Source organism: Lissotriton vulgaris, chromosome 2_1 (assembly GCF_964263255.1).
Source record: "Lissotriton vulgaris chromosome 2_1, aLisVul1.2, whole genome shotgun sequence".
In the NCBI taxonomy this organism is placed as follows: domain Eukaryota; kingdom Metazoa; phylum Chordata; class Amphibia; order Caudata; family Salamandridae; genus Lissotriton; species Lissotriton vulgaris.
Genome location: NC_141687.1, coordinates 50,862,967 through 51,439,682, shown reverse-complemented (window position 1 = coordinate 51,439,682; position 576,716 = coordinate 50,862,967). Strand labels below are relative to the sequence as shown.

General features: G+C 46.5%; 1 protein-coding gene across 1 annotated transcript; it reads right to left on the bottom strand.

The window, feature by feature from the left end:
* Positions 1–106,092: 106,092 nt before the first annotated feature.
* Positions 106,093–570,565, bottom strand: CFAP65 (cilia and flagella associated protein 65). The gene is made up of 32 exons (XM_086954439.1): positions 570,458–570,565; positions 535,319–535,403; positions 484,920–485,107; positions 484,167–484,269; positions 483,048–483,214; positions 473,385–473,584; positions 471,664–471,803; positions 433,840–434,062; positions 426,252–426,517; positions 404,246–404,461; positions 391,384–391,746; positions 373,982–374,119; positions 369,242–369,487; positions 367,163–367,387; positions 322,251–322,403; positions 273,044–273,209; positions 260,850–260,978; positions 253,291–253,516; positions 239,056–239,184; positions 236,203–236,379; positions 231,372–231,438; positions 230,893–231,003; positions 224,768–224,959; positions 197,248–197,409; positions 196,738–196,881; positions 195,156–195,272; positions 166,404–166,541; positions 154,637–154,702; positions 131,578–131,792; positions 110,299–110,439; positions 108,824–109,207; positions 106,093–106,475 (listed from the first exon to the last, which is right to left on the bottom strand). The coding sequence occupies exons 1-32, from the start codon at positions 570,547–570,549 to the stop codon at positions 106,337–106,339; spliced, it is 5,508 nt and encodes a 1,835-aa protein (XP_086810565.1). The 5' UTR covers positions 570,550–570,565; the 3' UTR covers positions 106,093–106,336.
* Between the last annotated feature and the right edge of the window lie 6,151 nt (positions 570,566–576,716).

Below are 576,716 nucleotides of genomic sequence, written 5' to 3'. Positions count from 1 at the left end.
TGTGTTTCATTGGATGTGTGCTTCAAGTAGCTGCTTTACACACAAGCCCCTGGCTGCCTTACTGCTCCTGCCATGCTACCCCCATAAGAGCTGGTAACCCCAGGTCTCACATTGGTGGCTGAGCGGTGGGATCCAGGACCTGTAGCTACTTAACACCCTCCAGTGGAACAGGGTGTGCTGCAATTAATTGGACACCTGTTGTGCTGCAAGCAAACCCAATTGCTCACCACTGTCTAGCCTGCAACAAAGTGTGTTGAACCAGGATTGTTGCCCGCATCCTAGCATTTTTCTTCCAGGACATCTAGGTCCTCACCTGACAAAATGGAGTTCCAGCTGGATGACCTCGATAAATACACAGTAGTGCAGTTAAGGGCGTTTTGTCAGGGGATGGGGTGCCTGTGGGGACGAGAGCTGTTAAAGAAGAGCTCCGTGCCGCCTTGAGGGCATGGGTAAGGGCCCACCCAGAAGAGGAGGAAGAGGATGGGGAACAGGTCACACATGGGGAGGCGGACACTCAGGAAGACCCAGGCCTACTCAACATTGACATTTCAGACAATGTATTGCCAGGAAGACGTTCCGGGGCGGGGAGTAGTGTATCTAGGGGGAGTGCATCGTCGCAGGAGTATGAGGACAGGAGGGAGGAGAGGCAATTGAGGTGGGAACTTGCCAAGTTAGAGCACGAGAGGGAAAGAGAAAGGTTAGCAATGGAGGAAAGGAAGCTGGTGCACGAGCTTCAGCTCAAGGAAATGGAGCTGAGAGCATTACAGTTGGGTGCGCTAGGGAGTCCTAATGGTGGCAGCGTACCAGGGGCTCAGCAGGAGCCCAGATTCTGGTTACCCAAGGAGGTGAAAGCGAGCTACACCAAGGGCGATGACATTGCCAGGTGGTTGGAGGTGTATGAAGTGGCCTTGACTGCCCATGGGGTGCCTGAGAAACATTGGGGAGGTGGTTTGTACCGGTATATACCTCCTGACGTAAGGGACACCTCCTGTATTTGGAAAAGGCAGACCAGTTTAGGTACACCCCCATGAAGGAGGCACTTATCAAACATTTTGGCCTCAACCCTGAAAGATATCGCCAGAGGTTTCGTGGCAGCCATAAGCTGTCCACACAGAATTGGGTGGATTTTTTTTAGTATGCCCGTAAGGCTCTGGATGGTTGGGTGCGTGGCAGCGAGGTGCAAGATTTTGAGGGTCTGCATAACCTTGTTTTGAGAGAGCACCTCTTGGATAAGTGTTTTCCGGAGTTACGCCAACATCTGGTGGACCGCAAGCTTACTGATCCCCATGAGCTTGCGAAGGAGGCGGATACTTGGGTTAGCACCCAGGTGTCACACAAGGGCCCCGGGGGAGATGGCCCGAAAGGCGGACAGGGCGCCCCTCAGAAGAAACAGGGTGGAGATAAAAGACCGGAGTTCTCACGAGGCCCACAAACTAGACAGTTTGGGAAAGGAGTAGGTACCCCACCTCAGAGGAATTCCCCAAAACCCACTTACCCTGACAAGAGTCAGCAGCCAAAAGTGGTCCGGTGCTATGAATGCGGAGAGGTCGGACACTACAAGAGAGATGCCCAGTGTCGCAAATGAACCCCAGCCCCCACTGGTGGCAAGAGTCCCGATGTGGCTAGTGTAGCGCTTGGGTTGGAGCTGCCCCTAGATAGGGAAGGGGAGTGGACAGGCCTGACCCTGGTTTCACTCGGGGATAGAGAGATGGTCCAAGTGACGCCCTTACCATCGAATACTGCTAAGTACCAGCAGAGGGTGAAAGTCAATGGGGAGGAGGTGGACGCTCTGAGGGACACAGGAGCCAGCATGACCACTGTAGTGAGGCGGCTGGTGTCCCCTGAGCAGGTTGTTCCTGATGTGCACCATCCGGCCGTGTTGGCTGACGGCAGTCTGAGCTACTATCCGGTGGCTCAAGTTCCCTTTGAATGGGGAGGAGTGTCAGGCCCGTTGAGAGTTGCGATCAGCCCTGGCTTGCCTGTGGACTGTCTGCTCGGTAATGACCTCAAACATACCGCCTGGAAGGAAGTGGAGTTTAAGGCCCACACTGAGATGCGGGGATTACCAGGGTGGACTTGCGTAGTCACGCGGTCCATGGCTGCCCGGCAAGAAGCCCAACTGACTGTCGGTCCAGAGGAGAGTGTTGTGGAGGACACACCCCGTGCGATAGATGGGGAGCCCGCGGTGGAAACCCCGGAGTCCGTGGAGGTGGATGTCGTTCCCGTGGGGGACCTGCCGACCCCTGCCGAGTGGCATGTGGAAGGAGGGCCCACCCGGGAGAAATTCTGTCGGGCGCAGAAGGAGTGCCCCACGCTTGAAGGCATGCGGCAACAGGCCAAAGCCCAAGCGTTGAATAAGGAGACCGGCAACTATCTTGTGTATTGGGAGGATGGCCTCCTGTACAGCGAGCCAAGGGTTCCGGTGCATGGATCATCGAGGGCCTTAGTGGTCCCCCAGTGCTACCGAGCCTTTTTGATGGAATTAGCGCGTGAAATACCCTTAGCTGGACACCTGGGCCAGGACAAGACCTTTGCAAGGCTCGTCCCACATTTTTATTGGCCTAGGATGAGGGTTGCCTCTGACACCTACTGCAAGACCTGCAAGACTTGCCAGGCCAGTGGCAAGACGGGGACCAAATTGAAGGCCCTGTTGGAACCGCTCCCAGTGGTCGGAACCCCTTTTGAGCGGGTCGGTATTGACATAGTTGGGCCATTGGACCCTCCGACTTCTGCGGGGCATCAGTTAATCTTGGTATTGGTAGACCACGCCACACGGTACCCGGAGGCCATCCCTCTGAGGACCGTTACTGCACCTTTGGTGGCGCGGGCCCTGATGGGGATATTTACCCGAGTGGGATTCCCCAAGGTCGTGGTGTCGGACAGAGGTACAAATTTTATGTCGGCCTACATGCAAGCCATGTGGAAGGAGTGCGGAGTGACCTATCGGTTCTCCACTCCTAACCACCCCCAGACTAACGGGCTCGTAGAGCGCTTCAACAAGACCTTGAAGGGGATGATCCAGAGTCTGTCAGAAGACCTGAGGTGGAAATGGGACATCCTCCTCCCTTGCTTGCTGTTCTCGTACCCGCGAGTTACCCCAGAAGGGAGTCGGGTTCAGCCCCTTTGAACTTCTCTATGGCCATCCCGTTAGGGGACCCCTCAGTCTGGTCAGAGAGGGGTGGGAGAAGACTTCGCAGAAGCTTCCCTGTGATGTTGTCAGCTATATGCTGGCATTCCGCAGCCAAATGGCCAAGCTGTGGAAAGACGCCTCAGACAACTTAGAGGCTAGTCAAGCCGTCATGAAGGAGTGGTATGACCGCAACGCCCGGACAGAAGAGTTCGACGTTGGACAGAAGGTGTGGGTCATGGAGCCTGGGGAGCTTAGTGCCCTCCAGGACCTGTGGACTGGTCCGTACGAAATTGTGGAGCATCGAGGCCAGACCACCTACCTAGTTGACTTGAAGACCCCCCGTCAACCCCATCGGGTGCTCCACGTCAACCGCCTGAAGCCTCACCATGAGCGATCAGAGCTGGCTCTCCTCATGGTGACGGATGGGAGCGAGGAGGAGGAAAGTGAGCCTCTTCCTGACCTTCTAGCGGCTCAGAAAAAGGATGGTTCAGTGGAGGGAGTTGTCCTCTCCCCATCCTTGACCCGAGAACAACAGAGGGACTGCCGCCAGGTGTTGGCGCAGCACGCCTCATTGTTCTCCCTCATACCTGGAATTACACATCTGTGTACCCATGACGTGGACACAGGGGATAGTCCGCCCGTGAAAAACAAGTCTTACCGGCTGTCCGACAAGGTAAAGAACAGTATCCAGAGTGAGGTGACCAAGATGCTGGAGTTGGGTGTGATCGAACCCTCCAGCAGCCCGTGGGCTAGTCCGGTTATGCTGGTGCCGGAAGCGGCTCCACCGGGCACCACACCAGAACTTCGGTTCTGTGTGGATTATCGGGGGTTGAACTCTGTCACCAAGACAGATGCTCACCCGATACCACAGGCAGACGAGCTCATTGACCGTCTGGGAGCAGCCAAGTACCTCAGCACCATCGACTTGACATCAGGGTACTGGCAGATTGCCATGGCCGATGGAGCATGGGAGAAGACAGCATTCTCCACCCCTGAGGGCCACTTCCAATTTCGAGTGATGCCCTTCGGGCTCAAGAATGCTCCGGCCACCTTCCAGTGGTTGGTGAATCAGGTGCTATCTGGCCTGGAGTCCTTCTCAGCGGCGTACCTGGATGACATAGCTGTCTTCAGTAGCACCTGGGAGGACCATCTGCAACATCTCCAGGAGGTGCTGCAGGCTTTTCAACGTGCTGGCTTGACCATTAAGGCTAGCAAGTGCCAGATTGGACAGGGTTCTGTCGTGTACCTGGGACACTAGGTGGGCGGAGGTAAGGTGCAACCCCTCCAGGCCAAAATTGAGACCATCATGGCCTGGGAGCCCCCCAAAACTCAGACTGAGGTCCGAGATTTTCTCGGCCTTACTGGTTACTACCGCAGGTTCGTCAAGGGTTATGGCACCATCATGGCCCCCTTGACAGAGTTAACGTCCAAGAAGCAGCCACGCAAGGTCATCTGGACGGCTGCTTGCCAGGAGGCATTTGACACACTGAAGCGCGCAATGTGTACCGCTCCGGTGTTGACCACTCCGGACTTCCAGAAAGAATTCATCGTGCAGACAGATGCCTCAGAGCATGTCGTAGGCGCCGTGCTATCGCAACTCAACAATGATGGCCAAGACCAACCTGTGGCCTTCATCTCCCGAAGACTCCTCCCTCGGGAACAGTGATGGAGTACCACCGAGCGAGAAGCCTTCGCTGTGGTCTGGGCTTTGAAGAAGTTGAGGCCATACCTTTTTGGCTCTCACTTCCTGGTTCAAACCGACCACCGACCCCTTCGCTGGCTCATGCAGATGAGAGGCGAAAACCCCAAGTTGCTAAGGTGGTCCATTTCCCTACAGGGGATGGACTTTAGGGTGGAACATCGGCCTGGAGCTGAGCACGCCAATGCTGACGGTCTCTCCCGGTTTTTCCGCCTTAGTGACGAGAACTCCCTAGAGGTTGGGTAGCTCTCCCCACTTTCAGCTGGGGGGGACGCATGTTAGACCTGTCAGCTCTGGGGTGGTCTTTCCTGTGACTTTTTGCCCTTGCCTCATTTTTCACACCTACTTTTTGTTGGCTTTAGGACTCTGGGCACCCTCTCATTGCTAATCAATGCCAAGGTGCAGGTGCTCTCTTCCCCCAAGATGGCTGCCACTGACCCCTGCTACTGCAGCGTGGTTTGAATAGGTGCACTCTAGTAGCCAGGAGCTGGCTGGAACCCTTAGATAATGTTGCCATACCAGCCTGCCAGCCTGCCCATAGCTAGAATGAGGGAAACTCCTGGAACCTTCCAGAATAGGCACCAACTGACACCAACTGCCACTGCCAACTGTCAACTGACACTATATAAGGAAAAGGAGGGAAACCTTCTAGTCAGTTGGGGCATCACTGAACTGGGAGACCCACGCTGGAGTTTAGGCGGGAGGGTTTAGTCAGGGGCTTATGCAGCTGAGAGTGACAGGATTGAGGTGCTGCCTCTTAAGTTGAATGAGGTACCCTAGCACTGATCCCCCTGATCTGACCCGCGTCAGGAAACCCAGGAACCATCTTCAGTGGCCAGAAGGAGTGTCCACCATCAACTCACCCCCCCTACAGTAACATCAGCAACAAAAGGGCCAAGAAGACGGAACAGCTGACAAGAAGACTGTTGAGGATCAACCAGGTATTGGACAGATTGTCCTGCGCAAGCCCCTTGAAAGCGCCATAGACTGAACTCATTAAGCGCTGCATTCTGGACCCCTCAACACCGCTGTATTGTGTGCTACCAGCGCTCTGCAGTAATTGCCCCTCAAGCGCTGTGAAGCTAAAAGCCCTGAAGCGCTTCGTCTTGACTGAACTCTACAAGCGCTCTGCCGTAATTGCCCCCTAAAGCGCTGTGAAAAGAAAGACCTGAAGCGCTTCGTCTTGACTGAACTCTACAAGCGCTCCGCAGTAATTGCCCCCTAAAGTGCTGTGAAGCTAAAGCCCTGAAGCGCTTTGTCTCGACTGTGATCTCCACAAAGCGCTCTGCAGGAATCGTACCTATCGCGCTGTGAAGCTAATGCCCTGAAGCGCTGTGAATTGACTGTGATTTCCACGAAGCGCTCTGTAGTAATTGCCCCTCAAGCGCTGGGTTGCAAGTGCTCCTAACGCGCTCTGAAGTGACTGAATGTGAGGCGCACTGTAACGATTGTGCCTGAAGCGTTCTAACGTTATTGAGCTGGAAGCGCTCTGAAGGGACTGATCGTGAGGCATTGTGGTGATTGTGCCTGAAGCGTTCTACGTACCTATCCCTGAAGCTCAGTGAAGTAATTAACTCTGAGGTGTTTGACGTCATTGTCTCAACGCGCCCTGAGGTGACAGAGATCGTAAGGCGCGTTGGAGTTGTGGTGCGGAAACGTCCCAAAGCAGCTGTGACGTAGGCCGCGCTAGGCCTGAGGCGCTCCTGCCTGAGTCACGTGACGGGTTTGGAAACGCGGGCCCTCAGGGACCAAGCCTCTACTGGAGCCGCGAGTGAACAGTGACCTGAGCTGAGTTCTTTGCCCCCAGCCCCCCACAGCTTGTGTTACCTCGTGACCGGCGCTGGTGCTCTGCAGTACTTCTCCTGCACCGCACTCGGACCAGCGAGGCCTTGAGACGACGCAAGGGCCCCAGCGGGCCGAAGAGGAAGGTAAACCCGGAGGAGGAGGGCGGAAGGCCAGGAAGGCCTCGCATCCGACCCTCTCCTCGGGAGTAGTGAGACTGGGCCCCGTTGGCCCCTAGAAAGCTTAAACACTGAGTGGTCTGCTTAGTCCAGTTCGAGACACTGTTAATGCGTGTCAGACCTCATTTGAAATGCTCAGTGAAATGTTATTTAAACGCGTGATATGCTCATTGCAAATGCTTAACTGCACTGTTATTTAAACGCGTGATATGCTCATTGCAAATGCTTAACTGCACTGTTATTTAAACGCGTGATATGCTCCTTGCAAATGCTCAACCGCAATGTTATTTAGACGCGTGATATGCTCATTTGAGATTCCCAGTTGAAAGTGCTTATTTAATATGTCTATTTAAAACGCATAATTTATGCTGATTTAAAATGCCTATTTGAAATGCTTTATTTAATTGCATAATGAGATGCCTATTTGAAATGCTTTATTGAACTGCATAGTGAAATGCTTACCCGAAATATGGATTAAATAATCCTAAAGCTTAGATATACGATCTTGATTCTTTTAAATACAACTACTGGTGTGGTCTCCATTATTGCGCCACTGTGTGTTTCATTGGATGTGTGCTTCAAGTAGCTGCTTTACACACAAGCCCCTGGCTGCCTTACTGCTCGTGCCATGCTACCCCCATAAGAGCTGGTAACCCCAGGTCTCACAAAAGACCTCATGGAGATACAATTAATGGAACAGTTTTGTACCTTGAAATGACTATACAATATATTTAATGAGCGGTTAAAGGATGCCTGTTCTTGATGGGTATTTTATTCAAACATCTGAAGTCTATGCAGGGGCACAATACAGTGAATTCATTGGGTACAAAAAATAGGGAAGCTTCTGCAGGTGAAGAAGACTGAGTAATATGCCCATTTTAAATATTTTCTTCAAAATATTGGCTCAATATTTCCTTTTTAAACTCAGAAAGAGAGTAAAATCACACAAAGGGAATAATGGTCCCAGTCTCAAGAAGGATGACACAGGCAAATTCTCAGTGAGGAGGTAGAGAAGCCTTTACTTTAAAGAGATCTGAAATTTCTTGGTAATGTGCTGGGATGCCCTGCATGACATGAATGGCACAATGGTTGACTATAATAGTCTTGGGGGCATAGTAATCCTCCATAGTATAACAACATTGATGACAAACGTGAGAGGAAAGAGAAAGAGTCCTTATTCCTCCGGTTAATATTTGGGTGGTATCAAACTAGCCAAGGGATCCCTAATATCATGACATGATTAGGTGAGGTAATGAGGTTAAAAGCGAGCACCTCTTGATGTCTCCCAAAAGAATAGCTTCATAGGACTGTTCTCCTCCAATGGGGTACCATCTGGCATGTGCACTTGCTTAAGAGCTACTTTGGAAATTTTAAATCCATTTCTCACGTGCCCAATTCACATCAATATATAACCCACTTGCTCTGCTATCCTGCAGTGCCAATACCTTTTCAGTCTTTTCATTAGAAAGTTCCAACTGCATTGGTAAAAGAAAAATATAGATTCACAATTCCATTTAGGTACATGTTGGAGGATTACCAGACTTTCCCATCCTCTCCCCTTTTAAAGAGGATGGGGAGTGGTGTTTCCCAAAGCCTTCTGGGGGCGAATTGGGCAGGCACGAATCATATGTCCCGGAGATCCACAATACATGCGGAGTCCTATCTTCATGGATTTTCTCTCTCAGTATTTGAAAGTGTTTCCAGAGCAAGCCCAATTTGCATTGATTCTTTCCTGGGGGGCGTAGATGACTCAGTAGGAGAAACCTTCATTCTTTGGGTTGATGTTCAAGTACTTCCCTGAGGCTGTTGATTTTGGGGTCGGAGTCTTTTAGATAATCATTTATATAGGAGGTGTTCATTCAATAATGCATGATCCATTAATGTTGACATTGTCTCAGCACAAGCAGCGTGCACTAGCTCATCTTTTGTCTCCTCCCTAAGACGCAGCGAAAAAAGGGTGACAAGGGTCCACTCTTCCCAAGAAGTTTCTGCTGCCAACTAGCAGAAGCGGGTGATATAGGTTAAAACATCTCGGTTGCCTGGCTGGATATTGCACAGGGCTTCTTCAGCTGAACACTCTAATCCAGGTCTCTCTAGCACAGAGGTCTTCAATCTGTGGGGCGTGACCCCCAGGGGGGTCGTGGAGTCCTTGGAAGGGGGTCGCAGATTCTGCCAGGGGCATGCAATTCCTGGCGTTGGGCTGATCGAGGGTGCTCATGGAGGAGGCCGAGGTGTGAAAAACATCAAAGACTCCTTAACAAGTAGAAGGTCTTTTAAAAACCTGTCAAGTACTCGGGTGTGTGGCTGTGTGTGTGTCCCTGAAACTGTTTCAGTCGGGCTCACACACACAAGCTGGGGGAGGGGGGAAAGTGGGTGGGGGTGGGGGTGGGGTCTGGGGGAGCAGGCTGTAGTGTAGCCCTTTGAGTTCAATGGATGTTGTGCACCTGGAGCTGTGGGTCCCGTGACACGTCCCGCCCCCAGCAGGGAGGCAAAGAGATGCCCTCCCATGAGCGGGAAAGAAGGAAGAAGACACAGAGATACTGACCCCCCTCCATTCCCTCCCCCCCATGAGAGAGGCACAGAAAAGGTGGGTGGATGAATGATGGGTGGGTGGATGGATGTAAGGATGAAGGATGGATGGATATGTGAAAAGGTGGGTGGATGAATGATGAGTGGATGGATGGATGACAGGGTGGATGGATGGAAGGATGAAAGGGTGGATGGATGGAAGGATGAAAGGATGGATGGATGAAAGGGTGGATGGATGGATGAAAGGGTGGAAGGGTAGACGGATGTATGGATGGATAAAAGGTTGCGTGGATGAATGATGGATGGATATATGTGTAAAAAGATGAGTGGATGAATGATGGGTGGATGGATGAAGGATAGATGTATGGATGGGAGGATGAAAGGGTGAATGGCAGGCCCGGACTGGCCGTTGAGGACACTGGGCAATCCCCCGGTGGGCCGCATGGTTGGGGGCCGGTTTTGGGTCCCTGGGGCCGTTTTTGTTACAGGGCCGTTATGCTGCAAAAACGGCCCTGTAACAAAAGCGGCCGAAAACCGGCCCTGTCACAGAGTGCGGTCACACCTCTCCTCCCGGAGGGGGAGAGGGGGGCCGGTCGAGTACTTTGCCAGGGCCGGTTCTGGTTCCCAGTCCGGCCCTGGTGGATGGATGGATGTATGGATGGATAAAAGGTTGCATGGATGAATGATGGATGGATGTGTGAAAAGGTGGGTGGATGAATGATGGGTGGATGGATGGATGGGTGGATGGGTAAAGGATGGATGTATGGATGGAAGGATGCAAGGGTGGATGGATGAAGGATGGATGTATGGATGGAAGGATGAAAGGGTGGATGGGAGAAGGATAGATGGATGAAGGATAGATGTATGGATGTAAGGATGAAAGGGTGGACGGATGAAGGATGGATGGATGAAAGGGATGAATGGATGAAAAGGTGGATGGATGGAAGGATGAAAAGGTGGACGGATGAAGGATGTATGGAAGAAAGGGTGGATGGATGTATGGATGGATAAAAGGTTGCATGGATGAATGATGCATGGATGGATGTGTGAAAAGGTGGGGGGTGAATGATGGGTGGATGGATGGATGGATGAAAGGGTGGATGGATGTATGCATGAAAGGGTGGATGGAGGAAGGATGGATGGGAGGATGAAAGGGTGGATGGATGTATGGATGGATAAAGGGTTGCATGGATGAATGATGGATGGATGTGTGAAAAGGTGGGTGGATGAATGATGGGTGGATGGATGGAAGGGTGGATGGGTAAAGGATAGATGTATGGATGGAAGGATGAAAGGGTGGATGGATGAAGGATAGATGGGTGAAGGAAAGATGTAAGGATGAAAGGGTGGATGGATGGAAGGATGAAAGGGTGGATGGATGGAAGGATGAAAGGGTGGACGGATGAAGGATGGATGAAAGGGTGGATGAATGTATGGATGGATAAAAGGTTGCATGGATGAATGATGGATGGATGATGGGTGGATGGATGGATGGATGGGTGGATGGATAAAGGATGGATGTATGGATGGAAGGATGAAACGGTGGATGTATGGATGGAAGGATGGATGCAAGGATGAAAGGATGGATGGATGTGTGAAAGTGTGGGTGGATGAATGATGGATGGATGTGATGAGGTCTAACAGGCGCATATATGGTTGTCAAAAGTTGATGATGAGGAGTACCAGTTTCTAGAAACTTTTGTAGGAAGGGGGTCCTTAAGCCTAAAAAGGTTTTACAAGGGGGTCTCGGCATCAAAACGTTTGAAGACCTCTGCTCTAGCATGAGCTTAAATGTTTTTATGAAGGCAGCAAAATCAGAAAGATTTGGATCTTATGAGGCTACTAGAGGGGTCGCCCAGGCTAGTGCCCGTCCAGACAGGGCACTGATGAGATAACCTACTCTGGCTCAATCTAGAGTAAATTGGGAAGTACAAAAACAAAGAACACAGTCAAAATATCCAAAAATGCTTTTCACTTGTTTGGGTCCGTGAATAAGGTGACAGTTACTAGAACGTCGGTACGTGAAAGGATCCTACGGTTAGCGCTTAAAGATGCACCATGTTATCATTCCATAGTTTTTGCAGTTCTTGTGCTTGTTGTTGGACTGTCTGAAGCAAGGATTGCAATGGATCTACCTGTTCAGATTGCCTCAAGTCTTGTGCAGGCTTTATACTGTGCTGACTTGCACTGGAAGTTGGGCATTGCAATCTGTCAGACCTGATAGGTAAGGAACTTCTGATCAAAGACCTGGGATGGTGTGATGAACTTAAAGTCCAATTCATTTTTTTTACAAATCTTTTTATTATTTTACAACATGAAAGTACATTTTCTATTGATCATTTTGAGTAGTCGTTCAATGTTCCATCGCATTAGTTGAGGAGAAAGTGGTTACAATCATAATATGCCTATACCTCGCTCTCCAACGTGCTGCATTTCCATTCCCATTGATGGAGATATACACAGGTTGCCATGGTGTACATTCAATTTGCCCCATTTCCTATCCCATTTCCTCCGACATCCTCGTGATTTAAATACTTCCTTTTCTGCAATCATACACTTTTCAAAATCTTTTATCCACAATCGGGGAGAAGGCTCACCTGCCCCCCCCCCCCCCAACCACCCCCCACCACATCCCTTCGCAATCTCACGCTTGACAAGGGTGTAGCCCAGTGTGGTCAGTTGTTGTTCCACCTCAGAGTCCAATTCTTAACTCTCTTTGTCAGCCAGAGATATGGGCTAGTTCTCCCAGTAGGCACAATGCCACCGATTTGTTTAGAGCCCAAACAGATAATGCCTCCCCGAAGAAGCCCCAAGAGGAAAATCCCAAAAGGGAAAATACATCTCGAATGGGACCATGTGACAAGGGCAGAGACAAGGAACTTGGAGGATAGGTACGGTACATAGGGATACCGCCAGGGATGAAGGAAGATACTAACAGAGGATATAGGGCCAGTCAGGAGTGAGGAACCAGCAGAATGTAGGAACCAAAAGGAGCAAGAAAATAGCTGAGAAGGGGCAAAGAATACACAGGAGCAAGGAATCAGAACCATAGGAGCAAAGAACTTTTGCAACCCAGGGAAAAAATGAGAAACCCAGCCCATATATACTGACCAGGAACATGCATCAGAAAATTGCTGCGTTCATCTTGGATTGGAAAAAATCCTATAGAACCTAAGGAGCGCTCTCCATATAGCTTTGGGGAAAACTATACCAAGAGTTCCTTCCCATGAATTCTTGGACGAAGGAAGTCTATGATGTCCACCATCATGACCCCCAAGGAGAGGACTGCTAGTGGCCAGACCGGCAAACCAGCCACCATGAAGGAAAGGCCTTCTGCCCTACAGGTAAGAGGTTCTTGTGTCCCGCTCAATACAGCAGGATGCGAGGAAAGCCTTTTGGCCATGCGGAGACCACGAAGAGGCCTGAGATGTAACAGCCACATCAGCACAACTTGGATTCAACATCCACAGGGGAAAACCAAGATCCTGAAGCCTATCGCAGGCAGCACAACTGCAGTCCCTCCTGCAGCTGATGAAGTGAAAGTGGTCGAGGCCTACACCTACCTGGGCAGTGTCATAGACAAGCAGGGCAGCACCGACGCAGATGTCGAGGCAAGAATTGGCAAAGTGAGGGCTGCCTTCATTCAGCTAAAGAAGATCTGAAGCTCCAAGGGCCTAGCACTGCAAACCAAGATCGGGCTTTATAACACCAACGTAAAATCGGTATAGAGCAGAAACTTGGAGGACAACAGTGACCACCAACAATATACAGACCTTCATCAACACCTGTCTGAAGACTATCCTCCAAATTCACTGCCAAACACCATCAGCAACAATGACCTATGACAGCAGACTTTACAACTCCCTGCTCATGAAGAAATCATGAACAGATGCTGGGACTGGATAGGTCACACCCTCTGCAAGCCCACATGGAACACCACTAGACAAGCCCTAAGCTTGATCCTAAAGGAAAAGAGGAAAGCCAAGAAACACCTGGTGCTGAGACCCGGAGGTTGACTGCAGGGAGATGGTTTACACCTGAAGTCGGATTGAAAGAAAATCCAAAGACAGAGGACCGCTGAGTCCTAGTTGATGGTCTATACCCCAGTAGGGGCAGCAGGCATTAGTAAGTCTAGAATTCTCCCCATGCCTGCAGCAAGCCTGTCTCACCTGGCTGATGAAGCCACAGAATGCTCCAACAAATCAACCACTCACTCCTCCAACGACTAAATATCATCGAATACCTCTGTTGTCCCCTTCTGTTACCAGGCTCCAAAGCTGCAGCCGCTATGAACGTGATTAAGTGTCAGCGATGTCATACTTGTTCCCAGTACATCTTGTCCTAAAGAGTCTGTTAAAGTGCGAACCTCCAAACATAAATGTCTGCAGCAGTCAAAGGATCATCAGGCCTCTTGCACAGATCAATTACCCTTTGTTATCAATAGTAAACATTACTTTCCTATTAATAAACTCAGCTCCACATCAACACAACGGCAAGAATTCAATAAACTCAATGCACTGCCCTTGCTTCAACCATGCTCCGCGCACCACCTTCTACCACAGAAAAGGCCAAACACCAGTGACGCTGACGAATCTGAAAAGTTCTGATCAGGCCAACTTGTCTCCTGCTCATTGAAATACCTCTAAAACGCTGCTGACATTTAGCAAAAAATGCTGGCCTGCAAGAAGATCCACCCTCACAGCTACAGTAATTGGTACCTTGTGATGTGATTAGGCGTGTTCCTCACATGGCCAAACCCAACCTCCTGCATAACATTCTGCGTCTCTAACCACCCTACATGCAAAATTCAGGTGTCAACCACAGCTGAACCCTGCGCAGCCACAGGCCTCCTCTAACAAAACCACAATCTCCTGCGTTTCCTCTTTTGGCAACCTTGCTTGCCTCTGTACAGAGTCCAATTCAATCCTAAGGACACCCATGACTGTCCCAGGGCCTTCTGCCCCTTCAGTTACTATTGCCACCATAAACCCCACTGCCAACTCTTTGGAATTGTCCATAACCTCCTTCCAATCACCTCAGCAAGAACTCATGTTGTAAGCTGCTCTAAGAAAGTCTATTGTAGAAAAGTGCAGAAACAGTCAAATAACGTACATGAAAACAAACAACCATGCGTAAGACCCTATTTACAAACACTGCTAAATAAAACTGCGTACCCAACAATGAGAACTCTGCATTAGGCTCCAGAAGAATCCAAAAAGCAGGGCTTAATGTCCCATTTCGTTGATCCCGCCCCCTACTATATTTCATCATTAGGTGTATTGCATCATCCACAGTCCTTAAGAACAATGAAACCATTGACTGCAACCCCTTTGGGCATGATAGATGATTACATAAACCTACATCCCTACTAGATCTCTCCGGTCTGCTTCAGCCTATTTGGTTGTCGTTCCTAAGATTCGGAGAAAGCGAATGGGTGGCAGCTCTTTTGGCTTTATGGCATCCAAGTTGTGGAATGATCTGCCACTGTCGCTCAGATGCTTAGGAGACCTTCCTTCTTTTAAAAAAGAACTAAAAACTCACCTGTTCCCTAGGATAGTGTAGTTTGCTGATATTGTATTGACTGTGTTTCAGGATTCGTTAGATCACAGCACCAGGATGCCCGTTGGGTGACAGAAGCGCTTTACAAGTGTGTTATACATACATACAATAGTCTCCCTGTTTTTCCTTGTGTCCCATGCATGGTTCTTTCTTGCGAACCATGCAGAAATCCTACAACGGCCAGTCAAAGAAAGGTCCACCAAGTCCACCTGCCTGTATCTCTTTCAGCACCTTTTCTGTCTCAGAATCAAGTTTGTCAGCTTACTTTATACGTGCAGCCCAAAGCTGACATTGAGTTTCTTGGTACCCCAACCGTAATGCATCCCGAAAACCCCCATTCCAGCTTACAAGCTGCCTCCCTGTGAGGATAACGTGCAAGCCAGGTCAACATCCTGTCCATCCTAGCGGAGTAGGGACCTTTAGCTGGAGGCTGCGCTCCATAGCCTCTTGTCCGAGATACCCTTCACTGTTCCCCCCTCCCCCCCTCCGAGGCCTGCGCATAAGATCACATAAGAGGGCGCCTGTGTCCGCAGGTAGAACACTCATGCATGGAACAGCAGAACTGGTGTACACAGATCACTCTGATGTATCCCCAATGAGTACCCCTTGTCTCAACCATCTGTCCTGTTTCGGACCCCACCACCAATGGGAGGGGTGGCAAGAAATGGGCAATATTGAGTCGGCAAACCACCTGCAGGCGGCGCTGGAGTCAGGGTGCGAGTTGTAGGCATCATCTATTGAATCCAGAGCTGTGAGTTAGCGCTGGGACGCCTACGGGTAGCCATGCGCTATACATGCCAAATACATACATACATACACTTCCCTCAAGGTTTTTCCCTATTGACATTAATGAACGGTGAATTCCTCACCATGTCTGAACCACACTATGCCACTGGTGCATCTCATCACATCGATGCGCTAAAAGCCTCCGGCATATCAGCGTAACGCTTGCAGATACACTTGCAGAAATGAAAAACATGGATGTCAAAGAATCCATGTTTACTGGTACCCTTGGGCATCTAGCCCTCTCCCACTCCTATTATGATCCTTCTACCACCTCAATTTCTGCACAATCATTTCTGAACATCCACGAATTCTCCTCTTAATATCTTCTCTTTCATAGAATTAGAAAACAAGCCCCTAGAGACAAGGGGGAGATTTACCAAATCTCCACGCAATGCAGCGCTGCCCCCCCCACAAGGCTGTGCTGCGCGACAGGGAAGGAGCCGGAGAGCGTCATGTCTTCAAAGATATGGCTCTCTCCTCCCCTTTCCCTTGCGCCTGCGCTGATTACATCTGCAGTGCGCCACGCACCACCTTAGTGCCATAGCGCTAGTGTGTGTGTGTATGAGTGTTGCATAGTTTTTGCACAGGAAGGGTACCCTTCCTGTACAGAATACTATGCCTAGACATGAGGGAAAGCTTTTCCCACTTTGTATGCGTGCTGCGCAGTGCAGCACGCATGCAAAGTTGAAAAACAAAGGAGAATTGAAAGGATTTCTCCTTCCTTGCGCCTAGTTTAAAAGGGCGCAGTTTTCTCACGCTAAACACAATCTACTGTACTTATTAAATTGGGTTTAGCGTGAGAAACCTAAAGTGGATGCATGGGAACGCCCTTGCTCCACCCTTGGTACGCCCATGCGCTTCTTCGCATTACTTGTACTTTATTTCCATTAAATTAGGAAAAAAGATTTTGCACCGTTTTGCTTTACTTTTGGGACACATCGGACCCGGCTTTAGCGCTAGTGGCGCCCGGTGCCAAAATCATTTTTGGCGCTCCCACTACCCACGAATTCCCGCACTAATGTTGTGTCCTGCGTTCTGTTGTCACCTTTTTATATTTTATGTATGAACTGTTTTTAACTGTACTGATTATGATTTAAATATTTTGTTTATTTATGGTAATTATCATGTGTTATGTCATTTTCATTGTATCATATAGTTTCAACGTGTTGTAGTTACTATATGATTTTTATCTATGCAAATTAAATATATTTTTAATATATAATCACAGATCATTGTTCCTCTCTCTGTATAGTCTGGACAAATTGTTCACTAACTCCTGCTGACGGCCTAGGTTATTTTTCTCATACTGCGGGACACGTTCTACTGTCTCGACAGACACAGAGTTAGTAGCCATTCCCCTATGGGAGTGGGCACACTTGCACCCCCACACAAATCCCTCACAGGCATCACGAGTGACGTGAGCCTGTCAATAAAAAGGCCCGGTGCACGTGCTTGTGGCCAGTTGATTAACCAGAGCCACTGTGTCTGTGTTAGTCATTCATTATCATGTGGGCCTAGAGCCCCCAACACAACATTTGGCAGCGAGCAGGTCTGACCCCACGCAAACCGTGGCTGCTGCTTGAATGTGTCTTGGTGGGGAGATGAGTTGCCTGAACAGGTGGCAGCCCCGCACCCTCAGCAGCCTGTGACGCTGACCGGCCCTGAGGTAGGTGACCAAAGACTGCACGTCCCAGCACAGCAGCCCCACCATGCCGACGACAACCTGCAGGACACCCTGCATGCCCTTGAGGGGCTATGTCCCATCAGCGCCTCTGCGACACATAATAATAATACTGATATTTGTAGAGCGCGAACAGCTACCTCACGAGGAGGTGTCCCGGTGCTAGATGAGCAGTTAAGCAGAGCGAATGGCAGAAGGGAGGCTAGATTTTCTGCGTAAAGAGCCAGGTCTTTAGTTGCTTCTTGAATCCAGATTCTGTCATGGTGATGGAGCAAGGATTCGCACGTAAAGCGCCTTGCTCACATACAAGAACCTCGCCTAAATGTATAATCATATTAATCCAGTTGTTCGCCATTTATTAAGCGTTTTTCCAAACACGCGGGTGTCCCCAGGATGCTTGCCTGTATGTCTTTCCCATACTAACGAAGCTTGCACTAAAGAAACGGCTGCTTCGCTGAAGTTCAGTCTGCGCATGCGTCGGTCATACCCATGTGATGTGACGCACTTGCATTCTGGAGGGAGTCTATTGCACATGCGCACTGCTGCAAACATGGCCGCTTGTCTTTCACCACGCTCTGTGCTTGCTACAGCTGCTTCAGCCTATCTGTCTTTTCGCACTAAACAGTAATGCTATAGTCATTATAAAGTAAGGGATGTTTAGAATTTCATCATGGTATACAGTGTGATCATTTTATATGTGATTTTAATTTGTTCTCGCTTACTTTTCATGTACCGCGTCTCTGGGGCTGGGAAATTCGAGAGTGGAGCCATACTTGAGGCTCTGCTGGGCTCCGACATGTGACCAGGGAAAAACTCTACTGCGCAGAAGCTGAAACAAGCCAGCTGGCTCCTGAAGCACAATGCGCCTGAGAAACTCTCTGGGAAGAACAAATCTCACCTTGGAAGAAGCAATACTGCTGCTACCTATTATGAACTTTACTGTACTGCTGTATGCTTATGCATGGGAACGTGAACCCAAAGGGCGGGTAGGAAAATTTTAATATTTAGGATGGGAAAGTCGAATTCTAGGAGGTGGTAATGACCGCACCACCTCTCCTGACCAATCATAATGTGGGAAACTGTCACTTGCAACATTAGTGGGTGGTCTGAGGGACCCCAAAACAGTATAACTGCCCTAGTTTAGCTTAGGAAAATTGTCCGACTTGTCCGAGTAGCAGACCTGTCACTGACCCTACGAACTCTATAGGTGCTCAATCTAGAGTGCTGCGGAGCACTCTGTCCATACTTTCCACAAACTCCTAAGGGGTGGAAATAATCCTAAGTGCTGGTGAAGCACTTTGCTGGGAAATTCGAAAACCCAATCGGGGTTGCTGGCGGATTACTTGCAGGAGAGGGGTAACGCAGGCGTTGCTGTCCGAAGCTGTGGGTGTTGGCCGTACCCTGGGAGGCCCAGTCTTGACCCAAACCTGAGGGGTATCCTGCCCTGACTATCCTTGGGCTGTGTCTACTCGCATTCTGGGAGTCCAAAATCCTTGAGGGTCCTTGTCCCCGTCTTTTCCAAACTGACCCGTGGCCAGGGTTAGTTCTCACTCCTAATTAGGTAAATATGAACTGTGGGTTTGCGTCTTTTCCATAGTCTTCTCTCACTTCAGTGGCAGATTGGATGGAGGAAGGTAGGGCGTTCCACAGTTTCGCCGTGCCAACAGAGAAGGACCTGCCACCAAGTCAAACTTTTCTGACTCGTGGTACGAGTAGCTGAAGCAGGGAATTAGATCGCAGGCGCCTCTCCTGATGGTAACGGGGGAGTCCGAGTTTTAGATAATTAGGGGAAGTCCCCAATAGAGCTCTGAAGGTCAAGGTCAAGGCTTTGAATTTTATTCTGCTTGCCACTGGGAGCCAGTGCAGTTCCCGCAGATGCGGAGAGACACGCTGTCTAAAAGGGATGTGCTTTATCAGTCTCGCAGCACGATCTGTAAGCGTTGAACAAGATATTTTGGTAAGCCAAGATAGAGGCCGTTCGCGTAATCCAGTATAGATGTAACGGTCGCATGGACTACCAATTTGCGACACTCTTTTGGTAAAAGAGAAAGAAACTTGCGGAGATTCCTAAGTTTGTGAAGACACCCATTGTGACCTGCTGTATATGGGAAGAAAAGGAGAGACTCTCGTCCCATCTTACCCCCAAATTCTTAGCATTGGTACTGGGGGACGGTGGCGGCCTATTTCAGGTGGCCACCACAGGTCCGAAGGGGGACGAGTATTTTTACCAAAGAATACCACCTCAGTTTTACCTGCATTCAGTTTTAGTTTATTGGCATTCATCCAGCAGGCAACATCTCAAAGGCAACCCCTCATTTTACTAAAAGCAGCCTCTGACACTTCCGAATAGGGAAAGACTAATTTCGTATCATCTGCATATGAAATCGCCTTGACCCCCCATTTGGCAATCAAGGTAAAGAGTGGGGCTAAATAAACATTAAAAAGTAAAGGGTTGAGTGCCGACCCCTGAGGAACGCCACACCAGAGGCGTTTAGGTTTAGAGGAGAAGGTGCCCAAGGCCACTTTCTAGGAGCGGTCTGTGAGATAAGAGTGGAGCCATCCCAATGCCCTGTCCTCCAGACCAATGTCCTCCAACCGTTGCAGCAATCTGCCATGATCCACCGTATCAAACGCGGCTGATAGATCCAGGAGCACCAGCATAGCTGATGCTCCTGAATCTAAGGACCACCTAATCGATTCAGCCACCTCAATGAGGGCGGTCTCAGTGCTGAAACCCGATCTAAAACCTGACTGCGTTTCATGCAGAATCCCTTTTTCCTCAATGAAGCTGTTCAGTTGACGTTGTATCAGTTTTTCGAGCATTTTGCATGGGGCTGCTAGTAGGGAGATCGGGCGGAGATTACTTAGGTCATCAGGGGCAACATGGGGCTTCTTTTTCAGAGGAAGAAGTGTGGCATGTTTCCAACACTCAGGGAACACCCCTGTTGCAATGGACGTATTCCAAATATGTAGGAGTGGTAATGCAATTGAGTCCGACATCATATTCCAAAGCTTGGGCGGGCAGGGGTCATCCAGGGCCCCTGATAATGTCGCTTATAATGTCACTTATAATGTCGACCCTGTGGCAAGGCCACTGACGCAAGTAAGAAGAAGTGGGCAGTAAACAGACCCACAGGCAAGTGTCCGATAGACAGTGCCCGCGACTAGAACAAGATGCCGCAAGTTGCACCTGCTATGCACGACCCCACCATCATCCAGGGAGACTCTGCCCGCAGCAGTGAGAGACTGCATGGCGCCGGTCGTGCTTGCGTGGGCCACAGATGCTGCCAGCCTAAGGAATGCCTCCAGATAGCGCCCGCCACACATGAAGGTAAAAAGGGAACACATGCTCACCACTGCACCTCAACTCGCACTGACATATGGTTCCACAGCGCTCACAGGACAGCAAGGCCTGTAGCCAGAGGACGGCTGCCGTGGCAGGGTGGGAAGATGCCGACAGCGACTCCTGTTGGCAGCCCAGGGAACCGCATCAACGCGGCACAGGGGCCCGAGCTTACTTCCGCAGCACGAGTAAGCACCGGGAGTGGGTTATAAAGCCCAACACACCCCCGTCATCTCCTGGCTCTGAGAAAAGGGCATCTGATGCACGAACAGCGACTCCTCATCCAGTGGTTTGACTTGCTGCCAGCAAAGAAAGTGCCACATCTCCGTGGGCAAGGGACACACCGCTAAGAGCCCCAGGGCATGCCCCCAGTAAATAATAATAATAATAATGCATCTTATAGAGCGCACAGCTACCCCCAACGGGAGTGTCCCAGCGCTATGCGGAGAAGATGGAGAGACTGATTCGGCACTGTGGGGCCTGCGCGAGTCTACGGGAGACTAAAGAGCCATGTTTTCAGTAACTTGCGAAAGCAAGGCTCCGATGAGGCCTTCCTGATTTGTAGGGGAAGGGAATTCCAGAGGATAGCTACTTTGACCGAGAATGAGCATCCGCCCAGTCTGGCCTTGGCAAAACGAGGGGTGACAAGAAGTTCTTGATGATTTGACCTTAGATTTCTTGTTTGGTGTGATTTTTTTATTCTTTTCCTACAGTAACGGTGGCCGGTGCCATTTATTGCTCTGTAAGCAAGGGTGAGTGCCTTGAATTATGTTTGTTTTCTTACTGGTAACCAGTGAAGGCTGCGTAGATGAGATGAGATGTGATGTCGTAGGGGGATATTTCTTATAATTATTATTATTATTATGTTTCTTATATAGCGCCAGAATCGACCCCCGAAGGGGTATCTCTGCGCTTGCCTTGGGAACCCGTCCTGGCTTTTCCCTGTGAGATAGCCCCTAACGGGCATCCCCAAGGTGAAAGCCAGGCATCCCGCCGCAGGGGGCCGTTGTGGAGATTAAGCAAGCTTAATGCCCAGAGTTGTAGAGTGTGAACCCATGATTAGATCAGGCACCGAAGCGAGAATTATCGAGTCCGTGGACATTTGAGCTCAAGACCCTGCCGCGTCAGGAATTGAACCCTGGTCCCGGGTCTGACCTCTGCTTCAGGGTCTGCCTGCTCTAACCAGTGAGCCACACTTCTCCACTATAAGCCTTGCAGTTTCGTTCTGTATTATTTGCAGCTTTCTGAACAGATAGGCTGGTAGGCCCAAATAGAGACCATTAGCATAGTCTAGTTGGGATGTCACTAGTGCGTGAACAATAGTTTTTCTGAACTACATAGGTAGTAGGTGGAGGAATTTCGGCAGTGCCTTTAGTTTCCAGAAACATGTAGAGGAAACATGTCCTATCTGGGTTTTGCAGGACAACGTATTGTCGATTTTAAATCCCAGATCCCTAGCTGATGAGACAGGGCAAGGGGGTGGATTAAGCACTTAAGGCCACCCAAGGTCAGTTCGAGTGGGTGAAGGTTGATTAAAAAACAATAGTTCAGTTTTATCGGCGTTAAGCCGCAAGCAGTTGGTCTTCATCCAGATGGAGATATTTGTCAGACAATGTTGAAATTTGGTGAAAGCTGCCTCTGAATGGTCTTTAAAACAGAACATCAGCAGTGTGTCATTAGCGTATGAAATGACACTGACGTCGTATTGCTCGATAAGTGAGGCCAGGGGGGCAAGGTAGATGTTAAAAAGGGTGGGGCTGAGGGTCGAACCGCTGGGGGACTCCGCAGATCAGAGGGCGGGGTGATGAAACATACGGTTACAGCCTTATTCTTTAGACTTGTCCCTCAAGGAAGGAGTGAAACCAAGCTAACACTGTCCCCAAAATCCCTAGTTGCCCGAGTCTATCGAGAAGAATCTTATGTGACACCGTGTCAAATGCTACTGACAGGTCAAGCAGCACCAGCATTGCAGAGCAGCCTTTGTCTAGGGTTTCTCGAATAGTTTCTGTGACTTCTAAAAGTGCAGTCTAAGTGCTGTAACCAGCTCTGAATCCGGACTGCTTATCATGCAGAAGCTTCTTGGTTTCCAGGAAGTTAGATAGCCATTTTTGTACCTCCTTCCCAAGAACCTTGGCCGGGGCTGGCAGTATGGAAATGGGTCTATCATTTTTTAGAATGGCTGGGTCTGCATTTTCTTTTTTGAGGATGGGTTGTATGAGAGCTGTTTTCCACCCGGATGGATAAATGCCCGTATTTAATGAAGCATTCCATAGCACGTTTAGTGCGGGGTTAATCAGGTGGGCCAGTATTTTAAAGAATCTAGCCGGGAGGAGATCCAAGGGGGAGTCGGATTTAATTTTTTGCAATAGATTAAGCGAGTTTTCGGGTCCGAATGGGCTAAAAACCGACCAGGTTTCTGTATGTGAGGACCGAGGTGTCATAGGGATCTCATTCTTAGTAAATGAGGTGTAGAGATCACGCGCAGCGGTCGCGCCGAAGGTGCGCCAAAGGTAAGCCCGTCTGCGCCCGTCCGAGCCTGGACCACGCCCAGCGCCAAACCCCCTGGCCCTCACAATACCCACTCCTCCCGCATAACATATAATGCTGCTACTCTCCTTGCCCTTAACCCCGAACATACACCACAATGCTTCGAAGCTGTCCCGGGACGTACCCACGGTCCTTTCGCCTGCCACTCCTGCAAATTCACCTGCATCAATAACAATACCACATACACCGAATCCAATCACATCTCCGAATCTAACTACCTGAAGTGCATCCTGCTGAACACCCGCTCGGTCCACAGACACGCAACCGAACTCTGGGACCTACTCGACACTGCGTCACCGGACGTCGCCTTCCTTACAGAAACCTGGATGAACGCATCATCAACACCCGACATCGCCATAGCCATCCCGGACACTTACAAGATCATCCGAAAAGACCGCACCAACCAAACAGGAGGAGGCATAGCCATCGCCCATAAGAACACCATCAAAATCACGACCAGCTTCGACGACAACCTTGCAACCGCCGAACACCTCCACTTCCAGATCCACACCGACCCTAGGACCACACTTAGAGGCACCCTCATCTACAGGCCCCCAGGAACCCGCAAACATTTCAGCGAAGACATCACTGACTTCATTAGCCCACATGCCCTCGCCTCCGAGAACTACATTCTACTGGGAGACCTCAACTTCCACCTGGAAAAGAAAAACGACATCAACACCACCACCCTCCTTGACAACCTGGCAAATCTCGGACTCAAACAACTAGTTGACACCCCCACCCATATAGCCGGACATACACTCGACCCAATCTTCACCTCCAGCAAATACATTTCCATCGATCGCACCACAGCTCTCCATTGGACGGGCCACAGTTGCGTTCACTTCAGTTACAAAACCACCTCGACCCACAACCCCCCACAACCTATTCCTCGAAGAAACTGGAACAAAGTCACCACTGACCAACTCCTCTCATCGCTCAACCAAAACCCACCGCCCTCTCATCGGACCCAAACCAAGCCGCCACCAAACTCAAACAATGGATCACTCACAGCGCTGATGAATTAGCACCCTTGAAAAACCATCACACCAAACAGGACAGTAAAAAGGCCCCCTGGTTCAACGATGACCTAAAGAAATCCAAGAAGCTATGCCGCACTCTCGAGAAAACATGGAGAAAGAACCCAACCACCGACAACATGACCACCTTCAAGGCAGCCACCCGCAAACACCACCAACTGATTCGATCCACCAAGAAATCAGCATTCAAAAATCGACTCGACAACAACGCCCATAACAGCAAGGAACTATTCAACATATTCAAAGAATTTACCAACCCCACCACAGCCTCAAACGACATCACTCCCACCCAAGACCTTTGCGATTCGTTATCCTCCTTCTTCTACAACAAAAGTGCCGACATACATAACAGCTTCGAGAACATCTCCAACGAACAATCCTCTCCACCCCCCTCCGAACCTAAACCGCCCTCTAACTACCTCAGCACCTGGAACCCAATCACCACCGAAGACACCATCCGCCTTATGAACTCCATCCACTCTGGCTCGCCAACCGACCCCTGTCCCCACCACATCTTCAACAAAGCAGACTCCATCATCGCACCCCATCTCCGTGAGATCATCAACTGCTCCTTCAACTCTGCTACCTTCCCAGAAAGCTGGAAACACGCCGAAGTCAGCGCCCTCCTGAAGAAACCCACAGCAGACCCCTCTGAACTTAAAAACTACCGCCCCATCTCCCTCCTCCCATTCCCTGCCAAAGTCATTGAGAAAGCCGTCAATAGCCAACTCGCCGCCTTCCTTGAATCCAACAACTCCCTCGATCCCTCACAGTCCGGCTTTCAAGCCAAACACAGCACCGAGACCGCCCTCATCACAGCCACAGACGACATCCGAACACTACTGGACAGCGGAGAAACAGTGGCCCTCATTCTACTCGACCTCTCCGCCGCCTTCGACACAGTCTGTGACAGCACTCTCATTCAACGCCTCAGCAACATCGGCATACAGGGAAAAGCCTTGGAATGGATCACCTCGTTCCTATCTGGGAGAACTCAGAGAGTCCGACTTCCCCCATTCAAATCAGAGGCCACCGAAGTCATCTGCGGTGTACCACAAGGATCATCACTCAGTCCCACCCTCTTCAATGTTTACATGAGTCCACTCGCATCCATCGCGCGCCAACACAACCTTAACATCATCTCCTACGCTGACGACACCCAGCTGATCCTTTCCCTCACCAAAGACCCTAACACCGCCAAAACCAATCTTCACGAAGGCATGAAAGAAGTAGCTGAATGGATGAAAAACAGCCGCCTAAAACTTAACTCAGACAAAACGGAGGTGCTCATCCTAGGATCATCCCCCACTGCTTGGGACGACTCATGGTGGCCTTCGGCTCTAGGCACAGCACCCATACCCACAGACCACGCACGCAACCTTGGCTTCATCCTAGACTCCTCACTCTCGATGACCAGACAAGTCAACGCCTTCTCATCCTCCTACTTCAACGTACTTCGTATGCTCAAAAAAATCTTCTGGTGGATCCCCCCGAGACAAGAAAAACTGTCACCCACGCACTGGTCACGAGTCGTCTGGACTACGGAAACACCCTCTACGCCGGAATCACAACCAAACTACAGAAAAAACTCCAACGCATCCAAAACGCATCAGCGAGACTCATTTTAGACATCCCTCGCCAAGATCACATCACTGGCCACCTGAAAGACCTTCACTGGCTCCCCGTCAACAAAAGAATAACGTTCCGTCGCCTCACCCACGCACACAAGGCCCTCTACAAACTAGGACCCGAATGCCTCAACACCCGGCTGTCCTTCTACACTCCCTCCCGCCAACTCAGATCCGCCAATCAAGCCCTCGCCGCAGTTCCGCGTATCCAAAGATCCACCATGGGAGGCAGATCCTTCTCCTACCTGTCGACTAAGACCTGGAACTCACTCCCCACTCACCTCCGCCTTACACAGAACCACCTCTCCTTCAGAAAAGAACTTAAAACCTGGCTATTCGATAAATAATGAACCCCCTCCCCAAGCGCCTTGAGACCCTCCGGGTGAGTAGTGCGCTATATAAATTCCTGAACTTGAACTTGAACAGAGAATCTCCGACGGGGTAATATTACTTTTCATAGTCTCAGGTTTCATAAAGCTTTGGACAATTTTAAAAACTTCTTTAGTAGAATTATTTGATGTTTTAATTTGATTAGCTATATGATTTATTTATTGCATTATGTTTTAATTTATGAAATTGGTTCACTGCTTTCCTGTATATATTTTTCGTTTCGATACTGTAGATTTTACGCCATGTCCGCTCAAGTCTTTTACAGCAGCTTTTTTTCTGTTTGTAGTTCTTGCATGAAACAAGGTGCGGAGGGTTTATGCCTGGCAGATTTCTTGGCTTTCAAGGGGGCAATCGAGTCCAAAGCAGAATGACCCAGTGATTGAAGTTTACCACATCACTGTTAGGTACACCCATGAGTAATAGTGGCGTGTTATGTAGTGCAGAGCCAATCGTTTCAAGGTTGACTTTCCGCCAATTTCTTCGGACTTCATACTTATTATCTCTTTTGTCTAGGTTTGTGGCGAAGCTAAAATTGAATGGAACCAGATGGTGATCAGACCATGTCAGCGGGATGGATTTCGCTGCCAAAAGGGTAGGGATGTTCGTGAAAATGAGATTTAGTATATGCCCAGCTATATGTGTGGGGGTCGTGACCAATTGGTTAAGATTTAATCCTTAGAGGGAGTCGACTAGTTGGGAGGCTAGGGGGCCTTGTGCATTGTCTATATGGGTGTTAAAGTCCCTTAAGACCAGATAGTTTGTAAATTTAAAAGAGTGGTCAGCTATCAATTTGCATATATTCCATAACTCAATAGGTTTGGAGTCGGGTGATCTGTAAATCAGTATTCGTGCAATAATTAGTGTGGGGTTAATGGTAACCTTAAAAGACATAGCTTCCAACCGATCTTTGGTCTCTATCCTTTGGTGTGATATTTAGCAGTCCTTTTTTTTTTCTTTTTTTTTGAAAACTTTTTATTGAGAAAAAATCGGGGCATTGTAAAATCACATGGCATCTACATTTATCACTGCGTATCAAAATAAATGTCAGTAACACTATACACATTATTAATACATGTTGCATTATATATGTTACTGTTGGCATATTGCTGAACCCCACCTCCCCACCCTCCCCCTCACTCAGACATGTCGTCCATTTCCTGTATGGGAGGGTCCACAGACATAGCCCCTGGATTTGTTCCATGCTCCTCACACCTTCTCTCATTTGCGGGTGATCCTCGGTGAGTGTGTACCACCCTTTCCGCCATCATAGCCTCGTCCATATCTTTGCACCAGTCTCTGAGCGTCAGCGACTCCCCAGACCCGCATTGCCTGGCAGCATTACGTTTGGCAAACATCATCCCCAACGTTACCCAATCTTGAGCTGGGCGGGAAAGATCATTCGGTTCCCACAGATTTAGGAGACAACGCCCCGGTTCCGGTACAAGTGACACCTCCACAACCTGCGACATTGTTCTCATCACTTGGACCCAGTAAGCTGCAATTTGGGGGCACTGCTATATGGTGTGAAAAAGGTCCCCTCCTTCCCGCATTCTCTTAAGCAAAACTGATGTGTGGCCCTCCCTATTGTATTGAGGGTCACTCTGGTGTAGTATGTATGGTGAAGTATCTTTAACTGCACTAAACAAAGCCTTGATGGTATGGCTACTTCCCGTGGGGACGACAGTGCTGTTTGCCAATCTGCATCGTCGATATCTCCCAAGTCAGTGGACCATTTGTGTCTAAGTGGCAGCATCGGGTCAGGCATGTTGTTGATTAGCTTGCGATAGGTGAAGGAAGTAGCCTTTTTGGGCATGTATTCAGTCAGCAGCCTGTCCTATAAGGGGGTGGGCTCTAGTATGTCGTTACCATGCGTGAGAAACGAATGTAATGCATGCCTAATTTGCATGTATCTAAACATCTTAGTGGGTGCTAGCTCATACTGGATCCTAAGCTGTTCAAACGAAACCATTTCACCCCTCTTCCATAAATCCCCCACCATGGAAATACCTATCAGGTCCCATGCCTGGAATTCCTTACTGTTTTTAAGCCATCTAAGCTGCTGTGTGGACCAGAGTGGTGTAATCTGGGTGATAATACCCTTGCATTTTAGTCTAACCTGCGCCGCATACCAAATGTGGACTGTGTGTGCCATCGGTCCAATGAGGGAGGATGATCTACTTTTATCGTATATTACAGACATGATTCCTGCGTCTCCCAGACCCTGTCTGTCCGTCTGGAATGCTGGCTCTGTCTGAGGTGTATGTATCCATTGATTGATTATTTTTAACTGGGCTGCCCAATAGTACAACTTTATATTTGGAAGGGCTATTTCGCCGTCACACCAGCTCCTTACCAATTTTCCCTGTGCTATGCGCTCTGGTTTGTGTCCCCAGAGTAGACTGGAAACAGCCGCTGCTATCATTTTGAAATATTTTAGTGGCACAATAAATAGAGTGTTTATGCCTGGCAGATTTCATGGCTTTCAATTTGCCTTAGTGCTCCAGCACTAATGCAAATAACAATGGGGACAGTGGACAGCCTTGGTGTGTGCCATGTGAGAGTGGAAAGTCCTTTAGATATATCTTGTGACCAGGCACGGCCCGTGCCGGGCGTTATACTGGGGCGGTGACGTCAGGCAGGGGAGGGCCAGGGTGGGGGGTTGTAAAATGCGGGATACGGACCATTAGAGGTAAGTACCGATAAAAATAAATAAAACGAATTTCGTTGCCCACGCTGCATCACATTTGGCGATGCAGCGTCGGCAACGAAATTCGTTTTTTTCCTGGTACTTACCTCTAATGGTCCATATCCCACATTTTACAACCCCCCAACCTGAACCTCCCCTGCCTGACGTCACCGCCCCAGTATAACGCCCGTTACGGGCCATGCCTGCTTGTGACGGGTCATTGAAACCAATGGGGTAAACCCAATCAATCAATAGGACCTGGGTAAATGTATATATATAAAGAAAGTGGTCCTAGACACAATTTTATAAAAGACAATACAAATGATATGAGTATTACTTATTCATAGTCAACAAAAAGTCAGACTTAATCTGCACAAACGAACAACCGGAGATGTATTCTTAGCTAATTCAGCTGGAAAAGCAATGAACCCAACACAACAGTATCAAGACAAATTATACTGTAGTTTATTTACATATTCATAAAACATTGTTTCAACAAGAGGAAAAAAGGAAAGTTTGGTGCTCAAGTGATGAGAAGAAAAAGGTTGTAAGCAAAGGTTTATAATAATTCAGTGCAACAAAGGAAATATTTTTACATTGCACATATAAAGCCTACCCATACACAGTATATATACACTATTATACAGGGGGACAGGGAAGGGCTGGTGTAGGCTTTGAGAAATAAAATGGGGGATCGTCGACGTTTCGACCCTGGCGCAATAAGGGAAGATCACGACCTCTGCTGCGGGTCTTCTTCAGGACAGTGGGGGGACGGGGGATGGGAAAGCACCTGAAAGGGTAAGTATAAATACATTTTACAATTTATTTGGAAGGGATTCCAGTATTAAAGAATTAAAAAGGGAATGTTGGGTACATTACCACGAAAGACTTGGAAGGTGTAGCAAGGCCAGATCAGTTGGGCAGTACACCTATGAGGGGTAAGAACAAACGGGGAGACTGTTAGCCCATCTCCAAGGCACAGTCATCCCACAACCAAAATACCAACCAAGAGGTGTGCAGCCCGGTTAAGACTCACCTCTGACTCCGAGTTCAGTTGATGAACGGTTGGTATACAACCAGTAGTTGATATCAATAGTGCTACAGGAGGGAGAGAGGATTCAATCAGTCCCATGGTACTACGTGGTGACCAGCAAGCAATTCTCATAAATACAAAAAACTCACCCTAGTCCGGTAAAGCAGTGAGCAATGTACCGGTTGCTGTAGGCGAGGAGGACATAGTTATGGTTCAGGTGGACCTGTGTTTAAAGCAAACGATCAGGTAAGGGTCCGAAGTTTGAAATTACCGCCATTAGTGAAGCATAGTTATAAACAAGGCGGCGGTGGATGCCAAAAGTAATCAATTGTATAAAACGAGCATCCGCCTTTAATCACTGACCAACTAATGTCAGGATAAAGGTTACAGAAATTACCAGTGAAACATAGTTATAAACAAGGCGGCGGTGGATGCCAAAAGTAATCGAATGTATAAAACGAGCATCCGCCTTTAATCACTGACCAACTAATGTCAGGATAAAGGTTACAGAAATTACCTTATATTCCTTTGTAAGTCCCTGTAAATCGTAATAGACGGCCGTAAATTTTAAGTTTTAAGTTAGACAACTAAGGGCTCAGTCCGGCGGCTTCCGTCTCGCACATCCAGGATAAACCACGTGATCGGGCACCGCCAATCACAGTTGTTAATGTCTAAAAGCTCATGAAGCTCGACGAAGGACTCCAAAGTGATGGAGGTAAACAAGGGACTAGGTTCGTTGGGACTACAAGTAAGAATAAAAAAAGAAAGGACTAGGTGCGTTTAAAAACGATGTTGGTGCAAGGGGAATGGTGCCGAGCCAAGTATCGCACCAGAACTCCCTATTGCTTCAAATTTAAAACCCAAAGGTGCAAAGGAACATATTCTGATTTAGCATGTATCATGGGTGAACGCTAATACATTTTAGCAACGATTTCATAGACATGTCATAAATTACAAAAAAGAGTGAATGACAATTTTGATAACGGAAATACAGTAATTTACATAGTACCACAATACAAACAATCACAAGCCACAATATGTGTCGGTAGCAAATAAATGGGGCAAAAAGGCTATTACTGTCTGAAAGAACCTAGTGACAATAGATTGCATACACAATGGGTGAGGGACTAGACCAATACAGCATAGCTCAGAACCCCCTCAGAGGAAACCACAATGTAAACAAAGGTCAGCCAATTGGTAATAATGCCATTTGCCTCATTACCTCCTCTTGCTCATTCAGACCCCTATTAACAGTATCGAAGAAATGCATCCATCTGCATTCACGGATGTTGATGGACTGTGCCAAGTTGCCTCCCCTAGGGTTGGGGTTGACTTTTTCAATTACACACCATCTTAAGCTTTCGGGGGTGTGATTAAATTTGACAAAATGGTCGACAAGGGGGGCTCCCTGCACTTTGCACCGAACCCTACTGCAGTGTTGCAGGATGCGGGTCTTCACCTTCTGAATAGTCTGCCCTATGTACATAAAGCCACAGGGGCAAAAGATGGCATATATTACCCCCATGGTATTACAATTGGTGTGATTTTTTAGGGTGTAGGTATAGTCATTATAAGTGCATTCCTTGATTTCCTTGATTTCCTTGATTTCCATGGCCATAGCACAGGCCTTACAGGATCCACACTTAAAATGGCCTACTACAGTAGCTAGTTTCGCCCCAAACTTGGCAGTGATCTACATGGATCATTTTGAACACAATTGGGTCCTCTGTGACAACAACCCACATAGAGGGAATATCACTCTATGGCGTCATTATATCGACGACGTCCTGCTCATGTGGAAGGGCTCAAAGAATGATCTACTAATTTTTCATAATTGGCTAAACGGGAGAGATGCAAAGTGCAGGGAGCCCCCCTTGTCGACCATTTTGTCAAATTTAATCACAGCCCCGAAAGCTTAAGATGGTGTGTAATTGAAAAAGTCAACCCCAACCCTAGGGGAGGCAACTTGGCACAGTCCATCAACATCCGTGAATGCAGATGGATGCATTTCTTCGATACTGTTAATAGGGGTCTGAATGAGCAAGAGGAGGTAATGAGGCAAATGGCATTATTACCAATTGGCTGACCTTTGTTTACATTGTGGTTTCCTCTGAGAGGTTCTGAGCTATGCTGTATTGGTCTAGTCCCTCACCCATTGTGTATGCAATCTATTGTCACTAGGTTCTTTCAGACAGTAATAGCCTTTTTGCCCCATTTATTTGCTACCGACACATATTGTGTCTTGTGATTGTTTGTATTGTTGTACTATGTAAATTACTGTATTTCCGTTATCAAAATTGTCATTCACTCTTTTTTGTAATTTATGACATGTCTATGAAATCGTTGCTAAAATGTATTAGCGTTCACCCATGATACATGCTAAATCAGAATATGTTCCTTTGCACCTTTGGGTTTTAAATTTGAAGCAATAGGAAGTTCTGGTGCGATACTTGGCTCGGCACCATTCCCCTTGCACCAACATCGTTTTTAAACGCACCTAGTCCGTTCTTTTTTTATTCCTACTTGTAGTCCCAACGAACCTAGTCCCTTGTTTACCTCCATCACTTTGGAGTCCTTCGTCGAGCTTCATGAGCTTTTAGACATTAACAACTGTGATTGGCGGTGCCCGATCACGTGGTTTATCCTGGATGTGCGAGACGGAAGCCGCCGGACTGAGCCCTTAGTTGTCTAACTTAAAACTTAAAATTTACGGCCGTCTATTACGATTTACAGGGACTTACATAGGAATATAAGGTAATTTCTGTAACCTTTATCCTGACATTAGTTAGTCAGTGATTAAAGGCGGATGCTCGTTTTATACATTCGATTACTTTTGGCATCCACCGCCGCCTTGTTTATAACTATGCTTCACTGGTAATTTCTGTAACCTTTATCCTGACATTAGTTGGTCAGTGATTAAAGGCGGATGCTCGTTTTATACAATTGATTACTTTTGGCATCCACCGCCGCCTTGTTTATAACTATGCTTCACTAATGGCGGTAATTTCAAACTTTGGACCCTTACCTGATCGTTTGCTTTAAACACAGGTCCACCTGAACCATAACTACGTCCTCCTCGCCTACAGCAACCGGTACATTGCTCACTGCTTTACCGGACTAGGGTGAGTTTTTTGTATTTATGAGAATTGCTTGCTGGTCACCACGTAGTACCATGGGACTGATTGAATCCTCTCTCCCTCCTGTAGCACTATTGATATCGACTACTCGTTGTATACCAACCGTTCATCAACTGAACTCGGAGTCAGAGGTGAGTCTTAACCGGGCTGCACACCTCTTGGTTGGTATTTTGGTTGTGGGATGACTGTGCCTTGGAGATGGGCTAACAGTCTCCCCGTTTGTTCTTACCCCTCATAGGTGTACTGCCCAACTGATCTGGCCTTGCTACACCTTCCAAGTCTTTCGTGGTAATGTACCCAACATTCCCTTTTTAATTCTTTAATACTGGAATCCCTTCCAAATAAATTGTAAAATGTATTTATACTTACCCTTTCAGGTGCTTTCCCGTCCCCCGTCCCCCCACTGTCCTGAAGAAGACCCGCAGCAGAGGTCGTGATCTTCCCTTATTGCGCCAGGGTCGAAACGTCAACGATCCCCCATTTTATTTCTCAAAGCCTACACCAGCCCTTCCCTGTCCCCCTGTATAATAGTGTATATATACTGTGTATGGGTAGGCTTTATATGTGCAATGTAAAAATATATCCTTTGTTGCACTGAATTATTATAAACCTTTGCTTACAACCTTTTTCTTCTCATCACTTGAGCACCAAACTTTCCTTTTTTCCTCTTGTTGAAACAATTTTTTATGAATATGTAAATAAACTACAGTATAATTTGTCTTGATACTGTTGTGTTGGGTTCATTGCTTTTCCAGCTGAATTAGCTAAGAATACATCTCCAGTTGTTCGTTTGTGCAGATTAAGTCTGACTTTTTGTTGACTATGAATAAGTAATACTCATATCATTTGTATTGTCTTTTATAAAATTGTGTCTAGGACCACTTTCTTTATATATATGCTTGTGACAGGTAGCCTGCAGCTGTGCTCTAACCGCTTCATGCTGGTGTTCCCTAAGTTCGCACTGTTTAAGGAGCAAGGCCTATGATGTCGCTGGGGAGGGATTTTCCGCATGCCGATCAGTAGCCTCGGAGAGGTCGGATTCTATGGAATCCAACTCTTCATGCGCGGCATGTCTATGACCTTTTAAAGATGCTAGCCTGCCCACGCACTACCGTTTTGTACGCTTCCCACAGAGTACTGGGGGATTGCACCGATGACACATTCTCTTGGAAGTAATGTCTTGTGACTGCAGTGATGTCTTTCAGTATCTTGGGGACATGTAAGTATCCAGGGTAGATGGGGTAGATGCGCCGTCTTACCTTAGTATGTGTTGTGTATGTCAGGCAGATGGGCGAATGGTCAGAAAGGCCTTGGGGACGAATCTCAATGTCTGTCAAATTGGGAAAGCTTTCAGCGGAGATTAGGAAGTAGTCTATGCGGGAGACGCTATTATGTACGCCTGACTGGAAAGTGTGGTTCTGTGAGGTGGGGTGTCGATAGCTCCATGCATCTGTGAGGCCCAGGGCGTCTATAAATCTCCCCATGCGGGAACTGCTCGCCATGTCTACCCTGGGGGGTTAATGGTCCATGGTTCCATCCACCACTGTATTAAAATTACCCCCCATGAGCAGCTCCCCTTCTGGAAAACCCAGTATGAATGCGCTAAGCGCCGGGAAGGCCACAGCCTGGAGGGCTCGGGGAATGTTCACCGATACTATGTTAAAGCGCCTCCCCTCACACTGACATACAATGGCTGCAAATCGACCCTGGCCACATGTCAGAGTTTGGTGTATGATCAACGGGAATTGTTTACGCACCAAAATACCCGCACCCCTGGAACCAGACAAGAACTCAGAGTGCACTACCATTTTAAATCCCCAACGATCCCTGGCCCTACAAGCTGAGCCCATCAAGTGCGTCTCCTGTAACAGGGCCACTGCCGGCGCACATCTCCTTAAATATTGCAACTCCAGGCTCCTTTTTATCTTATCTACCAGCCCATGCACATTCCATGTGATCAATGACAAGGGAGTTATTGGGTACTTCGGGGGGGGGGGGGGGGGGGGGGGGGTCACGCGAACCAACCTCTGAGTGTGTTGCCATTTTTCCTTATGCCATAGGTAGTGTAGTACTTCAAACAATCATCAATGCAATATGCCCAAAAAGCTGTAGCAATTATACATTCTGTTGCTCTCGCCCTTTTGAAAGAAACATCAAACCACAAATCAACTCTCAGCAACTGCCCCCCCCCCCACCCTTTTTCCTGCCTACCTGCTCGACGGATTCATAACTACCCGCCACCCCAACAAAGCAGAGCGCTTATTACCCTTTCCCAGTTCCAAACGACGGAGGTAAGAGAAAACTACCTCTGCCCCCCAGAGATCCCCTCCCCTGAATCCTTATAAACCTGTTGCCCCTTCTCTGTTTTTGTCCAAGGAACCAAAAGAACTGGCCGTTGAAAGGGCACAATAGTACCATCATGGTGGGCCACACCACCCATTTACAACAAAGAGTACATGTTGAGGAGCAGAGTAGAGTATTAGTGCCATAGTCTTCTCTGCTGGGAACATCTCAAAGATACCATGGATGCAAGTACGATTATGAAGTATTGCAGTGGCAATACCGTTGCACTTTATGCCTGTTTGCCACTCAGCAATATGCGCCATGTCCAAGCTGTGTGTTCATTCTTGCTCCATTCCCGTCTGGCGGTCGCCGCGCTGTGCTTCAAGAACTCCTGTGCGTCCTGTCCGTGTGGCTTTGCGCCAGCCGTCCAGCCAGTCCTGCACCTCTTCAGGCGTCAAAAAGAACCACGCTTTACCTTCGGCTTCAACTCGCAATTTGGCGGGGAACCGCATGGAGTACTTAATTTCCAGTTTTCGGAGAGCCTTTTTGACGTCGAGAAATCCTCTGCGTTGTTTCGTGACTGTTGCAGTGTAGTCCGGTAAAATTGTGATAGTGGCATTGTCTATTTGGATCGGAGGAGCTTTACGGGCAGCCTGCAGGATCGCATCCCTGTCTCTAAAATTTAAGCAGCAGTCTCCCACTCACGGAGCTATGCAATGTATGAGACCTGTGACAAATAAAATCTGTTTTAAAAAAATGTATATTTCGTCGACATGCCTGGGAAGTGACCTGAAATTTATCAGGCAGGATCTGGCAGATATATTGGTCAAGTTTCTGTTTGTTATTGAGTTTGAGGTAGCGATCATTTCCAGGGATTTACATCTTTTGCCTAAGTCATCGCTAAAAGTAAAGGTGCAGTCTTCACAGTGAGGGATCTGGCCACCAGAATTGTAAATCAGTGTGGAGGGATTTATACGAGTGGAGTTAATACAGCCTTTGAACCTATATGCCAGAATTTGTTCCCTCGTTAGGGCTAGTCTTGCATCTGGATGCAGATGGACAGCAAGGCTGGCGCTGGACGTGGGCTGGACGCGGACGGGCGCAGACTGGCTTTGCCTTTGGCGCGCCAGCGGTGCACCAGCGGCATGCCCGCTGCGCGCGTTCGCTGCGCGCCCGCGGGCCCATGTGATAATGAAGGGGAATCTAGAAGTGATTCCGCCCCTTCCCCGCCCAATAGTAGCAGCTGACTGACGGGAGAATTTGGCCCCGCCCTCCACTCAAACGGCTCCTGCCACGGTGGACCGCGGCTGTGGGCAAAGTCCCAATGAAGGAAAAGTGCAAATAAGCAAGTTGGGAGGTAGGGGGGATTAAAAAGGGTTTCAAAACTGAGCGCTGTTAAGAACAATGAGGGACACAGTGTACGCAGCGTTCAGCGTGGGCGGCAATATAGTGACTGACTATCTCTCCTCGTAAATGCATCCGCACCGGCAGCGCCCGTGTGGGTGGGAAGACTGTGCCTGCCCACAAGCAGCCCCTTTCAGAGCCGCGGCCCAGCAACTCTAGTTCACCGGGCAGCAAGGCAGACAAATAGGCCCACAGCGAGAGCAAGGTTGCGGGACCCCCAAAAAAGACCCACAGCGCCACCTGGTGGTTGCAGTACCACACTGCACCCGGAACTGCCAAATGAACCGTGGCAGAAAGAGACTGCGAGACAGGCAGCCAGGGCTGGTGCCGAGTGTACCACACGTCCCAAGTGACAGGAGGCCAATGCGGTAGACCAGAAGAAGGCTAACAGGCGCACCACAGGCCTTGTGTGGGCCATCCTTCAGTGGCTGAAAGGAAATGGGGAGAGACTGCTGGAGGGGTGCCAAGAAGCCCAGTGAGGCACTAGCCCAGAGAAGCCCAAAACAACACTGCTAGCACAGTGTGCACCCATGCGCAAGGCCACTGCAAGAGGGTAGACCAAAATACACATTTTTTAACCTACACCGCAACTGAGTTGATACACTTACATGGCAACTGGTCCATCTGCGCTGGTGCCAGGGCTCATGCAAAGAAAACAGGGATCCTAACCCACAGAGACTCCTTCCCAGAGCTTCCTGCTCCACCTACTGGTCAGGAATCTCTTGTCGCTCAGAAGGGCCTACCTGAATCTAACACCTCTGAGTGACAGGAAGCAGGGACTCTTGTAATTAACTACTTAAACACCCGTTCTATGGTGAGACATCAACTCAAAATCTTCCAGCTCATTACCTCTGACAAACCCGACATACATCTGTTGTCTGAAACCTGGCTCACTAGAGAGTCCGGCCCCGATATCCTCGCAGCAGTTCCCAATGGCTATTATATACTTCCGGCCAATGGGCCCCCGGGCAAGCTCGGGGTGGGGTCGCAGCTATTATCCATCAAAAACTCAGGTTCTCCTCATTAGGGATCGCAGGTATACCCTCGGTCGACAGCCTCAACTTGAAATTTGAATCACCCCAATCCCCTTTGTCTGTGCTCTATTCTACCGACCTCCTCTCCACATGCCCTCATTTCCCCAATGGCTTGGCGAAATGATATCCCAACAAGTTATTAACCCCTCCAGAATCATCATAATTGGAGATTTTAATTATTGGCCACCTGATGTACAGGAGAGTGCCAGCTCCATAGAATTCACGGATCTCCTGTCAGGAATGAACTGCATCCAACATGTGCACGATGCCACCCATATAAAGGGACATATTCTGGACCAAGTCTGGACCTCCAGATTGGAAATTTCACAACCATTAATATCCCCATACACATGGTCAGACCATTACCTTATCTCATTCACCATGGCCTGTGCCCCCTGACCAAACCCTCCCTGATGGGCAGCTAGAAACTGGAATCGAGCCAACATTGGCGATTTCTGTGCACTACTAAATGTCAGCTTACTAACTGAACAGGTTTCCCTTTGCAATCAGGTATCGAGCATCAAGCTATGGCTTGAATCAGCTAGTGATAGCATTGCCCCCTTTAAGAGAACTAAACTCAAGCACCCCAACGGTGCTCAACGCTGGTTTTCCAACAAGCTGAAACAAAAATAACTTGCCCTTAGGCAAGCTGAGCATAGCTGGAGACGGGACTACGTCTCAGATAAAAAAGCCATCTATGTAACCCTAGTAAAAGACTATAAAAACTCCATCCTACAGACTAAGGCAGCCTATTTCTCTTCAAAAATTATGAACTCAGCTACTAAGACCAAAGATATCTTTTCTATAGTCGACAAGCTTGCACAACCAGATACGGTGACACCTGTCCCCTCACAATCACTATGTGACTCCCTTAGCTCTTACTTCATCAAGAAAATTGCCACCATTAAAGCTAGTATTCCTACTCCCACACCTTGGACTGCCTCCCCTTTCACATGCAAAGATTTGCTTGGATTGGACCAAATCCCCCTGATTTCTAGGGAAGAGTTTCTAGTCTTACTCAAAAAAGTCGGCTCAGGTTCTCCTACAGACTGCTACCCTCCTTATATCTTACAGGAGGCTTTCCTCACCTGTCCAGACCCGCCCCTCTCACTGCTGAACAACTCTCTCAAACCTGGCATGGTCCCAGACACCTTTAAAAATGCTGACATTGTCTCAATCCTAAAGAAACCCAACTCTGACCCCTTGGTCCTGAGTAATTTCCGCCCCATTTCCTTACTCCCCTACCGAAGTAAGATCTTAGAGGCCCACGTAGCGAACTGTCTTAGCTCATTTAACGAGCACTCTCAGTTCCTCGACCCTCAGCAGGCAGGATTTAGACCAGCACACTCCACAGTGTCAGTCATCCTAGCAGTCATGGACGAGCTCAGGAGAGGGGCAGAGAAAAACATCACCCAGGCCCTGGTCATTTTGGATCTATCAGCCGCGCTGGACACGGTCGATTATGATCTCCTGATCGATCGTGTCAGCAATGCTGGTATCCAGGGTCCGGCTCTGAAGTGGACCTCCTCCTTACTTTGGAACCGATTTCAGGCAGTCCGCCTCGCCAACTTCTCGGCCAAGAAAGTGAAGTTGACCTGTGGGGTTCCCCAGGGTTCTTCCGTCTCTGCCCTCCTGTTTAACCTGTAAATGCTACCTTTGATATGGTCTTTACGCTAAAGAAGAGTTGTTACTTTCAACTATGCTGACGACCTCCAGCTGGAGTTCGAAATTGACTTCTCTAACACTTCTGCATCCAACTTTCAATCCACCATGAGCTTTATTAGCGAATGGATGTACGCTAACCAATTGAAACTTAACCCTGACAAAACTGAGCGGATACTAACTGGTGGTACTGCCAACCCTTGGAACTCTCATTTCTGGCCCCCCCTCCTAGGCAGTCCTCCACGCCCAGTAGAATCTGTAAAAAGTCTATAGGTTATAATAAGTAAAGATTTATCTATGAAACCCCAGATGAGTGCGGTGGTCTCTGCCTGCTTCTTCCACCTACACAGAATCCGTAAGATCTGCAGATTTATGACTACCGAGGCCTTGACCTTAGTCATCTTGGCCTTAGTTATCTCTCTAATTGATTATGCCAACTCACTTTATGTTAAAATGAATGTGATGGTGTGCACTCCTCGCTTTTCAAAATAATCCGTAGTCCATGTGTTTAAACATCCTTGACCTTTTGCGTGCAACCTGGGTTTCGCCTTGCCATCGCGCAATTTAGTCAAAATCCAATAGTGGGGAACGCAGCAGTTACGTTACACACCCTGGTGCACAGCATTTTATTTAAAGGATACTAGATCCCCCTTAAGTTCATCCGTTTTTTTCTAGTACTGATTTGTCCAACTTTTCTTTGACATATTCTTTACAATATTTCCATCCGTTCCACATATCCATCAAATAACGTGTTTTTTGAAACTTTCAATATTCACAGGTGCCCATCCAAGCTTCCTTGTAAATATGATTCATACACGAAAAAGTAGTTCTCAGCAGCATTTTTTATTTTGTACCCAATGCATTTCGAGCAATTCCTTGCGCTTCGTCAGTACTGGAAAAAAACGGATGAACTTAAGGGGGATCTAGTATCCTTTAAATAAAATGCTGTGCACCAGGGTGTGGAACGTAACTGCTGCATTCCCCACTATTGGATTTTGACTAAATTGCGCGATGGCAAGGCGAAACCCAGGTTGCACGCAAAAGGTCAAGGATGTTTAAACACATGGACTACGGATTATTTTGAAAAGCGAGGAGTGCACACCATCACATTCATTTTCACATTGAACTGCCACATTGGTGATGCACCTGAGGATGAATTGAATGTATGTAAGGAAATGCCGTCTGAAAAATGCCACACTATCGGAACAGCGAGTTCTCGGAAGCACTTTCAAAAGGGGACTTTAAAGCATCGAGACAGCTAGTTTAATATTTAATAATTAAAGTTTGAGCCACTTCACACATATGTGATAAACGATTGATGTACGGTTCGTGTGCATAAAGTTAATATTGCAATCTAGATGCATTATGGGATTGTGAGTCGGGAAGGTAGACCATGGTATATCACAGGTGGTTAATTGACCGCACGAATGAGGGAGGAGCTTAAGTATTTGATAAAGCGAGTAGCGCCATTGGAAAACACCTGAGAGTTTAAGAGAGAAACCCGGATTTTAGCTGATGAGGATACGCAAGCAGGTACGCATGACGCTTAGAGTGATGCAGTAAACCCTAGCAACGTAGAATATAGCTTCAGCTTAAAAATTTAAATTGACAAAGCCATTGACTTATGTGAACGTAGAAATAAGGCATATGTGAGGAAATAAGAAAAGTAATAGGATTCAAAGGCGCTTGAATAGTTGCGTAGCGGCGGTAAAACACTGTGAGAGTAATAGAAAGCGAATGTATCTGGATGTAATCTAAGTATGCAATGAAACTGTTCTGATCACCATGTTTGTATGAAATTTAGTGAAGAGGTTGACGAGGTGTCTATTATTAATGTGAATTTCATGATGCTGTTTTACAGCCACCCCTGACGAAGAGCAAGGAATTGATCGAAATGCATTGGGTACAAAATAAAAAATGCTGCTGAGAACTACTTTTTCGTGTATGAATCATATTTACAAGGAAGCTTGGATGGGCACCTGTGAATATTGAAAGTTTCAAAAAACACGTTATTTGATGGATATGTGGAACGGATGGAAATAGTGTAAAGAATATGTCAAAGAAAAGTTGGACAAATCAGTACTAGAAAAAAACGGATGAACTTAAGGGGGATCTAGTATCCTTTAAATAAAATGCTGTGCACCAGGGTGTGGAACGTAACTGCTGCGTTCCCCACTATTGGATTTTAACTCACTTTATGTTGGCATCCCGGTATACCAACTTCACCGTTTGCAGCTGGTACAAAACCAAGCAGATAGGCTAATTTTCCATCAACCCAAACACCAACATGTCCACCCTTTGATGAAGAGCCTCCACTGGCTTCCAGTGGCCAAACGCTGTGCGTTCAAGCTTGGCTGCACCATCTTTAAAGCACCCGCCGGGAACGGCCCAGCATTCATCTCCTCAAGGATCCATCACTATGCCTCTTCTCGTGAACTGCGCTCCTCACATCTGAACCTGCTTACCACCCCCACTTTCAAACGTAAAAAACATGGCAGCCTCAGATTTTCATTCCTGGCTAACCCTGGGCGAAGGACTTCGCTGCGCCCACGAAGTGGGCGTAGTGTTGCCTACTTCGCCCTTTGCAAAGTAGGCGAAGCAGGCAACACTACCCCCACTCCTTGGGCGTATCGAAATTTCCCGCCACCTGCCTCCCTTCCGCCCTCCCGAACATCGCTAATTTTATTAAATGGGCACATCAAAATAAATAAAATGCACTTACCTTGTCCGCGGCGTCCCGGGGCTCCCTCTGCTCGTTCACGCCGCCATCTGCTAACCAATGCGCATGCGCGGGCGACCGCGCATGCACATTTCTCGCGAGAAATGTGTCATCACCCACCATCGCCCAGATTCACCACACAGCTGGCAATGCCATCATGCCAGTCCTCATCAAATGCGTCAACCAACACCATCTCAAATGCAAATGGAGTGGAGTTCTACACTGTTACCAAACGTGCTGATCAGCAAAACCCTGCGACAGCGAGAGCATGTCCTGACCAAGACTAACACACCCTTGAGGTTTGTGCGAGCGATTGGGTACCGGTTCCTAGGTGGTCCTGCAGCTGCCCCCAGTCGGCACACACGCAGCCCCAGCCCAGTCTACAAGCAGTGCCGTGGCAAACCCAACGAAGGTCCTCCCCAGGTGGGAGAGTTGGAAGAGATATTGCCTTAACGACAGGTCACAGGATACGGCACAATAGTGCAACAGAGACTTCAGGCGATCCTGCAACACCTCTGTGAACTCTCACCAGTGACTCCAACCATGCCATTGACGCACCCTATGTACCCAACTGTTATTACTCAACACCGACCATCACCGACATCAACAAAGTGGAACGATGCAGGACTGGAAGACTTGTCACCATCAGTGAACTGTCGGCACACAGCGGACGTCCCCGAGCCAGCGATTGTGTCCTGAACCATTCAGGTTAAACAACGAGTGCCCGCTAAGAAGGTTATGCTGCTGGCAGAGCCACCTGCCCCTGGCTGACGTCTTCCTGCCACCTGACTCAGAACACGGAAGGACCCTGTTGGTGTTTGTTTTGTCCCTACAGGTTGGACTATGATTGGTTTTGTTTTCATTCAAATTTGGGAGGAATGTTGTGTCCTGCGAGACACGTTCTAGTGTCTCGACAGACACAGAGTTAGTAGCCACTCCCCTATGGGAGTGGGAACACTTGCACCCCCACACAAATCCATCACAGGCATCACGAGTGACGTCAGCCTGTCAATAAAAGGGCCAGGGTGCACGTAGGGGCCAGGGTGCACGTGCTCGTGGCCAGTGGATTAAACAGAGCCACTGTGTCTTCGTCAGTCATTGATTAGCATGTGGGCCTAGGGCCCCCAACACAACAACTACTACTGGGCAAAAGTGCCCCTCATCTCTCTAATCTTACGTTTTTGCTAAACGCAGCGCTCCCCTACCTGAGGTCAGTGCCCCTTCCAGGGCAGTGCCCAGAGCGGCTGCACCAGTCACACTGCCCTAAACTGGCCCTGGTGACGCACATACAGCACAAAATCTTAGTAAATCTACCCCAAAGCTCAAGCCACGTTCCAAACTGGCCTTCATTTGCAGTCCATCGTTGCATCATTCTTCTCCCGTTACAAATGCACACTGCATGCAGAAATGGATCTATTACTGAACCTAACGTTTCAGGGCTCCTACTGATATGAAAGGTAGGCTTTCTGTGGGGCTCACAGCTCTTCTGAGCCCTTCTATTTTAAATACATCTAATATAACAGCAACAACTTTGAGGTCACACACATACAAACCCTTAGACACATAAAGTGCCTGAGCCCACAAAGCTGTCACACGTCTATTGGGAAATCTCTGATTCACACCCCCGGATGGAAATGACTGAGCTGCGCCCCGGCGCAGTCGAAGGAACAAGTAATTCAAAATTTGCTAACATTCGTGACAAGAATTTTCAATTCTATTAAGGACTAGGAGGCGAGGATTATGCTTAGTCTCATTTCTTTACTGACACATAGCAGCCAATCACATTACAGTAAAGAAAAAACAGAAAATACGTCACCCATGAACCCAGGGCAACCATAGAGTACACCCATAGTATATAAACAGTCTCAGAGGTAACCACTTCCTCTTTCTTTGTCCAAATCCAGTAGGAAGAACCAATTAAACATCAGAAACCACGGAGAACATCATCCGAAAGGACCAAAATCCGAACGTGGAGGAGGAGGAACTTCCAAAAGCCACAGGAACAGAAGCAGGCCAACGAGGAGTAGAAACTCGCAGCAGAACTTCCACAAGGGCGGAGCCGGAGGAACCTCACTTGGGATCAGAGCCTGAAAAGAGACACAAAGCCGTAATACACATCCTGTGTAATCATGAGCAAACAAAGGGTGGGTAGAGAAAAAATCAAAGCATTCAGTACATTTCATCAGGAAAGATCTATGAAGCATTGCATAGTAACAATATAATAGATACATGCATATACAACGGGTGGGATAATCCTCGCCTCCTAGTCCTTAATAGAATTGAAAATTCTTGTCACGAATGTTAGCAAATTTTGAATTCTATTTCAGGACAGGAGGCTCCGATTATGCTTGTTTAAAGCTCATCCACCACAACAGAAGCAACAGTAGGAACAGGCTTGAAATAAAATGTCTTAAACACTGAATCTGAGGACCAATCAGCAGCTTTCATAATGTCACATAAAGAGACCCCCAATGAAAAAGCCTTAGAGGCCATGGCTCCCCGAGCCGAGTGAGCACCAAAAACAGAAACATCAATGCCCGCTTCCTCCATAAGCCATCTTACCCAACGGGCCAAAGTGGCTGGAGCAACGGGACGAAAGGGTTTTTGCAAAGCAATCAACAATTGACCCTGCATATCAGATCGATGAAGAGAAGTACTCACCTCATACTCCTTAAGGCATTGAACTACACAAAGGTTAGGTCGAGCCGGAAAAGAAGGATACGAAATGACCTCCGTGTTAGTTTTTGTGCGCCGGGAAAGGCGAAAGGAAACACCCTCAGGCGTGAAACTACGACCCGCTAGATCTAGAGCGCGGACGTCAGAAATGCGTTTGCAGGAAAGCAAACACAGTAACATAGTAAGCTTGGCTGAAAGTTGCTTACGAGATAATAAGGAATTAACCGGCCAAGCCTCCAGAAAACGTAGTACCACAGAAACGTCCCATAGGGAAACATATCTAGGCTTAGGAGGAGTAGCCATACGAATACCTTTCAGAATTTTGGCTACGAGAGGATGTACCCCAACTGGCTTGCCATCGATAGGAAGATGACCCGCCGAAATGGCGGAACGGAAATTGTTGACTGTGCAATAAGCCAAACCCAAAGAGGAGGACAGAGAGGACAAAAAATTGCATATCAAAGAGATATCAGCCGATGTGGGATCAACTTGCCGTTGAGCACACCAATCACTCCAACGCTTCCAGGAACTTCTGTAGCGCTTGTGAGTGTTAGGGGCCCAGGCATTGCTGAGGAATCTGGCAGCGTCCTCAGAAAGGCCTGGCACCGTCCAACGTTCCCCGAAATTCGCCACGCCAGGAGAAGGAGGGAGCCGGACTGAACCAGGGGATGCGGATTCTGCAATGGATCTAGAAGGAGATTCGCCCTCTGAGGAAGAAGAAAGGGCAGGTCGCATGCCATCTCCAGAAGAACAGGGAACCATGGCTGAGCCCTCCAGAGAGGGGCAATCAGAATCAATTCCGCCTGAAAGCGCGTCACGTAGGCCAGAACCCTCGGGAGCATCATAAATGGGGGAAACGCATAACAGAGGGATGTCGGCCACGTCTGGAGGAAAGCATCGGTGGCTAGAGCCTCCGGATCCGGTCGCCAGCTGAAGAACTGGGGAAGTTGGGCGTTGAGCCGGGACGCAAAGAGGTCGATCAGACACGGACCCCAGTTGCGAAGCAGTTGGCGAAACACCCTGGGGTGGAGTCTCCAGTCGCTGAAGTCCCTCAGATGTCTGGAGTTCCAGTCCGCCACTAGATTGCGAGACCCGGGAAGGCACTCTGCAATAACAGTGATCTTGTGTTGGAGGCAATAATGCCAGAACTCCTTGGCAATCTCTGCCAACAATCGCGACCGAGTTCCCCCCAGCTTGTTGATGTAACGCACTGCGGAGACATTGTCCATCCGGAGAAGGATGCAGCAGTGGGATTGAAGAGGCGACAGGCATTTGATCGCAAATGACCCCGCCAGCAACTCCAAACAGTTGATGTGGAGTGAAAGTTCCCGCGGAGACCACCGTCCCCCCGTCGAGACCGGACCGCACCGGGCTCCCCATCCCCAACGACTGGCATCCGATTCGATCACAATCTCCGGAGAGGAGCCGAAGAGGGCCCTGCCGTTCCAGGCCTCCATGTGATCCAACCACCATTGCATCTCCAGTCTGGCCTCCTCCGAGAGAGGAATCAAATCGGAATACCGGAGGCCACGCTGAAGATGCTGAATCTTCAGACGTTGAAGGGCCCGATAATGTAGCGGTGCCGGAAATATTGCCTGCAGGGAAGACGCCAAAAGCCCGACTACTCGTGCTAACAACCTCAATGACACAGTCGGACTCGAGATAATGGAATTCAATTCCTTCTTGATATAGCGAATCTTCTGCTGGGGCAGCAGCAGCTGACAAGTGATGGAGTTGACTCTGAACCCCAAGAAATCGATGACCTGAGAAGGATGAAGAACAGATTTGGGAACATTCACCAGAAATCCGAGGGACTGGAGAAGGTCTGTGGTCCAGTCCAGATGAGTCATTAGTCGGACCGGACAATCCGCCAGAAGGAGATGTCGTCCAAATAAATGATCAAACGAACCCCACGACTGCGGAGCGATTCCACTACAGGACGTAACAGTTTCGTGAAGCACCACGGTGCCGACGAAAGGCCGAAGGGAAGGACTTGGTATTGATACCAAGTCCCCTGCCACTGAAACTGCAGAAAACGGCGATGGGGATGGAAGATCGGGACCGAAAGGTAAGCATCTTTGAGGTCCAGACGAACCATCCAATCCCGTTCCCTCAAGAGGTCTCTCAACAGATGGATACCCTCCATCTTGAAGTGTCTGTAAACTACCCCCGCATTGAAGTCCTTCAGATTGAGGACCAACCGTGAACCTCCTCCCTTCTTGTCCACCAGAAAAATCGAGCTGGCAAATCCCTGCGGATGGCGGACTGTCGGCACAATGGCCCCCTTCAATACCAGAGACTTGAGTTCCTCTGTGATGAACTCCTGACTTTCCTTTGAGAAGTGAAGAGGGAAGGGAGGACGAGATTGGTGAATGGGATGATAGAATTCTATTTTGAATCCCTGAACCGTTTCCAGCACCCAAGCATCGCCTGAGATTGCGCGCCAATTGGCTAGAAAATGGCGAATCCTGCCCCCCAGAACAACACTGCATGCAGGAAGAAGTCTCACCTGAAGCGGCGGAATCTTGACGTCCGCCGGAGTAGCCACCTGAACCTCCTTTCTTGAACTGCCCACGTCCTTTCCTGGAAGGGTAGAAGTTAGACCGCTGGGCATAACTGGAATCCTGTTGGCCTCCCTTATGGGACTGGTACCCACGTTGAGTGGATTGGTATTGACCACGGCCGGACGAGCGTCCCCAGTTTCGTCCGGCCTTGTTAAAAACCGGACGCATGGCCCGTTTTAAAGTGGCCTGTGCCTTATCAATACTACTAAAAGTGCTGACAAAATGGGTGAGCTCCTTCAAAAAGGATTGACCAAAAAGAAGACCCTGAGCAGCAGCCCCTGCCTCCGAGGAAGAAAGTTCAGACAATTTCGGGTCCAGTTTCAGAAGAATAGAACGCCGACGTTCACTTGAGAGGGCACAGTTGGCGTTCCCTAAAAAGCAGACGGCTCGCTGTGCCCACTGAATGAGCTCGTCAGGATCGACAGTGGAAGACGCTTCTTTGGCACGGAAGCCTAGATCCAACATTTTTGTGATAGGACCAAAGAGGTCCAAAACTTTATCCTGACAAGCCCGCCAGGAACGGTCCAGACCCTTTTTGGGGTCCTTTGAAAATTTTGTCATGTACGTTAAAATGGTAGGGTCGACCTCCGGCGTGTCCGCCAGGTTGTCCGCCAAATCTGGCCGCGGACACTCTGAGCGAAGACGCGCTCGTACATCTTTATCAAAAGGGTGCCTGATATACCAGGAAGCCAGGCAGAAGAATTCGGGTGCACAATATCCTCGGGCTCAAAAGTTAAAACAGGAGGCCGAGAGGAGGCGTCCACAAAATGCTCTTTGCATTTACGTTTTTTGGGAGGAGGAGGCAAAACCTCCGACGAGGAGGAGGAAGCATCATGGTCATCGCTCTCTACCAGAACAGGGACAGCCTTGGATTTAGAGGACAATGACTGAGCCAACTTCCGAAAGTCCGAAGAATGGGGATTACCAGGAGATGAGGACTTCATGGAGGGAAGCCAACCTTGCTGTTGCGCATATTGCGTCAAATGGCGCTTCAGAGGTGTAATGGCGCGAGCCATTGCCCTGTTCATAGAGAGTTGTACCCCTTTGTCCAGTGCCTCAACCAGGTCCTGCTCAAAAAAGTCAGACCCCTCCTCCTCAAAGTCACCTTCCTCCTCGAAATGATAGGAGCCACTCATGATACACTGGTAGTGTGGTAAATCAGCCCACCAGGTGACAAGGAATCTGGTATGTCAGTGACACAGTCTGAGGGAGTGAAAAACCTCACAGTCAGCAAGTTAAGCAGGAAAAACTGCGTAGAACACAAGATATAGAGCGTGGAGGGAGGCTTGCCGACCAAAAAATAACCACTCTAGGCAAAGCCTATGCAAATTCACAACCGGGACCTTTTTCCAAGCTCCGGCGTCGAAACGGGACTAGCTGACAGGCAGTGGGCGTATACGTCAACAGACGCGTTCAAGAGCCGGCGCTGTGTTGACAGAAAACACAGCTGCGCGAGGAAAAGCCCTTAGGGACAAAGGTCGCGCATGCGCAGACACACGGCTCGCCCGACAGCCAAGGAGCCTGCTCGCGCTGAACGTGCGCGAGGCAGGACAGTCCCCAACTCCCTCCACCAAAATACGGGACAAACGGCAGCAAGTGCCCGACCCCGGGAGGTGACACACGCTCCCACCGACGCGCCGGCCGAGGAAATGTTAGACGACCAAGACGGCAGCAAGAGCGCGAAATAAGCGCCAAAGCAATAGCACACAGCGCGCACAAAGCGGTATGAATTTAAACATACAATACAATATAAGCAGTAATAGAATAACAAGTTTGCACTTAACTGGCTGCGGAGCAGCAAAGAAAGAGGAAGTGGTTACCTCTGAGACTGTTTATATACTATGGGTGTACTCTATGGTTGCCCTGGGTTCATGGGTGACGTATTTTCTGTTTTTTCTTTACTGTAATGTGATTGGCTGCTATGTGTCAGTAAAGAAATGAGACTAAGCATAATCGGAGCCTCCTGTCCTGAAATAGAATTGAGCACAAGAGTCACGTTCAACTTCCAGTACTGATCAAGCGAAGCGTTAGAAACTCGCTCCAAATTACAACATTAGTTAACGAGCGCCATCTGGTGGATGGAAAGCAGAATATGTAATGTGCAAGAATGTGCAAGAATAGATGGCTTATTTTTTTTCTCTCGAGTTATTTCACTTGAAGGCACAATATGCACCGGCATAAAACCAATGATCTCACAGAAAGAGCCGTGCCCAAGTTTTTTCTCACACCGCGTCGAGTTCTCTGGGCACCACGGCTGCAAAGGTACAACTCCCAGCCAAGAGTGTAGGAAACAATAGAGTTCTGGGACGGGTGAGTGAAAGAAACTGAGTTACTGGATTAGGGGGTAACACACTACTCATGCTGCAGCTATAAATCTCTGTTAGGGCGATGTCACTAGCAACACTACATTACCCTTCGCTCCACCATCTAGTAGCTATGGCACAGAGCAGTCAGGCTTAACTCAGAAGCAATGTGTAAAGTTTTTGTGCAACACTTCAAACAGTAATAATGTAAAATCACCACAAGAGAAAGATCCCACCCCAGATTAGAAAAATAGAGTCAATTTCAATAAATGATTGAAGACTAAAACAACAAAAATCCAATCAGTAGAACCGTAGATACGGAATTTGAGAGATTTAAGTGAAAATGGTGCATAAAAGCACAAAGTACCAACTGTTTATCTGGTTGTGCCAGACTGAGACAAAGTTGCAAGTTCAGGCCGACCACGATGGAGCGCAGGCCGGCTTCAGGGACCTAGTTAGGCCCACTGACCAGGAGATCCATAAATCCTGTTTACGGACGGTGTGAGGTCCAACGTCAAGGATGCGAGGTCCTGGAATGAACGTGCGTCGCACAGCATCAGTTTTGGGGAGCAGCGAGGCCGCGATATGCAGCCCTGCATCATCGTCAAGGGTGCCGCCAACAAGGGGATTGTGATACGAACAGGGCCGGACTGGGAACCAGAACCGGCCCTGGCAAAGTGCTCGGCCGGCCCCCTCCCCCCCTCCGGGAGGAGGGGGAGGTGTGGCCGCGCTCTGTGCCAGGGCCGGTTTTCTGCCGTTTTTGTTACAGGGCCGTTTTTGCAGCATAACGGCCCTGTAACAAAAACGGCCCCCAGGGGGCCAAAACCGGCCCCCAACCATGCGGCCCACCGGGGGATTGCCCGGTGCCCGCAACGGCCAGTCCGGGCCTGGATACGAAGCCCTTCGTCAAGAATACATTGCGCACCATCTGGTTCTGAAGAGTTGCTGATCTTACGATGTGGAGTCCTGCATCGTTGTCGAGGCTGCAGTCAATGTGGGGCTGGGGATGCGAAGACCAGTGTTAAGGAAGATTCACGCAGATGCAGTTCTGATGAGGCTGTAATGAGGACTTTTTAGCCGAGGTGGCGTCGCACAGCAGTTCTGATGCAGACTTTCCAGGATGTAATGTGTCAAGCTGCATCAGTTCTGCTGGGGCCACAGTTAGGCCGGCAGAGCACCTTTAGGTCCAGATTCAAGGCTCCAGGACCAAGGGTCCAGGACCAAGGGTCCAGTTCTGGGGTGGCACCACTTGGGGACAAGACTCACAGCTGACCGAGTCCAAGTGCTGGGATCACGATGATTGAAGCTTGTTCTGCCCCTGAGGCTTCAGATCAGTCGGCCAGCCAACTAGCCCTTGCAGTCACTCTTGTGGTCCTGGGTTCAAGATGCATGTCCATTCTTTCTCACTCAGTCAGCAGGGCAGGACAGCAGAGGGCTGCCCTTCATGCAGCAATGAAGCACACCAGTCCTTCTGAGTCTTCCACAGGTCAAAATGTGTCCTGAAGAGCTGGGACTAAGGGTCAAATATTTAAACCTGATGCCCCCTTTGAAGTAAAAGAAAGTTCTGTAGGTTTCCACCCCAGAGGTGTTTGGAATTTTTTGTCTCCCTGCCCTGACCCGGATTGTCTGGAGCCACCAAAGACTAGTGCCAAGCCCTTTGTAAGTGTGCTCAGGAAGAGCTTTTGTGATGTGCAAATTTAGTAGGTGACAGCTCTTCCCCTCCTCAAGTCAGAGATGGCCCCTTATGCCAACACCCATGGCCCTTTGTCTCACTGTCTGGGAGCAATACACATAGACCAACTGCTAGTTACACCTAGTGATGTGGCTCAAGGAGAGGCTGCAGGCACCAAATGGTCAGGACAAGAAAACGCCAACTTTCTAAAAGTGCCATTTACTGAGCTATCCCTCGGGTGCCCATAAAACCTGCAGAATAATAAACAATGGATGTTCGACTGGGGGGAGATGTTATCAGAGGGGCAGTTCGCCAGATTTCTAGACCAGTTATTGGGAATTGGGAAAGTTACTAGTCTGTAGAATGTGTCAGTTCGAAAATGGGTCAAGAGCATACGGGTATAGGGGGAAGGTTCTATGGTTCAGTACCTTTGCATCCCTTCACTATTAGTGATCCCTTGATGTTCTGCAACCATACTTTTGCACATTCCTACAGAACGCCTTTGACTGTCTAGGTGCCGTAACACCATTTTTCTTAAAGTGACTCTGGGCATGGTATTCATATTTTCTGGATTGCTGAAAAGTTCTGGGTGCCCAATGTCGTTCAGCATATTTCTAACGTATTTTAGCCACCTGATGTTATCGGCCAAACCAAGACAGTCCCTTATGACTTCCCTATTCAAACTGGTTTCCTGTTTTGCCCAAACATTGATCCACTAACTTGGGCCTACTTAATTCGGCTAAGATTAGGCGGGCAAGGTGGAGAGGTAGGACACTATCTAATGGGGCAGCGCACCTATGGAATAGACTACCTCTGGCCATGAGATTCCAAGCCGACAGAAAGGTGTTAGGAACGACTTGAAGACGCTCTTTTTTTATGTCATCTAAGCTGTTGAAACTGCAGTTTCTGGATCTTTTCAAATACATCAGCGCCAAGACGCCACTGAAATCGAGCGCTTTACAAACTTTTTATCCTATCCTCTGGGGTAAGCAATTTCTGCTATCACACACCATTCTTTGGAGTAAGTCTTGTCTGCTACCACAGACCATCCTCCGGAGTAGGCCTTGGCTGCTACCGCACAACATTGTTTGGAGTAAGTATTGGCTGCTACCACACACCATCCTTTGGAGTAAGTCTTGTCTGCTACCAGACACCATCCTCTGGAGTAAACAATATATGCTACCACACTCCATCCTCTGGAGTAAGTCTTGTCTGCTACCACACACCCCCCTCTCCGTTGTAAGCCTTGGCTGCTACAACACCCCCCTCTCCGTAGTAAGCCTTGTCGCTACTACACACCATCCTCCGGAGTAAGCCTTGTCTGCTACTACACACCATCATCTGGAGTAAGCCTTGTCTGCTACCACATACCATCCTCTGGAGTCAACCTTTGCTGCTACCACACACCATCCTGTGGAGTAAACAATATCTGCTACCACACTCCATCCTCTGGAGTAAGTCTTGTCTGCTACCACACACCCCCCTCTCCGTTGTAAGACTTGGCTGCTACAACACCCCCTCTCATTAGTAAGCCTTGCCGCTACCACACACCATCCTCCGGAGTAAGCCTTGTCTGCTACCACACACCATCCTTCGGAGTAAGCCTTGTCTGCTACCACACACCATCCTCCGGAGTAAGCCTTGTCTGCTACCACACACCATCCTCTGGAGTAAGCCTTGTCTGCTACCACAAACCATCCTCCGGAGTAACCCTTGCTGCTACCACACACCATCCTCTGGAGTAAGCATTGTCTGCTACCACACACCATCCTCTGGAGTAAGCCTTGTCTGCTACCACACACCATACTTTGGAGTAAGCCTTGCTGCTACCACATACCATCCTCCGGAGTAAGCCTTGCTGCTACCACACACCATCCTCTGCAGTAACCCTTGCTGCTACCACATACCATCCTCCGGAGTAAGCCTTGCTGCTACCACACACCATCCTCCGGAGTAAGCCTTGTCTGCTACCACAAACCATCCTCCGGAGTAAGCCTCGTCTGCTACTACATACCATCCTCTGGAGTAAGCCTTGCTGCTACCACACACCATCCTCTGCAGTAAGCCCTGGCTGCTACCACACACCATCCTCTGGAGTAAACCTTGGCTGCTACCACACTCCATCCTCCGGAGTAAGCCTTGGCTGCTACCACATACCATCCTCTGGAGTAAGCCTTGGCTGCTACCACACTCCATCCTCCGGAGAAAGCCTTGGCTGCTACCACACACCATCCTCTGGAGTAAACCTTGGCTGCTACCACACACCATCCTTTAGAGTAAGCCTTGTCTGCTACCACACACCATCCTCTGGAGTAAACCTTGGCTGCTACCACACACCATCCTCTGGAGTAAACCTTGGCTGCTACCACACACCATCCTTTGGAGTAAACCTTGGCTGCTACCACACACCATCCTCCGGAGTAAGCCTTGGCTGCTACCACACACCATCCTCTGGAGTAAACCTTGGCTGCTACTACACACCATCCTCTGGAGTAAGCCTTGCTGCTACCACATACCATCCTCTGGAGTAAGCCTTGGCTGCTACCACACTCCATCCTCCGGAGTAAGACTTGTCTGCTACCACACACCATCCTTTGGAGTAAGCCTTGTCTGCTACCACATACCATCCTCTGGAGTAAACTTTTGCTGCTACCACACACCATCCTTTGTTGTAAGCCTTGGCTGCTACCACATACCATCCTTTGGAGTAAGCCTAGGCTGCTACCACACACCATCCTTTGGAGTAAGTCTTGGCTGCTACCACACACCATCCTTTGGAGTAAGTCTTGTCTGCTACCACACACCATCCTCTGGAGTAAACAATATCTGCTACCACACTCCATCCTCTGGAGTAAGTATTGTCTGCTACCACACCCCCCCCCCCCCCTCTCCGTTGTAAGCCTTGGCTGCTACAACACCCCCCTCTCCGTAGTAAGCCTTGCCGCTACCACACACCATCCTCCGGAGTAAACCTTGTCTGCTACCACACACCATCCTCTGGAGTAAGCCTTCTCCTCTACCACACACCATCCTCCGAAGTAAGCCTTGGCTGCTACCACACACCATCCTCTGCAGTAAGCCTTGCTGCTACCACATACCATCCTCTGGAGTAAACCTTGTATGCTACCACACACCATCCTCCAGAGTAAGCCTTGTCTGCTACCACACACCATCCTCCGGAGTAAGCCTTGTCCGCTACCACACACCATCCTCTGCAGTAAACCTTGGCTGCTACCACACACCACCTCTGGAGTAAACCTTGTCTGCTACCATACACCATCATCTGGAGTAAGTCTTGTCTGCTACCACACACCCCCCTCTCCGTTGTAAGCCTTGGCTGCTACAACACCCCCCTCTCCGTAGTAAGCCTTGCCGCTGCCACACACCATCCTCCAGAGTAAGCCTAGTCTGCTACCACACACCATCCTCCAGAGTAAGCCTTGTCTGCTACCACACACCATCCTCTGGAGTAAGCCTTGCCTCTACCATACATCATCCTCCGGAGTAAGCTTTGCCTCTTCCATACACCATCTTCTGGGAAAAGCCTTGTCTGCTACCACACACCCCCCTCTCCGTTGTAAGCCTTGGCTGCTACAACACCCCCCTCTCCGTAGTAAGCCTTGCCGCTACCACACACCATCCTCTGGAGTAAGCCTTGTCTGCTACCACACACTATCCTCCGGAGTAAGCCTTGTCTGCTACCACACACCATCCTATGGAGTAAGCCTTGTCTGCTACCACACACCATCCTCTGGAGTAAGCCTTGTCTGCTACCACACACCATCCTCCGGAGTAAGCCTTGTCTGCTACCACACACCATCCTCTGGAGTAAGCCTTGTCTGCTACCACACACCATCATCTGGAGTATGCCTTGTCTGCTACCACACACCCCCCTCTCCGTAGTAAGCCTTGGCTGCTACAACACCCCCCTTTCCGTAGTAAGCCTTGCTGCTACCACACTCCATCCTCTGGAGTAAGCCTTGGCTGCTACCACACTCCATCCTCCAGAGTAAGCCTTGTCTGCTACCACATACCATCCTCTGGAGTAAACCTTGTCTGCTACCACACACCATCCTCTGGAGTAAGTCTTGTCTGCTACCGCACACCATCCTTTGGAGTATGCCTTGTCTGCTACCACACACCATCCTCTGGAGTAAGCCTTGTCTGCTACCACACACCATCCTCTGGAGTAAGCCTTGTCTGCTACCACACACCATCCTCTGGAGTAAGCCTTGTCTGCTACCACACACCATCCTCTGGAGTAAGCCTTGTCTGCTTCCACACAACATCCTCTGGAGTAAGCCTTGTCTGCTACCACACACCATCCTCTGGAGTAAGCCTTGTCTGCTACCACACACCATCCTCTGGAGTAAGCCTTGCTGCTACCACACACCATACTTTGGGGTAAGCCTTGCTGCTACCACATACCATCCTCCGGAGTAAGCCTTGCTGCTACCACACACCATCCTCTGCAGTAACCCTTGCTGCTACCACATACCATCCTCCTGAGTAACCCTTGCTGCTACCACACACCATCCTCCGGAGTAAGCCTTGTCTGCTACCACACACCATCCTCTGGAGTAAGCCTAGTCTGCTACCACACACCATCATCTGGAGTATGCCTTGTCTGCTACCACACACCCCCCTTTCCGTAGTAAGCCTTGCTGCTACCACACTCCATCCTCTGGAGTAAGCCTTGTCTGCTACCACACTCCATCCTCTGGAGTAAGCCTTGTCTGCTACCACACACCATCATCTGGAGTATGCCTTGTCTGCTACCACACACCCCCCTTTCCGTAGTAAGCCTTGCTGCTACCACACTCCATCCTTTGGAGTAAGCCTTGGCTGCTACCACACACCATCCTTTGGAGTAAGCCTTGGCTGCTACCACACACCATCCTCCGAAGTAAGCCTTGGCTGCTACCACACACCATCCTCTGGAGTAAGCCTTGTCTGCTACCACACTCCATCCTTTGGAGTAAGCCTTGTCTGCTACCACACTCCATCCTTTGGAGTAAGCCTTGCTGCTACCACACACCATCCTTTGGAGTAAGCCTTGTCTGCTACCACATACCATCCTCTGGAGTAAACCTTGGCTGCTACCACACACCATCCTCCGGAGTAAGCCTTGCCGCTACCACACACCATCCTCCGGAGTAAACCTTGGCTGCTACCACACACCATCCTCGGGAGTAAGCCTTGGCTGCTACCACACACCATCCTCCGGAGTAAGCTATGCCGCTACCACACACCATCCTTTGGAGTAACCCTTGGCTGCTACCACACACCATCCTTTGGAGTAAGCCTTGCTGCTACCACACACCATACTTTGGAGTAAGCCTTTTCTGCTACCACACACCATCATCTGGAGTAAGCCTTGTCTGCTACCACACACCATCATCTGGAGTAAGCCTTGTCTGCTACTACACACCATCCTCTGGAGTAAGCCTTGCTGCTACCACACACCATACTTTGGAGGAAGCCTTGCTGCTACCACATACCATCCTCCGGAGTAAGCCTTGCTGCTACCACACACCATCCTCTGCAGTAACCCTTGCTGCTACCACATACCATCCTCCGGAGTAAGCCTTGCTGCTACCACACACCATCCTCCGGAGTAAGCCTTGTCTGCTACCACAAACCATCCTCCGGAGTAAGCCTCGTCTGCTACCACATACCATCCTCTGGAGTAAGCCTTGCTGCTACCACACACCATCCTCTGCAGTAAGCCCTGGCTGCTACCACACACCATCCTCTGGAGTAAACCTTGGCTGCTACCACACTCCATCCTCCGGAGTAAGCCTTGGCTGCTACCACATACCATCCTCTGGAGTAAGCCTTGGCTGCTACCACACTCCATCCTCCGGAGTAAGCCTTGGCTGCTACCACACACCATCCTCTGGAGTAAACCTTGGCTGCTACCACACACCATCCTTTAGAGTAAGACTTGTCTGCTACCACACACCATCCTTTGGAGTAAACCTTGGCTGCTACCACACACCATCCTCCGGAGTAAGCCTTGGCTGCTACCACACACCATCCTCTGGAGTAAACCTTGGCTGCTACTACACACCATCCTCTGGAGTAAGCCTTGCTGCTACCACATACCATCCTCTGGAGTAAGCCTTGGCTGCTACCACACTCCATCCTCCGGAGTAAGCCTTGGCTGCTACCACACACCATCCTCTGGAGTAAACCTTGGCTGCTACCACACACCATCCTCTGGAGTAAACCTTGGCTGCTACCACACACCATCCTTTAGAGTAAGACTTGTCTGCTACCACACACCATCCTTTGGAGTAAGCCTTGTCTGCTACCACATACCATCCTCTGGAGTAAACTTTTGCTGCTACCACACACCATCCTTTGTTGTAAGCCTTGGCTGCTACCACATACCATCCTTTGGAGTAAGCCTTGGCTGCTACCACACACCATCCTTTGGAGTAAGTCTTGGCTGCTACCACACACCATCCTTTGGAGTAAGTCTTGTCTGCTACCACACACCATCCTCTGGAGTAAACAATATCTGCTACCACACTCCATCCTCTGGAGTAAGTATTGTCTGCTACCACACACCCCCCTCTCCGTTGTAAGCCTTGGCTGCTACAACACCCCCCTCTCCGTAGTAAGCCTTGCCGCTACCACACACCATCCTCCGGAGTAAACCTTGTCTGCTACCACACACCATCCTCTGGAGTAAGCCTTCTCCTCTACCACACACCATCCTGCGAAGTAAGCCTTGGCTGCTACCACACACCATCCTCTGCAGTAAGCCTTGCTGCTACCACACACCATCCTCCAGAGTAAGCCTTGTCTGCTACCACACACCATCCTCCGGAGTAAGCCTTGTCCGCTACCACACACCATCCTCTGCAGTAAACCTTGGCTGCTACCACACACCACCTCTGGAGTAAACCTTGTCTGCTACCATACACCATCATCTGGAGTAAGTCTTGCCTGCTACCACACACCCCCCTCTCCGTTGTAAGCCTTGGCTGCTACAACACCCCCCTCTCCGTAGTAAGCCTTGCCGCTACCACACACCATCCTCCAGAGTAAGCCTTGTCTGCTACCACACACCATCCTCCAGAGTAAGCCTTGTCTGCTACCACACACCATCCTCTGGAGTAAGCCTTGTCTGCTACCACACACCATCCTCCGGAGTAAGCCTTGTCTGCTACCACACACCATCCTCTGGAGTAAGCCTTTTCTGCTACCACACACCATCCTCTGGAGTAAGCCTTGTCTGCTACCACACACCATCCTCCAGAGTAAGCCTTGTCTGCTACCACACACCATCCTCTGGAGTAAGCCTTGTCTGCTACTACACACCATCATCTGGAGTAAGCCTTGTCTGCTACCACACACCATCCTCTGGAGTAAGCCTTGTCTGCTACCACACACCATCATCTGGAGTATGCCTTGTCTGCTACCACACACCCCCCTCTCCGTAGTAAGCCTTGGCTGCTACAACACCCCCCTTTCCGTAGTAAGCCTTGCTGCTACCACACTCCATCCTCTGGAGTAAGCCTTGGCTGCTACCACACTCCATCCTACGGAGTAAGCCTTGTCTGCTACCACATACCATCCTCTGGAGTAAACCTTGTCTGCTACCACACACCATCCTCTGGAGTAAGTCTTGTCTGCTACCACACACCCCCCTCTCCGTAGTAAGCCTTGCTACTACCACACACCATCCTTTGGAGTATGCCTTGTCTGCTACCACACACCATCCTCTGGAGTAAGCCTTGTCTGCTACCACACACCATCCTCTGGAGTAAGCCTTGCTGCTACCACACACCATACTTTGGAGTAAGCCTTGCTGCTACCACATACCATCCTCCGGAGTAAGCCTTGCTGCTACCTCACACCATCCTCTGCAGTAACCCTTGCTGCTACCACATACCATCCTCCGGAGTAACCCTTGCTGCTACCACACACCATCCTTTGGAGTAACCCTTGGCTGCTACCACACACCATCTTTTGGAGTAAGCCTTGGCTGCTACCACACACCATCCTTTGGAGTAAGCCTTTTCTGCTACCACACACCATCATCTGGAGTAAGCCTTGTCTGCTACCACACACCATCCTCCGGAGTAAGCCTTGCTGCTACCACATACCATCCTCCGGAGTAAGCCATGCTGCTACCACACACCATCCTCTGCAGTAACCCTTGCTGCTACCACACACCATCCACCGGAGTAAGCCTTGTCTGCTACCACACACCATCCTTTGGAGTAAGCCTTGTCTGCTACCACACACCATCATCTGGAGTAAGCCTTGTCTGCTACCACACTCCATCCTTTGGAGTAAGCCTTGTCTGCTACCACATACCATCCTCTGGAGTAAGCCTTGCTGCTACCACACACCATCATCTGGAGTAAGCCTTGTCTGCTACCACACACCATCATCTGGAGTAAGCCTTGTCTGCTACCACACACCATCCTCTGGAGTAAGCCTTGCTGCTACCACACACCATCCTCTGGAGTAAGCCTTGTCTGCTACCACACACCATCCTCCGGAGTAAGCCTTGCTACTACCACACACCATCCTCCGGAGTAAGCCTTGCCGCTACCACACTCCATCCTCTGGCGTAAGCCTTGTCTGCTACCACACTCCATCCTCTGGAGTAAGCCTTGTCTGCTACCACACTCCATCCTCTGGAGTAAGCCTTGTCTGCTACCACACACCATCCTCTGGAGTAAGCCTTGCCGCTACCACACTCCATCCTCTGGAGTAAGCCTTGTCTGCTACCACACTCCATCCTCTGGAGTAAGCCTTGTCTGCTACCACACTCCATCCTCTGGAGTAAGCCTTGTCTGCTACCACACTCCATCCTCCTGAGTAAGCCTTGTCTGCTACCACACTCCATCCTCTGGAGTAAGCCTTGTCTGCTACCACACACCATCCTCCGGAGTAAGCCTTGTCTGCTGCCACACTCCATCCTCCGGAGTAAGCCTTGTCTGCTACCACACACCATCCTCCGGAGTAAGCCTTGTCTGCTACCACACTCCATCCTCCGGAGTAAGCCTTGTCTGCTACCACACACCATCCTCCGGAGTAAGCCTTGTCTGCTACCACACTCCATCCTCCCGAGTAAGCCTTGTCTGCTACCACACTCCATCCTCCGGAGTAAGCCTTGTCTGCTACCACACACCATCCTCTGGAGTAAGCCTTGTCTGCTACCACACTCCATCCTCCCGAGTAAGCCTTGTCTGCTACCACACACCATCCTCCGGAGTAAGCCTTGTCTGCTACCACACTCCATCCTCCAGAGTAAGCCTTGTCTGCTACCACACACCATCCTCCGGAGTAAGCCTTGTCTGCTACCACACACCATCCTCCCGAGTAAGCCTTGTCTGCTACCACACTCCATCCTCCGGAGTAAGCCTTGTCTGCTACCACACACCATCCTCTGGAGTAAGCCTTGTCTGCTACCACACACCATCCTCCCGAGTAAGCCTTGTCTGCTACCACACACCATCCTCCGGAGTAAGCCTTGTCTGCTACCACACTCCATCCTCCAGAGTAAGCCTTGTCTGCTACCACACTCCATCCTCCGGAGTAAGCCTTGTCTGCTACCACACACCATCCTCCAGAGTAAGCCTTGTCTGCTACCACACTCCATCCTCCAGAGTAAGCCTTGTCTGCTACCACACACCATCCTCTGGAGTAAGCCTTGTCTGCTACCACACACCATCCTCCAGAGTAAGCCTTGTCTGCTACCACACACCATCCTCCGGAGTAAGCCTTGTCTGCTACCACACACCATCCTCCAGAGTAAGCCTTGTCTGCTACCACACTCCATCCTCCAGAGTAAGCCTTGTCTGCTACCACACACCATTCTCTGGAGTAAGTCTTGTCTGCTACCACACTCCATCCTCCGGAGTAAGCCTTGTCTGCTACCACACTCCATCCTCCAGAGTAAGCCTTGTCTGCTACCACACTCCATCCTCTGGAGTAAGCCTTGTCTGCTACCACACTCCATCCTCCAGAGTAAGCCTTGTCTGCTACCACACTCCATCCTCTGGAGTAAGCCTTGTCTGCTACCACACTCCATCCTCCAGAGTAAGCCTTGTCTGCTACCACACACCATCCTCCGGAGTAAGCCTTGTCTGCTACCACACACCATCCTCCCGAGTAAGCCTTGTCTGCTACCACACTCCATCCTCCGGAGTAAGCCTTGTCTGCTACCACACACCATCCTCTGGAGTAAGCCTTGTCTGCTACCACACTCCATCCTCCCGAGTAAGCCTTGTCTGCTACCACACACCATCCTCCGGAGTAAGCCTTGTCTGCTACCACACTCCATCCTCCAGAGTAAGCCTTGTCTGCTACCACACTCCATCCTCCGGAGTAAGCCTTGTCTGCTACCACACACCATCCTCCAGAGTAAGCCTTGTCTGCTACCACACACCATCCTCCGGAGTAAGCCTTGTCTGCTACCACACTCCATCCTCCAGAGTAAGCCTTGTCTGCTACCACACACCATTCTCTGGAGTAAGTCTTGTCTGCTACCACACTCCATCCTCTGGAGTAAGCCTTGTCTGCTACCACACTCCATCCTCCAGAGTAAGCCTTGTCTGCTACCACACTCCATCCTCCGGAGTAAGCCTTGTCTGCTACCACACACCATCCTCCAGAGTAAGCCTTGTCTGCTACCACACTCCATCCTCTGGAGTAAGCCTTGTCTGCTACCACACTCAATCCTCCAGAGTAAGCCTTGTCTGCTACCACACACCATTCTCTGGAGTAAGCCTTGTCTGCTACCACACACCATCCTCCCGAGTAAGCCTTGTCTGCTACCAGGTCAAGTCAAGTCAAGTCAGAGGATTTATATAGCGCACTACATACCCGGAGGGTTTCAAGGCGCTTAGGAAGGGGAGGAGAATTACTTGTCAAATATCCAAGTTTTAAGTTGCTTTCTGAATGCTAGGTGGTTCTGGGTAAGGCGAAGGTAAGCGGGGAGAGAGTTCCATGTCTTAGCAGCCAGGTATGAAAAGGATCTGCCTCCCATAGTGGTCTTGTTGATGCGAGGTACAGTGGCGAGGGCTTGGTTGGAAGAACGTAGTTGGCCGGAGTAAGCCTTGTCTGCTACCACACACCAACCTCTGGAGTAAGCCTTGTCTGCTACCACACTCCATCCTCTGGAGTAAGCCTTGTCTGCTACCACACTCCATCCTCCGGAGTAAGCCTTGTCTGCTACCACACACCAACCTCTGGAGTAAGCTTTGTCTGCTACCACACTCCATCCTCTGGAGTAAGCCTTGTCTGCTACCACACTCCATCCTCTGGAGTAAGCCTTGTCTGCTACCACACTCCATCCTCCAGAGTAAGCCTTGTCTGCTACCACACACCATCCTCCCGAGTAAGCCTTGTCTGCTACCACACTCCATCCTCCGGAGTAAGCCGTGTCTGCTACCACACACCAACCTCTGGAGTAAGCCTTGTCTGCTACCACACTCCATCCTCTGGAGTAAGCCTTGTCTGCTACCACACTCCATCCTCTGGAGTAAGCCTTGTCTGCTACCACACTCCATCCTCCAGAGTAAGCCTTGTCTGCTACCACACACCATCCTCTGGAGTAAGCCTTGTCTGCTATCACACACCATCCTCCGGAGTAAGCCTTGTCTGCTATCACACACCATCCTCCGGAGTAAGCCTTGTCTGCTACCACACTCCATCCTCTGGAGTAAGCCTTGTCTGCTACCACACTCCATCCTCTGGAGTAAGCCTTGTCTGCTACCACACTCCATCCTCCAGAGTAAGCCTTGTCTGCTACCACACACCATCCTCTGGAGTAAGCCTTGTCTGCTATCACACACCATCCTCCGGAGTAAGCCTTGTCTGCTATCACACACCATCCTCCGGAGTAAGCCTTGCTGCTACCACACACCATCCTCTGGAGTAAGCCTTGTCTGCTACCACACTCCATCCTCTGGAGTAAGCCTTGTCTGCTACCACACTCCATCCTCCAGAGTAAGCCTGGTCTGCTACCACACTCCATCCTCTGGAGTAAGCCTTGTCTGCTACCACACTCCATCCTCCAGAGTAAGCCTTGCTGCTACCACACACCATCCTCTGGAGTAAGCCTTGTCTGCTACCACACACCATCCTCTGGAGTAAGCCTTGCTGCTACCACACACCATCCTCTGGAGTAAGCCTTGTCTGCTACCACACACCATCCTCCGGAGTAAGCCTTGCTGCTACCACACACCATCCTCTGGAGTAAGCCTTGCTGCTACCACACACCATCCTCTGGAGTAAGCCTTGCTGCTACCACACTCCATCCTCCGGAGTAAGCCTTGTCTGCTACCACACACCATCCTCTGGAGTAAGCCTTGTCTGCTACCACACACCATCCTCTGGAGTAAGCCTTGCTGCTACCACACACCATCCTCTGGAGTAAGCCTTGCTGCTACCACACACCATCCTCTGGAGTAAGCCTTGCTGCTACCACACTCCATCCTCCGGAGTAAGCCTTGTCTGCTACCACACACCATCCTCTGGAGTTAGCCTTGCTGCTACCACACACATCCTCTGGAGTAAGCCTTGCCGCTACCACACACCATCCTCTGGAGTAAGCCTTGCTGCTACCACATACCATCCTCTGGAGTAAGCCTCGCCCTTAACACATTAACAAATCTAAGACATGAGAGGGCAACTTCGATATTAAATTATCTTCTCCTGTATAAATGCTGTTTGGTCCTTGGATAAGATACTGGTGGTCAGGAGTCAGTCCACAATCATTTGTCGAACTGGGAAATGCCCGTAAAGCAAGCGCGCATTGGGTGTCGAGCGAGTATCCAGCACCCTGAAAACGATTGGAATAAGAGGATTGTGTGCACTTCAGTTTTGCCATTGAAATTTGAACAATAATGATTGCCCTGATGAAGTCCCAAAATAGGGTCGAATCGCGTTGACTGGGGCATTTGCTTCAGACCTAGAGCCTTATCATGGAGGAATCTCAAGATGAAAGAAGAAAGAAGTTGGACCTTTCCTGGGCTGGGACTTTTGTTTATTTCGCAAACTGATTGTGGAAGGACCCTGATCATCAGTATGGGATTCATGGATGAACTTGCGTTCAAATATGAGGAGATATGTTACTGTTGAAGTTGACCCCCCCCATGTCTTAGATTTGTTAATGTTGAGTGACTTGAGGTTTGATGGCAGTGGGACCTCGGGGGGCTGCAGTTTGTGAATCATTGATGTGGCATAGACCTGTGCGGTACAGGGGCCACAGCTGCCTCTGAGCATCACTAACTGCTGTCTCCTGCCACACACCATCCTTCTGGGTAAGTGCCCACTGCTACCACAGACCACCCTCAGAGCAAGCCTCGATGGAATGCCTTCACTGCCCCTCGAGCACCAAGGCATAAAGAGGAGGTTCCTGGGGTTCCATTGAGTTTGCAGGAACACCTGCGTCCTCAGATTGTAGGGACAAGCATGGACGTCCTTTAGGGGACCCCTGGCATGCCCCATGTGACCCCTGGCACTGGCTTTGCTACTCCTGGCGTCAGGAGCGGCAAAGTCAGTGCCAGGCCCGAAGCAGCTGGTGCTTATGGAAGTCAGTTGGGGCTTCTCTCTCTTTTTGTGTCAATTGTTTATTATATTTATAGTGAATAATATGAGATTATTCACACTTACTTTAATCAAAATGGACTACAAACAGCTAGAATATGACTCCCCTGTCAGTTGAGGTGAGTAAAACACTGCTAAATGTATGTTGTGTAGTTTCCAAATCTCCATGACTTTCTTTTATTGTAATGTTTATTTGCAAAAAAATAGTTTTCCTCTCTTACATTATAGTTTCTGCATTCTGTGATTTATTAAACCTCTTCCAGATATACCAGTTTTAATTGTATTTACACTTATCGTCTCCTTGTATTTAAAAAGTGATTCATGTGACTATGTACTATTAATTTGAACTTTGTATTGCGTTTTGTATTGCCCTTAATAAACTTAATTCGGAACTTTAAAAATGTACGTGAAGGCCGTGAAAGGGGTTGTGCGTCCTGCTGTTAACCCACTGGCCCGTCTTTGGAAGGGGTGAGTGCGGCTTGTGTTTCCCGCTCCTGAGACTGTGGCTGGTGATGGATACTTTGCTGGGTGAATGGAAAGAAACAGCTGTTCCCCAGAGCTTGGGCGGGGTGTGGCCAGTGCTTAATTTGTCAAATAATAAGTGCCGGGGTCGTGACCAGGAGGTCGCTGCAGCATAAACCACCCATTGTCCCCGTCATCGCTACCAAAGCGGAACCAAAACTGCTACGAACCCTCTCTCTCGACTGCAAATGCGACAGTTTCAGATTATTCCAGGGCCCCAAAGCTGAAATATTGACTGGGGGGGGGGGGCATTTAGTAATTTGGAATGCATACTGTATTCATAAACCGTAATGTTGCTCATCTCTCAAAACCGGAAACCAATTAAGCACTGGAAACCAATTAGGCATCGGAAACCAATTAAGTGCAGGTGCCGTGCCACGTACCGGAAACCACCGGCTCAAAATAAGCACAGGGTGTGACCCATGTGCGGCTGTGTTCGACTTGATATGGAAGTGGAAGCTGAGGCCCGAGTGGATGCAGCGCCTGCTTGTTCTCTGTCCACCTGTGTGTGTCTGGATTCCGGGAGTTGTTTGTTTCTGTGGAGTAGACAGGTACTTTAGAGTGTATTGGGCACCCACGTCCACGGCTGTGTTTGGGTGGGGGGGTGCTGTGCTGTGCTGAGAGTACTACGGTTCATGCCCAGTCATTAGCAGCCGTCATAGCTAATTGATCCCAAACCGGGCTTTAATCCCTCATTAATGCTCAACGCCTGGGTAGGGCCGTGTTCTTCTGCTCCCACCCTGCCGCCTTGAGACCCCCACCGAGCCGAGTCCATGGCAATGCCCCACCCCTAAATCTGCCCCTTTAGGAGGTAGGGGCTGCAATTTACGCACCTCTTGAAATATCACTATTGTGGTGTGTGTGTTTTTTTTTTTATCCAACGGTTCCAGACGGGTGCATTTGTCACACTTGTATCTTTGCCCTCAGCTTCTGTCTGGAAGCGCCCCATCCTGCACCCACCCCACAGGCCAGTCCCTCACTCGTGGCCGCACTGCGAGGGACAGGCGGGGGCAGGGGTCACAAGGGCCGACAGGGGGCGCCACAGCCCGGGGAACAGATCACACGCGAGAGACGAGGTGAGGAGAGAAAGAGAGGCATGGGCCAAGGGATTGACAGAAAGATGGGCAGACGGGGATACGTGGGGGCTGAGCAGCAGAGGCTGTGGCGGGGGTCAGCCTGCAGTGAAAGGGCTGGTGGAAGCGGGGCGCGTTAAGGCATGGGCAATTACCACCCCCGCCTCCTCCACCTTCCAAAGGGCCCCCTCTTATGGACTCTCTGTTTCTGTTTGCAAACGTTTGTTCTCTCTGCCGCCCGCTACACCCGTCTCTGCTCATCGGGGTCAGTTTAAGGAGTTAGGGCCCGGGCAAATGCATTTTCCCCCCTATAACCAGGTATATTGTGTTTTAATGTATTTGCAAAGCCAAAGGTACCCATCATAATTATAATATAGACGAGATATATTTCAACTGGTTGTAAGTGACCTCCATTCCCGACAGTTGGTTGCGCTGTACAGGCCGGAATTAGAATAACATGGGTAATAAACGCCCCCTTCTCGGGACTACTCGACGGGATTTACATGTTTAGCACACATCCCAAGACACTTCCATTTATTTTCCGTGATAATATATTTCTTGGCTGTTTATTGACGCTGTATGTGGTGAGATTTAACGCAACGCATCACCCGTGTCAAATGTTAGCCCAGTCCCAGTGTTTCCTTTGTATTCTGGGACATCCCAGTATTTAAATACAGAAACGTAGACTGGCGCAGCACCTCACGCAGGTCAGAGCAGGGGAACGCTAAATGCTGTGTTTCATACATTGGTGTTTACAATATAGCATTAGCTCACCCCCACTCAACAAGCTCTGAGTGACAGAATTGTTTGGGGTTTGGGTGTAATAATTGGGCCTCATGGCTGGAAAAGAATACGAATTTCCCATGATAATTTCCCGCAAAAAAAAATTGTGCCATTAACTCCTTTTAGGTCTCGACTATGCTACGCTGAACACCCTGTGATTCTGGGAAAATCACTTAAACACACCCCGTGCCTAACAAAGATGAATGTGTGTCCTCGTGTGACGCAACTGGTGCTCGTGTAAAACTTAGTTTAAAAAAAAAATCTGTTCTATGTCGAGATGTATCTGTTAAGTGCGCAGCTGCTCCTTGAGGCCAGATCTGCGCTAGATCAAATATTTAGGGGCAGATTTATGTTGGACTTGCGCCACTTTGCGTCACGCAACGGCGGCGTAAACGTGGTGCATCCCTGCGACCCATTTACAACGTTACGCATCTAGGCAGATGCGTTGCGTTGTAAAGCCCTGCGCCACATGATGTAGGCATTCCGGCGCAGGCGGGGGCAGGGATCACAAGGGCCGACAGGGGGCGCCACAGCCCGGGGAACAGATCACACGCGAGAGACGAGGTGAGGAGAGAAAGAGAGGCATGGGCCAAGGGATTGACAGAAAGATGGGCAGACGGGGATACGTGGGGGCTGAGCAGGAGAGGCTGTGGCGGGGGACAGCCTGCAGTGAAAGGGCTGGTGGAAGCGGGGCGCGTTAAGGCATGGGCAATTACCACCACCCCCCCCCCCCCCCACCTTCCAGAGGGCCCCCTCTTATGGACTCTCTGTTTCTGTTTGCAAACGTTTGTTCTCTCTGCCGCCCGCTACACCCGTCTCTGCTCATCTGGGTCAGTTTAAGGAGTTAGGGCCCGGGCAAATGCATTTTTCCCCCTATAACCAGGTATATTGTGTTTTAATGTATTTGCAAAGCCAAAGGTACCCATCATAATTATAATATAGACGAGATATATTTCAACTGGTTGTAAGTGACCTCCATTCCCGACAGTTGGTTGCGCTGTACAGGCCGGAATTAGAATAACATGGGTAATAAACGCCCCCTTCTCGGGACTACTCGACGGGATTTACATGTTTAGCACACATCCCAAGACACTTCCATTTATTTTCCGTGATAATATATTTCTTGGCTGTTTATTGACGCTGTATGTGGTGAGATTTAACGCAACGCATCACCCGTGTCAAATGTTAGCCCAGTCCCAGTGTTTCCTTTGTATTCTGGGACATCCCAGTATTTAAATACAGAAACGTAGACTGGCGCAGCACCTCACGCAGGTCAGAGCAGGGGAACGCTAAATGCTGTGTTTCATACATTGGTGTTTACAATATAGCATTAGCTCACCCCCACTCAACAAGCTCTGAGTGACAGAATTGTTTGGGGTTTGGGTGTAATAATTGGGCCTCATGGCTGGAAAATAATACGAATTTCCCATGATAATTTCCCGCAAAAAAAAATTGTGCCATTAACTCCTTTTAGGTCTCGACTATGCTACGCTGAACACCCTGTGATTCTGGGAAAATCACTTAAACACACCCCGTGCCTAACAAAGATGAATGTGTGTCCTCGTGTGACGCAACTGGTGCTCGTGTAAAACTTAGTTTAAAAAAAAAATCTGTTCTATGTCGAGATGTATCTGTTCAGTGCGCAGCTGCTCCTTGAGGCCAGATCTGCGCTAGATCAAATATTTAGGGGCAGATTTATGTTGGACTTGCGCCACTTTGCGTCACGCAACGGCGGCGTAAACGTGGTGCATCCCTGCGACCCATTTACAACGTGACGCATCTAGGCAGATGCGTCGCGTTGTAAAGCCCTGCGCCACATGATGTAGGCATTCCGGCGCAGGGTGGGCGTTCCGGCGCAGGTGCGCCTCGCAAAAATGGCTGAGTGAAATCTACAAGATTTCACTCAGTCACTTTTAGGCCAATGCTGCGTCAAAACCCTGCGCCTGCTTGAAGCAGGCATAAGGCTTGACGCAGCATTGGACAGATAGGGCACCCCCGAGCCTTGCTGGAGCTGCGTCGTGCTCGCGACGCAACTCCAGCAATGCGCCAACTTTACGGCACAGATGCGTCACGCATCTGTGCCGTTTTTGCACCATGGTGCGCCGCATTGAAAATGCGGCGCACCATGGGTGGCGGAGCTGCGGCGCACAATAACTGGCGCATCCCTGGGGATGCGCCAGTTATTGTAAATCTGCCCCTTAGAACGCATCCTGAATGTGACGTCAGCATTATTGTGGCTCGAGAAGGGGCTCTGATCTCAGGGCGTGGTCGTATGCGTGGTTTTATTATTGGTCGCTGAGCCCGTCTCCTGGTTATTTTCGTTCTGCTGCAAGTTTCTAATGCGCTTGTGGTGGGGCCGATGCCGTCTGCTTCACGAGGACTGTAGAATCTCGAATTCTGATCGTATTTGGCGCACCTGCTGGCATGGTGCCAGTGCTTAATTTGTGCCGGTGCTTTCCGGTGCTTAGCACCGGCACTTAATTATCAGGGCCGGGTCTATGCATCTGTTGCACGTCACACATTTGGTGTTTTTTAAAATGTACTGTACTGTGACTGCACTCTGCTGATTGCGTTGAAACTGCCTACGCCAGGGTGCTAGCTCACGCTCGGTGCCTCTGACACCTGTGTGTGCGCCGGCTCTGCAGCTGCTGTGCTCCCCACAGACTTAAGTTGCCAGCATGCGGCTCACAAACAGTTAAAGATCCTCAGCTCTGGGTGAATCGAGTGCTACAATGTTAAGATTATATCTGCCCTGGGCTTGCCTGCGGTGAAATTCGCGCCTGTGATTCACTGACTCACTGCCCAATACCGAGACCCCGGGTCGGTCCTTGGCCTGAGCAGGTCATTGCATTAATGGCTGTGGCGCCGTGGGGGGCATGTGACCTGGTCACCTCACGTTGTGGAACAGTTAACAGGAAGGAAGTCGTCGGTCAGAAGCGGCGGGAGTCCGATCGGTGCCGTGCCTGGAGGATGAGATCGAGAGGAGACACTTGTCTCTAATTCCTTTCTGCAGAGGCACCGCCACCGGCTACCTTCCTATTCCAAATTAAATATTGAGTTTCAAGAAGGCTTTACAAAGTAGCTGTATAAACTAGCACCAAACCTGCTTTCATTATCGGGTCCCATTAGGTTCCACGTTAAGCACTGTTGGTTGGGGAGGATCCGGTTCCGGTGGGCCCAGGCTGTAGCAGGAATTTTCAATTTCCTGCCCGCCAGCCGGGCCCCAAGGCACCCAGGAATTACTTGCTGACTGTTCTGCTGTGTGCCCTGCTGCATGGCCGAGAAAAGGAGGAAGCCGGTGTTCGAGAACATATCAACTCTGCTCACCTCCTCTTGACCTTGCCATGTGCTGTTGCTGTGTCCTGTCCAGGTAGAGCCCAACTTCTGCCCCGGACTCGCCACTAACAGGATGAGTCTCACAGTGGGAGCAGGTGCACAGGTTGAGGCAGTGCAGCACGGCACGCTCTGTCTCTGAAGAAGAGACAGGCAAGCAATCTCCACGGCGCACAACAGCTTCTCTCGGTGGCTCCTTCTATCAAGAGACTTAGTAAGTCACATTTTAATATAATTTACTCCTGTCATTTAAAATGCTTGTTACGAGAATGGCAAGGGGCCTCCAGCATAGCATAGCGCCTTGCAAATGGCACACTCAAGTTGTCCGTGCCGTAAATACTGGGTCATCTAAGGCGGGAGTTTTGTCTAATCAAACTTGCAGTTGTTATGCTGATTTATTAGTTCGAAGGGTTTAATATCCTTCCTTGACAGTAGGAAGCATCTGGTTTTATTTTTGCAACACTAAGAGACTTACTAAGTGAAAGTCACAGATAAGTAGGGTGATTAAAGTTCCCGCTGGATAGAGGTCATACTATTCTCTACTTGCAGTTTTCACTCTAACAAGTGCAAATGGTTAATATGCTTGCTATAAAGAAAGTCTACCAGCATATTACAGAACTGTATTGTATGTGGTTTGCCAAGCGGGTTACTGCTTTTGTCACAGATTTCCCTTTGATACTTGTGGTTCAGCCTCACTTGGAGGTGAGGTTGCGGTGGAGGGTGCTGATTATTTAGAAATAAAAAAATAGCTTTAAAAGCACTTGCTGCAGAGTGTTACTTTCATGTTGTACAAATGAGTGTGTTTTCTGATATTTGACTGTTTCCATGGACTTCATTGCAGGATTTTGGTTGCAAGAAAGTGTCACTTTAAGTGTCACGCAGTTAGTCACTGAATGTCTAAAAAATTCACTGAATCAATTAAATTGCCACGCATAAGCAATCTCAAACATTAGCAGCTGTGCTTTAATGGGTGTAATTTCTGATATTTATATATTCCCCTTGACTTCATTGCTTGCAAGAAAGTGTCACTCATATTTGTGGAAATGTCACTCATAATTACACTGAAATTATGAAAATGTCACACATAGCAATCTGAAACTTTGGCAGCTATGATTATAATGGAAAATCATTTTTAAACACCATCCAGAAAGTTCTGTTACCTTGGTTTAATCTTTGTTCCAAAATATTCTAGAAACATCTTTAACCTTCCAGAAAGGTCTAGAACCTTTCTTCAGTTTTCCATCCAAGATGAAAGAGCATCCTGTTTCAGCTCTACATATACAGCTTTAGAACAGCTTCTCCTTGCACCGCAATCAAGTCCAAGTGCTGTGCTGAACAGTTTCCCCGTCTTATTCCATAGTTCCAGAGCTTCGGTGCCGTGTTGGAAATGGTTTTGTCCAGTTCACTGATTACCTTAGTCCACCCTGAACTACTTTCTTGCCAGTAGTGACAGAATTTAGATTACTAAGGTAGGAATTCAAATCGGGTATTACATGTGACTTTCAGCCGAGCCAGTTGAAGATGTGGGTGGAGCCAGGGAAAGAAGTGGGTGGAGACAGGGGAATTGGGTGTGGCCTCCCACAAAAATGTGAGCACCTGCACTTCATATTTTACAAATTAAGCACTGCATGGTGCAAATGGTAACAGCAAAGAAGTTACCATTTCACGTTTTTTTCCATGTTCCGCGCTCGATCATCTCCCCAGAGATGAGAAGAGCGTTTCATTTGCAATTTTATGCGCACGCCCTGTTCAGGGTTTGTTTATTTGTATATGCATATTTACACGTCATATTTGGAATCCTAAGCATTGCTAATGCAATCATGTAATTTTATATAACATTGTTTAAAACCTTTACGGCCTCGCTGTGCTTTGCAGCCTGTGACAGACACAACCTCTATTGTGAAAGTTGCTGCAGTTATTGTGGTGGTGCAGAAAAGAGGGGCAATCAATCAGTACATTTACCTGCAAGGGTTTCAAGGCGCTGAGGGTGGGTTGGGGGGGAGGGGGTGCTGCTACTGCTCGAAAAGCCAGGTCTAGGTGGGTGGGGAGGGAGTTCCAGGTGTTGGCTGCGAGGTAGGAGAAAGATCTGCCGCCTGTTGTTCTTCTGGTGCTTGGTACGGTGGCGAGGGCGAAGCTGGCTGAGCGGAGTTGGCGAGTCGGGGAGTAGAACGAGAGGCGTTTGAGGTATTTGGGTCCGGCCTTGTTGAGCGCTTTGTGGGCGTGGATGAGGAGCTTGAAGGTGATCCTCTTGCTGACGGGGAGCCAGTGCAGGTCTCTCAGGTGGGTGGTGATGTGGCTGTGGCAGGGGATGTCCAGGATGAGGCGTGCGGACGCATTCTGTATTCGCTGGAGTCTTTTCTGTAGCTTGGCTGTTGTCCCTGTATAGAGTGCGTTGCCATAGTCGAGCCGGCTTGTGACGAGGGCTTGGGTGACAGTCCTTCTTGTTTCCGTGGGGATCCATTTGAAGATCTTTCGTCGCATGCGGAGGGTGTTGAAGCAGGAGGAGGAGATGGCGTTGACTTGCTTGGTCATAGTGAGCGATGAGTCCAGGACGAACCCAAGGTTGCGTGCATGGTTGGTGGGAGTTGGTGCTGTGCCCAGGGCGGCGGGCCACCAGGAGTCGTTCCAGGTGGAGGTGGATGGTCCAAGGATGAGGACCTCCGTCTTATCTGTGTTCAGTTTCAGGCAGCTGTTCTTCATCCATTCGGCGACGGCCCTCATCCCTTCTTGGAAGTTGGATTTGGCGGTGACTGGGTCTTTGGTCAGGGAGCGGATTAGCTGGGTGTCGTCGGTGTAGGAGATGTTGAGGTCGTGTGCGTGGACGATGTCGGCGAGGGGGCTCATGTAGATGTTGAAGAGCGTCGGGCTGAGTGATGAGCCTTGGGGTACGCCGCAGATGATCTTGGTGTCCTCTGAGTGGAACGGGGGTAGGCGGACTCTCTGGGTTCTGTCAGTGAGGAAGGTGGAGATCCAGTCCAGGGCCTTTCACTGGATCCCTGTGTTGTGGAGATGTGTTTTTAGGGTACGGTGACAGACCGTGTCGAAGGCAGCTGAGAGGTCTAGGAGGATGAGGGCTGCGGTTTCTCCATTGTCGAGCAGGGTTCGGATGTCCTCGGTGGCGGCGATGTAATGTATGAGTACTTGTTAAGCGCAGCGGTCACCCAAAGGGTATCCTGGCGCTGAGATTAGATGAAATACACTACATTGCTCTTGGAAAGAGGTGGGTCTTGAGATCCTTCTTAAAAGAAGTCAGATCTTGCCTACTCTTCAGTGCCAGAGGTAAGGTGATCCATAATTTGGCGGCCGTGAAACTGAAGGCACGACCACCCATCCTCACTCTGTTAATCCTGGGGACCGTCACCAGGAACGCTGAAGAAGATCTCAAGGGTCTAGCAGCTTGATAACAGGAGAAAAGATTTTGGAGCAGCATTGGTCCCAGTCCGTGCAAAGCCCTAAAAACAAGGCACAAGGCCTTAAAAGCAATCCGCTGCTGGACAGGTAGCCAGTGGAGATCAGATAGTGCTGCAGATGACGATGCAGAACGTGGGCGAGATAAAGCTAATTTGGCTGCCATATTTTGAATCCTCTGCAGCTTTAGTATCAGGATCTTAGGAGCTCCCAGAAGCAGTGCGTTACAGTAGTCTAGCCTACTGAGAATGGAACAACGCACCACTTCTGCTATGGCTCCTAGGGGAAGTAGCAGCAAGATTTTTTGTAAGGCTCGAAGCAAGCCCATACAAGTCGCCGCAGTCCTGTTAACAGAGGCGTTGAGCTGCAGGCTAGGCTCAAACATGACCCCTAAATTGCGGGCCGACTCGGCGGCAGTCACCGTGCCCAAAATAGAGGCTGGCCAGAAGTCATCCGGCAACGGGCGGGGGAGTCGATCCAAGGAGCAGTGAAGAACCTCAGTTTTTGACCCGTTGAATTGAAGCGAGTTAACTCGCAGCCATTCTGCTGTTGCTGACATGCACCGGTGAAAGGTGTCCCTCGAGACTGTCTCTTTACCCTCAAATGAAACAAGCATTTGCAATGCAATAGGTCTCGTATTAGGAAAGTTTGAGCTATTGGTATTGTAAATGCCAAATCTTTTATTTACTTGCCGGTAGGGGTTTGATCTAAATACCCTACGGTTCATTGCTGGGTAAAAGTGAGACAGATCCCGGGTTTGAATCCCAGAAATCCCTCCAAGTGGATTCCACCCACAAATGTCTCACAATACGTCTATCTCTGAAATTTATGATTATACAATCCCCAGGTGAATCTTTATAGGTATGTCCAATCCAGGCCACTCTACGAACATTTATGATTTCTGCTCGAAGATGTCCTGGAAGCGGTCTGTGTGTATTTTGCCAGTGTACCACCTTGTTTTTTAAAATTGCAAAAGATTCCTCTCTATTGTTCTGTAGTTCTGGGACGCCCATAAGTACCACAGTGTAAGGCATTGACTCAGGTGGTAAGTCTATGCGTGGTTGTCTAGCCCTCGGGATGTCAATACTCTTTTTTGGTGTTCCTCTTACAGGGTTTAACCCTGTTTTATCTGTTAGTACCTGCCTTTCCACCGTTTTATTGGGGTCTTTATTAGATGCCTGCGCTCTGTTATCTAGGGGTATAAGTTGCTGTCTTGGACGCTTTCCCCCTTCTTTTGCAGTATTAGATGTTTTTTGGGGAGATTTAGGGGCGGTGATAGCTATGGGAGGGGCTGGTACATCCCCATCCGAATCCCTCCCATTGAGCTGTTTCAGCAAATCCAAATTACCCAGAACCAATTTTTCTAGGGACTCTATTTTATTTGTCAAAGTTTTTGTTCTTTCCAGCAGTGGTAAGATTAAAGATCTCAGCATCTGCTCGAAATAAATCATGAAAGCTATGGGGTTAGGTGGTAGAGTTTCCGGATCAACCGTGACACTATCAGTGCCACTATTGATCTCAGACGTAGATGGATAACCCTTACTCGCTTCCCCGTGTTGTCCATGAGTGACAAAGGCTAATTTTTGCTGTTTAAGTCTAACTTTACCCACTCCACTGGTTAACTTTTCCATAGGATTAGTTTTTCCTTGAATACTTTTCTGACCCCTTTCTCTTTGAGGGGGGCTCTCAATGCGCAGTCCTACCGATATGTTGGAATTCGTCAATGAAGAGGCTCCCGGGCCCTCTAGATCAATAACATCGTCATTAATAATAGAGGACTCCCCGATGTAGGGGGTGGTAGTAATGAAGGTGTTGATGACAACCTAGTAGCCGAGGGGGAGATTAGCGAGGGTGTACATGGTAATTGAGGGATACAATGGGTATCTGCGGGCCTAGGGAATGCTACAAAGGAATCCATGAGCATTGAGTCTGAAATATTTGCCAGTGTTACAGAGGTGTTAGTAGTTAGAGAAGGTAAACCCATGTTAGGGGGCAGCAAAAGCAGTGTCTCAGTTCTCTCAATAGCAGTGACGACCACCCCTATGGTCTTCTGCAACATCCTATCTATTGCAGTTAGGGTTGGCAAAGGAGTGGTGGTACATTGTTTCCGTCTGGAGGTGGAACGTGCAGTCATAGGAGTATTCTTGCCCATATTTCACTGAATAACGCACAATGAGTAAATAAATGTACCTTAAGTGCCCAGCGTACATCCAAATCAGTCCTGTGTTTATATACTGGAACCAAGAGACTGGGCCCAGCCCAGCCATGATCTGCCACAGACAGCCCCGCCCTTGTCCCGGGCTTCTCCCGGGACGCTCCCGCGACGCGGGGTATGGTGGCGCAATTTGAGCGCCTCCTGGCGCCCTTGCCCCGGTCGCGGCTTCCGGTCGCACAGGCTGGTGGGAGTTGTGGTTCCCTGGTCCGGCCCCGTCCTCCACACAGCAGCCGCACTTAGATTAAACAAGTGTGCGGCAGCGGGAGGGCGCCGGTAATGCAGCAAAGGTATCCGTCGGCTGGCCAAAGTTACATGCAGTTCAAGAAGATTCCCCGCTCCACCGGGTATGGTGGCGCAATTTGAGCGCCTCCTGGCGCGCTTCCCCGGGTCGCGGCTTCCGGCCGCACAGGCTGGTGGGAGTTGTGGTTCCCTGGTCCGGCCCCGTCCTCCACACAGCAGCCGCACTTAGATTAAACAAGTGTGCGGCGGCGGGAGGGCGCCAGTAATGCAGCATAGGTATCCGTCGGCTGGCCAAAGTTACATGCAGTTCAGGCAGATTCCCCCTTTATTTACTTAATTTCCAGGCTTCAGAATATTCTCGATCTAAGAAGGCAACCCCGCTAGTGCAGCATTTCCGGCACCCCCGCCGACGCACCGTGTGTCACGTGACCCAACCCTCCGGCCTGCATGGGGTCTGATGAAACCGGAAGTGGTGTTCGCCTCTTCGCCATTAAATTTAGGAAAACCTGCTGCAGTGTGTAAACTTCCACGTTCAACTCGTTGGCTTGGCTACTCAGGGATGTCATATAATGCACCCAGGCCTATTTTTTTTCTATAATCAAAATAGGCGCCTCAGACTTGTGACTTTCACTGTACGTTAAACAACGCAAAATCTGAGCACAAACGCTTCAAAAAAAGAATGTGCCAAGGATGTTCGACAGAAACAATGTTGGGAATGCCGGTCGTGATCGAACCAGCGGCGTTTTTTTTAAATCTGCAATGAACATTGGTACTGTTACTCTCCTAGATTCAGAAAAGAATCCCTACGATTTAGGTATATAAAAATAATTTAAAAAAAAATTCTTGTTTTTTTCGCTAATCTCCTGCGGAAGTATGTTTAATGCTCGTCAAATATTGGTTTGTACATTTTAGGAATAGAGTAGAGACATGCAATTTGAATCATTTGGACAGCTGTATCTAAGCTTTATAGTGCATTTTAAAATGTGATTCTATCTGTCACGGTTCTTGATTTATAGTATAAAATGTGCGCTCCATTGTGGATGCAAACTAGATGCAAATTTACTAAAATACAAAAATAAATTTGTACCTCTTAACAATGGACTAGAATCATGAAAGTTGGCACCAGTAGGCGTATGGAACTCAGCTTTATTGAAATGGAAGTGGAACCTGCGGTCCGAGTGGATGCAGCGCCTGCTTGTTCTCTGTCCACCTGTGTGTCTGGATTCCGGGAGTTGTTTGTTTCTGTGGAGTAGACGGGTACTTTAGAGTGTATTCGGCACCCATTATGTGAACGTTCAGGGCTGTGTTTGGGTGGGGGGTGCTGTGCTGAATGTCCATGGCTGTGTTCCCAGCTGCAGCCACTCTGAAAGTCCATTTTCTGAACTTTTTATCTGTCTGTGCCAGCGCCCCTACTAACACGCCGACTCTTGTCAGGTGGCGGGTGCAACGGGGGTTAGGTGGAGTTTTGAAGTTGCTTAGTGAATGCACGTACAAAATCGCAGAGTGGTTGGTGATCAGCGCTATCAGCTCTTGCTGTCTGTGCGGTCAGATATATATTCTCCCGACCAGCTGTGTTCGCATCCTGCTGTCTGTGTCGACTGTGTGAGTGAATCCTGCAGTTTTGGTTGGACCCTTTGTTTCTCTACTGCATGCTGGAATGTTTGCACCCTGGTTTGCGTGCTAGGCACAACACACCTTATGCGCTATGTGCAGAGCACCCGACACTGTGCCAAGTCTGTGCATCCTGCACTTTATATCGGGCTGTAACTGTACCCTGTAGTGTGTAAAAGGCGGTGTGTTTTCAAAACGCACTCTGTACTGTGCTGTTCTGCATAAGGTTTTGAGCTGTGTGTGCACTCCATGTGTGTTGAATTGTTGATCTGTTTGTGTGAATTGTGCCATGCTTACTGAGTAGTATGAGCTTAGCCTAGGCTGTGTTTGTCCTACATCCTGTACAGGGGTATGTGTACGTCACATGCGCTGTTCTAAGCTGTTTGTGCGTAATGCACTCTATGGTGGTCGGTATATTCTACTGCATTCTATGCTTTGCTGTATAGTACATTTATATCGTGGGTGCTTTGCTGGTCCCATACACCCTCCTGTCTGAAATGAGCTGTGGGGGCGGTGGGGGGGGGGGGGCACTGTGTGCTGTTAGCAGAGCATGTGAGCCTTGCAGGGGCTGTATCTGCACAGTGCTATGTATGCGTGTATCACACACTGTTTTTTGGTATGTGTGCTCTTGGCATTCGGCTGTGTGCGTATGGTGCATGCACTCTGCGTGCACCCTGCACTGTTCACTAGACTGTGTATGTATCTTGCCCTGTAGAGTGCTCCAGGCAGAGGCGCAATCTTTAGGCAATAGGTAGAGTGGAGCTGCAGGGGCTCTTAGAAGGGGCAAAACAACCATGCCTCATTAACATGCAAATGGTCTTAAAGGCCAGCTGAAGCTCCGTGAGTTCAATGGGCGTTGCGTGCCTGGATCCATGCATGCATCGTGGACCAAGTACTGGGCTGAGTGTGCATCATGCATTGTGTGAAGGACTGCATGTGCACCCAGGCTCTGTTTATCGGACTGTATGTGTATCCTGCACTCGACAGTGGTCTGTGAGTGAACCGTGCACTCAGTATTGGGATGTGTGTATTATGCACTGGACAGTGGGTGCGTCATGCACTTTGTAGCAGTTCAGCCCGCACTCCATACCTGGCTAGACGAGTGCGGCTCGGGGGTCAGTCTCTCTGCCAGGAGGCGTGCACAGGGGTTCCTAGAAAGAGCAGCTAGTTTGTGACACTAGCGCGTGTGAGGGAAGGGGCCCTTCCCTAACATTTTACTTCAGGGCGCTACATAGGACACAGACTTTTTTTGGGCGTACAGTGAATAGGGGGAGTCTCGGGCTTGTATGGTGGCGGCGATGGGATCGACAGTCTTCAATATTTTTACCTGAGGTGCGCGTGTAAGTATGTTTGACAGTCTGTAGGCGATTTATGCTACAAAACATCGTCTCTAAAACAATCTGAGGTAATTCAGCGACCGAAAATGTCCAGTATTCGGCATTTTCCGGCCGCAACATTTTCGTGCGTATTCGGGTTAGACATGACTCTGCTCGATGCATGCTTTTGTTTTGTGAAAGCCACAACCCTTGCTGCAATCAGTGCCCCCGGGGCCCCTGCTCCATTTACTGCACAGTTGTGACTGCTGCCAGGCTACCCGCCCCCAGATCTTCAGAGTTTGGCACAGAGATGTGAGGTGATAATTCAAAAGCCGACGCTTCGAGGCGAGATGTAGCCGCGGATGAGATCCCTCCGAAGCCCGGACTCCGTGCAGGTGGTTCGGGCACTAGCGCGCAGCGGCGGGGGGGACCTGCGAGTACGGCCTCTTCTAGGGGGTCAAAGGGTTCAGGGGCGTGCTTGAAGTGTAACGCACGCAAAACAAACCTCTGTGACGTGGTACTCACTTACCACAGCCAGCCCCCCTTAAGGGAGGCGTCCTATACATCCTTTTTTTTTCCTGGTGACACTTTGGCTCGCGCCAAAGCAAGTTCCAGCTCTGTTCACCTCATGTGTTGCCGGTGGGGGCCACCGAGGGGAATGGCGAGTGTGGGGGTCTCTCGACAATTTGAAGTATCAATCTATCGTGTGTCACAGCAGCACAAATGTCCGCCTTCTGACATCTCGCCCTGGCAGTGCAAGTCCAATGTCAGCTGCTGCCAAGCCCTGTGACCTGGCTATGTGATTAGAACAAAAAATGTTCAGCAATGAATACTTTTATCGCTCCACTGCGTTTAGACATGAGCCTCGCCTGGAATACTGTAATGTTTCATATTTTTGATGTCAGGTGTTTGCAAATGAATCTGTTACCGAGGCCCAGCACCAGTAGCTTACCAAGGGTCTGTAAAATTTACACCTTTTGATGTTACTCACAATTTAAAATGCACAATAAAGCCGAGATAGAAATGCCCATGTCAGACTTTCATGCTTCTAGCTTCTTTTTAAAGGGTACAAATGTGTTGTTGACTTTATAGTACATTCGCATCTATCTTGAGGCCAGAATGCAGCGCACATTTTATACTATAAATCAAGAACCGTGATAAATAGAATCACAATTTAAAATGCACAATAAAGCGGAGTTCCATACCCCTACAGGAGCCAACTTTCATGATTCTACCTCATTGTTAAGAGGTACGAATTTATTTAACTTTTAGTACATTTGCATCAATTTTCATCCACAAAAAGCACACATTTTATACTATAAATCAAGAACCGTGATGGATAGAATCGCAATTTAAAATCCATAATAAAGCTGAGATACAGCTGTCCAAGTGATCTAAATCTGATGTCGGTACCATATTCCTAAGATGTACAAATCAATATCTGAATTTCAAAGTCACAATACAATAACCGTGATAGCTAGAAAAATAATTCAAAGTGTCTAATGTTTGGCATATCAATTTGACTCTGCCTACCTAATTTCTGAGCTTCTAGCATATTTTGTGGCTGTGCTACAACTGTTAGCTTGTTTAAGGCAATATTGCTTTCATAATTCAAGGGGGTGTGTCTACTGGCTTCTGCTGCTGACCTTCCCTCAGCCAAGTGTGAAGTTCTTGCCTTTCAGGGATAAATATCCCGATCTGCCATTAAGATAAAGTCAAAGTTGGTGCTGGCATCAGCATAGCCACCAGACATGAGGGTTAACCAATGAAATCTTTCCAAGCAATGTTCTCCCTCCTGAAGGTCTGTATAAATAGCAGGATTATTTCCCACTAAAAACCAGTAGTTGAGCAGCTCTTCCAGTAGAGGTGTATACAGGAGTACAGAACAGTTTATTGCTTCTCAGAACTCTTTCTGCTTTTTAAACTGGTTTCACCTGTAAGGTAAGTCTAAATGTATGTGTTGTCTTTGCAATTGTTGATATTGTAATGCTTTCACTCAATGTTTGTTGTTTGGTCATTTACATTAGTAACCAATTAATTTTTGAATCTGTAGTTAATTTGCCTTTTTAGCAATGACGACATCCATGTACATTTTACATCATACATCATGACCCACAGTAGATAGAGAATTAATTTAAAGTGCATATTATTGATTGGCGTGGTCTGCATACCCCATTGTGCCAAGTTTCATGCATTTGGCTCAAAGCTAAGTGGGCCACCATTAATTTTGAATCTGTAGTCCTTTTTCTATTTTTGCTGCAACTATATATTGCCAGCCAATCAATGAGTAGTATACGCTTTAAACCACAAATCAGAAACCGTGACAGAATCACAATTTTAAAATGGAATAAATTGGTGATGGGCTGTTCAATGATCCCAACTGTCATGCTTCTAGCCTATTCCCAAGAGGTACGAATTTATTTTTGAATTTATAGTTATTTTGCCATTTAGCCACTGGTCAATCGGAGTGCAGCACACATTTCACACTAACTCAGGACCCATTATAGATCGAATCGCAATTTAAAATGCACTATAATGATGATGTGAAAATGCTCAATGGTGCAAACTCTCATGCTTCTAGCCCTTTTCTAAGAGGAGCAAATATATTTTAGAATTTAGTTATTTTGCCATTTAGCCTCTGGTTAATTAGAGTGGAGTGCACATTTCACACTATAACTCAAAAACCGTTACAGATGGAATCACAATGTAAAGTGCTCACTTCTGATTTTAATCTGCTCAATGGTGCCAACTTTAATACTTCTAGAATATTGTTAAGAGGTACGAATTTATTGTTGAATTTATATTTATTTTGCCATTTAGCCTCTGCTCTATAAGAGTGCAGCACACATTTAACACTATAACCCAGGAACCGTAATAGATGGATTTACAAATTAAAATACACCTTAATCATGGGATAAGGCTGTCCATATATGCCATGTGTCATGCCTCTAGCTCATTCCTAAAGTATTCAAATTAATTTTTGAATTTATAGTTATTTTGTCAATTCAATTCAATTCAATTCAGTTATTTTGTCATTTAACCTCTGGTCAATCAGAGTGGAGTACACAGTTCACACTAACTCAAAAACCGTTAGATTGAATCGCAATGTAAAGTGCTCAATGTGGAGGCACAGCTGCTCAAATGTGACAATTTTCATGCTTCTAGACTATTTGTAAGAGGTACAAATTTATTTATATTTTGCCATTTAGCCTCTAGTCATAAGAGTGTAGCACACAATTAACACTAACTCAGGAACTGTGATAGATTGCATCACAATTTAAATTGCACAATAATGCTCAACTAGAGATGCCAACATGTTTCACACTTTATGCTTCTAGCTTATTCTTAAAGAGTACAAATTTATTGTTGACTTTATAGTACTTTTGTACCAATCTTGCAGCCAGAGTGCAGCGCACATTTCACTCTAAAAAACAAGAACCGTGATATAGAATCACAATTAAAAATGCATAATAATGCTTAGATACATCTGCCCACATCCTCTAAGTTCCATGTACCTAACCTATTCTTAAGATGTACAAATTATTATTTGAATTTCAAAGTCACAATACAATAACCGTGATAGCTATAAAAAGAATTTAAAGTACCTAATGTTTGCAAGAATAATTTGACTCTGCCTACCTATTTTCTGAGCTTCTAGCATATGTTGTGGCTATGCTACAACTGTTAGCTTGTTTACGGGAATTTTGTTGTCAAAATGTAAGGGGTGTGTCTACAGGTTGTTGTTGCTGTAAAGTGCATCTTATTGTTTGGCATGGTCTGCATACCCTATTGTTCCAAGTTTCATTCCTTTTGCTGAAATCTAAGTGGGCCACCATGAATTTTGAAACTGTAGTAGTTTTTAATTTTTCACTGCAACTATATATTTCTATCCAATTAATGAGCAGCGTGCGCTTTAAACTACAAATCAAAATAATGCTGAGATAAAGCTGCTCAATGCTTCTAACGGTCATGATTCTAGTTTATTTCTAACGGGTATGAACTTATTTTTGAATTTATAGTTATTTTGCCATTTTGCTTTTTGTCAATCAGAGCGCAGTGCACATTTCACACTATAACTCAGGACCCGTAATAGATCGAATCACACTTTAAAATGCACTATAATGCTGATGTAAAGATGCCCGATGGTTCCAACTCTCGTGCTTGTAGCCCTTTTTTAAGAGGAGAAAATCCATTTTTGAATTTATAGTTATTTTGCCATTTAGCCTCTGTTCAATCAGAAAGCCGTGCACATTTCACATTATAACTCAGGAACCGTTACAGATAGAATCACAATGTAAAGTGCTCAATAATACCAAGGTAAAACTGCTCAATGGTGCTAACTTTCCTGCTTCTAGACTATTTTTAAGAGGTACGAATTTAGTGTTGAATTTAGTTATTTTGCTATTTGGCCTCTAGTCATTCAGAGTGCAGCACACATTTAACACTAACTCGTGAACCATAATAGATAGATTCACAAATTAAAATACACAGTAATTCCGGGATAAGGTTGTCTAGATATGCCATGTTTCATGCATCTAGCTCATTCTTAAAGTATTCAAATGTATTGTTACATTCACAGTACATTTGACATCTATCGTTTTACACTATAATTCAAGATCCGTGATAGAATCACAATTTAAAATGCAAGATAATGCTGAGATACTGCTGCCCACATGTTGCAAATTGCATCCCTCTAACATATTCCTGAGTTTAATAGTTCATTGTTTGTTTATCTGCTAAGTGGTGTGAAATAATATTTTAATTTTTAGTTCATAATCTTTTTAGCTGCGTTCAATCAAAGTACAGTGCACATTTTACAGCATAAATCAGGAACTATGGGTGACAGAAGCACAATTTAACATGCACAATATCGCTGGGAGTAGGGTGCCTACATGTGCTAATTGACAGCATTTGGTTGATTTTTAATTGGGACAAAATACTACTTAATTATAGTTTGTATGGCTTTAAAGGACCAGTCCACCAGTCTTCATACATTTGGCATACAGCTAAGGTGGTCCGCTTCCATGCCTATGCCATATTTTCTGGACTTAATACAACTTTTAGTTGTTTAATGCAATATTTATTTTACATGTACAAGGAGAGTGTTTGCAGGTGGCTGCTTGACCTAAATGAGGCCTACCTTTCCTTCAGCCAGGTGCAAACTGCCTGTCATGTTAAGTCCTGAACACCCTGAGCTGAAGGATTAAGATAAGGTCACACTTGATGCTTACAATGACCTAGCCATCAGAGAGCCAGATCATATCCAAAGTTCAACCTGCCTGTAAACAATTAAATTTTTTACAGCTATATGGTTTTCCTTAATCCCTTTTATATCTCTTTCATTATTTCTATGTGTTTATACATAGTGTTTAACTTTTAATAGCAATATATTGAATGTCATTAGGTTTAAAAAGAAAAGTGCTATTCTAAATGTGCAACTTTCTTTTATCTTCCTAGCAAAGTCAATCGCATTCCTCTTGTTTGCATGAAATGTTTTAAAAACAGTGTGCAGTTGCCACTTCACTTGTCTAGAGTTTGCATGACGGGAAGCACTCCTGAAGAGATCATAAAAACAGTCAAAGAAGCTAGAGCATCCATGATTGACCATCTTGCTAAGGGAGGGATCTACAATTATGAGAATCTCAAGCTTATCATTGAAGTGGCCCTGATACCTGTCATCAAAATGTTGTAAACAAATGGTTGTTTCATTATTGGAAAGCCTGTTGATCCAGTTATAGAGCAAGCAAACAATCTTTTGGTAATTATTGTTAGTTTGCTATAATTGTTAACTCTTTAAACATTATCAATTGTTATATATCCTCTATTTCACTAACAGTTGATTTTAATTCTTGGGAGAGTCTCCATTCTCTCCATGCATATTGTTGCAACCTTGTAAGGAAACTTTTTATTACCTTGTATATTTGTCCACTCCATTTTTAAGGCTCAAATATAACCCTTCCTTTTTAGACTTCCTGTGACATCAGAACAAGAAATGGATACTGACCTTCAGATAGACGAGGAAGAAGGAGCTGAGAGAGAATCTGAATGATATAAACCGTAAGTTTAAATAACCACTATCTGTTTTCATCACATGCATCTTGGTTAAGTATTTATTCTTAAACAGTTTGTTTTCTAAAATGTTTCACCATTCAATTCAACAGTCCGAGAGGAATATCATGGCAGACATCCATACGCTAGAAGCTTTATGACATGGGACTTTACAGGAAGCATTCCTTGGATTGTAAACTTTTAGTTGGTTTCCGCAACTATTTGAAAGAGGATCTCTCAGTCTACAACTTCAAGCAAGAGGTAATGCAAAAAGGCTCTTTCTACTATAGCTGTTTCTACTGCTAATACTATTAATCATGATTTTCAGCAAATTATATAATAACTGTTATCTGTATTTGTTTTAATTAAAGCTGGAACATGTAGCAAGATTCTTATTTTTCTACAATCCTGGAGCACCAACTACAGATTTCATTAAGAACACCCCTCGGACATGCAAGTCTTTCAATCTTCTAAAAACATCAGGCATGGCCCAGCAGACAGTTGTAAACTACATGAAAAATCTAAAGCGTTTCATCCATTATCTTACTGTTGCTACAGATTTAAGAGTGAAAATGACCTATATACAGCCGCTCAGAATTTTCTGTGTAATGAAGGATATGCAGAAAAAAATGAGTAGAGGCGTTTCTAAAGAAATGACACACAGAATTTGATTTATGATTTGTTAAGTACAATAGCCATCAGATGAAAATAAACAGTAACATTTCCTATAATTGTAGATTTAAATTTTCTCTCTGACACTTACTATGACTTTCCAAATAAGTACATGGAGTTTACTGCAGAGAAAATTACCCCTGGAAACTGCTTACATATCTTGGTGAAAGCAAAGGAGAAATTCCTTCAAGTCATCGTAAAACTCCAAGCAGAAAATCTCTGTAAAGGATACGTTGCTGGTATTATACTACTTAGAGGCATTATTGCTCCTAAAACATGTACAGAGACTTGAGGTTGTGAAGAATTTTCAGGTATGTAAACAAAATAAAAACCATTATTAGGATCCATCAATGTAGCATCCGAGCCTTCCTTCTTCCTCTGAATGACCATGCTCAATGTTTAATTTTTGTATCTCTTAAAAGAAGGACTCTTTTTTAAAGAATTATAAACATTATGTAATTATTATAAAGATCTCACAATTTTGCAGGTTAATGATGAGGAGGGAAACTATTATGCAATTGTTGCAGTCAAAGAACACAAGACTGCAGCTCAGCAGATTGCATCATTTTGTTTAAGCCGTGAAGAACAGGTATTCAGTGAAGAGGACACTGTTCATAACAAGATAGTCACATACCCAGCACTACTACGTTAGATACAATATTGTAATGTTAATTCCTATTCATGTCCAGATTCTCCAAGGAAATGAACTCCTATGAAATGTACCTTGGCATGTTTTAATTGTATGTGGATGTCTTTTAAATGTTGAATGTTTTTATTGAATCTTTTATGGTCTTGAAAGGCCGAAATAAAGAATTTTTGGATACAATATTTGCATCCCTGTAATTGTTGGTTTTAAAACTGATTATTTGAGTGCCATTCATTTAGTGTAAAGACGGTTCAATTCGTATTGACCTTTTAAAATATTAGATTGTGACTACTTCAGTCACAGATGCATTTTTAATGTGAATGCAATATTTCACCATGATCAGGCCTGAGATGTTAAGGAAAAGGAAGACTGCTTCAACAGAAATTTTTTTATATCATCCACTGAGGGAGCAATATATCATCCGTCTAATCTCCACCGATTTCATGAAGGGTATTATTGCAGTGATGGCTGCACACTTTTGAGTTCACATGCTCCTAATGGCTGATGCTTGTCTATAAGTTTAATAGGGATAGGGGTTCATTTGGCATCCAAATAGATGACTTTAGTATTACTTCTGTTTAGAATGGTATCGGCTTATGCGCCAAATAAATCCTTTAAATAATTATTCATAGTAAGTCGAACAGGTGTCACGTAAATATTTCTTACAGATAGTGTCCCTTCGATCACAAGCAAGACGTGTGTACTAGACGGCAACAAAAAAAGACTGCTCTGATGCAGAAAAAAGCCTTGTGGCTGATTATATGGCACATTCCACACCAACTGCTGAAAAGCATTACCGAATGATGAGGGTGGAAACTATTTGTGCTGCAGCAAAACTGCTGAATAAGCTTTCCCAGGAAATACCACGGTGTGAAAACACTCATTGTTTTTTGCTCTCTTTGACTTCTAGAAAACAGTTGCAATACTATAATCATTAGACTTCAATGGCAAATAATTGTTATATTTAGACCTTTATTTCAAACAATAACTAGCCATTAATACTGTTTGCGTTTATTTACAGAGACTTGAGACAAAAGTCTACTGTGCATTTTGCAGCCCTCCCTAAAGAGCAACATCAAAGCTATGCAATGTAATATGTTCTCTTTTGTTTTTTAAATATAATTATCTGTCATAAATGTATGAACTTCTTAGGTCATGTTTTACTTTTTTCTGTTCTTTAATGTACATATATATTCTGTAAGATGTAGTTTCAGAATTCAGTTACTAAAATTTAAAGTGTTTCTTGCATTTTGCAAATCTAAATTAACAAAACCTGTGAATGATCTCTATTGAAATCATTCTCTTTTTATCACACAGCACTATTGTGATCTGCTATTGCCATAATTTCAATATTTTTTTCTGTATATTTAAAGGGCACATCAGAGCGAGAAGTCTATTTCCAAAGTTTTTGCAGAAAATGGGCATGATATGCTTATGCATAGTGAAAATAAATTCACAGATCCACCCAAAAGAAGAAAGAACTGAACTCGCTGGAATTCATAAATGTCAGGTGTATGACAAGTGGCGTATTAGGCAGCAACTTATGAGAAAGGAGGAAACCATGAGTACATGAATATTCAGATTTGCTGAAATGTATTGACAAATGTACATTGTAGAAAGCGTTATTCAAATTTTTTTGTTTGTTTAAATCGCAGACCATTTTCCACAAAGGCAACCGACTGAAAAGATGGTGCTGAAGTTTTTTTCAAAAATGACATGGCCAACGAATGGCCCAGAAGTACAATATGTCATTCACAGCTGGAAGCCAATGTCAGAAGCCACATCACCAATGGTTGATAAGCACATTCGGTTGTGTGTGCATCGCTAACGGTGGAGTGGAGTCTCTGTAATTAATAAAGAAGGTACAATGACTGGCATAACAAACCGCATTTTTCATAAAGGAGAGGTGGTGTGTGATTTTCATGGCCAAATAATTGCTGTGACTGAAGGACTAAAGAAAATGAAAGAACTTCGTAAGAATGTGTTGAACCACTTATTATTTTTTACAAATAATGAGGATACATACTGCTTGGATGCCACCATTAGGCCATGTTTAACGCCACCCTAAAATCAAAACGCCTAGTAGATTGCTGCACACTTCAAAAAAGAAATGCAATGTGAAGCCAGTGCTAGAGACAGTTCTCACAGGTGACACATATAGCTATGCTATTTTGTTTGTGGCATTGGAAACAATTATGAACTTAAGTATGACTACTCTTTGTCAACCAGAGCCCACAGAGGACAGGTGCCACTCTGGATGGCTTAAACTAATTCTCACAAAAGATTTGTGGCTTTTTCAGAGTTTCTAAATAAGACCCATATCAATAGAACTCCCCGCACCTTCGTTATTGGACTGGAGTTCTCATTGTAAAAATGTATATAATATACTTTGTAAATATTTGTTTTTCCATATTAATCATAATTAGATCTCCTGGTTTTTTGGCATTTATTTTTTTGACATTTCTGTCTGTAATTTTCCATATTTCTTTTTTGTCAGCAAAATCTGTATTTGTCCGTATTTATTTTTTAATAAAAAGATTTGTGAAAAAAATATAGCTGAAACTGGTGCAATTCCACATTTATTTAACCAATAAATAAGCTGTCATGCTTGAATGCCTGCCAGGTTTCAGTAATATGAACACCCACAGAAGATAAATCAATGCACCAATATAAAAATATGCACATTTCAGTATCCGCCTTGTGTCTATCTACTGTTTACACCTCTTTAGACAAATTCCTTTTTTTAACCTCTTTACCTATCCATCCACACAGTTATTGGCTTGGCAGTCATGGCAAAGTGTAATTAGAATCACTCAAAAAAGCACCCACATTCTGTTTTTATTCACATTTTCTTTATTGCTTTTATTAAGTACCAAAATTAATACAGTAGATCGTTAGCATTACCTTTCCATGGGGACAGTTATTAAGCACATTCGATATATGGTGGTTCTTAATTTTGGATTGCTAACTGTAACTGCAAGCTCTACACCAATGTCCCATTTCCTTGCAAGTTAGAGCTCCCCGCTCACATAGTTTGGGGTGGAGACACAAAGCGTAAAAAATAGATCAGGGGTATACGCTCTCTGAAGAATGATGTATGCAGGCCAAACCATCAGCGCTGTCTGTGTGCCCGTTGATAATGTCTTCCCCACTCCCCATACTTGCTTGCCATGGCGGTCTAATTTTGGTCTGATGAGTGAGACCGGATGTAGCTCTGGAATGGTTCCCTGATATCCTGGGGGTGTGCCTGTGCAGGCATCAGCGCCAAGCAGTTAGACAGCTGGTCGTGGCAGAACGCCGCGTCTTTAAGCTCGTCAGTTACCCTCAGACTCCAGCAACAGACTCACCAAATTGCGAATCTCCATCTGTCCAACATTAGAAGCTAAGCCGCTAATTTCCTGCATGTTTCCGGCAACTTACGCACATACCCAAGCAACGCAATCAGAGAGGAGCTCTCAAAAGTTTGTTCTAACATCGCCTCTGGCACCCCAAATGTGGTTTCCAAGTATCTCGTAATAACAAGTCCAGGCCAGGTGTAAGAATGTTGCATCTGAGGCCCAGCATCTCGCACATCTCGCATACTCAGTCTGGCCAATTTTGTGCAACCACTTCAGGTGTCCTGTAAAGTTTTGTATGAACTTAAAGTGGATCCTCCTCAGCCTGTAGTTAGGAGACCTCTCCCTGGCCTGCATGCATCAGTAAGGCCATTCAACTTCCTCTATGGGGAGCCCCAGTATCTACTTTTACTCTCATCACGCCCAAGGGACACTGACAGGTGCCTTGCACAGCATGCCTGAGTATAGACTGGTAATGAGTTTACACAGTGATGAATTATCTGGAAAGTCTTCTAAAACATGGAAGGTTGTGGGTGCTATCGGGAACAAGCCACAGTGGCCTCGCAATGCCGCTTGGAGCTGGTAGTATGTCAATCTTTCAAATGAGCCTGTATTCTCTCCCGACAGTGCCCTGTCCAGTGAAATAAAGGACCCATCGGGGAACACATTCCCCATAGTGTGTAACCAGAGCGTCTTCAGTCTCTGGCATACTCCTGTGTCATACGAGAAAAGTAGTGCCGGATGTCTCAGCAGCGGCTTCGAAGGGGCAAACAATGCCTCTACTTGTGCCCTCTGTTGCCTCTGTAGTTATGACCAAACAGTGCATCCCACCCTGTTTATCCCAGAGTGCAGCATAGTCTGTGGTCTGTGGAGGACCATATGTAGAGTTGTTGGAGCGGCTTGGTCGTGTTCAGGCACCAAGTGTGCAATGAATTGGGTAGAAAAGAGCCAGTAGAATCCAAACTGGACTTGCCCCAAGTCTTATGCAGGATCTATACTGTGCTGACTTGCACTGGAAGTTGGGCATTGCAATCTGTCAGACCTGGTAGGAAAGACCTGGGATGGTGTGATGATCTTAGGGTCCAATTCTTAACTGTCTTTTGCAGCCAGAGATATGGGTGACCTCTTCCAGTAGCCACAATCCCACCGATATGTTTAGAGCCTAAGCAGATGGTGCCTCCCCAAAGAATCCCCAAGAGGAAAATCCCAAAAGGGAAAATACATCTGGAATGGGAGCATGGGACAACGGCAGAGACAAGGAACTTAGCGGATCAGTACTGTACATAGGGGTTCCACCAGGGACAAAGTAAGATACTAACAGAGGATATAGGGCCAGTCAGGAGTGAGGAACCAGTAGAATGTAGGAACCAACTGAAGCAAGTAAACAGCTGAGAAGGAGCAAAGAATCAACAGGAACAAGGAATCACAACCATAGGAGCAAAGAACTTTTTCAACAGAGGGAAAATTTGGGAAATCCACCCCGTATGTACTTCCTGACCAGGAAGATGCATCAGAAAACTGCTGCCATCATCTTGGATTGGAAAGAAGCCTGTGAAACCTAAGGAATGGTCTCCATATAGCTTTGGGGAAAACAATACCCAGAGCTCCTTCCCATGAATTCTGGGACGAAGGAAGTCTATGATGTCCACCATCGTGGCACACAAGGAGAGGACTGCTAGTGGCCACACAGGCTAACCTGCCACCATGAAGGAATGGCCTTTTGCCCTGCAGGTAAGGGTATCTCATGTCCTGCTCAATATAGCAGGACACGAGGAAAGCCGTTTGGCCAGGTGGAGACCACAAAGCAACCCGTGATGTAACGACCGCATCAGCACAACTTGGCTTCAACATCCACAGGGGAAAAACCAAGATCCTGAAGCCTATCACAGGCAGCACAACTGTTGTCACACTTGCAGCTGATGTAGTGAAAGAGGCTGAGGCCTACACCTACCTGGGCAGTGTCATAGACAAGCAGGGCAGCACAGACGTCGAGGCAAGAATTGGCAAAGCGAGGGCTGCCTTCATTCAGCTAAAGAAGATCTGAAGCTCCAAGGACCTAACACTGCAAACCAAGATCAAGCTTTATAACACCAGTGTAAAATCAGCCTCACTGCCAGACTCACTATGTCTGCCCAGGTCTCAGCCGTAGTGGGCACATGTGTGGGGCTAATGAGACAACTGCGCAAACTATCCCCTATCCTGACGGTAGACGCGCTCAGAAGAGCAGTATCAGCACTGATCCTGGCACGTCTGGATTATGGCAACGTCTTGTATGACAATATCCCTCAAAATTGTTGAGCAGACTTCAGATAGTCATGAACGACGCCGCCAGACTGATCTTCAACAAACCTAGAAGGACTCAGGCTATCCCCCTCCTCCATAAACTCCATTGGCTGCGGGTGAAACAGCAGGCCAAATTCAAGGGCCTATGCATTTCGCATAAAGCCCTGTACGGACAAGCTCCAAAATATATCAAGAAACGTTTAGTTCCATACGCCCCAAGCAGGAATTTACGATCAGCAGATGCTGCTCTGCTGATTTGTCCGCGTTTTAAACTATCCTCTTTTGGAGGGCGCACTTTCTTCCATACAATTCCCAGTGCTTGGAACAAACTGCCAGAGAGCCTGCGCAAAGAAACAAATCTTTTATCTTTCAGAAAAAAGCTAAAAATGGTGCTGTTTCAGGAGGCTTGGGGTAATGTCTAACTTCTCCCCTTGTAGCATTGTGCTCACTCTCTGCCAAGCGCTTAGAGACCCCTGGGTGATAAGGCGCTATACAAATCCAATATACAATACAATACAAATCGGTTCTTCTGTATAGAGCAGAAACTTGGAGGCCAACAGTGAGCTCCACCAACAAAATACAGACCTTCATCAACACCTGTCTGAAGACAATCCTCCAAATTCACTGCCAAACACCATCAGCAACAATGACCTATGACAGCAGACTTTACAACTCACTGGTCATGAAGAAATCATGAAAAGATGCTGGGACTGGATAGGTCACACCCTCTGCAAGCCCACATGGAACACCACTAGAGAAGACCTAAGTTGGCCCCCTAAAGGGAAAAGGAAAAGAGGAAAGCCAAGAAACACCTGGTGCGGAGACCCGGAGGTTGACTGCAGGGAGATGGTTTACACCTGAAGTCGGATTGAAAGAAAAGCCCAAGACAGAGGACCGCAGAGTCCTAGTTGATGGCCTATACCCCAGTAGGTATAAGTAAGTCCAGAATTCCCCCATGCCTGCAGCAAGCCTGTGTCACCTGGCTGATGAAGCCACAGAATGCTCCAACAAATCAACCACTCACTCCTCCAACGACTAAATATCATCTAATACCTCTGTCTTCCCCTTCTGTTACCAGGCTCCAAAGCTGCAGCCGCTGTGAACGTGATGAAGCATCAGCGATGTCCTACTTCTTCCCAGTACATCTTGCCCTAAAGAGTCTGTTAAAGTGCAAACCTCCAAACATAAATGTCTGCAGCAGTCAAAGGATCATCTGATCTCTTGCACAGATCAATTACCCTTTGTTATCAATAGTAAACATTACTTTCCTATTAATCAACTCCGCTCCACATCAACACAATGGGAAGAATTCAATAAACTCAATGCTCAATGAGCCTTGAGAGACCCCTGCTTTTGTGAAGTACAGTTTAGAAGAGAAAGGGTGGTATGGATGACATTAGTTCCGTTGTGAAGGTAGGATATGATCCAGTCTAGAGCATTCCCCTCTATTACGGCTTCGTAGAGTCTTTGTATCAGAGTGTCATGGTCAACTGTGTCAAAGGCAACAGAGGTGACAAGAAAAGTAGTGCAGCTTCCCCGTTGCGGTCCACTGTTTTTAAGGTCACCCCAGATGGCAACTAGGGCAGATTCTGTGCCACTTTCCGGACAGAATCCCGTATGGAAGTCAAAAAGTATGGTGTTATCTTTAATGAATTGTGACATCGAGGCAAATGCTGCTCTTTCAGTTAGTTTGCCCAGGGAAGTTCCATTTGTAATCGGTCTGTAGTTGTAGGGGTTCAGCTCATCCAGGTTTGTTTTCTTCAGTTATGGGCCTATGTATTACTTTTTTTTAGTTTTTTCAGAAATGTTCCAGTAATTAAGAAATTGTTAATGATTCTTCTTACTGGTGTGGTAGCAGAGGTTGTTAGGAATTCTCTTGAAGGTTAGTGGTGGGCATGGGTTAGAAAGACTGCCGCAGGCCTGCGTTCGTTGACCAGGACCATACACTCATAATATGAAATTGGTTGAAAGGAATGAAGAGGCTGGGTTAGGGTATTCTTGGATTGTTGTTTTGTTGAAGGGGCGGTGCTGGTGCTTTTATTTGTTTTAAATATGAGTCCAATGTGTCTGTTTTGGCTGTGTAATGATTTGCCAGTTTGTCTTTGAAGTCTTGAGTAATAGGATGAGCTCCTTCTTGGCAATTTGGTTTACGAAATACAGCAAGTATTTTATAGAATTCTTTATTTGGATGTTTAGCATAGCTTACTTGTATAATCTGTTAAATTTCTTAGAATTTTCTTAGAAATGAATTTCTTAGAATTTCATAGAAACATTTTGGATCTGATATTTGAGATGGCTCTTGTCATAAGATTTCCTGTACTGATTTTATAGAAGGTGTCAATGGCAAAATGCTGACCCTGGTATATCGGAGGGAATTTTTAGAGGTACCCAAGACTGTGGCTGAAGTATCTATATTAAATGTCTGGCACTGTCATTTTGAATGTAGTCTTTGGCATATGGGGCTCACCCTTGAAAAATGATGACCTTTGTAAAGTCTAAGTAATTTCTGACTCAAGGCATTTAAAAAAAAAAAAGCAAGATCTACTCCTAGGAAATGCCAGGATTCCCTGGTGCACCATGAAAGTACTGGGATATTTCATGAATGCCTTATAAGGGCCTCTGGTGTTTTAGCAAAAGTTTCAAAGCATTTTCAGGGGAGAAGTCTACTCTCCCTTCATCATCAACTGGAAATCTGTTAACTTGTTTTGCTTGCTGGAGGTTGGGAGGGGTGGGGTTGGGGGGAGAGTATCGCACCCCACCACTTAAATAGATCTTTCCCCCTCATAAAATGTCTGAGGTTAGCTCTCAGGCCTTTTCTGGAAAAAATTGTCATACCTCATTGCTGGGAGCAGGACTGGCTTTAGGGTAGTGCTCCCTGCGTACCCGCACCTGGAGGGTTCCGTTTATAAGGTTTGTCAGGTGGAGTAGCAGGAGACGAGTGGACAGGGAGGCCTGATGAACTTGGCCACAGGGATGGTGGGAGGATAGGCCATAACTGCAAAACTGTAGGGTTCCCTGTGGGGGCTGGTCAGGCTGGCAGGACTGTGTGCCTCTACCAAAGCCAGGGGTGGTTGACAGGAAGCTGATGGTGAGGTGGCGTGGACAGGTCCAGAAGAGTGAGCCATAGCCCTGCTCTCTTTCAAACTATCCAGCGCAGAATCATACTTGTCTATGAACAAGCGAGTCCAGTCAAAGAGTGGTGGTGTCCAAGCCACAACGAATTGTAAACCTGAATGTATCGCAACCATCTTGACCCGCCTGCGCAACAACATGTCGTAATTTGTTAGGCACACCAGGTAGGACATGTGCCATTGAGTCACAAAGGGCTTGGGAATAGCATACCAACAAGCAGTAGGCCTTGACATCTCAGCGAGCCAGACTGATCGAAGAAAAGAGATCCTATCCAAATATGCCCGCAGCTTAGGTTCTCCATCTGGGGAAGTGGTGGGGAATGACTAGAGTTAGATCCATTTGTGGAGACTTTCTCAACTAAAACTTCAGGAGAAGGGTGCTGTGACAAGAAGGCAGGGGTCACCTGAAAGAGAGCGATGGCGTTTGGCAATTTAACTTGACTTCGGGAGCAAGATTGTAAAGAGTGACATCGCCGTCACTGAGGTGAATACAAATGGCGCAGGGAAAGAGTCCTGCTCAGATTTTTTTTGTTGATTTTTTTCTTAGACTAACTAGATGACTCCTATCAAGAAGACCTGTCTCTGGAACAACTTTGACAATGAGACAAGGTACCAAACTTTCAATGCAGACTGCGATTAGTAGCAGTCTTGGCAGGGAGTTTTCTCATCCTTCCTGATGTAAAGTTTCACCTTGCAGTCCTTGATGGCCTTCGGGTCCATTAACGCACTGTTGGTGCAGGCTTTGGAGTCGTGGCCCAACCCCAAGCACCACAGACAGACCTGATGGGGATCGGTCAGACATCTTCTTCTGACAGTGCCCACAGGGTTCAAAACATATCACCTTTGGGAGTGATATCATTTGCACACTGGAAAGATTTGTAAAGGTATTTATCTCAGAGACACAAGGGAGCTCCGGATTTGTGTCTGGTGGCGCAAAAAGAAAGGAACTAACGTTAGTGTGCAGGGATGGCCTATACATAGCCTCTGCACGACATTTCCAGAGCAGAGCTCAAGGCACAACCTACCGGCACGCAGAGGTACTTCTGAAAAGTTTCCATGGCCAGTCTGGTACCTGTGGACTACTCAAAAGGTGAGTAATCTCCAGCTAGAAGTCTATCAGATTTTTTTTGTTATTACAATTCTGCGTGTTCCTGAAAGTTGTAACGAGTGTGATTTTAGCACAGCAAATATTTCACAGGTTTTTTCCACAGTACTGTTCCCATTTTCCACAAAATAACAAAAAAAGAGGGTATATGTTGCAATTTTTTTTGGGTTCCTTACAGGAGAATCCACAAACTCTTGTGTACCGGTAAAATTCCAACATGTGAGGAAAAACATCACAAATTTCACCAGGACACCTTTTGTGGAATAAAAATATTTGCAGCCTTAATTGCAGTTCCCTAAACAGCAAAAAAAAGCCTCAGTAGAAATGAGGTTAAGAAACAAAAGACATAATTTAAAAAAATAAATTTTAAAAAGTTAGTTAAATGTAGGAATATTTGAGGGTGCAATAAAATAACAAACTACTTACCTTCAAATCTCAGATAATTTCATAGAAGTGCTCCCAGGCTCCTATAGGTGGTGCTGTGGGACTTCACAATGACGCCACTCAGCCGTCCAACTCAGTTTTTTAATCCGTCTACTTCTGCACCCTCACCGCCTGAGCACTTCAAACAAAATGGAGGCGACAATGCGTCAAATTCTAACTTAGTACCTTATTATGAAGTTAAGCAGTCTAGGGGAGTGTGGGGCTAGTGAGTAACCCAGACCTTGTCCTTCTGATCACATTCACGCCAGATTCCTCACTTCTAGAATAGATATTACAGCAGTACCTCTAAACGGCAGAGCGTCTGGCACACAGACTCGGAACAGAAAGTCTTGCACAACCGTGTGGGCATGAAACACCTCCTGATGGCCTGGACTGTCAAGGCAGTAGTGTTTCTTAAATGTCATCAAAAACTCCCATGTTGAACCCAAGCTGATGTCCAGAACCAACAATGTCCTTGGCAATGTCGTCACAGAGAACTATCTATCTTGACAGGGTCCTTTTCTGCACTGCCTTACATTGCTTTGCTTCGGAGAATTCTACAAAGAGCTGATTATCCACATGATGTGCAGCCAATTTATAAACTCAAAGCCCTTTTTGGGTCCAGCCAACAAAGCCCCCTTAGAAGGGTGAGACAGAGCACAAACGGTTGCGGAGTGACAGGCTGGCTGACATGGAAAAGCCACAACTTTGGGTAGGAAGGCCGTCTGGTGGAAGGAGGTGATAGCGATCAGGAACAAAATACATTTGCTTCAGTAGTTTCAGTAAACAGCTGTGTATTGGCTCAGTGGACAATCTCATAGGAGATGTCTGCTCACGGTCCATTGGGTGCATAAAGAGCGTCCTCGGAAGGAACATGCGAGTCAGACCTTTGATAAAATGCATCACTGCAGGTGATCTATACACTGGGGATTTATAAGGTAAGCAGAAAAATGGCCCATAGATTACCATTAACAGTGCCCACTGAAATGCCTTATGCAACAAAAAAGGAGTGATACATCCAGAATTTGGCCTGAAGAGGGTCACTATGACGAGCACCACACCAAGCAACAAATGACTCACAATGTCTATCAGTTTGTCAAAGATCATCAGGCTGTAAGAATAGCATCAAGTATTGCTGTCGGCAGATCAAACATGGCTAGCTGTGCCCACTCAGTCTCCACACATGGAGGTATAGGCTGCAAAGACTCTGGTGCAGGACCACCCTAACCCCTGCTGCTGAGAGAGGAAGTCATCCTGAAGTGACACCCTGATCGGAAAGCAAATACGTATGCTCCAGAGCTCTGGGTACAATACTCTCTTGGCCCAGTCTGGGGTAATTAAGAGACACTGACACAGTCCATCCTGATCTTCATCAGAACTCAAAGCAGGAGAGGTAGCGGTGGAACTCATAGAGGAAACGCATAGCTCACCTGTTGAAATGCACCCCTAGTGACTTATCTGGAGGAAACTCCAAAATGCAGTAATTTAGACACTTCACTTTCTCGAAGGTTTTATGTTAGGTGTATTTGTAAAGCGCAATATCACCTGTAAGAACTGGGGTCACCAGTTCCCCGGGAGGTAGCTTGGCCCGAGCAGGTAGGCACCCGAAGCTTAGGTGTAAAGTGACCACACAGCACACACCTCCACTGAGACAGGTAACACACACAATGACTGAGACCACACCAGTGAGATTGATTAAACCAATGTACTTTTATCTGGATTAAGGTCACGGCTGATAGACCATTCGGGACGATCAGGTAATCAAGGTAGCATTAACTCAATTCACATTTCCTTGAAAGAATATACTTTTCATTACTCAGCCATAAATAGATAGATAAATAAATAATAAATAGTAAATAACTGTAGGCCTGGCATCAGCCTTGCTCCTAGTCAGCACCTGTAAAAGAATACACAGTAATAACCTCTTTGTCAAAATTATATTGTATCACCCCCTGCAAGAACTTCAGTAGTGGAAACCTCCATCAACATCGCATTGAGCAGGGGCAGATCTGGTGCATGAGGTCGCAATCCGCTTCTCAATAAATAAGCAGTATGAACATTACATCAGGCCAGGATAGACATTTCCATTAAAAACTAGGCAACATCCTTAAATCAGCGTGAACCTCCTCTTACGGCAGGTAGAAACATTTCCTTACTCAGGAGTAACATTATGTAAGGCAATCACCACACTCCTGGTAGTAGGGTCCAACAGTCGCCTGTAACCAACTACTTTCCCCAACCAGGGGTTAACGTGGACCAACTTAGGCCTCAAAGGTGTCTCTTGGGGCTCATGCCCAGTTCCAGTACTTGGGAGTGATTTCACAGGGCCAACAGGGCCCAACAACAGTATTCCCCAGGGGAGGAGTGAACTCGGGGCCTCCGGTGGCCTTCCCTCCTCCTCCTCGGGGGTTACCTGGTCTCTTCAGGCCTCCTCGGCCCCTTGCGGCGATGTCAGCAGGCCTCGGGGTGAGAGGGGCCGGCTGCAGGTACAGCAGGGCGGCACGGGCCCCGCGCTGATGAAAGGGCCGGCCCGAGGGCGTAACAGCTCGGAGGGGCTCTTAGGCTCTTCCGGAGCCCTCTGACGGTGAAGCTGCTGGTTCCCGGGCCTGTCGGGATGTCAGCGGTGTGGGGGACCAATGGCAAGGCTGACAAGGAAGGACCTGGCTCTCGCGGCCAATAGGGGTGCAGATAATGGGGGTGCACCAACCAGGACCAATGGCTGTGCGGCGCTGGACAGGGCGGGATCCAGGAAGACGCCCCCATCACGTGATGGTGGAGGCAGGCTTCAGGGCCTAGCGCGGCCTTCTCCTCAGATCGTAGCCTGACTAAGATTTACGGCAGCCCTCTCCTGGCACCCAGGGGCCACCGTGGGAGAGATGAGGTCGGTGCTTCTGGGCCGGCAGAGGCTGCGAACGGCGCCTAAGGCTCTGGCGGGGCAGCAAGGGCCACGGCGGTGAGTGGTGTCACCAGCACTTCTCCTCAGCGCTTCGAAGCACAGAGCTAGCAGGGCTTTGCAGCGCTTCTCAGGGGGGCAAATCGGCTCGGTGAAAGGCACGACGCACTTGGGGACGACAGCGCTTCTCCTGGGGGCCCAGCGCTTGGGTGACACGCGGTATGGGGGCAGTTCTAGCAGGACAGGCAGTCTGAGTAATATCGCTTCTCGGGTACAGTGCTTCAAGGCACAATACCTTCCAGGACCTCAGTGCTTCTCAAGGGGGCACAGTAGGGGAGCGCTGGGTAGGAAGTGAAGGCAGGACAGCGCAGGGGCCACAGGTGCAAACAGAGGGGGCAGATCTGGCACAGCCCAGTAGCTGGTTGATCCCCAGTAGTCCTGGTCAGTTAGGTTTCTTCTTGGCGCTTGGTGGTTCTGGTGCCCTATTTGTGGAAGCAGATTCTTGGTTGCATGAAGAGGGGGGCGGGAGGGGGGGTTGAGTTAAAGGCTTGACAAATCTCCTCGGCAGGTCACTTCAGGTGGTCCCTGGGTTCCCCTCCTGCCGGGCCAGATCAGAGGGCTAGTTCAGTGTTCCTCACCCGTCACCCTCAGTGCTATAGGTTTCTGATTAGGCCCTGACGCCTAAGTATGCTGAGTAGGGTCCCCCAGGTCAGTGATGCCCCAACTGACTTGAAAGTTTCCCTCCTTTTTCTTTTATAGTCCCAGGTCAGGTGACCACTCTCTAAGATGGCAGTTGGTGACCACTCCCCTATTCCGGAAGGTTCCAGAAGCTTCCTCACTCTAGCTACGGGCAGGGAAGGCAGGCTGGTATGGCAACAATGTTTAACGGTTCCAGCCAGCTCCTGGCAACTAGGGTGCTACTATCAAGACCACTCTGCAGTAGCAGGGGCCTGTGGCAGCCATATTGGTAGCGGAGAGCACCTGCACCTTAGCATTGTTTAGCAATGGGAAGGTGCTCAGAGATCTAAGGCCAACAAAAAAAGAAGGCGGAAAAAATGAGGCAAGGGCGAAAAAAATAGGGAAAGACCACCCTAGGGCTGGCAGGTCTAACACTGCCACAGGTGTATGTGCTTTGCCTATGATAGGTTGGTTAATTGAAAAGCCAGGTATTCAGCTTCTTGCAGAATTCAAGGAGAGGAGGAGGGCATTCCACACCTGAGTGAGCAGGTTTACCAATGCCATTCCCTCTGATCGAAGATGTTTTCTGCCACCGCTGGGTGGTGATGTCATCGTAATCAACCCTCTAATGTCTGCTGAGCTCATCTGCACAGGCAATTTCTATTCTCCATGACTATGGAAGTGTCTTCCCAGTGTGTTCTTGTGGTTTGAGAGTCTGCCATTTATTGCAGTATTACCCTTTTACCCGTGTTTGGTACTCTTTTTTAACATGCACACATCCCTTTTCTCTTGTAACACACTGTTTGCTACCACTTACATTTTGTTTGCTTTTAATACTTGCACAAGTGCCACCATTGCCTACGTAACGTTTGTTCTTGTGCTTGATTTATTGCAGTATTATACCTCTACTTGTACTTTGTACGCTTTTGTAACCTGCACACATGTCACTTTTTCCTTCTGTAATGCACTGTTTGCTACCTCATGTATTTTGGTTGCTCACTATTGTCACTTTTGCCTCATGTAATGTAACGTTTGCTTTTGTAATTTGTTTACTTGTAATGTTCTCATGTATCAGTTCTGTTCCTATTGTGAAGCGCTCTGACACCTTCGGGTAAAGTCTGCGCTATATAAAAACGCATAAATAAAAAAAATGTGTTGCTGGTCTAGCCACCACTAGAAACGGAGGGCCTCAAGGAATAGACCACCGGACCCTATTCCAGTTTGCTTGTTGCAGCACCACATGGTGGTTGTGTTGTCTGTGAGGGCCTGCAGAATTCTTTTAGGGCCAGACTGATATGGGACTGGCTCTCTATTGGCCACCACAGTTCTCTTTTCACAACCACCCCCAAGTGATGTGGGATTGGCTCTCTCTTGGCCACCACAGACCTCTGTTCTCCACCCTCCCCCCAAGTGACCGCTCAACCTAGCAGTGAAGCATCAGTCAAACCTTACATTCTCGGACTTGAAGGTGGAGTACCTGTCACAGATGACACTTCCACTTCTCTGCCACCCTGGAAGGTCCTGAGCCATCTGCTATGAATCTGGATGGATGCAAACACCACAGTTGATGGACAGAATGCAGAACAATGTCATACATTCACCCCAGTACAGAGATCTGGGCCTAAATCCATCGTTTTTTTGCACTCCACACCACCCCAGTTCAAGATTCAAGCAAGCCGGGCTGAAAATGGCTGGAAAGCCAGAAACCGGTCCTCGGAAGCTTGTTTCCGGTCCAGGGAAGGCATGGCTTGGCAGTTCGGGCTGGACTGTTCCCATGAGGCACAGGGTCAGACTGCTTTGCATATGGCCATGTCTGAACTGGGGTGGTGTGGAGTGCAAAAAAAACGATGGATTTAGCCCCAGGTCTCTGTACTGGGGTGAATGTATGACATTGTTCTGCATTCTGTCCATCAACTGTGGTTTTTGCATTTGTCACCCCGAGTGGGATGGGTATGCTCAGACGTGAGTCCCATGCACTCCACACCACTGGCTTCAAGCAAGCAAGGCTGAAGACGGCTGGAATGCCAGAAACCGGTCCTCGGATGCTTGTTTCCGGTTCAGGGAAGGCATGGCTTGACAGTGCGGGCTGGACTGTTCCCATGAGGCACAGTGTCAGACTGATTTGCATATGGCCATGTCTGAACTGGGGTGGTGTGGAGTGCAAAAAAACGATGGATTTAGGTCCAGATCTCTGTACTGGGGTGAATGTATGACATTGTGCTGCATTCTGTCCATCAACTGTGGTTTTGCATGAATCTGGATGGAGTCAGAGAGGGTGCCCTGATGCTGGGCCCACTGAAACCGGCCAGTCCTCTGCAGGGCCCCCACATATGCCATCTGGCATTCAGGGCAAGGGGGATGCATGAGGTTAGGAGTGAAAAAAGCCTCAGAGCCGTCCCTCAAAGAGACCTAGGATTAAGCCAGAATCATGAGTTGGCTTGAACTGGTTTGCTAACCTGGGGACAGGAAGCTGAACCCCTTTTATATAAGCTGCAACTGTCATTCAGAAACACTAAGCTGGAAGCTATAGCGCAAACTATGTACAGTCACGGGTGAGGCATCCGCCTCCTCTCACTCAAATATTGCCCCTCTGTGCGTGTTAGATCTTGCGTGCTAGCATAAAATTGTTTCAGATTAGAGAAAATGCAATAAAACTGGTGTGTAACCTGGCTGTTGCAATAAAACTAATGGTCACATTATTCTAAAACTTTTACTAGATCTTTCACTTATTGTGGTCACTAGATCCCGATGTTGGTTTAGGATTACATGAATTTATTGTAAAATGTACAGATATTACACAAGGTTGCAAATGTCTAGACAGCTGTGAGAAACAAGCATTGGCAAAGCCAATAGGTCTCGCCTATGCAAGAGCTATTGCCTTTGCCAACACGGTGTCATGTGGTACACCAGTGTGGCTGCTGTTCAGTATTAAGTGGAGTAAAATGTTGTGTAGTGTCAGAGTGGAGTAGAATGTCATAGAGCGGAGTCAAATTTTACATAATAGAGCGTCAGAGTGGAGTATCGCAGAGTGTAGCGCCTGGAAACCCTATTGGGTGATTAGCCACGCTTTATAAATCCTGATTTATTGATGAAGGCCACATTCTGAATGTCCAGGACTCGCTACAGCAGTGGAAACGCCTTGAACACCATTGTGTCTAGGACAGCCCCACCTCTGTGTGGGACTTGGGTAGGATTTTGGCTTGTTGATGGAAAACCCTCCAGATGTCAGGAGTTTAGCCATTGACTGGAGGTAGACCACAAATGACTGCTGCAAGCCTGCTTTGAAGAGCCAGTCGTTGGAGTATGGATGTATGTATCACCAACCGTGGGTGGCAGTCCACCAACACTGTGGGTTTTGTGAACTCCCCAGGGGCCAAGGTAGGTTGAGAGGAACTACAGAGTGGCAGTGTTTCAGCCCTCTTTGAGCGGCAGCTAATGCCTGAGGGACTGCAGGGGAGGCATATGGAAATTCGTGTTCTAGAAGTGCAATGACTCCATTCAGACCCATGTGTCCAGAGGTGACGGGGTTTGCGCCAGCATGAGCACTTAGAACCTGTTCGTCCTCAGAATGGTGTTCAGTGGGTGAAGGTCCAAAACAGGCTGAGCGATTTCTACCAGTGACACGTGCACCCTGGAAAAGACTGGGCCAGTTGCTGCGGAACAGGTTGGGAGGGCTGGTGTCCTCTCTAATCTAGCCCATGGATTGGCCTCTGAATTGTCTGTACTGGTGGGGAAGTTGTTTGACTGGTGTCACAAGCTCCAGATATGTTGCTGCAGTGTGGATGTCCTTGAATCATTCCAGTGCGGACTCAGTCTTTTCTCCACAGAGCCTGGAGCTATCAAATGGCATGTACTTTAGTGATGCTTGCATGCCAGTTGTGTCCAGACCAGCTCGATATCCAGTCTTAGCTGCATGCTGACATCATGGATTGTCTTGGCTAAAGAGACTCTGAGGTCCTCCTGCCTAGCCAGCGTTGGTGGGTGTACCTATCCAAAAGACAAACTGCACTGATAGGCCTAAGGGCAAGACTAGCCAAAGAGAAGTGTCTTTTTCTGAAAGTAGCAAACCTGATCTATTACCTATCTGGAGAATAGATTGATCCTTCTTGTTGATGCTTGAACAAGAAGCCTCTTGGTAGATAGCCAGGTCACTGAGGGCCTGACTGGCAGGCATGAACACAGCTTGAGCCATATAACCTTGAGGCAGAGGAAGACCCCCAGGCCCTGGGCACCATTTTCCTGCAGAGTGGCAAGAAGCGTTTGAATCGCACTTGGCACAACTCTGAGTTGTAAATTGAGCCCAGGCACCATAGACCTACCTTGAGGGCCTGCAACCAACCTTTCCTTTTGTAGTTATGGACCTGCTTGAATCCAGTTATTTTTGGATGAGACCTTGGCACACAGCATGAAACATTTAGAAGACATAAGAAGACTGACAAGTGGGGATTGGAGCTCTTGATCTGCGTTTAAGAGTAACCAACATTGAAAAGGGGTGATACCTGTATGCGGGTTTGCTCTGTCACTACTGGGATGGTACGAGATCAGCTGAGCCATGTGTTGGCATTTGGCGGCACATGGGAGATATTACTTGAAAATCTCATATACAAGATGGTGCTTAGGAATTTTCTAAAGGTGAGAAATCAGTAATGACAATTATCTGTTGTTGTAGAAAATAGAAAAATAGACACTAATTGTGATTTATGGTTTGTGCTTCAATATGGATGTTGATAAATCTCATAACAGTGTGACATTATGACTCGGTAAGGACAGCGTCTTTGAGATTTTCTTCTGCAAGCATCCTATAAACACCTTTAGGAGCTTAGACCGTCCTTATTTACCAGCCACTTTTATCTCTTTAGCTCCATGAAGAACAGGTAACTATCAAAAGCCAAACTGAATTTGGTTAATCTCTAAATGTTTTTATTTGGTTTGCTGACTTCCTTTTACTGTGCTTTCGGAATAGAATGCCCTACACTCGGTTGCTTTCACTTCTGGTCAATGCATGTCATTCTGAGCCTTCTCCAGTGCCCCCAGGTGCTGTTAGTGTGCAAAAAATCAGAAAGCTGACAGTAGATACATTTCACATTACAATAATGTGCATAGGCAATAGCAGCTAATCAACTCTCTGGAACAATATCCTACTTAGAACACATACATTTTTCAAATGTTTAATATGATTTGGCTGTAAATTCAGAAGATGCTGCCAATTGCTTATATTTCTCTCTACTGGAGTGGTCCAAAACTAAAAACAGCAAAAAAAGAAAAGTAATATCTGACAGTGTGGAAAGACAGGAAAATCTGTATTCAAATTTAAAGAAGTTGACAAGTTTCTGATTTACCAAAACATATTTATTTATCACTTTGGGTAATATACAAATCATTACTGTTCAATTTAAATTCAGTGGACTGCAAATTAAGGGAAAAGGTGTTAAGAAATGAGAGCGAGTCTCCGTATCCAAAGTAAGCGGTGTCTTCCAGCATCACAAAAGTTATCAAGAGTCCTTGGTATAAAAAAGGAATGGAGGCCAGTCAAAATCTGAATAAAATAGTGCCTCTTAAGAAAGATGAGCTCAGTTACCTATGGGCAGCAGGGGGGAGTGCTATAACTCGGGGGCGTGCAGTGAGGACCACCTCGCCACGGTTAGCCTCAAGTACAATGTTTTGTAAAGTGTTTTCCAGGATCGACTCCAGCAAGAAACTGATGACAGGAAGCCTGTTCAACAAGAAAAAGAAAAAAACAAGTGTGTTTTTTATTTGTTGGACCTATTCAGCACTAAATAAAACTGTTTTTCGATACACTGCAATAACATCTCTTACTCAACACACAACAATTACATGTTTTAATCAGTGGTGGAGGAAGGATGCCTCTGTCAAGTACGCGGCATAAGACAGCCAGCCCAGAGTAGGGAACCTACGGGTCCACTGCACCATCTGAGGGCTACCTTGATCCCATGGGCATAGTTAACGTCATTCTACAAGGTGTGGTGGTTCCATGGCCCAGAAGTCTGAGACACTTGTTGCACCCAATGAGTACCACCGTTTACTATCCAACGGAGGAAAAGCGAGGCACGTTCCTTGATTACATTACGATCCATGTTAATCTTTCCATTCCAATGTAATGTTGTTGCTCATGGCATAATCGTCGCTGCACAAAATTACATCCATAACCATTTTAAATCCCTCATCAAATTTGGACAAAGTAGTAGTCTATATGGAATTAAATGCAATCCCCATTCACAACTGCTACAGTCTACCATTAACATTAATTTGTGTTCTCCTGACTTGATGTACATGATCTTGTCAGATCGTGTCCCAACCTCTCTTGTAAGTTCCATTGCTTCAAAGCTAGGTTTGCGCTACATAAACCCTGATTCACGTCACTGCCTCACTGGGGGCTAAGACAGATGTAAATGTAAATGTAGTAGTATTTGTATAGCGCATTGAATCGACCCCCGAAGGGGTATCTCAGGCGCTTGTACGCATACCGCTGTGAAACCCTTCCTGGCTTTTCCCCGTGAAGTGCCCACTCCTGGGCACCCCCAAGGTGAAGTCAGGCATCCTAGCGTTGTTGAGGCCGTTGTGGAGATTAAGCAAGCTATTGCCCAGAGTCACAGAGTGGGACCCATAATTAGACAAGGCACCGAGGCGAGAATTATCAGTTCCGGGGAAATTGAGCCCAAGACCCACCGAGCCAGGAATTGAACCCTGGTCCCGGGCCAGACCTCTGCATCAGGGTCTGCCGCTCTAACCATTGAGCCACACTTCTCCACGTGTACAGTGATGATTGATATAGGACTACTTTGAGGTTATGTCAAGCAAGCAGACAACACCCTAGCATGAAAAAGGCTTACACAACTGCTTACATAGACAGGTACAATAAAAGACAGAGTGGCGTTCTTGAAGTACAAACCGGTGGATGGGGAGGGGCGCTCTAGATGGAACAGCAGAGTGGTGAGCATCCTAAATGCATTGAAAGGGGAGCCGGGATAGCCTACCTGGAGACCAAGTTGGTTCCTGAGGGTCCACTTCAGGGACCGAGGGCCTGATTTTCAGTTTGGTGGTTGCTCCGTCACAAATGTGACGGATATCCCATTAACTTCATTACATGTCTCATAGGATATAATTTCCTTGTATTAAGGCGGACGGAATATTTGTCATGTTTGTGACAGAGTAAACCTCTGCAAAACTCCATATCATGTGTTAAGGTTTACAGACTGGGTTTGGCTCACAGAGTGCCAGCTTGATGACTGCGACCGGGCTCACCAGCGTGACCAGTGCTAATGCATTTGCTCCATTCATGTGATAGAGAAGATATTTTACAGAAAGCTCAAAGACTCGGAAAGCAGAAAGTGCACCTACAAATCTATCATGCTACTGCATTACTATTACTACCACAGTCACATCAAAACTACCACTTTCAATCATTATAATTCTTATAACGCATAAAAAATCCAGGCCTCTGTAACTGCAGAAGCAAAACAACGGTAGCTTCCCAAGGAATGGAGGGCACGTGTGAAGCAAGGACATCAAAAGGGACAATATAACTTAGGCAATGTATTGTAAATGAGCTCAATCCAAGGTGCAGCATTTCCTCACACGCACAAAACCGGTACAAGATGGACAGCCGCAGCGCGTGCTACCTTCAGAAATAGAGCAGGCACCGCAAGGGCAACAACAGGGGGCATTTTCCTCACACGAAAAACATTGTCTGAAAAGGCAGCTGAAAAGAAGCCTTACTCATGCAGAGCAAATAGAACTAGATGAAACACCAGTGCATGTTTATCTCACATGTAGTTGCACCATATTCTTTTTTCATAAAATACCAATAGGGGTTACCCTTGCGAGGGGGACTATTGTTGAATGGGTTGGATTCAACATCTCGAAGTGTCAGATATGAAGACTGCAATGCCCAAATATCAACTTGAGTTAAATACCTTAAATTATCAACATATTTAGGACACATCACTATACCAGATTCACTGAATCAAAGAGTTACAAAAAACAGCATTTCTGGCAAACCGAAGCATCAGTCTCTATGGCCATGACAGAAGGCTATCTCACCTTTTTATCTTCTCTCGAAGATAATATTCGTAGCTCGGCTGATGCGGAATGTCCTTTTCTGGTGTTTCTCCAGGTAATGCATCTCGAGTTACTGGGGTCCTCCAACCTAGAGTAGTATCTTCGGGATCTTCCTCTTCAGTCGGATCCTCGTCAGCGCCTGGTCTTTCTTCTGGTCTTTCTTCTAGTCTTTCTTCTGGTCTTTCTTCCCTATGGTCATCCTCTGGTTCTAGAGGGGTAGGCGTCTCCCCAATGTACGCCTCCGGGACGAACGGGCTGTCCCTGGCTGAGGCAGGAACATCAGTTATCAACTGGCTAAAATATGGCAGGGGCTCCTCTTGGCTTAGGACCAAGGCTTGTTGGAAGTTTGTGTCATCCAAGAGAGTTCTGAGGAAGCAAAGCACAATATAAGCACTTAGCATGAGAGACCCAGTTCAAACGTACAATCCCTAGTGGGAACAAGTGCGACTTCACGGGGAGACTACGAGAAACCAATATGAATAAAGGGAATACATTTTAATCCCAATCAATGCAATGCAATATATAAAAAAAGGCTGATGTGTACAAAAGAAAAGCAATGCAGCAAGTATCACTGCCTTCCTCCAATTCATTACGGACACCTTTTCCATTCATGGGTTTGTTTGATAACCTAATAGACTAGAAGTGTCGTAGTCTTGTTTTCCTTACACTGAACTAGGTAGATTAACAAACCTGGAATCAAGGATTTGTAAATGAAAAGTCCATACTCATCCGCCACCAGGCACAGAATAAACACCTTTCATATACCTTTCTCAATGGAGATAAGAGGAAGAAACTAGGGCACTGCAGCCTCACAGGCTGCAGCCATGTGAAGTGGAAAACGACAGATGCTGCTGTAAGAGCTCCCAGGCGCCCAGTATCCCATCATGCTCTCAGGGGCAGTTGCTCCAGATTTTTTTGGGGAAGGGGGGGGGCGGGAGGGGGGGTGGGTGGTGGGTGGGTGGGAGGGGTCTTGCTGAAAGTATCCTGAATCAATGAGCTCAGCTTTTTTTTGGCATTTTCACTTCAGATTCTTTTCGAATCTTTTAACATGTTTCTTTGACACTTAGCTATATAGATGCAAATGCGTATTTTTATTGAAAGTTTCTTTGTAAAAGTATATTAATAGAACTGGCCTGCATTGCCTATTTTATATGGTGCTTAATTAGGTTTCTTCAAACAAGATGACTTTAGCCATTTTGAGAAAGGCAAACGCCAAACATATTTGCTCTGGGATACGTAGAGGGAACTAGTCAGTGCTTATAATGATCAATGACCATCCCCTGAAGGAGTAGCATAGTTCCTCAAAATCATCACGCTATAAAAAGTATGAGTGGATGTGTCATGACACTGACAATATCAGCAAGGCGACGTGTGAAAACTGACATCTGACACGGCATGCTGGCATGCACTCTACGACTCGTCTCATTTCTGCTGCGAAACAAATATGGACCTCATACCTGATGACCATGGCCATGATATCGGAGGCCAGCGCCACCTCTCGCACGGACGGCTTGGACAGGTCCTTCTCCGTCTCTCCAGTTTCGGGCTGCAGGCCGACCTGTAGGCAAGGTTCATCCTTCGTACTCTCGTTTGGCTTCCTGTGACAAAACCAAAAAGTGCTGTGAAAACATGACAACATGTCTACAAGCATCACTTGGAGACGTGCTGTAGACCATCACCTATTATGATGCATGTTCCATGTCTGAAGGTGATCTACCTTAAAGTTGAAAGAACACCATTGCCAACAAACTGCTGGAGCCGAGTGCTCCACTACCATCCAAGAAACATCCACTGAGACCCGGCCCCCCCTTCACTTTCCAACAGATGCACACTGGCATAGATTTGGATCAGCTGCTGTTGTGATGCAGGTCAAAGTCTCCACACAGACTGATCTGCAGCAGCTCTTCCTTCTATGCAATGTTATGTTAGAGTCTTTAATCTACAGCACGTGGATAAGTTACTTGGTTGCAACTGCACTTGTCCACTGTTTGCGTCTCTACTAGATTTACATGCGTGAATGAATCCTCCTCCTCAGGCTGAGAACTTTCTGTAGCCAAGCTTCAAACATCAGCGGCGACAGACACTCGTGTCACAGCGCTTCAGTCATGCATTCTGTGCAATCTCTCCACCTAAGGTTTGTGACTAGCTTCTACAGCCCCAACTGTGCCGCATCAGCTTCAGATCTGGAATGGACCCTCAGAGTCCGTCATAAACACTTGTGAGCGGAGGACCCTGTTGCTGCTTTGCAAATGTGCCGACGCGGAGTGAATGGTGCTGCAGACGGGGCTTATAGTTCTTTTATTTATATGTTCTTCAATAGTCCGTCTGCAGCGCCCCCTCCTGCCCAAAGAGAAGGATGCCACGTCACCCACCCCTTCTTTCAAAATGCCCCCTTCCTCAATGCCACACTCTTCACCTCACTCTACCCCCACCTCATTTTCCCCAGCCTATTTTACTTTTACAAACACATTCTCGACCCTGGAGGTTTGACTGACATAGTGGCATATGTCTTCCCTTTTTGAAAACAATGTGTAACAAGACACTAAACTGCAAGTAAAAGATGTGAAATGGAGCTTCACTTTATTATACCCGAGTTCTATCTGAAAGATGGGCAACAGGCAGGCCTCTCAACCTTTGTTGCCTCGAGGGAGGGAAAAGAGGAGATGCTTTGGAATGGGATCTCATTCACATCAATGGAGTGGCCACTCTTTGGAGAATGATGAAGGAGAAGGTACTGCTCACGCGAACGTTTCCGGATCTAGTCTGATGCCTGGGGAAATTCAAAGGTAAGGAATATGCAGCTAGAAGTCTCCAGAAGTGATACACAGCTAATATAAACATCTGTTTTATTGAATACCCACTGACAAACGGTTTCCCTGCAAAATTCAGCAAATGCAACAAACGTGCACTAGAATCTAAAATAAGTGTTTCTCAAACTCAGTGATCCCCAAATGTCATCGACCTTTGGCTTCCTTGAGCAATTGGCCATTAGCCGTGGCTCCCTACTACATTACTTTTTTTGGTGGGGGTGGTGCGGGCCAGGTGGGGTTGTAAGATGTAAGTCCAGCCTCCATGCCCGGGTTGGCTGTAGTGGCCACCGAGTATTTTCCCAGTGGGCCGGAAGGGTGGGGGCCGGTTTTTGACCCTTGGTGGGGGGTTTTGACATTGGGACCGTATTTGCAGCAGTGCTGCAGTACCGGCCCCTGTAACAAAGTGGCACCGGTGCTTGACCCACTAGCACCCTCCCAAAGGTCCCCCCCCCAACCTCCCTCATGCCGGCACTACTCACAGTAACATCTGTGTCCCCCTCCAAGCACCCCCACACCCCAGGCCGGTCGGGCAGAATTGCCAGGGCTAGTTTCTGTTCTCAGTCCGACCACCCTCTGTAATACTTCCATTTTAATCCCTGAAAGAAACTTGGATGAAGGTATAGAGAATAGTGCCTGCAATGCAAGGAAATGTCAACTCTTTCATTTCACAATATTTTCAGCATCTCTGGCCATGTTGTGACTACATGCATCTGTTTGCTGTTTGTGTGTCATCAGTTTGGAGCAGGACACTTCCGCCCAAAATCAGTTGGGGGCATAGGGGTGCCACAGTGTACAGTTTGGCAACCTCTGCCCTATGCAACGGTTCCTACCCTCATTATCTGCAGGTGATATCCTACAATTTGTCTAAAACCCTAGTGAGACCATGATGCACATAGTAAAGGACGTGAGCAGGATTCCACTCACCAATGACTCTGCTAGGATGGTGCTGCACTGTCCTTTGAAATATCTGGGTATCGTATAGAGGCAGCTCTTAGAGACAGTTATGGACTGATGACTGAAAAACCTGCCACAGAAGAAGAGAGATGGATTCGACCACCCCTAGCTCTGGGAGGCAGAATCATGCTTACAAAAGTGGTAGTACTGCTCAAGTGTTTGTATTTGTTCATACATATACCCATCCCCCAGGTTATCATACATATGCTAGATTTTGAGAATTGCTGACTAAATTAGCACAGAGAGGGAAATGTCTGTGACTTATATGAGAGAAGCTGACTCGGCCCCACGAGGAAGGCTTATTTGCTATGACTGATCTCAAACAATAACTTCTTTCCTGCACAATCAGCACCACTCAAGAGAGCTCAAGGTGAGCTTGGGACACTAAGTATTGTGCTAGTGTCTAAGTCATTGCCTAAGATATAAATTCACTGAAACAGTTAAACGCACACACTGGCCTATATGACAGTTGCTAATATGGCAGGAAAAACAAAGGTGTGGCGGTCAGCACTGAGAAGTGCTTATCGGGGGCAAGATGGCAGCCGGACTCTCGGCCGAGCAAGCAGCCGAAGGCACTCTCTCCCGGTTTGGTGCACCATCGTGCTGTGAAACTTTGCTTTTTCCTATGACCCCCTGAATCATTCCTGTGACTTTAGCCTCCATCTACTTACCCCCCACGATCGGGATGCTTTGGCGTTCTTCTATTGTTCCAGGCCGAGTTATCCGCTGGATCCTGCTGCGGCAGGCTGGGTTTTCTTCATGGCCCGGCTTTTGCTTTTGCTATGGCGTATCCTGGCTTCATTCGCTCATCTCTTTGGCCAACAAGATGTCGCCAAAGGGGAAAGTCGTTGTACCCGCGTCCAGTGGCCGTGCCTCTCTTGTGCGTGCGGGAGGCCCGGTGAAACCCGCTGTTGCCGAGATGGATGAAGCGAGGGCAGGGTCAGCACCTGTAACATCACAGAATGCGAAGGTGAACGCGAGAGCAATCACGATGGATCTGTGCCCTCTTACAGGACCTGCATCTCCAGCTACGACCCCTGCGGATGCGGCAGTGGGACGATCAAAAAGGACTGTGCCAACTATGTTTAGTAAACCGCCAGATAAAGCCAAGCAGATTGCTAAAACCAGGAAAACTCAAGTGGCTCTAGCAGAAGCATCCCCCAAATCTGTAAGTACCTCGGCACCGGTATTGGCACCGATATCGGCACTGGTTACAGGAACAATGGACTTGGGGACTCCATCTCCTTGTACTATGACATATCCAGCAATTGAGGGGGTGGCTTGGACTGATAGTGTTGCAGTGCCATATTCAGGAGGGCCAAATACAATTTCTAATGAAAATATAATACTATACAAACCAATGGGATTCTGGGACCTTTAGTCCAATCTCAGATCACAGGGGATACCGCAGCGATCCCATCAATACCTACTGATTCAGGGCCCGTATTACTGCCATCACTGCCACCACCGTCAAAGGAGTTAATCTTGGACGCAATTTTGGATATGGCCGACTTTGAAAACTTACAGAAGCCGGGGTCAAACTCTAATGATGATGTGGCAGGGGGTGATAGGTATTACTCCCTTTCTGACCACACAGGTTCTTCCGAGGAGGACTTTGGCGAGGATAATGATTGGATTGATGAAGATAGTGAAAAGGGGGACTGGCGTACTAGCGATGCATTGACTCCATACTCCGGCCCCAGTACAGTTCGAAAGGCAGTCAAAGATCAAGGGGCTATGTATTCTGGTCATGATGTTGGATCACTGGCTTGGGAATATTTATTTTCTCATCAACCAGGGCTGGAGAGTACCATTGCCACTGCGTCTATTGTAGGGGATGAGTACGGCACAATTCCTCCTCATTCACCGTCAGGGGAAATGACTCTTGCAGCAATTTATCAGACCATCATGGCCCAACACAAGGAGACCCGGCAAGAAAGTGTTCGGACGCAAGGGGCATGCCGTAGGGTACAGAATTCTATCTGGAGAGTGGCCAAGACTTGTTCAGACATCGACTCTCTAATAGGGATGGTGGAAGAGAGGGTTTCTACTTTTGAGCCTATGGCCACTCAAAAGGGTGTTACTGACTCAATTAAGACCCAAAGGGAGCACATTATATGGAAGCTCACGGACCTTGAAAATAGAGCACGTCGCAATAACCTAAGAGTCTTAGGAGTCCCGGAGGGGTCGGATGCCAGAAAGTTCATTGTTGATCTATTTACGGAAGCATTCCCTGAGGTCAAACAGTGGGACTGGGAACTGGAGATCCAGAGGCCCCATCGTTTTCCATTCAACTTAAGGAAAGGGTCAGGCAAAACAGATGATAAGCCACGTGCTATTCTTATATGTTTCAATAACTTTTTGGCCAGAGAGAGGATTTATGACTTGGCATGGCCGGACAAGAAACGGACTGGCAAGGGTTGCTTTTTTTTGTTAGGCCTGATCTGTGTCCAGCTACTGTTGAGCAGAGGTGGCAGCTCCGTCAGCTAATAGCACAGTTTCAATAGAAAGGGGCTCAAGCTTATTTACTTTTTCCATCCAAACTGAAAATCATTGCTCAGGGCCAGACTATATTTTTTTACTTCTGAAATTCAGGCCAAGGAATTTTTGAACTCTCTAAAGTCGTAACAGGCACTATGATGGTTGCTAAGTCCTGTTTTCCCTCTTCTTTTTCTCTCCTTTTGGGGTTTTCAGTTTTTTTTTTCAGGAGATTCAAGTACTGGGAGGGAGGGTTACGGTTTGGGAGTTTACAGGTTTGTGGTTTTGTGATCTATGTCTTTTGCTGGTTTTTTCTTTTTTCTTTTCCTCTTTTCTTTCGGATCTTACCCTCCCGAATAATTATGGTGGTGTGGTCACAGGGGGTTCTGTGTTTTGGGACGGCTTCTCTATCACAGGGACCTAGGTCCTGATGCCCAATGGAGGAGGTGGTGGGGGGCGGGGGTGACGGGCAGGGGGTGACGGTCAGGGGGGTAGGTTCGGGGTGGGCACAGTTCAGGAGGGTGGTTTGGGGGGTGGTGGTGGAAGGGGGTAGGGTGGGTTGGGGGAGAAAAATAAAAAAAGCTTGAACACACATTTTAATTATGAGATATTAGTTAATAAAGCTATCAGCAATATACTGTCAATTTTTGGAAGGCTTAATGTTGCTCTGTTGTTTTTTGCTCAGTCTGCACGATCCAGACTAGGTCCTCTATGGCTGTTTTTTTTTTCTTTCAGAACCGATGGGCCAAGGTAAAATACACATAGGTTCTTGGAATATTTGTGGATTGAACAATGGTAAAAAAAGGGCATTGTTTTCAAGAGTCGTGCAGACATTATGCTTAGAGGTACTCTGTTTGCAGGAAACGCATGTATCCTGGAGCGATCGGGATTACCTGAAAATTCCGGGGTACGACCAAATTGGTTGTTCTCGCCAGACCTCTAGGATAAGAGGGGTGGCGGTTCTATTAAAACGTGGATCAGGGCTTTGTAAGAAGACTGCTCAAGATAATGCTGGAGATGGGTAATTAGTGAACGGCAGATATATGGTAAAACCCTAACTATGTGCACAGTCTATTCTTCAAATCTGGATGATCCGGCAGTGTTGCATCATTTGAATGTTGAATTGGCTCTTTGGCCTCAACCTGTTTGTATATGAGGTGACTTTAACATCAATCTGTCTGCAGATTTCGACTTAGCGGGGGGCAGAATTATGTTGGCAAAAAGCCTAGAATCTTCAGGTCGCTTCAAGCCTTTGGCCCAAGAACATTACCTTACAGAGCTTTGGTTTCACCATAATAAACATCTAGATGGCTACACTTACTTCTCTGCCCCTCACAATAAGATGGTTCGGTTAGACTACTGTCTTATGTCTGAACAATTGGTAGACTCTACAACTATCTCAGTCCTTCCTAGGATCTTATCGTATCACAACCCTTTTAGTTATGGAATGTACTTTTTCTCATACAGCAAGAGTCCCAAGAACTTGGACATTTGAGAGAAAACTCCTTTTAGAACAATCATATATCGACCTTTTGAGGAATTGGATTGAGGAATTCCTAAATTTAATATTAACACTATGTCACTGTGTGGGATACGCTAAAAGCAGCAGTTCGGGGGGGATCAAAAAGCTTTTCCTACTCACGGCAGAGGGCCATACAGGTTGCGATAGATAGGAGGATGGTGGAATTGGGGGTGGTAGAGGCTGAACGTACGCGTGCAATCAAGGAGGGTCGAGATACAACTCAAGTGCAATTACTGGTGGCTAGGGTTAGGGCCTCTTTGTTGGAGTTCTTTAGGCAAGATCTTGCGGCTAAGTATCTGCAATTCCGCTCTATGGTGTTTGAGTTTGGGGGAAAAATCGGGGAGGGTCTTGGCTAAGAGACTCCATCAGAAAGGATTGGCTAATCGCGTTACTAGGATTCAGGACTCTCAGGGGAATATTCAGGACACATCGGAGGGAGTTTTGGAGGTTTTACGGCAGTTTTACTGTACTTTATATTCAGAGGAAATCCGAGACTCCAATTTAGAATATGAGGCTGAGGCTTTCCTACAGGACCTCAACACGCTACAGGTCACTGCTCAGCAGAACAAAGTCCTTTCTGCCCCTATAGACTGGGATGAGATTGAGTTGGCAATTATCTCACTAACCAATGAGAAAGCATCTGGCTTTGACTCCATTACTCTGGAATTTTATAGTCTGTTTCGTTCAGAGATTCGGGATGATATTCTGGCCACTTTTAGAGGGTCTCAGCTTGGCCATATACCAGCTACCTGGCATCCAACTACTATCATTTTAATAAAGAAAAAAGGGAAACCAGAATTATATTCATCTTCTTTCCGCCCAATATCTCTGATCAATGCCGACAATAAAATATATTCGAAAATCTTATCCACTAGACTGTCCTTGGTAATTTTGCCATTAGTCTGCCTGCGTCAGCATGGCTTCATACCATGCAGGACATGGCAGACCATGTCTGCTGGGTAATTGCACTCTTGGATTGGGCCCAAGCTACGCAATCTCCCCTCGGGGCAATCCTGTTGGATGCCGAAAAGGCATTCGACAGGGTAGCCAGGGGTTTCTTATGGCCCATTTTATTCTGGAAGGGATTCAGCTCTGAATTTATCAGGGCAGTTCAAGCACTTTATATTGCCCCAGAAGCTACTCTGTCGGTCTCAGGGTTGCAATCAAGACCATTTAGTGTCAGCAGGGGCACTAGGCAGGGGTGCCCTTGTTCTCCCCTGCTGTTTGCATTGTATATTGATCCTTTGCTATGTAAAATTGAGAACTCATTGGACATACTTCCAGTTAGGGTTAGTATATCGGAATATAAGGCTCTGGCTTACGCTGATATTATAGTTTTGACCAGTAATGTAGCATCAGCTTTTATATCTATTAGGAATCTAGCAGAGCAACATGGCCGGGTGTCCGGATATAAGCTCAACGCTATTAAAACCCAGGTCATTCAATCAGCAGCTATGGGCCCCTCTGATGCTCCAGTTGTTCAGAGTGCATTGTATCTTGGGGTCAAAATTACAGCTGAAGTTAAAAAGATCCCTGATTTGAATATCTTACCCGGTATCGAATCTGTTAATTCTACTCTGACTAGATTAGACAATTTGCATCTATCTTTATATTGCAGAGGGAATGTTTTGAAAATGTTGGTTTTGCTGAAGTTCTTGTATCTATTCAGAACCATCCCGCTCGAGTTCTCCCAAGCCAGTCTTGCTTACGCTGAGAGATGCTGTAATAGATTCCTTTGGGGATATCATCAACCCCGCAGAGCGGCCAAATGGATGCATCTAACGTGTGATCGAGGAAGGTGGTCTGTCCCTAATTTGGTGCTGTACTGGTGGTCAGCTTTTCTTCTGCATCTCTCAACACCACTATTTGGGGCTAGACTACAGACCCTCCAGGATATCGCGATTTCGCGATTTGCAAAAAAATCGCGAAATCGTCACTTTTGTAAAAATGCCGCGATTTTTACTAATGTGCCCGCGAAATCGGCACTTTTGTAGAAATCGCTGCATTGTTACAAAAGCAAATGCATGCCGCTATATCCTGGGGGGGGTCTGTATTGTTAGTCTGAGTCCGGTAGCCATGAACGGCCTGGTATTGTGAATCCTGACGGGGTGTTAATGTCCCAGCGGATGGCCGGGCGGTGCTGCTACACAGGAGAATTAACCCTAAAGAGCGAGTAATTAAGCAGGCCATCCGCCTTCCCATTTGCCTCTGTTTGTGTGGGTGACAGGCGCCGTATTGGAATGTGCCCAAAGCGAGCCATTTATTTGTTTGTATATAGGTGAAATGAGTACTAAATTAATCCGGCAGTGAGTAAGGAAAAAGTGCGTAGATAATCCTCTTCAGCAACTATGTTAATTCCACAAATGGAAGAGGCTGATTGAACAAGCCATTCTGCTAATCACAGGCCTGCAATAGTTGCCAGTCACTATCTTTAATTTATTTCGTACTTAAACTGCCATTAGCCTAAGCTTGATAAATATTTACACACAACGCACTCATCGGTAGCTAGCAGGTACACATTTTAACAAGCACCCAGATTCAATTAATTATGGATCCGTAGTCATTTCTGTGCATGCAGACCCCGCTACTTGATCTTAAGGGCAGCACAACACTGTATGCCCCCCGCCCCCCATGCATATAGGCTTTGAATTACAAAACTGCCCGCCTAATGCTTTCCTGGCTGCCCTATCTAGGCCTCACGTCACCTGCGCACATTGCACTTTAATTTCTGGCTTCCCGCAGGCCCAAGACACCCAAGTGCGAATTTTAGCAGCTTTTATTTCTTTTTATTAATAGCGTTTCTTTTTTTTTTAATCCTGGAATAGCCACAGTTGCAATGTGTTATTACGTACTTTTACTATGAAAAATTGTGAACTGACGGATGTTTGTAATGGTTTTAATTAACTACAATAACATTACCTTACCATAAATGGTTAAAACAAGGGGTTAAGTATCAAAAGTAAGCAGCCAAAAGTATAAGCCACCCAAGGAATGGAACCAGAAAGAGGGAGGGCAAACCTTCCCTGAGGGAACGCTCAGTTTAGGAACCTGCTCTACCAAAAATCTTCCACAAGTAGAATAATTTCAGATATTGTTACTTGCTGAGTTAGTTAAAGAGTGCAGCTGCAGTCACGATGGGACACAATTAGGCCATAATCATTAAATTGAAACTCAATCACCAGGGACCGCAGGTGCATTTATCTCATCTGAATAGGTCTTTGCATATTGCTCCTAGGAGCCCCCTTCTGGTGGAAAGTCCGACATCATGTCCTGTGGTCTTGAAAACAGCCCACACTTAATAAATGCATACACGGGGCTCAGTGTTAGGCGCTATGAACACTACTGAACAGGTTACATTGTCATTTTGCCAGTGTTGTTCAGATGACCCTTTCAGAATGGATTTCCCTGCCTTCTGTGTTTCGTTCCTCGGGTTTTATAGTTTGCTATTGCATTAATAAGGCTATGGGCATGGGGAGTAAATATGCATCACGTTGGGCAGGCTGTGGATACAAATCATTGCAGATTTCAACGTCATATTCGCACAAAGGGGCGGGCGGGCGAGGCAACACACATTTACAACCAAATTAATTGCAAGAGCCGAGCCGACTCTCTGTCTGGCTTTTAAGTGCTCCTGCACTTCAACATTCCAAAGAGTGCATTTTTTTAGCAGATAGAAGCGTGTCAACGTAGTACATCAGATGATATCACTGCATTGCGAGGGATTTATTAAACATGAACTTCAAAATGGTCATGCCTCCTGGCCCCAGGCATGACTGCGTTGCCATTAGTGAATTAAAAGGCAAGTCAGTTGCCATGTGTACCATGTAGGTGGCCTTGATTCTTTCATGGAGCAACATTATAGTCTTTCAATCCGACACAAGATAGTACACACCTTGAACTCATGTATTTCAAAGCACTCTTAAATGCAATAAAGAAAATAGGAGGCACAGTGAAATAAAATATTTGTCTAGGATCACATCACAGTTTGGTCAAGCAGGGAAGGCAGGAAAAGTTCTAGGTTTCCTGATTCCACATTGTGCCATTCAGACATTGAGTAAGTATTTCCTTTTCCTATTTTACATCAAAGGATAATGTTCTCATCTTGGAGTATTCAGTTAGAGCGTGGGTGGTAGGCAGAAAACATTTTAAAGTTCGGATCGTTTAGGGCTCCAGAACCCAAGAGGACCTCGATTTCAGCCAGAGTGAGGCATCGGGCTGGAGCCTGACTCCCCCTTTCAGTGGCTCGTCCACCTCTGGGTGGAGTGCAGCAAGAAGAAATGCTATCAAAGAAATAAGGGTCTGCAGATGTCAGGATAATCCCAATTACAGATGTCTGGATACTACAATTTGGAATTGCAATGTACCCAGAGGTAGAAGTTGGCGGAATCTATGAGGAACAGCAAAGCAGTTCCCCTACTTCTTTTTTTTTGTTTTGTTAAAACCAACCATTTCTGAACCGTTACTGCCGACCTTGTGGTGCCTCTGGTTGAAAGGGAAGGGGGAAGGGGCTGACTGTCACAGCTCTCACTCCATAACACAGCATTCTTGAGGCCCTACGTGTTCCAAAACAAGCCAGATTTCAACCAAAAAACGAATTTCGCTGTCTTTACAACTTCATTTTAAATGCAGCAGCTGAACTTAAGTGTTTGGTTGGAGTGTGAATTCCAGTATAGAGTGAGTTGCTGTAGTGCACCGTCGCTGGTCTTGAGGAAGAGCTGAGGGCGCAAATGATTGTTGAGTGATGAACCTCCAAACTCCAGCATCTCCCCCTGAAGAAACTCCATGCCATTCTATCGCTGGGCAAACCTTCCAACGTCATAAGCAGGACAGTTTCTGCCGTCCTCCCGTGAATGATGCTGGTAGCTCCTGGTGGGAAGACGGTTCTAGCCCCCCCCATGCAACGTGGGGCGCTTGTAACGCTGTTTTGCTGCCTTGGGCTGCTGACGGGCAGTCTTTTGCTTTTCGAGGGAAACAAAGTGTCTACATTGTAGATAAACCAAATATACATAGCTTCAAGTTGTTAAATAACTAAAAAACTAAGATATCTGTGTTTGTTGTAGGAAAAATGGCCAAATATAATGCCGCAAAATTGCCGCTAAATTTCCATATTTGTGCCGCTAAATTTCCATTTTTGTGCCGCTAAATTTCCATTTTTGTGCCGCTAAATTTGCTAATCCATGCCGCTATATCCTGGGGGGTCTGGCTAGAGCATTGCTGCCAGCTCACTAAAGTCCTTCCATTTTTGAAATTGGGCTGGGGGAGGATGCCAAGGGGATTTTATTACGGGTTTTGGAACCTAGTTACTACAAGAAAACGAAGTTCAAGGTGGCTATAGCAATGTTTACAGTTTGGCGCAAAGTCCGCGCAAATGGTCTATTCCTAATCTTAATTACTACACACCTTTGGATGCAGCTAGACTCTTACCTCATATATTTCAGGATCATGTCACATTTAACTGGATGACGAAGGGAATAGTGTCTTTGGGCGACTTAGGGTCCGATGGGTCTATGGTTACCTTTTATTTCTAAAGGATAAGTTTTCTTTAAATAGTCACAAATTTTTTAAATATCTACAAATTCGAAGTTTTCTGGATAAATTGAAGTTCAAAAATCTAATTTATTTTGCAAGAATTTATTGATGGAACAGATTTTGAAGCGATCAAGAATAGGTATATTGTATCAGCATTTACTTTCAGGCTTTCCGGATGACCTTTCTACTCAGAATGCTAAATGGGTGTTAAAGCTGGGTAAGGTAGGGCTGGATATTTCCCAGGCTTTGGAACTATCAAGCAGTGTCTTAATATCAGGGAGCTTACGTTCTCAATGCTATATGGCACTGTTTGATCTCTACTACACACCAGCCAAAATCTTTAAATGGGGAGGGAGAGGGGGTCATTGTTGTCCAAGGTGTGGTTTGGTAGCGGCTAACGATGTACACATGTTTTTTGAATGCCCTACCCTTAACACATTTCTTCAGGAGGTAGAACTGTTTATCAATTCTAGATAGAAAATTCCGGCTGTTCTCTCCTCCGAGCTTGTTATTTTTGGGTGTGAGAGTAATTGTGCATTGGAGAGATCAAGAAATGCATCTGCCCTTCTCTGTATCTCCATGTCCCTTGTACGACTCTGTATAACATCGGAATGGATTAGTCCGGAGGCCCCCACTTTTGTAAATTGGAGAGCAAGGATTCTGGCTCTCCATAATTTAGAGTAAGCAGTTTTCCAGAGGTGGGGCAGAAGGAGGCGGGAACAGGGCCGGAAAATCTAGGCCCCGTTGGAGGAGTGGCTTGGTGCTTAGCGGAATGGCTCTTGATGGGTGATGCAATTTTCTTTTTATCTTTAGTTTAAAGATTACTCTCTTTATGTTTTCCTCTTGGCCTCTCTTAAAACTGGCTCTTCCTCCCCCTTTTCTTGATGTATGTATAATTTATAGCCACAGTGTGTATTTTTTTATTTACCAATATGTTGCTGTTTCTTTTTCAAGCTTCAATAAAAAATATTTTTAAAAAAAAAGGAAAAACAAAGGTGTACTCTATGAAACGCTCATCGCAGATAGTCTTGCCTCAATCATTGGATCCATCAATAAAGGCCACACTACACCAGCTACAGTTACACAAGAAGGGACAATTCCCTAATGGTTGTTTTATAATCAAGCAGTTTCGTGAAACTGGCATGGTCAATGCCCAAGTCATATTTGCATTCGTCCAAATCAGACAGGTGGCCTTGGAATTTCAATTACACCTGAAAGGTAATGAACGTCCTAGCATTAAAAATATTTTGCTTGAGAACGGATGAGAAAGTCTTGAGGCGTGTGCTTGTACTGATCTCTAGTAGCTTTTATAAGAACTGCAGTTTGTTGAAACGATTTAAATTCACTGCTGAAGAATAACATTGATGGTGCAGATTATGGAGTCTCCTCAGCAATTGCGATTGTGGTGCCCCTGGCTGGTTTTGGCGGCGCACCCGGGTGCTGCAACGCAAGGTTTGGAAACTACTGCTTTAACTTGTTAAATGTTCTTGTATTGTTGACAGTACTTCGTGATCGTAAGTTCTATATTTTACAAAAATAAACCTAAACAGAATCATTTATACTATATCTGGCAAACACCAAACATTGTAAGGAAACAGGCTTTTTGCAGGTTTCCTCTGACTCAGGCCAGCTCACCCTGTGATGGGTTTCTTGTCCAGCTTGCCCACTTGAACATTATTTTGTCTTTTCCTAGTCTTGTCTGACATTTATTTTGCCTCTTTCTGCTTGTTCCTGACATCTATTTTGCATCTGTCTGCTCATTTCTGACCTTTATTCTGATGTTGCATCAACAGTGCCTAGATACCCTGAGGGGTGACAGTGCTGTGCTATACAAATGCTGCTTGATTGACTATTTGCCTTAACTGTGACTGCCAGGTGCTGGTGAAATGACTGCTGAACAGGACTCAGTGTATGTGCTCTGACTCTTACATTCGAGCATGCTTAATTAGTTTGTCCCCAATTGTTATAGTCCATCTTACTGGCAAGTCCATTGTATATGGTACCCGCGGTACCTAGAGCCTGTAATTTAGTGTACCCCAGGGAATGCAGCACTTATTGTGCCACCCTGAGGGGGACAAGGTAAAGCATGGCTCCCAGACTGTCACTGCAGACTAGACGGGCAGCTTTTAACTGCTAACTCGACTCTGACATTTAAAGTAATGCCAAAGGCATATCTTAAAAGGTATAAAAGTCAACCGAGACAGGCCTAACAAGCCCTAAGGCAGGTTGCTGTATGCCCAAAGTGGATCCTGTATTTTTATATGTTTCAACAGTAAAGATACGAATTGTCGATTTTACTGTGGAAAGGCTAGTAGCCCCATTGGCAAGTACAGAATTACAGGCTAGCACCCCAGCCCTGATAACTTCTGAATAAGACTGCTACAATTGGTACTTTTTGATATCAAAAGAATTAGTGCATTATATATGATATAATGGTTAAATCAAATTTAATGTCACTGGTTGGCAAAGTGGCATGCTGGACCACCAATAATCCTTAGCAACCGTAACAGTCGGTGTGAAGAAACAAACTGCTTGGTTGTGGAGCAGCAAGGTCTGTGGGACTAACTCAGCAGGGATAAGTCATGGACAGCCCTCAGCACACATGAGTCAGCAGGAATCGTTGGAGCCCCCTTGAGGATCCTGTGGCAGCACACAAACGATAGAGGCCCAAAGTGGGGAGGATGCAGTCAGGATGTCGTTCTTGGAGCTGTGCAATATTTGAGGCTGGGGCTTCTTGGAGCTTGAAGATCTTCAGTGAGCAAAGTCAACAAGCCCTGGCAAAAGCAGACAGACACAGTGCGCAGGGATGCGGTGTAGGTTGGCTAGTGAGGGATTACAGTCTCCAAAGTTGCAGGGAAGACTAGTCAGGCCTCTCAAGAGCCAACAAACCACCACCTGTGTTGCAGAGCCGGGAGATGTCTGTGGGACAGCAGGATCAGCAAAATTGTTGTCGGCGTTGAGGTACCTGTTGATGCAGGGAAGTGATACATTAACTCCAAGGTAGATGCTTTCTCGTTTGGATGCATGCAGTGTCCTTACTGACTCGAAGGATGCACAGCCACGGATTGTAGAAGCTTGGAAGAGCACAGAGACTAAGTTGTGCCAGGAATCTTCCCACCAAGAGTAGTCTTGTCTTTGGCCCTGGCTCAATCCAGCAGCAGAGTTCCAGTGTCCAACACCACAAGTGTCTTCAGGCAGGTCTTGACGAAGTCCGGGACGAACCTAAGGACCCACAATCAGGAGAAGCCTTAACTAACCATAAAAAAGGGAAGAACGTCTTCTGCGGTGACCAACCTATCAGGGGAGGTCAGGGAAGCTACTCAGCTGTCCTAGCCAGTCAGATGCTCCCAGAGACCAAGTTGACGGAATCAAATGTGCACCTGGAGGAGCTCTGGGCACCTCCCTAGGGAGGAGCTGGACAGAGAGGTGGACACTCCCCTGTCCTTTGTGTAGTCTTGCACCAGAGCAGGAGCCAAGGGCTCCTGAACTGGATAAAACTGGTTTATGCAAGGAGGGCATTAAATGTGCCCTTCAAATCAGTTTGGATATGCCCCCACCCTCCCTACTTGTAAAGGAGTGGTGGTCACACTTCTCCTTCACAGGGAATTCTTTGTTCTACTTACCCTGCGAGAGTTAAGCTAATCAGCAGGGGGCAGAACATTGCCTGGGGTCGGCAGCAGTGCGGGCTGGCAGGCAGACCCTTTAGGTTACACAGGTAGGTATTGGGGGGTCCTGTAAGGAGCCCACAGTACATGGTATCATGCAACTAACACTGGAATTGGTGTAGTTGCATGATTCCATCATGTTTGATACCAAACATGACCAGATTCGGAGAAGCCATTATGTAGCTGGACATCTTAAGTTGCCAGTGTCCACTACATACCTTAACAAGCATTTACAATGCAATAGGTCTCGCAGCATTAAAGTTTGAGTTATTGGCATTGTGTATGACAATGCGTTGCATAACATTTTTAGCAAACTTTGAATTGGTGAGCAGTGAGAGTGTGTGCAAGAGTATGCTGTTTTTGAAAGCAGTGTGGTAGAGAGTGCAGGAATTTGGGTGACCTGAGCAATGTGGATGATGCACCTCACGCACGGGTTGACGCAGTTATTATTCACACAGCTCTGATGATGCACCTTAGGCACAGGCTCACAGTTGTTATTATTTACCGAGCTCTGATGATGCAACTCACGCACGGGCTCACAGTTGTTATTCACACAGCTCTGATGATGCCCCTTAGGCACGGGCTCACAGCTGTTATTATTCACACAGTTCTGATGATGCACCTCACGCACGGGGCTGACGCAGTTATCATTCACACAGCTCTGATGTGCACCTTAGGCACGGGCTCACAGCTTTTATTATTCACACAGCTCTGATGATGCACCTCACGCACGGGGCTGACACAGTTATTATTTACACAGTTCTGATGCACCTTAGGCACGGGCTCACAGCTGTTATTATTCACAAAGCTCTGATGATGCACCTCTGGCACGGGCTCACAGCTGTTATTATTCACACAGCTCTGATGATGCACCTCACGCACGGGGCTGACGCAGTTATTATTCACACAGCTCTGATGATGCACCTCACGCACGGGGCTGACGCAGTTATTATTCACACAGCTCTGATGCACCTTATGCACGGGCTCACAGCTGTTACAGTGCTTCCTTTTTTTACTGGGGGCAACCTGGCTGGATAACTGCAGCAAAGTTTCTCAATGTAAAGACTTTGCTGCCTCAGCTGCATGTTTACTTCATTTCACTGTCTCAGAAATGTCCCGTTAAGTGGTTAAAAGGCTACCTAAACAAGAGCAAAGAAAATACACCTAAAAAAAAAATGAAGCCCGCTTACCGCTGGTGCTGTGGTGCGCGTAACGAAAACTACCGTGGGGCGGGACTTCCGTTTCCTGCTGGAAGCTCGCGCCCACGGAGTGGCTGGCCAGGAGAGGAGCAGTCAGGAGAGGAGCAGTGGTGACGGGGGGCTACCATGCCCGAGCGAGAGCCCAGCGGTGGCGGCTGAAGTCCAGAGTTTCGCAGATGAGGTGAGTGGGGCTTAGTGGTAGTGGGGGGCGGAGGGGCGTGTCTGTGTGCGCTCGTGTGTGTGTGTGCGCGCGCTCTTGTGTGTGTGCGGCGGGGGGTGGTGGTGTGTGTCTCTGTATGTGTGCGCTCGTGTGTATGCGTGGGTGTATGTGCGCTAGTGTGTGTTTGCGTGCGTGTATGTCTCTGCGTGTGTGCCTGTGTGTGTGTTTGTGTGTGGGGGTAACAAGAGGCTCCAAATACGCCCTCCCTAGCTTGCAGGCAAGACCCAAGGCGGGGAATCGCCGTCCGTGAGGCCTGAACACCTCTGTGCTTCTCGTACACCGATCGGGGGACAAACCTACCGAGTCTCACGCATCCCGTGTGAGACGCGTACTCACTTGGGAGATGGTACGATTCGAAGTGAGTGTATGAGTCGTACCAGGCAGGTGCAACTCGTAGGGCGGTGCGCTTACAGTGCCCGCGCCGCCTGGCGTTCGCTCAGTGACCCAGGGTGCAGGCGAGGCAGAGAGGCTGTGCGAGTCGTGATGGGGGTGAGACTTGCACAGCGCACACTTCAGGACTTCAGGGGGTAAAAAGGGCGATGCGAGTCGCTGCTAAGCATACGGCGGTAAACGCGCTCATGTATGTGTGTGTGTGCGTGCGCTCTTGTGTGTGTGGGTGTGACTAGCCTGCCAGAATCGGAGCGCGTGGTTGTGCGCGTCACCCGCTCCGATCCGATTCTGGCAGATGTGCGCGGCCAGGTCTTGTCTCCTCGAAAGCTGCGTCGGTCACAATAGGTCTCTGGCGAGACCGCGCTTTCGCGCGGTTAACGCCACGAGACCTAAAAAGGCTGCCAGCACTTACAAAGCCCAGAGAATGGAGTCCGGGGTTTGTAGGGGTACCTCTGCTCATGCTGGGGTACCTACACACCTAGAACCATGTACCCTGCCCTTGGACCGAAGGTCCTAGCTAAGGGGTGTTTTCAAGGTTTAAAGCAGTGATCGGGATATAAGGAAAAGCTTATATCTGAAGTGAAAGGTGCATGCACTATTTCACACAGACTATGACAGCAGCTCTGCAGACACAGTTTTCTTGGACTCTCAGGGGTGGATTATTACATGCTGCAGCCCATGGGAGACCCTGGTATACCAATGTTTAAGGAACTTTACTACCATATACTGAGGACTTACTGTGAGTGGTACCCCAGTATGCCAATTGTGGGGTGTACAAAGTATTTAACATCGACTTTAGAGGAGAGAGCACTGGAGCCTTGGTTAGCAGGATCCCAGTGAACTGCAGTCAAAAAATACTGCCACTAGGCAAAAAATGTGGGTATCTATTCCAGAAAGATCCTATTTTTGTACAGCCTTCTTTTAAGTACAATCATTGTGTGGGTGTCTTAATGCACAGATAGACTTAAAAAAAATGGTGTGATGAAAAACGATTTTAATTTCCTCCACAGTACAGAGAAACCATTTTCCCCTCTCTCAATAGCACTAGTATAATGAGGCAGTGTTAGACCTGTCTGCTTTTGAGGGTCCCCTCACAATTATGATTTATTTTGTCCCCTTTGTTCTCTGAGTGTTATTATTCTTTTTTTTATGCCCACCCGGATTTTTGGTTGTCAGCATTGACTGGGGGGGCTAGGTGTTCCTTGAGTAGGACGTTTCACCTTCCCTTTTTGGGCCTAGTTACCTCAGGAATGTCACATCTCTAAGGAATCTAAAATGGTGGACGGCAACTGACAAAAACTGCCACCTCAGGGAGGCTGAGCCATAGCAATATATGTAGAACGTTCTGGAACCTGCAAGCACCTTCTTAAGGTCCAGGTCCAGCCTATAAATAGCCAAGTCCAGAGCGGCCATTTTGTAGTACACACTGACCAGAGAAGAGACAAGTGACCAGTGCGGAGAGAGGCGACCTATTGAGGAGGATTGTGCACTGGTAGGGGAGAGATCGACCTGTGGGCCGGCTGCTTCCTGCATAGATGTGACCCCTCTTGGGCTGACCAAACCCCACTGAGTCCATTACTAGAACCAAAACTCCGGGATCTCTAACGAGTCCACAAAGCTACTGGCGACTCGGGTGGCAGAACCACCGTGGCATTGGCGAAGTGATTTGACACCAGTGAATCCAAGCATCCCCCCTCTCTAGTGGCGGAAGGAGAGAGAATAAGGGACTGGAAGTGAAGCCTTAGCATTCGTCGCGCGTGAAGCGTGGTGTACTCACTGTGGAGAGAAGGGTCGGAGCCTTCCGGAATCCCTGTGGTGAAGAGACGCCCTTCGCCTGTGAAGTTCCCGGAAGCGGCGGCAGTGGTAGCGGAGCCCAGCGGTCCCGTGTAATCATCCGGGGAGATCCTGTGGTGACGTCGGAGAAGGCCGGATGAAGGAGGAGAAGTAGGCGGGCCAGCGCGGAAGGAGGCCGGGCAGAGGAGGAGCTACCACGGATGACGGCGGAGTGAGAGCTCGCAGGGAGCTGGTGTGCGCACCTCTCAGGCGCTGAGGAAACGAACGTCTGTCTTCCCTCAGGCTGGTGCAGGGCCAAGTCAACAGGCCCTCAACGAAGCGTCATCATCACCGGGAACAGAGCTGCAGATTGGGTTCGACCCAACAACAGAAGAACTCTCACCGTCCTAAAGTAATCCGGGATATTCGGGGAGAGGGCGGAGTTCGATCCACTTGCAACTGAACTCGGGAGGGTGACGAACTGGGGCTGCGTGGACATTCAACCCGGAACCCTGACATAATTAACCCCTGAACTGCCTATTGAATAGTGGAGAAACTTGAAGTGAGGGCAGTGTGAACTCATTAGTTGGAAGTAGACCTTGTAGTGCGAGCGTCATAGGGGGCTAAATGAGATGTCAGAGTTCACTGGTGGAATGAATAGTACGGGCTCTAGAGTGGTTACAGGTTTGCCCAGACAGAACGTATAAAAGAGAAAGAATCTATATGCTACAGAGGAAATGTTTTAATCTGCCTGTTCTTTCCTAGTGGTGCCACTGTTCAAGCTATTGACATAAGGGTGTTGAAAGTCAGTGCTCGTGAAACCTAAGTGACCCTGCCAGCCCAGGGGTAATGTATGAACCTGTAAAGTAACAGCAACAGTCTTCTGTTTACTCTCTTGGTATTGTATTGAATTGCTAGTTGTAAAGGAGGGTAGGACAGATTAACTTCCTGGAACCTTTCCTATTGTGGAAGTAGTGTGACCCGAAAAGCATTGGGAAATGTAATGAAATGTATTAAGTGATATAAACTGCATTAATTTGAAAGGTGATATACTAATGAAACAAAAGAACTATCAAACTAAAGAGAACAGAGTCTATTTTTATAAAGTACGAACTTTATTTTCCTAACAAGGTGTAGTGTCATTTTTGGAATGGATGGGCGCTGAGTTCCTGAGAGGTTTTACGCAAGCTTCACACATTAAGCCTTTGGAATTAGTCTTCCACTTTGTGCCATGCTATCCATGTGTTGGCTAGGAAACCCTTAGGTCTAACAGGCACAAATGAAGGTAATGCCTGTTTCTCAATTAATGATCAGTGCTGTCAGATTACATGTTATCAATGTACGCGTTATTGCCCATGGGTGTGGGCACTCACAATTCTTTGTTACTTGCTCTGAATTTGAGTGCCCGAGAAAAGAAACAAAAAGCAATTGACAGCCATGACTCCGATCTCCCAAGAGGGTAGTCAGACTCAAACTATTCCGCTCAGGGAGGGGAAAAGGTTCGAATAAATAAACATTACCTGGAAGCCGCCCGGTTGTATAACACCCCGGTGGCTTCAGGTGCTTCCCCTCTAAGGTCTTCCTCTTTCCCTGAGACTATGCTACTGGTCATGGGGGCACTGAGCCTGCCAGCAGCCCCTGTGGACTTGGAGGACAGGTTGATTACGCTCGCACTCTCTCCTTTGGCAGGAAAACTAATTGGGGGAAAGGAAAGGCTTGAGGGGGGCTCCTAAAAGTGGCCATATGTTGGGGTTACATTTGAAGGCATTATACATCTAAATAGAGTAGTGTGAGTGGATTGCAATAGGTTGAAATGTAAAAACAACTAAGTTAACAGTGCAACATGTCAGTCAATTGGAAAACATCATAAATATGAGTAAAGGTGCCACACCCTGCTCTAATCGGCTAAAATGCCAGTAGGAACAATGGCTACAACTCTGAGGGAATATCAACAGTGAACTCTTTTATAGTAAGTTCCAATGCATGTCCCTGGCAGAACCTGCAGCTTCTTGGAATTCACAAAATATTCTAATGTTGTAAAAATCCAACTCTTTTTAAAAAGTCCCTTCCCACCCCCCACAGAGGTGCAATCTGTAAAGGTAATGGCACAAATGTCCTAGGAAACCTGAAGATGTTAAGAGTGTTCTGTGCCAGCAAACTCCAGGAGGTGCCTGCTCCTGGGCATGCCCTTCTTACCTGTAGATAAAGTGCTTTGATAAATCCGAGCCAAAGTGTGTCACGAAGTCCGCAATGTGGTGCGACCGAGCAGTCACTCCCAGGTGCAGCTGGAAGGGCCTGGGCGGCTCCGGCCGAGCCCAGAGCCTTTGAGTCGCCTTCTCCATCCTCTCTTTCTCTGGACCGTGACTGGCCGGCCACCTTTGAATGAGACCGTGCTTGATGGGAGGCAGGGTCTAAGGGCACATAATAGGTCAGACATGCGAGCGTTACAACACATTGGATTTTCCACATCCCAAAACCGTGCTGCACAGGTTTGCATCAAAGTAGTATTGCACAGACAAAACTGATCTTCATCGTGTGCACCTTGGAAGGATGGAAGAAGCTGGACGCATGCAGGCTATAACTCGTGACCCTTACATTTGTCAAACTTCTAAAGCTGGGGCAACCATAGTGGTGTCCATGATTGGTAACACATTACTGGGCTTCTTCATTGGCAAGGGATGGCCACTCTATTGTAATCCATACGAGAGTGGATGGCAGACTGGACCTATCAACCTATAATACAGACAGAAGAATGGAACTACAGACCTGTGACAAGTCTTTGCAGTTGCAAAGAGGCTTTCAGCAGCACTATCTCCTACTACAGTGGTTCCCAAACTTTTTTAACCCGTGGCTCCCTTGACCTAATTGGCAGTTGGCCGTGGCTCCCCACCATTTTTTTACTGGTGGGCGGGATGTAAGCAAGACCAGCCTCCAATCTTTCTTGCACTTTGTCGTTTCCCAATCATCTCAATCCCCCCTTTCACTCTCCTGTGTCCTCCATGTCTTGCCTCCACTCTTTCTTTCACTTTTTCTGTTGTTTCTCCCTCATTTCAAGCTCCCCCTTAACTCTCCTTTTGTGTCTTTCCTCCGTTTTTACTCTCATCTCAATCCCCCCTTTCACTCTCCTGTGTACTCTGTCATTCCTCCAATCTTTCCTGCACTTTTTCTGTTTCCCAATCATTTCAAGCTCCCCCTTCACTCTCCTTCTGTGTCTTTCCTCCGTTTTTCACTCGTTTTTTACCCTCATCTCAACCCCCCCCCTCTTTCACTCTCCTGTGTCCTGTGTCATTCCTCCAATCTTTCTTGCACTTTGTCTGGCGTTTTCCAATCATCTCAATCTCCCCCTTTCACTCTCCTGTGTCCTCTATATCTTGCCTCCACTCTTTATTTCACTTTTTCTGTCGTTTCTCCCTCATCTCAATCTCCCCTTTCACTCTCCTGTGTCCTCTGTCATTCCTCCAATCTTTTTTGCATTTTTTCTGTTGTTTCCCCCTCATTTCAAGCTCCCCCTTCACTCTCCTTCTGTGTTTTACCCTCATCTCAATCCCCCCCCTTCACTCTCCATTGTCCTCTGTGTCTTTCCTCCAATCTTTCCTGCACTTTTTCTGTTGTTTCCCCCTCATTTCAAGCTCCCCCTTCACTCTCCTTCTGTGTTTTACCCTCATCTCAATCCCCCCCCCTTCACTCTCCATTGTCCTCTGTGTCTTTCCTCCAATCTTTCCTGCACTTTTTCTGTTGTTTCCCCCTCATTTCAAGCTCCCCCTTCACTCTCCTTCTGTGTTTTACCCTAATCTCAATCCCCCCTTTCACTCTCCTGTGTCCTCTGTGTCTTTCCTCCAATCTTTCCTGCACTTTTTCTGTTGTTTCCCCCTCATTTCAAGCTCCCCCTTCACTCTCCTTCTGTGTTTTACCCTCATCTCAATCCCCCCCCTTCACTCTCCATTGTCCTCTGTGTCTTTCCTCCAATCTTTCCTGCACTTTTTCTGTTGTTTCCCCCTCATTTCCAGCTCCCCCTTCACTCTCCCATAAATATAAGAGTAAACAAACCAATGAGTACCAACATTCAAAGTTATGATGGCTAAAAAGCTAAGATTGACTAAAGGTTCCACATTACATGAGGCGCTTGGAGATGTAGCATGGTTACATGCAACAGCCCTATACAAAGGGTCAGTCTTCCGCTCCTAAATGTGATAATTAAAATGCAAATACCGAACATAGAAACTCTCAGGCTGGCTTCATGTGCTGGGCAGTTCGATTATAATGAAAATTCCTGTTTTTACCTGAACAATATAGTTGTATCAGCTTTGACGTACTGCCATTAGTAATCTGCAGGATTCTATTGGTTCATTAAAAAACAATTTCTGTGGATCATTTAACTGAAGTAAAAACTAATTATAGTTTGCAGGGGGCACCATGGGAAAAAGGCCATCGGTGCGCTATAAAAGGAGAAGAAAGACAAGGGTAGAGAAGCACGGGGGCAAATAAAAGTAGAGAAAGAGAGAACTGAAAGAGAGAGAAAGAGAAATAAAAGAGATAAAGTGAGTGAAGGGGTGAGAGTAAAAGACAGCAAGGGGAGAAAAACAGTGGGAGGGGAAGTGAAGCGAGAAGGAAAAGATAAGGGGAGAGAAAAAAAGAGAAAGGTGGAGACCAAAGGCTTAGAGCCTGTCCTCTGTGCTAAGGCCAGGAGGTTGCACTACAGTTACTAGGGCAGGTGAATACTCTTCATGCAGAAGAAACGAATCATCTTTCTCTAGCACGTGGCCCGTACCTCAGCCTCCTCTTTTGTCCTTTTAATCCTCTCAGAAAAGGAAGGAGAACACTGCGCCCCTGCAAATGGTCTGACACATGACAGATTTATTCCCAAAGGAGCGGCGCAGCACCCCTGGCTACTGATAACAGCGCACCAGGGCGCTGCAGCGCACAGTTTGGGAACAACTGTCCTACTGGGTCACTCAAGATGCTTCTTGTGAAGGTGGCTAAACCAAACAGGCTGCGGCAAGCAAAGGACGGGGTCAGATGTTGTAGTGTAGTTCCTATATTCCCAATAGGCTCTGCGCATTGGAATAGTGTATCCTGTAGTTTAGACATAGGACTGAAGTCAACTAGGTCTCTACCGAATATACTAAACTTAATTGTGTGTGTGCCAGCTAGCTCAGAGGTCACTAGAAACTTTCTCGAATGAACAAGAAGGAATTTGTTTCTGACAACCACTTTAAACCCTTGTATGCTCATGACGGAGCCGCTCCGTCATGAGCCGCGGTTGCGCTGTGCTCATGACGGAGCGGTTCCGTCATGACCCTGCCGCCGCGCTTGCGCGGCGCTGATTTCACGCCTGCGCGGCGCGTACCATTAAGCGGCCAGGGCCATGACGGAACCACTCCGTCATGAGAACAGCGCAACTGCGGCTCGTGACGGAGCGGCTCCGTCACGAGCATGCGAGCGCCGCTCGGGCCCCCCCCCCACACCCCCCTAGCGCTGCGGCGGAATTGCTGCCGCAGCGAAGGGGTTAAACATGACAGCTTTGTTTCCCAAGAATAAGAAATATATCTCTACAGTCGTGGAAACAATAGATAGGTATTTCACTCAGTCAATCGTGCATGCTTCGTTTCACCAGAGGTGCAGAGAAATAGAGAGACGGGCGTTTTCAATAAATGTACATGTATTTATATAGCTCAAATCACCGACCCGGTATCTAAGCGCTTGCTTAGGGAACCCGTCCTGGTATTCCCCTGTGAGATAGCCCCGGCAGGGTATCCACAAGGTGAAAGCCAGGCATCCCACCGCGAGGGGCCGTTGTGGAGATTAAGCAAGCTATTGCCCAGAGTCACAGAGTGTGAACCCGTGAATCGAGTAGGCACCGGAGCGAGAATTGTCGAGACCGTGGACATTTTAGGGCTCAAGACCCGCCGAGCCGGGAATTGAACCCTGGTCCCGGGCTGACCTCTGCTTCCAGGTCTGCCTCCTCTAACCAGTGAGCCACACTTTTCCAAAAGGTATTTATTGAACAGTCGTCTTTCTCAAGCATAAGAAATGAACTACTGCAATCGTAATACTTGCAGTAAAGTACAGTGCGTACAGTACGAAGAGTATTATAAAATAATATTGTAAAAGCATGATATGGTTTCTAAGCCACAGAATACCTAAAATGCATAAAATACATGTTGGACCTGGGGTCTCCAAGACACATAGGGTAGCTTGGCACTAAACAGGAAGGCTTAACTCCAAAGTACATGTGTTAAGTTTGCGTCTCACCCACTCAGTAACTCAGTGCCCATCCATCCAAAAATGACACTACACCGTATTTTATAAAAGTAGAAAAGCTTTATAATCTCTTTTGTTGCTAGTTTCTTATTTTGTGCTCAGATGCTAAATCAGTACCACAGTTACAGTGAATTCAGTGCATTTACGCTTCTTATTTCTGTAAACTTTCTCCCTCCTTCTGTTCAAAGTTACTTCTGCATCTCTGGCTTTACGTGAATACAGTTTCTAACAATTAATTCACAATACACCATTACTTAACACCCTGGGAACATCCAGGCAATATAAATCTGGATTGGTACCTTGGTACCCAGAGAGTGACAGTTTCCCTTCAATCAGGTGAGTAACCCCTGGGTTTCAGATGACAGATTCAATGCTACAATCAGCTTATTTATTACTGACTCAGGTGTTTGAGTAAGGCAAGACCAGAGCTCTCTTCCCCTTCCACCTCTGAAAGAGAATACAAAATTAAACCACAATCCCCATCTTTATCAGCCTCAGGGGGTTCAATTTCCTTCTTCAGCACAGTTGCTCTCCTTTGTTTCACGTATTCTTCTTAACCCTAATTCTGACGACTTCTAGTCTCAGTCTTCCCCAAACCTGCCAGGGCTGGCCTTTCAGTTATCAAAGAATATTAGGGGGAAAGAAAGATCTCCCTTCCGGTATCACGATCTGTTGTTTCTCAGTCATACAACAGCCACCCTTGTTTCCACCTTACTTGGGGGCCAGTCGAGTACTGTGCCGTTGCAACCAACCAGCCCTTTGCCACCAGACCTCCTCTCCTAGCAGTTCCTCCCTCGTGGACCAGGTCAAGTGCTCATCAAACCGGCACCGAGGGGAGGCCTTCTTAAGCTAGCGGCGATGCGCCGCCTCTCGAGTCGTCTCCTCCGTTCTGTGGACGACCGCGTTGCTGGGCAAGTGCGAGGGAGCAGTGTCTCCGCTGGGGGCCGCCTCTCGAGTCGTCTCCTCCGTTCTTTGGACGACTGCGTTGCTGGGCAAGTGCGAGGGAGCAGTGTCTCCGCTGGGTGCCGCCTCTTGAGTCGTCTCCTTCGTCAGTCGGGCCCTTAGCTCCTGGGCCTGCGCACTGGTCGGCACTTCTCTACCCTCTACACTGGAGGGTGGAACACCTCCACGGACCTGCGCAGAGCCGCGGAATCTCTGCAGACGCTACTCTCCTCACCGGAGGCCCACCGGGCTAAGCAGGGCACCTCGCTCACACCCAACCCGCTCTTCCAGAAGCCGGTAAGACGGTCTGGCAGTGACCTTGGAAGTGGGGGGGGGGAGGGAAAGGGGGACCAGAGGGGGGCCAGTAGGAAATTAAGAGACGCTTCCCTCAGGGGTTATGAACCAACGTCAGGGCTCAGAGGCTAGGGGGGAACGTCCCCAGGAAGAGGCTGTCTACTTCACAGGTGAACTAACCACTGCTTGCGCGCCCACCTCCCCACGCCACTGCCTCACTCCTCAAGCTCTCAGGTCATCACAAAATGGCTACCCTGTCCCTGGCCTTATATAGGCTGACCACAAAGGGTCCTGCAGGGTCCAGAAGGTTCTGGAAGGTCCCTATTCTAACCTATGGGTCTTTCTCCTAAGGTGGCAGTTATGGCAGTTACTGTCCACCATTTTGTAGTCCTTGTAGGTTTTTAGTCAGAAAATGCACCTAGGCCTCAGGAAAAAGGACTATGAGGGCAAAAGAGCATCTATCCCCTAGGTCAATACCACAAAAATCCAGTGGACATAAAAAGATAACAAGGTTTGAGGGGCAAAAAGGGGACAAAATAAATAATTAATTAGGAGGGACTACCCAGAGGGCAGACAAGTCTAACACGCGTCCCCCCCCAGCTGAAAGTGGGGAGAGCTACCCAACCCCTTGGGAGTCCTCATCACTAAGGCGGAAATACCTAGAGAGACCGTCTGCATTGACGTGGTCCACTCCAGGCCAATGTTCCACCCGGAAGTCCATTCCCTGTAGGGAGATGGACCATCTCAACAGCTTGGGATTCTCCCCCTTCATTTGCATCAGCCAACGAAGAGGTCGATGGTCAGTCTGAACCAGGAAGTGCGAGCTAAACAGGTATGGCCGCAAATTCTTCAGAGCCCATACCACTGCAAAAGCTTCCCGCTCAATTGCACTCCACTTCTGTTCCCGGGGAAGCAGTCTCCTGGACAGGAAGACTACAGGCTGATCCAGACCCTCTTCATTGAGTTGCGATAACACTGCCCCAATGCCATGTTCTAATGCGTCTGTCTGGACAATGAACTCCTTGGAGAAGTCTGGGGCCCTCAGGACCGGTGCTGCACACATTGCCTGTTTCAATTTCTCAAAGGCTTGCTGACAAGTCTCTGTCCAGACTACCCGTCGAGGTTGTTTCTTGGATGTAATCTCTGTGAGAGGCGCTACAATAGTGCCATACCCCTCACAAAGCGACGGTAGTAACCTGTGAGGCCCAGGAAAGCTCGGACCTCAGTCTGGGTCTTGGGGGCTTCCCAGGCCATGATTGCCTCAATCTTTGCCTGGAGGGGCTGCACTGTTCCCCTACCCACCAAGAGGCCTAGGTACACAACCGACCCCTGCCCAATCTGACATTTACTGGCCTTGATTGTCAAGCCAGCCTGTTTCAGGGCCTGGAGAACAGCTTGCAGGTGTCGCAAATGGTCCTCCCAACTGCTGCTGAAGACGGCAATGTCATCCAGGTAAGCAGCGGAGAAAGCCTCCATTTCAGAGAGGACCTGGTTCACCAGCCGCTGAAAAGTGGCAGGGGCGTTGTTGAGCCCAAAGGGCATCACACAGAACTGGTAGTGTCCCTCAGGCGTGGAGACAGCTGACCTTTCCTTTGCTCCATCTGTAAGGGAGATCTGCCAGTACCCTGAAGTAAGGTCAAAGGTACTCAGGTCTTGGGCAACTCTCAGCCGGTCAATCAATTCATCCTCCCTAGGTATCGGATGAGCATCAGTCTTGGTCACTGAGTTCAGTCCCCGGTAATCCACACAGAACCTCAGTTCTGGAGTGGTGCCCGGTGGGGCAGCTTTTGGTACTAAAACCACCGGACTGGACCAGGGGCTGCTGAAAGGTTCAATGACTCCTAGCTCCAGCATCTTGGTAACCTCACCGTGGCTGCTGGCCTTCACTTTGTCTGACAGCCGGTAGGTCTTTGACTTCACTGGTGGGTTGTCTCCTGTGTCCACATCATGGGTACACAGGTGGGTCCTTCCCGGGACAAGGGAGAACAACGAAGAGTACTGCTCCAATATCTGGCGGCAGTCCTCTCGCTGTTCAGGAGTTAGGGATGGGGAGTGAATCACTCCCTCGACCGACCCATCCTTTTCCTGAGACGAAAAAAGGTCAAGGAGAGGTTCGCTTTCCGCTTCCTCTCCTCCATCAGTCACCATCATCAAGATGACCTCGGGCCTCTCATGGTGGGGTTTGAGGCGATTAGCATGCAGCACCCATAGGGGCTGCCGAGGGGACTTAAGATCCACCAGGTAGGTGGCCTTACCCTTCTTCTCTAACACCTCAAAGGGGCCTGTCCAGCGATCCTGGAGAGCACTTAGCTCTCCAGGCTTCATCACCCACAACTTCTGGCCAGGCTCCAACTCCACCGGGTGAGCGTTGTGGTCATACCACTCTTTCATTACTGCTTGGCTGGCTTCCAAGATGTCAGAAGCTTGCTTCCACAACTTGGCCATGTGGCTCCGGAAAGCCAGCATGTAGCTCACCACATCCTGGGGAGGCTTCCTGGGAGACTTTTCCCATCCATCCTTCACCAGGCTGAGAGGTCCACGCACAGGGTGCCCGTACAGTAGCTCAAAGGGGCTGAAGCCCACTCCCTTATGCGGCACTTCCCTGTAGGAAAATAGCAAGCAGGGCAAGAGGACGTCCCATTTCCTCCGCAGGCTCTCAGGCAGACTTCTTATGATGCCTTTCAAGGTCTTGTTGAACCTTTCTACCAGTCCATTGGACTGGGGGTGGTATGGAGTGGTGAACCGATAGGTCACTCCACACTCCTTCCACATTGCCCGCATATATGCTGACATGAAGTTGGTCCCCCTGTCGGACACAACTTCCTTGGGGAAACCCACTCGGGTAAAGATCCCCATCAGGGCCCTAGCCACAACAGGTGCAGTGACAGTCCTCAGAGGAATTGCCTCTGGGTACCGCGTGGCGTGATCCACCAGAACCAGGATAAACCTGTGACCAGCTGTAGTTGGTGGATCCAATGGCCCCACAATGTCGATGCCCACCCTTTCAAAGGGGGTGCTAACAACAGGTAGTGGTTCCAGGGGAGCTTTCAGCTCCACCCCTGTCTTCCCACTGGCTTGACAGGATACATACGTCTGACAGTATGTGTCAGATGCCACTTTCATCTGAGGCCAGTAAAAGTGGGGGACAAGCCGGGGAAAGGTCTTGTCCTGACCTAAGTGTCCTGCCAAGGGAATCTCATGAGCCAATTCCAGAAGAAAGGCTCGGTATCGTTGAGGGACTACCAAGGCCCGTGATGAACCAGGCAAAGGTACCTTGGGTTCACTGTAGAGGAGTCCGTCCTCTCAGTAAATATGGTAGTGCCCTGGAACGTTCCCTGCTGCCTGGGCTTCGGCCTGTCGCCTCAGTCCCTCAAGGGAAGGGCACTCCTTCTGGCCCTTACAAAACTCCTACCTGGTAGGTCCTCCTTCTACATGCCACTCAGCAGGGATAGGTAAGTCCTCCAGGGAGACTACTTCCCCTTCCACGGACTCCTGGCCCACCACCGCCGGTGGCCGATCTGTCTCATGGGGCGTGGAAGTCGAAGCAGGCTTCTCCTGTCTTCAGGTCTTTCCCTTTTTGACAGCGGGCTGGGCCATTGTTCCAGGCTCCAGCCCAGGCGAACTCCCTCTCTGGGAAGTCGCAGACCTTGTGCTTGCACAGGCCCAGTCAGGTGTACCCAGCATCTCCGAATGAGTCCGGTATTCCACCTCCTTCCATGCATTGTGCTCCATGTCATTTCCCAGCAGACAATCGACTGGCACGGCAGGGCTTACGGCAACTCGAAGTGAACCTGCAACTCCTTCCCACTCAAAGGGAACCTAGGCCACCGGGTAGTAGCCCAGTCTGCCATCAGCCATCGCGGCGGGGTGGAGTACATGTAGAATCACCTGCTCTGGAGACACCAGTTGATTCCTTACCATAGTCATACTGGCTCCTGTGTCTCTCAGAGCCTCCCCTCTTTGGCCATTGATGGTGATCCATTGCCCATACTTGGTAGTATTTGGGGGCACCTGGATCTTAGGAACCATCTCCCGATCTCCCAGGGACACTAAGGTGACACCCGCCCACTCACCCCGCTTATCGAAGGGCAACTCCTCCCGAGCGCTACACTAGCTACTCCTCGGGCTTTTCCTCCAGTGGGAGGGGGTGGTCTCTTTGGACACTTGACATTTCCCTTATACTGTCCAACACCGCCACACTCAAAGCAGTGGACAACCCTTGGCTGCTGGCTTTGGCCAGGATGAGGGTTTCTGGGCGGGTTAGAGGTGAATCCTGTTCCCTTTCCCCGGAAACTGTTTTGGGGACCTTTTGAGAACTCCCGCTTTTTATCTCCCCCCTCCTTCTTCTGGGGGGCACCCTGTCCGGCCCTTTGGGAATCCCCTCCAGTCCCCTTTGAGGACACCCGGGTACTCGCCCAGATGTCCGCCTCCTCTGCAAGCTTCTGGGGGTTGGTCAACTTGCTGTCCACCAGGTGTTGACGCAGCTCAGGAAAACATTTCTCGAGTAGGTGCTCTTTGAGAAAAAGGTCGTACAATCCCTCATAGTCCCTCACTTCGCTGCCTTGTATCCAACCCTTTAGTGCCTTCCTTGCATAGTCCAGGAAATCCACCCAATTTTGTGTAGCTAATTTGTGACTTCCCCTGAACTTTTGCAGGTACTTCTCTGGGGTCAGCCCAAACTTCTTAATTAGCGCCACTTTCATGATGGGGTAGTGGGTCTGCTCTTCCTGTTACAGGGACAATAATGTGTCTCGTCCAGTAGGAGGCATGTACTTGTATAAACCACCCCCCAGTGTTTTTCCTGGATCCCATGGGCTCTTAAGGAGACCTCATAGGCAGCCAGCCACTTGGCAATATCATCCCCTGGGCTGTAGCTGGCAACTATGTCTTTAGGTAGGTAGGGTCTGGATTCCCTGGTCAGTTCTTTTGTCTCGCTGCCACCATTTGGAGAATTGGAGGGTCCTAACTGTAGGGCCTTGAGTTCTAGCTCTCTCAGTTTCAACTCATGAGCCATCCTCTGTTCCTCCCTCTCCTGTTCCAACCTGGCTAACTCCCACTTCAGCTGTCTTTTTTCCCTCCTGTCCACTAGTTCAGCTTCGGTTAAGCTTCTTCCAGAGACACTGCTGCCCCCCCCTTGAGAAGGTCCTAGGTCCTGGGAGTAGGTTTTCCATCTCTGGATGGAACAATCCCTCTACCCCTATGACTGTGTCCCGGTCCGTCCCCTCTTCCTCCTCCTTTCCCTCTCCATGTGATGCCACCCAAGCCCTCAATCTGGTCTGGAGTTCCCCCTTCTTAGCACCACGCTTAAAAAACACTCCCATCTTCTGGCAAAAGTCCCTAAGCTGGGCTGCAGAATAGGTTTCCAGTTCCTCCAGAGCAAATTCTATTTTGCTGATGAGAGATATCGGGACAATCACTTGGGAAGAGTTGGTTCAAAGGGCAATTCGAAGCTACCTCCACCCACCACCAGGAGCTAATTTGAAAAAAACAAAAGAAGTAATTGGGAAGTCCGCCAGGAGAAAACTCCAAGTGTAGGCCTGTGGAATACACCTTGTTACTAAAGAGTGGACGCAAACACAGTTCTAATCCCACCGCTAGACACCAATTATGTTAGACCTGGGGTCTCCAAGACACATAGGGTAGCTTGGCACTAAACAGGAAGACCTAACTCCAAAGTACATGTGTTAAGTTTGCGTCTCACCCACTCAGTAACTCAGTGCCCATCCATCCAAAAATGACACTACACCGTATTTTATAAAAGTAGAAAAGCTTTATAATCTCTTTTGTTGCTAGTTTCTTATTTTGTGCTCAGAAGCTAAATCAGTACCACAGTTACAGTGAATTCAGTGCATTTACGCTTCTTGTTTCTGTAAACTTTCTCACTCCTTCTGTTCAAAGTTACTTCTGCATCTCTGGCTTTACGTGAATACAGTTTCTAACAATTAATTCACAATACACCATTACTTAACACCCTGGGAACATCCAGGCAATATAAATCTGGATTGGTACCTTGGTACCCAGAGAGTGACACTTTCCCTTCAATCAGGTGAGTAACCCCTGGGTTTCAGATGACAGATTCAATGCTACAATCAGCTTATTTATAACTGACTCAGGTGTTTGAGTAAGGCAAGACCAGAGTTTTCTTCCCCTTCCACCTCTGAAAGAGAATACAAAATTAAACCACAATCCCCATCTTTATCAGCCTCAGGGGGTTCAATTTCCGTCTTCAGCACAGTTGCTCTCCTTTGTTTCACTTATTCTTCTTAACCCTAATTCTGACGACTTCTAGTCTCAGTCTTCCCCAAACCTGCCAGAGCTGGCCTTTCAGTTATCAAAGAATATTAGGGGGAAAGAAAGATCTCCCTTCCGGTATCACGATCTGTTGTTTCTCAGTCATACAACAGCCCCCCTTGTTTCCACCTTACTTGGGGGCCAGTCGAGTACTGTGCCGTTGCAGCCAACCAGACCCTTGCCACAAGACCTCCTCTCCTAGAAGTGCCTCCCTCGTGGACCAGGTCAAGTGCTCATCAAACCGGCACCGAGGGGAGGCCTTCCTAAGCTAGCAGCGATGCGCCGCCTCTCGAGTCGTCTCCTCCGTTCTGTGGACGACCGCGTTGCTGGGCAAGTGCGAGGGAGCAGTGTCTCCGCTGGGCGCCGCCTCTCGAGTTGTCTCCTCCGTCAGTTGGGCCCTTAGCTCCTGGGCCTGCGCACTGGTCGGCGCTTCTCTACCCTCTTCACTGGAGGGTGGAACACCTCCACGGACCTGCGCAGAGCTGCGGAATCTCCGCAGACACTACTCTCCTCACCGGAGTCCCACCGGGCTAAGCAGGGCACCTCGCTCACACCCGACACCCATCCTGCTCCCTGCAGACACGGTCGCTCCCCCACGCTGCTCCCTGACCTGCCTCACCTCAGTGATTGGTATCGCAGCACATCTCCACTGCCTGCTCAGAGTGATATTGACTAATCTTATTGCTGCCTTACATTACATTACCATCGCCGTATTGCGCTGTGTGCTACCGCTTAAGCATTGATTTCTGCTGTTGAAAGTGCATCTGCTCGATCTGTGTAAGGCCGCCCGCCATTTTGTTATTGTTATTGTTGTTGTTGTGTCGCCCTGCCCTGGTCTCCACCCCGCTCCCGCCTTCCCAGCTGACCCTCCCTCCCACTAATACTACCTGCGCAGCTCTGACTCTGACGCGCTGTGCCCGTCCTGCTCCCTGCAGACACGGTCGCTCCCCCACGCTGCTCCCTGGCCTGCCTCGCCTCAGTGATTGGTATCGTAGCACATCTCCGCTGCCTGCTCAGAGTGATATTGACGAATCTTATTGCTGCCTTACATTGCATTACCATCGCCGTATTGCGCTGTGTGCTACCGCTTAAGCATTGATTTCTGCTGTTAAAAGTGCATCTGTTCGATCCGTGTAAGGCCGCCGGCAATTTTGTTATTGTTATTGTTGTTGTTGTGTCGCCCTGCCCTGGTCTCCACCCCGCTCCCGCCTTCCCAGCTGACCCTCCCTCCCACTAATACTACCTGCGCAGCTCTGACTTCAACGCGCTGTGACCGTCCTGCTCCCTGCAGACACGGTCGCTCCCCCACGCTGCTCCCTGACCTGCCTCGCCTCAGTGATTGGTATCGTAGCACATCTCCGCTGCCTGCTCAGAGTGATATTGACGAATCTTATTGCTGCCTTACATTGCATTACTATCGCTGTATGGCAATGGATTACTCACAGAGCTGACGAATTAGCACCCCAGAAAAAGCACCAGATGAAATCAGCCAGCAAAAATCTTCCCTGGTTCAATGATGAACTTAAAAAATCCAAGAAGCTATGCCGCACCCTGGAGAAGATATGGAGAAAAACCCAACCTCCGACAACATGGCCTCCCTCAAGACAGCCACCCGCAAACACCACCAACTGATTCGATCCGCCAAGAAATCAGCATTCAAGGATCGTCTCGACAACAACTCTCATAACAGCAAGGAACTCTTCAACATCGTCAAAGAATTCACCAACCCCACCGCAGCATCTAACGACATCACTCCCTCCCAAGACCTCTGCGACGCGTTATCCTCTTCTTCTACAACAAAATTGCCGACATCCACAACAGCTTCGAGAACACTCCCAGCGATCAACCCTCCTCACCCCCCTCAGATCCTACTCCGCCAACTAACAACCTCAACGCCTGGAACCCAATCACCACTGAAGACACCATTCGCCTCATGAACTCAATCCACTCTGGCTCGCCCACCGACCCCTGCCACCACCACATCTTCAACAAAGCTGACTCCATCATCGCACCCCATCTCCGTGATGTCATCAACTGCTCGTTCAACTCTGCCACATTTCCAGAAAGCTGGAAACACGCCGAACTCAGCGCCCTTCTGAAGAAACCCACAGCAGACCCCTCTGAACTTAAAAACTACCGACCCATATCCCTCCTCCCATTCCCGGCCAAAGTCATCGAGAAAGCCGTCAACAGCCAGCTCGCCGCCTTCCTTGAATCCAACAACTCCCTTGATCCATCTCAATCCAGGTTTCGAGCCAAGTATAGCACCGAAACCGCCCTCATTGCAGCGACCAACGACATCCGAACACTCCTGGACAACGGAGAAACAGAGGCCACCGAAGTCATCTGCGGCGTACCTCAAGGATCCTCACTCAGTCCCACCCTCTTCAACGTCTACATGAGTCCTCTCGCCTCCATCGCTCATCAACACAACCTCAACATCATCTCTTTCGCCGACGACACCCAGTTAATCCTTTCCCTCACCAAAGACCCCAACACCGCCAAAACCAATCTTCACAAAGGCATGAAAGAAGTAGCCGAATGGATGAAACATAGCCGCCTTAAACTCAACTCAGACAAAATGGAGGTGCTCATCCTAAGATCTTCCCCCTCAGCTTGGGACGACTCTTGGTGGCCTTCCGCTCTGGGCACAGCACCCACACCCACAGACCATGCACGTAACCTTGGCTTCATCCTAGGCTCCTCTCTCTCGATGTCCAGACAAGTCAACGCCGTCTCGTCCTCCTGCTTCAACGTACTTCGCATTCTCAAAAAGATCTTCCGCTGGATCCCCCTCGAGACAAGAAAGACTGTCACCCACGCACTGGTCACGAGTCGACTGGATTATGCTAACACACTATACGCCGCAATCACAGCAAAATTACAGAAAAAACTCCAGCGCATCCAAAACGAGTCAGCGAGACTCATATTAGACATCCCTCGCCAAGATCACATCACCGGACATCTAAAAGACCTCCACTGGCTTCCCGTCAACAAAAGAATTACTTTCCGCCTTCTCACCCACGCACACAAGGCCCTCTACAATCTAGGACCCGAATGCCTCAACACTGGACTGTCCTTCTACAAACCCACCCGCCAACTAAGATCGTCCAATCAAGCCCTCGCCGCAATCCCGCGCATCCGGAAATCCACCATGGGTGGCAGATCCTTCTCCTTCCTGGCTGCCAAGACCTGGAACTCACTCCCCACCCACCTCCGCCTTACTCAGAACCACATCTCCTTCAGAAAAGAACTTAAAACCTGGCGATTCGCCAAATAATGAACCCCTTCCCCTAGCGCCTTGAGACCCTCTGGGTGAGTAGTGCGCTATACATATGCACAAACTTGAACTTGAACTTGACCCGCTCTTCCAGCTGTCCTCGGAAGCAGGGGGGGGGGGGTAGAGGGGGACCAGAGGGGGGCCAGTAGGAAATTAAGGGCCGCTTCCCTCAGGGGTTATGAACCAACGTCAGGGCTCGGTCAGAGGCTAGGGGGGAACGTCCTCAGGAAGAGGCTGTCTACTTCACAGGTGAACTAACCACTGCTTGCGCGCCCACCTCCCCACACCACTGCCTCCCTCCTCAAGCTCTCAGATCATCACAAAATGGCTACCCTGTCCCTGGCCTTATATAGGCTGACCACTAAGGGTCCAGCAGGGTCCAGAAGGTTCTGGAAGGTCCCTATTCTAACCTATGGGTCTTTCTCCTAAGGTGGCAATTATGACAGTTACTGTCCACCATTTTGTAGTTCTTGTAGGATTTTAGTCAGAAAAGGCACCTAGGCCTCAGGAAAAAGGACTATGAGGGCAAAAGAGCATCTAACCCCTAGGTCAATACCACAAAAATCCAGTGGACATAAAAAGATAACAAGGTTTGAGGGGCAAAAAGGGGACAAAATAAATAATTAATTAGGAGGGACTACCCAAAGGGCAGACACATCTAACAATACATATAGTGATAAATAATGACTAAAAATGCTCAATTGGTGCTTTTAAAATACGCCTACCCCGGTGTACCTAACATAGGTCTAGCACAAGAGAAGAAGTAAGTGAGGTGTAGCTTAAGTTCAGTATTCTTTTGCCAAGAATCTATTCCAAGAATTCTCGTAGGGTCTACTCAGCTCCGTACCTTGGTTTTAGAATGTAGGAGGTCTTGTATCTCTCTCTCAGGACTTGATTTCCCAGCAACTCGCAAGGGTAGCCTGGAAACACTGGAGCTGGATTTCTCGGCTGGAGAAAGTACAGCGTCTCTCAGTGCGTCAGCTGGAGGGTCGGCTTCCTTCAGCACTTTCAGCAGCAGGGCGCGTCGGGCAAGTAGATAGTCAAACTGCTCCAAACTACCGTGTGTTTGTTTGGACAAGTGTGGGCATATTTATACTTTGAGGGTGCCGAGTTTGACGTAAGATTGGACATAATAATGTCACCAGAGACTTAATTCTCTGAAAACTCCATGATTTCATGGATTACTTAATATACATGCAGGGGGAAGTCCCTGACTGCTGAAGGCGGGTTTTCCCAAGAAATCGTTGTAGATTTTCGGAACTAGTCGAAGTAGCCAAGCGGTATTAGGACTACTTGAGCTATGTCTTAATATGGTTATGATTTCTATGCCTATATAAGGATACAGTATTTTATACCTATATAAGGGCATGAATCAGGAAAATTACACTAGGGTCCTAAAACGCTATACAACACCCACTCCATGTATTATGTCTAATATTAATAAAATCTATAAGCATAAAAAACATCACTAAAGCATGTGTTCATAATTACACCCAAAAAATATGAAATGCATTAACACCTTGCGTGCAGTGCAGATTTACCTCCGGTGCTGGGCCCCAATGTAAATGGGTGTGGTCATGACAGAAAGGTTCCGTCATGAGCCCCATGCGACCGATGCTCATGACGGAACCGTTCCGTCATGAACATCGAAGGGGTTAAACATGGCTTATACACATACATGAGTATTTGTATTGTACACATTTTACAAGCAATGGCTGTCATTAACAAATGATATCTAAATGTAACATGAAACATTAAATGACAGTTATGAAATGGCTCTAAATTTACAGAAGAAAAAAGGTTGAGAACATTTCATAGCATAATATATAAACAGTTAAAGTTTTGCATGAGATAATGCCAAATGTTTGTCTATAGGAAGTATTAAATGAATCTCTTGTTCGCTAAGAAAAATTCTACTTTAAGCAGATTACTTTGTGCCAAGTGAAAAGGGTCTATTGTGGGATGAAGAAAAATCTTTTCAAATGTAGATTGTAGAAACATAGAGTTTCCAAGTTAGAGGGTTTGTTTTGAAAAACCGAAGGCCGAATTTCAGAGTTCATAGAACGCTGTGTGCACTTTCAAAAGTTCTTCTCGGTGTCGGGAGAAAACATCAAATCATCTAAGCTGGCGAAGAAGCCGTCTACCACAGTTGGTGAAAGTGGAACTACTTTATCAAGTAGATCAAATGTGCATAGATGTGAAACATCGCCGTCAGCGTCATTCGCATTAGCAATGTTCGATGTAGATAGTACCTGTGTGCCTGTTCATCCACGTACCTCACCAATAGCTTGATTCGCTGGTGAGATCTCAATGAATGCCATCATTAGGATTGGCAGCCGTTGGGGACAACACGATGCATGTCCAACACGCATTCTTCTCTGCAAAGCATGCATTGCAGAACAGGTAAGATGCAATCTTGCCAGATTGGTCTGAATGAAAGGAACCAAGTGGTATTCAGATCTCTTAAACGAGCCAGGCATCTGTGTAATTCTTTCATGATACTGCATGGCTAGGAGGGCTTGTTCCATGGTAGTCTGGGTATCGTTGGTGACTGGACTTGCCATATCGGAGCAAAAGGAACAAAAACAGAGTCCCTGCTACGAGTCCCAAAATGAGAGGCAGGCCACCGAACACAAAGTGCATGAAATTTGGAAAAATGCAGAGGACTGCTTCGAATGGGGTTAACAGTCCCGAAAAGATCGTCTTAAATACATGTGCGATGCCACTGATATCAGACATGTTTAAGATTTGACCTAACATTTCTGCGAAATGTACTGGGCAGTTTGTTGATAATAATGCATGTATCTCTGCTGAAATCCTTGCATCTTTCAGATCATACGTTCCTCTAGACGAGGTCAGTGGCACAGTTTTTTGCAAAAGAATGGCTTTCATTCTGCTTAAAGTATCAATTCGTATAGAAGAGATATTCAGTGAAGGCCATAACACCGTCTCCCTGTTTGTATTACTCTTTGAATACAATACTTGCATACAACAAGTGACCCTGGCCGACACACTAACCAGATAGGCGTTCCCTGGCAACATGCCAAAACAGCTGTGATCATTGAGCATGACGTAGCTCCCATTTGAAAGCTGCCTGAAAATTGGGTCTATCACGGCCGCTGGAGTACCGTGCATGTGGCAAGAAAGGTTATGTAAAGAACCTTCGCAGGCTCCATGTAAATTAATGCCTTCATATAAAAGTGTACCCCTTAGTGAGTTTTTACACATTTTTTGTACTAAGAAATACCTCCTTTCCGCCACTCCAACATCTGTGTGTGTATGGTAAAGTCCAGGTTGACTTAATGTATCCTTTACCCAACCTTTCATACAGGCCTGCTGGTATATGCTGTAGACAATACTGAAATTGGAAAATCGTCACTGGTACCAAGATGGTGCCATGCATTATCCATTCAACGACAGGCTTCTCAGAAACAGTTAATGGTAATCTTCCCAATTTTTCAATGCTCAGCACCGTATATTCTGCTCCTCCTTGTGCCAAAGAGATTTGTTTATCTGTAAGGTTAAAGACAGTAAACAATGACGTGGTATTGATTAGACGCCATGGCACATAGCCTGAACGGAGATTTTGCAACGTCCAGCCAAGTACCATTATAGAACGTAATTGCGACTGGACATGTTGTAACATCAGCAAGTCCTGCTCTATTATATCAATGGCAGATGATACAATGCTGTCCAAAGAATACATTCTGGAGGACAGAGTCGTTAACCCATTGTCCACTACAGAGAGTGATTTCTCTGAATTGATACAATCAATTTCTCGTATTTTTTCTGCAGTTTCCATTTGTGTTATTTTCCAAGCTTCGTTGTACGCAGCGTATATCCCGGCGTATATGAAATGTTTTTGACGTTGTTTACGAGGCCCAAGTAAAAAGTCTCGTAAGTCAACGTCTTCTTTAAGTAAAGAGACGTATTGTTTAATTTCTGGAAGTGTGGATTTCTGTAGCCAAGCAAGGCATAGTTTTCCTACACCCTATGTGGTGACTATCCCTGGATGTTGTCTCTGGGAGTATCTTGGATCTGGCCTATTCATTTTGAACCCTTCTGTTTTGTTCATGAATCTATCTTGACAGTTATTTGTGTCTATGGGCCAGATTAACCATTTCTTCCAATAAGGATTGGTTCTGCTGTGTTTTAAAATCTGTTTTACGTCTACCTCCACATCTGCAGTGCCATTACTGTCAGGTGTGGCCTTAGGTATGGACGGTTTGTTTAAATCTTTTATCTTAGCTAGGCCAAGACATGACGTTTGTTGAACGGTGTTGTTCAAAAATATGAGTTGTTCTGGTATAACGCAGGCTCTGAACATGGCTTCTAAACCCTGCACCTGCCATTCTTTGGTGCCCCAGACAGCGTTTGTCTCAATGTTGTCTTTCCAAAAGTTAAAACCTAATGTAGACAGCTGAGCATAAAAGTTTGCAGAATGAATTTGTTTAGTGTTGGTCAACATGGTTTTCATTCCTGTCTTATTTATATTTGTTAAATAAAACGTTTCTGGATTTGTCACATTAAAACCTGTAAAATATGGAAATTTCTCATAAAATGTTTTAGAGCTGTCTTTTGGTGGCGTTGGACAATGTTCCCATTGATTATAAGTAAAAACATTTATAGGATTTACAGATTTGTGCAAATAATGGTGACCAAAATCATTGTAACAATACAGTTACAATGAATCGTGTTGAACCTTCTGAGTGTTCATGTTTTTGAAATGTTGCTGACATTTCTTAGTCTGACATCATGTTATTAACAGTTTCAAAGTCCCAATCATCTGAAAAGGTGCTTGATGAAACAAAATCACTTATAGAAACCAGAACTACCTGCTCTTGTCCCTAAAGTTAAGAACATGGGTTTTACCATTGAGCATAACCTCGCCCTCAGAGCCCAGGTGTCTGGGGTCTCCCCGACTAGGTTGGTTGCTCTCAAGCGGCTAAAATAAATCCTTTGGTTAATTCCACCTGCTGCCAGAGAACTGTAATGCTGGTGAGTTCCAGACTTGACTATGGCAATGTTTTGTACCTAGGCGCTGATAAAGCCTCTATCCATCGCCTATAGCTCAATCAAAATGCTGCCGCCCACCTTCTTTTCTGGCTGCCTCGACACGCCTCAGTATCACTGTTGCTCCATCATCTCCATTGGCTCAAGGTGAACAAACATATCGAGTTAAGGCCCTCTGCTATATGTTCCGGGCCAAACATTTTAGGGCGCGCCCTATATACAAAATCTTTTTAAACCCTATGTGCCCACTTGACAGCTGAGATCAGCGAGCCTTACCCCGTTTTCCGTTCCCAGAGTCCGCCTCTCTCGTATGAGAGGCCGCTCGTTTGCCTATCTTGGCCCCAAACTGTGGAACTCTCTTCCGTTACAACTTAGGTTGTGTCATTCGCTTTTAGTCTTCCATAAGAATTTATAGACCTTCCTTTACAATAGCATAACTTTTCTGTGCTCCTTCTGCATTGTGTGGTTTGTGTATTGTCCAGACTAGCACCTGGAAACGCTTTTGGGTAGCTGTGCGCTTTATAAATCTATGAATATTTTTTTTTTAAAAATAAAGTTGAGCCACACAGTGGCGGCTGTCTGAGCAGGCAGCCCTGCCTGCGCACCATGATCTTGATTTCCTCAAAGTAGCTCAGCACAACAGCCTCCTGCCTCCCACAAGCTAACTTTGTCAGCAAGATGTGATGACTGGTCACCGCGGGTGCCTAAGTCAGGGTTGTATCAAACAACCTGACTAGGCTGTCATCTCTCTGTAGTAGCCATTGGACACCCCCTCGATATGGCGTCATCACAATCTCCAAGAACTCAATTAATGATGATAAATTGTGGCATTAGGCAGCAGAGCAAGCCTCAAGCTTGCAAGAGCAGCACATTCACGGGACGCTGCCCGCTGCCCACTGTCTCAACAGTTTAATTTGGCAGCTGAGCGCCAATAAAATGGCTTGTCTTACAGCTGAGGCACTATGCATTATGAATGACAATCCATTTCAGTGCGGTGATGGGGAGCAACACACTAAAATGAGTTAGTCTAATGCCTGATGCGTGGTACATGGCAGGACTGAGTCATAATTTTATAACAGGAAAGTCAGGATTGCGCTTCACAAAATGCAAAGCAAAAATGGATTGAATGATGAACTCATGAATTATTTTAAAATGTACCCACTAACATTTTACTCCCTGGACCAGGTGTGATTACAGATGTTATGGTGCACCATCTGTTTACCCACTGCATTGTAGGCAGATATCTTTACACCCACAAAGAGAGGAGGAGTAGTGTGCATATGCATGGGCAACTCTCCTTCAAGACCGCAAAAAGCAAGCATGAATTAATTCTTAAAATGTTTTTGAGAACACAAGGAGATGATGGACAGAGCGCTGAAACTTTTTAGACACTCACCCCCAGTAACAGATCTGGGTTGAATCCATCATTATTCTTTAGCTCACTTTGCCACCACAGTTCAGACCCAGCTATATGCAAATCAGTCTTGACCGTCCACAGCTAATGCCCGTGATGCAGAGAACAAAAAGAAAAAAAGTACATTGTAGTCAGCAAGTGTTTAGTTAACCTCTATGCCGCATGTGCAGTGCCAGTGGAGCCCAGGAACTTTAGAGGCCCACTGAACTACAATTATGCCAGCAAACAAGCAGAGGGCATTTAAACTGCTTACCCACGGCCCATGGCACTATTTCTTAGTCACAGTAGGTCAGCATGACGTGTAGTAACACAAATATGTTTTCCTTTGATGGCACCTCCTTGGCAAAACTGACAGACTTGCCAAGCATCATATTAATGAAATCATCGACATATGTCCTCATTAAGATGCAGGTCGGACTGCAACCCATGGCTGGCTGGTTGCGGTCCCAACCATATCAATTGCTGCAGTCCGACCGACGCATTAGGTTGCCTTTAGTTGGAAGCAACACTCAGAGAAACTGACCGACGCCTACCGACAGGCTCATGGAGCCCATCGGTCAGACGGAAACTCCTCGTAATCCCCTAAGGTCTGCATTTCCGCCATCAGTATTATGATATTGATTTCAGACATCGGCTGTCCGAAAGCAACATTGGGGGCTCCTAGCAGGCCCCCTTACCCTCTGGCACTTTGCATCTGGGCCTGTAAATCCCTACACCATGCAGCAAGCTCCATGAGGCACCTGCCACAAGGTGCAGGGATTTTCACTAAATACCATTTTTCAATGGTAACTTGTGCTGCGGCCAGTTTCCGCCCACCACACAAGCTCCCATCTAATGCTGCGCGCGGTTTCCACCCACCGCACAAGCTATGGTCGGGTGGCTCCTCCACCAAAACAGTGTCGGTCGGAGCCAGCTTTGACGGACATCATAATCAGGGCCATATTGTCTACCCTTAAGGGAAAACAGATAAACCGGGCTGGAAATCCCAACATTTCATCAGCTTTCTTTTTGAGTAGCTTGCAAAGTGTCACCCAAAGTGTCACACATAAAGCAGGTCCCACAAAGGTACACTGAAAAACATAGGAATGTTGCACATGCATCCTAAAAACATATCAGCTATGCACTTACCGGTTGTCCCATAGCCGGACCAACCCTAAATTGCACTTAACTACATGGAGGCCGTCACCAAGCTAGGGTGCAATGAGTACATGCAGAGACACCGCTGGTCAGTGTATCTGCAGATTGCTCACCACTGGCATGTGTTTAGAGGGTAGCCCGTAAACCCTAGGATTGCCATTTACCTAACTAAATTGTGCCCAGGGCAGTGCACACCAACTCTATGCTTCCTCCTCGGCAGTGCAGACTTGGCATGTTCCCTAAGTATATCGGCCAAAGTATTCTCATTTTTACTGCACTCCATTAAAATGAGGGTTTTTTCATACTGTGCTGTAGCAAGGGATACTGCAGGAGGTCCTAAGCACCCATCAGCACCCCTTCAGTAACACAGAAGTAACATGGGAACATTAAACGCAGACACTAACTTTTAAAATAACACCTAATAGCTCAACCCCGCCTTGAAGATCTCAGCTGTAGGCAGTCGCCCGAAGTATGCGGAGTGGATGCATTATCCCCTCCTCTTGGCACTGGAGTATGTGAACGGATACATTGTGTCCCCATTGGGCGGTCAACAATAGAGAACAACTGGTGGGCGATGCACATCCATCCCATTGGGCACCATGCAGTGACAATCCTCACCATACCTTATACTTCCTGATCACTGGAGCTGCTCGACTCGATGTTACTGTCCCAGCTGATCCCGACATGCTCTAAACCATAAAGGAGAGTGGGTTGGTGCTGGGAGAGAAAACAGGGACTTGTTCATTACCATTAACTGTATGTCATAGTTGGCATTCACAGGTAAACATATATAGAGTATGACTCTTCCAATGTAATCACTGGTGACTGTAAGGGGCAAAACCATTTAGAAGTAACATAGCCTGCGATTCATGACATCACAGGGTCCACCACCGCTAAATGGGTTCACAGACATGGTGGTCTGATGGCCCCAGCAGGCCACCACCCCAGTTATATCATCTAATTGGAGTTGTCAAAATTTGCAACCAGGGCGAATTGTGACCTACTCCAAATGATGATTTTACACACCAACCTATTAGTAAAAAGGTTGGTTCAAAAAATCTGAATGGATTTGCAAAACAAAATTGGTGCACAATTTACAACCACGTTTTGTGACTCCATTTTTGTACATCTGGCCCTAGTTAACACCAAAGCTAGTTCATAAAAAGGAGACACATTTAGGGCACAAAAGCTGTAGCAGCTATTAAGAACAATACCTAAACTATTTACAACACTTGTGACCATGTAGTACCAGACTCTGAGATCACTAGTCCTTCCCTCTACCCTTGTAGCATCCTGGCTCATTTATTCTCTTCTCTCATACACTATCTCAAGTGCATGCCTTATTTGCTGTCAGTCACTGGTAACAAAAGGAAGACCTGATCTAAAGTTAGAGGGCAAGCTCTACAGGGAAGGAGCAATACATATATACATCACTAGGTCGAAGGCCAAGTTATTTGTAAACGGTTCCAGAATCCAGATAGGACATTACAAAGCCGTAGTCCACCATGTTTGCTCTCTATATATTATATTATATTTTTATTTTGATGCAGTTGCATGAATTATGTGCTTCCTGTCAAATCTCAAATCATTTTTGAAAGGAGGTATAAATACTGGAGAATATATACTGATTTTCAACTATGAAATGAAAAAGTAGTTTCATTATTTTCATCAAAATATTTTTTTTAGGCACAAAAAGATTTGCTGTAGTAAAAGCATTTAGCCTGTAGAAATTAAACATATTTGAAGCAGCTGTATTCAGGATTCCGCCAACAATGGATCCTTATTACAATTATCCTGCTCGACATTACATTACAAGACCCAGTCAGTCCGTCTAGCACCTTTCACGTTGGAGACCCACAAATTCCATTGAAGAGTCTCACAAGGCTCCTAACTGAGTCCAACTCTTTTCAACGCTTACATGGCCAGCATCATCCACCCTCATATCAATGTGCTGTTCTACGCCAATGACACGCAACTCATCCTCAGTGACAAGCCGACTAGCACCTGGAACAAGTTCATGACATGCATGACCATAATTGTCAAATGGATGAACTCCAACTGTCTGAAGCTGAATACCAACAGGATATAAGTTGTGAACTTAGGGAAAAGCCCCTTACCATAGGACCCCACCTGGTGTCTGGCAGAGCTAGGACCCACACCCACCACCCAGTCTAAACACTGCACGATTGTCAACTCAACATGTTATTGGAAAGTAGAATCTGCTTGTATTGTTACCCCCACTCTTTGCCTAGTGTTATGATGTTTCTAACTAGTCTGACCGGGATCCTGCTGATCAGGACCCCAGTCTCTGTGCGCTCTCCCCTAAATTGGTTATGGTAAGTACTTAGGTACATCCCAGATTGGCTACTGGTAAGCTCATATAAGACCCTAGTACATGGTACTGAGGTACCATGGGCATAGGTACACCAGGGCTCCCCCATGGACTGAAGCATGTATTATGCCACCAATGGGAGACCACTCAAACTGTTACTATAGACCTACCATTCCAGTCTGTGTAAGCTGGTTCTAGTACCACTTACGACAGGTATACGTTTACTTATATCTGACGTCACTGCACTTAAAACCTATAAGTCACCCCTAAGGCAGGCTTTTCAATCCTGAAAGCTGGGTGCTTTATTCTAAGTGCAAGGGTACCCCTGCATGAGCAGGACACCCCTACATCCTTCAGAGTCCATTCTCCCGGGTTGCAAGTGAATCAGCCATTACAATACATAGAGTGGACATGCGTCATTATGTGATGGCCATCTCTAAACTGGCTGAAACGAACCCTGTTGTGTTTGGTATCAAATATGTTGGAATCAAAACTCCACACCAGTGTGGGAGGTATGATTCCATGCACTGTAAGGCTCCTCCGGGAGGCCCTCAGTGCTCTCGGTAACAGTCTTTTAGACCCGGACAGTAAATTATGGCTGCTGCTGAGCAGAGGCAGGATTCTGCCCTCCTGCTGCCGAGCCAAGCTTGAGCAGAGGAAGGCAGAACAATAGGTATCCTGTCACAGGGAGGTGTGGCCATCCCCCAGACAGGGACAGGGTGGGGCGCTTGCTAGTGCCACCTAGTCTGCTTGAAGGGCACATATGGTGCTCTCTTTGCATACTGCAGTTCAAACCAGCCCAGGGAGCTGCTGACTCCCGCTATGGTGCGAAACTGGACAAAGGACATGGGAGTATCCTCCCTACTGTCTAGCCTCTTCTCTGGGTGGGACCCCTGAATCGTCCCAACCTTTTCCTTTGGGTACTTAAGGGCTTACCTGTGGGTGGGTCCCTAGATTCGTCATGGGACAAGATTCATATCAATACACCACTTCATCTTCGACCGTCTGGGCACTCTGAACTTCGAAGGCTGCAGTCTCTGGGCACCGTGACTGCAACTGGGGAGACTCCTGCTGCTCTCGTTGTCCTGCAAGTCTGCTGCAATGTCTGTGCTCCATAAAGGATCCTTTCAAGGCCTGTGGATATCCAAGACACCTGTAGGAATCTCCCTTGATGTGAAGGAGTCACTTCCCTACATCCTCAGGAACCGCAACCCAGCTGACCTGTCTGCCTATCCTGGGCTCCCACGGACGCCGAAAGGCTCAGCAACACGGGTGGCAGTTCTTTAACTCCCTCAAGGCCTGTGCTGTCTTCTCATCAAGGTTAAAGCCGGTATCCCTCGTGGAAACCTTAGGCATCGAATCACTGTGTACCGCGTTCACTTGTCATTTCAAAGGCTTGTTGGCTCTCTTCCTCAAAGATATTCAGGCTCCAAATAGCCCCCATCTCAAGCATCTCCTGTGACCAAGATCTTCATCCTCCCTGCATCTCTTGCATTGTGAGCCTGCACCTTTGGTGAGCTGACCAAGGTCCTCTTACCACTCCTGGGCCTCTGACCTGTGCGTCTTCTCAAGGGTCTTCTTTTACTTCGATAGGCTCCCCTGATTGCTCGGGGCCTGCTCTGACTCCCCTGCTTGTTGTGAGTCACCTGGACCTTGCCGGTCCCGACACTGCAACTTTTTTGCTTGCCACATTGTTTGCAGTTGCTAAGGCTTGTTGGTGCTCCCTGCAGACACTGACCCCTCAACTCTCGACATACGACTTGGGACAGCTCGTGAACGGCTCCTGGTCTTCCACAGCATAGCCTGGTCGACACAGCTGCAGCTCCAAGGTCACTGTCAACTCTCTAGCAACACCTGACATAGGCGGGCATCATCTTCCGTGCCTCCTGGTCACTTCTCAGTGGCATAGACTCTGTCCCCTCTGCTTGCATGTAATTCTCATTTTGAATCCATCTTTGGGTTCCACCAGACACTTTCACCTTCTTCCCCAGCAGCATCTTCCTGAGGTCCTCCATGGAGTTAGACGGCGATTTCTGACGCCAGTTCGCACCTATGCACCCGGCTTTCCTGGTGTAGGTATCCTGGTTCCTAGGGTATCCACATGTGGGGTAGCTCTCCCACCTTCCTTCCACTGTTTTTCTTCAGGGTCCACAGGGAAGAGTCCTTTTTGTTTTTAAATTGCAACCACGATTTACCCATTGACTTGAATTGAGCATGCGGTCGTGTTCCCACTCTGGACACGGCATCCATGGGGTTCTTGGTTACTTACCTTGGGTGGTTCCTTGGGTCCCCAGAACTTCTACGTCTACACGGTATACTCTTGAATTGAGTCGTGGTGCGCATCCCACAATTTTAGTATATGATTTAGTCCCCCCGGTGACCACTGTGTATATTGTGTGCATTGTGTATACCTCCGGGTAGGAGATATTTGTATGTGTTAGTGAGTGTCTTATAATAAATACATATTTTTATAAAGACACTGTGTGGTTCTTTTTCACTTAATCAATACCAATAAGATTAAGTGCTGGTAAAACAAGCTGCTTTACACTCCTTCTGGACTAAGCCTGAAGGCTGCTCTCCTCACCTACCACTTAGAGAGCTTTCTTAGGTTGTCTAAACCACTAAAATCATCATAAGGGTAGTCTGCATTAGTACGGGGTGCTCACATACGCATGTGAGTACCCAATACTAAGCCAGCCTCCTACACATGTCCATCTAAGTCAACTCTGTCACTGCCTCAAGCTAAGGAAGGTTGTCAGATGGCTCCTGAAAACCGCCATACATGCCGTTATCACCAGCAAGCTGGACTACAGAAACATCCTCCATGGGGGGGATCAACAAGTAACTCATCACAAAGCTGCAAACCACTATTGATGTGCATACATCACACATCACCTCAAGGAGCTCACTGGCTAACAATGCACAAGGAAGCACATTTTAAACTACTGACCCATACTGTAAAAGCACTACATAACTTAGTCCTGCGCGCTTCAACACGTGCATCCACTTCCACACACCTCCACTCAGCCAACTCCTACTTCCACACATCTTACACATAAGCAAAACCAGAGCCGGCGAATTGAGCTTCTCCTTTGTTGCTCCTAAAGTGTGGAATGACCGACCCCTACAGATATGAGCCTCCTCCTCTTTTTTGAATTCCCAAAGAAGCTGAAGCGCTAGCTCTTTGAGCAAACTCACTAAACCATTTGCCTAAAAAGACCCTCGTTTGCTTTGCACCTGGATCCCTTCCCAAGAGTTAGAGTGCTGTACAAATCATTATAACATAACAACCATAGCAGATTGGAATAGGCTTCCATTATCTAAATACATTTTCATACTTGGAGACCTAATTCTAATTGGGCTGATGTTTCCACAGTCTTTCCAGGTGTTTGAACACCACACATGATTTTACTGAGGGAATCACGAGGCTTTTTCTGCAGCAGAAGGCAAGTCTCTTTCCCATTTTTTTTCTTTTCTGACAGGGAGTAGTACACCATCCCCCTGTTAGAACTAACCTTTCCCTTCTTTCCCCTACTCCCCACCCCACCTTAACCCCACTACACACACACACACACACACACACACACACACACACACACACACAGAGGCCACCACATACATTTACACCTACTCAAATCAAGTGTTAAATGTATTGTTAAACCCATGTGGTTATCTAATTTGTACATTTCAGTCCCACATGGTAGCCCGCAGTTTCATGGAGGTTAACTTGCAATTGCAAGGTACTGGTGCAAATTACCACACATTAACATTATTGTTGTGTGCTGATTTACCACCTCACTAGTACAGAGCAACTCAATCAGCCCCTAATCAGCTGGAGGGAAAGAAATCCGATTGACATTAGGACTCTCAAAGGTTAAAAGTCATAATTCACAAGAGTTATATCATATCAGAAAACAAATTCACATGTGTGTTTGTGTGTAACCCACCCTCTGAGGCCCAGACAAACACCATCTCAATGAGGACTAACACACTATGAGGACCGGTCTCCATAGTGTGTTTGGTACTTTTGAGAAAGTGTCATAAATTGATAGGCAGTGATATTTGCTAGGGTCCATCTTATAACCTACCTACATATTAAAGATCAAAGCACATGTGAAGTTGCACTATTCAATACACACCCTGTTACGGTCCATGGCCAGTCCTTATAAATGTAAGTCTACGAGAGAGAACAAGAGTTGTGTGTGTGTAAAACCCTTAATAGACTAAGATTAAAAGGGACATAAGGTTGATTAATATGACAATGCCGTCGTCATATAGGTAAGTCATGAAATTCACAAATCAAGGTATTGTCTTTCTCTGTGTCTCCCACACCCCCCCATACTAAGTCAACCATAACTACTTTTTGAGGACAGAGCGCGCAAAATGGCCATCAACCCCCTCACCTCGGTATCCAAGCAGTAATGCTTCGCGAAAGTGTGGAGGGAGACCCAAGTCGCTGCTCTACAAATATCCTCAACAGGTACACCTCTGGAAAGAGCAGATGTTGAAGACTTAGCTCTAGTAGAATGAGGCCTTATACCCTCTGGAGGTTCCTTACCCACCAGGGAGTAGCAGATCTTGATGCATAAAACAATCCATCTCGAGAGCGCGCGCGCTTGTGCACCGCCTTACCCTTCTTGCAGCCAGCAAAACCAACGAACAGCTGGTCATCCGACCTGAACTCTCTCGTCCAGTCCAGGTAGAAACTCACCGCCCTCTTAGGGTCCAAGCGGTGAATCCATTCCTCCTCCTTGGAAGGGTGAGGGGGAGGATAGAAGGTAGGGAGGGTAACGGACTGCCCCAGATGAAATGGAGTTACCACCTTCGGCAGAAAAGCAGCCCTGGTCCTGAGAACCATTCATTCGGCATGAATGGACAAAAACGGGGGCTTTGAACGAAGAGCTTGAAGCTCACTTACCCTCCTTGCCGAGGTAATTGCCACCAGAAAAACAGTCTTGAATGTCAAAAGTCTCATGGACACTTGTGCAATGGTTCGAAAGGCAAACCCATCAAAAACGTAAGCACAAGGTTCAAATCCCATTGAGGAACAATAAAAGGTGTTGGAGAAAATGTATTTGTAAGGCCCTTGATGAATCGTAATACGACAGGAGATTTAAATAAAGAGGGCTGGTCCGGCAAACAAAGGAAAGCCGATAAGACTGACAAATAACCTTTGATAGTTGCCACGGCAAAACCCTGCTGGGCCAAAGAAAGTGCAAATTGAAGTATATTGGACAAACAAGCCCTTAAAGGGTCAATGGACTTTTCCCCACACCAAGCAACACATTTTGACCATCTATAAGAATAGATAGACTTAGTGGAGTCACGCCTGGCCGACAAAATGACATCCACCAAATCGTGTGGGAGAGAAAAGGAACTCAGATTGCCCCGTTCAATCTCCAGGCATGAAGGTGTAAGGTCTGGAGGTGGGGGTGTAGAACCTGCCCCTCCATCTGGGAGAGGAGATCTGCCCTGTGAGGGAGACGGAGCGTCGAGCACGAGGAGAGGTGGAGAAGATCTGTATACCACAACCTTCTTGGCCAATCCGGGGCGATCAATATGACTTGGGCCCGGTCTTGGCGAATCTTCCTCTGAACCCGAGGAATCAAGGGTATGGGAGGAAACGCATAAAGGAGTTGGGAGTCCCAACTCAACTGAAACGCATCCCCCAGTGCTCCTTGCATTGGAAACTGGGAACTGCAGAATGACCGGCAGTGAGCATTCTCGTGAGTGGCAAACAGGTCCACCTGAGGAGTTCCCCACGTCCGGAAGACGTGACGAACCACTTACGGGTGAAGCCTCCACTCATGGTCGGCTGAGCTGCCGACTGAGACTGTCTGCAGTACGTTCAGAACCCCGGCCAGATGATTTGCCATCAGACAAATCTGATGGTCCTGAACCCAGGACCAGAGACGCAGAGCCTCTCTGCAGAGACACTGCGACCCTACTCTTTCCTGCTTGTTGACATACCACATCGCGATGGTGTTGAACTGACCGACACGAAGGAAAGGGAGGAAGGCCTTGAGCGCTAAGCGTATGGCCCATAACTCTGGAGACCAAAGACCCTTGACCTCCAGATCCCCCAGATGAGAACCCACATCCGTTATCACTGTGGCCACCGATGGAGGTAGTTGAAAAGGCTTTCCTTGTGACAGATTGCCCTCCACGCTCCACCAAGACAGATCCGCCGTAGTTTCCCTGGAGATCCTGACTGACTCCCTAAGATCTCCGTTATGCTGATACCACTGCCTGCGGAGGCACCACTGGAGCGCCCTCATGTGCCAGAGTGCATGGTTGACCAACAGAATGCAAGAAGCCATCAGACCGAGCAGACGAAGGACCTTCAGGACTGGAACAAACGCTCCACTGTGAAATAAAGGAATAATTTCCTGTATGTCGTGAATCCTTTGAGGAGGAGGGAATGCATGACACACAGTTGTGTCCAGTACCGCACCTATGAACAGGTTGCGCTGAGTGGGCACCAGGTGAGACTTGGGTACATTTATCGAAAAACCCAACCTGTGCAACAACTGAGTTGTCTCTTGCAGATGATTGAGCGCTAGCTCTGGAGATTCTGCCTTGATCAGCCAATCATTCAGATACGGAAATACAGGTATCCCCGACCTTCTGAGATGTGCAGCCACCACTGCCATCACCTTGGTGAAGACTCAAGGCGCAGTAGTAAGACCAAACGAAGGACCGCAAACTGGTAGTGTTGCGACCCAACTGTGAAACGGATATACTTCCTGTGCGACTTCAGGATAGGAATATGAAAATACGCATCCTGTAAATTGATCAACACCATCCAGTCTTCTTCCAGCAGCGCCTGAAGCACCTGCACAAGTGTGAGCATCTTGAACCTCTCCTGTTTGAGATAGAGGTTCAAAATCCTGAGGTCCAGGATTAGACGAAGTCTGCTATCCTTCTTGGGGATCAGGAAATACCGGAGTAGCATCCCTGACCCCTCTCCTGCTCCGGAACCACCTCTATCGTACCCTTTCTGAATAGTGCCAGGACTTCTTCCTGCAGGAGAAGCAGGTGGTCCTCTCAACAAAAACCCTGGCAAGGAGGGTAATTTAGGGGAAACTCCCGAAAAGGAAGAGCATACCCTTTTTCCACGAGATTGAGAACCCAAAGATCTGATGTAAACAATTCCCAATCTCGTAGGAAATGGGTAAGCCGACCCCACACTGGGCCCACATGATCCGGAATGGCAGATCTTGAGCTACTTTGCTGCGTTGGCAGGGGGTTAGGAAGGGGAAGAGGAAGAGGAGGAGGAGGCTTGACGACCTCTGGGACGAGCTCTTTGTCTGCCCCTATAAGACTTGTACAGCGTATTTTGCTGCTGCTGTGGAGATTGTTTGTAGGCTCGAAAGGAAGACCTGCCAAATCCTCTGAAGCGCTTCCCAAATGTGCCTCTTGTCTGAAGGCCCAACAACTTCGCCGTCGCTCTGCTGTCTTTAAAACGCTCTAAAGCAACGTTAGCCTTCTTCCCAAACAATCCAGACCAATCAAAGGGCAAATCCATCAAGGCAGACTGTACATCTGTTGAGAACTCTGACGACTTTAACCACGCAGCTATCCTAGTGGCCACCGAAAAGCCCATGACTCTCGCCACCAAATCTGACGTGTCCAGCCCACTCTGGATTACCTGCCTTGCTGCAGCCTGAGTGTCCGATATAACCTCCTGAAAGTCCTTTTTATCCCCTTCAGGAATCTTAGGCATTAACTGTTTTACAGAATCCATCAGGGCATGGATGTAACGTCCCATAAGACAAGTCGCATTAGTAGATTTTAATGCCATGCTGGCTGAGGAGAAGACTTTCTTAGCTGCCTGATCCTGCTTTCTCGACTCTTTTCTCCAGGAACCTGCGGAAAACCCCTGCAGACTTCTTAGAGCAGTGAGCCTGTACAACTAAACTTTCAGGCAGGGGGTGTGTTGATAAAAAGTCAGGGTCATTAGGAGCCAGCCTATATCTCCTCGCAACCGCACTTGAAACGGCAGGGGCTGACAGAGGTTTCTTCCACACCTCATAGATTGGCTCAGCCAAAGCGTCATTGAATGGCAGCATTGGTTCAATTATAGAGGAAGGTGAATGGAGGACCTCTGTCAGAATATTTGACTTGTACTCAGCAGTAGGCAGAGTGATGTTTAACAAGTCTGCCGCCTTCCTTATCACCTGGTAAGGAGTCACATCTCTAGAATGTGTATCAGATGTAGAGGCCAAATCCCACTCAGGAGACAGTTGCAGGCCACTAGCCTCCCTCAGGTCATCAAAAGGATCCTCAGACTCCTGAAGCTCACCTTCCTCCACGTCTTCATCCCGATACATCTGTTCCTCCAGAAGCCTCTTTGCCTCACGCCACGACCTTTCCTTCACAAATGAAGCCGACGGATCCATGAACGACTCCGCCGGAGTCGGTGCCGGCGTCGAACCTGAAGTCGGGCGAGGCAGTTTAACTCGAGGTCGAACCGGATTCGGCATCAGAGTCGAGGGTACCGGCGTCGAAGGAATCGGCATCGATGGATTCGGCGTCGACGACTTCGGCGTCAAAGGCTTCCCCGGCATCGGAAAATGCCAATGCGGTGCTGGAGCCGGCATGAAAGGTATGAAGGGCGCAGGAGAATAAGCCTGAGGAACACCCAGACTAAACGCCATAGGACCCGTGGGACCAACAGGTGCACCAGACGGGTACATTGCCCTAGAGTAGACCCCGAACATAGCATTGAGGAATTGCGTCGGGTCCTGACCTGGAGCCGGAAAGGCAGGATATGAGCCCCCAGGCTGCTCTCGAGGGAGCGGAGTCGTCACAATGTCGACCTCCTCTTCAGGCTGGTGCACCGGAGTCGACTGACCCGCAGGCAACTGAGCCTCGACTTCACCAACTTCCTCCACCTTACCTTCATCCTCCTGGCCTGAAGGATGGGACGGAAACGGAGATGGATTCACTACCTGCTTCGGTGACCCAGGCGAATCTGCACGCGAAGCCTCACTCTCGGAGACCTGCGCTTCCGAAGCCGAAGACACCACCTCCTTCCGAAGCAGCGTAACCTGCGACTTCGGTCTCGAACTCGAGTCCTTCTCAGAATGATGTCTTGACTCATGGCTCCTCTTCTTGTGCTTCTTCCTCGAGGACCTCGAAGCATGAGCAGAGGACGACTCTGATCGTGACCTCGAATAAGACCTCGACCTCGAACGTCGAGTTTGCGACTTCAAAGTTTTCTTCTCCTTCTTACTTTTCAATTTCGCAATGAGGAGCTTCGTCTCCTTCTCTCGAAGGGCCTTCGGTGTCATCTTCTTGCAAGATTGGCACTCCTCGACGTCATGGTCGGAGCTCAGACACCAGAAGCAGCACTCATGCGGGTCAGTGATTGACATTATCTTGCCACATTCACCGCAAGCTTTAAATCCGGTCTTCTTCGACGACATCTCGACAGAAGACAATAAAACACAGAGAAAAATCACAGAGTAACAAAGTTACCGTAAGAGCTACAGATAATCCCTTGAAAACCGTTAGCGTCGACGACGCGGAAAAAAGGGAACTGATGTCATCACGCCGGCGTGGGCCTAGTATGATGTCGGTGACGTCAGCGGAGTCGCGCGCGATGCCATGCCTCTATGACGTCGTCCACGTCGGCGCAAAGCTACAAAAAGAATTTCCGAATGTTGCTGACGCAAGGGCATATTCACAAGGTGAGGAATCCACTGGCAGATGTATCTATCAGAAGTATTACGTTTTTATTATTGTATTTCTGTAAAGCGAAAATGTCATTTGTGTTTTCTCTTTGGTCCAACTATGTACTGGGAATTCTAGAGGTATACAACCCTTGTTCCCAAAATCCAAACTTGGCGTACAATATACTACACCACACGGAGAACAGCAACCAAATTACCATGAAATGTATGTCTCCTTTCATTTAAAGGGAGCATTTGTGCCATCAGGTAGAGGTACCTACTTTGATTGTCAGAGATATTTTTGTTTTTTGCTTGCACCTCCTGGCATCTGATACAATGCTTTGAGACACAGGACAATGAGCACACAGACCAATGGCTTACTCTAGGTTGCTGTTTTGAGTTCTTCTGTGTATTGACTTCCTGGTCAGTGATAGTGAACTCTTCAGCCTGACGTTTCTTTTCCTCCTCCCACAATACAAGCTCCTTGTCATACTCGACCAGTTCCCTCTGCACAAACACCTGTAGGATACAAACAGAAAGATGTTTGAGGTAGCTAACGCCACGCCACTAAACAGGTTTCATCAGTATGATGTAAGTGATGTATTATATACTATATATAATACACTCGCAATAATCATCTTGGGTCCTGTCAGGCTTGTTCATCAAATCTTGGCTCAACCCTGGGTAGCTGTGGCTTCAAGCAATCAGGCTTAAACAAAGAAACAAGTGTAAAGCATTTAAACAGCACCAAAACAATTGAATGTGAAAAAAACATGACTTTCAATACATTCAATCTCGATTTATAAAAATAGACGTCATTTTTATGGATTTATAGACAGCAATTTGAACAATATCCACCAAAGGGTTCCTGAGCTATAAATACTTTAAACAATGAATCACAGCATTCTCCTCAACCCCAACAAAGCATTAGTAAGCACTGCAGATTTGGTACTTCAAAACTTTTAAGGGAACACATTTATCAAAGTTGAGTGCGATCACTTCTAGTTACTTTGGGCGACCAAGTCCAGCAGGGAGCAGGCCAGGGGGACTAACAAAGTCCCAAAGAACTGTGACCTTGAAGAAAGAGCAGTCTCCAGTCCGTTCATGGCAACTTGCTATTGCCTTCTCTAGAGTGGCCCTGATGCAAGGGATGCAGGATGCTGAAGATGCTAAGGATACTGTGCGGTCCATGGGGCCTTCCTGTGGTTATTGTTTGGTCCAGGTTCTTGGTGGGGAAACTTCAACGCCCCTCGGTTACTACTGGTCTCGGTTACAATGAAACCAGCCGTTCCCTCCTGGCAATAACCGTACACCTAGACAATCAAGCATGCACTCTGACGGCTCTCTCCCGGGTCCAGCAGATTCAGATGCAACCTTTGAGCATCTGACTGGGTCTCTTAGGCTGCACCTCGATGGCAAGCGATGGTGCGGTGATCTGGGCAACCAACTTGCCAAGGCAGGTTTCTTCAACCTTTGTGGCCCTAGTGCTGGAACAGGAAATCAGTCAACTGACTCTTGGAGTCTCTACTTCTCTCTGTGGCTCGGGGATAACCTCCCATTGAGCAGGACACAATAAGCACAGTCCTCCCTTTGCTAGCCCAAGGGGCAGCAGGTGCAGCCCAACTTCGGTGCAGATTCTATGTGCCAGGACTAGTGTCAGCGGGTCAGTCCTTATTTGGTCCTCTTCTCCAGTAAAGGCAAGACCTGAAGCCTAGGGGCCAAAACTGCCTCAGTTATCCCCAGTAAGTGCCCTCAGAGGATGTGGTACTCCCGAGCCAATGGATCCCTCATGCTTGATGACAACATTCTGTGAAGTGTGGCATCTAGGTATCCCAGAATGCTGTGTTCTGCCCACTCACAAGATGTGTCTCTTGGTAACCCACCCTAGAGGTGTGAGGTAACTCACAAGATGTGTCTCTTGGTAACCCACCCTAGAGGTGTGGCTATATGTCCACTGGAAAACCGGTGTGGCAACTGCTTTCCCTCTCTGTCCCAGACACCAACCCGTCTACCTGAATGAATGAGTACCCCATGTCGTGTGTGTTCACCATTTATTCTTCATCTTTGAAGCTTACAAGTAAGCTACGTTATGCCAACTGGGTATAAGTCAATTAAACAAACAGTTTTAAAGGGTCAAAGCAGGTGCACGTAGTCGTGATTAGCAGGGCTCATGACATTGTAGAATCATTATACTAGTGCCTAGCAGTCAAAATGGGGGCAAGAAGTGAAGATGAACCTGCAAAAAGCCTGCTACCTCACAATCTGGATGAAATACAATCTCCTTTTTAATAAATACAGTAACTTGTGGGCTACATTGTAGATAGTGGTGGTAAAAATATGTATCAACAAATAAACACATCTTCACAGTGAAACCAACAATGAAATGAAATATCATTCCTGTAGTATGTTGTTGTGATAAGCTATTATACATTGTAGTCTCAAAAGTGTTTGCCAATTGTATTTTCTGTCTAAAGTGGTTATCATCAAAGGTTCTAGTATCAAGGGGTTTGGTGTTACTCGGTACTGATAGCAAGGGGGATGGTTTCAAGGGGAAATGGGGACCGTGTTTTACACTAAGGTTTCGAACCCTTGATGTTCCAGAATAGGAATTTGTGAAGTCCTGGCCCAATGTGAAAATGATTTGGATGGTCATCACTCAGTGGACGCTAATGCAGTTTCAATCTGTTTGGGACAGTTAGAAGTAAAGAATAGGCAGGGTTGCATATCACAGAAAATTATTATTTTTGTATTTTTTTGGGGGGAGTCAATATATGTATCCTATGATACTTATTGCTGGATGACAGTACAGCATTTTTGTGGTGTTTTTGAGCTGGTTTTAAGCGGTGTGTTTAAGTGGCCCAAGAAATGGCCCGGTATTTCCCCAACAGCTAGAGCTACAAATAAGAAAAAGTGTTACAATAGGCTAGTAACTTGTTTGTCTGTACTGTATCGAACAGCAAAGTATTTAAAATACTCTCTAAACATCAGAGTGTCGGCTTCTGTGGCAAAAGACAGGTGTTTGCGCACAAAGTTCACCACAAGGTCTGCAGTTCTTGATCCAACAGTGTTACTACGTTTGACTTCTTTTTGAGTGCGTGGAATCTATGTTCAGGCCTAAATACTGCATTTAGGGGTTTACAAGGTAGTGACTGGAAGTGGCCAATTGCCCCTTGTTGAACTTGGCATTTTCCCCCAAAATGTTTCGCTTTTGCCCCCCTAATTTGGAATGTCTCCCCCATGGGATTAAAACTGTATAGGCCATGAGTGGTGTGAGACACCTTGTTAATATGTGAAGTCATGTAATGGTGTGAGCACTTGTAAATTCCCCCCATTGTAAAATGCACCTGACTGAAATGTACTGTGTTTAAAATGGATGCCATGGCCATGGGTTTTGCCACCTGACTGGCATAGGTCAGCGGTCTAGATAATATTACCCAGCCACCCCTAGCTTTTGGAGGGAAAGCCTGGCACCCAGGGTGCTCAACCCCTCCCCTTGAACCAGTTTAGGCCAGCTTTGCCAACATTCTAGAAGGTTCTGGCACTGCCTGGGAGGAGGGTATAAGTAAGGGGGATGTGCCACCAGAGAGTCAGTCAGAGCTGGGACAAAAAAGAGAGGGGACCTGCTGCGAGGTGCTATCGCCACATGGGCCTGTGAGCTGGGCCCTGCACCCCTAAACCCCCCCCCCTCTGCTGTCCCCCGGGCCCCTGACGAAGGAGGGCCCCTACCCAGGTCCCGGACGCTGTTTGGACCTGGAACTGCGCCAGCGCAGCACGACAGAAGCCCAGGAGGTGAGGAGTGTGCCCTGGGCTGCCTGGAAAAACTGTTGCCCCTTGTGAGGTACTGCCTATCAAGCGCTGCAGTGGGAGGTTGGTGCCCTAAGGCCTTGGAGGATTGTGTGGCCCTTTAGAAGTGCTGGGCTTTGAAGAGCCGCCCAGGGAGGATTGTGCCCCCGAGGGACTTTGGAGTGCTAAAGCACTGTGCCCGGTGACTGGTGTGGCCCCTGAAGTGCTGTTGGCTCTCAGAGCTGTGTGGGCCGAGGGAGGAGCGGTGCGCTGTGAATAGCGCCGTGTGGTCTGAAGGGACTGGGAGGAGAATAGTGCCGCAGGAGCCTACCCTGCGTTTTGGCGTGTTATCTGCGATCGAAATAATTAACTAAAAGGGAGCTTACCCTCATCGTTGCCGATCTCACTGCCGAGGCCCGGGGAGTGTTGGCGCTGCCTTGCGCCGCCTGGAAGCTGCCTGGGAGAGCCCCCCCCCGCAGGGTGTATCGTTGCGGCGGCCCCCGATGTCAGGAGAGGGCCGGCGGGATTCCAGAGATGGCCGCGCTGGGCCCTGAAGCCGGCAGGGCCCGCATCACGTGACGGGGGCGACCGGCCGCATCATCGGCCCGCCCCGCCAACGCCGCGCACTGATTGGCCCGCGCGGCCGTGCCCCCAGAAAGGCCGCGTAGGGATTGGCTGCCGGACGGGCACCCAGCGAAGAAGAGCCGACCCTAAGCCCAGGGTCCCCGTGAGGGAGGGGGACCGAGGTGAAGCACTGGTGCGGGGCCCCCGTGGTCGAGGGGGAGCCCCGAAGAGAGAGCGACCGGAGCGGGAGCCCACCCCGCCGGTCTGTGCCCCGGAGTGAAGGACTGGCGGAAAAGGCGGGGGCCGGGGCACATTGTCGGTGCCAGCCCCGCGCCGGACCTGAGGAGCTCCGTGGTGAGGAAGGAGCCGCCTCCTCCCACGAAGGAGTGGGAAGCTGTCCCAGTGCTCCAGGTCCCAGGTAGAGGCAGGCGTGAAGAGGGAGCCCGGCGGTCGGGAGGAGGGGGGGCTGCAAGGCGCGGGATCGGTGCCGGCCCTGTCTCTGCCTCAGAAGCCCCTGAGGTTCCGTGACGATTTGAACCCGTGTTTTCAATATTGTCGGAAATACATAATATTGGTATCAGCAAACCGCAAATGATCCATTTAGCATATCCTGGTGTTTTCGCTACGCTACGAGCAAGAGCACTCCTTTTATAAACACATTTCTGATCTACCCACGGCATCCATCTTAGATCATGGCCGCCATTTTGTGTTTCTTGCCCTCACATACGCAATAGCCTCTGATCACTTCATTTCGATTAAGGACACGTAGCCTTAGCCGGAGATTCACCTCTTTCATGACACGTGCACCTTAAACCAGATCACGCTGTAGCTGCATGACTGGGCAAAGACTGCCTCCTCTGCCCGAGGCTAGTCCTGCTAAACTGGTCTTCGTGTCCATTGTCCTGATCACGATTAGGTGGCCGAAGCCGGTAGCCTTGCCCATTTACAACCCACAAACATCCCTTATCCTGCTTTTCTATCTTCTGCACCTGGCTCTGCTCCTTTCCTTCTGGGCCTTTATTAGGGGGAGGTAACGAAATTTACGATGAGGCGGTCCGGGTCTTGAATGAAAAGTTGACATGGGATTATGATGGAAAAGTGGGAACCCCTCGTTCGTAATGTTTTGACATCAGATATTGTCGACGATTCCTGTGTACGCCAAATATTTATTGTTTATGACACAAAGGTTTGGGAATGTACTAACATGTGAAGAATTCGCCTAAAGGCCAATATTTAGTATATAAGGAGCAACCCTCTTTGTACAAATCGATCAGGCTCCTAGTTACTGCCGATGCGTAGTTTCTGTGACTTCTGTGTCCCTGCAGTAATAAACCTTTGGTCTTTGACGCCACCATCGAGAAGCCCGTGTTTCTGTTCATTTGTGCACCAAGGCAGGTGGAACTCCGGGGTCTTTGGGTGTTGTTCCCTGACACCTCTGGACGGAACCAAAAAGTCCAGAACTCCAATTGGCGCCCAACGTGGGGCGACGTCATTCGGTACCGGTCCAAAAGCCTGAAGAGTTCGAGAAGCTTCGTGTGAAGATTCCTGAGGGAGGCGCCCCACTTCATCGATCCCGGCATATCGCAAAAGTGGCCCGACGTTCTCTTCCACGAGGGTTCCCGTTCAGGACGGCTGCAGTGGGCCGTTGCCTTGACCGTCGCCCTGTCTTGGACCCGAGGTGCAGTCCTTAGTACAGCGAAACGTGACGGGTTTCTCCTTGGTGACGTCTTCAGTGCCTCAGTTAAGTATTTAGTGATAGCTAACTGGTTACTTTGTGAGGGTTGTTAAAATCCTTGATTGGTTCTTGGTTTGGTTTGGTCTCGTAAGATTATCACTGGTTGTTCTAGTTACGATAATCTGTTTGGTTTAGTTTGGGTATCGATACATCAGTTCGTTTTGGTAGGCCTAAGTTCTTGGTTCGAGTGCACATATCTGTTTCGTGTTTTGTTTGTTTTGTGTTCCGGACTGAAAATGGTAAGTCGGAAAAACCGTATGTTGTCTTGTTTTAGTTGCAACAGTGACTCACAATTGGAGGACTCATGTCTGGTTCCTCCGATTGGGACTCCCCTTTATGACTTGTATTGTAAATATGGTGTGGGTCCTATATCTTATAATGAGGTGTGGGTCCGTTACACTGAGAAGGATGGTGTCCTTAGTTGGCCACTGCATGGTAGTTTTGAACCCGAAATTCTCGACAATTTAGAAGCGAAATTGTTTAGGAAGAAAGCCCGGCCGGCAATGTTTGATTCTTTCCGTTACTGGCGAAAAGAATCCAAACAGAGAGAAATGAAAAGGTTAAAGAAAGAACAAAAAGAGCAAGAAGAGTTGACTCTGGAGCAAGCAACTAAGCAGTTGCAAGCTAACGAGTGTGAGAAAGCCATAGAGGTGGCCATTAGAGAGCACAATTTAGCGATTGACAAGTGCTATCCTGCCTTGCCATCGAAAACAGCTAAGATACTGGAAGATTCCGAAAACGATCCTCTGCTATCTTATTTGTTACGGTCACCTCCACCGTATGCACAAGGTGCTACGGCTCCACCTTTACCGAATGTTCAATTGCCGGTTGCTGGACAACCTGGTGTTCCTGCTCCTGTCCCCCAGAATCAGGTTCCTGTACCTCCTGTGGTCAATGTAAATGTTCCTACGGCTCCTCCTCCTCCTGGGTTGCCGACTTCTATACCTGTCTCCGTCTCGCTTACACCTACTGTTCCACAAACTATCTTCCTCGATACTCCTACTGTTCCGTTATCTGTTCCTACCTCTACTGTGTTCTCTACGTCTGCGAGTGTGTTGACTCCACTTTCTGTTCGTCGGAGAATCACTGATTCTGTGTCTAATATACTGTCTCCTTTCTATAAAACCCTAATTAAGACTCCTACCTCCGACTCTGTTCAGAGACGTAGTCAGCTTCCGAGTACTGAGGAACGGGGAATTTTAGATTCCACGGCTCTCAGATGGATTTCGAAGAGTAGGAGATATAGTACGAGAGATGTGCTAGATACGTTTATGCAGTGGAAAGAGCCAACGCAACGGTATGTCTTTGACGAGATGTGCTCGTTGTTACGTGAGGAGATAGAAGAAGACGATGTTGAATCAAATTTGGAAGACTTAATTAAGGTTCAGAAAGAGTTTGCTGCAGGAATGATAGTGGGTGATAATATAGAAGAAGCGATGGAACTGATTTTAAGTTTTAGGAATGATCCATCACTTCGTTCACCGAGAGATTTAGAGAAAAGCAAGACAAAGTTAAGTCGCCAATATCCAATGAGGGAGGTTCCTCCAATTTGGCGCGAAGCTGTGCAAGCCGATCAAAATAATGGTATTGTAGCTGCACCAGCGCAATTCCAAAGAGTGTGGATACACATTCCGTGGAAGCGAGCTGAAGTGTTAGCAGTGAAGCAGGCCTTGCCAGATCCACGTAAGAATCCTGCTGGATACTATAAGGAATTAACACAGACAGTTGAGGCTTGTATAATGAACTTAGCAGACATCGATATGTTATTTGGCAATGTAGTTCCCCAACCAGTGTGGGCCAAAATTCGTAGAGAGGATCATCAAGTTGCCTTAGGTGGTGACTGGGCAGCTATCACTGCAGCGGATGGTCAGCAAGTAGGTGGTGCAAAACCCGAACCCTTAATTGCTAATCTTCCAGGTAGAATAATTGATCTAATGAAGACTCTGATGCCCCCATTGCGTGTTAATTGGGACAAGTTATCAGCATGCAGGCAGAAGAAAGACGAAAATGTCTCAGACTTCTTCACGAGGTTCGAAGAGACTTTTGTAGATCATAGTGGTCAGGACATGAGCACAGAAGGAGGGCAAAGACTGTTTGTCGATAAATTTGTGCATAATTTGTTACCTGAATTATGCAATAAATTAAAAGATTCAGAGAGTGCGTGGGCTGTATCCACAACTGCGCAAATACTTGCGACTGCACAGTACTACGAAAACAGGGATAAAGAGGAAAAGGAGAAATCAGAAAAGAAAACGAAAGATTTAAAGACTAAAGTTCTTTTGCAGCAGGCGTATCCGCCTCGCACGAATCAGACTAATACGCAACAGGGTTCATATCAAAGAACAGATTATAGTACATTGAGACCTCAATATCAGTGGAACCAGTGTGCGTACTGTAAGAAAGAGGGTCACTATAAAAATGAATGTCCAATCTTAGCGCAAAATAATGCAGCAGCAGCTCAGAGAGGTCGTGGTGGTTTTGTGCAAAATTCTAGAGGTCGAGGGCGAGGTGCTATGCCTCCACAAACGAATGATCGTCCTTCCAATCACTTTGATCAACGAAATGGGCAGACTACTCAGCAAAATAGATCTCAACAATACCTTGTTGAAGATTATTGTGAAGTGGATGAGGGATTTCAGCAAAATGGGTACTAGGACAGCCATGGACAGAGAGAGGGAGTAGTATCAGTTCCAGTGGATCAGAGTGGGCCTTATGTCGCAGTAGCAACATCAGGTGTAGTCGAACCGTTTCTGTTGGATACTGGTGCCGCAAAAAGTTCTATCATTCATGCGAAACTCCCTGGCGCACCTTTGTCCGGCTCAACAAATGTTTCTGTAGGTTTTTCAGGCGCCCCTGTTTACAACCCGATATCTGGTCCTTTGTCTATTTCTGTTGGACCGTGTCACTTGAAGGCACCTCTGATTTTGACGACAGGTTGTAATGAAAATCTGCTTGGTTTAGATTTGTTAAAACGACTTTATGCGACATTGTACTGTTCCCCGGAAGGAGTACAGCTTACGTTGGGTAAAAATATCACCTCTCCGATGTACTTGTCAATGGATGCACTCCCGCCAGAACTACGTTCACTCCCTGATTCTCTTTGGGCGACTGGTCCTAACGATGTAGGCCTTTTGGAAATACCACCATATGTAGTAACTTTGAAAGCAAATGTAAAATTTCCACGAATTCCTCAATATAAAATATCTAGTGAAGGTGAGCGTGCACTTTTATTGATTGTGCAAGATTTGACTAAGAAAGGTGTGGTTGAAGAAACGAGAGGAAATGTTTGCAACAGTCCTGTACTACCGATTTTGAAACGAACTGATCCTACAAAGCCTCCAGTTTATAGGTTTGTTATCGACCTAAGAGAAGTGAATAAGATTGTAGTTCCGCAGTTTCCTGTAGTTCCAGATATTACTGCCTTGTTAACACTGATTCCTGCTACAGCTACTTGGTTCTCAGTCATCGACCTGAAGAATGCCTTTTTCAGCATTCCGATAGCCGAAGAAAGCAGAGATATTTTCGGCTTCTGTCTAGGAGGTCGAAGTTTCAGATTTAAACGCGCTCCACAAGGCTATTGTGAGAGCCCATCTATTTACAGTCAAGCATTAAAAAGCCAGTTAGATTCCTTTGTCCTTCCTCCAGGTTCTGCTCTAGTGCAGTATGTAGACGATCTTTTAGTGGCTGCCGATGACAAGGAAACTTGCAAAGCAGCTACGATTTCGTTATTGCATCATTTGTCAAATTTGAATCACAAGGTGTCACCTTCGAAAATGCAATATTGCTGCCAAGAAGTGACCTACCTAGGTCATCTCTTGTCAAAGGAGGGAAGGAAGTTGACCCCAGAAAGAATAAAAGCAATTACGCAGATGAGTGTTCCACGCACACAGAGAGAAGTGCGTGCCTTTTTAGGCATTACCTCTTACTGTAGGCAGTGGATCCCAAATTTTTCTCTTTTAGCAAAACCGTTGGTAGCTTTGACGGGGAAAAATGTTCCGAGTCCGGTGCCATGGTCTGACGAATGTCAGGAGAGTTTTACTGAATTACGAAAAGCATTGTGTTCAGCTCCTGTATTGGGTACACCTGATTACAACAAGCCATTCACGCTCTATGTTCATGAGAGGGAAGGTTGCGCGTTGAGTGTTCTGACACAGAAGTTTGGTGATAAACAACGCCCTTGTGCGTATTTTTCATCAACATTAGATCCGGTAGCTAGAGCGTTGCCTAGTTGTTTGAGAGCTACAGCGGCAGCTGCGGCTTCCATTCGACAATCTGCTGGTTTGGTGATGAACAACATGCTAGTGGTCATGGTTCCTCATGCGGTGGATACACTCATGAATCGAACGAAGACACAACACCTTACCAGTGCGAGACTATCTGGTTACGAGCTGACATTACTAGCAAGTCACATTCAGATCAAAAGATGTAATGTATTGAATCCAGCAACGCTGTTGCCGACTGATCAAGAGTCGAGTGATTCCGAGCCACATGATTGTTGTTTTAAAACGGAGGAAGAGACAAAGGGACGCATCGACTTAAAGGATACTCCGTTATCCAATCCAGATGGTACGTTGTATGTGGACGGGTCATGTTTTAAATTGGAGAATGGTGATGTGACTGCTGCTTACGCAGTAACGACTTTGAAGACGATTGTGGAGACTGCAAGAGTGAGTCAGAATTCTGCCCAAGCTGCAGAATTAATAGCTCTAACAAGAGCGTGTGTTTTAGCTAAGGGAAAGAGAGTGAATGTCTTTACAGATAGTCAGTACGCATTTGGCGTGGCCCATAGTTTTGGCCGTTTGTGGAGAGAAAGAGGTTTCATTACGTCCCATGGGACTAAGATCCAACATGGTCAGTTAGTTAACGACTTGTTGGAATCTCTAACCTTGCCGACTGAAGTTGCGATTGTAAAGTGCAGTGCTCATAAAGCAATCACGGATGATGTTGGTCGTGGGAATGCCTTTGCTGATGAAATTGCTAAACAGACAGCTAGAGACACGATGAGCAGAATGTATGTTGCTACGTCTGCAAGATGGATTGCCGAGTCTGGAATGTGTGAGGATACTATGGAAAGTGTGAAAGAAATTCAGAAAGAAGCAACTGAGGAAGAGAAACGTGTATGGAGAGAAAGTATGGGCAAGTTGGATTCGAATGGATGTTGGATTGATTTGACAGAACAACAGCGATGGATGTTGCCTGATGCGTATGTGCTTGCAGTGGTGACAATGGCGCATGGAGTAGCGCATATAAGTTCTAAAGGAATTTGTAAGATGTTGGCTCCAGTTTGGAAGAATGATGGGATCAGTAAGTGTGCAGAGAGAGTGGTGAAAAACTGTATGGTATGCCTGATGCATAATCCTGGCAAGGGAACTCCAACTCCAGCTGGTCATTTCGCTCCTCCTTCCTGCCCCTTTGAAGTGATTCAGTTAGACTTCATTCACATGGATCGCTGTAATAATTTGAAGTATGTCCTGGTGGTAGTTTGTGCTTTTTCCAGGTGGATCGAAGCATATCCACTAAAGGACAATACTGCCTTATCTACTGCCAAGATTCTTCTCAAAGAATATTTCCGTAGGTACGGAATGCCACGGATTGTATGGTCAGATAACGGAAGTGAGTTCATAGGGAAAGTTATGCAGAGTGTGTGTGCCGGCCTAGGTCTGAAACAAAAGTTCCACAGTGCGAACCATCCCCAGTCTGCTGGTTTAGTGGAGGGTTACAATGGCACCCTCAAGCTGAAACTAGCTAAAATACAAGCATCCACAGGTTTGGCCTGGCCAGACGCACTTCCTTTGGCTTTGTTATCAACGAGAGCAACTGTGCATTCTAGAGTGGGGCTTAGCCCCTACGAAATAGTCTTTGGCCGCCCGGCAAATATTTGGGGTGTGCCGAGGCCTAAAAAGTTTTGTTCTCTGGAATATCCTATGTTGATAGACTACCTTTACGACTTGACTGCTAAATTGAGTCTTATTCACCAACAGGTTTTCGATGCTTTGCCAAAGCCTCCGGAGAGTCCAGGGCATCAGCTGAAACCAGGCGAGTTTGTAGTCACCAAAAACTTCGCGAGGACGAAGAACCTTCAGCCGAGATTTGTCGGACCCTTCCAAGTCCTACTTTCAACGAGGACAGCGGTTCGTGTGGCTGGACGCAAGCACTGGGTGCATGCATCCCATGTAAAGCGTGTGCCTTTGCCACTTCCTTACGACGACTGGGTGAAGAAGGGAATTGGTTCCTCCGAATTTGAAAGCACGCCAAAATTCATCCCTTTCAGCGATGCCGAATTGATCACTGACACTCCAAGCTCTGACTCTCCTCCAGAAAAGACTCTTTTGAACACTGAACATTTGTCTCCTGCATCAGAAAGAACTCTGTCATCTGCGAACTTGAACACTGCAACAGCTACCAGTGAAACGTTATTTGCTGATCAGACAGTACCTGCAAAGCAAAGATATAACTTACGAAACCGTAAAATGGACAAATAAAGCAGGCAACTCCCTATTGTGATATTTTTGAAATTTTGAACTTTTGCCTTCAACCAGGAAGTTTGCTATTGTTTTATTGTTTTTAAATTTGCCTTGCCGTCTGGGTAGCCGTAGGGTCGTGGCTGTGTGCCTAGTTGAATTTGCAGGGGTCTGACACAAGGTCGATCTTTCTGTTGGTTCTGGGAACTCCCAGGGCCGATAGAGGCATTTTCATCTACGTACACATCATCAGTGGTCGCGAGCGGATTGTAGAAGATGGAACTTCCTGCGCTGCAACGAGAAAATGTGATTTATGTTCGCAGAAACAGACTTTATGGAATTCTTCATAGCAAATGCTTTTTGATGCAATGTGCCATTACATTCTTGATTGTTTTAATAACGTTGGTGGGTGGAATCGTCTTCAGTATAAATTTGATTTTTGTGCCAGTTACTACAGTACCTCCCCTTGATCCTGCTACTTCTACTGTTTCTTCTATACACTCTTTTCATTCGTTTCCTGAACATGAGCAAGCCCGACGCTCAGAATTCATTAACAACACTTTTGTACAGCTCTTGCACCAACACCAACTGGTAGTTAACACTACAGACTGCTGGGTGTGTGGCTTGATACCCCACACTATGGATAAAGGTATTCCCTATCTGGTTTTGCCTTTCAGCTACAATGGATCATTTCAGGCCCTTCAAACCATCTTTGCTTATGCCCTTGAAACCTATCCTCCACGTCCACCACGTTCCACTAAATATAACTCTGCCAACAAAGCTTTAGTCCAGGGAATTATTGACATGGTCAAGGACGTCAATAATACTCCATCATACCCTAGAGACGAACTGCGAGTGTATTTAAGTTTGAATACTTCAGAGTATCGCCTTAGTTTAGGAGAAAGCAAGCGTAAAAGCTCAACTCCAATCTGGGTCGTACCTCACCGAGGTCAGGTCTGCTTGCAAGGGAATGGGAGAAATCCGAGAGCTCAGCTAGGGAGGAGTGAGTGCGTAGAGACTTATGTGTTTCCGGCTAACTCTTCCCCTGCTTTTCTTACTGCTAGGGGTACCTACTTCATCTGTAGAGATAGAGCTTATACATGGTTGCCTGCCGACTTTTCAGGATCATGCTATATTGCTCGATTGTTGCCTCCGACATACACTGCTTCATCTGATTATCACAGAACCAGAGTAGCGAGAGGTGTCTTCACCAAGGAAGATACTGCTGGTCAGGAAGCTGGAGACTTCTTCAAAGGCTTCCTTCCGTTCTGGGGGCCTATGGCCAATAGTAGAAACATACGTCAGCTAACACGGGTAGTTGAATCTACTATTACCGAAACTGCTGGTGCCCTTAGCAATTTGACAGCTGAGCTTCAGGCGGATAGTCTCATGACGTTGCAGAACCGTATGGTTCTAGACGTTATCCTTGCAGATCGAGGTGGGGTATGTAGAATGATCCAATCGAGCTGCTGTGTCTTTATTCCTAATAATGCTCCAACAGTCTATGAGGCGATCTCTAAGGTACACAAGATTTCCGACTCTATTCACGTAGACAAGGGAAACTGGTCCTTCATGGAGTGGTTATGGACTCTGATCTCAGCGTGGGGATGGAAGGTTCTAATGGTCATTGGTGTCATCTTAGTATTCCTGTTCTCATGTTGCCTGATTATCCAGTGTGGTCCTGCTCTGTGTAGTCTTTGTGCTGCAACTTGTTTTAGGAAACCACCTGCGTTTGGAGAAAAGGCACGAGAAAGGATGATGATACAACAACATGTCACTGACCTGATGAACATAGAATTAGACTCTGACGTAGACTGAGTAATTGCCTATGTAAGGGCAAAAGGAGGGTCTGAGGTTCCGTGACGATTTGAACCCGTGTTTTCAATATTGTCGGAAATACATAATATTGGTATCAGCAAACCGCAAATGATCCATTTAGCATATCCTGGTGTTTTCGCTACGCTACGAGCAAGAGCACTCCTTTTATAAACACATTTCTGATCTACCCACGGCATCCATCTTAGATCATGGCCGCCATTTTGTGTTTCTTGCCCTCACATACGCAATAGCCTCTGATCACTTCATTTCGATTAAGGACACGTAGCCTTAGCCGGAGATTCACCTCTTTCATGACACGTGCACCTTAAACCAGATCACGCTGTAGCTGCATGACTGGGCAAAGACTGCCTCCTCTGCCCGAGGCTAGTCCTGCTAAACTGGTCTTCGTGTCCATTGTCCTGATCACGATTAGGTGGCCGAAGCCGGTAGCCTTGCCCATTTACAACCCACAAACATCCCTTATCCTGCTTTTCTATCTTCTGCACCTGGCTCTGCTCCTTTCCTTCTGGGCCTTTATTAGGGGGAGGTAACGAAATTTACGATGAGGCGGTCCGGGTCTTGAATGAAAAGTTGACATGGGATTATGATGGAAAAGTGGGAACCCCTCGTTCGTAATGTTTTGACATCAGATATTGTCGACGATTCCTGTGTACGCCAAATATTTATTGTTTATGACACAAAGGTTTGGGAATGTACTAGCATGTGAAGAATTCGCCTAAAGGCCAATATTTAGTATATAAGGAGCAACCCTCTTTGTACAAATCGAACAGGCTCCTAGTTACTGCCGATGCGTAGTTTCTGTGACTTCTGTGTCCCTGCAGTAATAAACCTTTGGTCTTTGACGCCACCATCGAGAAGCCCGTGTTTCTGTTCATTTGTGCACCAAGGCAGGTGGAACTCCGGGGTCTTTGGGTGTTGTTCCCTGACACCTCTGGACGGAACCAAAAAGTCCAGAACTCCAATTGGCGCCCAACGTGGGGCGACGTCATTCGGTACCGGTCCAAAAGCCTGAAGAGTTCGAGAAGCTTCGTGTGAAGATTCCTGAGGGAGGCGCCCCACTTCATCGATCCCGGCATATCGCAAAAGTGGCCCGACGTTCTCTTCCACGAGGGTTCCCGTTCAGGACGGCTGCAGTGGGCCGTTGCCTTGACCGTCGCCCTGTCTTGGACCCGAGGTGCAGTCCTTAGTACAGCGAAACGTGACGGGTTTCTCCTTGGTGACGTCTTCAGTGCCTCAGTTAAGTATTTAGTGATAGCTAACTGGTTACTTTGTGAGGGTTGTTAAAATCCTTGATTGGTTCTTGGTTTGGTTTGGTCTCGTAAGATTATCACTGGTTGTTCTAGTTACGATAATCTGTTTGGTTTAGTTTGGGTATCGATACATCAGTTCGTTTTGGTAGGCCTAAGTTCTTGGTTCGAGTGCACATATCTGTTTCGTGTTTTGTTTGTTTTGTGTTCCGGACTGAAAATGGTAAGTCGGAAAAACCGTATGTTGTCTTGTTTTAGTTGCAACAGTGACTCACAATTGGAGGACTCATGTCTGGTTCCTCCGATTGGGACTCCCCTTTATGACTTGTATTGTAAATATGGTGTGGGTCCTATATCTTATAATGAGGTGTGGGTCCGTTACACTGAGAAGGATGGTGTCCTTAGTTGGCCACTGCATGGTAGTTTTGAACCCGAAATTCTCGACAATTTAGAAGCGAAATTGTTTAGGAAGAAAGCCCGGCCGGCAATGTTTGATTCTTTCCGTTACTGGCGAAAAGAATCCAAACAGAGAGAAATGAAAAGGTTAAAGAAAGAACAAAAAGAGCAAGAAGAGTTGACTCTGGAGCAAGCAACTAAGCAGTTGCAAGCTAACGAGTGTGAGAAAGCCATAGAGGTGGCCATTAGAGAGCACAATTTAGCGATTGACAAGTGCTATCCTGCCTTGCCATCGAAAACAGCTAAGATACTGGAAGATTCCGAAAACGATCCTCTGCTATCTTATTTGTTACGGTCACCTCCACCGTATGCACAAGGTGCTACGGCTCCACCTTTACCGAATGTTCAATTGCCGGTTGCTGGACAACCTGGTGTTCCTGCTCCTGTCCCCCAGAATCAGGTTCCTGTACCTCCTGTGGTCAATGTAAATGTTCCTACGGCTCCTCCTCCTCCTGGGTTGCCGACTTCTATACCTGTCTCCGTCTCGCTTACACCTACTGTTCCACAAACTATCTTCCTCGATACTCCTACTGTTCCGTTATCTGTTCCTACCTCTACTGTGTTCTCTACGTCTGCGAGTGTGTTGACTCCACTTTCTGTTCGTCGGAGAATCACTGATTCTGTGTCTAATATACTGTCTCCTTTCTATAAAACCCTAATTAAGACTCCTACCTCCGACTCTGTTCAGAGACGTAGTCAGCTTCCGAGTACTGAGGAACGGGGAATTTTAGATTCCACGGCTCTCAGATGGATTTCGAAGAGTAGGAGATATAGTACGAGAGATGTGCTAGATACGTTTATGCAGTGGAAAGAGCCAACGCAACGGTATGTCTTTGACGAGATGTGCTCGTTGTTACGTGAGGAGATAGAAGAAGACGATGTTGAATCAAATTTGGAAGACTTAATTAAGGTTCAGAAAGAGTTTGCTGCAGGAATGATAGTGGGTGATAATATAGAAGAAGCGATGGAACTGATTTTAAGTTTTAGGAATGATCCATCACTTCGTTCACCGAGAGATTTAGAGAAAAGCAAGACAAAGTTAAGTCGCCAATATCCAATGAGGGAGGTTCCTCCAATTTGGCGCGAAGCTGTGCAAGCCGATCAAAATAATGGTATTGTAGCTGCACCAGCGCAATTCCAAAGAGTGTGAATACACATTCCGTGGAAGCGAGCTGAAGTGTTAGCAGTGAAGCAGGCCTTGCCAGATCCACGTAAGAATCCTGCTGGATACTATAAGGAATTAACACAGACAGTTGAGGCTTGTATAATGAACTTAGCAGACATCGATATGTTATTTGGCAATGTAGTTCCCCAACCAGTGTGGGCCAAAATTCGTAGAGAGGATCATCAAGTTGCCTTAGGTGGTGACTGGGCAGCTATCACTGCAGCGGATGGTCAGCAAGTAGGTGGTGCAAAACCCGAACCCTTAATTGCTAATCTTCCAGGTAGAATAATTGATCTAATGAAGACTCTGATGCCCGCATTGCGTGTTAATTGGGACAAGTTATCAGCATGCAGGCAGAAGAAAGACGAAAGTGTCTCCGACTTCTTCACGAGGTTCGAAGAGACTTTTGTAGATCATAGTGGTCAGGACATGAGCACAGAAGGAGGGCAAAGACTGTTTGTCGATAAATTTGTGCATAATTTGTTACCTGAATTATGCAATAAATTAAAAGATTCAGAGAGTGCGTGGGCTGTATCCACAACTGCGCAAATACTTGCGACTGCACAGTACTACGAAAACAGGGATAAAGAGGAAAAGGAGAAATCAGAAAAGAAAACGAAAGATTTAAAGACTAAAGTTCTTTTGCAGCAGGCGTATCCGCCTCGCACGAATCAGACTAATACGCAACAGGGAACTCCACCCCCGGTGAAGCGCTGCTGCTGGCGGGGATCTCCTGAGCGGAAGAGAGCCCCGAACGCCCAGGCCGGCCGCAAGACTGCCCTGCCTGACTGTGTTCCCACGAGGCTGGAGCAACCACTCTAGAGGCCCCGGGTCCCTGTGAGAGAGGAGGGGCCCGGGTCAAGCAGGAAGAGTGCCGGTATTCGAAGAGACATCCTCTGGACTGCCGGTGAGTGGGGCCACAAGTAGTCTGCCTGGGGTGGGGGAGAAGGCAGCGGGGCACAGGGTCGGTGTCCGCCTCCCCCCCCCACCCGGTTAACTGACAAGGGCCTAAGTGCCCCGGAAACGAGTTGGAGCCGCGAGTGACTGCTAGGGGGAAGGTCATTCTTGTTATGGCGGCTTATGAACAGACTGCTTTACCAAATGGGATGTTTATCCTTGTGAAGGGAAATGTTGCCTAAGTCTGGTGAATGTGCTTAACTAACGGAAGGTGCATCCTACTGTAGGCACTGGTTAGTCCTACCCAGTGATGAGGTCATTTCTGCCTGATGCCCTGGTTATTCTGGCCACCTGTGATGGTATGGCTGACTAGGGAACTTTGCTTGGCCCCTTGATGGAATGGGTATGCCCCACTAGGGAGGTGTTTGTCGCCTGAAGATGTTTAAGGTGGTCCTAATGAAATGTTGATTCCTGCACCGTGACCGGGTTAGAGGAAATGTTTGATTATCCCTGCCCATGAATGGTTGTGACCTGTTACTAATGTATATTGATGTTTCACGCCTGTTAGGTGATCCTACGCTGACCCCAGGCTGTTATGCAAATAAGGTTGTGGGCCCCTGCGGATGTTATTTACCTGCCTAAGCGAGCCTAATGTACGCACGGGTGAGGTGCACAATGTGTTAGATGCCAGGGTATTGCTCAGGAATAATGCGCCAGTGTTGAAATGCTTATGGTTAAATGCCTAATGCCACAGCGTAATGTGTATGCCTAAGGTTCAATTGCATACAAGGTGCCTACTACCCTGATGAGATGGTCATCTCCCTGGCCTAAGGTGATGAGACCGATATCTAATGTTAATGTGCCCTTTTACTGCAGGTGTTCTGCCCCGGTGCTGGCCTGACATGTCATTCCAGGCCCCTGGTTATATCCCACGGCTGATTTATTACAGGTGTGCCTGTTTGTTGGGGTTTACTGTGATGCCCTCAAGTTTTCCTTTACAGGGGTGGGTTGGCGTTAAACCGCTAAGGATGAGAGCCTGAGTTGGCCCCGCCATTGTGACTCCAGGTTTTATGACTATGTAAACATTCTTCTTTATTTTCAGCTATGGACTTGCAGACTCAGCCCTTACTTCCCATGTAAATAATCCCCCCTTGATGTACTTGGCTCTGGTGCCAGTTGGCGCCGTGTTGTGATACCACTGTTCATGCATTTTTGCCTTGCAGGTTGGAGATACTAAACTACTTCTTTTTCCAACTCAAGCTGGTGTCCTGCCTCTTTTGTGGTGTGCCTGGTGTGTATGAGAACACGTGTGTGTGTGTAGACACTGCATACGCATCCTATGAGACTCCTACTTCCTACCCTGTGGTTGTCCAGTGTAGTCCCAGCGATTCCCTAGGCCCTAGGCCTATTCACCTGTTCTGACGTGGTTCTTAAACCACTTACTTAGTATATGGTTCGTGAGGCCCCTAGGGCAGAATTGTATTTGTGCAACTTATAGTATGCTTATTGAGTCACTTGTGCTGTATCTCAAACTCTGACCTCATAAAGAGTGCAGAGGGGTTGTGTTAGTAATAAATACATATATATTTGATATATACCTTGTGTGGTGTCCTTCCATTTGGTATTCAAGGGGTTATTATTGGTAAAACAATTGGCTTCACATGCTCTCTGAAGTATTAGCCTAAGACTGCTTTGTCAATGCTACCACAAAGATAGCTGGTCTATAAGGTTGACTTTACAACCATCACCATAAGGGTTGTTTGGACTGATACAGGGTGCTCACTAGAATAGTGGACATCACATATCACACAGCTCAAATCCAACTCCTGGTCTTCGTCGACGCCTCCTGTTCCTCGTGGCTGAAGAGTCAAGCTTCACCTACTTCACCTTAAAGCACCCAATATCGGATGGCATCTTCCTGTCACCATCCTGGTCCGTGGCTAGTGACCCAGACTCTGTCCCCTCTGCTTTCATGCTCTTCAGATCTCCGATCCACCATTGGATCCACCCGGAAACTTTTCCTCTGGTCGCCTGCAGCACTTCCTCGCAACTCTCCATTGGAATCAACGACGAAACCCGACACCAAAAGGCACCAAACACCCGGCTTCCCTGGGTGAGGTAACACGAGTACTCCAGTGCTCCCGTGGGTCTTGACTCTTGAAGTGTCTAAGTCTACAAGGGTTCCATCGTAGTTCACTCCCAAGTGTCCTTAATCTTTAAAATTGTAACTCGATTTTCCTCCATAGAAGTCAATGTTAATTCACGGCTGTGTTTAGACACTGCAGGCGTCCCCCGTGGGTCTCCTGGGTCCCTACCTTGGGTGGTTCCTGGTTTCTCCAGCGGTTCTACAGGGACTAGGCCTCACTTCTATCCCTCACATGGTTTTTATACCACTTTTTTAGTATATGGTTTGTGAGGCCCCTAGGGAAAAACGTATACTGTGCTAGTTTACTTTTTTAAGTTCTTGTATTGTACTTTGGCCTCTAGCCTCATAAAGAGACTAGAGGGGTTGTGTTAGAATAAATACATATATATATAGACTTAAAAAATCAGTTTATAGTAAGCACGATGAATATATTTATTTATTTATTCATTGTAAATGTGTAAATGTGTATATATATGATACTTCACTTAATGTATTATAGTTGTACAGTTGTATATACTCACTAGGAGTTTAATTGTATTTTAACTGTATAGACTTTGGGGCGTTAATATGTAGTCCCTTGTTTGTTTTCTTGTAAGAAGCTCATGATATTGTTTTAGGGGGCGTGATAGTATTTGTCCGCCCTCTATTTTGATTATAAAATCCATTGCTAGGTAATGTGACCTTACCATGTGATCAAGACTGTAGGAACAGTCGAAACGCGTTATGGCGGACAGGCTCAGCAAGACACCTAAATAAAACACCCTGTTATGGCACAGAAGTTGGGTTCAACTCTTCGTTCTTTTCTTTGCTGATTGTTGGATATAATTGGCGGCACAGGCTTGTGCCGGAACGAGTTCTGTCTCATATATATATATACACATATATATACATATATATATATATATATATATATATATATATATATATATATATATATATATATATATATATATATATATACATATATATATATATATACATATATATATATATATACATATATATATATATATATATACATATATATATATATATACATATATATATATATATACATATATATATATATATATATATATATATATATATACATATACATATATATACATATACATATATATACATATATATATATATATATATACATATATATACATATATATATATACATGTATATATATATATATATATATATATATATATACATATATATATATATATGTATATATGTATACACACATATATATACACATATATATATATATATATATATATATATATATATATACATATATACATATATATATATATGTATATATATATACACACATATATATATATATATATATATATATAAACTCCATGATGAATGAATGATTATGCACTTGTATTGTGCATAGCTACCCTTAGGCATCCCAGCGCATTAAGGGCCCGATGTAGGTAAAAGGGATTTTCCGATTTCAAAATACCGAGGCGGGCCGAATCGGTATTCTGAAATCGGAAAACGAGATGTAGCAAACAAACGGCGAAATAATACCGAATCGGTCGGCATCGGTAATGTGAATCGGTACGTACCGAATCGGCACGGACCGAATCGGAAAGTACCGAATCGGCTACCACCGAATCGGAAATAGCCGAATCGGCTACCACCGAATTGGAAATAGCCGAGTCGGTAAAATCCGATTCGGCAATTAACGAATCGTAGCTATGAAAACACACCCATGGCCAAAAAGCCCATAGGAATGCATTGAAGAAACCGAATCGGTAAAATCCGATTCGGATAATACCGAATCGGATTTTACCGATTCGGTAATATCCGATTCGGTAAAAGCCGAATCGGCAAAAGCCGATTCAGCCAATGAGGTGGCTCCCCCTCCCCCACCCAAACAGGGAGTGGCAACCCTGGCAGGTGCAGCTAATTAAGAACTTTCTGGAGAGCCAGCCTGAGCTGAACACTCACAGTTAGCAGCAGTGGGAGTAGGAGGTAGTGAACTGTTCTGAACAAGATGGCAAACAAGAGTGAGAGCCAGAAGTCCTCCCAGAAGAGGAAGCCTAAGTTCAGCACCACCGAGCTGCAGGTGTTGGTTGAGGAGGTGGTGAGGGTGCACCGGCAGCTATTTGGAAAGCTGTCCCTCAATGTGCCAGACAGCACCAAGAGGAGGATCTGGAGCGAAATCGCCCAAAAGGTGAATGCTGTGGGTGTCACCCCCAGGTCCCTGGATGAGCTGAAGAAGCGTTTCTATGACATCCGCAGCCTCACAAAACGGAAGATGGCAGAGATCCAGAGGCAGGCTGGAGGCACTGGTGGAGGCAGGAACCCGGCGCCACCCCTCACAGACCTCGAGGAAATGGTGTCCACCACCATTGAGAGGGAGAGCGTAACAGGAATTGGGACCCTGGACAGCTCAGCCAGAGCTACAGCTACAGGTAAGAAGCATGCGCATCATGACACACCCTACCAGACACCTCCCCATTAGACACAATGCACAGCCAAACCCCAGCACAGTACTGTAACCAACATACAAGAGACAAGCATCATGGTACATGTAGTCAGCAGAAGTTAGCAAAATATGGCAGTGCAGAATCACAAGACAGGAAACAGTGGAACACATTCTAAGGAGATGCAAGGACATGTGGAATGCTTTAATTGTACTGACTGTAATACATCGGCACTCAATTTACAAATGCTTCTTTGTACCTAGGGGCACCATCAGGCGGACAAACAATGACAACAGAGGCAGCAGCACCATCTAACACTGCACTCGCAGGGCCGAGCACCAGTCAGGCTGCCGAGGAGGAGGAGGACGAAAACACCATAGGGCTTGGTATGGAGGGAGACCTGGTAATAGACTTTGAAGCACTGCACTCCCCACAAATGCCGAGCACACCCCCCTTGCAGTTCTCCCCAGAGAACTCCCCGACAAGGGACCTCCTTCCACCTACACCAGCTCCTGCCACGATCATGGCTGTGGCACCAGTACACCCTGTCCTGGGAGCAGGGGCTCAGGCCCAGGCCAGCACCACACCCCCACCAGTGGCACCCCAGCCCACTCAGCAGGCCGGCAGCAGCAGTACCCGGCGCCGTGCCATTCCCACCACTGCAGCACCAGCACCGGAGGGCAGTGTCTTCCTGGGCCTCGAAGGAAAGATGGTAAAGATCCAAAGGCAGCAGGCCAAATCCATCATGGCCTGCCAACGCCAGCTCCTGCAGCACAACCTGCAGATGGGGGAAATGGTAAAAGGATTTCAGGCCTTCGTGGATTCAAACAAGGAGGTAGCAGCAGGTTTAGGCAGGCTAACCACTGCCATAACCCAGTTATGTGGCAGACTGGAGGAGCATGAGCTGGTGCGCAGGCGGGATGCCCGGGTGCAGAACCGCTCCATGAGCCGCCTTGCTGCGGCAACGGCACAACTCTGCCAGCGCAGTGCCAACATGGAGTCTAGCCTCACACAAAATACGGCAGAGATAACAAGGGGAATGGCCCGCATCACGACTGCAATGGAGGCCATGATCATCTCTAACACTGCCGCAAATCCTGCCCTGGACCTGGGGGATGCTGGGGACAGCAGCAGCCGCAGCAGCCCGGCCAGCGCTGCGTCAGAGCCACGCAGGAGCACCAGGCGCTCCGCAGATGCCGCTGGTCATTCTGAGGGGGCTGAGGGACACCCCAGTGGGGCTGCCAAGCGGTCAAAGAAATAGCCTTGCAAGGGCGGGTGAGGCAACCTGGACCTTGGACTTTTGTTTTCGTTGCCATTACACCTTTTTTTTGTTGCACATCAGTGCAGTAACTGTGTTGCAACAGTATTAAAAATTGTTTTTTCACAACAACCATTTAGCTGTCTTTGCATCTGTACTCACTCAGAAATAGTTTTCTGTAATCTCCTCACGTCTGTATCTGCCATCACTTGGCGTACACACCCCAGCTGGCTGTGTCAGTGGCACAGCTTCGTCGTCGTCATGGTCCTCGTAGTCAGACAACTCCACCTCAGTGCCCTTCTTCACCGCAAGGTTGTGTAACATTGCACATACAGCTATGATCTTGCAGCAGGTGATGGGGGTATACTGCCTTGCACCTCCACTCTTGTGCAGGCATCTGAATCTACTTTTCCAGATGCCAAAGGTCCGTTCGACGACATTCCTTGTGCGTATGTGGGCCCGGTTATACCTCCTTTGGCTGGGTGTGGAGGGGTTGAGGTAGGGGGTGAGTATGAATGAGCGGAGGGCATATGCACTGTCGCCTGGAAGAGAAAGGGGTAACATTACACACATGCATACATGTATTCCACCTAGCTACTGTGTGTTATGGGGGTCTGATGATGTGTCTCACCTAGGAGGTATCCTTCACCAAATTCGCCAGCCATCAGCCGTGCATAGATGCCGCTCTGTTGGAAAATATAGGAGTCATGGGTACTCCCTGGAAATTTTGCTACCAGGTCTGTGATGGTGCACTTCGCATTGCAGATCACCTGCACGTTGATGGTGTGTGTAGACTTCCGATTGCGGTATATGTATTCTGTGTCCGCTGGTGGGCAAATCGGAATGTGCGTGCCATCTATGCAACCAATGATTTGGGGAAATTGTGCCATCTGGTAGAAGTCAGCTTTAGTTTGTAGCAGTTCTGCGTGGGTTGCAGGGAAAGAGATGTATTGGTCCATCCTGTGTATCATGGCGTCAAGGAATGTGTGGAAGAACCTTGACAGGCTGCTCTGGCTCACCCCTCCTGCCGCTGCAACTCCACTTTGATAGCTGCCAGACGCTAGCAGGTGTAGGCTGCATAGCACCTGGACGTGTGCTGGGATGGCGTGTGCCTTTGGGGTGTGGTGGTCCAAGAATGGTTTGAGGTCCCTGATGAGCTCAAGTATGGTGTCAGAGTCCAGCCTGTATCTCTGTAGGATCTCTGCCTCTGTGAGCATGAACAGGGTTATCCTCTGTCTGTAGACCTGTTCATTTCTTAGCCATTCCCTCTGTCCTTCCTGCTGTAGCCGTAGCCGCCTCGCAATGACATAAAAAGCTGCCATCCTGCAAGTTGCAATGCATTTTGGGGCTGTTTATATGGGTTGGAGTTGGTTACCACCTGATTGTAATCCATGGTAAATACCGAGTGAATTCTACCGAATTTGAGCCGATTTCGGTGTTTCTGTGCCTCCCTACATCTCCCCATCTGTCGGAATCGGGGAATTTCCCGATCGGTGATTCATACGAATCGGTATGTTCTCCGATTCGGCTCATGTCCGATTCGGTCTATCTACCGATTCGGTACATGGACCGAATCGGCTTCATTCCGATTCGGTGTGTCTACCGAATCGGTACATGGACCGATTCGGATAATTTTCGATTCGGTGTCACTACCGAATCGGTACATGGACCGAATCGGTTATTTTCCGATTCGGTGTCACTACCGAATCGGTACATGGACCGAATCGGTTATTTTCCGATTCGGTGTGTCTACCGATTCGGTACATTGACCGAATCGGTGTTTGCATCCGATTCGGTGTGTTACCGATTCGTTACATATCCGATTTTCGGTATGTACGTATCGGATTCTTTTCCATTCGGTACTCATTCCGAATCGGTTTTCACTCCGATTTTGATTTTTTTTTGTTCCCTACATCTCGATGGCTGTTTACTGATCGGTAAGGGCCAAAAATCGGTATTTTCGGCCGTTACCGATCGGTAACGGCCTACCTACATCGGGCCCCCAAGTATCTAGTCATTCCTTCAGCTCAGGGAAACAGAAAGGTTTTAAGCTGTTTCCTGAAGGCAAGGTAGTTGGGTTCCCACCGAATGGTTTTAATGGTTCCCACAGGGGTACCCAGATACACTGCATTCGCATAATCAAGGCGAGACAAGATAAGTGATTGAACCAACAACCGCCTAGCTGCAAAAGGGAGAAGGATCAAAACCTTTCTAAGTAGCCTAATTATGCCGTAGCAGGTTGTCGCAACTTAACGTGCCTGCACCAGAAAGTCGAGTTTTGGGTCCAGCCAGACCCCCAAACTCTTAATTTGCTTCTTGGGGGAGGGGGGAGAGCCAAGAGAACTTGGCCACCACGGATCTAGATTAGTGGGTGCCATATGCCCCAGCATCATAATTTCAGTCTTTGAGCCGTTGAGCTTCAAAAACGATGTGTCCATCCATTCAAGGACTTTACCAAGGCAGGCAGAGAGGTTGGGCACAGGTGACCAGCTGAACCCCCCAGGGAAGAACCATTTGTGCCAATGGCCTCATGTAGATGTTAAACATTGTAGGACTTAATGAAGATCCCTGGGGGACGCCGTAGTGTAAAGGAATCTGCTTCGAGATTGCCTCCTCCTCGAAAACAGCAAACGTTCTGTCCGTGAGGAAGGACTGAAGCCAGTTTAGGGCCAGCCCTGAGACCCCAACATCCCTCAGACTCTGCATCATTATTGAATGGTTCACAGTATCGAAAGCGGCGCTTAAGTCCAATAAAATAATGGCAGCGCAGCTTCCGGAGTCCACCATTTTCCTCACCTCTTCAATTACGGCAATGAGAGCTTTCTCGGTGCCTTGTTTGCATCTAAAACCCGTCTGGGTGGGGTATAGAGCACTATTTATTTCCAAAAAGGAAGATAATAGAATGTTAGCGTGCTTTTCCGCCAGTTTGCCTATGCCGGGCAGCAGAGAGATAGGGCGATAATTAGCCCAGTCTTCTGGGTCAAGGTTGAGGTTCTTCAGCAGTGCCTTTCCATGGAAGGGGTACCAGTCCCGCTGCAAAGGAGCAGTTGATTACATCTTGTAAGACTGGGGAAACAATTCCAGACACTTTATTAAGGATAGAGGGAGGAGCAATATCGGCCGGAGACCCTGACTTCAAGTTCCCCGGTAAGCACTGTAAAGTGGGAAGATCCATGGGAGTAAATTCTTCCAGTTCCACCAATCCTACCGGAGGGGTAGTAGGTTCTAAGGGTACTGTCTGCTGAAACCTGGAATATATATTAGAGACTTTTGCCGCAAAAAAATCTGCTAGCTCCTCACAGCGCTTCTGTGCGTTGGAGGTTCCTATAAGAGGACCTACAGGGGACACCAAGGATTTGAATATTTTAAAATTTTCTCTCGGGGAGTTAGAGGCAGAGGTGATCTTGTCTGAATAATAGCTGGATTGTGTGCTTTTAATTTTATTTTTGTAAGCTCGAAGGGCGACTCTATAATTACTTTTGTCGACTGCTGAGAAGTCCTTCCTCCACTTCCTTTCCAGCTGCTTGCACGACTGTTTAAGCAACTTTAATTCCGGGGTGTACCATGCTTTTTTGTTAATACCAATATGATGACAGATTTCTGTCTTTGGGAGAGTGACATCCAGAGAGGATTCCAACCAGTTATCCAAAGATACATTTGCCAATGTAGGGTTGGTACTTATAGCTGGAATGGCCTGGCTAAGGTTGCTGGCCCATTCCTCCAAAGGCAGCTTGGACCAGACACAACTGAGTCTTTTAGTTCTTATAACCGGAGCTATCAAATCCTGAATTCATATTGGGAACAATTTTAGCCTCTTGACTTGTATCCAAATGGTTGGGTAGATTCCAAAAAAATGTAACAATTGCTGTGCTTTTTTTAATATCAGGTATAATCTCTTAAGTACTTTCTCTTTTTGCACCCGCAGCTCAACACGCGCCCTGGTTGAAAGAAACCTCATTTTGTATAAGATTTGGTATAAGCTACTTAGATAGTGTACTACATTTTTGTGGCACACGCTGCAACTGTACCACAATATATTTAGAGCCTGCCTGGTGAACAAGAAACACATGGGAGACATTTTCATCATAGTCACCTAATTTGAATCCCTTCAAGTTATACAAAAGTATAGGACACAAATCAAAAGTGCCAAAATATGATTACGGGCTAACTTTGATAGGCACTAGTTTTGAAGGGTATGCCATCGCTATTGCATCCATCTCTCTATTTTTCTGGAAAACTGCCTACTCACAAAATGAAATGCAGACAATGGAAGACCCTTCAATAAAACTAGAGTACCAAAAACAACGATGATAATGGACTCACTAAACAAACCAAAACACTGACCCAGCCAGGGGTAAAGTGTTGAGAACTGAAAGAGAACGTTGACTATTCGATGCATACAGAACAAGTTAAACATACATCTGCATAGGGGATTGGAGGTACTAATCCAGGAGCAGACACTGCTGTGCAAAGTGCAACTCACATTATTCATGATTGTGTTTTCACCAAAAATCAACAAGAAAACCAATGAAAATAATGACTCAGAAGGACTTTATATTTTTGTGCCCAGTGTTAATATGTGCTCCTTTTCCCTGGTCATTGCCGGCTACTAAACGAAGTGAACTGAATTACGAGGGCAAGGAACCCAATAAGATAGTTGACTTCAACCTCATTTTATAATTCTCCAGTGGACTCCTCAGAGTTAGAAAATAGTTAAAAAACAAGAATCAATATGGCGAAGGGAGCTCTGTATCTGCCCTGGTTGTGTTATAAATGTCTCATACCCTAAGACCCCACTCAGCCAGTGTCAAGAGCGATAGCAGGTCTTGCTCCTGAGAGTGACGAGGAGGGGGCAGAAGGAAAGCTACATAACACATGTAAGCCATTAACTGTTGAAAAGTGGTCATTCAAAGGTGATAAAAGAACTGTTCTTACTGAGTGTCCACTACATTGGCCTACATAAATACATGTAATGTCAGCTGACCATATTCATTTTCATCAGTAACTGATTAACAGAAATCATGTTTGCGATGTCAAGACTCAGCTCTGAACGCTTCACTGTCTAATCTGGAGGTGATGCGGACAGATTCTTGCAGGATTGCACATACTGGCCAGCCTATCCAGCCTCCACAGACGTTCTCACCTCACAGACCAGGTCCATACTGTAGAAGGCCGGCTGTCCATGATCTCGCAGGGTGACCACGCAAGGGATGCTCTCCCCTGGCTTCAGCGTGCCTTTCTGTGGACTCATCAGCAGCGCCTGCCGGGCAAGAGGCAATGTTACTAATGCTGAACCGTGGAAAGCATCTGGAGAGCAACCTAATACGGTACCTAATCGATTTCCTTTTGAAGCTGGAGGCAATACCATTACTAGAATACAAACTTTAGTAGAAAACTCAGTGAGAGTGAGGCGGGCAACACATGATTTGTTATCTAACATTACACGCCGTTTGCTCTGTCTCTAAGGCATGTCAGGCTCAAACTGACCCCAACCATTTCTATCTTCCTGAAGTCTGTGTTTTCCAACCCATCATGGATAGTGCCCTTGTCTTCACTTCTAGATCAGTGTAACCAACCCTAAGATTAAAAATCCTCCTGTCACTGGCAAATTGTGCAGCTTCCTCTGAAACCTCTCGCTACTACGTCAAGCTGGAGATGCTTTGTACAAAGAACTATTGTAGGGTACCTGGAGTGGAGGTAGTACCCCAGCCGGTTTTCTGATTTCAACTCCACTCTATCTCATTCACGCGATTTCCAGAATCCAACACTGCTCAATGGTTTTCTTTCATCCTCTGCATTAAGAATGACAGTTTCCTCCAGCACACTAAGGGTCTAGATCCACTCCTCTCTTATGCCCTCCTTAACCAACTAGAAGCATCTGATGCACTCCAGCCAAAGGTGCCTGGCCCTGTGTGCACTGCTGCCAGGGGGCAGCATTCAGGATAGATGTGCAACTCACGGATTACAGTGACCCTTGACCTTTCTTAACACGGCCATGTGATGCATCTTTTCCCTTCTCAGCAGTCCAGGCCTATGTCTCACCCTCCATCGAACTAGTCCAGTTCTCTGTCTTGCTTCCCTTCCTACCCCTATGCATCCCCCCCTCTCCAACACACATCATAACTCTCTGACAGCCATGCTCAGCACACAACTTTGCAAAGTTATGTGAAGAAAGACTGTCTCCCAAGAGCATAACAGAGTGAGTTAGGGTGTGGTTGGTTTGGGTGTTTTATACCATAAGTGGACAATTTCAGGGCTATTGTTGAGGCTTGGGATCCTGACTACTGCTGGAAGGGTTGGTGGTGGGTGAATGCCCAAGGAAATGTTATGTGCAGTGGCTAAACTTTCACAATAATCTGGTCAGGGGGATATTTTCGGAGACAAAACAATGACATCTGTTAGGTGTGCCGATTCCCTCAGCCTATTACCAATAACTTCATTTGGAGGCTTTCTTTCAGGAAGTGTGAGAGGACTACCATGTAAAACCTCAAAGAGTAATATAGTTCAAAAATAAGTAATTTAAAGTTCAAATCATATTGATAAAAAGGAAAAAGATATTGGCTGCTAACCACAAAACTGAAGAAATATGATAAAGGGTAACACAACGCAAATGGTGTTTTGACTTCTAAACATCCTCCCATCCATTTGATAACAATGGGTCAAATATAAAACAAAAAGCAATGAAAAATAAACCCCACAGAAGAGGTAACTGCATGCGTACTCACCTCACTAACAGTACGCGATGCAGCATACCAGCTGTACAAAATGGCTTCCTTCTCAGAGGTGTTGATCAGAAAAACAAGGCGACTGGATCTGCTGTACACTGGGATGTCCCCAAAGGCAACTCTTTGCTTGGACAAAAGAGCCATCTACATCGAAGAATGGTTGTAAAAAGACTAGATGTGAGTACAACTTGAATGAGGATCTATTTAAGAGCCATGTACAGTGACGACTAGCCATAGAAGGAATAGATGTGAGTACAATGTAAGAGGGGACATTATATTTAAGAGTGATAAAAAGTGAGAAACAGACAATGGAAAATGGATGCAGATGGAGTACACATGTGCACACTTTAAAGGGGACACAAAGTTTAAGCGGCATCAGCAGTGGGGAATGTATGTAGAAGTACAATTGTAAGAATGATTCGAAGGGGTGCAGAAGTTTGAAGGGAAACTCCAAGAACAAAGCATGCTCTCCTAAGTAGGAACAATCCCCAATAGTCTGTATTACACTACCTGTCCTGGTAGGGTAAGTCTTTGTGTGCCAGGAGTCCAGATATCCAGTGTGGAAAAGTCCTCAAACCGGCCTGCACTGCCCAACACATGCTGCTCGAAGCCAATGCCTTGGAATGTGATCAGAGCAGAGTCGCCTCCCAGGATATGGACAGGAATATCGACCTAACAGTGGGAACACAAGAGTCCAAAACAGTCCAATCCTCAGATATGAAAGCATGTCATGAAGATAATAACACCATCAATAAACAGACAGACATTGTGGCCACATTCCTAGCACGTCAGGGTTATTAACTAATAACTGACCCATTTTGACGTGCCTTGGACCATGATTCTCAAACAGTTTAGGACGTGCACTATTACCAGGTGAACACATCATCACTGTTCTGTAAGCATTCACGCGACACTGACAGTCGTGTCTCGCTCTTCGAGATTAAGGGCGGGTGTGAATCTGAAGTACAAAATAACAGTGGCAGTAAAATAAAGGTCCTTTTTTGTTGTTGTAATATTTTGATTGTTATTAATAACATTAGTAGGGCACAAGTCAGATAAGAGGTACATATATTGGGATAGCAGTGCAGCATATAAGACAATGTCAGTCCAGTTTGCAGGATATAACAATAGCATAAATCCAACTCCATTGGTACAACTCTCGAGTCCCCATTTCTCAATCCGCCTCCTAATCAGAATCACTCTCTCCATCAGTCATTGGTGGATCGCAAAGATACCCTCTATATTCATTCCAGGCACCCCACATTTTTTCCCATTTCCGAGGGCACCTCCGGTGCAGGTACACCACTCTCTCTGCCAACATCACTGCATCAAGATCTCTGCACGAGTCTACAAGTGCGGGTACCTCCCGGATCCCCAGTATTTGGCTATATTCCGTTTGGCGTACATTATACCCAATGTCACCCAATCCTGGACAGGGTGGTTAAGATCGTTTGGCTCCCAGATGATAAGTAGACAGCGCCTTGACTCCGGGATTACAGAGTGCTTCACCACCTGTGACATTGTTCTCATGACCTTAGCCCAGTATGCTGCCACCTGGGGGCACTGCCATATGGTGTGGAAAAATGTTCCCTCCTCCCCGCAACCTCTCAGACAAAGGCTGTGTGTGGCCCTCCCTATAGTGTACAAGGTGACCCTAGTGTAGTATACTCGATGGAGTACCTTCAACTGTACTAGACGGAATCTGGAGGGTACGGCCACTTCCCTCGGGGAAGATAGTGCTGTTTGCCAATCCGCCTCATCGAACTCCCCCAAATCAGAAGACCAACTGCTCTTAAGTTTCAGTGTTGGGCCCGGTAAGTTATTAACTAGTTTGCGATATGTGAAGGAGGTCACTTTTTTGGGCATGTGCTCAGTAAGTAGTCTGTCTTCCAGCAGGCTGGATTCAGGCACATCCGTACCTGGTGGGAAGACCGACCCTAGGGCATGAGTAATCTGCAAATACCTGAATTTCTCGGTGGGTGCTAAATCATACTGGATTTGAAGCTGGTTGAATGATATTACAGCACCTCCTTTCCATAGGTCCCCCACCGTGGAGATACCTATCAGGTCCCATGCTCTGAAACCCTTGCTATTGCAAAGTCTGCCGGGCGTCGTGAGGACCAAAGTGGAGTCAATTGAGTAATACTGTCCTTGCATTTAAGAGGGGCTAGCGCTTCATACCAAAGGCCCACTGTGTGTGCCGTCGGGCCAAGGAGGGATGAGGTTCCCTTTTTATCATACAGTGCGGAAAAAAACTCCTGCTTCTCCCAACTCATACCTCTCTGCTAGGAATGCTGGTTCTGTTTGGGGAGCGAATAACCATTGATTTATTACTTTTAATTGGGCAGCCCAATAATATAACTGGATGTCCGGAAGGGCGACACCCCCGTCATACCAGCCCCTAATTAACTCGCTACGCGATATGCGCGCTAGCTTATTACCCCAGAGCAGGCCTGAAACGAGCGCATCTATCATTTTGAAGTACTTTAGAGAGACAGGAAACGGAGTGTTCTCCAATATTTACAACAGTCGGGGGAGTGTCATCATTTTATATAGGGCCGCCTTGCCCAAAAGGGTCAGGGCAGATTATGCCAGTGTTTCACATCATTCCGAATCGCTCAAGGAGAGGCTCCAAATTTCGAAGGAGGAAAGCACTCGGATCAGGCGTCACCCACACACCCAGATATTTAAAGGACTCTTCCGTTACCCTTAGGGGCAATTTGCCAGGAGCAGCGGAATGGGGGGTCCTCTAAGAACAAATAAGACAGATTTGGACCAATTGATGTTATAGCCGGATGCCCATCCAAAAATTTCGCAAATATTCAAGAGCTCTATGAGAGACCACGTGAGGAAAGTCAAGTATAAAAGTATATCATCCGCATATAGAGAAATGGGGTCTTCACATGTTTCTGTCCAGTTTAGCACCTTAATCATGGGGTCCCAGCAAATCCAGACAGCCAGTGGCTCCAGTGCCAACGCAAAGAGCAAAGGAGACAGCAGGCATACCTTGCGTATTTCTAGGGACGAGAAGTCCCTAGAAATATGGCCATTGGCCACTACGTAAGCCAGAGGATGTGAGTATAGCAATTTCACCCATGCACAAAATTTGGGTCCAAAGCGTAGATGCCTGAGGACCGCGAACAGATAAGGCCACTCCACTATATCAAATGCCATTCTAGCATCCAAAGAAAGGATGACTGCGGGTTCTTGGAAACATGGCATTCGTGCCATTACTGCAATAAAGGTCTTTTTTAATGTTAAATTACTGCCATCAAATTCCTGAGATGATTTGTGGTCAAACTAACCGTTGTATCATTTAGATCAGCCCAGTCCTCTTTCTTTTTCTCTTAGCTGTCTTTTGGGTACTGTTTTTCACCTTGCTTAGGCCTGATAACCGCAGAAATGTTTGGTACTGAAGGATGGAAGTTTAAACTTATAAAAAGCTCTTTTGTGGGTAACCAGCTTGAAGAGTTTAGAGAAGCAGGATGAGGGAGTGTTGTTAATTAAGAGGGATGCCACCTCCAGAGAATGCACAATTAAGAGGCCTATCAAAAAGCACCCGTGTGCACTTGACCCTACCGAAATATAGAATTCACTGCTGATGGATTTGGTCAGTGTTGGACTTGGCCCTCTCTGCAGGGTCACCCCCAAACGTTTAGCCTTTACCGTCCTGTTTTCTGAACCTGTTTTTTTTTTGCTTTTGGCACTCTGCACTTTACCACTGCTAACCAGTACTAAGTGCTTGTGCGCTCTCCTATAAACCTAGGGAAATTGTCTTACACCCTATTGGCCTATTTAATTTACTTATAGTGGGCCTGCAGCACTGATTGTGCTACCCACTTAAGTAGCTTTTTAAACATGTCTCAGGCTGGCCATTGTGGCCTTTCTGTGCAGTATTAAACTGACATTTTGACTTGGCAAAACCAGTTTTTGTCAGGCTTAAACCTTCCATTTTAATACACGTCACCCCTATGGCAGGCCCTAAACAGCCCATAGTGCAAGGTGCATTATATTTAAAATTGGACCTGTACTTTTAAGTTTTGCATGTCATGATAGTGCAAAACTCTCAAGTTTGTTTTCCCCTATTGCAAGGCCTTCCTGTCTCAGAGGCTAACATTGGGTTCCCTTATTACAGTTAATACCTTCTTTAATAGTAAAATCGTATTTTATGTCACAATTCTGAGAAAGCCACTTTTAGAAAATTGGCATTTTTTGTCCAAACCATGTGGAGCATGCAGCCTGTTCCTGGGTCACATGTTATGTTATGTTAGGTTTTCTTATATAGTGCTCGAATCACCGTGGAGCATCTCGGCGCTTACTCAGAATAACACCTAAGGAAAAAGATAGCTGAGAGGAGGGAGCGTTAATACAGAAATGCCTTGAGTTGTTTCCTGAATATTCGATAAGATGAAATCTATCGCAACGATTTTGGGCGGCTATTCCAGTATTTGGGGGCCAGATAGGAAAAGGCCATGATCCCTGTCCTATGGAGCCTGATACGGGGTACAAGCAGTAACAGCTGCGAGCTCGACCTCAATGGGCGGCTTGGAATATGTTTTTACACTTTAATTTGCAGATACATTTGATTTGACCCTGGCCTTGGAGCGCGTTAAATGTCAGACAGCAGACTTTAAAAAAGATCTTTGTTTTATGGGTAAACAGTGTAATTTCCTCAATAAAGGCAGCGAGGAGGAGCCCGTCGGCATTTTCAGGACCAACCTGGCCGCCGTATTCTGTATCACCTGAAGTTTGTTTAGAGATGTTACTCCAGCTTCTGCTAATAGGGCGTTCCCGTAATCCACACGGCTCACTACCATAGCTTGAGTCAGTGTTCTGCGGTGCTCCATGGGAATAAAAGGGAAGATTTTTCGCAAAAGTCTTAGCCTATGGTAGCAAGCCCCTGAGACGGTGGCTACATGGTCCGACATTGCAGAGAATGATTTATTTTCACACCGAGATTATTGACACACTGTTTCGGGACAGGAGGGGAGCCCAGCTGCGTAGCCCACCAGTCCGTGGACCAGGCAGCAGCAGCCTTCACAAGAAGCAAGACTTCCGTCTTACCAGGATTCAACTGTAAACAGTTGTTGGTCATCCAGTTGGAGATTTCAAGAATTCCTGTGGTAAAGCGGAGTCTGTCTGTCTCTGGGTTTGAGACGATTTTAAAGAGCAACTGGGTGTCATCAGCGTACGAAACAGTTTAGAATCCCAAGGCTTCCACGCCTTAGCCAAAGGAGCCATATAGATGTTAAAAAGGGTAGGGCTAAGGCAGGAGCCCTGGGGGACGCACTTGACTAATGGTGTTTTCTCGGACTGATCGGGACCCAGGACGATAGTTTGGTATCTGTCAGTCAGGAAATTTTGCAGGCATTTAAGGGCCAGACCATGGATCCCAAAATAACTTAACCTCTCAGCCAGCCTAGCATGTGAGATGGTATCAAAAGCTGCGGAGAGGTCAAGAAGGATCAGAATTGCTGATCCTCCAGCATCCACTGTCATCCTCAGGGACTCAGTTACAGCTAAAAGGGCCGTTTCCGTGCTGAAGCCCTGACAAAACCCGGACTGCGAGGGGTCCAATAGGCAGTTCGATTCAAGATAGCTGTTCAGTTGTTGGTTGATAATGCTTTCCAGCATTTTGCCTAAAAGGGGAAGTAACGAGAAGGGGCGATAGTTGCCCAACTCTTGTGGATTAGCCAAGGGTTTTTTTTAAAATGGGACGAACAAAAGCTTCTTTCCAAGGGCCCGGTATTACGCCTTCTAGGATAGAAAGGTTGAACATTTTTTGAATGGTGGGAGCTAGGATATGGGACAAGAGTGACATGACCTTTGGGGGGCAGAGGTCAGCGGGAGAGCCAGATTTAGCAGTCTCTAAGACTTTTTGGGTCTCTACTAATGAGACCGGCGTATAGCATCCAAGGGAACAGTCTGTCCATATCCAGGAGCTACTTGGATTGGGTACAGTAGGAGAGTTTTTCCGGTCAGATGATGGAAAGTTGGAATACATTTTTCAGTTTTCTCCTGGAAAAGCCTGCACAGTGAGTCGCATACCTCTTGGGACTCTATGGGTGATTGCTTGCAAGCGACGGGGGTCACAACATTTTTAACGATGTCGAATAGTGCCTTTGGTGAGTTGTTTATGTACAGACATCTTGCTGCCTTTAGATTGCGGTGATAGGTTGCCAGTGCCAATTTAAACAGCAGTTTAGACTGGGGGGATTTACTCCATCGCCAGAGTCTCTCCAGTTTTTTACAAGAAGATTTCTCCTGCCTAAGTTCGGCGGTGTACCATTGGGCTGAGGATCGATGTAGGGTGAGTCTGGATTTTTTTTTAGATGGAATAATTACGTCCAGAACTTTCACCAACCTTTCCTTGAATATTGCCAACGAGTTGGATACATTTTGATCCTCTGTCGCTGGAAGTGCCAGAAACACTTCCTCAAATATCTGAGGAGTTTGCCTGTTGCATGGCCGCTGCACAGTATGAGATCTACCAGCAGACTGAGCAGTGGGTATCTGCGTGCTAGATGGCATCGTGAACCTAATCATAACGTGATCAGTCCAAGTCAGAGGCCAGGACGAATCATACATGAGCAAGTCAATGTTTGTAAAAATTAGGTCAAGTGTATGTCCTCCATTATGAGTGGAGCCCTCTACTCTTTGGAAGAGCCCCAATTGCTCCATATCCATAAGAAGTTTAATCACCTCGGGTGATCAGTGCAGAACTTGCTGGATTCAAGGATGTGAGACGCTATCAGATCTACAAGTCTGTCTGCAAAAATCTGCTTTCGGGCCAGGAGGCCGGTATACTAAGGCTCCTGTCCAGCTTTCTGATGCTGAAAATATTTCTCTAAAAATGCCTATTTCCATGTTATCATTAGATAGCGAGTTGATCCAAGAGATATTAAGATGACTTTTAAAAACAATGGCTATTCCCCCACCGTTTTTTCCGGTCCTATCCAGATGAATAATTTTATAATTCTCAGGAATAGCTATGTTAATCATTGGATAGTTGGAGGGGTTCAGCCAGGTTTCGGTCAAGTAACAGATCTCAGGGGAGTGAGAATTAATCAGATCCCAAATTTCGAATGAGTGTCTAGCTAGGGAACGTACGTTACAGAGGATATAGGTTAGACCTTCCAAAGGAGGGATCCTGAGGGGCTGTGTTAGCGGAACGTGGCTCATAAGTTGGTTTCCGTGAAAGGTGCAGCATCTACACGCTACCGGGTCTTCCAGTGAATCAGGGAACTTTTTAGAGCAGTTTAACATGGCACCATGGGTCTCAGAAGCTGACTGCAAGATGTTATGAAGCTCAGTAGAGGAATAAACCACTCTATTAGGGGAGTTTAGCTCTGACTGAATCTGAGCAGAGGTGCCATGCCTCTGGGCTCGGCGTGGCGGGGACGGGTGCAGATGGGCTTACCATTGGCGCGCCCTCGGCTCGCAAAGGCGCGCCCGCTACCCACGTCCGCTGCGCGAAGGCATGGCCGTCTTCCTTAATGCTGACGCAGAGCGCGTCAGCGGTCTAAACCGCCACCCCTAAGGTACCGCCTGTAAGGTGGGCGTGGCCTGTACCAGCAGCCTCTGTCAGCGAGTGGACTTTCCACGCCTAGTCGGCGGAGCAAAGGAAGAAGGATTCTAGTGGTCAAAGTGAGTAGAAATCTTTAAAATAAGCAAACAGCTAAATACACAGTTTTAAAACACAACGTGCAAAAGGTTCTAACTCCCGGCTTCCGCCTCAGGAGTAAATGTATGTAAATGTAATGTAAATGTATGTAAATGTAAATGTAAATGTAAATGTGTGTAAATGTAAATGTAAATGTATAGGCATTTATATAGCGCACTACTTACCCGGAGGGTCCCAAGGCGCTTCGACCGCTGCGTAACCCTTCCTGGCTTCCCTGAGAGATGGTCCCTTAATGGGTATCTCCAGGGTGAGACCAGGCATCCCCGGCGGTCTGGTGGGGCCGTTAGTGAAGATGAGGCAATCTAATGCCCAGAGTTGCCGAGTGTGAACGCTGATCAGAGTGGGCACCGAGGCGAGAGAATTATCGAGTCCGCTGACCCTGGTCCAGAAACCTGCCGCGCCGGGAATCGAACCCTGGTCCCGGGCCGTCCTCTGCTCTCGGGTCTGCCGCCTCTAACCAGTGAGCCACACTACTTCACTGACTGGGTGACTAGGTGTAGGTGGCAGTTGGCAGTGGGCCTTTGTGTAGTCCTCCCAGACCGATCACAACAGGGGCACTAGGTGTTGGCAGGATGGGCCATCTCTGGCGTGATAGGGGATTGGAGCTGTACATACCAATCCCTGATCACTAGTCAACTTTGCGGTCATTGTTTTTGTTAGGGTGGAGGATTGTTTGCTATCAAACTTGTTTTTCTACATTATTGCAAACCTGCCTCTTTCAAAACCAATAAAACTTTTTTTTTTTATGAAGAAGGGTGCCATAGTCCTGAGCATGATATGGAAGGAGAAGTGGCTAAGGATGTTTAGGAGACCATTATGAGCTCAAATGCAGCTTTGGCGGAGGACATGGATTGAATCTTGTCTAGACATAATCAAGTAGTTAGTATTTCTACAAAAAGAACTCTAATGTAATGTAAGGGAGAACTTTTAAAGCACGGCTGCCACCCAACGGGTATCCTGGCGCTGGGATTACCAAAAATGACACTGTGTGTAACTGAATTGAAATCTTCTAGAAATTAATCTCTAGAAAAGAGTCTAGTTTTCAACTCCTTCATAAAGCGTGCTAGAGTATGCAATTGTCTCAGCTCAATTGGTAGAGAATTCCAAAGACTAGATGTGGCAAAGCTGAAAGATCTACCGCCCAGTCTGGCTCTATTGACACGGGCGCTATAAACCAGGTTGGCTGAGGACTCTCTAACCTTCGGTCTTCCATGGGGTTTCTTCAGGGTCCACTGGGAAGGCTCCTTCTTCTTGAAAACTGCAAACTGCAACTTTCCCATTGACTTGTATTGAGTATGCAGGTGTATTTCCACTCTGCACAAAGCCTCTCTGGGGTTCCTGGGTTCATTGTGTCCCCAGCTCTTCTGAGTCTTCTGGTCAAAGTCCTGACTTCGGTCTCAGGTCGCATTTCACTTCTTTAGTATAGGTTTGGTCTCTCCTTGGAGACCACTGTGTATTTGTGCTTGCTTACCTGTTTTCATCTAAAGCATGGGTACTCACAAACTTTCTCTCGGGGGCCAAATTTACAGTGTGGTTTATGTCCGAGGGCCGCACCGGTGGGGGCGGGGTCAGTGGGGGAAGGGGCAGGGCTAGAGCAACAACAAAAAAATGTGACCATGAGGTTGATCACAGGTCCCTGCAGCGGACGCCTTCGTCCACTGAGCCACCAGACCCGGCATACACACATCTCTCTCTCTCTCTCTCGTTCTTTCTCTCTCTCCCTCAATCTCTCTCCCTCTCTCTCTCTCTCCCTTTCTCTCTCCCTCTGTCTCTCCCTCTGTCTCCCTCTGTCTCCATCTGTCTCCCTCACTTTGTCTCACTCCCTCTCTCCCTCTGTCTCACTCCCTCTCTCCCTCTGTCTCACTCCCTCTCTCCCTCTGTCTCGCTCACTCCCTCTCTCCCTCTGTCTCACTCACTCTGACTGTCTCACTCCCTCTCCCCCTCTGTCTCACTCACCCTGAATGTCTCACTCTCTATGTCTCCCTCTCCATCTCTGTCTCCCTCTCCCTCACTCTATTTCCCTCTCTATTTCCCTCTCCCTCAGTTTCCCTCTCCCTCACTCTGTTTCCCTCTCCCTCACTCTGTTTCCCTCTCCTTCACTCTCCCTCTCCCTCACTCTGTTTCCCTCTCCCTCAGTTTCCCTCTCCCTCACTCTGTTTCCCTCTCCCTCCCTCCCTCTGTCTCCCTCTCTCCTTCCTTCCCTCTGTCTCCCTCTCTCCTCCCCTCTCCCTCCTTCCCTCTCCTTCCCTTTCCCTCCTTCCCTTTCCCTCGGTCTCCCTCTCTCTCCCTCACTCTGTCTCTCTCCCTCACTCTGTCTCCCTCCCTCACTCTGTCTCCCTCACTCTTAGCGGGCTCCCTCACTTTTAGCGGGCTCCATCACTCTTAGCGGGCTCCCTCACCCTTAGAAGGCTTCCTCACTCTCCTTCCCTCACTCTCCTTCCCTCTCCCTCCTTCCCTCTCCCTCCCTCACTCTCCTTCCCTCACCCTCTCCTTCCCTCACTCTCATTCCCTCCCTCACTCTCATTCCTTCCCTCGCTCTCTCCTTCCCTCGCTCTCTCCTTCCCTTGCTCTCTCTTTCCCTTGCTCTCTCCTTCCCTCGCTCTCTCCTTCCCTCGCTCTCTCCTTCCCTCGCCCTCCCTCGCCCTAACTCTCCCCTCGCCCTCACACTCTCCTCGCCTCACTCTCTCCTCCCCTCCCTCTCTCCTCCCCTCCCTCTCTCCTTCCCTCGCCCTCACTCTCCCCTCGCCCTCACTCTCTCCTCGCCTCACTCTCTCCTTCCCTCCCTCTCTCCTTCCCTCCCTCTCTCCTCCCTCGCTCTCCCCTCCCTCGCTCTCCCCTCCCTCGCTCTCTCCTCCCTCGCTTTCTCCTCCCTCGCTCTCTCCTCCCTCCCTCTCCTTCCCTCCCTCGCTCTCCTTCCCTCGCTCTCCTTCCCTCGCTCTCCTTCCCTCGCTCTCCCTCCCTCACTCTCTCCTTCCCTCACTCTCTCCTTCCCTCACTCTCTCCTTCCCTCACTCTCCTTCCCTCACTCTCCTTCCCTCACTCTCCTTCCCTCCTTACCCCTCCCTCACTCACTCTCCCTCCCTCACTCTCCTTCCCTCACTCTCTCCTTCCAACTCTCTCCTTTCCTCACTCTCCTTCCCTCACTCTCCTTCCCTCCTTACCCCTCCCTCCCTCACTCTCAATCCCTCTCATTCCCTCACTCTCTCCTTCCCTCACTCTCCTTCCCTCACTCTCCTTCACTCACTCTCCTTCCCTCACTCTCCTTCCCTCCTTACCCCTCCCTCCCTCCCTCTCCCTCCCTCACTCTCCTTCCCTCACTCTCTCCTTCCCTCACTCTCCTTCCCTCGCCCTATCTCGCTCTCACTCTCCCTCACCCTCACTCTCCTGCCCTCACTCTCCTGCCCTCACTCTCCTGCCCTCACTCTCCTTCCCTCACTCTCCTTCCCTCACTCTCCTTCCCTCCTTACCCCTCCCTCACTCTCCTTCCCTCACTCTCTCCTTCCCTCACTCTCTCCTTCCCTCACTCTCCTTCCCTCACTCTCCTTCCCTCCTTACCCCTCCCTCACTCACTCTCCCTCCCTCACTCTCCTTCCCTCACTCTCTCCTTCCCTCACTCTCTCCTTCCCTCACTCTCCTTCCCTCACTCTCCTTGCCTCCTTAGCCCTCCCTCCCTCACTCTCCCTCCCTCACTCTCCTTCCCTCACTCTCTCCTTCCCTCACTCTCCTTCCCTCGCCCTACCTCGCTCTCACTCTCCCTCGCCCTCACTCTCCTGCCCTCACTCTCCTTCCCTCACTCTCTCCTTCCCTCACTCTCCTTCCCTCGCCCTACCTCGCTCTCACTCTCCCTCGCCCTCACTCTCCTGCCCTCACTCTCCTTCCCTCACTCTCCTTCCCTCCTTACCCCTCCCTCACTCACTCTCCCTCCCTCACTCTCCTTCCCTCACTCTCTCCTTCCGTCACTCTCTCCTTCCCTCACTCTCCTTCCCTCACTCTCCTTCCCTCACTCTCCTTCCCTCCTTACCCCTCCCTCCCTCACTCTCCCTCCCTCACTCTCCTTCCCTCACTCTCTCCTTCCCTCACTCTCCTTCCCTCGCCCTACCTTGCTCTCACTCTCCTGCCCTCACTCTCCTGCCATCACTCTCCTGCCATCACTCTCCTGCATCACTCTCCTGCCATCACTCTCCTGCCATCACTCTCCCTCGCCCTCCCTCTCACTCTCCCTCACCCTCACTCTCTTTGCCTCCCTTTCCCTCCCTGTCTCCCTCCCTCCACCTTGCCCGTGTGTGCCCGGGCTGAGACAGCTTCTGGGCAGGCACACACACAAACACAGCCTCACCGGAGCACTTCAATGGTCTTCAAAAGACCATTCGTTTGTTAATGAGGCTTTGTCACCTCTTAGCCCCCCTGCAGCCCCACTCTGACTACGAAGGGAATCGCCCGGCCCCCACAGAGCAGCAGTCTGAGTCGCGCTGCTGCAGGGGTGTGACACTGTAAAAAAAAAAAATTTAAACACGGCTATATGTCTGCAAGGTCCGCGGGCTGCCAGGGAAGGCTTGCCGGGCCGCTGACGGCCCGCGGGCCATACTATGAGTACCCGTGATCTAAAGTATTGTGTGTATTGTGCTGATATCTCCTGGGTCGAGATATACCAATGTGTTAGGGTGTGGTTCTTTTTCGTTTAACCTACACTACATGATTAGATCTGGTAAAATAAGGTGCTTAACACTCATTCTGGACTAAGCCTGAAGGCTGCTCTATGACTTAGAGAGCTTTTTATAGTTGTCTAAGACCATTAAAATCACCATAAGGGTCATCTAGATTAGTGCAGGGTGCTTCACTTAAATAAGGGTGCACCATATACTAAGCCAGCCGCCTACTATTGATGGAGCAAGTATTCGCACGTACAGCGACTTGCTTGTATCAAGAACCTCAAATAATGTTAATAAATTAATTCAACTTGTTTTGTCTTACTAATATTGCACTTTTACACTACATGGGGTGTCCCAGTGACACTTGCCTATGTGTTTACTAAACAGTAATAACGCTTGCCTCTAATATGGCCGCTGCTTTGCGGGAATTTAGTCTGCGCATGCGTCAGTCATACCCATGTGATGTGACGCACTCGCAGTTCTGGAGGGAACTTGTTGCTCATGCGCAGTACTGCTAAAATGGCCGCTTTGTTTTCTCACATGCTCCGTGCTTGCATTGCCGCTTTTGCAAAGCTGTCTGTTCTGCCGAACTCCTTATGCTATAGTTATTATAAAGTAAGGGGTGTAGTATAGCCAATCACGGTATACAGTGTATTCATTTTTTCCTGTATTTCTAAATTGTTTTCGCTTACTTTTCATGTATCGTTCTACCTGGGCCTGGGAGGCGCTTGCTACTTCATATTTGAAGCTCCTATGGTCCCAGTCATGTGATGGGGTGAAATGAACCTGGCCACAGTGAAAATCAGCCAGCTGGCAGCCAAGGCTAAGATGTTCATGAGAAAACGACCAACTAAACAGCAAGACGAAGCTGAACTGTACCTGCACTTGCAACATTTGTATAAACCCTACTGTGCACCCTATTGTCTTCATAGATTCTTAAGCCATGGGAACAGGAATGTAAGGGGTGGGTATGAAAATGAATATTAAGCCTGAGAAAGTCTAAAATTTAGGAGGTGCACTGACCTAACCTCCTCTTTTGACCAATCAGAATTTAGGGAACCTTTCACTTGCAACATTTGTGGGTGGTGCACTGACCCGAAAACAGTATAATTAGCCTAGGTTTAGCTAGAGAAATTGCCCGACTTGTCCGAATAGCTGACCTGTCACTGACCCAACGAACTCTATAGGTGATTGATACAGAGAGCTGCGGAGCACTATGTCCGTAATTTCCACAGACTCAGTCGGGTTTGGGAAACCTTAAGTGCTGGCGAAGCACTTTGCTGGGAGATTCGAGAACCCAATCGGGGTTATTGGCAGATTCCTTACAGGCGTTGCATCCGAAGCTGCAGGTGTTGGTCGTACCCTTTGGTGAGCCCGGTCCTAATCCAAATCCTGGGGTTATCCTGTCCTGACTGTCCATGAGCTGTACCTGCTCGCCTACTGGCAGCCTAAGTCCTTGAGGGTCCCTTCCCGCCTTTTCCAACTGACCCGTGGCCAGGGTTAGTCTTTAACCTATCCTAGGTAAATATAACTGAGTGTGGGTGTTTGTCTGTCTAAAACTTCTCTCTCTTGTCCCGAATAAAGCATATTTGCCTATGTCCTTTACCCTGTTTCTATAAATAAGGTCTATGTGCATACTGGTCTATTAGCTTGTTCCACTCTCTTCCTACCCTTAGTCGAATTCTGAACTGTTTGCATATATAGTTCGTTCCATTCTTACCCTTCCTTTAGAGAAAAGTCCATCTGGATAAATCAAACTGCATAAGTTTCATTTCTAATAAACCGTTAGTGAAACTCGAAAGTCTGCTTTGATTAGTATGTTCCCTTTCTTTACCCGCCTTTAGTGAAGTTGTGAAAGTCTGCTGATCTAAAATAGAGTGTTCCTCATTTTTTCCCTTCCCTTTACTTTTCGATTTCTAAATGTTTCTTACTTTAATTCATAGTTATACTATCTTCTTAATTCTAGTTATAGACAGTTTGATCTGTGTAAATGTGTGGCTCATGGCTTTAGATGACGAAGGAAATTAGATAAAGGTGTTGAAAACTTCTTGCGTCTGTGGTTATTATAAAATACAAACCGTTATTTCAAATGTTGCATTGTATTATGATGCTATTTACTTACTCCCAAAACTAGCTCCTGATCCATTGTGATCTTAGGTTCCTATTACTAGGATTGGTAAGTCAGGTACACAGAAGTATAAAGAAAGAGAAACTGAATTCCTGATAACAGTGTGTAGGTTACCTGATTAAAGTATAAATAAAAAAATTATTTTATGGGCCCAAGTGTGCATTATGTTTGGTCGGGTGACCTGCGTGCTCTATCACTATTACTTACCAGTAACTCCAGTTCTCCAGCATTGGCTTCTTTCATACATTCACCAGCTTGAATCATTACCCATCAGGTTGGGTATCACCAATAATCTTAAATAGCAGTAAACATGTTACATGGCTATGGGTCTTAATAACAGTGTTTGTTTTGTAACACACCCACCTCATTTGAAGCCACCAGAACTTTAACCAATGAGGTAGAGGCGGTGGCTCTCGATATCCCCTTAGACGTCACTATATTTCAAATTTCATAACACAAGTGTGAGAAGAATATATAATAAAGAAGATTCTGACAGGGAGGACTGAGGGTCGTATTTGAATATATGATAGATGCCAACGTCGGCGAGTGGGAGTTACAGGTAAGTAAATCATTTCTTCTCCAACACTGGATCTTTCATATATTCATGTTCTTGAATCAGAATAGCATGCAGTACATTACAATCATAATACATATGAGACAGCTGAAAGCAGCCTCACCTTTACCTGAATAGATTTTGGAGGACTGCATGTCCCACTGCAGACTCGGCATCTGCGCTCAGCACGAGTGCTTCATAAACGTGTGCATGCTCCGCCAGGGGTTGTCCTGCGTTCCATGCAAAAGTCATAGTTATACTCCTGGTGGAATACACCCTCACTCTTGCTTGGAACAGACACCTGGCTTTGCTGAGGCAAAAGGTGAAGCTGGCTGAGAGCCAACAAGCTATCCCCTGTTCAGACATGGGTCACCCCCCGTCATGACTGGCTGAAAGTCACAAATAGTTGTTCTGATATATCCTTTGTTTTATCAATGTTACACTTATTACATCTACCTACGTCTAAGGAATGTAATGACTTTTCTGTTAACATTGTTGGATTTGGGAAATAATGAAATCAGTATGACAGGTCATTCCAGTCAGTAGGGACTATACGTATGAATGATTTACAAGATTACTTTGTCCCCTGTGAATAGGAGAAAAGGTTCTTTGACAGTGAATGCTTGCATCCCCCTACTCTTCTTGCTCATATAAGAGCTAGGAGAAGACCTGTCTTCCAACAGATGAACTTTAGGTGCACTTTGTAAATTAGCTTGAAGGGGGGTAACTCAGTTGAATCAGGAGTTTTGAGATCTCATGTCACTGGAGCAAATGCTTTAAAGAGACCTTGCATACATCGTTTTATTATTCTTTGGGGGGACAGAGTAGAAGAGGCGGCTTCTGTTCATCTAAATCTTGATATTGCAACCAGGTGAACTTGCGTCGATGAGTATTTCAGACCCTTCATGGCTTGACCCAACAAGAATGGGTGAACTTGGTGAGGTTGTATTTAAAGTGAATGAAAACCTTTTCTTTTGCACCAGACAAAAGTGCTTCCACTTAGTGTTATATACCTTTATGGTTGCTGGTGCTCATGCCTGCGCTGGAATGTTCATGCATTCAGGTGGTAAATGTATGTGTCCAAACTCTAGGTATTCAAGCGCCATACTCTCAGGATCACTGACTTGGTATAATAGTGTAGCATCTTGCCTTGGTGCCTGGAGAGCAGTTTCAGTAATATTGCTGGATCTGCGGACAGGTTCAGGAGTTCGCTGTACCATTATCATACTTCCGGCGTGTGACCATGCAGGAACAATGAGGTGAAGTCTTCAACTTTCTCAGTACTCTGGGGATCGGGGAAAATGGAGAAAAATTGTATGCATATATGTTGGACCATTTGATCAAAGGACCATTTCCCATGGTACCAGGTTGTCAAAATATGGTGGTGTAGCACCAGCATTTTCTGTTGCTGTGGGTGGCAAACAAATACATTATGAGCTGACCCCACAGTTGCGAAATTAAGTTGCATTGTTTCTGGTGGAGTTTTCACTCATGTCAGTCCAAGAGTTGTCAACTAGGTGTGTCTGCCTGATCACTAACAGGTGTTCCATGCCGATATCAACTTGCTGAAAAATGGTCCTGTCCTATTACTGTTGCATCTCTTCTGTGAGGTTGGGACTTTGTTGTTCACCCTTGCTTAGGAATGTAAAACACTAACATGGTATTGTCCATCCTAATGAGGAAAGTTGACCTTCTAATCTTGGAAATGGTAGGGTGGGAGCACTTGTAGTCCAAGTCGTATGGCTTTGAGCTCCAGTTCTTTGATATGAAGCATATTTTCTATGTCTGTACAGAGGCCTCTGGTCGACAGATCTTTTAAGTGAGCCCCCCGGCAGTACATAGATGTAGTTCTTGTTAATACTACTCTGTTTGATGTAGGCTGGAAGGGAAGACCTGCCTTGAGGTTTGCAGGGAATCTTCACCACCATAGTGTTTGTTTCAGACATCTATTAACTAGTACTGTGACGTCCCATGAGCTGTCTATTGGTTTCCATTGAATGTCTTTAACCTCTTTTTGGACAGGTCTCATACACAGCCTGCAAAAGGTAATAAGTCTGTGCAGGATGACCTCAGGCCGAATAGAGATTGATCATGACTGATTGCTTTGTAAATAATGGCTTTGCTTCGACTTGAAGCTTCATCACGCTCTCAAGAGTTTTTCCCAATTGTGTGTCTAGTATCACTCCCAAGAACTGAATGTTGGTGTGCGATTCAAAAGAAGACTTCTCTGTGTTGAGAATGAAACCCAAATTTACACAAAACCTAATTTTTCGGATACCTCAAACTACAACATGTACCTGAGATCTATGGAATTAAATTAGCTACACATTTCTGGAATTTGGTCCTCTTGAGGCCAAGCTAACTACTGAAGTCCTGAGGAGAAAAGGAATATCGCAAATATATTGATCTTTAGTTGTCATGACTCCAATCTGAAACAGAGGGAAATGGGAGAACTTGACATTGATAAATTAGATGATGATGATTGAGTGGAGGTATAGATGGCACTCTACTCAACTACAGGTTATTACGTTTAAATACCTACACAGATACTATTATGATCCCTTACGGTTGTGGAAAATTGGGAACGTAAGAACTCCTAATTATCATAGATGTGATTTTCCTCTTGGTACATACTTTCACATGATATGGCAATGTCACTGAGTGGTGTGGGATGAGTGCCAAGCTGGTGACATGTTGGGATGACACTGGTCTTAGAACACAGGGTGATGATTTTGGTAATTATGGAGCATTTTGGTGGCCCTTTGTGTACTCTCACTGCATTTGGCCTCCTGCTTGCCAAGTGAGACTTTGCACACCACTGGCAGCAGATGGACTCTCCTGCTATGAGGTAATGGAGAAGGAGCACAGGTTTCTGTGCTACAACAGAGGAACTTGTTCATAAAGCCCCTGGCATGCAGAAGAAACACTTCAGAATATAGAATCTATGGTGAAACTATTCAGCTGGAATTGTCTTACATGGGTGCTATCTTTACTTTGTTTCTGATTTACCTGGTTGTCACCAGCATAGCTTTAATACTTCCACAGATGTGGCCCATGGCTTTCCAATTAATTGGATACATTACCATTGTGCAGGTGAGAAACTCATTAACTCTGTTCCATAAAGTTTTTTTGTTGAACTATAAAATCAATAAAAAGATTTATAAAAAAAGAGAATTAGATCCAAATGGTGGACGAGAGTGATGCAGTCGATCGTAGAAACCTTTGTCTGTTCCTTTGATGGAACATTGACGAGCCAATCATCCAACTATGGATACGCTTGTAGTCCTGCCATCTGAGGAAGACAATTACAGGTGCCAGGTACTTGGTAAATATCCAAAGTGCCAATGCAATGCCAAATGAAAGTGCCTTGAATTGACAGTGAAGCCCCACCACTGAAAAGGGGCTCTCTGCGGTCTAAAATTGATCTCTATTGTCAAATTGTTTTCTTTATCAAAAAGAACGTGGACAAAATCCCTGGTTTCTTTACAGTCTGGGGACTACCTCTATTGCTAACTTGAGGACAACGAGAATTTCCTATCGTAGCTCCCGCAAATGGAGATGATGTTCCTTTATGGATGGGCAGACAGGAGGTTTTTGCACAATTTGAATGGAAATTGGAATGTACTGTTGTATCCATTGGTCTGCTGTGGGGACAAATAGAGAAATTCTTCATCCTACTTGCTGAGATTGAGATGGAAGGGGGCACCTGAAGAGAGACAAGCCCTGTCATAGCATCATTGAGAGGAGCACTTTTTCTGTCCATACAGTCTGACTTATTCCTTTCTTTGGTTGCGGTTGGGGGTATATCGCTGGTCATAACGGTTTGCTGTTGGGGATAGTATGGTCATCCCTGAACTCCATATTGACTGAAATCTCCCCTGTAGGCTTGGGATCTGCATACGCCACACAATGTGAATGAGCTGGGTCCTCTATATTGCAGTAATCCTATGATTTTGCTGCATCTGTATCTACCTTAATGCTTTGGAAGGCCTCATGTATATATTTCCCATGAGTCCATCCAATGGCATGTCAAGGATCTTTGTGTTTACCTCTGGACAGTAAGCTATGGTCCTAAGCCATCCCTGCCTCCCCAAAACAGCTGTATCTGCTAGCTGATGTAAATCTGCGTTCAGTACAGCCATTTCTGCATCTATAATGACTGTTGATGTTATCTCTTCTTATTTAAGAAGAGCCTTCACAGCTTCTTTTTTGTCCTCTTGTCCTCTGTGTTGAGTTCAAGTAGTGGCGAGATATTGTACCACAATTGAGCATCATAATGCCCCAAGATTGCTAAAGAATATGCAGCTTTAAAGGATGTTGCTGACACATAACTTATCCTGTGGCCTAAATTGACTATTAGTCTACTATCTCTGTCTAGAGGAGTAGACCATGGTGTGATCAGATTCTTTGATCTTCGCTGGGTTGCTAATGTAATGACCGAGTCTGGCTTTGGTTGGCCAGGAAGGTAGGCTGGGCGAATCTGGCACCATATACTTGTTCTCTAGTGGTATCACTGTCGGGGCCATAGCCGGCATTTTCATATCAGTTTTAGCCCTCCTAACCAGATGAAATCCATTAGAGGTATGGTTTTTATGGCCTTGCAAGGCTGCTCCTCAAAGTCATAAAGGATGCATTGCTTCTCTAAAAAAGTCATTGGTAAACTGAACTACTTGGTGGACCTCTCTTTCAGTGCACACAAGTGTGCTATATCGTCTGGTGGAGAATCTGGTTGGGTGGGTGAATTATCATCTTCCTTAGTAATGACGTAGTCCTGCCATTCCTCATTACCGTGATCATTTCTTAATAGAAGTTGACCATCTTCCTCATTGAAATCTGAATGCACAGAGTTATATAGGTCTTCTTCCCAATGTGTCTAGGAGTTCTCGGGACAAGTAGACTGTTGATAACTCTGGTAAATGGTTCTTGTGGAGGTAGCGATGGTGGTGAAGTTGTAGGTGATAGAGAAGGAGGTACAGTAGGTAAAGCTGGCACCATGGTTTGAGTAGGCGTAGACTCGCCCTAAGAGTGCTGAGGCAGCAATCTCTGAAAGGTGTCTATCATCTGTTGAAAAGTTGATAACAATGCTACTGGCACCTGTAAAATTTCAGGTTTCCTCATGTAACAAGGAGGTACATAGGAACATGCACTGTTCAGTGTGGGACCCTGTGGTTGATACACATACTCCTGAAAAGGTTCCTCATTGTATTTTAATTCCTCAAATTAAGGCAAGTAACACACATCCAGATGCCTAGGACTGTAATCATTGTTTGACAGATCGCTGAGATTCTCCTGTACTATTAAATCTAGTATTCGAGTAGGTAAACAAGCTGTTACATTGATGGGAGAAAAGAAAGGTGCAGGAAAAGCTGTTGTCGACATTGTCGAGCTCAATGGTGTCTTAGTTGATGGTGAGGATGAAAATGGTGCTATCATGGAGGCAGTCAACATCGATGGTAGTGGCACGGAAGGAGTGACACCCTTGTAGTGGTCGTTAAGTGCTGTCAATGCCACTGTTGCGTCAAGGTTTTTTTCATGGTTGTCATCGATGATGGGGGTTTGCGTCAATGGCGAAGGACTTTTCTTTTTAAATGATGGTTGGTCTTCATAGAAATTACATTTATGTGCAGGATTTTTACATAAACTCCTCTCCTAAAGTGTTTTTCAGAAGTAACTCCAGTATTTTTCTGTAAGGATGTTGCTGCAAGTGTTTTAGAAAATAAGTCCAGCTCTGGAACCCCTACATTCTTCCTCCTTTTTTGTGATATCTCTGTGAAGTACTTAGTGGGACACTTTTGATGCAATCATATTTGGTTGTACTCTCCAACAGATAAGGAGCCAACTTCCTCTTCCTGCCCTTCAGAGTCTAGGAAGGAAAAGTCCTACATATATCACAGCACATACGATTATGAGCAGGATAAAGGTGAATACATTGTTCGCACACATCCCCTGCATAAACAGAACCAGATTAGGAGGATGGGCCTTCTCTTATATCACTCCAAAAGTGTGGAATGACCTCACACTCCAAATCAGAGCCTCATCCTCTCTTGAAATTTGCAAGAAGTGTGAAGACCTGACTTTTCAATTAACCAACCTACCCAAGGTTACGCACACACACCAGGATACCCTTGCAAGGGATAGCACACTTTACACATACACATAATAAAATAATAATAATGTGGATCAACAGTATAAAGATTTTTCTGTCCACCGGTAGAACAAGATTTCAATATAGATTTGTTCTCGCTGTTAATCATGATGACAGAAAAAAGGTCCCATTGGTTAGAAAAAAGGAGTTTACCTTAAAAAGCAACTTGCAGTACTCTGAAATCTAAGGGTATGGCGGGTTCAGTCCCAGGGTAGACCAGAAAAAAATAACAATAAAAATTCTACGGAGAGTTTAGAGCAGAGATCTCCTACGGGGATTCCCTCACACATGATGTGCTAGGAGGTAGAAATCCGAGCTATGGCCTCTAGAGCGAGTAGAAGAACCAACTTCTAACTCATTGGCTGAAGCTTGGGTTGCTTCAAATGAGGTAGATGTTCTACTAATCAATCACGGTTCTTGAGGCCTGTGGCCATTTTAACACTGTTTACTGTTAGTTAAGATTACTGGGAATTGCCAGACTGATGATAGGGAATGATTCAAGTGTGTGAATATATGAGATCCAATGCTGGAGAATGTGATGTACAAGACATGTGCTATGACTAAGCATGGGTGAATTTTGCGAATTCGCAATCCGCAAAATTCGCGAAAATTTGCGGATTTTTTATTTTTGCGTGTTCGCTGGTGTTTGCGGGGAACTTTGCATATTCGCGGGGCGCTTTGCGTGTTCGCTGTTTTTTTTTTGCCTGGTTCATCACTGCCACCCTCTAGTTTTTTATGCCCTTCTGCCCTCTGTAGCACTTGTTTTTGTGCCTTTCTGCCCTCTGCCCCACTCTTGTTTGTGCCCTCTGCCCCACTTGTTTCTGTGCCCTTCTGCCCTCTGCCTAACTCATGCCCTCTGTCCCACTTTGTGCCCTTCTGCCCTCAGCCATAAATCAGCTTCAACAGGAAGCACTAATAGATAAAGTATAGCAGGTGCTTGAGTTGAAGGTCAAATTAAGTTACACAGTCATTAATCACCCCAAGTTTGGGGTGATTAATGATTGTGTAACTGAATTGAATTTTTAGAGGCTCTGGCAGCTTGCCGGCGCCATTCTAAAATAGTTACAAAAAGTCCGCTGGAACTTTTGACCCAATCCGTTCCGCTCGCGGATTTTGCGGGAAATTCGCGAATCTCGCGGATTTCGAATTTACCAAAAATCAGCAAAATCCGCGAGCGGAACGGATTTTCCGCCCATGCTTAGCTATGACCTACAGGGTACAAGCATAGTGTGTTTTGTAAAATCATAGTGTGACCAGGTCTTTTTCTCTATGTCAGTGACAGCACAGTCTACTGGCATCCAATGAGCAAAGTTCCTTTGTTATGTGAAACCCAGAACCTTACGCTGACATTCCCTGGTTATGTCGGGTATGGGTGTATGCCCACTACATCTGTAGACTCTGTGTTATAAAAGTTTGACTTCTGAGGCCAGTGTGGAAGGTGACGAAAGCTTCTCCATTCAGGGGAAGTACATTGCCTGCAACCCTGTACTGGATGGTAGAGACCTAGGCACTTAAGTGATGAGGATGGAGACAGGGCAACCCTTAAAAATAAAGGCTGCTGATTAGTTGTTTATAAGCACCGCAATTGGGCTGATGGTAGGGGGTGTAAAGTGGGACTGCAATTGCAGTTGTTCAAGTTAAGGACATTTCTTAGCAGGGCCTGTCCTTTTGTCGGTGTCCGATTACTGCTTCAGGAAGGTGATGGCAGGCAGGTGCAGAGTACTCACACCTTACTGTTCTCACACTCCTCTCTGTAGCCAGACACATTGCTACCTGCTGTGACAATCATCACTTTGCACCATAGCTATGTCTGCACAGTAGCCTGAAAATGACATTTTAAAGAGAAACTCAAACTGGCTCTAAAGCCAGAGACAGTGGATCCATACCCCACGTCTGGAAACTGTTTATTAAAGTGGAATCCAAATCCTTTATGATCAAGGGAGCCAGTGTTCCCCAGCCAGAGTTGGTGTCTCCATGATAGGTGACATAACATCACCTGAAGACTGCAACTTATTGGAAAAGCTGATGGACTACCTAAGTGCCTAGAAACACGCCTTCTTAGAGATGGAATGAGAGTGCCTGGCCCTGCGGGAGGAGATACTGTCCAAGAGGAGAAGCCCAGCATGTTCTCAAGGTGTGGGGAACCCAGAAGCAGCTGATTGTTGAAAGGAAGCAAAGCTGGTCCTGGCCCAAAGTCTCGAGGGTCCACCAGTCTTCCATTATATCTTCCACCATGAGTTGTGCAAATTAGTATTCAACAAGATGTCACCATGCAGCCAAGCATTCTCACCATCAACCCACAAACACCTAGTGATGCCACTGCCACCCAAACGACCTGGTGCATTGACCTCCAGAGCCACCGCTGCCTATGACTAGCATCTGCCTATATATGCCTCCAAGGTCACAACTGCAGAAGACAAGCACCCACCCACATCAGTCCCTAGGGCCCCAACTGCAGAAGACAAGCATCCACCTACATCAGTCCCAAGGGCCGCAACTGCAGAAGACAAGCATCCACCTACATCAGTCCCAAGGGCCGCAACTGCAGAAGACAAGCATCCACCTACATCAGTCCCAAGGGCCGCAACTGCAGGAGACAAGCATCCACCTACATTAGTCCCAAGGGCCGCAACTGCAGAAGACAAGCATCCACCTACATCAGTCCCAAGGGCCGCAACTGCAGAAGACAAGCATCCACCTACATCAGTCCCAAGGGCCGCAACTGCAGGAGACAAGCATCCACCTACATTAGTCCCAAGGGCTGCAACTGCAGAAGACAAGCATCCACCTACATTAGTCCCGAGGGCTGCAACTGCAGAAGACAAGCATCCACCTACATCAGTCCCAAGGGCCGCAACTGCAGGAGACAAGCATCCACCTACATTAGTCCCAAGGGCTGCAACTGCAGAAGACAAGCATCCACCTACATTAGTCCCGAGGGCTGCAACTGCAGAAGACAAGCATCCACCTACATCAGTCCCAAGGGCCGCAACTGCAGAAGACAAGCATCCACCTACATCAGTCCCAAGGGCCGCAACTGCAGGAGACAAGCATCCACCTACATTAGTCTCAAGGGCCGCAACTGCAGAAGACAAGCACCCACCCACATCAGTCCCTAGGGCCGCAACTGCAGAAGACAAGCATCCACCTACATCAGTCCCAAGGGCCGCAACTGCAGAAGACAAGCATCCACCTACATCAGTCCCAAGGGCCGCAACTGCAGAAGACAAGCATCCACCTACATCAGTCCCAAGGGCTGCAACTGCAGAAGACAAGCATCCACCTACATCAGTCCCAAGGGCCGCAACTGCAGGAGACAAGCATCCACCTACATTAGTCCCAAGGGCCGCAACTGCAGAAGACAAGCATCCACCTACATCAGTCCCAAGGGCCGCAACTGCAGGAGACAAGCATCCACCTACATTAGTCCCAAGGGCCGCAACTGCAGAAGACAAGCATCCACCTACATCAGTCCCAAGGGCCGCAACTGCAGAAGACAAGCATCCACCTACATCAGTCCCAAGGGCCGCAACTGCAGAAGACAAGCATCCACCTACATTAGTCCCAAGGGCTGCAACTGCAGAAGACAAGCATCCACCTACATCAGTCCCGAGGGCTGCAACTGCAGAAGACAAGCATCCACCTACATCAGTCCCAAGGGCCGCAACTGCAGAAGACAAGCATCCACCTACATTAGTCCCAAGGGCCGCAACTGCAGAAGACAAGCATCCACCTACATTAGTCCCAAGGGCTGCAACTGCAGAAGACAAGCATCCACCTACATCAGTCCCGAGGGCTGCAACTGCAGAAGACAAGCATCCACCTACATCAGTCCCAAGGGCTGCAACTGCAGAAGACAAGCATCCACCTACATTAGTCCCAAGGGCCGCAACTGCAGAAGACAAGCATCCACCTACATCAGTCCCAAGGGCTGCAACTGCAGAAGACAAGCATCCACCTACATCAGTCCCTAGGGCTGCAACTGCAGAAGACAAGCATCCACCTACATCAGTCCCTAGGGCCGCAACTGCAGAAGACAAGCATCTACCTACATCAGTCCCTCGGGCCGCAACTGCAGAAGACAAGCATCCACCTACATCAGTCCCTAGGGCCGCAACTGCAGAAGACAAGCATCCACCTACATCAGTCCCAAGGGCCGCAACTGCAGAAGACAAGCATCCACCTACATCAGTCCCAAGGGCCGCAACTGCAGAAGACAAGCATCCACCTACATCAGTCCCTAGGGCCGCAACTGCAGAAGACAAGCATCCACCTACATCAGCCCCTCGGGCCGCAACTGCAGAAGACAAGCATCCACCTACATCAGTCCCTCGGGCCGCAACTGCAGAAGACAAGCATCCACCTACATCAGTCCCTAGGGCCGCAACTGCAGAAGACAAGCATCCACCTACATCAGTCCCTCGGGCCGCAACTGCAGAAGACAAGCATCCACCTACATCAGTCCCAAGGGCCGTAACTGAAGGAGACAATTGTCTGCTGTGTTAGTCTGATCCCTGTGATTATAGAAAAACCTGCCACGGGCTGTGTTCAATGCATGCCATCCTGAAGGGGGCTAGACATCTGCCTGTGGTCAACCTCGCCAGCGCCAAAGCTCAAGAGTGTGAACACAGGATCGCCCTGGCCCATATCTGGAGCTTGCCGGTGTCACAGAGCAGGTCATTGTGTATTTACTTTTTATCTAGAAATATTTTCAACTTTTGAAGAAAACTGTCCCAACAACCTTTCCACAACATTTGCTCCTCAACAACAATCATCCATCGCGTGATCTTGGTATACCCCGTTGCTTTGTTCAGTTTGAATTCAGTGAAATAAATGAACACATCTGCATGTGAAAAGAAGGTGCTCACTTATTATTTTTATTCTGCCCAGAGCCTCTCACCCCTTTAACATCTAACGAGCATTGCTCAGCAACAGTTCTTTTAGCCTCCCTTGTGGAAGGGCAGTCCTAGAGCCTCTCACTATTAAAATGGATCAAAGGCATGCCTGAGCACAGGTTATTCTAGCCTCCTCTCTGATGTGATCGATCCCAAAGCCTCTCGCCGGTTTAAAGGCTGCAGATTGAAGCTCTAGGCCGCAACATTTGGTTCTGTAGGGAGTGCAATATGTCTTTTTAAAAACCTGTTCGTCTCCTGTTTGACTAGGAGTTGCCAAATACACCATACAGCACAACAGGTAAAAACACACAAACTGACACCAACAAAATGAAATTCAACACAGTATGGGCCCGATGTAGGTAATTCCGATTTACCTATTCTTAAATACCGAATCATACCGATTCGGTATTTAAGAGTAGGTAAATTGGAAGTAGGCAGATGTAGGTAATTTTTCTTTTACAATTACCGATTCTGTAAGATTTGGTATTTACCGATTTGGTAAATACCGAATCGGTATTTCCCATTGATTCCTATGGGCCTTGAAGCCCATAGGAATCAATGGTAAATACCGAATCGGTATTTACTGAATCGGTAAACACCGAATCCTGGCAGGGGGAACGGGGTGTCACTTTGACACCCTGTAGCACCCCAATTGCAGGCTTGTGTGCCATGTGGCACACATACATGCCATAAGGGCATGTCTGTGTGTCACATGGCATAGGTGTACATGCACAGATGTGCATGTACACTGGAATTCGGTATTTTACCACCCAATAGGATTGGGTGGTAAATTCCGACTCCTAAAGGGCCTGTGGCACTCTTTGAAGTGCCAGCTACATCTGGATTTACCGAATCGGTAAATATACCGATTTGGTATTTTACCGAATCGGTAAAAATGAGGCCCCCTACATTAGAAAACCCTACTACCGGTCGGTAACGGCCAAATTCGGCTGTTACCGACCGGTATTAGGGCTCCTACATCTAGCACTATATTATCAATCATATATCGTGGAAAAATACAGATAATGACATAGCAAGACAGCACACCGGGCTATTGTGTAATGTATACACTAACAAAAAAATACAATATAACAAGGTGTATCAAAACTGAGAAACATTCAATACGAAAATATATTACACAGTTTAACATAAAGTAAACAAATGACTCAGTAGGGTGTATGATGGAAACATATATATGTTCAAGCATATATCCTTACTGCTTGGACGTGAAGTATGCCCCACAAGGCAACGTAACGCCTATAATTATTGTCGACATTTCGACCCATTAATATTGTGAGTTCCTATCAAACATCACCACAGGTCTTCATCAGGACTAAGAAACAGAAAAGCAGCCTGGGTCAGGTGTAGGCAGCCTACTAATAGGCATCCACAGTAAATGTTGTATCCACAGTTAAAAGGTCCGTATGGTATGTGGGAGTGGGGACCTTGTGCCCCTAGTAAGTCTTCCTCTGAGACGGTATGAAGTTACAGTCAATGTAGGAGCAGAGCCTGTGATTAGACTCCCATGAGGATATGGCGTAATGGCCAATAGCCCAGAGATCCGAAGCAGATTCTCTTATCGGGTGCTAAAGGGAGAATGAATTGAGCCTCAAAGGCCGGGAAATCGAATGAACTGATTGTAGCTCAGCACAGATCCCCTTAGCCTCCACTGTGCTGGGACATGTCTTAGTGTCTCTCACCCATCTGATAGCTGCAGTTTCCAGATGAGTAGTGGATATTTTAGATTCCTTCTGATGGGACAAATCCCAGAGCCTCTCACTCACCTAAAGGCTCAAGGTTCCAGCTGAGCACCAATCTAGTTAGCCTCCCCTGAGTCAGGGAAGATCCCAGAGCCTTTCACTCATTTGAACCTATCACCCAATTATTGGCAGAATGTCTCATTTGACTGAAGGTACTGTTAGACTTTCTTGTAGTAGGAGCGATCTCAGAGCTTCACATATTTAAAGTGTCCTCACCGTGTAGGTCTTGGCTTCCAGTGGTGAGAAGATCCACTCCACATGAGCGGTCATGCCGGGCAGGATCTCCCCTTGTGGATTCAGACACTGGTAGATGGGATGTTGGAAGTTGCTCTCCTGCACGTCCCTTAGATGGTCCAGCTGAATCTCATATATCACGGGTATGGAACCTCCATTGTACAGCTCGTAGATCTGCAATGAAAGCAAGCAGCCATCATTAATTGGGAATCAGTGACAGGAATGGACATACCAGAATGAAAAAGCCGGTGAGGCTGAAATGACTTTATACCTCTTGAGATAAAATAATAGTAATGATAAAAGTTAGGAGTATAAGGCCCTCACTTTTTTTTAATTGGACCTACCTAACAAATGTTAGGTGGTATCACCTTCAAATCTAATCTATTAGAGAGCATTATGGGCCATATGTATGAAACTTACATTTTGCGATTCTCAAATAGCGATTTTTTAGAGAATCGCTATTTGAGAATCGCAAAATGCTATGTATGTAGGATTTGCAAATAATTTTGCGAATACTACATATTCCTTCATATTTACACATGATATTTACATTTTTAATATTATGCTCATGCACTTTTTATTGTTATCCACTTTAAAGGCTCTATGTGGTTGTCCCTGCCCCCACCTAACTCCACCTTTATTTCTGCCCTAAGATGTGAAGGTCTACAAAGAGCAGACATATGGTAGAGAATGGTTACTATAAAATCTACTCCTTTGGGTGTGAGGGAACACCATTTAGAGCTAAGACTGCTCAAAGGCTTGATGTTGTCCATCACACCAACCTGCGACTTTTCTCGGTTATGGGATGTGAACTTCATTTTGACCGTATTCCAGAACTGACTGGCTGGGCAGTGGTGACCTTAGAAGGATACTCTTGACAAAGCTAGCGAGTCTCTTGTGTCAGATATCCAGTCAAGCAATACTGAATTTGAGGGTAATACATCTGTATGGTAGTTTTTACTTCTCATGGAGTCCCTTTAAGTATAGCATAGAGGCCTAATATGGCTATAAGAGCAGTATTGCATTCCTGCTTTTCAGGACATCCAGACGTGTGTGTGTGTTTAAAGGCCTTGACTTAGGCAATAAGAGTAGAGACCTAGGTCTTCCAGACAGATTTTATAATCCCTCCGAGAACACATTTAGGCCCAGTTTCCTCTCTCAGTATTTCTTGTGATGGAGGATAAGTAAAGCTGGTCATCTCTTTTTTCTTTTCCTGGTGATTTTGATAAGAAGCTCGTATTATGGTAGATGAGTCTTGGTGAGATCTTTGAAAGGAATTAAGTCTACCTTCTTTTGTGCAAAGACATACAGGTTTTCTTCAGGCTCGCACATAGCACCTTGACTCGACTGGTGATGTTTGGGTGTGTAATGTTAGTAGTAGTATGGTACAATGGGCTTACAGCCAGAATGGCTAGCTGACTGCCAAGGTTTTTATATCCCAGTGGGCGAACAGAGTGGAAATACTTTTACAAAGGCATTGCCTAGTAGACTGCCAATGCATTCACATCACACTCGCCTTGTAGTCTGCCAATAATTTAACCTCACACTGGACTAGCATAGCAGACTGCCAATGCATTCACATCATACTGGCCTCGCAGCCTGCCAATAAGTTAACCTCACACTGGCTTGGCAAACTGTGAATGTGTTTACATCTTGCTAGCCTAGCAGACTTCCAATGTGTTTCCATCACACCGAACTAGCAGACTGTCAATGTATATACATCACACTGGCCTAGCAGACTGCCAATGTGTTTACATCACACCGAACTAGCAGTCTGCTATTCGTTTGCATCACACTGGCGAACCAGACTGCCGATGTGTTTACAACACACTGTCCTGGCAGACTGTTGATGCGTTTACATCATGCTGGCTTAGCACATTGTCAATGTTTTTATATCACACTGGCCTAGCATTCTGCAAGTAAGTGTATATCACAATGGCGTAACAGACTGCCAATATGTTTACATCACACTGGCCTAGCAGACTGACAATGCATATACATCACACTATACTAGCAGACTGCCAATGCATATACATCACACTGGCCTAGCAGACTGCCAATGCATAAACATCACACTATCCTAGCAGACTGCCAATGCATATACATCACACTATTCTAGCAGACTGCCAATGCATATACATCACACTGGCCTAGCAGACTGCCAATGCATATACATCACACTATCCTAGCAGACTGCCAATGCATATACATCACACTGGCCTAGCAGACTGCCAGTGCATATACATCACACTGGCCTAGCAGACTGCCAATGCATATACATCACACTATCCTAGCAGACTGCCAATGCATATACATCACACTGGCCTAGCAGACTGCCAATGCATATACATCACACTATCCTAGCAGACTGCCAATGCGTTTACATCACACTGGCCCCGCAGACTGCTATTCATTTACATCACACTGGCTTAGCAGGCTGTCAATGCTTTTACAGCACACTGGCTTGGCAGATTACCAAAGCGTTTACATCATGCTGGCTTAGCACATTGCCAAAGTTTTTATATCACACTTGCCTAGCATTCTGCAAGTAAGTATAATTCACAACGGCGTAAAAGACTGCCAGTGTGTTTATGTCACACGGGCCAAGCAGACTGCCAGTAAGTATATATCACAATGATATACAAGTGGTATACAAAACGCCAGTGGCAAAAACGTTGGAGTATATAAACATAACTCTACAAGCACTCATTTTGGACACAATAACCTTTTTAATTAAGACCTGGATTAGATTTAGGCAGACACTATTTTATTTCTTATATGGGTAACCCTTGGACATTATGCACTTTAAATTGATCCTATTTTGCGCAATTTGCCCATGTTTGCAGTTGTACATTGGTATTTTGCTCAATGATCTTTTCTTTTTAAAAGTGTCTTTTTATACATTTTGTTTATGAATGTACCTTAATGCAATGTGTTAGACCTGGCACCTTGGCGTGAGTCTCCCTTCCACTTTTTGCTGATGTGCCTCTGATGTTTTGCTGGTGTTCGCTGCTCAGGGCACTGCGCCACGGCCAATCTTCGCCGCAGTGCAAGTGCTTCCAAGGTAAAGTGTACCTGTAATTGATTTCCATGATTGGCTCATTGGATTTACTGTCAGTCCCCAGTAAAGTGCACCAAGAGTGCCAGGGCTTGTAAGTACCAATACTGCTAGTGGGCCTGCAGCGCTAGTTGCGCCACCCACAGAAGCAGCCTTTTAAAATATGTCTAGGGTCTGCCACTGCAGAACCTGCGTGCAGTCTGGTACTGTCATGCTGGCTGGGCAAGTGCCAGCGCCTAAACCTTCCCTTTACTTCATGTGAGTCACCCCTACGGTAGGCTCTAGGGCAGGGTGCATTGTAAGCATAAGGTAGTGTGGCCCTGATGAGTGTGGCATGTCCTAATAGTGAATTACAGCCATTTTCGTTTTTCACTATTGTAAGGCTACCTGTTCTCATAAGTCAGAATTGGTTGCTGGAATTATTACACTCTATAATCCCAGCATACTAAGGGAACATGGTAGAAAGTCAAGTTTAATATGCCTGAACTCAGAATAATGAAATACTTCTTTTAGTAAAGTTTATTTTAATATCCTGTGTTTGCAAATGCTACTTTCAGAAAGTTAGCATTTGCTTGCCTGACTATTTCAGCCCGCCTCTGCCAGGAGGTGTACCTGCTGTCTGGTTTGTGTGAGTGACATGGCTGGGGAATCCCAGGAGACAGTCTGGGCTGCCAGGTGGTGAATAGAGGGATTACGCCCAGGAAAGGTGGGAGGAGTGCCCCTTGACTCTGAATAGAGGTTTTCCTTGCCACCACAATGCTGGCTCCACCTCCTGCGGAGCGTCTGATATCTCTGCCCTGCACCTTGATAGAAGAAGGCAGCTTCCTGTCAACAAAGTGCTCCAAAAATGGGTTGAACCAGAGCCGCGCCTGCAGAAGCCTCGAGCCGTAGCTGCAGCTCCCCTGGAAGACACCACGACGTAAGGAGATTAGCCCCTGCATCTGTCAGCGCCGACCCCCCCACCCCCACAAAGAAAAAGGTACTGTGTCCTTGTTTGGTGGGCCGCACTCTGGACTGCGGAGTCCGTGAGGCGAGCTCCCCTTGTGATCGCTTGTGCCCCAACGCTGTGCACACGTACCAGTGAGACACCTTCAGCCTGTCTCACGGCCGCAGTACGAGCCGCACAGCCACCCGACGCTCCGTACGCCTCGTTCCCTCACCCGCGCCGTACGCGTGATGCGCGAGACGCGTGAGGGTTAGCGAGGCCCTTTTGCTTTGGTCAATACGAGACGCACCGAAGCGATACGAAGCGCACCAGCATTGACGAACGGGGTCGGCACGCTGCATACATTGCCTGGATTATTGTGGGGCCACTTTTAAGCACTGCAAAGTAGTTTTTAGGAGCAGGGACGCTGTTTTTAATACGACAACTGACATTTAACAACTGTGGCATCATTTTAAAAGTAACTGGAACCGTGTGTAAAACCTAAAGACTGTATTTACAAGCCTGCTTGAGAGTTTATATATAAAGCATATATTTTTACAGAACAAACAGTCTTGTGTCCCTGTGTGGTGGATTGATGGTTTATTGTGTGTGTTATACTAAATGCTTAACCATATGTGCTCTGGGGTTTAGCCTTGTCTGCTCGCGCCACGCCGCCTAGAGGGTGAGCAGGGGTTATTTCTAGGAGTAAGTCCTTTGCCCTGACTTAGAGGAGAGGGTCCCTGCTTGTCACAAGTGCATACCTGTGGCAACCAGAGACCCCCAATTCTATGCTATTAATTATTTGTGCAAGTTAATTAACTAAACTAAAATGAAACAATGGTCTAGCAATCTCCAATGAGTTTAATATGACAGCAGGATAGATGACTGCCAATGTCTTTATATGGCAAAGAGCCAGAAGCCTAACAATGCGTTTACATCCCACTGAAGTGCCTTTACATCACAAGGGACCTCAATACTGGCAATAGTTGATCACAATAGACTAGCAAATAGCCATACTGATACCAAGATACAAATGAGTTACCCTAGGTTGTATGTGGAATGTTTTTATTTAGTCTGGTTAAAGGACAAACTGGTGGAGAAGAGGATGGGTGGCACAAGTATGCTACATATAGTGATGGATGGGATCACAAATTGTCAACAAAAAGGATTGCCCTAAATCCAATCATTCGGCTGCAGAAATCACACACAGAACGTACACGTGCTTGTAGAAGCTGATATGTTGTCTTGATGGTGCTTTTGAGATATTCTTTCACAACTACAGCACTCCCTTCACTCCTATTAAACTCACACTATTTACAATCGATAATATGAACTTTCAATTTCTTCTAACAATTTAGTGTTATGAACAAAAAGCATTGTTAGTACATGATGTAGACCAATGGGCACAGCACATGATACAGGCGTTGCTGTCCAGTAATCACAATCTGTGACCAGGTGTGCATGCAATCAATCATTCAAAGGATTGATTGGGGATTATGGGGGAATAAAAGCCTGACATTAGGAGGTTGATTCACAATAACTTGTTCCCAAAGGTCTCTCAAGAAATACTAACTTTATGTGGCTCGTTCTTCACCTATAGAGACACAGTCTGGTGTTTTTAATCAAACGGAATGAAACTGATAATCACATTTCCCATCGGTGCAGATTGACAGGTGAGGGGTTAAAAAAAGAAAGGAATTTTAGTAGAGAGGCTTAAAGAACAGTAAACGTGCACAACATTGATACTAAAATGTTCATGTTTTCATAAACGTGCATTGATTTATCGTCTCTTGGTGTTCTCATCATTGAAACCTATCAGACGTTCAAGCATGAAAGCATATTTATCTTTAACATAAATGTAAAAATATACTAGTTTCAACTTCATTTTTTCACAAAACCAAAAATAAATATGGATAAGTACAAATAACATCAGCAGAAAATATATATGGATAAATACAGACGGAAGTGTCAGAAAACATAAGTACCATAAAACAGGGAGCCCTAATCTTAATGCCCATGCATTGTTCAATACAGTTTTTGTATCCCCCACTAAGGATGCTAAACGCTTCCTTGCAGCCGTCTGTCCCAGGCACCTGATTCTGCACCTGTGACGCGAGCACTCACCTGTCTGGGGGGGCTGGCAGTGCCAATGGCCACTGGAGTGAACTGATGCTTCGTGGAGGTAAAATGGACGTATCGGCGGTCCTTCTCCACTGTCACTCCAATGAAGTTCAGCTGTAAGGGAGACAGGAGGAAAGACAGAGCAGGTGAAAATTCATTCTTCGATTCTATTCAACTTCACCACAAAAGGTCCTCATCTGCTTTACGCATCAGGTGCCTGTAAACCTAGCAGTGCCACTCAAGAGGGATGGTGAGTGAGGGTCCAGGTGTAGGATAAACCACAACTGCTCACTTTTAATTTCTTGTAAAACGTCCTTCAAGTTACAAATGATCAGCACTTGGCCCCAGTGTGCAAGAATCAGTGCTAGGCTAACAATATTCCATCTGTTCAGGGTGATCATATATGAATAATGTACAGGAAAATGTTTCCTAATTTAAATAGTGGTTCTGCCTTTTTCATAAGATAAAACAGATTTTCTTACCAGAACCTCCCGACCGTAAGACACCTTCAGCAAGACTGGAAGGCGATCCGTGCCAACAAAATCATGCCTACAAGACAAGAGAGTGGTAGAAATGAGTACCATGACAGACCAGCATCTCAACATTACGGGTCACGAGATCACAGACTACGGCCCTTCCGCCATCCCGGCGCACTCGCCTCCTTTGGGACTCCCTTATAGACAGCATGTTGCTATGCCCCCCACATGGCAAATCTTCCTCAGGCATGATTGAAACATCGTCGACTAATAGTACACGGAAAACCCTTTCCAATTTGCTATTTAGGTGTAACAGTGTCATTGTTCATTTTGGCTTGTTGTATCTTCTGTATAGTTTGCAAGCGTATCCCCCTGCCTGCCTAATTGTAGGGACTGGTAGCCCGATGTGCCTTTGCTATGTCTCAAGATATGTGCTCCAGTGGTTTTTACGAAAATTAACTTTGAAAAAATATATATTGGGCTACATTGGGCTATATATATATATATATATATATATATATATATATATATATATATATATATATATATATATATATATATATATATATATATATATATATATATATATATATATATATATATATATATATATATATGTTAGAGCCCAAATGTAGCCCAATGTAGCCCAAAGATGCCACCAGAGACAAAAAAAACAAATGTAGCCCAACTATCAGCCAGATGTAGCCCAACTATACCATAGTGACAGAATGTCTCAGAGTGTTCTAAAGAACAACTAGAGCACTAACAGTCTTACTTATGACAAAAGTATGGCACACCTGAAGTCATCTTGATTAGAATAAAGTGTTAACACTTAAAACATTTAATTTGCAAAGGAACAAAATGAGGGGGTTCATTTTGCCATATAAATTATGATTAGTGCTGAAGAAAGAAAAATTAGGGCACATTTTGAGTGACTTCTCAAATCCTCATATATTTCATTAAAAAAATTCTGATATGCAGTCTCCCAAGATGGCCACCAGAGACAAAAGAGCCCAAATGTAGCCCAAATATCAGCCAGATGTAGCCCACCTATAGCCCAATGACAGAATGTCCCAGAGTGTTCTAAAGAACAACTAGAACACTAACAGTCTTACTTATGACAAAAGTATGGCACACCTGAAGTCATCTTGATTGGAATAAAGTGGTAACACTTAATACATTTAATTTGAAAAGGAACAAAATGAGGGGTTTCATTTTGCCAAAGAAATGTTATATATATTCACTGAAAAAACCATAGGTTTCACACCAGTTATAGTTAGGAATTAGCATTTAAAAAACCAATGAAATTCACTGAAAAAACCATAGGTTTCACACCAGTTATAGTTAGGAATTAGCATTTAAAAAACCTATTAATTCCTAACTATAGCTGGTGTGAAACCTATGTTTTTTTCAGTGAATATATATATATATATATATATTCACTGAAAAAAAATATATATATGAATATATATATATATCTATATCTATATATATATATATATATATATATATATATATATATATACATATATATATATATATAGATATATATATATATATATTTGCACAAAGTGCCGGTAATCCAGGGCTCTTAGCATTGCGGCGGTTCCTTCCTCAAAACCGGCGTTTTTTGACGATATGACAACAAATTTCCTGTCTACCCTCCCGGGCACAGAAAAAGGTCGGGACACTCCAGGATGCTCAGAATCTTTTATTCACCAACAATGGTTAGCAAAAGCCGACGCGTTTCGCCGTAAGGCTTGGTTATGGCCTTTTTCTGTGCCCGGGAGGGTAGACAGGAAATTTGTTGTTATATATATATATATAGCATTTAAAAAACCTATGAAATTCACTGAAAAAATCATAGGTTTCACACCAGTTATAGTTAGGAATTGGCATTTAAAAAACCTATTAATTCCTAACTATATATATAAATATAACTATATATATATATATATATATATATATATATATATATATATATATATAAATAGAGAAGAACATCGATCACTGCCCTGATCTATTGCTGCTTGCCTTCAGAACATTTATGACATCAGAAAGGCGAAGTATAATCAATATTATAAAGATTTGCTAATTCTAGGTTATGAAACGGCCCAAAACTTACCTCCAAACGGTATCTTTAAATGACCTTATAACCGCATCCCTCAGGGACTTATAACTATCTACCTCACCTATGTGTATATACTTTGCTTTTGATACAATTGGAGCTGCAACTCACTTTGATCACACTGGCACATGTGTCAAGAATGATTGCATCTCATCTACCTCATATCTGTGATTCTTTTTACTGTCTATATATATGTTATGTTTTTCACCTACCCTATGTGAAGCGCTCTGATACCCATGGGTCTTGTTCGCGCTATACAAAACTCTATAATAAATAAATAAATAAATAAATAAATAAACTATAACTGGTGTGAAACCTATGGTTTTTTCAGTGAATATATATATATATATATATATATATATATATATATATATTTATATATATATATATATATTCACTGAAAAAACCATAGTTTTAGTTAACTGGAAGTTTTACTGACATAAAACCATTGAAATTCCACGTTATAGTTAGTTGGACTCACTATAACATGCGCGCCTGCAATGCACTGCTGATGACGTCACATATTACAGCACTCATGACATGGTCAGTGACATCACTCATGACATCACTTATGACACCATCCAGTGAATGTGTGTCTTTCTGAATTATCAATATGTTTTATATATGTATTTGTAAAGGTCGATGGATGAATAAATGTTTAAATAAGTGTTTTAATGAATGTTTTTTTTTAAATTGATTATTTAACAGGCTTATTAAGTGTATCTTAGTGAATACATATACATCCAGGGCTCTTAGCATGTGTGAATATGTGTGTGAGTAACTTTTGGATGACTGTCGGTGTGTAACAGGATGTATAGGTCTATCACTAGATATGATGAGTGAATATATGTATAAGTGACTATATTGAACTGTTGGTGAATGAGTGGATGTGTATTAGATGGTGGTATTACTGACTTGGTTGTTGTAACTGGTATGGGTATCTCCACTTTTTTGAAAATGTTAGTTACTATTTTTGAAAATGTGTTTCAAGGGTTACTTTACATTGAAAGGAGGTCTGTCACTCTGTCACAAGGATGGTGTCATCAGAATTGTCATGAGAGATGTCACTGACCATGTCATGAGTGCTGTAATATGTGACGTCATCAGCAGTGCATTGCAGGCGCGCAGGTTATAGTGAGTCCAACTAACTATAACGTGGAATTTCAATGGTTTTATGTCAGTAAAATTTCCAGCTAACTAAAACTGGTGTGAAACCTATGTTTTTTTCAGTGAATTTAATAGGTTTTTTAAATGCTAATCCCTAACTATAACTGGTGTGAAACCTATGGTTTTTTCAGTGAATATATATATATATATATAAAACCCTGTCTCCCACCATCACAAATGACAATATGTTAGCTTACTGCTTGCTATTCTGACTTACCTGTAACTACAGTTATCCAGTATTGGTATCTTTCATAGATTCACATGCAACCACCCTCCTCCCCGGCGAGACAGTTCTTTATTTGGGATCCCTACTTCCCACTTGTGCTAAGAAAATCTGAGGAGAACTGCCTCTGCAGGGAAGGTTCTAGAGGGTGCTGGTAGCGAATTGGTTGGAACAATTTTTTAGTTCTTTTCATATAATGAGGTAGGTAGGCTACTAAGTTTTAGGCCTTTTGGCTTTTCTTTTAGCCTACTACTGTTCTTGCTAAGGCACTGCTTTGCATATATTGGTACCGTGGGACTCCCGCCTCGGTGACGGGGAATGATTCAGGCATGTGAATCTATGAAAGATACCCCAATACTGGAAAATAACCCTTACACCACCATTATGGCTCCTTAATGTCTGGGAGGTGACTGACCTTATAGAAGTGGAGCAACACCTGGCCACTTTAGGGTATACCTTAGTAAAACATGCAATAGCAATGAAATGGGGCGTGGCAGAAAGACCATCGCACAGGCTGTGGGCAAGCAAACTAGATAAGTGCATGTTTGCAGAAAAAAAGTTTTTAAATCTGGAGGATGTCTCAAGAAATGGGATAAAAAATAGGCAAATGGAATGTATATCGGGGTGCCTGTGGGTCTCCTTAACTGTTTAAATGGAACTGCGACAGCATAGTGAACAATCTCTTGAAACAAGTGACTAAATAACTGTACAATGTCCTGTGTTATAAACATGTTGTATCGAGGCTGAAATGTATAAATATCGATGTCTGTAACGATTCGAAGATTTGAAATCAATAAAAAAAATCTTTAAAAAAACACAACAAATAAATACAGTGGGCAGACCATCAAGTAGGCAGGCGGTTATTCCGTTGAAAAACCATGGTGGGACCATTACCGCCAAGATAAAAATCGCGCCAAAACTCTTTATAGTGAGTAAACTCTGCCTTCTCCCTCTTTAATGCAATTCAAAACAAATACCTACAACATGGATGAATGACAAGCTAAACCACAAGGGATTCTACTGTAAAACAAACATAAACTGGCTAGAGCAAACACAGCACAAAGTGCACATAGGCTTTAGAAAGCTGATCTGATCAACTTTTCTGGGTGGTGTCACCTTTTACTTTATGCTACAAAAACAGTGCATGTAAAGATTACCATCTCTGGGCAGTAGCAATCAAAGTAGGATTCATGTGCGAAAGATGCTATGATTGTGAGTATGTTTTATAGGTATCATACATCAGAACAACTACATATACTTAGAGCCCAATGATCCACTCATGACACACTATTGCTCAAGGAACACCTTGACTAACATACCTGTACATAACTCGCACTGCTTGCTGCTGCCCTGGGTTAAGCTTCCCAGATCTAGGGGTTACACTGAACAATTTGTTGTCCTGAATTCTCATCTGATGAAGCTCACTGGGGTCAAACTCTCCAGTTTCTGCCCAGTACTCTAGTTCAATCTGCTGGTCTGCAGGATAGAGAAAAGCCCTGCAAAGGTAAGGAAAATAATAAACAATTGACATCGTACCAAAGAACGACAACACAAACATTCATTATAGGCAAATCCCAGCAGCGCCTACTGGGAGGGAGGAGGGCTGGTGCTACATTAATACCATTCTAGACATCAAGCTTACTGCGCCACCACAAATAGACACAAAGTGTCAACAGATTGTATGAAATAGCTCAAACACTGTTTTGTTGAAAAGTAAAAGGAAGCACCAAAGAGCAAACTATAATTTAGCACGAGCTTCCCAGATGTTTTATTCTAGCCCTGCAGATTTGGGAATACCATCTATTCAGATTAGCGCTTGGACAGTAGTGGAAGGTATCATATAGGATTCATTTGTTTGCTATTTTAAATGAGTCCAGTAATCAACGTGAATATTAAGATTTGAACGGTGAGTAAGGGCCTTACTTAGATCTTGGTGGATGGAATACTCCGCCACAAAAGTGATGGATATCCAGTCCAATCATAGTTTATAATGGGATCGTAATACAGCGGATGGGATATCCCTTGCATTTGAGACAGACAGAGTGTTCCCCTCTGCCAAGATCTAAATCAGGTCCTAAATGTTCAGGTTGTACGTTCCCCTGCCGTGGCTCAATCCACTACCATGGGCACGGAGATACAACTCAAGAGCTGACTGTGTATCGGAGTATGCACCAATGGCTACGTTTAGGAATGTGCACTGTGCCGGCAATCACAGAAACCGGTATTAGCATGGAGGAAGGTTCTGGAGAGCATGCATCCTTGCCTGGAATACACTGTAGCAAGCTGCGACTTTCTTTACCCTTACATCAGCACACATGGCAATAATGCATTGCCCCGGAGAAACTTTCAGTGACTGGACTTCAGACCAGAGCAGTGATCCTTGGTCAGAGGGGCGCACATATGCACCCTTTTTGCCAAATGTGACTACTGTCTGCTCAGAAGGCTCCTTTTGACACTAGAGAGTTTCCCCCTTCCCTTTTCTGGCCCATTGGTCTCTGGATGGCTACTCCTAGGGGTCAACAGATGGTTGAGTGGGACAACATTCATTCCCTCTGTGCTCATGTTGTGGGTTTCTAAAGAGCGGAGAATCCAAGCTCCTCCCCACCATCCTGCCCACCTTTTGTGACAAAGGCTTTGTCTGGACCAGTGTAAGTAGAATAAGCAAAAGGACAGAAGTGCAAAGTGACAGGTGGAATCCACAAGTTCCATTTGCCGCTTTGGTATAAAGATGGGAGACTTATTTTTCTAAACCCAGGGTCTCCACAACAGTGGGATCAACAAAACTCTGTCAACTCTAGAGTTTGGGACCAACCAACAACTACCCTGGTCAGCTTCAGGGCCAGTAATCTGAGGAAAATGTGACCATTTTGCCAGGAGACAATGCCTGGACAGTGGTTTGAGGGAGAGAGAGGACTCAACTTGCGGGGGTCATTTGATGTGCCCTTGCATGATGAGGAGGTACTTGAAGGGGCTCAAGCAGGGTGAATTGATGATGCAACTATGACAGGAGATGTCTGCACTTCTGTGCTGAGGGCGAGGTCTGGGGGCCACTAAGTGTCTTCAAAGTGTAGGCAATCACAGAAACACCTGAATGTGTTATGGAGCTCTACTGAGTAGAAGGTCTGCCATGGATATTTACAGCCAAGAAGTAGCTATGTGCTAAATGATAACTGACTAAGGTCATACACTTGCACCAAGTTCCTCTATGAAACCCATGGCAAGGTGCCTACCTTTTTTGGTTGGTGGGTTTTTTCAAATAGCCCCGAACTTAAGTGAACAATGTGACTCCAGTGCAACCTCATTACAGGCAGTGCTGGCACTGCAGACTTAAGTAAGTAAACACCTGCGTCCCCAACCACAGCCCATGTGTCAACTCTGCCACTCAACAGGCCATACTGGATGCACACCACCTTAAGCTGCACTACCTCTGTTGATCAGCAATGGTTGCAGCTGCTGACAGAGAATAAAATACTAAATGCGGACACACAAGTTACTGTGCACAGAGATATATGGAGATGAGTGGATAAGAACCCACATTTTCACAGAGAGGGAGTAATAGGGGCAAAAGAGAAAACACATACCGGCATGGCTAAAGATTAGGTCGCCCCGCGCTTACCCTTCCCAGTACAGCCTAAGTGGAAATGCCTTCCTAGATTGTTTGTGGTCTGGCACAAAGGATGCATATGCGATTTGTCCCACAAGAACCACTGTTTAGACACTGTGGAATATATCATGATTATTGCCCTTTAATGTTGGGTACAGTATTGTGTTGTTTGTAGAATGAAGTACATGTTTTGTTTTTCTAAACTAAAAGAACTGTCTGCAAGGAAATATAACTTACCCTGTAAGCATCTGATTGTAGGTTGCAAGTGCTGTAGAGTCACATGCTCTGCATATGCCTGCCATCTAGTGTTGGGCTTGGACGCTGGAAGTTGTTTTTGTTCTATTTTCTCCATAATTTACATACAGAATGGACTGATGTACCAGGCACACATTACTAAATACAAGTACTCTTCAGTACATACAGTTACATTATTCATATGTATCCTTCAGGCCACATGTAACTAATAGCCTTCCATGCAAAATGCACATCAGCCTTTGTTGCAACAGGTTTGGAAGCTCGTTCATATACATAAATATGATGATCATGCTTCTTTCTTGGAGATACTGACCAATCTATAGGTATTGTGCCTTTGTTCTCCAGCATCAGGAGGGCCACAAAGGGGTCAGATCCCTCCGGAGCAGCTCCAAAGTTGAAATCCAGCATGACAGGTGTGTAGATTGAAGGACGCTGACGTGTGCTGTGGGGGAATCAAGGGGGGAAGAAAAAGATTTCAAATTATCTTACTATTAGACAACCTGCTGCCAGCTAGCTGTAAGGGGCCTTAAAGCACCAGAGAACAGAGCACATTGCAGACATGAGGCCTCCCACCAAAGCAAAAGATATATTATATGGATGAGGCCTTAGCAGCTGAATACAACATGTTTTACAGATACGAAGTGCAAGCAGCAGAGCAGAACAAATCTTAAAGATATGAAGTGCAATCAGCAGAGCAGGACACATCTTACAGATATGTAGTGTAAGCAGCAGAGCAAGACATGTCTTACAGATATGAAGTGCAATCAGCAGAGCAGGACACGTCTTACAGATATGTAGTGTAAGCACCAGAGCAGGACACGTCTTACAGATATGTAGTGTAAGCAGCAGAGCAGGACATGTCTTACAGATATGAAGTACAATCAGCAGAGCACAACACATCTTACAGATATATAGATTAAGCAGCAGAGCACGGAACGTCTTAAAGATATGTACTTTAAGCAGCAGAGCAGGACACATCTTACAGATATGAAGTGTAAGTACCAGAACAGGACACATCTTACAGATATGAAGTGTAAGTACCAGAGCAGGACACGTCTTACAGATATGTAGTGTAAGCAGCAGAGCAGGAAATGTCTTACAGATATGAAGTACAATCAGCAGAGCACAACACATCTTACAGATATATAGATTAAGCAGCAGAGCACGGAACGTCTTAAAGATATGTACTTTAAGCAGCAGAGCAGGACACGTCTTACAGATATGAAGTGTAGGTAGCAGAGCAGGACACATCTTACAGATATGAAGTGTAAGTACCAGAGCAGGACACATCTTACAGATATGAAGTGTAAGTACCAGAACAGGACACATCTTACAGATATGAAGTGTAAGTACCAGAGCAGGACACGTCTTACAGATTTGAAGTGCAAGTACCAGAGCAGGACACGTCTTACAGATATGTAGTGTAAGCAGCAGAGCAGGACATGTCTTACAGATATGAAGTACAATCAGCAGAGCACAACACATCTTACAGATATATAGATTAAGCAGCAGAGCACGGAACGTCTTAAAGATATGTACTTTAAGCAGCAGAGCAGGACACGTCTTACAGATATGAAGTGTAGGTAGCAGAGCAGGACACATCTTACAGATATGAAGTGTAAGTACCAGAGCAGGACACATCTTACAGATATGAAGTGTAAGTACCAGAACAGGACACATCTTACAGATATGTAGTGTAAGCAGCAGAGCAGGACATGTCTTACAGATATGAAGTACAATCAGCAGAGCACAACACATCTTACAGATATATAGATTAAGCAGCAGAGCACGGAACGTCTTAAAGATATGTACTTTAAGCAGCAGAGCAGGACACATCTTACAGATATGAAGTGTAGGTAGCAGAGCAGGACACATCTTACAGATATGAAGTGCAATCAGCAGAGCAGGACACAAGATTACTGCACGATTTCGCCTGAGGCTTGAGCCGGGCGGTCCTCTTTTAAACTTGAGACCTTTATTGTACTGCTAGCACTTGCCCTGTGTGTCCGCTCCCCCCCCCAGCACCAGCGCGCCGATCTGAATTGCGACGCTGTTATCTCACCGATTTAAGGGTGTAGATTCTATTTTAACAATTACATTGGCACTTTAGTTTTACCTACCTAGCTAACGCTGCCTCCCCCCAGAGTTTCCGGCCGATTTTAGGGCTGGGATTCCAGGGACTCGGGTGGAAGTGATTACGGCGGCCATCTTGGGTGAGTCACCTGTATAAAATCAAGGCAGGGGCTCATTTCTTGAGATTACTGCACGATTTCACCTGAGGCTTGAGCCGGGCGGTCCTCTTTTAAACTTGAGACCTTTATTGTACTGCTAGCACTTGCCCTGTGTGTCCGCTCCCCCCCCAGCACCAGCGCGCCGATCTGAATTGCGACGCTGTTATCTCACCGATTTAAGGGTGTAGATTCTATTTTAACAATTACATTGGCACTTTAGTTTTACCTACCTAGCTAACGCTGCCTCCCCCCAGAGTTTCCGGCCGATTTTAGGGCTGGGATTCCAGGGACTCGGGTGGAAGTGATTACGGCGGCCATCTTGGGTGAGTCACCTGTATAAAAACAACCGGCCATGGCTCCGCGCAGCGGACGCGTTCAGCAGGCGCGCCGCAATCGCGCCGGAGGTGCGCCAGAGGTAAGCCCGTCTGTGCCCGTCCGTGCTGCGGCCGGGCACAGGGCCCTCCCCCTGGTCAAAATATGTCAGTAACCTCATATACTAGAGAGGAGTTACTCTCATTAAACATTCCTAATGAGAGATGTCTAAATATCATAAATGTAGCTGACTGTTATGGTCCGCTTTCCTGTAGTTACTGCGGCCCGCTTACAATCCTTGAAAACTGTAAAACCATACCCCGACTTTCCAAAACTATGAAGGGAGGCTTAATCAATGCTAGATCCATGTGCAAACACGCCGCACATATCCACGATATGATCGAAGAGAATGACTTTGACTGGCTCTTCATCACGGAAACGTGGCTGAAGGACTGGTGTACCCCCGATGTGGTCAATGCCTTACCACAGGGGTATCATATCCAACGCTCTGATAGGCAAATCAAACAAGGAGGAGGAATTGCTATTGTGCACCGAGATTCCATAAAGTGTACCACCTTTGACCTCCCTGATATAAAAGGAGCAGAGTGTCTAGGCTTCTGCCTTCATACACATGAATCTAATATCTTTTCTGGAGCTCTGATATATCGCCCTCCCGGTTCTCATAAGGAGTTTCTGGAGAGTTTTACCGAAGCGTTCAGTAACATCATCCCTAAATACGCTAACTTTACTATTTTGGGTGATATAAACTTCCATTTGGACACGAATACTGACCCTAATACCAGGGAGTTTCTAGAACTTCTTAATATGTGGGGGCTATCGTTATTAAACAGAGACCCTACTCATGAAGCTGGACATATTCTAGACTGTATTTGCACGAATCTAATGACCCTTAAGGCAAATAAACCCTGCCCTCAGATATGGACCGATCATATGCTTATTCCTTTGGAACTAACTATAGCAAAGGAACCAGCGAACAAAAGGCAGCGAATAGTACCTTCCCAAAATAAACACGATTGGAGTCAAATTAGTCAGGACCCGGACTTTCAGGATCTTATGAAACAGGGCAAACCCACCCTGACGGGTGACACTGAGGTAGACAATGAGACCTTTAATCATTGGATCACGACTAGTCTAGAATTAATTAGTACTAAGGGATTAAAGAACATGTCTAAGAAAAAGAAAAAATAGCACTCTGGTTCTCACAATCTCTTAGAGAGAAGCGTGCAGAGGTTAGACTATTGGAGAGGAAGTGGAGACGCTCATACACAATAGAAGAACGACAAATTTATAAAGAAGCAAGAAATCAATATCATGTGCAGATTAAAGACGCCAAAAAAGCATTCTTCTCTGAGGCAATTTCGTCGGCAGAAAATAAGCAGAAGCAGATCTTTAAAATAGTGGATGACTTCCTAAATCCAAAGATTACCAAGCAAGACATCCCCCCCTCTCAGACCCTATGTGACTCCATTGCAAACTCTTTTGAGGCAAAGGTCCAGGAGCTCACAAAAGCTTTCCCTACACCATTGATGGGATATAAAAAGGGAACATTAGACCCAGATACCAGAAGGGTGGAGTTGAATGAATTTCTTCCAATTAGTTTGGAAGACAGCCGTCAGGCAATCTTGACCGGAAGATCCGGATCTCCTTTTGATCCGTGCCCCCCCAAGGTACTACATTCTTTGATTGATCTAGTGAACCCGATTATTAATAACATAATAAATTCCTCCCTTGCATCAGCCACAATCCCTCAGGAATGGAGGTTAGCGGCGGTTCAATCAATCAATCAGTGACACTTATAGAGCGCGCTACATACCCGTAGGGTCTCAAGGCGCTGGGGGGGGGGGGGGGAGGGGGGTCCGCTACTGCTCGAACAGCCAGGTCTTCAGCTTCTTCCTGAAGGAGAGGTGGTCTTGGGTCAGGCGCAGGTCGGTCGGGAGGGAGTTCCAGGTCTTGGCGGCCAGGTAGGAGAAGGACCTTCCTCCTGTAGTCGCTCTTCGGATGCGGGGGACGGCGGCTAGGGCGTGGTTGGCTGATCGGAGGTGGCGTTTGGGAGCGTAGAAGTTGATCCGGCTGTTGAGGTAGCTCGGGCCTTGGTCATGTAGGGCTTTGTGTGCGTGGGTGAGGAGGCGGAAGGTGATTCTTTTGTTGACGGGGAGCCAGTGAAGGTCTCTCAGATGTCCGGTGATGTGGCTGGTTCGTGGGATGTCGAGGATGAGTCTGGCTGAGGCGTTCTGGATCCGCTGGAGTCTCTTCTGGAGCTTGGCGGTGGTACCGGCGTAGAGGGCGTTGCCGTAGTCCAGTCGGCTGGTGACGAGGGCCTGGGTGACGGTCTTCCTGGTCTCGGTGGGGATCCACCGGAAGATCTTCCGTAGCATGCGTAGGATGTTGAAGCACGCCGAGGAGACGTTGTTGACTTGCCTGGTCATGGAGAGGGAGGAGTCCAGGATGAATCCCAGGTTGCGTGCATGGTCTGTCGGTTTGGGTGCGGTGCCCAGGGCGGGAGGCCACCAGGAGTCGTCCCAGGCGGAGGCGGAAGAGCCCAGGATGAGGACCTCCGTCTTGTCAGAGTTCAGTTTCAGGCGGCTGGTCGTCATCCACTCGGCTACCTCTTTCATCCCTTCGTGCAGGTTGGCTCTGGCGAAGGCGGGGTCGTTGGTCAGGGAGAGGATCAGCTGGGTGTCGTCGGCGTAGGAGATTATGCTGAGGTTGTGTTTGCGTACGATGGCCGCGAGGGGGCTCATGTAGACGTTGAAGAGGGTGGGGCTCAGAGATGATCCTTGAGGGACGCCGCAGATGACTTCGGAGGCCTCTGACTTGTACGGTGGTAGGCGGACTCTCTGTGTTCTTCCGTCGAGGAAGGAGATGATCCATTCCAGCGCTTTGTCCTGGATTCCGATGTTGCTGAGGCGCTGTACTAGGGTGCGGTTGCAGACCGTGTCGAATGCCGCGGAGAGGTCTAGGAGGATGAGGGCCGCTGTTTCTCCATTGTCCATCAGGGCTCGGATGTCATCGGTGGCGGCGATGAGGGCGGTCTCGGTGCTGTGGTTGGCTCGGAAGCCAGACTGTGAGGGGTCGAGGGATCCGTTCGTCTCGAGGAAGGCGGCCATCTGCTTGTTGACGGTCTTCTCGATGACTTTGGCTGGAAACGGGAGGAGCGAGATGGGGCGGTAGTTCTTGAGTTCGGTGGGGTCCGCTGTTGGTTTCTTGAGCAGGGCGCTGAGTTCGGCGTGTTTCCAGCTCTCTGGGAAGGTGGCGGTGTCGAATGATGTGTTGATGATGTCTCGCAGGTGGGGTGCGATGACAGCGTCGGCCTTGTTGAAGACGTGGTGAGGGCAGGGGTCGGTCGGTGATCCGGAGTGAATGGAGTTCATCGTGCGGATGGTGTCTTCGGTGCTGATCGGGGTCCAGGCGTGAAGGGTGGTGGTGGGGGGTGGTTGTTCGGTCATGGTGTGCGTTGGTTGGTTGTTGAAGCTGTTGTGTATGTCCGCGATCTTGTTGTGGAAGTATGAAGCGAGGGAGTTGCAGAGGTCTTGCGATGGGGTGATGTCGTTGTTTCCTGCGCTGGGGTTGGAAAGCTCTTTCACGATGTTGAAGAGTTCCTTGCAGTTGTGTGCGTTGTTGTCCAACCGTTCCTTGAATGCTGTTTTCTTGGCGGCGCGGATTAAACCTCTGCAGAAGAAAGCGCTGGCCGATCCCACCATTCTATCAAACCTACGGCCAATTTCATTACTACCGTTCCTCTATAAGCTCACCGAGGCAGTTGTAAATAAACAACTGACCAAATTTCTGGAGGATGAGGATCTTTTACAACATAACCAATCGGGTTTTAGAGCCTCCCACTCAACGGAATCAGCTCTCCTTTACACAACTAAGACACTGAGGGCCGCCATGGATCAGGGGGACATAATGTCCTAGTTTTCCTGGATCTGTCGGCGGCCTTCGACACGATCTCGCATGAGATACTGATCAACCGTTTAGCTACGGTGGGCATAGGGGGCACTGCCTTGGCATGGATGGAAAATCTCCTTGTGGATAGGAAACAGATTACTGTTCTCGGACAGTATCTATCAGCTAAAAAGTCAAATCCCACATGTGTACCCCAGGGATCAAGGCTAAGCCCGGCGCTGTTTAATCTATATATGACACCTTTAGTTGAGCTAATACCATCATTTTAACATCAATACAGTATCATACGCAGATGATACTCAGCTCATCTTAGTATTAGACAGCAAGTCCAAAAGAGCTGAGGAGAATCTTGGAAATTGCCTCACTGCAACCTTCAAATGGATGAAGGCTAACCATCTGAAATGCAACACGGGCAAGACTGAAATTCTCCCTGTGGGTTCCCAAAATCTGTTCTCCCCCCAGATGTGGTGGCCCCCAAATGAGGAAATTCCGCCAAAAACAGTACTATCCGCACGTAATCTGGGAGTCAGATTTGATGAAAAACTCTGTTTTAAACAGCAAGTGGTTGCAGTGGCAGGATCTTGCTTCAACATCATCCGTGGACTTTGAAAGTTTTTTAACTTTCTCCCTTTAGAAGCAAGGAAGACAGTTGCAGTGGCATTAATTTCATCACGCTTGGACTACTGCAATAGCATATATGCAGGAGTGAATAGAGCTACCCTGCATAGGCAGCAGGTTGTCCAAAATGCTGCTGCACGCCTGGTGCTTAATCTTCCTAGGAGATCTTCTGCCTCTGCTGCCCTAAAACAGCTACACTGGCTCCCCATACATAAGCGAGTGCTTTTTAAGATACTGGTAATTACCTTTAGAGCGTACCACAAAAAAGGGCCTAAATATCTGCTCTCACGGTTCAAGCCGTACATACCAGTTCGGAACCTGAGGTCATCAGATATGTGCTTTCTGACAGTGCCCAGATTTAGATTGGCCACCAAAGGAGGAAAATCCCTGGCCGTTCTTGGTACCAAGGCCTGGAATAAACTCCCACAAAGCCTACGGCAAATCCCCACTGAGATCGAATTCAGGAAAGCCCTGAAGACCTGGATTTTTAATTTACTAGACACAGTTAGCAAACAGCTAGTCTAGGCTCTAAATGTCTCTCAGGGATTATGAAATTTATGTGAGTAGTGTTTCCGGCCCACCATTCTAGGCTACGGACTACAGCGCCAAGATGCTCCTTGGAGCGATAGAATGCGCTTTATAAAAAATATTTTACATTTACATTTACGTCTTACAGATATGAAGTGCAATCAGCAGAGCAGGACACGTCTTACAGATATGAAGTGCAAGCAGCAGAGCAGGACACGTCTTACAGATATGAAGTGCAAGCAGCAGAGCAGGACACGTCTTACAGATATGAAGTGCAAGCAGCAGAGCAGGACACGTCTTACAGATATGAAGTGCAAGCAGCAGAGCAGGACACGTCTTACAGATATGAAGTGCAAGCAGCAGAGCAGGACACGTCTTACAGATATGAAGTGCAAGCAGCAGAGCAAGACACGTCTTACAGATATGAAGTGCAATCAGCAGAGCACCACACGTCTTACAGATATGAAGTGTAAGTGGCAGAGCATGATACGTCTTACAGATATGTAGTGTATGTAGCAGAGCAGGACATGTCTTGCAGATATGAAGTGCAATCAGCAGAGCACAACACGTCTTACAGATATGAAGTGCAAGCAGCAGAGCACCACACGTCTTACAGATATGAAGTGTATGTAGCAGAGCAGGACACGTCTTACAGATATGAAGTGCAATCAGCAGAGCACAACACGTCTTACAGATATGAAGTGCAAGCAGCAGAGCACCACACGTCTTACAGATATGAAGTGTATGTAGCAGAGCAGGACACGTCTTACAGATATGAAGTGCAAGCAGCAGAGCACAACACGTCTTACAGATATGTAGTGTATGTAGCAGAGCAGGACATATCTTACAGATATGTAGTTTAAGCAGCAGAGCAGGACACATCTCACAGATATGAAGTGTAAGTGGCAGAGCATGATACGTCTTACAGATATGTAGTGTATGTAGCAGAGCAGGACATGTCTTGCAGATATGAAGTGCAATCAGCAGAGCACAACACGTCTTACAGATATGAAGTGCAAGCAGCAGAGCACCACACGTCTTACAGATATGAAGTGTATGTAGCAGAGCAGGACACGTCTTACAGATATGAAGTGCAATCAGCAGAGCACAACACGTCTTACAGATATGAAGTGCAAGCAGCAGAGCACCACACGTCTTACAGATATGAAGTGTATGTAGCAGAGCAGGACACGTCTTACAGATATGAAGTGCAAGCAGCAGAGCACAACACGTCTTACAGATATGTAGTGTATGTAGCAGAGCAGGACATATCTTACAGATATGTAGTTTAAGCAGCAGAGCAGGACACATCTCACAGATATGAAGTGTAAGTGGCAGAGCATGATACGTCTTACAGATATGTAGTGTATGTAGCAGAGCAGGACATGTCTTGCAGATATGAAGTGCAATCAGCAGAGCACAACACGTCTTACAGATATGAAGTGCAAGCAGCAGAGCACCACACGTCTTACAGATATGAAGTGTATGTAGCAGAGCAGGACACGTCTTACAGATATGAAGTGCAAGCAGCAGAGCACAACACGTCTTACAGATATGTAGTGTATGTAGCAGAGCAGGACATATCTTACAGATATGTAGTTTAAGCAGCAGAGCAGGACACATCTCACAGATATGAAGTGTAAGTGGCAGAGCATGATACGTCTTACAGATATGTAGTGTATGTAGCAGAGCAGGACATATCTTACAGATATGTAGTTTAAGCAGCAGAGCAGGACACATCTTACAGATATGAAGTGTAAGTGGCAGAGCATGATACGTCTTACAGATATGTAGTGTATGTAGCAGAGCAGGACATATCTTACAGATATGTAGTTTAAGCAGCAGAGCAGGACACATCTCACAGATATGAAGTGTAAGAAGCAGGACCCGTCTTACAGAAATGAAGTGTAAGCAGCAGAGCAGGACACATCTTACAGATATGTGGTTTAAGTAGCAGAGCAGGACACGTCTTACCGATATGAAGTGTTAGCAGCAGGACACGTCTTAAAGATATGTACTTTAAGCAGCAGAGCAGGACATATCTTACAGATATGTAGTTTAAGCAGCAGAGCAGGACACATCTTACAGATATGAAGTGTAAGTGGCAGAGCATGATACGTCTTACAGATATGTAGTGCAAGCAGCAGAGCAGGACACGTCTTACAGATATGAAGTGCAAGCAGCAGAGCAGGACACGTCTTACAGATATGAAGTGCAATCAGAGCAGGACACGTCTTACAGATATGAAGTGCAAGCAGCAGAGCACAACACGTCTTACAGATATGTAGTGTATGTAGCAGAGCAGGACATATCTTACAGATATGTAGTTTAAGCAGCAGAGCAGGACACATCTCACAGATATGAAGTGTAAGTGGCAGAGCATGATACGTCTTACAGATATGTAGTGTATGTAGCAGAGCAGGACATATCTTACAGATATGTAGTTCAAGCAGCAGAGCAGGACACATCTTACAGATATGAAGTGTAAGTGGCAGAGCATGATACGTCTTACAGATATGTAGTGTATGTAGCAGAGCAGGACATATCTTACAGATATGTAGTTTAAGCAGCAGAGCAGGACACATCTTACAGATATGAAGTGTAAGTGGCAGAGCATGATACGTCTTACAGATATGTAGTGTATGTAGCAGAGCAGGACATATCTTACAGATATGTAGTTTAAGCAGCAGAGCAGGACACATCTCACAGATATGAAGTGTAAGAAGCAGGACCCTTCTTACAGAAATGAAGTGTAAGCAGCAGAGCAGGACACATCTTACAGATATGTGGTTTAAGTAGCAGAGCAGGACACGTCTTACCGATATGAAGTGTTAGCAGCAGGACACGTCTTACAGATATGTTTTTAAAGTAGCAGATAAGAACATCTTACAGACATGAGGAGCTAGATTTAATTATATATATTTTAAAGGCACGAACCCAACGCTACACAAAAGGCACTTCTTATAGGCATGAGGTGTAAGTTGCTGAGCATGACACAAATTTTACAGGTATGAGGTTTAAGCTGAAGAGCAAGGTATATTTGTCTTTGCAAAGCACTAACCAGCCACGCAACTCAGGTGCCGGCACAATTCAGAGTGGAACCGAGAGAAAAACACAAAACCCCTACACAACCTAACTGATAGTACAACACCGCAACACAAAATAAAAAAAGATAATACAACAGAATAGCATAACAAAATACAAAATAACATTGCTACACCAACACAGTTAAAGCAGAAAAATACACCATTCCAACACCACAGTAATGTCACATGATTGACCACAGAAAACCACATCATAATACAATACAGCAACACAACTGCACATTGCAAATCAACAGCTGCAATAGTGTACCTGAGGTGCAGCAGTTAAGATGTTGCACCACGTTACTATCTATTTTTTGTAATTAGCATTTTTGGTAAACTAATATCTGGGGAAAGTGACATAAGAAAGGTTAAAAGTATGATGGTCAGGTTAGGAGACTTTGAAATATTCTTAAACTAGCAGACAACCTAAAAGCCTCCCTCACCCTCGCCCCCGTGGCCGGACTGGGATTCCTTTAAACACTATTATCTGGACTAGTCAGGTTACATGGAGGAAAGCATCTATTGCATTCCACAGCGAAGCCCCAGTTTATTAAAGGTATTAAAAATATTGACTGTCTTCTCCATCAGAATGGCTAATCTTTTCATGATTTATTTAAGTCACTACTGAAGTGCATGAAGGCAATATCATGAAATACATTTTATTGACGTCACAGCAGTTGCTCAGCCTTGAATGCTTCAAATATTAACCCCTTCCACGCTGATGACGAGCTGGGCTCGTCATGGCATAGCCTCCTCGCACGCTGATGACGAGCCCAGCTCGTCATGAATAATGTAAAATAGCAATTCCCAGCACAGGAGGGGAATTGCCTTAGCAGCCATGGAGTTAATGGTGAAATACCTTTGTCTGGAAGCAGAGCACCCAGCCGTCACGGCTTAAAGAAACTGTTTAAAGGCATTGTTGTGCAGTACAAGGTTGTTTATACCAGTTATAATAAAAATGTGTAAAGCTTTTAATTGGCGAGTGAGAATTTGTATAGATCGCAATTATTGAACTTCCAGTAGTTCACAACTTCCTGCTTTACCTGTGTCTATGTCTTGTGTGCATTTTTAAGCAAACTGAAATATTTCCAGTATTACTACTATTAATATCACTATTTTAAATAATTTAACATTGTTCCTACAGGGTTTTATTTTAAGTCCCTAACTCCATGATTTTCTAATGGAAGAAGCTTGCAATATCAGTAGTTGGCATGTGGGGTGCTACACTTACTCTAACTGGAGAACCTAACTACTGTTTTGGGTCCCTGTTTGGCTATGGTAACTAGAGAAGTTTGAAGCTAGAGGCATAATCTTTTGTTGGACGCCTCTCTTAACTCCTCCCTCATCCTTCCTAAACCCCAGCGTATTCCTTCCTAATCCCCACCTCTTTAATATTAGGTATTCCCCATTATCCAGCCACTCCCCTGTGTCCCACCCACATTTACTACTAAAATGTATATCTACGTGTGAGGAGACTCTGTAGTCTGGGCAGAGATCTCTGCATCTATAGATATAGGAGAGGTGAAGGTGTAAATTCTGAGCGTAGGTTTGTGAATAGCATTTTGTAGTATATTTTGTAGTACTACAAAACACAGTGTGTGAATAGGCCCCATAGTGTATAAGCAGCACCAGGAGGGCGAATCTTACAATATGAATTGCAAGAATATCTTGCAGGAGCAAAGTTAAGGGGCAGATCGAGTCAGAGACATCTTAAAAGCATGCAGTGTAAGCCGCGGAGAGAGTCACATGTTAGAAGCATACAGTCTAAGAAGGGTAATATTTAAGGCACAAGGAGTAAGAAGAAGAGCTATGCTAATTTTATGGTCAGAAGATTTAAAAATAAAGCAGCAGACGGAGGAAATGAGGCTGGCCCATCACGGCCTGCCTCTCTCTAGGAAACAGGCTTTTGACTCCCTAAATTAGGATTCCATTTTTTGGGCATTTTGCTGATTTGGATTTGACCCCCCTAACTGCTTGGATGGATTCAACTACTTTCAACTACTTTACACTAATCCCACTACCAGGCTCCAGATGGACCGCTATATATCGAAGCCTTACCCCGTGGCCAGAGACAACAGACAGGGAGGCCCCTTTTCCACTCTGCTCTTCATATTAGCCAATGACAGCTCTCATACACATTAGTGGGCAAGATCGAGGTATACCCATAGGAAATCAAACATATGCCATATCGCTGTGTAGAGACAATATGATTCTTTATCACTTCAATGTAGATGGGTACATCCACTCCCTAACTTCCACCCTGAATAACGTCGGAGGGATCTCGGGCCTCCTAGTCAATGACAAAAAATCCTTTGTCTCCCCATTCAGAAAGCATCTTTCCAAGAAGTGCGTACAGCTGGGGACTGAGGACCTGACACGGCCCCTCAGACATACCTAGGGGTGCAGGTCTACTATGAGGAGGAGGACCTTCTGGAGGGCACCTGTTGCAGGGCGATGCACTCACTAAAAACCCAAGCGGCCTTCAGGATAACCCTGGTTGTTTGTGGCCGGGTGTGTTGCACTGTTTTAAACTGTGATGCTGCTCTGACTGCTCTACCTTTTCTGCAATATCCCAGTACTGATCCTCACTCACGTCCTCTGGGATCTAACTCCCTCTTACTCACACTTATCTGGGGAAACGGGTGGAAAACAGTTGTGTTACACCATCTGCAACTTCCACCAATCTACAGCAGAGTGCGGGCCCCCAACTTTACGCAATACTATCTCACTGCCTAGCTTCAATGGGTGGCCCTTTGGCTGGCTTGACATCATACAGGCATGGTAGGTCTCCCCCATGCATATATCCATTTGGGCCAGCTTAATTCCTTACAACTGCCTGGTCACCGACCGAGGGGCCAACAGCTATTCCTTTTGCAGACGGCATGAGAATGCCTGAGATGGGGGTTACCTGGAGCTACAACCGTCCGACCGTCCTCACTGCTCGTCCTGCAGATGAGGTGTGTAGTGAAAGACCGGTTTCTCACTGGCGGCACCCTAGAGGGCTTAGGACAGCCGGCCCTTATACTCTTGCCGACCTCTTTAGTAATTGGGAATTGATGTCCTTCCAGGACCTCCCCAAACTCTTCGACCTCCACTTGGAGCCTTTTTGACTTATGGTGCACTTAGGGCAGCGCTACAACAGCACTGGAGGACCCAGGGATCTCAGACAGCCCAAGACCCAATAGTTTAGACATTTTTTGTTTTCCTTCGATTTAAATCATAAAAAGACTATATAATGTGTACTTGTAAAGCGCACATTCCCCCCAGGGTATCTTGGCGCTAATTAACAGATGTTTCATTTTACCCAGCTCAATGGTACTCATTTTTTCTACCTCAGAAGGATCACAGGCTGAGTGGACCCACAGCGATTTGAACCTGTGACCATGAGGTCGAACACAGGTCCCTACAGTGGACGCATTAATCCACTAAGCCACCAGACAATCATTGCTTCCGCATCAGTTTTGGAGATTGACCTGGAAACAAAATCAACCATATCAAACGAATTGATAGACCAGAGGACCTTCTTACAGCCTCTTCACACATACTAATGCTGCACAAAAACATGCTATGCCTGACTACATGTCCCCCGAGATCCTTGTAATGCAACTGTAAGACCCTGTCAATATAAACATATTAAAAAAAAGAATAAAGTAGCAGACAGCATTGTACATGCAGCTTTAGGCACAAACAGGAAACTAGATAGGCAGGAGGTCCAATCACCAGAGTGTTACCAAGACACAGAGATTATCATCTACTCTGGGACTGTGATTGGTGAATGCACTAGGAAACTATCCATACGTATTATCCTCATCTCTCCTCATGGACCTATCAAAAGGTTTGTCTCACCTATGCCGTGTAGGCACCCTGTAGGTGAGCTCGGGTTGTGTAGGGTCCCTCTCCAGGTAAGAATTCAGAGTTTCCAGGGAAAACAGCCTCCAGAGCTGCATTCTGGTGATGCAGCCAATGCTGCACTCTGGAAGGGCATCAGTGATGGAAAGTAATGGGTAGATCCCCTGGGCAAAGGCCTTGCACAGCAGCTCCTTCTGGCTGATGGTCCTGGCAGGATCCAAGGCTGGCAGAGAGAGATGAAGACAAACAAAGTAAGCAGAAGACATTGGCAGCAGACCTATGCGCTCTTCTGAGAATCCATTTGAAGAATGCTAGAACCATGTGTAGTACCAAGCACTAGATACAAGCACGCTAAACAGCTACATGTCCATCAGCATAAACGGAAGGATGGAAGCTAAATTGTTTAGCCTCAAAGGTAAAAAGCATAATTACTGCATGACACACATTTATTAGCTGAGAAATACAAATAACTCCCCTTTGCACAGGGAGTCAAATCTGACTGAGAGCTAAAGATGGAGAATCAATCAACCACAAACCAAACAGGCCCTTTCAGACATATATCTAAAATATTTAACAACATGTCTGCCCTAAAATGACAAGGCAGAGCAATCACAGTTAGAGCAATCATCAGAGGCAAAAAACAACATCAGCAACACCATCAACTTCAACTACCAAAATATACTGCCAGAATGCAAAGAAGCAGGTTCCAAACAATCATCTGATTCCACAAATGCACAGGTCTTCCTCAGCCATAAACACATTGGCTGCGTTTTATATCCAGGGGCCAAAATTGAAAGTGTCCCCATCATAAAAAGACACACACAGATTACATACAGAAAATCAAACCGGATTACCATCATGAACAAAAGCTGCAAACAGCCACCTAAAAACAAACAATCTATTCTAGGGGGAGGAAAGTGGCTTTGCAAATTCAAAAGTGTGAATTGATAAACACATTTATTTACAAATACACGCACATGGTCCTTTGTAAAACGCAGAGAATCACTTCATACTCCAAACAGTGTAGAAAAGTAAATAGAGCAAGGCCTCCAGATAAAGAGGGTCGCCTCATGGAAGGCAAAGGATATACGCCTGCATTTTGAAACAGAGATACAACTTTGGGGGTAGAAACTGGTGGGAGAATTCAGTACCAATATCAAGAACATTGGGATGGTTGGAGAGGCTCCAACAGGACCGGGGCACGAAACCTTTCTTTTCTCCCTAAAACCTCATAAGACATCTAGAAGCAGGAGGCAATGCTCCAAAGGCAGTCAATGAAGTGAGACCTACACTCTGAAAGCAATGCAAAATAATGCATAAAAAACGCAGCAAGCTGCGGAAGAGTAAGGGACAAACAATCTGGCAACTCACCTGTTAACACTGGAGTTATCTGAAAAAAGTAAAGGTGGATTTGAGGTTTATTTGCACAGAACTTACCACAAACTTCCGAGGGAATGAACAGACTGTGGAACTGACCACAACAGAGATGGCAGCTTGAGTATCAGCTGTCTGCCTTGAACTAGGGTTGGGTAAACTTGACAGATGTCAGACTTCAACAAACCAAGGAAGAAATTGAAACCAGATCCACAGGACACAAGAACCCTCAGCAGCAAACAAGTCACAGTAGATACTCAGGCAGGCTCAGCTTTCCACAAGCATGCGTCTTTAACCTAAAGTTCTTCCTGAGTACAATTAGAGTGAGTTCAGCTGCGTGGGCATAAGACCTTGGTAGAAATGAAATTACCCTATTTACAAGTTAAAGTTATCTCAAGGATAGCCACAAGATACATAATTAGGCTCACTGTGAAGCAACCATGATTTAGAGAAAAATATGTGCTTGGGTTGTAGAACCAGACATTATAAACTCATACTAAGAAGATGAATAAGGCTTAAAAGTCTGGAATCTGAGCCTTGGGAATAACCCTTGCAAAGGAGTGATGTGAAGATCAAGCGGTCACTCTAACTCCTTTGCAGCACCACCTTCTCAGGAAAGCAGCAGTTGCAGCCCTGCCAGTGTCAATGTGTAATCAATCAAACAGCATTTGTAAAGCGCAGCACTGTGGCCCGAGAGGTATCTCTGTGCTGTGTCTCCGTTAAAGAGCCAATTCTTGAGACTCTTTCTGAAGTCTGCCAGCGAGGAGGCTGTACGGAGCTGGAGGTACAGGTCGTTTCAGGTCTTGGCAGCGATGTAGGAAAAGGAGCGGCCAATGCTGCAGCTCCAACAGGTGTGGGGTGTGTGTGCAAGGGCAAGTAAAGAGGAGCACAGATGTCTACAGGGCTGGTTGAAGTTCAGTCGATGGCTGATGTAGGCAGGTCCTAAGTCGTGGAGGGCTTTGTAGGTGTGCGTGAGGATCTTGAATGGAGAGCCAGTGGAGGTCTCTCGTGAGGGGGGCAATCTGGGTTCATTTGGGGAGGCCCAGGATAAATCTAGCTGAAGCATTCTGGAAGGTCTCGAGATGCAAGCATTGAGGGCATTCCCGTAGTAGAGGTGGCTGGTGACGACGGCCTGAGTGACAGGTGTTGAGTGGGATCCAAGATTCCGAGGAGCATGCGGAGTGTGTGGAAGAAAGAGGAGGCGACTGCGTTGACTTGTCATATTAATTCCATCAGACGTGGTCCTACTGGTTGCATCATAGCCTTCACTGATGTAAGCCACTACCTACCAGGATAATCTGCATTAAATGTAGCCTCATCCTGTGAAAACACTGCAGTACTTTAAGCAATTAAATGTCGTCTACCCATCCTATAATCATCAGACAGAACGATGGAAAAGCAAAGCACCCAGTTTGAGTCGAACCTATGGAATCTCCCCTCTGCCTTAGAGGATGAGAAAGGGTCAACAAGGCTTGCAATTCATTTGGCTGGGTATGAAACTCTCTAGGCAAGCAGGTTGAGTCAATATCAAACATACTATGTCTTCTGAGAACAACTTGTGTGGCAAATTTGCCAACAAAGCCGGACACTCACCTTTCTTGCCACAGTTATTACCACCAGAAAGATCATCTTCAGAGATTAGAATTTCACATCACAAAAGAGCCCGTACCATAGTAAGTGACACCTGCTCACGATTCCTTGATTAACTGCAAGCCAGTGGAGTCCCAGAAAGGGAGGGCGCATCTGGCTCTCTCCGGAAAATGCAGAGGGATGGGCACTAAGCACCAACAACTGCATACTTTTTTTCAGCAATTACAATTAAGCATCTAGTATACCAGGGAAGATGAGAGCAAATCTACAAGCATCTGGTCATATCACCTATAAGGCAGCGGCGTGCTATTTAAAGGTAGGACAAGTAAACGTTTAATGGTATACATATCCTTAGAGTTAGAAGGCCTGAAAGGCTCTTTTCACTGTAGTAGGGTTAGCCGCTTCATAGCAAAGTACTGGAAATACAATCTTAAATTTAATATTTGCTACCTCTGCTTAGGTAACAGCTACAGTCATAATTTAACTTTTTTAAATATTTATTACAAGCCCAATTCATTGGTAAGTCAGGTTTATGATAAATATTTTAGAGCAGGTATTTTTAGAAAAGTTAACCTTTCAATTGACTAAAGCTTCTAAGGTCTTTCACTGCCTGTCAGTTGTCACCTGGCAGCTGATGGCTCTTTTGCGGTGAGGTTTGAACTGCTCCAGGAGCAGACAATAGGCAAAGCTTACCCATCTAAACGTGATAAAATATGCAGGAGAGGCTGGAAGGATCCTTTTTTACATTAAAGTGCCAAAGCTAGCTTGAATGCCATTCGTGGTTTTTCATAGGAGACTTAGGGTGCCTCACCGTCACAGGGAAACGTTAGCCGACATTTGGGCAGTGCTCTTTTAGTGTCCTGCCAGGCAGTCGGACTGTTTATCCACCCTGTGCCGCCTCAAGCCTATTCTGAGTTCCCAACTCTGAAAGGAGATACTATCTTCTTTTTGAACTCCATGCTTGAAATGTTCAGGTATGCAGCATTCCCATCTGGAGCAACTGTTGGCTCCTAGGATCCTTTGGGGCCCGTCAGGGTTCATGCTGGCAGACACGCCTGGCACAGTTTGTACCTTCTGTTCCTCAGCCTCCAGTGCTGCCTTGAGTGCTACAGATGTTGAAATTCCCTCTGAGGATCCTTCTTCCTGCATCGCAGCGGGCACATCTCGATGTCTCTGATGCCATATGCGGTGCCAGCAACTTGTACGTCCCATACACCAGTCCCATTTGAGCCTCCTGGAGATCAGCCTCTGTAAAAGTCGGAGGCAATTCACCAAGGTCTATGCAGGTGGGTCAAGGCTTCATGGAGGACCAGCAGTTTAGAAAACAACAGACAGAAGGAGCATGGAAACAATATTGGTGCACAATGAACAAGATCTTTGGGTCAGAGGTGGGTTGCATTGACATGCCTGAAAAGGTTCTCCATGACACAGACGAAAGCCATGAGGCAGCTAAATTACTACCTCCCCTCTCCACTGACACTGAAAAAACTGTTTTATTAGGGTGCTCCGCTCCAAATCGAGGTGAACTCACTGTAGGAAGGTAGAAACCTTTTAGCATGGTTACCCCCTCTTTATGCTGGTGTCAGTATGTTTTTTTTTACCAGTCTTACTGGGATCCTGCTAATCAGGACCCCAGTCACTCAGCTTCCTCCCTAAACAGACTATGGTAAGTACTTCTGTACCTTCAAAATTGGATGCTGGTCTACCCTTGTAAGTCCCTAGTATATGGTACTAATGTACCCAGGGCATAGGTACACCTGGGCTGCAGCATGCATTGTGCCACCAATGAGAGACCATCCAAACTGTTACTACAGGCCAGACATTGTAGCCTGTGTAAGTTGGTGCTAGCACCACTTATGACAGATACACGTTTTTTTTTATATCTGAGGTCACTACACTTAAAACCTGTAAGTCACCCCTCAGGCATGCATTTCAATATTGAAGGCAAGGTGCAGGGTTATCAGTGTGAGGATGGCCCTGCATGAGCAGGACACGCCTACAGACCCCAGAGTCGATTCTCCAGGCCATCCGTCATTACGCAATGGCTAACTATGTAGTGGCTGTGCTGAACCTGGGCATGTTGAAATCATGCCCCAACACCATTACAGGTATTTGGGGTATGATTCCATGCTCTAAGGGACACCTCCGGGAAGCCCCCCAGTAATAGCATTTCAAGGTCTGCCAGCAAGCTAGTGCTACTGCCGACCCAGATATGATTCTGCTCTCCCGCTGCTTAGATGAGCTTGAGCAGGGGAAGGTAGAACAATAGGTTTCCCATCACTGAGAGGTGTGACCACCTTTCAGACATGACTTAGTGTATTGGGCTGGGGTGGGGGTGCTTGCCAGCACCACCAGACTGCTTTAATGGGCACATTTGGTGCCCTCCTTGCATGCACCGGATTGAGCCAGTTCTGGGAGCCTGTTGCTCCCGCTCTCGTGCGAAACTGGACAAAGGACATAGGAGTAGCCTCCCCTCTGTCCATCCCCCACTCTAGGAGGGGCCCCATAGTCGTCCTAATCTGCTTCCTAGGATATTTAATGGCTTAACTGTGGGTGGGTCCTCAGAATCGTCGTGGAACAAGACGCAGGCCTGACACCAAGTCACTCTTTGACCATCTGGACACTTGGACTTCGCTGGACTTTGCCTGGAACCGAGACTGCATATAAGAAGACTCCTGGTCTCGTTGTGCAAGTCTTATTCGTCGTCTGGCTCTGTGCTTCTTTCAGGATCTTCAACAGACCTGTGGGCATCAAGGAGACCCAAAGTGATCTCCCTTGGAGAGAAGGAGTCACTCCCCTCCATCTGCAGGCACCACAACGAATCAGACAGGCATCCTGGTACTGACTACCCATGAACTTCGAAAGGCTCAGCAATGCAGGTGGTGGTTCTGCAACTTCATTGAGGCCTGAACTTTCCTCTGCGCAATTTGGAGGTCAGTATCCCTCTTCGGAACCGCTGGGACAGAACCCCTGCGTACTGCATTGACTTGCTATTACAGATGTTATCTTACCTGTGCCGCCGAGCTGGGACCTTTCTATCCTTCTCTTTGCTCATACACCAAATGCTGAATTGGAATTCAGCTCTGTGACAAGATTGCAGTTGAAGTTTGAATGGGATGCAGATTATGTCTATCCATTTTAATAATCAGCCTACAACACAAGTAATCTGATGGCTAGATCACATACTGATGTTCTAAATGCATGTCTTTAACACGTCTGTGCTAGAGGTGCTGACAATTCCCCATGAGATGATGGGGATTAGTTTAAAATGATATGAATTTTTGAAAGATGCATTGCTTGGTACTTCAACATCAGTGTGGGCAGCAATCGACAATATCATGTTTCAGCAGGAAAATCACTTTAAAGAGATAATACAGACCATGTATGGTCCAGATATGTACCCTAATAATAATTGCCAACAAGGTACTGTGTACCTTCAATAGCTGCTGTTGATGAGGACCTGTTAGGCTAGAAGTCAAATCTTCCCTTGACTTAAATGGCAAATGCTGGCATTGCAAAGAAATAAATCAAATAAGACCACGGACCTTCCCGATTCACATGCTTACAGCTCCAGCGGCAGAGTGCCGTGTCACACACAACTGTTGTGGTGACAGTACAGTGGAACGCTGGATCCTCTGATCATCTGCATTGCTGTTCTATGATTTTAAAGATTTGAAAACATTAATCAACACAAAAACAATAGCTTGTCAAGGACAAGAATTCGAAATCAAATACTGGATATTGACAACCAAATTAAAAGTTGAACAGTGGCTGGCAGATAGATCACATGTGGCGACACTGGCATGGCACACCGCCTCAGCGACCAAGGCAGTATCTCCTTAGAGGCCTGGTAGCACTCCACAGTAGAGTATGATTGAGGCATTGTTGCTACTACAATACATCTGCTATCTTTTGTGGTACACTGCTGTGTTTGCATGTATTTCCCATATGTTAGCACCCAGATTGCTTTGAATCGGCTCTGGACCCATGTTCGAATTGGTAAGTGAATTTCTCAATATGTTTAGTAGTTTAGTAGTTTTAGTAGTTTTAGCACCGCATCACTACATATTGGTTGGGTGTTATACCACAATATTGCAGTCAAAATATCGACCTGCAGATATATTTTGATCATCATAACATCCAATCCCAAAATATTATCAATATTTTTGGGGTCGATAAGAAGTTCGCAATATATCCTAAGGTCGATATTTCAACGGCGATTTATTGACATACCTACTAGATGGAAATGTTTGTCTGTACTATTTCGCAACATGTCAGTGTTGCATTATTAGCTTGTACTTGATTACAAATTAAAAAAGTGTATGGATGACGGCCATGTTCTCGCTGAATCCACCTCTTAGGAGGTGTTTACTAATTCCAGTTTGTGCTATACAGGACACATTACTCCACATGAGTCCTAATTTCTCTTGTACTTGACTTTTGCGGATTTACAAAATAAAATGAAAAATAAGAAATAAGTCACAGAGCTTCCAAAGTCACATCATTGATTTAAAAGTGGAAACCAGAATTAGTTTCCAGGTCTCCTAGTTCTAGCCCTTGCAATCTAACCACAGCAGTCCAACATAATGTACCTTTCGGAGTGAGGACAGCGTAGCTGATTGTCCAGGTGTACTGAGCTCTACGCGGCGGCCTCGCAGTGACTCTCAGGACCAGCTTTGTCCTGGCTGGAATCATCCCCGTGCTCTGCTCCACTTCCAAAGCTGAGGAAAGGACAGTAGAGACTGGCATTATTATACAAGGAAAGGAGGCACTGGGGGCACGTGACAGCGACAGTAAAACAGAGAGTGGCACACAGGAACCAAACGAGAACCAAAGGAACCGAGATTGACAGATGGGAGCCAAGGTTGACACCAGGGAACTGAAAGTCACACACAGGAGACAAGGATTGACAAGAGGAAGCCAAGATTGGCAGACTTGAGTGAGAGTGGCACACATGCAATGAGATTGCAACACAAGAGCTGTGAGTGGCTCAGTACAGCCGAAGTGACACACCATCAGAATTAAGCGTGACACACTGCAGCTCAGAGTAATGCAAAAAAAACAGAATGAAGCAGCAGAACTCAGAGTAGGACACTGGATCTGAGCATGATACACTGGAGCTGAGAGTGATACGCTGGAGCGGAGAGTGATACGCTGGAGCTGAGAGTGATACGCTGGAGCTGAGAGTGATACGCTGGATCTGAGTGTGATACACTGGAGCTGAGAGTGATACGCTGAAGCTGAGAGTGATACACTGGAGCTGAGAGTGATACGCTGGAGCTGAGAGTGATACGCTGGAGCTGAGAGTGATACGCTGGATCTGAGTGTGATACGCTGGAGCTGAGAGTGATACGCTGGAGCTGAGAGTGATACGCTGGAGCTGAGAGTGATACGCTGGATCTGAGTGTGATACACTGGAGCTGAGAATGATACGCTGGAGCTGAGAGTGATACACTGGAGCTGAGAGTGATACACTGGATCTGAGTGACATACTGGAGCTAAGAGTGAAACACTGGAGCTGAGAGTGAGCTGAGAGTGATACGCTGGAGCTGAGAGTGATACGCTGGAGCTGAGAGTGATACGCTGGAGCTGAGAGTGATACGCTGGATCTGAGTGTGATACGCTGGAGCTGAGAGTGATACGCTGGAGCTGAGAGTGATACACTGGAGCTGAGAGTGATACACTGGATCTGAGTGACATACTGGAGCTAAGAGTGAAACACTGGAGCTAAGAGTGAAACACTGGAGCTGAGAGTGAGCTGAGAGTGATACGCTGGAGCTGAGAGTGATACACTGGAGCTGAGAGTGATACGCTGGAGCTGAGAGTGATACACTGGATCTGAGCATGATACACTGGAGCTGAGAGTGATACGCTGGAGCTGAGAGTGATACACTGGAGCTGAGAGTGATACACTGGATCTGAGTGACATACTGGAGCTGAGAGTGATGAACTGGAGCTGAGAGTGAGCTGCGAGTGATACGCTGGAGCTGAGAGTGATACACTGGAGCTGAGAGTGATACGCTGCAGCTGAGAGTGATACACTGGATCTGAGTGACATACTGGAGCTAAGAGGGAAACACTGGAGCTGAGAGTGAGCTGAGAGTGATACGCTGGAGCTGAGAGTGATACACTGGAGCTGAGAGTGATACGCTGGAGCTGAGAGTGATACACTGGATCTGAGCATGATACACTGGAGCTGAGAGTGATACGCTGGAGCTGAGAGTGATACACTGGAGCTGAGAGTGATACACCTGGAGCTGAGAGTGATACGCTGAAGCTGAGAGTGATGAACTGGAGCTGAGAGTGAGCTGCGAGTGATACGCTGGAGCTGAGAGTGATACACTGGAGCTGAGAGTGATACGCTGCAGCTGAGAGTGATACACTGGATCTGTGTGACATACTGGAGCTGAGAGTGATACACTGGAGCCAAAAATGATATGCAGGAACTGTGAGTGACACACTAGAGCTGGGAGACACACAGAGGAGCTGATGGGACGGAAAAGTCCTCTACATGGTACCCAAGTGTCCAACTGTACTGATGTCTGGATCCCTAATGCTGATTTCTTTTGGTCATAGGCAAACACGAATCATGCGTTTGCATCCTGACATAGGCCTGTCTCATGGATTGGGCCAGAGTGCTACCCTCATGGTGGTGAAGCACTACTGAGTTCACCAAGCGTTAAGCAACATGACAACGGCAGTGGCAGCATACCGTGTAGTAACCAGCAGGAGTGATAGGTCCTTTTTAACCTGCGCCACTTGAGCGAGGCAAACAGGCTCCCTCATTTTAAAAAGTTCCCTTGCTGTGTGCCTAACTTAACCTTGGAATACATCGGTTTGGTGTGAAGTGCTGATCAGCGCATGAGTGGTGCATCTGTGGTGGGTGTATGTGTGCTTGAGAAGGGTACACTACAGGGAGACTGCAGTACTGTGCAGTGTGTGTAGGTTAAAGGCATGTGCTAGGTGTATGTTTACTAATGAGTGGAACAATACACAAAGGATGTAGTGTTGTGTTGTGCAGTGCGTGCAGGTTAAATGTATGTGTTTCGTGTATGTGTACCTGTGAGTGGTGCACTACATGAAGTGTGCAGTGTGTACATATTAAATGCATGAGCTAAATATATGTGTGCCTATGAGTGGTACAGTACATGGATGTATGTGTGCCTGTGGATGTTACAATATATGTAGGGCCTGGGTTATATTTCTGGAGACCCAGGCTTGCATTGTGAAACATGGAGAGGAGGTACATAAATCTCCCCAGACAGATATGCATATTGATTGCTGCATCTCTGTTAGCTTGGCGCAACACACTGCAGAGTGGAGAGCCAGGCTCCCCTGAACCCCTCTAAGGGTGCTCTTTGAGGCAGTGAGAAGTCCAAAGGAAGGGGCATCTCAAGAAGGAAATGGTCTGATAAGAGAATCATGAAGAGTAGGGATGGGGCCCTGGGCTAAACCTTTGATATACATATCACTGTGGCTGACATCCAGGTCTGAACTCTAGTCACCCCCAAGGCCTGTGTTGTGTGGCTATCAGTTTTGGAGTCACTCCTGTTGTGACAGACAGTTTTTCAAGCAGCAGACATCGCAGTGAAATGGACAGTTCAAAGGAACCAAAATCCCAACATAAAACTCAAAAGACTCACATTTTGTTAGCAAGATCCAGGAATCCTGGGACTGGACATATATCCCAAGTGCTTCGTGGAGGAAAAGTTTGCTGGAGGCTCTGGACCTCCCCAGCCTCTAGAGAACAATAGTCATAGAAAGGTTGTGAGCATGTATTCCTCCTTTACCAATATTTCAAATTGCTCCCATCAATGGGTGAGTCACGCTTGATTGTTGTGGTATACTTGTATAGCGCGACCTGTCACCACCAAGGGCATCCTGGCGCTTTTGACCCGTGATCCAAGCGAAAGCAATAGCTCAACCTATCCTGGGGAAAAGGTAAGTTTTCAAAGCCTTTCTAAAGGCTAAGAGATCTTCAAGACTTCTCAGGGATATTGGCAGAGAGTTCCAGAATTTGGCCGCCGCTACTCTGAACGAGCGGCCGCCCATCCTCACTCTCTGGAAGCGCGGAACTACCAATAGCCTGGACGACGAGGAGCGTAAAGCTCGAGATGGACGATACCAGGCAAACATTCGCCGCAGAGGGATTGGGCCCAGGCCATGGATAGCCCTGAACACAATACACTCTGCTTTGTAGCGCACCCGTAAATGGACCGGCAGCCAATGAAGTTCCTGCAACGCTGCCGTAGAGGAGCTATGATAGGGGCGAGAGAGGGCGAGTTTGGCAGCGATGTTTTGCACCCTTTGCAGCTTGCCCAGAAGTGTTACCGGGGCCTCCAGAAGCAGTGCGTTACAATAGTCAAGTCGACTTAGGATGGTACAACGCACTACTTCTGGTCTGGCTTGCTCAGGGAGGAGGGGTAGAACCTTGCGCAGCATACGGATCAGCATCATACATGTGGAGGTGGTCTTATTTACATGTAGATCTAGCTGCAGGTTAGGCCCAAAAATGACGCCCAGATTGCGCGCCGATTGTGCGGTTGACACCGTCTCTGAAAAGGACGGAGGCCAAAAGTCATCTGGGAGATCTCGGGGAACTCGATCAGTAGAGCAGTGCAGGACCTCTGTCTTGGTTCCGTTGAACTGTAACGAGTTCAAACGGAGCCATTCCGCTGTAGCCTGCATGCACCGGTGAAAGGTCTCCAGTGTGACTGCATCCTGTCCCTCCAGAGAAAAGACCAGCTGGGTATCATCCGCATAATTAAATGCGGAGATACCAAATGATTTAATGAGCTGGACTAGAGGGCGGAGGTAAATATTAAAGAGTATAGGGCTGATGGCCGAGCCCTGGGGTACTCCTTGTCCCACTCTCCGCTCCTCTGAACTGAAGGGGGGTAACGAAACCCGTTGCTGACGGCAATCCAAGTAGGAGATTAACCAATCCCTGGCCCTGTCTTTGACCCCGCATTCTTCCAACCTAGAAATCAAGGTGGGATGACTGACCGTGTCGAACGCGGCCGACATATTGAGCAGCACCAAGAATGCTGCCCGACCACTGTCGACTCGCGCCCGCAGATTGTCAAGCACGGTCACCAACGCGGATTCCGTCCCATGCGCTGGGCGAAAGCCGAATTGCATCTCATCCAACCAGGTGTTCCCTTCTAAGAAGCCGGACAGAGTGCGGGTGACCAATTTTTCCATGATTTTAACCGGAAAAGGAAGCAGGGAGATTGGCCGGTAGTTATAAAGGCACGCAGGGTCGAGCGTAGGTTTTTTTAAGAGCGGAGATACCACTGCCTTCTTCCAGCAACTCGGTACAATACCTGTCTCAAACGACTGGCAGCAGATGGCATGCAAGGGCTGGAAGAGATCCTCTTGAAACACCTTCCATAGTTTTAGAGGAAGAGGATCCAGAGGCGAACCAGATGAAATCATGAGGGCTAAATCGCCAAACTCCTCCAGAGAGGGAAGGGGAAAGCTGCTCAGCTGGGGTCGACTGGCCTCAATCGCCGGAGCTCCCAAGCTGAGAGCCGGATCCAGAGAAAAAGGAGAAGGATTACTCGACTGGGGTCGACTGGCCACAATCGCCGGAGCTCCCAGGCAGAGAGCCTGATCCAGAAAGGGAGGGGAAGAGCTACTCAACTGGGGTCGACTGACCACCGCCGCCGGAGCTCCCAAGCAGAGAGCCGCATCCAGAGAAGGAGGAGAGAGACCGCTCGGCTGGGGTCGACTGGCCACAATCGCCGGAGCTCCCAAGCAGAGAGCCGGATCCAGGACGGGAGGGGAAAAGCTACTCGGCTGGGGTCGACTGGCCACAATCGCCGGAGCTCCCAAGCAGAGAGCCGAATCCAAAGGGGGAGGAGAAAGGCTACTCAGCTGGGGTCGACTGGCCTCGCTGGCCGGAGCTCCCGAGCTGAGGGCCTGATCCAAGAGAGGGGAAAGAGAACTACTCAGCTGGGGTCGACTGGCTTCCGTCGCCGGAGCTCCCAAGCTGGGGGGCTGCTCGTCTGGTCGGGGTCGGCTAGAGGGCGTGGCCGGAGCTTCCTGACAGAGGTGAGTGACCCTCTGCAGGGGTCGACTGGCCACCTCCTCCAGAGCCACCTCCTCCCGAGCTCCCTCATCAGTGGTAGGATTCCCTGGGTCCTGCAAACCTGTTAAGATTTTACAGATTTTTTCGTCAAAGGCATCCGCAAGTGAATCACAAAGAGCTTGCGATGAGGGGACTGCACTACCCACACACGTAGGGTGGGCAAGGTCCCTAACGATTTTAAAGAGGGCCTGTGCCTTATTTGGGGCCTGATTCAAGGTGAATTCAAGATAGGTCGCTTTCGCCGTCTTGATTTGAGCTTTGTATTTTTGCATAGCAGACCTGAATGCAATTTTCTCAGAGTCTAGGTACTGTTTCCTCCAGACCCTTTCTGCGCGTTTACAGTCAAGTTTAAGCTGGCGTAGTTCGCTCGTGTACCATGGGCTGGCTCGGTTCACCCTCCCTCGTGACTTCCGAAGGGGTGCCAACTTGTCCAGCGAGCTCGATATGGACTGGCAGAAGAGAGTATAACTCTCTTCGGCTGTGTTGCCAAGCTTAAAGTCCTCACCTAAAATGTTCGGCAATGGAGAGGTTTTGAGGATTCGGGACCAAGGTCTCTCTAGCTTAGCTAGGGGTAGTCCAGCCTTTCGCGAAGTAAGGTCCTCAGAGCAAAGGGAAAACCTAATCAGGGAGTGGTCCGTCCAATACTGGCACTTGATGTCAACTAATGATACCCACTGAGGGTCCGCAAACACTAAGTCCAGAGTATGGCCTTTTCGATGCGTGGAGGCGTTCACCAGCTGTTCTAAATTGATATCTATACAAGCTTGGCTGAGGGAGAAAAATGCATTATCCAGCGAGCTGCCTGCCCACAAATTAAAATCTCCCAGAACCAATAACTTGGAGTGGGAGCTAGAGAGTTCGTAGATTAAGTCAATGAAAAGAGATATGGAAGGTGCCGGTCCCGGGGGACGATAGCAAAGGACACCCGAACAGCAAATCAGCTCCTGCTGTTTGACTGTAAAACCCATCAGTTCGAATCCCGGTACCTCTCGAATCTTTAACTGGGAGAGGGTAAGCGAGTCTCTATAGATGTATCCAATTCCCCCTCCTCGATTAAGTGGGCGCGGAGAGTGGCTGATTTTATATCCTGAGGGGCAGGCTAGGCCCAGCTCGACCTCACAGTCCTCCCGAGTCCACGTTTCTGTGAGAAAGAGGACATCGAGTTGTTCAGAATCGATGAGGAAGGCTATTTCCGTGTGGTGCTTGCAGAGGGATCTGACATTAAGCAGGCCGCAGGAAATTAGCCTAGAGGTTAGAGGCCTGACCGGGTCCAGACCTGGTCTGAGTCTAAGTAGCTCAGCCCGAGTATAAGCTATGCAAAGTGGGCCAGAGGGGCCAGAGGTAGCGGCCCTAAGCGCGTCCGTTGCGCGAACGGGCGCAAACGGGCTTACCTCTGGCGCACCTCCGGCGCCCCTCCGGCGCCCCCGCTGCGCACCGTCGCTGCGCACTTGTCTAGCGGCCATCTTAAATGGCCGGCAGGGTATCGCGTGGGTCCTGACAGGGCGAGTGTCTCTCCCTCACCCAAGATGGCGCTCAGAGTGGAAGGACTTCTCCCCACTCCAAAATGGCGCTCGAAACCGGCGCGATGATACTGCAGTACCCCCGAGTCCCTTCTGTCCCACAAAATGTGGGAGTGTAGCGATTATATTGCAGGTAAGAGCTCCCTTATTTCCCCCTAAGCGGTGCTAATAACAATTAAAAGCGCGAAGCGCTCGGCGCAACTAAGTAAAACGAAGCAAGTGAAATTTAAAAGGTTACAGGCAAGGAGGAGCGTTATGCGCGCAGCGCTAGAGCAGAGTTAGCATCAAAATCAGAGTCAGACTGAATGAGGTAGGAGGTCCTACTATTATTACCTCCTCCTCCAATGCGTGGGTCCTGGCAGGGCGAGTGTCTCTCCCTCACCCAAGATGGCGCTCAGAGTGGAAGGACTTCTCCCCACTCCAAAATGGCGCTCGAAACCGGCGCGATGATACTGCAGTGCCCCCGAGTCCCTTCTGTCCCACAAAATGTGGGAGTGTAGCGATTATATTGCAGGTAAGAGCTCCCTTATTTCCTCCTAAGCGGTGCTAATAACAATTAAAAGCGCGAAGCGCTCGGGGCAACTAAGTAAAACGAAGCAAGTGAAATTTAAAAGGTTACAGGCAAAGAGGAGCGTTATGCGCGCAGCGCTAGAGCAGAGTTAGCATCAAAATCAGAGTCAGACTGAACGAGGTAGGAGGTCCTACTATTATTACCTCCTCCTCCAATGCGTGGGTCCTGGCAGGGCGAGTGTCTCTCCCTCACCCAAGATGGCGCTCAGAGTGGAAGGACTTCTTCCCACTCCAAAATGGTGCTCGAAACCGGCGCGATGATACTGCAGTGCCCCCGAGTCCCTTCTGTCCCACAAAATGTGGGAGTGTAGCGATTATATTGCAGGTAAGAGCGCCCTTATTTCCCCTAAGCGGTGCTAATAACAGTTAAAAGCGCGAAGCGCTCGGCGCAACTAATTAAAACGAAGCAAGTGAAATTTAAAAGGTTACAGGCAAGGAGGAGCGTTATGCGCGCAGCGCTAGAGCAGAGTTAGCATCAAAATCAGAGTCGGACTGAACGAGGTAGGAGGTCCTACTATTATTACCTCCTCCTCCAATGCGTGGGTCCTGGCAGGGCGAGTGTCTCTCCCTCACCCAAGATAGCGCTCAGAGTGGAAGGACTTCTCCCCACTCCAAAATGGCACTCAAAACCGGCGCGATGATACTGCAGTGCCCCCGAGTCCCTTCTGTCCCACAAAATGTGGGAGTGTAGCGATTATATTGCAGGTAAGAGCTCCCTTATTTCCCCCTAAGCGGTGCTAATAACAGTTAAAAGCGCGAAGCGCTCGGCGCAAATAAGTAAAACGAAGCAAGTGAAATTTAAAAGGTTACAGGCAAGGAGGAGCGTTATGCGCGCAGCGCTAGAGCAGAGTTAGCATCAAAATCAGAGTCAGACTGAACGAGGTAGGAGGTCCTACTATTATTACCTCCTCCTCCAATGCGTGGGTCCTGGCAGGGCGAGTGTCTCTCCCTCACCCAAGATGGCGCTCAGAGTGGAAGGACTTCTCCCCACTCCAAAATGGCGCTCGAAACCGGCGCGATGATACTGCAGTGCCCCCGAGTCCCTTCTGTCCCACAAAATGTGGGAGTGTAGCGATTATATTGCAGGTAAGAGCTCCCTTATTTCCCCCTAAGCGGTGCTAATAACAGTTAAAAGCGCAAAGCGCTCGGCGCAACTAAGTAAAACGAAGCAAATGAAATTTAAAAGGTTACAGGCAAGGAGGAGCATTATGCGCGCAGCGCTAGAGCAGAGTTAGCATCAAAATCATTATGATTATGAAAGATACAGAAAAACAGGTTAGCCTGAGTGAACGAGATTCCTTTTATTGGTAGTTTTCCACTGAGTTTCATCCATTTGCACTCATTTAGCAGATATTTATTATACAGGTTTTTAGAGGCAAAACACAGAACAGCCGACACGTGCTTCGCCCTGTGTGGCGAGTAGAGCCAGGACTTTCTCAAGGCTATTTTCGTTGTTTCAGGAAGCAAGAGTATCACAATTAATTTTTCATTATCACATATTGTGGCAGACATCTTCAGCAGTTGAGCAAATTTGAGAGGCAGTCGCCATCATCCTGCATGTCCCTGGGTAAATCCGCAGCGTTTTGAAATATTGGTAAAGGAGGAACACATGCTCAAAACCTTTCTAAGACTCACATTTTGTGTCTGGAAATGCACTTTAAGATGTGGAATTTGGTTTGAAGCCCCCAACAATTGTTATATGCTAGGCTGACAGACAACCTGTGTAAGGAGTGGAAGCTATGCAAGACTTCTGTCTGTGACCAGGACTAGGGGCCAAGGCCTGCTAGTCTCCCTGCTGGGTGATGAGAGATCACCCAGGGAAATCAAAACCACCTGCCTTTGACCATGGAACACAAGCTCCTGCATGCTTGCCAAGACCAGTGTGCACTCTGAAGAAAAGGAGACGATTAAAGGGAGCAAGGTCCAGTGGTAAGCCCTGTCGAGTGGAGTACTTGTGCGAGGTGTAAGAAAACGGCTGCTGCACCAATCCAGTCATTGCCAAAAGTTGGAGGGAAAGTGTCACATTTGATTTAATTAACTTCACGAAGGGATCCTATAAAACAACCTCTTGGTCCTACCGAACGCCATCGACCCGTAGGGTGCAAAGGTGGCTTAAACATGCAGACCTGGTTCCTCCAGAGATAGATGTGAGAGACGCCTGAACCTCTCTTTTCACATCTCACATTTTTCGATGTTCTGTCATTTTTTTTTATCATACCGCTACCTTTGATCTTCTTGATAAAATATGTAATTTCTAAAAGTAGAAGGTATTTTAAAACTTTTTTTCCTCACATGGTGGATCCCATATGGTCTCAGATTCAAGAGACAATCCCTCCTGTTGCAGGAAAATACCCAATGATGTAACGATCAGTGGCTAAGTACGCCAAAGAAAGACATGGCTTTGGCGGATAGACACTGTTGAGGGTCTCACAACAATTTTGGTGTTGCCCTCCCCACCCACTGTCTCAACACAACTCTTTCACATGTTCATTTAAGGGAAGTCGACTGGAACTTTAACTTCTCCCTCCCTCTTTTAAATCTTGAGGTTTCAGTGGCAGCAGCATTAGCAGTAATAGAAATGATATTGACTCTAGTACTCAGCTGGTCTAAAAATGATCAAGCTCCTATGTGGTCCCTGCTACTCAAGGTAGCAATGGCATGAGTGTGTAAGTATGGTAGATGCGTGCCAAAAGGGGTCTTTTTTTCCCCAGTTTCCCCATGTTTCATTTATATTTACACCTCTGGCACAGTTATTAAAAACCTGGGGTTCTGGTTGGATTCCATGATCACCATGGATCATCAAATTAATAAGATGACCACTTGCTGCTTTGTCTTACTCAAAAGTCTGAGAATCATTCTCCAGCTCCTCTCTTCCTCTACTCAAGAACTATTGAGCATTCTTTGATTATTCCCAGACTGGACTATGGAAATGTTCTGTAGGCACACATAAAAAGGCATTGAATAGGCTTTAGAATATGGAAAATGCGGCAGACCACCTTCTTCTTCATATTCCCAAATGTGTCTCAGTCTCCTCTAATTTACATGCTCTCTACTGGCTCCCCATTAACGAGCATTGTCCGTTAAAAGTGTTGTGCTACATACTCAAGGCCCTGCCAGGTGTAGTTGTTCCTTCTATGCTCGGTGTTTCAACCATACGTCCTAATTACGGTCTTCGTTCAGGTAGTCTGAATCTTGCAGTGATACCACAAGTTATACTCCCAACACAAGAAGAGAGGTCTTTTGCCTTCTTATGCCCCACCTTATGGAACAACCCCACCCCCCCTTATGCTATGTGTCAGTGACTCATTTGTGATGTTCCAAAAGCTACTGAATACCTGACTATTCTAGGCCTGCTTGTTGTCATCTGCTGATTACTATGCGCTGGGAAACCCCTTTGGGGCAGCCATGTTCTCTACAAATCAGACTTGAAAAGAATAGAGTTTTGTGATTCTAGCCTTTTTAGCGTTTGGAGGTTTACTTATGGTTGTTTTCTGGGGCACTACACACTCCACTTTAATTATTAAGAAAAAAAATGATGACTGTATTGGTATTGTCAAAAGGTGGGGACAGTTGACACCAACAAACAGGTGCGATGCATGCAGTCAATGTAATCAAGCAACCTGTACTTTAACATGAAGAGCCAGTTTGACATGATCAATTTGTCTAAGATGCTCGGATTCCATCAAGACAAGCACATTGATAGTCAATTTCTATAGTTCACAAAGTTCACATATGAGCCATTTCGACTCACCAGTTAAATGTGAAGACATGCTGCATATTATCCCTACAGTTGTCATGCTTATATGATACTGTTGCCATCACCAGTAGTCCCTTCACACACAGACGGAGAGGGACATAGTCTGCCCCAGGATTTTAAGATTCGTGATCAGCCTCTGCAAGCCGATCACAAGCCACACTGGGCAATGGCTTCTTCTCTCCATGCGGCTGCGCCATGTTAGCGATCCACCTAGCAGCTCGAGCGCCCATAGCATGTTCGCTGCAGCCACCGGTAGTCAATTGTACTCATCCATACAAAAAGGTCCAAAATTGCCTCCTAATCGGCCGGCCGGACCCACGGCTGCCTGAGAGCGGTTGGATAGCAGAGGGCGGACAGCGGCTTCAAGCCAGGGGCTGGGAGCAGACAGCAAACGCAGCCGACACTACCGCTGCAGCAGCAGATAGGTGGGAAGGAGCATCTGGTCGCTTCCACGGTGCAGCATGCTTGTTAGCACAGGAGAAGCCTACTAAAACACATTAAAGAAGGACAATGTGCACAAGAGATTTTATGAGCAGGGAAGCGCTTCTGGACTTCATGCTGGTGATTCAGTTAAGAGGGTCTGTAAAAGCAAAGGCCCACAATTCTCCACAGTTGTATTTGACAAGAAAAAGCACTATTAGGGTATTTCTGCTCGACTTCAAGGCTGTGGCCTTTCATGAGCTGGGCACCTGCCATCTTTTCTACCTGAAATAGCTTTAAAATACTTTAAAAAGGGCATTGCAATTTAGAAGGGCCATTAAAATGTGTTTATTGGAATTTTAAAACACTTGAAATTGAAGAGTTGACATTTGAAACGACAAGTGGAGTTGGCAGGTATTTGCTTACCAACTGGGTCATTGAGCACTTCGTCAGGGTCACAGGGCCCAGTGATGGCTTGCTCCACATTGAGGGCATAGTATAGGCTGCAGTCCCCATTGTTCAATAGCACTAGGTCCTGTGACTGGGATCCACCAACCAGAATGTTCCCCAGATCAAGCTGCTCCTCTTCAGCCTGTATGTCACACACACAAAAGACAATCAGTATCCACTGCACGGACATGCGCATTAGAGACAAACACAAACAAAACTGTCACACATTTTTCTGAATGAGTTTTGGCACTACTCTCAGGCCACATTAATGTTATATTTGTAAGTCTTCCAGCCTAGATCATAACTTAAAGACCTTCATCAAAGGTTGGAGTAATCCAGAACTGGGATTCTGCATTACGCCACCGCCCAGTGTCAAGACAGAATACTCTATGTGTCTTGAGAAGTTTTACAAATAACTCACCAATCGCTGATTATTATATTGAGTACAACTTTAGAACAATCCCCAACACAGTAATGACAAAACTAAACTAAACGGATCATTCATTGACTGTCTGACTTCTATGTACTGATTGTCAAAACTATTTGCCAGTGTTTGTATTAAAAACTTTATTTTTTTATTTTTTTCAGCTAGATATACAGCAATACAAACTACAATAAAGACAATGTGTGGTACTGACAGGTGATGACTAAATGAGAGAAAAATCACTTGTGCCTGAGTCATTTAACATGCTCTACAGCATGAGGAAGCATTCTGAAAGATGAACAGTGATGCAGTCACTGGGCCCAAGAAATACAAATGGAAGTGAAGGAGGTTGGTAATAGGAGTGGCCCCCATTTGGTGGAGGTGAAGACCAGGAAAACAGAAGCTGGAGGGAACACCCACAGAAGAAAAGGAAACCTTTGGAGATTTGTGGCGGTCAGAAGGGTGGTGTACCTGGCTTGGATTTCCAACTGGAGGGGTGCCCTAGACGTGACGGGTGAGGAGGTGGATCCTGAAAACCAACACCAAGCACACAGAAGGAAGTGCGCTGAGAGATAGTATGGCCTACTAGGGACTGCCATGTCTACTGCAAAGAGGTGACTGCCAGAAATCAGTCCCGAATGAGAAGCTTTCCTTGGAGAGGACACGGATGCCAGAGAACAGTTTTGAGCAATCTTCACCTGATCGAACACTTTATTGCAGGATAAATTCACTTTAGCCAGTAATGGACTTGGCATTTGGCCTGCTCTTTTATGTTGGCAGCTAAACTAGTCATTCCACAACATTACAAGAGCGTTTTAAGGTCCTTGGGCTGGATTTGGAACCACTTCTAGAAACAGTAACAACACAGGGCAAGAGACATTGACAGATTACAATGGAAGAAAAAGATACATAATAAAAGTAGGGGAGAAGGTAAGTAGAACAGCATCAACTGGGACAGTTGATGAGAAGGAGACTAACAGGCACATGCATCTAAAGAAAAAACCGGTTGCAAAGGGGCAGATTCTCAGAATCTGCCCTTTAGCAACTAGTACTTTTGCATTTGGAATGCATCATCCGAAATGCAAAAATCACAACTTAAGGAATCTCTAAATTGCGATTCCTTAAGTTGTGATTGCATTTAAGGAATCCCAAATTGAGATTCCTTAAATGCAATGCATTAAAGTAAAAAAAATTGTGATTTTGCTAATAGGAGTAACAAATTACCATGAAGTTGAATTTCATGGTAATTTGCAAAAACTTTGAAAAATGCACTTTGTGCATTTTTCAAAGTTTCATGTTGCACACACACATGCCCTCAGGCCCTCAAGGCATGTGTGTGTGCTACATATGTGCACAGATCAATTTCAGGGGTGCAACAAGGTGTCCTTTTGACACACAGGCACCCTTGAAATTGCATGAGCACTTTGCGAGTACCTACTGGTACTCGCAAATTGCTCATGCAATCTCCAATTCATTCCTATGGGCCTGAAGGCCTATAGGAATGAAAGGGACAGCATTCCTCAATTGCGACTAGCAATTTGTGAGTCGCAATTAAGGAATGTGTAGGAATCGCTATTTTTATAGTGATTCCTACATGGATAGGCAATTGCGATTCCTTAATTATCCCAATTAAGGCATCGCAAAAGCCTACGTTGATGCATGTGCCAGTAAATGTATGATGTCCAGACTTAGAGTTAGATAATTTTGCTTCGAGTGAGTGGGCATATGGTTAAAACAAGATTTCATATAGCATTTCCTACATTTAAACAAAGTGCAGATTAGCTGCTGCAATCGTGGCAGCTAGCCAGTCACTGAAGCGGCATGCCAAGGGTGGGGATAGGGACAGGGTTGGAGAAAAGCAGGCAATCTTTAGGTTATAGGCAGGAGCCGGGAAAACATGGCCCCTAGCACTATACTGGCCAGTATCCCTGCCCAATCTGTCTCATAGATACCTGATGTAATGGTATCTCCAGAGTCAGAGATACCTGATGTAATGGTATCTCCAGAGTCAGAGATACCTGATGTAATGGTATCTCCAGAGTCAGAGATACCTGGGGATTCCATCTGGGACACAAAGGGACCCTTATCACCTAGGAATGAAGGGGAAGTTGGCAATGTTGCGTCCTACTCCCCTAGTAATTCCTCAGGGTTTCACCTGTTGGTTTCATCTTATCAAAATCTCAGAGTGGAACAAAACAGATACACAGTGATGCAGAGAATTCTATAACTCAGTGGGGCTGATAGCTGTCCTTACCCGCCCCACTGGAATTAAAAAGAACTTGGTAATGTGGCCCCTTAATTTGTTACCTAATTGAGGTATCTAAAAGGGGTACACTACAGCAATAGGTATTGTAAGAAAAAATGGAGTAAGATTCAAAAAGGAAATTTGACCAAGATGTTTAGAGGCACAACACACAATTTAATTTACATTTTAAATATGAACGCCCTGAATAAGAATAACATCGTCCAAAACTTACATTCATAGCCTGAGCAGACATATCTGTCTACTAAAGACACATTCTAGCCTAGGACCAACTTTGACACAAACCTCCTGGTGGAAAGGTTTCCATCATCCAGCTCTAAAACTCTCAGGTGGTGAGAGTGGTAAGCAGGAATCGCTCCTGTCATCAAACTAGATAACCAATAGGACAAATCAGGACAGCAAAGCATGAAGATAGATGCTGGTCAAAGATGCAGTCATCGACTGGAACCCTGCACTGGTCTCATTTCGCCTAATACTTTACAAGAAGCACACATCTCGGACTCCTTAACCAACATGGTCCAGGTCGCAGCGGAGCCCATGTTAAAAGCAAGTGTACGTACACCGTTTACTACCTTTTCAGCATAACTGCTTATTATTGAACACCAGATCCCTACCCGGCCACTCTTTAGACATTTGGAATATGTTACAGGATTCCAACATATCCTGTCTGTTCCTTACGGAAACTTGGCTATCCGATTCATCCTCTCCTGATTTGGCCAATGCCGTACCTTCTGCCTATAACATTTATAGGAAAGATAGGTCATCCGTTAGAGGTGGTGGAGTGGCTATTATAGTTAAGAAGAATATTGTATGCCATACGTTCGCAGTAGATAATATACAGGGCTGCGAAGCATTAGGCTTTACTCTCCAGCTCTCATCTTCCCAGGCCTGTACTGGTATCCTGGTCTACAGACCACCAGGATCGGTGGGGCTGTTTTTGGAAGAACTACAGGCAGCCCTATCAATACCATGCCTTAGGTCTAATCACTGCATTTTATTAGGTGATTTAAATATCCATATGGATAATAGTTCAGATCCGGACACTTTAAAACTGCTAGATATTACTTCCGTGTTTGGCCTATCTCCTTATGTGGCAGGACCATCTCATAATAAAGGCCACACGCTTGACCAGATTTTTTCCACCGTTCCTATCTGTGTCGACCCTCCCATGCCAGTTCTGTGGTCAGATCATTTTCTCATCACTTTTTCCATCTCTGTCATGGCTCCATCACGGTCCCAACCAGTAGGGTCGCTTAAGCCTCTCTCCAAACCTTTCCATCTTCTTACCAGAGAGATGCTATCAAATGTTTTAACTAGCCTCCCGTGTCCCACCTCTAACAATGTAGAGGAGTACATCGATCTCTTCCATAATTGGTTCACTGACCGTCTAGAGAGCTTGATTCCAGCAAAGAAACGTACTTCTGCAGACAAGAGAACATCTGCTCCTTGGTTTACCCCTCACCTGAAAAAAGCACGACAAGATCTCAAGAAAGCAGAAAGAGCATGGAGGCGATCCTATCATCCTTCTGAGAGATTAAATTTTAAGACGCAGACTCGGGCCTACCATAAATTAATTTGGGAAGGTAAAAAGTCCTATCTGGAATCCAGAATCAATGAAGCGGAGCATTCTAGCAAGGAAATTTTTAGGGTGGTTAAAGACTTCACCTCTCCCTCTGCTTACACTCCGACTCATGTTCACTCTGAAACTTGGTTGAAGGAATTAGCTGTCTATTTTGTACAGAAAATTACCTCTATTCAATCTTCCCTCCAGGCCACTTTCCAGCAGCATACGACAAGTCTGGCATGTCCCCTGCCAGATCATGGCCCCTTTCTGTCCAAATTTCCCCCATTAGATCTAGAGAGCTCTCTTGCTATTCTGACAAGTCTCAAATCTGGATCTCCACTGGATCCTTGCCCTGCAAAGTGTCTAGCAAACATGGCACCTGTTCTTAATGACTTGATAAACCCCATCTTGAATCTGTCACTCTCTTCTGGTATAGTTCCCAAAGCTTGGAAGAGTGCCATGATCTTACCACTTATAAAAAAACCGGCGCTCGACCCTGCAGTTCATGCAAACTACAGACCCATCTCCTTACTCCCTGCTCTGGCGAAAGTGACAGAAAGGTTTGCTCACAGATCTATTTCCGATTTTATCGAAGAAAGGGGTCTGTTGCATGGTACTCAATCCGGCTTCCGTGCAAATTTTAGCACGGAGACCGCGCTCCTTGAAGTCACAGATGCCATCAGGGAGGAGTTGGATGCTGGTAAAAAAGTGGTATTGATTATGCTGGATCTGTCGGCGGCGTTCGACACCGTTCCCCACGTACTTCTTCTCTCCAGACTTTGGGACTTTGGTCTGCGGGGAACGGTGTGGAACTGGCTCAAGTCCTTCCTAGCCGACCGCCGGCAGACAATCTGGGCGCCACCTTTCTCTGCTGAAATGTCACCGCTTGAAGTGGGGGTCCCGCAAGGTTCCATCTTAAGCCCCCTCCTGTTTAACATCTTTATGGCCCCCCTGGCGGTGACGGCGGAGTCTTTTGGCGCCCGGATTGTCAGCTATGCTGATGACATCCAGCTCCTCTTTGTAAGTAACAGGGATGGTCAGTTTGATGGTGTCCAGGTCAACGGATGTTTGAGTGCTATTTTTGAGTGGTTTGGATGCCATGGGCTGAAGTGCAACGCCGACAAGTCGGAGTTGCTCTTCTTTGGCTGTACATCTGAACCCGACTGGAAAACTTGGTGGCCGAAAGACATGTCTCCTCCCACTAGCTCGTCTGCGAAAGCCAAAAATCTGGGAGTGGTGATTGACAACAAGCTATCTTTCGGACCACATATCTCATCTCTCACTGGGAAATGTTTCGGCATCCTGCGGATGCTTCGCAAATTTCTCCCCCTAGTCTCTATCCAGCACAGACAAATTATTGTCCAGGCACTGATTTGTTCCAGGCTGGATTATGCAAACATTCTGTTTTTGGGACTTCCCAAATATCTGGTCAGGCGTTTGCAAATCGCCCAGAATTCTGCAGCCCGAGCCATTTTTGGCCTTCCAAGGAAAGCCAGAGCTACGGATCTTCTTGCCACATTGCATTGGCTACCAGTTGCAAAAAGGATTTTATTTAAAACACTGACCACGACTTTCAAGGCCCTGCATGGCATAGGCCCCAAATATATCTCCAAGCGACTGTCTTGGTATACCCCTCTCAGATCTCTTAGATCCTCGTCCTTATCAAAAATGAGTGTTCCCACTATCAAACGGGCAAGAGTAGGAGGACGGTCTTTTCGGCACTTAGCCCCTCATGCATGGAATGATCTTCCAATCTCTTTAAGACAGACTTCCAGTCTTCTGTCTTTCCGCAAGGCCCTTAAGACTTGGCTCTTCCCGTAATCTTTGAGGCTGTTTTTATGTCTGTATGCTCTTTTGGTGTTATGTTTTTTTTTCCCCCATCTTCGGTTGGGAGTCTTCGTCAAAGCGCCGGGATACTCCAGTGGAGTGGCCGTGCGCTATAGAAGTGTACAAATAACATAACATACAAATAACATAACAAGGGACATATCGGGATTCAACTTGGATCAAAGTGCTACCCATCCTCTAGTTCATGGCATCGCCCAGAGGGTTCACCGTATATCGTTGGGCGGAGGAAGAACATACATGTGCAGTCCAAAGACTAGCCAGCGTCTTCCAGGCGTCCCACATTTTCAAATCAAAACACTTCACATATTTTCAAGATTTGCAGTGACACAACTGATGGGGTAGGCACAAATAAAGGCTATCATGACTTCTGACCATAACCCAGTAACTAGAGAAATTGAAGACAGGAGCATACAGTTTCTTTGTGTTTGTGCCAGGACCTGCATGCCTTCACATGCTACAACCTTATTCATTCACCTATTCTCAATGTTGCAGTTGCTAAACCACGTGGAACAAGAATCCCACTACATCTGCTCACTTAAAATTTCAAGGAAGGCATCTGACGTTTTTGAAATCATAACTACTCTATCAAGCAATGTTTTTCTTTAAATGGAACAGAGGTGAAGCATTAAACAACAAATTCACTGCTTGCCTGGTTTAGTATAGAATGGAGCCGGTTCCGTAGAAAAGACAAAAAAAATATGAAGAGAAAGCACAAGAATTCCTTGCATAAAGATTCTGAAACAGGAAAAGTAGGTGTTTAATCCTGTTACTTACTTGGCATGTTTATGCGGAAGGCACTGAGATTCTTTATGAGGTGGTAATTTATATTGTGTACAAAAAAACAGCAGGATAAATGCCATTCTCACACGGTAAATGTATTCCACAGTTGGGTTTTGCATCCCAATTCCAGGCTGACCATCTGCAAACGGGCAGTGAGTATCTGTTGTGCTGTACTGTCCGTTCCTTGATTTATGAAGAGGCCCTGAAGAGTGTCACCGGTCCGTCATTCCCCAAGGTGAGGTGGGAAAGAAAGAGAACAGAGTACCAGCGGAGGGGGAGGGCGGTCCAACACCGCTGACAATCATCCTCTCCTTTCCCTAGAGCCAGAGAACTGGAACGTAGAGCAGGATGCCTCCTGGAACCCAGACCCATAGGAAAAAGAGCCAAACTGGGGAGAGCGCCCCGCCTGACTAACGCCGTCAGGGACCGGAGCCCATCCTGAGGTGTGCAAGGGGCAAGGGGGGAGGGATCCTGAAAGTCCCGGAAGACGCGGCGAGGAGGGAAGCGTGTTCGTGGACTTAGGAGTGTGGAAGATGCCGAGAGAGGACAAGAGCCCTTCCCAGACTGTAGAGTAGTAGGGTGCACCTGAGAATGATCACCAGGAAGGCAGAAGACGGTAATCTATGTATTTATTGGTTATACAACATGAGCAGGAGAGCGCCGGGCGTCCGGCGTTCTCCGATCGTTTTCTCTGCTTCGCATATGCGCAGTGCCCTCCAAAATGGCGGTCTTGCGCGCTATGTTGTGATGTAGCGCGCATAGACTAGAGCACGACTCTACATATCTCCCCCTTTTTATTACCAAAAGAAAACACATAGTCTCTCTACATCTGAAGGCTGTTTAGCTTCCCCCCAGTTCAAAGTCTCGAAAACGGGTGGGCCTTACCACCACTCTGCCTGCTCGTGTGCGTCTTACCTTGGGTACAGGGCCCTTCTCTCCTCGGGGTCACACTCTCCCCTTCAGGCTGTTCCTCCGCCACAGGTATGTCATTGTCTCCCATCTCCTCACTGTTTCCACCTGCTCCTGGGTTCTCTTCTCCTCCTGGGGTAATTTCCACATTCTCCTGTTGTCTTCGGTCTTGTAGTGTCCTCCCCTTATCCTCATGGGACCATTGTAGGATCTTATTGCATTTGGACATACGGTCCTGGGACCACACATTTCCATCCCTGAGCAATGCTGCTCTGTCGTACACTTCTTTTACTTGTAGTGGTTGGCTGTATTTACTGTCCCCTTTTCTCCTTAGCACTGCTAATTTGACTCTCACCCATTCCCCTCTCTCAAGGGCTGTTTCCTTCACATTCCTTCTCCGGTTGTAATGTTTGACATATATCCTTTGGGATTACTCTAGATTGTGCTGCACCACCGCTGGAGACCACTTGCTCGTGACTGTCTTTTTCTCACCCATTCCCCTCTCTCAAGGGCTGTTTCCTTCACATTCCTTCCCCGGTTGTAATGTTTGGCATATATCCTTTGGGATTACTTTAGATTGTGCTGCACCACGGCTGGAGACCACTTGCTCGTGACTGTCTTTTCCGTCCATGCTAAGTTGTCCTTAGTGAAGGGGTGTCGCCCTCTCAGGATCTGGAAGGGGCTATACCCTGTGCTAGTGGGGGGTGATGCGGTAGGCCCACATCATACTTTGGACCTCCTTTTCCCAATCTTTGCCCATCGTGATGGTGGCTTGTATGGATCCCATCATGACCCTATTGAACCGCTCTACCTGGCCATTACTCGATGGGTGGTATATGGAGGTGTGTTTGACTTTGATGCCGTTCCTCTCTGCGTACTTATACCACTTCTCCGAGGTAAACTGCGGTCCATTGTCGCTCAGAATGGATCTGGGAATACCTTCTATGAGGAAGACGGATGTGAGGAACCGGAGCACTGTTTCTGTGTCCATCTCTTCCTGTATGTGTACTTCAGGCCACTTCGAGTACCTGTCGACGAGGACACACAGATATTTTGCCGTTCTCTGGGTATCTAGCACGGGTCCCAGAATGTCTACGGACACCTCTTCCCATGGAATACTCGGGTTGGCAAACTTCCCTAAGGCAGGCCTTAGGGGCTTCAGAGTTTTGTCTGCCTTTTGACATTGATCGCAGTCCCTCACGTGTCTTTCCACTTCGATGTCCACTCTAAGCATGGGCGGAAAATCCGTTTCGCTCGCGGATTTTGCGGATTTTCGGTAAATTCGCAATCCGCGAGATTCGCGAATCTCCCGCAAAATCCGCAAATCCGCGAGCAGCGGATTTTGCTCGCACTGCTCGCACTGTTCGCGTGAGTTCGCGGCTTCCCAGTACAACTTCGCGCCCCGCGAATAAGTGCAAAATTGCAGAAATACGATCTTAGCAAAACTAAAACTACTTACCAGGTTCAAAAGTTCAGGCTCATCATTAGTAGCCATTTCCTGTAGTGCTTCCTGAGGGGCCCCTCCAGAGTTCAGTTGCCAGTTGCAACTATTATGTGACCCTGCTCTGAACCTCAGAATAGTTACACATATGCCACAAAGGTCCTGAATTACAGCTAAGGGAGACAAGCAGGAGCCAGGCTGGAAGTTCAAATCCATTAATCAGCCCCTAATTCATTATTGTCAGTTGGGGCAGGTCAGGTGTTGTAACTAATTTTGCAACAATGAAAGCACTTAGCAAGTGCAAAAGATCACTAATCAGGAAGCACTAAGGAAGCAGGTGCCAGCTAAAAAAATATTCTGTGACACATTAATCAGCCCCAAATTAATTCAGGTCACTTGAGGCAGGGAAGGTGTGCTTGCGTTGCCACAATAATGTACACTGACTGGACAACCAGAGGGTGCTGTGATGAAACAGAGGGTGGCATGGGTGGGCCAGAGGGTGGCATGAGTAGTCAGAGAGTGGCAGTGGTGACAGAGAGTGGCAGTGATGAAGAAGAGTGTCCCAAACAGGCTGGACACGTAGAAACAACAAGTTCGCAAAACTTGCGACCCGACAGGTAAGTTCGCAATTTGCGAAAGTGTACAAAACCCTCATGAACTGGCAGAAACCCGCGCAAACACACAAAAAAAAAATCTGCAAATTCGCGAGAATTCGCGGATTTTGCGGATTGCGAGTTCGCAAATCCGCAAAATTCACGAACGCGAGATTCGCAAAATTCGCCCATGCTTAGTCCACTCCTGGCCACCAGTACATTTGCTTCATCCTCATCTTTGTCTTCACAATTCCCTAATGGCCTTCATGTAGTATCGCCAACAGGTGGGGTATCAGCGTTGTCGGGGGGACTACTTTGTCACCTCTGTACAAGAATATTTCATTGTCCCCCACCGACAGTTCCTCTCGGACCTCATAGAATTTCCTGAGTGCTGCTCGTAAATGTTTCTTTTCTGGCCATCCATGTATTATACATTCTTTGACCTCTCCGATGTCCATGTCTTCTCCATACGCTTCAGTCCACTCTTGGTTGCTCATCATACATTCCTTGTCTTCCATCACGGCTACCATCTCCTCACTCTCCTCTGCCTTGTTGGGAGCTCCTTCCAATTCTGAGGCTCTACTGAGGTAGTCTGCCGCCTTGTTTCTTGTTCCTGGTATGAATTCCACATCGTACCTGTACTCTAGTATTTTCAAGGTCATCTTGGTGATGCGCGACATGGCGCTCGCATGTCCGCTCGAGGTGAGTACTTTGACCAACGGCTTGTGATCGGCTTGGAACCTCGTGCTCCATAGGAACTGGCGGAACTTCCACATGGCCCCCACTACCGCGAGCATCTCCTTCTCTATTACGCTAAATTTTTGTTCCGTGGATGATAGAGATCTAGATGCAAAGCTGAGGGTTTTCATTGTTCCGTCTTTCCTCTCCTGCATGAGGACTGCTCCCAGCCCCTTTTCGCTGGCGTCCGTCGTCAATACTGACCGCCCTTGGGGGTCGTATTCTTGTAGCTGTATAGCTTGGCTAATGTCATTTTTCAGGGTGTCAAATTCTTTTTGTGTCTCTTCCGTCCAAGTGAACACTGTTTTGTCCCTTATGAGTTGCCTCAGGTGGTGCGTCTTGGTGGCGAAGTGTTGTATAAATTTGCTGTAGTATTCAGCCATTCCTAGGGAGGATCTTACTTCTCCTTTGTTGTCTGGGGCCAGGGCGTCGCAAATTGCCTTCACATTTGCTCGTTTGGGCGTGATGCCGTGTTCTCCGATCTCGTGCCCCAAGTATTATTATTATTATTATTATTATATTTAAATTTGTAGAGCGCTCAGCTACCCGTAGGTTTCCCGGCACTAAAACCAACAAAGGGAGAGGGAAGGACAAGGGGAGGAAGCTTACGTGTTAAATAGCCAATGTTTCACTTGTTTGCGAAATCTGAGATAATTAGGTTCTTTTCGTAACTGAAGGGGGAGAGAATTCCAAAGTGATGGAGCTAGCCAGGCAAAGGAACGGCCTCCCATTCTGGCTTTTCTGATTCTAGGCACTGAGAAAAGATGTTGGTCAGATGAACGCAAAATGCGGGGGGGACAGTGGTGATGGACCAAGGATGTAAGATATGGTGGGGCCAGACCATTGTTTATTTTGTGCATAATGCAGAGAGCTTTAAATTTCGTACGATTTTCAATGCGGAGCCAGTGTAGTGTGCGGAGGGAGTTAGAAGTGGGGGAAGTGTTGGGTAGTTTACAGAGTAGTCATGCTGCCATGTTCTGAATGGTTTGGAGTTTTCGGGTTACCTCTTTGCTGGCGCCCAGGAGAAGGATGTTACTGTAGTCCAGTCTAGAAGTAATTAGAGCCTGGACAACAGTTTTCTGGGTATCCACAGGCAGCATCCAGATGATCTTCCGCAACCATTTAATGATTGTGATGCAGGTGGAGGAGGTTTTGATTACATGGCTTTTCATGGATAGCTGATCGTCAAAGATCACGCCCAAGTTGCGAGCTGATTTGGAAGGAGTGAGTCGGGTGCCCATTTGAGCGGGCCAATGTTGGGGTCCCCATAGAGTGGTATTGTGGCCAAACAGAAGAAGTTCTGTTTTTCCCCCATTCAGTTGGAGTTTGTTGTCCAGCATCCAGGCTGCGATGTTGCTCAGTCCTGAACAAAGGGCGGATGAGGGGGCATGAGAGTCTGAGGAAAGCGAATAGATGATCTGGGTATCATCTGCATAGGAGTAAATTGTGAGCCCAGCTTGCTCCGCAATAGACGCCAGTTGAAGAGCAAGGGGCTCAGGATGGAACCCTGTGGGACTTCATACGCAGATGTAAAGATTTGGGAAGCAGATGAGGAAGAGAAGACTTGGAAGGTACGGTTGGATAGGAAGCTGACAAGCCAGTTGAGAGCTGAGCCAGTGATGCCCGATGATCGGAGGGCATTGACAAGGATGGGATGGGAAACCGTATCGAATGCGGCACTCAAATCCAGCAGAATGAGTGCCACGGTTTCCCCCCTGTCGACTCGGAGACGGATGTTTTCCGAGACTCCCAGCAAGGTGGATTCCGTCGAAAACCGGATCTAAAGCCTGATTGTGATGGATGTAGAATTCCCCTTAGCTCAACATAGGTGGAAAGTTGAGAGTTAATGTGTTTTTCTAAGATTTTAGAGAATATTGGGATGAGCGAGATGGGACGGAAATTAACTAGAATGCTGGGATCGGCATTGGCCTTTTTTAATAAAGCCTTTTTTAATTAATGTTTCCATGCGGAGGGTACAGTACCTTCTCTTAGGGAGGAGTTTAAAAGCTCAATGATGAGTTCTAGGGAGGTGTATTCCAGCTTTTTTAGAATTTGGGGGGGAATGGGGTCTAGTGGGGAACCAGATTTAATTTTACTGATGATATCAGAGAGGGTCTCGATATTGAGTGGGTCCCATGTGTCTATCAACTGAGCGATCGGAGGACAGGTATCCGATGTGAGCCTGGATTCACAGGAAGTCGTGGGTGAAGAGGGGGGGTCAGCAAGGAGAGGGTGGAGCTGTTGTCCTTTGGAGTCTCTTGCTCGATAGGTGAGATTGGGGCCGGTAAGTTGGATAAAGAAGGGAGGGGGGATGAGGTCCCAAAATTGGAGTAGATGGTGTCAATTTTGACGATAAAGAATTCGGCAAGTGAATTGCATTGAGATGTGTTAAGACAAGGAGCTTTGGGCTGGCATAGTGCGTCCGAGAGTTTTTGCACTACCTTGAAGAGTGTCTTTGGGCGATTTTTTGCTTCAAGGATGGTAAGGTTAACATGTTCAGCTTTGGCAGCTTTACATAAAGAATGGTATTTTATTAAGGCGGCTTTATAGCTTTGTTTGGAACATGAGTCATATGTTATGCGTCATTTGCGCTCCAGGTTTTTGCAAATGTTTTTTTTCTTTTTTTAAGGCTTCAGTGAACCAGGGTGCAGGTGGGTGATGATAATTGTGCGATTGCAAGCGTAAAGGTAGGCATGCATCAGCAGCCTGTGAGAGCCAGATGTTTATAGCGGCAGACGTTGCAGTACTAGTGTCTTCCATGAGAGGTCTAGTATTTTGGAGACATGTGTTGAATTTGTTTAAGTCCAATTTATTCCAATTTCTGGATAATCTAGGTTCTGCAGGATTAGATGGGGTGTTAGGTTGCTGACCTAGTTTGATTGTAAAGGTCACCATGTAATGGTCAGACCATACGATAGATGATGGAGCCTTACAGTCAATGGCCTCCAGATTAGAGAGGATGGGGTCCAGAAGGTTCCCTGCTTTGTGCATGGGGCCAGAGTTATGTAAATAAATGTTTAAAGCAGCCAAATCCTGTAAGAGATTGCTACTGGTAGTACATGAGGGGGTCATTCAGGTGCAGATTGAGGTCACCGAAAATGGAAAAATTTGTTGAGGTCTGAATTAGTGGTGCTATATACTCGGGAAGGGAGGCTGCCCAAGAATTCGCTGGGCCCGGGGGGCGGTAGATGAGTAGCCCAGAGAGAGTAAAGTTGGGAGACAGCGAGAGCTTAAACAGACCGGCCTCACAGTTAGGTAATGCAGAGTCTTCCCATTTGCAGGAGTGTAATCTATTATACATTCTGGCAATACCTCCACCTTCTTTCTTTGGTCTATTTTTCCCCACATAAGTGTAGTTGTCGGGGAGAGCTGCAGCAATATCTGGGCCAGAGTGATCTTTTAGCCATGTCTCTGTGAGAAAAAGAGCTGCGGGTTTCTCCGAGACAAGAAGATCGAAAATTTCTCTCCTATGTTTGCCTAGTGATCTGCAGTTAAGGCTGATCAGCATCCTGGTTTGGGTCTGGTCCGCAACTGTAGGTTTGGGACGTAGGAGAGGGAAGTTCGAGGGGGCTATGTTGGTTATAGAAGGGAGGGAGGTGAGGGGGAGCAAGCAAGTCTGGCAGGTGCATGGGGCACAGTGAGGATTCAGGATAGTGCAGTGGGCATGCTGGGATGGCATGAGTCTAAGGAGAACTTCCCTGGAGTAGATGTGAGATGGCCCTGACAGGAAAGAGCCAGGGGCCGTGGTCCTAGTCCCGGCCCTTCGGCGCGCAAACGGCGCACCCGCTGCGCTTCCTAGGGTTGCACTTTTTTATGTGTGTGCCAGAGGAGAGCTAAGGGGGGGGGGGGCGTGGCCACAAGTGGGCGTGGCTAGCGGCCTCGCCGCTGATGGCAGCGTCAGGAATTAAGGGTGGACACAGGTCCCAACAACACAACAACGTATTTTTAAAATCAATACTCGTTTTTCTAAAATAGCAGTGGCTGAAGAGCTTCCTCCCGGCTTTCCGCCTCAGGAGAAGTGGCTTTACCTAGCGCTCGCAGTCAGCGCTGATAAAGCTAATGAGCGGGGGGCGTGGCCTCAAGTGGACGTGGCTAGCGGCCTCGCCGCTGATGGCGGCGTCAGGAATTAGCGGTGGATGCAGGTCCGAACAACAAAACAACAAGGTATTTTTAAAATCAATACTCGTTTTTCTAAAATAGCAGTGGCTGAAGAGCTTCCTCCCGGCTTTCCGCCTCAGGAGAAGTGGTTTTACCTAGCGCTCGCAGTCAGCGCTGATAAAGCTAATGGGCGGGGGTCGTGGCCACAAGTGGGCGTGGCTAGCGGTCTCGCCGCTGATGGCGGCGTCAGGAATTAGCGGTGGATGCAGGTCCCAACAACAAAACAACAAGGTATTTTTAAAATCAATACTCGTTTTTCTAAAATAGCAGTGGCTGAAGAGCTTCCTCCCGGCTTTCCGCCTCAGGAGAAGTGGTTTTACCTAGCGCTCGCAGTCAGCGCTGATAAAGCTAATGGGCGGGGGTCGTGGCCACAAGTGGGCGTGGCTAGCGGTCTCGCCGCTGATGGCGGCGTCAGGAATTAGCGGTGGACACAGGTCCCAACAACAAAACAACAAGGTATTTTTAAAATCAATACTTGTTTTTCTAAAATAGCAGTGGCTGAAGAGCTTCCTCCCGGCTTTCCGCCTCAGGAGAAGTGGTTTTACCTAGCGCTCGCAGTCAGCGCTGATAAAGCTAATGGGCGGGGGGCGTGGCCACAAGTGGGCGTGGCTAGCGGCTGACGTCATTCAGAGTCGGCACTTCTCCCATTCCGCTGTTAGGCCATTGCTCTCTAGGACTCGAAGCACCATGTCCAGCTTCCTAACATGATCCTTCAGATCTTTTCCCATTACCAGTATATCGTCCTGGAAGTACTGTACTCCCTCGATGTCTTTAAATAGGCGGTACGTTCGTTTCTGAAAAACTGCTGCCACTGAAGCAAGACCAAAGGGCATTCGGTGGAATTGGTAGCACCCGAAGGGTGTTATGAATGATGTCAGCTTCCGGCTTGCTGGGTGTAGGGCTATCTGATGATAGGCGGAAGTGAGGTCAATGGTGGAGAACCACTTTACCCCTTTCGTCTTGGCGAACATTTCTTCTATGCGTGGCAGCGGGAATTTCTCCACAATTATGCATTTATTCAGTTCTCGAAGGTCTACACAGAGACGAACCTTGCCATTCGGTTTCATTGCCACCACCAGGGACGCCAGCCACTCTGAGCTATTTATTTGCTCGATGATTCCATTCTCCTCTAGTCTGTGCAGTTCCTGCTGTACCGCTTCTCTCACGGCTATGGGTACGTTCCTTACTTTGTGAGATATAGGCGTGGAATTCTCCTTGAGGTCTATCCGATGTGTGAATTTTTCCAACTTGCCAACCTTCCCGCCGAATACTTTAGGAAACTCGCTCTTCATCTTCTCAAAGTCTGGCCAGCGCTCTGGGGCTGTCATTAGCACTTGTGTGTCTCCATAAGGATCCAATTAAATTCCTAGGTTCAAGTTCAATTTCAGGGATTTATATAGCGCACTACTCACCCAGAGGGTCTCAAGGCGCTTGGGGAAGGGGGGGGATCAATTTTTGTCGAAAAGCCAGGTTTTGAGTTCTTTTCTGAAGGAGATGTGGTTTTGAGTGAGGCGGAGGTGAGTGGGGAGTGAGTTCCAGGTCTTGGCAGCCAGGAAGGAGAAGGACCTGCCACCCATGGTGGATTTTCGGATGCGTGGGACTGCCGCGAGGGCTTGATTGGCCGATCTAAGTTGGCGGGTGGGTGTGTAGCAGGACAGTCGAGTGTTGAGGCATTCGGGTCCTAGTTTGTAGAGGGCCTTGCGTGCGTGGGTGAGAAGGCGGAATGTAATGTGATCTTGGCGAGGGATGTCCAATATGAGTCTCGCTGATGCGTTTTGGATGCGTTGGAGTTTTTTCTGTAATTTTGCTGTGATTCCGGCGTATAGTGTGTTACCATAATCCAGTCCACTCGTGACCATTGCGTGGGTTACAGTCTTTCTTGTTTCGTTGGGGATCCAGCGGAAGATCTTTTTGAGAGTACGAAGTACGTTGAAGCAGGAGGATGAGACTGCGTTGACTTGTCTGGACATCGAGAGAGAGGAGTCTAGGAAGAATCCCAGGTTGCGTGCGTGGTCTGTGGGTGTGGGAGCGGTGCCCAGGGCAGAAGGCCACCAAGAGTCGTCCCAGGCTGAGGGGGAGGTTCCTAGAATGAGCACCTCCGTTTTGTCTGAGTTGAGTTTTAGGCGGCTATGTTTCATCCATTTGGCTACTTCTTTCATTTTTTTTTTGTAAAAATATTGGCTGGCTACTTCTTTCATGCCTTCGTGAAGATTGGTTTTGGCGGGGTTAGGGTCTTTGGTGAGGAAAAGGATCAACTGGGTGTCGTCGGCGTAAGAGATGATGTTAAGGTTGTGTTGACGCGCCATGGAGGCGAGTGGACTCATGTAAACGTTGAAGAGGGTGGGACTGAGTGAAAATCCTTGTGGTACTCCACAGATGACTTCAGTTGCCTCTGAGTTGAATGGGGGAAGTCGGACTCTGAGTTCTCCCGGTGAGGAATGAGATGATCCAGTCCAAGGCTTTTCATTGTATGCCGATGTTGCTGAGGCGTTGTATAAGGGTGTTGTGGCAAACTGTGTCGAAGGCGGCGGAGAGGTCGAGTAGGATGAGGGCCACTGTTTCTCCGTTGTCCAGTAGCGTTCGGATGTCGTCTGTAGCTGCGATGAGGGCAGTTTCGGTGCTGTGTTTGGCTCGGAAGCTGGACTGTGAGGGGTCGAGGGAGTAGTTGGATTCGAGGAAGGCGGCGAGCTGGCTGTTGACGGCTTTCTCAATGACTTTGGCGGGGAAGGGGAGGAGGGATATGGGTCGGTAGTTTTTTAGTTCAGAGGGGTCTGCTGTGGGTTTCTTCAAGAGGGCGCTGAGTTCGGCGTGTTTCCAGCTTTCTGGGAAGGTGGCAGAGTTGAACGAGCAGTTGATGACATCACGGAGATGGGGTGCGATGACGGAGTCAGCTTTGTTGAAGATGTGGTGGGGGCAAGGGTCGGTTGGCGAGCCAGAGTGGATTGAGTTCATTAGGCGGATGGTGTCTTCGGTGGTGATTGGGTTCCAGGCGCTGAGGTTGTTAGTTGGCGGTGTAGGATCTGAGGGGGGTGGGGAGGGTTGTTCGCAGGGAGAGTTCTCGAAGCTGTTGTGAATGTCGGCAATTTTGTTGTAGAATAAGGAGGATAACGCATCGCAGAGGTCTTGGGAAGGAGTGATGTCGTTAGATGCTGCGGCAGGGTTGGTGAATTCTTTGACAATGTTGAAAAGTTCCTTGCTGTTGTGGGCGTTGTTGTCGAGTCAATCCTTAAAAGCTGATTTCTTGGTGGATCGAATCAGTTGGTGGTGTTTGCGGGTGGCCGCTTTGAGGGTGGCCATGTTGTCGGTGGTTGGGTTTTTTCTCCACGTTTTCTCTAGGGTGCGGCATAGCTTCTTGGATTTTTTAAGGTCATCATTGAACCAGGGGGTCTTTTTGCTGCCCGAATTGATCTGGTGCTTTTTCAGGGGTGCTAATTTGTCAGCGCTGTGGGTGATCCATTGTTTGAGGTTGGTGGCCGCTTGGTTTGGGTCCAATGAGAGGGTGGGAGTTTCTTCGAGGAATAGGTTGTGGGCAGTTGTGGGTCAAGGCGGTTTTGTAGCTGAAGTGAACACAGCTGTGGTCCGTCCAATGGAGAGCTGTGGTGCGGTCGAAGGAAATGTGCTTGCTGGAGGTGAAGATAGGGTCGAGCGTGTGTATCCGGCTACATGGGTGGGGTGTCCACAAGTTGTTTGAGTCCGAGATTGGCCAGGTTGTCCAGAAGGGAGTTGGTGTTGCTGTCGTGTTTGTTTTCAAGGTGGAAGTTGAGGTCTCCTAATAGAATGTAGTTCTCGGAGGCGAGGGCATGTGGGCTGATGAAGTCAGTGATGTCATCGCTGAATTGAGTGCGGGTTCCTGGAGGCCTGTAGATGAGGGTGCCTCTAAGTGTGGTCCTGGGGTCGGTGTGGATCTGGAAGTGGAGATGTTCGGCGGTTGCAAGATTATCGTTGATGCTGGTCGTGATTTTGATGGTGTTCTTATGGACAATGGCGATTCCTCCTCCTGTTTGGTTGGTGTGGTCTTTTCGGATGATCTTGTAAGCGTCCGGGATGGCGATGGCGATGTCGGGTGCTGATGATGCGTTCATCCATGTTTCTGTAAGGAAGGCGATGTCCAGTGACGCAGTGTCGAGTAGGTCCCAGAGTTCAGTGGCGTGTCTGTGGATCGAGCGGGTGTTTAGCAGGATGCATTTCAGGTGGTTAGATTCGGAGCTATGTTTGGAGGAAGTGGATTTGGTGAGGGTCCTGGAGCAGGTGAATTTGCAGGTGTGACAGGCGAATGGGCCGTGGGTCCGTCCTGGGGTGGCTTCGCAGCATTGTGGTGAGCGTCTGGGGTTGAGGGCGAGGAGAGTAGCGGCATCGTATGTGTATCTAGTGGGTTGGGTACGGCGGGGACCAGGGGGTCTGGCGCTGGGCGCGGTCCAGGCGCGGACGGGCGTAGACGGGCTTACCTTTGGCACACCTTCGGCACGCATGAGGCCCAACCGCTGCGCGTGAACGCTGCGCGAGAATGCATCTGACATATAAGGATAGTAGAAGGGGAGGGGCGAGGGAGGAGCAGCTGGGAGGCGGGTGCGCGGTGGAGGAGGCGGGTGCGCGGTGGAGGGGGCGGGCTCCGGGCACAACAACAACAATGATAATGGCGGCTAAAACGGAAGTGCAGACCGGGTTGGGGGAAACTGACTAAATTATTTACGCGGTGGGCAGCGAGGCGCCTGAGGAGCGGAGCACATAAGCAATGGGCCACAGCAATAAATAAACAAACAATGCGGCAATGCGAGCTAAGCAACACAGGCACTCAGAATTAATGACACAATGCAGGCACTGTCGAGCAAACAAACAGGCACGTGAAAAGAATGAAATAATGAAATAATAATGCAGGCATGGTCAAGCGCTAATTAATATCAGCAGCGCAGCGCTAACGATACCCAGGCAGAGTAGGCAGGAGAGAGCAAGGGCAGTAGGGAGCGACCGCCTCTGACGAAGTTAGGACGGTCACAGCGCTTCGGTGGTCAGGGAGAAGTCTTGCCTCTTAGTGGGAGGGTGGAGCAGCTGGGAGACGGGTGCGTGGTGGAGGGGGCGGGCTCCGGGCACAACAACAACAATGATAATGGCGGCTAAAACGGAAGTGCAGACCAGGTTGGGAGAAACTGACTAAATTATTTACGCGGTGGGCAGCGAGGCGCCTGAGGAGCGGAGCACATAAGCAATGGGCCACAGCAATAAATAAACAAACAATGCGGCAATGCGAGCCAAGCAACCTTGGTCCTTCCATCCTAGGACCGACGGATCCTTCTCTGCTACGTACAATTTGCACTCTGCACTCCGCCTCGGTCTTATGTCGGGTGGTTCTAGTCTTGGGCCCAAGCTGAGTCTGAAATTCTCATTCCAAACTGTCCTTTGGACGATGGTATACGGGGATCCCGAGTCCACTACGATTTTAATCTTCACTCCTCCTATCATCATGTCACACTGTGGCTTGCGGGAACGCCTGTAGTCAATGCCCAGTACTTGACCTTCTACGCATAGTACGTTGTCTTCTTTGTCCTGTTCTTCTTCTTCCACCTGCTGATCCTGCGCCACATAATTTACGATGGGTCTTCTCATCTTGCGGTGGCATACCCTTTCGTCGTGACACACTATGCCACAGAACATGCATTTCGCCCTGAATGCCGGACAACCTTTGTCATGGGCCGCATGGGACAGGCTTCCACACCGGTAGCATGTGGACGTGCTTTCTTTGTTCTGCTTGCTCTGTTGTCCGGGTTTCCCCATCCACCTGTTGGGCCCTTTAGCTTCTGCCGTCATGGCTTTGCTCCTTCCTGGTGGTTCTGCATCATCTACCTTGGTAACCATGGGCCTCTGGGCAGGTTCTCACTTTGCTGAGTCGGCGCACCGTTTCGACTGTTCTGCTTTTTTCACCATGGCAATCACCTCCTTAAGCGTGGCGTCTCCATTCACCCACAATTTGTCTTGTACTGTCTTGTTGGTGGTGTGCATGACTATCTGGTCTTTTATGGATTTGTCGTGCAGAACGCCAAATTTGCATGGTATCGCCAGCTTCCTCAATGCGGCGACATAGTCATCTATGGATTCGCCAGCTTCTTGTTTCCTCTGCTGGAAATTATAACGGTCAGTGGAAGTGCACACCGCTGGACAATAGTGGTTGTTCAGATCTTCTATAGCATGTCTGAATACCTCGTCATCTGCATTTGGTCTGGGCGTGGGCACAAGATTCTGAAAGACCCTTATCCCTTCGGGCCTAGGTTGTGCAGGAGTATCCTCCTCTTCCTTATACTGGGGAAGGCCTCTCTATTCTCGTCTTCTATGTAGTTCATGAAGTACTCTCTCCAGTCTTCCCAATTCATTTGAGGCTCTCCAGGCTTGGGTAAAAACGGGATTGGCGTCGTGAGTGAAGACACCTGCGCACTCATTTAGGCGTGTCTTTCTGGTTCCACCCCTGGACCTTTTGGGCTGCCTGGCGCGTTTGCACCCTCACCTCGTGCTTGGTTCGGTCGGGGTCCTTCTGCGCCCCCTTCTCTGTTTCTCGCTGGCTCCGCCAGGGACTCTATGGGGTGCAGGTACTTCCCTGTATTCACCACCCTCGATGTCCTTCCTCAGCCTCTGTTCGCTCGCCCTCTGGGTTCCCAACGGGGTAGTTTCCTTACAGCACCTTCTAGCTGTATAGTGCCGCTGCCTCTGGTACCTTGATGTCCTTGTGCTGCTCTCCCCCTTTTCCTTGTGCCTCTGCCATGCTCTCCTGCTGTGTTGCTTTACTCTGGTTTCTCCTTGCTCCTCCTGTTGCTCCTCGTGGTGGGCCCCTGGCCTGTGTCTTTGCCTTTCTGTCCCCTTGTGGGTTCTTTTTTGTCTTTCCTAATGTTCGTTTTTTTTCCTTTGGGCAATCCCATCTTCGTCGCCACTGTAGAGTAGTAGGTTACACCTGAGAATGATCACTAGGAAGGCAGAAGACGGTAAAGTATGTATTTATTAATTATACAACATGAGCAGGAGAGTGCCAGGCTTCCGCTGATCATTTTCATAGCATCGCGCATGCGCAGTGCCCTCGCGTGCTACATTGTGTCGTAGCGCGCATAGACTAGAGCGAGACTCTACAGAGACGAGCACACGCTGCACCCAGCCATGCTTCGGGAGATGCGCGGCTCAACCAGAGGGGGTGGGGCGGGGGGTAGGAAGGCGAGAGAGAGAGAGAGAGAGAGAGACAGAGACAGAGACACAGAGACACAGAGACACAAAGACACAGAGACAGAGAGAGAGAGAGAGAGAGAGACTTTACACCTTTAAAACCTAGTTAAAAACACTATGGGTACCTTCTTTGGAAGGGGAGGGGATGCATAACATGACTGCAGTCATCCTGGCTTCAATATGTTGAATGTATTTTAAAACATAAGAACAGGTGCACCACACATCAATTTCAAAAGCCAAAAGAACAATTATTTAAACTGTATACAACGCAAGTATTATTCAAAGTTTTTCCTTTTATTCCAATATTGATTTAAAAACGTGGTCGTGAACATCAGTTTTCACAATGATACAGCCGATGCGTTCGCCCTACTAGAGGACTTCTTGAGGGCACAGATAGATTGAAAGAGTCAGACCTTTGATTCTCTTCACTGGGAGATTCTTTATACTGTCATGTCCAGTATGGGCGTGGGCAGCGGATTCCTGAAATGGAGCAAATTATTGTGTTGGCGAGCACGAGCGTGGAAAATAAACCTCCCAACGAGTTTTCTCAAGGTCAGGTTTCTCATTGCCAGTGGTCGCGTATGCTCGTGACCGCTCGCGTTGAGAAACTGCTCATTCGCGTTGAGAAAGCTGCTGCTCGAGTAAATAGCTACACAGCGGCAAAAAAGGTAAGCTTGCGGTGTGCATGGTGCTGTTCGCAATGATTGCACAGTGCGGACAAGCATCCGGCACTGGCAATCACAGCAAACAGCTTTTTTCTACCATACTCCGCCGCTTATGGAGCTTCGCGTAGTGCGACAGAGTTTATTTTGCACTTCGCATAGCTCTGCATAGTGCAACTCCGCAAACTCCGCCCAGGGTTACTATAAACAAGAGTGAGACACTACAGCCTCACAGAGATGAAGCCTCTCTGCATAGGTAGCACAAGTGTGTTTCATACTGGTCTGGGGGTTGCAGGAGGTTGGGGAGGATGGCTGACAACAACGCACTTCACCAATGCTTTAGAAATGTATCTAATCCTTTCCCATGAACTCTGTTTCATTGTTGACATGTTCAGTTACTCTAAATTGGTTAGGAGAGCTGGGGGGAAGTGAGAAAATGTTATTTATGGGCCATCGAAAATGTTGGTGAGTAAACAGTTGGGGGTGTTGTAACAACTCTAAACAAGATCTAACATTACAGAGGTTAAGAAGGATTCCTCTGCAGAATTGCCATATGGAAGATAATATGGACTGTGAAGGGGTTAAAATCCTGTATTAAAAGACGCAAAATATGTAGGTGAACACAGGCAGAAATGCCCAACATAACGAGGCTCGAGGAAACTCATCTTCTTAAAATCCAGAATAAGTAACAAGTTATACCCACAAGTGAATCTAAGAGAAATGGGATCATGGTGGCACTGCATTGAGGTCCCAATTACAGTGTACAGAGTCAGAATGGATTCCAGAGGGTGTAGGTTTGTTTATGTGATGGGGTCGATGAGAGGGAAGTAAACAAACGTACTGACATCACATGCCTGACACCCAGCCAGTAACATTTCCTATTTTAATATGCTTCACAGGTTGAGAGAGTGGGGCCCACAGGAATTGCTATGGGTATGGGACTCATGTTGTCCTGGAAGCTGCACTGGACAGGCACCCACGGGTTGATACCTTGAGAGGGCAATGTTGAAAGAAGTCTAGGTAAATTACAAGACATATTTCTGCTGGATGTTTGGTGGGAGATGTACCCTCAAGACAGATAGTACACGTTCTTCTAACACGTGCACAGGTCATTTTCATGGATAGACTTAATATGGGACTCCCAATCAGTTTTGCAGGCCACATTCAGAATAGAGATAGGAGTGGCTTCACTTTCGGATCATGTAAGCTCAAATGGAAAGTTGATGTAAGGCTAAAGGCTAACAAAAGGGGTAATTGGAGATTTGATAAATCCCCCATAAAAGATAAACAGTTAGCTGAAATTCTAACAGAGAGCATCATAAAATACTTTGAGAAAAATGTGACTGGTGAGGTTCCACCTAGTGCGCTATGAGACACTTTTAAGACAGTTATAAAGCACCAATGTACTTGTAGTAATCACACAACATCAAGCGTGAACAGATGTAATTATTTTAAATCGATGTCCTCAGAAGAACAGCTGCTTACACGACACTGTCACAACAGTAATGCTGCTTTTCCCAGAACTCTAAGAATTAGACAATCCAAGTTCTATCTGGACATTCCAGTTCAGATATCACTGCAGCATGAGATAAACACTACTCATCTCTTCCCTTATAGAAAAAAAAGGAAGTAAAACAATAAATAACATAACAATTCAATAAGAAAACATAAGTATGTTCAGTAAAACATGTTCTGCAATATGACAGTTATCCTAAATGGTCAGCCGCTTTGCAAACATTTCCAACACTCCACACAGTTCCATTCTCTAACACAACCACATTAAGTCTAGCCTCAACAACCTTCAATGGAGTGGAAAATGTACTGTCTTCCTTTATTACCACACCACGCTTCTTTGTAACAACACAATCACCTCCCACAATGTTAGGTTCTTTCACACCTTTCCTTGTGTTGTAATACTCTTCTGCACACTTTTGCTTCAGCGTGACACAAGCTTTTATAGCTTGTTGATCTACCCACAAACGACCTTTAGGCAACCAACTGAACTGGATTCTCCTAACTCCCAGGTTCTTTACTCTTCAAAGAAACAAAAGGGGAAACACCAGTAACAGCATGTGGAGTGGTTCTGTGTGCCCACTCTAATTTCTTCAACTCCTCTTTCCAGGATAATCCATTGGCCAATGACAATTGCATGTTGTCCATGATTAAATGGTTGATTCTTTCATCCATTCCATTTGCTTGTTGTCTAAACAAAGCTTCCCTTTCGTGAACAATTCCCCACTTCCCCATAAATTCCTTCATCTGTCGTGAAACAAACTGTACACCATTGTCTGACACAATGGTTTTTGGCACCACTTCTTCCAAAAAGCCTCTTCGAGGAAATCCATCACACATTTAGAATTGATTACGCTCATGGGTTCAAACACAAACCACTTAGAATGGTAATCGGCAAGCACCATAATAAACCTATTTTCAGTACCCAGTGTATTTATGTAATCAAGAAAGTCCATAGCCAACCTTTCCCAGTGCCCTGCTGCTCTCTTGACACATTTCAATCGAGGTTGCCTCAACATTTGAACCTTATCACTGTTGGCACATGCGCACCAATGTTTCACAGCATCCTCAACCATACTATCCAACTTAGGCCACCAATAAGCTTGTCTTATCCTCCTCTTGGTTATGTTCCTCTGAGGATGCCCCTCATGTGCTAACTGGACAATCCAATCACAGGAGAAATAATACGACTCCTCCTCATCACCTTATTGCCCAGGATGCTCAACTCCTCTCTGACTCCCAATGCTCTTCCATCTTATCATCATGACGTACATCACGTTGCCAACCATCCCTAATGCTCTCTTTCACTTTTCTTAACACTAAATTATCCTCCATGGCAGTATCCCACTCTTCTTTTTTAAATGCTACACATTAATGAATTCTACATCCGTCATTCACATCGATCTCTACATCAACAATTTCAATTGCCACTCTCATAGTAGGTAAACGAGAAAGGCAATTTGCCACCACGTTCTTTAATCCTTTTAAGTATTCCAATTCAAAATTGTATTCCAGGACGGATAAAATCCACCTTGAAATCCTAGGAGTAACTCCACCTTCCAACCCTCTGCCACCCTTGAACAAATGCACTAGTGGCTTATGATCAGTTCTAACTCTAAAAGGCAAACCCCAGAGAAGATATTTAAAATCATTGATGCCCCAACAACACGCAAGGGCTTCTCTTTCAATCATTGAGTAAGACCTTTCAGCACATTGCAACCTCCTAGAGGCAAATCCTATAATCCTTTCTTGTCCATCCACAATTTGAGTCAACACTGCTCCTAGTCCCACGCTACTAGCATCAATAGTCAAGTAAGTTTTCGCCATCGCTTCAAAATGACCTCGAGAAGGAGCTCCTATAATACTTTCTATGATTTTTTTAAATGCACTCTCAAACGTATTATTCCATTCAAATACCACATTCTTTTTCATCAACAATCTCAGTGGCTCCACTATTTCAGTGAAGTTCTTCTCAAATTTTGAACAATATTCGGCTAGCAAAACACACAAGATGATGGACGGAATGTTGCGCAATGGCAAAACATTCACCCCCAGTCACAGATCTGGGTTTAATACATCGTTATTTTGCTCACCAAGCCACCCCAGTTCAGACATGGCCATATGCAAATCAGTCTTGACCCTGTGGCTCATGGGAACAGTCCAGCCGGAATTGCCAAGCCATGTCTTCCCTGGACCGGAATCAAGCATCCTAGGACCGGTTTCTGGCTATCAGCCATCTTCAGCCAGGTGAGCTTGACTCCAGTGGAGTAGTGAGCACGGGCCCCACGTCTGGGCATACTCTTCCCACATAAGGTGAACAGCAAAACACACAAGATGATGGACGGAATGTTGCACAACGGCAAAACATTCACCCCCAGTCACAGATCTGGGTTTAATCCATCGTTATTTTGCTCATCAAGCCACCTCAGGTTCAGACATGGCCATATGCAAATCAGTCTTGAACTTGTGCCTCATGGGAACAGTCCCGCACGAACTGTCAGACGTGGGTACCGTGCTCACTGCGCCACTGGAGTCAAGCTATCCTGGCTGAAGACGGCTGATAGCCAGAAACTGGTCCTAGGATGCTTGATTCCGGTCCTGGGAAGACATGGATTGGCAGTTCGGGCTGGACTGTTCCCATGAGGCACAGGTCAAGACTGATTTGCATATGACCATGTCTGAACTGGGGTGGCGTGGTGAGCAAAATAACGATGGATTAAACCCAGATTTGTGACAGGGGGTGAATGTTTTGCCATTGTGCAACATTCCGTCCATCATCTTCTGTGTTTTGCTGTTCACCCTGATGGAGCAGATTTCATCTGCAATCAGGCATTGTTTTATTTTTGTGCTTCAGACAGACTGCATTTAAATTGGAACGCACATTTTGGTGCAAGTTAAATATTGGCACATAAAAAATATGAAAGTGAGGCCTTAGTCAGTCTGAAATGCTTGTGCTGAATTAACATGTGTTTTTGCAGTGTAGAGAAAAGTGGCCTTTTTAGCTTTGAAGATTAATAGAATGCGTTTCTCTCTTCCCAGCTTATCCCTTGCAATCTAAATTCACTATTCCTCTCTCAAAAGACTTTGGCTTGTTGCATATTTTGATAAACATTTTTAGTTTAAAACACCTCTTTTATAATGTGTGTGAATTAACAAATGCACCAAACACTACACATGGGGCTAAATGCTTTTTGCATGAAAAGCTACCTAAAATACTAAAGCATGTTGCTGTGTGTTCTGTATTAACTGTGTGCGCTGTATTAACTGTGTGTGGTTTTAAAATTTACACTAAAACATAATAATGCTATGTCGCACACGGCACATTTATTTTGCATGTTGTCATAAATAATAGAAAAAAATGCTGCTTTAAACTAATAGCTTGGCTAGGTAAACATTTATAAGGGGTATTAGTAGGAGGGAGGGAAACATAATGGGCTGATTTACATGAAATTAATATTCTTTTTGTGTTTGGCTTCCTTTTTGGGCTTAAGAAAAAATGGCGGCCTGTGAATCCAGCAAGGCTATGACTTGCATTAAAAGAGAAGAGAGCATGCGCAAAACTGTGACAGCTCAGCTCAAACCATGAAGGAGTCAAAGCCATTTTGAACTGTACATTCTTGTGATTTTGCCAATTTACCAGTGTTAGTTAAAGTATCCGTCCTGCTGCGCAGTGACAGGAAGGAAGGAAAAGATAGGAACATTTTTCCTAGCAAATGTTGCAAACTTATAAAATGTATTTACTCATGTATGCTTCTTTTGTTAACACTGGTATAGTCAGGATTTTAGAATGAGTCAGGATAGTGAGACCTAAGCCATCATGGCTGACCAATCACGTACACGTTTTCCTGAAGATGCAACATTTTTGTGTAGTCTGCCAAGAATTAGAGTATAAATAATTACCTCTCTGGAGGTGTGGTTGGCTACTAGGCTCATTGGGCTTCAGGGGGGGCGTGTGAGCTCTTGAGAGAAGGAACAGATTAGACCAGACATTCTATGGGTTAGGTACGAGATCGTCACGGGTACAGCCTTGGGCGTCCGAGGAGAGTCAGGTGGGGGGTTCCCTGGTGATTTTATTTCCAAAGTCCTGGCATATTTTAGCACTGCAGGCCACATTCCTTTGAGGTCTGGTGAAGGAGGGGCTGCTTGCTCTTTGGACACAGAGAGATGCAGAAGAGCAGCAACAGATAGAAAGGCTTTTTAGATTTAGATACTAAACTTTAAGTTTATGATTTGACTAATTAATTAGGTCTGAAAAGATTTGACTTATGCATTTATTTCTCTTAACGGGAGATTTTTGCAAACTATTTAATTATTGATTAGCCTTGCAAGACTATTTTTCTTAGAAACTCTTCAAGATTTTTGTGCCACCTTTTCTTTCCTACATGTAATGCTTATATGCAGACTGTAATGTGTTCTGTATTAATGCTATTTTTCCAGTTTTCCAAATTCTGTAAACTGATTGATATTTTAATAATGAATAAAGGGTCAGAGAAAAATTAACTTTTGACCAGAAAATAAAACCCTTTAAAATACTCAACAACTCTCTTCATTGGCTTAAATTATAATTGCATTTTTCACCGTTCAGATGTACTTAAATCTCCTGAAGGTAATACATGGCGTGAAGGGCCCACCTTTTTCAGCGGTAATAAAGGGGTAGCATGAGGGTTTTGCATTGAGAAATTACCAGAGAAATTACCGCTCTATCAGTTTTGGGTAATCAGAGGATGGTTATTATTGATTAGTTTGGTGATTAATGATTGTTGTTTGCACCATCCACTATTCAACTGATGGATCATTGACCTTAGGAGGGAAGTAAAATAACTGCCCAAGTTAGATAAATGTCCAAGTCCTGATTCCTGACTCCAATGCTCAGAACCTGAAGACTGGCAAAGCAGTACGTGAAGGTGATGCAACAAGCTGATTGCTGGAGTGGTGTAAGTATCAATAGGGTTGTGAAATGTTGTTAATATGCTAGTATGTATGTTTGAAGTGTTGAAAATATTAAGTTTTTTTTACTGTAGGTGACATTTTGCTCACTTTGAATTGATGGTGTTATTGATTATATTGGTAATTTCATAGGACATAATTTTTTTGGTTATTGATTACATGTTTTAACCCTTCATGTTAAGTAAGTGTCTTGTTCTATGTTGTTTGGAAACACAGGTATGCACACCTGTGGGAGAATCCCGGGAAGGAATAGCGGGTGGTAAATGGAAGCCACACAGCACTGAGGTTACTTGTCTGTTGGAATAACACTGAAAAGTTAGGTAGGGCTGGCAGTGTTAAATTAGGGACTATTTTCTGTGTGAGTGATTGTAGCAAAGAGTTCGCTGGTGAAACTTTGGTCTGATATCACCTAGAAAGGGTCACACTGAAGGATCAGCAGGTTCTTCTGAGCTTGAGTGACAGCAAAGAGTTTGCTAGTCTGATATCACCTAGAAAGGGTCACACTGAAGGAGTAGCAAGTACTTCTGAGCTTGATTGACAGCAAAAGGGTTCGCTGATGAAACTTTGGTCTTGGAATATCCTAGTGAGGGTAAGTCCAAAGGAGTAGCAGGTTCTTCTGAGCTTGAGTGAAAGGTAAGCGGAAGGGATTTACCTGTAGTGTTTGAAGAGTAAACGGAAGTTCTTACTTTGTGAAGAGTAAGCGGAATGTGTTACTCACAATGTATATAAATCTATCCTTTATTTAGTGGAACAGGCAGAGTAGCGAATGTTTTTATGTTGTTACTAACAGAGTTATTGATTAAGAAATTATTGCAGTAAGTTTTTGTGGAGGGTCAGTGGTAGGAGTAAAACTGACAGAAATTGAGACTGACCGCTTTGGAGAAAAGAAATTGCATTGAACTATTGCAACAATGAAATTGTTTGAAGGTTTCAAAAAGCTGTTAGGAGGTAAAGTGAAAAATGTTTTTTTTGTGATGCTCCTGAAGGAACACCTGTGCATTTTATGTCTACCAATTTGGGACAAAATACATGTATGTGGGTTCACTAATGGTGCAAGATTACTGAAAAAGAGGGTGCTTTGAGGTTTCCAAAAGATGGGACTTTTGAATGGAAAATTATTAACAAATTAAGGGAAGTGTTATGTATATTATTAAATCTTTATTCGGCAAATTGATCACCATAAAAGAATACATATACATAATACATTTCTAATTCACCGGTTAAAACTGTAAAAAGATGCGGATAAAAGGGAAGAGATGCACCACAGTCACTAGTTTGCTACAGGTGGTTTCAAGCATCAGACCATAGGTCCCCCCGACTGCAATTTCAGTAAACGGGAGCGCGTCACCCACGCGCTGCCCAAGAATTTTGCCACCCCGCAAATCATGCTGGAGGAAGAAGAGTCAGTAGAAAGTACACGTAGTGCCTGGCTATGGCACCTCAGCCCCAGTTCCCTACACACAGGTTTCAGCCAGAATTTCCGCGACACTTTGTAAGCGGGGCAGGCAAAAAATAGGTGGGCCACAGACTCCTTTGGTGCTGCACAGCCAGGGCACGAACGCAGGGGGGCACCAGAGTTCGACCACCTCGCCGTGAAGTCATGCACCGGAAGCGTCCCATATCTCAGTTTTAGATATAGCTTGCGATCTAGGGGTTTGGTTATCAGGTCAAGGAAGGGTTCCAGTTTTTTCACCCATTTAAATAACAGAAATTGATCCGTGCGTGAGCCCCCATCCATGACCCTCAGTGCATTACTCTGTACCCAATCCCAATATATCTTTTTGATCACTTCCTTGGGTGGCGGCGTTTGTGACTCCCAAGCATCCCTTAGTCCCAAGTTAAGAACCAGGTCTCTCAATTTATTCAGCCATCCTATTTTTTTCCCCGTGTCCAACAGAAGAAGATCATCCAACCCTGCAGCATAATTTGCGAGCTCCTCAGTTCTTCTTAAACGAGTCCAGAAGAGCAACGGGCGTAGCCTTACCAAGTCCTTTAGTGCTCTTCTGCCCAAATCTAGTCTCAGGGGGATCAGTGGGGTGGAAGCGGGAAGAGCCACCACCTTCCTTAGAAAGTTATTTTCCGCTGTCGGTAGTTCTGAAACATTTTCGAACCCCCAGAGTTCGGAGCCATATAGTGCCGCCGGAAGGATCTGACCCTCATAGATCGCCATGGCCGGGGAGACAGGTTTGCTACTTGACTCGCGGAGCTCCCTCAGAGTCACCCCAGATACTCTTTGGTGGCTGAGTAACATTTTGGCCAAGTGGTCCTTCCAGGTCATTCGACTATTTATCCGGACACCAAGGTAGTCAAATGAATCAACCAACTCCAGGGGAGCACCATTGAGCAAGAAGTTATTTTTAAATCTTTTAGAGGGGGAGAGTGCCATCAGTTTAGTTTTCGAGGTATTGATGGTTAAACCTCTGTTGGTACAAAAGGAACTAAACCGGTTCAAGAGTTTTTGCAGACCCACTGGGGATTTGGAGATCAATAAGGTGTCGTCGGCGAAGAGTAAAGTGGGGATTCTTTCCCCCGCCAGGGATGGGGCATCCGACTCTTCCCCTTTCAGGTGGTCCACCACTCCATTCACGAATAGGGAAAAAAGGGTCGGAGCCATAACACAGCCCTGGCATACTCCTCTCCTCACAGGGACCCTATCTGTTAACTGTCCCTGGGATCCCCATCTGACTCTCGCGTAATTCCCCTCGTGGAGCTTTACGATTAGACTCCACGATTAGACTAGGAGAGATGGGAAATCCCATCTCTCCTAGGATCTCCCATAATTTTGCCCGGGGGACCAGGTCAAAAGCCGTCTTGAGATCTATGAAGGCCATGTATAAACTGCCTTTCTTGATGGTAACTGCCTTCCAATAGATAACAAAAAAGCGAAAGACCTGGTCCATCGTGGCTACCTTCCTTCTAAAGCCCGCTTGAAGGTGGGAGAGAATACTGGCTTCCTCCATCCAATCGCCTACCCTTGAAATGATGACCCTGCCGACCACTTTCTGAATTATATCTATCAAGCTGATAGGTCTGTAGTTTGCAGGATCATCTCTTGCCCCCTTCTTGAACACAGTTACCACCTCTGCCCCCTTCCAAGAGTCTGGCACCTGGTGACCCCTAGTAATCAAGTTCATAATTGTGGCGATTGACTTGGCCCAAGCCTGCGGCTCCGCGATCAACAAGTCCCCAGGGATCCCATCCCGCCCGGCCGCCTTCTTTGGGGTTAGATGTCACTACTTCGGTGGTCGAAAATGGGAGGTCATCCACCCCTAAGGTATCCCCAGCTCCAAAACTAGCTGCCCCGGGGCTGATTAGTTCATCATTACCTCCATATAGGGATGAAAAGTGACTAAACCATTGCTGACTGGTTATGTGAGCTGCTAATGGTTGCGATTTCCTCTGCCTAGTTCTATTAATCAGATCCCAAAAGAGGTTCGGGTTCCTTCTACTCACAGCATTGGATAGGTCCTGCCAATGCTGTTCCTCCCACTCACGTTTAGCCAGCGATAGTGCTTTTAGGTAGTCCTTCCTGGCCGCTCTAACCAGCAAAGGATCCCCAGAAAGCAGGGCTTTTGTCAGATTTTTCCTTTTGCCCTTACACTGATCTGTATACCAAGGTTTATTTGAAGTGGGAGGTGTAATAGTTTTCCTGTGGCTTTTCCCTTTCGAGATAAAAAATTGACTGACATGATCTATTGTAGCTTTATAAGCTGAGTCGAGGGAGGAGTGCGGCAACATACTAATCTGATTTTCACAGACCCAGGCCTCCAGATCAGAGGACAGGCCCTCTACCAGGGATTTAATGGCCCCTAGGTCATCCTCCTTCAGGTTAGCCTTGTCCCATTTCAGTCTGCGATTGTTGTTGTATGGGATGATCTCTTTGGATGTTTTTAAGGGGGCATTCACCCTACTATCTTTAAAGATGCCCCAATTAAACTTACAACACAGGGGATTATGGTCGCTATCCTGACTTGGGAGCACTTCCATATCAATAAGGTCTGCCCAAAAACTAACATCCATTAGGATGTAGTCAATTCGGGACGGCCCAGTAAGTCTATTGAAGGTCAGTGCACCAGCCTGGTCGGATATAGTCCTGCCATTGAGGGCTCTTAACTTGTGGTCCCTAGTTAGTGCATTAATTTGGATTGCCCTAGCTGACCATTTTCTAATAGGGGGCAGGGATAGGGTTGGGATGGACCATTTTGAGTCTTCGTCTTCAATACCCAGGGGGTCATCTCCGAGGAGGGGTTCAAACGTGCAATTGAAATCACCCCCCACGATGATTTTTGCTGATGAATGGCAGTTAGCTAAGGCAGAGTCCAGAGCTGTTAAAGTTGAAGAGGCGGAGTCCCCAGGTGCCCCTCTGGCGTAAACGTTGAAAAGGTCAAGCCTGCTACCCTCCGCGTTCCCTCTAGAAGAGAGGTGGAGTATATCACTACACTCCAAGTTGTGGCGTGTGACCACCCAGTCCAGCTCTATTTTTAATCCAGACCATGAGGCCACCCGCTGGTCTACCCTTTCCTTTACTTACTGCTCGCAAAAAGTGGGTGGTGTACCCCGATTTATGTAAGGGTAATAGACTCCAAGTTTCCTGAAACAGGCAAACATCGAACCTCTCGATGAACGTGTGCCACTCTGGTATATCTAACTTCCTTTTTAACCCCGCAACGTTCCAAGATAGGAAGTTTATTACCCGCCGTCCCTTGGGCACTATGGTGAGTCCCCCCTTATTCATACCCACATTATCCGCCATGGTCATACAGCTGCCCCCATCTTGGACCAAGGGAATAGGGTTTACATGACAACTAGCCATGCTGGCCATAGACTCGGCTGTCATGGGAGCCTCAGTAATGTTGTTAATAATGGCAATTTGAGCTAAAGATGGACTAACTTGCCCTGCGTCTATACTGCCACGAAGTCGTGGGGCCTCCTCCCCAGGAAGTTCACATATCTCCCCCCTGGACGCTGAACTTCAATCGCAATCTTCCAGCCCAGAGAGCTGCGAAAACCGATTGTAAGTGTCCAAGGGAGTGAAGGGTCTTAGAAGTGTTATGTGAAATAAAGACACCATCTAAAGCTGCACAATTTGAGGCTTTAAGCCTGTGGGCAAGAGAGAAAGCAAGTGACGGTAACAAGATAAAGCACCAGACGCAGGAGAAGAAAATTAGCGATGAAAAAGAGCTTCAAATAAATAATGATTCAGGGGATGAAATAACGGATGCATTGTTCAATGAGTGTCCACCACTTTATGTGGATCCCATGAAAAATAATGCAAAGAGTGTACAAGTAGGCACTACGAGGCGCTACGAGGCCTCCTGGTAGTCTGCGCTATATAAATGGAATTTTTCATTTCATTACTGCTTCTGTTGAACAGAGAAAAACACAGATTGAGAGAAGTGTGCAGACATTCCAGGTTGACCCATTACCTGTTGATTCAGCACAGACAGTGATACCTCCAGGTGTTACTGCTTCAAATGTGCCTGATTAAGTCCAAGAATTGCTAACTGCAGATGCACAGATAATGCCTAGAAAAATTATGACTGTCCCAATTAATATGGTCCCTCCTGAAAAGGTTCAAAGAGCTGCAGAAGGAGTGACTATGGCAGGGTTTATTTCAGAAACTCAGAATTCACAGATTATTTAACAGAAATTACCCCAAGCACTGAAAGGTGAGGGAAAAATGGCCTTTACAACATCTACAGCTCAGGATAAAATAAATATATTTGAAAATGGGATTTCTCACACCTGCTTTGAGGAAGCAGAAGTGACTAAAAAGAAAGAAAACGTGGGAGAACATATTAACACAGGCCCTGAAAAAGAGTGCCAGCTTATTGTTTTAAATTCAACATGTGAACATGAAGAAATTAACATTCCCTGCTGTTTAAATAATGAAAATGTGAACCAATGTCAGGAAAAAGAATTAATTTCCCTGAGTAAGGAAACAGCAGCATGTGCATAACTACACATAATGGACTGACAGATTTGGCTCAAAAATATGAAACTGATGGTTCAGGAAGTTTTCCATCTCAGAAAGGTGTTAGGGTACATATGGATGATGAAGCAAATGAGAAAATGTGTTCTTCAGGAATGCAATTGCACATTGCAGAAATAAAATATATTTTTTAATGCAATGGGTTTGAGCAATTAGGAGACAAGTGGGCAAGAAAACACGAGAAGAAAAAGAAACCACCAGACCTAGCAAGGAAAATGGATAAGGAAAAGAAGCCACCAGATTTAGTTGAGAAAAATAATAAGCAGAATGAGAGAGAAGCTTTTGCTTACTCATTGAGAGAAATGGTGGGAGAAGTGCATGTTCCTATGCTACAGAATAAAAGTGAACTTGCAGCATTTCTGAACACAATCCCAGAATTGAGAGACACATTTATGCCGTGGTACCCACAAGTAGATGGATTTGATGAAATATTAAAAGAGTTGTGCATTAATTTGGAAATGTTCTTTTACATTGCCATGCTGACTAAATTGTGGTTTGAATCTAAAGTTGTGCAGAGGCCTGGTGAAGAGACAAATAAAAGGGTTTGCATGAATGCACCATCATTTTCTGTTGTTATGGAGAAAAACATAGCAGTGATTACTCTCCTGAAGGGCAGAGTGCCAGCAAAAGATGTTGATTGGGTACAGAATAAAAGAACACAGAATGGAAGTAAAAGTCTTTTGGTTTGTGCAAATTCAGGTATGGATGTTGTGCGGCTGGAAAATATGTCCTTTTGCCATCTTTATAACAGATTTGAGCATTGGAAGAAGAAAAATAAATGTAAACACGATGCACAAAAACGTGGAGAAATGCAGATGCAAAATATCCCAGTTAAGCAAATGCAAATGTCAGTTCAGAAACAGGTACCTATGGCAGGAATTTTTCAAGCAAAGATCCTACAAAATATGGAAAAGGCCAACATTAATTTAAATAAGTTGCCCAGAGCAAATGTGAATTATTTCCAGAGACAAAATCAGAACCCAGTCCAACAGGTTGCTGTATTTGAAAATGAGAGTTTTAACCCTCACAATTCTGAATTTACCAAGCCCATTGTCAAGGCAGTGGAAAGTCCAGATTTAATTGCAGGAGTTTTAAAGAAAGAAATTATAAACCCCGTTTTAGAAGAATTTGCACCAAAATTAGGCCCATTTGAGGAAAATTGCAAAACTCTTGTCTGTGACTCTGGCCTAGCAAGACAACAATTGCTTTACAAATTAAGCAGCACAGATTACTGTACACCAGATAATGTTATTTTTCAGATTCCTGATGAGGATGTACATTTTAAAATGGCCCAGCAAGAGATAGCTGTAGCATTATTTTCAGAAAAGACAGTTGAAAAATTACCTTCTGCTTTGGAAAAAGTAATAAACACAGAAATAAGAGAGTTCACAGAGAAGGATGCCAGATTAATAAAATGTGCAGAACATGTCTTATTAAATTAAACCAGATGATATGTTTTCAGGAACACCATCATTTGTAGAAATGTTACCAATAAAATGATTTTTGATGGAATTGATTGGAAGTTTGTGTAACTTTCTGATCACAGGTTCACACAAACTAAATGAAAAGAACAAAATAGTGCAGGAGATTAAAAACATAATGTTTCCATGTTGTCCTGTGGTACCGAATCCAGCCAATATATTTTTTCACATTCCATGTACTGGAGAATGGCTTACTTTTATTGATTTTTGCAAAGTTCATGTCACAGTGCCATTGCATGAGAATAGTCAGGAGTACAGTCAAAAAGAAAATGAATGCCTGGGACACAAAGTTGGAAAGGGAGGTAGAAAGGTGTCACCAGAGAGGGTGGAAATAATTTCCAAGAAAAATCCACCTCAATTTCAGAGAAAAGTCAGGACATTTTTGGGAATGGTTAGCTGCTGTAGAGAGTGGTTACTAAACCTTTCCCTAGTGGCAAAGCCTTAACTGAGGCTGACACACAAGCAGGGGCGTAGCTAGAGCTTGTGGCGCCCGGGGCTATCCCTCAGATTGCCGCCCCTAGGGGAGGTGTGCTGGGAAAAAGGACAGCAAGCACTTGAAAGAGGTCCGAGAGACACTTAGTATCGTTGCTAATAGTTTAACCCGATCGTGCAAGTTACATGCACATACATGACACAGTCCAAGGCTACACAGTTGTAAACGCAGGTGAGAAATTATGCGTGAGAGAGTGCCTGCGCTGCAGTTATACTTCTTGAGAATACGGCACAAATCCTTACCCGGGAGCAGCCATGTGGCTCAGCTCTGGCCCATACAGTGGTGGTTCTCCAACTCGCTGTGTCCTGTACATTAGTGTCAAGGTATTTAGCTCCTATGACACACTTATGTTTTACATTTCAATCAGGTTGGTGTGTGGATGCGAGCATCCTGCCCTGCGCTCAGTGGGGGAGCAGGCAAAGACTTAGATGAAGACTTCTGCCAAGTCAGGCTGAGACAGAAAAGTGTGAGCAATCACTGCTTGAAGCTTCCGGGGTCCCCTTCGACAGACTGAGCCAAAGACTCTGTGGCTGGCAGACAGCAATAGTTAAAAAGCGGTGCAATTCAAAAAGTAAGACTGGGATATGACCACGTTACAGATCCTCTTTGTAGCACACTGGTCCCCAGGATGGTATCCCTGTTGCGTGTTCTAGACCTCATTATTCGCATTACCATTGAGCGCATTAAGAGCTGTTCTGGACAGTTATCTCTGAGGGTGCTTGGTGGATACCTATAGGCTTCTAAGCCCCTGCGCATAGATCTAATCCGAGGGCATAAGTCAAATGCTTCCTGGAGCACTGTCAGTCTCACCCTTGCATAGGCTGCATCCACCCTGAATTCGTAACTCCACCAGAACTGTTAGGGGAATACAGGAACTAACAAGAACGACGAGATACCTATGGTCCAAGCATAGGTAGATAAATAAACAGTAAAGAGCAATAATAGTTAAAATATCGCTAAAAGGTCGAGAGGCGAAAGAAAGAGATTGACAATGAAACAATTAACCTTGTGCAGTCAGGAAAACTGGGGGCCCTGCCTGGTGTATGCATAGCAAAGTAAAGCAATACTCAGGGTTTCAGCAGCCCTTGATGCCCCTGTGCACCGATGCCACGCACCTACATCACTATTAAATGTGTCTGGGTGATCACAAGAAGACACTTGCTCTTATTACTGGTTTACTGGAACGAGGATACACTGAAGACCTCACCTCACATGAAAGTCTCATGAGTAATGTGTAAAACCCTGTCTCTCTTTTGCGATCACTTAGGATGGATGCCCCTCTCCGTCACTAGTAACATGCTGGCCCTTTGTTCCCATGCACATTTTTACAGTAAAATTGCTGTGACGTATGATATTTTCCCCAGGAAATAAAAGTAAAAGCACTCCAATCTATCTTTGCTTGGTTTAATTCAACATGACGTGCAGTGGTTGTTTGCGCTCAGTGTCTGCCTCACCAATTATAGAAACTCAAATATTCCATGATCTTTTATCCACTTTCAATAATGCTCTAAACACTAGATTATATGCCACTTAACGCTGTGGATATATTGCTTTTATAAGCCCTGGAAATAGGCGCTATGTTCTCTCTTTTTAATAAACCTCATTTTCTGGATGTCATCAGGCTGGACGGCCCTGTTGGCCGCGCAGGAGTTCAAAGTCGTGACGTTCAAACCACACACAGATATTAGCAGCTCTCTTGTAACTAACCGACAATTCCTTCAAATGTAAACTAACGGTAAACTCAGCAGGTACACTCTTATCAAACAGCCAGGAGAGCTAGCACCTGAGGGATAGCTCAAAAATCCATGAGCAAAATATATTTGAGGTCAATTTAGCATGAAGAGCAACAGTGACATCGAGTGTTGTGAAAGAAAGCTCATGCGGTTCATGCGCCTGCTGCTCAACTTGACAGTCAGTGGTACGTGTGTCTCTGGTTACAACAACATGCCCTTTCATAATTTTGTATATGCTAAAAGATAATGAGTTGAGCAGTAATAGTACTTTTCAGTCAACCTGCCTTCTTGCTCAGCTCAGGACATTGCGAATGGCTACACAATGTGGCAGGACTGGCCCCCACTCTGTTTAGTGCAGGATACATGGGTCAATTATTGAGCAATAACATAATACATAATCATTCCTGCCCCAATACCCATGGTCAGCTTGCTTGAGCTCCCAGCGCCCAGGGCCGTCTGTTAACTCCTGCCCGTCCAGATCTAGTGCAAGCCCTGAGAAAATAATACGAAAATCTTGAACGCATTCTGTGCACCAATAACACCAAGGAGATATAATGTGATGCATTAAATGCAAGGAAATTAACTGTACTTTTGATAAAAGGGGGGTCAGGCACGCATAACCACCTGTTACTTTGAAACTTATCAATTGACATGATACAATACCAGATATTGGGCAGCTCGTCCCCCCTACTGAAACAACATGGCCATGAGAAGAGTATCAAAACAAAGTACCATCCAAATGAGCATATTATATCTTGAGCAAAACATTTCCTTTCACTGAAGCAGGCTGCGGGAAGATTTTGAAATTAAATCATATTGGGTACATATCAAGCCCAAAGAGCACTATGTGCCATTGTAATAAAACTGAATGAACCTTTAACTTAGGCACCATATCCTTTCACAGTAATGCCGTGATACAGTGTCATGCTCTTTGTAAATCCATATAAATTTCTAGAACACGTGGGGCTCTTTCTTTGGCAAGCAGACATACATCGTATTATGAGAGTACCCCATTTGTCTCCGAGTGCTTTGCTAGAGCACCAGTTACGTCACCCATGGTCCTACGCATTATTGACCGGCATCAGGAGCTTATGTGGTTTACCAATTCACCAAATGCTGTGCCAATGCAGCGACCTCGAGTGGGCAATGCATGCAGCTTTACAGAACACAAAGGTGCTGTAGAATCATTAAATCAAACTTGCATGTGATACAAACTGCCAGCCTCCTCTAATCTGAGCAAGTCTGCTGCTTTTTATTACTTTACATAAAGCAGGGTGTACTCGTGTCGTTGTCCTTGAAATGAAAGTACTTTTGATAGGAGCTAACCTGAGCCAGGAGGCAGTTAGTTTTGCTTACATCATAATTCAATTTAAATTTAGAGTGAACACTGGTAATGAATAAATGCCATATTTTAACCAATTACTTTTTATAAATGGATGTCACAGAAAGAAGGCACTATAGTTTGCTGTTCCTGGTGATTGCAGCACGGAAAAGAAACATCAATTCAAATATCGCAGCGCTGCACATTTGACTGGTTCAAATTGCTCTGTCAACAGAGCCTGAAGCAGCTTTTGCTGCAGTGTCAGTGACGCCTGTAGCACAAGGCGGGCACAGTACGTAGTGCATGCTGCTGTCGAAAGATAGCGGTGTGTGTTAAGTGCCTGCTGCTGGCACATTTGTGCAAGCGGTAGGCACTAACCCCAGGGGAGACCAAGCAAGACCAAGCCCTAGCAAGAGTGCTGGCATCAGGAGCTTATGTGGTTTACGGATTCACTTAATGCTGTGCCAAATTGAGGTGACCTCGACTGGGCAAAAATGTCCCAGATGCCAGCATAAATGGATGAATGAAGAAACAGGTAAAGCGCTTCGTGGATGTATGAAGAGATGTGTAAAGCATGGCATGAACAAAGAGCACATGTAAAGTGTAGCATAAGTGAATGAATAATGAGATGTGTAAAGCATGGCATGAATACATGGACACATAATGTGTGGTATAAGTTAATGAATGAAGAAACATCTAAAGTATGTCATGAATGAATGACGAGACGTGTAAAGCTCTGCATGAATTACTGGACATGAAAATGTGGCATGAGTGAATGAATGAAGAATCACGTACAGCGCGTCTTGAATGAATGAAGAGGCATAAAGCATGGCATGAATAACTGGGCATGTAAAGTGTGGCATAAGTGAATGAATGAAGTGACACGTAAGCGTTATGTGAATAAATGAAGAGACAAGTAAAGCATGGCTTGAATGGGTGAACATGTCAATTATGGCAGGAATAAATGAATCAAGAAACACGTAAAGCGCTTCGTGAATGTATGAAGAGACGTGCAAAGTGTGCACATTAGCACCTTTCTGCTCGGCCTGGTACATGCGCTGTGCATAGGATCCGCGTCACGAGTCCTCTGACAGGCGCGCTACACATTTTGTGTGTCACACTTCAGCAGGGCTCGAGGTCCAGATTCACTGAGATTTCACAGCAGATTCCCCCCTCTGTGGTGCAGCCCCAGTGCAAAATCATTGTTGGATTTTACGCCACGGAAATCGAGATTTGCGAGGCTTTGTGTGGGATTTTCACCTTAAAGAAACGTGAGGCAGTGCATAGTGCTGCCTGCATTACTATGCATCGGGGAGACGCTTTATGAGTGCAGCATGGGTGTCTCCATGTCCACCTATGTATTTTGATGCAAACATGCTGCTTTAGAGAACGCAAATGTGCTGTAGAATAATTAAATTAAACTTGCCTCTGCTCTGATACGAACTGCCAGTGCCAGCCTCCTCCGATCCGAGCAAGTCTGCTGCTTGTTTTTACAAAAAGCACGTGTGCTGCAGATCAGGCCCGGTCGTACTCGTAGGCAGGCTCGGGTGCACAGCAGCTCTTCCCAGGCAGGATGGGGTGGGGTTCTGGAGGTGTACCCTCGCTGATTGACAAGCAGCCTTGGAAACCCTGGGCTTCTGCTTAAAGCACCCAGGCTGCTTGCAATCAGCGAGGCTGCAGTGCGTCATCAGAGGTCAGGTCAGGGACTTTCAGTATTTTAAACTACTGGGACCCAGGGCTGAAATCAGGGAAGCTGAACTCAGAACTTTCTCAATGATTTAACTTTTCAAAAGGCCACTGCAACGGGCCACGCGGCTGCCACCCCCAGAATAGTGCCGCCCGGGGCGGACCGCCCCCCTAGCCCCCCCCTAGCTACGCGGCTGCACACAAGGGTGTTTCTGATCAGCTTCCATTGGAAAACAATTGCACAAAAGCATTCCTAGAGTTGAAAGAGAAAAAATGTTGCACCCCAGCACTAGGAATGAACGTTTATTTGAAAGAAAATACACCAATTTGCAGTGAGAGGGAGTGCTGCACTCTCTCATTGCCTATTCAGAAATATGAATGTTTTCAAGGGTCTTTGATGTATTTACCAATGATCTTTGACCCTAACTTCACAGAAATGTCTGCAAATGATTTGGTTTGTGATGAAAATGAATATGAGTGTCTAAATATCATGAAAATATGCATAAAGCCAAAATCAGACTGTAAGGATGAACGTCTGAGTCAGCCCAACAATGTCCATTTTGTAGATGGCCCATGTTTGAAAGGCATGGACCGATCACCACGCCATTTTAAGTCATTTAGCTATCCCCGATGCCTCTAAGAGGAGGGCTGTTAACAATAGCCCCAAACAGGTGAGAGCATGGAAGGACATAAAGGCGGGGACATTGAACACATTCCTGGCTAGAACATCGCCATTGCTGTCAGATGACCCCACCGTTGCCATAAATCAGTTCAATACCTGGATCAATCAGGCCACACTTGAGCTAGCGCCCGTAAAATCTATCTCCCAGAATCGAGCCTCCCCCAGTGCTCCCTGGTTCTCGGATGAACTCAAAAAACAGAAACAATTAAATAAACAAAGAGAAAGACTTTGGCGGAAGCGCTATGACCCAGAAAGTAAATCATTATATAAAGACTCACTTGCCCGGTACAAACAGATGATCGCAGAGGCGAAAAGAGCCTATTATGCCGCACAAATTGAGACTGCCAAAAACTCGTGCAAAGAGTTATTCGACATCACTAAACGCTTGTCGGGTGGCACGCACGACCTCACACCACCTCCCTCACAACATCTTTGCGACGCCTTATCTGATTTTTTCTTCAAAAAAGTTAACGACATCTATCAGGCTTTTTCTCTAAACACGGACTCTACACCACTATCCTTGTCCTCCACCTCACGGGATAACACACTGACCCGCTTTGTCGAGCTCACTATGGATCAGACAAGGAGTATTATTTCAAGAATCAATCAGGTTCTGCATTAGACCCGTGTCCGCTCAAAGTTCTTATGCCAGTTATGGACACGTTGATACCGGTTATTACTCATGTTTGCAACACTATGTTTAGCTCCGGAATTTTCCCGGCTTCTCTGAAACATACGTTGGTCAAGCCCCTCTTAAAGAAAGCTAATTTGAATAAAGATGACCTGAAAAACTATCGTCCGATAGCCAGTCTTCCTTTCCTGGCTAAGGTAATAGAAAAAGCCATGAATCAGCAACTGTCGGAATTTGTGGAGCAGCACCAGTTGCTCGACAACACCCAGTTCGGATTCCGCAAATGTCATGGCACGGAAACTGCCCTTCTAAAGGCTGCGGATGACATCAGAGCCATACGAGACCAGGGGGGGACAGCACTCCTGGTACTGCTGGATCTTTCGGCGGCCTTCGACACGGTCGACCACAAGATCTTAGTCGACCGTGTCGAACGACTGGGGGTCCAGAAAACTGCTCTGGACCTGCTCGTATCGTTTCTGGCCAATAGATCACAAGCAGTATCTCTAGGACCCTACAATCATCGAAGGTGTCTCTGCCGTGTGGGGTCCCTCAAGGCTCATCCCTGAGTCCGACACCATTTAATATCTACGTGTCGGACCTTGCAAATGTCATCAAAGCATTTGGGATGAGCCTGACCTCCTACGCCGATGACACCCAATTGGTACTGGCTATCAAAGGGGACGGGGAGGAAGTGGCCAATCAATTCACGAGAGGAATGATGGCAATAGGTGACTGGATGGCCACGAATTGTCTGAAACTCAATTCAGAAAAAACTGAAGTGGTCATCTTCGGTCACCTCTCCCCGGGCTGGTCACCTGTCTGGTGGCCACCATCTTTCGGTCCCCCGCCGAGTCCAGCTAGCAAAGTGAGAAATCTAGGCGTCATCTTCGATGCTGGCCTCAATTTTATGGCACATGCGAATAAAACTGCGGCTTCAGCTCATATGAAATTGAGAATGATTAGGAAAATACTACCTTTCCTACCGAACACGGCCGGGAAAACACTGGTCAGCTCACTAGTCCTGTCCTCCTTGGACTATTGTAACGCTCTATTCCTAAATGCCCAAGTCCGAGTGACAAATAAGATGCAGTCAATCCAAAATGCAGCCGCACGAATGCTGGCTGGGATCCCCAAGTTCGCACCAGTTACAAACATCATTAGGGATCTCCATTGGCTCCCGATACGCAGCCGTATCAAATTCAAATCGCTGTGTATTGTTTACAAGTCACTCAATAATCAAGGCCCCCACTTTCTCAAACAGAATCTTCTCCATCATGTCCCAACCCGATCTCTTCGTTCCTCTATTCAGAACCTCTTGGCTGTGCTTCGCACTAGAACAGTCACCTGGGGCGACAGGCGTTTCCTGGTTGCCGCCCCTAGACTCTGGAACACCCTTCCTGCACATATCCGAGCAAGTCCCTCCCTGTTCACATTCCGCAAACAGCTAAAGACGTGGTTATTTGACCAATAGCCTTGTATATCTTCTTTACCCCAGTTGCTGATCCATCCCTTAATTAGCACCGAGACGCCCACGGGTATTCGCCGCGCTCTACAAATGTCAATAAATAAATAAATAAATAAATAAATAAATAAAGGTGACACATTAAAAGCAGCACATGCTGTGCTCCTTATGCATTATGTTGGCAAAGCTTCATGGCTTTCAGTAGTTACCTCAGCCCAAAATTTGAAATTGATTGCTCTTACCATAACATGCAGTATATCTGCTCAAGTGAGAGTCACTGCTGTCATGGGAGAGAGAAATGCTAATTAATTTGCACAAAATTGTGTTCTGTTAGCATATACATTCAATGGAATCTTCACAATTTAATTAAAAGATGCTCAAGAAAATGTTTTTGAAGCAGCACAATAGGGTTGTATCATAACTGTTTTTGAGAAAAGTGACAACTGCATAGTGCCAAAAGTGTTATTGCAAAGAATGATGCCCAGGTATAGATTGCCAGTTTCTCAGAAATCAGATCATAATAAAGTCTTAAAGATAATAAGTGCACAACAACAGATTGGACAAGGAATGGATTGCAGCTATCTGCCTTAAGTGTCAAGCATAATAAGCAACACAATGGCAGCACTGAGTTATATTTTGGAAAAGACTGTGTTTCAGCATTACCAAAGTGGCTTGAAAATACATATGCAAATGCACTTGTGGAAAACACTGAAGAGTACACGAGCCTTTGCTATGTATGTCTGGTTGATGTACAGTGTGCAGTTTTTCACCAGATTGCAGCTGCTACACAAGATCTGCATAATGGATGGTGCAGCGAATTTGATCTGAGAGATGCTGTGGTGAAACATCTGAATCTGATCAAAGTGAAAATAAGAGTTAAAGGCCTAGGTTGAAAAAGTGCAAAGGATTGATGGTGCTCTGTCAGAGTTTCTCAGCACCTAAGTAGTCTAATTTGCATTGAAAAGGTAGAGAATGCCACACTGTATGAGCCATACTGATGGCAAGCTGATGACAAAGAGCAAAGAAATGCTGAAACTGTCCTGTTGAATTTTCCTTTTATTATTTTAGTTACTTATTTTAAAGAAGACTAACTGTTCCAAGAAGCTACTTACAGAACTCTGCACTAAAATATTTGAGCTTGGCTATATATGATCTGATTACAGACCAAACTTGTGCTTGCCTTAGAAATAGAAGTAAAATTGTTATATGCTCAGCTGTTGTAATAAGAAATGTCACTGGTGAAATTAAATATGTGTGATGAATTATAAATCATTTGAATATGATTTGATATCATCAGAAGGTGGATTGATGGAGCAGATTTCATCTGCAGTCAGGCGTTGTTTTTTTTTTGTGCTTCAGACAGACTGCATTTAAATTACCACGCACATTTTGGTGCAAGTTAAATAATGGCACATAAAAAATATGAAAGTGAGGCCTTAGTCAGTCTGAAATGCTTGTGCTGAATCAACATGTGCTTTTGCAGTGTAGAGAAAAGTGGCCTTTTTGCTTTGAAGATTAATAGAATGTGTTTCTCTCTTCCCAGCTCATCCCATGCAATCTACATTCACTATTCCGGTCTTAAAAGACTTTGGCTTGTTGCATATTTTGATAAACATTTTTCGTTTAAAACACCTCTTTTATAATGTGTGTGAATTAACAAATGCACCAAACACACACTTTTTGCATGAAAAGCTACCTAAAATACTAAAGCATGTTGCTGTGTGCTCTGTATTAACTGTGTGCGCTGTATTAACTGTGTGTGGTTTTAAAATTTACAATAAAACATAATGATGCTATTTTGCACATTGCACATTTATTTTGCATGTTGTCATAAATATTAGAAAAAAAGCTGCTTTAAACTAATAGCTTGGCTAGGTAAACATTTATAAGGTGTATTAGTATGAGGGAGGGAAACTTAATGGGCTTATTTGCATTTGTGTTTGGTTTCCTTTTTGCGCCTAAGAAAAAATGGAATCCATCAAGGCTATGACTTGCATTAAAAGAGAAGAGAGCATGCACAAAACTGTGACAGCTCAGCTCAAACTACGAAGGACTCAAACCCATTTTGAACTGTACATTCTTGTGATTGTGCCAATTTACCAGTGTTAGTTAAAGTATCCGTCCTGCTGCGCTGTGACAGGAAGGAAGGAAAAGATAGGAACATTTTTCCTAGCAAATGTTGCAAACTTATAAAATGTATTTACTCATGTATGCTTCTTTTGTTAAAACTGGTATAGTCAGGATTTTAGAATGAGTCAGGATAATGAGACCTAAGCCATCATGGCTGACCAATCACGTACACATTTTCATGAAGATGCAACATTTTTGTGTAGTCTGCCAAGAAAAAGAGTATAAATAATGACCTTTATTCGGCTTCAGGGGGGCGTGTGAGCTCCTGAGAGAAGGAACAGATTAGACCAGACATTCTATGGGTTAGGTACGAGATCGTCACGGGTGCAGCCTTGGGCGTCCGAGGAGAGTCAGGTGGGGGGTTCCCTGGTGATTTTTTTGTCAAAGTCCTGGCACTCATATTTTGGCACTGCAGGCCACATTCCTTTGAGGTCTGGTGAAGGAGGGGCTGCTTGCTCTTCAGACAGAGAGATGCAGAAGAGCAGCAACAGATAGAAAGGCGTTTTATATTTAGATGCTAAACTTTATGTTTATGCGTTTAGACTAATTAATTAGGTCTGAAAAGATTTATTTGACTTATGCATTTATTTCTCTTAATGGGAGATTTTTGCAAACTATTTAATTACTGATTAGCCTTGCAAGACTATTTTTCTTAGAAACTCTTTAAGAATTTTCTGTTTTCCAAATTCTGTAACCTGATTGATATTTTATAAGCAAGGGCGAATTTTGCGAATTCGCGATCCGCTAAGTTGCGGATTTGCGAATTCGCAATCCGCAAATTCGTGCAAATTTGCGGATTTTTTTATTTTTGCAAGTTTGCGGGTGTTCGCGGGCACTTTGCGTGTTCGCGGGTGTTCGCGGGGCGCTTTGCGTGTTCGCGGGGGTTTTTTTTTTTTTGCCTGGTTAATCATTGCCACCCTCTCGTTTTTCATGCCCTTCTGCCCTCTGTATCACTCGTTTCTGTGCCCTTCTGCCCTCTGCCCCACTCATTTTATATCCCCTTCTGCCCTCTGTCCCACTTTTGTGCCCTTCTGCCCTCAGCCCCACTTAGAATGGCGCCGGCAAGCTGCCAGCGCCATTCTAAAATAGCTACAAAGAGCTTTAATAGATAAAGTAAAGCAGGTGCTCGAGTTGGAGGTCAAATTAAGTTACACAATCATTAATCACCCCAAGTTTGGGGTGATTAATGATTGTGTAACTGAATTTGACCTTCAACTCGAGCACCTGCTTTACTTTATCTAATAGAGCTTCCTGTTGAAGCTGACTTTTGTGACTATTTTAGAATGGCTCTGGCAGCTTGCTGGCGCCATTCTAAAAGAGTTACAAAAGTCAGCTTGAACTTTTGACCCAATCCGTTCCGCTTGCGGATTTTGCGGGAAATTCGCGAATCTCGCGGATTGCGAATTTACCGAAAATACGTAAAATCTGCAAGCGGAACGGATTTTCCGCCCATGCTTAATATTTTACTGATGAATAAAGGGTCAGAGAAAAATTAACTTTTGACTAGAAAATAAAACCCTTTAAAATACCCAGCAACTCTCTTCATTGGCTTAAATAATAATTGCATTTTTGACTGTTCAGGTTTATTTAAATCTCCTGAAGGTAATACATGGTGTGAAGGGCCCATCACCTTTTTCAACTGTAAAATAGAGTTAGCATGAGGGTTATGCATTGAGAAATTACGAGAGAAATCACCACTCTATCAACCCGATGTCGGAAGGGTATGCCCAGACGTGGGTCCCGTGCTCACTGCGCCACTGGAGTCAAGCTATCCTGGCTGAAGACAGCTGATAGCCGGAAACCGGTCCTAGGATGCTTTATTCCGGTCCAAGGAAGACATGGCTTGGCAGTTCGGGCTGGTCTGTTCTCATGAGGCACAGGGTCAAGACTGATTTGCATATGGCCATGTCTGAACTGGGGTGTCTAGGTGACCAAAATAACGATGGATAAACCCAGATCTGTGACTGAGGGTGAATGTTTTGCCATTGTGCAACATTACGTCCATCATCTTGTGTGTTTTGCTGTTCCCCCTATGTGGGAAGGGTATGCCCAGACGTGGGTCCCGTACTCCCTGCGCCACTGGAGTCAAGCTACCCTGGCAGAAGACGGCTGATAGCCAGGAACCAGTCCTAGGATGTTGATTCCGGTCCAGGGAAGACATGGCTTGGAAACTGAGCCACTAGCTTATATGGTGCTTCCTCCACTGGGTTAAATTTCAATGTTTTAGGGACTACTAGAATCCAGCATCTGACCCTGGAAACATTTGTAGCACTGACATGGCAACAGAGATCACCATGTATGCTCTAGACTTACCATGCCCTTAGTGACTCACCCCCACACGCCCATGTCAGTGGTACTGATGCTGGTCAGGGCAATGAAGTGAAAAAACTGCTCATTTCTTTGATGGCAAAAGAAAAGTGTCATGCACATAATCAGTTGTTGCCCTCTATGTAACTTGTTTAAAATGTTACTAGCCTACTTTAGTAATGGTGGGCAGTAAGCCCTCTGAAAACTGTACAGTATCCATGATACTTACCAAGATGTTACCTGTGGTGCCCGTTCCAATAACCCGAAGGTAGTAGTGCATTTTCTTCTCGATTTCAAACTCCTCCTGTAATCCTGAGGCATACACAGTGGCTTTGGCAAAATACTGGATCTCCTCCCGTGGAATGAAATGCCAGGTTTGAGACTGAAATAATACACAAAATTGCACATTTGACAAAGGAGGTATGCAATACTCGTTTAATTTTCATTTGAAGTGGCATATGTCATATCCAGAACTACAGAGACTACACCCCATTTAGCTCCAAAGAAACATCTGAAGCTGCAGATTCCTCACAAAAACAAGCAAAGGCGCATCACTTTTTTAAGGAAGAGATTGCCAAGCCCTGTTCAGTGTTATTGGAGTCTCTCTGCTGATAATAGATATAGGAAGCTCCCCAAGTGCCTGGGAAGGGATTGAAAAAAGGAAACTTTTATAGGCTGCACATTAGTAAGAAATTGTTTCAATGAGCTACTGTGTAAAATGAAGAAAGATGAGGATAGTGAAGGATGACTGGGGGTTATGGAGCTGTGCAGAGTTAAAACAGGAAACTATTGTGAGGCTCACGCACAGATCTTTAGAAAAGAAAGGGCTTCTTAACGGCACCACAGCTGTTAATTGACCAAGAGAGATGGCATGGAAACTGTACAACCCACTCCTGCACAAAATTCATCACTGCATATGTTCGAGTCACTACAATTACATGACAGTGTAAAGCCATTCATTACTCAATAATCTTTAAATCCATTCCTGCATTAAAGGCATTACGGCTTATAGCCAACTAAGAGGTGGCCTGCCATTTATAACCATTCCACACACTTTGAAAGGTTCAACCCACTCCTGCATTTGATGAAAGGAAACACTACTTGCCTGTAATCTTATTTCTCTGGAAAGGGAATGTAGGAAAGTAGTGTCTGCTTTTATGGTTACCACCACTTTTTGACTGGTGCTATGCTATTTCTGACTAGTCTGACTGTGAACCTGGTAATTAGAACCCCAGTCTCTGTGCTTTCTCCCCCAAATTGGTTATGGTAAGTACTTAGGTACATCTCAGATTGGACACTGGGGTGCCCTTATCAGTCCCTAGTATATGGGACTGATGGCATAGGTACACCATGGGTCCCCCATGGGCTGAATCATGTATTATGCCACCCGTGGGAGACCACTCAAACTGTAGCTACAGGCCTGCCATTGCAGCCTGTGTAAGTTGGTGCTAGCACCACTTACGAAAGATATGGGCTTCCCTATTTCTAAGGTCACTGTACTTAAAACCTATGAGTCACCCCTAAAGCAGGCCTTTCAATACTGGCAGGGTGTTGGGTTCTAAGTATGAGGGTGCCCCTGCATGAGCAGGACACCCCTGCAACCATCGCAGTCCATTTTCCTAGATTGTAAGTGCATCAGCCATTATGATACATACAGTGGCCATGAGTCATTACGCGATGACCATCTCTAAACTGGCTGTTACGAACCCCGTCATGTTTGGTATCAAACATGTTGGAATCATACCCTCACACCGTAAAGGGTGTGGGGCTATGATTCCATGCACTGTAAAGCTCCTCAGGGAGACCCTCAGTGCACCCTGTACCAGTCTTCTAGACCCGGACAGCACAGCATGGCTGTTGCCGAGCAGAAATGTGATTATGCTTAGACGCGGGCAAGATGGCGGCCGCTTGACCCAACTGAGTATCACTCCCTGTCCGGCTCTGGAATTGATGGCTGTGTGAGAGCGTAGAGGAGAGGACATCGTAAAGAGGATCAGAGAATCGGATGCTACTACTCCTGGGGCTTTTGTGGAAGACTCCGTGGCAAGAAAAAGGACCTATGCTCACGGTTCGGCGGAATCAGTGGCTCTGGCTGCGGGCGGCGAGGCTCGCTGTAATCTCCCTCCGGAGCCGGGCTCACTTGTGGGCTTGGAAGGTGTGGCCTGTGGCGAATCAAAAGCGAGGAGCAGCGGTTCACGGTAGCCGGGGCGAACGAATGCCACGTCTCACTGAAGATAATGGCAACACCGGTATTAGAGAAAGAGAAAGCTGGGAAACCCGAAAGGACAGAGAAAGCGGGGCTCAGGACAGTGGCGGTGAGTCTCAAGAAAGGCTTGTTAAAGGGGAAGCCTACGGAAAAGATACAGCCCCCTCCTAATACGAATGACGAAAATAGGAGTAATAATAATAATAAGGAAGTTTATATTGCGCCTGGTTACGCCTTCCTGGCGTATCCCCACGTAAGGGGACCGGGACTGTGGCATTAGCTGTAGTGGGTGCAGGACAGGGGAAGTCAGTAACGGTTCACAGGATGTTTTCAGCGAAGGCTACTGCCATAAAAAATCTCCCTCAAAATGTAAAAAACGCCTCCAGGGCGGGCAGGCGGTATTGGAATTGGCAAAAATGGCGCGTAGCAGGGGAAAGCTACAGAAGGACCAAAAGATACAGTGAGTGACTCAACGGATATTGAAAATCCCGGGGGTGAGGTAAAAAACCGGGCTACCTATATTGCTACACCGGAGCCCCGTGTTTGTAGACCTCGAGTCTGAAGGGAGTGAAGGGGCCAAAAACACTAGCTCTGTGCAGAATTCAGAGAATTCAGAGAACTCAGAGATTGACAAGCTGGATCAGGGCGACACATTTAACTTTCTTACCCCTTCTGGAGAGAAGTCAGATCCAGGATTAACTGGGGGCAGCTTCCAGGATACCCAGGATGGTGATAGCTTCTTTTCCATAGCAGAGGACTCTGAATCAACTGTGGACTCTACTAACGAAGATTTAACATCAGGTGAAGAGAGTGGTAGCCCCCCTAATACTGGTGATACTTTAAAGAGGGTGACCCCGCGTCACACGAAAGGAAGGAAGATGGCCAAAACTAAGGGTTTCTAATAGTGATGGGTCTGAAGCCGGCAATAATCTCCAATGGGATTACTCACATGCTAATATTGGCCTCGCAGGAGCCGAGGGACAGAGCACACAGGTGGAACAAGTTGGGGGTCCCAGCGGAGAGACGGAGTCATCTCCCCCAAACTCTTTGATATACGCGATGTTGAAATCTATTCAAAGTGAAGCTTGGCAGGAGCATAAGAGGGCCCAGCTGGCCACCATGAAAATACAGGGGGCCATTCGGAAGAACACGAAGGAGTGTTCTGAGGTGATCGCTAGAACAGCAGCCCTGGAAGAACAGATTGTTGGGCTTGAGGCCGGATTACAGGGGGCAGAAATAAAAACTACTGCCAATGATGAAAAGCTAATTGATATAATGTGGAAGCTGGAGGATTCTGAAAATCGGCTACGTAGGAATAACTTACGATTATTAGGAATTGAAGAGAAGGCCGAGGGGCAAGACATCGGAGGATTTGTTATAAAATTGTTTAAAGCTGCATTTCCGGAACTGTCACACTGGTGTTGGGAATCAGAGATTCAAAGAATGCACAGTTTCTCATTTATGTTAAAAAAAAATCCAGGCCCTGAAGCGAAACCACGAGCAATATTAATATTCTTGGGCAATTTTCTGCTGAGGCAAGCCATTTTTGAAAAGGCCCGCCCTGACGCTAAAAGATCTGTCGAGGGACACTCATTTTTTGTACGACCCAATTTTTGCCACGCTACAGTGGAACGGAGGTGGCAACTCCGTTCACTGATTACTCCCTTCCAAAAGAAGGGATGCGAGGTTTACCTGATGAACCCTGCACGGTTAAAAATTATTTATCGAGGCAAGACACGGGTATTCACTTCCGAAATACAAGCTGGGGACTACCTGAATGATCTTCCTGATGGTTAATGGGCCTCAAGACTAACTGATTTTGAATCAACCCTTTAATGGCTTCTATTTCTGAGTGGTTGTATATATCTGTCCTTCCCATTTTTGTTCGCTCTCTTAGATGGATGTGTTGTGGACAGGGAGTGACCATGGGCATTTGGGAAGCGGGAGGCATCACACGGGTCCGAGGACCCCTTTTGCCTGTTTTGTGGGTGGGGGTGAGAGGGTGGGGAGGGGGGGTCGAGGGATAGTGGAGGGGGGGAACTGCTGCAGGGGAGGGAAAGGTGGGTTCTGAAGAAAGAGGAATTTGGTTTTATTTGATACAGTGTACTGGCAGGTTTAATCTTAGAAATGTTTTCTTAGTGGCATGGCTAATATTCGAGTAGCATCTATTAATATCTGTGGGCTTAATGACCAAAATAAACGTCGCCGGATCAGAGAAGATCTTCGTTTCTTGCGGTCAGATATTATCTGCCTTCAAGAAACGCATATAGAAGCCAGTCGGCATACATTTTTGGAGTTTGAGGGGTTCCAGCTAGTTTCCTGGACTAAATTGGAGGAAAAGACCGAAGGAGTTGCCATTCTGGCAAGACTGGGTCAGGTTAATATTATTCGATCAGCAGCGAATTCTTATGGCCGTTGGGTCATTGTGCATGGCAAATTATTAAATAAAGAGCTGACTTTATGTTCAATATACGGCCCAGTACTTGATGATCCAGAAATATACAAATGGCTGAATCTTGAGTTGGTAGGGTGGCCTACCCCATTGATGGTGTGCAGGGACCTCAATATAAATATTGACTGTGGCTTGATGAATCAACCAGGGGTAACATATGGGGGCCGAAAACCAAAGGTGTATAGGGCTTTACGGCATATGATGGATTTACATGGTTTGATAGACGCTTGGGCATTCTTTAGACCTAGGGGTCCTGGATTTACTTTTTTTTCTGCACTTCATAAAATATGTTCTAAACTAGATTATTTTCTTATTTCCTCAGTTTTGGTTTCAAAATCCAACATTACGAAGTTTCCTAGAGTGATGTCAGATCACAATCCGATTTTACTTACAATAATGTGCAATTAAGGTGGGACAAACCGGATTTATGGATGTTTAATCGGGGCTTGCCTAGGGATAGATTATATACAGAATCCATGGCTGGTTGGATCATAAGATTGTTAGAAGAAAATGTGGGCAGTACTGGGATACAAAATGTCTGGGACACACTTAAGGCGGGGATATGGGGCCAGACTACCCGCTTTGGATGGGAAAGTCAGAAAAAAGAAAAAAAAAAACTCTTGGCATTATATGGAGATCTAGAGAAGGCGGAGCTGAACTTAGCTCAGGCTCTGTTTCGGACTGAGGACAGTGATTCTACTCAAACACAAATTATCTTGGCCAAATCAGCTATTACAGAGATTTCACAAGCTAAGGCGGCAAGTAAATATGTAGCTTGGAGGTCCAAGATGTTTGAAAATAGTGAAAGAGCAGGACATCTACTCGCATCTAGAACCAGAGAGAGAGAGAGTCTGTAATGTGTATTAAAAATATTCTACATCCAGATGTAGGTTTAGTTTCGGAAGAAGGTGCTATTGTGTTAGTGTTCCAAAAATGTTATCAAAAACTCTATAAAGAGGATATCAGGGAAAATGAGGCAATACTGTTAGAAATTCAAGAATATCTTAGGGACATTGAGGTTGACGCATTATACTCTGAGGAGAGCGAGTTGCTAGATGCAGACATTAGAATGAAGGAAATTTTGCTTGCTTTAGACTCCCTCCCTGCTGGTAAGGCTGTGGGTCCGGATTTCCTGCTGGGCGAATTCTATAAATGCTTCCGATCTCAGCTCGCACCGGTGATGTTGGAAATGTTTGCTAAGATTCAGAATGGGGATATGCCTCCTGACTCCTGGAGAAGAGCCAGAATTGTCACATTCTTGAAGAAGGGTAAGGAGCCTTCTGATACAGGGTCCTATCGCCCAATTACCCTGATAAACAGTAATATAAAAATATATGCCAAGATTATGGCGAATAGGCTGTCGGAGGGTTATCAAAAAATAAGTTTCACCTCAACAACATGGGTTCGTTCCCGGGCAGGAAACGATTGATCACATACGTCGCACAATTGCCCTGTTTGATTTTACCAAGGTTTCAGGGGACCCTATGGCTTTAATTCTGCTGGACGCAGAGAAAGCTTTTGATAGAGTCTCCTGGCCTTTTTTATGCATTATGGGTTGGGGGAAAGATTTATTCATGCTATTCAGAGTATGTACAAACAACCTATAGCCCAAATTTCTGTCATGGGAATTCAGACTGGCACAATTAACATTCTGAGAGGTACAAGGCAGGGCTTTCCCTGTTCCCCCTTATTATTTGCAATTTATATAGATCCCTTAATTAAAACACTTTTTTTGATAGTCTTATTCGTCCAATTCAGTCCAGGGGGGGGGGGGTGGTTACTAAAGTCCTAGGCTATGCGGATGACCTGACTGTTTTGACAGATTCCCCTCAGGTGGCCTTACAAGAAATCCAGATACTTACAACGCAGTTTGGTCTGATTTCTGGGTATCATCTGAATGAGGCCAAAACTCAAATCATACATAATGATAAAATTATTTTATCAGATCCACGGGTGGTGCATCATGCTAAATATCTGGGGATAGAAATCTGTGCTAATCCAGATGAGATAATTCCAATCAATTTACCCCCTTTGATAGATAAAATTGATGCTGATGCCCGTCGGATCAATAACCTTCAATTAACACTAATGGGTAGATGTAATGTGGTTAAAATGATACTCTTGCCCAAACTTGTGTACTATTTAAGAGCCATTCCTTTATTGTTTGATCAAAGTTGGTTTAGAAAACTGTATCGATCATCTCCTGGCTCTTATGGGCAGGGAAACGGCCCAGGTGTGCTATGAAATTTATGACACTGCCCAGGGAGAGGGGGGGGATGGTCCATGCCCAATTTTCAGATGTATTATTGGGCAATAACGCTGAGACATATTGCCGAATTATTAGATGTTCAGGATCTAGAATGCTTGGATATTTCAATTTATCATCTAATTTATGGAGAAGAGGCTCAGGGACTTTTATTTAGACATATAGATTTTGCTTATTTTAAACGGGTTAGGTTCAAGGTCTTGTGGGGGGCCTTTAAAGTTTGGTCCATGGTCCGGAAATTGTGTAATATTGGGAGAATTCATATATATATATTCTCCTTTTGCAGGGAACACTCTGTTACTGGGAATCTTTCATGATGGATATTTTAGAGACTGGGCATCACAGGGGGTCACTGTAATTGGAGATATAGTGTCGGAATCCGGGATATTGACCTTTGAAGTAATAAAACAGAAGTTTGGAATTAGTAATAGACACCTTTTTAAATACCTACGGATTCGAGATTTCTTCTCTAGAAAAACTGCTAGTTGAAATTCCGTTAATAGATGCAATTAAGGGGGGACAATCCACTATTTCTAAGATTTATATATTATTAAATGACAGGCGGACTGATGATTTAAATAAACACTTTAGTCGCTGGCAGACTGGATTAGATGCGGGACAGGAGATATGTGAAGAAGCTCTAGGCTATAGTCAAACTGCCACTATCTCCACAAATCTTCAGGTCCAGTGTTTCAAGACATGGTGCAACTTGTATATAACTCCACATCGCATACAACAATGGGGAGGTACGGCAGGGGTAAACTGCCCCCGGTGTAGAGAATATGCGGCTGACAGCATTCATATGTTCGCAACAGGCCCTAGCCTGACACCTTTTCTAAATAAGATTGAGCAATATCTGGAACAAATGTTTAAACGCAGGATATTATTGACATCTCAGGCTATAATGCTGGGTATAGTGGATCAGAATATGACTAAACCAGAGCGCAAACTATTTTTTATTGCCATGGCTATCGTGCGGCTATCAATTGCCACTGACTGGCTGGATCCTACTTCCCCGAATGTGCATGAGTGGTTGGGTAAATTTATTAATGTGAGTAAGTGGGAAGTATCTGTTTTCAAGAGAAGAGGACCTAGGGCTAAGAGGGAGGGAGAACGAATCTGGGAACCCCTAAATGGTCGGATGACTCGTGAAAATTAAGGCCCAAGATATCTGGATGAAACTGCCAGGTTTGCTGATTCTTTTCTTTTTCCTAATTCAGTATTTTCTATTGTAATTCTTTCCTTCCTTCCTATCTTCCTGCAGCGTTTCCTGGGTGGGAGGGTGGGGTCGGGTGAAAATTGAAAAATTGAGGGATGTTTGACATGGATATTTTGTATGTTAATTTTGAATATTTGAATGAACTTGCTACCATGTCTTATATCTAATAAACATCTTTAAAAAAAAAAAAAAAGAAATGTGATTATGCCCTCCTGCTGCGTAGCCAAGCTCAAGCAGGGGAAGGCAGAACAATAGGTATCCTGTCACAGGGAGGTGTGACCACCTCCCAGACAGGGTTTATTGTGTTGGGGATGGGTGGGAGCGCTTGCGAGCGCCACTCAGTCTGCTTGAGGGGCACATTTGGTGCCCTCCTTGCACAGTCGAGTGTAAACCAGCTCAGGGAGCCATTGGCTCCCGCTCTGGTGCGTTACTGGACAAAAGACATGGGAGTATCCACCCCATTGTGTCCAACCCCTCCCCTGGGAATTGTCCCAATCCTTTTCTAAGGGTACTTGAGGGCTTACCTGTGGGTGGGTCCCTAGATTTGTCGTGGGAAAAGACTCATTTCAAGACACCACTTCTTATTCAACCATCTGGGCACTCTGAACTTCGCTGGACCTTGCTCTGGGCATCACAACTGCAACCGGGAAGACTCCTGCTGCTCCTGGTCTTGTCGCCCTGCTTGTCTATTGCAACGTCCGTGCCTGTGCTCCATACAGGAAACTAACAAGGGCTGAGGGCATCCAAGACACCTGAAGGAATTTCCCTAAAAGTGAAGGAGTCACTTCCCTTCATATGCTGGCACCCCAACTAAGCTGATCAGTATGCTGATCCTGGGCTCCCACGGATTCTGAAAGGCTCAGAAACACAGGTGGTGGTTATTCACTTCTCTTGAGGCCTGCCATGTCCCCTCACCAAGTCTGAGGCCAGTATCCCTTGTCACAGCAGCAGGAACTGAACCCTTGTGCACCACATTGACTTGCCGTTGCAAAGGCTTGTTGGCTTCCTTCCATCAAGATCTGCAGGCTCCAGGTAGCCCCAACCTCAAGCTTCTCCTGTGACTATGATCTTCGTCCTCACTGTATCACTTGCATCGTGGGCCTGCATCTTTGGTGAGCTTTTCAAGGTCCTCTTGTAACTCCAGTGCCTCCCGCCTGTGGATCCCCTTGAGGGTCTTCTTTGATTTCAGTGGGTTCCCCGGATTGCCCGAGACTTGCCCTGACTCCACGGCTTGTGGTGAGTCACCTGGACCTTGCTGGTCCCGACACTGCACCTTCTTTGCTTTCCATGTTGTTTGCAGTTGCCAAGGCTTGTTGGTGCTCCCGAAGGACACCGACTCCTCAACTCTCAACATAAGATGTGGGACAGCTCGTGAACGGCTCCTGGTCCTTCCACAGCATCGGCTGATCCGCACAGCTGCAGCTCCAAGGTCATCGTCGCCTCTCCTGCAACACTCAACATCAGTAGGCATTTGTCTTCCCTGCCTCCTGGTCACTCCTGAGTGGCATGGACTCTGTCCATCTGCTTACAGGTACTTCTCGCCTTGAATCCATCTTTGGGTTTCACAGGACACATTCACCTTCTCCAGCAGCGGCATCTTCCTGAAGTCCTCCACTGAGTTTGACTGCGGTTTCCGCGCCATTTCAGACCTCTCCACCGGCTTCCCTGGTGAAGGTATCCTGGTTACTAGGGTATCCACGGGTGGGGTGGCTCTCCAACCTTCTATCTTCTATGGGGTTTCTTCAGGGTCCACTGGGAAGGGTCCCTCTTCTTTAAAATTGCAACAGCGACTTACCCGTTGATTAGTATTGAGCCCACAGTCGTGTTCCCACTCTGCTCAGGGCCTCCGTGGGGTCCCTGGTTACTTACCTAGGGTGGTTCCTTGGTTCCCCTGCACTTCTACATCTTCTGGGTATTATATTGATTCAAGTCGTGGTTCGCACACCACTATTCTAGTATATGGTTTGGTCTCCCCCTGGTGACCACTGTGTATTTGTGCTACTAACCTGTTTCTATTGAAAAGTATTGTGTGCATTGTGTATATCTCCGGCTAGGAGATATGTGTATGTGTTAGTGAGTTTTTTATAATAAATACATTTTTTTTAAACACTGAGTGGTTCTTTTTCACCTAATCTATACCTATAACATTATGTTCTGGTAAAACAAGCTGATTTACACTCCGTCTGAACTAAGCCTGAAGGCTGCACTCCACAGCTACCACTTAGAGAACTTTCTAAGGTTGTCTAAGACAACTAAAATCAACATAAGGGTTGTCTGGATTAGTGTAGGGTGCCCACTTACATAAGTGTGCACCAGTTATTAAGCCAGCTTCTCACAGGGAATTCACTCTAAATTAATAAACAGTAGAACATCTTCGGACAAGTACAGGATCCCGGGAACACCATTTTGTAAAAACATTTCTATAAAGAAAACATGCCTAAGGAAGGCACATTTTTTCCCATTTTAGGGATTTTTAAAAAAGCAACCTAAAATTTGCCAAATTAAAACTACAATGCATTTGACAGAAAGCTCTTCTGCTCCAGACCCTTGTAAAAACCCAATGAGAGGGGGAAATGTAGCCTCTAATAGAATGTGCACACACTGTGATAACTGATAATGTACCTTTAAGAATTCCAGACGCTCTACCATGTAGTGCAGAGTGAGAGAGATAGTTAGAATTGAAGGAAATATAATGGAAAGATCAGTGTTGTAATGCCCAAACTAATAAGATAACCGGAGTCGGGGACGATTTCTATAGATTCAGAGAGAATAACCATAAGAAAGAAAAAGGTTTACAGGTATGTAACTTTTCCTTTTCTGTCATGGAATTCTCTTCTATATCCATTAAAATTAGAATAAAAGAATAAGCTGAATTACACTCAACAGTGGTGGAGTGTTCCAAGGGAGAATAGTATATAAACAAATACATTGCACAGGGAGGCACTGCCTACCAAAGTGTCAGTTCTGCAGTCAATACAGTAATGTCTGGAAAGTGTATGCACAGTTTCTAGGCTGCAAAAAAAAAACGAGAACATTACAAATCAGTGCACGAGTAGCTGTTTTCTACATGTAAAATGTGCCCTAGGCTTTCTTAGAAGGGGTCTATTAGCCTTTTCAGAACAGGTGAATATGCCACAAAATATCCATCTAGCTATGTTTTCTTTAGATTAAGCCAAACTATTGCAGACTCCTGCCTGTTTCTAAAAGGAGTTTTGGTTTGTCTAACAGCTGTGGTCGTAACCAGGCAGCACTACAGACCCCTTTTCTATACAAGGCATGGCAAGATTTTTTTGCTGGCCTTGTTTGATCCAGAAAAAAAGTTGGGAGAGGGATTGCTTGTCAAAAGGGCGGCTCCCCTAGGTGTGCTGAGAAACGTCACCCCACTGCTTTCTCGCAGTGCGAGAAGCATAAACATAAAATGGTATTATAAATACCATTTTATGTTTCAGCTTCTCGCACTGTGAGAAAGCAGAGGGTTTGGTTCGTGGCGGGCGGTCCTGCTCTAGGGCAGGGGAGGAGTGGCTCGCCCACTATTGTGGGCGCTGACTGTTTGGTCAGTCAGCTGGGGCCGACCAAACCAGTCATGCACACTCTCCCTTTTCCCCATGTAGGCTGCATGCAGCCGACATGGAGAAAATGGCCTCCCATAGACGCCGATGTGGTGAGCGTCCCAATCAATCACAACGCTGCCATTGCAGCTTTGTGATTGACTAAGGGGAGGGGAGGGAGGTTGTCTGCTTCCTGTTCCTGCAGAGGCAGGAAAGCAGGAGCAGACCCAGGAGTAAACCCCTCCCTCCCCGTGCAAACCCCTCCCCCCCCTTCCCTCACGACCACTCGGCAGTCCCTCGCGACCACCCGGCAGTCCCTCGCGACCACTCAGCAGTCCCTCACGACCACTCGCAAGCCTCACCACCCTGCATCCATACCCCCCACCCATGAGCCATGCCGGTCGTGAATGCTTGGCTGATACGTATAAAAAAATTTAAAAAAATTGGGTAGGATGGATTGTGAAGGAAACCTTGTTAAGTTGGAAAACTATGTTGTTCCTCCGAACAAAGAGTTTGAGGTGCACTAATCCTTCTAGCTGATGTCACAGGAGCAAGGAAAGCCACTTTGCATGAAATGTGTTATAGGTCTGCTGTGTGCATGGTTTCAAAGGGGGTAGATTAGATAAGAAAGTACACTGGCAAGTTCCAAGGTAGGGAAGGTCTCCACACAGGGGAAAACATTTCCGCAGACTCATAAAAAAAAACTTTGTCACAGTGTAGAAAACCCAACACTCTATAGAGGGCAGCACAATGGGGTACACTGTGGATATAGGTCGAACAGACCCTTATTGTCTTACAGAGGCAAAAGCAGATAATACTAATGCTTTATTTTGTGGTAGTGTGGGCGAGCAGTTAGACTTATCAGAGGGTAGTGCCAAGAAGTTGTTGTACACACCAAGGCAATAAATGAAGTACCCACTCAATGAATGAAGTGGATACCAATTTAGAAAAATGATACTTCTTCTTACATAAATATTTAGACCAAGAACTTTAGGTACAAGGTAAACACTTTTGAAAATACGATAAATCATAGTAAAATGCTATAATCACAGTTGTGCGCAATTACACACAAAACATTTCCTATAGAAGGAAAAAGGCAAGTGGAAAAAGCCATGCAGTACACTTATTGTGTGGGACCCTTTTTAGAAATCAGATGGTCAGGGCCTAGGTCCAAACTTGGGAGGGTCCCAGGTTTCTCGGGAAGCAGGGAGAAAAGGGACTTGGTAGCTGGTGCGCTACGAAGCCAGGGGGCCACCTCTAAAGGCAAAGCAAAAAGGGACTTTCAAGGAAGTCCGAGGGCTCTCAAGGGAGAGTGGAGGTTGCAAGGGCTCTGGGGCCGCGGGAGCACAGCTGGTTTGAAGATGCTCCGGCTGGGCTGGGTGCAGAGAAGATGTGCAGCTGGGAAAAGGCAGGCAAAGTTGGACCTCGCGGTCAGGGGTTGGCACCTTGCAGCGACGATTTTGGACCTGCTGGGCCTCTGCTGAGATGGGTCTCTGGAGGCCTGAAGTCACTCTTTGGGGGCTGGCTAGCTGTAGAGTTGTAGTCTGCATGGACTCGGCTTTGTAAGTTTTTGAAGAAGGGGGTCTGGTAAACCAGGTATTGGTGTCTTACAACGCTGGTGGGTTCTAGGGCCTCAAGACTTGGTGCAAAGGCTGAGCTGACTCTCCAGAGTAGGCATAACTTCGGACGACACTTGGGGACATTGATCGGGCTGGGGAGCTGGACGACGCTGGGTGGGACTTTGCTGTTTTTGGTGCCTGCGGTTGCAAGGAGTTAGTAACTCTCTTGAGGGAGTTCTTTGGCAATTTTCAAAGAGGTCTGACTCCTCGGGGTTTGTGGAGGCCACACAGTGATGAGACGAGTTGAAGGATGGCAATTGTCAAGTTCTATGGCGGTTGGCAGCAGTGTGCATCCAATGTCCACCACGAGGTCTGCAGTTCTCGGTCCAACAGCGTTTCTTCGTTCATCTTCTTCTTATCTCTGTGGAATCTAAGTACAGGGTCTGGGGATGCCACCTAAATTTTAAATTTAGGAGTGTTTACAAGGGAGTGACATGTAGTGGTCAAAGGGCCCCTTAGCTGGGGTGTCTACGCCCCCTATTATGCCAAACTCCTGTGGGAGGCGGACATAGCCCTACCCTGATTGGATAAGTCACACCATCTTCAAGATGAAGGGCACGGGGGGCGTGGCTTGGCGCCCGGAAGGAATGGCGGCGCTTGGGTGAGGCTCCGCGGCGACTCCGGGGAATATACTCCTTCCCTGCTGCTACTTCACAAAAGGAGGATACCTTTCGTTGTCGGAACACTCCCCTTGTGTTCCGGTATGATTTCCAACTTTCTCCGTTGATTACAAACGGAGTATTTGCATGCGGTGTTCTGAGGGGCTCCGACGATGACTTCGACCGCCATCCTGTCTCAGCCGGCGCGCTGATTTCTCCTCATGGCGTTGTAAGCGAACATCTGTTTTCACTTTATTTTCGGGACTTTGACTTGCTCTGTGCCTTTTTTCTAGTAAAGCAGCACGATGTTTGGAGCGCCTTCTCCCCTTTTCACAACCCGGCGTCTGAGGCAGTGAGTTTCTGTCACTTAATCCTCTCAGCGAGGCTGCCGCTTTTGACAAGCTGATGCGCAATACTTTCCCAGTCAGGGTGAAACTGCTGTGCCCTTCTGCCGCTTGCTTCAGACTTCACCTTCAACATTTCATGTCAATTCATCTTCATGCCATGATGTTGTACTCCATTGCTCTCCTGTTATGCATTTGCAGTAGACTGCTTGCTGCCATTGCATTATTGTGACTATTATTATTATTTTTTTTTTTCATTGTCCCTCTAATACATCACACCACACTGGTCCTTTGTTGACCCCTTGATAGCTGAGACTTGCTTTATGAAGGCATACATCTGGTCATGCAGCTTTTTATTCATTGATAACTTAAGCTGATGTCGCGCTTTTTGGCGCAATTTACATCTTTGCCTATCCCAGAGTCTCTGCATTGATCGTTTATTATCCATTCATTGCGGTCTTTGGTGCAATACCACTTATTTTTCTTCTTGGCGCTCACGCAATGTCTTCATTCTATTTTTGAGCATATAATGCAGATTTTCTCTAGTTGTGGTTGTGTTATATACTCGCTTGAATGTTTTTTCACCTTATAGAGCGACCTCTCACTCTTCTGTGTGGATAACAAGTTTTACGCAGCTCCCTTTTTCTCTGCTTTTTATGAGGCGATTTATATCTATGTCGCGCTCATCTTCCAAATCGACTACAAAGGTGGCCTATGTGAAAAACTCCAAAGTCTTCTCAGCTCTCTCTAAACTGGAAGATTCTCTCGCCTCTTCCGGCTCCGACACCATCATGGATCCTCTTCCACCAACATCAGAGAAATCTACCTCCAAGAGATTAAAAAAATACCCTCCCTCACCACCTAAGCAGTCTACCCCAGTCTCTATGGAACTTTTACTAGAGGAGATTCGTTCCTTCCGCCCTTTTTTGGAAGAGATCGGGACTTTACGTCCTTTTATGGAGGAAACTACTGTTAAGCTTCAGGTCCTCAATGACAGTTGGTCGCAAATTGAAACAAGAGTCTCTACAGTGGAACAGTCAGTTGCTTCTTTTCAAGAAACTACCACCAGAGTTCTTCATCTTACCTCACAGGTGGATACCCTCCAAAGGCAGGTTGAGGAGTTGGAAAATAGAAATAGACGCAATAACCTTCGTATTTACGGCCTGGCAGAAGGTCTTGAGGGAGCGGAGCCTATCAACTTCTTCAAATCCTTTCTCCCCAAGTTGCTCCACTTGCCAGAAGGTACAAATCTTAATATCCAGCGTGCTCATCGTCTGGGCCGCCTTCCTGCTTCTAATTCCTCATCACAACGTCCACGAGGTGTTATCCTTTATTTTTTGGAATATACTGATCTCCTGAAGGTTCTCACTACTGCCAAGGCTTCTCCCAAATTGTCTTGGTCCGGTTCTACTTTGTTCTTTGCTCAGGACTATGCCAAAGCAACTGCGAACCGCCGGAAGGCCTTCCTCGGCATGAGAGACGACCTTCGTTCCATGGGTGCCCGGTATGGCCTATATCATCCTTGCTTGTTTAAAGTCACCTACAACAACAAGACGACCACGTATGAATATCCAGAGAGACTGCAGAGCTTCATCAATGCGCACAAACCTTCTACCATGGACTCTTCTGGTCCTTCTTCATCGCACCCTGGCTGAGACATCGTCATTTTGTTCTGTCTGTTCTTGCACTGTTGTTAATATTTGCTCATATCTTTGCGTTTTCTCTTTTACATGATGTTTTCTTAATCGTTACTCTTGTTTGCCTTTGCAGTTGTTGATTCTTTGCTCTCTCTTGATGTTGATTTGTAACTCCCTTTCTTTTCCCCGTCTTCCCCCTCTACCCTTACAGGTTCCCCTCCTCGTTTGATGATGTCTCCCTGGTTTCCCGCTCAGCCGTCCTCAGATGTGTTGCCGTTCCCTTATGGCTCCCCGCCCCCCTCGCCTACTTTTCCTCGTTCCCTCCTTATGTGGGTATGTTCATCCGCTGGTTTTTTTTTCTTCTCTTTTGCCCTTTCATGGTTATCTGTCTTTTTTTTGTGTCTCAATTCCTTTGGATATGTTGTGATCATAATCTCTTCTTTCTAAATTGTATTTTTCTCTATTTCTTCTCTCTTTTTCTCCTGCTCTTCCTGCACTTCTCACCATTTTTTGCTTTTCCCTCTCTTTCTGCACACTTGCTATTTCTCGATTATCTTTTTCTCCTCTTCCTCCTCACAATCTTTAATATTATCTTCTTCTCACCTCCTCTGCTTTTATTCATGGGTTTTCATTCTGACTTCACTAATTATGTACTCATTGCTTTATTGACTATCTTTTTTCCTATTGGTACATATGTTTTCATTCCTTATTGCGTTCTTCTTGTTCAATCTACTTTTTTCTTTCTTCTCATTCCTTTCTTCACTTATTCCTTCTCTTCTGATTTCACCATTCTTATTGCATTCATTATGGATTTCTTATTTAACAAATCTGTTGCTTTAATGTACAAATTATGTCTTTGAATATACTTTCCTGGAATGTTAAGGGTATTAACTCTCCAATTAAACGTCAGCGCATTTTATCTCACCTAGCTAAACTAAATATTGACATTGCATTCCTTCAAGAAACTCACCATTCTGACACAGAATCTGAAAAGCTTAGGAGAGGTTGGGTGGGTGAAGTCTTCTATTCACAAGGTGATGGCAAGCGCAATGGCGTTGCTATTTTATGTCGCAGGTCGCTCCCCTTCACAGTCTTCTCCCAAGAATCAGATATTAATGGTAGATGGACTCATGTCAGACTATCGCTTAGAGATGTTCCAATCTCTCTTCTTAATGTTTATGGTCCCACAAACGGTGAACTTCTCTTTTGGGCTGAGTTTTCTCCACGCATTACCCAATTCATGGATTATAATTTCATCCTTGCGGGAGATTGTATTCACCCTCTTGATCCTTTTTTGGATAGGAAATCTGATGCTACTTATATTCCCACAAAACCTCATAAACTCTTTACTCAAGCTATTTCACAACATAAACTTATTGATTCCTGGCGTTTATGTAACCCGAGTTTGCAAGAGTTTACTTTTTACTCGCCCCATCATCGTTCCCAATCACGACTTGACTACATTTTTGTTTTCCATGATCTTGCTCAAACGCTCACTGCAGCGGAAATTGGTCCAATTTTGCTCTCTGATCATGCCCCTGTAGTAGTTAGCCTTGAAGTTCTCCCTAAAATTGATGGTCCCAAAAGGTGGCGTTTTAACAATGTCCTACTTCTAAATCCCAAGTTTTCCACTTCCTTCTCTACCTTCTTTGAAGAATTTTTCCTTTTTAATGATGTCCCACCCGTCTCAAAACACAATCTCTGGGGAGGAGCCAAGATGGCGTCCGGGTCGGACGCGTAGTCCCTCGGCTCCGGGGACCATCATCTCCTTTCATCTATCCTGTCGGCGATCCTGGGCCAAGACGACACGCCGCGAAAGCAGACGGGCTCATATGTCCTGTGTCGAAATTCCGGAGTTCGTACTGCGGCGCAAGTGGGCAACCCGTCCGACTGCAGTTTGAGGCCTGCAGCAGCTCCGGCGCCGGGACCTCGAGTGGCAGCAGTGTCCGGCAGCCGAGCGAACAACATCGGGCTTCGGCGCTTTGGATGGCCCGGCCGGAACTTTTGCCGCGCGACGGATGAGCCTGCAATAAACGCCACATTGGACTGCAGGTACCGAGCTGCGTGTGCCTGTCGGTTTGCTTGTATGCATCACCCGTCCGCATGAGCCCGGGTTATTGCCTGCCCAGATACTGCTTGCGTACTCTCCCGCATACGGCGGGTAACTCCCGGATTTTTGGCTCCCTTGCTATCGGATGGGGAGACATTCAATGGGACGCTGTTTGTGGCTACATCCTGGTTCTGCCTGCCGCTCCCTGCCGCCCAAGTGAACTGCCGACCCATTGTGTGTTTTTCAATGATGACTATGGAGGACATATTGAATTGCGTCCCTGGGATACCTACGACACGGTGTGCCCGCGGACGTGTGGAGCAGCGGGCCATGCTTGAAGGCACAACTAGAGGGGTGCAGTGCTATGGTGCATTACTGGCGGCTATTGTTTCCCTTCGCCGCGATATAGTGTGTTCTTCTCGAGCCCTGGCTGGCAAGATGGATGGCATAACGAGTGAACTGAGTTGCTTCAAAATGGCTGTCACACGAATCCACAGTGAGCCTCCTTCCTCCATGTCCGCCTGCAACAAGATGGCTGCTGCATGCGATGGAGACGGTTCCGATGCCCCAAGTCCCGAGATGTCTTCTGCTTTGTCTGGTGTTTTTCCGGGACTGCGTGCGACCAGGGGATTGCGACCGCAACGGGAGTGCTCTCCTTCTGTCATGCCCCCCGACCCTCGGGGTCCGCTCCGGGAAGGGTTGAACATTGGGACTCTCTTCCCTTGCCCGGCTACTCCTAACAACTTGGGGACTGTGTACTTTGCACTCATCATGGGATCACTGGATCTGCTTGTGCCTGGTGGGATTAAGTGCTTGTGTCGGACTGGTTCTCTCGCCTCATCGTTTATGTTCCCCTGGGTTGCCGAGGCTCGCGGTGATGGACGGGAGAAAACTGGACAGGGATGAACGCTTTCTCTATAGCTTGGCGATTTCCTCGTTGCTGACCCGGGCATGTTGGTGGTGTATTGTTGCTCTTGATCGCGTCCTGTGCCGCCCATGTTCTTTTCAACCATCTTGCTAGTAATGTTTAATGTCACCGGCTTTTCTGTTATGTGCTGTTCTTGTATTGTTGGAGAATACTGCCGAGGGACGGGTGGTGGGCTCCTCCCCACTTTTCCTCTTTTATGGGAGTTATAGATTAGGATACTCTTTTCTTACTCTCTATATTTCGGATATTATAATTATTCCTTTTTCTTTTTCTCTTCTTTCTTCCTTGTTCTATATTTCGGGTTTATTGGGCGACAGACACACTGCTGGGGGGGGGGGGGGTAGGCCATAGCCTCTGCATGCGTGCAGGGTGGGGGGTTGGGGGATGGGATTTTAGTTTCCTGGTTTCAGTTTCTATGGTGCCTTGTTTTTCTCTTCGTTTTCGTTTCTTCCTCTTTATTCTATCTTGGGTCTGTGTCTGGGACAGCTAAGGGGTGGGTGGCAGTGGACACTGGGTATGATGTTAGGTCTGATACTCCTGCTGCACAAACTTCGAGCCGCCATGCCGCCTGGGGGGACTTGACTTTTGGGTAGTTGGATTACGTGGTAAAATTGTCGCTACTGTCACGTCACGCCTGCACGGACTCCGCTTTCTTAGTCTATTGTTTATGTAAAAAACCAAAAATGTCGAACTTTAATAGCTGCAACAAAAATACAAAACAAACCTTCATTACTCCTGGGACACGGTATCACGATGATCTACAGTGTAACTCTTAAATGCTTGCTTATCGTAATAATGTGTTACTGTGTCGCCGTATTGCATGCTTTGGTGCTTCAAGAGTATCCGTGGCCGGCCTGTTGGTTGTGGGCCCGTATTTGTTCTTTTATTAATGCACAATAAAGGTTTCCAAAAATTTAAAAAAAAAAAAAAACACAATCTCTGGGATGCTTTTAAAGCAGCTACACGCGACTTCATTATTACTTTTGTCGCTAAGAAACGCAAAACTGCTCGCCAGTTTACTAAAACCCTCCTTCATGACATTAAGAGATTGGAACACACCTATTTCACTTCACATTCCTCAGATAGTCTGACAAATCTGGTCGCTGCTAAGATTAAATTTAATGAAAAGTCTACTGATGATGCATCTTTGTATTTGCTTAAGTCAAGTGCCAAATTCTATGGTGGTAGGAATAAAGCTGGGAAGATTCTTGCTAATTACTTAAAGGTTAAGCACAATAAAGTTAATATTGAATCGATTTATGAAGCTGATGCACACCTACACCATAAGGATGCTGATATTCTTGCTACTTTTTCCCATTTCTATGAGACCTTATATACTTCTGACACTCAATCTTCTCCTCAGTCTCTTACTCACTTTTTTTCCACTATTCAAACTCGTACACCTTCTCCTCTCGACCTTTCCTCCTTAGAGTCTGACATATCACAGAAAGAATTGCTTATTGCCCTCCAACGTCTTAAACTCAACAAAGCCCCTGGTCCAGATGGTTTTACTGTTGAGTTCTACCTTCACTTTTCCAAATTACTGATTCCAAAACTTCATTCCCTTCTTCATTCTTTTGCTGAATTAGGTTCTTCCTCTGGCACTTTTTCAGATGCACACATTTGTTTAATACCCAAACCCGGGAAAGATGTCCAATATTGCAAAAATTACAGACCTATCTCCCTAGTTAATATTGATTATAAAATCTTTGCCAAATCATTAGCGATTAGATTGGATCATTTACTTCCTGACCTTCTAGGTGATGAACAATCAGGCTTTGTTAAAGGTCGTTATATTACTGACAATACCAGACTTTTATTCAACATCTTAACAAAATCCTCTCATCTCCAACATTCTCTCGCGGCGATAGCCCTAGATGCTGAAAAAGCGTTTGATAGGGTTGAGTGGCCTTATCTCTTTCATACTCTTAGTTGGTTTGGGTTTGGCCCAAAATTTACTTCCCTAATTTCACTTTTATATTCCCGCCCTCGTGCTGCGGTTTATGCTAATGGCCAAATCTCTCCTTATTTTGACCTCGGTAGAGGTGTTCGTCAAGGATGTCCTCTCTCACCCTTTCTTTTCAACTTGGCCTTGGAACCCTTTCTGTCCAGACTTCGCCAAAATCCTAATATCCACGGTTTTCAGACTAAGGATTTATCCATAAAACTCGCTGCTTACGACGACGACGACATCTTACTTTTCATCTCGGACCCTGCGGTCTCCGTCCCCGCTTTTTTGGAGGAAGTTCGGACCTATTCCTCAATTTCTGGTTATAAACTTAACCATGATAAATGCGAAATCTTGCCCCTGACCAAATTCACCTTTAAACCTGATTTTAGCGCCTCTAATTTTACCTGGAGCTCTTCCCATATTAAGTATTTAGGATTGCATATTACCCCCTCCATCCCTGACACCCTTTGTCTTTCTAAATGTATCCAGAAATTATCCGACCTTACGGCTAAATGGCACCCTCTCTATTTGTCTTGGTGGGGCCGCTTAGATACTATCAAAATGATGCTCTCCCCTATTGTCCTTTATACCCTTTCCAATATTCCTATCTCTATTCCAGCTAAGTTTTTTAAAACAATTAATTCAGTCTTGTCTTCCTTTCCATGGCATAATAATAAACCCAGATTGTCTATTGCTAAACTCATTTGTCCCGCTTCTGAAGGCGGTGTCAACTTTCCGGATTTCCTGGTTTATCATAAGGCTTTTTTGCTTCGCCAATCCTCCTTTTGGTTACAAAATCCTGATTCCTCCTGTCCCTTGTGGACTAAAGTTGAGCGCCTTTTCCTTTCCCCTTTCACCTTCACTGAGTGTATCTCCTTTTCGCGCAAGCCCTCTTCAATTCTTACTCCTATCCATAAATTCACTCTCAAACTCCTCTTATCTTCTAACCCTCCTCCTCCTGCATGTGTTGCTGATTTCCTTTCCTCCACTATTTGGCACAATAAATACCTTTTGATCCGGGGTAAACCTATTTACTGGAAATCTTGGAGAACCAAAGGTTTGCTTTGGATATCGCAGTTATTTTCCCAGTCTACCTTCTTGCCCTTCCACACTCTTCGCTCCACTTTTGACTTACCCCTCTCTTTTGCTCCTAAGTACCTCCTCCTCAAAGCGTCAGTTATGGAAACTTACAACAAACTTTCCAAATCTCCTCCTCCATCCATCTCACCTGATCCTATCACTCAACTTCATTCTACTTTACATTCCCTTCCTAAAGCCTCTGTTATCTATAAGCACCTTCATGCATACATACTTCCCAGATCTAAATCCAAGGTGGAGGAGCATTGGGAGAATGATTTCTCCATATCATGGCCAATTTCACTTTGGGACAAGATTCGTAAAACTTCTAGGGCTGCATCCTTAACGCAATCTATATTTTTTATTTATAACCGTCTGTTACATACTCCTTCTACCCTTCACAAACGTTTCCCTACTACATCAGACACATGCTGGTCTTGCTCTTCACCCAATGCCACTTTGTTTCACATGTTGTTCATTTGTAAGAAGGTACGCACCTTCTGGTTACAGGTTTGGGCACAAATTAATGTTATTTTTTCCACTAGTATTCCATTTTCCCCTATCCAGATCTTTTTGGGTAGTCTTTCCCCTTGTTGGGATCAGATGGATCTCAATGTTCGCATTGTCGATTTATTATTGGCTGTTGCATTTCAACAAATTACTGTTAATTGGAAGTCTACGTCCACTATTACCTTTAAAGCATGGTGGTATAATGTTTGTCATAATCATAGACTTGATACTGCTTTTGTTTTTCCTGCCCAGTTGGCAGCTAAGAGTGCTGAATTATGGCTTCCTGTTTCTCTGTATTTAGATAATTGTACAACTCGCTCCTTCCGTCCACAACCTGCTCAGCAGGAGGTTTCTAAACCCCCTTGATACTCTTTTTCTTTCCTCATGTTCTGCTAAGATGTTTAACTGCATAGTTATATTTGCATTTGTTTTCATTGTATATTCAATGTACCTTTCCTTTCTACCTCTTGATATCCATGATTAGTTTATTATGTTTTGAATTGCTCATTCACTTTGCTTTGTCCTTTTGTTTATCATTCTTTTGATTCCACTTCCCTTCCCATCCCCTTATTATTTTCCCTCTCAATTCTTCACTTATATTTTGTATTATTTCCCTGTATTACTATCAATAAACTTATTTTGAACTCAAAAAAGATGAAGGGCACGGAAAAAAATGCTACACCTAGCCTCTAACACCTGAGGAGTGTAGCTGGCAGACGGGACACACCTCCTATTCTTACTACGTTTTCTCACCTAAAGGGGTGAGGACAAGAGAGGAGGCCTACTACTCCTTCTATCAGGAGAGGCTGGGGTTGAGTTACAAAGGTGGTAAGGCCTTTAAAGCTTCCTGCCACAGATGGCTCTTCCTGACCTGGGTGAAGGTGTGAACACCTCTGCCCATGGCAGGCTTTGTTCTCGACCTCTGAGCTCGCTAGAGCTCACCCCATGAGGTAAGAACTCTGTCTGGTTGTGACAGGCTGGCTTAGACCAGTAGATGACCACACTAAGGGTTGGTATGTTTTCAGGAGATTCTTCTGAGGGGTTCTCTGTGTGTAAATTGTAATAAATCTGACAGTGGATTCAGTGCAGGATTATTAAAATAAGATCTTTTGTACCAAACATCCCATAATACAGTGAAGCCATCATGCAGCTGGGGAACTTGTAACCACAAGTGTCCAGCCAATGTACTCTTTATGGCTTACCTGTTCAACATGGCTATTGCAGGGGCATAGCTGCTCATGCAGATGTGTCCTCACAGGAAATATAGTGCACCCTGCCTTAGGGCAATAAGGACTGCTAGAGGGGTGGCTTACCTGTATCTCATGCAGAGTGTGGGGGACTGGCACACAGGGATGTGTAGTATGTTGACTCTTCGGTTTTGTCTGCACCAAGGCACGCTAGGGTGGCAGAGTTTGTGCTGCTACCCTTGGGGTCCCTCTTCAGTGCCAATACCCTAGGTATCAGGGGACAATTTACTAGGGACTTACAAGGGGTACTGAAGCAGTACCAATTGGGAAATAAAAGATACAGTTTAGGAAAAGAGCTTCAGGCACAGGGCATCTGGTTGACAGGGACCCTGTGCACTTCCAGTCGAGAGACGAGATCTTTCAAAAAGGAGAGATGGAAGCTAAATTACTTTAATAGAAGTGAACTAAAGCCCATATTTTGCTAAGTGAAATAGGTAATATAATCAATCCTATGTAATCCTGTCTCTTTTTGACAAGTCCTTGGATCCACCAGTCTGTGAAGGCACCAAGTGGCGAAAAGCTTGCAGATGAAGACATATGAAGGGTAAATTGTGGGTCTTTTAGCTAATTTCATGCAGTCAGCTGGAAGATTAAGGAGGTGTATTGTATGTACTCTATGGCCAGGCATTACATTTCAATAAAGTGCAGGCTGGGATGAAAACTTCTGCCAGACATGCAGGAAAGCAGATTCTCCCTATGCGGAAGTGTCTTGCAAGTTTAAAGAAATAGATGAAAAATCTGGACAGCACCATTGTCTCTGTCATTCCGAAACAATAAAGATCATCATATGGCAGTGCATCATTTTAAATATGGTGTTGGGAAACAAAGAAAAAGGTAGAAGAGGGTAAAATAATTCCCTCACCCTGATATTGCTCCTGATTCTATATTTTTGGAATACAGGTGTGAAGGTGTGGCCTTTTGTTGATTTGATGCAAAATGCCATTCTGTCTAGCACCAGCTTGTGTCTAGAAGATATCTGCTGAACTTGTCCACTTTCCAGTTGTGTAAACCATTAGAAAACTGTCCCGCACCAAAGCCCTGTGGCAGATCAATTGTGCTAACAAAACACCTAGGCAGCCTCATCTAGACGATCACCCCTTTGAAGTGCCATTCACAGAAAGGGAAATCCTGTGTGAATCCCCTCCTCCCAGCTACACACACACACACAAGCTGCGCTGTCACCCTGCAGCATACACACAGTGCACATACCTGCCATACAGGTGGAAGTGAACGACTCTGCACCATACATACAGTGCACATACCTGTCACACAGATGGAAGCAAACAACTCTGGACCATACACACAGTGCACATACCTGTCACAGAGATGAAGCTAACGATCCTGCACCATACACACAGTACACATACCAGCCACATAGGTGGAAGCGAACGACCCTGCACCATACACACAGTGCACATACCTGTCACACAGATGGAAGCGAAAGACCCTGCACCATACATATAGTGCACATACCTGTCACACAGATGGAAGCGAACAACCCTGCACAATACATACAGTGCACGTAATTGTCACACAGATGGAAGCGAACAACCCTGCACCATACATACAGTGCACATACCTGTCGCACAGGTGGAAGTGAACGATCCTACAATATATATACAGTGCACATACCTGTAACACAGATGGAAGCGAACGACCCTTCACCATACACACAGTGCACATACATGTCACACAGATGTAAGTGAACGACCCTGCACAATACATACAGTGCACATACCGGTCACACAGATGGAAGGGAACAACCCTGCACCATACACACAGTACACATACCTGTAACACAGATGGAAGCGAAAGACCCTGCACTATAAACACACTGCACATTCCTGTCACACAGATGGAAGAGAATGACCCTGCCCCATACACACGGTGAGCACACCTGCCACACAGATGGAAGCAAACAACCCTGCACCATACACACGGTGCACACACCTGTCACACAGATGGAAGTGAACGGCCCTGCACCAGACACACGGTGCACACATCTGTCACATAGATGGAAGCGAAACCACCCTGCACCATACATATGGTGCACACACCTGTCACACAGATAGAAGTGAACAACCCTGCACCATACACACGGTGCACATACCTGCCACACAGATGGAAGTAAACGACCCTGCCCCATACACAGAGTGCACACACCTGTTACACAGGTGGAAGTGAACGGCCCTGCCCCATGCACATACCTGTCACACAGATGGAAGCGAACAAAGCTGCACCATACACACGGTGCACAATCCTGCCAAACCAATGGAAGCAAACGACCCTGCCCCATACACACTGTGAACATACCTGTCACACAGATGGAAGCGAACTACCCTGCACCATACATACGGTGCACATACCTGTCACACAGATGGAAGTGAACAACCCTTCTCCATACACACAGTGCACATACCTACCACACAGACAGAAGTGAACGACCCTGCACCATACACACGGTGTACATACCTGTCACACAGATGGAAGCGGATGACCTGCACCATACACATGGTGCACAAACCTGCCACACAATTGGAAGCAAACGACCCTGCCCCATACACACGGTGAACATACCTGTCATACAGATGGAAGCGAACGACCCTGCACCATACATACGGTGCACATACCTGTCACACAGATGGAAGTGAACAACCCTGCCCCATACACACAGCGCACATACCTGCCACACAGATGGAAGCGAACGACCCTGCAACATACACACAGTGCACATACCTGTCACACAGATAGAAGCGAAAGACCGTGCACCATATACACAATGCACCTACCAGTCACACAGATGGAAGCGAAAGACCCTGCAACATACACACAGGGCATATACCTGTCTCACAGATGGAAGCGAAAGACCCTGCACCATACACACAGTGCACATACCTGTCACACAGATGGAAGCGAAAGACCCTGCACCATACACAGTGCACACACCTGTCACACAGATGGAAGCAAACAACCCTGTCCCATACACACGGTGAGCACACCTGCCACACAGATGGAAGTGAACGACCCTGCACCATACACACGCTGCACACACCTGTCACACAGATGGAAGTGAACGGCCCCGCACCATACAAACGGTGCACACACCTGTCACACAGATGGAAGCGAACGACCCTCCCCCATGCACATTCCTGTCACACAGATGGAAGCGAACGACCCTGCACCATACAAACGGTGTAAATACCTGTCACACAGATGGAAGCGAACAAAGCTGCACCAAACACACAGTGCACAAACCTGCCACACAAATGGAAGCAAACGACCCTGCCCCATACACATGGTGAACATACCTGTCACACAGATGGAAGCGAACGACCCTGCACCATACATACGGTGCACATACCTGTCACACAGATGGAAGCGAACAACCCTGCCCCATACACATGGTGCACATACCTGCGACACTGATAGAAGCGAACGACCATGCACCATACACACGGTGTACATTCCTGTCACACAGATGAAAGCGGACGACCTGCACCATACACACAGTGCACGTACCTGTCACACAGATGGAAGCGAACAACCCTGCACCATACATACAGTGCACATACCTGTCACACAGATGGAAGTGAACGGCCCTGCCCCATACACACAGTGCACATACCTGTCACAGAGATGAAGCTAACGATCCTGCACCATACACACAGTGCACATACCTGTCACACAGATGGAAGCGAAAGACCTGGCACCATACATACAGTGCACATACCTGTCACACAGATGGAAGCGAACAACCCTGCACAATACATACAGTGCACATACCTGTCACACAGATGGAAGCGAACAACCCTGCACCATACATACAGTGCACATACCTGTCACACAGGTGGAAGCGAACGATCCTGCACTATATATATATATATATAGCGCACATACCTGTCACACAGATGGAAGCGAACGACCCTGCACCATACACGCAGAGCACATACCTGCCACACAGGTGGAAGCGAACAACCCTGCTCCATACACACAGTGCACATACATGTCACACAGATGGAAGCGAACGACCCTGCACAATACACACAGTGCACATACCTGTCACACAGATGGAAACGAAAGACCCTGCACCATACACAGAGTGCACATACCTGTCATACAGATGGAAGCAAAAGACCCTGCACCATACACACAGTGCACATACCTATCACACAGATGGAAGCGAAAGACCCTGCACTATACACACACTGCACATTCCTGTCACACAGATGGAAGAGAATGACCCTGCCCCATACACACATTGCACACAACTGTCACACAGATGGAAGCAAACGATCCTGTCCCATACACACGGTAAGCACACCTGCCACACAGATGGAAGCGAACGACCCTGCACCATACACACGTGGCACACACCTGTCAGACAGATGGAAGTGAACGGCACAGCACCAGACACACGGTGTACACATCTGTCACATAGATGTAAGTGAACGAAGCTGCACCATACATATGGTGCACACACCTGTCACACAGATGGAAGTGAACAACCCTGCACCATACACACGGTGCACATACCAGCCACACAGATGGAAGCAAACGACTCTGCCCCATACACACAGTGCACATACCTGCCACACAGATGGAAGCGAACAACCCTGCACCATACACAGAGTGCACACACCTGTCACAGGTGGAAGTGAACGACCCTGCCCCATGCACATACCTGTCACACAGATGGAAGCGAACGACCCTGCACCATACATACGGTGCACATACCTGTCACACAGATGGAAGTGAACAACCTTGCCCCATACATACAGTGCACATACCTGCCACACAGATAGCAGCGAACGACCCTGCACCAAACACACGGTGTACATACCTGTCACACAGATGTAAGCGGACGACCTGCACCATACACACAGTGCACATACCTGCCACACAGATGGAAGCGAACGACCTTGCACCAAACACACAGTGCACATACCTGTCACAGAGATGAAGCTAACGATCCTGCACCATACACACAGTGCATATACCTGTCTCACAGATGGAAGCGAAAGACCCTACACTATACACACACTGCACATTCCTGTCACACAGATGGAAGAGAATGACCCTGCCCCATACACACAGTGCACACACCTGTCACACAGATGGAAGCAAACGACCCTGTCCCATTAACACGGTGAGCACATCTGCCACACAGATGGAAGTGAACAACCCTGCACCATACACACGGTGCACACACCTGTCATACAGATGGAAGGGAACGGCCCTACACCATACGCACAGTGCACACATCTGTCACACAGATAGAAGCGAACGACCCTGCACCATACATACGGTGCACACACCTGTCACACAGATAGAAGTGAACAACCCTGCACCATACACACGGTGCACATACCTGCCACACAGATGGAAGCAAACGACCCTGCCCCATAGACACAGTGCACACATCTGCCACACAGATGCAAGCGAACGACCCTGCACCATACACACGGTGCAAATACCTGTCACACAGATGGGAGCGAACGAAGCTGCACCATACACACGGTGCACAAACCTGCACACAAATGGAAGCAAACGACCCTGCCCCATACACACGGTGAACATACCTGTCACACAGATGGAAGCGAACGACCCTGCACCATACATACGGTGCACATACCTGTCACACAGATGGAAGCGAACGACCCTGCACCATACACACAGTACACATACCTGTCACACAGATGGAAGCGAAAGACCCTGCACCATACACAAAATGCACCTACCAGTCACACAGATGGAAGCGAAAGACCCTGCACCATACACACAGTGCACATACCTGTCACACAGATGGAGGTGAACGATCCAGCACCGTACACACAGTGCACATACTTGTCACACAGATGGAAGCGAACACCCCTACACAATACACAGTGCACCTACCTGTCACACAGATGGGAGTGAATGACCCTGCCCCATGCACATATCCACCACACAGAGGAAAGCGAACGACCCTGCACCATACATACGGTGCACATACCTGCCACACAGATGGAAGCGAACAACCCTGCACCATCCACACAGTACACATACCGGTCACATAGATGGAAGCGAAAGACCCTGCACCATACATACAGTGCACATACCTGTCACACAGATGGAAGCGAACGACCCTGCACCATACACACAGTGCCCATACCTGTCACACAGATGGAAGCGAACGACCCTGCACCATAAACACAGTGCACATACCTGTCACACAGATGGAAGTGAAAGACCCTGCACCATACACACAGTGCACATTTCTGTAACACAGATGGAAGTTAACAACCCTGCCCCATACACACAGTGTACATACCTGCCACACAGATAGAAGCGAATGGCCATGCACCAAACACACGGTGTACATACCGGTCACACAGATGTAAGCGGACGACCTGCACCATACACATGGTGCACAAACCTGCCACACAAATGGAAGCAAACGACCCTGCCCCATACACACGGTGAACATACCTGTCACACAGATGGAAGCGAACGACCCTGCACCATACATACGGTGCACATACCTGTCACACAGATGGAAGTGAACAACCTTGCCCCATACACACAGTGCACATACCTGCCACACAGATAGCAGCGAATGACCCAAGTCAAGTCAAGTCAAGTCGAGATTTATATAGCGCGCTACATACCCATAGGGTCTCAAGGCGCTTGAGGAAGGGGGGGGTGGGAGTTACTTGTCGAATATCCAAGTTTTAAGTTGCTTTCTGAATGCTAGGTGGTTCTGAGTAAGGCGGAGGTGAGTGGGAAGAGAGTTCCAGGTTTTAGCTGCCAAGTAGGAGAAGGATCTACCTCCCATGGTGGCTTTGTTGATGCGAGGTACAGTGGCAAGGGCTTGGTTGGAGGATCGTAGCTGACGGGAGGGGGTGTAGAAGGACAGTCGTGTGTTGAGGCATTCGGGTCCAAGTTCGTAAAGTGCTTTGTGTGCGTGGGTTAAGAGGCGGAAAGTAATCCTCTTATTTACGGGGAGCCAGTGGAGGTTTTTCAGGTGACCAGAGATGTGTTCTTTACGCGGGATGTCTAGTATGAGCCTGGCTGAAGCGTTCTGGATGCGTTGGAGTTTTTTCTGGAGTTTTGCGGTGGTCCCGGCGTATAGGGTGTTTCCGTAGTCCAGGCGGCTCGTGACCAGTGCGTGAGTGACCGTTTTTCTAGTTTCGGTGGGGATCCAGCGAAATGTTTTTTTGAGCATGCGGAGAATGTTGAAGCAGGATGATGAGACATCGTTGACTTGTCTGGTCATCGAGAGTGAGGAGTCAAGAATGACGCCCAGGTTCCGTGCGTGGTCCGTCGGGATGGGTGCTTTTCCAAGGGCCACTGGCCACCAAGAGTCATCCCATGCGGAGGGGGAGGTGCCTAAGATGAGGACTTCTGTTTTGTCTGAGTTAAGTTTCAGACGGCTGTGCTTCATCCACTTGGCTACTTCTTTCATTCCTTCGTGTAAGTTGTTTTTGGCGGTGTTAGGGTCTTTGGTGAGTGAGAGGATCAGTTGGGTGTCGTCAGCGTAGGAGATGATGTTGAGATTGTGTTGGCGAGCGATGGCTGCAAGGGGGCTCATGTACACGTTGAAGAGGGTGGGGCTGAGAGACGATCCTTGCGGCACGCCGCAGATGACTTCAGAGGCCTCTGACTTGAATGGAGGGAGCCGGACTCTCTGAGTTCTTCCGATGAGGAACGAGGTGATCCATTCCAGTGCTTTTCCTTGGATTCCGATGTTTCTGAGGCGCTGTAGCAGGGTGCTATGGCAGACTGGGTCGAAGGCTGCGGAGAGGTCAAGGAGGATGAGGGCGACTGTGTCTCCATTGTCCAATAGAGTTCGGATGTCGTCTGTTGCTCCGATGAGTGCGGTCTCAGTGCTGCGTTTGGCTCAGAATCCGGACTGTGAGGGGTCGAGGGATTTGTTGCTTTCGAGGAAGGTGGCAAGCTGGTTGTTGACAGCTTTCTCGATGACTTTGGCCGGGAATGGAAGAAGCGAGATGGGGCGGTAGTTTTTGAGTTCGGTGGGGTCAGCTGTGGGTTTTTTCAGAAGGGCGCTGAGTTCTGCGTGTTTCCAGCTTTCCGGGAAGGTGGCGGAGTTGAGGGAGCAGTTGATGACGTCTCGGAGGTGTGGAGCTATGATGGAGTCTGCTTTGTTGAAGATGTGGTGAGGGCATGGGTCAGTTGGGGATCCTGAGTGGATGGAGTTCATCAGGTGGATGGTGTCCTCAGGGGAGATTGGGTTCCAGTCGTTCAGGATGTTCAAGGAGGGTGAAGGTCCTGCAGTAGGTTGAGTGGGTTGGTCTCCGGGTCGGTTGTCGAAGCTGTTGTGGATGTCTGCGATTTTGTTGTGGAAGAAGGAAGCTAGGGAGTTGCAGAGGGCTTGGGAGGGGGTGATGTCGTTGGAGTTGGCTGAAGGGTTGGTAAATTCTTTGACGATGTTGAATAATTCCTTGCTGTTGTGGGCGTTGTTATCTAGTCGGTCTTGGAAAGCGGTTTTCTTGGCAGACCGGAGTAGTTGGTGGTGTATGCGGGTGGCGTTTTTGAAGGCGTCCCTGGTGCTGGTGTTTGGGTCTTTTTTCCAGGCCTTCTCGAGGGAGCGACAGAGTTTCTTGGATTTCTTGAGATCATCGTTGAACCAGGAGGCGTTTTTGCTGCCTAGTTTGATTTGACGTTTTTTCAACGGTGCTAGGATGTCGGCGCTGTTGGATAGCCATTGGGTGAAGTTAATGGCTGCTTGGTCGGGGTTTGAAGAGTGGACAGGAGGGTTTTGAAGGAGCGATGAGGAGATCTGGTCGATGGTGAGTTTGTTCCAATTTCTACGCAGGGTGGGTTGAGGGTGGTTGTGGATTGTGGTCTTATTGTAGATAAAGTGAACGCAGCTGTGGTCCGTCCAATGAAGAGCTGTGGTGTGGCTGAATGAGACATGTTTGCTGGAGGTGAAGATAGGGTCGAGTGTGTGACCTGCAATGTGGGTGGGGGAAGTGACAAGTTGTTTGAGTCCGAGGTTGGCGAGGTTGTCCAGAAGGGTGGTGGCGCTGTTGTCATTTCTCTTTTCCAGGTGAAAATTGAGGTCTCCCAATAGGATGTAGTCTTCGGAGGGGAGGGCGTGTGGGGTGATAAAGTCAGCGATGTCGTCGTTGAATTGCGCACGGGGTCCCGGGGGCCGGTAGAGGAGGGTGCCTCTGAGTGTGGTCTTGGGGTCGGTTTGGATCTGGAAGTGAAGGTGCTCGGCGCTGGCAAGGTTGACGTCTGAGCTGGTTGAGATGCGGATGGAATTCTTATGGACAATGGCAATGCCTCCTCCTGTGTGCTTGACGCGGTCCTTACGGATGATCTTGTATCCTTCTGGGATGGCAATGGTGATGTCTGGGGCTGAGGAGGCGTTCATCCATGTTTCTGTTAGGAAGGCGACGTCCGGTGAGATGGTGTCTAGTAGATTCCAGAGGTCGATGGCGTGTCTGTGGACTGAGCGGGTGTTGAGCAGGATGCATTTTAGGTGGTTGGTGTTAGGTCTCTGAATGGCGTTGGTGGATGAGGAGTTGGTTTTGGTGCCGTCGAACTTGCAGGAGTTGCATGAGAAGGGTTCATGGGTGTGTCCAGGGGCGGCTTGGACGCAGTTGGGGGAGCGGCCGGGGTTAAGGGCCAGGAGGGAGGTGGCATCGTAAGTAATGCGGGAGGGGTAGGAGGGACGGGGGCCAGGGGGTCTGGCGCTGGGCGCGGTCCAGGCGCGGACGGGCGTAGACGGGCTTACCTTTGGCGCACCTTCGGCGCGAATGGGGCGCGACCGCTGCGCGTGAACGCTGCGCGGAAGTTCAGCTGTCATATATGGATATTGGGAAGGGGGAGGGGCGAGGGCGGCTCAGCTGGGAGGTGGGGCGGGCTCACGAGGACGCACAACAACAACATAAACAAAATGGCAGCGGAGGGGAGGGCAGAGCACAGCGCCGGGGGTTATCGCGCTTTAAAAGTTAAAGTATTTGTGGCAAGTTCAAGCAAAGGAAAGCGGAGCAGCGACCAGGGCAGTACAATGCAAATAAACTTTTGGCGGAATTAAGTTAAAATGCAGCACAACGATACCAGGTCTCGGCAGTGAGACTGGGGAGCGACCACTCAGCACAGCAGCGATGAGGGGATCACAGCGCTTCCAGGTACGGGAGCGCTGTATATAGTCAGTGGGAGGGCGGCTCAGCTGGGAGGCAGGGCGGGCTCACGAGGACGCACACCGAGCACAACAACAACATAAAAAAATGGCAGCGGAGGGGAGGGCAGAGCACAGCGCCGGGGGTTATCGCGCTTTAAAAGTTAAAGTATTTGTGGCAAATTCAAGCAAAGGAAAGCGGAGCAGCGACCAGGGCAGTACAATGCAAATAAACTTTTGGCGGAATCAAGTTAAAATGCAGCACAACGATACCAGGTCTCGGCAGTGAGACTGGGGAGCGACCACTCAGCACAGCAGCACCAAACACACAGTGTACATACCTGTCACACAGATGTAAGCGGACGACCTGCACCATACACACGGTGCACATGCCTGCTACACAGATGGAAGAGAACGACCTTGCACCAAACACACAGTGCACATACCTGTCACAGAGATGAAGCTAACGATCCTGCACCATACACACAGTGCATATACCTGTCTCACAGATTGAAGCGAAAGACCCTGCACCATACACACAGTGCACATTCCTGTCACACAGATGGAAGAGAATGACCCTGCCCCATACACACTGTGCACATACCTGTCACACAGATGGAAGAGAATGCCCCTGCACTATACACACACTGCACATTCCTGTCACACAGATGGAAGAGAATGACCCTGCCCCATACACACAGTGCACACACCTGTCACACAGATGGAAGCAAACGACCCTGTCCCATACACACGGTGAGCACACCTGCCACACAGATGGAAGTGAACGACCCTGCACCATACACACAGTGCACACATCTGTCACACAGATGGAAGCGAACGACCCTGCACCATACATACGGTGCACACACCTGTCACACAGATAGAAGTGAACAACCCTGCACCATACACACGGTGCACATACCTGCCACACAGATGGAAGCGAACGACCCTGCACCATACACACGGTGCAAATACCTGTCACACAGATGGAAGCGAACGAAGCTGCACCATACACACGGTGCACAAACCGGCACACAAATGGAAGCAAACGACCCTGCCCCATACACACGGTGAACATACCTGTCACACAGATGGAAGCGAACGACCCTGCACCATACATACGGTGCACATACCTGTCACACAGATGGAAGCGAACAACCCTGCCCCATACACACAGTGCACATACCTGCCACACAGATAGAAGCGAACGACCCTGCAACATACACACGGTGCAAATACCTGTCACACAGATGGAAGCGAACAAAGCTGCACCATACATACGGTGCACATACCTGTCACACAGATGGAAGTGAACAACCCTGCCCCATACACACAGTGCACATACCTGCCACACAGATAGAAGCGAACGACCCTGCACCAAACACACGGTGTACATACCTGTCACACAGATGTAAGCGGACGACCTGCACCATACACATGGTGCACAAACCTGCCACACAATTGGAAGCAAACGACCCTGCCCCATACACACGGTGAACATACCTGTCACACAGATGGAAGCGAACGACCCTGCACCATACATAAAGGTGCACATACCTGTCACACAGATGGAAGTGAACAACACTGCCCCATACACAAAGTGCACATACCTGCCACACAGATGGAAGCGAACAACCTTGCACCATACACACAGTGCACATACCTGTCACAGAGATGAAGCTAACGATCCTGCACCATACACACAGTGCATATACCTGTCTCACAGATGGAAGCAAATGACCCTGCACCATACACACAGTGCACATTCCTGTCACACAGATGGAAGAGAATGACCCTGCCCCATACACACAGTGCACATACCTGTCACACAGATGGAAGCGAAAGACCCTGCACTATACACACAGTGCACATTCCTGTCACACAGATGGAAGAGAATGACCCTACCCCATACACACAGTGCACACATCTGTCACACAGATGGAAGCAAACAACCCTGTCCCATACACACGGTGAGCACACCTGCCACACAGATGGAAGTGAATGACCCTGCACCATACACACGGTGCGCACACCTGTCACACAGATGGAAGTGAACGGCACTGCACCATACACACAGTGCACACATCTGCCACACAGATGAAAGCGAACGACCCTGCACCATACATACGGTGCACACACCTGTCACACAGATGGATGTGAACAACCCTGCACCATACACACGGTGCACATACCTGCCACACATATAAAAGCAAACGACCCTGCCCCATACACACAGTGCACACACCTGCCACACAGATGGAAGCGAACGACCCTGCACCATACACACGGTGCAAATACCTGTCACACAGATGGAAGCGAACAAAGCTGCACCATACACACGGTGCACAAACCCATACATACGGTGCACATACCTGTCACACAGATGGAAGCGAACAACCCTGCCCCATACACACGTGCACATACCTGCCACACAGATAGAAGCGAACGACCCTGCACCATACACACGGTGTACATACCTGTCACACAGATGGAAGCGGACGACCTGCACCATACACACAGTACACATACCTGCCACACAGATGGAAGCGAACGACCTTGCACCATACACACAGTGCACATACCTGTCACAGAGATGAAGCTAATGATCCTACACCATACACAGAGTACACATACCAGCCACACAGGTGGAAGCGAACGACCCTGAACCATACACACAGTACACATACCTGTCACACAAATGGAAGCGAAAGACCCTGCACCATACACAAAATGCACCTACCAGTCACACAGATGGAAGCGAAAGACCCTGCACCATACACACTGTGCACATACCTGTCACACAGATGGAAGTGGACGATCCAGCACCGTACACACAGTGCACATACTTGTCACACAGATGGAAGCGAACACCCCTACACAATACACAGTGCACATACCTGTCACACAGATGGGAGTGAATGACCCTGCCCCATGCACAAATCCACCACACAGATGAAAGCGAACGACCCTGCACCATACATACGGTGCACATACCTGCCACACAGATGGAAGCGAACAACCCTGCACCATCCACACAGTACACATACCGGTCACATAGATGAAAGCGAAAGACCCTGCACCATACATACAGTGCACATACCTGTCACACAGATGGAAGCGAACGACCCTGCACCATACACACAGTGCCCATACCTGTCACACAGATGGAAGCGAACGACCCTGCACCATAAACACAGTGCACATACCTGTCACACAGATGGAAGTGAAAGACCCTGCACCATACACACAGTGCACATATCTGTAACACAGATGGAAGCGAACAACCCTGCACCATACACACAGTGCACATACCTGTCACCAAGATGGAAGCGAACGACCCTGCACCATATACACAGCACATACCTGTCACACAGATGGAAGCAAATTACCCTGCACCATATACACAGTGCACATACCCGTCACACAGGTGGAAGCGAACGACCCTGCACCATACAAACGGTGCACATACCCGTCACCCAGATGGAAGCGAACGACCCTGCCTCATACACACGGTGCACATACCCGCCACACAGATGGAAATGAACAACCCTGCATCATACACTGAGTGCACATACCTGTCACACAGATGGAAGCGAACAACCCGATTAAGTGGGACACCAGAAGGAATCTCCCCCTAAAGGAGGCAGGTAAAACGTCCCTTCAGTAGAAACATTGGACCATCACCTCCCGTCCCACAAAGCCAAGGTAAGAGGGCAGTAACTACTCTCAAATCGTAGCACGAAGTTTGATTGCCCCATCACCCTGATAGCCCCACTCTGGAAAATCCCACAGTGAATAAGTGTGGTGATTGTCGTCTTCGTCACTAAGGTAAAATTCAAAAGCACAGTAAGCATGAACAGGAAACTAACAATGCAGGGGAGGGCACTCTCTTCAGAGCTGTGCAGGGGACATTTATGTCCCGACACATAGAATGAGAACCCTTTAGATTAATAAAAAAAATTACAAAATTAAATCTGAGTTAGGCGTAGTTCAACAACAACAGAACATATTAAAAAACGAAATGGATAAAATATGCTTCCAATGCTACAGCAAGATACACAAATACTTCTTTTAATATGTAAAAAGATTTCTATGGCCCACATGCATCAATATCGGCTTTTGCGATTTCTAAATTGCGAAAAATAGCGATTCGCAATTTAGAAATCGCAAAAGCCTATGCATGATTATTTTTTCATTTTTTATGCAATTCGGTAAAAATCGCTATTTTTACCGAATCGCATAAATTACCGAAATACAATTTGCGAATTCGCTATTCCCATTGGTTCCTATGGGCCAAAAGGCCCATAGGAAGCAATGGGAAGGCATTAGCAAATTGCGATTTTCACTTTGAAAATCGCAATTTGTTAATGCATTTCATGGGTGCAGGGAGGGGGTCCAAAGGACCCCCCCCCTGCACCCCTGAAATGTATTTTTCGCATCATGTTGAAATGAATGTTGAAAAAAATGCATTTTCAGAGTTTTAAACACTTTTTGCTAATTTACCGAGTGGTTCAACCACTCGGTAAATTTGACCCCCTAATTGCGATTTCGCTATTTTAAAAGTAATCATGCATTGCTTTTAAGAAATCGCAAATTTGCGATTTCTTAAAAGCAATCGCAATTTTAGAAATCGCAAAAATGTTGTGATTTCTAAAATTGCTTCATGCATCCCAAAAAGCACTTTTGGAATCGCAAACGGTCGATTTTAAGGAATCGCACCACTTGCGACTCCAAAAATGTTTGATGCATGTGGGCCATAGCTCAGTAAGGATATCCAATGCACAATACCCATGAAAAGAACTCCAAACTACTGGACACTAACGGTCTTAATTCCTTTTTAATCGCCACCGGCAAGGACGTGTCCAAAGTAAAACCTGCATCCATTTCAGCCATCACGTATGCAGATGATCCTGTTCATCTCTTCCATCCGGCCCTCGCGCATGCAGATGATGCTGTTCTGCTCTCCCATCCGGTCCTCATGCATGCTGATGATGCTGTTCTGCTCTCCCATCCGAGCCTCACGCATGCAATGATGCTGTTCTGCTCTCCCATCCTGCTCTCACGCATGCAATGATGCGGTTCTGCTCTCCCATTCGGCCCTCACGCAGGCAGTTATACTGTTCTGCTCTCTCATCCGGCCCTCGCGCATGTAGATGATGCTGTTCTGCTCTCCTATCCAGTCCTCATGCATGCTGATGATGCTGTTCTGCTCTCCCATCCGAGCCTCACACATGCAATGATGCTGTTCTGCTCTCCCATCCTGCCCTCACGAATGCAATGATGCTGTTCTGCTCTCCCATCCGGGCCTCACGCATGCAATGATCCTGTTCTGCTCTCCCATCCTGCCCTCGCTCATGCAATTATGTTGTTCTGCTCTTCCATTCGGCCCTCCGCAGGCAGTTATGCTGTTCTCCTCTCTCATTCTGCCCTGGCGCATGCAGATGATGCTGTTCTGCTCTCCCATCCTGCCCTCGCGCATGCAATGATGCTGTGCTGCTCTCCCATCCTGCCCTCACGCATGCAGTGATGCTGTTCTGCTCTCCAATTTGGCCCTCACACAGGCAGTTCTGCTATTCTGCTCTCTCATTCGGCCCTCGCGCATGTAGATGATGCTGTTCTGCTCTCCCATCCGGTCCTCATGCATGCTGATGATACTGTTCTGCTCTTCCATCCGAGCCTCACACATGCAATGATGCTGTTCTGCTCTCCCATCCGAGCCTCACGTATGTAATGATGCTGTTCTGCTCTCCCATTCGGCCCTCACGCATGCAGATGATGCTGTTCTGCTCTCCCACCCGGTCCTCATGCATGCTGATGATGCTGTTCTGCTCTCCCATCCGGGCCTCACACATGCAATGATGCTGTTCTGCTCTCCCATCCTGCCCTCACGCATGCGGATGATGCTGTTCTGCTCTCCCATCCGAGCCTCGCGTATGTAATGATGCTGTTCTGCTCTCCCATTCGGCCCTCGCGCATGCAGATGATGCTGTTCTGCTCTCCCATCCGGTCTTCACGCATGCTGATGATGCTGTTCTGCTCTCCCATCCAAGCCTCACACATGCAATGATGCTGTTCTGCTCTCCCATCCTGCCCTCGCGCATGCAATGATGCTGTTCTGCTCTCCCATCCTGCTCTCACGCATGCAATGATGCGGTTCTGCTCTCCCATTCGGCCCTCACGCAGGCATTTATGCTGTTCTGCTCTCTCATCCGGCCCTCGCGCATGTAGATGATGCTGTTCTTCTCTCCCATCCGGTCCTCATGCATGCTGATGATGCTGTTCTGCTCTCCCATCCGAGCCTCACGCATGCAATGATGCTGTTCTGCTCTCCCATCCTGCCCTCACGCATGCGATGATGCTGTTCTGCTCTCCCATCCTGCCCTCGCGCATGCAATGATGTTGTTCTGCTCTCCCAACCTGCCCTCACGCATGCAATGATGTTGTTCTGCTCTCCCATCCTGTCCTCACGCATGCAATGATGTTGTTCTGCTCTCCCATTCGGCTCTCACGCAGGCAGTTATGCTGTTCTGCTCTCCCATCCGGGCCTCACGCATGCAATTATGCTGTTCTGCTCTCCCATCCTACCCTCACGCATGCAATGATGTTGTTCTGCTCTCCCATCCTGCCCTCACGCATGAATGATGTTGTTCTGCTCTTCCATTCGGCCCTCACGCAGGCAGTGATGCTGTTCTCCTCTCTCATTCGGCCCTCGCGCATGCAGAAGATGCTGTTTTGCTCTCCCATCCGGTCCTCATGCATGCTGATGATACTGTTCTGCTCTTCCATCCGAGCCTCACACATGCAATGATGCTGTTCTGCTCTCCCATCCTGCCCTCACGCATGCGGATGATGCTGTTCTGCTCTCCCATCCGAGCCTCACACATGCAATGATGCTGTTCTGCTCTCCCATCCTGCCCTCACGCATGCGGATGATGCTGTTCTGCTCTCCCATCCAAGCCTCACGTATGTAATGATGCTGTTCTGCTCTCCCATTCGGCCAGCACCCATGCAGTGATGCTGTTCTGCTCTCCCATCCTGCCCTCACGCATGCAGGGATGCTGTTCTGCTCTCCCATCCTGCCCTCACGCAGGCAGTTCTGCTGTTCTGCTCTCTTATCTGACTCTAGCGCATGTAGATGATTCTGTTCTGGTCTCCCATCCGGTCCTCATGCTGCAGATGATGCTGTTCTGCTCTCCCATCCGGGCCTCACGCATGCAATGATGCTGTTCTGCTCTCCCATACAGCTCCCTTGAGCCCTTTATTAGGTCTCGGCTGTCGAAAGCAGCGCATGCGCTGCTCTTGGCATTCAAGAGCTCTTGGAATCAATTCAGATTCCGAAGCTCTCAGAGGCGGAGTTGAAGCCCCGCCCATCTTTCTAATTGGTTCTCGTCATGGCGCATGCAAAATGTAGGGTTCTCATTGAAAAGGAGGCTTATTAGTCCCTCCTTGTTGCCTCATGGTCTCCTATTGGCCATGCCCACCGGGATTTGATCTTTTACCGGCGGCATGACACTCTCTGCTTCATTTGTCCCCACGCACTTTTTTCTTCACGCCCCAGACTACAGCGAGAATGAGAACCGGAACATCAACAGACAGACCAACTGGTGCCCGTGTAAGGTGCACTAAGTAAAGAGTGCCATGTATAGGAACAGGTTTAATGCCCAACTCCCCCCTAGATATCACATGAAAGCTTTTTCTCCCAGGATACTTTATTGTTACACCTCTGAAGACAAATAATGATTCAACTACACAATCGCAACATATTGCACCACCCCTCGTAGACAATGTGTTTTCACTCTCCCCGATTTTCTCCAGGTTCTCATATTTCTGCATCTCTGCTGTTCCAGCCGGGTGCTTCTCACTGCGCATGCGCCACTTTCACATACCCACTCCTGTAGCCGGCTCATGGTGATGACACCATTTGGGCGCGTCAGACCATAGAGTATTGTGGGCTAGATGGATGGAAATAGCGTTATCTCCAGCCAGAACGGAACACTAAACTGGATTACGGGGTCCGGGGAGTGTTTATTGACGTATGCGCGTGGCAGTATGGTGCCCATTCATTGAGATCGGGGTAAAGGGAATGTTGCTGTGTCAAATGAAGATACCCAAGTCAAGGGTAGAAGGAGTTGATACACTTGGCAAATGAACGGGACAGTTTTCCCTGGCGCGTAGTGACTGGAAGGCAAACTGCAGGGAGTTTGACTTGATTGTACTTGGACTGATGGGATAAAGCTAGTTGATCATGAGACATCTCTGGTTTTATATTTTTACCCAGTTGGCGTTTGAGACATCACGGTAATTGAAAGAGAACGTGTGATGTCTATGGTTGGCTTCTCAGCCGTAACTGCAGTTCTGAAACCTTAGAAAAATTGGCGAGCAGGAAGTGGGTAAACTGAAAAGTCTGTGTCTATGACTGTAATAATTACCTTATTGTGAATACGTTAAGTACTTTATTGTAACTGTGTTGTTTACGTTCGATTTGGGCAGGCTGTTGCTTACGTTTCTCTGTATAGCGGCTTACTTCTTTCATTGGTTTATCCTTTGTTCCATGTCCTGGAACCGTGGCTTGTGATGCAGGAGCTTAGAGTGAGCGTTACTCATTTTCTTTGAGGCATCTCTGATCGCAGGTCGTGGGCACTTCTTTATGAATACATCTTCATTCAACTATCTTGATCTTTGTGGCATTCCATTCCACTGTTTGGCAACAACGAGGTATTAAAGTCCACCACATTAATCCAGCGTTCCAAGTTCTCATCCCAGTCATTACTTTTGAGGTGAACTTCGTCTTAAGCCATGAGAGAAGACCAGGAAGTGGTAGGGTACCCTACCTACCCAGGAATGGTATAAACATTTAGACTAACACCTGCGAGCACTGATGTCTATGTTGAGTGCCCAGGGCTGGAAACAGTGTCTGTGATGACACGGATGGGCTGCTATAGAGGGCTTGCGACTTGAGAGGCTTCATATTACAAGTGTGCTGCTAGAATCTGTCACAAACCCCAGAGGGAAGAAATACACTTATTGCATGATAACCCTATTTCTCCCAGCAACTCTTGCACTCATTTCTATGTTTTCCCAATGGGAATGGGGAATAACATAGAGAAATAGCCTCTGTGACTGGTATTAGCAAACAGTGACTCATATGTGCCAACACATTTTCCTATAGACGCAGAATGGGTGCAACCCTTTGATACATCAGGCGCGATATTTCTATTTTCACATTGTCTTGACGGTTCAAAATCTTCCAGTTATTACCAGGGGGACCTGCACGTTCAACAACTATTACAGGAAGCTTAATTGTAACAACATCTGTCATTTCGAATTGTGAAAAAAATAAAGTTTGTACACAGTTTAACAGTTAGACCGTGGCGCTTGTAATAAGAGCATTCCGTGTAGTGCTGGTTTAAAACACGGCAAAGTACCCCAAAAACAAGGTATAATGCTGCCTACATTTCAACACAGACATATGCCTGGAGTGCTGGTGAACGCTGCGAAAGAGTATGTGTTGAGATGATTGTGGAATACAGGCACCGTGGTTGTGATCTGAGAGTGCAGGGAGATTAAAGTGCTGAGTGGCATTCCGTTACAGAGCTTGGGGATTGATCATCTGCCTCAAAATGATGCCTCGAACGCATTCATGTAAAAGGATGCATTGAAAATGCAATAGGTCTCGCCTTTGATGAAGTTAAAGCCCTTTGCTTTGCTAATGGTATTGTATAGCAAAGCAAATGGCTTTAACTTATTAAAAGGCGAGACCTATTGCATTTTTAATGCTTGTTCTATTATGTCTTTGTTATGCACCGTTCCCCCGTCGTTATCTGCTGCATAACCTCCGAAATTGCGGCCTTGGGCCGGCTCGTTATTTCCTGCGATCGCGACCTTATCCAGCACTTTCTTTTACTGTTGAAGCATTCCTAAAAATGCCCTCACGTGGCGGAATTTAACAAACTCACAGCTTGATTTATACATATTGTAAGTTGTATATTATGAGCATCCCGATTTTTAGATGGTTTTAATGACTGTTTTTTTTCCTTTTTCTTACATCCACGTCACTGTGTGCCATTATGTATTTTATACCTTGCAGTGGGGTAACACAGGCCCCAGCAGAGCGGGGGGGGGGGGCTGAGCACCAAGGGACCCCCTCAGGACAGTACACTGGCCTAAGAACTCCCGAGTAGGTCCGAAAGGGGCCCCTCCTTGCACTTTGTAGGGAGGTCCCCTTAAGCTTTGTTACGCCACTGATACCTTGTATTACCGTTACTTGATGGATGGATGGATGGATGGATGGATGTTTTATTCTTTTATGATTATTTGCAATAATCGAATAAAGAGAAATTGAAATAAATGACCTACAACCTACTGCTTAAGAATTCTGCAACTCTCTTCTCTCATTTCACAAGTCCGCATTTGCAAGGCTTCTGGGACGCGCTCGCTAACACGCTTGTCACCAAAGCAACAAGAACAAAACAACCCTAGACAGGCCAACAAAACACACAATAACTGGACAAGAACAGAAAACAGTTGCTATCTTCCTTCAAACAATATTCAAATGCCAATTTCACAAAGCAGCCAAGGTTAGCGGAGCAGCTGGGTGGTTGTTATTGGCAGAAGGTTGGGCAGTTCTATAAAATAAACAGGATTGCTTTCCCTATTAGCATATTAATCCTGCTTATCGCTAAATTAAAATATGTGGGATTTACAGCCTGACGATGAGGATTGATACAAGCATGCAGACCTATGAAAGCTTCAAAGAAGGTAAACTATCCGCGAATCACTCTACAACTCCTTTTGTCCATCAACATTATCAGCCATTCGGTTGATTCTTCCATTTATAGAGTCAAAACTCACCTCCAGGAAGCCATCTTAGTTCATATTGCGGAAGTTGAAAGCGGTGGAGCTGGATTTTCATCCGATAAGAGGTGTGTGTTGCATGTGACTACATGAAGAGAAGTGTGCCTCGTGTGTTTACTTACATAGGCAGTGTGCTTTTACTACGCTGCCCTGTGTATGGATACTGCTGCTTCTCCAGAATACTGTACGTCTCTACCCTTCATTGCAGCTGTAGACCCTGAAGGACTCGTGAATGGGACACCTTGCACAGGTCAATACTAGGTTGGGGTTGCCGTTTCATTTCTCATTTAGGGATGGCCACCCACCGCTACCTGCTGATCAGATGTTTGCCGGCGAGCGGTTCTGGGATTCCATGGCCTTTGCTGTTTAGTACTTGAGCCTCCTATGGAAGTTTGAACCGTGGCCCCAATGCTCAGTGCTTTGCAAAGTTGCATCTCGATTGAGCAACCCTCTCCCCATAGGTTTTGGTGTATTAGATTCAAGAATTGCACCAGAGGGCACTCACCGAGGTCTCATTGGGAAGAATGACTCCGGAGGCGGGGATGACCGACAGGAAGAGGCTGTCCTCGTTCTGGATCTTCCACTCATATCGCAGAGGCAGCCTACTGATGTTTTTCAGGGAATACGAGCACTCCGATGAAGTCCCGACACATGTCGGCTTGCAGTAGAGTATGCCATCGCCTTCTAGGAGCAGGAGCGGGGTCTCTGCTCGGCATGCCAAGGAGATCTCCTGCAGAGAAAAATATGCAAGACAATAGCAGTCATGGAGACTGCACTTTCTCATACAATTTACACCCATCGGTTACATGCAATCCAAGCGTCTGTTCTCAAACAGCAGTCATTTCAACTCCCTATAACCAATAACAAAACACTCATGTCTAATTAGAATCTGCAAGGGAATCTTTTGAAATACTGATAATGGAAATGTCTGCACACCTACCCCTTGTGTCTTTCACATTAGTCTTATGAAACCTTTGGCACAAAGCTACTACAAGGCCACCCACCCTGACTTAAAATTTCATTAAAAAAACTTCAACCTACAGCTCAAAAAGTAAAGCATGAACAATGCAGCTGAGGGCAACAGAATCCCATCAATCCATTTATCTCCACAGATCCGAGAATTTCAACCCGCCCGTTAATGTAAGGACTCTGGAAGTCCACCTCTCACCCAACAGTCATCGAGAAGACCGTCAACAAGCAGATGGCCGCCTTCCTCGAGACGAACGGATCCCTCGACCCCTCACAGTCCGGCTTCCGAGCCAAACACAGCACCGAGACCGCCCTCATCGCCGCCACCGATGACATCCGAGCCCTGATGGACAATGGAGAAACAGCGGCCCTCATCCTCCTAGACCTCTCCGCGGCATTCGACACGGTCTGCCACCGCACCCTAACACGGCGCCTCAGCAACATCGGTATCCAGGACAAGGCGCTGGAATGGATCATCTCCTTCCTCGACGGAAGAACACAGCGAGTCCGCCTACCACCGTACAAGTCAGAGGCCTCGGAAGTCATCTGCGGCGTCCCCCAAGGATCATCACTGAGCCCCACCCTCTTCAACGTCTACATGAGCCCCCTCGCGGCCATCGTACGCAAACACCACCTCAGCATCATCTCCTACGCCGACGACACCCAGCTGATCCTCTCCCTGACCAACGACCCCGCCGCCGCCAGAGCCAACCTGCACGAAGGGATGAAAGAGGTAGCCGAGTGGATGACGACCAGCCGCCTGAAACTGAACTCGGACAAGACGGAGGTCCTCATCCTGGGCTCTTCACCCTCCGCCTGGGACGACTCCTGGTGGCCTCCCGCCCTGGGCACCGCACCCAAACCGACAGACCATGCACGAAACCTGGGCTTCATCCTGGACTCCTCCCTCTCCATGACCAGGCAAGTCAACAGCGTCTCCTCGGCGTGCTTCAACATCCTACGCATGCTACGGAAGATCTTCTGGTGGATCCCCTCAGAGACCAGGAAGACCGTCACCCAGGCCCTCGTCACCAGCCGACTGGACTACGGCAACGCCCTCTACGCCGGGACCACCGCCAAGCTCCAGAAGAGACTCCAGCGGATCCAAAACGCCTCAGCCAGACTCATCCTCGACATCCCACGATCCAGCCACATCTCCGGACATCTGAGAGACCTTCACTGGCTCCCCATCAACAAGAGAATAACCTTCCGCCTCCTCACCCACGCACACAAAGCCCTACACGACCAAGGCCCGAGCTACCTCAACAGCCGAGTCAACTTCTACGCTCCCAAACGCCACCTCCGATCAGCCAACCACGCCCTCGCCGCCGTCCCCCGCATCCGAAGAGCGACTACAGGAGGAAGGTCCTTCTCCTACCTGGCCGCCAAGACCTGGAACTCCCTCCCGTCCGACCTGCGCCTGACCCAAGACCACCTCTCCTTCAGGAAGAAGCTGAAGACCTGGCTGTTCGAGCAGTAGCGGCACCCCCCCTCCCCAGCGCCTTGAGACCCTACGGGTATGTAGCGCGCTTTATAAGTGTCACTGATTGATTGATTGATTGAACAGGCCATGCAAGGCCCACTATTGGCGACCACCAGCCCTATCAATCCTCACCTGGATATATTTGGGACAGGAGTTCAGCTGTAAAGGAAGCCGGTGCCTTTGTGTCTTTGTACTGTCTGGGACTGTCTTCAGAAGGAGAATGCTGTGGGAACCGGGGGCAATATACCCAGAGAGTGGTCTGGTCAGCACAGCTGGACAGCTGCTCTGGTCCACGTTGAAGGTTAGAGGTGATGTGCCAGTGTTCTGAAGCAGTAAGCTGCGGTGTGCTGGGCTGCCTGGACTGACAGCAGGAAACAGCTGAAAGAAGCAAGGCTCATGGCAGTGCACAGTCATAGAAAATACACAGATATCAGCAAATAGCACCAAGCAAAACGCAGGAATGAGTGAAAACACAAAGGAAAATGAAACAAAACGATCAGTGTCAAAGGAAATGCAGGTCACAAGTGACCGTTTCAAGAGCTGTGCAAGTGAGAGCAAACAGGGGGGTTTGCAGTGCATGGGGACCCGCGGCTCCATGGCCACACCGTCAATGCCAGTGTGGTGTCACCGGCATGCAAGGCTCGTGTTGGTGTTTCTGCGTTTGTTACAGGGTTCCTTGAGGCGAGAGACCTCTGAGGGTGGGGAGTATTTTTTCCTTATTAAAATGCCTGCTTTGAGCTTTTGTCATTTGTGTGGAAGTTGCTACCTTTGGGTAGGATGGACTTGACTTGACACTCACTTGTAAGGTATTTTGCCCACTATAGTGCTGGGGTTCCCAAGGGATATAAATCCTGCTAATTGGCTAGTCTCACATGGGTGGACCGAGTGGTGGTGCTTAAAACGCTCCACAATGAGGTGAATGGTTCCCAGGAGGAAGAGGTATATTGTAAAATCAGGAGCATTTCCTAGCAGAGGAGAAATATTGCGGAGGCCGTAGACTATTCAGTGCCATGGTACCTACTCAAGGGTGAGTCTTACTATATGTACGCAGTTGACAACATTCCAATCTTGGAGATGCAGGGACACCATGACTGGGACGACGCCACCATCTATCCCCCTGCAAACTATCAGGGGGCAGAGGAAGAGCGTGCTTGGAAGCCAAAGACGAAGGGAGAACGGAGCACCCCAGTATCATAAGTACATCCTTTTGAAAAACACAGTAGGGCATCTAAGAACAGTGCCAAATGTCAACGTCCAATAACTTCTTCAATTTCTAAAGCAAAGGTAACAGGCTGTGTAACAGTGTTGTCACTTTTTGACAACCACCGCAGCCAGAGCTCTGCCCTTTCCAGGGATCCAGAGAGGCTTTTAGCTGTGGGAAGGAACGGGCAGGAAGGCAGCCAATACACAAGCTTTTTGCAAAATGCACACTGCCACAGGAGCCAATGATGCCTCCGGGCAAGTTCACAGGAACATGGGCATCCGGAAAAGGGTTATTTCCTGCGGGCAGGCCAGCGGCGTCTATTTGGCAGTCAGGGAGCTGGCTGCCAGCACTTATCTCAGGGCACACAGTGAATCACCAACAGCAAGTCCTCGGGCGGCAGCGCTCCATGCAGAGACATGGACAGCATGAACCTCGAGGAGGGAACAGGAGTGGCGCTAGCTTTAGTGCAGGTCCCTCCCCAAAGGGACACAACCAGCAGTCTCACCAATATGGAAACATCATGGGTCTAATACACCAATCCCAATCAGAACGGTGCAGGTGGGAGGGGAAGCGACATTACCTCCCAAGCCCATCCATACATAGAAGCAGGCCGGGGGTCGCACAGCAGGTCTGCAGAAGCACAGGATTAGGACTGCGGACTTCTTTTTCCTTCCCATGCAAGTGAATGACTAGCTAGGGGAAGGAAGTAGGGTGTGGGGCAGCATGGCAGATAGGGAGAAAAGCAGGGATCCTGACTGCTGTCTTCTTTTCTCTTCCAAGAAGGAGGGGAGAATCTTTCTTGGGGAACTGAAACTGGGTAACGCATACGTAATGTAAGATAAGGAATTACTAATACTGGGAAAAGAGAACTCACAGAGACTGATGATTCCCAAAGATTGAATACATATACTTCTTCTACAGACATGAAGTACTATCTCTGTACTGAAGAAAAAGCAATTGCATTGCAAAAAGAACGGAATAAAGATACTTTTACACTAACACACTGAAGAAATCTCTGCTAGTTTTTTGACAGACTGGTTTCAGTCAAGCTTCGGCAGAGGTGAAGTCAGCGTAGAAGGGATGTTGAGACGATTCCTCCACAAAGAGAACTCATCAAATATTTGAGATAATGGAGTGTGTCAAAATAGAGTTTTATGGGACAAATGTGCTCCCAGGGCAATGAAGGGTGACTTTTTTTAACTCAAAAAGCAGGTTCTAATTTCAAAGATGATAGAACAGCTGGAGTAGAAAGGCTTGTTGTTGAGCACAGAAATGGGGTCAAAGGGTTGTAGTTTGAAAGAAAGAGACAGGGAATGCCATTCCTAATTTGAGAGTATTCAGTTGTATTGGTTGTCCATAGGCATTTTGAGACTAGGGGATTTACCTTTTAAAGGATATCACTCAAGAGGCAACTGGAAGGTGTCAATGGATCTGAAAGGCACTCATCAAGCTGTTCCCGGATTTCCTTTGACTTAGAGGTTGCTGCCATTTTACAGGGAGTATAAGCATGGGAGTTTCTCTCTCTCCCTTCATCGCCTCCAGCTCATTACCAAGTTGCTGAATCGGGTAGCGGCAGATCTAAGATCTCAAGGAGTTCACATGATTGTGCACCTGTTACACATCACACATGTTCCTGCCATATACATTGTGTAGAAGTGCTCTCAGGCTCTAATGGAATAAAGTGGCTCACTGAGAATAGGGATCAAAGCTCAATCTTTCTGAGAAATGAATTAAAATGTCTGCAGTCAGATATATGAAGAGACCGAGAAGCACAAGGTGGACAGTTCTGGCAAAGCTCGACCAGAACTGTAACAGTGTGTCTGGATCGCCAGCTGTCTTTCCTACGAATTGTGTGTCCAGGGCAAGATCAGCATTGGATACTAGACTACAAACTGTTGAGAATGATTATGACCAGATTAGGTCTGTGTGATAAGGATCTCTTTGTGTCACTGCAGCACAAACAGTTTCTGTCCTGCTCTTTATCAGTTGGAGACCAGATCCTCACAGATCAGAAAGATTAAGATCAGATTGCATTTGACATTGTGATGTCTTTGTGTTACTACTGAACAGATACTGCCTGGTCTTTTTCAGTTCAAGACCAGATCCAGAGCCAGCAGCCGGAGTGCATTTCTTAAGCACCGATCACAAGATTTTAATTATGTGTTTCTGCCACTGCAATGATCCCAGGAGTAGCGACCAAGACTCTTAGGAAGAAGGTGGATACGGCTCTGGCGACCCCACTGGTGATGCTGCGCGTTTTGATGGATAATTCAATTTGTTCGTAGAAGGATGCTTAGTAACAGAATCTAGGGAAAGATTTCAATTTCGTAAGCAGCAAAATGGAGACTGTGCCCCTGGGAGATGAGGATGTTCAGGATGGCTTGGTTGTGTCTGGGCCAGAAGACATCTCAGGGATGGCTTCTGACAGGAAGTGGATCCAGATTATGGCACAGATCTGAAGTAGGGAGCAAGCCATCTTAAATTGGGCAGAAGGTTTCATGATTATGAGGACAAGGTTTTGAGAAAAAGGGGAAGTATTTAATAGTATTGACAGGGAGACTGAGTCAGGACCTTCCTATGCTTGCAAATTTAGAGATATTTTTCTGTAATTGATGGTTAGCTAAAGCAGGATAAAAAGGTACAGCAATCCTATTTTTGCTTAAAAATTCACTAGATCTCCATAGGCATCATTTTATGAGGCTTTGGAACCCTCACTCATCAAGCAGGTATATGGTACGCTGCCTGCCCGATGTGACAATGTCAGGGACATGTAATAAAGAAAATGAAGCCACCAAGCTCATCGGATGAATTCGGTTGATCTAAAGATACAGAGTTTATGGGGTGCACAGTATATAGAATGGAATGCAAATTTGCCTGGCTGTTGTTTCAGGACGTTGCAGATGTATTAAAAACAAAAAGTTGAGAATTATTCTTTGCTTTCTTTACACTCTTATGTATTTAGCAGGTAACTAATAGAGAGCTTTCAGGAACTACACTATCCAGAAACTTAAAGAGGAAACTACAAAATGCCATGCGGCCATTGAACACCAATTCCAGCCAGTTACTCTGCTGAAGATAACCTACCCCTTCTTTGATCTGACAAGAACTGGTCAAAAATATGCATGCATAAGCATAAATCTCACCTCACCTTTCCTGGCTTGAAAGCTAAACAAATTCCATACATTGTGAATCCCATTATACTTTGTACATTTTTAACACTTATTGTTCTTGGTATAAAACTCCAACCACACGTCAGAGGGAGAACTAGAAAACCAACAAATGAGTGTGAAGCCAGGAGGAGAAGAGAGCTGTGATTATGACACAGAAGTAACACATACAATGAGGCAAAATGACATGCTGAATGAATAACTAAAATTGGTCACCCATGAAAACAAGGATGAAAATGTTAAGGGCACCTGAGTTATTGGAAGACCGAGAGCACTCGTGCTCGGTTTGCACACAGGCGATGATGTAGTAGGGACACTTAGAAAAATACGGCTGGACCTCAAACTACCACAAGACTCTTTGGAAGTGATCTGAAAATCTGACCACTTGTGCAATAGTAATCTATAAATGTAAGAAGGCTGTCTACCTTCTAGGGCTCAAGCTAAAAAATGGGAATTAACATCAGGGTTGCTCAGTAGTACAAGCGCACGTTCAACACTTACCACTTTGGGTGAGTCGAGCACACAATCTGGAATGAAGTGCTGTTGACCTGGCTCAAAGGTGTGGCCCAGGGTTCTGATAGTGAGGCACCAGGGAGGGCAAAATGTGGGATCCTCTACATAGCGGTAATTTCGCATGACCTTGATAACAGCAACAAGCAAGGTGATGGTTAGATAAAGCAAAAAAGATTTGACAACAAAGTATTCCACAGACAAGAACAGAAGAACAAGTTACTTACCTTCGGTAACGCTTTTTCTGGTAGATACAGTATCTGTCTGTGGATTCCTCACCTTGTGAATATCCCCCTGCGTCAGCAAACGTTCGGAAAACTCTTTTGTAGCACGCTGGCGTGGACGACATCACAGGAGCACGGCATCGCGTGTGACTCCGGCTGATGTCACCGACTCCTTATTAGACCTACGTCGGCGTGATGAAATCAGTTCCACCCTTTTTTCCGTGCCTTCGAGGCACCTGGACGGACCAATGACAGCAGATATACATACATATAGTGTACATAGTACATACAATTCAAAACTGCACACATAGTGCGTAGCAAAGGTATTAAAAACCCAATATATACATCAAAATACATAAACTCAGGTATAACAGAGTGGACGACAGGGAGGCGAACAGCTGGTCATCCAACCCGAACTCCCTTCTCCTGTCCAGGTAGAAGCTCACCGCCCTCTTAGGGTCCAAGCGATGAAGCCTCTCCCCCTCCTTGGAAGGGTGAGGAGGAGGATAAAAGGTAGGGAGGGTAATGGACTGTACTAAATGGAATGGAGTAACCACCTTAGGCAGAAAAGCAGCCCTGGTCCTAAGAACCCTTCTATCAGCATGAATGGTCAAGAGCGGGGGCTTTGAGCTAAGAGCTTGAAGCTCACTTACCCTCCTTGCCGAGGTAATTGCGACTAGGAAGACCGTTTTAAAAGATAAAAGTCTCAAGGGACAAGAGTGTAAAGGTTCAAAAGGAGAACCCACCAAGAATGTAAGAACAAGATTCAAGTCCCATTGAGGTACAATAAAAGGTGTAGGAGGAAATTTATTGGTAAGGCCCTTAATGAAACGTAATACAATTGGAGATTTAAACAAAGAGGGCTGGTCCGGCAAACAAAGGAAAGTCGATAAGGCTGACAAATAACCTTTAATAGTTGCCACTGCAAACCCCTACTGGGCAAAGAAAAGTGCAAATTGGAGAATATTGGACAAACGAGCCCTTAAAGAGTCAAAGGACTTCTCCCCACACCAAGCAACAAATTTAGACCACCTATAAGAATAGATGGACTTGGTGGAATCACGCCTGGCTATTAAGATGACATCCACCACATCGTGAGCAAGAGAAAATGAACTCAGGTTGCCCCGTTCAATCTCCAGGCATGAAGGTGTAAGGTCTGGAGGTGGGGGTATAGAACCTGCCCCTCCATCTGGGAGAGGAGGTCTGCCCTGTGAGGGAGACCGAGCGGCGAGCACGAGGAGTGGTGGAGAAGATCTGTGTACCACACCCTTCTTGGCCAATCCGAGGCGATCAATATAACTTGGGCCCTGTCTTGGCGAATTTTCCTCAGAACCCGAGGAATCAAGGGTATGGGAGGAAACCTTGAAATGCGTCTCCCAGAGCTCCTTGCATCGGAAACTGGAGGCTGCAGAATGACGGGCAGTGAGCATTCTCGTGAGTGGCAAACAGGTCCACCTGAGGAGTTCCCCATGTCCGGAAGATGAGACGGACGACCTTTGGGTGAAGCCTTCTCTCGTGGTCGGCCATGAACTGCCGACTGAGACTGTCTGCACGTACGTTCAGAACCCTGGGCAGATGACTTGCCATCAGACATATCTGATGATCCTGAACCCAAGACCAGAGACGCAGAGCCTCTCTGCAGAGACACCACGACCCTACTCCTCCCTGCTTGTTGACATACCACATCGCGGTGGTGTTGTCCATCAGGACTTGAACCGACCGACCGCAAAGGGAAGGGAGGAAGGCCTTGAGTGCTAAACGGATGGCCCGCAATTCCAGAAGGCTGACGTGAAACAACCTTTCCTCTGGAGACCAAAAACCATTGACCTCCAGGTTCCCCAGATGAGCACCCCACCCTAGAGTGGATGCATCCGTTATCACTGTGGCCACCGCTGGAGAAAAGTTGGAAAGGCTTTCCTTGAGATAGATTGCCTTCCCCGCCCCACCAGGACAGATCCACCGCAGTATCTCTGGAGATCCTCACTGACTCCCTGAGATCTCCGTTGTGCTGATACCACTGCCTGCGGAGGCACCACTGGAGTGCCCTCATGTGCCAGCGCGCATGGTTGACCAACAGAATGCAAGAAGCCATCAGACCGAGCAGACGAAGGACCTTCAGGACTGGAACAACCGCTCCATAGTGAAATACAGGTATCATTTCCTGTATGTCGCGAATCCTTTAAGGAGGAGGGAATGAACGACACACAGTAGTGTCCAGTACCGCACCTATGAACAGGTTGCGCTGGGAGGGCACCAGGTGAGATTTGGGGACATTTATCGAAAAACCCAACCTGTGCAACAACTGAGTTGTCTCTTGCAAATGATGGAGCACCTACTCCGGCGACTCTGCTTTGATCAGCCAGACGTCCAGATATGGGAACACTGGAATCCCCGACCTTCTGAGATGCGCTGCCACCACAGCCATCACCTTGGTGCAGACTCGAGGCGCAGTAGTAAGTCCAAACGGAAGGACAGCAAACTGGTAATGCTGCGATCCCACCGTAAAACGGAGATACTTCCTGTGCGACTTCAGGATCGGAATGTGAAAATACGCATCCTGCAAGTCGATCGACACCATCCAGTCTTCTTTCATCAGCGCCTGAAGAACCTGCGCAAGAGTGAGCATCTTTAACCTCTCCTTTTTGAGATAGAGGTTCAAAACCCTGAGGTCCAGAATTGGACAAAGTCTGCCATCCTCCTTGGGGATCAGGAAATACCGGGAGTAGCATCCCTGACCCCTTTCCTGCTCCGGAACCACCTCTATCGCACCCTTTCTGAAAAGTGCCAGGACTTCTTCCTGCAAGAGAAGCGGGTGGTCCTCCCAACAATAACCTTGGCAAGGAGGGTAATTGGGAGGAAATTCCCGAAAGGGAAGAGCATACCCATTCTCTACGAGATTGAGAACCCAAAGTTCTGATGTAACCGATTCCCAATCTCGTAGAAAATAGGTAAGCCGACCCCCTACAGGACCCGCATGATCCAGAATGGTGGATCTAGGGCTGCTTTGCTGTTGTAAGTGGGGGGTGGGTATTAGAGGAGGTTGTTGAGGAGGAGGAGGCTTGACGACCATGGGTACGACCCCTTTGTCTACCTCTATAGGACTTGTACAAAGGATTCTGTTGCTGTTGCTGCTGTTGGCTCTGCTTATAGGCACGAAAAGTGGACCTCCCAAAACCCCTGAATTTCTTGGTGGAAGAGCCTCTAATCTGTAAGCCCAATTATCTTGCAGTCACCCTGCTATCTTTGAACCTATCTAAGGCAGCGTCGGCCTTTTTCCCAAAAAGGCCAGTGCCATCAAAAGGCAAATCCAAAAGAGCAGCCTGGACATCAGCTGAGAATTCAGACGATTTTAACCAAGCGGCCCTTCTAGTGGCGACTGAAGAACCCATTATCCTAGCCACAGAGTCCGCCGTATCCATGCCACTCTGAATCACCTGGCGAGCCGCAGCCTGAGTGTCAGAAACCACCTAATTGAAGTTCTTTCTATCCTCCTCCGGAAGCTTAGATGATAACTGCTTAACCGTGTCCATCAAAGCATGTACATATCTGCCCAGCAGACAAGTAGCATTTGTCGATTTTAGGGCCATGCTACTTGATGAGAACACCTTCTTTGCATTCTGATCCAACCTCTTTGAGTCCTTATCCCCTGGAACCTGGAGAAATGCACCAGCCGACCTCTTTAAACAAGCCGCCTGAACAACCAGACTCTCTGGCGAAGGATGGGATGTCAAGAACTCAGGGTCACCAGGTGCCACCCTATAACGTCTCACTACTGTTCTAGACACCGCAGGAGCAGTCAGAGGCTTTTTCCAAACTTCCATTATTGGCTCAGTAAGAGCCTCAGTGTACGGAAGAGTCGGCTCAACAACAGATGAAGGCGAATGTAGAACCTCAGTAAGGATGTTAGATTTAAACTCTACCGAAGGCAAAGTTAAGTTCAACAGATCTGCAGCTTTTAAATAACAACGTGGTAAGTAGCCACATCTTTAGCGGTTGCATCAGAAACTGCAGGCAACCCCCATTCAGGCGAAAATTCCAAACCACTTGCACTATGCAGATCCTCAAAATAATCTTCCTGATCCTGAAGTTCGCCTCCTCTACTTCTGGATCCTCATATTCCTTCTCTTCCATGAGACGCTGAGCTTTACGCCTCGACCACTCCAACCGAACCGAAGTCGTCGGATCCGGTAACGACACCGATGGAGCCGGGGCCGGCGTCGAGTGAGGAGCTGGAACAGCCTGAGGATGGGAAGCTGGAATCGGCGTCGAATCTCGTTTCCGATCTCGAGGTCGCTCCGGAGCCGGCGAAGCCGTGTGCGGAGTCGATGACCTCGGCGGCGCCGAACCAAGCCAAGGCTGATATGGCGTTGGCATAAAAGGCAGGAAAGGCGCCGGAGCATAAGCTTCAGGGACACCCAAGTTGTACGACAATGGACCCATGAGACCAGCCGGTGCACCAGTGGGGTACATTGCTCTTGCATATATGCCATACATAGCGTTAAGGAAATGCGAGGGGTCCTGTCCAGGACCAGGAAACGGAGGGTACGAACCCACTGGCTGCTCCAGAGGAGGCTACACTGGAATCGTATCTTCATGACCCTCCTGTTCCTCTGGATGATGCACCGGAGTCGCCGAAGCCTGAGGATTCTCAACGTCTTCTTCCTCATGCTCAGAAGACTGACACGGATCCAGAGACGGATTCGGTTCCGGATCCGGAGATGGCCCTCGGGACTGAAAGGGCGAGGCTTCACCTTCAGGGTCACGAGATGGTGATGGAGACAAAAAGTCTTCATGATGCTTATGAGATGAAGACCTCTTCTTCGTATCCGACTCATTGCCGGAATGATGCCTCGAGCTATGCTTCTTCCTCTTATGTTTTTTCTTCGAGGAACCCGATGCATGACCTGAAGACGATTTCGACGCTGACTCCGATCGGGACCTCGACCTCGAGCGTCTGGCTCTTGACCTCGAAGACCTCTTGGCATCCTTTCCCTTTAACTTGGCCAGAAGACGTTTAGCCTCTTGTTCACGCAGAGCCTTCGGGTTCATTTTGGAACAGGATTGACAGCCTCCGACATCGTGGTCCGAGCCCAGACACCACAAGCAATCACTATGAGGATCGGTTATAGACATCATCCTGGCACACGATCCGCACTGCTTAAAGCCTGTCTTCTTCGACGACATCTTCGGCGAAGAACAACAGCTTGAAAAAGATAGAGAAACAAACAAATAGCAACAAAGTTACTATCTGTAACACAAGAGATCCCAAGAAACCGTTAGCGTCGACAACGCGGAAAAAAGGGAACTGATGTCATCACGCCGACGTAGGTCTAATAAGGAGTCGGTGACGTCAGCCTGAGTCGCGCGCGATGCTGTGCTCCTGTGACGTCGTCCACACCTGCGTGCTACAAAAGAGTTTTTTGCGATTCAGCAACCTGTTACTGAATCACAATTTGGGTTTGTGAATCAGTATTTGGAAAGGGCGTGTTTAGGGCATCCCTTCCAAATACCGATTTGCATTAGTATATGTACAAAAATATGCGACCAAAATGTAGTCACAAAACATTCACACTTTACCACCAACTCAGAGTTACTGATAGCACATTCACAAATGGGAAGGGGTCCCCAAGAAACCACTTCCCCTTTGAGAATGGTTGAAAAAACTTTTGTTAGCTAAGAAGACAGGTCCTACTCTTAATCAAAATTAAGCATAATGTTTAATTTATTTCTTTTAAACACATCCTGTTTTTCTTTAAGGAAAACGGGATGTGTTGAAAAAAGAAAGATTGCTTTATTCAAAAGCAATCAGACTTGACGTTCTGCTGACCACAGCAGGCCACCATTCTAGTGATGGTAGCGAATAGTACTGGATCACAAATTGCGAACTACCTCAGTAATATTCATGAGGTAGGTCTATTTGTGACCCACTACAAAACACTATTAAATAATAGGGGCTAAATATCCCCTTTGCACATTAGTAATAGCGATTACCGAATAGCGATTCACAAAAAAGTAACTATTTGGTAATCGCTATTACCATTGTTCATACATCTAGTCATTGCTCCCTAACAATGCATCTTTCTCATCCAAGCTACCAAAATATGCACAAGCGTAAAGGGCACATTACAGTGTTCTTAATAAAAGGTTAAATTTTCTTTTCTTCAGCAGTGTGTTGTATGGTGCTCCCTGTCTTTTCCTCAGCAGTGCGTTGTACGAGGTTCCCTGTCCTTTCTTGCGCAGTGTGTCGTATGGTGCTCCCTGTCCTTTCTTCCGCAGTGTGTTGTATGAGGCTCCTTATCTTTTCCTCGTGAGTGCGTTGTATGATGCTCCCTGTCCTTTCCTCTGTAGTGTGTTGTATGAGGCTCCCTGTCCTTTCTTCTGCAGTGTGTTGTACGAGGCTCCCTGTCCTTTCCTCAGCAGTGTGTTGTATGAGGCCCCCTGTCCGTTCTTCTGCAGTGTGTTGTATGGTGCTCCCTGTCCTTTTTTCCGCAGTGTGTTGTATGAGGCTCCCTGTCCTTTCTTCAGCAGTGTGTTAAATGAGGCTCCCTGTCCTTTCCTGAGCAGTGTGTTGTATGAGGCTCCCTGTCCTTTCTTCTGCAGTGTGTTGAATGAGGCTCCCTGTTCTTTCTTCCGCAGTGTGTTGTATGAGGCTCCCTGTCCTTTCTTCCGCAGTGTGTTGTATGAGGCTCCCTGTCCTTTCTTCCACAGTGTGTTGAATGAGGCTCCCTGTCCTTTCTTCCGCAGTGTGTTGTATGAGGCTCCCTGTCCTTTCTTCCACAGTGTGTTGAATGACGCTCCCTGTCCTTTCTTCCACAGTGTGCTGTATGAGGCTCCCTGTCCTTTCTTCCACAGTATGTTGTATGAGGCTGCCTGTCCTTTCTTCAACAGTGTGTTGTATGAGGCTCTCTGTGCTTTCATGGGTAGTGTGTTGTATGAGGCTCCCTGTCCTTTATTCAACAGTGTGTTGTATGAGGCTCCCTGTCCATTCTTTAGCAGTCTGTTGTATGATATTCCTAGTCCTTTCTTCTGCAGTTTGTTGTATGAGGCTCCCTGTCCTTTATTCTGTGATGTTTTGTAAGAGGCTCCCTGCCCTTTCTTCCGCCTAGTGTTGTATGAGGCTCCCTTTCCTCAGCAGTGTGTTGTATGAGGCTCCCTGTCCTTTCTTCCGCCTAGTGTTGTATGAGGCTCCCTTTCCTCAGCAGTGTGTTGTATGAGGCTCCCTGTCCTTTCTTCCGCAGTGTGTTGTATGAGGCTCCCTGTCCTTTCTTCCACAGTGTGTTGAATGAGGCTCCCTGTCCTTTCTTCCGCAGTGTGTTGTATGAGGCTCCCTGTCCTTTCTTCCACAGTGTGTTGAATGACGCTCCCTGTCCTTTCTTCCACAGTGTGTTGTATGAGGCTCCCTGTCCTTTCTTCCACAGTATGTTGTATGAGGCTGCCTGTCCTTTCTTCAACAGTGTGTTGTATGAGGCTCTCTGTGCTTTCATGGGTAGTGTGTTGTATGAGGCTCCCTGTCCTTTATTCAACAGTGTGTTGTATGAGGCTCCCTGTCCATTCTTTAGCAGTCTGTTGTATGATATTCCTAGTCCTTTCTTCTGCAGTTTGTTGTATGAGGCTCCCTGTCCTTTATTCTGTGATGTGTTGTATGAGGCTCCCTGTCCTTTCTTCCGCCTAGTGTTGTATGAGGCTCCCTTTCCTCAGCAGTGTGTTGTATGAGGCTCCCTGTCCTTTCTTCTACAGTATGTTGTATGAGGCTGCCTGTCCTTTCTTCAACAGTGTGTTGTATGAGGCTCCCTGTCCTTTCTTCCGCCTAGTGTCTATGAGGCTCCCTTTCCTCAGCAGTGTGTTGTATGAGGCTCCCTGTCCTTTCTTCCGCCAAGTGTTGTATGAGGCTCCCTTTCTTCAGCAGTGTGTTGTATGAGGCTCCCTGTCCTTTCTTCCACAGTATGTTGTATGAGGCTGCCTGTCCTTTCTTCAACAGTGTGTTGTATGAGGCTCCCTGTCCTTTCTTCCGCCTAGTGTCTATGAGGCTCCCTTTCCTCAGCAGTGTGTTGTATGAGGCTCCCTGTCCTTTCTTCCGCCAAGTGTTGTATGAGGCTCCCTTTCTTCAGCAGTGTGTTGTATGAGGCTCCCTGTCCTTTCTTCCACAGTATGTTGTATGAGGCTGCCTGTCCTTTCTTCAACAGTGTGTTGTATGAGGCTCCCTGTCCTTTCCTACGCAGTGTCATGAGACCGCATGGACGTCCACTCATGTTTTCTCCAGTTTGCATAGCATGTTTAGGTTACAGGCTGGCGTTTTATTTAATTTCAAATGGTCCCTGGTGCCCAGCTCCATCTCCAGTGCGGAGTCCCTGCTACTTCCTCCCACATATTCCTTTCTTACACACATATTGTGAACAAAAGGAGAACTAAAATGACCAGCAGCACAAGCATGAGACGATGACCTCATACAGACTTAGATATGGAAGGGTGTAAAGAGGAGACATTAGGGGAGATATCCCACAGAACGCACAGTCTGACTTGGCTGGTTTCTGAAGCTTTGGCGTAAATGACTGTTATAGGCCGATTAGGTTTCCTGCCTTTTTTTGACGTATTCTACCTGTAAAGAAGGGTTGCCCAACGAGGGCTCACAATGGCCCAGTTCTATGCCGGATTTTCGGGTAATCCAAATAAGTTCACTTTTCATACAGTGAATCTAAATACTGTTTTTACACTGTAACTAGTTATCATTAAAAGCCTGCCATGGAATGAGCCCTCTTGGAATCTGACATTGAGCGCTATTGTTTTATTCCATACCGAAATGGAGCTTCATGGTCGTACACTGCACTGGTGTACATTCTTTTGTAAGTCCTTATTTTCCTCCAAATTCTAACCACAAACCTGTTTTTAGTCATGCTCAGTTCTTGTATAAACACTAGAGATAATGGGGTGTCCCAGTGACCCTCAGAACCTGGGTATCAATGTTAAATAAGAACAATTGGTTCTGTCGGATATGTGTCAATTTCTTTGCTATATTGTGAATATAATACTTCTTTATATACTTCACTCAGTCCGCATTTGCGGTATGGTGCGTAAGGACACACACAACAATTTTCAATTTTGAAAAGTTCTTCTCATTATGGAAATTTTACATGTATACATCAATTTATGAACAGTGGCTGTCAGGGACAATAAAAGCAAACAATCACATACAGAGTGAAATATTTAGTGACTAATAGTGACAGGTGATGGTCATGCTATACATGAATAAGTGAAGATGACGTATTAATAATTATAGAAAAACATAGAATTTCATCAGTCCATATTTGAAAAATTTAGGTCACAACAATCATATTATTTTCTTATTTCGTGTTGTGGCTTAAGATGGACGGATTAAGAAAAGTAACGTCGACGTTTCAACCCTAGACGTTAGTGCAGAATTATTTGCATCTGGAGGGGGTCTTCATCAGGACAATAGGAGAACGACAGCCTGAGGATGTGGAGAGCTAGAGGTTTCTTCAGTAGCCGTTGGAGGTTTCGGTGTGTGCCAACACCCAGCAGACTGTGGGAAAGTAGGATCTGCTTCCATGGTCACCCCCACTATTTGCGTATGTCATTGTGTTTTCATGACTAGTCAGAGTGGGATCCTGCTAATCAGGACACCAGTCTCTGTGCTTCTTCCCTAAATTGGACATGGTGAGTACTTAGGTACACTCCAGCTTGGCCACTGGTGTACCCTTGTAAGCCCCTAGTATATGGAATTAAGGTACCCAGGGCATAGGTACAGCAGGACTCTCCCACATGCCGTAGCATGTATTATGCAACCCATGAGAGATCACTCAAATTGTGGCTACCGGCCTGCCATTGCAGCCTATGGGAGTTGGTGCTAGCACCATTTACGATAAATAAAGGTTTCCCTATATCTGAGGTCACTACACTTAAAACCTATAAGTCACCCCTAGGGCAGGCCTTTCAATCCTGAAGGCAGGATGCTGGGTCCTAAATGTGAGGGTGCCCCTGCATGAGCAGAGCACCCATGCTTCTCTGTTGTAAGTGCAACAGCCATTATGATATATAAACTGTGGCCATGCGTCATTACGCAATGGCCATCTCTAAATTGGCTGTAATGAACCCTGTCATGCTTGGTATTAAACATGTTGTAATCATACCTCCCACACCGTAAACAGTGTGAGAGGTATGATTCCATGCACTATAAAGCTCCTCCGGGAGGCCTTCAGTGATCCCGGTACCAGTCTTCCAGAACTGAACAGAAAGCTAGGGCTGCTGCCAGCCAGAGACAAGTTTCTGCCCTCCTGCTGCTGAGCCAAGCTCGAGCAGGGAAAGGCAGAACAATAGGTATCCTGTCACAGGAAGGTGTGACCACCTCCCAATGAGGATTTAGTGTATGGGGCAGGGTGGGGGTGCTTGCCCGCTCTGGCGTGAAACTGGAAAATGGACATGGGAGTATCCTCCCCGCTGTCCAGCCCCACCTCTGGCAGGGACCCCTGATTCGTCCCAACCCTTTCCTAAGGGTACTTAAGGGATTACCTGTGGGTGGACCCCTAGATTAGTTGTGAGAAAAGATTCAGATCACACACCACTTCAACTTCGACCATTTGGATACTCTGGAATTCGCTAGACTTTGCTTTGGGAACCGAGACTGCCCCGGGGAAGATTCCTGCTGCTCCTGGTCTCGTTGTCCTGCTGGCCTTCTGCTACGGCTCTGTCAGTACGACATACAAGTTCTTCACCAGGCCTGTGGGCATCCAATACACCCAAAGGAATCTCCCTTGGAGTGAAAGACTCACTCCCCTGAATCTGCAGCCACTGAAATGCAGGTGACCGGTGTGCTGATCCTGGGCTCCCACAGACTCCTAAAAGCTCAGAAACACAGTTGGTGGTTCTGCAACTCCCTCGAGGTCTGCTTGCACTGTCTTCATACTGAGTTTGAGGCCAGTATCCCTCGTCCGAACCGCTGGAACAGAAACCCTGTGAGCCGCATCGACTTGCCATTGCCAAGGCCTGTTGACTCTCTACTTCAGAGATCTTCATGCTCCAAGAAGCTCCAACTTCAAGCAAGTCCTGCAGCCAAGATCTTTGCCCTCAATGTGGGCCATCTTCTTTGGTGAGCTGGTTGAGGTCCTCTTGCGACTCCTGTGCCTTCGGCTCGTGGGTCCTCTTGAGGGTCTTCTTTGGCTCCAGTGGGCTCCTCTGCCTGCTCGGACCTGCTCTGACTTACCTGGTCGTGGTGAGTTACTTGGGTCTTGCTGGTCCCGACACAGCACCTTTTACATCAACTATGTTGTTTGCTGCTGCCAAGGCTTTTTGGTGCCTCTGCCGGACACTGACCCCTTGGCCCTCGTCATCCGACATGGGACAGCTTGTTAATGGCTCCTGGTCTTCCACAGCGTTGCCTGGTCCGTACAGCTGCAACTTGAAGGATACCGTCAACCTCTTCTGCATCTCCGAGATCAATAGGCATTCGTCTTCCGTGCCTCCTGGTCCCGTCTGCTTTCAGGTATCTCTCATCAAAATCTACCTTTGGATTCCACTGAACTCCCTCCTCTTCTTCTCCAGTGGCATCTTTCCTGAAGTCCTCCATTGTGGTCTACGGCGGTTTCCGACTTCACTTGACACTTATGCACCCAGGTTCCCTGGTGTAGATATCCTGGTTCCTGGGGTAAGCACGGGTGGGGTGTCTCTCCAACCGTACATCTTAAACGGGGTGTCATCAGGGTCCACTGAGAAGAGTCCTTTTCTTTAAAATGGCAACTGCGACTTACCTGTTGACTTGTGTTGATCATGCGGTTGTATTCACGCTCTGCACACGGCCTCCATGAGGTTCCTGGGTACTTACCTTGGGTGGTTCCTTGGGTCCCCAACACTTCTATGTCTTCTGGGTCCATTCTTAAATTGAGTTATGGTTTACATTCAGCTATTTTAATATATGGTTTGGTCTCCCCTGGATCCCACTGTGTATTTGTGCTACTTCCGTGCTATATTTCCTAAGTATTGTGTGTATTGTGTTTCTATCTCCCGGTAGGAGATAGTACAATTGTGTTAGAGAGTGTTTATGATAAAAATACCTATTTTTATAACTACACTGTGTGATTCTTTTTTCACTTAACCTATACCATAAGATTAAGTACTGGTAAAACAAGCTGCTTTACACTCTTTCTGGACTAAGCCTGAAAGCTGCTCTCCACAGCGACCACTTAGAGAGCTTTCTAAGGTTGTCTAAGACCACTAAAATCACAATAAGTGTGGTCTGGATTTGTACAGGGTGCTACACTTACATAAGTGAGCCAGCTTCCCACACCGACCATAAGATTTCAGGGTCGAAGGCCTGCGAGACAACTGGATGCTCCGAGCTACCTCAAGCGAACAACCATGATCCAACAAACTCAACCTCTCAAGTGCCAGGCCCCTAGCCGGAGGTGAAGGAGAGAGGAGACACTGAGAAGAGGAGCAAGCAGCAGAGAGGGGTACAGGGAAAACTGCAATATCCAGAAGAAGGGGAAACCAGGGCCTTCAGGACCACTCTGAACTACCAGAAGAACCTCCACCCGATCAGGCCAAATCTTCTGGAGGAGCCTGGGAATCAAGGGAAAGGAGGTAAGGCGAACAGGAACCCCTGAGACCTTTGGGCAGAGAAAGCATTGATCGCCCAGGCCAAACGCAAGGGAACCAGGCTGCAAAAATGCAGAAGGGCTTTCTACACTGACGCAAACCGATCCAGCCAGGTAAGGCAGAACCTGGAGAGAATTACTGCAAAAGAAGAGGAGACAGTAACATGGTAACTGATGAAGAGAACATTCAAAGATTCTGCAGACCCATTTTCCCAATACAAAAAATCGAATGCTAAGAGAGAAAGGAGATTCCTCTTTGCCCACAAGCCACTCTTCTGGTAAAGGAGAAACAGAGAGCTGTGCATCCCCGCCTGCAAGTTGACATAGGCACGAACGATCTGGTTGTCGGTCTGAACGCAAACAGCCCGATCCTGAAAGAGGGGAGCAAACCAAAGAAGGGCCCGCCAAACTGCCATCAATTCCAGCCAATTTGAAGGACTGGAGAGCCTCAAAATGGGACCACTGGACCTGGGCCTAGGAATCCCCCAGAACTGCAACCCACCCCGTGGCACTGGCATGGGTCAGAAAGACCACGATTGAAGGAGGAGGAAGGAGATCGAAACACCAAGAGAGATTGTGAGGGGACAACCACCACAGGAGGGAAATCTAAATCTCCAGAGACACAGGAATGACAGCCTCGTAGGCCTGAGAAGCAAGATCCCAGTGGCGCAGAATGTGATGCAAGAGGGGATACAAATGGAGACAGGCCCGGGAGAGGACATGCAGTGTAGAGGCCACCCCCCTCTGACTCTGCAGCCAGAGCCAGGCCGATAACTGAGATGGGGACAGTACCTAAAAGAGATGCTGAAACAAATTCAGTTGTCTCTCTAGAGACAGAAAAAACATCCTCAGAACCATCCGGAAGAGGGGCCAAGGAATTTGAGAAACTGGGAGGGCCGAAGGGAGGGCTTCCTGAGGAACTTAAAATAATCCAGCAGACGACAGACCTGATGAACATCCTCTGTTGCCTGAGAGACAGAAGGAGAAACAATCAGCAAATCATCAAGGTAAGGAAAAACCTGAATGCCCCTTGAATGGAGAATACCCACCAGGGGGGTCAAGAGCTTCGTAAAAACCCTTGGAACCAATGAAAGTCCAAGAGGAAGCACCATGAAGGGGAAGTGCTGGGAGCCCACCACAAAGAGCAGAAACTGCTGATCCCCTGGATGGATGGGAACATGCAGGTAGGCGTCCATCAGGTCGAGGGAGACGAGGAAGCACCAATGTTGCACCAGCTGAAGGATCAACAGCAAAGTCACTATCTAGAAATTAGGATGAGGAATGTGTAGATTCACCACCTTCAGATCAAACACGGGGCCACCAGCTTTCGATTCTTCGCCGACTGCTTGACCAATTTCTCCAGCTGGAGCCAAACACTTTGGAACCTTTCGAACGGCAACTTGAGAAGGACAGACTTCTGTGAGACCTCCGCCTTCCAAATCAACATTGAGATACAGCAACAAGCAGCAATGGAAGCCCCTGATGCTGCAGCAGCCGCACACAAGTTATTGAAGGAGATGTCAGACAGGTAGCAAACCTGAAACTCCATCAGAGCCAACCAACAAAGAGGAAGTATCCCCTTCACTCAACTGAAGAGCCGGAACCTGGAAATCCTTCAATAGGGAGTGAAACATATAATTGGTATAGGCCCTAGCTCTAACTGAAAAATTGGAGGCGGTGTAAGACCTTTTCACAGCACCCTCCACCTTCTTGTCGACGGGGTCTGAAGGAAGGGTGTCATCTGAAAGAACCATTCCCTGGGAAGAAAGGCCAGCCATAAAATTATCCACAGTGACAGACTGCGGGAACTCCTCTGAAACCTCCTATAAAGTGTAACGTTTACCCAAAAAGCACGGAAAATCAGACTTATCAATGTCTCGCCATTCATGGGCCAGCACCTGGTGGACAGCACCGTGCAATAGTCATGAGTCAGGATCAGGCAGGGGATACTGGGGAAAAAACCATCCTCCAACCCAACCATCAGATGTGAAGGAAAACCCAGATTATCCCTGACATGGGCAAACAATCCAGAGAGCTCAACTCCCTGAACAAAACGACCCCTCCTGGCATCCTCTTCATCTGGATCAACAATAGCAGCCATGGTAGCTGGGCAAGGAACTTTAGCAGGAGGACTATCAGCTTTCTGTGCCCAAATACAGCCTCCAAAGCCTCATTGATAAGAAGGCGCAGTGCATCCACTCTGTGAACCCTCACTGAGCTAGAAGCAGCAGGCTCCATGACTGCAATCATTCATGCGGGCGCTTCCTGCATCAGACCAGTTTCTAAAAAAACTAAGTCCCGTGGCCCGCAGCCTCTTCCTTGAGGCACCGACAAGCAGGAGGCGCCTGCAAGCAGAAAAGCAGCCCAGTTGGGCGGGCACCACATGAAAACAGGTAGGAACAGCTGGGGCCAAAAACAGGCATTAGTGCAGCTGTCTACAGAGAAGACCAACACCCGCTGAGCAGGGCTGGCAGGCCATAGAAAGAAGCGTGACTGCTAAAGCAGGCCACAAAGGAACAAGTAAGAATCAAAACAACTTACCTGACCTCACTAGGCAATCCGGACTGCATCATAGAAAATAAAAGAACAGGCGGTCGTGGTGATGCACTTCCCCCTTTATGCATACAGGGTAGGCAGCGCCATTTTGGGGGAAGTGTTTGACCTCTGCTAGGTAACAGGTTTCTGCAGAGCAGACGAGCTGCTCATTTTTAGGAATGGGACTGGAAGACTGACAAGGAGGTAATAACAGGTGGGAGACAGCTGGGAGGTGTGAGGAGAGCAGCCATGAATGCAGGTAATGCAGACAGATGCAGGGGCAGATGCAGTGAGCAGCAATGCGGACTCCAACCAACAGGAGTCGCTAGGAAGAGAGTGGAGCACGGCAGGGAGAGAGCAACTGTGGAGTGAAAGAGGCAGAACACTTCAAAAGTGGGAAGTGATGCACTGCAAGTACTAAGTAGTGATGCTGGAACTACTAAGAGGAAATGAGCAGATAAGGAGAGCATGAACTGCTGTGAGGAGGCAGAGGAACACCAGACAGACAGCTGGGAAGAGATAGCAGAAAAGGCAGGAGAGAGAGAGAAGGGACTGTTGGGTACAGAGGAGGCAGGAGGGTGAGAGAGGAGGGAAAGGTGGAAGCAGAGGAGGAAGGAGAGAGAGAGAGAGAAAGGACTGCTGGGAGCAGAGGGGGCAGGAGAGAAAGAGAGAGAGAGAGAGAGAGAGATATAGAGAGAGAGAGAGCAGGGACTGCTGGGAGCAGATGAGGAAGGAGAGAGAGAGAGAGAGAGAGAGAGAGAGAAGGGACTGCTGGGAGCAGAGGAGGCAGGAGAGAGAGACAGAGAGAGAGAGGATGGACTGCTGGGGGCAGAGAAGGCAGAAGAGAGAAACAGAGAGAGAGAGGAGGGACTGCTGGGGCAGAGAAGGCAGAAGAGATAGAGAAGAGGGACTGCTGGGAGCAAAGGAGGCAGGAGAGAGAGACAGAGAGAGAGAGGAGGGACTGCTGGGAGCAGAGGAGGCAGAAGAGAGAGAGCAGGGACTGCTGGGAGCAGAGGAGGCAGGAGAGAGAGAGGGAGAGGATGGACTGCTGGGAGCAGAGGAGGGAAGAGAGAGAGAGCAGGGACTGCTGGGAGCAGAGGAGGCAGGAGGGAGAGAGAGAACAGGGACTGCTGGGAGCATAGGAGGGAAGAGAGAGAGAGAGCAGGGAATACTGGGAGCAGAGGAGGCAGGAGAGAGAGAGGGAGAGGATGGACTGCTGAGAGCAGAGGAGGGAAGAGAGAGAGAGCAGGGACTTCTGGGAGCAGAGGAGGCAGGAGAGAGAGAGGGAGAGGATGGACTGCTGGGAGCAGAGGAGGGAAGAGAGAGAGAGCAGGGATTGCTGGGAGCAGAGGAGGCAGGAAGGAGAGAGAGAACAGGGACTGCTGGGAGCATAGGAGGGAAGAGAGAGAGAGAGAGAGCAGGGACTTCTGGGAGCAGAGGAGGCAGGAGAGAGAGAGGGAGAGGATGGACTGCTGGGAGCAGAGGAGGGAAGAGAGAGAGAGCAGGGACTGCTGGGAGTAGAGGAGGCAGGAGAGAGAGAGAGGGAGAGGATGGACTGCTGGGAGCAGAGGAGGGAAGAGAGAGAGAGCATGGCCTGCTGGGAGCAGAGGAGGCAGGAGAGAGAGCAGGGACTGCTGGGAGCAGAGGAGGCAGGAGTGAGAGAGAGAGCAGGGACTGCTGGGAGCAGAGGAGGCAGGAGAGAGAGAGCAGGGACTGCTGGGAGAAGAGGAGGCAGGAGAGAGAGAGAGAGAGCAGGGACTGCTGGGAGTAGAGGAGGCAGGAGAGAGAGCAGGGACTGCTGGGAGAAGAGGAGGCAGGAGAGAGAGAGCAGGGACTGCTGGGAGCAAATGAGGCAGATCAGAAATAGCATCAACTGCTGAGAGGAGATAGGGCCATACGCATCAACACATTTTCCCATAGACACAGAATGGGCAAACCCCTTTGATGCATCTGGCCCATAGTTTGAAGGGACCATAGAAAGAGCAATTAGGCAACAGAAGGTCTGGAAATCATGTCATCTTGCATTTACCTTGTAGGATGCAAAGACCTCCAGCTCTGCGCCGTACAGGGTGTTGACCTGGGAAGGACAGAAACTGAGGCGGAAAGCCATTGATTTCAGAGGTGGGATTTCGATGCATTCCGGTGTCACCTGGAAGTGGCTATCTGCTCTGCAGGTCCAGAAGACTGCGATCTTCCCCTTTGTGTGATTGGTCAGGCTGAGAGGTAAGGGCTCAGCATCACTGCCCACTGAACGGTATCCAAAATCGAATTCTTGGATGTTGGTCGAGACGTGAGGAGGGAACCTGAGCGGCTCACCGCTGAAGGGGTCCTCAAAGAATTCTGCCATAGAGTCAACTTCGGTGTACACCGCTGGGACGTCATTAGTGGGGTCCTAGAAAAGAGAAAGTTACTGAGTAGAAAGACAAGGCATGTAACTCATTCCATCTGCAATTTTTTTTTCAGTCTCTGATTAAATACAACAAAACACTTTTGTGAAGTCAGCAACAGAAGGAAGAGAAAAACGTAACAAACCATGTCATAAAGAAGCAAATAGTTTCTGTCCTAGACTTGAAAAATTATATTATGAAAATGATTTTGTTTCTAAGGTTAGGCAGCTTTTAATCAATCATCAGAAGTTACCAGAAGCAGAAAAGGAATGCTCCAGTTGTGTGTATTTCAATAATAGGCTCGAGGTATGGTATAGAACACAAATGTGCACATCCCTGCTCTGTCAAGTCTCGTCCTCGCTAAATGTCCCAAACCAAGCCTCTCTTCACAAGCATGCAGGAATTATAATGTTTGTTTTCATTGGTCGGCCTATCATCTGCTTACAAAGGGCTATCATAGGTAGTCAGGTCCTCCACAATGCAACATAAGTTATGTTATAGTTCCCTTACTTTTCTAGTTTGGATTATGGTATTTCCATGTACCTTCTGTGGTATCTCCCTCTCTCCCTCCCTACCCCCCTTCCTCTTTCTACCCATTGGAATGTTCCTACAGTTGAGCCAGAGGCTGCCTTGAGTGTTGAAAAGAGCAGCCTGACTGGCGCTGGCTGTGCTTGGGAGCGACGTGTTCGAGGGTCCAGAGTGGAGGCCGTAATCAAGAGTTACTTAATCTTCACCTCTTCCAGGCGTCTTTAGAACAATTTAGTTGTAAAACTATACTATGAGAGGAAGGTGAGTCTATGTTCATGTATAAAAGAGTAAACGTTGCATTATGAAAAGACAATGCAGGGACTTTTCTTAAGGCTTCTCTGGCCTGAAACATCCACCCACAGATGAGCAAGACAGAGGGGCAGTCAGAGCGGGAGAATGTGATGGGGAGATGCCTTAGGTGAGAAGGAGTGGGAGCACGGGTGAGATCGGCGAGCCCTAAAGAAATAGAGCAAGAGAGAAAGGGAGGGTGAGATAGACAGAGAGAGAGAGAGAGAGAGAGAGAGAGAGAGAGAGAGAGAGAGAAAGAGAGAGAGAGAGAGAGAGAGAGAGAGAGAGAGAGAGAGAGAGAGAGAGAGAAACTTTATGCAGGTGAGCTTTTTTCCAACAGGACCAGTCCTAAAACAAGGTCTAAACATACTGGAAAACCACTGAAAGGAAATAAATAACATTTCTGTTCGAGAGCTAACCAATGTCATGTTAAGATGAATTTTGAGACTAAGAAAGAGATTTATAAAAACAACTCTTTCTTAGGCTATATCCCCCTAGTCATGATCTGCCGCCAGGAAAAAGCCATGCATGTGTTCTGGCACAAAGAGTTTGAAGGAATGAAGTCCCACTGACCCTAATGGTAAGAGTCTGTCGTGTTCCAGCAATTGTGGGTCAGGCTCTGACTCCTGTACATCAGAAACAGAACATTTTCAGTGTTTGAGTTTCAGCTACAGGCCCTATGGCTCCCTGTAACATCCTGCACTCTACATCTAGCATGAGTCAGGCTTCTTAGTACTACTGATGCTAAGGGTCCAGAAAGTCATAGTGGCATAAGGTGTCACCAAGGAAGCAGTGGGTTCTTGAGGTTCTTTCTAGGACATTACATAAAGATTTATGTTACAAGCAACTTAGAAAGCATAACTGTTGATCTCTCTGTTTATCCTGGAAGATCCTGCTCATTCTGCATACAACACTATGATTTCTCTCCTGCGTTCTTCACTCAAAAATCCCTGAGCCTTGTTGGCTATTGTCATCTCCTTCTAGCCTCATGTTCTTCCATTCAGTCTTCACACAAAGCCACGCCTGAATAATGTCCTAGTAATATTCCTGCATATGCATCTCCTAAACAGTGTTGGCTTCAGATTATATGGGTCCTCACATGGGCCTTGCTAAGTCTAGTAACACTGTTCTACACAGTTGTATTGTCAAGTACACATCAATCATAGTATGTGTTATATGCTAATTGCAACTCTTCCACTGTACTTGAGGCTTCTGACCCAGGCGGTGACAAAGGCAACAAAACAGAAATAGACTCAAAACTTCACACAGGCCTAAGGATGAGGCTCTCTTTTCTACCCCGTCATCTATACATTAATCATAGATGGACAACCGGATGAAGACCTATGGAGCCTCAGGTTCTTCAACAAGAGAAATTAAGGTAGCCGTCTAAGAGGCCTGCATCATAAGTCAACGTACATTCAGCGAAGGTGGTGACTTACGCAAGACAATGTGATCACTGAGAAGCTGCTGAGGGTGTGTTTTGTAACATGCTCCAGGGGCATAGATGAACAAACAGATACAAACATGACTTAAGACCACACTATATTGTATTAGATGCCCGCTTTGCTGCATTATGACTGACTATTGAGAATCCTGTTTTTATGAGCCCCAAAGCATCCCTTGGGCCAACCAAAACCAACGGACCCTTGGTCATAATGACCAACGTTGGCACTACTAAAACCCCTTACATGTGGTTGACATATGCGTCAAGTATGATTGGGAGCAAACATAATATCTGGATGACGTGATTTACCTTACCTCCCAGGCAGCTACAGATTCAGTAACTAAAATACTGTCAGTCTTTGAGTAAATGAAATGATATCTCATGTCCAGTGGATCGAGAAACAATTCTGCATGGAATGGGACTATCCAAGGGGAAAAGAAGATAGAGTTCCTGCTGGTGAACCCTTCGAGAGCAGTTGTGAGTCATACTCCAACCCGCCCCCCAGCCACACTATTCAGGTTATAATGAGCTTTTCCCCTGGCAGCCTGCAGGACATCACTGAAGCTGAGGCAGGAAAGGATCTGAGGCCTAGATTTGTCAGATGGAGAAGGAATAAGCTGTGACTATGCTCCAGTATAGAGAGCGAGGAACACGTTGTTAGATGCACCCTAGGATCCTGTGGACTCTATTCCAAGTAGGAGTGGTGCAGTAGATTGGATGAGCGCTTACATAGGTGTCCAACTGTGGGAATAGGTAGACTGGACTAGACTTGTATCCATGAAGGCCAGTCTGGGATGCTGAGCTTCCAAGGGGGAGGGAGGGGCCACCTGTTCACAGTGAGTTAGAACCGCAGAGGGGCAGTGAATAGCAGTTTGGGGATGTCACCTCCCCTCCCACCCTCAGATGAAGACCCCAGCAGGAGTGAGCTGCTTTTACATTTGCAAAGTTCTGCATTTTGTGTACTTTAGAAGGACCACAGAATGATGGCATTTTCTGAGAATTATCTCCAAGCAATAACTTAGTAAGCATAAGGGATGGGGATCCCTGTGAACTGTACACAATATTAGGTGGAAATGTTGGAGCATCAACACTGGCACACTGAGCAGAACATCTGCACTACTAGACACCTTTTTCAATTAGTATAGGTTAGTGACATGGGCTAGATGGTACAAGTGCGGCAATTTGAAAGTGTGACTGCTATACATTATCTGCTAATGCCGAGCTACACAGCATAATGTGTGTTACAATGTGTCATTGTAACCGATGAGTGCTGGAACTGGTTAGATCCTTGTGACTGTGGCTGTGCTTTCGGAATCAAGATATCCAAAGTGAAATGAGAAGCCACAGGTGAATGAACATGCTTCGAGATAAACCTAGGATGCCAGCTCAGCAAAATGGACAAGTACACCTGGGTGCCTGCAGAGAAATCTCCGTGTGCAGAGGTATACAGTCCCCAAAACGTGAGGCGCCTATGGGGAATGTACTGATTGCAAGATGGGACACCAGAATGCCCCAAAAGATGGAGATTGATATGGCAACAGTTGATCCTAACCTGGTGCACTAGGACCTGGGGATAGAGACTTGTCACATCACAGCAGTGGAACACACAGTGAAGCATGTCAAAGTTGAACTGTCTCAGCTCTAAAGCACTGTGAAGAAACTCACTGAACCTGTGTCAAAGATAATGAAGGGCGATCCAGATGCAACAATGTCTGCATGGTTCGGCTTCCAGAGAGGACAGCAGAGTAGAGTGTAGACCTCTTCATGCAAGACTGGATCAAAAACCAACTCAAACTCTCAGGCTTGTTCCCTTTCCTCAGTGGAGAGGGCACTCAGACCTTTGGCACCACTGCATCCTTCTTGGATAGCATTTCTGCGCCCATCGCTTCATGAACAAGGATGGTATTCTGCCAGGCGGAGAGGTGAGATTTGTTATGAGCATGCCAACATCCTACTATTCACTCAAAAAGGGCAGAAACAACAATGTCAATACACAGATAAAGGCTGTTCTGTGAGTTGGAGCTACAGTGCACAAGAATGTACTAAGTGAAGCTGAAAGTTCTTGCTGGGGACCGTGCACACTTCTTCACACTCCCTGATAGGCTCTGGAGGACATACAAATTTCCCTCATACAGCTTCCATTGTCCTGTCTACTGGAGGTGAATCCTTGCAAGGCCTCGCACATGAGGGGTCAGCATACGAATTTCCAGAACTCCACAGGCAGCCAAAAGACAGGAAGATAGCACCATGACATGGAACACACACACTGCAACCCTTAGCAGTAGCAGCAAAGTTATGGGTAACTCCGAAAAGGCTGACAGTCTATGGATCTTGAGCTGGGCCCTGGTCTATGGGCGCGCCTAATAATGACTATGCAGAGAATATGCGCAAAGGCGAATAGGCTAAACTTTATGTTTTTTCTTAGACACTGCCTCTATCATCCATGGGAGGACAGCCTGCCTTATTTAAAGATCCCTGCCTGACTGGATCCTCAGCCTTTGGAGCCAGCTCTGTAACCTGGTGTCCCAGTGGCAGAGTAGCTGCAAGGACAAGGGTTCCCTTCAGCTCCCAATTTAAAGCAGGGCTTCCACTCCAACAAACTTTAAATGAGGCCCTAATACTAGAGCCTTTCTTTTGTTAATGTGTTTTTTATGCTGCGTTGTATTGTAAGACTTAACCCTGATTTGCGCTAGTGCGTTTTGCGGGTAGGTGTGAGAGATGGGTCCACTGATGGACACACAATTCCCAAGCAATCGTGCCCTACAAGGCTGTCTCTGGGCGTACTTAATGATGCCGTAGTGTGGGTGATTGAATAGGTTTCGTAACAGGCATTTCAAAGAAGCCAACCCTACAGTGAGTTTATTAATAATCTGATGAAATTGCTATTACTTGTGAATGTGAGAGTGGGGACTCGGAAACAGTACTCGATCAAATGAAAAAATGGGGATGACACAAGGATTTTGTCTTGGAACGTAAAGAGGAGAATGATGGGCTCTTCTCTGATTTTTTTCTTTGATTTTTTTTTATTGATTTAGTACAAGTCATAACATTGGCACATAGCAGAAGTTATCATAGCAACATGTCTACCTCCTTCAGACCGCGGACTGATAAAGTTCACTGTCAGAGAAGCATACAGAACTGTAATTTATATAGTGGATTGAGCACATTTTTCTTTTGCATTTCTATCGTCAGAAGACAACCTAGGAAAAAGACATTTGGAGGGTATTTAGTGGCTTGGCAATGCCAAAACAATGGAACGAGTCTATTCACACATATGGGTGCAACATTTGCATCAATGGCTATTCGTGATTAATCACCCTAATGGTGCCTCCCCTTGGACATTGGGTAGTAGGAAGAAGGGAGTCAATTGTGTATTGTGGAGGGGCGATCGGTCCTAGTGGGTTACACAGAGTCATGTGCATGTTCACCTTTACCTAAACTAGACCTTCCACCCACACGTCTATTGCATGGGTCATGAGGAGTCCCTCAACTCAGGTAACCCTTGGAATGTCAAACCAGCCTCGTCTATACTTGATGTGTCGATTCCCCCTGAGGAGTGTCAGTGGGTGTGTAAGTCGGATTCAAGTGGACGATTATACATTTTTGCTTCAAGCTTCTAAATGCAAACATCCCAGCATCCTCTATCCACTGCGTCCTTGCCTCTGAAGCGCACCCCTGTGACCACATCCGATTCAGCCCACATCCGTGTCAGGAGAATCCCTAGCCATTTCTTGATATCTGGGGCTGTAGATACCCTTGATGTCATAGCGATTTAGTGCTTACAAAAATTAAAGCAAGGCCAATAAGATTATGTATATGTCTGTCCCCCTTTGCTGGAGTCGAATTCCCAATACACAAGATTTAGGAGTAGGTGAGAACCCACAAGCCACAATCACAGCCATGACAAAGGTCCCCAATCATCCCTGCTGCATTCCATGGCACCAAGTTCAATTGACTGGACACCTCCTGGAGGGCTGGCATTGCCATATCGGGATGAGTGGGGAATAGGGTAATTGAGGGCCCTTTTCCCTCACATAGCTTTCCAACACAAGCTGGAGACCTTCATCTGATAAAACTCCACTTTTGGTAGGAACCGGGGGACTGAGAGCCATATATATATTTGGACATCTCTAAGGATTCTGGTAATGGCCGACTTCGCCAAGCAAGCCTCTGTGCTCAGCCACTGCATTGGCCATTGCTGCTGTGCCACTGCATAGTCAGGCGCACCCATTCCTCCCTCCAGTTACAGTCATTGGGGCACCGAAGTGCAAATAGTCTTCTGGCTGCCCCCATATGGGTTCTGTCAGGACACTGTGCCCTCTCCTAAAACGGATCTGAAGAGGTCTGAAGCGGTAGGGCTGCAAAGAAATACAATAATCAAGACAGTCCCAGTATCTTAAGCAATGGCCACACGCCCCATCTGGTACAGCAGTAAAGACGTCCAAAAAGGATGTGCCTTATCGATATTACCCTCTCTGATGACGCTGGTATCATGATAAATTTGCACGTGCAGGTATATAAATGTAGTGTGAAACCACTGCAGTTGGCAGCTCGTGAGGGTTCCCCATCTGGTTCAGGGACCAGAGCCAGTGGGTACAGGAATGACTTGGCCCAATTCGCCCTGAAGCCAGAAACTTCTAGAAATTCCTACAGCAATGTCATCAGGGCTGGAGTGATGTGGGTGCATCTTGCATGGAATATAGAGTGTTAATCAAGTCGGGCTGAATGATACTCCGAGAGGGAATGTCCCGTGATGGTGAGTGACAGGTGGACCCTGGTTACTAAACAGTTGGACAGATCACTGTTTTTGCATGTGGCTTCACTTGTGTTGATAAAGAATTTGTCAATGTTCAAATATTTTCTGGCTGAATGATGAATGACAAGGAGATGGAGTGGATTAGCTGGGTTCCACTCATCCTGTCCAGAGAAGCAACAAACTGTTCCTAGCATTAACACGGACTTCGCCAAGACACAAAAATCCGTAAAGCTCCTGACATGGAATGTGGCTGGACTATCAAGACTATTAAAATCAGAAACCGCAAAAGCCCTGCTAATGGCATCTGACATACTCTTCCTACAAGAAACCTGGTCACTAACTCCACTATCTAGTTTGTATGTATGGGTACTGCATAAGTTATGTCAGTGCTTACCAAAAAAAAAAAAAAAAAAAAGAAAAATTTCTTTCTAGAGTCCCCTCACTCACCGGGGTTGCCCCACGGTGACATGCTTCATCATTGGGGCCATCCCAGTTCTCTACGAAAAGGGGCGTGCTGCGACTAGCAAACTACGCAGGAGCACTGTATTTGTGAAAGGCTATGTGTGGTGTAAAGTGTTGTGGTGGTGGAGTGGATGTTTGTGATTAAAAATACTGTGCTAGTGGGCCTCAACAATTTATTCTGCTCCTAGTTTGGTATATTAAAATGGGGTAACACTGCTATTTAACCTTGAATTGGGCTAAATCAGTGTTCTATGGTCGACATGTTTCAAGCTCCCCAAGCTTTTCATCAGGACCATACAGGGTCCAGCCCTGTATATACCACTCCTATATTTAAATAAATATGATTGATTCAATATATTTTCTATGCGCTGTTAATTTAAAACATGCGTGTTATACATACGATTTGTATCTTAATGACGTATATGTATTGGTGCTTAATTGCACTTCATGGTCTCAGGCGAGGGCGGGATCGGCTCGTGGAAGCATTGTTCCTTATCGGTGAAACCGCTCGGTATTACCTACTCTTTCCTCACCCGACCGCATACCGAATATGCGGTCGGGTGAGGAACGAGTAGGTAATACCGAGCGGTTTCACCGATAAGGAACAATGCTTCCACTAGGGGCCATATGTATCAAGCTATTTAGCATTCGCAAAGGACGAAATTCTGCGAATTTCGGCCTTTGCGAATGCTAAATACCTAAATGGTATGTATCAAACATTTTTGCATCAAAATAAGGAATCGCAAAATTTGCTTTTCCTTATTTTGCGATTGCACTTAAGGAATCACAAAAATTGCGATTTCTTAAATGCAATATATCAAAGAAAAAAAATGCAAAAAATGCCATTAAGGAATCGCAAATTACCACCAACTTCTAGTTGGTGGTAAGTTGCGAATTCTTTTAATTATGCATTTTTCAAAAAAACCAAAGGTGCCATATGACACCCATACATGCCCTTAGGGCATGTATGTGCGCCATATGCCCCCAAATGTCTTTTTCAGGGGTGCAGCAGGGTGTTCTTGAGACACCCCTGCACCCTTGAAAACATTCCTAATTTGCGATTAGCTAATTGCTAATCGCAAATTGCCCCTTCATTCCTATGGGCCTCCTGGCCCATAGAAATGAATGGGTAATTTGAGATTAGCAATTTGCTAATCGCAAATTAGGAATGGTAAGGAATCGCTATAAAAAAGCGATTTTGTACATACATACCGTTTTGCGAATTCGAAATAGTGATTCCTTAAAATTCGCTATTTGGAATTCTCAAAACGGTACTATGATACATATGGCCCTAGACTTCTTCCCAGGCCATGGGCGCCCTTGGTGAAAAACTTCCAACAAAAATCAATGCATTCTGATCAGCTCATGACACATTCACAAGCTGTTGAAAGCAAGCCGCGAAACCCACAATCAACCAATCAAGCTGCTTTGCAACAGGAACTGCGGGCCCAAGAAAACAACAGAAGCAATTGGTATGGCGGGTGAAAAACCAACAGTGGGACAAGGAGTGGCAATACGTAAACTCATTCATGAGTAAGCGAAAACAGGCCCATTTATGGAGGCATATAAAAAATTAAGCACCCCAGGATGAAACCAGATCGAATGCCATTGACGTAGCTATGTAGACCGTGCACGTAGAAAAGCTAAATGTAGTCGAACAACAGAGTGCTTTCCAACCCGAAACTTTAGACCCCGCAGATAACCTAAAGGAATGTGACCCTAAGTACAGGATCAACAACATCCAAAAAGCTGTACGCAAAATGACAAACATCAGGTGCGCCAGGCCCAAACGGGCTCCCAGCTCAACTATTCAAAGATGATCCAGCACTATGGCCTGCAATACTTTCTCCACTGTTCTGATATGTTTCAAGCCCTGCCAAGTTCCCAACAGCCGGAGAGGTTAAATACTACACCTGATTTTTTTAAAAGGGCGACAGACAGAACCCCATCAATTACCACCTGATTGTCCTGTTGGACACTGAGGCGAAGACATACGCCTCTGCCATTTTAAAGGATCTTGAGTCAAGGGTAACAACAAACATGATAATTCCATTTTGCCAAACAGGATTCAGACCAAATTCTTCCACACTGGATGACATAGTTATGCTTTCCTACCTCATCGACCAGGCGAACAGACAGAAGTCACCAGCTCTTATGCTGCGTTGTTGAATACTCATCAGGACTTTACCTGGTGGGTAGGGGCATTTTATAAAGAAACCTCCAGGCATGGGGCATTCCAAGTGACCTTCTTAATGCTATCATATTGTTGTCTTCATCAACCTGGGTGAGGGTCAAGCTGTCAAACACTGCGCTAACCAGGAAGATTAACACTAATCAAGGGCTAAAGCAAAAATGCACCCTAGCTCCAATACTGTTTCATCGATGCACAGCACAAGTCTTCTGCACAAAATCACGCCAATTTAATTCCTCCAAAAATAGTAAAAGCCAAGATCAAGATACTGCAGTATGCAGATGCATTCTTTTGCTTGACAACTCTAAAATAGGGATTCAGAGAGCCCTGAACACCCTTCACGTATACAACACAGCAAACAAGATGATAGTAAATGCCTAGAAAAGAAAGGCGATATCCTTCGGGAGGATGGGTGAGCAACCAAATCACCAGTGGCCTCTTGGCCCCTTAAAGATTACACAAGCAAAATTTTACCACTATCTGGGCACTTGGCTCTCGGCAGACGGTGGCCCCAAACACACCTGAGCCACCTCGAGGATAAGGTCGCACTAATTACTTCCAGGCTTTGCCAACTGAAGGCTGCCCTCGAAAGCCCCACCTCAGTCCCAGTATGAAAAGTGTTTAGGGCCGTACTACCATCCACAATCACTTATGGCAGTGAGGCCTTCCAGGGACAACTTATCAAAACCATGGAAAAACTACATCTAAAAGTCTACAAAAGAGCGTTCTGGCTGCCAAATTACACCAGGGGATCTCTGGTGAGACTTGAATTTGGTCTGGAGGGTCTAATTTGGGCCAACATGAGGGCCCTATCTAAAACACTATCACAGACGTATCTGGCCCATGCCCTGCACCTTGAAGTTGGTCCTTCACAACATATTCAAAACTAAAAATAGTCCTCGTCCACCTATTTAACGGCTGCAGCAGACACTCTCCAAATAAACCTGACCGCACTAATTCCCCCATCGCTCACACACACAGCAGTGAAAAGTGAACTGAAAAAAACAGATAAAACTTCTCTCGCAGACCGCGACAAGGAAAAGTCCGCTCCACTATTAAATGCCCAGGTAATTTCGTATGATATCTACTGTCATGCTGGCCTGCAGCCACAAAAATACCTCAAGTGCACAATTGGGAAAGCCTACCTTACCCAAATTGTGGCTGCGAGGATGATGGCATTACAAGTGCAGGCTGTGCGGCTACAAATCTGGAACTTTTTCACACTTCCTATGTTGCTGCCTGACGCTGCTCCACTTTAGGCGGTCACTACTAAAGCCACTCTTTTTAACACATGGCATAAGGACTTGTAACAATGCCACAAACTGGATTTGCAGCACCATGGTCCCTTCCGAACTGGGAAGAATAGGCAAATACTTTCAAGTGGTGCAGGACCTTCTTTAAAAAAATCCAACGAAGTCCAGAGATGACCGCTGACTGACAGCCTTTTTCCTCTCTTTGTCCCGTTTATTTAATTTAATACACATTTTCGCACAATGGACAATATGTACTTTGGCTTACCTGCAATTGATCACATTGTCTATAAGTGCACTATAGTAGTTCCTAAACTGTGTCTAATCTTCTGATATCATATGTCCACTTACGTCAGCCGGTTCCCTAATGCTCTACTCCTTTTTTACGCACCTTGCACTTTGGCCTACCTATAATTGACGTAAACAATCACACTGCCTCTAAGTTAGGCATAGTAGATTTTAAATGACGTGTTTATCTTCTGATATCATACGTCCACTTATGGCAGATAGTTCTATAATGATCTACACATTTTCACTGTCCTTTGGCTTCAATTAACCATACAATAAAATGTATTTGACTGAGTGGCTTAGAGCGCTGTGTCTCTGCTTTGAAACATACACAACGTTTTGTTCTTTGCTTAGACAACAGTAGTAGAATAGTGAGCAGATGTAGTAAGGTCTCTTATAGGTTTACTGGTGGCACATGTAGGTTTGAGGGACAAGAGGTCAGTGTTCGTATAGTGTATTTGATTGTGCATTTGGCAAGGTTCCAATCTTAGGTTATGGTGGGGGACATTGGGTTTTGATTACACTTTCTTGGTGAGTGTGGGAGAGTGGGTGTTAGTAAAAAGGAATAAGAGTCTAATTATGTACATCCATTCACACCATTGGAGGGATAAAGATAAAGAGAAGACATGATGGAGCTTTTAGTAATAGGTAGGTTTCAGCTGCATTTTACAAGGGGGTTACAGGGATATCATGTTTCTCAGAAGCCAGTCTTTCTATGTTTTCTCTCCAGATCTGCTGTCATGTTCTAATCCATTCTTCTTATGTGAAACAAGACCTCTTTAAACTTACACTCATGGGGCCCCTGATTTCATCTGGATACTGTATGGCAGGTATTGTTTACTAATCTTATGTAGGATATACTTGTCAGGGAATCTCCATGAATAAAGCTATTTAGCTTCAAACTTAGTGGTCTTCACTCTTTCAGTGACAAGTCGAGGGTCCCATAAATAGGGCAATGATCTTAAATTGGGATAATATTCATCTTTGCTTTCATAGTTGTGGCAGAAAGTTTGGAACTAATGAGTTTGTTATCAATCCACGGGTTCACTCAATGAGAGCGTCAGAAAAATGTACAAGAAAATTCTCATCACTATGAATGAAAATAAAGTATCAATGATGATAGGTACCAAAAGGAGGCTTTCCTAAACCACCAAACAATGAAGGATAGAGATCATATTTACAAATAGCAGCAGCAGCATGGTGTTGGTCACTAATTATGACTTTACAGTCTAACAACCCATCTGCTTTTCCTTCACAAACTTGCATGACTGTGTTCTGTGGATTACCAAACATTTACCTGACCACAGGGCACTGGAGTAGGGAGGAGTAAGGTTCCATCTCTTTCCAACTGCAGCTTGCCCTCCTTTAGCATGGAGCCCAGGATGTCCGGTGGATACATGGTCAGGCCTCTGGTCATGTTTGTCCGGTACAGCGAAAGGTGCTTTGGTAGAAGTACAGCTGGTTTCGCCTCATCTGAATGGCATGTGCCAATCAAATCCAGAAAGAGAGGATCCTGGGGAGAAGGCAAATCACATGGCCTAAGTGAACATCTGGTCTTCCACACACAGAGCCTCAACCCTCATTCATGTTTAATCAAGTTGGAAATAATTTGGATAGTGTCATGTTCAGATTTCTACGACCTTTATTAGAATTATGAATGTGTTCTATTAAGGTTCCATTGGGTCCCAGCTGTGCAATTGTCCCAATACAGTCATAAAAAATTGGAAGAATGCATATTAAAAAAATGCTTTCATTAGAGTAATTCTTTTACAAACGTCCCATTTCCCCAACTTCGTATGATTGTTTCTTATCACCACATGGAGCATGTGCAATTAGACAGGCAAGTTTAAGTACAGTGAACAACATATCTCTGCATCAAGCACAATATGTAATGATGAGTCGGTTATCTGGTACTTCATATTGATAAAATAATGACATTGCTTCTAATTGAACTGGAAGGCGAAATCAAAGAAGGGAAACAGTGGCTTTAAATTAAGACTACTTCTTCAACAACAAAGGGTCGAACGTGTAATAAAGGCAATTCAAATTACCGTCTCGGTGCAATTTAGGAAAATATTTATGTTGCCATGGTAGCACTATTCACAACAGAATTCTATTCAGACGTTGTATACGAATCCCCCCGAAAAATTCCAAACGCAGCTTTATTTTATTACTAAAAAAAACTCACTTATGTTGAAAAATAACAACAGTGCATTAAATTGCAAAAACACAAAAATGTTGTAGAACATGAGTAAGACAAAACCGAAATTGATAGGTCAGTGTACAGAAAGACTTGTAATCCATTGAGTAGTTTATCTTTCAGGAGGATATATCCACCTCACACTGTTAATCTTGTACAGTAGTTACATCTGAAAAGAATCTGCAAGGTGAGAATTCCTCCAAGTTCAATGGCTTTATGTTGCGAACATACATGGGCAACAAATCTGTTCTACCCACGTCTCATAGCAGGAGTAGTTCATGTTTCAATCTAATTGAGGAGGAAATATCTACCTGAGTGTGTTAATCCTGTGACACTAGGTCCCACTGAAAGATTCCACATGGAGTGAAGGCCTCCGACCTTCAGGGGCTTCATACTGCAAACCCACAGGAGCAACAGACATACTCTACCCACGTCTCACAGCGAGGAGAGATTCCCAAGGACTAAGGCAAGTTTGAATCAGATGAATCCTGAAGACCAGTTCCCTCCCTGACCAATGTGAAATGAAATGAAATGAAATGAAATGAAAAGACGATTGGTAAAGCACTGTGGCTACCCTACGGCGTCCCAGCGCTGCAGGAGGTCAAGCCTGAGACAGAGCCGCAGAAAGTTACTCTGGTTTGTTAAAGAGTCCGGTTTTCAGGAGTTTTTGGAAAGTTAGTAGTTTGGGCTCTGATCTGAGTGTGAGAGGCAGTGCGTTCCAGAGCCTGGCGAGATTGTAAGAGAGCGAGCGGCCTCTGCATCTGGCTCTCTTGAATCTTGATATTATGGTGAGGTAAGAGGTAAGTGCCTTGGAAACAAACACGAGAAGGTGTCACCACGTTCCAGTACCGACCAATCATGATCCAGAAGAGCCAGGGATGTGCATAATATGTTTTTGGCTGTAAGATACTTTCATTTTGTGCAGCATATGTTCCTGGAGTTTTCAAAACTTCAGTGCCAGCTTAATAAAATCCTGCGGAAGCTTGAGCCACAAGACGTTAATGCTGCATGTATGTACAGCTCTTGTGGAATCTTGAGCCACAAGACATCTGTGTCAGTGATGCATGTATGCACAGCTCTTGTGGAATCTTGAGCCACAAGACATCTGTGTCAGTGATGCATGTATGCACAGCTCTTGTGGAAGCTTGAGCCACAGGATGTCTGCGTCAGAGCTGCATGTATGTACTGCTCCTGTGGAAGCTTGAGCCACAAGACGTCTGTGTCAGTGCTGCATGTATGTACTGCTCCTGTGAAAGCTTGAGCCACAGGATGTCTGCGTCAGTGCTGCATGTATGTACTGCTCCTGTGGAAGCTTGAGCCACAGGATGTCTGCGTCAATGCTGCATGAATGTACTGCTCCTGTGGAAGCTTGAGCCACAGGATGTCTGTGTCAGTGATGCATGTATGTACAGCTCTTGTGGAAGCTTGAGCCACAAGACATCTGTGTCAGTGATGCATGTATGTACAGCTCTTGTGGAATCTTGAGCCACAAGACATCTGTGTCAGTGATGCATGTATGCACAGCTCTTGTGGAAGCTTGAGCCACAAGACATCTGTGTCAGTGCTGCATGTATGTACTGCTCCTGTGAAAGCTTGAGCCACAGGATGTCTGCGTCAGTGCTGCATGTATGTACTGCTCCTGTGGAAGCTTGAGCCACAGGATGTCTGCGCCAATGCTGCATGATTGTACTGCTCCTGTGGAAGCTTGAGCCACAGGATGTCTGTGTCAGTGATGCATGTATGTACAGCTCTTGTGGAAGCTTGAGCCACAAGACATCTGTGTCAGTGCTGCCTGTATGTACAGCTCTTGTGGAAGCTTGAGCCACAAGACATCTGTGTCAGTGATGCATGTATGTACAGCTCTTGTGGAAGCTTGAGCCACAAGACATCTGTGTCAGTGCTGCATGTATGTACTGCTCCTGTTGAAGCTTGAGCCACAAGACGTTAATGCTGCATGTATGTACAGCTCTTGTGGAAGCTTGAGCCACAAGATATCTGTGTCAATGCTGCGTGAATGTACTGCTCCTGTGGAAGCTTGAGCCACAAGACATCTGTGTCAGTGCTGCATGTATGTACAGCTCTTGTGAAAGCTTGAGCCACAAGACATCTGTGTCAGTGATGCATGTATGTACAGCTCTTGTGGAAGCTTGAGCCACAAGACATCTGTGTCAGTGATGCATGTATGTCCAGCTCCTGTAGAAGCTTGAGCCACAAGACATCTGTGTCAGTGCTGCATGTATGTACAGCTCTTGTGGAAGCTTGAGCCACAAGACATCTGTGTCAGTGATGCATGTATGTACAGCTTGTGTGGAAGCTTGAGCCACAAGACATCTGTGTCAGTGCTGCATGTATGTACAGCTCTTGTGGAAGCTTGAGCCACAAGACATCTGTGTCAGTGATGCATGTATGTACAGCTCTTGTGGAAGCTTGAGCCACAAGACATCTGTGTCAGTGCTGCATGTATGTACTGCTCCTGTGAAAGCTTGAGCCACAAGACATCTGTGTCAGTGATGCATGTATGTACAGCTCTTGTGGAAGCTTGAGCCACAAGACATCTGTGTCAGTGATGCATGTATGTCCAGCTCCTGTGGACGCTTGATGCACAAGAAGTCTGCATCAGTGCTGAATGTATGTACTGCTCCTGTGGAAGCTTGAGATAGAAAGAATGGTTCTGTCGGGAAGGTGGCAATTGCTTTGTACAAGTAAAATCACTGTATTCACAAGGTTTGTTTTATGTGAAGTAAGGATTAGTTACTTACCTGTAATCCTAGTTATCTTCCAGGGGTATCCTCATCAAAGTCATAAGCATTAGAATATTCCCGCCCATGCGCGGGACCCCAGAAACACTATAATATATGTGCCCCACATATATATATCCATATATATATACCCATTCATATATATATATATATATATACTAATAAGCAACTGCAGCCTAGAACACAACAGCTGAATCATGCTGCAAGGAATTTCCATCATCACATGAAAACATGCATTAGAAACAGGAAAAACAACAATAACATTTGTTTGGAATCTGTTTTAATGCTCAGTAAACAGTAGAAATTCTCATAAGGAACTGAAAGCATAGACAGCTCCCAGGCTGCATTGCAAACACCCAGTCTTAAAAGACTGAAAAGCTAACCTATAGCTACATAGAGAAACACTGACACCGTGCCTTTAAGGCACTCCTGACCCCCAGCTTCCCATTATGTCTCAGGGGTGACAGTTAGGTCTGTTGTTCTTTGCGGAGACTGAAAAATCCATGGTACAAAGAGGTTAACAACATCTCCAAATTATAATAGTCCTTTGCCCAGGGAGGCTGGAGGTTTGCTAATGACTTTGATGAGGATACCCCTGGAAGAGAACTAGGATTACAGGTAAGTAACTAACCCTTCTCTTCCAGGGGATCCTCATCAATAGTCATAAGCATTAGAATAGAATAGCAAGCCCATCAACCACCTGCAGGTAAATGAGAAAAACAGTAATGCAATCAATAAGCTTAGAAAGTCTAAGCCCGGATCAAGCAAAAACTATCCAAACAGATTCCTCAAGGAGGCTTGGCCTACTTGAGTATCAGCTCTGGAATCAGATTCTAGGCAGTAGTGCCTCGCAAAGGTATGAACCGATGTCCAGGTTGCAGCCTTGCAAATCTCTGACATTGGGACGTCATGTAAGAAAGCAACTGTGGCCGCTTTCCCCCTAGTGGAATACGCCTTAGGAGGCAACAGTATGGGTCTTTTCGCCAGCTGGTAAGCTAAGGTAATACAGGATACCATCCATCTCGAAATGGATCTCTTAGCGGCTGGGAAGCCTGTACTCATGGCGCCATAATTGACAAATAACTGATCCGTCTTCCTTATGCCTTTGGTACTCTCTAAGTAGAATTTAAATACTCTCTTGAGTTCCAAGGAATGCAGCGACCGCTCAGCCGGGGTCGCTGGGTTTGGGAAAAACGATGGAAGGGAAATGGACAGATTAATATGAAAATCAGACACAATCTTAGGGAGAAAAGACGGATGTGCCCTCAAGACTACTCTGTTATGGTGGAAAACAGTGTAAGGCTCTTTAGTACACAGCGCTTGAATCTCGCTTACTCTGCGCGCTGATGTAATGGCTACTAGAAAGGCGACCTTCCAAGACAAATGCGGCAGAGAGGCTCTGTGGATAGGCTCAAAAGGTGGGCCCATCAACTTTGATAACACCAGGTTTAACTCCCATGGAGGAGAAGGGTTTCGAACAGGGGGGTACACCTTCTTCAACCCCTGTAAGAAGTCCTTGACCACCTGCATTTGGAAAAAGGAGGGCTGGCTAGGTGACTTCCTGTACGCCGTAATGGCTGACAAATGCACCCTGATAGAAGCATGCTTTAACCTATATCTTGCTAAGTACAGAAGGTAAGGGAGAATGACATCCTCCTGCCCCTTCGTAGGATCAAGGTGATGTTCTCTACACCACAGAAAAAACCTCTTCCACTTAAACGCGTATGACGCTCTTGTGGAGGGTCTTTTACCTTCTTTTAAAATGTGCATGTAATCAGGAGGCAGTTACAAATGTCCGTATTGCAGGACCTCAGGAGCCATGCTGTCAAATTCAATGAGGGAAGGTTGGGATGAAAAATCCTCCCACCCATCTTGGTCAGCAGGTCCGGTCTGCAATGTAGTCTCCCGTGTGGAAGTACTGACAGATGAAGAAGGTCCGGGTACCACCACTGCCGTGGCAAGTCTGGAGCTATCAGAATCATCTTCATGTTGGATCTGATGAGCTTGGACACCACCTTCGGGATCAGGGACAGAGGAGGAAAGGCGTCGGCAAATGTCTCTGACCAATCCATCAAAAGCGCATTCCCCCTTGTCCCTGGACGGTGGAATCTGGACACGAGGGTGTGCCATTTTTTGTTTTCAACGTCTGTAAATAAATCTATTTCCGGACGACCCCAACGATGGAAAAGGTCCGCCACCACCTCGTCGTTTAGCACCCAGTCTGGCTGATCTTCGAAGGGCATGCTGAGTGCGTCTGCCTTGACATTTAGCACTCCTGGAAGGTGCACTGCCACCACCGAGAAGCCAGTGCCAGATCGCCCTACGACTCCAGGGAGAGAGGACGTGACCGAGTACCACTCTGTTTGTTTAGGTAGAACATGGTGGTCGTGTTGTCGGACTGGACCAGGAGCGAGTTAGATTCGATTGCAGGTAGGAAAGCCTTCAGAGCAAGGTGAACTGCTTGCAGCTCCAGCATATTGATGTGGTAGGTTTGTTCCTTTGCCGACCACCGTCCTTGTATCTGAAGGCACGCCATGTGTGCCCCCCCAGCCTTGCAGAGAAGCGTCTGCCACCACGGATTGCACTGGAAGTGGCTGGGAAAAAGGGACTCCTACAGAGTCCACCATTTGAGGGAGGATCTCGCTGCTTGGGAGAGACCTATCTGATCTTCCCAGTGACCTGTTGATTGATCCCACTGGTTCTTCAGAGTCTGCTGCAAAGGGCGCATTCTCAGCCTGGCGTTGGGGATGAGAAAGATGCAGGAAGCCATGGATCCTAGCAGGGATGCCACCTGCCGGACTGTCGGATTCTGCACCTGGAGGAGAAGCTTGCACTTCTGACTCATTGAAGACAGTCTCTCCTCCGAAGGAAATGCTCTTCCCAAGTTTGTGTGCAGAACGGAGACGAGGTAGTGGATGGTCTGGGTGGGCTGCTGTACCGACTTCTCCATGTTGACACGGAGGCCGAGATCGTGTAACTGTTGCAGACAGATCTGGAAGTCGTTTCTCACTTGCAGAGGGGATGGGCATTTCAGCAGCCAGTCGTCCAAGTATGGATAGACGAAGAGAGCTTTTCTGTGTAGAAAAGCTGCCACCACTGCCATGCATTTGGTGATGGCTCGCGGAGCCGGCTTGAGTCCGAAGGGTAGGACTTTGTACTGGTAATGTTTGTGGCCGATCACAAACCGTAGGTACTTGCGATGACGTTTTGCCATAGGAATATGGAAGTACGCATCTTGGAGGTCCACTGAACACATCCAATCTCCTATTTGTAGATGTGGACATATTTGGTGAAGGGCCAACATGCAAAACTTCTTCACTATGACCTTGTTCAGAAGTTGAAGGTCCAGGATAGGTCGAAACTTGTGCTCCTGATCTTTTTTGGGGACAAGAAAGTACCTGGAGTAAACTCCTCTTCCTCTCTGAGAGGGCGGAACCTCTTCTATAGCCTGCTTTTGAAGAAGAGCATTCACCTCTTTTCGAAGCAGTTTTAACTGGTGACGACGAGACTTTTTCAAAGGCATGTCCTTGGAAAGCGCGCGGAAACGTAGCGTGTATCCATTGCGCAGTATATTCAGCACCCAACGATCTTTTGTGATGCTGCCCCACTCTGCCAGATGTTGTGAAGCACTTTCTCCCACTGGTGTGGGCAACGGCGGCAGAGGAAGCCACTGCTCATGACTTCCCTCCTGCTCTCGCTGTGGTAGAGGACTGTTGTTGGTGACCACCTCTACCTTTGTTGGACTCTTCTTCCCTGAAACTGGGACTTGCCCTGGTTCTTGTTCTGGGACCACTGAGGGGTTTGAACCCTCTGTTGAGGCCCCTTGCGCTGGTTGGATTTGTATCGGCATTTAAATTCTTTCTTTTTTTCCAAACCAACCGCCTTGAGTGTCCAACTCGGTCTTCATTCTATTTATCTCTTCATCTGCGCGTGTGCCGAAGAGAGAGGAGCCAGAGAATGGGAGGTTCAAGATCCTCTGCTGCGCATCCGGTTTTAGTCCTGTCAATCTCAACCAGGATGATCTCCTGGCGCATATTCCATGCGCGTAAGAGTGCGCTGACAGCACCGCACCATCTGCTGCTGTGCTAATCATCTGATTCGCCACCAGAGATCCCTCGGTGACTATTTTGTCAAAGTCTTTCTGATCTTCCTTTCGGGGGCTTGGTTTTGAAGCGCTCCAAAGAGTCCCATAAAGCTCTGTCATAACGGCCTAACAACGCAGCCGTGCTGGAGACCTTAAGGGGAGCAGCAGCAGAAGTGCAGGCCCTGCGACCCCACGAGTCCTGGGACCTACTCTCTTTATCCGGTGGAACAGAAGAAGTAGCAGTGACAGCATACGTCTTCCGTGCTGCAGCTACGATGACTGAGTCTGCAGGTGGGTCTGTCTTAACGAAGACCGGATCTGAGGTAGCCGGCTTGTATTTCTTTTGGATATGAGCCGGCACCGCCTTAGTGGGTGCTGGAGATAGGAAAGTGTCCATGACCGGGTCAAGGATTCCACCCTCTGCATGCCTCTTCTTTCTAGTCACTTGTATATTTGCCTCAATCTCTATTGAACAAGTTACTTAACTTCGGTAACGCTTTTTCTGGTAGATACAATATCTGCCTGTGGATTCCTCACCTTGTGAATATCCCCTGCGTCAGCAACATTCGGAAATTCTTTTGTAGCTTCGCGCCGACGTGGACCCGGACGTCATAGAGGCACGACATCGCTCGCGACTCCGCTGACGTCACCGACGCCAATAATAGGCCCACGCCGGCGTGATGACATCAGTTCCGCCCTTTTTTCCGTGCCTTCGAGGCACACGGACGGACCAATGACAGTAGACATATACACAGTATACGCAGTACCAATATCAAGGTAACACACACAGTGTGAAGTAAATGCAATAAAACATTTGACAATAAAATAAATACATAATAGAAACACTGGCATAGAAGAGTGGACAACGGGGAGGCGGGTGGGTCAGTGAGGAATCCACAGGCAGATATTGTATCTACCAGAAAAAGCGTTACCGAAGGGAAGTAACTTGTTCTTCTGATAGATACATCTGCCGTGTGGATTCCTCACCTTGTGAATAGAGTCCCACAGCAGTCCCCACTCTCGGAGGAGGGTGTCCACTCTTCTAAACCAGGAAATCCTGAAGGACAGAGCGCGCAAAGTGGCCGTCCCTCCTCACCTCAGAATCCAAGCAGTAATGCTTTGCGAAAGTGTGGAGGAAGGACCAAGTTGCCGCCCTACAAATATCCTCAACAGGAACACCTCTAGCTAATGCAGAGGTAGACGACTTAGCTCTTGTAGAATGAGCCCTTATACCCTCTGGAGGTTCCTTACTGGCCAAAGAGTAGCAGATCTTTATACAGAGGACAATCCATCTTGATAAAGTTCTTTTATGGACCGCTCTTCCTTTCTTGCAGCCAGCAAAGCCAATGAAGAGCTGGTCATCCAGCCGACAGTCTTTAGATCTGTCCAAGTAAAAGGACACCGCCCTCTTGGAGTTCAGACGGTGCAACCTCTCCTCCTCTTTGGAAGGGTGTGGGGAAGGATAAAAGGTAGGGAGGGTAACAGATTGACCAAGGTGGAAAGGAGTTACCACCTTAGTCAGAAAAGCAGCCCTCGTCCTAAGAACCATTCGATCAGCATGAATGGACAGGAATGGGGGCTTGGAACTAAGAGCTTGAAGCTCACTAACCCTCCTTGCCGAGGTTATTGCAACGAGGAAACCAGAGTTGCGAGGCCTCCGGGTAGTTATGCGCTATATAAGTGGAATTTTTCATTTCATTTCATTTCTTAAGGGTCAAAAGCCTCATAGGACATTTGTGGAGAGGCTCAAAGGGAGCACCCATCAAAAAGGTCAAAACAAGATTTAAGTCCCACTGAGGCACAATGAAAGGAGAAGGAGGGAACCTATTTGTGAGGCCCTTCAAAAACCTAAGAACAACAGGAGACTTAAAAAGAGACGGCTGGTCAGGCAGGCAGAGAAATGCCGACAGCGCAGAAAGATAGCCCTCCACTGTGGAAACAGCAAGCCCCTGTTGCGCCAGAGAAAGAGCAAACTGTAGAACATCAGATAAATGGGCTCTCAAAGGATCTAAAGAGTTCTCACCACACCAAGTGATAAATTTAGACCACCTATATGAATAAATGTACTTAGTGGAGTCACGCCTGGCTGACAAGATGACATCTACCACGTCAGGCGGGAGAGAAAAAGAACTCAGGTTGCCCCGTTCAATCTCCAGGCATGAAGGTGTAAGGTCTGGAGGTGGGGGTGTAGAACCTGCCCCTCCATCTGGGAGAGGAGATCTGCCCTGAAAGGGAGATGGAGCGGCGGGTGAGAGGAGAGGTGGAGAAGGTCTGAGTACCACACCCTTCTTGGCCAATCCGGGGCAATCAATATGACTTGGGCCCGGTCTTGGCGAATCTTCCTCAGAACCGGAGGAATCAAAGGTATGGGAGGAAACGCGTAAAGGAGTCGTCCTTCCCAACTCAACTGAAACGCGTCCCCCAAGGCCCCTTGCATCGGATACTGGAGACTGCAGAATAACGGGCAGTGAGCATTCTCCAGAGTGGCGAACAGGTCCAACTGAGGAGTCCCCCACGTCCGAAAGACGTGACGAACCACCCCCGGATGAAGTCTCCACTCGTGATCGGCCGAAAACTGCCGACTGAGACTGTCTGCACGAATGTTCTGTACCCCGGCCAGATGATTCGCCATCAGACAAATCTGATGGTCCTGAACCCAGGACCAGAGACGCAGAGCCTCTCTGCAGAGACACTGCGACCCTACTCCTCCCTGCTTGTTGATGTACCACATCGCGGCCGTGTTGTCCGTAAGGACCTGAACCGACCAACCGCGAAGGGAAGGGAGGAAGGCCTTGAGCGCCAGACGTATCGCCCGCAACTCTAGAAGGTTGATATGAAGCAACCTTTCCTCTGGAGACCAAAGACCCTTGACCTCCAGATCCCCCAGATGAGCACCCCACCCTAGAGTGGATGCATCCGTTATTACCATGGCCACCGATGGAGGAAGTTGAAATGGCTTTCCTTGCAACAGATTGCCTTCCACGCTCCACCAAGATAGATCCGCTGCAGCTTCTCTGGAGATCCTCACTGACTCCCTGAGATCTCCGTTGTGCTGATACCACTGCCTGCGGAGGCACCACTGGAGTTCCCTCATGTGCCAGCGTGCATAGTTGACCAATAGAATGCAAGAAGCCATCAGACCGAGCAGGCGAAGGACCTTCAGGACTGGAACGACCGCTCCATTGAAGAACAAAGGAATCATTTCCTGTATCTCACGAATCCTTTGAGGAGGAGGGAATGCACGACATACAGTAGTGCCAGTACCGCACCTATGAACAGGTTGCGCTGGGAGGGCACCAGGTGAGACTTGGGTACATTTATCGAAAAACCCAACCAGTACAACAACTGGGTTGTCTCCTGCAGATGATGGAGCACTCTCTCCGACGACTCCGCTTTGATCAGCCAGTCGTCCAGATACGGGAATACAGGTATCCCTGACCTTCTGAGATGTGCTGCCACCACAGCCATCACCTTGGTAAAGACTCGAGGCGCAGTAGTAAGACCAAAAGGAAGGACCGCAAACTGGTAGTGCTGCGACCCAACCGTGAAACGGAGATACTTTCTGTGCGACTTCAGGATTGGGACATCCTGCAAGTCGAGCGACACCATCCAGTCTTCTTCCAGCAGCGCTTGAAGAACCTGAGCAAGGGTGAGCATCTTGAACTTCTCCTGTTTCAGGTAAAGGTTCAAGATCCTGAGATCCAGAATTGGCCGAAGCCTGCCATCCTTCTTGGGGATCAGGAAATACCGGGAGTAGCAACCCTGACCCCTCTCCTGCTCCGGAACCACCTCTATTGCACCTTTTTGAAACAGAGCCAGGACTTCTTCCTGCAGGAGAAGCAGGTGGTCCTCCGAACAATAACCCTGGCAAGGAGGATAATTTGGGGGAAACTCCCGAAAAGGAAGCGCATACCCATTCTCTACAAGATTGAGAGCCCAAAGATCCGATGTTATCAATTCCCAATCTTGAAGAAAATGGGTAAGCCGGCCCCCCACTGGGCCCACATGAGCCGGAATGGCGGATCTAGGGCTGCTTTGCTGCGGAGGCTGGGGGCTGGGAAGGGGAAGAGGAGGAGGAGGAGGAAGCGTTACGGCCCCGAGACCGGGACCTCTGCTTGCCCCTATAAGATCTACACAGCGTGTTTTGCTGCTGCTGCGGCTGCTGCTGGGTTGACTTATAGGCTCGAAAAGAAGATCTGCCAAATCCTCTTGAACGTCTACCAAAAGTGCCCCTGGACTGAAGGCCCAACGACTTCGCAGTCGCCCTGCTGTCTTTAAAGCGTTCCAAGGCAGTGTCCGCTTTTTTCCCAAACAATCCAGACCCGTCAAATGGAAGATCCATCAATGCCGCCTGGACATCTGTGGAAAACTCACTTGACTTCAGCCATGCAGCTCTTCTTGTGGCTACGGAAGAACCCATGACCCTAGCAACAGAGTCTGCCGTGTCCAATCCACTTTGAATAACCTGCCTTGCTGCAGCTTGAGTATCAGAGATTACCTCCTGGAAGTCTTTCCTACTCTCCTCAGGCACCTTGGGCACCAACTGCTTCACAGTGTCCATAAGAGTGTGGATGTAACGCCCCATCAAGCAGGTAGAATTCGTGGATTTCAAAGTCATACTGGCAGAAGAGATAACCTTCTTAGCAGCCTGATCCTGCTTTCTCGACTCCTTATCCGCTGGGACCTGCGGAAAAGCACCCGTAGATCTTTTGGAACATGCAGCCTTCACCACCAAACTCTCTGGTAAAGGATGAGAGGATAAAAACTCCGGGTCTTCAGGAGCTGTCCTATATCTTCTAGCTACTGCCCTAGACACAGCAGGAGCCGAAACAGGTTTTTTCCAAATCTCCAAAATTGGATCCTTTAAGGCATCATTAAAAGGCAACAATGGTTCAGACACTGAGGAAGGTGAATGAAGGACCTCCGTGAGCAGATTAGATTTAAATTCTGCAGTTGGAAGAGCAATGTTCAACAAGCCCGCAGCCTTCTTTATCACTACATGATAAGGCGTCACATCCCTTGAGGGTTCATCAGAAACCGAAACAAGGTCCCAATCAGGTGACAGCTCCAGGCCACTAGCAACAGAAAGGTCCTCAAAAGGATCCTCAGAATCCTGTAGTTCGCCTTCCTCCAGATTCTCCTCACGATATCTTTCCTCCTCCATCAACCTCTGAGCCTCACGCCTTGATCTTCGCTTCACAATCGAAGCCGACGGATCCGCAACCGACTCCGACGGAGCCGGTGCTGGAGTCGAACCCGACGTCGGACGAAGAAGAGATCAACGACGTCGATCAGGGTTCGGGTTCAAAGATGAAGGGACTGGCGTCGACGGAATCGGAGACGTCGACCTCGGCGTCGATGGCTTCGGGGTAGAAGGCCTCACCAGATTCGGATAATGCCAATGCGGCGTCGGAGCCGGCATAAAGGGCATAAAGGGCGCAGGTGCATAGGATTGAGGAACACCTAGACCATATACCATCGGACCCATAGGACCAGCAGGAGCCCCAGAGGGATACATAGCCCTTGAATAAATTCCGAACATCGCATTCAGAAAATGCGAAGGATCCTAACCTGGACCTGGGAAGGCTGGATACGAACCCCCAGGCGGATCTTGAGGGTGCGGAGTCGATGTGACGTCGACCTCCTCTTCAGGCTGGTGCACCGGAGTCGTCAGACCATCGGGCAGCGGAGCCTCTCCCTCTCCAACCACCTCCTCCTCACCTTCATCCTCCCGACCTGAAGGATGGGATGGGTCCGGAGATGGAACAGCTTTCTGCTTCGGCGAACTCTGTGAATTTGCATGCGACGCCTCAGCCTCGGCATCCTGTTCCTCCGAAGCCGAAGAAAACACCTTCTCGACCAGCTTCACCTGCGACTTCGGCTTGGAAACCGACTCCTTTCTCGACCGATGTCGGGATTCATGGGTTCTCTTGTTATACTTCTTCCTCGAAGACCTTGAAGCATGGGCTGAGGACGAATCCGATCGTGACCTCGAGCGAGACCTTGACTTCGAGCGTTGAGTCTGCGATCTTGATTTCTTCTTTTCTTTTACTTCTTTAAACTTGGCAACCAGAAGTTTTGCTTCCCTTTCCCGGAGGGCCTTTGGTTTCATCTTCCTGCAGGATTGACAGTCCTCGACGTCGTGGTCGGAGCTCAGACACCACAAACAGCATTCATGCAGATCTGTGATGGACATCACCTTGTTACATTTTCCGCAGGCCTTAAACCCGGTCTTCTTCGAAGACATGTCGAAAGAAAGAGAAGACAAGAGACTAGAAACAAATAGCAAGTAACAAAGTTACAGCTAAGGCTACAGACGATCCCAGAAAACCGTTAGCGTCGACGACGCGGAAAAAAGGGAACTTATGTCATTACGCCGGCGTGGGCCTATTATAGGCGTCGTTGACGTCAGCGGAGTCGCGAGCGATGTCGTGCCTCTATGACGTCCGGGTCCACGTCGGCGCGAAGCTACAAAAGAATTTCCAAATGTTGCTGACGCAGGGGATATTCACAAGGTGAGGAATCCACACGGCAGATGTATCTATCAGAAAGTGTATTATAGCAAACTGGCCACAAATAATTTCAAAGATCATAACCTCTCCTTATTTGGAAAGTGATACCCTGCAACCTAAAACGACCTAAACTCCTCTAGCTCATCTATTCACCCCACCAAACACATAAATGAACTCACTTCTGCCCCTTTTCCCCAACAATTATCACACCTAACTCCTATTAATTTACTCTACCACACAGAAGCTGGAGTAAACGCATGGGATGGTTTGCCTAAGCACATACAACGAATCCCAAGAAACTCCAATAATCAATTACACTGGCCTAACCAGTTACCTTGGTTTCCGAAGCAGTGTGCTAAACCGCGCAAAGCACTGCAATGCCTTCTCAGGGGTAGTAAGCACTATTTGAATGCATTTAGAATACAATACAATAGAACACATGGCAGCAGTGGAGGGGCTGCAGGCAGAATAACTGCTCAGTCTGACACCTGCATCCCCACCCTGCCCCCTATCCCCCGTCACCCAACCTGCCCCACCCCCACCTCCTCTGGCCTTCCCACTGACAGTTTCTGCCTGCTCAGAGCAGGTGGAAAAGGTCAGTGCTTTCCTCCCTGGAATGGGTAAAAACACACTGTAAAGGATGCAGTATGTCTGGGTCTGTGTGATAATGTCCCATTCTGGGATGCAGGAATTTGGAGCTGGGATATCAGGTAAATCATAGACTCCAACCCACTGGTATCACCACACCACATTTTGCAATATTCATAATGAGAACATTCGTTTTTTTCTGAACTAAACCAATTAACAATTTTGTACAGCACTCATTAGAAGCTGAATCACTCGTCGTTATTACTGTTTTTGGTAAATATATTACCTGTGGCACTAGACGATAAAGTAATTTCCTTAGGTAGAAGGATGAAAGTAAAGATTGAAACCTTAGGTTCCTGGCTCCAGAACCAGTGTTGTCTAGTCTCAAAGTTGCTGATATTGGAATGTGCATTTCTAGGTTCTAATCTTGGAATCTATAGCTGATCAATAAGGATGCAGTTCTAAGCAATCACTTCATCTTTCTGTGCAAAAATTGTAAGAATTTGAAAGATACATAAGAAAAAAGCAAAACTCATTTAAAAAAAATATATATTTGTGCTGTCTAGGCTAATCTTCTTTCGGATAATCTGATCTACCAAACCCCACAAAGCAAGCTTTTTTTATGGGGTAAACAGTCAAAATTTAAAATGTAAAATATCGAGATGCCACAATATTGAGTTTTAAATATCGAGAGGACACAATACCGACTTTCAAAAATATAGTGGTGAAGAATATCGATATGCAGCTAAGAAATATTGTTAATAATATCGAAGTTAATAATATTGTTAGTCATAATGTCACTGTTAAAAATATCAATTTTTTTTGTGTTTTTAGCGTTAGTATTTGTGTTGAAAGTATATATTATTTTTGTAATCTATGTTTGAATTTTTTTAAAGTAATGAATTTTAGGAGGCAGACCTGGAAGCAGAGGTCAGCCCGGGACCAGGGTTCAATTCCCGGCTTGGCGGGGTCTTGAGTTGGAAAATGTCCATGGACTCGACAATTCTCGCTCCGGTGCCTACTCGATTCACGGGTTCACACTCTGCGACTCTAGGCAATAGCATGCTTAATCTCCACAACGGCCCCTCGCGGCGGGATGCCTGGCTTTCACCTTGCGGATACCCTGCTGGGGTTATCTCACAGGGGAATATCAGGACGGGTTCCCTAAGCAAGCTTAGAAACCGGTTGGTGATTTGCGCTATATAAATTCCTGTACATTTACATTTAGCGTATTTTAGTTCCATAGCAGGTTGTGGGTTCATAGGGGAATAGGGTGGGAAGTAAATTAATTATAATATATTAATTAAATATTGTTTTAATGAATTAATTATATGTTAATCAATTTTTGTGTAATTTTATTCTGTAGTGGGTTGTGGGTTTGTAGGGGAATAGGGTGGGAAGTAATTTAATTTAAATTAATTAATTAATATGTTAATTAATTCATATTTTTTGTATTTAATAATTTGTATGGTTAATTGTGTTAATTAATTACTAATTAATTATAAATTGATTACTAATAATTAATAATATATTGGTAATTATGTTAATTGTTTTAAGAAAACGTTGAGGGTTGCTAGGGGGTAGGGTGGGAAGTAATTTAATTTTTATAAAAATTTGTAATATGTTTTATATAATATTTATTTAAAGTTATTTTATAGGGTTAATTGTGTGACTGAATTTATATTTCATGGTTATTAATTTTATTGTTAATTGTTATTAGTTAATCCATTGATAATTATTTATGGTAATTGATTAATATTTAACAATATTGGTTGTGACGTTTATAAGGGAATATGATGGGAGGTAATTTTTTTTTAAATAATTGTTAATTAATGTTAATTATATTGCAAGAGTGGGAATACTAAATGAATCCCCTATGCTATCTGACAGTTTCCCTACTGTTATACTTGGTGGAGTGGGAATAGTAAATTATTCCCACCCACTATCCAACACTTTCCCAACTGTTGCATTCGCTCGAGTGGGAATAGTAATTTTTACCCACCCGCTTTCCAACACTTTCCCTACTGTTGCACTCAGTGAAGTGGGAATAGTAATTTTTACCCTCCCGCTATCCAACACTTTCCCTACTGTTGCACTCACTGGAGTGGGAATAATAATTTTTACACTCCCACTATCAAACCCTTTCCCTACTGTTGCACTCAGTGGAGTGGGAATAGTAAATTATTCCCACACGCAATCCAACACTTTCCCAAATGTTGCATTCGCTGAAGTGGGAATAGTAATTTTTACCCACCCGCTATTCAACAGTTTCTCTACTGTTGCACCCACCAGAATGGGAATAGTAATTTTTACACTCCTGCTATCCAACACTTTCCCTACTGTTGCAGTCAGTGGAGTGGGAATAGTAAATTATTTCCACACGCTATCCAACACTTTCCCTACTGTTGCACTTCCTGGAGTAGGAATAGTAAATTCTACACTCCCACTATGCAACATTTTCCCTCCTGTTACACTTGTTGGAGTGGAAATAGTAATTTTATACCCTACGCTATGCAACGTTTTCCCTACTGTTATAATTATTGTAGTGTGATTTTGTTTAATTTTTATTATTGTTATTATTTAATATTTTACATATAAAATGTATTTTTATATTTGTATTACAGGTTTATTCAGATATATATGTAATTATAATTTTACTGATGTTTTTAACATTTTACAATTATATTTAATAGTTATTTATTAATGTTATTCAGTTAATGTATATATAAAAAATAATTATGCATGTTTAATATTTTTTCATTACATTTATTAATTTTATTTATTTTTTAAATAATTCTAACTATGTTTTCTTTAATTATATTTATAATTCAATTAATTTATATTATTAAAAGACATTTAAAAAAATTTATATTTTATACAACTATATTTTTAACAACGATATTTTGGTATCAATATTTTGGTACAATGCTCGCAGCGGTTGTTTTGCTCACTTTGGGCGTGTCTACAACGAGGGTTTGAGGAAGCATTGGGACTTCAATTACCAAGTGCCCCGAGACCACTAAAACAGAAAGCCCATGCACACTCTAAAATGGGTTAAATGAATTTCAAACATAAATCAAATGCAGTAAGGGAGACAAAGGCATGGAAAATACATTTGCAGTAGTATTAATTAAGAATAATAACAGGTTTGTCCTTGGTGTGAGGTGTCTTTAATGTTCAGACACATGAAGAACCAGCCGACACGTGTTTCGTCGTGTATGGCACAGTCTGCCTACGACTCTTCAGGGCTGTACAAGATTGGAAGGGATCCGAAGGTCGCTCAGTCGGTGATAATTCCAACCCGACAGGGCTCTGGATCGTGAAAGGATGAATGGTTCAGCACAAGAAAGAAACGTTGTAAACATTGCTGTTAGGCGAAACACAAGACACACAAGAAGTCACGACTGCAGGACGCACCCGCCTAACAGTCCGTGTCCCAGGCGCCTACCTAATCCACACCCAATCCAGAGGGGTTATATATGTATTTTCGCCTAACAGCAATGGTTACAACGTTTCTTTCTCAATGATCAGAAACAATACCAACGTCTATATCTTCGCATATCATATCTTGATTGACCAGCAAGAGTTTTAGGAACTTGTCCTGAACCATTCATAACCAGAAAATAGTTCTAATAAACTTCTACAACAACATTCCAAAAATGGAAATAAGTAAGGTATTAGAAGACTTATGCCAAACACTTAGGAACATTGAAGAAAAACAGTCTGGGGACATATGCGTCATAAGGGTGGGCGAATTCAACTGTCTTCTATACCCACATAGCCACCTGGGCATTTTTGGTTTGGGTGTAGCTAGAGACGAACTCTGAGTACACTTCTCCCACACGAACTTGGACAATTATCTCAATGATTTGATCTTCCAATTAGACTTGGGCTTCGCAAATGAATTATGCTCTCCTCCGGTTCCTTTTGAGCCAACATTCTTTGGGAGGGGATGCAAATCAGTAATTGTTTTCGCTCTTATATCTAACCGAAATTCCTGTTACGTCCTTACTTTAAAACATGTGACATCGCAATGAGCGACCACCTTCCAAATAGCCTATCCTTTTCTCTTGCTGGGAGTAAAAAAACAACTAATATTACAGAAAACCTATATAGCTACAAATTAAGCCACGCAAAGATGAATGGATATGCTATAAAGTGGAATAAAGTAGAGCCTACGGCCTTTTTTGAAACCCTTGTCAAAAACAAATATAAGGAATTTGAAACATGTCTAACTGTGACTGGTGAATATGCCCTAGTTACTGAGAATTTCTGAGGAAATACGTAAACTCCTCACAGGGACCCAGAAACAAGGTAAAATCAAGACGCAGGGATGGTTTGACAGGGACTGTAGCAAGGCCCATGCTCACTTACTGATGGTGTTAAAAAGTGAGCCGAGAAGTAGGGTTGAAGTAAGACTCGCCAGAACTGCCTATCAACGTGCAGTTAAAAACCGTAAGAGCCAGCTGAAACAGGAAGCCTGGTAGGCGCTACATCAAGCCTGCCTAACTAAGGATAACACTGGTTTTTGGAAGGCTGTAAACGCCCCGTTTTTTGCCGATAGGGTAATTGACACAATAGAAGTGGCAATCACGGAAGATAGATGGGTCAAATATTTTAAAGATCTTTACCAGGCAGATGGCCCAACTGAGAGTGTGAGATTGGATGCAATTGGAGGAGACGAAACTGTGCCCCAGGCATCTTTTCCAATGAACATCGAATTCTCACTGGCGGAAGTCCAAACTGCCATTAATGATAGCGCTGCAGGGAAAGCCCCAGGACCAGATGGGGTGCCAGTGGATATATAAATTTAATACCGAACTATGGGCCCCACTTTTAACAAATGTCCTGAATAGCTGCAACAAATATAGGTTCTTTTCCACCTGGCAAGAGGCCATTGTGATCCCCATCTTTAAAAAAGGTGACCGAAATGAACCAAAATGCTACCGTCCAATATCTTTATTGGACTCACTCATGAAAGTTGCCGTGAGGGTCATATTAAATTACAGCTTTGGGTAGAAGAAAATGGCATACTTTCACAGTTCCAATATGGGTTCAGGGCAGGACTTGGTACGACAGAACAAGGCTTGAACTTAGCGCTGATTATAGCAAAGTATGTAGCAGCTAAAAAGGAAAAATTATTTTTAACATTTGACGATCTAAGTTCGGCCTTTGACTGTTTAAACCACGACAAACTCTGGACCATACTGCTGCAAATTGGCGTGGAACCAAATCTGCTGACATTCATTAAGGAGTTATATTGGGGGGCTGGGGCGAGGATAAGGTTTGGGAATCAGGGCGAGTGTACCTCCAAGTTTGGCATAAACAAAGGAGTCAGACAAGGATGCATACTCGCACCATTCCTGTTTAATTTATACATAAACAGTGTAGCTTCCCATCTTACTCAGGACAAGCAGGACTACCCTCAAATCAGGAATACCCCAGTCCCCATTTTATTATATTATATGCAGATGATGCAGTAATTATGGCACGGACCCAAGTTGGTCTCCAAAGATCGCTTACTAATTTCTCTAACTATATGAATGATAGAGGTATAAAAATAAACATAAGCAAAACATTCACTATGTGCTGTACTAGTAATAAAACTTCTACATGTAAAATCTTTCTCTCAAATACAAAAATAGATACAATTGATACATTTTCGTATTTGGGAATTAACTTTGAGAAAAGAGGCACCTGGTCTTCGGCGGCTCAGGCGAGAAAACTGGCCTTCTCGCGAGTAATAGGGGCCGTCCGAAATGTTGCTAATAAGTTGGGTGGACGACCTGCACCAGTGCTTGTGGACATAAATAAATCTAAATGTGTTTCCACAGCGACATACGGGGCAGGGATTTGGGGAATAGCAGAAACGCACAATATACAACTCTGTGAGAATACATTTCTCCATTATCTGCGAGCCGCCCCAGGGTCCACTTCTACTAATGTATGCCACAAGGAACTGGGTTTGCATTACATATCGGATCTCATCAAAGTTAACCCCGCTTCTTCTATGGCATAAGGTATGGTCTACTGAGGAGACAGGTCTAAATAGAGATATAATTAAGGACTGTCTTAATCTCCAGGGGGTGTCAAGAATCTCCTGGATTACGTATGTAAAGAAATTATTTTATAACATTGGATACCCAGAATACTTTGACTCCCCAAGTTGCTTAGAGACTGTTTCAAGAAAGTAGCTGAAAGAAATTTGTCTACTTTTCTTAGAAAATAAACGCTGGTTGATAAAGAAATGTAAGACCTCAGTCTTACATTTTGATGCTCCAAGGTCAGGGGATTCAGCCATACTTGATTCAGATGCAAAGTTGTTATTCTTGCATGATACTTACACGGTTTCGTGGGGGGACTTTTTTTAGACTGGTCACATTCCCAGAAGTAAATTCCTGGTCTAAAAATTTGACATTATGTCCATGCAATGATACTTCTGCTCAATCAGTGTTACACTGCATACTTTTTTGTAAATTTTATACCCTGCCAAGGAGAAGATTTTTAATTCCTATGATGAAAAAATGGGGATTGAAACAATGTAGAACAGTACTGTTGAGATTACAAATGCTGGAGGATGAACTGACTATGTTCCTTTTGTCGTCGTTCTTAAAAGTTATAATCAGATATAGGATCACAATGAACTGATTTATAACAATCCTCCAAGTCACTGTAAATTCTTTTAATGCATTTAATTTCCACTTTCATTGTACTTACATAAATTAAGACAATGTTTTTTATGGAAAAAATATTTTTATAATATGATCTGTTTTTTATTGTGCTTGTATGGTTTTTAAAATCAAAATCGAATAAAGTAGTTTTTGACTTTGACTTTGGTACTTACCTGTATGAAGATAGGAAGTCAATATTTTGTCCATCGACATTTTGACCACGATATTCTGGTACCTCGATATTTTGACTGGCGATATTATGTCAGTGATCCGTTTTATGGAAGTTCTTCATTTTATAGCTGCCCCTGCTACAGTAAAATAAGGTTCGATGTCAAGTGCTCAGGTGCTCAGTTGAGCTACGTTTGAACTGTGTCAATTAAATGCTAAAGCTGCCCTAGCCTCCTGACACACACTGGGAACAGTAAGAAAGTGTGTCTAGCCCCTGGAGTCAAACTGAGCACCATATCTCTAAGCTGATTTAGATCTTACCTGGTGATGGATAAGGCAGGCCACTCTTCGGTAGTGAGCGATTGTGTGAGTGGGGCAAAAGAGGACCTTCAGGATCTGTGAGCTGTTTCCAGCAAGAACGCCGCAGGGCGGGTCAAAGGAGAAGACGCTTTCATTGGCATCAACATCAAACACGTAATGGGCTGGGACATCAACCTCATTGCGGATCTCCAGAATGCGCTGCGCCTGCTCTCCCACGTTGATCAGGCCAAAGTTCACAAGGTTACTCTGCAAGGACACAGATGGGCCTATAAAAGAAGATATAGGGAAATGTAAATCAACCTCTAATAGTCATGGCTAGGACTTGATCTTTCATTTATTATGGACATTTTGACACCAAGAAACACCTAGAAAATGAACATTAAAGATTCTACAGATGATGGTTAATGAACTGCCATATTATAAAGAGAAAGGACAAGAGAAAGAAGTAAATCCCATGAACTGGTGGATGGCATTACTGCATGAAGGAACATGTGCATTCACAGGTCCAGTAAGGTGCCCGACCAGGCACACTGGGATCGCAAGCACATTTTAGTTGAACGATATATTAGTTGAAGCATTACACATGTTGGGGTATCTTAAAAGAATAGATATAATTGTTATGGAGCATCTGTTAGGATAAAAGAAGTCACAGGTAAAGTGGACCAATCAAAAAATAACTGAGAACGTATGCAGAGACGAATAATGGGGAATTGCAATCTAATTTTCTATTTTATGAACTTGCTTTCTGTATTACACACCCTGTACTATCACTTTGCCTATAAGGGGAAATTGGTAATCAGCGGACAGGATACAGACCTCAGTGACACCTCTAACCAATGCAGTGAATGGCTCTAGGTAAATCTATAGATAATGTTGGTACCTGGTACAGAACATTTTAACAGTGCAATATTTAAACTTGGACCACTGATGGCTCGTTATGGAGGTACACCTCCCGGGGGGAAACACTTACCGGCATTTCACCCGTGGAACTTTAGGATACCAAGCTTAAAAGAAGACCTAGAAGCGACTACCAACTACTTTAAAGAAAATGAGGTGTCGGTGGAGTCAGCCCATGTAATGTGGGAGGTGTAGAAGACAGTAATTAAGGGATGCGGTATTTCGGCCATGGCCAAACATAAAAAAGAAAAGCAGAAGTAATTATTAGCAATCGAAGAAGAGGTTAGCAAGATAGAAGCTGAGCTCGTCTTACTGGATCCCCTGTTCTCCAGAAATAGGTTATTGGTCAAACAAAAAACAGTATAAAGATATCGCTGAAGAAGCGGCGAAAATGCAATATCGAGCAACCCAACACTGAATATATGAAATAGATGATAAAACTAGTAAACTGTTAGCACGTCTAGATAAACGGGAATAGGCCAACAGAAGGGTCTTTGAGGTTACATCAAACAACGGAAAGCTATGTAGAGATAGTCAAGATATAGCAGAGGCCTTTGCAGCATATTATAGCCAATTATACACACCAGCAGGGTCGTCCACCCAGAGGCCCAGGAACTTCTGGCCACCCTCAAATTACCCTCCTTAAATGAAACAGCGATGGAACGTCGAATAATGACGCAGTGACTCTGCGCGTCAAACCGATTGCATGTCTCTGAGATTTAACATGATCTTCTGTGGTTTTTGACGTCAGGACACACAGTACGGACTTTTATGTGATGTGGCCTGCTGTAGCATAATTATCTGTCTAGAAGAAACGATATTGCGCCTTAACCATCGAAATTGACCCCTAAGGGCCGGGTATAAGTTGTACTATCCTCTGCGGGACTACGGATTTTTAGCTACATTTTCTGCAATATTACGGCAGACTGATGTTTTCCAACGGTACGACGGTTTGACCAAGGCTGATATACTCTCCCTGTCTAACCACGCCTTTGTACAGTTTTAAGAAAATAATTTTCATTAAATTGGTTTTTGAAGAATAAGAAGGAATAAAGGAAAAATAAAAAAGCATTGGGACTACAACGTCCAAGGCCAGTATTCTGCATCCACTCTACGAATGTATTCATACACTTTGTTTCTTGCCCTGAGGAAGTTCCTTTTACAGGAACGAAACACGCTGGCTGTTGTCGAGTTGTTTTTATGAAGAAAAATAAAAAACTATTTGAAATAAAGTGACAAGTTTGTGACTTCATCCCTAGGGCTGCCTCCACCTTTGCATTGAATTTTGTCTCTGGATTTCCAGTGGGACCGAGCTGCATCAGGTCCCGTGGTGGGCTGCCACAGGACTTCACTTAAAAAGGGACTTTATGATTGATGTGCTCAGCGTAGAGTCCGCTGTAGGTTCATTTTGTTGTATTAGAGAGGGAACTTATGGAGGTGAATTTAACTGAGAGAGAGGTAGTACAGGCAATGGGGGCTTTACAGTCAGGGAAGGCAATGGGACAAAGTGGCCTACCTCTAGAATTGTATAAACTGATGGCATCCACAATAGCTCCAAATTTGGTGAAGATGTACACAGAAAGTGTGGAGCTTGGTACCATGCCTGAGAGTCTGAGACTCGCCAATATTGACGTGATACAAAAAAGCAGGAAAACCCCTGAAAACTGTGGCTCATACCAGCCCATCTCTTTGCTCAATGCAGAAATGAAGATCCTTGCCAAAATCCTTGCTATGAGATTGACTCCCCTGCTGAATAAGTTGATTCACCCGGACCAATCTGGCTTTATGCCAGGTAGGAACACCATGCTCAACTTGCGGCACCTCCACGAAGTGTTAGGCAGAGCCCGAAATGTTGACGAAGAAGCAGTAATAGTAATGCTAGATGCCCAAAAAGCGTTTGACGTGATCAAATGGCCTTTCTTATTCGCAGTCTTGGAGAGTTTGGAGTTTGGAGAGATATTTGCATCATAGGTCAAACTTCTTTATGCAGAGCCCCTTGCAGAGGTTGCAGTGAATGGAGGTAGGTCCAAGACCTTCGAGCTTCAAAGAGGGACACAATAGGGATGCCCGCTCTCACCGTTAATATTCCTTCTGGTGCTGGAACCGTTAGCGACATGGATCCGGGGAGATTCGCTCCTTAGAGGACTCAAATGGACAGAGGAGTGGGAAGACCGAATCTCCTTGAATGCAGACAACATACTATTGTACCTGGCCAACCCATATTCCTTCTAGAGCACAGCATATAATTAACCTCTTCCAAAAATATTCAGGTTATTCTATTAACTGGGACAAGTCGCTCATATACGTCTTATGCTCTGAGCCGCACAAAGAGTAACTGACGGGTTTCGATATCTATGGATTTATGTCACAAGGGATCCACCAGTTTTTTTATTAGCGTAACTTGGCCCCTCCTTCGCCTCTCATGTTGCTTGGAAAGGCCACACTATATAAAATGATTGCATTCCCCCGTTTTATTTATGTGCTACAGAACACTCCCTTCCGGTTCCACCAAAGTATTTTCAGGTGATCGATGGTGAAATTCGTACACTCCTTTGGGATAGTGGTATCCTCTGTATAGCACTAACTAAGCTCACAAAAAGTTGGTACGATGGGTGGGACGACCCTCCTTGCAATCCAATATTATTATTGGGCGGTCCAACTTGGAGTGATGAATCACTGGGTCCACTGGCCACGAACGGACCGAGCATATAGACTGGACAGATAGAACATGCCCTCAGAAAATTACCTAAGAACGATATACGGTGGGCGAGGCAATCTGCCGCAACATATGCCAATATCAACAACACTCACATTATGGCACACTGCAACAACCGCTCTGGGGTGGAAAAATAAGATAACATTAGCTACCCCTCTACTGGAATCAGCACAGCTGGGGCTACTGGCTAAGCACCCTGGGTTTGATAAATGGGACCTCATTGGACTCCCCAAGGTTGGGGACCTATGGGCAAAGGGGGAGATCGTTCCCATCAGCCAGCTTCAAAAGGAACATGAAATGGGAGATGGGGAAACTTTTTGATATTTACAGGTATGAAGCGCACTTTCTAAAGTGATACCCAAGGGTACTGAACTCCCGGCCTCCTCCCCTCTGGAAGATAGACATTTAGATGATTATTTACCCAAAAAAATCAATATCGCTAACCTATAAGAAGATATTAAATAATATTGCGGATCCCCTGAGGAAACTATGAGCTAGGGGGGTAGAAGATATCGGAGATATGAGTGATGAAGAGTGGTAAGAGGCACTGGCATCCCCCGGGAGGTGGCAATACGCTCTCGATTCCGCCTTGTACAATTAAAGGTTTTGCAGAAAACATACTACACAAGTACGATATTAGCAAAAATGGGTGTCTCCGACTCCTCGCTCTGCCCTAGAAACTGTGGTCAGATAGGAACTTTTTTGCACCAGTGGTGAGATTGTCCAACTGTTCAGCAATATTGGGATAAGATAACAGGAAAATGTTGACTCCATGTGGTAAACGACTGACAGCCTCTCTGCGATGGTGTGGGAAGACAATGATTTTACATATAAAAAAGAACCTGGATCGCCCTGTGATTTATAGTGGTGAAATGTAATATTGCAAGGAAGTGGAGAGGGGGGTGGGGTGACTGTTACTATACTTTGAGAGTGCGAGGATGACATGAATTGGTGCATGCAGGCTGAAAGAGTGATTTATGAAGGGAGAGGTTGTACTAAAAAATCGACTAAGATCTGGGGGTCTTGGAATAACAGCAGAGGGATGATTGGTTTGCTGTTTGAGGATTCGCCCGAACATAGGGAAAAATGAGAGGTGGGAACTACAATTCCGACAAGTTTATATCTATTGTATTTGACGTGGACCCTGCAATGTGAAGGAACTGTATTTGTGGACATGTACTGTAAGAATGTTTTATGGCTAATACTAGCTTGCTTCCAATGTTTAATAAAAAGAAATTAAAAAACAAAACAGTGCAATATTTACATTGTATTAAGATTCTGTTTAGAATAGAAACAAATGTACTTGATTTATTTTAATAAGTTTTGCGCAACTCTCATGAAACCTCTGGAATTGGGCAAATAATGAGGGAGTGTGGAAGCACGCGATAGGGACTCCACCTTGCACTATTGGCGATAATATAATTAAATGAAACAATATAATGTTCTCTTGAACTGAATTTTTAGCAAGATATTAAGTGCATAGCTGCCTCCAAAAAAAAAAGAATTAAACATTGAGTTCATGCTCGAGCTTTTAAACATTGGGGGCCAGATGTAGGAGCCCAAATACCGGTCGGTAACGGCCGATTTCGGCCGTTACCGAACGGTATTTGGGTATTGTAATGTAGGGGGCTAGAAAATTACAGAATCAGTATATTTACCGATTCGGTAAATTTACCGATTCGGTAAAATACCGAATCGGTAAATATACCGATTCTGTAATTCAATATGTAGGTGGCACAGTTTATAGTGCCACAGGCCCTTAGAAATTCGTTATTTACCACCCAATACTATTGGGTGGTAAATTACGAATTTCTGTGTACATGCACATCTGTGCATGTACACCTGTGCCATGTGGCACATAGACATGCCCTAAGGGCATGTATGTGTGTCACATGGCACACAAGCCAGAAACAGGGGTACAAAAGGGTGCCAAAGTGACACCCTGTCCCCCTTGGAAATTCTGTATTTTTACTGATTCGGTAATTACTGAATCGGTATTTGCTATTGAATCCTATGGGCTTCAAGGCCCATAGGAATCAATGGCAAATACTGATTCGGTAATTACCGAATCAGTAAAAATACCGAATCTTACCGATTCGGTATTTTTATCGATTTTTTTTCCTACATAGCAATTACCGATTAGTAAATACCGAATCGGTAAAATTCGGTATTTACTATTCGGTAATTTGCTATTACCTACATTTAGCCCCCAATGCTTGATGATAATCAATTAACTCAGCCGTCCCCCAAAACATTTTGACTTCTGTGATCCCCGATTGAATCACTACTGTAAGCCGAGGACCACTGCCTAAGCAATTTCTACTCAATACAATACATATACAAAAAAAACAGAAGCAAGTACACATTAAACAATTTCGCAAGTTACAAAATAGGTTGTTTAATTCACACAAAAAAGATATACAAATATCAAAGTTTTATTTTAATGGGAAGGTTAGAACTTTTCACAATTTGGTTTTATTTCTAAAAGACAAAGCCATATGCTAGGTTCCCGTATATCTCTTTGTCTGTTTTGCTTCTAATGAATTCTTCTTTGGTCAACACTTACCAGCACTTCAACTGAGGCCACAGATTGTCCATACTATAAGCTGTTTGCTGTACTTGTGCAAGTCACGCTAAGGATACCAACTTCATTTTTAGCCTCCAATTTCAAATCCCTTCCCATTTACAATCATTTGAAAATATTAAATTTTACTTTTTGCTGTCCTACTTATATATACTTTCTTAACGTATTAATATTATTTAACTGTCTAAAGTTTCGGGGACACCCTGGGTAGGTTAAGAAACGCTGCACTAAACTGTAGTAAATTTGGGAATTATGCTTAGGTGATATAAACTGAAAAGTAATATAATAAATGTTTTTACTGTGATGTGCACTACTCCAAGAATAGCACACAGAATCATGTTTTGAGGTATTACAAAATACTCATCATGATGTACCTGCTCTAATGAAAAAAAGAGGGATGTTAGATTAATCCTCTACCCTACGAAGTTGAATTGCCTATATTTGAGTGAGCAGGGAATCTGTTTAGACATGCTACAAAAACAAAATTCTGTGTGTTGAACTATTATGACCAAAAGAAAAAAGACTGGAAGGAAAGAGTTTACCTTGTAATAGCAATCTGGTGTTCCCAATTCAATCAGTCAAGTTTTAGAACAGGCAACAGCCTTTAGTCACCCTAATCCTGGATTTTTATGCACTATATAAATCGTTGACCACTTGGGTGACTGATTGAGGCTTCAATATAGGTGACACACTTGGCCTGTGTTTTAAAGGCTCAGGTGCATTGTTTTTTTATAAAGATACAGATTTGGTAAGGGCTATGTTTATGATTGATATACTTTAAAAGGTAGACATTGCGTTGCTTTAATTGTGATATATAGGTACTAGAAACAATGCCTGTCTTCCTTAAGAGGAACATGTCTAAGACTACCATTTGCTTTGTTTCAAATTAGATATTTGCTCAAACTGAAATTGTCAGAGGTTTAAACATACTGCTCTAAGGGTCTACTAATAAACCATTGAAGAAATGAATAGTTGGGCACTGGCAGAGCAAATTCATCCCATCTCTACCAACATGCCTTAATTCGGTTTGGATGGTAAGGCTTCTTTGTGTCAATTCTGCTGACACTGTGCTACGGTGTGAAATAATGAAGATAAGAGAAACAAGCTTGGACTGGAGAATTCTAGAAAACTAGACACATGCCCATCTTCATATAGCCACCGATAAAGATTGCCATTGCTTCAAACGACACATGATTTAACCCAGTTCCCTATACCTTGAAGTTGCAATTAGTAGTGCCACCTTCTGACAACACAGTCATGCCTGTGAACAACCATTATTCAATTTCTTCAAAAACTTGGAGCCCAACATAAATGTTATGAGTCTTCGATCATTCTCATTTTAGCTCAGAAACTTTTCACTGCCTTCGACATAGTCCTCTTGTGCTACCTACCGTAACTCCACCCAGTCACCTTCAGGACCGTTTTGGTGATGTCCCCAATGGGGATTACAAAAAAGTAATCCACACTTTCTACACCGACTATCTGAGGTCGAAAGGAGAAAGCAACCTTCAGTGTGCCGTTGGCAGGAACCACTGAATGAGGCGTGTTGCAAGCGAAGACGGGGTGGTGTGATGACGACAAGTTTTCTCTTTCGATGCGGAAAGGAGCGTTCACCTGGAACAACAGCATTCAACATGTTATTTACATGGTTGTCATTGTTACTTACAAAGCAATAGCAAGTTCAATATGTAGCATAGACACTCAGATAGTTTTTTGTTTTTTTTAAATCACTTTAATGAGAAGATGACAAGATGCTACAGGGCACTAGCAACATTTTACAATAAAGGGAGTTCCCTCAAAACAAGCAAGTGGCCGTCCAGTGCATCTTGTAGGTCCATTGTCAGCTCCATTATACAGCTACTAGCAGCCCGTCCCGACGTTGTCCGGGTATGATTTGCTGCCGGCCAATAGTACATTGTTTTGTAGGATTTTGTTTTGATAGCATTTCTTATCTGTGACAGGCTTATGAAACTCTCTGATTCACAGTGCACTCCTGATGCACTTAAGAGTGCACGTTCAGTAGTGTGTGAACTCGAGTTTCCCTACTTTATTTTTCCCAGCAATATTATATAGCGCGAACTCGACAACATGGCATGAGCACAATTTACATTACAGAAAAACACATTCATTTGTGGTAGGCACGGGGAGACAAAGCAATTTGCCTGGAATCACAGGATGTTGAGCTGATGCCGAGATTTGAACGTAGCTCCCCAGCTCTAAAGTTCGCAATCCTAGAACTTGTGGCGGGAGGTGTGTCTAAAAGTGTATGTCGTGCTGGCCATCAATGAGAGAGACCTGTGCATTTTTCAAATGGGTGGTGAAAAAATATGAGTATGTTGCTGGAGATGTGGGCCGCCGTGCCACCAATGTACTTACCGAGGGCGGGTAAACACCCATTATTCCGCAACTTTCTTTCCGCATAATATCACTCCGCGTACTTTCATTACGAAAGTGCCATGACTCCGCAATGCCATTTTAATGCATGGCATTACATTTTATATGCTTTTACCTCGCATACATTTACAACGAAATTCGTTGTAAATGCATGAATGGTAAAAGCATGCTTTTTTTTTTTTAAAATGTTTGGATAAGGTAAACATAGGGGTATATGTTTTAGGGTACTGAGGTATATGTTTTAGGGTGTTTGGGTATTTTAAGGGTTCAGATATAGTTTTGGGTTTTGGGGTACAGGGGTATTTTAAGGGTTCAGGGCTAGGTTTGGGTTTTGGGGTACAGGGGTATTTTAGGGTTCAGGGGTAGGTTTGGATTTTGGGGTACAGTGGTATTTTTAGGGTTCCGGGCTAGGTTTTGGTTTTGGGGTACAGGGATATTTTTAGGGTTTAGGGGTAGGTTTGGGTTTTGAGGTACAGGGGTATTTATAGGGTTCAGGGCTAGTTTTGGGTTTTGGGGTACAGGGGTATTTTTAGGGTTTAGGGATAGGTTTGGGTTTTGGGGTACAGGGTATATTTATAGGGTTAAGAAGGGTTAGTGTTTAAGGGTGTTGTGGTATTTTAAGGAGTAAGGGTGGGTTATGATTATGGGTTGCAGGGGTATTTAAAGGGAGCAGGGTGGGATTAGCACACAATATGAGACATGGCATGAAGGGCGGAATGTTCCACACGCCCCCAGCGTTTGTCATGCCCCCAGCACACGCCCACAGCACAATGCAGACACGCCCACAAGGGACTACTTTGCTGGCACGGTTCTTTTACCTTTTAAATGTATATGGTGTGCGTCTGCATAGCCTATGTCCTTCTGCTGCAACTGCCCTTTCCAACGCTGTATTGGGTGTTGTGATTGGTGCTGTGGTTCCTGAGATTACCCGCCTCAAAGCTTTGGCCTCTCTCTTTATTATATTAGTATGGATAAACTTGAGTAATGTGTGCCAGCAATTTGAGCCCTGTAGCTCCAAAGTAAAACCTGAAAGAAAAAAGGGAAAGGAAAGAACAGAAAAAGGCAAGAGCGTAAGGGTGAGAGGGAGGAAGAGTAGGGGAGTGGGGTGCTAGCCTCACAGAAGATGCGGCACCCCACTCCGCCTCTTCGGCTGTTTGGATAGTGCACAGGTTGAGGAAGTACGGTTCAATGCATTCACACAGTGTTATGAGGTGGGTCGTCAGGGGCCAGTGGGTGAGTGCCGAGATAGCCTTGCAGTGGTTCCCATATGTCTCTAGGTCGAGAACGACGCATGGGCATGAGCTCCCAATAGTTAGTCAGCTGGCCTTGGGAGAATGCTGCATCACCTATCCAGTCGGTCAGGTGAGGGTAGTGCCTCCTGCCTCAGCACATGGCTATCCGCCTTTTGGCAAGTAACAGGAGCAGAGCCACCAGCTTCCGTTGAGGGGTCGGGGCATGTCGCACATAGCCTAAGAGTGCAGTTAGAGGGGGAAGCGTTCATCCGATATTCAAGCATTTCATCCAGTGCATCAAAAATACATGCCCAGAAACCTGCGATCTCTAGACAGGACCAGGACCAGGACCAATGCAGAAAATCAGCTTCAGGCCCCCGGCAGCGGACACACCCTGCATCATCCCTCATACCTACTCTATGCAGCCATGTGGGAGTTCTGTAGATACCGTGGAGGAACTTAAAATGAATAAGCCGCAATCTGTTGTTAGGAGATAAGTCCTTGGCTTTCACAGCAATGGGCCCATTGTTCATTTTCTATGGGGGTCCCCAATAGCTCCTCCCAAACGTAAGGCGCAGCAAGAACACAGATAGGTGCTGCGCACTCCATGCCAGCATACAGACCTTACGTGGCGATGGATTGGTTAAAAATTTTTCCAGTACCTGAAGCGTGGGGGGTACCAACAGGAATGTGCTGTATCTCGCCCTCAGCTTTGCATGGAGCTGGAAGTAAATCATTTTGTCGAGAAGGCCACAACCCTCTGCCGCAAGAGCGCCGACCATGTCAGCAAAAATCCAGCCAGGGAACACATCCCCCATTATCCGGATACCAAGCCTGTCAAGCCTTTTAGAAATGGGAGATCCGGGTGGCACGGCAGGGGGACCGAGGGAGAGTACATCTTTCTAAGGAGAGCCTTGCAGATCAGTTCTCTCTAAGCCCAAAGAGTGCAGCTAACGGTGTTCACCGCTGCGCACGTTCGGGTCTGCACCTTTACAATACCATGCTCATCGGTGTTGCAGCAGCACGGTCGCGCTCAGGTACCACATGAGCCTTGAACAGGGTGGGGAAAATCCAGTGGTAGCTGAACTGGGCCTGGGCACAATTATAATAGAGCTCCATATCGGGTACTCCCAGACCTCCCTGCTCGAAGGGCAGAGTGAGGATCTCCCACGAATTCCTGGGCTGCTTACCCACCCAGGCAAGCATGAGTAGGTTGGAGCGCAATCGTCGCCTAAAACCTGAGGTGAGAGGGATCGGGAGATTAGCAAATACATACAAGAACTTGAGGAATACGACCATCTTGACGATGGGCAATCGCCCAGGGAGGGAGAGCGGGAGCGAGATCTAGTGCCCAATCCGGCTCTTCAGCCAGTCCAAAAGCACTTCCATAGTTGCACTGCCACAGCTCATCAGTTTTTTGGCTCAGCCAGATCCCGAGGTACTTCATTGGGCCGAGAGCCCAGCTCAGGGGCTAGTCTGACTGGAACCTGTCTGTGGCTGCCGTAACAGGAAAATGATCAATTTCCCCCAGTTGATAGCAAACCCAGAGAGACCACCGAAACGTATGATTTCTCTAATTCAAGGGTCTAAATTGACCGCAGGGCGCTTGAAGTATAAGGTGATGTCATCTGCTTAAAGGGACACAAGGATCACCCTGGAAACTAACGCAAGACCGAGATGGGCATGGTGCTGCCACCGCCGGGTTGCCAATGGCTCCATCGCGATACCGAAAAGCCGAGGTGACAGCGGCACCCCTGCCGGGTGTCCCGAGATACAGGGGGCGGGATACAATGAAATTGAGGCAGAGGTGCTCTGTCAGAGAGGAGTATAGGTGGGCAATCAGTTTCAAGAATATACAGCCTGATTCATCAATCTCCCGTTTTGCGAGGCCCTAATAGCGAATTATAGCGGTTCGCTATTAAGGACTCGCAAAACGGGATTCATGTAGGATTAGCAAAATTTATTGCGATTCCTACTGATTCCTTATTTGCGATTAGCAAATTGCTAATCGCAAATAAGGAAAAACTCCCCATGGATTCCTATGGGCCAAAAGGCCCATAGGAATGAATGGGGAGTATTCCTTATTTGCGATTAGCAATTTGCTAATCGCAAATAAGATTGCGATTTGAAGGGTGCCAGGGGTGTCCAAAGGACACCCTGTAGCACCCCTCAAATGCACATTTGAACAGGTGTTGCGCACACACATGTCCAGAGGACATGTGTGTGTGTAACATGCAAAAGAAAAAAATGCACTAAAGTGCTTTTTACTCTTTTTTCGCAATTTACCACCAAGTCAGACTTGGTGGTAAATTGCGACCAAATATTGCGAATTCACAATTTCCAATTGGTTGATGAATTGGATTTAAGGAATCTCTATTAGAGATTCCTTAAATCCAATTCCTTGCAAATATGCGATTTCGGTAATAACGATATTTGCATTTGGGATGATGAATCCCAAATGCAAAGATCGCACTCGCAAACGGCCAGATTCTCAGAATCTGGCCATTTGCAAGCGCAATTCATGTTGATGAATATGGCCGTCAGTGCTGAGACCTAGCTGGCTCAGGAGGGCATACAAATATGGCCACTCTAAAGTGTCGAAGGCTTTAGTGGCATCAAGGAAAACCGCCGCCGCTGGCATCGCGGGGTCGATCTCCTGCATAGTGGCAAAAAAGGTGCGCAGGTTGTGTGAGGTGGTAACACTAAGGGCATAAGAGGGAGCAAAGGCCCAGCAATGAGCTTCGCAAGAATTTTATTGTCCAGGTTGATCATTGACAGGGGTCTATCAATCAATCAATCAATCAATCATTGCATTTATAGAGCGCGCTACTCACCCGGGAGTGTCTCAAGGCGCTGGGGTTGGAGGGGGTAAGTTACTGCTCGAACAGCCAGGTCTTGAGCTGCTTCCTGAAGGAGAGATGGTCCTGGGTTCGCCGAAGGTGGATGGGGAGGGAGTTCCAGGTCTTGGCCGCCAGGTAGGAGAAGGATCTTCCTCCGGCGGTGGCTCTGCGGATGCGCGGTACGGTGGCGAGGGCGTGGCTGGTTGATCGAAGCTGGCGGACGGGCGTGTAGAAGTTCATGCGGTCTTTGAGGTACTTGGGGCCCAGGTCGTGGAGAGCCTTGTGTGCGTGGGTCAGGAGTCTGAACGTGATTCTATTGCTGACGGGGAGCCAGTGCAGGTCTCTCAGGTGTCCGGTGATGTGGCTGTGTCGGGAGATGTTCAGGATGAGTCGTGCGAAGGCGTTCTGGATGCGCTGGAGTCTTTTTTGAAGTTTGGCTGTGGTTCTGGCGTAGAGGTTGTTCCCGTAGTCCAGTCGGCTGGTGACGAGTGCCTGGGTGACGGTCTTCCTGGTTTCGGTCGGGATCCATCTGAAGATCTTGCGGAGCATGCGCAGGGTGTTGAAGCACGAGGATGAGACGGCGTTGACTTGTCTGGTCATCGGTAGGGAGGAGTCCAGGATGAAGCCCAGGTTGCGTGCGTGGTCCGTTGGTTTGGGAGCGGTACCCAGGGCCGGGGGCCACCAGGAGTCATCCCAGGCGGAGGGTGATGATCCCAGGATGAGGACTTCCGTCTTGTCTGAGTTCAGTTTAAGGCGGCTGCCCCTCATCCAGTCGGCGACGTTTTTCATCCCTTCGTGTAGGTTGGCCTTGGCGGTGGTGGGGTCGTTGGTGAGGGAGAGGGTCAGCTGGGTGTCGTCGGCGTAGGAGATGATGTTGAGGTTGTGTTGGCGTGCGATGGCTGCGAGGGGGCTCATGTAGACGTTGAAGAGGTTTGGACTGATTGAAGATCCTTGAGGAACGCCGCAGATGACTTCGGTGGCCTCGGATCTGAACGGGGGGAGGCGGACCCTCTGGGTTCTTCTGGCGAGAAACGAGATTATCCATTCCAGTGCGTTCTCTCGGATTCCGATGTTGCTGAGGCGCTTCACTAGGGTGCGGTGGCAGACAGTGTCGAACGCCGCAGAGAGGTCCAGGAGGATGAGGGCCGCTGTTTCCCCGTTGTCGATCTGGGTTCTGATGTCGTCGGTGGCTGCAATTAGGGCGGTCTCGGTGCTGTGGTTGGCCCGAAACCCGGACTGTGAGGGGTCGAGGGAACCATTTGTCTCAAGGAAGGCGGCCAGCTGTCTGTTGACAGTCTTCTCAATGACTTTGGCCGGAAAGGGAAGGAGCGAGATGGGGCGGTAGTTCTTGAGGTTGGTGGGGTCCGCCGTTGGTTTCTAAAGGAGGGCGGTGAGCTCGGCGTGCTTCCAGCTCTCCGGGAAGATGGCGGTGTGGAAGGAGGAGTTGATGATGTCCCGGAGCTGGGGTGCGATGATGGTGTCGGCTTTGTTGAAGACGTGGTGTGGGCAGGGGTCGGTTGGTGATCCGGAGTGGATGGAGTTCATCGTGCGGGTGGTGTCTTCGGTGTTGATCGGGGTTCAGTTGCATAGGGTGGAGGTGGCGGGCGTTGGTTCGGCGGTAGGGTGCGTGGTCTGTGCGTCGAAGCTGTTGTGTATGTCTGCGATCTTGCTGTGGAAGAATGAGGCGAGTGAGTCGCAGAGGTCTTGCGAGGGAGTGTTGTTTCCGGTGCTGGGGTTGGAGAACTCTTTGACGATGCAGAAGAGTTCCTTGCTGTCGTGGGCATTTTTGTCCAGTCGTTCTTTGAGTGCCGCCTTCTTGGTGGCGCGGATCAGCTGCTGGTGTTTGCGGGTGGCGTGTTTGAGGGCGGTCCTGTTGACTGTGGTCTGGTGGAGCTGCCAGGCTTTCTCGTGGGTGCGGCAGTTCTTCTTGGATTCCTTGAGTTCGTCCGTGAACAAGGGGGTTTTCTTGCTACCGGTTCTGCTGGGAGCAGTCTTTAGTGGTGCGAGATCGTCGGCGCAGGCGGTCAGCCACTTGGCGAGGTTGCTGGCTGCTTCGTTTGGGTCCGCTGTGTAGGTGGGTGTGTTCTGGCTGGGGGAGGCTGAGAGCTGCTCGGCGGTGATCTTGCTCCTGCTTCAGTGGGGAATCTGTTGCGGTGGTGGTGGGTCGCCGTTTTCCTGAAGCTGAAGTGGATGCAGCTGTGGTCGGTCCAGTGGAGTCCGGTGGCGTGGCTGAAGGAGATGTGCTTGCTGGATGAGAAGACGGGATCAAGCGTGTGGCCGGCGTAGTGGGTGGGAGTGTTCACCTGTTGCTTGAGTCCGAGGTTGGCGAGGTTGTCCAGCAGGGTGGTGGTGTTTCTGTTGTTGTTGTTTTCCAGGTGGAAGTTGAGGTCCCCTAGGAGGATGTAGTCGGCGGAGGGCAGGGCGTGTGGGCTGATGAAGTCCGCGATGTCTTCGCTGAATTGTGTGCGTGGTCCTGGTGGTCTGTAGATGAGGGTGCCTCGGAGGGTGGTCTTGGGGTCGGTGTGTATCTGGAAGTGAAGGTGTTCGGCGGCGGTGAAGGTTTTGTCGGAGTTAGTCGAGATGGGGATGGTGTTCTTGTGTATGATGGCGATGCCTCCTCCCGTCTGGTTGACGTGATCCCTCCGGGTGATCTTGTATCCGCCCGGGATGACTATTGCGATGTCGGGCGCTGAAGACGCGTTCATCCAGGTCTCGGTGAGGAAGGCGACGTCCGGTGCTGTCGCGTCAAGCAGGTCCCAGAGTTCTACGGCGTGCCTGTGGACGGAGCGGGTGTTCAGCAGGGTGCACTTCAGGTGGTTGTTGCTGGTACTCGACTTGGCGGGGGTCGTGTCGGTCCGGAGGTAGGTGAATTTGCAGGCTTGGCAGGTGAAGGGTCCGTGGGTGCGTCTTGGGGTGGCTCGGTAGCAGGCAGGGTTCCGGCCGGTGTTGAGTGCGTTGAGTGTTGCGGCGTCGTAGGTCCGTCGGGTCGTCTTGATTCGGCGGGGGCCAGGGGTCCTGGCACAGGGCGCGGTCCAGGCGGGGACGAGCGTAGGAATTACAGACGAGTTGGGCCCTGTCTGGTTTCAAAATGGTGACGATTAGAGCCTCCTTGAGTGTGGGAGGAAGCGCCCCACAGCATCTCAGCTTGGACTCTGGTCTGGCCCACTGCCATGTCACTTATCGGTTTACAGAGCTTGCAGATATAATCGCTGGCCCAACGTCTCTTGAGAAGGCCGACAAATGTTTTACCTGCCCGGTTGCCGACACCATATCGCCGGGCACGAGTCTCTTTCCCCAGGTAAAGTGTCTCCCTAATGGCTGCCTCTTCAAACTTGACCATCTTATCTCTGATATTGCCCAGAGTCTCCCACTGATTAGTGACAAAGAATTCCTGTTCCACCACACAGATTTCACACTCAAGGTCCACAGGTCGCCATGCAATGATCGTAAAATTCCTGCTTGCTTTGCAATACACTCACCCCTGATAATAGTCCGGTCCCACGTCTCTCGTGTCCGCCACGGGTCTTAGCTTTGATGTGGGTCGGGTCAGAGAAGTCTGGAAGTCCAGAGGCTGTGTCGCTAAGTCTCCGGGCTCCGGCGGGAGCGTCGACAAAGCAAACCGGCAAGTCACTGATGGTGCCTGTTTGCACAGGGTGGTCACGCCTTGACCACAAGGGAGATTCTTCAGTCTTCTAGTTGCAGTAGAATGTCGAAGGTCCAGAGTTTCGTTTTAGAGTTTCAGTTCAGGATAATCTAAAGTCTCTAGACTCAGCTCCTAGCTTTATATTAATCTAAGGGGCTGGATTACCTGCTAGGTCCCTCCTATGGGTGGAACCTGGGAAGGGGGTGGTTACACCCCTTCCCTTTGTCCAGTTTCGTGCCAGAGTGTCTGGAGTGCCCCAGCAACTGGTTTGAACCAGGCTATGCATGGAGCACCTTGTGTGCTCCAGGCAGTGTCTCATTTCATTCAACCCACCCTGCCCCAACACACTATAGCCTGTCTGGGGAGGTGCTAGCACCTCCCAAGGCAGGAAATCTATTGTCCAGGCATCCCTCACTGGAAGGGCTCCCAGCTGCACGTGGTCAGACTTGTGTCTGTGGCAGCAGCATCCATTTTGTGATGCCGAGGCTCTGTTTAACTTTAACCGGGTAAAGCTATAACTACATGTCTTCTCCCTCTAGAAGGGTGGAATGCTACCCCCGCCGCCAGGACTGGCAGGGGGGGGTAGTATTCCAAAGCGTATGACACCTTACACGACATGTTTTGATAAAGCCAAACCAAAGTTAGCATTAACTGCGAGGATTATAATGCACTTAAGAGTATATGGTATGGCTATATCATAGAACAGCTATAAGGACATGGTTCCGAAAGCTGAAGACAAGCTCAGCTCATGCTAGAACACCATCTCACATAAAACCAAGCACTCTGCCTTCAGGATTGTCAAGGCCTGCCATAGGAGTGACTTATAGGTATATATGTGTCTATATGTAATGGTAGGTATAGGGATACTATACCTAAGCAAGGGGCGATTACACGACCTTGCCCCAGCTGAGTGATCAGCCAGTTGTGTCACTGTAAATGGCCAGCCAGGGGTGGCATAATACATGCTGCAGCCCCTGGTAGGCCTTGGATGCACCTATGCCCTGGGTACCTATAGTACACTATACAGGGGCTAACAAAGGTGACCCAATACCCAATTAGGTATGTACCTAAAGTACATGGTATGAATTTAGAGAGAGAACAGCTGGGCGGTGGGTCTGATTAGCAGGCCCACAGCCAGAGAAGTCGTAAACCAGTATATCAGAGCAAAAAGTGGGGGTGACCATAGGAAGCAGACCCTACTCTCCTACATGCCCTGACAATGTTCCTTGTCTATTGGTCTGGTAGGGATGTAATCAATTGTGTTGCCATTAACATTACCCTGGCCCCAGAAACATCCGCTATTTGAAGGGCACAGGTAACCCAAGGGGTAACCAAATCATTGTCATTCTTTGGGGCAGGTAGAGTAAGCCTGACAGTGGAGGGAGTAGTAAGTTTGAGTGAACATGGTTTAGCTCTTCTTGGACTTAAGATCAAAGTCAACTCCACCTTGAAGTCACAGATGGGGAAACATTGCGGGCAAAATCTGAATACTGTAGCAGAGCCAAAAGGTCCATAGGGAGATGAACGGGCGATGCAGGTCATATTTGCATGAGATTCACCTGCGATAAAATCCCTTGCAATGCATTTAAAGAGCAGATATGGCAAGGACCACCGCAATGGCAGAGGGCTCTGACTAAGCTCTAGTCAGTCCCTTTGCAGATCACAGTCAGAAGGATAATTCCCAACAGTTCTGCAATGGAAGACTTCCCCTTTTACAATGAGTTCTAACCATACAAGTGTTGGAGAAATGTGTCTTTAAATATGAGAATCTGTAGCATGCCAGAATCTATCAACATACACCCTGTTTGGAGAGTATTCTCCTTGCAGAGCTGGCGCCAAATGTAACAGTAAATAGCTTTTTGTATTTTTTAATGTACTGACCAATGAGTATTTTTTTTCAAATACCTGAAAGATCAATCAATGTATTAATATGAAAATCAGAAAGCGCACCTGAGAGAGAGAAACCTCTAATGAGTCCAAATAACAAGCATACTCCAATGAAAAATCGGAAAAAGACCTCACATTTGACCCAACCTGAATTTCACCAATAGTCTTAGCAGATATTTTTCCTACACTAAAAGTTGTCTCATAAGAAAGAAACTTAACCTAATAAAGTACACATGCATTCACTCAAATGATGACCAACATTCACCTGATTTAACAAGAGGGAGCTCGATTCATGCCCTGAGAAACCTACAACCTCAACTATTCAAGCTCGTTCACAGGCTGTCCATAAACAAGTATGTTTATCAATGTCAATGTATAAGAAAAGTGCTTTAATGTGTAAATCATAAACGTACCAAAGCCTCGCCAATGGATGGGAACCATTTTAAATGCAGCATATTGGAAACACTTAAACACATTGGAGGCGAAGATTTAGTATTAGGGTTAGGAAGGCGGTAAGCCATCCCACTTGTGCGGGAAAGGCCCTGGCTGTGGTAGAGACTGGACTGCTGAAATAAAAGCGCCTCATAGTTCTGTGGGAGCATTACTATCACAAGCATTCCCGCCAACAAGGCGCAGGAATGTTTGGCTAAAATGTAATGCCAGAGGAGCTTCCATGGGGTAATTATGGTTTTTAGACAGAACGCCTTAAAAACACAAAAAGTACATGCTCATGACATGCTGGGAGATTTCTCCTACTATGTAGGGGACCTTTGTATGTTTAGCATGTTCATGACCACCATGGATTACGTGATGGTCACAAACATAATTAATATGTATGGGAAAAACCCAAAATTCGGTCCGCCTTCTAATGCACTACAGCTGGCAGACTATGTAAGATGATTCTTATGAGTATGACGCTTAAGGCATGGCTCAATAAAATAGGCTGTTTTCAGCAGAAAAAGAAATATTTCAAGGCTTAAAGAATCACCTTTATTAAAACGTCATCTTAAAATCAGATTCAGAACTGTTCAATATGGGTCCATGAAGGCAAGGGCCTTTTCCAGATTTTTACAATAACTACCAGCTGTAGAAGTTACTCTCATTTAGATTCATTTTATCTGTATACATTTCTGCAAATGTCCTCAAATTCTGGATTGGATCAGCCACTTATTCATCAACATTAGACAACCGTTGTTAACAGATACAAAGCTTCTTATAAGAGTAGATTTTTATTGATAACTCACTCCCATAATAACTTTGCCTTTTCAGATGATAAATTTGACTTTGCTTCTCGTTGATGACAGGGATAAAACATGATGTTTCCCTGTACTCTTTCCTCAACCACCCGTGGTGCAAATGTCTCAAGGCTAGTCTTAGACAGCAATGAGCTCTCGTTAATTTTTTTGCAAAAACATTCATTAGATGCCCAAATAACCTTAACTGACAGATTTTGCATTGGGAATGAGGAATCTGTAACTCCCACCACTTGATGAGTCTAAAGAAAAAAAGACTGAGTTGAGATGGACAAATCTTCTATATTAAGTGTACCATTGTTCTTCAAACTTGGATTGTCGTTCTAGGGCAGCTTTTCTTCATCATTGGTAATGGAAGCGCCAACAAATTATTCCTACACATTCGAGTGCCAGAAGCGCTCATTCCTTCTCATGAATGCTGACAACTGTACTGGTGGTCACTTCATTCCACATATTACAAAATGAGTTTTCAAAAAATCACATCATAATAAATGTGTCTGTTGGGTCCACTGACACTAATAATCATCTGTTCCTAAAGGAAGGGCACCATTTGGGAGCAATCAAGCCTGGCTACCTCAACTTTTTTTTATTTTTATATTGAAGTGCTCTGGATATACGTATCCTATCTTTTTTTGATTCACATTCAGGTGTCGTGCTTAGAGCAAATACTCATGATCTAATGAGCCTTAAAATAATCTCTCGCCTCTCAGAGGCGAAATATGAATGGTGGAGGGGCAGCTAAACGAACTATCGAGCATGTGTACATACAATGATGCTGAGCACCCACTTTTCTGAGGTTATTGCTTCTCAGTCAGGATGGAAGGCAAGCTACTCTCCTTCCAACTCTATGCCACGGATAGGTAGTATAAGAAAAGTGAACGTAGTCTTCCCCTGAGAAGAAAATATTGAGGCTCATAGTTTCCCTCCTTTTCTAGATAATCAGAAGATGGACTGCATTTTCGCCAGATTAACAGGGCAGAATGTTGTCTCTTTATAGCCTGATACCTAGAGAAAAAGTAAGATGATGCATTAGAAGCAGCTGGATTTTCTCCCGTAGCTATTGCCCTCCTGAGATTTTTGGCCTTGTCTCAGAAATTAAACTCTCGTAAGCTAAATCAAGTTCAAAGTCATTGTTATAACATAAGTCTAGGGGGCATTTTGACAGAATAAATAGAGGGACTATGCCACATATGACTAAAGAAATATCGATGTTAAACCATATTGAGTCTTCGTAAATGTATTCAGTCACATTTGTGAAAATTCCACCCTGGACGATGATCACAAGGGCTACACCCGTCATAGCTGATCAAGTATGTGCAGAAAGGGAGAAGAGGGAAAAGGAGAAAGCCTATCCACAGTTTCTCCACCCGGACTGTTGTGGAGCACGACTTAAGGCGGAAGAAGAGGAGGGCGGTATGGGTTTCCAAGGAGAGTTAAAAAGATGTCTCAGGCCTACCAAAAGTCCATTAAGTTATAAGAATAAGTGTCAACTGGCAGGAACATTGATTTTAAAGGGGGCAAGGAGTCCTTCAATCTCATCATCTAGTGCCATCATAGCCCCCCAGGTAGTTAATCGTTACTGAGAAGCCACAGAGAGGCAAGTCTGACACCCAAAAACTGATTGGTCTTGGCTCCTTGGTGCTCTGCACTCCGGTACAGAGCTCTAGTATTGACAAAACAAAAGGTTTATTCGCTGGCCACAAAGAGAGCAAGGTTGACATCTGCTCATGGAATATAGAGGGATTGTCTGCAAAGATCGATGACAAGGAATTTCAAACCTTCATCAGAAGACATCATAGAGTCCTCTTTCAAGAGACATGGGCATAACTATGCTATAGCAAACCAGCAATTAAAACAAAATTGATGGGGTGTGCTGCAGGGGGCTTGGCATTGTACGTAACAGTGGATCTTAACATTAAAATTGAAGATGTCAGAATTGATCACCCGAATATACAAGTAATTAAGGTTTGGACCCTTAGAAGAATCTATTGAAGTTATATTGAGCCTTATATCAACTCAATGTGCAATAAATCCAGTTCCCTAGAGTCTTTTGTCGGGAGATTTTAATATGAACCTATTTCAGGGGATGCCTAGGGATCAAATATTGGATATTATCGCCCATATTTGGCATATTCCGGCAACTGAAGCATTTAAACAATGATCTCATAGAATGGGGAAGGATGCAGTGCATAACCTGGAACACCACGGTTTAAGAGTATTGAACAGCCGGATGTTACCGGACATTCCGGCACAACAGTGTCAACACTCAGCAAAATCCCTTAGTATCATTACCACTACAGACCCAATAATTAATTGCAAATTTATAAAGTTCTTGATAGCCTTTGAAAAGCGGCTGAAAGCTCTTGATATTTTAAAATAAGATTTTCAGTATTATTAACTATTTTAACGACGAGCAATCGGATAAAGCTCTTACCAGCATCATCTTAAATTTTGCACTTTAAACTGTACTAAGTAGAATTTTATTGATTTTATTGTAATGTTAAATTCTCTTCTAGCTCTGTTTTGTTATGGTTTTAATTAACTAAACAATAAAGTTTAACACTATACCACATGGTTATAAATTATAGTTTGGGTAACAGGCTGGAAAGCGACGACAAGCCGCAAATGATCATTTTTAACTTAAATATCTCTCTACATGAACAATCAACCCCAGATATAGGCTATACTACAGGACAAAATTACAAAAAGTTAGAATGGCCGGTATCCTGCATAGAAAAAATTGAACAACAAGCAAGAGAATTATGGGAAGAATTACACGACATAGATCAAAATCTTTTGACCCACTGGGATCAATTTTCAAAACACCTAGTGGAGAAAACGTAGTTCAGCACAGAGTTAGAGAATCAACAGCTATTTCACTTCCTAAAAAAAATTCAGTGCAACTCAAAATAGCCAAAAAGAAATTGAATCATGCCCTGAGTGTCCTAAGAAACAAGCCGTCTACTAGTGTCTGTTGTGAGACTCTACCAAAATAAAGGTCACTTTATTAAGAAGCTTTTTGGGCCCCAAAAAAAACTCAGCTTGATTTGTTCTGGGGTAAAATCCATTATGCCACTAAACGTAAAGATGCAAGAGAATTTTGGAGGTTCGTAAACCAAAGGCTGATAGCCAGAAACCGGTCCTAGGATGCTTGATTCCGGTCCAGGGAAGACATGGCTTGGCAGTTCGGGCTGGACTGTTCCCATGAGGCACAGGGTCAAGGCTGATTTGCATATGGCCAGGTCTGAACTGGGGTGGCTTGGTGAGAAAAATAACAATGGATTAAACCCAGATCTGTGACTGGGGGTGAATGTTTTGCCATTGTGCAACATTCCATCCATCATCCTGTGTGTTTTGCTGTTCACCCTATGTGGGAAGGGTATGCCCAGACGTGGGTCCTGTGCTCCCTAAGCCACTGGAGTCAGCTATCCTGGCTGAAGACGGCTGATAGCCAGAAACTGGTCCTAGGATGCTTGATTCCGGTCCAGGGAAGACATGGCTTGGCAGTTCGGGCTGGACTGTTCCCATGAGGCACAGGGTCAAGACTGATTTGCGTATGGCCATGTCTGAACTGGGGTGGCTTGGTGAGCAAAATAACGATGGATTAAACCCAGATCTGTGACTAGGGGTGAATGTGTTGCCATTGTGCAACATTCCGTCCATCATCCTGTGTGTTTTGCTGATTTGTAAACAAATCCACCAGTAGGCAATTTCAACAAGCAACGTCAAATATATCTGAAGACGCTTGGGAAAATCGCCTGGGTACCACGTCAGAGGTCACAGATACAGCACATGGCTTATCAGAAGAAGCAACGTGTAATAATACAAATGAAAATTTGCCAATAGAGATCCATCTTAAAACAGTGGAAAAAATTATTAGCATCAGCCGCCATGATGGTGCCTCGGGGCCAAATGGTCTTCCCCAAGCACTGTATAAGGAAAACCTGCAATATTGGGCAAAAAAGCTGACAATATTATTTAAATATATCCTGGTGAGTAAAGAAATTCCAGACATTTGGAGGGGTCAATTTTTGCCCCGATTTATAAAGCTGGACATATCACGGACCCCGCCAATTATCAACTAATAGCCTTAGTGGACTGTGAGGCAAAGTTTTTTGCCAAATGTCTGCTGGCAGACCTAATGTTCTGGGTGGTCTCCAAAAATCTACTGCCAAGAAATCAGACTGAGTTTATTAAAGACATGGGTACTATTATGAATATTCAAATGCTAGCACTTACAACTGAATTGGCAAGGCATCGCTCTCTGAATTTACACTTGTGTTTTATTGATTTTTGATCTGCCTTTGACACGGTGCAAAGGAACATTCTCTGGGATAAGTTATTGAAAATGGGAATTTCACCTAAACTCCTGAGAGAGATTCAATTACTGTGCACGAACACTTGGACAAGAGTAAGGTTGGGCCAAGGCACAACCATTAAAAAACAAAATATTATCAATGAATGGTTTAAAACTAGGTTGCGTCTTGGCCCCAATCTTGTTCAAACTGTATCTTGCTGATATTTCTTCAGGTTTGAATAGCATTAACTCACTTTCTGTTGGTGGCTGGCTTCAAGGTCTCCCACCGATTGTAGGTAGATGACATTGTTCTGCTGAGCTACACAAAGGTGGAGCTGCAGCGGTTTATTAGTGAAACTGCTTTGTACGCCTTGTCCCATGGATTAAAGGTCAACTTAAACAAGACAAAAAATATGTTGGTGCCAAGAGGTATAGCAGCTCGCCCAATGCTCAGCATAGCAGGGTCCATACTGGAATCGGTTTTACAGTATAAATACTTGGGTGTCATATTAGATGCAAGGGGCACATTTAAGAACCAGTGTGCTGCACAAGAGAGAAGGAACAATTCTTTAACTGCAGCATTTGCTGCCCTCCGGGAAAGATTAAAAGGGCTGTCCCTCAAGCCACTATTACAGGTTAGGTCAGCTGAACATGTGATGGAGTGAGAATTCGCACATAAAGCGACTTGCTCCTTCTCATGAATCTCGTTAATTGTAATAGTACTAAACAAACCTGTTTGTCATTAATATTGCACTTTTACAGCACACGCGGGTGTCCTAGAGATGCTTGCATATGTGTTTACTAACTGTAACACCGCTTGCATCTTACAGAATGGCCGCTTCGCAGAAATTCAGTCTGCGCATGCGTCGGTCATACCCATGTGATGTGACGCACTCGCAGATTTGGAGGGATAAGTTCGCTCATGCGCACTGCAGTTGACATGGCCGTTTATTTCTAACCATGCGACCTGCTTGCCTCCGCTGCTTTGCATTTCTATCTATTCTTGCATAATCATTAATCGCTATAGTTATTATGAAGTAAGGGATGCAGTGCAGATTATCACGGTGTACAGTGTATTCTATTTTTCTGTGTTATTAATTTGTTTTCGCTTACTTTTCATGTACCACGCATCCATGGGCCTGGGTGAGGGGATAAACTCCATATTGAAACCCGTTCCGACCCTGTCATGTGATGAGGGAAAACCCACACTGCGCAGAAGCAGAACCAAGCCAGCTGGCTTCCGAAGCAAGATGCGCCTGGGAACCCACCTTAGTCCTGGGAGAAGATGCTGAAATCTACCAAAAATTGTTACATTTGTTTCTGTCCACTGTATGCTCCATTGTTTTCTTCTACACGTATGCCTGGGAACAGGAATGTAAGGGGTGGGTACTGTCATTGAATATTAAATATGGGAATCCAGAATTTTAGGTGGCGATTATGACCTAACCACCTCGCCTGACCAATCGTAAGTTGGGACCCTGTCACTTGCAACATTTGTGGGTGGTCTGGGGACCCAAAAAGGGTATAACTAGCCTAGTTAGTTAGGAAAAATTGTCCGACTTGTCTGAATAGCTGACCTGTCACCGACCCCACGACTCTATAGGTGATTGATTCAGAGAGCTGCGGAGCGCTCTGTCCAAATTTTCCAAGGGGTGGAAATAGTCTTAAGTACTGGCGAAGCACTTTGCTGGGGGATTCGAGAACCCAATCGGGGTTATTGGTGGATTCCGTGCAGTGAGGGGGTAACGCAGGCGTTGCATCCGAAGCTGTAGGGGTTGATCGTGCCTTTTGGAGAGCCCAATCCTGACCCAAATCCTGAGGGGTATCCTGTCCTGGTTTTCCGTGAGCTGTACCTGCTCACCTACTGGCATTCTGAATCCTTGAGGGTCCTTGTCCTCGTCCTTTCCCGAAGTTGACCCGTGGCCAGGGTTATTCCTCATCCATATCCTAGGTAAATATACCTGTGGGTGTCCGTCTACTATCCGTTTCCTTCCTGCTCTTTAATAAAGCCTCTATGCCCATGATATTTCTCTCTGTTCTCTCTAACGGATGCATTTGCAAATTCTTTATTAGCGTGTTCCAATTTTTCCCTTTCCTGTAGGGTTTTTGTTTGAACTATATTGACTTGATTACAGTGTGGTGAACATTATAAATGTGTAAGAACAATGTTAGATAGAATAGGATTAGGGTATGAATCACTTATAGACTATAGAAATTCACTGACTAATGTGCCTTAAAACTTACCGTCCCTAGTTTAAGCCTGAACTGAATGGCATGTTCCCTGTTACCCTTACCTTATAGAAACCCAGTTGCCCTCAATGGTGTTGTCCCTCATCCATAGTTACATAATCTTTGTGATTCTGCTTATTGATGTTTTTATCAGCATTTGCCTTATACTTTTGTCACTTTGAATTTTACATTCCTATATAAAGATTTTAAAACGCCTCAGGTGTCTGTGGTCATTCAGAAAATTACAAAAGTAATGCTATATGAAATAAACTAAGTGTATAGAATTATCTTGTCGCCTGTTCTCAAACAGCTCCTGATCCGTCAGGAAGAGCAAGTGCCTGTGGTAAGTCAGGTGCTATGGTAATAGTGTTACAGGAAACACACATAGAATACTGATAGTGGCGTGTAAAATCACCCGACTTACAAATTTGTATTTAGTAATCACGTCATGGGCCCAAGTGCGTGAAAATCTGGTAAACTCTGAGCCGGGTGACCTGCGCGCTCTATCAGTATTTTCTGGTAGCAGAGCTATGGTTAGGACTAGTTAGGAGATAGGTAGATAAGAGAGTTACTGTTGAACCGTGAAAATTAAAATGTGCTGCTGATTTTTTTTTATATATATATGCTGCTATAAAAAGGATTGTTGTTTCATTTTAAATGTCAAAGAATGAGCTTATTATATTTCATGCAATATTGAGGATATTACTAACCAATTGTGAGTAAGTGTTTCATGTTGTGGGGATCCCCGGGGAAAAGAAATAGCAAGTGGTGAGTAGAATCCACTTGGCTGTAAGGTCACTGGCTAAGGGAGAGATTAGTGCATGGTTAGGCAGAACTGGAAGCGCTAATCAGGTTTTCCTTCTTTCAAAATTAATTTGAAGTGTAAATGTTAGCTACCAAAACCGTGGTGAAACTCTCGTTGTGATATCACCTAGTAAGGGTCACAGACGGCAGGAGTAATAGGTTCTTGGAGCTTGAGTGACAGCAAGAGAGGGCATTGGTGAAAATTGACTTAGTATATATCCCGGAAAGAAGTGGATTAGTCAAAAGAGTAGCAGGTTCTCTATTGCTTGTGTGCTTGTGTGAAAAGGATAGGCAGAAGGGATCTATTCGTAGTGAATGAAAAGTAGTTAAAAGTGGTTTACTTGCAGTAAAAGAAAAACTCTTTTTCTTTCTAAAACCCTTAGGCACAGTGGCACACGTTTTACGTTACTAACAAAAATCTGCACTTGCACTTTAAGAAAAATTCAAAGTTTCCGTTACCTTGTAAAGGAGGGAGTCGGTCGCAAGGCTGCGCTGACGTCACTCCGTGCCGCGCTGGTATTGGTGGAGCCAGCGGGTGTGTAGCGAAGCTAGAGTTGTAAGGGAGGGGTGAGCGCCGCAGAGTGAGACCGCGTCGCACGAAGGGGCCGCGCACCCATTGGCTGACAGATTTTGCAATCCCAGGGCTGATTGGTTATTGTGAATTAAAAGACGCACTGGCATTGGAAGCACAAAAGTAAACAAAATTAATCAATCCGAGCTTGAAGATAGTTTGGAGAGGTGTATGTGGTATCCCAAATTTTTACCTAATCCGTTTTCATAAGGAGCAGATGCTAAGAGGTAGACCTTGCACTATGTAAGGGGGAAAAAGAAAACTGACCCTTGCCGAAAAGATGAAGAATTATTTCAAGAAAGACAAGCCCATTCGAACTAGAGAGGGAGTGATCATTCCCCCTCCTAATACTCCCGCCTCATTCATGATGTTTGATAAAGGGTACCATACTTGTGTATGGTTAGAAAATTGGGTAAAATACACTGAAGAGGATGGAGTCCTAGCTTTTCCCCTCGATGGTACTTTTAATGGTAGGATTTTGTTTAACTTGAGAACCCGAATGAATGAATTACACCCCCGACCCAGATTAACGCAGTATGAAGCTTTAGAGGAATGGGAAATTGAGGCTCTAGAGCGAGACAGACCCCGAATGGATAAAGGAGTGAGCAAATGGTATCCAAAATTACATCGAGAAACAAAGGAGCAGAAGATGAAGCAGTGGAGACAGAATATGATGGTTGAGGGACTGTTTCCGATGTTTGGGGTAACTGAACAAGCAGGTGGACAAAAGACAGAGAGAAGTCGACATTTAATGGCCATGGGGGATTCGGAGGATAAATATCTGGAGGATTTATTGATGAAAAATCCTCCTCCTTATGCTGAAGCTTCAGGGACTCTAAGTTAGAAAAATCCTTTTCTCCACCATGCCAGAAGTAGAAGGGCAAGCGAGACAGATGTAGCTGGCATTTGCAGTAAACCTAGTAATAGTAATAGTGATGACTTTTGCAGACCTAGCACAGCAGTCCCAAATTACCGGCCTTTTGGTGAGGATAGACCAGGGTCAGCCATTCCCACTGCCCCGAATATATACCCTCCTTTGGTACCTCAAATACTGCATGATAACTCGTCAGAAAGAGTTTTACAAGAAAGGGAGAGAGATGCCCTGATTAAGCAACGAAATGATCTGATTCAGACTATAGCTCAGATACATCCTAGTCCTGATGCCCCGACAATCCCTGTAACTATCGGTCCTGCTATACCCCTTTATGGGGCTAGGCAGGCCAGTCCTAAAACTCCAGTCATTACTCCCATGCCAGCACCCCCCAGAAAAGAGCCACTCATTGTTGATGACCAAGCGAGCGAATGTGAGTCCGTAATCTCCATGATGGATTTACCCATAAGAGATCCAAGTACCAGTGAATCTCGATCAGGGAGCCAGGCTAAGGCCAGGGAAGTCCTAATTGATACAACATCAGGGATCCGGAGTGCCACAGTGGTAACTCCAGAGGAACTAGATAGATGGACTAAAGAAATGGACCGAGAAACTTCCCCGCCCAAACCTTTGGATATTTACAGGCTAAGGATAGAAATGGAGGAGTTAATGGCCGGAAATGTGGGATTGGACAGATTAAATACTCTTAGCGAAGAAGAGTTGCTGTTTATCTGCAAAAGTCTTACCCGGAATACTAGGGTGCTCCATGAAAAACTAATGGATGCAGCTGCAGACATGGGGATTGATGTGAGTCGATCCAAAGTCCTGCAGAAACCGTATAGGGCAGAATTTTCAGACAAGGATTTAGAAAACATGAATGTGTCAGGAAAGAAAACTCAAATAAAGGAATTGTTGAACATACTGCAGAAATGGGGAGATCTGGATAAGTGGAAAGCCAGGTGGGCAAAGAAAAAGGAAGACAGTAGGGCAAAACCAAAAGCTTCTGAATTTGTGTTAAAAGAAGTAGGTCAAGCAGAAAAACTGTATCCCATGAGGGAAGTGCCAGGTGGGAAATATGTACATGTCCCGTGGTCTCCGCATGACATTGTGTCGTTTACTAACGACTTCCCAAGATTGAGGGAAAAGCCAGTGGAGTGGTATAGGCAGGTGGAGCGGTTTGTGAAAGTCCAAAAATGTCTCCTGAAGGACCTGGATGGGTTCTTTGACATTGTAGTTCCTGTAGATTTATGGACTGATTGCAAGATAGCCATTAATTGGCCCAGTGAAGAATTACCAAGGGACACCCAAACGGGACCTCCTTCCCCTGAAGTAATGAGAAAATATGACCAAGTCATACAATATCTGAAAGACAAGGTGCCAGCAAAGGAAACAGATTGGACTCGAATAGATAGAACTACCCAGGACCATAATGAAACTGTTCATTCTTATTATGAGAGGCTATTGCAAGTATTCAAGACTTACAGTGGAATCGATACTATTGAAATGAAGGACATGACTCATTTTATTTATCGATTCGTGCTGGGGTTAAGACCAGAAATATCCCAGTGGATCAGAGATAATAAAATCTGTTGGCAGGGAAAGCCCATAGATGATGTCCTCAAGTACGCCAAGTACTGTGAGGATGAAATGGAGAACAAAAAGAAGGCCCTGAAGGAGAAAGTAATGTGGGCACAAGTAAAATTGGCTGAGCAACAAGAGAAGCAGTTAAGTAAAATGAATAGCAATGCTCCAAACACTAACCCTGGGGGGGGGGGGAGGGAAACCTCGAGTTAAAATGAGTAAAGAGGAGGCTAAGAAGAAGTTCCCCTGTCACGGGTGCGGGCAGATAGGGCACTGGAGAGACGAGTGTCCACATTTACAGGCTGGTAATGCCCCCATAAATGGTTTAAATCCACAGGTGCAGAAAGAGGGGCCACTAAAGAATCAGTAACAGGTAAATCCACCTCCCTTGCCTAGAGCTCCTAGACCTAATTATAAGAATCAGGCTCAACAGAATGAGAGGGTTGAAGTGTGGGAAGGACAGAATGAGAGAAATCAGGCAACTTCACAGTTCCTGTTAAACGATCCATTCCGCTGTGATGAACAATACTGACGGGGCCTGAGGGGGGAGGACGAAGAGTGCGTGCTTGGCGCCTCCCTACTGGTAGACCAGACAGGGCCATACATTGAAGGAAAGGTTGAAGGAAATGTCACCTTTCTGTTGGACACTGGTGCTACCCGTTCGACTGTGAGAACAGCGGACGTTCCGAACCTACCCCTCTCGGGAGAAGCAATCCAAGTAGTGGGCGTATCAAATCAGATAATTAGCACTCCTGTAACTGAACCCATGGAGATTTCTATAGGAAATTTCAAAGAAATGCACAGATTTGTGGTCTGCGATACCAGCCCAGTAAATCTACTGGGACGTGATTTGTTTTGTAAAATGAACTGTACCATCTTTTGCACCCCAAAGGGTGTTGAAATTCAGACCCCAGATGAAGATGGCCTGTACAAACTAATGTTGTTAAGGCCTGATACAGCAGTTAAAACTCTAACCATTCATGACTTACCTGAAGAACTCCAACAAAATGTGTTACCGGAAGTGTGGGATTTCACCGGGAGAGATGTAGATTAATGGCAAATGTGGACCCAGTTAGAATAGCCATTAAACCCAATGCCAACTACCCGAAAACTAGACAGTATAAGATGAGTGCAGAAGTGAAAGCTGGAGTCGCACTTGAAATAGACAGATTATTGGAGGCAAACATAATACAGGAAGTATTGAGCAGTCCTTGCAATTCGCCTATAATTGGAATTAAAAAGCCTAGCGGAAAGTACAGGGTAGTGCAGGACCTGCGTAAGGTAAACCAGATTGTTGTACCTTGTTGTCCCATTGTGCCAAACCCTGCGGTGATCTTGTATCAGATCCCATGGAATGCGGAATGGTTTACTGTCATAGATCTGTGTCACGCATTCTTTTCCATCCCATTGCATCCAGACAGCAAATTTCTTTTCTCGTTTGAATTTGACAGTCATGTCTATGTCTGGAATCGTGTCCCCCAGGGGTACACAGAGAGCCCCTCAATCTTTAATCAGATCCTAAAAAGATGCCTTGAATCCTTAGTCCTACCAAAGGAGTCTGTCCTGGTTCAGTACATAGAAGACCTTCTAGTGGCGTCTAAAAGTCAAAGCGACTGTGTTACTGATACCATTGCCCTACTGAATCATCTGGGCAGAGGAGGACATAAAGTATCACCTGACAAATTGCAGTTTTGTAAGAACCCAGTAAAGTATCTGGGACACCAAATAGAGAAAGGAATCAGAAAGGTTACTTCATAAAGAATTAGAATAATTCGAGATATGGATTTGCCAAGAACCCAGAAAAAAGTCAGAATGTTCCTAGGAGTTGTGGGATACTGCAGACAGTGGATTGTGGGATTTGCTGTTCTAGCCAAACCTTTGATAAAATTGACCAAGAAAGGGGCAGACGATCCAGTTAGTTGGGATGATGAAAGCATGACAGCTTGGATAAAATTGCGAAACTGTCTGTGCTCTGCTCCTGCACTAGGAATGCCTGACTACTCCAAGAACTTTGAGTTATTCTGTGATACACGAGACAATTGTGCACTCTCAGTCCTAACCCAAGAGCATGGCCTGACTAGATGTCCTGTGGCCTACTTTTCAGCCACTCTGGACCCAGTGGCTGCTGGGCTGCCCGGGTGTCTGAAGGCAGTGGCTGCCACATGCACGAGTCTGGAACAGAGTGAAAACATTGTCAGGGGATATCCTGTAACGGTTTATGTTCCACATTCAGTTGTGATGCTGTTAACCCGAACCAAGACCCAGTATCTCACTCCTAGTCAGCTGACTAAGTATGAGAGAATTCTTATTGGTGCAGTGAATGTAATAATTTCCTGATGCAACATTTTAAACCCTGCAACACTGTTGCCCCTCACCCAAAATGCAGAAGTGGAGGGTGAGATTGAACATAATTGCATTGACCTAACTGAGTTTAGTGCAAAGCCTCGTCCTGATATAAAAGAAACGGCCCTCCCCATTGAGGACCTAGTGATGTTTGTGGATGGCTCCTGCCTGAGACATGAGGACGGTGGGTTGAGTGCTGCCTATGCTGTGGTCACACTGGAAACGACCCTAGAGACATCATATTTAAGTGAAGTTAAATCTGCCCAATTGGCCGAGCTAATCGCATTGGCCAGAGCTTGCAAACAAGGGAAAAATAAACGAGTAACCGTATACACGGACAGTCAATATGGTTACGGGGTTGTTCATGACTTCGGCCAGCTATGGTTGCAAAGAGAATTCATGACTTCCTCAGGTACCCCTATCAGAATTGGAAAAGTGGTGCAAACCCTACTGGAAGCAATCCAGTTGCCCAAAGAATTGGCAGTAGTCAAATGTGCGGCTCACAAATCTGGCAATGACGAAGTGACAGCCGGAAACAGATACGCTGACCAAATTGCCCAATACTGCGCCCGATACAAAATGTCCCTGAAAATCCAATTATGGGGGGGCGGAAACAGCTGCCAACTTATGGTGTTTGAGAATGTATCTACCTGGAAGGAACTGAGAGAGTTGCAGCAGGCAGCAGATGAGGATGAAAAACACAGATGGGAGACTGAGGAATGCCAGCTCAGAGAAAGGGATGGTATCATGGTTGATAAGACCGGTGTGCCTGTGTTGCCAGACAGTATGGCTGCCCCAATGGTACGGATGATTCATGGAGATACCCATATTGGATGGGATGCAATGTGTCGTGTGTTTGACAAAGTGTTCTACAATTCAAAGTTCAGAAATATCGCGGATATGCTCTGCCAGAGGTGCCTGGTGTGTCAGCAGTTCAATTCAGGAAAGAGGACTGTGGTAGAGTAAAGCACAATTGGAAAGGCAGAAGGCCCCTTTGTCAGACTACAGGCAGATTTTATACAGTTGCCCATGTGTAAAGGATACAGATATGTCTTGGTAATAGTTTGCCTATTCTCAAGGTGGGTGGAAGCATACCCAGCAAAGAAAAACAACGCCATTACAGTGGCTAAGTTGTTACTCAGAGAGCTAATACCTAGATTCGGTTTTCCAGAGACAATTGAAACAGACAGGGGTGGGCACTTTGCCAACGAAATCTTAAAAGAACTCTATACAGCATTCAAGATTGAGCCTAAGCTGCATTGTGCATATCGTCCAGAGGCTTCTGGAATAGTCGAACAAGTGAATGGCACTATAAAATCAAGATTGGCCAAAATGTGTGATTCCACAAAATTGAACTGGATAGAAGCTTTGCCCCTTGTCTTGATGGGATTGAGGAGCATCCCAAACCGAAAGACAGGCCTGAGCCCCCATGAAGTACTAATGGGAAGAGTGATGCGACAGGCATGGGTACCTGGACACAAACTGCTGAGTATTTCTTATGATTTGGTGCTAGAATACTGCAGGCAGCTGGGTGACCAAGTGCGTTCTATCTCTCACCAGATTGGAGAGACTGCTGACGAATGGCCAACCACTCCAGCCCATAAACTGAGACCTGGAGATTGGGTGGTGTTGAAGAAACACACCCGGAAGAGTTGCCTTGGACCAAAGTGGGGAAAACGGAGGCAAGTGATCCTTGTAACTACCACTGCGGTAAAGTGTGCTGGAGTACCGAAGTGGATTCATGCCAGCCATACCAAGAAGGTAGCTGAAGCAGAGGCAGCTGAGGCTGAAGGTGGTACAGCTGAGGAGACTCCAGAAGAGGGTCCAGAGCTAGCTGACGTAATACTACCGAGCACCAGTCAAGACGAATGGTTTCCCGCCGACGACCTGATTCTTGATCCAATAAGAACCAGAAAATATTCTTACCTAGATAGAGAGTGGGATAGTGAGGGTGAGACAGGGCTAGAAGAAGAAGGTCAGGTTAACGAGAATCACATCAGACCTGATCAGGAAATAGGCCAAGTAGGGACAGACCAAGTCATCGACACTCCCCCAGAGACTCCAGAAACTGGGAAGGGACAGATAGTAATTAAAGCTGAAGTTCATGCGGAAGAAAATCAAGGGGTCGAAGTGCATGAACAGGAACAGATAGAAATAGACGAACGTGTTCAGGAAGCAGAGTCCAAATTGGTTGAAAATCAAGATCAAATACAAAACATACCTGAACAAGGCCAGCTTAGAAACCAGGCAGAAGAAACAGATGAAAGACCTGGACCTAGTCAGACAGAAAGGGAAAAGGACACTGTCAAAACAATAGTGCCACAACGGAGTGAAAACAAGAGGGTTCACGAGGAAGGCCAAGTTTCCTCGACCACTAAAAGGCTCAAGAAAAAGGAAAGACCAAAATATATTAAGAGACTGAAACTAAGACTGAAAACTGTAGAAGAAAAACTAGAAGACCGAAAAAGAGCTGCTAGTGAAAGACAAAGAGACGGAACTCAGAAAAATAGACGCAGTACCAGAGCGAAAAAGATCAACAAAAACTATCGGAGTCCTGAATGGACCTTTTTGGTGTTGGAAGAGATTGACGACCCTGAAGAAAGTGACAGAAGCGATCACGATTCAATCGAGGATCAGAGCTCTGAGGTAGAAGACCCACCCTGAAAGGTGAAACTGCGTGAGCCTCTTGTAAAAAGAAACAAAGAGGGGTTGGAAAGCCACCTAGAAGCAAAATGTCTGATTCAAATGTAAATGGAAGACCGAGAGGGAATTGTTGTAAGACTTGCTGTAAGATATGCTTATGCAGTATAGCAATAGTTATAGTAATATGGATAGGACTAACAGTCTTTATACCTTTTATGATAAGTAAAGATCCTAACCTGTACCCTACTAAACCGATGACCCCAGACTCAGAAGTTGTAAATACCGTAAAAACACCACAAAGTGTAGAAAGACGTGACGATGCAGTCAGCTTGAGACAAACACGACCTGACTTAGAAGCACCAGATGAGGAAGGACTACATTTTCACCACATGAGAAACCGATCACATTTAAATGTCTTTGCAAATCTTTTAGTGCATTACGTAGAAGCTATAGAAATAGAAGATTGTTATGTTTGCATGAAGCTACCCACTTCTGTAGCTGAAGGCGTAACCTACCATCACTTATCCCTGACCTATGGAATTTCCTGTAGTATATTAGCAAGCTTATTTTATAGAAGCACCTTACAGTACTATTATTCAAACACTGACGTGATTTTTTCTGAACTGCCTATTCGGGGACACCTGAACTTTGTGCATGTCAGAAGCGAAGTGACTCGTTACATGAGAGAATACTTTCTGACTATGGGTGACATAGATTTACATGAAGCTCGAAGAGATAACTTGACTTGTTCATTACATGAGCAAGAAAAAATGTTTTTGAAAATGGCAGAAAAGAGAAGTGAGGGTTTCCAAAGAAAGGCCAATGATAAAAGACAGAAAACTCTGAAAACATGGAGGGCACCTCAAATGGTGAAGCTAATCCTGCGCTGTTGTTGCAAACGAAAAGGGAAACTTTGTCTTCATAGAGAAAAGACTAGTTACTATAACAATGTATTCATCGGTTCCAGCGAATGCGAACATAATTACAAGGTAATTGGAGGATGGGGTTTCAAAAATGGGTCAGAACCTGTGTTTCCCGGAATTTATTATATATGTGGAAACAAGGCTTATTTCAAATTGCCGAATCACTGGTATGGAAGCTGCTATTTTGGCATTGTCTTCCCGAAAATATACCATGTGAATAATGCTGCTGGAAGCAATAAAAACACTAATGGCTTAGTGCGTAGTAGACGTGAGAGTGTAGGAGAAATTATAGGCGATATATTTAGTGCACTGATACCTGGAATGGGAGTGGTTCTGAATACTCACCGTATCTGCAAATTGTCTACAGTAGTGGATCGGTTATCAACTGACACTGCTGCTGGATTCCTGCTGGTCAATACTGAAATGGTTGCGCTCAGATCAATGGTTTTACAAAATCGCCTTGCTCTTGATACCTTATTGGCAAACGAGGGCGGGGTCTGCAGAATGCTGAAGGCGCAACATTGTTGCACTTACATTTCTGATAAAAGTGTAGAAATTAAGAAATATGTGCAAAACATAACAAATTTGGAAAAAGAACTTAAACCATTGGAGGTTGATAGTGCCTGGAAAAGACTGACTGATGTTCTCTCTTCAGTAGGTAGTTGGTTTACTAACATAGGCCGCAGTTTAGTGGGAAAGATACTGATGCCAATAGCTGGAATAAGTCTGATTGTGTTCATTATAATAATTTGTTGTAAATGTCAAAAGTGTAGGAAGAAGTACACAATGAATAAAAGAGGAGTCAAAAGAAATATTGATGAACTCGAATTAGAGGAATTAAGGAGCCAGATCTATAAGAAGGCTAATGGTTCCCATCCCAATAAAGATGCTGAAAAACGGCTTAACAATAAATTTGTTGAGATAGAGATAGTGAGATGTGAGAAAAATGAAGTTGGCATCTGTTTCCATTAATAGTGATGATAGTAAATATCATCAAAGAGGGGATTGATGGAGTGAGAATTCGCACATAAAGCGACTTGCTCCTTCTCATGAACCTCGTTAATTGTAATAGTACTAAACAAACCTGTTCGTCATTAATATTGCACTTTTACAGCACACGCGGGTGTTCTAGAGATGCTTGCATATGTGTTTACTAACTGTAACACCGCTTGCCTATTACAGAATGGCCGCTTCGCAGAAATTCAGTCTGCGCATGCGTCGGTCATACCCATGTGATGTGACGCACTCGCAGATTTGGAGGGAGAAGTTCGCTCATGCGCACTGCAGTTGACATGGTCGTTTATTTCTAACCATGCAACCTGCTTGCCTCCGCTGCTTTGCATTTCTATCTATTCTTGCATAATCATTAATCGCTATAGTTATTATGAAGTAAGGGATGCAGTGCAGATTATCACGGTGTACAGTGTATTCTATTTTTCTGTGTTATTAATTTGTTTTCGCTTACTTTTCATGTACCACGCATCCATGGGCCTGGGTGAGGGGATAAACTCCATATTGAAACCCGTTCCGACCCTGTCATGTGATGAGGGAAAACCCACACTGCGCAGAAGCAGAACCAAGCCAGCTGGCTTCCGAAGCAAGATGCGCCTGGGAACCCACCTTAGTCCTGGGAGAAGATGCTGAAATCTACCAAAAATTGTTACATTTGTTTCTGTCCACTGTATGCTCCATTGTTTTCTTCTACACGTATGCCTGGGAACAGGAATGTAAGGGGTGGGTACTGTCATTTGAATATTAAATATGGGAATCCAGAATTTTAGGTGGTGACTATGACCTAACCACCTCGCCTGACCAATCGTAAGTTGGGACCCTGTCACTTGCAACATTTGTGGGTGGTCTGGGGACCCAAAAAGGGTATAACTAGCCTAGTTAGTTAGGGAAAATTGTCCGACTTGTCTGAATAGCTGACCTGTCACCGACCCCACAACTCTATAGGTGATTGATTCAGAGAGCTGCGGAGCGCTCTGTCCAAATTTTCCACAAACTCCAAGGGGTGGAAATAGTCTTAAGTACTGGCGAAGCACTTTGCTGGGGGATTCGAGAACCCAATAGGGGTTATTGGTGGATTCCGTGCAGTGAGGGGGTAACGCAGGCGTTGCATCCGAAGCTGTAGGGGTTGATCGTGCCTTTTGGAGAGCCCAATCCTGACCCAAATCCTGAGGGGTATCCTGTCCTGGTTTTCCGTGAGCTGTATCTGCTCACCTACTGGCATTCTAAATCCTTGAGGGTCCTTGTCCTCGTCCTTTCCCGAAGTTGACCCGTGGCCAGGGTTAGTCCTCATCCATATCCTAGGTAAATATACCTGTGGGTGTCCGTCTACTATCTGTTTCCTTCCTGCTCTTTAATAAAGCCTCTATGCCCATGATATTTCTCTCTGTTCTCTCTAACAGATGCATTTGCAAATTGTTTATTAGCGTGTTCCAATTTTTCCCTTTCCTGTAGGGTTTTTGTTTGAACTATATTGACTTGATTACAGTGTGGTGAACATTATAAATGTGTAAGAACTAAGTTAGATAGAATAAGATTAGGGTTTGAATCACTTATAGACTATAGAAAGTCACTGACTAATGTGCCTTAAAACTTACCGTCCCTAGTTTAAGCCTGAACTGAATGGCATGTTCCCTGTTACCCTTACCTTATAGAAACCCAGTTGCCCTCAATGGTGTTGTCCCTCATCCATAGTTACATAATCTTTGTGATTCTGCTTATTGATGTTTTTATCAGCATTTGCCTTATACTTTTGTCACTTTAAATTTTACATTCCTATATAATGATTTTAAAACGCCTCAGGTGTCTGTGGTCATTCAGAAAATTACAAAAGTAATGCTATATGAAATAAACTAAGTGTATAGAATTATCTTGTCGCCTGTTCTCAAACAGCTCCTGATCCGTCAGGAAAAGCAAGTGCCTGTGGTAAGTCAGGTGCTATGGTAATAGTGTTACAGGAAACACACATAGAATACTGATAGTGGCGTGTAAAATCACCCGACTTACAAATTTGTATTTAGTAATCACGTCATGGGCCCAAGTGCGTGAAAATCTGGTAAACTCTGAGCCGGGTGACCTGCGCGCTCTATCACATGTTCCATCTCTGACATATGGCGTGGAGATTCTAAGTGGGAAGGCTGATAACATTCTAGATAAGCTTGTGACAGGAACCTACCGTCGCCTGTTTAATCTTCCTCAGCAGGCATCGCCATGACAGACTCAATTAGAGTTTGGGCTTAAAAGCTTAAAAGACAGAATTTAACAGCCAATGGGCATATTTAAAATTCTGCCACATAGGAGGAGCCAAGACAGAGTCCAAAATGGCAGCCTAGGAGCCCGGCTCCGCCGCTCGCCCTCTCCCTCTCTAGCATCCCGACATTGATCCTGCATCTAAACCATACCCCCACACAGCTAAGGTGGCCCGGTGCCTGACCGTGTAACTCCGAGTTCGCGGTCGCCTCGGATGACCGAGAAACGTCGATGCGAAGATTGAGGCCTGTCCCTGTTGTAATCTGGGACCTCGAGTTGTGACGTGGCCAGAGAGGAGTCGAACAACAGCGGCCGCGGCCGGGCAGGGAGGACCGGTGGACCCCGAAGGACGTCGCAGTTCGCCGATTTTACTGGCGGACACAGGCGGAGTATGATGCAAGTGCCCCGGACCTCACAACGCGCTTTTGGCTGATTTTCTCTGCAGTGGGTGTCCCGGGAACCGATGACAGTTTTGCCGCCCGCATCTGTCTTCTTTGGTGGATTGCCCGGGGTGACCTGGCCCTCAGTGTGACCGTCCGCCGGCCGTGGCCGGTGTCGGAATATGGCTTTTTCTCCAAGGCATGGCTTGCAAGATTTTGGTGGAACTGTACCCCTGTGCGCTTTGACGTGTTCCGCTCCAATCCCAACATATACTGCTAGGAGACAGTAAGACCCCGGATGCCTGATACGATGTGCACTATCCTGTCCGAGGGGTCCCCAGGGGCGAGGAGCATTGCAACCGCCGACAGCGGAGAAAGGGAGCACACACTAGGAGATGTCCTTCTGGCTATCAATGATGTTCACTCCTTCCTGAGCCGTAGACTGTTGGCCCTCAATGACTCACTGGCGTCTATTGCTCCTGAAATGGGACATGGGGGCGCAGATGGAAGTATGATAGGTCAGGCACCCGGCTACGCTCAGTCATTGGACACCGAGATCTCCCTGGGTCGCAAAGTGCTGGATTTTGAGGACAGTGAGCTCGCCGGCCGGATTTGCACGACTGACATTCTTTTTGTTCTCCCGACTCATGTGCTAGCCACCAAACAACAACGCCGGTTACTCTTAATATTGGAAAGCGACTACTGGAGAAGCGATGTCGTCACTGTTCTGCCGCCTCCGCCGAGCACTTGGGTGGCTCTTAAGAAGCAGGTTTGGTCACCAGGCTCGTCTGCCTGTGGAACTGATGGGTTGGGGAGTTTGCTTACTCCTGCTCAAACTGGCCAAGGATGAACATTGCCTGATTGTGTTACTGTGATGGTGATTCCGGTGGTGATGCAGGACTCGGATCATTATTGTAATTGTGAGGGGGGTGAGATGGACATATGAAGGTGGCCGCTTCCTTTTTGGGGAGCTTACATACTTTTCTGGGATGCGGTGGGGTGGGGTGGGGGAGGGGTGGGACTGGGGGCGGGTGCGAGGGTCCTCCTCCTTCTCGTAATCGGGGTTCAGTTGTTGGGGCAGCAGGCATGCCTATAGGGGGGGTGGGCCGTAGCCTTCTGCTGGTATGCAGGGTGGGGGGTTGGGGGATGGGGTTTGTTTTCGTTTCTCTTTTGTTTCTATGTCCCTTTTTTCTTCTGTCTTTCTGCTCGTACTCTCTTTCTTTCTTAAGTATCTTTGATCGGATGGGGGGTTAACTCTTGTTTTTTTTGGAAAGAATCTTGCAATGTGCGCTTATGTTTTCTCACAGTGTTTGTTAATCCTATGGGTAGGACACCGAGTTAGCGCATGGTTATTGTATGCTTGCATATTCTGATTTTCACGTTCTCAACCAACTTTCTAATCATGCTTATACTGATGGCGAATATCCTATTGCATGACTTGCTCCGAGTAAGACTTTGTTAGATTGTATGTCATTGGATCCTTATTCCCATATTATAAAATGGAATCCTCTCAAACCCTGATATTTCGCGGACACGCTTCAATATAAATCCTGCTTTTCCGATTTGCTATGACTCCGGACCGAGAGATGCGCTGTGTTGTTTTTTGCTTTGCAAAGTCTTGACTCTGTTTAGCGGCCGGCCCTAGGGGTTGTAGGCCCATGCCTGTATTTGTCTGAAGCAATATCTATAAGGGTTTCCAAATAAAAAAAAATAAAAAAAATAATAAAAAATTCTGCCACAAACTTAGAAATGATAATAATTCTACACTTATGACAGTTGTTTGGGAGGCTATAAGTGATTGTAGACACACGAAGGCCAATTAATATTTCAACTTGGCTTTAGCTACGTTTATGGCAGAACAACTATGGGTCTTACCCCAATCTCAGGCGGCATTTAACAGTCATCAATGGTTGTAGTAAAAAAAAATGTCATCACTATTGGATAGAGAGGTGTTGGCGAAAAGATCACATGTGTAGATTGTATTTGCATTATATGGCAAGGTATCCCCACAGAAGTATCTAAGGGACCTGAATGGTCTAAATACTAAGTTGTAGTTCTTGAGACTCCGGCTTAGCAGTTTTCAATTTCGCAGTGACGCACCATGTGGAAAAAGCTGAGTAGTGAACATTCATGCTGCCTATGAAGTTACAAGAAATTTGCCACATAGTTTGTAGTTGCCCAGTGTTAATAGCTGAACGCAGAAGTGTTTTAAGGCAGGATTTTATTCGACAAACTATACAAACATGCCGTCAAGCAGTAATAGCCTGCTTGCTGAGAGATGTTTTACAATTTACTGGCAGATTCTCAAAGTCTGTAGACATAGCAGAGAGGAAACTGATTAACAGTGCCCAGTAAAGAGCTCTTTTTTTTGTTTAAATTTATTTATTGCTTTTCATGTTTTATATAGAGTAGACATCCGCTCAGATATTACATAACTGTGCAGGGGGGTTTTCCGACCCCTCGTCCGAATGTACTGTTGTGTTTTACACAATAATAAGTCTAAGCGGTCGTACATAACAATATTTGTCCATAAAAACAAAATGTTGTTTTTTCTTATCCATAACAGCTTGCAACACAACATAACTTCAAGCATCTCTTACTGTTCTTATTCTATTAATACACACAAAAAAATAAATTAAAAAACCATCCAGGAGGTTAGAATATCAGTTATTTAGCAGGGCAGGTAAACCTTAGACAAGCGGCGCGATGTTCCCAATATACGAGTAACTGGAATATCCTGAAATAATTAAGGTTTAGCATTGCCAAGCCATCGGAGGATTTTTAGTTTGTAACCCAAAGTTTTGCACGGGGCAGGTACGCTCGGTAATTCTAGGTGTCAACATTAATCCAATTCCGACCCTCTGTACGACACACATTAGCAATTGGTTAGATTCACTCATAATGTACAGCAAGTGAGGAATGAATAGATCAAATGGGGTATTTTAGACCAGAGGAAACAGTTGGTAGGCTGTGTTACCAGCAAATGTACTTACATATAATTAGATGAATTGAGTATTTTTATTGCAGGACTAATCCTTATTTTTATCATGCTTGTTCTAAAATAATGGTTCAATAATGGTAATCCCTATGAAATGTGTATAAATGTGTCTTATTGTAGGTTTTTATCAACTGAACAATATATTTTCATTCATTCAGTCATTCATTCATTGTTATAACCATAGTCTAAACCTCACGCCCTAACCCCACAATGTTGCATGTCTTTTAACGGCTACTCAAGCCACCATCTTAAAAAATACTCAATCAGTGATGGCGTCAGCAGTTCATACGGAGTTACTGGCAAAGGAGTTTGCACTCTTCTAGGAGGTATCTAGTCTCAGTTTGGTAGTTCTAAAGCAACAATACTAGAGATACTTCATTTGCATCCCAATTTTTGGCATCCTTGAAAGCCCAATGGGATCAATGGGTTATGAACTATGCGACACAGCTGGAGCTTGGCCGCGGGTAAATTAGCTGCTTCCACATAGAGGTCTGTGACAGGACCCAGAGCTGGGAGAGAAACATGACTAAGAAAGCACAAACCCATTCATTTTAGCTTTATTAGTGCAACAAAACAATGATGAGGACATGAAAACTCTAATTTGTGGGGCGATGACATCACACCTTCAACTTCCCTGTTACCCCTGGCTGCTGTTAAAACAGTGATAATGAGAGCTCTCCGAGTGGTGGGCTTGAAGTACGTGCCATGACACTTACAGCTGCGTAGATGCATTCCATTCCCTGAAGGATAGCAACATTTAGGAGTCCACTTCCTGTGACTTTTTTGACTTGCATGCTCTGAGATTAAAGTGTGGGGATAAATAGTAACTTCCTCCTCTGTTCTGGAACTAGAACAGAGAACAAGAGGTACACTGGGCTCGCTATATCAGAGGCACCCTGAATGGAAAACCGTCCATGTATGAGTGGGAAGCACAGATTCTCCATCTCGCAATTGGAGATGATCAGCTGCTTCATATAGCTGCTCCGCAGTCATGAAAAATCAGCATTGTGACAGATAGACATTCAGCATCATAATCTGAGTTATTCTTGGTTTTGACGGAATCCTCTGCACACTGAATTCCGAGCCTCCCAAATACTCATGGAGGTTGTGACACTCTAAAGTGAGCAGAACAGAGTTCTTTGACTTCGGTGGGTTGCCTTTTGACTCTAATTACCAACAACAATTACTGTTTAGTAGCCATCAAAATCTGACTGTTGATGTTTCGGCTAAGGGATATCATTCTTACTTTGTTCTGCCTTTTGCAGAGACTAGGCTTGTCTGTGTGAGTGACTTGAGAACTAACACAAAGCAAGAGCCTGACTGTGTTTTGAATGACCCTGAGTATACTGTGAAAGGAAAATCTTACACATGTGCTTCTGCACAGAAGTAATCCCTGTATTGTGGCCTATTATTTGCTTGTTGTCAGTTGTCCTCAATATCTTCACAAAGGCTGCCGACATAACCCTGGCTTTCAGAGGTCATCACTGTCAACGGATCAACAAACAATACTCTTGCAACCAAAGAGCTTAAAGGTATAGTTGAAGCTATTATGAGACAGATTACTGCAGTCAAGACCTCAGTTGGATCTGTGTCTCAGCAGTAATGAAATTTATGGATCAGGCGTTACCTACGCCCAGGAGAGAATTGAGTGAAACTCATAACTTCAGTGCTTTCATGGGTGAATTCCTCAAAAAGGAACAATGAGATTGTACACTTTGAATAAAATAGTAAAATAATAACAAATTACATTTAAATTGAAGGAAAATGTATCAAGCTGCTTACAAAATTTCCCTAAAGCAACAAATATTTATATAAAAATTATCAATTACAGCAGACACGCTTGACCTTATTTCATATTTTGAAAACAATCTCCCAGTCTATACTTTTAGAACGCCTTTATAATCTAGGGATCCCTAACTGTGCCCTAAAATTGTTTCAATGTTTTCTGACCAACCAGACACTGCAGATCTATCTACCCCATCCCATATCCTCTACTTATCATCTAAAACATGGGGTCCCTGAAGGAGCGTACTCGAGTCCTACAGATATATATCTGACCCAGTTAGCTCTGTTGGTTCATACCTTCTGCAGACAATGGTCACTTGATCTGCTCAATCAACATCAACTATTCATCATACAGGAATACATTTAAAGCCTGCAAGCAGGCAGTCGTAGCATGGATGCAAAAAAGCTGCCTTAAACTCAACTCGGATAAGACAGAGGTTATCAACTTAGGCAAAGCCAAACTCCATTGATACCCTGCTTGATGGTTCTCCTCTCCCCACTTCCTCAGCCAGAAATGTGGGCATAAAATCTATAAATAGACTATCAATTGAACTTCATATTAATGCTGCCTCCTACTTCTCCCTTCCAAAAGTCATCAGGATCATGAAAATTCTAGACATCCCTCGAACCGCATATGTAAAAAGGTGGTCCATGCCCATAATTACACCACGTTTGGGTTATGTTAATGTTCTGTATACCGGCCTACCTCATTATATCACTCATTGCTTTCTGATCATAAAGAATGCTGCAGCAAGGCTGATTCTAAACATTCCCAATTAGCACCACAGCTCTGAGAATGTTTACTCCATTAGCTCCTAATCACAAATCAAGTCACGTTGAATAGCTTTTAGGGCATGAATAACATAGGCCCCTTCTATCTTTAGCTGGTATTTCAAATCTAACCCCCAGTGGTTCTCTTAGATCCGCAGAGTCAGATCATCTTGCCATAATCCCATGCATTAAGCAGGCAGGACAAGAAGAACGCGCTGCAGCTTTTTTAGCCTCAAAATACTGGACACCCTCCCAAGACAGCTACATTTACTCACCTCTGAAGCATTTTTTTCACAGAAACCTTGTTCTTTGCTTCTGATTGAGCATTCTCCAGTTACCTGTAACCTTCCAGTGCCGGGACGCCCTAGTTAGAGGCAGCTGTTCACACTCTATAAACCACCCATTCATTCATTCATATGCATAATCAGAAATACTACATTGTATGCTGTAGGTCTATGCATTTATAAACCAGATATAATGTGTGGCATGCACGTGATTATGCACTTACATACCGGAGACATGTTGTGCACTTCAATGTGCCTTTCCACTACACAGCCGATGGCGACAGGGCCGAAGCGAAGCTCAAGGTCCTTTTGCGTTTCCTGGTCCTTTTCTTCCTCACAGGGCCTCACTACCAGATAGGGGTACTTCGCTGCAAAAGGAATCATGAGAAAATATTGTTAGGGCTTGATGCAGAATGAAGAGCAGCAGACAGCATTTGGGTATATGGATTAAAAGTGGGATGGCTAAGAGGAAGGCATGAGAGCCCTGGTGATGCATTGCTGTGTCTATGATGTTTGCATTTATTACACACAATACAAGGAGCCCCCGGGCAGACGCAGACACAAGAGATCCCTGGATACTAAGTGACAAAAGACAGATGGGACTTCCAAGATGCAAGTCACATGTGTATTCGCCTGAAGCTACATTTGTGTATTACATCAAACTGGCCACAACTCATTTCAAAGATCATAACCTCTCCTTATTTGGAAAGTGATACCCTGCAACCTAAAACTACCTAACCTCCTCTAGCTCATCTATTAACCCCACCAAATGTGCATGAACTCACTTAAGCCCCTTTTCCCCAACAATTATCCCACATAGAAAATGGAGTAAATGCATGGGATGGTTTCCTCAATAGCACAAGAATAATCCTAATAACCACTGAAAAACCACTAACATACGGTTCCAGAGCAACAAGCTGCTCGGCGTAAAGCTCTTTATTGCATCATCAGGGTTAGAAAGCACTATATAAATGCAATAACAATACAATATGTACTCCTCTGTGCCGCACCAATACTAAAACCAGAACACTCGGTGGTTGGGCAGTCAATTGTAATTCATACAGACCGCTTAATGATTTCCACACACCGCTTGACACTCTCACATTCGCATTAGACAAAACTGCTGCAGGTCATGTCCGTCATCCAGAACTGTATCACTCCACAGCAGTAACCCACCCATCACCAACCGAACAGGCATGGGTTAACTGAAGAGATCAGCCACATGAAGCTGGCCAATGGAGGATCTTACTCTAGTTCATCACCACAGGTAGCAACAAGCTACATACTATGGCGGTTTCTTGACATCTCACAATGACAATCAGATATGGGTGGTATTACCAACATCCGACCCAGCTGTGCGCTTCACTAGGACTTTCTCTAACCTACACCTGCTCAAGACCATAAACTTTAAACAAAGTATCTCAGAATGGACATCCCAGAGCAGTAACCAGCTAAGAGCACGCTGATCATAAGAAACACTATCCAGGGACCTGCAAAGCCATTACCTGCGCGCCTCTCTCCCATACTTCATCATTCATCCCATTGGTAGGAGCTGCATTCCATAACACGAAGACCCCACCTCAGTGGTCATCACGCATGACAAGGAAACACTTACTATATAGGATCAAAACAGAGGCAACACACTGCCAACAAGCACATCCTATGTGGTGTAGTAGCATGCTACACATGTAGGCAAGAGCATCAGAACCATACCCAGGGGTAGTCAGTGCTATATAACTGTTCAGAACCAGGCAGCAAGAATGCTATTGAGCGTAAAAGATTGGTATCAAGGACTTCGGACGGACGAGTCCTGGGGAGTGGATCCTCAAGGGCCTACTAAGGCTTGCTGCATCCCCCCTCTCCTTTAATTTAAATAATGGTCCTGTATTTAGGAAGAGCCGCCCACCCCTTTGACGAGCGCAGCGCGCACATGCTCCAGAGGTCCTTACCAATGGCAGACAGCTGCATGCTTTTCTCATGTTCTTCATGGTCGCCAAACCGGCACGTGGCCTTCACATCGTACACCAAAGCCCCCACTGGGCTAAAAATGACTTTCATTGTGGTCTGCGCCTTGGGCTCCAGAACGTCACTCACCGGAACCACGATAAAAGGTTCGGGAACCTCCCATTTATAATTCATCCGCAGCTCACTACATGTAAACAGACAAGGCAGATTTAGTTCATGGGTCAACCATTCCTTTCATGTGGCATATTCTCTTTTCCAAGGTAATCAGAGGTACTTCATTCCTTAGAAGAGTGCTATATATGTCACCCGCTTCGCAGAAAAGGTCCGGCTTGGCTCATTGCCAGCACTTGGAGACCTTCACTCATTTAGCTCAGAGCAACCCCCAGCATGGCACACTGCGGAGATGGCACTCACTTTCCATGGCAGATGGCACAAAACTGCAAGAATTTGTCGTACATAGATTATTGGACGCGCAATGGGTATAGGGTGCAAATCCTAACACTGGTTCAACCTGACTTGGCATTAAATAAAGTACTCACGTTTAATCCCAGCTTCTGCCAATTTCTGTTCCATGTAAGCATTTGAAAGGATTACATGGTCTCTGTGCTGCCTCCTCTAGACGCAGAGTCTGTAAGCGTATTAATGTGGCTCATCACAAACGAATTTTGGTAAAGGCAATGGGTCTGGCGTTTTATTAATAAAAGTGACTGAGTTAAAGGCGAGTTTCTGTATTTTTGTGGGGCTTTTTGGATGGGAGTCAGTGAATATGGGGGGTTTAGTGAGTTGGTGGGTGAATGTGAGTGGCTGTTTGAATATGGGTGACTGACTGTGTTTTCAATTTGTTTATATATGTTTACATTTACCATTGAGTGCAATCAGTGGATAAAATTGTAGTCTACAATTTGTAGTTGTAATTGTTTACTGTATATTATTGCTCAATAATTCTAAAGTTGATATAATTTGGTCAATTTGTTGTGTAGTGTGGATTTTGAAGTTAATATTATCCCATGGAACCAACTATTTGAGTGTATTGAAAAAAAGCTTGTCATGCCTGACCTGAAGCCACCCCATTATTCCTGCACCTCAAGTGTCCAACAACTTCTTGGACACCTTGTTAAGTCAGCTGCAAATTTGCAGAACATTTTAACCAACGTGCTCAAAGTTAAATTTGAGATGCAAGTGGAAGGAGGTATTGTGTTCCTTGTCTGTAAAAGAATAGCACATGCCCTAGAGCCTGATGTTTGTGGCAGCAGAAAAATATAGGCTTCCCAGTAAAAGAAATTACACCAGTTTTTTGGGTCTAACTTGACATATTTGACACGTTTATAATTATGCTGTAGATCTACACAAAGGCTTTGTATACCTCCATAAACTTATCTGAAGTCAAACCACTCCAAGATTTAATGGTACTTATAATTGATATGAAAAAAGAAATCAGCTCTCAAATGTTAAATTAAACTTTTGGACATCAATTTTGAAAAAACGTCAATTTTTTTTTAGAGTCCAGTGTGAGAGTAAGCATTGGGATGTACAACAGTGTCTCGGGCACGCTTTGCGATTCCTAATGGAGGTTGCAAATTGCCTGGCTTCTTAATATTAACGAGGCAGACGCAATTTGCGACCCCATTAGGAATTGCTAGCACTCACAGGGATGGTGGCTTGCTGGGATCAGCAGACCACCATGACTGTGACTGTTTTTAAGTAAAGCAGTGTTTTTTTTTTTTTTAATGCAGCCGGTGTTCCTTGCATTTTAAAAAAAAAGAAAAATGTAACTTTTCAATTTCATTTTTTAAAAGCAGGCGGTAGCCCTGGGCCCACTGCCTGCCCTTAAAAAAAACGTTTTTGACCCATTCAAAAAGGAGGAAGGTTTTCCTGGGGACCCCTTCCTGTTCGCGGATGGTTTACCACCTACCTTAAGTAAATTGCAATTGCAAAACATTCATACATACAAATGCTAGTCACTATTAGGCAGGAACGCCCTTGGTATGCCGCTTCCTAATAGCGAGTCGCAAACCTCTTTTTGCAAATCGTTAACATGTACTGATTCGCAAAATGAGGTTTGTACATTGCCATGTCCTAAATTGCGGTTGCAAACATGCCGATTGCCCGTTTGCGACAGCAATTTAGGGTCGGACATCTGAACCATAATGCATTAAGGTCTGGCTCTTCCAAGGTCTACAAAACAGTACAGCGAAAGGCTACCTGGCTCATGTAGGTTTTGCTAGTGGAATGTATGTTTGTCAGTGTGGTAGACAAACATGCTTTGCCATACTAGTGGTGGATGCATCTGGAGTTCTCCTCCATGACAGAGGAGCTTTCTCCTCCAGTGTGGCTGCCTCAAACATAGCCAGAGGCACGCTCCAACGAAAACCCTGGTGGAAATTCTGCCTGTACCAGATGGTTTACCATCACTGTTTGTAGGCAGCAGGAAAGTATCTCCAAAGTGGGGACACATCATCTGTACCCACATATCTAGTCTCCCCACCAAAATGGGGGTTGCATTTTAGGGACAATAATCTTACCTTTTCTTGAAAGTCTTTCTACAGTGGTCTTCGACAGGCTTAGCTCAGTTGGACATGGCGGAGGACCAGTCATTTGAAACTCGGCAACGGCTCCAAAATTATTAGGCGATTCGACACTGCAATGCTAAGACCTAATGGCAGGGCCAGCAGAGGCACTACTGGTGGGGCGTGAGCACAGAGTGAATTTCAAATAGAGCCTGTTAGTTACCAGAAGAATAGATAAACATCCTTCAGGTTTTCCCAGAATCACTGTTGCTGTCCTACCCTAAATCAGGCACAATCATGAGCTCCCACACCTCTTTAGGCATGTTAGCTGGACAAACAGAGAAATTATCGATGATCAAGTCTGCTCACCTGTGGAGAAGTGTGGCTCACCGATTAGAGCGGCAGACCCTGAGGCAGAGGTCTGGTCCGGACCAGGGTTCAATCCCCGTCGCAGCAGGGTCTTGGGCTCAATGTCCTCTGACCCGATAATTCTGGCCTAGGTGCCTACTCTAATCATGGGCTCCACTCTGCAACTCTGGGCAATAGCTTGCTTAATCTCCACACTGGCCCTAACAACGCTAGGATGCCTGGCTTCACCTTGGGGGTGCCCAGGAGTGGACACCTCACAGGAACAGGCCAGGAAGGGTTCCACTGCGGTATTCGTACAGCGCTTAGAGACCCATGGGTGATAGGCACTTTACAATTCCAAAAACATTTACATTTACATTTACATCTGAGCCCCCTAATTTCTCTGAGAGGATGTAACAGTAAATCACTACTGCCTGGGCTGCAAAGAACTGTCCAAGCTTCCCTTCTAAAGCCGCTCGGATAGTTTTCTTTTCATCTTTTTCTCTGTTTCACATTCATTGTTCTTTTGACTTTCCCAAGTCCCACTGTATGGGATGAGCTTTGTTTTATAGTCAGTGTTTTTGAATAGTTCATAACATTTGGCAAGATGGCTCAGTGAGTGACTCCCCTCCCCCCACTGCTGAAATCTGTTGTGATCTGCCGGACACAAGTGTGAAAGCTGAAAAAGTCACCCTTCTATTCTGAACAGTAACCCAGGCCCACCTCTCCAGTCAATCCAATGGCATTGGATTTGTGTTCAAGATCCTACCACTCTGCATTAAGCGTTCACACTGATTCCCATTAAACTAGGACTACACAGTATTGTGGGACAGCAGGGCTTGCTACACAGAGACTCTCTCTGAAAGAGGTGCCGTCTCTCCGGGTTCTTTTTAAAGGATCTGCCCCGTTTAGAAATCCATTCCAGAGTCCAACATAGAAAGAAGTGTGCTTGGACTAATGTCCAAAAAAGAAATATGCAAAAAAGAGTAAAGTGAGTGCTACACTTTAAAACGCCATGGGCGAAAAGATTGAAGGTACATTAAAAATAGAAAAGATGATGCATACACCAAAACATATTCAACGATGGGTGCCACGTTTTTGAAAGATGGGAGAGGCACCGAGGGCCACTGAATCAGAAAGGAAGATGCAGTTTGACCGTGCCAGAAGGGGTGAGCGATTCGGGAGAAAAAGTAAAGGGAAAACATCTAGGCAGAGGGTGGGAAGAGTGCAAAAGAAAGGAAGAGGTGGGGGAGAAAGGGTGGAGGTGTTCAGTCTCGCAGAGAGGAGACAAGATGCAACATTAAAGAGGAGCCGAGGAGAGTTACAAAAGAGAGGAGGGTGTGAATAGGGAGTGAGGCATGCAGAGGGTCTGGGAAAGAGCGAGGAAGTGCAACTGGAGTGGGCACAAAAGGGGAAAGGGGTGCATGTCTACTCCTGTGTGGTTACCCCAAAAGAAGGCGCAATGGGAGGAGAAGGGAATCAACAGAGCCAGAGGGGAAGGCCAGGCAGATGATGTAAGGGCGAGAAGGTTGGACAGAGATACACCAAAAAAGACAAATAAAATGCAAAAACGTTTTTACCACACATTTCTTGAAGATGTCTTTGCAAATAATGATGCGCATGAAGAAGTACTTCAATATTTGTCCCTCAAGTTGTTTTGTAAACATAAAAAAATTTAGATATTTTTCCTTACAGCCGGAAGATGTGCATGTAGATGGGTGTTAAAAAATAAAGAGAAATCGATTTCTGCTTGTGAAGTAATCTGGCATCCTTTGCCAAGCAGACATAGTCCATGCTTATATATATGAAGGAAGACCTGAAGCTAGAGATGTCAAACCTAGGGGTAGGACATCACCAGATGGCACCATGTTCCTTGCTGCACATTGCAATAAACATGCAACTTAAAAACAAAGTCACAAAATAGTACTGCTTCACCTGTGTGCAAATTTGTGTATATGTAGATATGTGTATTCACATACAAAGGTCCTAACAGCATATGTATTATTACACTTTTAACTTTCCTACTTTGGGCTACTCGGAAAAACTGAATGCAAAGTTACAGAAATGTGTGGATGTGCATGTTTCAACCCATGGGACATGGATTGGAGCCAAATTTACTAGTGTCAACTATTGCTAAAGCAACCCACATTGCCAACCACTGATACTGCAACACCATCCTATAGAACATAATGGAGGTAGAGAGATAAAATAGAACCCCAGGAAATAACATAAAATTAAATTAATTGAGGGGGGGAAGGAAGAGACTATGTTTATCCTCCAAAGGTTCCAATATGCCGGGTACTTGTGGTCCTCTCCGAGCTTGGTGGTGCGATTCTGCGGCTGGACCCAGCCATATCAATTTCCCCAAAATTGTTACAATCCATCAGATCAAAGGATTGCCGTCAAGAGTAGGGTGTGATTTGATTTATTTCATAGTGGTTTAAAATCTGGCAAATAGCTCAATGTGTTTCAGTCCCTCTGGACCTTGTTCACAAGCTAAATATTCTTACAGCTTATCTTTAGATAATATACTGGTGATGTTCATCCCTGGAATCGGGACTGTTGGATCTGATCTCATCAAAGCGGCTCATTGAGGCATTGCCTTCTGCCCATGCAGTCATTAGTGCTACTTAACACGTGCTGCAGCAGTGATATATTTGGCCATATATGCCCAAACACACTAAGAAGTATGTTCAAGAGTGTAGCTCTTTAAACACTCGAAAGAGTGTCCGCCCGCGTTTCTCTCACAGGTCCATTCCATCGACCAGGGGGTACCCCAGGGCTCGGCCTTGAGCCCGTCACTGTTCAATCTGTATGTCCAGCCTTTGGCAGCTGTCGCCAGGCAATGGGACCTTGTTATGGTCTCATATGCCGACGATATGCAGCTGGTTGTTACCTCAGCTTAAGGGTCCTCCCTGAATGCCTCTAGGTTTAGAGATGGAATGGCGGCTATAGCCGAATGGATGGCTACTAATTGCCTGCAACTTAATGCCACCAAACTGAAGTTTTGTTGGTTGGGAAGAACGCGAACCTGTGGAGTGAGCATTGGTGGCCACCTGTCCTGGGTGATGTCCCCACGCCAAAGACTGTGGTCAAAAATCGTGGGGTGTGGATGGACTCATCTCTCAGCTTTCAGGATCATACCTGGAAGTGGCTAGCACATGTTTCGGCCTTTTGCAGGGTCTTGAGCCCCTTTTGAAGTTTTTCGATCCCGCTACAAGTCAGCTGGTTGTACAGGCGACTATTCTATCTCGCCTGGACTATGCCAGTTCCCTTTTACTTGGGGCAAATAAGGCTAAAATACTTCGGATACAACGTGTCCAAAATGCCGCAGCCAGAATCCTGGTAGGTCTCCCGCGATCCTGTTCTGCTGCTGGCACTATCCGGAGGCTGCATTGGCTTCCAATGGAGAAGCGTATCCAATTGAAGGCACTGTGCCTATCTTTTAAGATAGTGAAACTTGCTAGCCCCAACTTGTTGAGTAACTTGCTTGCTCCATATGTTCCTTCCCGCAGGCTGCGTTTGGCGGGGCAGCAGTTGGTTGTTGTCCCATGGGTTACGTGCAGCCGTGCGGGTGGACGGTCCTTCTGTTACCTTGCAGCTAGGTTATGGAACCCTCTGCCTGAACAGATCCGCGGCACAGACTGTCTACTCGCCTTGAAGAAAGCTGTTAAAACCTTTCTCTTTCCTTTAGTTTAGTTTACGGTGTTATGGCAGCTGAAACGGTTTCAGGTTGTTGTGTGTGTTATACTTCGTAGTTGGAAGTGCCGGGACGCCCTTTTGCTGGGGCAGCTGTGGACTATATAACAATCAATAACATAACATAACATTTAGCAGCTATACCCACTTACATGACTTTCACTAAAGCGAAGAGACCATTTAAAATCGTATTTAAACTCCTTCCTGCAGATCAGCCAGTACAAATATATTCTGGATGCAGACAGCTTTTTCTCCAGATTCCTGTGGTTGAAGCCACAAAAGACTGCCACATAAAACACATGTAGTGCCTTGTAGCAATGGGTCTGTACTGTGTGATATAATGTAAGTGTTGTTTGTTTTTTAAATTGTTTGTATTTTAATGTGCACAAGATGCAGGGATGTTTCAGTCAGGCTGCTTGTGTCTTGCTGTTGTTGTTTTTCCAGTCTGGTTCCAAGTTCAAATTGAGTTATTTTCACGGATCGTTTTCCATAAGAACGGTATTAGCAGTTCGCACCAGGACTTGATTGGACGTAGGCTTTGTTGTTTCCGGACTTAAAAATAGACCTACCTGCTGTGTTCATAAAACTACTAACTAGCCTTCTTGTCAGCTTTTTCTCCAGATTCCTGTGGTTGAAGCCACAAAAGAATGCCACTGCTCGGGCAGTCATAAAAGACTTGCAGTGCCTTGTAGCTACGGGACCTATTTGTACTTTTCATTCAGACAACAGCTCAGCATTTGCCACAAACACTTTCAGTGATGCAATGTTTGGGCAGGTAGTACAATTGCTATTCACACAACATTTTCACCCCTGCCATACCAAAATGTCAAGAGATCCACAAACCTTAACGGTGCTAGGTAGGGGAATGTCAATGTATCATCTATGTCAGATGCAAGTGCTTTAAATAATATGCTTAGAAGTGTTCTGTAAAATGGCACACCTTATGAAATGCTAGTTGGAATTCAAATGTTTACACCTCCTCTCCTTTTCTCTGGAGAAACTGAGTCACAGCCTCAATCCACGGGTGATCTTTTGCAAACTCTTCAGGACACATGAAAAGAACATAACATAAAAGGTCTTGAGACGTCACATCTATAACTACTACTATCAGTGGGTAGCTCCCGAAACTCCGAGACCTAGTGCAAGTGAATATCTAGGGTAATACTGGCATTGCAGCTTCTCACGCGATTATTTTGCCTTTGCTAGCAAATGCAAAGATAAATCAACAGGTGCCTATCGACCTAGTTAAGAGAAACTAGGTGGCCAACACTCTTGAAGAGGCCAGATCAGTCCTCAATAGACCTTCCTTCTCTATAAACTGGTAATACCTTGAGACAGAACTAGACTGGAAATTATTTATCCAGGTACTGTACCTTGTTGATTCAGGTACTGCCACTACTAATGAACTGGAATTAATTCCAACAACCCAATTGATTACCACAGCCACCTATGAAGGAGACACTCAAAGAAATGACAGTTACCTTCCTCCCACATGTGCTTGACAATCCTTCATCAGCTATGACCAGCAGGTGCATATTGACTGGTACCCTGCATTGACTAATGTACAGACATCTGCTGCCACCCTGGTCTTACATGTGGATTGCTGAGTCTTGCACCTAACTGCTTCTGTGGATTTCAATGCCCATCACTCTCACTATGATGGTTCATAGGCACTATCCCACCAACTGTCACCAACTAATATGTTGCACTAAATGCAGTGACACCTTCATCTCATCAAGTGATTGGGAGTTATCACAGAGCCAACATCACAACGTGTACTTTACGTGATAGAATATTTATGATGCAGTCACTAATTACCTTAATATGACAGATGGAAATGCTCCACATCTTGCAAATTCTCCTGGATGATATTGTAGAGGAGGGATCTTATGCCAGCACATGAGACATTAGTGTGGTGAAGCACCTCCTGGATGACCTCAACACTCCTGTGCTATTTAGAAATGATGATCGTTACCCCAAGATAGATAACTATAGAGAGATGTACTACTTTAAGAACTATAGTCATATTTACATTACTCACTCAAATCATCACCAAAAGGGGTACAATGTTGCAGTGCACCAACACTGCCAAACTCCCTTTCCTCATAGTCCTCCAGCTTTTCAAGCAAACTTTATTTACTTTGAAGACTGTCATCATGATTCTAGTGCATTTTTTTATTTGCAGGACCAGGTGACTTTGCCTAATGCCCTCATCACGTGGCATAAGAATACTTTCTTGTCTCAGTTTCTTGTGTTTTTTATTGAGTCAGGAAATTCTTGTGATACCTGTTCATAGCAAATGTAGTAATGAGTCTTGTCAAATTTAGATATTCGACACATTGATTCATTTGTGCCTTTACCCAATGGAGTTCATATTCCTTAACACCTTTAGAATCTGAAAATAACTATTCCAATGTTCCACACTACAACTGGCGGGATATATCTCACTCCAATTCAAATGTGCTACTTATGCTAATAATGGGCTAGAGCCATAGGCTAACACAAAAGAATTAATGTTCTGTTCCTATAGAGGGCTGTTGCCTAAACACCCAGACACGAGGTATCTCTGAGTCACCATCACCCCACATCCTGTAGGAAAAGTTTGACAACCGTGGATGGTTTCATCACTTTCCTCTGTCAAATGACATATGTAAATCCCATGATGTTCTGAATCTACCAGACTTCTTTTAGTTTGAGCTAGTAATAGAAATTCTTTTAGTGTCCTTATATATGTACTGTTACATCGATGTGCAGCATACTCAACAGAATTTACAATCTGTAGACATTTGTATCCCTCATGCTTCTAAAGATTAAGAAAATAATTCACAATATGGCAACCTATAAATTTCTTTCACAATTTGGAAGAAAGCTTATGCATAACAAAATATTTTCCATCTGTTAAAATTATAGATTTTTTTGTATTTTCCAGCAGGAATTTACATTAAACCGAAACAGACTTCATAATAATTAAATTAATAATTCCAATGTTTTAAACTTCTAAGCAAGAGCTTCTTCAACAACAGCAGAATAGAGCCTAGAAATAAAACTTGATATCTCTACAGAGCAGACTTCGGCGACTATCTCTCCACTCACCTCAAGTTGCGCATCACAAAGGTGATCTCCGACGAATCTTGCACAGCACACATGGGTAGTTGCAGTGAGTGTGGAATCAGTAGCCCATGGCGTGGCAGAGTGGCACGCAGCACTACGGAAAAGTGTCCATCTGTTGTTTCAAAGTGTATGCAGTCTTCATACTCCCTCTGACAGGAGGCACACAAGACAATATCAACAACAGCATGTAAATGCAAGTAAACAGATGACATGGCTTTCTATGGCCCAATAGACAGTTACCTGGGTTTATGCCCTGGTTGCACTATGAATTGGAGAAACTGTTATTTTGTGCTACCTGTGCTTGTCGACCCATTTGATCTTGATGGCTGCATGTAAATCCACACTCAAGTTAAATGTACATCCTCTCTCTTGGCAATGAGCAGTAGTTGGGAAATAAATGGACTTTCTAACACTTCTTGTGAGAAATAAAGTTCTACTCCATTTTAAGGAATGTTCACCCACTTCTAAATGGGTTTCCCCATATACAAAGCATTTTGTATTACTTTCCTGGTTGTGAGATACTTATCTGTCCCATGAGGAGCATTGCGTACCACTTCGCTGCCTTGGCCATGCCACGAAAAGTCAAAATTTTCTTTATCAGTGAGCCTAACATAGAGTCAACAATGAACTGCCTTTCCCTTGCTTTAAGGTAATTCCTGGCACTCCCATACAGTCATCCCTTTAACTCAGGTTTTAGTTAAATCTCTCCCTGCTCATCTCAGGTCACACTGAGTGTTCCAACAGGTGGGCTCTGGAATCTGTACTATCTTCTGTACTCAAAATATCTAGAATATTCAGTAGTTACCTCCTTTTCCTTGAGGCAGCATGACCTTGTTTTTTTTTTTTTTTTAGAGTTTTATATAGCACAAACTAGACCCGAGACATCAGGTATCAGAGCGCTTTACATGAGCACCAGTTTCGTTACAGAAGTACACATTCCTTTTTGTTAGGCAGGGAAGATTAAGTGATTTGCCCCCAATCACCGGAGGTTGAGAATCATTGCCGAGACTCGAACCCGGTTCCCCAGCTTCAAGGTCGACCGCTCTAGCCGTAGTGCTACATCCTCTCCCCAAATGTTAGGGCATTTAACAACACACTTACTTTTTCCAAAGGATGAAAGGTAACAGGAAGTGAAAAAGAAGTCCCAGGGCTCAGGACGATGGGCTGCGGGTACAACGTGCTGAAGAATGGTGTGGACGGGGAACTGTTTAACAAAGAGATGAAAAGATATGGTTAATTGACAGTCAGCCAAAGGGCACAAACTGAAGCGAGGAAGACAGTGGGGGATGTCAGCATGACTTTTTGCTACACTGTTTTGGACTGGATTGCTGTTCCATGTATATAGTGCTTCATATCTCAGGCATAACAGCAGATTTGCGGACAGGTAACACACTATTTCATGGAATGTCTATAGGTGGATGAGTGAAAGTCGATAGTGGCCTACATTGTGTTTAATTTAGATGTTGTAAGTGAAGTATAAACTGTGCTAATATTGTGCTTTGTTGCATATATGCATGAATTCTAAGAGAGAAAAGAGTGGGAGCTTGGAGGCAGTACAGAGGCAGTGAGATGTGATCAGTGATGTCATCAATAAGATCGTTTAACATGTCATGAGTGATGTAATATGTGAAATTATAAGCAGACGTGGTAGGGGTGCACGTTATTGTTAGCTCAATAAACTATATTTGGTGAGCTTCAGATGTTGTTTTGATTTTGAAACATCAGTTTTAAATTAGTTGATCACCTAACTGTAACATCACTTTAACCTTTGTGTTTTTCAGTGAAAGAATATACTTGTAGATTGAAGTGTCACCTTGGCGCGTTTTGAGAGGCAAACTGAATTCTTAGACATACCTGTATTTTAACTTATGAGGTTTTAAAAGCACATTTTTCAAGGTTATGTGTTTGGTGATCGCCTTTCCTGGCTCCCAGGAGTGCCATTGGACGGCCTCGGCCACTTCCAGTCCCAGGAAGATGTTCTTCTTCTCCCTCGACTTCCTCTTCAAAGCTGTTACAGGAGGCCTCAGGGAACGCGTCTCTCTCTGGAGTGAGATGCAAATAATACAAGTATTCAGATAAATGATGTGACTAAGCATGAAACGTTGGATGGCATACACAGTAAGAGAATGTCAGCTTTACTTAGTAAAGAACAGAATAAGGTTTGGCAATTTTCCCTATTTCAATAAAAACACTAACTAATGTTTTATGAAGTGTATATCCAAAAGTAAGAAATGTGCAGACCTATTCTATTGGTCCACTCTTTCAATCAATCAATCAATTAATCAGGGAGTTGTGAAGCACGCTACTTAACCGTAAGGGTCTCAAGGCGCTGGGGTAGTCGGGGGGAGGGTCAGCTGAAGAGCCAGGTCTTGAGGGTCTTCCTGAAGATGTGCAGAGTGGGGGAATGTCTGATGTGATGTAGGAGAAGGTTCTTCCACACGTTCTGGCTCTGTAGATGTGCGGGGCTTCGGCAAGGGCGAGCTCTGCGGATTCACTTGGGTGTGTGGCAGGACATTCTTTTGTCGATATATTGGGGTCCGGGGTTGGGGAGGCATTTGTAGGCATGGGTGAGTATCTTGAGGTTTACTCTCTTCTTGACGGGGAGCCTGTGTAGGTCTCACAGGTGTTGAGTAATGTGTTTGTGTCGAGGGATGCTGAGGATGAGCCTGGCTGCAGCGTTCAGTATGGTCTGGACCTTGCAGAGAAGAGATTTGTAGATCCCGACGTAGAGGGCTTTTCGGTAGTCCAGTCTGCTGGTAATGAGTGTATGTGTGACTGCCTTTCTTGATTCGGGGGGATCCATTTGAAGGTCTTGCGAAGGATGCGGAGGGTGTTGAAGCAGTTGAATGCGACAGCGTTGATCTGTCGGCTCATGGTGAGGGAAGAGTTAAGTATGATGCCGAGGTTCTGGAAATGTTCCATGAGGGTGAAGGAGGGCTGCCGAGGGCGGTGGGCCACCAGGTGTTGCCCCATGCAGAGGGGGAGGGGCCAAGGGTGAGGACTTCTGTCTTCTCCAAGTTGAGCTTGTTTTCTTCCCCAACTTTACATTAGGACTATTGATTATAGTGATGCCTCAAATTGGCTTGGTTAAATGATGATTCCTGATAATATGGATATTGGCAAATGCAAGTTAAACCTCATCTGTGAAATTAGGCAAAGTCTGCAATTTGTAAAAACTCAAAAAGTATTGAGACTTTGCCCCAGATGAGGTGTCTTGTTTGGCTCACCATAAGCCCATGGGTGGCAACAATATATTTAAGAAGGAGACAGTTTTCTGCTGCCAGGTGGCCCACCAGAAGCCTCTGGTGGCAGGGAATGGCTCAGTATGAAGCTATATCTGTGTACTGAGAGGATATTCTGGCTCCCAAAACAGCAGTGAGTTACGCGCTATCGCAAACTGCTACTAGGTTAGCTCCAGCCGTGCTTATACAGACACTGTGACTGCTCTAGTGTCAGATGACCACCAATGTACACAGACTTTGCACCCGTGAAACTATTCTAGTGTTAAATATACAGCACATGTAACAGTGAGACCACTACACTGGTAGATATACAGGCGATGTAACAGGCAGGGAGCTCATCTGTAGGATAAACAGCCCGTGCACCAGTGAGGACGCTACACTGGTAGATATACAGGCGGTGTAACAGGGAGGGAGCTCATCTGTTGGATATACAGCCCGTGCACCAGTGAGGAGGCTACACTGGTAGATATACAGGCGGTGTAACAGGGAGGGAGCTTAACCTTAGGATATACAGCCCTGGCACCAGGGAGACCGCTACACTGGTAGATATACAGGCGGTGTAACAGGGAGGGAGCACATCTGCAGGATATATAGCCCGTGCACCGGTGAGACCGCTACACTGGTAGATATACAGGCGGTGTGACAAGGAGGGAGCTCATCTGTAGGATATACAGCCGTGCACCAGTGAGGACGCTACACTGGTAGATATACAGGCGGTCTAATAAAGGGAGGGAGCTTAACCGTAGGATATACAGCCCGTGCACAAGGGAGATCGCTACACTGGTAGATATACAGGCGGTGTAACACAGAGGGAGCTCATCTGTTGGATATACAGCCCGTGCACCAGTGAGGAGGCTACACTGGTAGATATACAGGCGGTGTAACAGGGAGGGAGCTTAACCGTAGGATACACAGCCCGTGCACCAGGGAGACCGCTACACTGGTAGATATACAGGCGGTGTAACAGGGAGGGAGCTTAATCATAGGATATACAGCCCGTGCACCAGGGAGACCGCTACACTGGTAGATATACAGGCGGTGTAACAGGGAGGGAGCACATCTGCAGGATATACAGCCCGTGCACCAGTGAGATTGCTACACTGGTAGATATACAGGTGGTGTAACAGAGAGGGAGCTCAACCGTAGGATATACAGCCCGTGCACCACTGAGACCACTACACAGGTAGATATACAGGCGGTGTAACAGGGAGGGAGCTCAGCTGTCGGATATACAGCCCGTGCACCAGTGTGACTGCTACACTGGTAGATATACAGGCGGTGTAACAGGGAGGGAGCTCAGCTGTCGGATATACAACCCGTGCACCAGTGAGATTGCTACACTGGTAGATATATAGGTGGTGTAACAGAGAGGGAGCTCAACCGTAGGATATATACAGCCCGTGCACCACTGAGACCACTACACAGGTAGATATACAGGCGGTGTAACAGGGAGGGAGCTCATCTGTAGGATGTACAGCCCCTGCACCAGTGAGAAAGCTACACTGGTAGATATACAGGTGGTGTAGCAGGGAGGGAGCTCATCTGTAGGATGTACAGCCCCTGCACCAGTGAGAAAGCTACACGGGTAGATATACAGGCGGTGTAACAGGGAGGGAGCTTAACTGTAGGATACACAGCCCGTGCACCAGGGAGACCGCTACACTGGTAGATATACAGGCGGTGTAACAGGGAGGGAGCTCATCTGTAGGATGTACAGCCCCTGCACCAGTGAGATAGCTACACTGGTAGATATACAGGCGGTGTAACAGGGAGGGAGCACATCTGCAGGATATACAACCCGTGCACCAGTGAGATTGCTACACTGGTAGATATACAGGTGGTGTAACAGAGAGGGAGCTCAACCGTAGGATATACAGCCCGTGCACCACTGAGACCACTACACAGGTAGATATACAGGCGGTGTAACAGGGAGGGAGCTCATCTGTAGGATGTACAGCCCCTGCACCAGTGAGAAAGCTACACTGGTAGATATACAGACGGTGTAACAGAGAGGGTGCACATCTGTAGGATATACAGCCGGTGCACCAGTGAGGATGCCACACTGGTACATATACAGGCGGTGTAACAGAGAGGGAGCTCAATGAAGCAAGATGGCGGCTGCTACTGCAGCCGAGTGAAGAATTGTGTGGCGTCCTACCTGAGGTCCGACCGGCTCGCTGTTCAATGCTGCTGTTAGCCCTTTCTGAGTGGGAGTGTTCTCGTTTCGTTGCCGTCTCGTCCCTGTGACATTTTGTTTGAGGCATTTTGGTCCCGTTCGGTGCCGTGCTTCAGGGACGGCGTGCTTTCCTTGGTCAACTCAGCTGTATCCAGAGCTGCGGAGAGTCGGCGAGAGCTGCGGAGAGTCTCAGTCTGTAGCGGAGGCGGTAGGCGGGGAGAACGGAGGCATGCAAAGGGCGGAAGACGCTGGATTGCTGGCGTTTGGTTCGGAGAGCTGGAAAGGCTGTAGCGGGGACGTGGAAAGTCTTCTTCACGGCAGAGGTTGGAGCGGCTACGGAGAAGCTGTGAGAGGTGTATGACGGAGACGTGAGACGAAGGGCTGGGAGTGGATACATTGTTGCAAACACCCAGGCGTCCGCGCTAGTCGAGCAGGTTTGCTCCCACTTTCTTCATTGAAGGCACGACTGTCCAGGACAATCTTAATAGCAGTAAGTAGTTTGCAAGGAGCCTCAAAGAAACTTGCCGCAACTGCCCGTTATTGTGATTGACTGTTATCCGGCATTGTTATATATTAATACATCATCAGTAGCAGTAGCAGTAAGTAGGTTGCAAGAAACTTCAAAGCCTCAAAGCTTACGCAACAGCTGCTACTGTGAATTTGACTGTAACTGGGATTGATTACTACCTGGCACCGCTACAATTTAAATAGCTAATATACTCTGGTCAGTGGCATCAGTATAAAGACATTTAATATAGCTACTCGCCTGTCAGCTACTAATTTATTTAGCTGTGTAATTGTTTACTGCTTAAAGTTATAATTATGACGCCTAAAGGCAGAGGGACACAAAAAGCTGTTACTAACTCAGCCAACGCTGCTAATATGATGTCCAACACTGTGGAAAATACTGCAGCAACGCCAGCGACAGAGCTTAATTCGCTCAATAGAGCTATCCCTGAGACTCAAGCTCGTCAGCAGAATGAGGTCATTAAGGAGACAGTAATAACTGATTTATTTAAAAAGAAGAACATAACTGCTTCATCCAAGAGCAGTGCTCAGACACCTGGAGGTCGCATTCAAGAAAGTGTGCAAGGACCTGCCGCAGACCTGTCTGGTGCTGTACCTAAAAACCAGGGTGCAAATTTTTTATTACAGACCCCTACAAACTTAATTTTGCCCACAGCTGGAGATAGAGGGCCTCCCCCCCTCGAAAAAGGCAGTGATGATGACTTAGTTGACTTCTGTCAAGCGGTGGAGGAGGTTAGAGTCTCGCCACGGGTCAACGACCTAACTACAAACGATGCAAAATCTATTGAATCGGGGGGTCAATTCTACTCCATGTCTGATGTTTCGGTATGATCTGATGGGGAGTTTGGCGAGGAGTTGATTAATGAAGGCCACTCGCTTTCAAAAGATTGGGCCGATGACTGTAATCAAACTTCCAAGGAAGAACTTCTTGGTTCTGATTTCCTGGTGAATGAAGGAGCTCCCAACACAGTTCATAGGGTTGCGGAGGTGCAGAACCCCCTTGCAGGTGATAATTCAGGTGTGATAGACCAACCGCAGTGGGAAGGGGTTGGAGCGGCATCTGAAACCCAGGCTGAATTCCCAGAACTTTTGGAGGGAGATGAGGAAATTACACTAAAATCTATCTATAATTTGCAAACCTCGATGTACAGATTAATCATGGCTCATAGAGAGGAGACCAAGGCAGAGGGGCTCCGCACCCAAGGAGCTGTTCGTAAACTGCAGAACGTCGTTCGCCGCTTAGCCAAATCCAGCAATGAAACTAATTTGAGAGTACAAGAGACTAAAGTTAGGATCTCTGCCGTGGAAGATGAGCTCTCCACACAGAAAACGTCAATCAAGGACTTGGAGAATACTAGACAAGATATTGACTGGAAATTGACCGACCTGGAGAATCGCGCACGGTGCAATAATTTGCGCATATTGGGGATAGCAGAACAATCAGAGGGAAGAGACACTCGTCGTTTTGTTGTGGAGTTGTTTACGGACGCTTTTCCAGATCTCAAAGGATGGGTCTGGGATAAAGAAATTATAAGAGCTCATCGCTTTCCTTTTAATCAAAAACGCGATCACGGGGGGGGATAAGAACCCAAGAGCTATTCTCATATGCCTACAAAACTATTTGCTACGTGAGATTTTGTATGACTTGGCTAGACCTTAAAAGACTAGAAAGGGCTTGGGGCATGAGTTCTTTGTACGGCCCGATTTCTGCCCGGCAACAGTGCAGCAACGCTGGAGGCTTAAACAGCTAAAGGCACCAATTCAGTCTAAGGGGGGGGGCAAGTATTTTTACTAAACCCTGCAAAACGCAAGGTTGTGCATAAGGGGAAAACTATTTTTTTGTGTCTGAGGTTAAAGCACAGTAATTCTTAGATGCAATGTAGCAGAGACGGGATAAGGATCATACACTTTCCTCATGCTTTTCGTGGTTTGCTCTTTTTTTTTCATTTTACTGGGGGTAAGGCATAACATCGGCCTGGCCGGCTCGGGTAGAATCACATAGTTTATACTCACTTTCCATCAATGAGGGAATTTGCCCTTAAGCTTCCAGTGGTGGGGTTCTGGGAGGAGGGTGGGGTGGGGTGGGCTGGGGGGGGTGTGGGTGGGAGAGGGTGCTATGTTTGATGCAAGGAAGTACAGCTGAAGGACGCTTAGTTTTGGTGATTAGGATCTTTGTGGGTTGGTGCCAAATTTTGGAATTTTTTGTTATTGCATGCTTAATTGCAGAATTGTACTAATACAAAAAAATGGTTACATTTTCGATTTGCTCCATTAATGTTTGTGGCTTAAACGATAAAAGAAAAAGGGGTATAACGGCTCAGATGTTTAAAGCTATGCGGGCAGATTTAATCTGTATACAGGAGACCCATGTTTCTTGGACAAACAGAGGATGGCTTAAGGATCACCGGATTGGAGGTTGTGGGGTGCTCTCGTCAAAGCTCTACGATAAGGGGGGTGGCCATTTTAAAGAGGTTTGGGTTGGGTGAAGTTAAAAGAATTAAAGAAGACCCATTGGGACGATGGGTTATTGCTGAACTCAAAATTGGTGGATAGACTATTACTATTTGCTCGGTTTATGCTTCTACTGTCGATGACCCCACAGTCTTGCGTTAATTAAGTGTGGAATTAGCTCTATGGCCACCTCGTTTAATATTATGTGGGGACTTTAACTTGCATTTGGATGAAACATTTGACATTTGCGGAAATACTCCATATGCAGGGAGAAAAAAGAATGTACACAAGGCAGTTAAGGGGATTGTTCAAGAACATCGATTGATAGATGTAGGGTATAAAAGAAGGGGAGGAACCTTTGGTTGCACTTTTTTTTCTGCCCCCCCATCAAAGACACTTTAGGCTGGATTATTTTTTTGTTGCTAGGACTATATTTAAGGAACTTGCTCAAACGAAATATAGGGTGTTACCAAAAATTATATCGGATCACAATCCCATTACTCTTAGTTTTGACTTAAATATTCTGTTCAGCCCCCGGTAGTGGTCCTTTGATCGTAAGCTCCTGTTCAACTTATCCTACGTTGGGCGTATGAATACCTGGATTCCTGAGTTTTTTGCCAATAACAGGGGATCCGTTTCTGCAGAGGTAGTTTGGGATACATTTAAGTGTGGGGTTCGAGGAGAAACCTTGAGCTACTCAATAAGAAAACAGAGGGAGACTCGAAAGAAAGAGGAAGCAGAGATAAACAATCTGAGACTGTTAGAGATTCAGCTCATGCAGGCTTGTAACAAGGGACTAGCCACAGATACCATTATTAAGGAGCTACTGGCTCATAAGGTCAAGATCCATCAAGGATTTGCTATAAAGTTTGCACAGCAACTTGCTGCTTTTTGAACGGAGGTCTATGAAGTAGGAGAAAATTCAGGAAAACATTTGGCCAAAAGGGCGAGGCAGAAAGCTGTGTTTGCTAGTATTGACAAAATTAATAATACTGCAGGGGCGGCTGTTAACAAAACTGCTGATATACTTAAAGTGTTCTGTGACTTTTACTCTAAACTATATGCTGAGGATGTGGTAGGAGATTGCACAGACCGGATAACTCAATTTACCGAATTGGTTATGAATGGCATTCTATCTACACAGGAGAGGGGGAAGCTGGATCTGCCTATTACTTGGGAGGAGATTGAGCTGTCATTGTTATCTTTAGCCTCTGGAAAAGCTGCAGGTACCGATGCTATTCCCCTGGGTTTTTTAAGCATTTTCGTGGTATTCTAAGATTAGAACTGGTGGATTTATTTTTAAACGCCCAACAAGGCATTGCCCCTCAGTCATTGCATGACTCTATAATAACTGTGTTTCTTAAAAAGGGCAAACCCCCTCTGCTATCGTCATCTTTTCGTCCCATTTCACTTATAAATGCCGATAGTAAAATTTTCTCTAAAATTCTTGCCTCACGATTATCCAATATTATTTCTCCGCTAGTTTCCAAATATCAACATGGTTTTATCCCTACCCGTGACACTGCGGATCATATTCAACGGGTGATCACGTATCTTGATTGGTCCCAGGCAACCCGGTCTAATGTTGGGCTCGTATTTTTAGACGCTGAAAAAGCCTTTGACCGGGTTGCCTGGGGTTATCTGTGGGACGTGCTAGCCAGGAAGGGATTAGGCCCAGGTTTTCTAACGGCACTAAAAACTATGTATATCGCTCCAAAAGCTTGTATTCGAATCAATGGCCAACTTTCCCCTTTTTTTTCAATCACTAGGGGCACCCTTCAAGGATGTCCCTGCTCGCCTTTACTTTTTGCACTTTATATTGACCCCCTAATTAACCGTTTTATTTTGGAACAAAAGATTAGACCTATTTATTTAGCCAACACTAACTACCGAGCATTGGCTTATGCTGATGACATTGTGATAACCACCACCGATGTCCAGACTGCTCTTCCGGCAATTAATGAGCTTGCTAAACAATTTGGATCATTCTCCGGTTATAAACTTAACCTGGAGAAAACGCAGATCCTATGTTCAGGGGATAATCCCCCCTCGAATATTTCTACCATCTCAGAGGTCACATACTTGGGAATTAAGATATCACTGCCCATAGAGAAAATACCGGACCTTAACATAAACCCCGTGATAGCCCAAATTAACACTTTGTTACAGCGCTTAGATCATTTACATCTATCATTGCATGGCAGACTTAACATTTTAAAAATGCTGATCCTACCAAAAGTTCTGTAGTATATGTACCGCACTATACCGCTAGAATTCCATCCTTTCTGTTTTAAAAACTTAGAAAGGACTACTTCCAGGTTTTTGTGGGGCTATAAACGCCATCGTAAAGCCCTTAAAAAATTATACTGAGTAATGAGTGTGGGGGATGGAATGTCCCTTACGTTTTATTTTATTACTTAGCAGCAACACTCCAATTAATCAGTCCTCTTATAATGGGAGATAGAGTAAATATACCTGCTTGTCAAACTCCAACTATATTCGAAATGATTATGGGTGAGAAAGTGAAAGGTAGTTTCCTTAAGGTTGTGGAGCCTAGCTATCATAAAAAAACAAAGTATAAGACGCTGAAGGCAGCTTTTGGAGCTTGCAAAAAGTACGGAAGCATTTGGGCTGATCTAAACTCAATGCCTATACCCCCTTAGTTTCGCCTGGTCTTTTGCCAGCTATTTTCTATGATTTAACGATTTATAGGTGGGAGCAGAAAGGACTACGATATTTGGTTGATTTATTTATTAATGGACAAATTGCTTCATTCCAGGAACTAGAGAACAAATTTTCTTTGGCAAGAAATGACTTTTTTAAATTTCCTCAGATCCGTAGTTTTTTTACAGAGTTATCCATTTACTACTTTAGCTAGAGTGACAAGAATTTCTTTACTGGAACTTTTGCAGAAAAAAGCCCCTATAGGCTCTCTTTATTTAAGCTTGATTCAAGAATGTGGGGACGATATGGAACAGTGCCAGTGTAGTGTAGTTCCTAGTTTCCCACTAGGCCCTGCGCATTGGAATAACATAAACAGTAGTATCGACGTGGAACTGCTTATATTCCAGGCCTCCACTGACTATGCTAAACTTAATTGGGTAGTGTTACCAACTAGCTCAGAGGTCACTGGAAACTTTCTTCTCTGCATAGGAAGTGATCAGCTTCCTTGGCACAGACAAGAAGGGATTCAGCTTTCCAACAACCGTGCAACATGACAACTTTGCTCCTCAGATCAAGAGTCGATCTCTAGGGTCGTGTGAAACAATAGACATAGATTTCACTCAGTCAGTCTAGTGCAGTTTACTTTCACAGTATGTAGAGAATAGAGAGACGGGCGTGTATCAATAAAGGGTTAACATTTATTGAACAGTCTTTCTTCTCATACAAGAGAAATGTATTGCCACAATTGCAATAACTGTTATTATAAAAAGTACGTACAGTAAGATAAGAATAGCGAAATAGAACTGTAAAAGCATTGATATGGTTTCTTAGCCATACAATGGTTTAAAAGTAATAAAACATAGATACAGTCATATATACATTAGGCTAACATACTCAACTGGTGCTTCTAACTACGCCTACCCCAGTGTGCCTGACCTAAGCCTAACACGTGAGAAGGGGGAGTAAGTAAGTAGCTTAAGTTAAGTTGGTTTTGCCAAGGTTTGTTTCAAGAATTCTCGTCTAAGGGTTTAGTCAACACCATACCTCTGAATAGAATGATGGAGGATTGGTATCTCCTTCAGGGGTCTCTCTCGATATCCCAGTCACCTGCGAGGGTAAACTGGAAGCGCCGGGACTGGATTTCTCTGCACGAGAAAGGCAGCGGCTTCTCTCAGCGCGTCGAGGAAGGAGGGGTGACAGCGTCCGCGGGCAGCTGGGCTGGATGTCTTCGCAGAGGACGGCTGCACGGCTCCTCAAGCGTACTGCACCATAGGTCGCGCTGTAGCGGCGATAATGGTAATCAGTAGCTTCACCACCACAGGATAGCAGGCTGCAGCGACAGAGTGCTAGAGTTACCAACACAGGGTCATGCAGGCAGCTGGCATCAGCAACATGTTCGCTCATTGCTTAAGGCAACGTTGGTAATATTTATACCTGACAGGTGCCGGGTTTGACGCAAGTTTGCTGGATATAAGACGTCAATTAAAGATGTCACTAGGAAGTGACAGTTATCAGTTGCTCATTAGAGTTCCATTACTAATCAAAACATAGCAAGCGGGGATTTCCAGGTTTGCTAAGTTTTTATCTTGTTGAAGAACTCGGAGTGTTATCTAGGAATATCAGATAGTGACTGCTGCTCTGTCATTGCACTAATTGGTCGCAAAGGAAGTAGCAGAGAGTCATGCTGGAATGTGGCTCTGTGGCTCTGCTCGTGTGAGGCCAGAGATGACTTTACAGAAAATCGCACTTGAACGGTTATGCCAATATAGGGAATAAATGGATTTATAGCCGAATAGGGGCATAAGGTCACAGTATCGATCAGGAACCTAGATAAGCACATGACACCCACTCCACGAATTCATGTCCATCAAAATTACTAAAACTAAGCAATTAGATGCATGTGTAACATGGTGTAACATAGCCCACCCCAAAATACATAAATGCATTCGAAATAGGCGTACTTGTAATACATGGAATTTAGGTACTGTACGTTTTTTAAAAGCATAGTAATCATTCAAAATTATTGCATATGAAATCAATGAACGATTATGCATAAAGAATTACACATGAAGTATCTCTGACAGAAGAAATGCGAGATAAATCATCACATAAAAATACATTGTAATAATATGTGTGCTAGAGGCTGGTGTTATGTTGTTATGTCTCTAGATGTGTTTTAGAAATAGAAGTGTGAAGCTTCTGTTCTCTAAGAATAGTTTTTACGTTAAGCAAAGAATTGTTTCGTGCCAAAAGGAAAGGGTCAATATTAAAAAATTGTCCAATTCAAAGAAAAATCAGTTTACCAAAGCTCCTGGCAGTTTTATGTTGATCAAAACTGAAGGCCGAATTCAGAGTTCATGGGAACGCTGTGTGTCGGAAAGCTTCTCAAAAGTTATTGTTTCTCTGTGGGTGAGAACATCGTATCAGACAGGCTCGCAAAGAATTGGTCTACAAAATCAGGTGATAGTTCAACCAAATTAGATAGCGCTGAAACTTGGCAGGTGTGAGAATGATTGCTGTCATCGAAGACAGGACCAGCTCTGCTCACAGAACGTTGTACCTGGATGATGTTGCTTTTGTCACTCGCTCCACTGTTACCACTTGGATGTAGCACAGGAGTCTCCACGAATGCCGTCATCAGGATTGGTAGCCGCTGGGGACAACACAATGCGTGAGCCGTTATTGGACTTAGCAAAGTATCGACGTCCATTGGTACTGCTGATGGAAGTGAAAGACAGATGTCCAACACGCATTCATCGCCGCAAAGCATACACCGTAGCACAGGTAAAATGCAATTTTGCCATATTGGTCTGAATGAAAGGAACCAGGTCATGTTTAGATCTCTCAGCCTGGCCAATCCGAGGACGTTAGTTATCCTGTCCCTGTAGCGCATTGCTAGGATTGTTTCTTCCATTCCCATGGGAGCTATGTCTGAGCCGAGGTTTGCCATAACGTAGCAGAAGGGTCAAAAATAGAATCCCTGCGATGAGTCCAAAAAATAGTGGAATACCACCAAAGATGGAGTGCACAAAATTAGGAAAGATTCCCAAAATTGCCTGGAAGGGTGTTAGCAGTCCCGTAAAGACTGTCTTAAATATGCCTGGGATGCTTGTAGCACTAGACATGTTAAGGAGTTGGTCGAGCATTTGTACGAAATGCACGGGGCAATTTGTTGATAAAAGGTCATGGACCTCAGTAGCCGTCCTTGCGACTAGAAGATCATACGTCTCTTTAGATGACGTTATAGGCACTGTTGTCTGTAAAAGCACAGATTTCATTTTGCTTAATGTATCAATTCGTATAGAATAGAGATTCAGACGAGGCCAGAGGGGAGTCACTATGTCTGGAGGCCCGCTCGGGAACAATGCTTGCATGCAACATTTGACCATGGACGTTACTTGCACTAGATAACTTTTTCCGGGCGCGAGGCCACAGCACCTGTGATCCGTTCTTAGAATGTAACTCCCGTTTGCGAGTTGCATAAAGAAGGGCTCTATCTGAGTTGCAGGTGTGACTAGCTGGTGGCATGAAAGGTTGTTTGAATTGCCATCACATGCTCCGTGTAAATTAATACCCTGACACAAAAGTATACCGCTTAGTGAGTGTTTACAGTTGTCACCACTAAGAAATACATTTTTGTCGCTGTCACTATAGCAAGAATGAGTGTATGGTAATTTCCATTCGGATTTAACATATCCCTTACCCAATTGTTCATATTGGCCAGCAGGTATGTATTCAAGGCATTTTTTAAAGCGGAAAGTTGTTATCGGAATTGTGATAATTCCGTGTATTATCCATTCAATGACAGGGCTCTCTGACATTGTCAATGGTAATCTCTCGAGTTTCTCGATGCTCAAGATTGTATAGTCTGCTCCTTTCTGTGCCAAACTGATCTGTTTATCAGTAAGGTTAAAAATGGAAAATAATGACGTTGTGTTTATCAGACGCCAAGGCACATAGCCTGAACGAAGATTTTGCAGCGTCCAGCCTAATTCTATAATAGAGCGTAATTGAGACTGGCCATGTTGTAACATTAGCAAATCTCTGTCTATCACATCAAAGGCAGAGGATACAATATTGTCCAAGGAATATATTCTGGAAGACAGAGTCATTAACCCATTGTCTACCACAGAAAGTGATTTTTCCAAATTAATACGATCAATTTCTCGTATCTTTTCAGCAGTTTCAATTTGCTTTACTTTCCAAGCCTCGTTGTAAGCAGCATAGATGCTGGTCGCTATGAAACGCTTTTGACGCTGTTTGCGTGGACCAAGAATGAAGTCGCGCAAATCAGCACCATCTTTTAATAAAGACAAGTGTTGCTTAATTTCAGCCAGTGTGGATGTAGTTAGCCATTCTAGGCAGAGTTTCCCTACACTGTATGTGGTTATAATTCCTGGATGTTGTCTCTGGGAATATCTTGAGTCTAATCTGGTCATTTTTAACCCCTGTGTTTTATTCAGGAACCTATCTTGACAGTTATTTGTGTCTGTAGGCCAGATTAACCACTTTTTCCAATCAGGATTTGTTCTGTTGAAATGTAAAATTTGTGACACGTCTAACTCAATATCAGCTGTTGCATTTTCAGGTATTGGCTTTGGTATAGACGGTGTTTTCATTTCTTTGTTCTTGGCTAGGCCAAGACAAGATGTTTGGTGTACAGTGTCATTTAAAAATAACATTTGTTCAGGTATCATGCAGGTTCTAAATAGTGCTTCTATGCCTTGCACCTGCCAATCTTTTGTACCCCAAATTGATTTTGTTTCAATATTATTTTTCCAATAATCAAAACCAAATGTCATCATTTTGTCATAAAATGCTTCTGAATATATCAATTTAGAATTTGTCAGCATTGTTTTCATTCCTGTTTTATCTAACAGTTTATAATAAAACGTTTCTGCATCACTGGTGTTAAACCCTGAAAAATATTTGAATTTCTCAAAAAATGCTTTAGAACTGCTTTTAGGTGGTGTAGAACAATGTTCCCATTGATTATACATAAAAACATTTCTAGGCTGTGCAGATTTATGCAAGTAATGATCCCCATAGTGGGTGTAACAGAATAACTGCTCATAACTAGATGAACCTTGTAAATAATCATGATCTGTGAATCTAGCTGACATTACTAAATCAGACATCATGTCATTAATACTGTTAAAGTCCCAATCATCAGAGAATGTACTTGGTGTCAAAAAGTCACTTAAGGAAACCTTTAGTTGATGAGGATACTTCAGGATTTCAACCGGACCATAGATCTCATAGTCTGTTTTCTCCCATACTACCCCACCAGGTATTGGAATTGCTGTGACATTTACTGTTGACAGTTCTCTTTTCTTCACGTGGGATGATCTGTGTTGTTTCAGGACTAGGTTGATGTTCTGACTTGCTGTGTCCATTGTAATATATTTTCCTTCAATGAATTTTCCCAAACATAGTACCATGATGAGCCAAAGCAGGAGGAAAAATACACCTAGACCGAACCAGAACTCTAGCCAAGGGGAAATTAGGTAGATTTCCTTCAGTTGATGAAAGAGTTCCGTTGCTTTTTCTTTAAAAGACTTTTTTGTTTCTGGCATCACTTCGGGGTCGTTTAAATCTTCAGAGAAGTTGTCGAAGTTGATGAAATAACCAGAGGCAGTTCTGTCAATTGATGGGATTGTTTTTTCAATCTGTCTCTCGGTAGCACTTTCTGATGCCACATTAGTGTAGACTGGTGTTGTTTCTTGACGAACTGTTTCAATCTGTGTTTCAAGAGGCACGAGTTCCATGGCATTATTGCATAGTCCTTCATTGTGCACTGCAGGCTGATCGAATGTGATTAGTCTTTCAGTTTGAACCTCTTGGATTGTTGCAAGTTTGGGTATTCTGTTGTTTCTTGGGAGTCCACTGGGCCTACTGTTGATTATAGGCCACATGCTTGTGGTTTTACCAGGTCGATGGACACGACTCTGTTCTCCTTTTTACCAGCAAGGGGCGGTAGCACAACTGATCTTGTTCCGGTGACTGCTAAGACAGGTACTGCTTTTCTGTAAGAAGGCCCAAATTCCTTCTTAACCGCGATCTTTTCTCTGACTAGATCCCCAATCTTTGGAATCCAGACAGGCCTTGCTGGGGCTGTTGCGGGTGGTGCCTCGTCAGTGGTACTTGGCTGTTGCTTTAACTTTATGTTGCTTAATGATTTTCTTGTTTCATTCAGTTCCTGTAAAACAGCCAAACGGTCTTTTACTTCAAACTGCTTTGTTTCTGCTTGTACCACTGACATCTGACTATCGAGGTCCTGAACGTTCATTCTTATTCCGAACAATAGTTCGTATGGGCTGAAACCTTTTAGAGAATTTCTTGGCATGTTGTTAAGACTAGTCTGGACACTTATTAAATGTTTGACCCACCCAGCGCCTGAACCTAATACCTTCGCTGTTATAGATTGCTTTATGTCCCGGTTTTTTCTTTCTACCACACTTGTGCGACGGACAAGAATACCACAACCCAATTCCCATGCTAGCCATGGCCTCCTTATAGGCTCGAGAGCTGAAAGCAGGACCCTGGTCAGAATGGAACGTGGTAATTGCGTGTATGCCGATATGGACTCGCTAATCTTTTATAACCGTTCTAGCGTCAGCCGAGCGCTGGTGGCCTCATTATTTTAAATGCATTTCGTCTTAACTATTAATAGGACGCAGGACGGGGTGTAGGCAGCGTTACGCTCTTTCTGACTGGTAGCCGGTAGCAAGGTTCGCTACTGCGATCCCTATTGCAGTTTTCACAGTTGTTTGCATATATTTGGTGTTCTACACTCATTCCCGGCCACCAGAATACTGATTGTAATTCAGTCAGTGATTCCTTGATCTCTCTGTGCCTTAGACCCAAACCCATGTGTGCGTCTGCTATTAAAAATATTCTCCTGTTCATGTTTGGAATTACTCTGTCCCCCACTCCAGGGATTCGAGCAAAAGGAACGGAGTTTGCATCGATTATGTATGCATAATTGAGTGGATAGTTTACGGGTAGTGCTGCACAGTCGCCTTTTACGGTCGTTTTTACTGCCAGCATGGTTTCCCCGTCTATATACTTATCTGTACGCTTTTTTGTGGCTACGGAAGCCGGGTTAGTTGCTTCCGCGGTGGCTGTATTAGCCAATGAATTCCCTGCAACGTGAACGCCATCACGTTGAAGACTCTGTGCGTGAATCACGTGAGTCTTTTGTAGTTCTTTACTTAAAAGAGCTACCTCGTTCCAGAGCAATTTATGCTTTATTGTGGCACCTGTGTCATCTTTGTAGTCGTTTTCGATCCAACTCTGCAGTTTGTTGTTGTAAGAGTTGACGCAAAAATGAGAATCGCACACGATAAGTGTGGGGAATTCGCGTTCTGCATTTTCGAGCGCCATCTTTAAAGATCTGATTTCAGTTCTCTGAACCGAACAGTTTCTTACAGATTCAGTTTTTGTTACTTTCGGTCTGAATTTACCGCACAGCCAACGACCTTTAATGATCGCACATGCTGCATCGTAGGATTTTCTCTCTACGTTGAAATGCTGTACAAAGCTATCTGTATAGATTATACAGGTATATTGTGGGAGAGGCAGGATTTCGATTGGCAGAGGATATTCTTCTTCATATTCTAAATCATTCAGTTCTTCGTATTGCGGGGCGAAATAGTATTTCACGTCTTCCGCTCCAAGAGAATCTATGCACTGTATCCATTTTGGATCCAGTGACACTGTAGGCAGGTTTACTGGGCTGAATAGCGCCTCGAAGGCGGATTCCGCTGTAAGGATATTAATCCGTTTGCCGTGTGCTAGTTCTCGTTCATTTGCTAATGCGATTTGCACTGCGTTCACAGTTCTTTCTGTGCGACTGAATGTTTTTTCTGCTTGTGTGTACAAGTGAGATTTAATTGAAATTGGTACCTTTTCTCCCTCATTAGAGGTCAGGTACGTGAATCCGCATCTTCCTGGGATGACTCGGATTACAAGATCAATCGTGTTGTCACGTGTATCTAATTTTGTTTTTGCTAACATGTCTGTTTGCAGTGATCTCAAAATTTCTGTGTGTTTTTGAGTCCAATTGATTTGTTTTAAATCAGGTTTAATTAGTTCGTAGAGAGGTTTAACCCTCTCTGCGTAATTTAGTATGTAAGTTCTTCCGAAATTCAGAAAACCTAGTATTGATTGTAAATTCTTCAGCGTTTTTGGAGCTTGGAGTACAGTGCACTTCTCTAAGAAGTTGTCCGCTAGGCTTTTCCCTTCACTTGATAATTCGTACCCTAAAAACAGTACTGTCAGATGGGCAATTCGGGACTTTTTAAAGTTGAATTTGTAACCCTCTGCTGCGAACCCAAGTATAATGGTGTTCACTCTTTTCAAGTGAGTATCCAAGTCGTCGTCTGTGAGATAAATATCATCTACGTAAGATAATGCTTCATCATCATAGATTTGTAGTAACTCTGTTACCCTAGCTGAGAATAGTCCTGGGCTGTTCTTGAACCCCTGTGGGAGTCGACAGAATTTTTTCTGTGACCCAAATGCGGAGAAAGCGGTCAAGTATCTGCTTTCTGGTGCAATGTTTTGACAAAAGAAACCATTAGAAATGTCTAATGTCGTTTTATATTTTTTCCTAACTATATTATTCATTAGGGCTGCACTATGCGAGTTTTGTACTGCAAAAGTTTTGCAACATGTATTAAGGTGTCTGTAGTCCAAAACTAGACGATATGAATTGTCTGGCTTGGAGACAGGAAACAAAGGATTGTTCATTTGAGAGGTGCATGTTTCAATCACCCCCTGGTACTCAAGTTGATCTAAGATCTCCCTGACCTGTTTTTTAGCTTCTTGCTTTATGGGATACTGCCGTTGGGCAGTTGGTTCACTTTTTAGTTGGATTTTGTGAGGCGGAGAATCCTCATCCCATCCTACATGATTTTTATACAATGCAGGTGCCTGGGCTACAGCCCATTTCCTTGCATATGTGTATTTTTTGTGAATCGGTATGTGATTCGAGAAGGCAGGCATAATCACTTCTTCGCCACGAGGGCACTCCCTGACAAACTCCGGGGGCCAATCTTTTTCAGCTAACAGAATATCATAGCCTTTTGAGAGCTTATCCCAAAATAGACCCTTAATTTTCCTAGTCTTATCACCCTCTATACGCAATGTTATTTCGTATATTTTATGGGGCTCGCTAAGTCTGGTGTCGGCAGTTTCAACCTGAATGTATTCATTCGTGTCCACTGTCTCCAGATGACTCATCAAGATCTTGCGCGCTATACTGATCTCTGCTGCACTGTCCAACATTGTCAATGCCCACTCCCCGTTTTTCAACTGTGTCCTCAGTATTCTCGGCATGGTTGATTACTCTAATACTGGCTACCTTCTTTTTCTGAAATTGAGATTTCTTATTTTGAGCAGGTTCCTTGTCTTTGGACTTGGTGTGCTCTCCTGGGTCTGACCGTCCTCTTCTTTCCGAATTCTGTGGAAGAGATCGAGAGGGACGTGTATCAATACTTTGATATCTATCAGGTCTTTTTATATTATCCCTATTTCTAAGGTTATATCTTTTCTCAGAGGGCTCCCGTTGGGGAGACTGGCGTTCTCGAGTCGGAGTTCTCTCCCTCCGTCGAGGAGACCTTCCTCTGGACTGGAAAACTTTTTCCTTGGGAGTGGATTGTTTATTTCCATCCCAGCTCTTTTTAGGAGTGTTTAAATTATTTTTAATAAATAATTTTTCTGGATTTTCGAGCAGTTGGGGCTTAACTGGTTTCCCACCCAAGCTGTCTCTACCTAATTCTTCATAGCATTTTTCTATGATTTTGGCAAGCTCAACAGGATCTTTTATATCTGTTTCCCTCAACTTCTGGCGAATCGCCACAGATGCTGCTTCTCCCTTTACATTGGCTAATAATGTAGCCGTGACCTGCTTGAAGTCTTTCAGTAGTTTCATACCTAGATTTAAAGCTGGTTCTGGACCGAATTCATTTTGAATCTGTTTTAGCACGTCTGGTATTACCGCCATAGACGGAACACCGTGTGTTTTTGTGTAAATGGAAGCAAAGACTGTACCCCAAGTGTCGCAGTCCTCCACGTGTGGTGCGATTCCCATAGGAAGGCAGATGGTCAAGATTCTGTGTTTCTCAATAGGGGTAGTATCAGGAAATACTGCCTCTATTTGAGTGATTTTCTGGGCTAACCAGAAAGGAATTTGTTCCCGTTTTACGGGTGTTTTACCAAGACATGACTGTATGTTCTGTGGTGTAATTTTATTTGTGTTCCCCTGATGAGGGGTCAGCTGTGGGGTATTAACAGCTGGCTGGACTGTTGCAGTCCGTATTACATATTGGACTAATTGCCTATGTATTTTTATTAATGTGTTTAGCTGTGCTAACAGCTCTTCTCTAGACATTCTTGTAATGTCAGGATGTGGTGTGTAGCTGGCTAGAACCGGCCACGTGGCTCCTGGTCTACCTAGTGGACCGAGCCTAGTTATGTGATCATTGTGTTTTAGGGCGCCATTAAACCAGAGCAGGTGCTCTTGAAATTTAAGTGGGATTTCAATCTCCTCGAAAGGAGCGTACTCTCCCGGAGGTTCCTCTATTTTGTAATAGTGAAACTCTTGTGTTATAGCGTTTACCGCTGGAAAGTTTATCCATGAATAGAATACCTCTGTCTGCCGATACTCGTGAGCCTCTATCACGAAAATTACTGTACCACCTTGAGGTGGCAGTCCGTTTTCTATAAGTTTTAAAGTTATAGATCTTCTTAATTGGACCGGGATGATAATAGCACCCGGGTCTGTGTATTCGGGACCTTGCTGAGTCGCATCTACTGCGGCCTCAGGGGCTCCGTTTTCTGGCATTGTAAAAATGCGAGGTTTGCAGAGTAGGTCTCCAAGGAGACAAAGATTAGATGCACAATATTTTGGAACACTGTATCCTTCAACGTTGAATAAACCAGAGCTTTACATAGGAATCTCTTCCTACTAAGGTCGGGCGGATTTTAACCTTTCACCCACTCCAGACGTCTATTGGAGTATTTACGGGAGAAAGGGGTGTGAAATATGCACGACTGAGTTACTCTACAAGTCTTACGTTAGTTTATCGCCTTACCAAACGTTAGGGCGCCATGTAGTGTAGTTCCTAGTTTCCCACTAGGCCCTGCGCATTGGAATAACATAAACAGTAGTATCGACGTGGAACTGCTTATATTCCAGGCCTCCACTGACTATGCTAAACTTAATTGGGTTGTGTTACCAACTAGCTCAGAGGTCACTGGAAACTTTCTTCTCTGCATAGGAAGTGATCAGCTTCCTTGGCACAGACAAGAAGGGATTCAGCTTTCCAACAACCGTGCAACATGACAACTTTGCTCCTCAGATCAAGAGTCGATCTCTAGGGTCGTGTGAAACAATAGACATAGATTTCACTCAGTCAGTCTAGTGCAGTTTACTTTCACAGTATGTAGAGAATAGAGAGACGGGCGTGTATCAATAAAGGGTTAACATTTATTGAACAGTCTTTCTTCTCATACAAGAGAAATGTATTGCCACAATTGCAATAACTGTTATTATAAAAAGTACGTACAGTAAGATAAGAATAGCGAAATAGAACTGTAAAAGCATTGATATGGTTTCTTAGCCATACAATGGTTTAAAAGTAATAAAACATAGATACAGTCATATATACATTAGGCTAACATACTCAACTGGTGCTTCTAACTACGCCTACCCCAGTGTGCCTGACCTAAGCCTAACACGTGAAAGGGGAGTAAGTAAGTAGCTTTAAGTTAAGTTGGTTTTGCCAAGGTTTGTTTCAAGAATTCTCGTCTAAGGGTTTAGTCAACACCATACCTCTGAATAGAATGATGGAGGATTGGTATCTCCTTCAGGGGTCTCTCTCGATATCCCAGTCACCTGCGAGGGTAAACTGGAAGCGCCGGGACTGGATTTCTCTGCACGAGAAAGGCAGCGGCTTCTCTCAGCGCGTCGAGGAAGGAGGGGTGACAGCGTCCGCGGGCAGCTGGGCTGGATGTCTTCGCAGAGGACGGCTGCACGGCTCCTCAAGCGTACTGCACCATAGGTCGCGCTGTAGCAGCGATAATGGTAATCAGTAGCTTCACCACCACAGGATAGCAGGCTGCAGCGACAGAGTGCTAGTTTTTACCAACACGGGGTCATGCAGGCAGCTGGCATCAGCAACATGTTCGCTCATTGCTTAAGGCAACGTTGGTAATATTTATACCTGACAGGTGCCGGGTTTGACGCAAGTTTGCTGGACATAAGACGTCAATTAAAGATGTCACTAGGAAGTGACAGTTATCAGTTGCTCATTAGAGTTCCATTACTAATCAAAACATAGCAAGCGGGGATTTCCAGGTTTGCTAAGTTTTTATCTTGTTGAAGAACTCGGAGTGTTATCTAGGAATATCAGATAGTGACTGCTGCTCTGTCATTGCACTAATTGGTCGCAAAGGAAGTAGCAGAGAGTCATGCTGGAATGTGGCTCTGTGGCTCTGCTCGTGTGAGGCCAGAGATGACTTTACAGAAAATCGCACTTGAACGGTTATGCCAATATAGGGAATAAATGGATTTATAGCCGAATAGGGGCATAAGGTCACAGTATCGATCAGGAACCTAGATAAGCACATGACACCAGTCGAAATGGGCTAATAAATTAGGTATCCCTGGTATCGATGTTTTGTCTTCCGTTAAGTGTGCTTCAGAATGTTTGATTACAGGGATGATGAAATCTCAGCATTTTATGTGCATACATGACCTCTATTACACTCCAAGTAAGGTTGCTAAGTGGAGTACGACCATTGGAACGAATTGTAGTCGTTGTGGGTTATATGCAGCTGATGATTTGCATATGTTTTTCTTTGCCCCAAACTTAGGGCTTTTTTTCAACAAATTGAAAGTTTTCTTGCTGTTGTTCTTAAATGCGATATTACGGTAACCACTGAGATGGTGTTACTGGGCATGGAGTTTACTAGTTCCAGATGATTGGATCTAATTACTTTGTTTGAATTTTTTTTAAGTCTCATATGTTGTATGTATCCAAGCTGGATTTTTGTTCTTTGTTCTCATGTATTGCTATATTTCCTTGCAAGAAAACAATAAAACTATAAATATTAATAATAAAAAAAAGAGAGGGAGCTCAACCGTAGGATATACAGCCCATGTACCACTAGGACCGCTAGACTGATGGATATACACGCGGTGTAGCAGAGAGGGAGCTCAACTGTAGGATATACAGCCTGTGCACCACTGAGACCGCTACACTGGAAGATATACAGGCGGTGTAGCAGAGAGGGAGCTCAACCGTAGGATATGCAGCCTGTGCACCACCAAGACCGTGACACTGGTAGAAATCCACGTGTAAAGTTCTGGAAAGACGCTGGAGATCTGGGTATTCTATGGAGAGTAAACTAGTTTACCGTAAAGCCCTTAAAGAATACTGGAATCTGATTGTCAAGTACAAAAGAGGTTTCCTAGCTGAGAAGATCGGCAAAGCTAGTAGTGCCCCGCAAGAAATCTTTTCAATTGTTAGATCATTTACAGACCCCCCAGGCTCTGATTAGACAGCAGCCTGCTTCCCAAAAACTCTGCTCTCAGAGTTTTTGGGAAGCAGGCTGAATTCTTTAAGGATAAGATTGCTCAGATTTACGCCTCTTTCCCTATTAGTGACAGTACTGACTCCCCTGTGGTACAGATGGACCTTAACAATCAAGGTCCAGTTCTCTCAGAATTCATAGAAATATCTGAGGATTCTTCTCTTCGGGAATTACTTAAATGTAGGTCAGGATCCCCTGGAGACCCCTGGCCTGCGAAACAATATAAAGCGTTAGCATCTTTCCTCAATCCACTTCTCAACCTTATATGTAATTCTTCTTTAAGTACATGCATCTATCCGGAAGTATTGAAGCATGCCTTCTTAGTCCCGATCCAAAAAAAAGTCCAACGCAGACCCAGAAAATCCGGCCAACTATAGGCCGATATCACTCCTCCCAGCTCCAGCCAAGATTTTGGGGAAACTAGCTCAACAGCAAATTGCCGTTTTCATTGAGAACCATGGTCTCTTTCAGGACTCCCAACATGGCTTTTGTAGAGGCTATAGCACAGAGTCAGCCCTCATTGAGATGGTGGATTCTGTCCGCTGGACACTGGATCGGGGCTCAAGGGCGGTGTTGGTGCTGCTGGATTTATCAGCAGCATTCAACACTGTCTCTCATTCCATTCTGCTGGAGAGATTGAGGGCTATAGGAATCCAGGGTAGGATCCTCAAATGGATCAGTTCGTTCTTGTCAAATCGAAGGCAACAGGTCCACACCCCCCCCCCCCTTTGCTTCTACAGCTAGGCCATTGAAATGGGGTGTCCCCCAAGGCTCGTCATTAAGCCCTCTTCTATTTAATGTGTACTTCTCTCCTCTAGCTGATTTGATTTCTCGGTCAGGCATTAAAACAACGTCTTATGCCGACGATATTCAGCTGCTTTTTACTTTTGAGGAGCCTTCCCTCTTTACCTTTGATCCCCTCAAATCCTGCCTTAGAGATATCGCTAAATGGGTGGATATTAATTTTCTAAAACTGAACGCAGGTAAAACTGAAGTGCTCTTCTTTAATCAGCCTTCCCCTCTAAATTCGAATTTATGGTGGCCGGAAGATCTTAGCCAAGCCCCTATCCCCAAGGACTCCGTTAGAAATCTCGGAGTCCGCTGGGACCGTCAGCTATCATTTGGGTGTCAGGTCCAATCAGTTTCGGCAGCTTAATTTTCTAAGATCAAAATCTTGAAAAACTATCTGCCCTGTGCTAACAGGAAAACGATAGTCCATGCGGTAATAATCTCTCACCTGGACTATGTTAATGGACTTTACCTGGGATTATCTACTGGCCTCTGCCACAAACTTCAAAGGGTACAAAATGCCGCTGCTCGCCTGATTGGGGGTCTTCCACGTAGGCAGCACATTTCCCCATATCTGCGTGAATTGCATTGGCTACCCGTGAGTAATCGAATTGAGTTCAAAGCCATGACATTAGCGTATCGAACCACGCAGGGCAATGGGTCTGCCCATCTTAGATCCATCCTTCTCCCCTACTGCAATGCGAGATCCCTTCGCTCTAACACCAAATCTTTACTGGCAACCCCCAGATTCAAAAAAGTTCGCTCAGGAGGCAAAACTTTCGAACTATGTGCCCCCCAAAGATGGAACAAACTCTCGCTTGATTTGCGCATGAGTAAAACAGAATCTGAATTCCGTCGTGCTTTGAAAACTTTCCTATTTCGCCTGTAACTCTCTGCGCTGAGGGATCTTTCTGTTAATCAATTAGCGCTGGGACACCCCGTTGGGGTAGCTGCGCGCTTTACAAAAGACACAATAATAATAAAAATAATAGGATATACAGCTCGTGCACCAGTGAGACCGCTACACTGGTAGATATACAGGCGGTGTAACAGGGAGGGAGCTCAACTGTAGGATATATACAGCCCGTGCACCAGTGAGACCGCTACACTGGTAGATATACAGGCGGTGTAACAGGGAGGGAGCTCAACTGTAGGATATACAGCCTGTGCACAAGTGAGACCGCTACACTGGTAGATATACAGGCGGTGTAACAGGGAGGGAGCTCAACTGTAGGATATAAAGCCCGTGCACAAGTGAGACCGCTACACTGGTAGATATACAGGCGGTTTAACAGGGAGTGAGCTCAACTGTAGGATATAGAGCCCGCGTATCACTGAGACCACTACACTGGTAGATATACAGGCGTGTTATAGGGAGGGAGCTTAGCTGTCGGATATACAGCCCGTGCACAAGTGAGACCGCTACACTGGTAGATATACAGGCGGTGTAACAGGGAGGGAGCTCAGCTGTCCAGTCACTCCAAAATGCTGCTGTGAGAGTACTACTGGAGCTCCCAAAACATCACCCAACATTTAAGGGCATTCGTCAACTCCACTGGCTACCGGTTCGTCAAAGAGTACAGTTCAAAGCCCTCTGCCTAGTTCATAAAACCATAATCGGTGGAGGAGCAGAGGGCATGAAAGCTCTCTTTCCTCGCTGTGCCCCAAACCGTACTTTGAGATCTGGTAGCTTGGGCTTGATCAGCACTACGAGAATAAAGAAAGCACGCTGGGAGGGCAAAGCATTTTCACGCCAGGCAGCTAAGCTATGGAATACCGCGCCCATTAAACTCCGCCAAGAAACAAATAAGAGCTGTTTCAGAAAGGCATTAAAGACCTGGCTTTTCAGCTTAGTCACTTAGTAGGAACCTTACCCTCTCGCAGCTCCAAGACGCCATGGCATAAGTGCGCTTAACAAATATTTCAGTCAGTCAGTCAGCTGTCGGATATACAGCCCGTGCACCACTGAGACTGCTACACTGGTACATATACAGGCGGTGTAACAGGGAGGGAGCTCAGCTGTCGGATATACAGCGCGTGCACCAGTGAGGACGCTACACTGGTAGATATACAGGCGGTGTAACAGGGAGGAAGCTCATCAGTGGGATATACAGCCCGTGCACCACTAAGACCGCTACACTGGTAGATATACAGGCGGTGTAACAGGGAGGGAGCTCAACCGTAGGATGTACAGCCCGTGCACCACTGAGACCACTACACTGGTAGATGTACAGGCGGTGTAACAGGGAGGGAGCACATCTGTAGGATATACAGCCCATGCATTACTGAGACCTCTAGACTGATGGATATACAGGTGGTATAACAGAGAGGGAGCTCAACTGTAGGATATACAGCCCGTGCACCACTGAGACTGCTACACTGGTAGATATACAGGCGGTGTAACAGGGAGGGAGCACATCTGTAGGATATACAGCCCGTGCACCACTGAGACTGCTACACTGGTAGATATACAGGCGGTGTTACAGGGAGGGAGGTTAGCTGTCGGATATACAGCCCGTGCACAAGTGAGACCGCTATTCTGGTAGATATACAGGCGGTGTAACAGGGAGGGAGCACATCTGTAGGATGTACAGCCCGTGCACCAGGGAGACCGCTACACTGGTAAACATACAGGCGGTGTAACAGGGAGGGAGCTTAACCTTAGGATGTACAGCCCGTGCACCAGGGAGACCACTACACTGGTAGATATACAGGCGGTGTAACAGGCAGGGATCTCATCTGTAGGATATACAGCCCGTGCACCAATGAGAAAGCTACACTGGTAGATATACAGACGGTGTAACAGAGAGGAAGCACATCTGTAGGATATACAGCCCGGTGCACCAGTGAGACCACTACACAGGTAGATATACAGGCGGTGTAACAGGGAGGGAGCTCAGCTGTCGGATATACAGCCCGTGCACCAGTGTGACCGCTGCACTGGTAGTTATACAGGCGGTGTAACAGGGAGGGAGCACATTTCTAGCATATACAGCCCCTGCATCTCTGAGACTGCTACACTAGTAGATATACAGGTGGTGTTACAGGGAGGGAGCTTAGCTGTCGGATATACAGCCCGTGCACAAGTGAGACCGCTACACTGGTAGATATACAGGCGGTTTAACAGGGAGGGAGCCCAACTGTAGGATATAGAGCCAGCGTACCACTGGGACCGCTACACTGGTAGATATACAGGCGGTGTTACAGGGAGGGAGCTTAGCTGTCGGATATACAGCCCGTGCACAAGTGAGACCGCTACACTGGTAGATATACAGGCGGTGTACCAGAGAGGGAGCTCAGCTGTCCAGTCACTCCAAAAGGCTGCCGCTAGAGTACCACTGGAGCTACCAAAACATCACCCAACATCTAAGGGCATTCATCAACTCCACTGGCTACCGGTTTGTCAAAGAGTACAGTTAAAAGCCCTCTGCCTAGTTCATAAAACCATAATTGGTGGAGGAGCCGAGAACATGAAAGCTCTCTTTCCTCGCTATGCTACAAACCGTACTTTGAAATCTGGTAGCTTGGGCTTGATCAGCACTACGAGAATAAAGAAAGCACGCTGGGGGGGGGGGTGCGGGGGGGGGGGCAAAGCATTTTCACACCAGGCAGCTAAGCGATGGAATACCGCGCCCATTAAACTCCGCCTAGAAACAAATAAGAGCTGTTTCAGAAAGGCATTAAAGACCTGGCTTTTCAGTACAGCTTAGACACTTAGTAGGAACCTTACTCTCTCGCAGCGCCAATACGCCACGGCATAAGTGCGCTTAACAAATATTTCAGTCAGTCTGTCAGTTGTCGGATATACAGCCCGTGCACCACTGAGACTGCTACACTGGTACATGTACAGGCGGTGTAACAGGGAGGGAGCTCAACCGTAGGGTATACAGCACGTGCACCAGTGAGACCGCTACACAGGCGGTGTAACAGGGAGGGAGCTCAGCTGTTGGATATACAGCGCGTGCACCAGTGAGACCGTGACACAGGTAGATATACAGGCGGTGTAACAAGGAGGGAGCTCATCTGTAGGATATGCAGCCTGTGTACCAGTGAGGACGCTACACTGGTAGATATACAGGCGGTGTAACAGAGAAGGAGCTCAACTGTAGGATATACAGCCCATGCACAAATGAGGACGCTACACTGGTAGACATACAGGCGGTGTAACAGAGAGGGAGCTCAACCGTAGGATATACAGTCTGTGCACCACTGAGACCGTGACACTGGTAGATATACATGCGGTGTAACATGGAGGGAGCTCATCTGTAGGATATACAGCCCGTGCACCTCTGAGACTGCTACACTGGTAGATATACAGGCGGTGTAACAGGGAGGGAGCTCAATCATAGAATATACAGCCTGTGCACCACTGAGACCGTGAAACTGGTAGATATACAGGCGGTGTAACAGGGAGGGAGCTCAACCGTAGGACTTACAGCCTGTGCACCACTGAGACCGCTACACTGGTAGATCTACAGGCGGTGTAACAGGGAGGGAACTCAAGCACCACTGAGACCGTGACACTGGTAGATATACAGGCGGTGTAACAAGGAGGGAGCTCATCTGTAGGATATACAGCCCGTGCACCTCTGAGACTGCTACACTGGTAGATATACAGGCGGTGCAACAGGGAGGGAGCTCAACTGTTGGATATACAGCCCGTGCGCCACTGAGACCGCTATACTGGTAGATAAAGACGCGGTGTAACAGGGAGGGAGCTCAACCGTAGGATATACAGCCTGTGCACCACTGAGACCATTACACTGGTAGATATACAGGCGGTTTAACACAGAGGGAGCTCAACCGTAAGATATACAACCCGTTCACCACTGAGACCGCTACACTGGTAGATAGGGAGCTAATCTGTAGGATATACAGCCCATGCACCTGTGTGGACGCTCTAATGTTCCATATTATTTCTGAAAGGCTTTACTCCTGAATTATTGGCATTGCTAATAAGATCCCTGGATCCACCTTGTAAATATTTTGCACAACATGACCCATAAATGCAAATGAGGAATATGCTACCTGGAAATATATATTTAATAATAGAAGTGTGTTGTTACTGTAAAGGAATGAAAGTACCCTTTGTATTTTAACTTTTGTGAAATCTTTATTTGTAGTTGACAAATGATTTTTGTGGCTTTCTTTTAGCCCAACATTTTAATTTAAGTGGTTGGTAGGTTTTATGCACTGTTCGCAATAAAGAGTGAATTCAATTGGTGCTAGCCAGTCTCTATATTGAATGCAGGGAAAGCAACAATAATCAGAGGGGGTCATAATGACCTACTTCCTGGGAGTCAGCAACATAGGGCAACATTATTGCTATTATGGGTGAAGTGCAAGTGTAAATGTAGTGCAAAAGTGTTTCTCTGCTGCATGAGGGCTGGTGCTCTTGGAGACAGCAGAACATACAATCGAGGGTTGACCCTTAAGAGGCTTGTTTTTTCCCATGGAAACTAGGTAAAAGGGAGCCATATGCTATACCATGGCTTCTAATCCCTTAAAGTAAACATTTGGCGTCACTGATACAAATCGTCCTCACAGACCTGCCTTTGAACACAAGAGTGCACCTGTCAGTGGTAAATTTCAGCTATTCTTCCACAAGTGCACCTCTGAATGACTTGTCTATGGTTTTCTGCACATTGCACTTCATTGACTTCTGGCATTTATTTTCAAAACTGTGCGTTAGACTTCAGGGGAGGAGAGCTTAACAATTCCAGGGGGTGCCTGTGTGGAGTTTAAATGTAGCCGCTCACTGCCCAGATTGGCCGATCATCATGGTTCACTCACTCTCAATCTTTTCAGCTCCTACATCGATTTTGTTCTTCGTTTGTGGTTTCCTGCACATTGCGGTTCTGATTTCGGAAATTAAGGGCCAGATGAAGGTAAAAAACATTTACCGATTTTGAAATACCGAATTGTACTGATTCGGTATTTCAAAATCGGTAAATGGTATGTAGGTGCCAACATCTGGATTCGTTACCGAATCCTTAAAACTTCTTTAATTACCAATTCGGAAAATACCGAATCGGTAATGTCCATCCATTCCTATGGGCTTTGAAGCCCATAGGAATGATTAGGCATTACCGATTCGGTATTTACCGAATCGGTAATTAAAGAATTCACAAGGGTGCAGTGGGTGTCACTTTGACACCCTCTGGCACCCCCAAAACAGGCACAGGTGCCATGTGGCAGGCATACCTGCCCTAAGGGCAGGTCTGCCTGTCACATGACATAGGTGTGCATGCACACATGTGCATGCACACCGGAATCGGTATTTTACCATCAAATTGGTTTTGATGGTAAAATACCGATTCGTAAAAGGATCCTAGGACTCTGAAGAGTCCCACCTACATATGGGTGGCTTCAAATCGGTAAATTTACCGATTTTTTATTTTACCGAATTGGTAAAATTAGCGAATTGGTAATTTTACCGATTCGGTAAAATATTGCCCCCTACATGCCAAATCTTGCAAACCGGTCGGTAACGGCCGAAAATACCGATTTTCGGCAGTTACCGGCCGACCTACATCTGGCCCTAGGTCACTTACCGGAGCAGAGGGTCCAGGTCGAGGAAGCTCTTCTGTGTTGCCCCCACCGCCAGGAGTCAATACCTGCTGTAATCAGCGCCGCCGCCCCGGGACCACAACTCCCTGCTGCCTCAGCGGCGGTGCACTTCTGCCACGCACCGCAAGTGCCAGGAGGCACCTTTAAACAGCGCTCTGCCCTGCGGAGCGGGGGGTCACTTACGGGAGAAGAGGGTTCAGGTCGAGGAGGCCCTTCTGTGTTGCCGCCACCGCCAGGAGTCAATACCTGCTGTAATCAGCGCCGCCGCCCCGGGACCACAACTCCCGGCTGCCTCAGCGGCTTCTACCACGCACCGCAAGCGCCAGGAGGCGCCTTTAAACAGCGCTCTGCCCCGCTTTGCGGGACGTGCGCGGGTCGCGCCGGGCGCAGCCCGGGCAAATGTCGGGCCCTCTTATGCCCTCAGAGGCCAGAGGAGGCTGGGCCACGGACCTTGGTTCTGCTTCTAATGAACTATACATCCAAGTGAGACTGTCTTATATTTTCTTTTTGTTAACAGGATAAAGTGTATTCGAAGTCTGTTCTCCTTCCCCAACTTCTGACTATGTCTAAATCCAAAACTGATAAGACCGCATCTGGGTTGGGCACAAAGGACAATTATCTGGTAAAAAAGGGGAATCAAATTAATAACGAACGCAGGGCCTCGCTAGGTCGAGGGAGTCATCTGGTGTCAGATGAGGATATGTCGTCCCCAGTTGTAGATTCAGCTGATGCCGATATCCCTGATGTGGGCAACAGGTCTGTTATAGTAGCTGAAGCGCAGGTTCATCTCGAGTCCCAGGAAAATTTACTCGATATATCTGTTGAGGCCTTAGAACAACCATTGCCTACCTCTAGACCAGTGAGATCTTGCAGAAAGTCAAACACCAAACGTGGGGGGAAGTATGGTAAAAAAAGAGTAGAAATAGCGCATTCAGTCCCAAATACTAGTAGATCTGATTCACATGTCGGTAAAAATGTAGTTTCCATAAATTTAAATCCGGAGCAATTCGCCCTATTGATTAGCACTTTTGAAGCAAAAATAGAGGCAAAGATAGAAGAGTTAATGAAACCCCTGGCCTCTAAATCGGATATTATGGCCCTAGAAGTTAATAGACTAGGTGGATTGATAGCAACACACCCGGCCTCGGTCTCAGCCGCAAGACTTAAGGCTGTGGATAAGGGCCATAATGGAGATGGGCAGGGTACTGGCAGAATGAACACACAGCAAACTAGCCAGCAAATAACTGTAATTGAACCTGCCCCACTTTACCAAGTAACTCCAATCAGTCAGAATAAACAGGCTATAGTAGCTCCAGAGGGTAACCCGGACATTAGACAAGTAAAGAAAAGTCGCTATATCAACCTTCCTCCAGACGATGCACCTTATGTGGTTGTCCTAACAAATGTCCCGCCCATTGATTGTCAATCTGCTCAGTCATATGAGGAATCCCATGATTCATTAAAAAACAAAACGGTATCATGGCTGAATAACAAATGTGGTTTTCCAATCGCATACTCTGATCAAATTTTGTCAACTAGAAGGGTGAACTGGATAGGCCCGTCCAAAAAAACATCTTGTGGGGACTGTATTGTTGTCAACTTTAAACATCCCCAACACGTGGCAACAGTTTTATTAAGAGCAGCCTCCTTAGTTTACAATGTGAACAGTGTATGTGTACGCCCACTTGGTTATTTGTATACCCATCTAATCAAAGCCCCTCTTAATTCTAGGAAAATTAGACCATTTATTCCAATTCAGACCCCGGTTCCTGAAGCAGCATATCTGTACAATGTTGATAGTCATTGCATGAATGGGTTCAATGTAGTAACGCAGAACCGATTTGATTCACTCTCTGGCCTGGAGGCGTGCGATTGACGCGAGGAATCTGAGGGTCAGGAAATAGAGACTTTGGCTGATGTGGGACATACGGAAATCATACTAGTAAAACTGAGTGGACACAATGTAATTTCCTGGAACATTGCTGGACTGGGTGCTAAGATGGAGGATTGCAATTGGATTAGGTATATCAAGCAGTTTCAGATTATCTGTCTGCAGTAGACTTGGTCAGTTGAATGTGACTATTTTCTTGAAGGGTACAAGGCATTTTATGTCCCTGCAATAGAAACAACTAGGGGAAGACCAAAGGGGGGAATGGTTACGTTCATTTCTGTTGCGTTATCTTGTAAAATTTGCAGAGTCTTAACAAGCAATTCTGGTATTATTGGTTTAATTTTAACGGGAGAAAACTGTATGGCTGGTATGGTCAATTTTTATAATGCTGTCAACTCATGCTCAGTTATCAGTCAGATATCAGCACTGAATGTCTTCATTAGTAATTCAATGAGGGATTGCATCCATAATCTTATGATTATGGGTGATTTTAATGTTCACCCTTGTGGCGATCCCCTTCTGAAAAGTATCTCGGATTTGCATTGTTCACGTTCCGAGGGTATGCATTTGAAACACATGACAGAGGGGGAACTTTTTAATGACCTATTGAACGATCTGGATCTATCGCTGACCATGGCATTGACGGATCCCACCAAGTGTTTTGAATCCCCGACTTTCAAGGGCCATGGAAGGGGAACTTTTATTGATTATGTATTAGTAACATCCTCAATGCAGTCCTTTGTGGACTCTTTCGCAATTGAAGACCGTGAATTCAGTGACCACAACCAGCTCACTGTACACTTGAGGGGTCCCTGGATAGCTAATGAAAGCTCAAATCTTATCTCTGGCAGGGTGAGCACAACTGATGGGAGACGTTGTCTTAGATGGTCTAAGATCACCCCAGATTTGTTGTACAAAGACATTAAAGCCACTTGCAAATATGAAATCATGGTTTGCATGCAAGAAGGGGCACAGCCGAGGAAGGTTCTTACAACCTTCCAAAGTATTATCGGACAAGGTGACACAGCTGTTGTCGGTTCCAGCAAAGAAATTAGAGACTGTGGAACCAAAGTGGTACAACCGAGATTGCTCTAAAGCAGCTAAACCCAAAATAAAGGCGACAGTTCAATTGTGCCGTAAAGATTACAAATCTACCATTGCTAAACATAAGGATTCCCTAAGAGATGAGGCATGGAGAGAGATTCTCGACCCTACTACTTTGCGGTGTAGCTCCAGATTCTGGGCAGTAATGAAGACAACTTTCCTGGTCCAGGTACCGGGTGATGGTCTGGAATGCTACATAACAATGGAGGCGTGGGAAGTACATTTTAAGCAATTATATTGCTGCTTGATGGACAACATGCCCAACCCTGCCCCTTGCATTAATGGATAAATGATTAGCTTTGATAGAAGGGAGGTTATTGAGGGCATTGAGGGACTAACAGCCGGGAAAGCGCCCAGTCCCGATGGGATTCCTCCAGCCTTTTTCAAGTCTGGACCAAGCTTTTGGGCACCTATATTAGAGTCTGTTTTTAATGCTGCTGTGAAACATGGCTGTCCACAATCATCGGGTATCTCTACAATTGTCCCGGTCTTCAAGAAGGGGGACAAAGGCAGCCCACATTGTTATAGGCCTATTTCATTAATAGACTCTATGGTTAAAATCGTTGGAAGAATCCTACTACGGAGACTTTCTGACTAGGCGTTGGAAAATAATATTATGTCCATCTGGCAGTATGGTTTTTGTGGTGGCCGTTCAACAGTAACCCAGTGTTTCAACCTTTTTCTAATATTAAGCAAGTACACTGTGGCTCAAAGGAGCACCCTCCACCTCGCCTTCATGGACTTGTGCTCAGCTTTCGACTGTGTAAACAGGGGAAGGCTCTGGCAGTCCATGAGGGAGAAGGGTGTAGATGGTGGTATTGTCAACTTTCTTGTTGATTTACATAGTAATACTCAAGCAAATGTGAGATATTCCCAAGATCTTAGCACAACAAATAACTTTGACATCAGAAAGGGTGTTCGCCAAGGTTGTATCTTGGCCCCCTTCCTTTTTAATTTTTACATTAATGACCTAGATAGTGTGTTGAAGAATGTACCGGCTGATTGCCCTAGAGTCGGTAGGCCGGGAATTCCTGTACTTTTAAACGCAGATGATGCGGTTTTAATTTCTAGAACTGAGATGGGTCTGCAAGCTTTATTAAATGCATTTAAACTGTTCATGACAGATAGAGACCTTATGGTCAACAATTCGAAATCTTTTATCATGCAAGTTGGCCAACAACCAAGTAGGAACTTTTTATTTAAAATTGACGACGTAGTAATCCCCATTTCAAAAACATTCTCTTATCTTGGGGTCCTTTTTGAGTCTAAACTTAACTGGGGTTGTCATCTTGCAAAAAAGGAGGGGGGGGGGGAATGGTTAGGGTTAATGCCTCCATTTTTAATTTTGCATCGAAACTGGGGAAAAAACCTACCAGTGCCATGCTGAAACTTTATAATGGAAAATCGGTGGCAACTGCCACATACGGCAGTGAAATCTGGGGGTATGCGGCCGGTGAGCAGCTACAGATTGTTGAAAATTCTTTCTTGAAGCGTATCCTGTGCGTTCCTACAGGCACGTCTAATCTTGCAGTACACGAAGAGTTAGGGACAGAATACTTAAGTGACATTTTCTCCTTACCCCCGTTGACCTGTTGGTTAAAACTGTGGTTAAACCAGGATATACCACTGACATTTGATTGTGAGGGACTATATGAACCAGGATAAGGCAATGGGCTCCCCTTGGATAAAATATGTGAAATCTAGTTTTTCTAGGCTTGGTCGTTTGGAATTCTTTGACCACCCAAGTCAGATTGTAAAGTGGGATCTGGAGGTAATTAAACAGGACTTCCTTACTGATAGGAAGATCTAGAGGGAAGAAGTGGAGCTCCAGAAACAAAGTGTGAGAAAATGTGTCATGCTGAAAACATGTGAAACTGCAGAGCCGTACCTGTTGGGCTCACTGACCTCTCATGAAAAGTTCCCGCTAACGAGGTTTAGGTTAAATCTCTTTCATTATCTACTGATCAGGCCAAAAACTGATGTTTTTGATAAACTGGCAGCACCCTGCGGCTGTGACGGAAAGTCTCTGCAGGATATGCTGCATTTTATATTTTTATGTAGATTTTATGAATACCCACGCAAGCGCTATCTGGTAACTCTTTTAAAAAAACTCAATTTTACTCAGATCAGACCGGCTTTAATGTACTTACAACTTTTGCACAATGACAGTATTTTCCATATTACTGAATTTTTAAAATTGACTGTTAGGCTGCGAAGCTGTATGGACAAGTAATGGCTTTTATTCTCCTTTTGTGATAAATGTATTAGTTCTTTATTCCCATTGTAAGGATGATACCGTACTTCTGGCACTTTATCTGATATGTGTTTATAATCATCGTATTTTTGAATTGCTTATCAATGTATATGTACTTTTAAGGTTTGTGCAAAAACCAAAATAAAGTCTCTATTGAATTGAATAGGAAACTGTGCATTAGACTTGCAGGGGCGAGGGGAGCAGATGACACTAGAGCCTGCTAAGAAGTGTGAGATATTTCCTCAGTAAGGGTCAGATAGCAGCTGGACACATTCTGTGTCATCCCGCCTGCTAGGTTTGGAAACAAACCTAGCTTTAATTGCTGCCCACATGGATGAGAGGATGAACCATTTTGGTTGGGCAGGCGGTCACCATACGGGATTCAGACATAAAGACCGCAGCGATGCAGAGGCTGGACAGTTAAGGACCATGTCATGCTCCAGCCAATAGGTAACCTGGCCATTTGGGGAACACATCTCCAGGATGGCCATGATGAGTCTGGGCCGAAAATGAAGAGCAAGTTTAAGGGCAAAAGGTCCTTATCGATGGTGCCCAATCCGGATAGAGGTCAAACGAGCTAGGAGTCAATCCTGCTCTTTCCCAGGTAGTCAGCATGCTTCATAAAGACCTCTCATCAGTAGCTCAGTATCGACATGCCAAAGAGCAAACCACGCAAAGCGATTAGCAGACTGCTCGCCAGGCCAGAAAGCCGAAGGGCGAGCATGTTGGACAGAACCTCTGACAGTTCTTTTGCAGGTATTTTTAGAACTTGCATATTCTCCTAATGTATCTGCACTCTCTTATATGTGATAATATCTGTGTATGAAGATCTACCACTGAAATCGGTTTGATTGAGAAAAGGCCACTTACAGTAGTCTCTTGCTGTGTCAGTCAGAAAGTTTTGTAGAAAAAACATTTTAAAAAGCAGGGTCATTAGAAGCTGAAAAATCTGTCAAAAGTATGGACATTTCACTAGCTCTTGATGGAATCAGGAATAATAATGAAATGACAGCATCCCAACTGAGTATTACAAAGGGGTGCCTCTCTTGCTCCTTTTGCTAACACCCTCATCTAATTTCGAAATTGAGTTGAGTGATATTGATTCACTAGTGGCAGGGAATGAAGAGCTGTTTAAAAGAGCAGTTCCTCCTATAAACAAGTATGTGACTATGGAGAGTTCATTCGCTAATTTCAATTTGTCAACACCAATTTAAAATGTCAGTTTGGTATTGCAAACTATGTTACAAGGGATTGTAGAGACTTTCCCTCACTTAGTATTCAACAACTTTCACAGGCCTCCCTTTTAGCAGATATTCGACTGGAACTATGGTCAATTATTTTTTTTCTTTTGCAATGCAGTCAGGAATCTGTAGGCACTGCCCCAAACAGGGGTTCCACTGTACTTCGTTTCTTAAACCAAGGATCTGGCCCTCTAGAAACATAAAAACAGCTGTTGCATTATATGAAATGGGAGTTAGTTAAGATCTAGGTTATCAATGTTTTTTTTGTCAATGAGAGAACAAGAAATAATTGGGAATGTCTCCCAGGATGACTAAAAAGGATAAACCCTTTTTAAAAAAGGGATATAAAAGCATTCTTTGTTATCAGTCGCTCCAGAGCAAATCTGACAGAAAGGGATTGAAAGGAAACAGAACCAGATAAAAATGTAGAATATCTAGATCTTCTTGCATGAATAATCCAGCATTATTTAATACTATGAGTGTAGTTTTTGTGGGGAAAGACAATCTAAATTGTGGGAAACATATTATTGATTGTATCATTTTTCTCGATACTGAAAGAAAAGGAAAAAGAGACAAGGAAACTAGGCCAATGAATATGCAAAGGATCCGCATTCAATCTAGATATTGATTCCTCAGACATTACGGAGCGAAAGCGCAAAAGTTCTTTTGATTCTCAACAAATTGATTTCCAAGTATTAAAATAAAGCAAAAAACACTCAGCAGGGGGATTAAGGTTAGCCTCAAGGGAAGAACTCCCTTTTCCAGGTGGTAACCTAACTCTATTAGAATCAAATTGTTCTAGTTTAGCTAATGGTCAAATTGCTCTAATTAATCTTGAAAAATTGTATTCAGAATAAGGATGAATTGATACAAATATGTTTTTGTAACTATGACAATTAGGGGTTAATTCTGATGTTGGTGTGCCTGCCACTGATAGGGTGTCGCTGGCGGGCCCAATGACATCTACAGGAGTAGTCCGACCGCCAGATTTTGACCCGATGGTCAGAGGCATTTGGCGGAGGGACCAACCACCGCTTTTCCAATGGGCTGGTGCAGCGGACGGAGAGTAATGGCTATAATCGGGGCGGTGCCTGCTCAGGCCTTGCCTTAGGAATTACCATGGCTGTTTCACTCTGTAATTTCATGGCGGTTAGACAGCCAAAAATATGCAGACCGAAAGGGACTTTGGGGGCCCCTAGCAGGGCCGGCGCCCCCCCGGGCCTCCTTAATGGGAGAAGAGGGGTTCCTTTGTTTCCCCCACACACATTCAGGCGCAGTGTGCCAGGCACCACGTGGTGCCTGCCACAAAGTGCATAGATGTGCAAGATATGCATATGTCAATTGCAGCTTGTGCAAAAGTGGAAAAGGCATATTTCCGACATCCGCGCTGGCGGTCTCATTGGGATATCGGGAGTAGAACCGTCGACTACTAGTTGAGTGGTTCCACTTCCAGTGCGATATCGGTCGCACGCTTGTCTGATTGACATTATAACAAGCCCCTAAGTTTAGATTTCATTAAGAAGCAATAATGCTTTCAATCAATCATTGAACTATTATTCATTGATACAGCATTTGTGGGGTTATTAGGGACAGTCATACTAAATCTGCTTGGTTTCTTATCATGTGGAAGGGTAATATTATGTCCTGTCATTTGTCTAATCTGGAATTCTTAAGGGTGTTAACTGACTTTCATCTAGTTTTTTTTTAGAGAAACAAGTTTGATGATTGGCTTAAGACACGCTTATCCAATTAAAATCTTCATGCTATATGGATCAACGGGGTCCACTCCTTACAGAGGAATGATGCTATTTTTTCTGACCTGATTATTAAGTCAAGGAAAAGCAATCATAGAGATTCTAAGATTTAAAAGACTTTTGTGTCGCCACAATTATGTTCATATCTTCTTTCATGGAAGCCCATTTCAATTTAGGGTGAGATTTCATTTTTTTACTTGATTTACTAGAATTTGATAATCTTGTGAAGAAATAGCAGTCTTATAGTATAGATTTTGGGACCTATCCTCCCTGTAGACTTTTTTTCAAAAAGCATAGAGCAAGGGAGAAATCCATTTTGAATCTGATCTTAATAGTTTAAGGCGGTCAGTCCAATTTGTTATCGTTCTGTCATTTTAGGAAAACTGGGATGTTTTTAATTTAGAGCTATAAAAAGAAAACAAAACTAGTAAGCCTATTAAAATAGAAACAAAACATGGAAAATGGAGGGATAACAGTTGCAACTTCTAGCAATTATTCCTATTGGGAATACCCTAGGCTGATAGTGGCCCTGGATGTACAATAGCATACGACACCTAGGCCTCGCATATACATCTTGTTTGTATTATGGTCCAATTGCCATTGAGGAGGACATTACTTACACAATAAACAAAGACCTAATTAATTAACTGTGGATAATATTATTCAGGCTATTTGGACCATGGCTTTAACTCAGTCAGCTGCGAAAGATTGTTTACTGGGATGTCTTACAGGGCAGAACCAGAGTAGTGGTTCAGTCAATTGTGTCCTGTGCTTCTCTGGGTATCTGAAGAGGGCTAAAAATCCCTCTTTTTGGAAGGGAGGAGTGATAAAACCCCTTTCCATGGGGGCGTGGCTTAGGTGCCGATGTAACTGGAAGCGGGACTCCGGAGCTCCTCCGCTCCCGCCCCGCTCCGCAGCAGATCCTGACCCCCGTCTCGGACCTCAGACCCCCGGGCACGCATGGGAGGGTCTGGGGAGCACTGGGGATAACTTTGGCGGCCCTGGAGTCCCCGCAGCTGACAGAGACGAGCGCTGTTCGTACTGAGGAGTGCCCGGAGTTACGAGCGCCCAAAATGGCGGCTGTGGTCCCGGATCACTACGCCTGACGGCGAGTTCCTGCGGGCGGCGAGGAGCACAGAAGAGCGGAGGTGATCGCCTGCACTGCAGCGGGAGCCCCCCGGTGCTGGAGGGAGCGGAGGGCTTCATCCGATGAGGCGGCATTAGCAGAGCTCGCCGGCGAGTCCAGCAGAAGGCTGCCTGACCCCAAGATGGCAGCTCCATTGTGACGGAGCCGGACTGGGCTTTCTCGGCGGTGGGACCGGGCTGACTGGTGGTTCGGCCTTGCTCCTGTAGTGGAGCCCCTGTTGCCCCGTGCCCTGAGAGGACCGGCGCCAGCACTGTCGGCGGACCAAGGGTGAGTGACACCGAGGCGAGACGCCCGAAGTGACGTGCAGCCAAAATGGCGGCTGCTGCCCGAATCTGCATGGCCTGAAAACAGAGCGCTGGTGGAGCTGGGGAGCCCAGGAAGGAGCAGGACACATCGGCCACATCGTGGCAGTGGCCCAGGCGCCCGGGGCTGTCCTAGCGATCTTGGCGGCAGTCGGGCCCGGGACCTCGCTGAGTGGGGGGGGGCCGCCTCACAACTGGAAAGAGGACGCCTGCCTTCCCCACTGGTCGGTGGCGAGCGATGAGCGGCCTTGCGTAAGGGAGGCACACGGAGGAGTAGAGGAGGTGCCGAGACTGTCAGCGGCGTGAGCCGGCCCCCGGACCAAATGCGACCAACAGTGGGGCGCCCGCACACCAGGGGTTGACCTAGCCCTCGCACCCGGTGGTGCAGAACACATAAACCTGCAACGTCCAGGAGAGGGAGACACTCGCCCCACGCCTGGAGAGGAGACCCCCCAGGGAACCCCCCTGACCTGGTGTAGTGGGGACCTGCGCCCTGGGGCTGCGGATGAGCTGGTGCGCTGCCAAGTGAGAGGAGGGGAGGCGCGGAGGTGCTGAGTGCCTGCGAAGACACCGGAGCGGAGATCAGAGGCGCCCTGGTTTGCTGGAAGCCGCGACAGACGCGTACTAATCTTGGCTCTCGGCAGCATGGTGCGAGGAGGAAGGAAGAAGGGCTTCGACGCACTGAAACTAGATGACCCAGGCCATCTCGTGGAGGAGGACGCGCCGGCTACTGGCTCGGGGGGCCCAGCGTGCTCGCGAGATCCCTCATTGAGTGACATTATGCAGGCGATTGTAGCGTCGCGAGAAGCTATTGAAAAACGCATGGACACCATCGGTTCGGACCTGTTCCTCCTGAGGGACGACCACAGGAAGTTGAAGGAGCGAGTGGCGTCCTCGGAGGCGACCCTGAAAGACTTGCCTGGAGACGTGGCTACACTGAGAGCTTCGCTGGCGGAAGTGGCGCAGAAGGTCCGAGTGCTGGAGCTCAGAGCCGAGGACAGCGAAGGGCGCTCTAGGCGCAATACCCTCCGTCTCGTGGGAGTGCCAGAAAAAGGGGAGGGCCGGGATGCGGTCTCCTACTTGGAGGGGTGGCTGCGATCTGAGGTGGCTCCCGAAGGACTTTCCCCGTTCTTTGCCCTAGAGCGCGCCCACAGAGTCCCAGCGCGACCTCCCAAACCTGGTGGTCCGCAGCGCCCGATAGTGATGTGCCTTCTGCATTTCAGAGACCGGGACTGTATCCTCCAAAGGGCCGATCTGCGGATTGACAACAGCAGGGTCATGGTTTTCCCAGACTTCACGAGAGATGTGCAAAAGCAACGGGCCTCTTTCACGGCGGTCAAGCGGAGATTGAGGTCTTTGCAGCTGTCATATGCTATGCTGTTCCCGGCTCGGCTGAGGGTCATTGCTCGGGATCACACCCACTTTTTTCACACACCGCAGGAGGCCTGGAGCTGGCTGGACACTAGAGAGGAATCAAGCACGGATGCCCCCCTGACGACCTCGCCTAGGAGGCGCTATGCAGAGACGACGCCAACGAGGAGAACTGGATCCCCGTCGGGATGGCAACAGGAAAGAGCTATGGCGGTACTGGCGGTAGTGGCCATCAGCCAGGGGGACGCCAGCCCTTCCAGCAGTGCATCGGAGCTATCGAAAAATAGTGCTCTTAGCCCTGGCTCCAGTAATGTACAGGATTCTTCGGGGGCAGACCTACCGGTGGTGACTCCTCAAACAGCGGACGGAATCCTCAGCTGATGCGACCTGGGCAATACGGAACATATCTACAAGGTACTGGGTTGTGAGTTGCGGCTGCCTCCAGAGGCTGAACGCTGGGATGACCACTCCTCCTGAGACTTATCACTGAAGTGCCGGGGGGGGACGAGCCGTGGGGGGGAGCCTCCTGAATGTTCCAGGGAGGGAGGTGGGAGCGGGGGACTTCGGGCCTGTTCGGGTAGGCGTACTGGCCACCCTAGCCCTCTTCTGTTAAGATACACTTGCTTTGCTAGAGTTTGGATGGGGATTCCACATTGGTTGTCTGTCCGGGGGAGTGGGAGTTGCGGGGGTTTGTTTGGTTTGGTTGGGGGGCGGGGTTGGAAATGGGTCCTGGGCGTGTCAGGGAGGTCGCTGCGAAGATGAGTGAAGCACAATGGGTACTGCAATGGGACCCAATTTTGGAAAAGGTGATGGACAGAGTTTCTGAATGATGCAGAATACTCCTACCCAGTCAAGAGATCAGGGCTTGATCCATCACCGTTTTTTAGCTCACTGCACCATCCCAGCTTCAGAACCTGGCTATATGCAAATTAGTCTGTTCCTGTCCCAGTGCATGATGGGAACAGGGCAAACCAAACTACCAAGCCAATTCTTCTACTGGGAAGGAGACAAGCTACCGGGGACCGGTTTCTGGCATTTCAGCCTCGTCGGCCCGGCTTGCTTGAATCCTGATGGTGCAATGAGCTAGGGACTCACGTCTGAGTATACCCTCCCACACATAGTGTGGATAAAATCAATTTTGGAAAAGGTGATGGACAGAGTTTCTGAATGATGCAGAATACTCCTACCCAGTCAAGAGATCAGGGCTTGATCCATCACCGTTTTTTAGCTCACTGCACCATCCCAGCTTCAGAACCTGGCTATATGCAAATTAGTCTGTTCCTGTCCCAGTGCATGATGGGAACAGGGCAAACCAAACTACCAAGCCAATTCTTCTACTGGGAAGGAGACAAGCTACCGGGGACCGGTTTCTGGCATTTCAGCCTCGTCGGCCCGGCTTGCTTGAATCCTGATGGTGCAATGAGCTAGGGACTCACGTCTGAGTATACCCTCCCACACATAGTGTGGATAAAATCAATTTTGGAAAAGGTGATGGACAGAGTTTCTGAATGATGCAGAATACTCCTACCCAGTCAAGAGATCAGGGCTTGATCCATCACCGTTTTTTAGCTCACTGCACCATCCCAGCTTCAAAACCTGGCTATATGCAAATTAGTCTGTTCCTGTCCCAGTGCATGATGGGAACAGGGCAAACCAAACTACCAAGCCAATTCTTCTACTGGGAAGGAGACAAGCTACCGGGGACCGGTTTCTGGCATTTCAGCCTCGTCGGCCCGGCTTGCTTGAATCCTGATGGTGCAATGAGCTAGGGACTCACGTCTGAGTATACCCTCCCACACATAGTGTGGATAAAATCAATTTTGGAAAAGGTGATGGACAGAGTTTCTGAATGATGCAGAATACTCCTACCCAGTCAAGAGATCAGGGCTTGATCCATCACCGTTTTTTAGCTCACTGCACCATCCCAGCTTCAGAACCTGGCTATATGCAAATTAGTCTGTTCCTGTCCCAGTGCATGATGGGAACAGGGCAACCAAACTACCAAGCCAATTCTTCTACTGGGAAGGAGACAAGCTACCGGGGACCGGTTTCTGGCATTTCAGCCTCGTCGGCCCGGCTTGCTTGAATCCTGATGGTGCAATGAGCTAGGGACTCGACATAGGCTACAAATGTCTCACGTGGAACGTAAGAGGGATGCACACTATGACAGACGCCACAAGATCCACTCCTACCTGGTTAGACGGGGTATTCACTTCGCCTTCCTCCAGGAAACACACCTGTTAGCTAAGGAGGGGAAAGCACTGCAAAGAAGGTGGCGAGGACAGGTCTTTCATACTTGTTACTCTGCATATGCTAGGGGGGTGGCTATCTGGGTACGGGCGGGGGTTCCATTCCAATGCACACAGCAACTAACGGACCAAGAGGGGAGGTATATTATGGTGCGAGGCAAGCTGGTTGGGAGGGACCTGACATTGGGTTGTATATACGCCCCGAATGTGGAGCAAATGGCCTTTCTCTCTCTGCTGTCCAACAGGCTGGCCCCTTTCTTGGTGGAACCCTTGCTCCTCGGAGGAGACTTTAATAGTGTTACTGACACTGCGCTGGACAGATCACACCCCCCCCCACCGAATGCACCGGCTGGCAGACTGGCGCTTGCGCGCTCCGCGCTCCGCTTGGCAATCTCAATGGAATCTGGTTGACTCGTGGAGAGCTAGCCATCCATCAGATAGAGACTACTCGTTCTTTTCCGCTCTTCATGACCTGCACGTCCGCATTGATACCTTCCTGTGTTCCCAGGACGTGCATGCGGAGGTGTGCCACAGTGAGTATCTCACGCGCACAATCTCCGATCATAACCCGCTCCTTTTGCAACTGCGCTGGTCGCAGTGCCGCCCCCGAGATCCTGCCTGGAAGCTGCGCCCGGAGGCGCTTGATGACCAGCTCTTCCGTACCACGATAGCCTCGAACATCGAGGAATACTTTCAGGTCAATGCGGGCACCGCGGGCTCAGCCACAATTGAATGGGATGCCTTTAAAGCAGTAGTACAGGGGCAATGCATCGCGACGGCGTCGGGTGTCAGAAAGACTCTGTTGGCTGACATCACGCGGGAGGACGAGAAACTCCGGGGTCTGGAGAGAGCGCGGCCTGAGTGTCCAGACACCCATGCGGCCCTACTGGAGGCGCGGGAACTAGTGGCGGCGACGGTGGAGTGCCTACGGTGCTTCGACTACAAAGCCTACCTCACTCGGGCACACTCGGAGCGTGATAAGACAGGAGCTCTCTTGGCCTGGCTGGCCAATCCGGCACAACGGAGCTCAGTTATCCTCGAACTCAGAGACCACTCTGATGCGGCGCGATTTGACCAGCAGGGGATTAATGGGATTTTCTATGATTACTACACAGAGCTTTACCGCAGCAGGATCCTGCCGCCGTAGGATGCATTCCGGGGTGTCCTGGAGGGACTAGACTTGCTGGAACTGGAGGAAGATGCCGCAATGCTGCTCAGGGGCAAAATTGAAGAGCGGGAAGTGAGAGTCGCCATCAAGAGCATGGCGAGAAATAAAACGCCGGGCTCTGACGGACTCCCTGCGGAATTCTATCTCGCCTACGCTGATCTCCTTGCGCCCCGCCTAACATGGCTTTATAATGAGGCGAGGCGGCTGGGCAGCCTGCCGGTGGCCACTGGTGAGGCGCTCATCGTCCCGCTATTGAAACCGGGCAAACAATCGTGGGACAGGACGGCGTATCGGCCTCTGTCCATGCTCAACCTGGACTACAAGATCTTGAGTAAGATCCTAGCGACGCGGTTACTCCCTCATATGTCCACACTGACCAATCCGGGTTTATCCCGACCCGCAACACGGCGCTTAATATACGATGGCTCCTACATGTTTTGGAGGCTGACACCTATGACGGCGAGGAAGCGGCGGTGTTTGCGGTCGACATGAAGAAGGCTTTTGACAGCCTGGAATGGCCGTACCTTTTCCAGGTCATGCGCACGCTGGGTCTGGGCGAGGGTTTTGTGGACTGGACGTCGTTACTTTACCGCAACGCCACAGCGAGGGTCAGGACTGGCAGGATAATCTCTGAGATGTGTATGGTGGGCAGGGGCACCCGCCAGGGATGCCCTCTCTCCCCCCTATTGTTTGCCATAGCGGTCGAACCCCTAGCGGCGCGAGCCAGGCAGGGACAGGCATATCAGGGGCTGGATGTCTACGGACAGATACACCACATCGCCTTGTACGCCGACGATCTCCTGATGTTCTTGGCGGACTCGGCAGCATCCCTGCGTGGGGCTAAGTCTCTCCTGCAATCTTTGGGTAGGGTGTCGGGCCTCCGGGTGAATTAGACGAAGTCCTACCTGTTCCCGGCCCGCCCACGCAGACTTTGTTTCCAGTCTGCGGAAGGAGTGACATGGGAGGAGAGGAGTCTTCACTACCTAGGCACCTCGATCTTTCATGATCAGGCAGACATCCTTGAGGGCAATATCGGGTCGGCAATACGGCTCACCAAGGTGAACTTTGACTTCTGGAGCACGCTCCCACTGTCGCTGATGGGAAGAGTGGCGTCCTTAAAATGGTGACCCTGCCGCTGCTGCTTTATTTCTTCAGGACCCTCCCGATCTGGATCCCGGTGAGCTACTTCCAGAAGCTGAGGTCGATGGTGATCGGCTTTCTATGGGGGGCGGGCAGACGCAGGGTGGCACATAGCACACTCATAATCCGTCCCAGAGCAGAGGGTGGGCTGGCGGTGCCGGATTATGAACTATACTACCTGGCGTCCCAGCTACAATGGCTGACACAGTGGGTCGCGAGCGCCAGGAGAGAGGGAGACGAATCGGGAGAGCCGGCGGGACCGGTTCAGGTATTAGCCCGGATTGTCCTGGGACTTCCGATGGGAGAATTCCACCTCACCCAGGAATTTACGACGGCACGGAAATGCTGCAACAGAAACCGACGGAGGGGTCACATCGCAGTCCCATATGCACCTGAGATCCCGTTGAAGCTGTGTGGGGCTCTCCCGCACGGGGGCTCATGGCGTCGACTTGAGAGTTGGGGGCAACAGGGGCTGGAGTCCATAGGGGACCTGTATGAGAACGGAGCGCTACTGCCTTTTGACCTCTTGCGGGACCGCTTTGAACTGGCAGGGGGAACTTCCTGCTCCACGCGGCGCTGACGGCGGCGATCCGCAAGCACTGGAAGACGGGCATATCGGAGCCGCCGCTTTCGCTGGACTGCCAATATGTAGTGATGATGGCAGGGACGGTCAAGGCTGTCACATGCCTATATAGACGCATGGTCTCGGAGACTATCACCCCACTCCTATCTCTGAAAGCGAAATGAGAGGCCGACTTGGTGACGGACATTCCTGAGGAAGCATGGTCTAGCATAGTGGAACGGGCTCGGAACGGGACGCGCAACGCTAGGTTCCAGCTGGTGCACTTCTACGTCCTGCACAGGGCCTACCTGACCCCTGACAAACTGCATACATATTTCCCGTCCCACCCGGCAAACTGCCCGCGTTGTCCGGCGGGCGTGGCTGACTTCCAGCACATGTTCTGGTCCTGCCCGAAGTTATCTTCCTTTTGGCGGGAGGTAGTGGATACTCTGGGGGAGATCACGGAGAGGGACTTGCAATTCAGCATGGCACACTGCATCCTACACTGGGTTCCACACACATCAAAGAACAAAATCACTAGCAAGTTTCTGGATCTAGGCCTACTCTTAGCGAAGCGGGCCATAACATCCCAATGGAAATCAAATAGGGGTCCCACTATAGTGAGATGGAAGGCTGAACTACACAAATGGGCCCGTTGTGAGGGGGAGCTCCGCATGCAGGCCGCGCTCAGGGCGAGCAATGACACGGCTCTGGAGAGGGCCAGGGCGTGGGAGCGGCTGGTCCTCGACCTCCAACTCTTAGACCTAGATGATGATGATACCCCAGCGCATAGCCCTGCTCCGGCGGAGTAGCCGTCTGAGGTGGAGATGGCCTGACCTCCACCCCTTGTGTCCCTCCTTCCTACGTGATGACTGTCAATCTTAGCTGAATCCTCCTGATGAGCTGCCTCGGGTTCGGGTTAGTAGAATGGCATGCAGATTCACATTAGTGGTACTCTGACATGCCTGGGGGGGGTGGGGGGGTGGGGGAAGGGGGGACGAGGGGGGGGGACAGGAGGGGGGGAGTAGGTAGGACGGAGAGGGAGATTGAGAGAGTTGGGCAGGGGAGAGGGGTTTGCTTGGGGAGGGGGACAAAGTTTGGTTAGGACTGTTGTACGTGGCAAACGTGGGGGACCGAAAGGCGGCCTTGCCATTTTCCAGACAACAGAATATCGCTGATCCATGTGACACCCCCCAGGACGGACCTTTCTCCACGATTGCGCCGCTCATCCTCCGGGGTGTGAGCTAAATGGCTGTGTGAGGGAAGAAATGGGGAACTATATGTACACTGATTTATGGCGCATACAATATGTCATGAATACCTGTTCTTGCTGCAATAAAAATATATTTACCAAAAAAATAAAACCCCTTTCCATGAAAGCAGAAGCTGACAGGTATGGTGTAGATAGATTGCAATAATGGATATGGCTGACAGAATCTTTGCCAAATTAGTGCTAATTCAGCTAAATGCATGGATTCAGCGGTAAAACGTAATTCCATTAGATGAAGCTGGTTTCCGGAATAGCTGCTCAACGACGGTTGAAGTGTTTATATTATTGGATGCGGTCCCAGTGGGCCATGATTTAGAAGAGAGCACTATATTGTTGGTTTGTGTACTTCCAGGTTATGTTTGAACAGTAGATTGAATTGTTTACTAGCAAAACTGGAATAATAGTGGATGCCTGAACAGGTTTACTATCTACTTTAAAATGATTACACACAGATATTTTGTGTTTCAATTGCAAACTGTTCTATCTGTTCTCCATCCTTTCTATAAAGAATGGCTTAAAACAAGAATGTTTGCTGTCTCTGACCTCATTTTGCATCAGACATCTGATATTTCAAAATGTAGTTTCTCTTCTCTTAAAGTTGCAATTTGTAGATCCCTCCTCTTCGCAGAGGACCTGGATATGCCTGATCTGACTTTGTTAGTTTAGTAGAGTAAAACTGGTCCTTTGTATAACTATTCCACTGCAAATAAATCTGTGAACAATGTAGAAGATACTACAGTAATGAGCTGCACAAAGAGGTAAGGAAATCAAGGGTCTGAATTAACATTTGGAAGGCAAAGGAGTCCATCATAAACATGGTGGAGTATCTGGTCCTCCAAATCCTCGTCGGCTGCTCTATTTAGAGCCAGGAGGACCATCATCTTTCTGATGGCGCTGCCACCCTGGCTCTGCCGTCGGATAGCTTAATCTAACAGCCTGAAAGAGAGACCCGGACCCGGCTAAAACAAATCAGGTGGCACACGAGACCCACTATTCTGCACTTGCACTTCATCAATAATTACAATTAATTCGGATTTTTTTGAAACATGAGGGAGTATCTTGTCTGTAAATCGACAGCCACCTATGATGAGCTGTTTGTGAGCTGTATGGATTAAAAGAATCATGGGCGAGAGGTGCTAACAATTAATTTGGTAAAATTGGTTGCAAATTGTGTACTGACATTTACCAAATCTATTCTGTGCTTGTGAACTGACGTGTGTATTCATAGGCCAGTTAGCAAGAACACAATTCGTACTGGGTCAGAATTTGACCTACCTCAGGAAAATAATGGGGTATGTTACACAAATTGTGACCTACTATGAATCGCAGCCATCTCACAGATGGTAGCCTGCTGAGGTCACCAGATGATAATGTTTGTGATTACTTTTAAATAAAACTATTTTATTAAAATATAACCAATTTTCCTTAAAGGAAAATTGAATGCGTTTTTTTTAAACAAAAGGAAAATTGGGACCACTGTCTATTTAAAAAAAAAAATCAACATTCTCAAAGGGAAAGTCACCCATGGTGACCACTTCCTATTTGCAAATGGCTTAGTGGCATTTGTATAGTCAGTAAACCATTAAAACCTTTGCAATTATATTTCTCTCACAAAACATTAATGCACCCAAATCAAAATTTGGAAGGGTCGCCATAAACATGCCCCTTCCAAATACCAATTTGGTTGGTAGCTGCAAACACAAATTGTGATCCAGTAACATTTTACTGAATTGAAATTTTGTGAACACAAAGAGGCTTTGAACAACTGGCCCTTTAAAAATATAAATAGTTATATCCCATATATGGCTAGACTATGCAGAAAGGCCTGGAAAACAAATGTTGGAGGAAAGTAAATCACTGTATCTATTTTATTTGGAAAAGTCAGTCACAGGAATGATAAAGTATTTAGGAGTAGTAACAAGGTATGGCTATTTAGATTCTGTTTCCTAATCCTGTTAGTGGCAATACTATTATGAGATAGTGAGTGGGGATCAGTCCATGGTGGCAAATCAAAGGTTTCATGAAATTGGTGAAAATGAATGATGGATTTTGCATGTGTGCATCAACATGTACATTTTCCATGGAACACCTTTTTTTAGATTGTCTTTGTTTTTTAAACGCAAGGTCCATTTATCTTCACCACATATGTTATGTGGTTATTAGTTTACATGCTCAGGCATTAGAAATATCGGGCAATATGCATCATTTGGAAGTGGTCATTAGAGATTTTATGTGATATAAGGAAAGTTTTTGTTACTTAAACAAACTTTTGTTGACCATTTTAGGCTAATTTATGTTATTGTTTTTTTTCTTTTTTAAATAAGTGCTTGTTGTGTTTGTTTACAGCCTGGTCCATGAAAACAAATCAATAAAGACATAATTTGATACCTAATCGCTATTAAACAATTTAAACTCATTCAACAGCAAAATGATGATTATGCTGTCACAAGTAACATTTTCCTTCACCGAATCAATATCCTATCAATGATTGCATTAACTTTAATCAGATGTTTGCAGAGATAAAACCATTACAACCTGTGCTTTTTACACACGGGCACAAACACATAGTTGTCATTACTTTAATACATGACATCTATGACCAGCAATTAATTCAATGTTCTATGAGTTTGAAGGAATTCTTAACACTTCAGTGGCAATTCCATTTTAATAGATCAGTGTCATCAGAGCTGAAAAGCTGATCAGCTTACAGTTGAATCATTCAATGAAATTCAAAGAATGGCAAACTTTTGACAACAAAGCCCTGAATTCAGTACTCACATGGCGGCTGGGTGTGCTGTAGCTGAGCCTCGGGAAAGGGTTGGAGGCCAGGGGGCGAGCCTGCACCTGGGCTAACATTGTGTAGCTGGAAGACAAAAGATTGTATAAGAAAACACTGCATATGAGTACAAAAGGAAATGGGTTCAGGTATGCTGGGTAAGCTCAGTGAAGCTTTTCAGACAGTCAGATACAACATACTGATAATTCTCTGGAAAGGAAACATATCTGCTATTCCAGTTACCATATGTTTTCTTTGTTTACAGGGTATTATAAACATTTCTGAAATTTATTAGGACTTGTTACATGCATTGGGCTATTGGCAAGCTCTGGTGGGACTTTGTGTCTGTGAGTGACTTCCATATGTTTCTATTGCCAACTGAAGGCTGATCTGGTTTGTGATGATGTGTTAGGGTAATGGTTAGCCCCAGACCTGTAGCTGGATGATTCTGGTGTTCATGAGCCATGTACCCAGGACTGTGCCATTTGTGTGGCCATGCCCCTGGCTCAGCAGATGCAGCTGTGAGTCGTGTGCTGCTGGCCACGGTGACAGCTGACGGTATGATGTTTCAAGGCTGTGTTAGATGCTTGTTAACACTCCTATCTTCTGTGTTATTTGGGATGTTTATGTATGGAATTTAACTGTGGCAACTTCTGTTAAGAGCACAGAACTAACTAACTATATTGCATATCTATGCTGAAGTGTAGCTGTAATCCTCACACTTCATATCATTGTCCAAGAAAGTCCACTTGCCTTTTGAAGTCAGGAGAACTTTGCGGTACTAACAAGCCGAAACAATGCTACGGGGATGCCTACCGAAAATTTCTGAATATGTTTGAAATACTGCAGAAACTAATGGTGGTAAATTCAGTACTGGATCTGCCAATTCTGCAGTATTTACAAGAGATTGTGACATTAGGGCTAGATTACTTTGCTGCAACACAATGTAAATGGTCATTTTGCCATCTTAAAACACAGCATCCTTTTCGCTTTCACAACTACACACCATCTGGTTAGGTAAACCTCTCTGAGTCCAGCACCACTTTTACCAGTATGCTTTCTGTAATGCAGTTGTGTAGCAATAAATGATGGATGGAATGCTGAATGAATCAAACATTCTCCCCCAGTCAAGAGATCTGGGTTAAATCCATAGTTCTTTTGCTCACTACGCCGCCCCAGTTTGGACCCAGTCATATGCAAATCAGACTTGACCCTGTGCCCCATGGGAACAGGCCAGACCAAACTGCCAAGCTCAGTCCTCCATGGACCGGAAACAAGCATCCTGAGACCGGTATTGTATATAAAAAAAATTGATTTAACCCAGATCTGTGACTGGGTTGATTGGTTCAGCATTCCGTCAATCATCTATTCTTTTTACATTTGTTGCCTCAAGTGGGAACAGTATACCCAGACATGCTTGCTACACCACCAGATTCAAGCTGGACTAGTTTATGAGGGATGAAACCCCGAAACTGGTCCCAGGGTGCTCATTTCTGGTCCATGGAGGTCCTGACCCAGCAGTTCGGGTTGCACTGTTCACATCTGACCAAGGTCAAGACTGATTGGCATATTGCTGGGTCTAAACTGGAGTGGCATGACGCGGCGTGCAAAAAAACCCAATGGCTTTAAGCCAGATCTGTGACTGGTGGTGAATGTTTGATTCGTTCAGCATTCCGTCCATCATCTGTTCTTTTTGCATTTGGCGCCCTATGTGGGAAGGGTATGCCAAGAAATGGGTACAGTGCTCCCTAAGCCACCAGATTCAAGCTAACCTGGCTGATGAGAGGTGAAACCCTGAAACCGGTCCCAGGATACTTGTTTCTGGTCCAGAGATAGACAAAAATAAACTGATTTACATAAATATCTAAACCAGGGAGTGTGCATTCTAGTAGGAAAGGGAAAGGAGATGATCAAGAAATCCTAGAAAGTTCCAGATAGAATCAGTCACAGTAACCCACAGATCACCAATGTGCGAAGTAGCATTTGACAGCTGCTGGCGGAAGCTTCAAACTACCAGCTGGCCATGTTGTGCCTCGAGCGGCGCTAGAGATGTTTCGCAGTACCCTTTTACATGAAATAGCCTTGTTTCCCTGACATGATTACTTGTGTCCTGAGGACTACTTTCTCACGTCCTTGCCGGCCAAATTTTCGTAAACTAAGATTATCTACTGGCCGGAAGACTGCCTTCACCGTGGCTCTTCGTTTTCATTATAATACCTATCCGTATTAGCCAGTGTGGGAAATTTGCTATCCCTGCGCTCTCCAAGCCTCTTCTGCTATTGGCAATACTGTACTGGCCTTGACTTCCAGGTATCATTGTTCATGAGTCCCTCACCGCCCTGTTTTCGGCCTGATGAAGGTGTGACCCCGAAACACGTGTCGGCGTTGGAACCCCTGTGTCTCCCCTACCTCTATCTCCCCCCTGGAGAAGAATTTGCAACTTGTATTGTATGATCATCTGAGGAATCTGTCTCCCTTAATGCCTATCATTTTTTGCTATGTTAAAATCTGTATTTGTCTATGTGTCGGGGAAAGGACCCTGTTCGTATTTGTATACACTTATTGTGATCCAATGAACTATGATCTGATGGTCTGTATGAGATTGTCTGAGTATGTGGTTGTGTGGTTGTTTGACAGAATGTGTGTGTGTGAGACTCATGATGTTTATTGTCACCTCGTATGCCGATGATACTCAGTTGATCGTACCCCTAGAGGACAACTCAATCAAAGCTGAGCTCAATCTTAAAAACTGCTTAACTGCAGTCTTCCAATGGATGGACAATAACCACCTCCGCTGTAATTCTAGCAAAACAGAGATCCTCCCCATTGGAAAGAACACCTCCTTCTGCCCAGCCCTCTGGTGGCCGGATAACTCTGTTGCCCCTCCCCAGACCGTCACTACTGCTAGAAACCTCGGTGTACTTTTTGACTCGGATCTATCATTCGACCAGCATGCCAGGACTGTTGCCGGCAGATGCTTCGGTATAATCAAATCTCTTCGAATGTTCTTCGACTTTCTCCCTCTTGAGGCCAGAAAAACTGTAACAGTAGCCCTCATAATCTCGCGCGTTGACTATTGTAACGGCCTCCTTGCTGGGACCAAAAAGTCCACTCTGTCCAAGCTCCAAAGCGTCCTTCACACGGCTGCCCACCTGGTCCTAAAATTACCCCGCAAATCCTCAATCTCTGCAGCCCTAAATACCCTGCATTGGCTACCCCTCCATAAGAGAATACTCTTCAAAATACTTACTGTTGCCTTTCGGGCCTTTAACAAAAATGGCCCTAAATACTTAACCAGACGCTTCCCACACTATAACCCGAGTCGTTCCCTTCGTTCTGCCCAAGACAATCTCATGTCCTCCGCCAGGCACAACTTGAAGTCAAAAGGTGGGAAAACTTTAAGCGCCCTGGCCATCAAAGCTTGGAACAGCATGCCTAAACACCTGAGACAACAGACCCTAGAGAAGCCTTTCAGAAAACTTCTCAAAACATGGATTTTTAACCTTCCCGACGACTGGACCAGAGCCGCCATCTAGCCTCCCTCGCGCCACCTTTTGACCGGGCTTTCAGGATTCTCAGCGCCATGATGCTCCCTCCGGAGCGAACGCTGCGCTTTAGAAATACCCCCTCAAATATCAAATATTGACTATTGTGATGTTCACCTTTTTTACTTTTTTGTATCCTGTTGATTGAAAAATTAAAATAAATATAGAATATTATTCTACCACACTGTATATATATCATGATATGGAGGGTCTTCTGGCTGTTAGGACTATGTTTTGTACAATGGTGATTTGTTAGCACCAATTTAAATAGGTTTTGAGAAGAGAGTGTTTGTCGTATTATTAATTTCTGTGTTTCCTCTGCTCCCTCTGCCAGGTATCAGATTCAGGGGCCCCCTTCTGTGAGAGTGTTTTCTGGTCCAGAGTTGACCTGGCCTGGCAGTTAGGGCTGAACTGTTCCCATGTGGAGCAGGGTCAAGACTGATTTGCACATGGCTGGGTCTAAACTACAGTGGTGTGGCGTGCAAAAAAAAGATGGATTTTTCCCAGATCTGTGACTGGGGTGAATGTTTGACTGGTTCAGCATTCTGTCCATCATATATTCTTTTTGCATTATCACCTTAAGTGGGAAGGGTATGGCCTGACGTGGGACGGGTGCTTGCCACCACACCAGATTCAAGCTAGTATGGCAGATGAGGAGTGAAACCCCGAAACCGATCCCAGAATGCTTGTTTCAGGTCCAGGGAGGACCTGGCCTGGCAGTTTGGGCTGGACTGTTCCTACTGGGAGCCAGGTCAAGCCTAATTTGCATATGTCTGGGTCTAAACTGGAGTTGCGTGGTGTGCACATAAATGATGGATTTAACCTAGATCTGTGACTGGGGGTGAATGTTTGATTGGTCCAGCATTCCGTCCATTATCTGTTCTTTTTGCTCCTGTAATATAGTCAGCAGCAATACAATTGGTTTAAGCTAGGACTTTCAAAATTGCTACATTGTTAGTTTCAATGCTCCGCCAACTGAATGAATGGCTTAGAAACTTTCATGACCTACATAATTTGTTTAAAAAAATATGCAATGGTTATCTTTTACTAGCTATTGGGTTCCATTACCTGAAACATGCAAGGAAATCACTACTTGAATACGCAAGGCAGTGGAGGCCTGCCCCCACGGCGGACGCAAGGCAGTGGAGGCCTGCCCCCATGACGGCGCTTCTAATATAACAAATGCAGCCTGTCACTTGAATAAGAATAGAACATCGGGAAACGTTACACATTTGTCCATCATATCCTTGAATGTCGCAGGGCTAAAAAGATTACTTACCTGTAATGCAGCACTTATGTATCTTCAAGCAAATGACATTCTCTGCCTACAAGAGACGTGGGCCACTGAACCTCTAATTATCCCAGGTTTTTTGGAATTTCATACTGCAGCTACAAAACGTAGCATCTTTGATGGAGCATCTGGTGGGCTCTCAATTTTCATTAATCATGCTCATAAAATAGAGGCAACATCAGTAATAACACACATTTCCAACTTGAAAGTAGTACTGATCGGAGGTTTCAAAAATAATAACATCTCAATTCGCCTTTTGTTAATCAACTGCTACGTCAACCCCGCCACTCAGCAAAAAAAGCTAGTATTAAAAACATTGACAAGAGAAATGGACCACCTCATAAATAAATATGCCTCACATTTTCCAATTATCGCTGGGGACATAAACACCAGGGAGTTGGGGCACGCAACAGGGGAACCTTCAAATAATTTAGAATCGGCTCTTCTGCAGTGGCTCCTTTTTATGCAAAATTTGGTTTCCATCAAAAAAGCTGTGGACCCTCTCTGGCATCCTCTTCCCACCTTCAGGGACAAGTCAACAATTGATTACATCTTTATTTCGGATAACCTTCTAACCTACTTCAACAACTTTGAAGTGGGAAATAGGGACACGAGTGATCATAGACCTCTGAGGGTATCTCTTGAGCTAAATGGGAAACCTGCAAAAAAATTGGAAATATTGGGATCTTCAACTGGAGAAGAGCACCACGAAGTTTTGAGAAGAATAAAATGGACCACAAATATAGGCCCATAGCTCTTGGAGTGGATCAGATACAAAGAGTCAAGTCTAATAGACAGAAGTATTGCATCCCCATTGGAGCTCTGGAAACGACTCCTTGATGAATTAAAAAACGTTCTCAGACGAGATACTGGGAGCCCTAAAGCACAGGACTCCTATCCACAATGCCAGTCCTCACAGTTAAACCCAAGAGCCCTAGCGCAGACCAAGATGAACCTCTCAAAGGCCTTGAAGGCAAGAAGAACAGGCGCCACAAATTCCCACATATCGGAAATAAAAGTGCTTCATAGGGAACACAGGAAGAAAATATGGGAATTACGATCAAAGAAAATCGAGGCAGAGTGGCTGAAAATGTATAATCTTCTCAGGGAAAAGGGTCATATCCAACTCTGGAGATACATTAAACAACACATTGGCCAAAGCAAGGAAAACGGGTTGGCAGCCGCCGAGTGGGTCAAACACGCAAAGTAACTGTATACGACACAGCAGAATATGACTGAAATCCAATTACAACAAAGTACCCCAGAACCTCATAATAAGGACATAAAGCCCGTTATTACCAAGGTCGAGATTACCAATCTGATAAAAAAAATTAGGCCAGATGGGGCCCCTGGTGTCCCAGCAGTAGTGCTTAAAGCCTCCCACGGATTTTGGGCAGATCAGTTAACACCACTTTTTAAGTACGCGTTTGCCACTTCTACAGTTCCATCCTCGTGGAAAGCCTCAATACTCGTTCCGATTTATAAAAAAGGGAAATGCACGAAACCTGAAAATTATCGGCTGGTCACTCTATTAGATATATAAGCAAAAGCATATGCCAGATTACTGTTGAAGGAACTAGAAACCTGGGCAAAAGATCATAACATCCTTCCTTTCTTCCAGTCTGGTTTTAGGCCCAAAAATTCCACCGTAGACAACATTCTAGCACTGGGACACTTGTCATTACGTGAGACCCAGACATCTGAACTACTGTTGTTTTGCTGTTTTGTGGATTACAGCGCAGCTTTCGACCGAGTTGTCCGCGGAAAGCTAACTTAGCAACTGGGGCATACCACAAAAGCTTTTAAAGGCAATAATTGCCCTGCATGAGGGGGCCTGGATACGCATCAAAATCAGCCAAACGTCCGTAACAAATAAGGTCCAACCAACAATTGCCTTAAACAAGGGTGCGTTCTGGCCCCTTTACTCTTTAATATCTATACAGCCGATCTGGAAAAAAAGCCCTGGAGGGGGCAAATCTACTAACACCAAGGCTGGGGAACGTGAGGCTCCAAATCCTCCAATATGCTGATGACATTGTTATTATGGATCACACTAGGACAGGCCTACAGAAAGCCTTAGAAGTGCTACACAGATTTAATCTAAAGAAAAATCTCCTGGTGAATCAGGAGAAGACCAGGATAATAATCTGTGGGAAGTACCATCGAAAGAAGACAGCTCTATGGCACCTAGGAGAGTTGCAAATCAGAACTTACAAAAGCTAGAATTATTTGGGTCCCAGGATATCGGAAAGGGCCAAACCCTCAGCCCATCTGAAATATTTGAGAAGTAAGGGGTCCAGCTTTATCTGTAGCCTGAGAAATCTCAATCAAAGACTACACAGCCCAACTGTAGAACCTATCTTGAAAGTCTTAAAAGCAAAAGTAGTGCCCTCCCTCAATTACGGCCACCTAGTCTTTCCTGGTGCTTTTACTAAATTCCTTACAAGCCACCAAATCTCTGTATACAAGAAGGTATTAGGCATCCCGCGACAGGCCAGGAAAGCTAGAGTAAGGTTGGAGCTGGGACTTACCCGTCCGGACATTACCTGCTTAGGGGACACAGTAAAATATTCATCATCATCATCTTTATTTCGGCAACATGTGCCATAAAAGGTACAAATGACATTAAATCTAAAACAGTAAATATTATAGCCTTATAGCCCGCCATAGAGGGCTATACCGGCTATTAAAAGCCCTCTCCAGCTTTAAAGGCCCCGAGCCGAAGGTGAGGGCCTTTAACAAGGGAGAGGAACTTTAATAGCAGTATAGCCCATCTACGAAGGGCTATAAGGCTATTAGAACATTCTGTCACTAGAGGACAGAATGTTCTAAAAAAAAACCAAAGCCTTGTGGGAGCGTGAGGGGATTGGAATCCCCTCAGGCTCCCTGAAGCCTTTGTTCACAGCCAGAGCTGTGAACAAAGAAACATTGGAATGTTGGAGCTCCAGGCTTATACCAGCCATTATAAGCCCGGAGCACTCCATTGTTTTCAATGGAGCTCCCAACATTCTAATGTTCTAATAAGATATATACACCATTAAAACATATGAATCAATGTACAAGTATAAGGATCAGCCATTCTACATACTAAAAATATCTACATCACAATTTATCATTTTACAATTTATCATAGTTCCCCATCTAGAAGATGTCTCCTCTTATGCCAGACTATCCCCAAATATTTGCTAGGGCAAAAACTATATGCCCTGATAAATCGGACTTGAGAACCCTATATGCTTGCAGGCAGTGGGAGAAACCCAATTTTTTGCATAGTGGGACGATCCATTTCCTCCGTGCCTGCACATAAGCACTACAGAAGAACAACATGTGCAAATCGGTTTCCTGTTCAGATTTACACCCTGGGCAATGAGACGGGGAAGATTCGGCCCATTTACTAGTATAGGCCCGTAATGGTAAACTACCATACCTCCATTGGAGATACAGTTTCTTGATTGATGTTGGGGATATGATGTCTAAAACAGTTTCAAACCTATAGCTGTCCTTTGTTATTAAAAATGATGACGTTAGGGTGCCAGGGCCGCTTCCTTGCAGGTGAATAGCAATTTTGCTTTCCTGATACTTAGTAATGAGCTGCCTCCGTGTAACCCCGGAACATGCTAGTGTGAGTAACCCTAATTTCCTTAGTTCTTTCTTAATATAGTTTAGCCAGGGAATTTTCCCGATGTTTGGGAGGGTAAGAATTTCCTGCAATTCTAACCTATAATTCGCTAGCTCTGGTACAAACCAAGTCCTGCACCAGAATAGATGGGGTCGTAGGCCCATATCTTCATCAAAAGGTCTCAGGTCTCAGGGCCAGGTCGAGTCTAATCGGCAACAGGGGGGTACTTTGGGGAAGTGATAGGATCTGTCTGATAAAATTGTTCTCAGTTACTACCAGATCGCGATTACACATGTGGTCCCAAAGTTCACTTCCGTACATACCCGCTCCCCTGGCTTGTGCTCTATAGATCTCTAGAGGGGGACCCACCGGCTTAAAGGAAGATTTGTTCTTAGAGACCAATTTGATGATTCCACCTGCCACTTGGGCCAGCTTTAGTTGTGATTTCTCCCGTTGGTGCGTCCATGACATCTTTTCATTTAGGGTAATTCCCAAATACTCAAAGATTCGAACCCTCTCTAGCATGTTAGGTCCAATGTACAGATTAGGGCGGGTTCTAGATGGAGGATTGAAGACCATGTATTTGGTCTTCAATGCATTGATCTCAAGGCCATGATCGTTACAAAATGCCTCGAAACCATTAAGAACTTGCTGGATCCCCATTGGGGACTTGGAGAGCAGCAGGGTGTCATCCGCGAACATGATCGCGGGCACCCTGCTGCCTCCAAGTTTGGGTGCATCAGTATTCTCCACCCCATTCAAGTGCGCAATTACCCCGTTGACAAAGGCAGAACAGGGTCGGTGCAAGCACACAACCCTGCCTAACCCCCCTGCCAACGGGGAATTTGTTGGACAACATCCCCTCCCTGCCACATCTGACCTGGGCGTAATTATCAGTATGTAGTCTGATAATCATAGTTAAGAGATGTTGTGGCACCCCCAAACCAGAGAGCACGGACCAAAGTTTCCTACGAGGTACCAGATCGAAGGCCGCTCGCAGGTCAACAAATACAGTATAGAGGCTGCCACCCTCCAACTGTACTGTTTTCCAGAATATAATGGCAAGTCCGTTCTCCTGCTTCTCCTGCAAATTTAGCGGCACCAACAACATCTCCGCTACGACCACACCACAGATCCCCGACCCCAACCACCTAGAATGCATCCTTCTCAACACCCGCTCGGTCCACAGGCACGCCATTGACCTTTGGAACCTACTAGACACCATCTCTCCTGACGTCGCCTTCCTAACGGAAACATGGATGAACGCTTCCTCCGCCCCTGACATCGCCATCGCTATCCCTGATGACTATAAGATCACACGCAAGGACCGCACCGACCATACAGGAGGTGGAATCGCTATCGTCCATAAGAAATCAATCCGCATCTCAACCAGCTCTGACGCCAACCTCGCTAACTCCGAACACCTTCACTTCCAGATCCACATCGACCCCAAGACCACACTCAGAGGCACCCTCCTCTACAGACCACCTGGACCACGCGCAAAATTCAGTGAAGACATCACGGACTTCATCACTCCACACGCGCTCCCCTCCAAAGATTACATCCTTCTGGGAGACCTCAACTTCCACCTTGAAAAGATCAACGACCGCAACACCGCCACCCTCTTGGACAACCTCGCCAACCTCGGACTTAAACAACTGGTCACTTCCCCCACCCACATCGCAGGTCACACTCTCGACCCCATCTTCACCTCCAGCAACCATGTCTCCTTCAGCCACACTACGGATCTCCTCTGGACTGACCACAGCTGCGTTCACTTCATCTACAACAAGCCGAAACCCATCAACCACCCCCAACCAACTCTGCAAAGAAACTGGAACAAAATCACCACAGAGCAGATCTCCACATCACTCCTTGAATCCTCCCCAGCCCTCTCTTCTAACGCCAACGAAGCCGCCTCCAACCTCACCGTTTGGTTATCCAACACCGCCGACACCTTAGCACCACTGAAAAAACGTCAACACAAACTTGGCTTCAAGAAGGCCTCATGGTTCAACGACGACCTCAAGAAATCCAAGAAACTGTGCCGCTCCCTTGAAAAGGCCTGGAAAAAAGACCCATCCACCAGCAACAAGGACGCCTTCAAAAGCGCCATCCGTACTCACCACCAACTGATCCGAAAAGCCAAGAAAACAGCATTCAAAGATCGACTTGACAACAACGCCCACAACAGCAAGGAACTTTTCAACATCGTCAAGGAATTTTCCAACCCCTCGGCCAACTCCAACGACATCACCCCCTCTCAAACCCTCTGCGATTCCCTAGCCTCTTTTTTCCACAACAAGATTGCTGACATCCACAACAGCTTTGACAACCAACCCGGAAGGCAACCCACCCTACCATCAGCTGACCATCCTCCCCCCGTCAACACCCTTAACGCCTGGAACCCAATCTCCACTGAGGACACCATCCGCCTGATGAATTCCATCCACTCTGGATCCCCCACAGACCCATGCCCCCACCACATCTTCAACAAAGCAGACTCCGTCATAGCTCCGCACCTCCGAGACGTCATCAACTGCTCCTTCAACTCCGCTACCTTCCCAGAAGACTGGAAACACGCTGAACTCACCGCCCTTCTGAAAAAACCAACAGCAGACCCCACCGAACTCAAAAACTACCGCCCCATCTCACTTCTTCCATTCCCGGCCAAAGTCATCGAGAAAGCTGTCAACAACCAGCTCTCCGCCTTCCTCGAAGCCAACAAATCACTCGACCCCTCACAATCTGGCTTCCGAGCCAAACACAGCACTGAGACCGCACTCATCGCAGCAACAGACGACATTCGAACTCTACTGGACAATGGAGACACAGTCGCCCTCATCCTCCTCGACCTCTCTGCAGCCTTCGACACAGTCTGCCACAGCACCCTTTTACAACGCCTCAGAAACATCGGAACCCAAGGAAAGGCACTGGAATGGATCACCTCGTTCCTCACCGGAAGAACCCAGAGAGTCCGCCTCCCACCATTCAAGTCCGAGGCCTCTGAAATCATCTGCGGCGTACCACAAGGATCCTCACTCAGTCCCACCCTCTTCAACGTATACATGAGCCCCCTCGCGGCCATCGCCCGCCAACACAACCTCAACATCATCTCTTACGCGGATGACACTCAACTGATCCTATCTCTCACCAAGGACCCCAGCACCGCCAAAACTAACCTACACGAAGGAATGAAAGAAGTCGCCGAATGGATGAAACAAAGCCGTCTGAAACTGAACTCAGACAAAACAGAAGTCCTCGTCTTAGGTAAATCCCCCTCTGCATGGGACGACTCCTGGTGGCCGGAAGCCCTCGGAAATGCACCCATCCCGACAGACCACGCACGGAACCTTGGCGTCATCCTGGATTCTTCACTCTCAATGAACAGACAAGTCAGCGCCGTATCCTCTTCCTGCTTTAACATTCTTCGCATGCTCAGAAAAACATTTCACTGGATCCCGTCCGAAACAAGGAAAACAGTCACCCACGCTCTAGTCACGAGCCGACTGGACTACGGAAACACCCTCTACGCAGGTACCACCGCTAAACTCCAGAAGAAACTACAACGAATCCAAAACGCCTCAGCCAGGCTCATATTAGACATCCCACGCAACGAACACATCTCTGGTCACCTTAAAGACCTCCACTGGCTACCCGTCAATAAGAGGATTACTTTCCGACTGCTTACCCACGCACACAAATCACTCTACGACATCGGACCAGATTGCCTCAACTCGCGAATGTCCTTCTACACCCCCTCCCGCCAACTGCGCTCTTCCAGCCAAGCCTTCGCCACTGTACCTCGCATCAACAAGACCACCATGGGAGGCAGATCCTTCTCATACCTGGCTGCCAAAACATGGAACTCACTCCCCGCTTACCTTCGCCTCACCCAGAATCACCTAGCGTTCAGAAAGCAGCTTAAAACGTGGATATTTGACAAATAATCCACCTCCCCTTCCTAAGCGCCTTGAAACCCTCTGGGTATGTAGTGCGCTATATAAGTGTTATGACTTGACTTGACTTGACAAGTCGGAAGACTTGGTCTATAGTGGACACTTTGTTCCTGAATCCCGCTTGGTATGGGCTCAGGATTGAGTGATCTTGCATCCATTCCAATAGATGGTCCACAATCAACCTGGCAAAGATCTTTTGGGAGACGTCTATTAAACTGATAGGCCTATAATTGGCTGGGAGCAGAGAAGAGCCCTTCTTAAAGATGGGGACAATCTCAGCCCCCAGCCAAGTAACAGGCATCGACATCCCCTCCAGAATTGCATTAAATAAAACCTGTAGATATGAAGCCCAGATCATGGGTTCATTTTTGAATAAGTCACCAGGAAGTTTGTCCAGCCCGGGAGCTTTTTCTGAGGCAAGTCTAGCAATAGCTGCCCCTACTTCTGTCAAAGTAAATTTATCCGTATCCAGAAATGGCGTGGGGGTCAAGCCTGCCATCAAATCATCTTGGGCCTGGGTTAAGTCTGTATTGACCTCAGTGTACAGAGATCTAAAATGGTCCTCCCACACACTAAGTGCGATATTGGCCTCTACTGCCGGGGTTGGATCGGCCGATCCATTTTTTGCAATCTGCCAGAATTTCCTGGCATCTCGGAACTTTAATGCATTGCCTTGGGTCCGGCAGCTCAGGTAGCACTCAATTGTTAACCCCCTGATAATTTTTAGATTGTTTTCCCCATATAGGTTGCTGGTCCGGGCAAAATCGCTCTTCCAGACGACTAGATATTATTCTTATGTCACCTCGGTAAGCTTACTGAGTTTCTTAACTCTACGACCAGTCGCGATATAGGCACGTTAATCAACCTATTCTCACATCCCATCGCCGCCTTGAGTGCGCACTATCGCATTAGGCACTAGCAATCACTAAACCCACTTCGAGTGTTAGCTCGCGGACTTGGAACCCTTCTACACCCAATTTCGAGATTCAGGATGCACATATGTAATTAGCAATGACATAGAACGCCCACTAGTCTGTTTCACTCCGACTTCGAACACTGGTTTCCTTACTCCGCCGCGTTATTACCACCTCTTCACTGGCCTCTCGTGGAAACCATGCAAACACCTTCACCACGGTAACGGTTGAATGCACAATGCGCACAGAGAGTCACTTTTGTAGATATAATTAGTGCTCTGTTCTTAAAGTATGTATTTTCCTTCTTTTTCCTTTCAGGCATTTTTGAGGTTTAGCGATAAAAGGCAATTTATGTTTTGTCCTGATGATGGTCTCCATAACTGCTTAGGGGGACCGAAACGCCGTCGACTTGCTTAAGCACCTTATACACACTTTTGATTGCTAAATTGATGTAATGGTGCTGTTTGACATTTTCTGTGTAACTAGTATTTGAACAGAACAACGCTTGTTTTCCTTAAAAACTTGTCTAAACTTTCCACCAACTGTAAAACACCTCGCTAGTGTTGGGCACAGACTTGTGCACCACACAGGTTTCTTGTGGAAGATATCTATATCCTATTCAGAAACATTGTTTATTGAGTAAAACTTGAATGACCTCTGTCCGGCTGGACATGTCATTCCAAATATAGATTTGATTCCGTCTATATTTATTGGTTCTACATTCGAATATGTATGGGACCACTGTTGTTTGAATGGATCTCGGAACTTAAGAGCATCAGTCATATCTGCCCAATTACCATAATCCCATTCGGTCTTGACATTAGAAATGAGATGTTTATACTCCTTCCTCTTAGTTCTGACCAAGGAAATATTATGCTGTTGATGCTTCAGTTCGAGGGATTACATTGAAATCCACAATTCTGGCCCATTCGGACATTTCCACAAGTATGTAGTCCAGACGAGAATTATGCCCCGGTTTATTAAAAGTCGGTTTAGGTGGGATGTCACCGCTCACCCGGCCGTTGCAGGCCCTTAGAGAATTTGCTAGGGTCAGGCAATCTGCATTGTTAGTGGCGACCAGGACTTCACTGGTGGGCCATCCAGTTTCGGAATTCCCTATTGTTCATCTTCCTCATTTGTTGTACCTTCTAGGAATGATGGGAGGGGCTCAAATTGGCAATTGAAGTCTCCCCCAAAATCATACGGATTGCCCTGTGGAAAAGTGCTCAGAAACAGCACTAGTTCCTCAATGGTACTAGAAACTTTTGATATACCCACTGGTCTTGAGTAGACATTTATCAATGCCAATTTTGTTACGTCAGACCATTCCAAGAGTACGCATTGAATATCTAGGGAATTAGTTGGTAGAGTCCTCGCTTTACATCCCAGGTGGGAAGCCACCCAAATGAGTAGTCCACCAGATGGACTGCCCTTCCCCTTCCAGTTCGCCCAGATTGAGAATGTATCAAATCCTGCACGCTGATAATAGTCTCTTGCCCATGTCTCTTGAAAGAGGCAAACATCCTGTGAGTCTATAAATGCCCCCCAATCAGGGGAGTCAAGTTTGTTAGCCACCCCAGCCAAGTTCGAAGAAACAATAGAGATGGAACCCCTATCACAGAGATCTGCATTAAAACAATTAATCGGGCCATTTATTGCTGAATCGCCCGTATCAAACATAGACTGCAGATTATTCTGGTTACACGGGCTAAGACTCCTCTTATTGGTATGAGGGGGATATTTCTTACTCGACCTGGGTGTGATAAGCTCACAATACCCATCTATACACCCTCTTATGGCTTCACGGTCCGTCCTCCCCCCCCCCCCACTGATAGATTACTAAAATTTGGCTGTCAGTCCACCATCTCTAGGCAACTGTATCTATTAGAGGTCCGGAGGCCAGCCCAATTACCCCTGCCTGCTTGTTCTCTCAAACCCTGTACACCCCAAGTACCCCAGTTTCCATTCCTGATGGGGGCCCTACAGTGTGCCAGTTACTGTCATTGTGCCAGTCACATATTGGTCCACTCCTAGTTGCAGACAGATACGTATGGTAACAATAGTATTAAACTTGTACCTACGTGTGAGTCCAGGCACAGTTCAGGAGTTAGAGAAATGGCCCGGCCCGGCCTTACACGGTCTCTAACGGGCTACAATGGGCCTGCCCTTGGCCCGGGCTTGGCCCCGCGCTCAGTCCCGCGCGCGACCCGCGTGAGCGTGGTAGTCGCTCCTTTTGAGGGAGGGGACACAGGAGGGGGCGGGAAGAGGACCAGCTGCGGCCGATCAGCGCCCCTGGTCAGGCTGGTCCTCGCAATCCCGCCTCTGTCCTTGTGTGGGGCAGGTAGCTCCAAACGATTCCTCAGGGTCCCGGGATGGAGGCAGAAGCAGGAAAGTTCCAAATCCGACGAGCGGCTCCCGCGAAGCGGGGGCCGCGAGAAGTAGCATAGTGGGCTGACAGGCTGTCAAGGTCCGTGGTGGCATCAAGATACCAAAGCACCCACCGGTTACACACTCTGCAAGGTCTTTTGTGCAGGAGCGGGCGGGAAGAGGACCAGCTGCGGCTGATCAGCGCCGCTGGGTAGGCTGGTCCTCGCAGTCCCACCTCTGTCCTTGTGTGGGGCAGGTAGCTCCAAACGATTCCTCAGGGTCCCGGCTGGAGGCAGAAGCAGGAAAGTTCCAAATCCGACGAGCGGCTCCCGCGAAACGGGGGCCGCGTGAAGTAGCGTAGTGGGCTGACTGGCTGTCAAGGTCCGTGGCGGCAGCAAGATACCAAAGCACCCACCGGTTACACACTCTGCAAGGTCTTTTGTGCAGGAGGGGGCGGGAAGAGGACCATCTGCGGCCGATCAGCGCCGCTGGGCAGACTGGTCCTTGTGTGAGGCAGGTAGCTCCAAACGATTCCTCAGGGTCCCGGGCTGGAGGCAGAAGCAGGAAAGTTCCAAATCCGACGAGCGGCTCCTGCGAAGCGGGGGCCGCGAGAAGTAGCGTAGTGGGCTGACAGGCTGTCAAGGTCCGTGGCGGCAGCAAGATACCAAAGCACCCACTGGTTACACACTCTGCAAGGTCTTTTGTGCAGGAGGGGGCGGGAAGAGGACCAGCTGCAGCTGATCAGCGCCGCTGGGCAGGCTGGTCCTCGCAGTCCCGCCTCTGTCCTTGTGTGGGGCAGGTAGCTCCAAACGATACCTCAGGGTCCCGGGCTGGAGTCAGAAGCAGGAAAGTTCCAAATCAGACGAGCGGCTCCCGCGAAGCGGGGCCCGCGAGAAGTAGCGTAGTGGGCTGACAGGCTGTCCAGGTCCGTGGCGGCAGCAAGATACCAAAGCACCCCTAAAATATTACATTAGCACCTTGCGAGCTCCAGCAACATCCTTAAAAAGGCAAATTAAATCAATTTTGAAAAAGGCGGATCACCATGGCAGGTGCAGTTGACAGCAGCCACAAAAATGTTGGAAATAGATGTGCAAAATCTGCACAATTCAAACATCCCAGTTGCCGCATGGAAAAGATCACTGAATAGACAAGCCAAGAAGATATCTTATGAAAGAGATCTGGACAGCTTACACCATCAATCCAATCTCCTAGCACTGGACACCTCCTATATAGTGGGTAAACCACAGCCTTATTTCGAGCAAGCACTGTCAGTCCCGGCCCGGAAAAAAATTACTTACATAAGAGATCTGGCACTGCCCATTGTGGACTTTAACCAAGCCTGGGTCAGGCAGGACAATTTAGTCACATGTCGACTCTGTAATTACCATCGTGAATCCTGGCTCCATCTGCTGTGCTGTTGCCCTAAGTTAGCCAGTGAGAGGCACCGACTAGTTCTTCCAATCTGCAGAGCCCATGGCCTTGTACGATGCAGTGAAGTCTCTGACTTGTGTTTCTCTGCTAAAACAGCTCAAACAGCAGCGCGGCTGGGAAAATTTATAGAATTAATCCGAGCCACCCTGATGCAGAATATAGAGTTACAGAAAGAAACCATTCAGCTAACAAGCAAGAGAGACTCTGACAAAATGTTCCTTTAAGTCTAATGCACTTGCACTTTACAGCCAGTGATGACACTAATTTTAAGGTTTTATGTTCTACCAGTTTGTAATAACATACACAGGATTTTAACTTGGTTCTTTTTAATAATGTCAGTATATTGTAACGATTTTAAGTAATTGAACAATAAAACTATATTGAAGAGGCACTACTTGAATATTGAACAAGTAATTTGCTCGAAACTTCATTGAACATCATTTAATATCTTGACTTTCTCTATCTCATAGCTTTTCACAGGAAGAATTGTGACAAATCAGGAAACCAAGGGCTGATATAAACTTTGGCGCACAAGCTACTCTGCCACTAACGTGATGGATATCATGTCCACCGTATGACAAATGCCACAGGATATATTGAAAGCGTAGTACAGGGGACGGGATATCTGTCATGTATGTGATGGAGTATCCGAACTGTCAAACTCTAAATCAGACCCTTTTGTACTTGTTGTTAGTAATAGAATAGAAAGAAGCATAGCTTAAGTCATAATCTGGAAGAAGTTTGTTTTTTATTTAACACACAAAATCTCTGAGGGCATTGTGTTAGCAATATGTGTGATGAATACATGTCATCAACCCAAAATTCCAAGAATCACCTACTTTCAAACAATTTGTACTACAACAGCCAAAGCTAGGAAAATATAATGTAAATGTAATGTATGTAATGTAAATGTATAGGCATTTATATAGCGCACTACTTACCCGGAGGGTCCCAAGGCGCTTTGACCGCTGCGAAACCCTTCCTGGCTTCCCTGAGAGATGGTCCCTTAATCGGTATCTCCAGGGTGAGACCAGGCATCCCCGGCGGTCTGGTGGGGCCGTTAGTGAAGATGAGGCAAGCTAATGCCCAGAGTTGCCAAGTGTGATCGCTGATCAGAGTGGGCACCGAGGCGAGAGAATTATCGAGTCCGCTGACCCTGGTCCAGAAACCTGCCGCGCCGGGAATCGAACCCTGGTCCCGGGCCGTCCTCTGCTCTCGGGTCTGCCGCCTCTAACCAGTGAGCCACACTACTTCATACGAAACTACTTCATACGAAAATACGAATCTCAAATGTAGTTTGCCAAAAATCAGCCTTGGAAACAACTCTTAACCTCCTCCATCCTAAGCTCCATGTGAAGACAGTAATGTGTGGTATTATTTTTGTAAGCTGAGGTCTATGGATTTTGATTGATAAGGCAGGTCTTGCTAGCAACCATATAGAAACTATTTTTGTAGACAAATCCAAAATAAATATTTCCCCACAGTTCAACTAGCATAGCATGACTTTACGGATAGCCTCATTTTGGGATGTACGCAAACTCACAATTGCAAAGAGGTATCAACATGTTTACCAGGAAAATTAAAGCTATTAGTTAGGCAATAGAAATTTAGTTTGAACTCTTGTCAAATTTAGTTTGAAGTCTTGTGTAATTTTATGTGTGTTGTAGAGACTGGGAATTCAGTAAAAATATTGAGCAAATGCACTAAAACCTGAGACCAAAAAGCTTGATTACAAAAAAATCATTGTCAACAAATGTAATTAGCAAAATGTATTAAAAAGAGACAGAGGAAAGATATCCTGGTACTTGCCGAGGGAGAGCAATGGTCAGAAATATTTTCATTCTCTCTATTGAAAGATCTTGGGTCACCAAGGATAACACTGAAGAGGGTCTCCACTAAAAATGTGGAAAGATTACCTATCGCCATGCAAAAAAGGCTGTTTCACCTTTTACAACTCTGCACAAGCTGAGTTAGCAGGAGACAGAGGACATGTAGTGGTGGATGTGCCAGGATACTCTCCCGGATACGTTGTGCACTAACCAAATACACAAGACCTAACATATATAAGTAAGAATAGGCAGGGTAAGTAAAGAACGGGCATGGCAGGGGTGACAGGGTGAGGTGAGATTTTTTTTCTGGTAAAATTATAGGCCTAAAAAATAAAAAGATATTTGTCCACGTGGAACCGGCTATTTGTGACGTGTGGCAATTTCACACAACAGGATGCGCAACAGTTCACGAGATGCATAAGTAGGATCAACTCCCTGTTCAGTAGGAACAGGAGCGAAGAGGACTTAAAATGGGAGCAGGGGATTACCACTTCCTCCCGCAAATTAATGTTCACAAAAAACAAAACAAGACTACACAGGCAAATAGAACTGTAATAAATAAAGCAAACCTTCATTTAGCCCTGGAACCACCAAGTTGACACCAGCATTTTTGCCTACATCCCTCGGAGGCACACAAAAGTGAGAGTTCGTAGATAATCTGGCTATACTGAGAACAAAGACCTACATTTAACAAATGTCTCTTTTTTCTAGATTACAACATTCATCCCTTCCAACTAAGTGAAAGACTATAAAAGTCATCAATAATTAACACTGGAGGTTAAATCCCCAAAAACGAAAGAGACTGCACAGAACAAGGTGAGTGCAGCTGCCGCAACAGCTCACTGTACACTGGATACTGGACACTGGGCACTGTTTAAATGCAAAGAGTCCACCAAAAAAAGAATTCACCCCTTTAGAGGATTCAGAGAACACATATTTCATCCCTCGAGTCCTTCAGAGAATAGGCAGTTGCAATCCTCTACCTATTCGCTCCCTGTCACCAAGGGAATCAAGAAGAAATCCCTTCCCAATAGAAACCAGGACTTCCACAAAAAAGCACGGATCCTAATCAACCAACCTACGTTTTTCACTCTATGCAGCTAGGCTCTGGCTTGGTGGCGGGTCTCCTCCGGCCTCGCCTCTCGTTGCTGCTCTCCTCTGCTACCCGCCTTTAGCAGCTTAGGCCGTGTCTTTCACTTACCCACTTCAAATATCCAAAACTGGACCCCAGCACACGTAAAATTCTAAAGACAGTCTTTTCAGAAGTTTGTAAAAACACCCAACAAAGTAGATTTTCTTTGTCAACTTTTTCTTCTCTTTAATCAGTCTTCCTGATGTCAAGCGTTCAAGTTTTCCAAGCCAGCACGTGTTTCGTCGCCTCTTGTAAATTAGTACATGCGACCAGTTCACGGCTGTATGTATTCGCAGTAATACTATCTTTCATTCGGCGATAATTCCAGGCCACATGCTCCCGTAGCGTGTGGTGAAATTACAATGTTTCAAAACCAATATTTAAGGGGGGCGTGGCTGACGGCCGACTAAGATGGCCGCTTAGTCTTTGAGCTCCGGGGTTATCCTCGCCCTTCGCGTCTATACGCTCCCATATCCGGCATCTACAGGGGTCCGACGGCTGGAGCTGTCGTCCGAACCTGAGCGGCGCTAACCGGAGGCACTCCGGTGAAAATCCGTACATGCCCGCGGCTGAGATCGCCGTTTGAAGAGGAGCGGCCTACACGCAGCTGCCAGACCGGGGACTGTGGTGGTACTGGCACCCAGCGCGGGGACCGCTGTGACGTGCTGCAGTGCGCGGCTACAATGCGGGGATAAACCCCACACTGTGGACTCTGCCCATACCTGCGGCATCTCCCAGGGGCCTTCTGCCTCCCGGCCCTCATTGTTAGCCCTACAATTTGTGGTGATCATGCTGTATGGGGCCTGTATCTGCGTCTACCTACAGGGAAAGGCACAAGGCCAAATCGCCATACTTTGGCTACGCCGACAGCTACTTCTACAGAACGGTACGTCCTCCTTTATTTCCCCCCGGCCCACTGGCCACTTTGAAACCAGACCACCTGCACCTTCTACTGCGGACGGTCTTGGGCCCCAGAGGCTACCCTGATCGGTTGAGCCATGGCGGGAAGGGGTCCCAAAAACCAGGCCACACAGCAAAAATTGGACAAATACGCATATGGCAAGCACTCTCCCACAGCGCCGGAAGGCCGCTCCTCACAGCATAAGACGCCAGAGGCAGAGGGAACCCCAAAAGACATGCTCGAGGACATCATGCAAGCTCTTGCCAACGTCCAGACTACTATTGGAGCAATATCCACTTATGTATCTCTGTTGTGTGCGGACCTCCACAAAATGGCGGACAGGGTGAGAGAGGTGGAGGTGGTGGCGAAATCTTTGGTAGTGGATACTTCAGAGCTACAGGTTGCGGTTGCACACCTTGAAAAACAGAACAAACTGCTTGCTGACAAGCTTGATGACCAAGAAGAGCGCGCAAGAAGGAACAACGTTAGAATTATTGGTATTCCAGAATCGGAAGGCGCCCAGGCGATGAACGTATACGTGGAGGAGCTGATAAAATCTAAACCCACAGCCTAAGGGACTCTCTCATTTCTTCTCAGTGGAGCGTGCCCACAGGGTGCCAGGTGGGAGACCAACGCCGGGGGCACCCACTCGACCAGAGATGGCCAGACTTTTCAACTTCAGAGATAGAGACGCAATTTTACAAGCGGCACGCATTTCACCTCCAATACGCATTCTAAACTCTACTGTAAACTTCTTCCCTGATTACACTGCAGCTGTTTCAAGGCGCAGGCGAAGTTTCTTTGACGTCAAAAAGCTGCTTCGAGAAAAAGAACTATCGTACTCTATGCTCTTCCCTGCAAAACTTAGAGTAGTGGCTGGAAGTCGAACCTTGTTCTTTGATATGCCGGTGCCGGCTCTTGACTGGATTGAGGGGTGGCGTCCGGTGGGCCATGCTGAGCGAGGAAATGGCTCTCGTCGCCGCAGAGAAGAGGAAGATGATCCGGAGAAACAAGGTTCCAGAAGTCGCGGATCAAGCCAGGTGACACCGCTGGAGGAGGAATAGACTATGCAGACCTACCGGCGTTCACCGCCGCATTGGGTGGCAAGATGACCTTCTCGAACTGAGCTGTTTTGAGGTTATGGACTGAGGCCAGCCTTGGAGTCTTAGAAGGGCTGGAGCCTTACGGAACTCATTACCCCCAATACACAAGTATTACACTTTTGGGTGGGTCAAAGCACTCTGCTGAGTTGGGGTGGCGGCCAGTACTAGGCTTGCTAGGCAGGGAGGGGGATGGGAGTTGGGGTAAGGGAACACATGTTTTATTTAATTCTTTTGAGTTGGTTGAATGCAATGTTTTTGGGGCAACACTCTCTTTTCATGACGGATCTATGTGTAGCATATGTGGCTTTGAATACCTGAAATACTTTAATATATCTGATGGCTGAACATGTTTCACAGGAGCCTAAGTTTCCCCAAACAACCTTAACGATAATGTCATGGAATGTCCGGGGGTTAGGAGATAAAGTGAAGGGGGGTTTAGTGCTCCAGCATTTAAAGCATTGTGGCCCTGCGGTGGCCCTACTGCAGGAAACGCATTTAATGGGTTCTTCTGTCAAGGCCATGGATAGATGGGGATATCAAATGATGGCACATGCAGAGTTTTCCTCAAGTTCTAGAGGTATGGGTATACTTATCAGAAAGAATAATACAACAGAAGCGAACAGACGACCAAGGCCGATTTGCAGCACTGACATGTCAATGGGAAGGACGTTTATTCAATCTGGTCTCTGTTTATATCCCTCCGGTCCTTCACGCGCAAACCCACTCTGCCCTCACAACATTCCTACTAACACTACCGACTGCAACACTGCTCATATGGGCGACTTTAACGATATAATGGACGGAACAGTGGACAGATTTCCTACCAGATCGGGGTACAGGGTGGGCGACGTCTCCTTGGTCTCTCGAAGGCTGTGGGACTTACAGATTGTTGGCGGTACATGCACACTGACGAGCGGTAGTACACTTTCTACTCCGGGGTGCACAACTGTCTCACACGCATTGACTATTTTCTAACCTTGGCAGACGGCCTGCCTGGAATAGAGGAGGTAGTTATTCGCCCAAGGGGCATATCTGACAATTCCCCGTTGTTGCTCAAGTACACACATCACCAGGCTTCCAGAAAGCGTATGTTCCCGATTCATGCCGGGTTTCTACATGTGCGTCCCATTATGCAACACCTCTCAGCCACTACCAAACTATTCTTTCAAGAGAATGCAGGCTGGGTGGACTCCTCTAGCACGCTCTGGGAGGCCTACAAGGTAGTCCTGCGTGGGCAAGCAATAGCCTCAATTACAGGTCACAAGCGGGCGCAGAGGGCAGAGTTAGATAACCTTGAGGAAGACCTAGCCACCGCAATGACAGAGAAGGCGGCGCACCCATCACGAGCAACCACCCTTGATGTCCAACTTAAACAAACGGCGTATGTGGCGTATCAGAGGGAAAATGCGATAGCTCGCCTCCAAGCAACTAGGCATAGGGTATACGAGCTGGGAGACAAAGCGGGAAAGATGCTGGCCTGGCTGGATAAGAAGGAGGGGCGAACAGGGTCATAGCGCAGCTGCTTTCCCCCACTGGTTCCATGACCTCTAAGCCAGATGATATAGGGAACATCTTGGCCAATCATTATGAGCAATTGTATGCCCCCCGGGCGTCTTACACGTCTGAGGAGGCGTATGATTATATCAAAGATTTATCTATCCCTCAACTCTCCCCAGAGGCAGTACTCCTGTTAGAGGCGGACATCACCATAGAAGAGTTACAGACTGCAACCTACTCTCTCGCGTCTGGTAAGGCGCTGGGACCTGACGGATTCCCAGTGGAACTGTATAAAAGAACTGCACAGACTTCTGCTCCTTCTTGCTTGAGATGTTTCGTGATAGTCTCGAAACGGCAGAAGTGCCGAGAGACCAGCGTCGCGATCCATAAACCTGGTAGACCAAAGATGGACTGCGCGTCCTATCGCCCCAACAACCTGGTAAACGCAGAACCCAAGATCATGGCCAAACTTCTGGCGCTGCAACTGACCCCTCACCTCTCCTCCTTAGTGCATCCGGACCAGTCTGGCTTTATGCCGCACCGTAGCACGGCACTTAATTTGCGCAGGCTTTACGCGGTCCTGGCACGTAAGCAGTATATTCAGAAGCCTGCAGTCATTCTCTCCTTAGACGCCACTATGGCATTTGATACCGTGGAATGGCCTTACCTGTTTGCCGTGCTTCGTCAAATGGGTTTTGGTCTGAAATTCTGTGCCTGGGTTCGCCTCTTTCACAATAAGCCGTTGGCACACGTTGCTGCCAATGGACACATTTCCCGTGATTTCCCACTTGGTAGAGGTACGCGGCAGGGATGCCCGCTGTCCCCGCTGCTCTTTGCGCCTATTCTGGAGCCACTTGCAATCTGGATCAGAGGGGAACCCTCTATCAAGGGACTTTCTTGGACCAACACGTGGGAGGACCGCATATCCTTATATGTGGATGATATCTTGCTATACCTCACCTCCCGCATGTACTAATTTACAAGAGGCGATGAAACACGAGTTCGCTTGAAAACTTGAACGCTTGACATCAGGAAGACTGATTAAAGAGAAGAAAAAGTTGACAAAGAAAATCTACTTTGTTGTGTGTTTTTACAAACTTCTGAAAAGACTGTCTTTAGGATTTTACGTGTGCTGGGGTCCAGTGTTGCTTTGTTCTGTTGGTTTACCACGGAGATTTGGAGAGGCTGGTGGTTCTCCCTAACCCTAGAGCACCGTTACTAATATTGGAATCCACATGAATAATTACCCTAAGTGAAAATACCCTGAAGCGGCTATAACCTATCACCTATACCACCGATCCCGCATTAAATCACTTCAAATATCCGTCTGAGCAAATTTTATAAACTATTTCAAAAACCTACAGATTCATTTTGGGCCATTAGACGGGAACAATACATTATACAAAAAATGTTAAGGTGTAATAAGGAAGGACTCGCCATTGTCAGTCCTGCTGGACATAGATGATATCAGAGAACAACACAGAGAAGGTAAGTTCGTTTGGGAGATAAAAAAATATTTTGGGGATAATCTAAAATGCTTTCAGGTGAAAGGGGGAATTCCACCCAAAAGTGAAACGAAACTGCTTGGCACTTTAGGTGTGGCCCAGTGGGCATTGGAAAACTTCTGCTGTTGTCTGAAACAAAAGGTGAGTTCAGATAATAAAAATCGTAACAAATGCAATTAAATTGAATCTGAATCGGCAAAAAAGTAGGAGTATGTGGTAGATAGCGAGTGACGATAGAATGGAAATGAAGCTAAGGGTATAGCAAACAAGTATCAACCTAACTGCAGCTGAAGTAAGGAGGAGAGAGAGAGTATTTTGTAAAAAGCTATGCCAGCTATTCCTGGAACGCCCCCTCAGTCTATCTGGAACACTGGAGATGATGTGTTAGAAACTATTTGTAAAGCACACTTGCACCTCATATTTGGTTTCATGCTGCTGCAAATAAAGAATATTCTGGTGGCTCAACTGCCTAATTTGGAGAAGAGACAAGTCCTGAGGCTTTTTAAAAACACAACAAAGAAAGAATGCAATGAAGAGAGATAAGATGAGAGGATTCCAGATGGACAGGACCAGCACTGAAAAGCTATGTTGCAAAAAAGTTTTTCTTTAATTATTTGAGGACAGATAGAAGAAAATCCAAAAACGATCTCAATAGTCTGGTACAATTGTAAGGGCTCCAATGCTTATGAAGAAAAGTGGGAGACTAGCCATAAAAAGAACAATGGACACTACAAGAAACTTTTCATGTAATGCGAAGTGGGAACAAAATGAAGTCATGCAAGCTGAGGAAGCTCATGGATGAAAGGAGTGGCACCTAAGTTCAGAGCGGCTTCTTGCCTCTATGTACGTTGAAATTGATGAAGAAGGCCCTCTAGAATCCCTAAAGAAAGAGAGCCGTGGAATTTAGCTCAGAGACAATAACAGCAGAAATGACAGGCCAATTACCCTGTTCATTCAGGAAAGGCAGAACGTTCCTTAACTGACACCAAAACCTAAGGGCACCTAGAGGCCACCACTGACAATAATACAGCATTAAAAAGTACCCTGAAATTATGTACCATTTTGGGTGACGGGGAAATGTCCGTTATAATGTGTGATGTATATTGGATCACTTCTTCAACTACTATATGTTATAGTTTCTCCTTAATTTTCCTTTATCATGGCAGGTTCTGTAATTGTATCTTTGTATCTGACTGTGACAAACAAGCTCTTACACTCTCTGAAAATCTCATCAATCGAGACTACCCACAACACTGTGAAAATGACCATAAAACGGGCTAGAAATAGCAACAGAGAGGCCCTATTGGAAGCACACGCAAAACCTCCAGAAGACACGCTCACCAGGGCTGGCCTTAGGCATGTGCAAACTGTGCACCTGCACAGGGCCACCAAACCCCAGGGGCCTCCATGCCAATATATATCCTTAATATAATAATCCTCTGAGGATGGATACATATTTGCGTGGCGGCCCCTGGCAGGGATTTGGTTCCACTTCTTAACACCCTGACCCGCCTCCTGAGCTCCGGGGGGCTCTGCCCCGACCCCCTCTTCCGGGGCCCCCTACCTACGCTCCCTGCCCAGGGCCACCATAAGCCTAGAGCCGCCCCTGCGCTCACTTGTGTTTCCACATACACAGCTGACTCTAATAAAATATGCAAGATTATAAAGAAGCATTGGACCATCCTCCAGTCTGGGAGTTTAACCATGCCACAGCCTAGGTTTGCTTTCAAACATAAAAGACCTGCTGGTGCACAAAAGACCAAGGGTATCAGACAGTTCAGACCAAGGGACCCTGTGTTCCCTGCCCCTGTGAAGGGTCCTTTCCCCTGTGGTTCCTGCACTGTCTGTAGCCTGACTATAGCGACAAAAGAAATAAAGCTGACAAACACATCCACCTTGATACAAAAGGCACATACTAACTGCAATTCAAAAAACTGTATTTACACAATCACATGCCTCTGTAACTACCAGACTGGTCAAGACCTGCATAATGAGCAGCAATATCAGGTGTAAAATAACTATCACTAAAAAGTGCAAATACTTCAAAGACCTTGGCCACAGAGCTGTTGATTTACGATGGACTGTGCTGGATGCCCCTCTGATTTTAAGAAAAGGTGCACTCTTTAAAAGGGAACAACACTGGATTTTCTATCTGAACGCACATATTCAATGATAGAATGAAGATATACCATCAGGAGAAATCAACAGGTAGCCTTCACTTATCATTTGATAATTTCTATGTGGCAATATGCTATTTCACACATTATGTGTGTTCTCCTTACTGGCAATACGTTCCACCTCTGTCATGGGAGTAACCATGATGCACGCACGCGGTGACTAGCTTGACTCCTTGGAAAGCGGTCGCTCCACCCTTCCTCCCGACCTCATAGCGCTGCTGTGGTATCGTAGCGCTGCTTCTCCCCATTGCCATATTTTCTTAACTAAATTGTTTCTGCATCCGTTCTGTAACGCAGCGCTCCGCTCTGATTACTTTGTGTATAATTTTACTTTGAATATACTACGTTATAGCACCTGTAGCGCTGCTTCTCCCCACTGCCATACTCTTATAGTAATTGAGTCAGCACCCGGTCTGTAGCGCTCCGCACTGCTTACATTGCATATTTCATTAATATTGTGCCTGTGTGCGTAGCGCTGCTCCTCCCCTCTGCCATAGCTTTAAGAACATAGAATTGGAACCCGATCTGTGGTGTAGTGCTCCGCATCGCTTTGTCTGGTGATTTCACTTATTGTGATTTTTTATCTTGTGTTACACCGCTAGTTCGCTTTACCCGCACTGCCCCCTGAGGTCAATTGCTGCCTGATTGTGCCCATAGCGTACTGTTGTCCTTCTTGTTGTTGTTTGTCCACCATTTTGTTGTGCCTGCAGCCCGTCCCTCCCCCTACGCTCACGCCTCCCAGTTCCCCCTCCCACGCTCCGCCCCCCTCCACTTCTCAACTTATGTCAGATGCATCTACGCGCAGCGTTCACGCGCAACGATCGCGTCCCAGTTGCGCCGAAGGTGCGCCAAAGGTAAGCCCGTCTACGCCCATCCGCGCCTGGACCGCGCCTAGCGCCAGTCCCCCTGGCCCCTGCTCCACCCATCCCCCCCGCATTACATACGACGCCTCCACCCTCCTAGCCCTTAACCCCGGCCGACTCTCCAACTGCGCCCAAGCCGCTCCTGGACACACCCATGGACCCTTCACATGCTACCCCTGCAAGTTCGACGGCACCAAGAAAAACTCCTCATCCACGAACACAAAACAGATATCTGACCCCAACCACCTAAAATGCATCCTGCTCAACACCCGCTCAGTCCACAGACACGCCATCGACCTCTGGAACTTACTAGACACCATTTCTCCGGACGTCGCCTTCCTAACTGAAACTTGGATGAACGCCTCCTCAGCCCCAGACATCACCATTGCCATCCCGGAAGGATACAAGATCATTCGTAAGGACCGCACCGACCAAACAGGAGGAGGCATCGTTATCGTCCATAAGAACTCCATCCGCATCTCAACCAGCTCAGACGTCAACCTTGCCAACGCCGAACACCTTCACTTCCAGATCCACACCGACCCCAAGACCACACTCAGAGGCACCCTCCTCTACCGGCCTCCAGGACCCCGTGCACAATTCAGTGACGACATCACTGACTTTATCACCCCACACGCCCTCCCCTCCGAGGACTACATTCTACTGGGAGACCTCAACTTTCACCTGGAAAAGAGCAATGACAGCAACGCCACCTCCCTTCTGGACAATCTCACCAACCTCGGACTCAAACAACTTGTCACTACGCCCACCCACATCGCAGGTCACACACTCGACCCTATTTTCACCTCCAGCAAACATGTCTCCTTCAGTCACACCACAACTCTCCATTGGACGGACCACAGCTGCGTACACTTTATCTACAATAAGACCACAACTCACAACCATCCTCAACCTACTCTGCGAAGAAACTGGAACAAAATCACCATCGACCAGATCTCCTCATCGCTTCTTCAAAACCCCCCTGCCCACTCCTCAAACCCCGACCAAGCAGCCACTAACCTCACCCAATGGCTATCTAACAGCGCCGACATCCTAGCACCGTTGAAAAAACGTCAAATCAAACTAGGCAGCAAAAACGCCTCCTGGTTCAACGATGATCTTAAGAAATCGAAGAAACTCTGTCGCTCCCTCGAGAAGGCCTGGAAAAAAGACCCAAACACCAGCACCAGGGACGCCTTCAAAAACGCCACCCGCATACACCACCAACTAATCCGGTCTGCCAAGAAAGCCGCATTCAAAGACCGACTAGATAACAACGCCCACAACAGCAAGGAATTATTCAACATCGTCAAAGAATTTACCAACCCCTCAGCCAACTCCAACGACATCACCCCCTCTCAAGCCCTCTGCGACTCCCTAGCTTCGTTCTTCCACAACAAAATCGCAGACATCCACAACAACTTCGACAACCGACCCGGAGACCAACCCACCCAACCTTCTGCAGGACCTTCACCCCCCTTGAACATCCTTAATGACTGGAACCCAATCTCCACTGAGGACACCATCCACCTGATGAACTCCATCCACTCAGGATCCCCCACAGACCCTTGCCCTCACCACATCTTCAACAAAGCAGACTCCATCATAGCACCGCACCTCCGAGACGTCATCAACTGCTCCCTCAACTCCGCCACCTTCCCGGAAAGCTGGAAACACGCAGAACTTAGCGCCATTCTGAAAAAACCCACAGCGGACCCCACCGAACTCAAAAACTACCGCCCCATCTCGCTCCTCGGCCAAAGTCATCGAGAAAGCTGTCAACAACCAGCTCGCCGCCTTCCTCGAAACCAACAAATCCCTCGACTCCTCACAGTCCGGCTTCCGAGCCAAACACAGCACGGAGACCACCCTCATCGCAGCAACAGATGACATTCGAACTCTACTGGACAATGGAGACACAGTCGCCCTCATCCTCCTCGACCTCTCCGCAGCCTTCGACACAGTCTGCCATAGCACCCTTCTACAACGCCTCAGAAACATCGGAATCCAAGGAAAAGCACTGGAATGGATCACCTCGTTCCTCACCGGAAGAACCCAGAGAGTCCGCCTCCCACCATTCAAGTCAGAGGCCACTGAAGTCATCTGCGGCGTACCACAAGGATCCTCACCCATCCCGACGGACCACGCACGGAACCTGGGCGTCATCCTGGACTCCTCACTCTCTATGAACAGACAAGTCAACGCCGTTTCATCATCTTGCTTCAATATTCTTCGCATGCTCAAAAAAACATTTCGCTGGATCCCCACCGAAACCAGAAAAACGGTCACCCATGCACTGGTTACAAGCCGCCTGGACTACGGAAACACCCTTTACGCCGGTACCACCGCAAAACTCCAGAAAAAACTCCAACGCATCCAGAACGCATCAGCCAGACTCATACTAGACATCCCGCGTAAAGACCACATCTCTAGTCACCTGAAAAACCTACACTGGCTTCCCGTCAATAAGAGGATCACTTTCCGCCTCCTAACCCACGCACACAAAGCACTTTACGAACTTGGACCCGAATGCCTCAACACACGACTTACCTTCTACACCCCCCCCGCCAGCTACGCTCCTCCAACCAAGCCCTTGCTACCGTACCTCGCATCAACAAAACCACCATGGGAGGTAGATCCTTCTCCTACCTCGCAGCTAAAACCTGGAACTCACTCCCCACTCACCTTCGTCTCACTCAGGACTACCTAGCATTCAGAAAGCAACTTAAAACTTGGATATTCGACAAGTAATTCCCCACCCTCTTCAAGCGCCTTGAGACCCTCTGGGTATGTAGTGCGCTATATAAATCTTTTGACTTGACTTGACTTGACTTGACCTCTGGCTATTGGCCAGAACCCAGTAGGTTATCAGACTCTGTAAAGACACCGCATGATAAGTACTTGACTACACTATTTCAGTGAGAGTTAGCTCTGTTTGTCCCTGTCAATTCTCTACTGCATACACACCCACATTCAATGGGAGCGCTCCAACGATTTTCAACTCAGTCACGTTGATTGCTAGCAACAATCCATTTGATACATGGGTTCCTAACCCAATACAAGAGGACCCCCACGATCCTCAGCCCATCACTGCTGACCTTTGATCAGCAATTAACCATGCCGAGCTGTCTGCCTTTCCACAATGGGATTCACACATTGGTGCATACATCCCCACATTCAATGGGAGTGCTCCAAATGATTTTCAACCCTGTCACATTAATTGCCAGCAACAGTCCATGTGATACATAGCCTCTTAACCCATTACAAGATGGTCCCCATGATCACCAACCCATCACTGCTGACCTTTGATCAGCAATTAACCATGTCCTATGGACCACTTGTCACTAATTAGGGCCAGATAGAGGGTTTATAAACTGAACGAACACCGCCAAGTCCTCATCCTGAGGCACATGAGAAGGGGTACGTCGAGAATGGATGACATGAGTACTGGATCTTTGGCTTTCTATCATGTGAATGGAGGTTATTATTCCTCCCCCTGGGTTCACTTACAAATCAATTTAACTTCCTAACAGCACTCTAAATATGTTAGTGTTTATTTCAGTGTTTCCCTCGAGGAGGTTATGACATCACCCTCATTGAGGAAGTTCTTTTCCCCCTTTTGACCACAGTGTATGAAACTGCCACCTATATGTTTTTATGTATGTGTAACATGTTTGACTAACTTGGTTCCTATCACTACCTTTTACAAATGCTGAATTCACTCACGCTAGTGTTGCATGCCTCTACAAGTACTATTCAAGACTGCTCTGTATAGTGCTATTTTATGATTTCTTTTCATATCTTCCTCTTCCAGGTCAGTGATTTCACATTCTGCAGGTGCACTTACAGGGTTCTTAGTGTTTGGACACTACCTGTTGCATCCTTGGTCCCAGAAACTGTGTAGATTTGTTTTTAATGTTACGGTCCTAAAGAATTGCCCTAGATCACATCTTGACTAATTGACGGCATGAAACATGTTGACCTTATAAGTCATTTGGGATCATTGTCCCCACTGATGACAACATGTTTTTAATAAGTGAGGCATACTCCTGGATTAAAATTTGATTTGAGCATTACCTAGCCTTTCTTAAGTCACTAATCACTACATTGACACCTACTTTTCCTCAATCTACACAAAGGGCCATTAACTTGCACTTCACAACACAGCTTTGGATAAAGATCTCAGATAAAGAGCCCCCTGGGTGCCTGTCCAGCATTGCAGCGCCGGCTCGACGAGGAGCAAGCATGAATATGAAGCATGACACCCGCAAGGGTGTGCAAGGGCCCCATTTCCAAAAAGGAACTACTCCCCTTGTAGTAGCTCCTTTACTCTGACCTACTCCCCTTTGTCATTTGTCCCCTTTAAGAACAGCATACCTATAACTTTTGAGTAAAAAAACACTTTTACACTTCAATAGAATCTGATTGTTTTGTTTACCTAAAGAGCAACAAGTACATCATGTGATCTTTTATACTGAGAGATTACTTACTATACAATTAAATAAAAATAGTCAGATTTGTAACAGCATTTTATTGATTGTATGCGTTTTATCATATGTATAATCTGAGTATCTCTTATGGTACATGTACAAGAGGTGGGAGGACCTCGTAGTACAGAGATATAATCTGATGTGCTCAGGTGAAATACTCCCGCATGAAATTCACTTTTTTTTATTTTAAAGCGACTTACATCATGTTTGTTGCATGACTTACATTTCAAATATTTGCAAGGCTCGGCTCGTGCATGGGCTCTTTTAGGCAAGCCAGGCCACTGAGTGGGCTCTGGCTCTGCTCTTTTTTGTGTGTTTTTTTGCAGATTTATATAGCGTGAACCAGGGTCGGATTGGGATCACAATTCGGCCCGGGCACTGACGAAAAAAGTGGCCCACATTCAAGAGGCGTGGCCCATATTTAAGGGGCGTGGCCCACATTCAAGGGGCGTGCCCTTTCATGAAACACCATTTGCACAGACAAGGAATGAAAGTGGGAGGATACTGTTCTTGCACAAGACACAGGGCCAAGGTGACAATGGCCTACATGCTGAGCAACTAGAAAAAATAGCAAGGCCCCTTTTTGTCACAAAATTATTCCAGCCCTCCAGCACAGGAGCACCTGAAAAGCAGCAAAGCCCCTGCTATTACTAACCTACTCATCCCTCCCCAGACCTTCAGCTCAGGAGCACATGAATAGCGGTAAGGCCCCTGCAATTAGTAAATTAATCAACCCTCCAGGCCTTGGGAAAATGTCCTGGCAGGGGAGCACAAAACACAGCTTTCTGGGTCATCCAAGGTAGCCAGGTAGCCAGGGGGGAGGCTGAGGTGAAGCTGGTGCATGGGAAGTGCCTTCCCAGTGTGTTCGGGCAGTTTGAGTATTTACCATTTACTGTAGTATTACCCTTGTACCTGTGTATGGTACCCTTTTGTAACTTGCACAAGTCACTTTTCTCTTGTAACACACTGTTTGCTACCTCTCACTTTTGTTTGCTTTAGATACTTGCACACATGCCACCATTGCCTACGTAATGTTTGTTCTTGTGCTGGAGTGACTGCCATTAATTGCAGTATTATACCTCTACTTGTATTTTGTACGCTTTTGTAACCTGCACACATATCTCTTTTTCCTCCTGTAATGTATCGTTTGCTCCTCTTGTATTTTGGTTGCTCACTATTGTCACTTTTGATTCATGTAACTTAACGTTTGCTTTTGTAATTTGTCCACTTATAATTTTCTCCTCATGTATTATTGCTGTTCCTAGTGTGAAGCGCTCTGACACCTTCGGGTAAAGTCCGCGCTATATAAAATCGCATAAATAAATAAATAAAACAAAAAAATTCCAAACATCACCAGGCCCCCACAGCAAGACCGATTCTTCCTCGCCCACTATGCCCTGAATGTGAAGGGCTGTGGGCGAGGAGTTAAGACTAACACCGTTTCTGGGCTGCATGGGCGCCAGGGGGCCGAGGTGCAAATGGCTCAAAGGCCTGAGAAACACCTGGCCCCCAGGGAGGCCGATTATTGCAAACAATCACCCCTGCCCTGCCCAGCCTCAGCTTGATTGCTGGGCAGGGCAGGGGTGAAGGAGAGCCCACAGCTGACAATCGCTGTCTGGCTGCACAGCGAGGCTGCTTTCATTTTCTCAGTACCTGTCTCCGTGCACTCTGTGGGCCGGTTTTTTTTCTCCCCTTTCCTAGTCCACTCTCTGTGGACTGGGACAGGGGAGAAAAAAAACGGCCCACAGAGGGCATTGAGGCACCGGCCCTTCGGCCCATTCCCGAATGCCCGCCTTGCCAATCCGCCCCTGGCGTGAACTCAACCCGAAGATATGGGAACGCTTTACATGAGCACCAGTTATGTTACACAAGGACACATTCATTTTTATGTATTTTTTGGTAGGCACGGGGAAGTTAAGTGATTTGCCCAGAATCACAGGATGTGGACGCGACTCAGAGGCTAGAGCCTTGGTTTCCAGCACTAAAGTCGGCAGCTCTAGCCATCAGACCACATCCTCTTCCCTCTTCTGTTAATTTGTTGGGTTGCCCATCTCTAGTTACCAAATTAGGTTTTATAATTTTGTTATTACCCAGGAATTGCTCAAAATAAGACTTAAAAGGAAGGGTACTATGGAAATAATGCTAGACGGAAGACAAATGCACAATGACTGTAATATAGGCAGAGCGGATGTACTAGTTACGAGTACGTGTGTAGAAAAACTAACGTTTGTTTAAAAGCCTTTTCTTTCAATAAACCTCATCACCTCTTTACGGTGAGATATGATCGTCCACCTAACTACTTTCCTTTTCTATGAGTATGAATTTGTGTGCGTTTACACCATTATTGACCGCTTAACCTACTCTCAGGCTCCCAAGTGCCACAACTTTCCAAACATCCAGCCCTTTTCAGCACATGAGTCAGAAAGGAGAGCCCGGCATAGGAAAGAGTAGAGCAGGAGGCGGATAAAAACACTCTGGGGATGAGGTGCACTCGCTCGTGGCGCTCTCTCTCTCTCACCTCAGCCCGTTCCTGGCTCCGTGCCCCGGGTCCGCTCTCTGGAGCCCGGGGGTCTGAAACCGGTCACAAGGATCACAAACCTGCGCCGCCATCTTGCGGTTGCCATGGAGACGCGACGCGACACTCTCCCGAGCTCCATGGTAACGACGGAGCCCGAAAGGGGACTGGTTCAGAAGAGAAGTGCTGAAGAGGTGGGGCTTGTTACGTAAACCACGACAGGACGTGGGAAGGGACGCATGCGCATTGCGGTATGATGGCTCTGATGGTGAAGCATTCGCCCCCAGCCGTGCACGGGTACTAAGTGGCTCTTACCACCGTCCTATAGACACGGCCACTGGAATTATGCAATTGTACGTCCGATTTTCGCATAATTATATAGATTAGCTGCATTTGCCACCTAATCCATCATCTACTGCATAATCTGCAGATTGTACTAAAAAGATTGGTTTGTAGCTCAAAGTTTCAAAAGTTTTTAAAAATGTAGCGCACCTATTGCAGTGCTGCGGAAGCCTGTTTAAAACATGCACTGCTTGCTTATCGCTATTTTTTGGGTGTTAAAACGAGGTGCAACCAATCAATGCCCAGTCAGAGTTAAGAAGTGTAACAAGCAATACAATAGGCTTCAATTCAATTCAAATTTTTTATTCGTTTAACCATTTTGTTAAACATAAAAAGTACATCACATATAGACATTGCATCATAAAATCACAGTTACTATTAATACACCTAAAAATGTAAAAGTTAGAGAGATACATTGTCCAAGAAAGTACAATTTTAAAATATTTACAACGATAATACAGATGTCCATGTATTCAAAAGTGATTCGTTTCCAACGTTTTACGAATGGTTATACATGATTTCAGGAAGAGAGCTAGGCTCTTTGCCACATACTGTGAATCAAGATGTTGCAGAGCTAAAAAAGCCGGGCGACAGGTCCTCAACCCCATTTGACGCAGCAATGGTAAAACCCAGCGCTTGCGTGTTTCTGCATAGTAATGACAAAACAGTACTACATGCATAGTTGATTGGGAGGAGACCTTGTCGCAAGGACATTTATCAAGGTCACGGGACCAATTTAGGATTCTAGGAAAAGTAACTAATCTAAAAAAGAGGTTAAAGCGTAACCTAGTTAATAGGTATTTTTCGTAGTTAGAAACATGGTACGATAAATATGGCTGAGTTCCTAGAGACACCTGAACCATCAAAATATTTACATTTGATTGCTTGGATATTTCATTACACGAACGAAGTTCCCTTAGGTGGGTGAGACAATGATGCTTCAAGGTTTTTCTACTCATCTCAGTGATGGATGAAGGCTCGATGGTGTACTGCAAGAGGTCAAGATCCTTCAGGAATTTGACTACATAGTTCAACCATGGGATGTTTTTCCAGGCCGACATCTCAAGACATTCTAAGATAAGTGCACGGGTAAGATGACACTGTGGCTTTGTCCATATGCGATGCTATAGGAGCACTGGTTGGCATTTTATGTAGTCTGTTAAGTAATCGATTCCAAGTTCTATGTGGCAGCCATATGTAGGGGCGCTCCGTGGAAGGGCCAAAAGGTACCTTAAAAAGCCATTCTGAATTTTTTGCAGTTCGTCAGTGTTTGCATATCCCCATACCCCGGCTCCGTATGTAGCAATGCTCAAGCATTTAGCTTGGTGGATTTTAAGCAGTACTGAGGGAGATGGCTTACCCATTTTTCTGGAAAAAGACACGAGGGCAGAAGTTGCTCGTTGGTAGAGCAATCTCCTGGTGACCATCGCCCTTTTCCAAGTCAGCTTGTCATCTACTAGGATGCCCAGGTAGGGGTATTCCCTAACGCGTTCCAGTTTTGATTGCTCGATACAAAGATGTTTAGAGCTTTTTATCTTGGGGCCAGATTGCATGACGAAGGTCTTGGTCTTATTGACCTTTAGCCCAAGTGAGAGCATGAAATTGCAATATTTATCAAGCTGCTTCTGGAGTTGTACTAAGGTCCTAGCGAGGAGTACGGAGTCATCAGCATAAAGAAGTGCTGGAATTGGGCGACTGTTGATAGTGGGTAGATCCTGGCACCCCTCTAGCATGGCTACTTCCAAGCCATTAGTATATAGATTAAATAGGAGGGGGGCGAGGACACAACCCTGCCTTACTCCGCGGTTTACTGGAAAAGAGGGCGTTAACTCCCCAGCCGTACCAAATCTTACGCGGGCCGAGGCGTTAGTATAAAGCTCGCGCAAGAATCTGATAAGGGGTGGGTCAACGCCCAGCCTGTCCAAGATGGACCGCAGCGTGGCATGACTTACACAATCGAACGCCGCACTAAGGTCGACGTAGACCATAAATAAATTGCCCCCTTTTACTCCAACATACTTCCCAATTAGAAGTGAAAGGTTTAGAGCCTGTTCAACAGTGCCCAACCCCTCCCGGAATCCGTACTGCAGGTCCGTTATGATGTTCTTTTCTGCCGCCCAGTCCTGTAGACGATCCAGGATTAGGCGACCCGCAACCTTACCCAACGAGTCCAGGAGGGAGATAGGCCTGTAGCAGGCAGGGTTATTTCTCTCACCTTTTTTAAAAATTGGGAGCAGTATGGAGGTGGACCAAGAGTCCAGTAGACCGTCTTTTAACGCTGCAGCAATTAGTTGGGTTATTAGTGGGGACCATAAATCTATATTTAGAAGGAAAATATCTAATGGTGCACCATCGGGACCAGGGGCCTTTCCACATTTAGAAGTTGATAGTGCTCTTTTAACCTCTCCAAGGGAGAAGTTCAAGTCAATTGGGTACACCCCTTTATCGTGGGTCCCAAGCACTGGGTTGGAAGTTACAGCACGATCCGTTGGGGTGTCGCTAAAGATTTTGGAAAAGTGTGCCACCCACTCGTCTGAGGATACGGCGACATCCAGGTGCTGATGCGAATTACCCTCACTTAGGAAGGGAGATTTTACTATTTTCCAAAATAGGGAGCTGTCGTTACTGATACAACTCTCGTGTAGTTGAGCCCAGAGGTCATTTTTATGGTCTCTCTTACAGCTTAGTTGGGCCTGCTTGTAATTAGATCTTAACAGAGCTATTTTTGTTTGGTCTCTTACTGGATTGTGAAGCTCCTTTTTTAGGGCATTTAAAGCTTTTCGACATGCCGTATTAAACCAGCCTGGTTCAGTGTGACAGCCTGATTTTCGGGTGCGTGAAAGTACCTTCTGTATAACTTTCAGAATTTCTCCAAAACTAGAAATGATATCCGATGGGGAGGATGACTCGTTCAAACATATGTTTATCCAGGGTAGAGCTTTAGAGATCACTGAACCAGATGTTTCTAGTGGGTCTATCCTTGACCATTTCACTGAATAGCCGTTAGTTTTTGCCATGGACAGTGATTTTTGAGTTAGTAAGCTATTTTTTATAAGGTTTGACGCCCTCATAGGCAGCTTTAGCTCTATTGTAGTGGGAAAATGATCACGTGAAATTTCTGTTCCTGTATTAAACTTAATAACAGTACCCTTTAAAGAACTTGAACAAAGTATAAAATCTATGGTGCTAAAACAACCCCTGCCGTGAAAGGTAGACCTAAATTCCATAGGCTTAAAACTCCTGACTTCGGCAGACAGAGCTTCATAACGCAGAAAAAGACATAATACTCTGAGCAGAGCTGCATGTAGGGTTCAGGAGCTGCTGTGTGTGTTCCCTGAATACAAGTTATTTAAAGTGACCCTGCGCCCAGGAGGTCCAGGCTGTGCAGTGATGTAAAACAGATTATATAAATGAGGGTCATGCAATGACCCGTCAGTCCACGGGTGGGGTTGAAGGTGGTGGGGGCGCTTATGAAGCCCCTCATTCAGGATGCTTTTTAAATCTCACACTTTGCTGTCAGCAGCGCCTCTTTCTCTGCCCCCCTGCGAGCTGTCAGCTAGAAATGGAAAGCTGAAAAGCAAGGAGCTCGCTTGACAGTGTAGCCCCTGCAGGGATGGAAGCCCAGTGGAAAGTGGAGGAGGGAGAGGGGCTGGGTCAAAGGAGAAGACGGCAGTGTAGCATGGATATCATTGGGCCTGGTGCAAGGAAAATAGCACTAATTATCAGGGTTAAACGGCCCCAGGGCTCATGGACCGGTGCCACTGCATCTGCTGCACAAATAGAAGTTAGGCCTCTGGGCTCCACGTTTCTGCTCTCCGTTTGAGTGCACTGAAGAGATGACATAAGGAAACAGCTGTTTGTGCTCTCTGCCTCCTGAGATATGTGAATTAGTAGGTGCAACTCAGCTCTTCATCATAGTGAGGTTGGTAAAAATGTATCCCTGAGCAAGACAGCGCACATTATTTTTTATGATTAATTTTGCATATAAGGACTTAGAAGTTGTCTGTTTTGCGCAGGCGCTATAGAGGGTCAAAATTCATAAAATTAAAGAACGGGCCATTACAGCGTCAGTCCTGGCACGAGCAGCGCCCACGGAAGCACAATTCATGTACTAATTTTGTTTCTGTCGTGAGAAACGAAATCTGACCTACTTGTGAGGCTTGCAGCAGAGGAAGCTCTTTTTAGCGGCATATTTATATAACTTTTATTAAAGCGGTTCTCCTTTCAAAGAGGCAATGGCACCTTTTGTGTCTGGTAACACTACCCTCCTGTGTAAACAAACATCCCCTTGCTTTGTTCAAGGGCATTGTGGGTGAAAGTGTCACAAGAACTATTTGCGCTTTGATCCGCAGCCACTAAAGCTCAGTGGGCTACTGCACCTGTTGCTGCATTCTGCGTGCTATCTACCTGTTGCTGCGTCTACGCTCTGGTGCAGCCTTTCATCTTCCAGTGGTTGATGAAAGTATGGCTAGTGGGCTTGGAAATGGTAATGTTGCTTACTGGCAGTGCTTCGACGCTACAGCCGCTAATTAAAACATGATCAATTAGCCAAGGTTCGTCCCATCAACAGCCAGCGCTAAAGCAACGAAAACCTCTTCTCCAAACAGTACCCGACAGTGGCAAGATTGTGATTTTGTAAATGTGTGTTGACAGTTCAGCTGCTCCGCAACACAGCGCACCTTTGAAAGAGGTGCCTGACACATTAACACACCTTCTGCACTTGAGTGTGTCTACCTTCAATAATGCGCCAGCGCACCCCGTTTCAACTACTTCGGAGCGCTTTACGCAAGTTGACCCAGCCGAGTTTATTATTCAACGTAGATATCTGGAGCACTAAGCTCTCCGAATTCTACAAGGTTAAGTACAACGAAAGCCATATTAGTTTGCACAGGATCACACGGTTTGTTCAAGTGGACGAATTAGGATCTGAGGCAATGCAGTCTTGCACAGAAGTCCGCCACTTTTAAGCTGAACTACAACTATCTAAAGGAGGTGATCGCGATGGTAAAGAAAGCAGAGCTTTCGAAGCGTTGTGCTGAAGCAGCAAAAAGAGAAAATGCACAGAGGATCATGGTCAACAAAGTGGACCACGCTGAGCCCTCCGGGAGACACAAGATGGCGCCCAGGGACGGTAGAGGAACCAACAGATGGGCCGGAAAGCCAAGCCAAGCGAGGAACCCAAGTGCCAACAGCAGGTCCTTGTGCTACAGGTGCGGCAGCACATCCCACACGGCCCAGGACAGGCATTGCCCGGCATTCCGTGCCAAGTGCATGTTCTGCGGGCTGATAGGACATTATGAGAAAGTTTGTCGCAAGAAAGAGAAGAAGTAGATGGTGAAATACATAACATAATTGCAGCCAGCAGACGAAGAAGACGAGGAAACAGACGAGGATGACCAGGTACTGTGCATTGAAGAACAGGTGCTGGGCATAGACGTGAAACGCTCCGATAAACCACGTGCGGACATGCTAATAGGGGAAGTGAAGATCAGGATTGCAATAGACTCTGGATCCCCATACACCATTGTTCAACGGTCAGTGTGGGAGGAAGAATTCATGCCCTGCCTGGGTCCCAATTTGGAGCCACCGGATATAAGACCCATCTCGTACACTAACAACCTGATCCCCATGGTAGGATACAGGAGCCTGAAATTCGAATTCAGAGGAAGGACCGCAACATGCAAACTGTACGTGGCGGAGAAAGGCCCCTCAGTTTTAGGATGGAGAGATCAGAGGGACCTAGGGATCAAACTAGACCCAGGTGGCAAAGAGCAAGTGCTGTTGACAGACAGTGACAATTGGCCGGACCGGGAGAGAGTAAAAAGGAACTTTCCCAAAGTGTTTGGAGGGACAGTTGGAAAGCTTGAGAAGTTCATGCACAAAATCATACTAAAGGAGAATTCCCGGCCAGTATCCCACA

Bases quoted from the DNA above. Each gene is read 5' to 3' on its own strand.
- CFAP65 (XM_086954439.1), bottom strand. From the start codon at position 570,549: ATGGCGGCGCAGGTTTGTGATCCTTGTGACCGGTTTCAGACCCCCGGG. The intron at 195,273-196,737 runs GTGAGTACGCAT...CTTGCCCGGCAG, and splicing joins CATCGCGTACTGTTAGTGAG to GCGCTGCTGATGAGTCCACA. The intron at 166,542-195,155 runs GTGAGAACGTCT...TGTATCCTACAG, and splicing joins GTATGGACCTGGTCTGTGAG to GTGTTTGTGCAGAGGGAACT.